We start from the raw sequence: 576716 nt of genomic DNA on the forward strand, positions 1-576716 counted from the left end.
GGGAAACAGCAAGCAACTGACCTGTAGGTCAGCTGGCACTCGCAGGCTCTTCCTGTAGCTCCATATTTCATCTCTGTGAATGAATTTACAAAGGAGTCCTGTATGTCCTTTGCTGGCTGATCCCAATTAGGTGCTGTCTCAATCACAAGGGAGATTATGCACTGTCAATGCCGGGATTATATAGTATAGGGGAGGAAATGTGACTAGTAGAACCTGACCCTCCAGAATAGTCATCTGCCCATTAGCCCTGGGCAGGAGATTTTGGTTGTAATTTATATTCCTCTTAGGTAGAAGAAGAGAGTGGGAATAGCAAATTGGTCAAGGGAGTAGCTGAAGACCCATGCTCCTCACTATGAACAAAGAACTCCTTTTACAAGCTTTCACACATATACCCACACACAGCCACAGAGGGAGAGGGATAAGGAGAAAGAGACAGAGACAGAGACAGAGACAGAGAGACAGAGAGAGACAGAGATCCATCTTTCAAGCCAATAAGATGTTTGTTGTCATACAAACCTCCTCACCCTCTCAAGGGATGTCAAATATTGCTGGAAATCATTTGTCATGGAAGGGACCCGTAAATGTCAGCCCAGCATTCAAGTATGCAAAGCCTCAAGTCTCCCTTCATGCCACCCACCTTACTGCTCTCCTCCCCCCTTCCTGTCTCCCCAGCCCTATTTATTTTTAGTGGCAATAAACCAGCTCCTAATCTAGGGAGTTGATCTTTTGAGTAAATTTAATTAACTACATTTTTAACTACAGTCTCCTAGATGTTGGCAGGAGGGAGCCGTTTGTCTTGCAGATGACTAGCCTCACTCCTGGAGAGGTGAAGGGAAGAGAAGAGGATGGTACCCCTTCTCTCCTTCCTTCATCTAGAGCATCAGTTCATGGTACCATTATGGGCCATGGAAATCACTGTAGGTAGATACCAGATTGGTAACCCACAGGGGTGAGACTGTGGGGAAAAGAAATCCAAGCCAGCTAATGAATGAAGTGCAGAACCAGGAAGAGGCAAGTATATGATTATTAGTGTGAGCCTATGTCTAGTTGTGTACATACATGTGAAGGTGTGTACATATGTGCATTTGTGTATGTATTTGTTTGTACATATGGGAATGCATGTGTGTGGATGTATATAAGCATGTGGATATGTATATACACTGTGTGTGTGCAAATATGAGCATGAGTACTATGTCTACATGTGACTATGTGACTTCATTATGCATGTGGGTGTTTGTGGGCATATGAATATGAACATATATCTATGTGCATGCACATTGTGTGATTATGTTCATATGTGTGGATGTATGCACTATGCAAGTACATGTGAGTATGTGAGTCTATTGTGCATGTATATGAATGTGTGTGTGTATGCATACATGTGTATATGGGCATGTATGTGTTCACATGTATATGTATATCTGGCTAGAGGCTGTCGCTGCTGGTTTGACCTGTGGCCTCCTGCAGGGTGATAAATGGGAAAGGGGCAAAGCAGTCTGTTTTTCTGCCTGTATTTTTCCCTTCTTTGTTATTATTAAACACTGATTATTAATATTAGAAGTGGAACACTGCCACCAGAAGCCATTTGCAGTTAATAAGGCTGTCTCGGCTGCCTGGGGAGTTAATAGAAGGCCAGGGAAGTCATGTGAGAACCACTTAAGTGCCATGTTCACCAAATGGGTCAGAAGGAAGGGAAAAATGGGACACCCTGGCAGCTCAATTCTAGTCCCACACACTGGCCAGGGATCACCATTCCATGCAGGGATTGAGGTCATTCATGGATGTGCACAGCTGCTGGGTCGCAGGCCAACTGTGCGCACTGCAGTTAAGGAGCAGGCCTCCCCGCCTGCAGCTGTAAAAACAGTGGTCAGGCCTCCAGGCAGACCTAGCCTGTCTGTCCCAAGACCTGAAGACTGTGGTCCCCAGACCTGGCCTCAAGCAGATGGTGAGGTCCTCAGTGTTATGGCTCTACCTCACCCAGGATAGCATTCAGCCTCAGACTGGGAAGCTGATGACAAAGTTAATGGGGGCCACATGAAAGAGAAAAGGCTGAAGAAGAGTCTTGCAGGTCCAGGTTGCCCCCTCAGGATAGCACTAGGGAGTGAGGTGAGCTCCTACCTGCTGAGAGTCCTGATCAAAGTGCTCTTTCCTTGTCTAAAGGAAGAAAAACTGACCTTAGGTATGTGTTCATCCTGGGCTGGGGGCATGTGAGACTAAGGAACATTATTTCTCTCTCTAAAACAAGAACAGCAGGGCATACCACAAAATGACAAGCAGCCATCTTCCTAGTGAACAGAAGGGGAATGTTTTTAAGTCACTGCCCTGTAGTTACTGTGAGAGGCAAATCTTACAACTACTAGACAACACAATGACCATAGTGAATGGGTGCAAAGTGCACACTAAAGGATTGTATGCCTGAGACCGAAGGTGGGTGTAGTACACATTCATGTCTGTGGAATCCCAGGGGTTATTTACATATCTGTGTGTTTGTGGATACAGGTGTCCATGGGTGTGTAAGAACTCATCTGAGTGTCTGTGTGTACATCAGTGGTATAAAGCAACAGTGACCTTCATCTCCCTCTCCTGCCCTGTGCATGGCTTCCTGCAATGAAAATCTATTCTGAACACTTCTGCAATGGGCTCTGTCATGACTACTTCAGATGATGCAGAGTTCTTTAGGGCGAGGAGGAGAAAAGTGAATCTGATCCTAGGAATGTGAGTGAAATGACAATCATCTTGACAACAGCAGTACTTCAAAGCTCCAGGGAAACCAGAAAGCCAAGGATTCCATCTCACATGGGCCATGGCTCACTGTTCCTATGGAATGCAGGTTGGCTTACCTTTATCTCCATATGAGATAAAGTTCTATGAACCACCCTGAGTCTATTAAATACCAAATAATCACAAGTTTTTCAGATGCCAAAAGGAAGTGCTTGAATCCCAGAGATCTTTCTCTGTGAAGCACAGCTCTCAGACCTAGAAATGTGCCAATACAATGTAATGTTGACACAACACCTGCTGGATGCCAGGATGAAGAGCTTGTATGAAGAAAGTAGTATCTGCCCTTTCGTTCTCTTCACTGTTCAATGAAGCAATGGATATTTTTCAACCTGCACATCCTAACTCAAGAACCCTCCCTATAATACCCTAACATCTGTGGCCCTGCACATGGCCACCCAGTCAATCTACTATGAATTTGCTCATCTGGGACATAGAGACAATCAGACATAGAGAAATGGGCACTTAAAGAGAATGCAACAAAATCTTACAATTAAAAGAAATCATGAAAGAGAGAAAGATGTTTCAATCACTTTAGGTTCCCTTCCAAAATGCACATTATATTGGTGAATTCTCATGTCCCAGATTTCAGAATGTTTTTTTCATGTATCCTTCAATACCCTCCTTTCTGGGCATAGGCTGGTTCTCTTAACTACATGAGAGGGAGAAAGGAAAACAGTCCAAAAGCAAAATCACTGTGTCCTTGAAAGCAGCTAGAAGGTAAACAGATGTTGCAGTAGTTTATCACACAATTTAAAAATGCATGAGGTTGACACAGAAAGTAGGAAGTATAGCCATGGAGAGATTATGAAGGGAGAAGACAGAAGACCTCCCACTGAAGACTCTCTCAATCTGAAACTACAGCTGATGGCCTCAGCTTTCCCAGCTGGTTTCTGCTGGGCGATTGTGAGCACCTGGTAAGATGTTGGTTTGTTGTCTATTGGCTGTTTCTCTGACTATGAATCACTACTGATTCTTTTATTTTGGTTGCTATATATTTAATAAAATCACTCATTCAGCATCCAGTACTACAGACCATCTTCCCTAGGAAGCCAAACCAAGAATGACTTGGAAGACAGAGCAAGCTTCCAATAATAGTTCCAAGGATTGGCTCAAGAGTCCAAGACTCGAATCATATCTCTGCTGCAGTTAATCTCTGGTCTTGGGTGGGTAGCCATATCCATCACTCCGTAGCCCAGTCTCTTCATTCAGAAAACAGAAATTCTTCATAGACCTGTTATAAGAATTATATGAAATAATACACATCACCAAGCTTGGAACATTCAAAGCTTGATAATAAAGAGCTACTGCTACTGTCTCACAGAGAAGACTGTAGAAGATAATTAATGTTTGCCTTGAATACCTTAGGCAAGTGGGGTGAATAAGTTGTTGTTCTACAAAGAATCTGTCTCTCATGTAAGTAGAAAGACAGGGAACCAGGTTTTTGATGAGGAAAGGTCTGGTCTTCCATGCTGTGAAGTCAGACTTCGGGGAAATTGGGGGAGCCTGTTTTCAGGTTCCTCATGGCTTTACCCAGCAGGTCCACATAAAGGATAATTAGGACCATGGGCCTGAATGCAGGTGTTTGAAATGGTCTTCACTTGGTTGTGCTGGGGGCAGGGGGGAGGTCTATTGCTCCACCCCTCGGTGTCTCTATAAATACCCTGGGGCAGAGACAGTCAGGGCTCCTTGGAATGGGTTCCACCCTCTTGAAGCTATCCTTTATTTTCTATCTGTTTTTCTCCACAATCTAAGTCCTTCTATCTAATATTTTCCTGCTGCTTACACTCAAGAAAACTCTGGGGAGCTGTAGGGTTGGAGAGTAAATGCCCCACAGAAAATAATAACCCTGCTGATGTAAAGATGGGGTGATCTGGATATTTTCTGTGGTTCTCAACTGGGGAGACACTCTAGTACCTCAGGGCCATTCCAGCCAGGCTTGTCTTAGAACCAGGATGAGAAAGCTAAGTCTTCAGCAGGGAAAGGAAACTGGCCATTGACCTTCAGAACCTCAAAGGCCTCTTGAGATGTGCTACAGGTAAAAACTGAGAGGGGAATCCTTGGTCATTTGAGAATCTAAGAGCACATGTCAGTCTAAGGATTCCAGGGAGTTCTCACAGACAACTCATTTAGTACCTGAATGGTCTCAAGCACGTATCAAAACAAGTCACAGTGGCTAAGCACTGCTTGTCTAGATGGCTAATTTGACTGGTGCACTTGTGTTTCCTTTTTAATTGTCTTAATTTTGCCATGTACACAATGTGCATCTTCTTTGGATATTTGTTATTCTTGTGTTCTCTGTCAGTCATGCCAACCTAGAGAAGGGATGCAAAGAGTTAACTCTAGAATGGTTCTGGAGACAAAAAAAAAAAAAAAAAAAAAAATTAGAGAACTGAGCAGTATCGCAGTATCTCCCATGTGGAGAGGGAACACAGAATTCTGAGGTCATGTGAGCAGGCAATGACCCTGTCAGAGCCAGCCAGAGCTTGTGGGCAAGTCAATGAGTTCTGCCATCATGCTTCACCACCAGGATGGACTGCATTCCCTATAACTGTGACCCCAAATAAAGACCCCCTAAGTTGTTTTGTAATACACGGACAACTGATGCATTTCATGTATGTCAGTGTCTCAACATGATTGATCCTAGAAGTGACTCTTCTATAGATGCCTATAGCCTAGTAAGTTCTGGCGATAGTCCTTACTTGCTGGCTGTCATATCCTCTGTAACCACAGAAGTTGTTATGACAAAATGGGATCTAACACTTCAGCTTCTTTGACACAGGAGCACCTTGTCCTCTCAGCCTTCACTCCAATCCAAAATGGCTGCCAGGCTGAGGAGAGCCATGCTCTAGAGGAGAGGAGTGCTGTGAGGAATTGCTATGCTCAGTCTGGTTCAAAGCTCATTCAAGCATGGCCTTTGCTTTCTAAAAGCAAGCAATTCACATAAATGGCTCTGAAACTCATTCAGTCGCAAAATACCCCAATGCACTTTGCAGACCATTTTTAAACACTAATACATTAAACCTGCAATAGACAGTTGGAGGGTAAATTAATTTATTACCTTTTTATACTAGCTCCTAGTTTAAATAGAAAGTAAAGAGAACCAAAGTTTTAAGACAAAATATAAATCCTTAAAACATAAAAAGAGTTCTCCCCAATCTTCTCATTTTTCCCCATTAGTTGGAAGGTACAAGGGGTTATTTGGTATCTGCTGGAGAGTGCCAGAGCCTGCCTCTCAGCATCTCAATAAACACACAACCAGGGTGAAAAAGGCTTAGAACCCTAAGAGAACTCACATTAATGCAGGATCAAAGTCATGACTAGGATCACCAGGGAAAGCAGAGGGCAAGTAAAGAAGCCAGCACAGAGCTCTGGAACTAGACCTCAGGAGCCAGCTCCCCCGAAGACACAGAATGAGTTATCTCACACTAATAAGAGAAGAAAATTAATTAAATAATGCTGTAAAAATGGGCATTTAAATGATAGGATACAGAAAGACTGGAGGAGCCACCTCACTGATTCAGTCTAGAACTGAAGGGCCACTTTCACCTTGCCACATACACTATTGATTGGTAGAGAATGCCTGAAATTCTGTGATGGAAAAAAAGCCTAAGGCCATTTGGAATATGACAAAAGAATTAGGTAGTGGGCCTTGACTTCTACTTAAGTAAACATTGATTTACCCCTCGCCTCAGGTGGAGGGGGTGAAGGGATTGAACTCAAGAAAGAAATCAGACCATTTGAAGGTGGGCTTTGGGATTGTCGCTCACATATAAGAATTCATTTCAAGTCATACCTTGTGCCTTTGACCTGGACTGTTGGCCTGCAAAATTTCCTCATGTCCAGCTCACAAATTTCCTGCTTGGAAATTCCTTGGTGTTACAAAAAAATCCAACTGTTTTTCTACTACTACCATCTTTTAAAATATAAACAATATAAGCAGAGAGTATATCTAAAAGAAATTCCTCCAACTGTCTTGCCTGTATGTGCTGATCTCTACCAGGAATCTGGTGTGATCCATGTAGCTTCCTTAATCAGTGTGTATTTTTTTTTTTTACTCTAGTAGACCATACTGTTTATGACAATATACTCTTCCCATTCAAGTGGTGTGGGGCTCTTTTTTTTTAATAAGTTGAATTTATAATCAAAGCTCCTATAGATGTCAAAAGTCAAATGCTTTTGCATTGGAAAAGTGGATGTTTTTTGTCCTATGGAGATGTTTAAATATTGATGAAGCAGGAGATACACACCCCTCCTAATTCTTCCCTCTATAGAGAGGTCTAGGTCATTATATTTCAATAGCACCAACAGCTCTTCCATGAATGGACAGGCATCCTCAATGCTCATGCAGGACCCAGGGATTCTCAACAGCCCTTGCTGGTTTTCTGTTTCATTTACCCTGGAAATAGTATGCCTTGTTCAGAAAGTATTGAACAATCATCCCATCACTCACCCACCATCTTACTCTTAAAGGCTAGACCGAATGAAGATGGATACTGTACTTCAGAGCTACAAAGCTACTCAGCATGGCATTTTGAAGTGTTTAAGGATGAGGGCATTCTCATGATTCAGTGGTCCAAATCAGCATGTACTCTAGGTTTTAATGCAGGGAAAGTGTACATATTGCTAAAAATATCTTTCAATATTTATATACAAATGTTCTCAAATTTCCTCAGTTCATAAAGTAAACATGAAAGTTTCATATTTGAAAGGAATTCCACATTCTGTCTAGCCTATTCTTGACACAATCGAAGCTCTAAAATATGAAGGTTATTACTTATACATTCTAATATTTAGAGTCTCCAGAGCTCTATGATGCCACAGTCTAGCATGATAGGGAACAACTCCATGGCTCAAAGTCATGTCCAGTTGAATTTGCTCTTACTTATATAATGTACTATTTTGCATATATTTGGGGAAAATATAAGCCTTTTAGGGATTTCTGAATCTCACCTCTGTCTTCTTTCTAAAAAAAAAATGATTCTTTATTTTCATATTAAGATATTTCTTTTGTTTTTCCTAAGTTGTCTGCCTTTGCCTATCCCCTCCCTATTTTCTTTTATAGGGAATCAAGGCTAGAACTGGAGACATGGTTCATAAGAGGTAGTTTATTTATCAGTATATACATGCATGCCTATCCATTCTTGCACAGGTTTCATTTGTGTGCACAGAGAAATCATGGATAATTTTCTCAATAGGAAGTGCTCAGACCTAAATGTTTTCCATCTACTTAGTGTCTACTAATTTCCATTAATAAAATATTCCCTCCCCTACTGTGAATTCTCATTATGCAAAATTCTAGTATATATGATTTTAATTCTGTGTACTTTTAACACATAAGTGAGAATTGTACTCTGAATATATGAAATCACAAGTCATTCTGAGTTATTAAGTAAAAGTTCCCTGAAATATAGAGTGAAATCATATCCAAAGTCACAAAATCCTGCCACAGTGTATTACTGAGTTGGGTTAAACAAAAGACTACCAGTTAGCACATAAAACAAAGTCATGTTTTCATAGATATAAAAACATGGAAAAAGGAATGAAGGAACATAAACCAAAATGAATAATATTAAGTATCTCAAAATGGTGATAATAATTTTTCAATGTTTCCAGTTTATATTCATCTGCATGGAGAGTATGTGAGTTATCTACAAAAATAGAAGAGGAGACCCAGGGAATTGGGGAAGCTCTTGCTGTGTGAGCCTGTGATCCTGGGTTTGGTCCCCAAATGCCCACCTAAAAGCCAGGCGTGGTGACATGTGTCCATAACCTCAATGCTGGATGGGTTGTCTCAGAGACAAGCAAATTCTATGTGGCTCTTTTCCACCAGCCCTGCATACAAATTCCTCCTCGATATCAATACAGAAAAGAGAGAGGCAAATCTGGAGTTTGGGCAAATAACTTAGATACAGAACCACTTCCTGCAGTGACCTCTGCAATGATCCCCTCCCTCAAGTTCTTAGAGAACCCAGCAGATGAGGAGGACCCTGGGAGCAGTGACTGAGTCCATGGTGCCCTTCAAACACAGAATGAAAAAAGAACATACTCACTTTCAAGAAGCATGACAGCACTGTGTCCGGACATCGTACACAGTACATCTGTTTCTTTCCTCACAGTTTGTACTTCCAGGAAATACAACATTTTGTTTCCTTTCTAAAGACATCTACTCAGACAACATTGCATATTTTGAAAAATAATCAAAACTAAAACAATACCCAGAGGTGAAAAGTGTTTGGGATGGCTCCTTCTGAGGCCTTGTTACTTGATGTTGTGATGTGTAGAAAACATTTCTTCTATGTGTTGGTGGTGAATTATCATTGTCAACCAGGTGGCAGTGAGCAACACCAGCAGGTCTAATTGAGGAAAGAAGCCCTCATCCAGTGAGCTAGGAAGTGGGACTAAATACGAAGGCAAATGGGAGAAAGCCAGTTGGGTACCAGCATCTCTCTTCCTCTGCTTCTTGCTCTGCTGCGGTGTGAACTGCAACCTCATACTGCTGCTCCAGCTGCAGAGCCCTCTCCTGCAATGGAGTATGTCCTCAAACACAAGCCAGAATGAGCTTCTCTTCCCTTCAGTTGACTCTGCTAGGCATTTTGTCACCGTAACGAATAAATGACTAATACACAGTTGGCCCCAGGTCTCATTAGATTTTTAGTGCAGTGGTAACCTCGCCAGAAAGGTCTTCCATGACATCACTTATCTAAATAGTCCCCTAGTGACCTAGGTCTTATTTTAGTTCTGGATGAAATTTAACACTGACTCACATAACTGTTTTCTTTCTCCTAAACTTGTTTCTCCATCTTCGAAAAATCAGACTCTTTTATGATCATCTAATCTTTGGGGCATAGAGGAGAGCCTAATATACAGTGTACTTCCTTAAAGTAGTTGGCTGATTTAACACACAGGAAATATTAATTAGTGTTCACTAAATTCAGAAAGAGTAATAACCCATCCTTCTCTTGGTAGCTCAGGTCATGAATTTGGACCTTAGGAACTTCATAGAGTAGAAGTTAAGAAAAGGAGTCAGATAGTATCATAAATTTTCCTCTAAATTATATTGCTTTAAAAAAAAAACAGATTGGCAGAAAAGTTGCAAGAACAGTATAATAAAAACTTATGTACCTTTAACCTAAATTTTCCAATTATTAAAATGATCTCTTTCTATGTCCATGGAAATATATGCACATATATAAGCAAAACTAGATGCACATAAACACATATACAGATCCATATGTATGTGACTATTTACGTATAGATGCATACACGTAACATATATGTGTGTGTATACACACATCTACTCCATATTAAGTCATTGAGAAGTAGTATAAGCACCATGATGCTAAACTACTAGGGATTTGAGCAGGTTTCTCCAAGGAATGAGAATACTCTCACAAAAATGCAGTATAGCTAATGCACTTGGGAAATATAACATTAACAATACTGTTGTCTGATAAATTGTTGGGATTCAAGCCTCCCTGATTGTCCCAATGCTGTCCTCATCATATGAATCCTCTTAAGCTCAGATCAGTGCATAATCAACATGCAGCTGGCTGACTTGCCTCATCTGTCTCTTTGAATCCCAAGAGCTTCCCAGCTCTTGGTCATTTAGAACATCAGTTCTTTCAAGAATTTCATTCTAACCGTCTTGCTGGGCATCCTCCAACATGTCTGATTCAGATGACATGGTTTTGACCAGGATACTCTGGAAATCACCATCATCTTTCTCCTTGAGCCACATAGGGTGACCCAGAAGCAGAATGGACTCCTGGCTTTACCGTCATGTTCAGCGTGACTTTAGGCAATTGTCATCAACACTCCACAGACACTTGATTTCTGCATTTATAAATGAGGATAATAATGTTATCTTCATTGTAAAATATTCAAATTTTAAAGTTGAAGTTCTCAGGGAGAAGAGACAGGAGGATAGCTGTGAGTTCAAATCCAGCTGCCTAGCAATAACCTATCTCCAAAGGAGACAATAGATAGATAGATAGATAGATAGATAGATAGATAGATAGATAGATGAATAGATAGATAGATAGTGATTTTTAGGACAGGTCCAAAGTCCAGCCCTGTTTAACATGTATGTAACGTTCAACACGTTCCTCAATCTCCCCATACCTCAGTTTCTCTACCTGTAGAGTGGACTGAGGATTGCGAAGTTTACATGTGTAAATTACTTGGATGAATCCATGACAGCAAATCAGTGAAGTAAACATTAGCAATTCTCCTTGTTATTGGCAAAGTGCATGTAAAGTCACAGAGTAAAGTCATCATGGCGGTTGAAGTCTACAGCCATTTCTGCTCTTTGTCCCTGGGGTGCTTTGCAGGTACCTGTAACATAAATTGGTAAATGGTCTTATTAATAAAAAAAAAAAAACACTCAGAGCCAGATATTGGGGTGAAAGTTGAAAGATCAGAGGAATAGAACAAGCCAGCCACAAGTTCTTCCTTCTAGGAAATTCTCAACCCAAGAGACCTCCTACTTCTTGTACACTCACGCCTCATATACCTTTCTGTGTCCTGCCATCCTACTTCCTCTCTCTGCCTAGCTACATCACTTCCTCTTTCCACCCAGCTCTATCGCTTCCTGTCTGTCTGTACAGACCTCCAGACCTCTATGGTTAACTAGTGTTGGGATTAAAGGTGTGTGCCACCGTACCTGGCCCAGTTCCCAGTATGGCCTTGAACTCACAGAGAACCAGATGAATCTCTGTCTCCTGAATGCTAGGATTAAAGGTGTGTTCTACCACTGCCTGACCTTTATGTTTAATATAGGCTGGCTTTGTCCTCTGATTCCCAGGCAAGCTTTATTTGTTAGAGCACAAATAAAATATCATCACAGGCACATGTGTCTTCCTCTTACAGCTTCCCTATCTTTTTTCTCAGCTGTCAGGGAAAGAGTGCATGTTTTGTTGTGATTATATGACAACTTATCATCACTCTTCAAATTTATGGTGGATAACTAGGCCTCAGTCACAGAATCAAAATGCCATGCTCTGTAGAACCAAATATAATCGGTAAGACTCTGGTTCCACTTTCTTGTTTCTTTTTATTTTTATCACTTAATTTAATGTTAAGCAGCTGAGTAAACATTCTTCTGAAGTACAGTGAGCTGAAAACCCTGTCACCTGGTCAGATAACGCAGTATCCCATGGAGTAGTCTGAAAGGTTCATGTGATGGAGTATCTTCATCAGGCCTTGTTGTAAGTGAAGAACATCTCCATCAGTATCACCAGGCACCAAGAAATATCCCTCTAATCAGTGCCCAACCTTGACCTCAGATCCCTAAAGTGAACAACAGGTCATGAAGGAACTGGGGTCCAAGACTCAGCACAAGTCCTAGTACCTTTAATTCATCAGTACCATATTCCCTGCCCTACTGTGTCTCTAAATTGCATCTGGCTGGGGTCCAGCATCAGATGGGATTCTCTGACTTAACTGGTCTCCATAGTGTGACTCTGTCTTCAGCCTTGGTCTGGTTCCATCTGTGTTTGTTTGTCCAAGTTATTCTCATTCTGTATAGTCCACGACCATCAACTGATTAGCCAGTAATTGCTCCAGTCTCCCTAATTCTAGGAAGGAAAGTGGATTAATGCTTAGGGTGAGCTTGCTTCCTGAGAAAGAATCCACAGATGCCATGCTGCAGCCAATATACAGCATAAGGGTTCTTTGTCACCACACATGGTCACTATTCAACTTAATTTATCTGTTTCAAAGCAATCTGCATAAGCTTGTTTACACCTAGCAATAATGAAATGAACATCTTTAAGAGAACAAGGGGATAGGGGAGTAGATTGTTAAGCCTTTCAATTTCTCTATTCCTACCAGAGCCTGAGCATGCAAATGTGGTTTTCACAGTGACTATATCAGTATAAGGCTCCCTTATTAAACTTTTTTACTATAGACATCATCAATAAAACACCTCTCCCCTCCACATGAAGCCCCTCCACAAGATTGGTCACACTTACTATGATGGACATTTCACTAGATTTTCCTCTAACTTTCCCTTCCTTGTGTTTAAAAAAAAAAACTGATAAAAACTTCCATACTTCATTTTCTTTGTGAGAATGGAATGAACAGTTCAGAAGCCAACTTCTGAAAATCAATCGGCAAAGCTGAAAAAGACAGGCAGAAATCTGGTAAGAAGGGAGACTAGCATGACAAAAAAAAAAAAAAGAGTATAAAATGATAGGTTTCATCTGGGGTGAGCAGACTGATGGTGAGGAATGGGTCTGAGCATAAAGTATACAATGAGAAAATTTTTCATAAATGTAAAAGCTCCAATTCAATTAAAGTCTGCCTTTTATGTGTCAGATGCTGGCTGGCTGACGCAAGATAGAAAGACAAGACATGATTTTTGTGCCCTGGCAAGGATGGGAGGCAGGCATGTAATATTTATTTTTGAAAATGCTCTGACTGTGTATTCCTTTGTTTGGCAACCAGGGGCCTGGGAAACTGTCTTGTCAGAGACTGGGGGAGACAGTGAAGTTGGCAGCACTGGGCTGAGCAGCAGAGAAGGTGGGATTAGCAAGAAGCGTGGGTGCTGCTCATGTCACGAGATGGTCCAGAGGGAAAACAGCTGCTGGAGTCACACTGTGGGGTTCGGGAGAGACTTCCACAGACTCTGCTTAACAACTTCTCGTGGTCCTCACCCAGGTGCCTCTTTATGTCATTGAATGTGGTCCCCCAACACACACACACGCACACGCACACTGCAATCAACTCAAGCTTCCCAGTGTGACAACATTTTAACCTCTCTTTATCTAGATAAAGATAGAAATATATCTATATTTCTAGCCTCCCCTTGAACAAGGACTTTACGGAAGACCTTCCTTAAGTCTGAGCCCTCCCTTGGAGCATGGCACATAGAAGAGATTCATGTACATGGTCAGAAGCAATTAATAAAATTTAGCAAGCTCAATGAAAGCCAGGTTTAAAATCTAATTATGTCCCAGAAAACACTAGTGAATCCATTTAAAAGCTCTTATAATTTATTAGCGTTCACTGAGTGGCCATATGTAATATAAAAATGTGAAAAAAATCAGATTTCCTCTACTCCAGAAAGAATCATTTAAAAGACATAATGGAAACAAAATTCCATTTACAAAAGTAAGAAGAAGGGGAAAAAGGTAACTATCTACAATAATGACCCTAAAAAGGTATGCGAAGGGTCTTAATAAAAGAAACTACAAATTCGGGAACAGATAAAGTTTCTAAGTAAATAAGGGTTCTGGATAAGAAGACCAATGCTTTCTGACAAGTCAGCACTTCATATAGGTAAGGCATAATAGTAACATAACACAAAATTAAAGTCTACTTAGAGATATTGAATATTTGTCAGAATAATTCTAAATGTCTTCTAGAAATAAGCATACAAGAAATGCCTTTATTTGGGGGAAAATATTAGTTAGTTTGAATGGACCTTTCCATACAAAAATTACCTGACAAAATTGTGATAATTTGATGGCACGAAGGAAACCAAAGGGCCCATAACCTCCCCCAAACTATGGGAACCATCCAAAACTAAACACATGTAGCTAGTTGTTCTGTAGAACGCTGCAAGGGGGTGATGGGAGGGGTATCAGCCAATGAAAGAGGCTACAAAATAGTAAACCACATGTAAAATGAAGGAAAGCCTCAGTATGTGTGTACATCCGAATAAATTCTCATCATACGAAAGACTTACATGTAAAAATTGGTGAGAGGAAAAAGATATCTTAAACTCACCTAAATGGGAAGATATAATTGAAACAAAAAAGCATTGAAAGGACACTATAAAAAAAATAGATATAACTATATTAAAATGTAATCTTTTATATGCCAAAAATAATAAGCAAAATAATATATGCATGTGAAAAACTGGGAACAAATATCTGCAGTGGATTCAGAAAGAAAAGTCTAATGATCTTTGGTAGATGAGTAGCTCTTTGAACCAAATGAAAGTACTAGGGATGAGGAAAGTTTAAAAATAGTAAGCAAACGATAGAACAATTTCACAAAAGAAGAAATGTAAAAGGTGCACTTCTATGTGGGATTTTTTGAAGCAAAGTCAGAAACGACAACCAGGAGCTCCAGAGGGAAAGACTCAACTGAGAGAAAGGTCAAAATGCACAAAGTCTGAGCAAATGCAAAGGACTGGGTTTAGTGGTGCAGTCCTGCAATCACAGTGACTCAGAAGGTGGAGACCAGAGGATTACAATTCCTGGCTAGCCTGGGCTACAGAGTGAATTCCAGACCACCCTGACAATTTACTGAAATCCTATCTCAAAATAAAAGGTCAAAAGGGAGCCAAAGATATAGCTCAGTTGTAGAGCACTTGCCTGGCATCTGAGAAGGGAGACAGAGAAGGGGAAGAGGGGGAAAGGAGAAAGGGGGGAGTGGAGGAGAGGGATAGGGAGGAAGGAGTAAAGGAGATTTTTTTTTTATAAAAATAAACTTTCTTTTTGTAACATTGAGGTCATCTCACCAGTAATACAAGAAACAAAAAAATGTCTATCAAATCAAATGGGTAAACATTTAAAACTAAAATGATACTTAATGGAGACATCAGGGAGGTAAGACAGGTGTAGACATGCAGCTCTTCTGGGTGAGCACAGATTCAGTCTTGATGGAAAGTTGTATCTAGGAAAATTTAAAAATATAACAAATGGCTAACACCTAAGGAAAATACAAGACTTGTTTTGGCTGGAAAATATTCACAAAATGTGAAAGAAAAATAAGCCAGGGTCACAAACTACATTTTCTGTAAAAGTTGGAAATTTCTTGAAATTTCATCATAATACATAAAATCCAATGGGAGAAAAAGGTAGAAATCCAGAGGTAGAAAAAGAATGAATGATTAGCAAGGGGTAGGAAAGGCAGCCGGGCTAAGTGGATGGAGATGTTCCCTGAAAACAAGATGCTAGGCTGCTATTTTCCTGCCCCATCATCTTCAGAGTAGTTTATTTTATGGTCCTAAGATAACAATTCAGACTCCAGCCATTGCGTCAGGAAGGAGGGAAGAGGGAAAGTCAAATCCACTTACATGCCAAATGAGTCATGTCCTTTGAATGAGTCCCATGTGTAAAACATCACTCCACCCCCTCCATCTATGAAAGAGTATAACACATACTTTTTAAACAGTACAATCATCGGACACACAAAAGATGGTTGCTATGCAAGAAAAACTCAGCAGCTTTGCCTCAGAAGTTACTAGATAATACATTAAAATGCAGAACAACGGTGAGAGCTCTGTCAGTAAATGGCTGCCCTGCAAGCATGAGGACCTGTGTTCAAACTTTAGAATCCCTGTTCTTTTTTTAAAAAAGTTGCATGTAACAACAATTAATGGAAGCAAAGAGTACATGAGTTTGAAAGAGAGCAAGGTATATGGAAAGGTTTGGAGGGAGGAATGGGAAGAAAGTAATTATGTTATAATCTCAAAAATTAAAAAAAATAGAAATGAATGAATTAAATATTTTTTTAAGATGTGCATGTAGGAGACGGCAATTGTAATCCTAATGCTCAGGAGCAAAAGATTTCTGAGGCTTACCAACCAGCCATGCTGCCCCACTTTGCAAATTCCCAACCAATGAGGGACCCGTCTCAAAATAACCAAAGTGGACATATGAGGGGAAAATGTCTGAAGTTTTTCTCTGGCATTCACATGCACACATACACACACAGGTGCACCCACACATATTAACATACACATATGCAAAACCTGAACCAAGAGGACAGCAATGTGCAAATAGCATCCAGACACATAGAGGCAAAAACTGTCATAATGTGAAAGGTTTTGTCTTTGGAGAGAAAGACAGAAAAAAAAAAAAAAGATGAAAGCAGAGGTTTCCAACGGTGTAGTTGCTGTCATTGTAAGGCTTTAGGCCCGACCATAGACACATACTCATTTCCTATTAAAATGACAACTTAAAAATTGAAAAGAAGGGATCAGATATGTGAGCAAATACTCAGCCCACTAACCACAGAAGCACAGTCAAAACCACAGCAAGGGGTCTCCACACCCCAGGAAGAACAGCTGTTACCAAAAAGGCTGCAGAGGAGGAAGTGCTGGTGAGGACTTAGAATCCTGCATGCTGTAGGCAGTATTGATAATGAGTTTAGTCATGATGGAAAACAGTATGGAATTTTTAAAATAAATATGAAAATCTCAAAAAATAAAATAAATATTTAAAAAAAAATAAACACACTACCATATAACCCAGCTAGGCCACTACAAGCATCATCCAGAGGAGATGAAATTCATATATGAAAGAGAGGCCTATTCTTCCCTGATCATCAGAATCCATTCAGTGAGGACTAAATGAAGAAAAGGTGGTACATACACACCAGGAAATACTATGCAGCAGAAACGTTGCCATAACACAGAGATAACTAGAGATCACTATGTTAACTGAAATAAGCCAGGCACTGGAGAGCCGAGTACTACATGATCAAAGTTTCCCAGCCTCCACTCTCCTCAACCTTTAGCAACCACCTCTGCACAGCCAACTTCTGTTAGCCCAGCCCTTTAAAGTCCACGACCTTTCCAAGTAGAAGCTTTTATGATAGTAGCTGAATTCCATCACATTTTCCTGCATTTTGCAGCATGTTACTATAGTAGGGAAAAGTTTAAAGCACAAGTGTCCAAACTTTATACACTGTAAGATGACATTGTCAGCTGCAAACTTCACTCTCCACTGCTAGAAAATTCAGTGACAAAACATAACAAAAACAAAACAAAAAAGCAAATCTAAACTTACAATGCTGACTTAAGTTTACAGTGATGTGCTGGGCCACATTCATGGTTGGTTTATCCTGTGTTACCCATCATGACTATTCATGAAAATGATCAGATACTCTACCATGGAACTCAATGCAGCATTTTTCATAAGAGGTAAGACTTAAAAGCATTTTTTATGGAAAGATCCCCTACACCTGTACAATAATAGCTCTACATAAAATGAAAAATAACATTCAAAACACATACAGTTAAACACACATAACAAGGTCAGCAAGACGGCTAAGCAGAAAAAGGCCCTCACTAAGTTTGACAACCTGGGTTTCATTCACAGGGAGAAAGGAAAAAACTGACTCACACCGCTTGTCCTCTGACCACTGTGTGTGCTCTGTGGCACATTTCCCCCTACACACAAAATGAATGAATAAAAATATAAAAACATACATAACACATTAATATGCATATGCCTATTAAAAAGTCTGAGCAGGGCTGGGAGATAGCTCAGTGGATAAAGAGCTTGTTGAGCAAAACTGGAGGCCTAAGTTTAGACTTGCAGCATGAACATAAAAGCCAGGCATGGCAGCGCACATACATGAACCCAGAACTGGGGCAGGATAGCAGGAGAATCTCCAGGGCTCATTAATCAGTCAGTTTAGACCATATAGTAAAGACCAGGTTGTGTGAAAAACCCTGCCTCAAAAAATAAGTTGGAGAGTGATAAAGAAAGGCGCTCCACATCAACCTCATGCTCACTGAAGGGCAAACATGCCTGCATATATGTGTATTACATAAATACATATAACACAATGCTTGTCACACACACACACACACACACACACACACACACACACACACACGTAAGCGTACGCATACAAATATGGATAGTCTTTTGTAGTGAATGGTGCAACTATGGATTGAGCTCAGGGTCTTGCCCATGCTAACCAAGCTTTTTAACACTGAATTAAATCCCCAGTCCTCCTTTAACATTTAAGTTTGAGATAGGATTTCACTGAGTTGCCTAAGCTGGCTTTGAAGTCACTGTAATCCAGAAAGGCCTTAAACTTGTGATCCTCCTGCTTCAGCCTTCCAAGTAGTCAATATTATAGGCATGCACCACTGGGCCCTGCTTGTGTGTTCTTTTAATTGAACATAGTAGTTACCTCGATACACCTTGAGAAGATAGGGAAAGAATGGAAATAAGTTACAAGAGAAGCTTAGTCAATTGAGAACTTTATTCTGAAAGTATCATTTGTTTGTGAATATATTAAAAACTCAAGAGCCAGGTCATGGAGACAGTCTCCTGAGAAACAAAGGCCAGTTTCTGTTGATAAATGTCTGTCCACCAGGCACAGGTGGAGCTCAGCTTGCCTCCCTCTGCTTCTAAGGAATACATTTCTCTTAAGAAGGTCACATTATTCATGAAACAGTCTGCAGTAGTGTAATGAAAACAACCTATTTTTCACTTTATCTATTTTTGAAATGTTTGTTTTAATTTGGTGATTAGCCAGTTTTGTTAAGGATGTGCTGACAGACATAAATTAGCTTTTGAAAGCACTACTTGAAAAAAATACAAATGTAAACAAAACCAAACATAAAAAAACAGTCTGCATCCAACTGATGTGGTTATTTTAAGAATACAATGCAGTCTCTCTGGTGTGAGCACCGCTGAGGGCTGATCTGTTCTTTAACTGATTTCTGCCTCTCTCGTTTTCCAGCTCAGTTGGTAACAGACTTAAGAAATCACAATGGTTACATCTGGACATGTGCTCTGTCAACACCTACACTAGGGTGCTGAGTCCCAGCCTGTGTTCCAGGCACGCAAGACTGCGTTGGCAAAAGCACACTGCTGTTGATTTGCAAGACTCTGATTTGTTCTGTTCAAGAGCACACCTAGCAGCAGATGCAGCAGATGCAGCAGATGGCCTGAATCTGCACGCCTTACAGAGACCTGAACTACTGCGGAAACCAGCTGCCCTAGCAGGACTAAAGAAATAGAATGAAAAGTCCCCTCCAATCCAGCTGGTGGTCCCTCCAGTCAGGAGAGAAAGCATGGCATCCCCCAGGCCATGCCAAGGTCAGGGCAAGTTTCGGGTCAGAATATAATCATATGGTTCATTATGTCCTTCTTCCAAGTCATGAGGGAAGAAAACACCCTGGTCATAGCACTTTCCCATCAAATACTTGAAAGATGCTGGATGGAATCCAGGATGTTGCTTGGTATCCTCTTTCCTGTTCAGAGCTGGTTGGGTATGGGTGGCACTCTAGAGTGAGGTATCAGCAGCATTTGCAGGCTGGCCTGGATTCACGTTCTGCTACCTAGGTAGAGTTTGCAGATGGAGCAAAGGAACAGCTCCTTTTTTATTAATAAAGTGTTCACCATTGTAAATTGTCCCAAAAATATCACAAGAGAAAAGAAGGAAGGAGGAAGGAGGGGGAGGAGGAAGAGCTATCTTAACATTCCTATTGTCCTCAGCAAGTCAATGGCCCAAAGTTAATTTTGCAAAGAATTGCAGTTTATAAAGGGATTCTGCGTAAACTAAGGGGCACACCCTCCACCATGCAGTGATGAGCAATGATGCTCATTCTTGCTGCCTTCCTGATGTAGCAGGGTCCAATGTTGCTCCTGGGGCATTGTGGTCCATGCCTATTCCTCACAGCCTCTTTTCTTCCCAGGGTACCATTAAAGAGTACACACATGTGAAAGCGAATCAGCCATTATGCACAAAATTGTTAAGTATGTGTGCCCTTGTTTTGTTTGCCTGGTTCTTTCTAGCAAATATTATGCTCTCCATGTGACAGGAAGGAAAACTGATTCAAGAATCACAAAATGTTTAAGAGACAGAAACAGAGCACAAGATTTGCTGATCTTGGAGGACTCAGCTGGAATCTCATTTGCAAGTCTTCCACTTGACACCCTGGGTCTCTCCAGTTAGAGAAGGCTGGGGAGAAGTTGCCAGATGTGGAAGGGAGAGATACCAAAAATGATGTTTCTGCTCCAGCCAGCACCTTCAAGGAGAACACCCAGATCAATCAGAATCCTGGTTCCAGATGCACTGTCTCACGCCTGCTCTCTATCACTCTCACCCTTCCTGCTGCCAGGAACTCTTTCCAGCCTCAAGGCCAGCACTGTCCCTGAGCTGCCAAGGCCAAATTCAGGTAAAAATCCTGTCTCACAACATGTGTCATCTCTGCAGAGGGCATGCTATGCTTCCTTTAGTCTCTTGGCACTGTCATTCTATGGACCCCACCTGCTCAATGTTAAGATTAATTTGAAGCTCTGTAGCCCCTCCTCCTTAAATATTAAACCCATTAAAGGAACACCTTTTAACACACAAGTTCCACATAAGGAAGCTCTGGGATTTCTACAATGGATCAGTAGTTAATGTTGAAACTCACCCAACTGTATTGAGTTCAATTGGTAGAAAGAAACTTAAGTAATAACACAGTTTACATTTATAAGTGCCATCTCAAAACATTTTGCTAGCCCTGTATCATTTAACCCTTACAACAGAGAGAGGAATGCTTAATTATCTTTACCCTGAACAAATCAGGGCTCAGTAAAAACCACCAAGGTGCTCAGAGAGGTAGTGCTGGAGCCAGATACAATCCCAGATCTCAAAATTTGTTTCCAAGATTCTTCTGTCTCATCTGCACATAGTGCCTTGAAGGAAACAGATCTATCTTCAGCATTCTCCCAGACCTGCCCCCTGTGTGCCACACTCTCCCAGACCTGCCACTTATGCACCATCTCCTGTGGGTACATCCAGCAAAAGCAGGCTAGAATCTCACTGTCTTCACCATCCCATGCTTCCCTATGCACTTCCTTGGGATGGTCAACAGTTCCTGGCAACCAAGTTATCCTGCTATGGTATTTACTCATTCTAGGAAAGAAAATAGCATGTGTGTGGCTAATAACATTTTCTCTCATATTACAAACTCAAGTTGTAATAACTGCCTTGTTCTTTGTTCCATGTATATTTTGGAAGGGGGGTTGAGTCTGGGCTTTATTATTACTTCCTCCAGCCCATGTACCATCCTTTCTTTGACCTCCCTGTTTTTCTGATTTGTGTGCTCACATTTCCCTTCCCTTCCCTTTCCTTCTCCTTCTTCATTTTTCCTCTTCCCTTCTCCCCCATCACAGCAGGAAACTGACGAAATGTCAGTAGGGTGAACTCTGTGCACAATCTCTTCAGCCAGAGTCCCGCTTGCACTAATACATCAGAACACCAGCAGTAGCAACAGCAGGGATCCTGGCATGTACTACCAACAAGCCTGGTATTTTGGCGGGAGGTGTCTCTTGTGTCCAATTCCCTTTTTAAATAATAATAATAATAAAAAAAAAAAACTTGTTCCAGTGTAATTATGGTGGTAATGTTGCGGAGTGTGATGAGTCATCCTGGGGCTGTTGTTGCACCTGCTGCTGCTTCTGCTGCCCTTCCAGGGCTCCACAAATCACCCAGGGCAGAGTACATATCGGATGGCTCTTCTAAAGCCTCCTAGGGCACACAAAGGCTGAGCTTGTAGTCAGCCTGGTCACCAGACAATTTTCTCCATCAGATTTCTTCTCAAAGTGCTGAGTTCCAAAAATGTTCTGTTTTCTGGAAACACATTCCATGAGAGCTCAGAACAGACACTAGGTCAGAAAGGAGCTTCCCTCCTTGCTCTCTGCTAACCGTGGGCATGAAAGCCCAATAGGCAGTTCCCCCATCTATGACACACTGAAGTGCAGGATGCTCACTCAGACTGACCCTTGTAGTAGTCATGATGAGTTAGGAAAGATGCCTCTGCTTTTCAGGGCCTCAGTTTTCCCATCTCCAAAACAAGAGCTTTGGAGTGACTAACTTCTCCACATTCCAACCAGCCTCAATGTGTAATTTGCAATCAGACCTCTTTCTGTCTCCTGTTCTCTCTACTTGTCACATTGGAATATTCCTGCCTTTCTAACTTTACTCTTAAATCAGCACATGTGAAAGGATCATCTATTGAAGAGATGAAAGTCATTTAGGGAAAAATGTTGTACCACAGACATATATAAGCTTTGACCACTACCACACGCATGTACCTGTAAAAGCCATAGGCTGCATCCAAAGAATGAGCCTCCTTTTCCTAGGTCACTCTTTAACCAAAAGGTGAATTGCTGTGGGGATGTTCTGTATGTTACATGTATTGCTCTGATTGGGTAATAAATAAAACACTGATTGGCCAGTATCCAGCAGGAAGTATAGGCGGGACAAGCAGAGAAGAGAATTCTGGGAAATGGAAGGCTGAGGTGGGGAGACCTGCAGCCGCCTCCATGACAAGCAAGATGTAAGGTACCTGTAAGCCACAAGCCATGTGGCAACTTATAGATTAATAGAAATGGGTTAATTTAAGATAGAAGAAGTAGATAACAAGAAGCTTGCCATGGCCATACTGTTTATAAGAAATATAAGCATCTGAGTGATTATTTTACACATGGGTTGTAGGACTGCAGGGGCTTGGTGGGACCTGGAGAGAAGTTCTCTAGCTACAGTGAATCCTTACTAGGATCATAAAACTATTCATGGTAGGTGTGGTGTTTTAAATAAAAAAGATCCTCATGGGCTCATATATTTGAATGCTTAGTCACCAGAGAGTAGCACTACTTGAGAAGGAATAGGAGGTATGGCCTTGTAGGAGAAAGTGTGTCACTGATGTAGGGCTTTGAGGTTACAAATGCTCAAGCCAGGCCCAGTCTCTTTTTCTGCTGCCTGCAAATCCAGGTGTAGAACTGTTAGCTACTTCCTCAGCACCATGTCCGCCTGCCTGTCACCATGTTACCAATCATACGGGTAATGGACTAAACCTCAGAAACTGTGGGCAAGCTTCAATGAAATGTTTTATTTTATAAGACTTGCTGTGGTCTTGGAGTTTCCTCATAGCAATAAATGACTAAGACAGAAGTTGGTACCAAGGAGCAGGGAAGTGCTAAGACAGGCCTGACCATGCTGCCTGTTGGCAGAAAGTGCTTTTTGGGACTTTGGACTAGAAAAGCAGTTGAACACTTTCAGTGGAGCTTGGTAGGCCATACAAGTAGGGTCATGAATGACAATCATGCTTAGAGAGATGTACATTATGATAGTCTGGCTGAAGAGGTTTCAGAGGAGGAGAGGACTATTAGTAAGTGGCCTAGAGATTTTTCTTATAAGAGTTTGGCAAAGAAATTGGCTACTTTCTGTTCTTATTCAAATATCTGCCTGAGGCTAAATTGAAGTGTTTGGGTTAATGACATTAGTAGAGATTTCAAGGCAAACTAGTACTGCTTTTGGTGTGTGGTTATTATTGGTTACTCTTATGCATATCTGTAATGAAAATGAGAAAGCTGAGCAATGAAAAATACAAAATGTACAGTTTGAGTAGAAAAGTAGCTAAATCCAGTGCTCAAGGAGATACAAATTTTAAAGAAAACCCTGATGTTGAATAGAATAAAGGGAATGATGACCTCAGGGAGGGCCTGGACAGATGTGCTTCAGACTCTAAGAGACTACAAATGTCAGTCCAGATTATTATACTCAGCAAAACGTTCAATTACCATAAACGGGGAAAAGAAGACATTCTATAATAAAACCAAATTTAAAAAATATCTGCCTACAAATCCAATCCTACAGAAGGTACTAGAAGGCAATCTCCAACCTAAGGAGATTAACTACATCCAAGAAAACAGGGAATAAATAATCTGAGACCAGCAAAGTCAAAAAAAGAGAACATACATACACACCACCACCAACAACAACAACAAAATAGCAGGAATCAAAAGTCATTAGTCATTGATATTTCTCAACATCAATGGTTTCAATTCTCCAAGTAAAAGACACAGAGGTAAAGAATGGATAGGAAAACAGAATATATCCTTCTGCTGCATTCAAGAAACACACCTTAACATCAAGGATAGCCCTCACCCCAGAGAAAAATATGGAAAAAGATATTCCAAACAAACAGACCTAAGAAATGAACCACTGCAGCCATTTTAATATTTTCAAACCAAAACTAAACAGAAGAAGTAAGAAAGGACACGACATACTTATCAAAGGAAAAATCAACCAACAGTATATGGCAATTTTTAACATCTATGCATTAAACACAAGGGCACCCAAGTTCATAAAGTAAATAGTTTAACTTCTTAAATCATATATTGGCCTTCACACACTGATAGTGGGAGACTTTAATACCCCACTCTAGTCCATAGATAGGTCATCTAGACAAAAACTAAACAGAGAAATGCTTGAGTTAACTGATATCATAAACTAAATTGACCTAATAGATATTTACAGGACATTTCACCCAAACACAAAAAGAATATACCTTCTTTTCAGCATCTTGTGGAACTTTCTCCAAAACTGACCACATTCTGGGACACAAATGAAAATTTAAAAGATGCAAGAAAACTTAAATAATACCCTGCATCCTATATGACCACCACAGATTAATGTTGGATATTAACAACAATAGTAACATCAGGAAGCTTACATGCTCTTGGAAACTGAACAACTCAATACTGAATGAAAAATGGGTCAAGAAAGAAATGCATAGAAAGAACTTTATAAAATTGAATTAAAGTGAAAACACAACATGCCCAAACTTATAGGACACAATGAAGGCAGTTCTAAGAGGCAGATTCATTGCACTAAATATCAACATAAAGAAATTAGAAAAATTTCATTCTAGTAACTTAACAAGACACCTAAAAGTTCTAAAACAAAAGAAGAAATCACACTCCAGAGGAGTAGATGGCAAGAATAATCAAGCTCAGGATTAAAATCAATAAAATAGAAACAACCCCAAAAAATACAGAATATAAAGGATCAATGAAAACAAGAGGATCACTCTTTGAGAAAATTAGTAATATTGACAAACGCTTATCCAAACTAACAAAAAGACAGAGAAAATATGCAAATTAACAAAATTAGAGATGAAAAGGAGGACTTAATAACAAATACAAGGAAATCCAAAAAATCATAAGCATATACTTTAGAAACTTGTACCCTAACAAATTAGAAAATCTAAAATAAATAATTTTCTTGATACATACTATCTACCAAAGTTAAATCAAGATCAGATAAGCAATTTAAACAGATCTATAACTCCCAGTGAAATAGAAACAAACATTAAAAGTCTCCCAACCAAAAAATCCAAGGACCAGATGATTTTAGTGCAGAATTCTACCAGAATTTCAAAAAAAAGTTAATGCCAATACTTCTCAATTATTCTACAAAGTAGAATATTGTCCAATTCATGTTATGAGGCCACAACTAACCTAATACATAAATCACATATGCCTTGTGAACATAAATGCAAAAATTCTCAGTAAAATACTTGCAAACAGAATCCAAGAAAATATCAAAAACATCATCCATGATCAAGGAGGCTTCATTCCAGAGATGCAAGGATGGTTCAACGTACGTGAATTGGTAAATATAATTTACCATATAAACAATCTGAACAACAACCACCACCAAAAAAAAAAAAAAAAAAAAAAAAACCATGATCATCTCATTAGATACAGAAAAGGCCTTTGACAAAAGTCCAGCACCTCTTTATAATTAAAGTCCTGGACAGATTAGAGATGCAAGAGACATACCTCAATATAATAAAGGCACACAAGCCCACAGCCAACATCAACTTCAACGGAGAGGAACTCAAATAAACACACTAATATCAAGAACAACATAAGGTATCCACTCTCTCCATACCTACTCAATACAATACTTGAAGTCTTAGCTAAAGTAATAAGACTACTGAAAGAGATCACTGGGACACAAATTGGAAAGGAAGAACTCAAAATATCTTAATTGGCAGATGAGATGATAGAGTGCATAAGTGAACCTAAAACTGCCACCTGGAAACTCCTACAGCTGATAAACACTTTCAGCAAAGTAGCAGATACAAAATCAACTCACACAAATCAGGAGCCTTCCTATATACACATGACAGACTGAGAAAGAAATCAAAGAAACAACACCTTTTACAATAGCCTTAAATAATGTAAAATGTCTTGGGGTAACTCTAGCCAAGCAAGTGAAAGACCTGTATGATATAAACTTTAAGGCACTAAAGAAAGAAACTGAAGAAGATATCAGAAGAAAGAAAGCTCTTCAATGCTCATGGAAGTAGTATTAATGGAGTAAAAAAAATTCATCCTACCAAAAGGAATCTACAGATTTATTGCAGTCCCCATTAAAATTGCAACACAATTATTTGTCTATCTTCAGAAGACAATTTAAAGCTACATATGGAAACACACTGATATAGGCACACAAAACAACAACAACAACACACACAGCTAAAACAATACAAAATGGCTAGAGGTATCAACATCGCCAACCCCAAATTGTACTACAAACCTATAGTAATAAAGATCACATGGTATTGACATGAAAACAGACATGTTAATCAATGAAAACAAATTAAAGACTCAGATATAAGTCCACACATTTATGGATGCCTGATTTTTGATAAGGAAGCCAGAAATACTACCTAAGGTGAGCGGGGGGGGGGGGCATCAGCATCTTCAACAAATGGTACTAGTCAAACTAAGGGTATGCAAAATGACTGTATGTAAATATGGCTGTATGTAAAAGAATCCAAATAGATCCATATGTATTTCCCTGCACAAAATTCAACTCTAAATGGATCAAAGACCTCAACATAGGACCAGATATAAATCTGATAGAAGTGAAGGTGAATAGCCTTGAACTGATTGGCACAGGAAAAGACTTTCTTAACAGAACACTATTACTGCATGCACTAAGATCACAATTAATAAATGGACATCATGAAATGGAGAAGCTTCTACATGGCAAGGGACACCATCATTCGGACAAAGCAGCAGCCTACAGAATGGGAAATGATTTATTTTGTCATATTCCAATTTGTTTTTGCTCTCTCTTTTTGTTTCTGTAATCTTCCTTTTGCAGAACAGTAATATTTGGTTTCACCCTAAGTCCTTGGGCTAGCTAGTCTCAAGTTTTTGGTCACCCAAGTGGGTCTTAAATCAGATATTGCTTGGTTACTCCCACAGCTTTGTGCCATCATTGCTCTAGTATATCTTGCTGGTAGTACACCACTGGAGACAGAAGGCTTTGTAGCTGGGTTGGTGTTTATGTCTCTCCTTTGGTACCTTACAGAGTACCTTCTGGTACCAAGAACACTAGCCAAGAGGGGCAAAGGCCCTAGGCAAGCACAAGTCCAGCTTCGCCATGTCTGGTGAATTGTGAGGGATTATGTTCAGAAACAGGGCCTTGAGTCAGTATGTGGGGTGAAACCTGCAGCCTTTGTAAAAAAGCCTGTTGTTTGGGGATTGACATGGGATCCCTTTCGCCAACAATTTGGTGATATGTAACCCCATTCCCAGTACTGAAGCTTCATTTGGTGATGGCAGTGATCCAGTTGGAGCTGTCTCCTTATTATCTAGAGATTTCATTTAGATTACCAAACTACTTTCAAAGGTAGGCCAAGTGCCCAGCAGTAAATGGCCATTAGAAAACAAACTCAAAGGCATGTTTGGAGGTTCCTTGTCTTATAATGCCATATCAGGGCTTTTTAACAAATGTATTTTTAAATTTTCATTTTCACTTTTATTTTATTTATTTATTTATTTTACCATACAAGTTTTGTGCATAGATTATGGCTTGTGGTTTTGCAATTTTGTGGGCTACTTGAATGTACTAACAAGTGGATCTCTGTGCCTGTATCAATTTCCTATGGTTTTCCTTCGGTTCTTTTCCTTCTGTTTGTTTGTTCTGTCCCATTCTAATCTGTTTGTTATTGTTTTCTCCTGTTATATTATATATTATATTATATTTTATTTCATTATAATCCCTTAAATTTATACTTAATTTCATATTCTAAAGAGAGACAGAGAGGGGTGGAAATGAACTGAAGGAAATGTGTGGTAGAGATGAGAAGAGTAGAGGAGGAGGAACCCATAATCAGAATATAGTGTATGAAAAACATCTATTTTCAGTGAAAGAAAAGGACAAATACCCTATTTGTCTATGTTCAATTGCAATTTTAAGAGAATAATCTACAGAACAATATTCGGAGTAAAAATCTGCTTATTAAATGATGACAATTAGAAGTCAAAAGCATTTGCATCTGAGGAGCTTGCTTCCCTCTGAGATCATCTGACCCAAATCTTCCTGTTGAAAAATCCAAACCTGTGAACATGTGAGGACCTTGCTTGGGATCCTTCAGGTAAGAATGCCTTTCCCAGAGCTTGCTTCCCTGAGTGACTTGAGCATCTACATCTCCTTAGCCCGGAAGTGTGTTTTTATTTTGGTTGAAGGGATTGATGAATATTCACATATATATTTCTTGAAAGGGATAACACATCTCTGTGTCTTTGCATTGCAAATAAGAGTGCACCAGGTCTAGTGTAATAGAAACTGGTATAACAGAGCTCTCCTCAATTGCTCAGTTCAAGCCACTGGATCCCTCTGCAAACACTGTGGTAAATACGAAAATTTAGATAGAGAAAGAGACAGAGAGAGAACAGAACAGGTACAGATGTAAAGTTCTCCCCCTAGGTCATTGCTGAGAATTAAAGGAATGAAAACAGCATGCTTTCCCATTCACCATGCATAAATCATCACTGAGGAGGCTGGCAACATCTCTGTAAACTTCTCTTATAGATATGAAAATGTACCAAGTTCCCTTTCTTGATGACCCAAGCAAAAAATGTTCAAGGGCAGAGTGAACTTGCTCAAAGACAAAGCTGGCTAAAGAATCCCTGATTCCCACAGGCTTCTGATCACCATGAAGGGTTGCTTGCCAGGAAGCTCTCATTATATGCGCTGCCAACTGATATTGGCTCTTGTCAAACATATCTCTTCCCAAGGAACAGGGATGGAGGCTGAAGCCATTGTCTAGGCCCAAGAACTGAAGCACAGTAGATAAAGAGGGACCAGAAGGTCCAAGTGTGGCTCTACCAAATGGGAGTCAAGAGAGGAGAAACTCACTTCAGAAACCAAAAAGAATCCCAAAAGCCAGAATAAAATACGAATAGATATACAGAAGAACTGATCAGCCCCTAAGACAGGAAGCCTTTGTAATTAAACACAATCAGATCATATCAGAACCATTGTGTCACTGGTTTTTGTCCAGGTTAAGGCCACAGGTACATTCTATAGTTAGACCCTCATTGTCTAAGCATATAGCCAAACATAACATTAATGCCATCTACTTGTAAGCACAACAAGCTACATTACAAATGGGGACAGCAGGTGAATAAATATCCTTCCCAGTCAAGAGGTAAATCAGGAAGGCTGGGTATAAAACCATAGCAAGTCTGCATCAGTTTTATATTAACAGTGACCAGAGAGTATCATCAGAAGCCCTTGGAAGAGGTCCCAGTGACAAATTGGTCTCCAGGAAGTCATAGAATCTTCTTTTAAAGTTTGAGGACTGTGTTTCTGCCCATGATGTTCAATAAATATTTGCTAGTTTTAATTTGCATGTGTTACAGTGGGCTCACCATAGCCATTCTGAGTTGTGAATGGAGAGTGGTTCAGCACTTGGAGAGTTCTGCTGTCATCAAATTATGGCTTTCCTAAGTCTTATCAGCTTTCCATCTGAGATGAGAGAGCTTTGCAAGAGACATAGGCACTTGAGATCTTCACATAGGTTATATATGTGTATGTATGTATGTATGTATGTATGTATGTATGTATGTATGTATGCATGTATATACAGACAGCAAGGTATCCAGTTAGGCTAAGGAACTCATAGTGGATGCATGCTTGCTCTCATTCTCCACTGACATAACAGATGAGCTTGCATATGTGTTTTCTGAAATGTAGAGAACATACAGAACATATCATGCCCAGTATCCTTTCCAAGTGTACAATCCACTTGTGATATATGATATGAACCCATCAAGTCTATTCACAAAAATGGAGGAAAGAACAGAAAGCAGCATAACACTGTAGATGTGAGAGAGAAAGAAGATCTGGATTCCAGCAGACCTGTGGCAGGGGAGAAAGTACTAGAGACAGCAGCATCAAAACTCACATACGAAAGTAGCCAATGGGCAAAGAAAGTCTAGAACACCCAAGCCCCACCTCAACCGCTGACCTTCCTACAACAAATAGTCTAAGGAAAGTTCACAGAATACAAATGTGAGAGGAGTGAGTGCTATATAAATGACCTTTAGAGGGTCACGGATAGTGTGGCCCAGAATTTTTCAAGCTTTTCTTTATCTCATTTGTCTATTCCCACTACCATGACTGTTTTTCTTTCCTTACTAAACTGTCTCTATATTTTTGACCATATGTCCCTGGTACAGTCCTTTGCTATGGAACACAAGAGTAAAGTACTTTAACAGGTGCCTCTGGGACTCAGGACCACCTCAACCCCCGCCTCTGTGGAACAGTACTTTAACTAGGCACAGATGTGTTACATTTGCTTATGCTGCATCTGTTTAATGATGTAAAGATATGTTGCTTTACCTGCCTAAGGCACCTGATTGGTCTAATAAAAAGCAGAATGGCCAATAGTGAGGCAGCAGAGGGATAGGTGGGGCTGGTGGACAGAGAGAATAAATAGGAGGAGGAATCTAGGCTCAAGAGAAGAGAACAATGGAGAAAAAGAGGAAGACACCTGGGCCTAGCCAGCCAAGCAGCTGCCAGACAGACAGACATGGAGGAAGCAGTAATAGGAGTACATATAGAATAAAAGAAAGGTAAAAATCCCTGAGGCAAAACATAGATTAGGAGAAACAGGTTAAATGAAGTTATAAGAGCTTGTGGGACAAGCATAAGCTAAGGCCAAGTATTCACAACTAATAATAAGTCTCCATGTCATGATTTGGTGGCTAGTGGTCTAAGATAACCCACTACACTCCTGCCCCTTTATCTTTGAGTGGACAGCTGAGATGCTTTTCTGGCATTGTGTCTAAGTTTTCCTATGTTCACTGGCCTCCTTGTTACTGCCATGAAAAGAAGGGGGAAAGTGATTCCCCTGAAGACATAAGCAGTAGTGAGATCTTGATTTCTGTGGGCCATGCTTTCCTTGAGGTTTTCTATCTCCATCATTTCATGTGCTCAGTTACATGGGTCCCTAGAGGAAAATATTGTAGTCCTATTCTGGAGCATGTCTTGTGGAAGCTGTGTCTGCTGGAGGGTGGCTTGGTATGATGTGGGTCTAATTAGGCTAGGCACAAGATGCTACTGTCCAGCCTCAGGGTGCATAAAAAGCTTCCCTAGAACAAGGTACTTTCTAACAGCTTCGTCCTTCACTATAGTCGAAGAGGATGCTCTAACCGACATGTGCAGAAACTGATTTAGATTTTGAAGCAAGGCCTTCAAGAATGGTATGCTTTGTAAGTGACAAAATCAAACATGAACACAGCAGCAATGAGGCCCATACTCATAGGGGCAGAGGAGACATCTCCCACACTAAAAACAAACCTTTCACTGAGAGTGTGTGCTGACAAAGGACCACACATACTGCACCAGAATGCCGAAAGTCAACTCTTCAGTGATGATACAGATTATTTGGACATAGGCTCATTGAGTCATCACAAATGAATGAAAACAATATTTCGTTAAAATTTCATTCAATTAAGGAGGCACAAAGAGGCTGTTATCAGTTTGAATACTCCGCATAATAACCTTGATAAAAACCAAACTTGTTTTGATCTTCCATCAAAATCTTTATGGATGTGGTGAGATATGATCTGCTAATTTGGAGATATGCATATTCACATTTTATAGTCAAGAATGGTGGCTTGTACTTGTAATCTCAGGATTTAGGACGCTAAAGCTAGAAGATTGCCATGAATTCAAAGCCAACCTGGGCTACTGAGTTTGAGGCCAGCCCAGGCTACAAAGTGAAACTTCCCCCCTCCTTTCATCTCTTCCTCCCTCCCTCTCTCTTGCTTGCTCTTGCTCTATCTCTCTCTCTCTCTCTCTCTCTCTCTCTCTCTCTCTCTCTCTCTCTCTCTCTCTCTCTCGTGTGTGTGTGTGTGTGTGTGTGTGTGTGTGTGTGTGTGTATACATATCTTTAAATGTATATTTGTTTTCTCATTCACTATTGCTTGGGTCCATATGTTCAATTTGCTTAACTTGTCTTGAGAAATGACACATACAATGAACACAGTTTGTACAGCCAAAGACACACTGTAAGCTAGAAATATTAGTGGCTTAGGGACTGTAAAAGAACACAGGAAATCTGTTTGCTATCTTCCCCTTCCTGGGCTTCCTTTGAGCACACATTATGATGCAGAGCCTACAAGCTGCCAGTTCCCTTTCGCACAGCCTATAATCCTATTAAAAAGGATTATTCCATTGTCCTGAGCTATCAGATCTTAGTAAGAACTCCTTTAGGTCAATTTCCTTTAAGGAAATTTCACACATATTAAAAAAAAAAAGTTAAATAAGCCATTTGCTATGTTTCTCAAAGAAAGCTAAGCCTGGGGTCTCAACTGACTGTGTCTGGCCCGGTCTCTTTCATTTTCTCTGAAAGCCATATGCAAATTATGACTGTATGGCCACTTTGGTTTCTCAGCTTTTGCAGCAAATTTGGGACACCCGAACATGAGTCAGAGTTTCATCATTTCCACTGCAAAGTCTAAAACGTTAAACCCACTTCAATCACCTCTGCCTACCAGGAACCTCATCCTGAATACCATTAGCACATGAGATATGTAAGGTAGAGAGATGAGAGAAAGAACAGAGCACATAGGTCTGGGCACCCAACTGAGCACAAACAGACCCCCTCCTGGTAGGTTTTAAAAGATCAGAGAGTGCTAATTGATTAGTACCCAGGTTGGTATCCAGTATCTCAAGCCCAAACTCTCTTCCTCTGACTCTTTGTTCTGCCAAAGGCAATTCAGATAATGACATAGCCACCACCCTTTGCTAAGCTAAAGCCCCAAATGGCATTTATTCCTTTATTCCCACAAACCACACCCCATCCGGATTAGCTACTTCTCTAGCTGCTGTGACCAATATATGACAAGAAACTATTTGAGGGAGGACGAGTTTATTCCAGCAGTTTGAGGGGATAATCCTGTCATGCCAGGGAAGTTGTGGAAACAGGCAGGAAAGGCATGGCTTTGGGAACCAGAAGCTGTCTGGTCACATTGTATCAACAGGCAGGAAGACAAGACAGGGCAGACAGTGCAGCCATGGAAGACCTCAGGCCTCATCTCCAGTCAGGCTCCACCACATCATGGTTCCTTTATCTCCTCAAACAGCTCCACCAACTGGAGACCTAATCAAATATGTCAGCTTACTGGGGTGGGTATGCCTTTCCCATTGAAACCACAACACCATGTGCCCCTTAAGTAGAACTTCCAGATGGCCAGTCTTTTTCTGCCCCATCAAGCAGCATCTTCTGATCTGATGAACAATATGTCACCTCTTGGGACCCCACAGCCCTGTGTGATCCCCCTGCAGAAGCCCTTGAACATGGATTCGCCAACATGTTCAAGTTCAAGAGAAACTATACAGTAACTTTAGTTTTGAGACTGTACGTTTTATATCCCACTCACTCCCCTAAGACCACTGACTGGTAGTAATGAAAGAACTAGAGAGCCAAAGGGTAGATAGGCTTTAGGGACCCCAGATTCTAGTCTCCCTTTGGACAGCATCTGGCTGTGTGATTCTCAACAAGTTGTTGTCCCTCTTTTGACTCCTGTGTTATACAAAATAGTGTTGTTCTATTGAATGCTCTTGATTTTCTTATAGTCTTTGATTCCATGCCATGTCAATTAGAGAGGTTTTCAACAATGGAGGAACCCACATGGGCTCATTGAATGCAGTTAGAATCCATCACACAGCCCATAGCCAGCATATGTATTTCCAATGTTTCCTTCCAACTTCACATACATGCTATTATGATTAACAAAAGGCAAAGCAACTTCAAAAGCTGTACAGAGTCCAGAGTATCATTAGGAATCTTCTCAATCAACAAGATAGAAAATGCCATTACTGTTAAGTTAGAAGCAGCTAGAAACAGTCCCTCTAAACTGACATTCATAGTTCAACCCTTTGAGAACCACTGAGATGTGATAAGCAAGCAATAAAAGAGTGAAGAACATTGTAACTTTTGCATCATATTTTCTTTTTCTAGGAAAAGGCATCTGGATAATTGTTAGACACTCAAACTCATCTGTGACCCAGATAAAAATCCAGAACCAGCATTCCAGAAGGTCTGTTGCTCTCAGGGATTTTTTTTTTTGTCTCATCTCCACTTTTGAAATAATGGTGACATTAGTTTCTATTTATTGTGTTCCCACTGTGCTACCAAGAGCATGTTAAATGTTTTTCATAGATATCATATTGCCCAAAGTGACAATGTGAGAAATACAGACAGAAAGAAGTGCCCCCACAGGCTTGCCTATAAGCCAAGAGGCATCTTCTCAACTAACATTTGCTCTTTTCCAAGTGGCTCTAAATTTGTGTGAAGTTGACAAGAGCTAATTAACACAAATAATGAAGACCATCTCTTTAATTCCAATTTAACTGAAGAAATGGAGGAAGAACTTAACATAGTATTTCCAGTATGCTCTGTTTCCACTAACCAAGATATTCCTATTATCAAACAGCTTTAAAGGTACTCAGAAATAGATCCTAGGTAGACTCATGCGAGCTTCCAGTGGGATAACCACAGGTCCCAAGTCTGGGAAGGAAGTGTAGACATGAAATCTTTCACACTAAGTTCACTGTGGAGCAGAACAGGACTCACACGGAGGGACACGTGGCTGGTGTCTGTGTTCCTCCTAGAATGCCAAGTTGCTTACTAAGCCTAGCAATGGCTGAGGGTGGGAACCACAGGACAGAAATACATCATGGAGTGAGGGAACCATGAACCAGGACAAGCCTTAAGAAGGACAACATTTGGGCCTCAGAGGGAAAAACCAAAACCAAAACCAGTGCTCTTCTCCGTTCATAGATCCGCACAGCTGCTGCAGAGTGCAAGTCCATTTCTTCTTAAGAGCTCAAAGGAAGACTAAATCAGTAAGAGAAATTCTTCATTTGCATTTTGAAAATATTCAGCAGTAAAATTAGCTGCTGTGCTAAATCATCCCCCATTTTTCAGTTAAACTGGAATTAAAGAGACGCGCTTTATTATTTGTGCTAGTTAGCTTTTCCTCAGCGTGGCACCAGCTAGAATCATTTGGGAAGGCTAATCCAGAACTGAGACGAAGCTGCCATCAGATTGGCCTGGGAGCAAGTCAATAGGACATTCCCTGGATTCATGATGATGTGGGAAAGCCTCCCCACTGTAGATTGTACCTCCCCTCCTCAAGTGGTCCTGGGTTGAATAAAAATCAAGTTAAGTGAAATCATGGAGAGCAAACAGAGGAAGCTGCAGTCCTCTTGTTTCCCACTTTGGTTCCTGCCTGTGGGTTTCTGAATCCAGGTTCCTGCCTTAGCTTCCCTTGATGATATTCTGTAGCCTGGAAACCGAAACAGGTCCTTTCCTCCCCAGGTTGCTTTCAGGCATAATGTTCAGCACAGCAATAGGAAATCAAAAGCGGACATTATCTTCCAGTCTGATACCCTGCCACAGAAATCCCAAAACAAGATGCTCATAAAACCTCAGAGAAGGCAGTGGGAGTAGCGGCGATCTCTGACTCTTTTGCCAGCTTTTGGGACCTTTATCCTCATATGAGTCACCTCATCCAGCCTTCAACTTGATGTTGATATCATGTTTGGTTTATATCCAAGGGAGGCCTGCCCTCCTCTGGGTAGAAATGGAGGAGCAGTAGATTGAGAGGGGGCAGAGGGATGCTGTGGGGAGGACTGGGGAGAGGGGAAGGAGGAGAAACAGCATCAGGGTTGTAAAAACAAAGAAACTTCAGAGAAGAAAACTGCCCTTGCCTCTGCATCTCTAAGGTACTATACAGGGGAGTCAGAGGCTGATCCTTGATCTCCAGATGACCTGCAAGTCTAAGCCATGTCTGAGATGAGGAGATGCTACAAGAAGTTACCACCATTAAGAATCCAAGTGTGATTCTTTAAGCTTCTATCACAGTGTCTTTCTGTTCTTGGTCTCTAGCTGAGAAATGTTCTCTTAGGATTCCCACTTGTTCTGACGCCTCAGCAAGGTTGTCTCTCTTAGGCTGCAAACGATGGAGCTCCCCTACTGCAAACCAGTGTTTCCTGCAGCCTCTCCCTCCCCAGTGCTCTCTGTCCAGGGTCCTTGCCTGCTACAGAGTTCCCATCTCCTCTCTGAAGTTTTTGATCACTACCTGGTGACTCTAGAAACATCACTTTGGGCCTGTGGAAGCCGATAGAACATTTCACTAGAAAAACAGATCCTACCTCTCACAGCATGCTAATCTCAGTTCTGTTGGTTAGGATCCTATAAGGAATTGAATTTTGTCCTTGGGGCAACCAAAAGGTGAGGTAGGGAGCATCAGTGGCTATCTGAGTTCAAACAAGATAATGCCTTTCATCTCGCATCTTGCTTTGCTCTGAAGACTCAGTTGGTCTTAAAATATTTATGTTGAGGGCACCTCTCCTCGTATGAAAACTCCAGCATCTTATAGCAGTTTCTTGTTTCTTTTTTCCTCACCTTCTAAGGAATAACACATGGCAAAGAGAAGCAGTGTTCACCAAGCAGTCATGCACGTCTCTGCTCCCAGTGCACAAATCACGTGGGACTCTTCTGTGTATTCCGCACATCATCCTTCAAGATCAGCTTTGGCAGCCATGCATTCCAGATGTCATATCTACCTGATGGAAGCCACCAGAATCTTTGAGTCATATTTGAAAAAGTTCAGTTGTACAGTGCTACCCAATCATTATGCACTGGATAAACAAGAAATGAACTTTCACTGCATCAGCCTCTGAGGTGAATGTAACACAATCCATTCTGAAACAGCATCAAAGTGGATAGTGCAGCAGGAATGTTGTTCCCTGTGCCAGCCTAGCCTGGCAGACACCGGAGCCCACAGCTGCAGTGGCTGCTACAGTAACAAGGGTTTATGATGCACACCTCCTCTGTCCAGCACTGTCATCAGGGGCAGCTCAGCTCCACTCACCATTCACCTTTCCAAGTCTTATGGTCCCAAGACAGAGGATAATCTGATTGGCCCCATCAGAACAATCAGCTGTAGCATAAAACAAAGTCACAGAGCATGAGCACAGCCATGAGAAGGCGATCCGTAAATGCCAAGGCTTTCCAAGAGTTGGGCAGACAAGCTTGAGAGGTAGGCACTATTCAAGGCCATCTGGCCTAACCAGCTCCCCTCATGCATCCTGAAAGCCAACTGTGATTAGCAAAACAAAACAAAACAAGACAGTGTTGATGTGCCTGAGGACTGGGGGCCATGATGTTCAGGAAAGCACAGAGAAGAATAAAATAGAGGAAAAATCATTCAAAGAGGTAAAATGAAGCAAGAGAGTGCCTGGTGACAGAAGAGATCAAAATCAAGAATGTGTGAAATGTAAGCAATCCAAGCAAGAGCACAGAGCACTGCAAAGAACTGAATTTCACTCCTGACTTAGGTTCACAGCATTTAAGAATAAATTCTTCTGCATCATATCAGATACAGAAGAACTGGGAAGGTGTCCTTATTAGGCTACTCCTGTTCAAAGCCACTTTTACCTCTGCCCTGGCCAGCATCTTGGTTCTAGTGAAAGCATGTGGCTGGGATATAGAGTCTCTTGCCAGGTAATGGCTCCACACCAAGAGACCCATGTGCGTTAATGTTCCAGCTGTAATAGTAACAAGACATCATTTCCCTGGGGAAGCAGTCCTTAGCTTGAAATAGATGCCAAGGGCATCTTCTGTCCCAAGAAGACTTCCATGTGACCCTGCTATAAGACTGCAGCTATGAACACAATACACAGTCCTTCTTATTGGTCTTCATCTCTACCTTCAATTTGTCAAGTTTTGATGTCTGTAAAGTACATGAGGGTAATGACTCCTCTCTCAATGAAAGGTTCAATAGCCTCTGCAGTCTGCAAGTATACAGTCTTCAGGGAGTTGAGACTACCCTTGCATCTTGGGGTGACTTCTGTCTCTCCTCAGCTAAATAATCCCCTTCTGAGATCTGGAGCCTTTATCCAGTTTTACACACTTCTAATATGGGGTTCAGGCTGACAGGGAACATGGGGTAGGGTTGTATACACGGGAAAACTCAGAGTCTCAGCTCTGTCAAACTAAAAGTTCCCGACTGAGGTGCTCAGCCTAGCAGCACATACAGAAAGGGGACAGGAGGTTAAGGACACTTCAGACGTTGTTATTACCAATCAGAACTGGAAAAGACATTTGATCTGGTAATGATAAGGGGCCTATGGATCTGAGCTTTAGAATAAAGAGGAAGACATTAAACAGTCCATCCCAGGAGAAGCACCATGAAGCAGTCCCATGAATGTCTTCACTTCTCACAGACTCTTGCATCTTTGTCTCTTGTCTTTGAGCCACCATCTCCATGAATAAGGAGAAACTGGCCATAGCACTGATGTGAGGCACCTATCTGCCCTGGTGGATCCCAGTCAGCATGAGGAAATGGACCCAGGAAAGACCATCTTGCTTGCTTGCTAGAAATGCTTGATTGTAATCTCTCAAAATGATTGGCTACCATAGGCTTGGAGTGTCAGTGAGGACAGAGAGGAAAGGAGTCCATTCCATGAGGTGGAACACGGGCTTGTCTAATGTCACCCTTTATTGCTGACCCCCACCCAGGCACACATGCCAAGATGTATGTATGTACATACACACACCACAGGAAAAATACGTGATTAAGAGAAAAAGAGCATCTGAATACTGTAAAACCTAAGAGTCAGCAAAGGCCTCCCTAGTCAGAAAATGGAAGCCCATCCTTCTGCAAGATCCATGGAAGAGAAAGGGAGATAGATGCTGCTGTGGGTCTGTTTCTTGCTGCCTGGTTTTGTTGGAAGGAGGTTGGAAAGGCTGATAGCCCCTGAATGCCATTCTGCCCTTAACCACAAAGTATCTAGGAGCCCAAGACCCAGGGAAGAAAGGGCAGAGAGGATCTGCTAGGAGATGGGAAAGAGATAAGCTGTAAGGAGAAGCCCAGAGCAGAATGCTGCCCCTTGTGTCCATCCTCCTTGATCGTGCATCTAAGTGCTCTGAGATCTGTCACATCTATCAAGCCAGCATCAGGCCTTCCTGTGTTCTTCTCACTTCATGCTCTGACCTCCATCTCTGAGCTTCTGGGGAGGCCTTGCATTTAATTCGTCCAATACTAAACAAAAAGAAAGAAAAGAAAGAAAGCAAAGACCAAGTAATCTAACAGGTTCTGAGTGTGTAAATCGGTGGCTGTTGGGGAAGCAGGCTGGGTCACAGTTGGGATGGTGGCAGGCAGAGGGGAATGAAAGCAGATGTCTCTGTCCTCCTGGAGCACACAGACTTCTAAACAAAAAGCTGCAGCCTTCCAGCTGTGGCTGAGTGCCCCAGCCACCGCTAGGCTCTCTCTCATTTCTCACAGACTGGGTAACCAAAGAATTCTCGTCACAGATGGAAGTTTTATTTCCAAATGACTTTCCACAGATTGAGATCCCTTGCTAAGGAAGAGCATATTTACACTTTAGCTCAACACAGTATGATGACTCAGGACAGCAGGGGAGACCCCTTCCCTTCAGCTAGGGTGAGCCTGGAGCCACCGTGCCCTGCATTTGATAGGAAATGAGGAGATGATTTAGGAGGTCAGGGATGGTGAGCAAGTGCCATTATGAAGATCCCCCATGTAATACTCCTCTGGCCAGGGGGCCTGACCTAGTGGCATTTGCATATGTGGATGAGCCATGCTCACTTCTGGGAGGCCCTTGACAGGTCTCATGGCCGTCTTGACTGAAGGTAAGGTTGACTACAAAACTTATGTATTATTTGTTGGTTTAGAATCAAAGCCCAGTCCTGGGAGATTATGTGGCTATCAATGGTGCTGAAAAAAGAGATGATTCCTTACACAGCATGTGTCAAGGCCCCAAACTGCTTTTTAGATTCCTTCATGTACCCATCAAAAAGCAGTGCCAAAGGCTACTTCCTGTAAGGCTAGGAAAGGGTTCGTTCCAAAAGCAATTTAGAGGGCCAAAGTAATTGACTTTCTGTTAGCTTCCTTAAGGGATCACTTTAGTCTCGTTCCATTGCCTTTCAGTCATACGTAGACATAATGTCTCTCAGCAAAGCAGGAACAATTAGCAAGGTCCCGAGTTGTATTTCTCCTGTGCCACCTATTACTGTAACCTCTGTACAAGGGGAGAACAATCGCATCACAAGAGCTGTTAATGAGGGCCTGCACTCCACGGCCTTAGAATCACCCAAGGGGAGTGGACTCTGCAAACACACTTTGGGTGCTAATGGTTCTAATTAAGAAGAGGCTATCTCCTTCGGTGGAATCTTGAAAAGGGGGTCATCTAAAAATATGAATCGGAGTTATAAGTAGCTCTTGAGCACTCTCCAGACCCTGTGGTGAGTGCAGCCAAGGAATCAGAGATATGTGATCCAGGTGTGACCCTTTAACACACACTCTAGTGGGAAAAGAAGCTGGGGGAGGGGCGGCAAGAGACAGCCCTTAAAATAGATGACACTTAGTATCATTCTTATTGCTAGGATGATTCCGAGAGAAGGTCATTGGCCTATGAGTCAGACAAGAGTAGAAGAGCAGAAGGGAAGGCAAATGGCCATGCAAGTGTGCATGATCCTGCTGTGGGAACAACCAAATGAGAACGCATATGAGGAAGTACTTTGACGACCAGTGGTAGACACCACAAACTGGTCTCAGTGTGGAATTTTTGAACTAGCAAACTAGATCATTGTAATCAAAAGAGTCAGAGCACGGTTAGCTTCAGCACAGCTGGATCCAGGAGCTTAGCACAAGCCCTGAGCACATTGCTGCTTACTGTCTCTATTTCCAAGTCCCTTTGTTGGCTTGGACTCAGTAAGTCAACTGACTATAGTGCTTCTGTCATTTATAACTGACAATAACGTTGTTATCATCAATTTTGAAAAAGCAAAAGTGAAGGGAAAGCTTTGCTGTCTCATGTGTTCCCATACCCCAGAATGGAATTTTTTTTTTTTATGTGTCAACATAGCCTCAAGAGTTTGTTTTATTGGCAACTTGACACTTTGGAATCATCTAGGAGACATACTTCTGAAAGTGATGGTGTTTCTAGAGAGGATTAACAGAAGAAAGAAGTCCTACCCTGAATGTGGGTAGCACCACCTTGGATCTGGGGTCCACAGTGAATAAAAGGGGAGAGGCAGGAGCAATTATGCTGAACACCAACTTTCATTCCCCTTCGCTTTCTGATTGTAGATACTATGTGACCAGCTAGCTACCTTACTCTCCTGTCACCACAAATAAAGTCACCGTCATCACTATGCCTTCCCTGCCACAATGGACTTTATCCGAAATCCATAAGTCAGTCACTGTGAGTCATCCCTGCTGCCTTATGTTGCTTTTGTTGGGTGTTTAGTCACAGCAATGAGAAGAGTTATGGATATATAGTACAAATGTCAATATGTGGCCTGAGAAGAATGAACATTTTTCACTCTGCACATACAGATTATATGCATTCTTCCAGTTGTCTGGAGCAAAACCAGGGTGAGAGAGAGTCATCCCACAATAAAGTGCTACTATTCCTTTTATCTTTAAAAAGACAGAATAAGAGTCTGGCAAGATTGCTCAGTGGGTCAAGGTACTTGCATCCCAAGTCTTGAGATGTGAGTGAGTCCAACCTTTAGAATCCAAGGAAAGTCAGAAAGTCAGAACTGAATCCAGAGTTGTCCTCTGACCTCCACACATCTCTCTCTTTCTCTCTTTCTCTCTCTCTCTCTTCTCTCTCTCTCTCTCTCTCTCTCTCTCTCTCTCTCTCTCTCTCTCTCTCCATCTTACTACACACATACACACATGCAGTAATAACAATACAAATTTTTCCAAGACAGTAGATTTGAAGAAGACACAGAACAACTGAGGTTCAGCAGGTAGAAAGTAACCTGGCCAGAAAAGAGTCAAAGCAGGAAATCCAGCTGTCACTAACCTTATGAGATCCAAAGTGACAGACATAGAATGTAACCTCTGTTGGCTACCATATCCATTCTTCTATTGAATAGTGATGGAGTAGTTAGATAGTGCAGGGCACTATTTAAAGAGGAGATATTTCAAATGATGAAATTAATAAAGATCCTTCTCATTAAGAAACTTAAATCTAATGATGACAAGAATAGAAATCACTGTTACTACCTCCAATTGAGGCCTTGCCAGGCACTTGAATTATTTCATGTACTCTTATGGAATCTGTGTACTTATATTACTTTTTCAGATGAAAACAGTAAAAATAAAAAACAAACAAAAAACTAAGGGTTGGGAAGAGCACATAACTCAATGAGGGAGTACTCACCTAGCTTTGTGTGGGTGTAAGGAACTTGGGTGCAATTTCCTGGCACTCTAGAAAAAGGAGAAGAAGAGACATTATGATTTGAGATAAAACTTGAGGGTGTTGTAGTCTAAAGCCTGGGCACATAAACATGTGCTCTACTCTCTCCACTAAGAAAAGGAATATATTGATGGAGAAAGGAAGGTAATTGGAGAAGACATCACAGTGTATTCAAATTAGAAAATGTGTGATGAGACTGGACCAATCACAAGCTTTCTCACAAAGAAGGCAGAGCAGTTTGAAAACAACAGTACTATTCAGAAAGATGACTAAGAGTGAGACAAACAGTCCACATAGGTTCAGTAACAAAAAGAAAACTGAGCATTGATGCTGCTTATCAGAGTCAAGTAGGGAGAGACAGGAAGGGAAATAGCCTAGGGTTGTGCAGGCATGGCCATGGCCAAAGGCCAAATCCATAGTTTCTTTTCTACACCAATGGTTCTAAACAATTGCCCACCAGAACCACATTAAGAGTTTCCCTAAATACACAACTGTCTGTTCATGTTTGTCTGAGATGGGGCCAAGGTACAGACATGTAAAAATAACTCAAGTCTGCTCTGACAGTAGTAGAGAACAAGATTCATGAAAAGTCTCTGCGAAGGGGTGATATGACAATTCTTGATGCTTCTTCCCAAAATGTGTTCTGAGAACACAACAGGTGCAAGGTTTTGTGATGTTTCTATGACAAAGATGGACTCCATCACTGGAACACATCAGTCATACTGCAGGATGCCTGATGACTACAGTCTTCTTGGGGATTTGGGGAAGATTGCATAATAAAGAGCACAGTGCATCTTTACGCTAGGACATTTACAGTGGCTCCATAACAGCCCCTCCCAGATATACGTTCTTCAGAACGTTCTTTGGAAAATGTAGTTTCATGGTGATTCATCAGATGACAGAAAAGGGCTTGAACAGAAAGTAAGAATTGTGAGGTCTGACTTCCTTCAACTCCTCCTTTCTGCCACCACCCAAGAAGTTCAGCATGTTTCCACACAAGCCTTGTCATTGAAACACACAGGCATACACACACACACACACACACACACACACACACACACGCACGCACGCATGCACGCACGCACGCATGCACGCACACACACGCACACGCCAGTAGGGAGAAAGGATACCCAGTGTCTATCACTCCCTCTCCCTGAAGTGCTAACCTAGACCATAGACTGCCTACCTCAGGTTTATTTCTAGGGAGAAACACCATCCACTTTACCCCAAGGGCTATATCCCATAGTTTATGTTTCCACCCATGAATGAGGAGGTTTATAACCTTGCATACTGCCATAAGAAAGTAGACCAGAATTAAGACGTAAGCCCTTTTGCAGTGAGTCCATGCAGAAGAGGCATCAATGAGCGAGAGGAAGAAACGTGACAGTCTTCGTGTTTATGACCCCGGCCTCTGCCTATCTGTAATAATAATGGTATGTATATACTCTGAAGGGATCATCATTTGACTGACCATCTTCAGAGAAATCCATTTTTTAATAGTTCTTTAAATCCTGCTTTAGATGCCTGAAATAAGAACCACAGAAAGGGTGTATGGGCTTGGGGAAGGATGTGCCGACTGAGTCTTCCAGGAGAACGAGCCCCATTTCTAGCTGACCAAGCACAGGGACCATCTAATTATTTGATTAAAAAGCTTCTTGCCTAGAATCTTTGAGTCTCTGGATCCAGAGATACATGTTTGTAACTACCCTGGTGACCTTTAACATCAGATGGCGCTCAGAAAACACATATGTAAACTATTCCAAGTGATCTTAAACCTGACTCATGCTAAAAGTCCCTCAGAGGGTATAAAATTTTGCCAGAGCCCAGCCACACCAAACCTATCTCAGGAATGAGAAAAGATCCCAGCATGGTTCAAAAGAACGACTTGTCTCTTCCATAAGGTTGGAGAGAGGTTTTTAAATGAAATCATAGAGACAAAAAAATTAACATAGTACCAGAGTCATATTAAACTTCTGCGGTATATGATCATTATGTCATCTAGCAACGATAAAATAAAATGGTCATAAATGGAACTCCAGGAGAGGCGGTGGATTAGAAGTTACATAGGTGATATTGGACAGAAAGTGGAGATTATAAAAACCAATATAGAAATAAGAGGAATAAATAAATAAAATAGAAATAAGCCCTGATGGGATTTTTTTTTCTGTAGAGAAGCCCAGTTGGCATGCAGATGCAGCACACTGCTCACACTGAGCTGGATCCAGCTGTTCCTGCTAAGGAGGTAAATTCACTGGGCACTGGGAGAGCAGGAACGCCTATGAACATCCTATAATGGAACCCATTGCTTGTATACTAAGTTTAAAAGGTACATTAGGGATGGGGAGATAGCTCAGGTAGTAGTGTGATTCACTTGCAAGTGTGAGGTCTGTGTTCAATGTAAAGAAGGCAGGAAGAGCTGATTAGTCTACAATCTAGCACCAGGGAGGCTAAGACAATGATCTCTGGGACTCATTGGCTTGTCATCCTTGCCTACATGGCAATTTTCAAGTCAGTAAGAGACCAATCTCAAAAAACTGTGCTAGGACCTGAGGGACAACATCTAAGGTTGTCATCTGCCCTCAAAACACATGAGAACATGCTTCAATGTGAACCCCTACACACATGTGAGTGCATGCACATATGTATGCATGAACATACATATATACAAATGCAAACACAAAATTCTAAGTTTTTGGATTTTCTTAATTCATATATACAGTAAATTAAGGAGAAGAATGTAGCGAATACGCATATAGTCACTTCTTAGAATGTTATAAAATGTTTTGTTATATTTTTAACAGAAAGAAGGAAGGCCACAATGTAAGTTCCCTGACTCTGTTTTTTTCTCATCTTAGAGACATCCACTTGACTGGAAATTTTCCAGACTTATGCCTTTTAGATTTTACCGTCTTGACACAAACTAGACTCACCTGAGAAGAGGGGATCGCAATGAAGAACCGCTGCCTTCAGATTGGCCTGTAAGCATGGATGTGGTGCACTTTTTTTAAATTAATGATTGATTTGGGAGGGCTCAGCCTACTGTGAGCGTGTCCACCCTATGTCAGATCGTCCTGAGCCGTATGAGAAAGGAGACTGAGAAAGCCATGGAGAACAATTCAGGAAAGAGCATTGCTCCATGATCTCTGCTTCAGTTCCTGCCTCCAGGTTCCTGCCTTGAGTTATTGCCTTGGCTTCAATTGATGATGGACTTTAAGATGGAATAAATTACTTACTCTTCAAGTTGTTTTTGGTTGTGGTGTTTATTACAGCAACATAAAGCAAGCTAGAAACTGTGACCAGAGAGTGGCATATTTCTCTAACAGACCTGGACGCGTTGTTTGGGGAAGATTGTGGAAGAGTTTGGAACTTTGGCCTGGATAATGCATTCAGTGCTCCGGTGTAATGGGCTGTTCTGTGGGAGTCTGAAAGATAAGAGCATTGAGAGAAATACAGACCCATATTGTAATGGCCTGGCTTGTAAAGTTTCAGAAGCAATCAAACTCTATCGGGGAAATTCATGTCATATATTTGAATTAAAAATGTGTGGATTCTGGTTAGCTGGAACTGAAGCATCAACAATGATCACCTCACCACTGAAGGAAACTGCTTTCCTGAGACAATGGATGAGACTGGAACAATTGATGCTGGTTACCTATGGCTGAAGAATCAGCTGTAAGAATAGACCAGCATCACTGAGGTAAACTCTCCTGGGAAGTATTTCATAAGGGTCAGCACATTGAAGCTCTGGTCCAGAGAAGGCCAAATCTGCATTTCAAGCTGACTATCCAACTTGGTAATAGAGTCTCCCATGTGATACTGACCTTGATAGAATAAAAGCTGCAGAACTGAAGGGATCATAGAGCAGCTGAGGCTTGCTACTGTGAGCAACCCGGAGAGGCCACTGTGGAAGGCACATCCTTGGTTCCAGCAGAGACTCCAGTATACTGGAAATGCCAGAGCCGTGGGAATACCACCACAGTGGAGATAGTGATACATATTTGCCCATGCAATGGAATGAGGATTTCTTTCCAGTATGTGCCCAGAGTCTTTGAATATAAAAACTTCCTCTCTACATACATTGGCATGCTTCTTTGAAGTGTCTAATGAGTTCCTTTCCTACCTCTCCAGACAGATGCCATTTTCTTAGTTTCTTGGCAACTTTGGGGATTATTAGACAGCATAGTGAATCAAAGAATACAAGCATTGCTAGGGCCAGGAGCATGGCTCAGTAGGTAAAATGCCTGCCACACAAGCATGAGAAACTGAATTCAGATTTACAGCACCCATACGAAAGAGCCAGGTGTGCTCATGCACATCTGTACTCGCAGCCTGGGTAAGGAGAAGACAGAGCTATCTAGGTCCCCAGAGTTTGTATGATAGCCATTCTAGCCAATTGGTAAGCACCACTTTTAGTGAGAGACACTTCCTCAAAAGACGAGGTGTGAAACAGTCCAAAAAGACAAATAACATGATTTCTGAATTGTGCACACACACAATTGATTTAATATTTCAAAAAGAAAGATTCTAATTGATCCAATTATAAAAACCACATAGCGAAATTTAGATGATTAAAGAACCATCCACCATGAGAACTGAGAAACTGGATTCAGTGTTGGTCAGTTACATATGGCATCCAAACTCCAGTCTTCTAAGGAAATCATTACCAGGTATCATCCACTTCAAGTACTGATGACTGTGTCTATACCAACTAGCACCTCTAACACTGCCTGCCTCACCATGACCTTGCTACTGTGGATGTAGCATTCTTGTGTTCTCACCACCATTGCTACGTCTTGAAAGAGTTACTTTGAGCAGCATCTGATTGGTAGAGCCCAAGTCATATGTTCAAGCTATAGCTGTAAGGGAACCTCAGACAAGAATCATCTGGCATTTGTGAGTTCCTATTGTTCTTAATTTTATATTCATGTGTGTGTGTGTATTTAAGTCTGTGTTTGCATGTATGTGTACACATGCATGTGTGGAGGTCAGAGGACAACCTTAGGTGTTGTGCCCCACCTTCTATCCTTTTTAATATAGGGAGTGTCCTTTATGGTTCACCACTACGCATGCCAGGCTATCTGCACTATAAATTTCTGGGGATTCTCCTATCTGTACCTCCCATCTCACCTTTTAAGCACTGAGATCACAGATGTGTGTGACTGAACCTGGCTGTGTATAGGTTATGGGGATTTGAACTTGGGTCTTCACATTTGTGTGCAAGTGTCATCTGCCCACACATATTTGGTTCTTAGAGGAGTCTAGGTCTATATCTCAGAAGTGGGTAATTCCCGCATCAAAGAAAATAGATATGGATGATAGATGAACAAGACTGATAAACATCCAGCATACTAACACTATACTGAATTTTTTTAAAAAAGAAGGTATTGCTGCTGGGCAGGTTTACATTTCCTTATTACTATGAAAGTCAAAAAACCTTTCTTATATTTATTTATATTGTTCATCTGGGTTTTCTCTTACAGAACACATTGCTCATTCATTTTGTCCATGTTTCACTGAGTTGTTTGCTATTTCCCGTTGATTTATATTTTTATATTCTAGATAATTATCTTTTGTCAGTTATATATATGAAAAATATACCTTGTTGTGTTGCATGCATTTTAGTATCTTTGTTGTACAGAATTTATAAATTTTAATATTACTGAATTTACTAGTAAATTTGCTTAAGATTTATATCTTGATTTTGGGGAGATTCTGCTTAAGAAACTTTTTTTATAAGATAAGATCACCTAAAGTTAGGTGAGATTTTCCTGAAAAGTTGTACTAAACTTGATTTTAAGATTAAGTCTCTAACTTATCTGGACTTTATTTGTGCACATGGGGATCAGCAGGGATTTAAATTAGTATAAATATATATTCTTCCTTTATATAGCCAACTTCTATTTCCTTCTGACTTATTATAGCACTTCACTATGGTACTGTGACACTATATTTATTTTGACACTGTACTAGACAACTATGACACCTCTGTGTTGTCAAATATGGTAACCATGAATCACAGGTGATGATTTGAACTTAAATTGATTGAAGTCAGGCTGGGGAGGTAGTTCAGTGGTAAAACACTGGCCTAAATTTAGTTAAGATCATCAGCAAAGCAGCATGCCAAGTGTTCAGAACCCACACATGGCCAGTTGCTTCCATGTTAAAAAGTGTAAGACTGAATATTCCCATCATCACAGGATATCCTCTTGGGGACAGGCTATGGTGTTTGTCAACTCTAGTCCTATAATTCCCTTAGAAAATTTATCATACTTTATAAGCATTTGGACTGTAAAATCAAAACTCCCTTAAAATTGCTGTTGTGTTTTATGCTTCACACTTGGGTTGGCAAATATTAGATTTAATATAGTTCAAAATGAATTCCAAATCAATTATAATTGTTTGTATGCACATTCCCATGTGAATTCATCTTAGGATTTAGTGGAATTCATGGTTTGTAATCTGAAGAATTTGCATTTCTATGAATTCACATGTCTCCCCATTCATGACCATGGTGTATCTCAGAGCTTACATGGGTTTTTAATGCCCTTCAATAAAGGTTTATAATTTTCTTTGTGTCTCCTTGCATGTGTTTTATTATATTTATTCCTTATTACTTTACAGTTGCTGTAGCTATTCTGAGATGCATTATCTTATTGGGGTAGAACCATTCATTGTCTATTGATTGTACAACTTCAGTTCTATACCCATCATAACTTTCACTACATTCTCGTATTGTAAATGAATAAGCATTCATACATCTGCAAATAGTAAAATATTACTTTGTTCCTAGTCCTGATATCCTATTTCTTCATGCCGCCATTTAACTGAGGCATCAGTATATGTGGTATATTACTAATAAGGAACGGTCTCCTGGACTTGTCTCTGAGGTTCATCAGGTCATTTATAAGCTTCAGTATCAAAAATGTTTCAGGTTTTAGTTAAGATACTCCCTGAAGTATTAAAAATCTCGTTTCTCAGCTTGCTATATTTTAGTCACCAATACATGTAAAGTTCTCTCCTCCCCACCCCCTTCTCTCTCTGTCCATCTCTGTGGGGGGGGTGCATGAGGAGTATGAGCTAGGAGCATGTTTTGGGGTCTACAGGTATGCATGACCACGTATGTACTGTGTGTAGAAAGAAGACATCAACCTTAGCTGTTGTTCTTCCTCAGGAGCTAGGTTTGTTTGATTTTGTTTGTTTTGTTTTGAGAAGTGTCTTTTGCTGTGTCTTGGGGCTCACTGGTAGGCTTCTGGGGCTTGCTGAGAGGCTGATGGATGGTCACCATGCATCGGGATTCCCATCTCCACGGAGATCATAAACCCATGCCCACAGTCTGACCTTTTGCATGGCTTCTGTTGCTAGAATTCCAGTTCTTATCTTGCACAGTAAGCACTTCCCATGGTGAAAAAGAACTTTTCTGTTTACTTTTGAGATAATAATTCAATTTCATTTCTCCCTTCCCTTCCCCCCTCCAACCCCTCCATCCCCTTCCCTGCTCTATTTCAAATCCATGACCTCTATTTTTTGTAATCAATTGCTAAGCACATCAATTGGTTGTCCAGTGCCAAAGGGTCAGCCCTGAAAATATACACTCAAGTAAGATTATACAGAATCAACTGGTTATATTTAGGAATGTCTATACAGATACATATATTCTTAAAAGAACTTCTAAGAAAATTCAGACCTTAGAGGCTGAGGTGATAGTTTCGTTGGCAAATGCTTGCCCTGTTTGCAGGGGCCACATTCTCTTCCCTCCTCTCCAGGGCCACAGTGAGTCACCTCTTTTGGAGCTCTTCAATGTGACCTGAGAATTTTCACAGTGAGGTGTAGAGAGTATCCTTTTTGTTCTAAGGGTTGTTTTGCTGTTTTTACTTTTTAGCTAGCTTGCATTAGAGAACAAAGTAGGGCAAGAAATAAGACCCTAAATCTTCTAAAGCTGGTATGGATATGGACCTATCAAAGATGGTAGGTAACCAGTGGCCCTGTTCATGTACTAAGAGCCACCTTTATTCTTGGGGAAAAGAGGCATGCAACCTCTCTGCTTTTCATTCACAAAGTCATCCTCTTTACTGATAATAGAAAAAGGACGTCAGGGAGTAGACATAGGAAAGCAGGATGAAAAAGGTAGGAATGTGCCTCTTCAGTCCTCCAACTTGAATTACCAGTTGTCTCTGGCCCTCTACACATTTTGTACATTTTTGTATGTGTCTGGCACATTAAAGATTCCTTCTTGCCAGCTTTCTCATGGAAGAGAAGCAAGCCAACCATATGGAATGATGCTCAAAAATCGTCCAGGGTTGAATTAAAGGGAGGTTTACTAAGGGAAGACTGTTGCTGCTCTTGTCTGTAAACTGTATGACTCCACCCTGTCACTCCAGCCACTAGTGTTAGAGGGTGCTAGGGAAAGTCTCTCATGGAAACCCACAGCAGCCACCCAGTTTCTGAAGAGCCTTGCTCAGCCATGTCTGCAAATAATTAAGCATTGCATTTTTGCACCAAATTTTATTCTTGACAAGAAAGTGTTGGAATCTCCAGTGCTGAAGTGTCAGCTCTGGGGCTTTGTCACTGTGAGACTGTGACTGTCTGGCTGGAATGTGGGATCCCACCAAAGTGCCTTTCCAGAGAAGTGCAAATTAGAGCCAGACATGAGTCTTGGGCTCTTTGCATTTCCAAAGATGGTTTGAGTTTGTCCTTGGACTCAAAATGGCTTTTTGGTTTCAAACTAAACTTATTTTAGGTCTTCAACTTCCATTCTCCTGTCTAACACCATTTTCTAGATCATTTTGGTCTGACCTCCCAAAGGTCAGGAATGTCTATCTTTTGACATATCCACTTGGACAGTGCCCTCATGGGCATAGGCTATACACAAACTCAGTCTTTCTCATGGAATAGGACGGGAAACATCATTGCATTTTCTTGGGTGAAAAAAGACAGTTTGTTCCCTGCAGGGTTAATTTTGAAGGATGCATAAATCAGTCAGCTCTGCAGGAAATGTGCTAAGGTTCTAAAAATCCCTAGCTGGTCCTATTATTTTAACTACTAAAAACAATCTCAACTGCCCCTTGGGAGATGTAGATACTTGACTAAAGGGCAATGAACGAAGCAGCCCTTGTGTGTCTGGTGTCTGGTGAACTTATCTGGAAAGATATGGCCCTCCATTTGGAAAACACCCATCCACAATGGAGGGAGAAATAAAAATAAAGGGCCTCTTATAAAATTATTACCTTGTCATTTAAGTCAACAGCAGCGATGCCATGATAGAAACCAGCAGTTGTACCACATTGTTTTATCACTCTAATTACATCAAGAACACAGTAACTGTCTGGCAGAGATAAGATTAAAGAAGGCAGAGCCCTTCTGAAATTTCCAATAGACAGCACCTGGATTTATGGACTGGATTTGTGTTTGGACATTAAGTTCAATTACTTTGCTTCAGCACTGAAGAGTTCTGTCGCCAGAGAAATATCACGTAGTTGGTCCCTCATCATTGCAGTCCTGCCCCACCTTCCACCCTGCAGGCATTGATCCATCCACACGGGCATGTCTCACTGTCCAGAACAGGAGCTGTCTGTCTGCTTTCCTCCTCTACCTGTTTCTCTGTTTTTTGTTTTTTGTTGTTTTTTTTTAATCTCCCCCGAGTCTGAGAGAAGCAAACCTCTTGGCTGACTGAGCAGTGTGGGGCCAACAAGTAGCAAACTCACCAGGATGTCAGTAGTAAAGGTGTCGTCATCTAAAGTCACCGGATCTAGCTCTTTCTCTCTACAGTGGTGGCCACTGGGGCGGAATGAGTGGTTGTTCAAGGGTTTACCACTGGAACACCAAGCAGAGCCCAGAGTTCTGGTCCCCTGGGGAAATACAAGACTAACTTCCATCTTGTGCTAACCCTATGTCTCCCTTTGCATAGTGCAGCCAACCATACACCAGGTGCTTAAAAGTATGAGATTTTAACTTCCTTCTCTTCTCCTCTCACCCCATTCAGAAGAGCTTTCTCTAGTCCCTCTTTTGTTTTTGTTTTGTTTGTTTTGTTTTTTTCCTTTCACTTTCTGAGGTGGAGAATGGATGATAGTAGATAAGGGCTACGATTGTTGCTTTCTCCCTCCCTAATAAAACTGTGAAGAGCAAAATCAGTTTGGGGACTGTGCACATGACCCTCTCTAGGGCTTCCCCAACCTGTCTATAAAACTGGATCATCTGAAGAATCGTTTTTGTTTAGATAATTCAGTTGTATCTTAAGAATTTTTTAAAAACACAGGTTCTTCCCCCACCCCCTTAATGATTATAATTCATAGAACTAGAATTAGTATTTAACTTGATTCTAGTAGAACTACTACTGGCCAGTTCAACACTGAGGAAAAGACCACATTTTGGAAACTGGAATTTGAGATAGATAAGACAGAGAATAAATAGAATAACAGTTTGAAAACTTCCCAAGTCTGGGAAGATAGTTCAGTTGATAACATATTTGATTTGCAAGCTTGAGAACCTGGGTTTGATTCCCCAGAATCCACATATAAAAAACAGGCACAGTAGCATGTGCTTGCAATCCCAGCTCTGATTAGTAAAAGGCAGGTAGTTCCCTGGGGATCAATGGCTACAGCTTAGCTGCTGAGTCTCAAGCCAGTGAGAGAACCAATCTCAAAAAATGTGGTGGATAATGCTTGAGTAACCACACTTGAAGTTGTCTTCTGGGCCTCCAAACATATGGGTACACATATTCACATGGTTCCTGTCCTTGATACAGATGAACATACACAAACATACACGCTCATAAATAGACACATTCACATAACTATACACACAAGTACTTAATACATAAGTACCTTAATACACATGAACATACATACATACATGCTCATAAATACACACATATGCTCATATGTATACACAGGCACCCATAAAATAATGTTCAGATCTGGTTCAAGTACCTCACTGTGTTTCTGGAAAGTTACTTAGCCTCTCATATATTTGGTTTGTCTCTCTGAAACTGGTCTTTTTATGTATTGCAATTATTACATAATGTGTATATACTTCAAATCTGTGCAAAACCCACATGTAACACATGCTCAACATCTGGCAACAGTATGTACCCAGGACACCCTAGATGTTTAGGCTCATACCACACAGCTGTTCCCCTGATTTCTTCCTGTATGCTCACAGCTCACACCCTTGGTCACCTTTGTGTGGGCACTGAACTGTAACAGCCCATCTCTCTAGGAGTGTCTGCTGCTAGTGAAATCATATACCCATAGGATATTCGTGAATCTGACCTCGAAAATGGGATCTTTGTGAATCACCTGGGAGGTACCTCTAATTTCCTGTTCTGTTAGGAAAGCACTTAAATTACTGTAAACAGCCAGGATCCTCTGTGCCATGGCTGGATTCTGCTGTGGCTGGCCTTGGTGCAGGGGTAGCACGGCTGGGATTTTGTTTATTTGGCAGGTTGGGAAAATAGAAAAGGAAACCAGAAGTGAAAAGTGATCTTTGGTCCCAGCAGGAGAAGATCTGCAGAGCCTCTGTGTCCTCTTGGCAATGTCCATCCATCTTCTCCCCACCCAAAGATTCCTTCCCCCACCTACCCTTCATGAATGTGTGAAAGGGGCCTTTAATCACTCATGATTCTATCCTTAATTCATCATGGTTTTCCTCTTGCATTCATTAAGGTCACCAACGGCCTTCAAATCTAAACTGGATGGCTTTGCTATGATTTCCTCAATATACATGTGTTTCCTAACCCTAGCAAGAAATGGTACATTTCTTTTCTAAATCAATTTAGATTTAGAAATTATAAACAAACAATTCTATAAGACTTATAACATGTCAGACCATATTCCAAATGGTCCTCAAATGTTAACTTATTTTTTTCCACATCACAGCCCTATGAGGTAATCCCACTTAACGAGGATACAAAGGATGAGAGAGATTAAATAACTTTCTCATGGTTACATGCGTTGTGAAGTGGCAGAGTTGAAAGCCAATCCTAGAGAGTAAATAATGTTGCATTGACCAAAATGGTAATGCAAACTCTAAATTCACATCTGCCAGGGTTAGGGAGACAAGCTGGCTAGCTGCCTATTGAATTATTGTATCCCTTTTCCTCTTCCACCGGCTCATGAAAGAATTCCTGGACTTGTGTACCTAGAGAACGAGAATGACATCAAGTGCTTACTTCATAACTTTCTCTGTCATTTGTTTGCTTTGTTGCTATACAACGCCATTAGCAATATGTTTATCCAACATAAACAGGATGCAGGAAACTACTGTTTGATGCCAGCATCAAAGGTGCCCTTCACAACTCTCTGCAGGCTTCAAGGTCCAAGCCCTGTCATGGAGTCTTCACAGAGTTACAGAAACACATCTCATCTCTAGTGCTACAGGTCACCAAGCATGGGGTCACTGCCACTTACCAACTCGCCTTCTCTGCCCTTTCAACTGCAAAAGATCCAAGACCTCAGAGTAGGATAGTCACCTTGTTCTGCCTTTCCTGCTTTTCGCCACTGAAGCCCCAACATTAAGAAACCTTTTTGGTCTCCTAAAGCTGGGACAATTAGTCACTCAACATTAAGAGTCAACCTGAGACTTGATCCTCCTTCAAGAAGTACAAGTGTCCTCGCTATTACATGGAAACATTTCCTGTTTGCTAAAGTGTGTCTCTCTGAAAGTGACACCAGACAGACTGAGTCACGTGGAAGCAAGACCTTTATTTTGGTGTCATTCCACACTATCACTGTCACCAAGTTCCTCCACTTCAGTTCTTGTTCACTTACTATTCAAACTCCAGATCCTCTCCTCATCCTCCCCACACACATGTAGATCTTTCCCTGAATACTCAGAACACACACACACACACACACACACACACACACACACACACACACACATATGCATACACACACATATACAAGAATGACATATGTACTCACTATGTAGTCAGACTGGCCTGGAGCACACAATCTCTTTACCTAGGCTTCCTGAGTTCTGGGATTAGAGATATGCACCACAATTCCAAGCTTGATAATATTCTCAAGACTCAATTTCCTCAATGTGTCAAAAGCACAAGCTTAAGAGGAAAATATGAGAACCAATCAATGTAAAGATTGTGACAATTTTAACAACAACAACAAAAAGTCTTGGATCATTGTTTTCAATGAATTGAAAAATAAAACAGAAAGAGGGGTGAAGAGAAGAAAGTGATGACTAAAAGGCTTGCATGGGGCAGCTGTGCATATATATCGCCCTTCTCAATTTGGGCACGAGGTAGATCTTCAGTAAACAGCAGGACCCTTCTGTTTGCTGTGGGTCCTCACTCAAGACTTGCTGACTCGCTGCTGTACTCAGTCAATCAATAACTGAATTGATGAATACTTGACCTGGAATTCTATTTCAGGCTCTATCCTGAGTAAGCAGATCTAGACTCCTTTTGGTCTCCCACAGCCTTTCCTTTTATTGTCTGTTGATCTTTTGACCTTACTCCATGAAACTTGAAGACTCAAGATTTCTAGTGTTCTCCCTTGAGACCTCCTGAAAGCTTTACTTCTTGTCACTCTGGGTTAAAGAGTAAGTGATGCTGGTGTCTGTCACTGCCAAGTGATCAGAGGGTTCTCTAGACAGCATCCTTCACTCCCAAGCTTCAAGGTCACTCCAATGTCATAGGATAGGGTACAAATATTGATGAAGAAGGCCATATGTCTGACCAAGTTCTCAGGGAACTAATACTGAGAGAAATGAGCAACCCATGAAGCAGGACATATCACATGCTTGTGATGCTTAAGAAAGAAATGTGGAGACAGAGGTGGGCACATTCTGTGCATATGTAGATGAAAAGAGTGATCTCTACCCAATACTCAGGCCCCCAATGTTGTTCCTTCTACCGTAGATTCTGTGCATATTTACTGGGTCTTCAAGGTCCAGTAGTGACAAGTGAAGTTCTCTCTAGCTGCTTCTACAATGCCAAACCATAATCACTATTCACTCTCTGGCCTCAATATTGTGCTGCTTGGCTTATCTCTTGTCCTTTAAAATGTTGTTTTTCTTTTGAGAGAACTTTAGAATAACAAAAAGTTCCCCCAAACTAATATAGATAATTTATGTATAGTCTTGGCATAAAATCTCCAAATTTTAATTTTTTATTATATTTATCATAATCTTTTTCTGTGTATACCTACACATAGTCTAAAGCACTTTAATTTGAAAAAATAAGCTCCTCTGTATCTAAATACTTCTTTGTGTGTGTCATAAAAGCAAGAACATTTTCATCTATAATTTCAGTGTGATCCTCAAAACAGCAAAAGAACATTAATGGAGTGTTATTATCTAATTTACAGACTTTAGTCAGAACTTAACCATTGTTCCACTTCTACCTTTTGAAGCAAGAGAAAAATATGAGAATCTAATAGACTCTCTAGATTCTTGCCCCCCACATTATTACTTTCATTGTTATGTGCCCCCTTTTAAATCTGCTTTGATCTGAAATTGTCCCTCAAGGTATTTCCTTTTAACTAACATTTCCTTGTGCTTTGGTTGAAGGCCTACATTTCTGGAAGAATAGCTCAGATGTGATACTGTGTTCTCAGTCTAACCCACCTGAACATGACTGAAAATTATTTATTCTCAACCTGTGATACTAATTTGGATTATTGGGTTAAAACAGTGTCTGTTAGCTTTCTCTACTATGAAGGTATGATTTTTTTGTAATTTATAAGCACTTTATGAGTTCTATAATTCATAAGTGCTTTCTGAAGAGGTACTCTAAGTCTATGTAGATATCCTGTTTCTCATCAAAATTCCCCTCATTAAATTTAGCATCCATTAATGTCAAAAAATAAGACTGCAGTAGTTGCCAAATAATAATTTTCTATTTCATCACTATCTGTTTATTTAAATATAAAACTCTAACATGGGAAAAGGGAACATTTCTTTGTGTGTGTGTGTGTGTGTGTGTGTGTGTGTGTGTGTGTGTGTGTATGGGGTCGTGAGTGCATGTATACATATTTATTCACCTGTATGGGTTTTCCTATCACTGTTTATAACAAATTACTATGAATCTGGTGGCTTAACACAATATTTATTTATTTACTTATTTTTAATTTTAAAAATGTTTTATTTAAAAGGTTTTTTTTTTTCCATTTTACATACCAACCACAGTTTCCTTCCCTCCCCTCTTCTTGCCCACCACTCCTTCCCCCAACAAAGTCTGGCATATCAAGTTGAGGCAAGACCAAACCCTTCCTCCCTGCATCAAGGCTGAGAAAGGTTTCCCACTGTAGGGAATGAGCTCCAAAAAGCCAGTTCCTGTATTAGATATAAATTCTGGTCCCACTGCTAGGGGCCCCACAAACTACCCAAGCCACATGACTGTTACCCACATTCAGAAGGCCTAGTTCTATCAGGTTCCTCAGCTGTTGTCAGTCCAGAGTACACAAACTCTCACTAGCTCGGGTCAGCTGTCTCTGTGGGTTTCCCCATCATGATATTGATGCTTCTTCTCTTATAATCCTTCCTCCCTCTCTTTGACTGGACTCCAGCCCAGTGCTTAGTTGTGAATTTCTGAATCTGCTGCCATCAGTTACTGGATGAAGGTTCTATGATGACAATTAGGGTAGTCCTCAATCTGATTATAGGGGAAGGCCAGTTCAGGCACCCTCTCCAGTATTGCTAAGAGTCTTTGCTGGGGTCATACTTGTGAATACCTGAGAATTTCCCTAGCACCAGGTTTCTCACTAACCCCATAATGGCTCCCTCTATCAAGATATCTCTTTCCTTGCTCACCCTCTCTGTCCCTCCCCCAAGTTGACCATCATTTTCCCTCATGTTCTCATTCCCCATCCCCCCACCTCCAAGAATGCTCTCAGTTTACCCAAGAGAACTTATTATCTCTTTCCTTTTCCTAGGGTGATCCATGCATGTCCCTCTTAGAGTCTTCCTTGTTACCTAGCTTCTCTGGGGTTGTGGATTGTAGCTTGGTTATCATTTGCTTTATATCTAATATCCACTTATGAATGACTACATACTGTGTTTGTCTTTCTGGGACTGGGTTACCTCACTGGGTATGCTATTTTTAGTCCTATCCATTTGCCTGCAAATTTCATGCTGTCATTTTTTTTTAACCACTGAGTAATATTCCATTGTGTAAATGTACCACATTTTCTTTATCCATTCTTTGGTTGAGAGTCATCTAGGTTGTTTCCAGCTTCTGGCTATTATGAACAATGTTGCTATGATCAAAGTTGTCCTTGTGGTATGATTAAGCATCCTTTGAGTATATTCCCAAGAGTGGTATTGCTGAGTCTTGAAGTAGATTGATTTCCAGTTTTCTGAGAAACCGCCATACTGATTTCCAAAGTGGCTGTACAAGTTTGCACTCTCAGCAGCAGTGGAGGAGTGTTCCCTTACTCCACACCTCTTTGACATAAGCTGTTGTCAATTAACACAGTATTTACATGTGATCAAAAAGTTTTGAAGATCAGAAGTATGCAACAAGTCTTGGAGAGCTAAGATCAAGAAGTCATCAGACTGTTCCTTCTGGAGATAATGAGGAGAGAATCCATTCCTTGTACTTTTAACTCCCAGGTCCTGTCAATATGCCTTGGCTGGTGGCCCATTCCCACTGACTCATTGTTCCAGCCTCTGCTTTCTTTCATCTTTGACTCTCTTGCTTCAGCTCTCTTGGTTCCCTCTTTCATTCACAAGAAGACCTATGATAAGACAATACCCACCCAGACAAACCAAGAAAAGCTCTTCACGGAAACTCAACTTAACCACATCTGCAAAGCCCTTTGTTATTGCTAACACAGTCACAGATTTTAAGGATTAGGACACAGATATTTGTAGGGAACCATTATTTTTCTTGCAGCAATTAGCATCAATTTATGAATTCTTCTATTTTATGGATTATAATCTGTTCCATAAAAAGTTTTACCTTTCAAATTGTATAAAATGTTCCTGGTAAGAAAACTCCTAGATTTGGCTTCTACTGCTGTGTCCTTTTGACTTCTCATAGAATAAGACATTTTCTGAGAATCTCTGGTTGAAAGTGTTTGTTTGTTTGTTTGTTTGTTTGTTTGTTTGTTTTCTCTCTCTCTTTCTTTCTCTCTTTCTTTGTGAGACAGAGTCCCAACTTGTAGGCCAAGATGGCCTTGGGCTTGAACTGTGGATCCTCTTGCTTCCAAGTTCTGAGATGAAAAGATTGAGCTGCTCTATCATATTCTGTTTGGTTGTATTTGAAGAATATTGCTTAGAAGCTGAATTTAGGTCTTTTGTTTTTTAACTGATATACTGTTGGCCTATACAAAGCTAAGACATATATAATATTACACACACACACACACACACACACAAACACACACACACACACACACACACACACACACACACACACACATATATATATATATATATATATATATATATATATATATATGTTAATATATGTACCAAACTGCCAGCCTATCATCTATCTACTATCTATCTCACTGTGTACCTATGTAAGACAGAAGCTGTGATATTCTATGTAATCTAACAGGTCGAGTTCATGCCTGCCTTCTTTGTTACCCTATAGGTAACTCACTTCTCTGACACTGGGAGCTCTAGTTCTCATTGTGGTCAATATATTTTATATATTTGTAAGTTCCCAAAGCACATTTAGAGTAGTTTTTGGAATTATGGGCTCTGTGTAAACACATCAACTAGCTTCATTAACTGTTTATACTTCTTTTTGTTTTTAGCCTGGGGGAACATATAGTCAAACTACAGCATCAAAAGTTACCTAGGTTAATTCCCCATCTTTGTGTTCCATGTCATTTTCCCCCCATGCCTTCTAAATCTTATTTATCCCAATAGGAATGACCCTTTAACTTCTCCAGGAAAACGTTGATGAAAAACTGGGATTCAGCTGGGAAGACTTCCATTGGAGTCAGTCTTTGTGACAGCTGCCTTGTAACATTTTCCATGTTGCCTCCAATTGTTGGCCTTTCTCTGGCTTCCCCCAGCAAAATGAGAGTAGGGGAGGGTATGAGGGTCAGTTCTCGCCATTCTAATCTTCCATAGAGCCTTCCAGACAAAGAATATAAATCTTTGTGAAATCAATGAAAACAGCCCTCTGGTTAGAAAAAAAATGTCACAGATGATTAAAGGGACAAGGAAAAGGAAGCTGAAGCAATACAGTCATATTCCTTACAATTCTAGCATTTTGTTTTCAATAACAGTGATATTTGATTTATGTGTCTATAATGTCTAGGGTTCGTATTTGATCTTCACAACATCCATTGAGCAGAGAGAGTTGGGTATTACTGCTCTCATCTTTAAAAAAGAGAAAATTGAGATCCAGAGAGATTAAATAACAGGCTGGAGTACCCTGCTTACAAGGAAAGCAGAATGAAGAATCTCTTATTAGAAAAAAATTCCCTTTAGTTTGAGACATACTTATTATAATAAACTTAATAATCCAGGAATCTACAAATAAAATTTAGTTATCTCCCCCCACCCTTTTACATATGCCAGCAATGTAAACAATTCAATCTACTTGTACATCTTTATCTTTCAAAAACATGCTAAGTCTTACAACCTCAAGATTCTAAGAGTAAAGGGTATTTGGTCCACAACAGAAAGAACAAATGAGACAAAGACATCATAAAGTCATTCTATCATGTGAATGCACTGTGAACTCCCAGGCCTCAGAGAGGTGGACTTTCAGAATACCATCATTGCAGAGAGGAGGGTTTTATACCTACCAAGTCCCCATGGCCCCTAGGGAACTGGGATAGATTATAAGCCAAACTCAGTAGGCCATGGGCTTACCTAGGGTATCTGTTGGACATTTGTAGATGAGACCGGTGTTGAGTCAGTGAACTCAACACAGCAGATTTCTCTCTTCAGTGTGGATGAGTATCATTCAATCCACTGAGGACCTGAACAGAACAAAGGGAACAATGGAAGATGTCTCAGTCACTCTTGTCTCTCCAATTCAGAGGAGATATTCCACTCTATCTTCTCCAGCCCTCAGACTGGATTTTGCATTGTTAGCTGTTCTGGTTCTAAAGTTTTGGAGTTAGGTTGAATTACAGAGGTTTCATAAGACTCCAAAGAGTGTGACTTCTCAGAATTCATAATTATTTGAAACCTCCTCATAATCCCTCTTTCTCCCTCCCCACTCCCTCTATCTAACACAAAACCATTAATAATAGCTTCTCAGTTACTCTAAGTCACATGTTTCCTATTGGTGAAGTGGAAATCATGGCCATATCATACTGTAAATACTTTTAACTGGATAAATTGGTGCCAAATCACCTACTTCCTTTTCTTATCCTTCTCAAGCAATATTGCATGCTCAGTCTATCCTGATGCAGGTGGTGGGCATAAATGATGGATGCAAGAGAAGGCAAAAGGATTTTTCATCCTTTCTCTAGGGGAAACTTACCTTTATTTGGAGAGGTGAACAGCATTGCCAACAGCATGTGATTAATAACTTGTCACAGAGCCCTTGAGGCCCCACCTTCTCAAAGTGAATCTTGGCTGTTAATATTTCCTGGAGGAGAGAGAATCATTTTCTTCAGTGGTGTGGCCACTGATAAGTTGTCTTTGCTCCAGTAAATTATCTCCCACCCATGCAAGCAACTGTAATTAAACTCAGTGGGACACAACACAGAAAGAATTCATGAAAGTAAGCAAGATACTTGCTGAGAGGGGTTCTAGTGAGGGAAAGGCCAGAGTGGGGAATGGAGCAAGAAAATGACTAAAATTCATTATATGAATATATGAAATCATCAAAAAATAAAAAATGAATATATGGAAATGACCCAAATATCCACTGACAGATTAATAAAGATGTAATTTACATAGACACACAATGAAAAGAATTCTTATTTTGTTTTCTGATAACTCTAGCAGACAGAAATTCATGAGAACTGGTCACATCTAGTTCTGGTGCAATATAACTGCTGAATAGCCAGGCTAGACTACTCCATGTCGAAAGAAAGTCCATATCCAGATCTTAAATTCTACCTGCTTAGCCTTTGGCTTCCTGGATTTAACTATCTATAACTTGAAGCAAATTACTATCATCACTTCCCTTCAGTCTGCATACAAACTCCAGGGTCCCAAGCTCAGCCCCATTTCTTCCTCAGCAGCAGAGATAACTAAGCCTCTGACCATTTTACTTAGCTCATAGAATATATGATAACTTGTTCTCCCCTGTGCTTAGAATAGGACAATATTCACAGACACAGCATCCTCGTGGACCTTGGTAGATAAATTCCCATTATCTACGAAAATTTTAAACTTTATAGAAAAAGTCCAATACAGATTTCCCAGCTGGCTCAATTACCTCCCAGAAGCCAAACAGGTTCTAAAATTAATCCTGTCTTTTTATTCTCCCTTATTTCTATTCTTGTTTGACATTGTTACTGACACTGGGAAGATGGTCAAAGGTATAGTTCAACAGTTCCCAAGCTGGGGTCTCTAGTGCTGTTGAGGTCCATGAAGTGAATCATGAAGGACTTTGAGCTATTTTCAATATTTCCAAAAGCTTGACAGAAATTGTATGTTATCTGAGATAAGGCTAACTAAAGTGTCAAGTTGCTTGTCTTTTTAGCTGTGTCCTATCAGCTCATCATGTAGCTTTGTTATCGTGTGTTGATGTAAAAGGAGTCTGAGGGTCACAAGTATCTTTGATGAATAAAGACCAAAACACTATTAGCTTTACATGCTGGTTACTCATTAGAAAACACATGTTGAGGCTTGAGGTCGCTATGGACAAAAAATAATAAAAGGAGCCCTCGGCAGTAAAGCACTTGGAATGCAGGTCTAGCTGCCCATGCGCTTAACCCACAAATCCCCTTCACATTGCCATTTTCACTTCAGGTTAGGGAAATGCATAAATGGAATTGTCAACTGCAATAATTCTTTTTCTGTGGTGTATATGAATCTTTTGAGCAGGAAAGCCAGGCATCTGTTTAGGTAAACACATTCCCACTCAAAGAACTTTTAAAGAATTCAAATGGAGGGTGGAAATGAGAAATAAGAGTTCTGGTGAGGAGAAATGGTGGGTTCCTAAAAACTGCTAACATGCCAGGCTCATATCCATGTGTTTGTAAATGTGAATGTGAATTGTGGGTCAAGTAAGGTAGACAGGATCTCTCTCTCTCTTCTCTCTCTCTCTCTCTCTCTCTCTCTCTCTCTCTCTCTCTCTCTCTCTGTGTGTGTGTGTGTGTGTGTGTGTGTGTGTGTGTGTGTGTGTGTATTGTGTTTTTGTGGGTAGAGAGGTATGGGTATGGATTGGAGGAGGGACTAATTAAGATATTCAGGTAGATAATGAAGCTCTAGAGCCTCCTTTAAGGCTAAACATACAAAGAAACTCTTCCCTATTCATCTTGGGAGCAATGCAATAGAAAGAATTTATGATTTCACAGATTCTAAACAAATGGAGGGTTGAGTTATGTTTGGCTGAGACAGAATAATTTGGTGCAACAGATTCTGGTAAAGGCTCCTGACCTCATCTTCAAGGACCTAGTTGCAAAATCAGTTGCTTTTCCATGCTAAAGACCAGGAAACATGAGTTCCTGGGTAAGTTCTGTCAGAAGGCAGCAAGAAATTCTGACCTGGACAGTAACCCATAGCAAGAGTGAGCAGAGATACATATAGAATACAGGTACCTATCCTATGGGGATGTGAGGACAAGAGACAGGAGATCCTCCATCCAACTGGTCTCCAGCAAAGACAACACGGGGTTCCTTGGTACTTTATAAAATATAATGTGGCTGGAAACTTGAGAATGTCATTCTGTGAAGGCATGCATGCAAAGAGGGGAAACATTATGCCCCTTCTTTCCTGTTGGAAGCCTAAATCTCTCTGAGTCTTTTGCACTATAGATTTCCCTGGTTCCTCAACCCACCCCCACTACTCAAGCAGCCTTGTCTTGGGGGCTGCTTCACAACAGCATCTCAGTTATCAAGCCCAGGAAAGTTTGAAGTCTCCTGAAGGTTGCTTTGTTTTGCTTTCCTCTTTCCCTACTAGATCCATCCCTCATTTGAGGGTTTTTGCTACTGCCTGTCCACCCAATTAGCAATTTCTCAATGCTTATTCATGATCTCAGAATACTGAGATGAGGCAGGAATGCTCAAAGACAGAAAATATGAGTGGTTTGGAATTGTTGATGTGAAACTATTCCCTCCTTGGTGAATCCAGCAGGCCAGGCTCACAACCCCTAGCAATCAGATGCCTCCTTCAGTTCTCTCCATTTTCTGTCCCTCACCTACTCTGAGTCATGTAGTAAACTAACAGGTACTATCTGCTTCCACCCTGGTCCTTCTAATCTCACTGTTCAAAATTAAACAGACAACAGTGGTTTTGAGCCTGAATATGATCATGGTGCTCTTTAAAAATACTTTGTCTGCAGCAAGATCTTGAACATGCCAGCCTTCCCTGACATACTAGCTCTTACTTTTGCCTTTGAACTTCGGTTTTCCTCCTTGCTGATGTTGTTGATTCTAATTGCATTCATAATAGCTCTTTTTGTACTGTCAAAACAAGTTTTTTCCCCTAGGGTTGTTAAAGATTAGCGAAGGAAAGAGAAATCACACAACAGAAAATTTTGTTAGCTACAATTCCTTCTAATGTTTTCACTGTGCTGTTTAATTTTCATCAGTTTGAAATTTACCTTTATTCTTCAAAAATAACAAATCATCTCTATCCTGTTGAAGTGTTTGCCCTTTTCCTACTGATCTAAAAATGCCAAATCTATCACTAAAAAAATGTATGTAGTCTTTTATGGGTCTTACTATGTTAGTCTTCTTGATAAACTTACCTATTTTAATGACAGGTAAATTACAGCTACTGTGAAACACCTGTTTTTGAATAGCCCATGGGGTAACATTTAATTTTTTTTCTTTAAAAATCAAAAGAAATATATTTTCTGATACATAAAAAAACAACTGAAATTAAACTTTTTGTATTTATAAATGAAGTTTCCTGGAACACAGCCACCTTCATTGGCTACATATTATGCAAGACAGCTTTCCTCTGGCAGAATGGAATAAATGAAACAGAAACCAGATGACCCACAAAGCTGAAAATATTTACCACCTTTTCAGAAAAAGTGCTGATCCTTTCTATTTCCAAACCAACATTGTAGTGCTTATGGTAATCTGGCTTTGTAAATTTTCTGATACCTACAAAATGGGGAAGATTATACCTTTGTAAGATCTAACCTTATATACATGGGAAGGTCATTTTTTAAGCATAACTTTTAATTCTTTGAGAATTTCATACATGCCTACAACATGTTTTCATTGTACTCAGCATCAATCCTCTCCTAACTACCCCAGACCCATTCTCCAGTCTTCACCCTCTCTAACATCATAACTTCATATCTTCAGCAATATGACACCGAATCCAATTTATGCCAGAGTGAGAGAGAGAGAGAGAGAAAGAGAGAGAGAGAGAGAGAGAGAGAGAGAGAGAGAGAGAGAGATCTCCACTAGAGCATGAATGACCTGTCAGGGACCTGATCCTCAATGGAAACTGACTTGCCTTCCCCTAGCAGCCATTAACTATTGGTAGCTCCTCAGCTAGCAGTGAAAGCTTGTGAGCCTCCCCCCACCCCCAATGCTGGAATGTTAACTGGCTTAATCTTGTGCAGGTCTTATGTAGTCAGCTACAGTTGCTGTCAGTTCATGAGTGCATCAGTCCTGTGGTCTTGTCATGTCCAGAACACACTGCTATGACCTGGATGACCTGGTCCTCCTTGACTTTGGGCTCTGGTAATTTTTCTTTCCTTTCTTCTATGATGTACCTTGTGACTTGTAGGGGAGTGATCTGATACGGATGTACCATTTATGGTTGAGCACTCTACAGATACTTCTTTGCTGCACTTTGGCCAGTTGTGAGTTTCTTCATTAACCACCATCTGCTGAACAAGAAGCTTCTCTGATAAGGACTGAGAACTATAATAACCAATAGGTATAGAAACACATATTCAGAGGAGAGTTTAAAACTGTGTCAACTTAGCAAATTAACAGTAGTAGGTTCACCTGTGGGGCCTATGAGATTCCCTATCCATAGTTTCTTGGTCAGATTTACAGTATTAAGTATGTGTTTTCCTCTGTGAAGCAGTCCTTAAATCCACTGAGAAAGCAGTTGATGACTCCCATAACATTCATGCCATTATTACATGCATTATTATTAATGTAGTTTACAGGCTTCACAGCTACATAAGACTGTAGATTACCTTGTATCCCAGTGGCCTATATAGCACCTTCCAGTATTATGAGAAAGCTAACCTGTATGGAGGAAGCTTCCAGTTCTATACCAGATTGATCTCTCCATGTCCTATGACAGAAGTATATAGTATTCTCAGCAGCAGGTTGCCCAACTTACATTCATGACAATAGCCTGTATTGTTTGGAAAATTCTGAGATGTCCCTGACTTACAACTAAAGTAATAGTATCCCCTACCTGGCTGTGGGCTTTTTATTTGGCAAACTTAGCTTCTGAGAAGAGCATAATCCTTTTTGTAGAGTAACTCCACTTAAGCTCACTAAACTCCCACCCATCCTCTGTCCTATGCTTTCATCTCCCTCCCCACTTAAACCTTCCTCCCCTATTTCCCTTTCATGCTTCATAGAACCCATATCTACTACCCTACTCCTTAACAATCTTTCTCCACCCCTCCCAAGGTCCCCTTAAAAAAAAAAGTGCCAGAAAATAATAGGGAAGTATATATAAACGTGGAGGTTTACTGTGGATGAGGAAATAACACAACAAATTACACATTTGAAAGAGTTTGCTAATACTATAAGCATCACAGACTCCATAGAAAATAAGACTACATCCATATAAATTAACTGATACACCTCCATGGATGTTCTCCTCCATATTGGTATCACACACTCACTTATCACAGTCTTCACATGACAGCACCTTAGGAATATTTTCTTCAAGGAGAATAAAAATGTTGTTCAGACTTTCCTGCAGCACAGATAATTAAAATTTAGATTTTTCTTATTGATAGCTTCACAAAGCATCTTTCAGCAGCACCGTACCTCATTACTGGAAATGTCAAGCAAAGGTCTGAGATTTGGAAAATCCTCTCACACTAAGTTCACTCATCCTTGAGCAGTGAGGTTGCAGAACATTGCAAGTTTTCTCCTGCCATTGTGACTCTATGACCTTCTGAACAGCTAGTACCTGCCAATCAGTTCATGTCAATATTCTCATTGAATTGATGGGTTTGGAGGTCGTCTTTTTGTTGACACCAGCATAGTGTGTCTAATGTTAATAAATATACATATTTATTTTCTAGCATGTTCTTTTGATTTTCTGACCTTCATCACTTGGATTATCAATCTATGAGCTTAATTCATAACTTCTGTTGAAAATACATCACTTCCTTTTCATAATATGCTTGATCTTAGAAAGTTTAGTAATTTTTATAATTAACTTTAAATTTTGTTTTCATTTTCCTTTCAAAGACTACAGGAACTGAATTATTTTTAGAGTTCTTTGTTGTATTGGTTTCATATATTATTGTTTTCCCCCTCTGAACACTTGCTATGTTTTTCAATAAATACATTTTAATAAATAAAAAAACTAAATAAATCCCAGCATTTGGGAGGCACAGGCAGAAGGATCCTAACAAGTTCAAAAACAACTTTGGCTACTTATAGAGTGCCAGGACAATCTGATTGTCTCAAAAAAATTAGATAGATAGATAGATAGATAGATAGATAGATAGATAGAATCATCTCATACGTGCATGGTTAGCTGGTTTTGATGAATATGCTGTAGCAACTCACTGCTAAAAAAAATCATTTTAATAAGAAGTACTAGAGCATCTGAGTTTACATATGAAAAAGTCAAGTAAATGAACTTTCATATACTTTGCAAAGATAACAGACTAAAGAACTCAGAACTGACATTTTCTCAACTGTCACTTGATCGCTGACAAAGGTATCAATGTAATTTAATGAGAGAGAAATGTTGTTTTAATCAACAATGCCAAAACAATTAGATGTGTTTTTCTGTGAAAAACAATGAACCACAACTCTTGGCCCATACCACATACAAACGTTCATTTAAGATTCATCATAGGCACACATGGAAAGATAAAATAATTATGCTTTTGGAGAGAAAATGACATTTTGGAATTTCCTAGACAAGATATAGCTCTTATGAAAATATTCCTAAATCATATATGAGTCTACATAGACTGTCATTCCGAAAACAAAGGGCTCTGCAGCAAATGATGAGATAAACAACTTATTAGAATCTGGGAAAGGGATTTGAATAGATACTTCACAAGATATGACATATGTATGAGCAAAAAAAGCAGGTTGAAAAAGTCATTGGCCATTGGGAAAAATGCAAATTAAAACTACAATTAGATTTTATAAATATGTGAAAAAATGATCCTAATTAAGATGAGGGACAACCAAACAAGACTGCAAATCTGGCAAGACTGCAGGATAATTGGAAGTGTCGTGCTGTCTTTGTGGGAATATAAAATGATTCAACTTTGGAGAAGTCAGTCAGTTTCTTATGAACCTACATGACTCAGTATTATACTACTAGGTAGTTGCCTAAGACTTATGGAAATAATTGTACATAGCAAACTTATATAGATATAGACATGTGCCTTTGTTCTAATCCCCAAGTAGAAGTAGCCTCAAGATCCATCAACACATAAGTGGATAAAGCACATGGAGATATATTCATAAAACTAATACTCTGCAATGAACAGGAACAGATACCCCCATAACATCATGTGTGAAACTCAGAAGCATTATTCTAAATGATAAAAAATCTTATACAAGTATCCTATGAGGCGTCATTTGTGTTCATTCTAAGAATGAATAAAACTAATCCACAGTGTGAAAATACCTAAAGCTATCTCCATAGGTAAGTGAATAAAATTGCTACCTGTGGAAGGTAGGACAGTGACAGTCTGGCATGAGAGCTTTCTATGTGGAAGCTAAATTCAGTATCTTTATAGAAATTTGTACTTCAGAGAGGTTTGCACTTGTCAAAATCCATGTAGTCTCAGTATTGATGCACTTCATTGTAGGCAAATTTGATTTCAGAGGAGAAAAATACTGTAAACAAATATTGAACTAGAGATCATGACATAAATGCTGAAATATTTATGAGAGTGTATACTAATATTGCACTCGACTTTGAAATGAGCCACAAATGAAACAGATTCATAGATGGATAGAGGTATGGATAAGTGGAAATTTTATAAAGTAAGTATCAAATTGTTAATGGAATAAACTTAACATGGTATATAAGGGTGTTCTTTGAAAACTGAAATTTAATCAACATTGCTCCATGATTGAAACCTTTCATAATAAAATGCTAGGGAAAAAGGAGTCCCCAGATCCTCAAACTCCCTATATTTGAATCTTGTAGAGTCCCAGCTGCATTAGCTAATCCCAGCTAGAACCTTCCCTACAAATGAGGGCATAAATTCCTGCTGGCTTCCAAAACATAATAAATTCAAACAAAAATGGTCTTTTCTCTTCCGTGCCCTTTGCCTTTGTAAAGTGAGTCAGAATCTACTTGTTTGTTCTATGTTTAAGCAATAGCTTATACCTCCAAATTCATAAGAAGAATGGTAGAGGAAAACTAAGAATCAGACATATTTTGAACTTGAAAAATGTCTTTCTGTCAACAATAAAAGGAGAAGGTAGAGCCTGGGATATTTTATACTTTGACAGAACCAGTCAATTATAGTTCTCAGAAGTAATGAACGGTAGTCAGTTTGAAAAAAAAATCAGCTGTACATGAAGAGCCAGTTTACCTCCAATCCATCTGTTAGTGCTTGCTGGCTGCGCGAGTCTCTTCTGGGAGATAAAAGTCTTTGTAAAAGGGATTCTCTACAGTTCAGGGTCTGGAGATGCTGACAGGAGGACTGCAGGTAGAAACCAGAGTTAGAGGAGTGCTGTACTGAGTGAGGTACTGAGAGCCCATGAGATTTAGGTCACCGCAAAGTTGACTTCAAAGGTTCTCCATCACAGTCTTTTGTTGCTATTGCTTTGAGCCCACGTGTCCCAGATTTCCCTGTTCAGTTACCAAGGTCAGGCATATGGGTCATTTGATAGAAAGCAGCCTGCTAAGCATACAATCAAACTAGTGTTCCTCTAAATGAATTTGCCAAAATCTTTCATGTTAAAAATTTACAGGGGGGTAGGGATTTAGCTCAGTGGTGGAGCGCTTGCCTAGCAAGCTCAAGGCCCTGGGTTCGATCCTCAGCTCCACATAAGAAAAAATTACCGGTAAGAATAAAACAGTATTTTGAGCAAACTCTATGTCATTTTTCTTGTTCAAAAGCAGTCACTGAAGTCACAACAATGGCATTGGGAAATTCTATTTATGAAGTCCCTACTAGGTAGAGCACACTGTGTTGCTTGCTATCATGACTAGTCTTGATTGGAATGCGAGACACCTAAGAGATTAGTAAATCTCACTTCTGGGTTGATCTGTAAGGACATTTCGAGAGATAGTTGGCATGTGGCACAGCAGGTGAAGTGTAGGACCTACCCTGGATGTGGCAGGCCCAGATGGGAGAAACGAGAAGGGAGAGGACAAGCAATTTGTATAAACTTGATCCTTCTTGAGTAAGTGATAATATTGCTGCTGCCTTGGACCGAGGCTGCATCATTGGTCCTTCATATTCTCAGGAATCCAGCTTTTTGGACGGAAAAGCTACTGAGGTCCTCTCCTTCTCTAATATGCACAGAATCATCGTTGGCTATCCAGCCTCCAGTTGTATAAGCCAATGTAACAAACCCTTTGGTGATTATACACACACACACACACACACAAACACACACACACACACACACACACACACACACACGCATGCACGCACGCATGCACGCATGCACACACACAGAGACATATATACATGTGTACACATGTTACATATATATGTATGTGCTATTGGTTCAGTTCTTCTAGCAACCCTGAACTAATACAACTACTATGTCTGCTATATATCTAAGGCTCAGAACATGGCACAAGTGGCAACATCACAAACCTGTTCACAGAGAATTAATGTGTCACATTACCCAGCTGGTAAGTAACAGAGTAATACTTTCATTGCATCTGCCTAATCCATGCTCTTTTGCTCCATCCTCTTCATACACTATGCAATATTCTGCTTCCACTTGGCACCTCTGGTCCACCGATGTGAATGTTTAGGACTCCATCTTGCCATTTAAGCTACCTAAATCAATACCACCTGACAAGTACTTCACAGTTATAGTATGAAAGCCCACCTCAATACCAAAATAGGCCAGGCTCATTCCCAGAATCCCAGCCCAAAACAGTGTCACCTGTGTCTACAAAATAAAGCCTTTATCTCTAGACAACGTAAGCTACATTTTTTTCCCTTGAAGATCTGAGGAAGTGCTGGCACAGGAGCTTCTTGGGTTGGATGGACATATTCCAAATGATCTCCCTCCACCCTTGTGATGTAAATTACCCTCATGCTGTCTATAGTGCATTATTTAAAATTGTCCCAAGTCCAAGGCATTGTCACTTACAAGGGCTGAATAGTGCATTTGAGTCAGACCATCCTTTGTTTACCCTGATGAATCCCACACATCACACAACCCGATTTCAAGTAGCCAAGTGAATTTCCCGAGTTTCCTTCCATCATTAAGACTCCATGATTCTACAATTTTCAATTCCATTTTAAAACATGTTTTTATAGGAATAAATTGAATTGACTACTTCAGTTAATTCTTTCAAAACCATGCACTCTTCACAGAAGTGTCCTCTTGCTCAGTCCGGGAGACAAAGAAGACAGTAGGCAATTCACCCAGTCAAATGAATCCAGTTCTAATGGAGCTCTCTCCTGCACCCTCTCTGCATCAGGCATGAGGCTTAATCTTTACTTGTATAATTTTCTTTAAGCTTCACAGCAGACCTGGAAAACCAATATGACTACATTGCACAGTGAGGGTAGTTGAAATGAAGAGAATTTAACTTGCCTAATTAATACATGAAGTTCAAATCTGACCCTGATTTCACTCCAAGTTCAATATTCTTTCCAACATACCATGAGGCTTTGATTTAGAGCTGAAACCTCCAGCTATCTCAGGCTTTTGTTGAAAGGGTTTAGGTCTCATGACTCAAATATAGCACAATATTATGATGGCAGAGGTCCATTCCCTAGAGATGATTTGTTTCTCAGAGAATGCTTGGCACACTTTTGGTTACCGGGAAGATATTATAGGTATATAGTAGGTTTATACCAAGCACGATACAAACATCTCACGGTGCAAGGAAATCTACAACAAAAACATATCAACAATGCCAAGGGCCAGGAATCTTGAAGTACAGTTCAGAAAGGCAGAAGATGAGAGAAGAAGGAGTTGCGGGTGCCTCAGATTGCTGTAACCTGTGAGATGTGAGACATACTCTTTTCTTTTTCTTTTTTTTTTTTTTTCTTTTGGCTTTTCAAGACAGGGTTTTTCTGTGTAGCTTTGGAGGCTGTCCTGGAACTCACTCTGTAGCCCAGGCTGGCCTGGAACTTACAGAGATCCGCCTGGCTCTGCCTCCTGAGTGCTGGGACTAAAGGCGTGTGCCACATGAATGTTTTTCATTCAGATTCAAAAGAAGCGAAGTTTGAGAACAATCATACAGCATTGGTTGTGTGATTATCAGCCACACAGAGAAGCCATTTTGACTTGTAGGTCCTACATCCCAAATTCAACGTGGGGAAGGGAAGAGAGGTAACAATTCCAAGCTCACATCTATGAGAGTATTCTCAACATGAAGGCTCTGCTGTCCCAGTGTGAACAAGGACAGTAGGTGGCCCAATAAAACTCACTGACAAAGAGCTTCAGTGTCCAGGGATGTGTTCCATGGTCTTGACAATGTTTGCTGTTGGTGTTGTGATGTGTAGAACAAACATTCACTTCAAAATACCACAGAAAATGTAGGCTTTTTTAATCTTTTTAATTAAAAAATTAAAGAATTGAACTATTGTGAAAAATGGGGTAGGGTATTACTGACCTAAGAGTGTTTTGTAGATATGCATAACCAGAACAGAACAGATTTACACCCTACATAGAAGACATTATTGGCCTCGGAGAAAAAAAAAACCTGTTAGCTATATCAGTTCCATGGGAGAAAGCACAAAGTTGGTTTTAGTTGTTTGGGCAATTTTCCTGTTTGTTTCCACTATAAACTTAGATGTTGGCATCATCTCTGGGTCTAGGCATTTGCAATGGTGCTCCTTCCATATTTTCAATAGGGATCTCCCAGGCCCAACCCACTAGGCTCAAGCCCTGACTTCCACCAACACACAAAATTTCCTCCACCACCCCTCAGAAAAATAACCCTCCTATCTGTTTCTTGGCAGAAGCTGTCATTTCATAGAAATTAAATACTTTGGCCTCCTAACTATATAAAGCTGAGAATTTAATCAACAGAATGAAGAAAAGAAGGGAACTGGACTTAGAAATAATTCTTTCACCTAAACTTCATAGTAAGATTAATGTGATTTTTCCATAAACACCTACAAGTTAATAACCTCACTTAAAATGCTTCTGAAGTCCTAACAGTCTGCAAACCATGTAAATGGTTTAGGGACTCACCACCATGTGTAAGCCAGTATCCAGATGATTGCTCAAAACGAATGTCTGCCTGGGCCTGCATTTGTGGACCCAGAAATGCTTCCTCAGTGCCTGAAGAACCTTGTGGAGTAGTGGATAACTCCAGCATGCCATCAGCTAGTCCAGAGAAAAATCCCAGCTTCAACTCAGTTTACTCTGTGATCTCCTACCCACTGTAATTCTGTAAATCTCAAGGCTTTTTTTTCCCTTGTAAAATGGGGCTAATATGCCTACTCACAAGATTTTTGTGAAGACATAACAGTGTCCTTAAGTTGTTCAACATTCAAAGGCCACTATTTTTATAACATACACAAAAGCCTATCCACCACACAGGGAAGGGAAAGTATAGTGCAAATTTATGGTCCTGAATGTTGTGGGAGCCAATGAGACCACCTAAGTTTCACAATCCCTCTTATACTACACCTGCATTTTAATCCTTCTATGCTCTTTTTCTGTGTGGACATCCATAGCTCAAGCTGTGGCTTCTTCCCTCACACACCTCAGCCTTGTTGGGAGGTAGCCCTGTCTTCCTCTTTTTTCTTTTATCTTTGAGATTATAATATAATTACATCTGTTCTTCCTCCCCTTTCCTCCATCCAGTGCTTCTCATATACCCTTCCTTGTTCTTTCAAATTCATTGCTTCTTTATTCACTAATTATTGTTATACACCCATATAAAACCTGCTTGCTCTTCATAAAGTTATTTGTATGCATGTTTTCAGAGCTGACCATTTAGGATTAGATATCCAATTGGTGTGTTCTTCACTAGGGAAGATTATTTCTCCCACTTTCAGAATTTCTTAGCTGTCTATAGTTTTTGTGTAGAGTTGAGGTTTTGTGGGTTTTTTTTCTACTCACTTTGGCCTATTCACAATTGTATGTGTTCAGCTTACATTTAAGCAGCCATGTTGGTGTGACATTATGAGTATAGCTTATGACATTACTAACAGATACAATCTCAATTTAAATTTCCTGATGGATCCTAAACCTTTCCTCCCCCTCTTCTACAGTGTCCCCTGATCCTCAGACGTGGGAGTTGTTTTGTGAATGTGTCCACTGGGACTGGGCTCCTCAACTCTGTGTTTTGATTGGTTGTAGTTTTTCTGTAATGAACTCCATATGTTGCAAAGAGAAATTTCCTTGATGAGGGGGGAGGACTACATTTAATCTGTGGGGATAAGAACAAATATTCAGAATCTAGTTAGGGATTATGCTGTTTAGTAAAGTGGTAGGTTCTCCTCCAAGATCCAGGGTTTTACTAGCCTTTAGTAGTTGCCTAGGTTTCCAGTGCCAAGTATGATTTCCCTCTTGTTGATTAAGTCTTAAATCCAATTAGAGAGCTGTTGGTTAGTGTCAAAGTGTGTGTGCCACTATTGTACCCTTAGGGTCATCATTCCATGATGATCATTGTTTTGATTTATGGATAATCAGCTTCCCTTAGGTTCATCATGATATTAGAGAATGACTATTCAAGCTTTGCATTGCTGGCATTGGTGATCTAGTATTTTTTTTGTTGGGGGGGGGGGGTGCGCTGTGCTGTACAATGTAGGGCTTTATCCCACTTAGTCTAAACTCTACCCAGAGATGCAGTAGCACTCCTAAACCTCGTTTTGAAAGCCATAGATGTCTCTAGACATGGTTAGAATATGAATTTTGCAGGACAAGATACATTACTACTTTCCCCTTGAAAGCCATTATAGTAGAAGCAACATTATGGAAGAAAAGAGTGGCCTAAGAATAGCATGACCAGACATCAAAAGGCCTTCCCAACTCTTCTCCATCCTTCCTCTGTGATGCAGCTAATGCTTCATGTCATTCTCCTGTACCTGTTATTTTATCGTGTAGAGTAACAACTTTCTTGACCTTAACTTTTACTTAGTTAAACCTATATTTTATGGCCACCACCCCCAGCAAAGGAAAACCCTAAAAGAACCCAAAACAAAACAACAACAACAAATGGGACCCTTTTCTCCTAATCAAACTCTTGTGGTATTGAGAAGTTTGAATACAGCACTTGACATTCTCCTCACCAAATGTGTTCTACCAAGGAACGTTCCTGCCACAAAGTAGAGAAGAGTAGAAACTTTACAAGTGCAGCATGTTGATAGCCTGTCTGTTGTCACTGTCCCCAACACCGGTAGTGGGAGTCCTTTCACTTTCTCAGTATCCTACCAGCTGCCTCTAGAAGAGGATCTTAGTTCTTCCTGATTGTGGAATGAGTCTGTGATAATTCAAAATAGATCTCCTTCCACCCATGTGCATCACAGGAAAGGACAGTTTCCAGGACTGCCATTAATAAAGTTCATCATTTACATAATACAGAAACTCATAAATTTGAGAACTCCTAGGGAGGTATCTGGTGTGTGCGTGCGTGCGTGCGTGCGTGCGTGCGTGCGTGCGTGTGTGTGTGTGTGTGTGTGTAGATGGAGAATGGAGACAGAGAGCTGTAGATTGAGATGCCAGGAGTTTAGATCAGAGAAGTTCATAAAGTAACTGGACATGAAAGGGTTTAACCCCATCTCACTTTGAGAAAAAGTCTATTTCCTTCTTTGGTTCCAGTTCAGCAAGGCCAGCCAAGGGCAGACTTGCTGATGCCATGACTTCATTTGAAGGCCTCCTTGCCTTTGCCTTAGAGTTTGCAGTTTCGTGAGTCTAAGTGTCTCCCTTTGCCAATAACATTTCCCCTGGCACTTACATCCTTTTCCATCTGATTTCTATCTGTGGCTTCCCAAGTCCTAAAATTGGAAAAAGCCAGGGTGCCTGTGTCTCCATTCTAGCCACCAACCTCAATAGCAGTCAAAGGTAAGCATAGCCCACATGGGCCAAGCTTCAGGCCCAGGTCAGGGATTTCACATGAAGACCACTGACCTCACATGTGTCTGGTCACAGACCAGTAAACCTCATACCTGGGAGAAGACAAAGGAAACATCATATTCAATCTACTCACTTAAAAGGTGGGGGGTAAGTACTTGCCCAAATCCATCCATAGAGCAAGATGAAGACTTGAACTCATGTGTTTCAATCTGATTCACATTTGAATAATTTCCCCATACTCCATCTCATGTTAAGAGTGAGGATCCATCCTTATTCTGGAATAATCCTTTCTGGGAATGCCATGGTACCTGTGTGCTTCTTAAGAGGTAATTAGGTATCCAAAGGGGATCAAATGGTGTTTAGGGTATTCAAGAACTTAACTATTCTGAAAATAGCTCCCATATTTCACAAATTGCAGCCAAAACTACTTTAGCCAGCACACATACCAGAGTCAAGGTTCTCGAGATACCAATGTTGGTATTTGTGATTCCTTTGACACTCTGCCTCCCTTACTCCAAAGGTGAATTTCTGAATAACTGCTTGTGTTATTGTATATGGTGTATGCCTCCTGCTCAAATTTCCATGAGCAGCTTTTCTCTGAGGGATAGCTATGGCAGCATCTTTGGAGAAAGAGAAGTCAATAGCCAACATAGACAGGGTTTTGTTTTTCTCCTTTTTATTAAAATCACACTTTTCTCATTTACTTCTGCTATAATTTCCATGAAACATTAATACCTCTTCATTTCTCACAAGTCCTTAATTGATGTTGGCTTTTAATGCTTTGACTTTATGGTTTTACTCTCTTTCCCTGAAATAAGCAAATTTGATCTATCAAAGCACATTTAAACACCCAAGAAAGAAGATTGTGGTGGTGGAAGCTGTTATGAGAAGACTACCTTTTAAACTAAAGGCTGGGCAACTCTGGTAAAGCCAAAGACTGGTTGTTATGATATAAAATAATAATAATAATAATAATAATAATAACCTTTTAATTGGCCTGTATGGTATTGGGACTCTTCCTTTTCACCATCAGGTTTTCTGGAGGGAATGGTTTTATATTTTGTGTTTCATATATATAACATTTATATTTGTACATATATATATTTCAGTAATCAAAGTTTGATAATCTAGCATTTATTTGTTTGATCATTTACAGAAAACTTTAGAAACTGTTCTTACCTAAATACCCTCAACTATGACAACCAAATGACCATATCCCTTATAGCCTCTCATCTTTTATTTTACAGGGTAATAGACCAGGCTAATCAATTCAAATTAAGGACAGGATGCTTCTAGAACATTTACTTCCCTGTCCACAGTTCAAGCTGTTGGCACCACTATGTGAACCGCCATTTGCATTTAGAGCCAGTCACTCCCCACCTCTGGCATGTAAGCGGGATGTGGACCACAACTCTAGCATCAGTGCCAAAGAACCAACTGAGCCTCTGAGGATAAAAGACAGTTTTAAAAGCCCAGCACTTGTACACTCCCTTATCATGTACCTCCACCCCTTTGCCTAGCATGGGAACCTCTCAAAAGACTTCTTCAGGGCTCATGTAACACAATCATTACCTACCTATCTCATTGCTCTCATAAAATACCTGGCTAAAGCAACTTAAGGGACAGAAATTTTATTTTGGTTCATTCTTTTAGGGGATGCAGGTCATCATGATGGGGAAGGCATGGTGGTGGGAACAGCTCACATCTGTGGCAGTGGGAGCTCTCTCAGATCTGAGTGGATCTGGAAGCAGAGGCTAGACAGGAAGCAAGACTGGATTATAAACCTCAAGGCTTCTGCCCAGATGGTCATTTCCTCCAGCTAGGTCCCACCTTCTAAAGGTTCTACAATCTCCCAAGTCAATGCCCACCTTGGCCCAAAGGTTCAAATACAGATGCCTTAGATAATTGTATATCCAAATTATAACATCTCTTCTGTACAAAATTTGCCCAAACCAGTGTTCACTCATAGTAGAATTAGTCCCTCCTCTATATTCACATTAAGACAATGTGAATAAGACCTAATACAATGTCTATAAACATCTACTGAGATATCTTGTGGACAACTCTGTCTTTTCAATTAGTTAGTAGGGTCCTCATAAAGAAGGACTTTGATTCATTCAATATTTATCCTCACTTAAACAGACAATAAATGTGTTGACCAGGGTTTATTGGTATGTGCCTATGATTCCTGTATTCAGAATTATGTAGAGGAGAATCATGATATTGAGGCCAGCCCATACTACATAGGATGACTTTGCCCTTCAACCAAATATAAAAATTTAGAGAAGGAAAACAATGATTGAGTTTTCTTACACTGGGATAATAATTCCCTGATTATACTGGGTTGGGTTGTATTCATTCAACTTCATCTGTACTTAGAATCCATGACTGTGATCTTTCTTAAAAATAGGTCCTTAAAGGTATAGTTAAGTAAAATGAAATCATATAGATTAAAGTATTCTCTGCTCCAATGACCACTGTCTTACAATTAGAAGGAAATTACCATGGAATGCTGGGGGGCTCAGAAAGCCCACTCCTCCATAAGGATCTATAGGCAATTTATGTTGCTGTGGGAGGGAGTCAGGTTTTCTCCAGTGGAGATGAACACTGGTAAGCTGCCAACTCTGGAAACAACCCCATGGGTTAATTACATTCATCAGATAACCAAACAAAGATGTGGAAGTAGAAGGAAGACTAGTTGGGAAGAGGAATTGAATTAGCAGCAGTGGGAGGGAACAAGAAAGAGTGATGGGGATGGATATGACCAAACTATGTTATCGGCACGTACAAACGCGTAAGAAAATGAAGCTCATCATCATGTGTAATTAATGTATATCAATAAATAAACTGGGCAAAAGAAGAGACAAATTCAAACATAGACCCACATGGAAGGGTTAGGCCAAATGAAACCCCAAGACAGAGGTTTCAGTTAAGCTACCACAAGCCAAGGAATGCCAGAATTGTTGGTGACTACCAGAAGGCAGCAGAGACCACAAAGGATTCTACCCTAGGGATTTCAGAGGGAGGATGGTCTGCTGACACCATGATCTCAGACTTTCATCCTCCACAACTATCATTAGAAAACCCTGCTGTTTTAAACCACCTGATTTCCTGAGAACCCTGCCACCCTGAGAACTCAGACATGGGAAAGTATATGTCTGGGCCACTGCCGTAATGAGTAACAGGTAATTGCCAACAGTTTCCCTGGATTAAATGGGTTGCTAGCCCCATCTTTTTACCCTGTCACTCCCTTCTTAACATTTATTTCCCAATTTTTCCTCTTCTTTAGTGATTCACACCACCTTCCACATTCCCCATGCCACCATACTTCCCCACTCTCTTGACTACTCAAGTCTCTCAACACCTATTTATGGAGCACAAATTCAAAATAGGGTATTTTCCTCTAAGATTTCTTTTTCCTTTATATTTACCAATTTATATGTCTGGGTGAGTGTACATCACTTGTATCAAGATGCCCATTGGGGGCCAGAAGGAGGCATCAGATCCCTGGAGTTGAGGTTACAGGCAGTTTTGAACTGCCCAGTGTGGATGCTGGTAATCGAACTTAGGTTCCTTAGAAGAACAGCAAGCATTCTTACCAACTAAGCCATCTCTCCAGCCCCTTCAACAGGGTCTTAACAAAGGCCAAGGCTGTATAAATAATTTCAGCTCCTCTGAGGGAGTTCCTGATGTAGGGATTGTCTCAGCATCCTCCTTAGGTACATCTGTGTAGCCCCATTTTTTAAATTTATGTTCTTAATTTTCTTTTTCAAAATGGGCAAACCACTTGTGTGGGTTGATTTCATTTCCTCAGGTCGCATAGCCAAAGGCAAGGCTGGTATCTAAACACAAGTCTACCTAGTATGTAAAGGCACCCTTGGCAGCATGGCTCCCTGCCTGGACTTTCCTATTAGCCCAGATGGGGAAGAGACACAGTGAAGGTGCAAGATTCAAGAACAACCCTCCCATTTAGAGTTCCTCCTTTTGCAAAGATACAGGAGACATGACAGCCACCGAGGCAAACTGCCTGAATCAAATTCCAGCTTTCCCACAGATAATTTTGGGCCTGGCTTTAACTCCCCCATACCTTGAGGTTCCCATTTAAACAATGAATACCTCCTGGGGGTGCCATGCAAAGTCCAGCATACAGAAATCACAAGCAAATGTCGTATGATGGGATACAATAGGGATTCAGTATCCTCATCCTGATTAATTTTCCCAAGTCCAGCTCTGCTCCCAGTGTGTGTCCTTACATCCTCGCAATCCTTCTAGCCAGTGCATCACACTCCATCCTGAGAACACCCAGCCTAATGCCCAGCTCCAGACAGATGTATTAGTTTGAACTATGTGACACTGCCCATATAAAATTGTTTCTGGCCTACAAAGCCGAGACTTTCATATAGTTTGATCTAATAGATGCCAACTCTTTCTCTCTTTAAATGAAGAGACATAAACAAAGGTGTCAAGATAGTCTTCTAGGAGAGAAATTTACAGATAATTTTAAAACAATTGCAATCCAGTTGGAAAGGGCTGGGGAGCGTATGTCTTTGCTAGCTTCCCTGGCAAACGAGTGAGATCCCAGAAAGCAGGGTGCTCTGGGGGCAGACTGACCCCAGACCCACCTGTGTGATGTTGGGGGGCTGGGGAAGGGGCAGGACAAGGCATAAGGGCAGGAACCTCTGTATTCAGGCCAAGACTCAGATGATCCAGAACATGTTGGCTTCTAAAGAATAAAGAGGAGTGTTATTTTATAAGTTCTGAGATAGAACAAGACGGTGTCCTCTTGGAACCTACATGCTGCTTCTGTCAGCTCTCTTAAGAGAGATTGACTCAGGGCAGGTGGGCGAGGCTCCCTCCTCAAGGTCCTAACTCAACTCCTTTGAAGCCTGGCTCAGATCAGCTCTCTTTCCCATAGAGCCCCCTCCTGCCTCCCTCCCCTGTGTTCGCACCTCATTAGCACCCTGCCAGCAAGAAAATCTATTTAAACAGCTCTTGCTGACACAGCAAGACTCCCTCTTTGCACTGAGGATTCTCCTTCTGTCCTCTTTCCACCCAAGGCAAAGGTAGGAGAGAGGACCTAGTTCAGCTCATGCCCTGACTGCCCCACTGTTTTCTGTGTCTGCCATTTCCTAAGAAAGTAGGCAGAGGATCTCTCAGGACCAGATTCCATGGGATCTGGCAACCCTCCTTTCCTTCTTGGCTTTGGCCTTGCACTTTGCATGTTCATGATGAAGGGCTACCTCCTCCTCCCTCACTCACATGCTCCTTTCAGGGCTCCTAAAGAATTATCAGCAGACAAGGCTCCGTCAGTAAATGCCAGGGAGCAAGCATAATGACATGAGTTTAGATGTCTGCCTATAACCCCAGCCTTGTAGTTGTGGGAGGTTAAAGAGACAGGTAGATCCCTGAAGCTCAGCTCATTGTCCAGAAAGCCTGGATGAGTGGGTGAGCTTTGGGCTGAGTGATATAGCTTGTCTAAAAAAAAACGTTGATATTGATCAAGAAAAGATACCAACGTCAACTTTGGGCATCCACATTCACCTGCGCATAACACACACACACACACACATACACACACACACACATCTCTCTTTTTAAAAATTGTTAAACACACACATTTCTATTTTTCCCTTTTTTGATATAATATACACACACACACATACACTGCTCTCTCTCTCTCTCATTTGTTTAAGTATATAAGTGTGTGTGCATACATGATTGCCTGCACCCACAGAGATCAGAAGGGTTGGATCTCATGGAACAGGAATTAGAGACAGTTGTGAGCCACCATGTGGTTGCTGGGAACTGAACCAGGGTCCTCTACAAGAGCAGTCGGTGCTCTTAACCACCAAGCCACCTCTCCAGCCCCGTACTCCCATCTCTTTAAATGACTCCATTAGTAGGAACATGGAACCTCAGTAAACACTTTCTCACTGCAGCACTGTTATCCATGGACTCTTTGGTTTTCATATATATTTACACAAAATGGTTTTAATGTCTTCAACAAGTATGTATGAACACCTGTTGTACAGAAGAAACACTTTTACATTTGCTGTGGTCTCACTTTCCTTCATCCTGGGAGCTAGCAGGGCAGTAGGTTGGTGTGGGAACTGACAAGAGTGCAGAGGGAGCATCTGTAGTGATTCTTGGAGCCACTGGTTCCCACCAAGGATCTCAGGGCAGCTGGAACGTCTATAGTTTTAAGCAGGAGTCTGACAAATGAAATACATGCAAACAGATGGACTGCTGCTTTCTGAAGTGCTTCCGATTTCTGGTCCTATTTGGCATCCCTTCACAATGACTCTGTGGTAGACTGTTGGAACCTGTCCAGTCACAGCTCCTTCTAAGTAAAACATCAGAGCTTGCTCAAGGTTCTAACACGGGCAGCCATGATTTTTGTTACGTGATCCCTCATCTGACACAGCTGATTATTCCTGGCAGAGCAGCGAACACGGTGGCTGTTCCTCAGACTCAGCTTGAAAAGACAAGCTGCAACAAGTTGCCTCGATTTGCTCAGTTGGACCACCCAGAAAGATGGAGTACATGGCCATAAAAAAAAAAAAAAAAAAATGTTGAATTCAAGAAAGGATCTATGATTGGATGTACACGAGCCAATTTCATAAGTGGAGAAGCCCACTGGAAGAAAGGAACAGATACACAGAGAGAAGAAAGGATTGGAGAGGGAAAGGGGAAGACAGGGAGGAGAGGAGAGGAAGGAGAAGAGAAGGAATGGAAGGGAAGGAGGGGAAGAGAAGAAAGAAACAAAACAAAGCTTTGTTCATTCACGATTTCTCTTTCTTCATCCAGTGCCCATGAACATCTATGTTGACGTCAGCTCTCCTCTTCTGAAGTTACTTGAGCATTTTCTGTTCCTTATGATTGGAAACCAGTAGGTAAAGCAGACAGCTAGAAGGTCTGATACTGGTGGGGCAGTGGAGAACTGTAGGGTCCCTTCCTGCTACAAAGCCCTCTTCTGAAAATCTCTGGGCCAACACTGTTACAGGAGGCAGAGCTTTGTAGATTCAGGAAGGAAGTGTATACATATACTGAACATCCCACACACCCCTGCCAGGGCTGAACAGCAGCACCTGGAATCAAACAGGTAAGTATTCCTACAGTGAGACATGAATATTCACATTTAGCTAGGTAACCTCACACCAGATAAGGTCAAGCTTTGCAGCCAAATAAGTTCACATCGGGTCAGGTTTTGCATCCAATTAACTTGGGGAAAAAGTTTCCATTGTCTGAGCTTGATGGATTTTGGAAGTGCAGATAAGGCATTGTGAGCATGTTCTGTGTGCCAGGAAACTATCAAAATCACTGTCTGTGGCTTTCTTTCAAACCCAAACAAGGAAGCCCCAGTGGTATTTGTTTGTGCAATGAGGTGATGCCCACACAGGAAGCAGCTCCTGAGGGCTTTGGAGTAGGACCAACTCCCCTGCTGGCCTCACAGTATTGGCCTAGAGACCTGAAGCCCCTTTAATGGCTGCCCATTGGCATGTACTCACCCACCTTGGCCTTGTTAAAGAGCAATGATTCCTTTCACAAGACTTAGCATCTCCAGACCCCAAGGCAGCTGGCCACTGGCATGGAGCCAAAGGACCTCATTAGCCCTGACTCCTGTTGAACCTGGGCCCTCCTGGATCTGCTTCACCTCCCTCACTTACTCACCCCATCCTCCAAGACAATTACTTCATTAGGATTCTTCACTACTATGTACTTCTCAAGGAAAGGACTTCCTAGGGCATATGCCTTTGTCTGACTGGTTCTATAGTTCTGGACCTCAAGGGGAGACACTTGAGACCCTGTTGTTTCCCTCTGAGGGGTACTTCACAGTGAGGTCTTTGAATTTACCTCAATTCACTTACCAGTAGTGGGTGCGTCTACTCAGGAAACTTGTTCTGGACAGTTCAGAGAGCCCAGACAAGTAAAGCAGAACTGCTCTTCTGAAGTGGGGAGAGGAAGCAATGCCATGCCCTGGTGACTTGCCAAGCACCAGGTGACAAAGAGCATCTGTGGCAACTTGACATTCAGAGAAGCTCTGTGGGCTCCAATGATCTCAGGGGGAGACAGGGTCAACGAACTGCCTCCCCTTCAAGCACTGAGAATCCATGGGACTGGATATACAGTCTTGAAACCAGAGGCCCCACCTGGCACAGTAGGATGGCTGTAGTATTGCCTCCCGTTTCTATTGGCCTAAACCAAGATCTGAACCATGACACTCTGAAATGAAAAGCTACGAAAAGGCCCCTGACGCGGCTGTTGATGATGAAACCAAAAGCACAAACAATAACAAATGAAAACAAATAGGGGGAAAAAAAAGGAGCCTATGGATTGAGGGAAATGCTTGCAAGTTGTACATTTAACAAGGAGTTGCTATCAAAGATATACAGGGAATCCATGCAATTCAATGAAGAGAAAAGATTAATAACTCCTTTTCTTTAAATTCGGGGTGTTCATGTGTAAGCTTGATACCTAGAGCTGACCAAAAAAATAGAAGCTCTCCCATACTAAGTATGTATAGGTGTTCCTATAGCTCTCATATGAGAGAGATCGGAAGGAAACATCTCCTTGTGGAGGCTTTACAGGATTGGGGAGTATGGCGAGAAAGCAATCCTTGTACACTGTTGGTGAGAAGGTTGCAAGCTGACATGCCAGCCAAGAAAAGCGGTATAGAGGATCCTAACAGATTTTGAAAAAGCAGAACTGCTGCATGACTTGGCTCTTCTACTTCCGAAAGGTACCCAGAGAAACTGAAAACTCACCCCTTAAACACATCTGCCCTCCCATGCTTACCACAGCAAAGCTCTCAGTAACCAAGATACCGGAGACATCTGGAGGCTGCAGCAACAGGTGGAGCACTGCCCATCCCAGGGTGAACACAATGGCATGGTATTCAGGCTTTAACAAAAACCCTTGCCCTTTGAAAGAACAGAGCTGAACTTGGAGGACATGGTGATTTCCAAAAGCCAGATATAAAAATAAAAATACTGTCTGGCCTCACTTATATGCAGCATCTGAAAGATAAACAAAGAACAGAGGTTATAGAAAGAGGCTCCACGTACCACAGAGGGACTGTAGCCAATGACATCTTATCCCTATTGGGAATTTGGTAAGAAGACAGGTTTTAGGTGTTCTTTCCAAAAGGTGATAAAAAAGGAGGAAAGAAAGATAAGCATGTGACATGGAGGATGTTTCAGCCTATGACTGTAGTAACCATTTCTCTGTGTTTGTATCATTGAGTATCTTAAATGTATATAGAATTTTTAAATAAAATCTAAATATCAATAAATAAAATTTCTCACTTCTGTATTTCTTATAGGTCTCTTCTTGGCCTTATGTAGAAGTTAGGATCAGAATTTTTATTGCAAATGTATTATGTTACAAATGAATCATTTGTAAACATATTATGTTATATGTAACTATATATGTTATAAAGTATTATATACTGTGTTTATGTTTATATAAACATTGAAACAACATATAAATGAGGTACTTACCCAGCATCTATTGGATAATAGTACTTACAACCATAGCATTCTGAATGAATGTGCCGGAGAATGCTGGCTGGAAATTGGATTCAAGTTGATGGTGAGACTGTGATGAAATGAATTTGAACTATAAGCTGCTTAATTTCTGCAAATGCTCATTTACCCTCTTGTGTGTCTTAGAATCTTAGAATCCTCTAGGCCAGTGGTTCTCAACCTTCCTAATGCTTTAACCCTTTAATACAGTTCCTCATGTTATGGTGACCCCTCAACTATGAAATTATTTTTGTTGCTACTTCATAACTGCAATTTTGCTACTGTTATGATTTGCAATGTAAATATCTATTTTTTGCTGATGGTCTTATGCAACCCCCATGAAAGGGTCTTTCAACCTCCAAAGGGGTTGTGCCCCACAGGCTGAGAAGTGCTGCTCTAGACCCAAGCATACCAGACAGTCACCCACCACAGCCTGTGCTTTGTTTGTTTGTAACCTCAGTCAAGCCCAGGTATGATTGGGGCCCGGGGTTCATGGAGAGTTTGGGCTGCTGAGTAAATGAATTATTTGGGATTCTAAGGGGAAATAAAATCAATAAGACAGGCAGACAAACTAAGAATAGATTAATTGGGGGAATTGGATCACAAGATTGTGGATGTTGCAAAGCCTCTGGCCATTTGCAAGCTCAAGTGTGAGGGAAATGGGTAGGGTGTGAGTTGTGAAGCCTCAAAACCATGCAAGCCAATGATATAATTTTTCAGTCCAAGGTCAAAGGGCACTGGTATACATCCTGGAGCCCAAAGGGCCGAGAACACGGCTTCTCTTGTAAAATGTTCAGAAAAGAATGGGGTCTAAGATCCAGAAGGGAAAAAAAGAGAATGAATTTACCTTTTCTCTTCTCACCTGCCTGTACACTACACTGTCTGCACAAAGGGCATGATGGTGTCGTGGGTTTGTTGTTGTGGTGGTGGTGGTGCTTGTTCTTGTTTTTTGGTTTTTGGTTTTTTAAATAAGCCTTGTTGGTTCAAATGGAAATCTTTCCCAGAAGCACCCTATATCCAGGAACAATTCTCGGCACTCCTGGGCCCAGTGGGTTTTTCCACAGTACATTCTTCTACTCGACTGGGTCAGCTGTTTGCTGAATGTGATCTTCATACCATCTCTTTTCCATCAAATAGCTCCCAAAGTAGTTCTGTCTGGTGGGCTGCCTCTCCTCCCTGTATCTGGAATCACAACCACCATTCCTGGTAGTTCATCCTACTTCTGACTCTCCTTATATCTGAGAAAAAATATCTCTTCACAACTATTCATGGTACAAGATAGGACAACCAGCCCTCTATTCACTGGGGAGTAGCTTGGGTCTCAGATGTCTTTGAAGGAGGTACTCCCAGAAAGGTGCAATAGCTTACAGTTGACCAAAGAGTGTTCAATAGGCCACAACAAGAAAACCTAGAATAAGAAAGCTATTGTGAAAGAAAACCTGAGCAGAAGGGCAGGGGTCATCTGTTGACCAGCAGGGTCTAGTCAACCCTGGTCAATTATTCAGTATAGCACAGGTCTGGAAGAATCACTTTTCCTGAGCTTGTAGCCACAGTCAAAAGGTATGCTGTGGACTGCAATCAGGGATGGATGAAAGCCAACAGATGATGAACCATCACATGGGCAGGAGTAAGTGCCTTCTAGCTGGCCCAAAGGATTTTGTTCCTGGAATGGCTTAGTGTATAGCAACAAGAGACAGGTCTCTGTGTCAAAGTGCACACTGTCTACTAGAGTAGAGCCTAAGCTGCCATTGCCAATCCCCAACCCTGACAGCATCCCACATAACATCATCTGATGAAGGGGTTAGAAGGCTATAGTTATCAGTACACAGAAGAGACAAGGTAGATTTATGAAGGATGAAGCAGCTTGTAAGACTGAGAAATGGGCCTGGGACCAGCATGATTTCTTTAACCGAGACCAGGTCTGCCCTATACTACCCATAAACCTTTCATCTCAATGGCATTCATCTTATTAAGAATGTTTATGAGGAAGTAAGAGATGTGGTTCATTGGAAAGGTCCTGTGTTTGATGCCTAGAACCACATAACAAAATAGTGTCTGAAAAACTGAATTAAAACACTCCTTGTGTACTTGGAACATTCAAAGTCAGTACATCTGACTTAGTTGACCAGGTATCCCTGACAATAACCATTATCTTCATTTATATATATATATATATCTCCAAGAATTTAAGGAACTTGATCAGACACTCAAGATTGGTAGGCATCTGAGACACTGTGACTAGGCTGAGATGTCTGATTCAATGTCTACAACATAATGTGATTGCTGTGGGTGCTGAAGAGATACACAAGATACACAAAAGCTCTTCCAACACAAGAGAATATTATGAGACATAAAGAAATAAGGTGGTGGTCCATGTAACAGAACAGATAAACATTGGAAACACTGTATTAAATACATCTCACAAAAGACTTACTACACTTTGCCTAATTTCACTTGTGAGAAGTGTCCAGAATGGCAAATCTACAAAGACAAAGTGATCAGTGGGTAAAAGGGCTGAGTTGAGAAGTAGAAATGAATGAATGATAATGAGCATGGGGTTTCTGTCTGGAGCAATAAAAAAGTTCTAGAAATGGATGGCAGTGGTATTTTCGTAACATTGTGGATGTATTTAATGTCATCAAATTACCAAGTTATACACTTAGAAATAGTTACAATAGTGTATTATATGTGTTTAATCACAAAACTACAGAAATCAATACTGTAATTATTGTTTGTCATTGAGGCTCACTCTATTGTAAGGCGATGGGGTTGGCTGTTCCAGGCATCCATTGCATCTCTTCTATTACGGTTCCCTCTAGCCTTACTTAAAATCCTCCTCCAAGCCTGGAACACTCAATCTCAATGAGAAGACAATGCTCAAAGATGTCTGACTCTGAACCCCCAAGCACCTCTGCATGTACACATAAATAGAGGCTAGGAATGTAGCTCAGTGGTAGAACACTCAGCAAGCACTGGGTTCTGTGTTTGATTCCTAGCACTACAAAATAAATAAATAAAAGCTAATATACACAGAGAAATGTGTAGTTTTCATGTTGTCATTTGAATTAATTAAAGTGTGTGTGTGTGTGTGTGTGTGTGTGTGTGTGTGTGTGTGTGTGTGTCCCTTCCTCTTTCCTCTCAAGTTCTTTGAGAAGTCACAGAACACCAGGGACAGTATAGCCTCTGCTCTTTCTATAATGGACTTCTTTCAACCTGATGTTTCCTCTGTTCCTTTCCAGCCTCTTATTACAGAACACATTATACCTAACCTTACCATAACCTCCCATTTTGACATTCAAAATCTTATGCTAGAAGTTAAATAAACTTTTCTCTGTGACTCTCAATTATATCATCCCAATTCATTAAGCAATGAAGATCCCTCCAACTCAACAGTCCCCAAGTGGAATACAAGAGAACTCATTTGAGTTTTGAAGGCACCAAAATGTCAGTATATCTTTTTCCAGAATAAATATACATATTTCGTTTTTATCAGCATTAAATAGAGATCTCTAGTAGTGGTTGTGTATCTTCTGTAAGTAAAAACACGTGTTTATGTTCAGCTTAGTGTGCACTGAAAGATAATTTAAAAGCTCCTATTCTTGGTCATTGTAAAGAATGTGGTTAAATGTGGAAATGAGATGAAAAGTTGATAATTATTTCAAAGTGCTATTTGCTTCACTTTTTAATGCGTATTTCCAGTAGAGACTGAGCATTCTCTTACAGCAGGTATAAAGTACTGCAACTCTTAACACAATCCAACAAGCTACTGAGCAACATTTAAAATGTCAGGACACACAGTGCGACAGTACAGTGGGTTTTATTGGGGTTTGGGAGAGTATAAGAGTAAAGTAGAAATTATAAAATTTCTCATCTGAAGGTTTTGCTCTCTTTTTCTCTTTCCCTCCCCCTCCCTCCCCCTATTCCCCCCTCTCTAGACACCTCTCTTAAATTTTAAGCATATCTAAATCCCCTTGTTCCTCCCTTCGATAGTAAAGCAATCTCAGATTTGTAGCCATGGATGCATATAACCCATTGTAACCCAAAGTATAGCATAAGGAAGCAATGCCTCATTGGGAGGCATTACTATAATTCATGGAATAATGCTAAGTATTACACCTGGAGTTGCTGGGTCTCTGGGCACTGGTAACTTCTGAGAAGAACTGAGTGATCTACATTACCCCAGGATGAACCTTGACCTCTGATGTAAGTGTGAGAGTAAGAAGTACAGGGGCTGCCTTCCTCCCTCCACCTCGACACCCCCCCCCACCTCACATGGGGACCTGTCATCCAGTTGAAAAGGATACAATTTTCTTATTGGACAAACTATTTCATCCCCAGCTGTGGGATTAAATTTATTCTTTCTGAAGTGACTTCTCTGTGTATAAATCATTCAAGTTTATATGTTTTTGTTGCTGTGGCAACTGTGTGGTTAATTGAATTCCAAAGTGTCTTTCTTGATTTCAAAGCCATGATAAAGAGCTTGAGCACTTAAAGGTGGGAGTCAGAACAGAGGCAGGAGGGGAGGAAATTAATATTCCACATTCTTCAACTGGCTCCTATGATCTCAGAGAAATCCTGTCACTCTGACAGGCCAACCAAAAACTGAGGAGCCAAGCAGCAAGCAAGAAATTTCCTCTAAAATGAGCAGCTAATGAATGGCTGTGTGGGCTGCTATGTAGAAATCTAGGCATCACCTGTCCTGAAACTTTATTGCCTCCCTTCCCCATCCTTTTTGGTGTACTCCCTCTACCATGTGGACTCTGTATCTTTTTACATGAACATGTTACTAACAGGAAATACTTGTCCAGCAAAAGCATCTTGGATGAATGGACAGATGGGTAGGTGTGTAGACAGATGAACTGGATTGGATGGATAGATGGGTGAATGGATGGATGGATGGATGGATGGATGGATGGATGGATGGATGGATGAGTGGATGGGTGGGTAGATGGATGAGTAGGTAGATGGATGGATGGATGGATGGATGGGTGGATGGGTGGATGGGAAGGCAAGGATGATCAGCAGTAATGTAGTAAAGGAATCTGGAATGGGTTGAGGCTGTCTAACATTAGGTACTATTCCAATCATAACATAACAAATTCAAGTCGACCTCGACTGATAGGCTTGTTCTCTTTTCTATATCAGGAAAGCACAGACTAACTTTAGGGGACTTGTCTACTGAATCTCCAGTTAAGGGGAAGGTGAAATGCATTCCCAAGTCTATAAAGCACCAAAGCCTATACATATCTCACACTTGCAATGGTATCCTATTTCCTTTCCAAGTCAGAGTACAAAGATGAGAGGAACGGACTGATGAGTAGATGATGAATAGATGGATACTTTCTTGTTTCTGAATGCTGTGTAATACTTGAGGCAGAAAATGTCATCATGTTTCTTAAAACATAGTTTAACCTTTCACTGTATAAATTAATTTCTTCCTAAATGTAAGAATAATTTTCTTTTATTGCATCTTCAAATATTTCTACTCCATTGTTGCTTTCTTTTCTTAGGAGTCATTAATTTACCCAAGACGAATTGCCCTTGGTCCCTATCTTGTGCTTAGTTACATATATACACAATGGTTCCTTATATATATTATAGTTTCCTTGAGAACCCCTTCAACATCAATAATTTAATTTTCAGCTATGCTCCTTATGTTCCTTTTTGTTATTAACTTATTATTCCTGAAGGGACATGGCTTTGCTCTTTGCATCCTTACCTCCTTGAGATAATAATTTTCTCCTTCAGTCTACCATATTACAGACAAAGTTCTTTCTATTAAATTCTATTTTCACTTTGTTCTGTGAATTTATTCATATCCAAGGAAGTTTCTCCTCTATCTTCTAGACTTGGTTCTCAGAATGTGACATAACTAGTGTATTTCTTCCTTTTATTTATCTATATACCCAGCATCTATCCATTTGTCTTTATTTCATAATCCATACTATATAACTTTATCATATATAGAGAGTACTATCATATTCCACTATATATTATTATTGATGGAGGTCTCAAGGTTGCATTAATAGATTTCTAAGAAGAGCAAGAGACATTAGTAACCTTCCTTCATCCTACTTTGCAAGGTCCTGCATCACCTTGAAACTCTTCAGAGAGTTCCCATCAAGAAAAAAAAAAAAAAAAAAAAAAAAAAAAAGATCTTACCAGATATAGATTCCTAATCCTGAACACTAACCTAAAGAACAATGAGAGGAACAAATCTTTATGCTTTCTAAATTACCCAGTCTATACTATTCAGTTATAGAAACTGAAAATAAACTAAGATATATATTCATCTTTGAATTGTTTCACTAGCTCATTCTTAACATTAACAATTAAATCAAAATCTTTGATGTGTCCCCTACAAAGTGAATGATTGCTCTGATGCTCTTCCCAGCTTCACTGAAATTTTTTTTTTCTCAGCAGAAATTTTGTGGCTGCATTTTGTGCCATCAATTTTTCTGTAGTCTGAGAAATAGAGAAGGCGAAAGAGGACTGCCTGGTGGGGACTGGAATTCAGGAGGGTTTGGCTGGGTACAAATGTCCTCTGATGGACTATTTGGCTGATATCCCAGCCATGAACTAGACCTTCTTGAAGTGTGTTTGGATCTGTCCCCAAACAGAAAGTAGCCTTGAGATCAACAGAAGCCTCATGAGCTTTCTTGCTTTTGAGAACTGCACTAATGAGCAGGGTCTCAGCTTTTTGGTGATCCTTCTGGTCACTCATCTGCAAATCTCAGCATTTTCTTCAGTTGACGGTTTGGTTTCTCTAACATCAGTTTAAGAGACAGAGAGGGAGAATAAAATCCACACCAACTCCCCTGGATTTATAGCCAATAACAAGCACTCTTTGGAGTTCACAGCATAGGGGAATGCCTCAGACCCCTGTTTGCTTCTTGCTAACAAATTGTTGGCATAGTCTTTCCCCTTTTAAGGGCTATTTTGTGCTTGAGTTTAATCTTACAATTCATATACAGAAAGCACCTCTTGATTGACAGGCTTTCCTTAGCAGCATGGTGCCCTTGGCCTTCCAATGCCTGTAGACTGGGTTTGAAATCCAGCTCCATCCCTCACAAGAGCAGTTGTGGCCAATGTTGGCAATGTCCAAAGGCATTTTTGTGAATGGTGCCCGCACCTAGTGTGTTAAAGCCAAAACTTGTTGTACATCTTATACTGGTGCACTCTAGTACCAGATTACATGCTCACAGGACAACTTTCACAGAAAAGAATTATGTATTCCATGTTGTCAACAGTGCAAAAGTTTGGAGTTCCTGCCTTAGTAGCTGGTTCTGGCAATTTAAAACAAATAAAACCCCCAACTTTCCAAGCTTAACAATTTGTTTTCAAAATGAGTATAATACCTGTCAAAGACAGATACCACACAGCGGAATATCAATGACAAAAAATGTTAAGCTATGTTTTGTTAATATTTATATATTAATATTAATAATGCTAATTGTGGAGGGGCCCCAAAACAGCTTGACCACACAGCTGCCATGACAGGCTTAGGGGCCGAGACACAGTTTCTGTGACAGGCTTACTGGCAGGCAACACCCAAATTCAGGCAAAGCCATGAGCTGATACCACCCAGGGATCCACCCAGGGGTGAGGAAATACCTGACATTCCAAACACTCCAACCATTAGATAAGGTGGCCAGATGCCCTTGAGTCTAGCATACACCTGTTTTTGTTTTAGGGATACCCCTAGACAAATGTCAGCCAATCACGGTCCTGAACCCTGGAAATACCCTCATCCCAACCTCTGCTGTGATTAAAAACTCTACCCTGCTTGGGCTCAGGGCTTTCTGCTCACTGCAGTGTCAGACAGACAGAGGGACCAAGCCCTGGAGCTTGAAATAAAGGCTCTTTGCTTTTATATGTGGGATTCAGTCTCTATAGTGGTCTTTTGGGGGTCCCTGAGACATGGGCATAACACTAATATGTATTACAAAATAATGGTTTTCATTATTATCATCAACATTGTTATTACTAGTGAAATTTTAAGTTTCTTTAATGGCTGTGTATATAAGCAATTATTTCATCTACTCTAACCACATTGTTATTGTAGCCAAAATTAAATTCAGTTTGGGGGTAGCACTTTTACTGACTTCTGTGGTTTCCTGCTTTACCTTGTTCACCTTATACTCCTCTTCTTTGTGTTGCTTGTTGTTTTGTTTTACTGGATCTTCTGTCCTTCATGGGAATGTCCCCTTATTTTGCTTTGTTTGTTCTAACCTTCAAGTGTGCATTTTACTTGCCCCTTTTTATATAAATGCCCCATATGAGGAACATCCTTCTAACTCAATACTTGGATAAAAGTAAGAGAGAATATCAGCTTTCATCGTGGTTGCTAGAGGACTGGACCCATGCTTTAGATCAGAGGCCCCCCTAGTGATGATTCTGGTCTGGATGCTATACAATGAAAGGTATTTCCCTTGCCTTACTAGTAGAGAGGAACCACAGTTTTTGTATTCTAATTGTTGCCTATCTGCTGTCCTTTCAGTATAGTAGGACAGACTATCCTGTTGATATGCTCCCAACTTAAGACCAGCAAACTTGACAATATAAGACACTTGTCCATGGGATAAGATGACCTGCCACCAAGTCAGTCCCACTTTCCACACTCCTGTGTTTGTTCTCAGTGTTTCATGGTGGCACCACAACTCACAACTTAAGACCCATAGAGATACCTCATGGGAAGAGAGTTAAAGCTCTGACTAAGGATTTCTGCCAGCATCCAGTAGGTTGAAACCATTGGAAAGAAAGTTAATGAGACATATCCTCCCCAGTGGGAGCCGTGGCGTCCTCTGCTGTGAAAATCCATCTAACCAGCCCATACCTATTTGTCCAGGATATCTCCCAGCAAACGGCACTGTATATTCGATTGTGGTGAAGATGTGTGCCTCGGAAGTCTTTGTCAAGTTGTAAAAGCAGCAAAACAACTTGGGAATAGAGTGGGTTTCAGAGGCAGATGAAACTAGGTTCATTTTTTACCTCTGCCATTTACCAGTTGGGTGCCATTTAGCATGTTAATTAACCTCACTGAGATTCAATGTTCTCATTCGTAAAACAGGAGGAAGACAGTTCACCTAAGCACCAGCAAATGAACCTAAAATGGTAGCTTCTACCTTTCTCTGTCTCTTTCAACTGCTCAGATTCTTGTAGCATGACAATTTTTTACTATTGTAAAACTCATCCTATATTTAAAGCTCTAGCATGGGTCATTATGAGTGGCTGCTGATGACCTTTTCCTTGTGTGATAGTCAGAGATAAATAGCAGTGACCAGGTTGGAGGAAACTGGAAGAGATAAATAGAATCTGGCCAATGCCTGCAAAAGTATGGAAGCTAGGGTTTTCTTTTATATTCTGTTTCATGAGTCTCAAAAGGGCTTGGTCTCATGAGGCACAAATCAATAATATAATATCAGTACTTTCATTGTCCTGAGAGCCTACCTCCACACAGAAAACCTCCCAGCAGTCCAGTAGTCAAGCTCAGACAACATTACATTCTTATCAGTGATCATCAGGACCACTTTGGAGATGATGATGATGTTGCAGCAAATGATGGTGGCAGCAATGATGACGATTTTATGGCAGTGTGGTGATGATGATGCTGAGGAGGATGACAGCCAATGATAATAAATGAGCCTTACCATTTGTTCAGGCCTTTGGTGTAAGACCTTGCACTAAGCATTTTGGACAAATCTTCACATCATCCTATATTCCTAACAACATCTTGTATTTCTAACGGTAGATATGACTAAGCACCTTTTCCATGCAAAAGAAACTGAGATACAGAGGAGTTAAATAACTTCTCTGAGGTCCTCAGTTGGTTAATAAATAAAGAAGACATGGGGAGAATAAGAGCTATTTTTTTCCTCGTCAAGGAACAAGGTACTACAAAGAAATCTATTTTCTTCAAAAAAAAAAAAAAAAATTCTCACAGGAAATACCAAGTAAAAATAAAACTTGCTCTGCAGTTAGGCTGACATAAGGATACAAAGGGTCTGCTAAGGTGCCTGATAGGCAAAGCTGGACAAGGAGAGATAGTTCTATCTTAGGGACAAGGTTGAGGGGCCTAATGGAACGGAATGTTTAGGGTGGATCCTCCTCAGCTTTGCCACACCTGGACTGCAGGGGTCTGATCAGACAATGGCCGCTGAAGCAAGCACCTGGGAGAGTTGGAACAGTGACTAAAGGTGCTAGAAATGACAAACAGTAGGAGGGAAAGTTGCCTCCCTTCTCTGAAGAAGATGAGAAGTTGTGTGAGACACACTGAGCCATGAGAAACACTGCCATTTCTTTCAGAATATTTTTCTGAATAGACATGTCTGAATGGAGGATTACATTTTTAAGATAAGGAAAAATACCACCATGCCTTTCCCAGAGTCTGTTCCCCAACCCTTGACCTCTCTTGATTTAGTATGAAAAATACTCTTGGACATTCCAGAGTAGCTTCTTCACGTTCACTCCTCTGTTTGTGTTTGAACGAGGGAAAGTTAAACATAGCAGTGGTCCCACCTGAAGATGACCCAGTCAACTCTCTTCTCCCTGTGTGAGCTTAAGCCCTGCTTCAGGGAAGAAGACTAGTGATTGAGGAGAGACTGAAAAAGAAGGAGGAGGAAGGCAAGGTGGTCGTGATCCAGTTGGAACTTCCATGTCATCCCATAACATTTCCAGATCAGTTTCCAGGGCTCAAACAGTAATTTATTTTACATTTTTGTTCTTGTTTTTCAATGTTTCTTGTGTGCATGTGTATGTATATATGTGCATGCTTGTGTGAGGGGCCCCAAGTGTTTACATGTGTGTAGAAGTGAGTGCAAATGCCAGAGTAGAATAGAGACCAACCTTGAATGGTATGATTCAGGAGCATTCCACCTTGCTTTTGACTCTTTGAGAGAGGTTGTCTCTGGGGGCTAGGAATACTTTACGCTATGTGTTCTGGCTATGTGTTCTCCACAGCTTTGCCTATATCTGCTTCCTCAGCACTGGAATATGAGCAAGTGCCACCGTAACTGGCTTTTTTATAGGGTTTCTGGGGGTCAAATTCAGTTATTTTTACTAGTTAAATCACAGAAAGTATCAATCACAAGTTACCATATTTATAAAACAGAGAGATGTCCACCAGGAGGCATGAGAGATAATAGCAAAGTTCCCTCACCATGGGGATGTCAGGGCCTGAACCTCACCATTACAGACACAACCCAGGGCTCAGAGCCCAGCACATACTCCAAAGGGGCAGAGTCCCCGATGAACATGCCATCAATAAATACCAGAGCAGGTACCATGAAATTCCAATCAGAAGAATTTATAATGTGAAGTCAGATATTATATAGTGAGAAATAAATAAACAGAAATTGTCAGTCAAACTCTTGGCAACTGGGGCTAGCATCCGAGGCAGTAAATGAACTAACTTCATAAATCATGTTTATGATCAGCCCCATTGCACATAACTGCCAGTGGGGTTTTCCATTATGTTGCAGGTGAACGTGGTTTGTTGTGTTTTACAGAGGTAGGAAGTTAGCAGTTCCAGTGTATCCCTATGGCAGTGACTTAAGGGTGTCAGGCCTAGATTGAGGCATACCTTTCTTTCTAGGTCAATGTGTGCATAATGGCTTAAGAGAAGGGTTCTGGCTTCTCTCCTGGAATAAAATTCAAGAGAAAGCCAAGGCTTCCGGGGAATTCTCATATGGTATATTCCAAAACTCTAGTACTTATTATGCACAGCTCAAGGACATAATGAGTGAGAAAGTGGCTCTGTTCCAGGGGAAGCCTAGGGGAATCTCTCTATCAAACACTGTTCACCTCATGAACAGAAATTCCGTTTTCCTTTGCCCTCTCTGCATATCTTGCTCTTTGTAATTCACATTGTCTTCTGTTTACTGAGGAAAAGCTAGTGTGGATCAGGGAGAAGGAACAATATGTAGATAAAGTCTCTTAGAACCCTTTCCATTTTAATACTTAATACATTCACCTCTAAGTCAATTACATGAATTGGAAGGATGGATGGATGGATGGATATTTTAAATGAGATACATATTCCCCTGCATGTCCTTTTCATAGTCTTTTTTTTTTCATGCTGAACTCTCCATTGTGGTTTTGGATAGGAGTTATGGAGTGCTGATTAAGAACACATGTGTTAACCCAAATGCTGGCTTTAAACTCTGATTCAGCTTTAGCTGAATAGATTTGGACATGTTAGCCAAATCTCTGATTAATACATTTCTATAATGAAAAAATTATCAGCATCTGACCCCATTAGAAGGATTAACTCACATGGAATACTTAAGAGAAAGATTGGCCAATAATGACATTTGACTTAAGGATGAGCAATCCTTATTATGTCTGGGCATCTTGCTCTTTCTGTAGCATCCTTCTATTATGTCTTAGAATCCATCCACAAAGACTGTTTGAACATGAATGTTCAAAGGAAGATGTGAATGCTTTCAAACTTTTTAGGAAAAAGTGGCTATGACTAAGACAATCATACAAAAGAGCTGGGTTGGTCCAAGGACTGCTCTCTCCTGAATCCTGGATATCTGCCTGTGGTATCAAGTCAGAAGATGGCCTCATCCTGCAGATGCCCTTTCCACAGCTACAACATCTGACTTTAACTAATGAGACTGAGATTCCAATGCAACTTGACAAAGATGCTGTCTTTCCCCCACTAAGCTGTTTTAAAATCATTCCATGGTTCTGGAAGATCCCAGCAAGCAGCAAGCAGAGCAGTAATTAGACCCTCTGCTGAGCCCTGTGCTGGTGATTTGAATAATTCAGAACATTGGTGGTGCAAGGGAAAAAGGCTAAAATAGAATATCTACCTGGTTAATAGTCAGATAACCTTGAGTATCCCAATAGGATCAACGAACACAACAAGGCTCAGGGTAAAGGGGTCAATAATGTTTGGTGAAACACTAGAGAATTGTCCTAAGTATTCATCCCTGCTTCATTTCAAGATCTCAGCTACTCCATCCTCTCAACCATTCAGCCACAACTACAGCCAAGCATTAGAGCAGAACTCAGGGAATCCTGCAGAAGAGGGGGAGGAAGTCTTGTTGGAGTCAAAGGAGTTAAGGGCATCACAAGAAAACCCACAGAATCAACTAACCTGGGCTCATAGGGGCTCACAGAGACTGAAACTACAATCTGGGAGCCTGCATGGGACTGACCTAGGCCTTCTGCATAGATGTTACAGTTGTGTAGCTTGGTCTTCTTGTGGGACTCCTAACAGTGAGAGCAGGGGATGTTTCTGATTCTTTTGCCAGCTTTTGGGTCCCTACTCCTCATGCTGGGCTGCCTTGTCCAGCTTTCAACTTGATATGCCATGTTTAATTGCTATCCATGGGAGGACTGTCCTCCTCTGAATAGAAACAGAGGAGGAGTGGAAGCGGGCAGGGGCAGAGGGGACATGGGAGGAGGGACTAGGAGGAGAAAAAAGAGGGAAAACAGTAGGACGGTTGTAAAATTAATTAATTAGTTAATTAAAAAGCCATCATAAACCTCAGTTTTGATATTAGCTTTGGTGTGCCTCATAAGTACCTTCCAGGCCCATCTACTGTTCACATTCCCATAGGCTCCAAGTGAGTCTTGCTATTTCTGAAGTATCTTTACTAGGCTATTACATCTTTGTGTTGTCACTGGGATATTGATGCTTTAGGACTATGTTGTCTTAATGAAATGGCTTTATCAGCCATGTTCTGTGGCATTGGAAAATGTTTTCATTCAGTAGGCTGTCTCTAACTTTTCTCACCTGAGAATCCTGCCAATGGGAAAGTAATTGAATAATATTGATCAAGGACCTTCCAGACACAGAAGATCTAGACTTCTTTGCCTTTATCGGGCCCTTGGATTGTGATTCCAAAGTAGATGACAAATAGAAGTCATGGAGGAATTCACATAGAAGGACTCCTGAAGGTTGAGGTTGAGCATCCCAGTTGTGGGGGTGGAAATAACCATCTCTCACTGCACCTCAGTCACTTTCCAGGATGGTATGTGTTGCCCTTGTAGCTCCCATGCCAGCAGATGGTTCAGGATTTTGTATACTGAATGTTTCCATGAATAATGTTCAAGGGCAACTTAACAGTAACCCTTTAAATGTAATCCAGACAGTGGGAAATGTGGAATCCAATTCAGTTCAGTACATGTAACCTAAATACACACTATGCTCACATCACTGTATGGAAAAATTAGTCTTTCCTAGACAAATTTATTTCAAGTTTGAGTTACTCACTGAAAGGAACTTATTTACTGGCAAGCTATGTTCTAAGCAAACGACGGGGTCTATTTATGACCCTATAATTTATATGATGATGTGTCAAGAGCCAGGTGAAAATGTGACAGAACAGTTAAAAACCAATACATTCTATTCCTTTGATGTGCCAGCACCTTTCCCGGAGACATGTGCTTGAAAAGGGATTTGTCTGACTTCTTGCACTGGCACTAAGATATTAAACCATATGTTAATTACATTTTAAGTGGCATTGACAGATAATCTAGGATTGAGTACATTTAATACATGGAGATAAGGAAGAAAATTTTTTTTTGCTGCCTCAAACAAAAATATGGGATACAACTGCATTCTTGGTGATGGTCTTTGAAAGGGGCTGTGTATATATATATATATATATATATATATATATATATATATATATGAAGAAAGAAAGGAAGAAACAAGTTTACTCAGAGGTATGGCCAATCAGCATCCCAGAAGGACTTAACAGAGCTCACACATTCCCTGGATTTTATTCTTTGATTATTAAATAAGTAATGATTAGTAAATAAGATCTAACAATTAAACCAGTGACTCTCAGTTGGGTCAATCCCTACCCCAGGGAGCATTTGAAAATATTTGGAGGCACTTTCAATCAGCACATACTTAGCAAGGAAGAGGAAGGCTACTAATGCTTCTAATACAAATGCATTTATAACAGTATTATATGATGAACAAAACAGCCTTCCACAAAAAAAAGAATTATCACTACTCCAAAATGTGAGTGATATCATTAAGAAAAAAAACATTTCCTTGCAATTTTCTTCATCTCCATTGAATTCTGATCAGTGGAACTACTTTTTGTGTGTTCGGTGTCTCCTCCTCACACTCTTTCTCCTACAACTAAACAATACCTTCAAAAGAAGTTACTGAAAATAGGTTGTGATAGACCACTAAGGAATTATGTAAAAGAATTGTAAAATCTTTGGGGTAAAGGAGAGCTAAGAGAACATAGTTCATCTCACATTGGTAAACTCCATGACTGCAAGAGGGGTATTGAATATACTTTGCAGGAAAATAAAAACAGGTCCTCATCATGACCCAGAGCTACTGGGATTCAGTCCTTTCCTTGGGCCCTGAATCAACTCATAAACATATATATGTGGCTTTGAAAGACTCATTTCAACCCAATATTCACATTATATCAACAAAAGAGGGTAGTAGTTTTCAATATGATGGTTGTTGCTATGGTGTTTGCTCATATTCAGATCTACCCAAATTTCTGCTCACCTTTAAACTCAATACAATAAATCCAAATAAACCAAAGGCATTGTTGTTTTATACTTTATTTGAGAAGAGACCCTACATAAACTATGTCAGGAGGATACAGGTCTACACATGATCTCATCAATCAATAAATGGAGTCGTTAACATAACATTGAAGATATGATACTATGAGGAAGACAGATGCATGACGAAGGAGTATTTACAACTCTCACATGTGATATATTTATATTGAGATGGGTATATACATATATACATGTACATGTGCATATACATACATATGTCCATACATACACACACACATATATACATATATATGTATAAAATTATTTCAAACAAAAACCAAGAAAAGAGTTTTCCTTATTGTAATAATTGTCACTTGGAAGTGAAGAATGGTCGGTTGTTAGTCTCAGGTGTTAAATCTCTACCCCCACACGTAACTCCAACACCCACAGGTTTTTATGAAGACACACAGTTGCCTTGGGATGGAAAGTGAGGGTAAAGAATGGGATGAGTGTATGGGGTTGAGAGTGAAGGACATGCACAATGAGAGAAATGACCTTTGGTGATACCATTAAATCATCCTTTTGTATTAAACATAAATTATTAATACAGTTTAAAAAAATAAGTTTCTATTTTCTTCTGAGGTTGAGGAGAAAGGAAGGCAGGGTAGGACTAGAAGAAGGGTGAGTACTTGTCTTTCAATACAACTCTTCCTGTCAACTGAGAACACCTCTTTCTACCCTGGGGCCATCTTGCCATCTTACCAAGTTACTCTTGGCTCTGTTCTGTTTTGATTTTGCTTTGTTTCACAAAAGATAAGTTCCTGGAAGAGTTTTATATAAGACTGTGAACCTATTCTCCAGAGGCAAACACAGCCATCATTTTAACTAGATCGATTCTCCAATACTTGCACACATCTAAATAAAGTTAGCATAGACAATGGAATTAATTTGTGAGAAAGGAAAATAATGGAAGGAATGACTTCTCAAGGAAGGGGTACTATGACTTAATCCTAGTGTATCTAATACCACAGTCTGCTATATTAACAGCTTGGGAATCCAATCATGGGAAGCAAGCATGATCGGCATTTCCCAATAGCCTGTGGAATATAGAGTGAGCCTCATGAAAGAATAGTTCTGTTAAAAATAAAGCTGAAGCTTGGTCAGTTGAGATGTATATAAGCAACCTAAGAGTTGGGTGAGCATATCCTAACTCTGCTTCATTGAGGTCTTCAGCAAGTAGCAATAACTTGGCAACACTCTACCCATTTTTGAACATCCTCCAAGCCAAGCCATATTGCTGCTCACCCCACTTTTCAAACTCCGTGAGTACATTTGCTTGGCCCCAAGACTGTTGTGTCCATATGCCACATGTGTCCAATAGGCCACACCCGTTGTTCAGCAGTTGCCACAAAAACAAATAACCCTTCAGATTGCCACTATAGTTTTACAAACATTGGGAAATACACACAAACACATGGGGTCAGACAAGATATAATCACTTTACAGATATTTAGTACAGAAAGCTTAGGGATGAGGTGAGGGGTGGAGTGGAAATCAGTTGCATCAGCACCCAAACTTCATTTGCAAAATTCCTCGGTGGGAACATAATGTCCTGCTAGTGCGCTGAAGTAGGTACGAGCTGATTTTCCAGATATTGAAAGTTTGCTGCACAACATCAGCCTAAAGATAAAGGGACATGTAATGTCCAGTAGGAAAGAAATCAGTGTATATCATTTACACGGCAATAAATCCTTCATTTTCCTCGAAATAAGATATGTAAAGTAGCACTTAGTTTAATACAAGTTTTGTTCTGCTTTAGACCTAGCTGTAAAAAGCCATTCATGCAAAAAATTACCTCCAGTTTTAGCTGGATGTTTAAAGGACACTTCTCCTGAAAACAAGTCCCTTTCACTTAAGGAAGGGAAAAACATTCCACTCAGGATAGCCACTGCTGGCTGAGTGGAAAATGCAAGACTTTGGTGTTTACAGGGCACTTGCCTTAAGAACCCAGAAGTAGCACTGAGCGGGCCTCTGAAGAGGCAGAACTAGATGTGCCCTTGAAAGTTTGAAGAATTTTTTCCAGAAAAAGTACAAGAACCTTGCTGCGGTTTCATTCTGGCCTGTTCCTCCTGAGGCATCAAAGGGGCTTGTTCTCCAGCTCATCTCAGACTACCTTTCTGCCTGCCAGGGAGTCATGTATCCCATGAAAGATGAGTTTGTAGTTCTTTTGTCATTTCATAAAAAATATTCTCTTATGAAGCTCTCCTATAGCTGGTCTTTTCTGTACATATCTTTCCTTTCCTAGGACCCTTCCTTGACTAAAATAGGAAACAAAACTCTCCTGCTTTAACAGATTCAAATAGAGGGTATTTTGACCTGCCCCCTCTGTATTCCTGAAAGTCACCCAGAGTCATGCAGGCTGATGTCCCCTTTGTGTGACAAGTGTGTGCATGAGTGGAACTGTTTAAGAAGGTAAGGAAGGAAGAGGGATGTGCCCCTCCCCTGACCTATCCCAAGCTTAAACATCACATTTCTGTTGAACTCACTCCTTTGCAGCCTGACTATTTCTCTATCCTTAAAAGGAATGCTGCATGGTCTCTTTTCATTGAATGCTATATTGTTATAAGTAAAAATGAGGGGGAAAGAAGTATGTGTAAGAGACGGGGAGAAAGGGGGGCTAGAAAGAATGACAGCTTGACCAGGTCCCAGATAATTCAGAGGCAGCCAAAGTGAAGCTTGTGTAACACCTGTGAAGAAGAAGAAAAAGAAGGAGAAGGAAGAAGGAGGAGGAGGAGAGGGAGAAGAAGTGGAGGAAGAGGAGGAGGAAGAAACAGCTGCTATTCAGTTACCATCTTGGAGAGAGGGCCCCAAGGAGGATGTCAAGTAAACAACAGAAGACTGAGCTACCCCTGTGGTGATGCCTATGCATTGTTGTGCTATAGGAAAACTGGGTGATCACACAGCATAGTGACATGTGCTTCTTTTACTCCCATTTTCCCAGTGTCTCCTTTGGACTGGCATGGGGAAAGCCATGAGGAACTACTTCCAATCCTACCATGATTGTTTAAGGCAAAAAGAGCTGTTGAACAGCACTCAGGGTTAAAAACTGGATGCCAAGATTCAAAGTAGCATCCTTCCACAAGTTTCCAAAATACCTGATGACAGCATTGATAGACACTCCTTCATCCTCAAAGGTCATAACTTCAGCTCCACTGCTGTGCATTACTGTTTCTGGATGCATACCAATGAACCATGGCCTTGTACATTGTGAACACTATGCTTATTTTTTTTTTTTAGAAGTGGTTGTCAATGAGTAGTATTCCTTATAGGAGTTTGCAAGTCTAGGGTGCCTAATAAGGAAGGGACTCCTGCCCCAAATCATTCCTTCCACTGGTACCTCCGTCTTTCCCATCTCTGTGCTAAGAAACCTGACTGTGACAGTCTATACTTTATTAGCAGCCAAGGACATGGCAGAAACAGCTATATCAGGTTTGTGGAAAAATAAAAGCTATTTCTGGACATTGATGTTGGAACATGGTTCCTGAATGAAGCTCTCTGAGGAGGATTTTGAGAGCTTGTGAGATAACCCCAAGGAAACAAGGCAAAGGTCTTGTAACCCATGTTTCTCCATGACATTGTTTGTTCTTGGAATGTATGTGCTTTTGTGACCCTCCCAGGTATAGTAAATCGGAGTAGATTTGCTTCAGATTGATTACACACTACTGCTTATGTTTGTTATTCAAAGATGTTTCCAAGAACCAGTTGTCTTTGTGGCTGAATACAGCCTAAACTCACATGAACTTTGTTCATGACCTTACTTAATCCTCAGAACACCCTCAAAATATAAACTGTCTGGTGCTCTGAATAAAGTTGGCTATTGCCTGAGACTTTAGTCCGACTCATTTTTCAGCTCCACTCTCTCTCAGGTTCACACCTCCAACTAGAGCGGTAATACCTGGATTGTGAAAAATTAAATATATAAGCACCCAAACTTAAGAATAAAATCTTCCAAGTTCAATGGGTAGGGAGTGATGGAAAAATTCCTGTCTGGAAATCCAGTCACCAGACTAGACCTCAGATGAGGGAAATGACTGCTGTCCCTGGTGCTGAAACCCTATAGCCCAATCGCAGCAGAATTTACACTTCTGGGATGGGCAAAGCCAAATACTACTGTGAAAGTAAATTGTCGTTTCACAGACGTTAATATTAGGTGAAAGGTCTCAAACTGTATTTCAAATCATTTGGAATATCATTTGAGGGAAAAAAACAAAATAAAACAAAACAAAACAAGCTCCAAAACAACCCTAATACCCATAAGAAAGAATTAACACCTTGCCAAAAATCTACATGGGTTAGCTTACTCTAAACTGTCTAAACCATTCCATTATTTAGCCCTGTTGGCCAAGTTCTTGCCATGAATTAAGGATTCCATACCTTCAGAAAAGAGGCCCACAGACAGATAGAGCAGTAGGACCTGCAGATATTGTGCAGTGACTGTTTTGCCCTGATTTCAATAACAAATATGAGGTTTACTTGATTTACTATGACTGAAGGTTTCAGATAGGAGTATTAGAGACTATTTCACATTGTCCTAAAACACCAGCCATTATTTCCTCTGTAACCCTAATTTTATTGTCATGTTCCAAGAAACTGAACAGAGCTTTTACTGTGCTCAAGAGAACATCTAAATGTATAAACAAAGCTTCATACTTGTTTCCCACCTCCACCTCTCTCTCTCTCTCTCTCTCTCTCTCTCTCTCTCTCTCTCTCTCTCTCACACACACACACACACACACACACACACACACACACACACACACCACATACCTCAAAAAGTAAAACTCATCTTGAAAAGAGAATGTATTTCTTCACTGAATAGTATAGGAATGTCTGCTGGCAGAACTGATTTTTTTTTTCTTTCACATTTAGTCAGAATTTTCTTGCCCCAACTTGCTTTCTATTCTTGTTAATTTGACAAATCCCTTGTGCAAACCACCAGGATCCAAACACATAATCAAGAAGACTCCTGTTGCTGTGGTACTTGTATCAGAAATACAACATGGGCCATTTGGGGTTACCTCCAACCCCATCAGGCTCAAGAGAGCCTTTGCTTTTAGACATGAACTATAACCAATCTCTGCTAGCCTTGGAAAAGAAATGTCCCAATGGTCCCCCAAAAGGCTAAACTTTCAGAGAAGGGAATGAAAACAATCATTAAAGTAAGTTCTTACTGTTCCTGTTAGCATATTATCTCAAACTTTCCATGTTCATCAATTTACTTCTTAAATGATACCTCTGAGATCTTTAATTTATCAGTCATGTCTATAGGAAATCACACCATGAAACTATTTGTTCCAAGCAGGCTTTAGCAAAGCTTAGAAGATCCTATGTCCTATCTGAGAGAATTAGGAAACACCACCCCAAACCAGTTTGCCTTCTTCAATTTCACACCACAATTTACAAGCATATCCCAATTTGGATTCTTATTTCAAAGAAAGCTGCGGTGCTTTCTGCTTGGCAGACAATGACAGGGGGTGGGGAATCACTCAGATAGAAGTCTAGAACAGAAGTTCTGTTTTCCAGTATCAGAAAAACAAACACTGAGCCCAAGGTCAAAAGAAAAAAGAAAATGTGATCATCTGAACTTCAGTGAAACATTTCCGAGTTTCTCAGGATTCTTGGTACCCAGCTTTATTTTGCTTTTTCTCATGAGTGGTCAAAATCCTTTCACAACACACAGACAACATTTTGTCAGACATATCACACCTGATGGCTACTTGGAAATTGAAGGGAAATAACATTTGAAAGATTTCACTTTCCAAGTAGTCTTCGTAGCAAGGAACTTAAAATAGTGCTTGGCATCACAAACACCTGGGACATTTTTTAGAGACTGTAAATGACTTCACTGCTGTAACCTTGGCAATCTGGCCTCAGGATTTATTGTCGGGGGTTTCATTTTCAGCCAGACACGTTCCTCAGCAGGAGTCCCTCTGAAACCTCTCTGTTGCACTCTGGGCCATTGAAAATGAGGCCTTGAGTTTTGTCTTCACCAAGGTAGCTTCCTCCATCTTCTGATTATTCCTGCCTTTTCCTTGTGGGGACCACAGTCCCTAGAAAGCTTCAAAATCATTATCACCCTCAATCTCCCTGCAAGACCAGTTTTAGTATTTGGTTTAAATAATGCAGTCTTGCTTTACCAGGCATTATTCTGAAATCTACAGCACATCTTCAAAGCAGCAATGAGTTGGTAAGGATTTAAAGCAGAGGAGATGCTATTTGCTTCAAGATGGCCCAGGGTTCCATGCCAGAAAATGAAATCTACAAATCACCCCTGCTAAGTGGGTAAAACATCCCTTTCTGCTGGTAGAATTACAGCATATTTTCCATTACTGTATATGCGCTGGTGATTCAAAGTGGGAAAAGGTTAATGACTGACTCTCTAGAAACCAACCATGGAGGGAATAAGGAAGGTGTACCTCAAACACAGCACAAGTCAAATGTTTCAACCACAAGTAGCGCCAGCTGCCCTAGGAGTAGGCTTTCCCAACCATAGGGCCTTGGGGACACCACTGAGGGATGACTCTATTGCTCATGATAATCCTCAGTGGATGGCAGGCAAGAGGCTGTTAGCAGAGCTTTTACAGAGCAAGAGGCTGATCAGAAAGAAATAAAGGCTCACTCATAAGACCTCTACCTTTTGGCTCCATTGCTCCCTCACTTTGCATCTGTCTTGACATTTCTTCATAGATAGAACTTAAAATAGACCATCAACTCTTTCCTAAGAAAATGCAGATAAAAAATTAACAACCTGGGAATCACAATGAAGATATTAGTAGAAACCAAGAAAATAAACATGCTTAAGCTGTCTAGAGTTATGGGGGGGGGGGAGATTGTTTTTAATGTGTGTGAGTGTTTTGCCTGTATGAATGCCTGTGTACCACTTCCATGCCTGATGCCTGTGGAGGCCAGAAGAGGGTGTGAGATCCCCTGGAACTGGATTTACAGATGGTTGTAAGCTTCCATGTGGGTGCTGGGAATCAAATCCAGCTCATCTAGAACTGCAGCCAGTGCTCTTAGAGTGTGAGCAATTTCTCAAGCTCATGGGGAAAAAAAGGATTTAAAAAAAAAATAAGTGGTTATGTCAGACATCAGACATGATGGATTTATTTTTGACTAGTGGATGTGGCTATTTGTGCCTGTAAGAACCATTGCCGGAACAGTTGAAGCATCTGTTGATATGAAGTGGTGTGTGGACTAGAAAGTCTGGCTTCCTAGATCCTCAGTTGTCTCTTCTCCATCGCCATTCCACAGTGTGTTGATTCAGTTCCTTTCTTAAGGTACAAACCTTTCTGGTGCCAACACAATAAAGATCACTTCCACCAAATCTGTGAGTCATTCTTTTATCTGTTCCAAGACTGGCTACACCGTGGCTGACACACAGAGCTCTAGTCCATGGAGAGACACAGCCCCGCTCACAGTAGACTAGAAAAGAAGAAAAACTGTGCTTTGTTATTTACTAGAATATTCAGCGTCCGGAAACACGACAGAAATGTGAAGGAAAGCATGCTCGTAGGAAGGCTTGCCTTTCTTAACCATACCAGATGGATGAGATGACTTCAAAAAGACAGACTGGGGCCTTAGAATAGGCCTGTTGTACCAGAGTCTAGTGTGCAAAAGCAACTGACGAGGTTCTAATGAGTGCTAATCATTTGGTCCATGGAGCTGGAAAGAGACTGATGGATGCCTGGGAGAATAACTTGCTTCTTTCTGCAGAAACCCTGACTAAATCACAACATGCTCAGGCTAAGGAGATGAGACACCCAGACGTTCCTCCACTTTCTAGAGCTCTTAGAGCCTGGCTTCTAAGAGGTAAGGTAGGGAGCTGGAGACAGAGAAGATTGAGAGTTCAGAGAAAGCTGTAAGTGAGAAACTGAGCATATGGTGCAAACAACTCTGACCCTTTGGAATGGGATGTCTGCGAATGTGCTCTCAGGGAATACTTGCTATGATATCCTTTGTCAGGAACTAGTCTGAGCAACAGATTAGAATGGAGTGACTTTCCTCATCACTGCTGTTTGAGAGAGAGCACAGCCTGCAGCTTGTTTTCCTGCTTTCAGTTAAGAGCTGATATTCACTCAGGTGCCCAGACAAACGCCCTGTAATCCAGCCTCCCAGCGCCTAACTCAGCTCTCTTCTTGTCTCCCAAGGACTTCATTCCATAGTTCCACTAGGACACTTGAGTTTTATAGCCAATGGTTAGGTCAATAGTTAGCTTAAACTCATTCACATTTATCTTTACACATAATATTTATGATGAATATGATACTCTTTCCCCCAGAAAATTAATTACAGATAATCAGAATCAATGTTCAGTCTGTTTTTTTTGGGGGGTGGGGTGTTAAACCTTGGAAAAAACAGGGAGCAGTCCTGTCTTTATGTATGAAAAATTTGAGAACTTGGGTATTTTTTTTTCTCCATCAAAGGAGCTTCAACTTTGTAAATAACTCATAGTGCAGAAAGTTTTAGGCTTTGTGCTGCTAATACAAACAATGATGAGCACAGTGAGGAAACCACATGTGTGGTGCACTCATTTGCACACACACGCTGAGATCAAGGAAAGAAACACAAATGGGGCACTGTGGTCTAGATGCAATAGAATTACCCAGGCATTTGCATGCATGTGCTTACTTCTATGTGGAAGCGAATAAATACTATAAATAACAAAACAGATGAATCTGATTTGTTCTCCATCAGCTTGAGAAGCTAGGAAAAAGTACAACTCTAATAATTGCTTTTAAATAAAGTCATCAAGATTACCTCTGTGTGACTGCTATATTTCTCAGCCCAGAAATCTATTTTCTTAGTCAATAAACACAATGTCCTTGGCTAAAAACTTTCAGTTTTCCTAAAGAAGTATCTGAGAGTATAGAAAGAGATTCCCACTACTTATACTAAAGAAGCATAGAAGGAAAAATAATTTGAAGGAGACTCAGATTCAACAATTCTGCAGAGAAATTTGTTCTTCAGATTTGGGCAGGGTATTCTAAAATTCTGAGGTGTGTTTTCAGAAATGCCTGGGATTATGCTGAGTAGCTTTGAAGAATCTAGAGGTAGCTGGGGCCAAGCTGAAGGTCCCTTTTCAGAATTTTTGATGCATGAGATGTTTGTATGTACTTTTGATGTGGGCCACCTTATCTGCAAGGTTTCATCTAACTATGGGATCTCAGTGTGGCATCATGCCATGAGCAAGAAGGGCTCAGAGCTTCCTACAAGGCACTATCCCAGCCAGCTGAGGAGGAGTCTGGGATGCCTTTATTAAAAGGACCAGAAGAAACACCTGTATAGAAGACAACTCCTTCCAGCCACCAGACCCTACCCACCTTATCTGTGGTCATGACGGTGTTGTATTTGCTGTTTTCTTGAAACCTGAAAGACTGGAAGCATACAGATGGACCAACTCTGGGCCCTTGGCTCCTCTGCAGACCATTTCACTTTTAGACCAGTCATAAAACTGTTCATCTTCAGTGGAATGGCTTTCATGCCTTGATTTGCCATCTCCTCTGGGAGAAAACCAATACAGTGACAAGCACCGTCACTCTGACCAAGCAGCCAACGTGAGGCAGAACTATATCATGCTGGCAGAAAGGTCTAAACTCCCTTTCTGAGGGTCAGACCCCAGCCACAGTGCCTTTGCTCCCAGAGGCTAAAAAAGTTCATGGACTGTGAGATCAGGATGTGGACGACGGGAGAGGGGGTTGCTGTGGGTGGGCCACCAAGGGTTTCAGATGGGATTTACAGGGACACGCCACATGCATCTCAATGAGCTGTGCAGTCAAATTCACTGCACAGAGGTTAATCTAGATGTCAACATTGTCTGACAGCACTAAAATTACTCCAGGGCAGGGCTCCTTCAGAAGTCTTAATAAAACAGTCAATTCCATCCTGCCTGCAGGAAATGAAAGTTTTCTGCCTTGTGTGCCGAATCATTCGGCGCCAATTTTCTCACTGTTTGAAGTCCAAACTGTTTGTGGTCCTGGGATTCACCTCATATTAAGACTTTCTCAGACTGTCAGAATCCAGACCCTCTGTCCCATAGAAGCCAGAGAATGTGAGCTCAGAAAAAGGGGGAAATGAAAAAGCAGAAAGAAGAAACTCTTTACTGAAATGTACTCCTCTCCTGTGGGTAGCAGAAGTCACAGTACTGTACCGGGCTTTCTCTTCCTGTCCTGTGTCAAGGGCACTAGGCAAGCGTCAGGCAGCTTAGAAATAGAGACAGATCACAGACTAATCTCCAAGGGGAGAAATTGAGTAGGTCCTACTACTCCAGAGAATATAAACTTAGTTCCTTTTAAAAGTCACACTCCCAGGAATGCTTCTTAAATGAAATAATAAATACCAGATTTGGATTTGAACGTGTGATTTCTCACTCACTTAAGGGGATACTGCATCCAAAGGAATGCTAGACTACACAGGGTATAGCTGGGCTCTCACACTAGCTTCATTCTTGTAGGAAAGAAGTCTAAATTCCAACTGCCTAAAATGAGAAAAGGCTGAATCTTCTCAGATACTAAAGGAAAGCAATATCAAAATGCCTGGAAGCACCTCAGAAGTAGAAGTTCCATTGGATCCTTGTCTTCTGTGTTATCTCAATCCACCTTCTATTAAAAGCATCTACTTCTGGACTATAAATATCTCTTGAAAACTCTGTGCTTAGATCTTGGAGTTCCATATATTCCTGGGTGAGCAGAGAAAAAAGTTAATAGAATTTACCATCTTACCTCTATATGAAAGAGGGAATTTTGCTTGCTGGTTCAAGACAACATTCTTATGGCAAATATCAAACCAGGCCTTGTTTTAAAGTTGGAACCTAGCCACCAATAGGAAGGGCAATCTGAATTCTATGACTATGATGAGGAATTGCAAGGGCTCACATATTTGAAAAGATCATAAGGAAACCCATGATTTTATATGATTTAATATTGCTAACAAGAAGGAAAAGAAAAGGAATTCCGAGTTCTCTCAGATGGAGCCCAGATCTCACAGAAAGGTGTCTCTGTTGGTATATCAAAAACTTGCTGCACACACACACACACACACACACACACACACACACACACACACCACGCACATGCACATGCACAAATGTGTTTGGAGAGAATACACCAGAAAAACAGAAACCCCATTTAGAACCTAAAATGCAGGACCCTGGGTAGGACAACCCAATATATTGAAACAAATTGTCACCTCCTCTACCACCACTGTCTGTGCCTATCAGAGAGCACAACTGACTGCTATCCTCTCAGGTCCTTTCTGGTCTGGCCCTCCTGGAAGAGGTTTCATTTGCCCTGCTGGTAACTCCAATACCAAATCCCAAACAACATATAAGTAGAAAGGGTTTCTGCATGGTGAGTTATCAGAAAACCAGGAGGGATGATGTTGAGATGCTTGGATGTTATTGTCAATATAATTTAGTATGGGGAGCAGCAGATGATTAAACTTCATGAGACAATCAATTTCCCTTAGGGACATTTCTGAATATCTCTGAGGCCAGTCCACCTCTGCAGTTCTCATCCAGGAGAAACATAAGGTACAAAGAGAATCCCAAACTACACTGATTTGCTGATTCCAGGGAGGCTTTTGTGACTCTGTGACCATCCAGTGGATAGTTAGAACACATGATGTGCATATGACTAGAGCTGAAAAGGAATGCTTTCCTGGGAATATTTGAGCAATCCTCCAACAGGTTCTGAAGTCCAAACTGATGTTTTAATAATGATGCCCAAATTTGGAACTCCCCTTCCAACCCTGTTAAGTACTGGTTGAAACATTTTATTTGGTACCAAATAAATGTGAATCTCGAAGAAATAAAATCATACTGAGTGACTACAGCTCACAGGGTCTGAGCTCAAGGTGACATTTTTTGCTTTGAGGTAAACACCTTGTTCATTTTAGCAAGTTGGTGCCCAACCAAAGCAGACACTAGACACTAGAGTTTGAGGTTGTCTCCTGGGACTACTGGAATCTGGTTTCATTGACTGACTGATCATCCACAAATATTTCTATGCTCTCCTGTAAGCAAAGAATTGCAAAGATTGCAAAAAAACTCTCAGGTAGGTGTAAAGATATTACTGCTGCTGTTTGGTTCAGAAAAGGGAAAAAAGTATGCCACTGGTCGTATTTTTGGATGTAAAAGAGAAAGCATGTACACATAAAAATCTCTTGGCTTCTGACCCAGAGTCCAGATTACTACTTGCTTTTCATGGGAGGTGGGCAGGACTGTCTCCATATTCCAGACTCATTTCTGCCAACGTGGGCATGTGAAATCGGGGAAGATGTCTAGTAGAGAAGGGTAGAAGACTCTCCTGAAGAACACAAATATCAATTTCCCAACTTGTGTGCCTGGACCCTGCACCAGTGACCCTCAACAATACCAGCCATTAAATATTCTTTACTTTCCTTCTATGGTCACGTTTTGTCAACAGTAATTTTTCTTCCTTTCCCTCCCTGCCCTCTTTTCATTTTTCAGCTCTCATTTCTAGCAAACAACCTTAGAATAGAGGAGTAGATGAGACTCAAAATAGCCTTTCAAATTAAGTAGACACTAAGGGTCCACCTAGTCTAACTCCGTGTACCTCAGGCGGGAAGGCTGACAATCAAAGAAACGCTGATTTAGCCTAAATCACATCATGGGTAGCCAAGCACAGAGGCAGGGCTCTCAGGGGTCTTTCGGCTGTATGCACTGCTCTTCTGGCATGGATGACTCACCCTACTTCTGTTTGGAAGCTCCTCAGTGGGCGCTGGTTTCTGTCATGGTTAGCACCAGAGGTACTTGCACTAGTGTGTCCCACCAGGGAAGCATCACCAGAGAGGAACAACACTGTTCAGCTCAAGCCCAGAAAAATGGAGGCTCTTCACCTCCAGTGAAAAACTTTCTCTGGGAATAACTTGTGCATGCTCTGCTGAGTGGAGGAGGCCCAAAGTCCTTTGTCTATTGACTAGCAAATGCTGAGTGACCCTTGAAAACCACTCACACTTAAGAGCCAAAGTCAGAAAGGAGCATCAAGTTCATGCCCAAAGCAAATAACCAAAAGGGCCCTTGGCCATGACACCCTGCTCTACAATGGACGTCCAAATCACCCTTTGTCAGTCCAGGAGGTGCCCAGGTGACAGGGACAGGACACAGAGATGAGCATGGGTTCCCTGGAACATTCACAAGTGCTCACAGTGAAGTTAACGTCAAGCTAAGGGCTAAATCAATGTGGCATGGTCTTCAAAGGTGTAGATGTGTTTATGTAGAAAGCAGGATGGAGCAGGTGGCAGTGGCTACATGGGCTCATGGGATGTCAATTCTAGACTCATTGGACCAACCACATTAGATTCTTTCCAAAATAAATAAATAAATAAATAAATAATAAATCACCAATAACAATTTTCTGGTCTAGGGGAAGGCTGGGGTAGGGAATGAGACAGAGTGTCCCCCACCTCACCTCACCCCCCAGCCCCAGCCTGAAGTAGTCTCAGACACTTTAGACTCTTGCATGTTGTGACATAGGGGAAAAAGAGGATCAGACTGACTTACTGGAACCAACCCCAGCCCAAGCGCAGTATGTCTTCAGAGACAACCGCCTTCTGCTCGTGCAAGGCCAAAGGAGAATTTTCTAGGCATCCCAAAGTGATGCTGAGAAAAAAAAGTGACACAGTGACCCCGTGCTGTTAGAAGCTAAAAATTCAGAGCTAGAATAGGATGGGGACGTAATAAGGGTACCCCTTAGTTTGCACATAAGGAAAGCATGACACAGTGATGTGAGTCGTATATGTCCTGTGCCAGTACAGGAGAAGTAAGACACTCTGCAGACCCCAAAGCCCTAGAATACACTTCACTATCCAAAGGCTGTTCTGCGTGTTCTTACCCTCGGTGGTACTGCAAGCCCTTTCTCCAACCTTCCAAGGTCCACAAGTAAAAATCTACACAGAGAGGATGCCAGGATAGTAAGAAGGTTGGTCCCGTTCTGTATCCCTCCTAACTCCATTGCCCTCTCTCTTACTGTTACACAGGCAGCTGATAATGGAGGGCATTGAGAGGAGGTGCCCCTGATGCCAATGTGGAAGCTCATGGAACTAACACAAGGACACTTGAGAAAGTTTAGTCTTGTCCCTTCTCCCGACTACCCCATTAAAAGGCTCTAAACTCCTTCAGTTCTCCACTTCTTCCAGCACGCCACCCTCCCCCCACCCCAAAGTCTTTAGACCTTGGAGCATCACTTCTAACTGGAAAACACTTTCTCTTCACCCCACCCAGTCATCCAGATTAAAACTGGAATGGAAACTTCCACCCAATGTTCATCCCCAGCAGAGACCAGAGCCTCAGGTGGACTGGCTCAAGGAGTAATAGAAGAAGTCATTGCCACAGGATAGCAAAAGGTTCTTTTGAAGGAAACAATCCAAAGAGCTTTTCCCTGATGTCCTCAGGGACCAGGTACCCAGCAGAGTAAGAAGTTCCACATTGAATTCCTAGTTAGCTCAGCTCTCTCCCCAGTCCAGCTAAGCAGGCTTGCTGATACCTGAATCCCAACCATGGCTACAATCTGACCACAGCTCTTTTCTATTTGAATAAAAACATTTGTTGGTATTTTTTTAAAAAAAAAAAAAGTAAAACCACAAACACATAATCCAGTCCTAAATCCGCCATGAAGTTGCCATACTTCAGCTGCCTTGGGCTGGCCAGGGTATCCAGGCTGTAGACAGTTTCTTCAGCTGGAAAGGAAAGTGATAGTCATCGGCTCCCGGGAGCTTCTGGTAGGAAAACGTCTGTTAGGTAGCTCTGTGCTTGGGATGAGTTGGAGAGACTGGTACCCTAAGAAGGGCACATCCCCTCCTCCTCCTCAGCAGGATGGCTCGGTGTGGCTTAGCCAGGCTCTTGACTCCCTGGGGCATTTCATTCTTGTGTCTGAGAACTGTCCTGAGACCTTCTCTTTTGCAGTCCTCAGCAGCATAGGTAGGGAGGCAGTGATTCCCTGGGAGCTCAGGACTGGGGGACTGGCCCCAGCCCAGATGCTTCATTCTCACTCCCTGGTCAGCAGCTCTTGGTCCTCATTAAGATGCCAAGTTTCCAGAGAAGCTTCAGCCGCGCCACACCGGCCACCTCCCACACACACTCAGCCCACAAAGCGATGTCTCAGTTCCTGCCTTTTTCACTGCAGCTCAAAGGCAGATGCATCAATCCTTCCAAGGGCTTAAAACGTGAGGAGAATGCCACAGGCCCAGCACAGGTGCCAAGTGGATTCTCCTCTGCTGACTTTTGCCAATGCCAGGGTCTGACTTCTTGAAACACACATGCCTCAGGCTCTCACCTGGATTCCTTCCCTGGCAATTGGGTTTACCCAGGACTTGATAGAACCTTAGGATATGGGGTAAGCAAGATAAGAAATAAGACCCAAGGGGGTGCCTAATTATGATCTACAAGCAAGTAAGCAAATACCAGAGCCCTGAAGCCTTCTGGGTCCACATTAGCAGATGGCACTAGAGAATGTAGACTTTAAACCTCCAGATTCCCAAGGGCCTGAAAGGGAAAGGACAGGCCAGAGTCCTCCCAGTGATGGCAAGATGAACACCAGTGCCTTGAGAGGATTCAGACTCCAGTGGTTTTTAGTTCCTCAGTTCGGCCCTTAAAATCCATCGAGTCCAGTTCTTCAGGTTCAGAGGATTGAATCTCTCCAAACTTAAGAAGCAACTTGAGAGTGATTTACATCTAGAAGGTTGGGGTTTGCTCTTCCCGGAGTCCCCCACCCTGACTTGTTCGGTGTTTAAGTGGACTGTGATGGCTTTGCTCTGGAGTGATCTGGTGTTGGTATTTGTTCAGCATTTGCTCGCAGGTGTCATCATTGATTTCCAAAAGCATCAGGATTATATATTTTGTAGAATGGACAAATTAGAAAATTGTCCCAACAAGGAGGAAAAGAGTGGAGGCAAAGGTCAAGGCAAACCAGAGATGTTTCCAAAGCGCCTGGACTTCCAGAATTGTTTCCTTGCCAAGCATCATCAAGGGATCACTCACGTGTATTGATGATTGTACACCACCATGCCTCCTCCCATTCTCTCTCTCTCTCTCTCTCTCTCTCTCTCTCTCTCTCTCTCTCTCTCTCTCTCTCTCTCTCTCTCTCTGTCAGTCAAGACAAAGAGCTCTGAAAAGCCAGAGCTGAAGAAGCATTAAGTCAAGGGAATTTCATTTGTGTTAATAATAATATTTAAAATTTTCTCAGTTTTTAAAGTCTTATGGTTTTCTGTATCAGCAGCGTCTCTATGTATTAGAGAAGGTAATTCTCTGTAGATATAGATAGATAGATAGTTTTTATATATATATATATATAAATATATATGTCAAACTGCCTTACAGGGTTTCTTTCTTTTGTTTTTGTTTTTGTTTTTAATTCAGTGTTGTATGTGTAGCAGGCACTTGAGTTTATATGAAGATGTTTGTTTCAGTCAAAGATGGAAGAAAGGAGTTGAGATGAGGAAAAAGTGGATATGAGGCAGGGAGAGAGGAGGCAACAGAGTATAAATGCTTGGCCACCAGTCACATTAGCCGAGAATGTCCAGGTAGATTGGGGTGGCCTTCCCCAAAGCATGGAGGATTTTGTAGATCTCCTTAATATTCAGCCGCTGTTGGGGTTCCCTCTGCCAGCACCCCAGCATGACATCATATACCTCTTTGGGGCAGACTCGAGGTCTCTCCAAGACACGGCCTTGGGTGATGCACTCAATGACCTGAGAGAGCAAAGAATAAAGAAGTTATATCCAGAAGTTCACTCAAAGCTCATCCTTGGTCCTGGGACTCCTACCTAGTAACAGACATTAACTTTACTCATCAGAGCCACACACACAGGCTGACGGCTGGGTAGGAGGCAGCCCTGCTTTTCTTCTCTGCCTAGGCAGATATTGCAGGGGCGATGAACAGTGCAGGTGGATCTCATTGCTGCTCTCTGTGCTGTACCTGCTGGGCCAGAGCCAATGGACCCTGACTCCACGCCACACTGGTACCTATTCCTTTTATTTCACAGCTCTGTAGTCCTGGTTAACATCTGGATTGCCTGAGTAGCATTCCTCTCCCACCATGCTATAGAGAGTGGATCCAGACCACACTTTCTCCACCCCTTAGCTTCTGTGATTTTGAAAACCCTTTATAGAGCTCTGTCTGTCTGCTCTCTACATACCTGTATGCTCCCTGCATACCTGCCTACTTCCCGTATACCTGTCTCCTCTTAGTTCCTATTTATTTTCATTTAACTGTGAATGTATGTGTTATGCATCTGTGCATGTGTTTGCGTGTTCACACATGTGTGTTTGTGTGGGTTCATATGAGAGGGTAATTGGGCATGAATGTGTATATATATATATGCAGTGTAGAGGCCAAAAGTTGAAGTCGTGTGCCTTCCTTGCTTGAATACCACTGTCTTGATTGAGGCAGAGTCTCTCCCTAAACACGGAACTCACCATTTCCAGTGACTCCTCTAGCCAGCTGTCCCTGCCTACTCCTCAGATTTCAGGCAGCTGCCACACCTGCTTGGCTGTGTTGCCTGGATTCTGTGGATCTGAACTCCAGTTGCCCTGTTGTTATAAGAAGTGCTTCATCTGCTGCTCCGTCTTTTAGCCACTGGTTCCCATTTGTAGCAAGCTCTTCTCCCAGCCACAGCCTCTGTGCCTATCACCCTACTTGCCTCTGAGCATAGGACCTTTTCTCAGCAAAGTCTACCCTCCTCTCTGCAATGAATCACCTGTCTTATCTCTTTTAAGATTTTTGCAAAGTATTTTATTGTTTTGCATTTTAAAAATTCTATTATAACAACATTTCTCCCTTCCCTTTCCTCTCTGCAAAACTCCCATATACCCCTCCCTAATCTCATTCAAATTCACGGCCTCTTCTCTCATCAATTGTTATTATATTCCTAAAAGTTTGTATATATAACATTACTAGAATGTTTGTCTTCAGGGCTGACCATTTGGCAGCCACTTGGTGCTCTTCCCTGGCGAAGAGCACTTCTCCTGCTCCCAGCTTTCCTCGATGCCCATAGCTCTTTGTGAGCTGTTACAGTCACTACTTCCTGGCTGGCCAGCCACTTCAAGTCAGTTAACCTCAGGGGATCTTGCCACCGTTGTCTGTAAGACTGGGATCTGGAGCTCCAGAAGGACCCAAGGCAGCAAGAAAAAAAAAAAAAGTACTCTACTGAAGGGATGGCTGCAAGGTGCGGGAGGCCCAGGCATGTTCTTTCCAGCTCCATTCCAATTACTCAACGGCATTTCCTTTTAAATGCTGGGAACTGAACCCAGGGCCTCAAGAGTAGGCAATTTCTGTACTACTTATCTACACTCACAGGACAGATACATTTTAAAAGAATTATTTTCTTTCCCATTGGTGTGTACCCATTCTACACGGTATTGTGTTACATAAGGACATTTTAATACAAGTATATTGTACTTTGAGTGTATTCTTACTTGTAATACCCCATCCTCCCCCGCCCCCATTTTTCCCTTAATTTTAACACTGGACTTTATTTTCTAATTAGAAAATGCAGTATTAAGCTTCATTCTGGCGTTTTGGTTTTATTTGGTTTTGTTAATTCTCTTCATATCGTTTTTCTGTCCCTCTCCCTGACACCACTCTCTACACTTCTGCCACCTCCACACCATCCTTTCTGCTTTCATGTCTCATGTGTCCTGTTGTTCCTCCTGTGGGTTCCCCCAGTGCCTTCCCCCAGTGCCTCTTTCTCCTTCCCATCACCCCCTTTCTAGTTTTATACCCTAATCCCACACTCAGTCTTCTGTGTACACAAACTTTCAAACATTGTGAGCCAGGCTAGAAATCAACATGGGTGGTTTTTAAGAATTTAAAAGCAATGTTGCACATGGCCCAGCCACACCACTTCCAGGCATATACCTTAAGGACCTACATCCCACCACAGACACTTGCACATCTATGTTTATGAGTGCATTATTCACAACAGCAAGGAAATAAACTCTGTTTTTAAAAATGTTTTATTCAAAGAAAAATTGAGAAAATTATATATGGCTCCCATTATGACCTGCCATCTGCCTGCTATTAGGGTAGTCCACACTGCATTTGGTTAATCCATTACCAGCCAAATGCCATAGTTTATCCACATTTCCTTAGCTTTTAACCTCTTCTCCTTTGCTATTCCAGGATTCCATCTAGGACACTACATTGTATCAACTCATAACGGTCCCCTTGGGCTCTTCTGGGAGGCCAGACATTTCTTTACTGAAACTGAAATTTGTGAATTTTTCAAAACTTCATCTAATTTTCCGGTTTCTTTTAACTTCTATCGAACTTTAGCACTGTGTGACTTCAGGCAAGTTACCTCAAACTTCAGTTTCCACATTTGAAGTTTGATTGTGATGATAAAAAAGCAAACAAAACTTGTCTGTAGGCTGGTATCTGAGCAAATGTTTGCCCTCTCTTCCCCATTAGCATGTATTTTATTGGGTAAGAACACCTCTCTCTTCTTTCTTCCTCTGTTTCCCTCTTCTGCTCTGTCCTTTTCTCCTTCCCCCTCTATCACTGATCCTGCAGAACAGTGCCTTCTCCCCAGTGTCTGGGTATCTCACATTACTCTGACCTGGAATGAGTCACATCCAGGTGCCAGCCCCTCTCTGTTCACACTCACTGTGGAGACTGGGATGGCACATTGAGATTGTTTCCTTGCCAACCTGGTAAGTCTCTGGGTGCTGTAATTACCACGGTATCACACCTCTCCCCATTTTCACCTCTACCCTCTCTACCTTCATGAAGAAGCGTTCAGTTCAAACTCCAAGAGCTGCTGCTTATGCTTAGGTCAAAGGCGCCCCCTGGTATCTTCTCTAAAGCAGAACCATCCAGGCTGTAGACTTCCACAGTTAAGCCCATCACAAGTGACTGTCAGTACCTAGCTGCTGCTGCTGCTGCTGTGGATGGAGCAAGGGGAGTAGTTGATGGAAGAAAGCCTGCCTTCAAGGGTAGGGCCTTACCACCTTTGAAGAGGCCACAAGCACCCCATCAGCTGCTCTAGCCATCTTAGGGATCCATGAAAAAATTCTGCTAACACCAACAGCACATCCATCCAGGAACTCTTCTTTCTTTGGCTACCAGATACCACAGAGGTTGTGCCCAGATGCATGCATGTGTGTATTTACATGAATATAAGTTTACATACATGTATCTATATGTACAAATGTGTGTGTCCCATCCCCTAGGAAAACAGTACCAATTTAAATAAAACCCACCACAACAAATAGTTTCCATATACACTCTTTACTTATTCTATAAGTTCACCAAAGTGCTTGATCTATTTTGTTTTACTCTGGAAATTGAAGTCAGGTCCCATTGAGTATACCTGCATAGTAAGATATCACAGATAAAAGGAAATACCTTGTTTTATTTTGATACAAGGTCTCACTTGAGCTAGGCTGTCCTCAAACCTACATGTAGCAAAGGATGACCTTGGCCTCCTGATCCTACCACCTCTATCTCCTGTGGGCAGGGATTACAGGTGGTGTCACTATGCTTGATTTATGTGACACAGGAAAGTGCACATTAGGCAAGTACTCTACCAACTGAGCCACATCCCCAGCCGCCCCCCCTTTTTTTTGGTGTCTGAAATTCAATTAAATTTCAGGTCAGGACATAGAGAAATGGAAATGAACATAGCTTTTAAGTGAAAAATACTTTCTTGAGTATTCGAATGAGATTTCAATATAAAAAGGTCTTAGTGTTGGTGATTTCAAAACAAGAAGGAGAGTCCAAAAAAGCTGGCATTTCTGCAGGTCAGCTGCTGCAGGAGCCCCAGCAGTGCTGTCTGTGCATTGTGAGGAATGCCTGGCTCAACATGGCTACATTCTGCATTGAGATGTATCTCAGTGTCATTTAGAAATAGAAAACTCTGAAAACCACAAGCCAAGCCATCTCCTTGTCAAGTACTCTAAGACACCCAGTCTCTTCCAATATGCTAAGTAACTCCCTTTCCTTGTCCAAAAGCTCGAGGTGTTTTTGTGAAAATTACTAAGTTGCTGCACCAAAGGTGCTTAGAAAAGTGCCTCTTGATAATTGTTAGTTACTGTTAAAATGCATTATCTACTACTTTAGCTCATTATAAATTACAATTATGAGGATATTTTAAGTATCTGTTACTCTGTTGTCATCAGTTTATTTTACTCTTGGACACCTGCACATAACTCTGTTAATCACATGAACTTGGCCTTTTCAGTCAATTAGGGATCCATGTGTCTCTATGCCTGGGGTAGTTCAAGCCTTGTAGACACAGTAACTAGGGGTATTTGCACAAGATGTCCCAATAAAAAATCTCTCAGCTGCTCTTTGTTTTCACTCTTAGTGAAATGTTCTTATTTTTAAAATTATAATTTAGTATTTATTCACAATATTGAATATATCCAAATAAAAAAATACAACAAATTATGTCTTTTAGGATAAGAGGAGAACTTGTATTAAGTGGATCCTTACACCAGGCCTCTCAGTACTTCTCTGTGAGGCCTTGGTGCCACCAGTTAACAACATTGCATATTTGCATATTTATGAAATGTTTTTATTTTTATGTGTAGCAGAACAAACAGAACCCTGACTCATGTCTCCATTTAGACTTCTGATTTCATGCTCTTTTGACAGCTAAACCAATTTTCTGTAGTTACAATCTTTCCTCCACTAAGACTTTCCTCCTGATTTTCCCTGCATCCACTCTGCTCCCTCCATAGCCCACCTATCTGCATACAATATGCAATTCCTGTTCTGTGGTCTCTATCATCAGCCTTCCCCCAAACCAGATCCCGACCTGTCCCTTTGTTACCTCTGTGTTGGAGAGCTGGAACCATGGTTGCTTCCCATAAGTAAAGATCTCCCAAAGGATAACCCCAAAGCTCCACACATCGCTCTCTGTGGTGAACTTCCGGTACATGATGCTTTCAGGAGGCATCCAGCGGATGGGGAGCATGGTGTGTCCTCCCACCTAAAACGGATAAAGACAGAGGCACATCAAGTTACCAAATAGACAGAATCAACCAGAAGTCTCTACCTTTCTTATATAAATGTACCCCTCCATGCATTGGATCCTAATGTGGCCATGCTTTAGGCAACCTGAATTCATAGGTGAATGCAGATGCCAACATCAGTGAACATTATATTGAAAGCAGCTATAGGTCAGACCTGAGAGAAGAAGGCAGACTTCTTAACACTGAGCATGAAAACTAAAAGGTGATCTGAAGTGAGAGAGAAGTAAAAGTCTGATGCTAGAATGAAATCTTAAAATGTTTCTTTAAGAAAACTCTAGGAGGAAGCCAGGAGAATTACAGTGTGAGCCTCCAGGCATCAGAGTGGCTGGCCATAGGCATTGAGTTAGACACCTGGACAAAGGTGATCAAGGCACAAATATACACTATGGACATCTAATCTGTAGATTATTGATTTCTGCTCTCACATTTCTCATCACAACTTGGGATCCATGCTTTATGTGAACAGGATGGAGACTTCTGGAAGCCCCCAATCCCATTTGTTATTAAGAAATTGGGTGAATAAAAAGAATAATCTTCAAAATGCTTAGTAAGATACATCACAGGATATAGTCTTTAAAATTAGCCTCAAGAGATACTGGTTGTTTGTGTGTTTACCCATGAGAGTCAAGAGTAAGAGAAAGCCACTGAGAAGGGCAAATGTTTGCAATATGACTGAGAGGAAAACTGCATAAATATTCACTACCCAGTGGGTTAGAGATATTAACACACACACACACACACACACACACACACACACAATCACAACACAATTCAAAACTCAGGAAGGAACTGCATCATTACTAAGCAGAACATCAGAAGTTGGACCTTTCAGCTAATACATGAAATTTGTTATGAAAGTGCTTGCTGTTGGTTCGAAAAGAAAGGAGTTCTGTGTATGTGTCCTAATAAACTGTTAACACAAACATCTTTCCCTGATGGACCAGTTGGGTGGACATCAACAGTGAGCTTTAGAAAGCAGATGGCAAAACAGATGAAAACCTCATATCTAAAAGGGTAGTGTGTATCTTCTCCTGGAAACATCCTAGAAGAAATTAGTTTTCAGGATGTGTAGAAAAATCACTCATAACCTGAGACTTCTGAAATCAGCATAGTTTTGTGTCAGCTGTAAAGACAATGCATGATGTTTCCACCTGGGAAGCAAAGGCCAGGACTCTTCACTACACACAGGTTTTCAAGGGAAATAAAGTAAAAGCAAAGTCACCAGAAATTGGCAAAGGATGATACTAGAAGAACAGAAAAAGAGGAACGCAGGTATGTTTATGACTTGAATTTCACAACAATAGAGCAAATGCACCACAACAGTACAATTTAAATCTAAACAATGCTTGCTAATTTGGTGGCTAAAGGTAATACAGTAACGAATAAGGGCTTCCTATAAAATGGAAGCAAAGTAAATAATATTACCAATAATGTTAATAGTACCACTGCTGCTACTGCTAACCTAATTATGGGGAATGAATTTCCACATAATTTTAACCATAAGTGGATAGAAGAGTAGATCTGGAAATAATTAAAAGCTCAATAAAGACTTTATCATTAAGAGAGGAGAGACAAGCACTCATAGATACCAATTGATTATTGATCATAACAATTTAAACTTAAATATGCTTGCAGAAAATTTAAAGCAGCTTCTAGAAGAATAAAAAATACAGCATGCAGCTTCCTAACCAGTTTCAGGAACACAACATCAAAATCTCTCATCTTACAAAAACACCACAAAGGGGGTGATCAGCAGTAATAAACAAAAATTACAAAATGGAAGTAAAGGCTAAAACTCTGTAGACAGTAAGCATAAATGTGTTATTACTACTTCTAACATGGAAGGGAAAATTTAGGTTAAAAAAGTCAGTGGTTCACATTATTTAGAAAAGCTGTATTTAAAACAAAATTACAGAAAATATTGAAAATAAAACGGTGAAAGACATGGGACAAAAGTCAAACATAATCAGCCATACATGTACATACACACATGTACATATGCATACAAGCTAGCACACATATTCACTATTCAGATGTGTATGGCCAATTAAATTTCTTTTACTAATTTCTTTTTAGACATTTTGTATTTTTTCTCATGAGACATTGAAAAATCCTGAATGTCAGCAACTTAATATTAAAAAAGGCTTGTCATGTTTATCTCAAAATGAATGTTTTATATAAAGTTGAAAAAAATCCACCATTATGATAATCATGAACTTGTGTACTCAGGCACAACAATAATACTATGTGAAATATACAGAGATTCTACATATATAAAGAACAAAATATTATAAAATTTAAAAACTGATGAAGCCAGCACAATGCAAAACTAATACATGCTAAAATTATTTTTTTTTAATTTACAAACTCCAATCACATATTAAACCTCAAATAACATCTGAAATTTCAAAGAAAAAATAAGTACAGGGTAAGAACAAGAAACATTTCTCATACCAAATAAAGCAAACTATAAATAACAACAAAAGAGTAATCTATTAAAAGGTTCATTGGGACCAATTAAAATAATAATATTTAAAAGTATTTTTATAGTATGAACTCAAGTCTTATTCATTGAATCCTATGGAATATAACTGAGGTAATCTTTAGAAAATTATGTAGAATGTAAGTAGTTTAAGAATAATTAATATATAGTCAAACTAAGAAAGAAAGTAAAACCCTAAAAAATATATAAAGAGAGCAATAAAGAATAAACAAAAAGACAAAATTTAAAAACAAAACTGATTTGGTATAAATCCAAACAATGCTCAAACAAATAGAGATGAAAAAGACAAAACTCTTGCTTGATCTACATAATGAGTTGCTTGTCTTCCAAAGTTACAAAAATTGTTGGCAAGGTTAATAAGCAATATAGAAGAGAAAACTGTAAAATGCTAAAATTAAAAACCATAAATTTTTAAAATACAAGTTCAATGATTGATTTACTGGAAAATATTAATGGAAATCTGAAAAATGTAGAAAATTTGAGAACAAATAGCAAATAAAATACACATAGGGTGAGAATAAAAAGGCAGTCTTATTTGTGACTTCAACTAAGGCTTTCTAATGTGTATTGTTCCAATGTAAGAAGCATAAATACTTTCTCAAACCATTCTCTGTGACTTAAATTTCTCTAAAACCAGAATTAGCCTAACAACACAGAGCCTCAAATATACAAATACAGATAAAGAGATTTTATCTATATGTACTGATACGGTCATTTCTATTCTAAATATAATAACCAAATCTGAATAACTTATTGTATCATATTCAAAATGTATCAAAATAATAACAACCTCAGGAAATCTACTGTTCCATTTGCCTAATTAAAAAAATAAGGAAAGGAAAAAAAACACTCTTTCAAAAGATACTAAAATTTTCTGATTGAAATTATTAATCTATGAGTAAGGAAGAAAACATTTATCTAATGACTTAAATATCACAAAGTCTGAAAAACCTAAGAAGCACAGAAGGGATAGTATTTACTTGATTCTGTGAAACTGTCCAGGAAATCCTAGGCAATGGAACAAACTAAGTATTTTGTTAAATGGATACAGTACCAAAATGGCCTCTAAATATGTATCTCTCTATGCCTAGATTAATGCTGCTCTTAGACCTCATCAAAGAAGTCTCCTTATGCAACAACTGGTACAGAAACTAGTAACTGGTAAACCAGCAGAGAATAAGTGACCTCAAGAGCTCAGCCAGGAATAGGACATTGGTAATCACACCCCTTCCTCAAGACTGAGAGACCATTAAGAAGAGGGGGAGAAAAGATTGTAAGAGCCAGAAATCAGGGATGGCCAGAGCAAAACAGTGTCTTCTGGCCATTACAGGAATGATGCACTCATGAACTCACAGCTGCTGTGCTCCCCTGCACAAGACCAAGCATCAGTCTTCTAGCATGAAGGGGGAATAAGTTCATGAGCCCTGACCTCTGACTGAGATGTGATGGAGATCTGGTGGATGGACACACTACCAGAACAAAGCCAAGTCTACAAGTTATTAAAATTAAAAAGGGAGGACACAAAGTTTGAGCATTAGAAAGGTGGGATAAGTCTGGGAGGAGTTACAGGGCACCAATATGACCCTAACACACGGTATGAAGAGTTCTCAAAGAATTAATAAAATATCTGTTTTCAAAATAAGTATATAATAAAATGTTGAAACAGAAGAATCAAAATTGTCTGTTGTGTGGGAACAGCATGTTATACAAAACAATTAACTAAAAAGAAATTGAAAGTGTTACAGCTCAGTAAGAGACCCATATAGAAAAATAATAGCCAAACTATATTAACAATACAATAGTCACTCAAAAAAGAATTGAAAATAAAACTGCATAATGCCAACAAAGCACTAAACATCTGAGACATAACTCGGCTTAAGATGTATAGCTCTAGTCAGGTAAAAGAACACAAAAGAGGACCAACATAAATGCAAAGTTTTATCATTTTCTCGAATAAAAAGGTTTGGTGGAATAAGTCTCTCATTCATTCTTAAAATACAATTTGAGTGCAATATAAAATTTAAAACCCCCTATGGAATGGGTTATGGAAACTGACAAAATGAATTCAAACTTTAGAGTAGTGACTGCTTAATTAAAGACTTGTTGAATTAGAACAATGATGGGGATTTGTTTTATCAGATAGTAAGACATTTTATTGCACTACATAATGAACATCCCATGTTTAGCAGAGGAATAGACAATATATTAGTGTAACAAAATAGAAAGCCTGGAAACAAAACCATGTATAAATACTAGAGTTTAATATATGAAATGACGAGTTAGTAATTAAAGTGTTTGGACAATGAACTATTCATTTAAAAAATACACTTAGATACCTACCTCACACCATATACAAAAATCATTTCCAGATGGATTAAAGAGCTAAACATAAAAAACAAAACAATAAGAATATTAGAAGAAAACTTACAAAGGTATTTGTATAACCTCAGGAGTAGAAGACCTTCCTACTTGACATACACTTAAAAAGTCATAAAAGATATAATTTATAGAGACAGTTTTGTAAAATTGAATATCAAAGACAAAATTCATAATTAAAAGACAAATGACAGAAATACCTGCAACATATGTAAAAGGCAAATTATTATAATCATTAATAATAAATAATAATAATAATAATAATTTTTTGTAAAATAGTCTTGCTAAGCAGCCCCAGGCTGGCCTGGAAATTTCTGTGTAAACCAAGCTTGCCTCAAGCTAGCAGAAGTCCTTCTGCCTCTGCCTCCCCAGTGCTGGGACAGACAAGGCATTAAAATCCATATGATTTGTGGTACTCCTTCCCATTAGATAGATAAGCAAACAGACAGACAGATGAGTAAAGACCAAGAGCAGACGAGCCACAAAGTAGCTACAAATGGCCACAAACGCATGAAGAGATGCCAAGTCAAAGAGCAGAGACACGTGTTTTAATGACATTGGATAAAAAGAGGAAAGAAAGGTTGCTATCTGATGCTGGGGTGTGAGTCCTGATGCTCTCATGCCAATGGTGGGACTGGAATCTGCTTCTCAGGGTGGGCACAGTCTTTGCTTTATCTGCCCACACTGATGTTGAAAGAGCCCTGGAATCCATTGATTTCACTGCAGAAGTAGTAGAAGACTATTGTCTTGTGTGTAGGCAAAATTATTTGTTTCAAGGCCCTTTTTGTTGTTTTTAAAGGTATATATGATGATTGTAAACAGAATGTAAAAATGCCAAGTGTGCTGATATGTAAGTATGTGCAGGACAATAAATGTAGTAACGCACTGATAAATAGTTTGTCATTTTCATTCATGTAAAACTGGAAATACATAAACATAAACAAATATCTGGTAATAGTGTGTAATTTGGTGAATGATATGAAAGGGTCTAGAAAGCTACTAAACCAATGCCTTTCTCTAGAGATGGAAGTAAGGAAGTTCCAGATTTTAGTATATGTATTTCTATAGTGTGTGAATTTTTACAATGATCGGGTACCACATTTTAAAATTCCAAGATAAAATCAAACATAAACATTTGACTAGACAGACAGAAACCAGCAGACATAAGTACACATAAAAACATCAGTTTTGTAAAATAAGTATGTTTGTGATAGAATATGCTAGAATGGTTTGTCTCATCTGGTCTCTTGACTGAAAACAAACAAATCAGTGATGTGCCAATACATCACTCTGGGCATATAATTTTAAATAATGGAACCCTCCATTTGATGCTAGTGTGTGTCTCAGTTGGTAGGTCTTTGATATCTATACAATACAGAGAAAGTTTCAAATTGAAATCTCTGTGTTCAGAAAAGGAGAAATTCCAGAGTGCCAGCGCAGACTGTGATGAACCTACGCGTTTGAGCAGACAACTGTCAGAAGAACATTAACTGTTTTAGAAGACTTTCATGGAGCAGCAGCACCAATGTAGGTGAAATTTATACTACATTCCTCCAGGAGTAAGGTCTCTAACTTGACAAAACCAGCAAAATTGGAAGTCAAGAAAGCCCAAATTTTGATATGATTTTTGATGAGTACTTAGCCTTTATGAACTTAAGTTTCTTCAATTTCAACATATGAATTAAGCAACAAGGCTGCCTCAGAATCATGGATGCAAAAACCTACTAGGTATCACTAAGTGTGGAGATGTACACATGATACAATAATTGCTCACTGTATACATCTTCACTTATTCCTGGAAAATATAGTAAATGTAACTTCCTTTATTGCCCATAAGAACCCATATTGATTTCTTTCCCGCATAACTAGAAGACTCAGTGTGGGAAAAGTAGTGGTCAAATAATTCATACTGATAAAACATTCATTGACAAATATCTCCACCCTAAAACTTACCCAGACATAAGCTACCAGGAAACCATAGCCTCAAGGTAAAGAACAACACTAATCAATGAATAATAATGTCATATATTCTCTTATTTCATCCTTTCTCTATTCTTGTGCTATAGCTGCCTCTATTGCGCCCATTTCTCAGGTGAAAACAGGATGACTTGCTCAAGCTTTGCGTGAGTAACATCAGCTTGTGATCAGATCTTTCTATGGGCTATCTTAAGGATCTTGAAGCTAACCCTGAAAACGTGTAACATAAACTAATAAGGTCCAGGAAAGATGCTGAAGAATGATTCTGGGGGAAAAAAAATGTAGGAAAACAAAACCTGGAATGAATTGCTAGGGAAGAAGCCCTTGCCTGCTCTAGGATGCCTTCTCCTGCCCCATCATTCCTTTCCTCTGCCCTCTCTTACACACCCGCGTGATCAGCGAAGTTAGGAATTAGGAAACGTAGAAGGAGGAATTGCTTAGGAGAGGCTTTGCTCATTGGGTTTAGATGTCAGTCTATAGAAATTGGTGGTCATGGGTTCCTGAGACCCATTCTTTTGTTTCTGTCACTGAATCTGTGCAGGATTCATCAGGGTTCTTTGTTTCTTAGACCACCATGTATGTTGGCTTAAGAATATGAAACTTTTTAAATTATTGAGTCTACTGCCCATGAAAACCATCATTCTAGACATTTGAGGATCAACATGAAACAGTGTGAGTCACACTATCTGCATAAAATCCTCTTTAAACCCAGAAACCATTAAGATTTTGAAGGAATATACTCCTAGTATAGATACCAGGTAGGTGAGCAACTCAAGCTTCAGACATCCATTATGAAGGCATTCATCAGCTAAGGATCTATAAGGAAAGTCATCAACTGTTCCCAAACCTACACAAAGCAAGGAAATCTCCTCTCGACCTTCCTGTCCAAGCAGTTCCCTGGTGACTCTGCTCCTTTGCAGCGGAGTGCACTTGACCCATTACCCATTAAAAAGGTGCTAAAGGCTCTCACGATGTCACTCCCATCTCAGTATGGCTGTGAATAAAAATGCAAGATACCGAGATAAATTTAAATTTAAAACAACTAAGTTATAGCCATGAATCCTACGCAGGACACATGCATCACTAAGAACGTGCGTTTTGTCTGAAGCTGCACTGTAACGAGGTATCTTGTCGTTTTTCTTTTCTAAAGCTGACCGCTCAGGATTCCAGATCCACATGAGAATGTCAACTGTACCCCACAGTCCCCTCTCTCTTTCCCTCCTCCTCCTGTCTTGTCTCCCCCTTGCTCTAAAGATAGGAATGAGTTCACTGTCCTGTGTACCACAAAGCTCCTGCTCTGTCCTCCAACGCTTTCCTAATGTGTTCTACCTGTGAGTGCGGCCCAAAGCAAAAAGGTCTGGTGGCTACAGTTTTCCTCGGTGAACAGAGCTCTGTTTTCTTCTACCTACAGATCCTTGGCAAATAATTTATCTTGACTGAGCTTCAGCCTTCTTACTAAAAAAAAAATAGGACTTACATCTACAATCACCTCTCAGGAGTGTCTGCCATGCTTGTTAAAACGCAGAAACCTGGGATTTTCCACAAATCCAGTGGATTACACAAGGCTCATTGAAATGCATCTGTTCTCCTACAATTGTGAGTAAAGACTTATGACACACATGATGCCCACACATTGCCATAACATCATGTAAGTACCACATGCTAATGGGTTGCACCACTGGAGCTCCTCTTTCCATATGATCTAGAGATGTTTTCATTCTGCAGGGACCAAGAGTTGAATAGCTACAAAATAAACCACCGTAACACTGTGATAGACTTGCTACTTATAAAACCTGTGGTATTTTCTATGTTGTCTTTTACAGATAAATTCTGAGAAGCACTGAATTAGACTCAAAGGGAGAAGCAGACTGGAAGCTACATTTGTTTGAGTAACAAAAATGAGACAATGCTCTTTTCTAATATATTGAAGAATTACCAGAATATCATCAATTCCTTAGCATTGAATGCCACTCAGTGTTTTTTAGCATGCCTGTGCATGCGTGTGTGCAAAAGGAAGCACTCTTTTAAAGTCTGATCAACTTAGCAATGTTTCTTGGGGGTCTCAATCTATTATTGCCTTTGCTTTCATATTCTTCTTGGGTAATTTGAGCCACCACACTTCTCACATTCTGGATTAATTCATTATATTCCCATGGGTCACTTCACATGCTCCTAAATTTCCTATATTACTAACACCTGATTGTACCTGATCAAATATTTACAGTCATGATAGGAGCCAAGTTCATAAATGCTGCCATGTGTGTGCTTCCTCTGAAACATGATGGGAGGTGAAGTATGTCTCTCTTTTATATTATCAGTGGATGTGTCTGATCACTCATTATATAGTCAGTCCCCCTTCACCTAATGACTTCAGCAGCCATTGATGATCATTGCCAAAATCCATTATTTCATTAGTGGTTCAAAAGGATGACATTCTAATTATAGTATTCCTTCTGTATACATTAGCAGGAAATGTATAAATAAAAACTTCCCTTCATCTGCTATGTGATTGTACTGATTACAGCTTCTATGAGTCAGGCAAGATGGCTGCTTGACTAGTTCCCTCTATTTACTAGTTTTTAGAAAACTGAATTCATCCCTAGCATTATGGTTGAAATGTGGTTGGAACACATAGGCTTGTGTATTTGAACACTTAGGTGCCCAGCTCATGGTGCTCTTTTGAAAGGTTGAAAAGAAGCTTTACTGAAGGAAGAGGGTCCCTGGAAGTTGGTCTTGAGGTTTAATACCCCATCCTTACTTCCTGTAAACTCTCTGCTTCCTGATTGCCAACACAATGTGATCAGCTGCCTCACGCTCCTGCCTCCACTGTGCCTTCTCCTCCAGGATGGGCTATACCCCCTCAAACCATGTGTCAAATAAGTGCTTCCTCCCTTAAGTCACTGCTTGCTGTTTACTAGTGATATCAATAAGAAAAGCAGATGTAGCCTTCTCCAAGGGTCAGCTGTGAGAGCTTTGTTTTGCTTCTGAAAAACGCTTCCAGGACTTGCTCTTTTTTAAACACATACATGAAGTGCTTTGGTCTGCTGCAGGGGCTATTTTTGATGCCTCAGTTCCTTCCATCTTTGGCCAATGGAAACCTCTTAAATCTCTGCCTCTCTCTTCTCATATAACCCCAGCAGTCTTTGATAGCACCTTCCCTTCTGACACGAAAGAATATTCTAGGCTCCTCTTGTACATTTCATGTCAGAGTCTTTGAAGCTGCTGTTTCTCCAAGGATCTCTGAATCTTTTTAATGCACAATGGAATATGGAGGCCATAATATGACTCATAATATGAGTGCTCAGTGCTACTAGGGTGGTCGTTACTTCTGAGTCTTTATAGTGGGAAATTCAAAGCTAGGGAATCATTTTTTTGAAAGGGAAAATACATCATGGCTTCATGATTTTGTTTCATCCACACTCAAATTTAGGATTGCTTGACTTCCTTTGACTTTGTATTGCAATTTTCCTCTTATGTTAAAAAACTTGATTTCTAGAATTTAAAAAGTTGTTGAACTGTTCTTAACATATTAGTTTCACTTCTTAATCAAGCTAAAACTGTGTACATAGCTTCAACATCAACCCTCCTACACTGCTTTCAATTCTTTCTGCCCTGAAGAATGGAGAAGAACAGAAAGTGTAGCTGTGTCTCAGCCCCTTCAAAGTCACTACACCAATAGACTTCCTATTTTATTTCTTTTTTTAGTTTTAGAAAAAAAAATTTGCTTTTCATTTTCCAACTTATTTAATATCACTACTTGTTAATCTTGCTAAAAAACGGAAACATAGTTTCAGTCTCAAAAGCACAAAGCAAGACCCTTTTACATAACTTAGAGTTCTCATTCTACTACTGCCCTTGCCACTAGGCAGCCTACTCTCACCCTCCTATGCAGTACAGTTCGGGTTTGGTCTAGTTTATGCCAATTAATTTCTATATTAATATGCTAATTAATTCCTCTGCTCTGTGCTTTGTTTTCTTAACAAGAGTTCACGCTTTTTGTATAGCTGTACAGGACTCGCCGTGTATGCCAGCTGCTTAGTTTACCCAGTTCACCCCCACTGACAGAAGAGCCTGGACTTCCTTTCATGGAAAGCATGAGACACAAAGAACCTTGCCTGCTCATGTGATTGCACACTTGAGTCTGCATAGCCTGGAGACGCCTGAAGGCCCAACGCATGTCCTCAGTGAGCATAGTTTTGAGACATTTCTGCAGATCCTCAACTCTTACAGGCACCTTTTCTAAACTTGAATTTAGAACTCCCAGAGGTCTAGCAAGTTCTCTGGTGATCAGAAATGAACTCTTGCACTCTGAGTCTCTGATTCCAAAATATAAATAAATGAAAAATAAAATAAAATAAAAATAAAAACTCAAAGGGTAAACAAACCTAAAAGGTTATCATGTAAGATAAAAAATAAAATAATCCTTGATAAGAGATCAATATACAGCCTAGCCAAATAGTTCAAAGACTTGAGTCACATGTCAATAGAAAAATATATCCCTTTCCTTCAGAGATGTTGCTTTGCTTTGATCCTGGTTCTTGAATAAAAATAATAATAATAATCATAAAATAATTAAAAAATAAAAATTAGGTAGAATTGATCCTGAGTCATCCTCTTTATTAACAATAAATAAGTTCAGTAATAATGCATGTGGAAATTGGTAAACAGAGCAGATAAATTTCCATTCACATTTTACTTTTATCTTCTAGAGTCATCAAAAGTTGGTGTATATGGATATTATTTTGATCTACTGCCTGTTTCTGCACATTGCTAATAATTGCAGAGATACTCATTCCAAAAGAAATTCTTAACATTTAGAAACTTATGGTCACTGGACATTAAATATTAAATTTAAATCTTCACACACATTTTTGTCACAGCAAACTATGATAGAGTGGCCAATAAAGGACTTTCAAGCATAAAAATAAATTATATAAAGATAAAAATTCAGTGTGGTAACTGAAATGAAAATATAAATTCAAGAAGAAAGAGGAGTCATGTAAAAATGGCTGTTTAAGAAATTGTTCATGTGTTAAATAGATGCTGTACCAAATTGCTCTGGTATTTAAACTTCATTAGAGGCATTAAAGGAATGATGTATTTTTTAATGTCAATGTTTACAATATTCTGGAATTGAAGGCAGCACTTGCAACGTTTTAAAAGCCTGCAACCATCTATATAGAAGTTTTCCCAATGACAACTTTAAATGTATGAGGGGCATGCAATGTTTTCCAAAATTATTATGGGATCATAAAAGTTTGGAGCAATTAGGTCTAGAACCTTTTCCATGTAGAAGTGAAAGGTCCAGGAATGGAGGGAGAGCAGCATGCTAACCAGTGTAGGTGTCTCTTTAAGACCCAAGCACCCTTCCTTCATCCTAGCCCTTAGTCCTCAGTCTCAGCTGCATCCTTGAAAGCCCAAAGTACATAGTGCAGACGATGCAGGGTGTGGAAAGGCTGCAGGTGACCCAGCTCCAGTTTTTCTTGGGTGTAGAATTCCACAGGGAATTCTCGGGCCTCCTAAGTTTTCCCCCACAGCTTTCACTTAGCTCCTGAACAGGGAATTGTGTTTGTACATTCCCATTTTGCTGGAGTTAGAAGGAACCCATTATTGTAGGTCAAAGAGAAACTCAACTAGGTTGTAGAAGATCCTCGTGCCTCTCTGTCTATTCCAGGGACAATGGGGCACTAAAGCATACAGATGCCTTCTTCTCACCCAGACATTGAAAATATCTACCCTCACAAAGTCTGGCCAGAGACTAGACACAGTAACCTGTACTCCAAATAGGTAGACCAGACCCAGCAAAGAAGAGTAAACGCATATCTACAGAGCACAGTATTTCTGCAAACAACTCAAACTTCCTGTTTGGAAGGAAAATGGGTCAAGCCAGACTGTGGGAAGGAGATAATAAGGCAACCCATCTTCTTTGAGGAATTGGCTGCAAAGAATTGTTCAAACTTTGAAGTGTATGTTTATGACCAAATTGTCTAATCATCAAGAGACTGCCACTCACGGAAGGTGCCATTTTTTAAATTCAGTTTGAGTGTTTCTTAGTTGTATGTCTTAGCACAGAAAAAATTACCCATGTACATTTAAGAAAGAAATAAAACTCCCACCTGTATCTTCTTTATCCCCTGAGAAGTCTGTTTAACATTTAACACTGCCCCAGTAGATTTTGCCTCTTGCATCCTGCTCTGCCATGTCCCAGAAGTACATTAGCCAGGGACAGCTGTCATGTTGAACATGACACTAGCTATTGTCCTAGCAGTCACCACTACAGTCATTAAAATTAGTTCCTCCTTGCTCTGGAGTTTGGGGTTTTCAAATATAGATTATACACATTAGTTTGGTGCACATCTGTACACACACTAACATATCAGGAGGAGGGATGTGGGATGTCTGAATGTATAGATGGAACACTGTGTGCGCTTTGTGAGGACAGTAGCAGATGCTGACACAGACACGGACCTTCTGGACACGCTCTTGTCATGTGAGGTTGATGAATACTCCCTTGGGCATTTTTTGAAATTAATAACTGTATATGAAAGAAAGATACAAAGTTTTCTTCCATTTTTTTTTCCTCAAGACAATAGAAACAAATGCTTTTACTCTACGCCAACTGATCAATTGATTAGCTTTGTGAATAGCTTCAAAGCTTTTCAGACCACTAGAATCCTTCAGGAATGAGTGCTACTCATTGCTGGGAATGTTACTTATTCCAGTTGCTGGGCTCCTCGGCGGTCCCCTCCTTAGGAACATGGGAGATTGTCAGAGCCCGAGCAATACTAATTTGCCATTCTGAAACTGTCTCAGCTCCTACCTTTCCTCCTTCCTCTGCCACTCTCTCATCTCAGACTTCTACCCAACTGTTGTAGTTCCTTTAACCAGCTGTTTGGCTTTCTTCCCAGCCCATTCATTCATCTATTCACTCACTAATTCATTAATTCATTTGCTATCATTAATTCATTCGCTAGGTATAAGCCTGAAGTGGCATAGGGCAGTGGAATATAGAGTGATCTGAAAAACAGGGACTGTCCCCTTTAAGAAGGGCTAATTCTTTTTTTTTTTCCAGAGCTGAGGATCGAACCCAGGGCCTTGTGCTTGCTAGGCAAGCGCTCTACCCCTGAGCTAAATGCCCCACCCTGAGAAGGACTAATTCTTGCTGCAACAATTGTATCCCTACCAAGAAATTGTAACTGCTACAAAGGAGGGAGTCTGTGCCCTGGAGGAACAGCCAGGACATGGCTGAAGATGGTGGTTATGTTTGTTCTTGTACTCTCAATGGAGCTTCTCTACTCCCGAGTTCATCTGTAACTTACTTTTCCCTCTGTGGGAGCTCTCAGGATGCCGAACTGTTACTTTGTATCCAGGATCTTCCAACTTTCGCTCTTGGTCAGGGCCCTTGCCTTCAAGTTCCCCTCCTCAGATTTCCATCTGTCACAGTCTTAACAGTGGCTCCTCTCTGCCATTTCCCTTTCTTGTCTGAGGGGGGTCTTCTTGCCACGATGTGCAATTCTTTGTCCCACTGAACTGGGCAGGACCCTGGACAAGCACCCTCACCTTAACAAGGCTACATTCTCTCCAGGTGTCATTTGGAGGATCAATCCTGTCCTGCCTCCTAAATCTAAGGTCCTCAGAATTGAAGGTTTGAAAGAAACGACACTGAAGCCATAACTCCTGAGCACACATGGGTGGAAAAATCTTTAGAAATTACCCTACACATCTCCAGACAGGGGTGGAGAAATCCTTGGAAACTACTCTACACATCTCTGCAGACATGGAAATCTTGGCCAGAAGAAAGGCAGTGTGACAAATTCATTCTGGTTTCTATGTAACTATATTGTTTGATGACAACATAGATATACCTCAAAGTATACAACTGAAAAGCTCCCACTTTCAGTCATACAAAGATTAATGTTTGGTCTTATAGTATGTTGGTCAATCTTCATTATCAACTTTACTGGGTTTAGCGTCACCTAAATGTGAGGATGCTTCCAGAAAAGTATAACTAAGAGAAGACCACCCTGAATATGGATATGACAGACCACAGGCTAGGATTCTAGATTGAATATGAGAGAGAGAGAGAGAGAGAGAGAGAGAGAGAGAGAGAGAGAGAGAGAAGAAAACCAGCAGAGAAGCAAAGCTCACCTCTCTCTGCTTCTGGACTATAGACACAAAGTGACAAGCCACCTCATAGTCCCACAGCCCATGACTTCCAGCCACTCAAACAATGAGCAAAAACAAGCCTCTCCTTCTTTTCTTCAGTTGTCTTTGTCAGGTATTTTTGTCGCCTGTCTTAGGGTGTCTATGGCTGTGAAAAGACACCATGACCACAGCAATTCTTATAAAGGAAAGCATTTAATTGAGGCTGGCTTATAGTTCAGAGATTTAGTCTATTATCATCATGATTGGAACCATGGTGGCATGCAGGCAGACATGGTGCTGTAGAGGTAGCTGACAATTCTACATCAGGATCTGCAGGCAGCAAGAAGAGAGAGTGACAGTGGGTCTGGCTTGACCTTCTAAGACCTCAAAGCTCCAACCCAGGGACACACTTCCTCCAACAAGGCCATACCTCCTAATAGTGCCACTCCCCATGGGCCTATGGGGGCCAATTGATTCAAACCACCACATCACAACAGCAAGAAAGGTAGCTAATCCATATACTTATCTTTTTTCTGTTGCTTTACAGTTGAACTTCAAGTCCCTGAGCCAAACCATTTTTTCAGTTTGTGTGGATGAATATAGATTGGTCTAAACATTATTTTGATTTTAAAACCGTAATACCTAAACATACACTTAAACATTCCATGTCTATCTGTGAATTCACTCTGGATACAAAAACTCCCTGGCTCCCATGCCAGGGAGACCTGGCACTAGAGACAGAGACTTCTCTACGGTGACATCTCAGTATTGTGAAGTCAGACTTGCTCTTGCCTCTCCCCAGTGGTGATATTTTAGTTGTTCTTTAATAAATAAATAAATCTCCTTGCCTGGAGATCAGAGGGGAAAAAAAAAACAAAAAAACAAGACATTATAAGTAAACAAAGAAGTCAAGCTGCGGTAGCACACGCCCTTAATCCTATCACTTGAGGGCAGGATCTCTGTGTGTTCAAGGTCACACTAGAAACAGAGCCAGGTATGGTAGCATACACCTTAAATTCTAAAACTAGTTAACCATGGAAGTCTGGAGGTCTGTACAGACAGACAGAAATTAACAGAGCTGGGTAGGAAGAGGAAGTGATGTAGCTTAAGGGGGAGAGCAAATCAGATGGCAGAACAGAAAGGCATGTAGGCATGGGTAGACAGGAAGTCGTAGCATTTTGGAAGCTGCAGAGTTGGTGAGGTGAGGTTAGCTGTGGCTTTCCCTATTTCCCTGATCTCTCCCAGGCTTTCACCCATATGTCTGGCTCCGTGTTTTTTTTTTTTTTTTTATTTAATAAGACCATTTAGAAATTCATCTACACTCTCCCTCTTCCCAAGAGCATGGCTGCAAGCTATCCTCTCACTTTTTTGTTGACAAATTGAAGATCACAGCCCCAAGTATAGTAGGTACTTGGAACTGTTCTGAGGAAAAACAGAGAGAAAATTTACAAAGATATTAGAGTGGAGCTCCCTCAAAGCAGGGCTTTGTGACAGTTTATGCAGTTGACATCCATTTAGCACAGTCTCAGAGGAGAGGCTGTCTTGCATCTGAGCCTCTAGCCCCTGGATTAGGAAAAAATCCTCAGAGTCTTCCAAAACTACAAAGAGTTAAGAGCCAAGCTGTTTAGCAATGTGAGCCTAGAGGATAAATGAGTCCACTGTGATTCTTCCCAAGTCTCTTACCTAGAGCTCAGTATGCCAGGAGCAAAGTTCTTATATGGGTGCTTCAGGAATACATACCTTTTCTAACATCTTCTCCCCTTTCCCTTCCTAAATCGGAACAGATGCTGGCATCCATTCAAAGTCCCCCTGCCCTTCGGTACACCCAAGCAATGTGTATATTTATGTATTAGAGAGAGCAAACATTGCAATGAAAAAAAGACTTGGCTCTTATTTTTCTTTCCAGATGCCTTGACTCTAGCCGCTTGGCTGCAGTGAAATCTTCTCATGGAAACAAACTTTCTAAAATGTTCAAAGAACTCAATTCACAGAACAAAGCTGGAGGTCTCAACTCAGCTCAAACTCATAGATCAAACTGGAATCCAAAGAAGCTACCCATACCTCAAATGTGCACACTAATACTATAAATAAAGGAAGGCAAATCAGTCCACTGACTGATCCTAGATATTTTTAATTACCTTGTAATTCTCATGTACCAGCAGTTAGGTTCCTGTTTACATTCACACTGATTTAGGCCAAATTACAAATCATCTCTTGCAAACAAAGTTTTACTTGGCTAAATATTTTCTTGCCCTTCATGTGTTACAATAAGTGATACCAAAAATTTGTATGATAATTAAGGAAGCAGAGGACCCAAAGCAACCAGAGGAATAATGTATAACTGAGCAGGGGCTGTATACCAGTTGAGTAACCATAGCATGTTTATCCTCTAGAAGACTTACTTCCTTGTGTGTGGAATGCGGATAGTAATGTACCTACTCACAACGTATACCCAAATGAAATGAGGTAGTAAATGAAAGAAGAAATACACATGCATGGGGATTTGAATCCAAATCTTCCTTGCAAGCATCTCCCAAAGAGACTTAGACATTCTGATCAGTGAGTCCTTACAACAGTGAGGCAACCATAGTGGATGAGAAACCAGATCAGAGATCGAAAGTTAGTCCATCAGTCACCAGAAGAGCATCAGCTAGAAGGAACGCATCATCATACTCCAAGCCCTTCCCTTTGTGACTTTTTAAGTTCCAGATGGTGCCACCAGGAAGCACTAGGCACAGTTTAGAGGGGCAGCCAGGAATTGTATGACTGCCAGTCTTGATCTCTGCATCTGGGATATCTGGGGGAAAAAAAGCATAACTATGGTACCCAGGATGGGCAGCTAAAGTGAATCCCAGAGAAAACAAGACTGGAGCTAGCTAGAATACACAACATTGTCCCTTAGGCTGGGCCCCACCACACCATGGTCTGAGTGGGAGGCTCTGTTGTAGGAGATCAAAGGAAAGCAAAATGAGTGGCTTCCAGAAAATGAGGAACTGGAGAGATGGCTCAGTGGTTAAGATTACTTGCTACTTTTGCAGATCAGAGTTCTGTTCCCAGCATTCACATGGTAGCTTACAGTCATATAAATTCAAGTTCTAGTGAGTCCAATGCCCTCTTCTGGCCTCCATGGGCACCAGGCATGCATGCAGTGCAAATGTATATGTATATGTTTGTAGATAGATAGATAGATAGATAGATAGATAGATAGATAGATAGATATAGATATAGATGCAGGCAAAACAATCATATATATAAGGTAACAGTTACTAAAACTTTAAGAAGAAAAAGGAACTCAACTATGAAACAGTCGTTTATTCAAAAGGCAAACTTATCCAGGAATTGGCTCCATTACTGGCTTACTCAACAACATTAATAAAAGTAACAATAGTAGCTCCCATCATTTCTACCATACTTAACTTCAAACAAAGGAACTAGATTCTTGAATCAGATATTATAAGTCTGGTTTCTGTTACCCAAGGGCATGTACCCAGGGTCATGTACATACTACAAATATGCTCTACCCTGAGCTATGACCCCAAGCCTGTGATGATTATTTGTTTGTTTGTTTGTTTGTTTGTTTGTTGCTGGTTGCTCACTTGGTTTTGTTTTGTTTTTTTAAGACAGAGCCTTACTAAGTTGTCCAACCTGAGCTTGAACTCACTCTATAGCATAGGCACAGCCCTCCTGTCTCTGAATCCCATGTGCTGGCATCACAAATGTGTATACTATAGCAACTGAGTACTCCTTTTACTGTATAGGAATATGAAATGACAACAGATGCCATGATGGAAAAGAGTTATTTAACAATTTAACCATGGAATAGTCTTCCTCATGATCCAGAGAGAGCACATTTCCAGGGAAACTCAGGATGAGAGACTGCCTGCCTCCTTAGCTTTAGCTAAGCCACCCAGACCGGGTGACCTTCCTAACTGATATTCTTTCCTAACTCCAGGATCCAATTCTAGCCCTCCTAACTCACCATTTGTGAGGTCTGTCATACTGAAGTCATGTCTGGATGTTAGGAGAAGCCTGTGTAACTACTGTTGGGCCCTGTACTACTGCCTTAGAAGCAGACAACACAAAGCAGCTTCTGCTTAATCCCCAATCCCAGTCACCTCAGGGCCTGGGACTAATTAAGGAACACCTAAGGATGGCCAACAGCAGTCAGCTACCCTGACAAGAGCCAAGGAACAGTGTTTAATTGCATCTCCTTCAGTAGCAAGGCACCTGTATCATTGCTGGCTGCTTCCAAGCTATCTACAAGGAGGTTATGTCCACTGTAGTCTTCCTTCATTCCTTGTGAAGACTTGGACACAGTGCATTTGTATATCACTCATTTCTCAGGACCAGGAGCTCCTGAATGTAGCCTTGGATGAGGAGAGACAAGTAAGCAGCCATATGTTTGGACCTAGAGAAGAGATAAATCGAAGCAAGGCCTGACACTTCTGGAAAACTCAGAACCCTGTGTACTTTATTCAGTGCCCCTGGACAGGAGCAGGATCTCCTGTTAGAAGAATTGATGGATGCAGAAACAGACCCCAAAGATGTATAAAAGGGCTGCCACACTCCTAAGTAGCCCTCCAGATAGGAATGGCATAATATCATGATGCAGACGCAAACTGATAGACAAGTCACCTCAAGAAATCACTTTACCTCTTGAAATCTGAGTTTGTCCACATGTTAAATATTAATAAGATTTGCCATGAGGATTGAATGAGAACAATCCATAGAAATTTGGGCAGGGTGCATGGAGTTTGGGAACTCTCAATATATGTTAACAAAGAACTGTCACAGTGATGGTTATAGAGTAGATGTGGGAGTATCAGTCTATTGCTCAACTGTATGTACATATTCGCATAACGTAATCTCTAAGCCAGGCATCTAGATAGTTTAAGTGAGTGGATGATTTTCTACCGTGTAAGTAGATGGGCATGTTTGGTGGCCAGGGATGGTAGATATTAGGTTGAATTAGGGAATCTGTTCCCAGTGTCCTTGGCTGCAGCCCTTTCGATGTAAAGCTACCCTGAGGAAAGATGAGAAGTCTTTTCCGATTTTGCACTGATGCAAACAGCAAGCCAGGCATTTGCTTCCCTTTTTCCTCTGGACACTGCCTTTCCCTTTCCGGTAAGGTCTTGTACTGCAGGCTCAGCAGATCAACCAGAAAGGTACAGCTGAAGGCAGGGGTAAGAACTACAACTTCCAGATCACTCCAAATTAGTCATTTTAGCTGGAGGGAGACCAGAGCCTTGGGGGAGGGGGTTGTGTTTTATTAACTGCCAGCTGAAAATGCCAGGAGCTAGGGAAATGCAAAGGGGGGGGGGAGCAGCGAGCACTTTGCATATTTTAATTACTTCAGTAAACAATACATATCCCAGCAGAGACCTGTCATCCATGGCTGCATCCCCAGGCTAAGGAAAGTTGGAAGCACATCAAGAGAGGGGGGACGATATAAGGAGCAAGCCAGGCCTTGGCAAACTCCTGGCTGCCCTGTCTAGCCTCACTAATGGCTGCTGGAGCAGCTCAGATGAGGCTCAGGACATCGGAACTGTGCAGACCCCAGAGCTTTCTTGTGAACTAAAATGCACCTGTTTGCCCAGTGGAAATGGGATGCTTCTTTGAGTCATGAAACAAAATCCTTTTATCCTAAAGGATGGATACTCACAGCCTAAGAGGAAAGAGCTCACTTGCAGGACCACACACACAAAGCAGTAGACACAGTTCTTCATCTTCACTGAAAGGAGGGAATTCAGCTTAGGAAAAAAAAAAATAGAAGAGTGACATTCTTGGGGAAGCCTGAAGATGGCTGATAATGGCAGCTAAAGTATTCTGTGAACTGCAGAGTGATTTATCAACAGAAGCTGGTATGTGACTATTTTATTCAGCACATGTCCCTAGTTAGGCATCCCCTGAGAAATTCCAGGAGAGGGGTATTGATTGACCCAGTCAAGCTCCCCTAACAGAGGCCAGAGACATCTCCAGCATTCTAGAAGGGAGGCAGCACAGCATCAGCAGAAACCTGGAATCCGATGGAAAGGCACTCAAGTCACCTGAGATCTTGTCACAGTCCTGACTAGGTGCCGCCCCAAGTCTCTGGAAGCTTAGGGTTCCTTTCAGTCTCAACATTCAACCTTTAATAATGATGCATTAGACTGAGGGGGGAGGTGTTAAAACTCTTCTCTGCTCAGAAACTACATGAATTTGTCCAAAGCATAATTATTGATCTGAATCAGTATGCAAAGAGCATTGAGCAAAGGTCCTTTATAGTACTTGCAGCCTTGGCAGTCTGATTTTATAGAGGGATATATGTGAGTGTGTGTGTGTGTGTGTGTGTGTGTGTGTGTGTGTGTGTGTATACGTATGTGTATACGTGTGTGTACTTACACACACATGTATATGTGGACAAGCCCATGAGAGCAAGAGCCCAACCTCAGAGGCCCTCCTCTCCAACATTACATCATACTACCTGCCTCATCTACAGGCTCCTATGTCCCTATCTATAAACTTCAGGAGGGGATGCACTGATGGACTTCTAGGTATCATCTGGTTCAAAACATAAAGTTCCAGTGAAGCAGAGAGTGAATAACCTCAGAATGCTCCCCCTGCCTTGGGAGAAGCTCAGAGTTCTGGGTCCCACTTACTTCAACTCAGCCTGCTGTTTTGCGTGGGGAGCCCAGGGGGCCTCTCTGCACAGAAGGGAGTTAGAACAGGAGGCAGTCTCAGATGAAAGGGATAGAAGCTCAGTGCCTCCATGCAGCATGTGGCCTTCCAGGCCATCAGGGGAGGTCTGCAGCTGTGGGTTACACCTTCTCCCTTTGGAAACAAGCCCTGTCTCTTCTTGGCTTCTTCTTCAAGGTCAGAAGTCGGGGGGGGGGGGGGCGTGGAGGATGTGGGTGGGAGTGCTCATAGGATCAACACAGGAGAAAGTCTTAAACAGTAAGCCAGCCATCACAGTTGGATGGTTTTAGCTCTCCTCTCTCCCAAACACAATCCTACTCTTTCACACATGTTCCTGTTTTCAAAAGCTTCCTTAGCCTACTGAAGTCTTTTCCTAAGTCATCTAGTGGGTTCCCCCAAAATGAGCCAGGCTAAGTACTAGAGTGGGTGATCTCCAGGAATAGAGCCTTCAAACCTTTTGCCCCCACCCCATAATAGAGGTGAAAAAGATGGTTTCAGCATTTCTCCTTTGAGGCCAGAGGTAGAGCCCTTGTCTCTGTGAACAAGGCCACAGAGTAGCAATGTTGGGAGCCATCATTACACAGCCTCATGAGACATGGTAAGTGAATTAAGATGCACAGCTTTGTTCACCCTCTTGAGATCTAAAATGATTATTATCAACTACTTTGCATGGAGGAAAGGAGAGAGGTAGGAAAGAGGGAAAGAGATTAGATAGTTTATTTTTAAAAAAGAAGGAAGGAAGGGAGGGAGGGAGGGAGGGAGGGAGGGAGGGAGGGAGGGAGGGAGGGAGGAAGGTAGATATAAGACATAAACCTAAAATATTCTGACTCTAATAATCAGTATCTTTGAGTGTACTTCCAACTTGAAGGAAGGCTGACCAGCAAAGATTTTTTTTTGTTATTGTTGTTTGTTTGCTTGTTTTTCAGTAAAGATGGTATAAAGTATGCAAACTGATGAGTTGGAGTAGTGGATTTAGGAAAACATGTTAGATAGCTTACAATTTGATTTCAATAAACACCCCCATAGGAGTTGAAGAGAGACTTTCATGCTGAAATATCTGTATCAGCAGATGCAATGAAGTCAGATGAGAGCTCACAGCCTCCCAGACAGCACTCATAAGGATGACACCAGATTGCAACCTATGCTTCTCATATACAGACTGGAAGCAGCAGTTGGGCATGGACTCTGCCTCCTTGGTCTGCCCATGCTGACTTTTCTCTGCATAATGCCCAGTTTAGCTGCAGGGGCAGTATTGATGACTTCTCAGATGAATTCCTATATCAAGCCATTTCTGGGAAAGGCAAGGCTTCCTTACTGAACATCTTGGTCTCCAGTAATCTATTCAGCCACAACAACATCTATCATCACACATTTCAAATTATGTTACCTTTGAATGTTTGAACATATATTTCCCATCACCATCTCTTTCTATAATATCACTGTGTGTCAGAGGGAAAACAAATGGAGGAATGAGGAGAAAGCCTACATAGGAATGAGAAGGGAGAGGACAGAGAAAACAGCATCTAATGAATCTGATGCCATTACATGAATCCTGGTCTAGCACCAGAAATAATCCTACTCCTGAATTTACTGTTAAGGTGTCACATTGTCTTTTCTGTTTAAAAGATTCTGAGTTAAGTTTTCTCTCATTTATAGCTAAAAGAGTCCCAGCAACACATGGGAAAATTCAACTCAAGTTTGTCTGGAATCAAATGCCTCATTCTTAGAAATGAACCCAAGGAGAGAGACTGAGGTAGAAGGCAGAGGGTCACATAGAAATCGGCTTCCCTAATGAATGCAGAACAGCAATTTGTTTCCTCTCACCCACTTTGTGCCCTGCATGGCAAGACCCATACACCAGGGCTTTATCATCTGTAAGACATCATGTGATAGTTCATGACATATGACAATCTGAAAACTTCACCAGGGTGACACTTCCTCAGCCAGGTTCATGTAAATGCATTTGGCTGGAGGTCTTGGTGGATTTCTATTTTCCATCAGGGTTAACCACAAGTGGCTACAGAGAAAAAGGCAGCAATAATCATCAGCAGAATTAACTATTGATGGCAAGAGACGGGCACCAGCCTAGACAGAGACAGCAGAACTCACCACCCCTAGGGTCTACCCAATGGAGGTGGTGTCACAATTCTTCCAGACATATGGATTTCTTATGAGCCATTTGTTTCTAAAAACAGTTATAGGAGCAAATGCACTTGACCATCTTTGAAAGTCAAGTTCCAATCAAAGAAGGGAAGACAAGGACTGAGGCAACTCTTCTTGTAAACTGTGTTGCATGGTACAGCCAAGAACTCTCCTGCCATCTTCTGAGGGGCTTTTTCACATCCTTTGCCTGAATGCCTGAGCCCCACCCCATCCCAAGGAGCTCTTACCATCCTGTTCTAAGGACCTGCTCAGCTCTGAAATACTCTATGCACATCAACACAGTGCAAAATTCTAAGGGAACCAGAAGCTCCAAGAGTAATTTCCATCTAAAGGGGTGACTACCTATCCAGAAAAGAACCCAGGGAACTAAGCCTTCTGTCTAAAGAGGCAGTAGCCCTTCTAACTGTGACTAACCTCTCCTTAGACTTAAGGCATGCCCTGTACATCTCTGAGAGGCAGGATAGGCCACAGATAACCATCCCAAAGAAGGATTAGAACTAGATATTTCAGCTTTACCTCCAGTCCCACTGACGTCACAGAGTCCCACAGATACAGAAGGGAGAAGTCAACACATGCTGAGAAGGGTAAATGTTTGAGAAGAAAAGGTAAATAGTTTGCTTCTATTCTACCAGGGAAAGAACTCAGAGCCATAAGTCAGAGAGAAGTATCCTAGAAAGGAGAATGAGAAAAGCTTTTCTCTTTAGCTCTTGGGTGAAGAACAAAATCATGCAATATCCCATAAGTTGTGAAGAACCGGGGTGTTATTGGGAAGCCATAGTCTAGTAATTGGATGAAAACAGTAAGTGGTGCTTAAGAACCTGGAATACACTCTTGTAGTGCTGCCATTGGGGTGGTAAGGAAAAGGAATGGAAGGGTAAGGAATAACTTCTCTCTATCTATAAGGAACTTCCCGTGAAACTTAAAAAGACATACTTTGACGTACCCTAAGACCCCTATATAGGATATCACACTGCAAAAACACTAAGGAGTTCAAAGATTAGTTACCATTGGATGGGCAGAGCCCTTATCCTGAGATAAATAGGTTCTAGAAGTCCAGGTAACAATAATATTATAGGTACAGCAACCTTTAAGAAAACCGAGGAAGGATAGTGACATCCTAAAATACATATTTACTTTATTATATCAGGTCTGTCATATGTATATAAATAGTGACTTTTGTGGGGAGGCTGTGGAACCTCAAGGGTCCATCTTATGCATAAAGCAAGATATTTTTTCTGGAAGATATATGAGAGTATATTGCAAACAGATTCAAAGATGCACATTGAATATTGTTGATATTGGTAAATGTAAACATAACATCTGAGGTGTGGTTCAGATACACTTGCGTTTCACAGATTGCATCTCCAAATCAGATGAGGTAAGTCTGTGGATTCCATTCACAAAGGCAGTATGGAACTAGGAACTATCTTCAACTCAACTCTCCACTCAACTCCCATCAACAGCACCTTTGTACAGCTCTAGAACTCAGCATGCATTCTCCCCACCCATTAACTGTACCAAAATACCATGCACTGGCCCTCCTTCAAACGTGCATAAGAACCAGGACCCCTGTTGTACCAAGGTTACTCTTTCATCTCTGCTTAACATGGACACCACACAGGAAGACTTGCTCACATGCTTCCGAAACAAACTTCCCAGGCCCATTCCCATTCCTAAGAAAGACACAACGTGGAGAAGCAAAAGATATTGTTCTGCCTTCGTGCATGACCAGCAACAACATGGACATCACCCCAACACATCTACTAATAGCGCCTGACCCAGCCATGCAAATTACAATATACACAGGACTACACGATAGCCTAGAGAGTCCTTCTGTTCTTTGCCTTCTTTGCTTCATGCTAACTGGAACCCAAGGATAGCTACTGAGACCGACAAATAAAGGTAGAGGTTTCAAACTTGGGTCGACCTGGATTTCGATGATGGCTCCACTCTTCTCTATTTTTGTGTTTAAATATCTGTGTGCTCATCTCTAAAGTGGGACTGTGGAAACATCTTTGTGGGAACAGTGGGAACTAACTAAGTTCATTCAAGTCCCTAGCCAAGTATTGACCCAGAGTCATCAAACGCAAGTTGCCTTTCCCTCTGCCACCAGAAGGAAGAAAGAGAGGCCTTAGGATATCCTAAATGGCCAGTGTAAATCACAAATTAAGGGACTTTCTACAAAGATGCTTCTAAAATGAATGAATCAGCATTATTCCCTTTTTGATGTCCTCCTTAGTGACATCTGGAGCACATGGAAGCTGTGCTAACTACCAAGCAAAGCCTGCCTTGCCAACGCATGGCCACAAAGTATCTGTTTCTTGTTATCTAAAGGTTACTGTGTCTTCATTTGGATTCAGACTTTTCTGCTCCAACTTATTTCAGAAAATTTAGCCAAGCCATGAAAATCCTGCTCAGAGAACTTAAATAAAATACATACTATTATTTTTGAACAGCTCAATTGCTTTGACCACCTACCTAAATCTGCACATACGTGCACACAGGTATACATACATGCATGTGCTTGTGCACACATGCATGCACCACTATCACTATCAGCACCACTATCAGCATCAGATCACACTTCTTTGTCTCCTCTCTTCCTTATTTTTCTCCTAAGGACCTGGCACTCCTTAGTTTTCTCTGTACCTTAAACTTTATCTTTGATTTTCCTAATTAGAGGCAGAGATTTTTGCCTATTCTATTCATAATTGTCCTAATGTACTGAAGGAGACTGAGATGGATGCTGTTTGTTCCTGTTTAATTATTAATAGCTTCTCTTTTCACTCTAGCAGTGACCAAGTTGAGATAATCAAGTACACACGATTGATTTATAATAAATAACTGCTCATTTGATCCATGTGGCACTTTAGTAAAACTCGTCAGCGCCTAAAACCAATAGTTTGACCCTAATGTCACTGAAAACTTGTGACTTTTTAAAAGAGAAGAAACTGAGTTCTTATAACCATTCTGTCTGCAAGTGTCACACAAGGCTGGCAAGAAAAAAAAATTCTGAACCTTAATTCCATTATAAGTAGCAGTGTCAGGGAGAAACCTGTGAAACTGGGGCCCTGGGAGAACCTGGGAGGCTATGCTTAATTTACCTCGCTAACCGAATCAGGAGGGAAATGAATGAAATCATCAAAGTGTTCCCATGCACCTGCCCATGAGACTGTATCATTGGCAGAGAATCACATATTAGAAACGGGAACTCCTCCATTCAACATCATACCCCGTCAGTGTTTAAACACAGCATCTGGCCTGGAGAGAACCTTTCTCGGGGTGACAAGCAAAGCTTCTGCTTGATTTTTTAAGGCTGATAAATTTTGTGACTCTGTGGATTGTTCTAGAAACAGAATGGGAAAGGAGGCAGACAAAATGAGACCCAAGGCAGGACAGATGGACCCTCTACTGGAACTGAAGTATGTCCATCTCCTCCCCAGAAATTACCATAGGCATTAAAGTGGAGATAGAAATCTCCCACAAGTATACACAGATGACTTAGTTACTGTGGTCCTTTAATAACTGTCCTGAACATCAGTATCTTTTTAGATCAGAATTCATTTGAGACCAAGTGCACACCTCTGGCTCAATAAACCATCAGCCTACTTGCTTATGGTATTCTCAGATCCCTCAAGGGAACCCCTTATTGAGCATTAGACAACAAAAAGATGTGCAAGACTCAAGGCCACATCTCCTGGAATGCAAGAAAGCAGCCAAACCACCATCCATGCAGAGCCTCCAGCCTCCACCAACACACAGGCCTGGACAGAATTGCTGGCAGCCACTTCAATCAAGATGTGCACCTACTTTTAGCAGATCATGGCCCCACACCCCCACCATGCTGTGAACCCATGAAACATCACAAGCACACCAATGCCTTTGGCAGGGAACCTCCATGGAAATTGAATGATGCCCCCACGAGGGGAGGCAGTCAAAACAAAGTTGACAGCAGCCGCCCACACATGGAAGTTCCTCTCCAAAGCCTGCAAGCTGTCAGTGTATGGACAGCCCTGTCCAGCCCCTGGCCCCAAAAACAAAATACAGACTCACTGTGGAAGCTGCTGACGCTGCTAGCCTCTGCTGCTGCCACGACACGCTGAATGGGCCCTTCTGGCATGGCCCTTCCTGACAGTGAATGGGGGAGAGAGCAGGGAAGAGGAGAGAGGAGAAAAGGGATGAGGGAAGAGGGAGGAAGGTAGGCAGGGAGGAAGGGAGGCGGGCAGGGAGGGAAGCAGGGAGAGAAGGGAAGCAGGCCTGTCTTTAATGGAATAGATGTGTCTGCTGAGCACAGGCTCGAAAGTTCTTTCCCATGCTCCTAGACAGAAAAGCTGACTGTCTGTCTGTGAGACTTTACTCGGGAGTCCATTCGGGAAGGACTCTTGCACAACCTAAAGGACACAGCACCATAACTGTACTCCTAGTCCATGCCACTCAACTGTCTGCCTCTGAGGACCACCAGAACTCAAGAGGGTTTCCCCCAATGGGTCAGTTCTTCTTTCCCCAGGATTAACACCCCAGCCACTACCACTCTGGAAGGAAGTGCATCTTATCCAGGATCCTCAACCCATTAAGTCAAAGAAAAGGAATTTTTTTCCCCAAAGCTCCTGAAGGAATATTTGTTCTTTTTCTATTAGAGGAAATCCATGAATTTACTACCATACCCAGAGCTTCCTAAATCCCCCTTTCTGCTTTTCTTATTTGGAAAGTGGGGAGATGGCTGGACAGGATTTGCATAGGGCATTGCCACCCTCCTCCTCCAGCTGTTGACAGAATCAGTGATTGCATTCTCCATCCCCACCTGGAAAACCCCACTTCCCTTGATACCCCTCTCTAAATGTAGGGGATGGGGCTAAGCTATCTCTGAGGAAGGATTCACAGTAATGTAGCACTGACATTTCTTAATCACCTCTGGGGTCAAAAGCTGTGTGCAAAGGGCAAGACACACACACAGCCCCACTCTCCACTAAGCCAGAAGTAAAGGAAACCTCTAAGCACAGAGCAATTTGGCAAGGCATGTTTACGAATCAGGAAGGCCATGTGTACAAACCCAGAGGGTGAGGCTGAGAAAAACATCCTAGGGTGACCATAAAATGAGCCTGGTGGGTTTTGATGGCATTCAGGGATGGACAGCAAGAAATAACAGGAGGGTGAAGGAAAAAATGAATGGAAAGATGGGCAATTGGATGCTTAAACAGAGAAGGTATTATTGTGTCCCCCATACAAATCTAATATGCTGAAATTCTAACTCTCAGTGCCCTAGCATGTGTTCATAGTAGATATATGGGCTTTAGAGGCCATTAGTTGGATACTAATCTAATATGATTGGTGTCTTTACAAAAGAAGGAAATCTGGACAGTTATAGAGGGAAGATCTTGTGAGGACAGAGGAGGTGGTAGGCCTGAGAAAGAGTCAAAGTGGTCTGTGCCTAGATTTGGAATTCTAGCCTCCAACCTGTGAGAAAATAAGTTCTGTTGTTGACAGCCTCTGAGTGGTAGCACTTTGTTAATGCAGGTTCCACCAATAACTCCAGAGGACACTGAGCATTTGTGTCATGTGAACCAGGACCCAAACTTGCTGGGCTGGATGGAATCACAGGACTTTCATGGCAGTGTCAGGAAGAAGACCACAGAGCACAGACTAGGACTTTGGAAATGAGGATTTGGAAATGAGAAATGAGGATTCACATGAGGATCTTAAAGGAGCAGAGAGGTGGGGTGAAGAAGGATGGGGAACAAAAGGCTTTGACTTTGAAGGCATATGCATGGATCCAATCGTTGGACTACCTAGGGTGATTTCTGCCTCCTGCAAAGAACAAGGGACACCAAGATACTGTGAAACTAGACGTAGCAGGAAGGTAGCCAGGTAGGTTCAAATAGTATTCTGCTTAGAGTTCCTTCCGAGGGAGCTTTCATGCATGCTAGCATGCTACTCTACAGTACTGTCCGAAGAGGTGGCTGTGGTGAGCTTATTTCCTATAAGCAAAATTTCAGTCACCAATGATCCCTCCAGAGGAGGCTTCTAGATGTAGTAATCATAGAGAAAAGATATGGAGGCATAAAAGCACTATGGGATTCTAACCATGCAAACCTGTGGGCTCTCAGCTAACAACCTCAGAACTTTGAATAAAGAGAAACACATAAATCCATAACCAGAAAGGGGGAAATATTGACCAGTAAGACACCGCCCAGGCATTTTAATTGAGAATATAATGCTGAGTAGATGGTGGAAACAGGGAAAGGGAAAGAAATGAGGTGTTATTAACATTGGCATTCAATAGTTCAGAAAGGATTATCCTTGAGGAAAGACATTCAAACATGGGTATAATAAGATGATTATTAACCCTCAAAAGTCATATTCAATGATGTGGTAAGATCAGAAGTTCTATTTCAGTACTAAGAACACAAATGGATGTTGGGAAGGACAGAAATGTCAAACAAAAAAATTGTATTTAATGTAAAAGAAATTAAACTCAGAGTAGAATGAGAGACAAAGATTTGGTGGGAATAAGCATAGTTACAGAGAGGGTTGAGCTAGAGATAGGTCAAGGGATAGATTATGTGGGAGAAAATGCAGAGCTTTGAATTTGGAGATATGGAGAGGGTGGATTTTCTCTAATATTTCTCAGCATCACAGAAATACACACTTGACAGTTCTTTGCTCATGCATAATGAGTCCTTAAATTATGGTGCCACATCCCAGCAATCTCTATTATAGAGTGGTCCTTGGCATCTCAGACTTAGAAAAAGGCAAAACTCTGCAGTCACCAACTGCAATCTCATATCCAACGCATGTGTCCCCTTGTCACACTTCTAAAATTCAAGTGTGTGGGTTTTCTAGAAACCATGTGAGGAGAAAGAATTCACTTCCCTACAATCCAGAATCTTCCATTTTCACATAAGGTCTTCACCATCCTTAAGTCTCAAATAGCTCTAGAGTGTTCTAGTCCTACTAACACTTTTGGTTAAGAAAAATTAGGCAGAAAGCATTTATCACACAAAAACAAGAGAGGACCACCCCATCAGAGCACCTCTTTACTGAAGTCTAGCATTGTGCTCATTTATTATGTCCAGCACCAAAGTTGCAGAGCATCATGGAGATCATTCACTAAGAAGTATGTCTATCTCCTCCTCTATTTCATTAAATGAACAATTATAAAATGCCTATATATATATATATATATATATGATGTTAGGCATAAGGGATTCAAATTTGATGAAATAAGTCATTGCCATTGAAGACACCTCAACCAAATACATGTTATCAGACACTCTTGAGTATATATTTTCATAATAAACATACACTAAAATAAGCACTTCCTATAAAACATTTATGGATATTAAGACAACATTTCTTACTTCTGGCATCTTTTACTTGCTATTGACCTTCATTCAATCTGTGTTAATATCTTGGGACCCCACTTGGATCAATTCTCTTGCTGTTGCTTATTCAACTAGTACACTGGAGAGCCCAAGCTCTCTAAATTAAGGTCTTCTTGTTTGCCACTGTAGCCAGCTCTGAGTTACCCCAACTGTTCACCTCCTTTATTTGAAATATCTTTGCCACAAAACTCTACTAGAAAACAAAAGGCTTCTACCTTAAAATTCTATCTTATCTCATGGTGATCATACTGTACTGGTATGCTCTTTAAAAACTATATTTATAGCTAACCTCCCACCTCTTCAAAGCAAACCTTCATTATGAAACAGAACAATTATCCTTATCCCACCCTCCATTTATTGTGCAACCTGAGGATTACCAACGAGTCCCTGAGCCTCAATTTATATGTCTATAAAGTGGAATACTCATACCAGCTGGTGAACATAACATACTGCAATGGTAATCAGAGATGAACATCAGATCTTCCAGAAAGAAGGCCAATGCTTTTGTCATGATTCTACTACTAATAACAGATACACACAGTTGACTATTCCTTCCCTATCTTCCCCTCCCTTCCTTTCTCCTTTCTCTCTGCCAGGGTCCTGGTCTGTTAACTCATCTGTCAAGCAGGCTTGACAAGATGACTTCTAGCTTAATTCCAAGTCAGGATTCCACAAGCTTGTCACGGCAGATCATTTGCTCAGATTTCAGCAAGCATCTATCAAAGATTCTTATGACATAATCATAGGGAAAGTGGCTTTGCAGGAAAACAGTTCAACTGAATAGCAACATGGCAAGGCAGTGACAATAGCCACAGATTATTAACACATGTATCTGCTTGGGAGGAGCATGAAACCCAAGTCTTGGACCTCTAAAATAAAAATATGCCTAAAACAGTGTCAGTACCCGAATACAGACTAGCACAGAATTGGTGGCACTAAGCTGGCAGAGAGACACATGACTTGACATTGAAAACCTTAGTACAATGACATGAAACACAGTATCAGATCTACCCAGAAGCAAACTACTTCTGTTGTGCATATGTCCTAAAATATAAACAACTGCTTAACCAAAGATAATTTAGGACACTGGGATATTAGTTTCATCTATAGATTTGGACAAATACACTAAATGAACCCCAGTTTTGCAGGTTGATCTGATAACCTCCATGCTTTGTATATGTTCCTTCAATGAAGGAATATTCAATAAGCTCATGCCCATGCTGTATTGGTGCCCCTCCACTTATGAAAAGCCATGGCCAGAGAATGCCTTACAGAGTCTAGAACAATTCCTGAATTAAAGTACAGATTGGGATAATGAATGCCAAGCCTGAGAACAACAGGACACACATGCTGCTAATCCCTTTTCCAAATCCATGCTGGATATCATGACATGACTTTTTCCTACCCTAGATACAGCCCATTACTCTACTCAGGGCAATCACCACTAGTCACTAGGAGCTGTAATCTGACAGAGGCTCGCCACACCTCGGGCATATACTACTTGGTCTTGAGGGAATTAAATTCATAAGCAACCAAGAGGTTCATATATTTTAAATATGAAGGCTGCTCATTGACACAGAAAACATTGGAGAGTGTATAAATAAAACAACTCCCAAATATTGGAAACTAAATAAGATCCAGTTTGTCGCTTTAAGATTAACATAGAGGAAAACACTCGATTCATCTGCTTCCCTTGCTCAGAGTTCTGTCTCACTATAATCTGGCTTCTCGTGTAGACTACCTTACTAATTGTGAATGCTTTGATCATATAGCCTTTGAAAATTGGTCATATAATAATAACCAATGATTTATCCTTTAGCTAAATCTAGTCTTCTGCCCATTTTATTCAATGTGATACATTTGTTCAGTCTTCTTCACTCATAAGCAAATGTTTGAGCCACTGGTCGGGAATATGAAACAACTTGTTTTTTCATTAAGACACCAGTGCCCCCTTTCACATACACCTTCCCAGAGATCTGACCACTGGCATCTGTCAAGCAGACCCATGAGGACTAATTTAATAACACTTAAGGCAGTAGAAGCATTATTACTTACCCATTAAAACACCTCATATGGTATTATGTATTATTAAAATTAAACATTTTATTAAGCACTCTTGTGAAAAATCTCGCTAAGAATGGTATAAGTTCCTTTGTCTTCAAAGGAACTTAGTTCTCAGAGATATATAGCATAAAATGAGTCAAGACCATGATATATATATATATATATATATATAAAGAGTAGGAAGGAAGCTAAGGATGGAAAATAACCAAGAAAGAATCATAATCTACCCTGGTGAGAGGATGAAGCATGTGAATCAGTGGAGAAGATTCAGTCAAAGGTGTCAAGATGACTGACAGAGTAAAAGAGATGGAGTCCTGCTCATCCCTACCCAACTCATTAATCCTGTGCCACATTTTATCAACGTATCCGCGTTGCCTTCAGGCAGGCTCTTCAGTGGGGGCAAAGCAGAGCAACCAACTGCACCCACCCAACCAACAGGGCACACACTTTCCTATCCATGCCATCATGCTGTGCATGAAAATGAGCAGAAGAGATCCCCCGCTACAAATGGTAAGAGGAATAAAGGTGAGATCTCAGTCGGCCTTGGTTCTTTTCCCAAGGCACCCGAGCACACAACCTTAAAATATTCAAGACAGAGACTGGCAGCACAGGAAGCCTGGAGAATGGGGCTCTGTTAGCAGTTCAATTGGCAAAAGTCAGTACTTGTTCAAAGGCAGCAATCTCACAATAAGGAAGCCGCTCACTGCCTGATATGGTTCCTCTTTCTCTCTGGCCTTCCAACAGACTAACTTGAACATTGAAGCCCTAGAGTGGTGAGTGGTTTTGTTTTCTATCTCTCCTTGTTTTCTCAAGTAGATTCTTCTCCCTTTTAATTTCAGGATCCAGCACCAAAGACTTATCATCGGAAATACTTTGGCATGTCACTTATTTAAAATTTCTTATATATAATTTCTCCCTTACTCACTTACATGGAATGATAATAACCATCTATTGAATGCCTAATAGGTAGCAGGCAATTTGCATACATTATCTTATTTAATCCACACAAAAGAAGAAATTGTTCTCCCTCACTCCCCTTTTTCTTTCTTTTTCAGATGTGGGATCTGAGGCTTAGAGAGTGTAAGTACGTTTCCTGAGGCTGCATAGCCCGAAGCAGGAGCTTGAAGATTCAAAGGCACACAGCCAGACTTAGGATTTAGTGGGTGTTCTGCTCACCTTTCCTCAAGCAACCAGTCTCTACCTTCAGCTTTGTCTCAGGTGATAGGCTTAAGTCTGGGAATGTAGGGTGGGGGAGGGCAGGGCAAAGTTGCTGTATTGACCAAATTGCCTGCTTTCCTCCTCCTCTTTCTCCTCCTCCTCCTCCTCCTCCTCCTCCTCCTCCTCCTCCTCCTCCTTCTCCTCCTCCTCTTCCTCCTCCTCCTCCTTTTCCAGTTTTGTCAGACAACTCACATATTCTTGAGCTATGTGGATTATGAGAGAAACACAATTCCCTACCAGGAAAAAGTCAAGGGAATACAATGTTCCCTTTACATGCAAATATCTTAATTACCGCTGGTAGGGAAGATATTTGTATGGAAATTTATGTGTTTTTGTATGTTATATATTCAGTTTGTCTCAGTAAACAAAAGGTCTTTTTGCACTTGAAAAGGAGAATGGGGGCTGTTATCCTGCATCTATCACCACCCTCAACAGGCATGGGGCGAGAACCCTGAGGTTGAGCACTACACCCCACGGTCTCTTGCAGCCTGCTTTCCCTCATCAGAATAGGCTTCAATAAAACATGCCTCCTGTTCTTGGAAATTTCTGCTGGAGCATCCTCCCTCTCTTGTCCCTATGGAGACAGGCAAGCGATAATAATGTCCATCCCACTCACATCCCACCTTCCTTGATGGCGGAGAGCAGCCAGATTTCAACGTTTCAGAGAGACGAGACTGCGTCAGATCACTGGAAAACTGCCTTAGAACATCATTTTAGCAGGCCAAGCAGGGGCATAGTTCTCACCCCACTGGTTCTCTTGCCAGTCAAGATAAACAGTTACCTACGAAAAGTACAGGGCTTTTGGTCACCCCAATCTTCTCAGTTTTTCTAGGTAGCTATAATGTCATTTTCTTCTATGAATCAGTTTTCTCCACTGAGGACAGAGGATAGACTTACCTTGGAACATACAGAATTCTGGGTAAAGATAACTGAGATAACTGAGCCTATCACACTTCTAAAGAGTGCGAAGAATTAGGAAAACCTCAGCTGCTCCCTGGTCATCACATCAGGCTGCCACAGCTGGAAAGAGTAAGTTCGAGAACCTGAGGAAGGAATCCCAGAAGCCCTGTAAAAAACACCAACAGGCCATCTGCCTGGTTTGATGCTAATGCCAATCTGTTTGGGGCCAACAGAGAGAGAGAGAGAGAGAGAGAGAGAGAGAGAGAGAGAGAGAGAGAACATTTAAGGCTCCCCCTGGCCTTGTGTTTGTTTAAAGTTGAAGGAGTTGGCATTTTCTCATTTGTTTCTAACATTTTGGGGACACAGAAGGGACTGGGTGGCCTAAAAGATGCACTTTTAAAACTGTATCCTACCATAGGTAATGGGATCCAGAAAGTTGGCTCATGTACCAGGGATAGATCCTAATCACACTTCCAGAGGCCCCTCCAACAGACCCAGCTACACAACTGTCTCCTGTATGCAGAGGGTCTAGTCTGGTCCCGTGCAGGTTCCACAGCTGTGGGTCTAAAGTTCGTGAGTTCCTTTGATCTTGATTCAGTTGTCGCTGTAGATTTCCCCATCATGATCTTGGCCCTCCTTGCTCATATAATCCCTCTTTCTCAACCCTGATGAATTGGAGAGGCCTTAATCCTGTCTCAACTGAATGTACCAGGCTTAGCAGTACCCCCATGGAAGAACTTACCCTGTTGGAGGAGGGGATGAGAAGGGGAAGGCAGGTGGGGAGCAGGAGGAGGGATGAGAGGGAATCTGTGGTTGGTATGTAAAGTAAATTAAAAAAAAAAAACAAACTGTATCCTAACCGACAACTACAGTCACTCATTTTCAAGGTTATCATCCAATATGACAATGGCTTTGAGCCCTCAGCTGGAGCCTTTGGGTTACCTTTCTGAGTCTCAGTAACATTCAAGTGGTACACTCTATCCTTTTCTGTTCTTTGTGGTATAGAGTTTCATGGTCCCTTGCCTGGACCAGTATATCCTAATATAAATATGGCTGCCCAGGACTGTCTGTCAACTACTCAAATCAAAGAAGATGGATTCCTAACATTCTATGTGTTTGACTTTCTGTCTGCATATCTGTGTTATTGGGTTCTATTTAGAGTGGAGGTTTTACTGCTATGAAAAAAATACTGCAAAACAAAGCACTGACTTCAACCCTGTGAGCTAACAGTCAAGGATGATGATTTAAAAATTGATGTTACCAAAATGACTTAATGACCAAACTTTACTCCTGCTCCATGAGAAGGAAAAAGCCTCTGATGCATCACTGTAGTGTATAAAGTACCCATAATCAAAGATGGAAGGATTCTCCCTAGGACATTGTTCTTTAGGCCACTGAGAAGGAAATGTCCCAACTTTCTCACACATAGAAGTCCAGTTGTTTATAGTTCAACTTTCTGCTCACTATGTATCTTCATACCACAGTATCCCAAGGCATAAACAACCAAAGCCTTCCCCGTGCTCTAATCTACCTTTTATAGAATGCTTGGGCTGCAGTAGATATCCCTGATATTACCACTGGATTGAAACTAAGTATGGAATTGTCTAGGAAGGAAGAAGGTGTGAGGATGTATAGATGCAAGAAAGAGGTAATCCCAATTCCTGGAAAATAGAAAGGAATCCTTCTCATGTAACCAGTCCTTTTGCCTACTAGTTGACTATCTTAGATATCCTAAAGAACAGAGCACACTCAAAATTAAACCTCAGTCACTAAACCAGATCTAGGTAGTTATAGAAAAAGGCCTGTTTCCAAAATTAAAGTAGGTTCCTAATTTCACCAGGAAGAGGAAAAGGGGGCTGGGAAAATGAATATGTTTGGCCTGGGGATCAAAGCAATAGCAGAGGATGAAGTATCTGGCCTTTTCCTCTCCTTTTGGCTGCGCCTTCCTCCTAATGGACAGAAACTCAGCTTCCTCACTCTTACATTTATATGAAGAATGTATCCCCACAGAAGACAAAAGATGAAAAAGAAGTATAGGACCACAAACCAAACTCCAAACTTCACAGGTAGATGAGATATCTCAATAGACACACCACAGGTGTTGATAACCAAAGTGTCCTCAATAACACCTCCATCCCTCAGTAGATGTCTATATTCCAAAATGTCTGTTATTTTGTAGATAATGAGTGTGCAGACCCACTGGCTTTAATCAAGGAAGTGAGGCTGTAATGCCTACTATAATTAGCTACTGATCCTTTCCTTTGTGTTCCTTTCTCTTGGCAGCTTTGTGCAGATTAATAGGCATTAACATTTAAGTTGCTTCTCTAAATTCACTTGAAATGAGTATATCACAGCACCTGTCTGCGGAGATGTCCACTCTGTGCCATGGCTTCTAATGAGCCCTAAACACCAGATAAAAGAGCTGAAGAAATGAACCAATGCAGGGAAAGGGTAACCTAGGCAATGGGAGTCTATCTAGATCCCTTGCTTTCCCTTAGCCTTCTATTCCAAACCTTGCCAGAGAAAATTGACTCTGGTCTTGTCCACATGTGGCCTCTGGGATGGCCAGGACTGAACAGTCCCAAAGGACATCTTTCTGAACCTGGAGTCACAACATAGTTACTCTCAACATATAGTTTCTCAGTAACTCTGCACCCTGGTGTTGCAAAAGAGCATCTCATAAGCTGTTTCATGGACTCTCAGCCCCCATAAAGGTACAGCAACAGTACAACTAAGAACCAGTGGCATACAATATGGTATTTCGGGCTCCTGGGACTACAAGAACAATAATAAAGAACTGAGAAAATCTAGTCAGACATTTAGTTCGTAATGTATGCCACTGTTAATTCTTATTTTGACAAAGGTGCCATGGTTCTGCAGCACACCACCACTTGGGAAAACCAGATGAAGGGCAAAAGAGAACTCTACCACCTTTGTGACTTTTCTATGGGTCTAGAATTACTCCTAATAAAATTGTACAGAATGGGACACAAATCTTCATTGTTTTTATTCTGTACAAACAGAAACAGAATGGATTCAAAGCAGCCAAGGAACAATCAGGCTCAGCAACAGGGGTTGGTCACTAGAAAGACTCATGAGGGGCTCATCTTCTGACAGTCAGTGGTTTTTTATTTCTTGGTTTCCTGAGTTTACTCAGAGGAACCCAATGCCTAAAACCACAGTGACAAATCCCTTCAAAGGAGCCCAGCATCCCTCACACACCTGCCTGCTTTCAGCATGTTGTAGAATCTCTCAGACCCATGTGTGAGTCTTCAACCAGTGAGTCTCCCTGGGTTTTGCAAAGGACCTACACCCACACGAGGCAGCGCTTGGTGGCTGGGGAGTGGAGATGAGTTAGAATTTGGAACATGTTTTGGCTTCTTCCTCAGCTGCCATAGATTTATTTGTTTGCTTTTTAATTTTTTAAAAAATTATTGTATATACCGTCCACTGTTTCCCCTCCCTCTTCTCCTCCTGTGCCCTCCCCCACCTCCTTTCTATGCCCACCCCCCGCCATCTACACTGCCATGGGTTTTTAAACCAAGCTTCTATCATCAGTTTTTCTTCGCCATTTCTCTCCTACACGTGTTTTTTTTTTTTTTTTAGCATTATTTTTATCTTAATTTTATATAGTGCTTTGCCTGCATGTATGTCTGTGCATCACTTGTGTATATGCTGCTAGTGGAAGCCAGGAGAAGGCATCATATCCCCAAAACTGAAGTTATAAACCATATGAGCAGCCATGTGGATGCTGGGAATTGAACCTGAGTCCTCTGGAAAAAACCAAAAAACAAACAAACAAACAAACAAACAAACAAAACAGTGTTTTTAACTGCTGAGCCATCTCTCCAGCCCTAGGTGGACTTTTTTTAACTGAGGGTCCTACTGATGTCAAACATCCTTCCCTTTCTTGCCTGTTCCATAGGATGTGGTTCATTGTGAGTTTACCCTTCTCTCCAGGGTAGTGACTCAAAGCGCCTCTGTGACAGGAGGGACAGCTTCCACCCTGGCTTTGAAATTCCACAAGGCACCGATAGTTTGTATTCAGAGTAAGAAGAATAACAGAAGTAAGGATGTCTTCTTCTCTCTTTCCTTGTATATCATCAGACATGAGATGTGTTGTTGGAATAAAATGCTAGAAGAGATATAGGCTTTTCTTCCCCCTGGAGATGGTCAGCTACCCACCAGAAACTTCTTTTCCTTGTGAAATGCTGCTATACTCTATTTCTCAACTTCCCTTCCAAATCATGGTGCCATATGACTTGCTTCCATTAAGAGGGGAAGTGATGACCTCATGGCTAGTCCATGTTCATAAACAACATTATTCTTCCATTCCAGCTGCCTACAAAGGACACAAGTGCATAGGGAAACTAAGACAAAGTACAGATTTCCATTGGCCTGCAAGGCAGTGTGGTGGAGTGCTATGCCTCCAGAAAATTCACCTGTAAATGCTACTATATGACCTGGAAACTAGCTTCTGTTTGGGTTGAACTGTTGTGTGTTTCCCATCTATTTTTTACAGTGATCCACCTGTGGTAGATAAGACCTTTGCAAGTTCTTTGTTCAGAGTAAAGAAGACATTTGTATCTTAGCTCTAATAATAAGAAGAGTAATTAATACTTATTAAGCTGTTTTATCATCCTAATATATATACTATATATAATAAATATTTATATATTAATATAATATATATATATATTAACTCATAGTCTTCATAGTAAATGCAGGCATTAGGGCCCATTAGCCCCATTTTACAGTTGGAGACATAAAAAGGATAAATAACTTACCCAAGGTCAAAGAGGAATTTCAGGGGCAGAGATTCAAACAAAGAGCCTACCATTTTTCAGCAATGTCAGGAGTACTGTGACTCCCATAGAATGAACTATTCTGCTACCAGATCATTAGGGAGCCCTAAATTATTGTTCAGTGGACTGCTGTTCTTAACATGCCCAAGAGTTGCTGAGAACTTGGTCCCAGAATTCCTAGTCTGGAACCTCCTGTCATATTACAAACTATCGGATCTACCCTATGGTTAGAATCCCACTTCTAACCTAAAGTACACATCCCAGACTCAGAGAATCTAGATCACAACTTGCCTGCCTCCTCAGGACATTCTTCCCAGATGCTACATCTACATGTTTAGAAAATGCTGGATTGTGATCGCCAAAGGATCGCTTCGCAGTGGTGGATATGTGATTGCCTGTGGGCTCCTGGTCTGGTCTAATCTGTTTCCTGCTTAACCTTGAACACACACTGTTTTCCTTCACTGATAATTTTGTCAACCTATAGAATACTAGGCACGAAGCTCAGCACAGGGAACAGCAGAGTGACCCCACTGTGGGCTCTCTGGATCACAGCATCGATCCCCTCCTCTCTGGTCCCTTCCAGATCTCAGGAAACTGCTCCCCTTCCCCAATAAACACACCTGAAAATATGTCTGCTCTGGAGTCTCAGCCTACTTCTCTTCAGGATGTCTGAGATTGTATTCAACTCGACATCTGATCACCAATCTCTCTGAGTTCTCTGAAGACCTAAGGAAGGAATCGTGGTATCTGCAGGCTAGCCTTTGTCAAAGCCCATTTACAGGCACTCTTGGAAGCATCGGTGAGCCGCAGGAGGAGGAGGCGGCTGCCGTCCAGCCCGCTGTAAGAATAGAAGAGACTGCTCCGCTGCTCTGATGCGGGCATGTTTGCTTTTTCAATCTGAATGTGTAACAGGAAATTTGGCAGTTCACCTTTGTAATTCATTTGCATACCACTTATGTATGAGCCAGATGGCGGCTCTTTGTTTCAAGAAATTAAAAAGGAAAAGGGAAAAATATAGGAAGGACTTTATCTTTGCCTCTCCTCCTGACCTCCTGTGTACGCTCTAGAGTCCTCACAGAGCAAGCAAACCCAGGCTGACAGATGTGTACATACATTCACACAGGCATGTTCGTGAATGCACACACACACACACACACACACACACACACACACATTATCTATGTTTATCTGCATTAGTCACCAAGTTGAGTAGTCAGCAAGTTCTTAGTCCTAGTAATCAAGGATAGTAGAGCGGTACAAATTTGACCCGGGCATCCTTCATGGTGTTCTGTCTATCTGATAAATCACCACATTCCTTGGGGCCTTAGCCAGTGTATACTGAACAAGAAGGTCTCACATAAATCTCTCAAACATAGGCATAGCCCTACGATTTGGAAGCAAGGGCATATAAACGCTGGCCAGAAGAGGGGCAATGCAGATGACCCACTATTTCTGTGGAAGTTGAAACCTCAGGAAGGAATTTTCCTTGAGGTGATTGTCTTAACCCTACTCCTTTGGGGCAGCTCTATGAGTCTAGTTTATTTTCCAGTGGTCAGGAGTTCCTCCTTCTGATCCAAGAATCCCATCTGGGAATGAGACTAGCTCCACAGCGTTCTTGTTTTGGGTGTGAGGAGTGCCGAGGAGGCCGTGAAAGCAATAGTTTGTCTGGTAAGTATTGCATTACAGGCTCTTCGCACAAACTAACTTGCTTAACATAAACATACCTCCGCTGAGTAAATATTTTTGTCCTTAATTTTCAAAATAAGAAAATTGAAGAGAGGCAGTGAGCACATGGTGCTGATGATGGCTAAACATTAGAGTGAACACAGCAGACATTAGCTCCAAACCCAAGAATTCTTTAGTGACATCAGTGTCTTCCAAAGGGGCTGAGACTTTAGGGACGTTTTTTGTGACCTCTGGCATATGTACTTCTGCCTTTCATTGTTCAAAGGATTTGGGGTGGGGGGTGTAAGCATACATCAAGCATGGTGAGTTAACAAGTATAGAGAGTTGCTCCAATCTGATCTTTGAGAGTGGCCGCTATAGAGAGCCCACCAGCAGTGCTGAACTTTCACTCAAGTAGCTATCCTTCCTTGGTTCATACTTCTTTGGAACCAAAGACATACATTTTCAAGTCACCGAGCCTCGGCTAACAGCCTGACTTAGACCTCATGAAGAGAGAACTCAAGATATCTGGACTTCGGACAATTCCCATGGACCTCACTCCCTTAAATCTGTCCTCATGCTCAAAGAAAGGAAATGGGTTTACTCCGTGATCCTTTGCCAGGAGTAGAATAAAGCTAAGGGCTGTGATAACAAGGGTGAAGCATACCATTTGGATAGTGCTTCTTTTTGTGTTTTTTTTGTTGTTGTTGTTGTTTGTTTTTAACCTTTAAACCAAAGAAGAAATATTAAGAGCAACCCAGGAAGCCAGTTTCAAAGCTCAGCTTGTGTATTCTGGTCTGATATGGTTTCCTAAGGCCTGATAGAGTCAAAAGAGACCAACAAATCCTAACCAAGTATCTTCCCTGCACAGAAACAAACAAAAAAACAGTAAGCCGTCCCTTGCTTTCATCAGCACCACTATAGATCTGAGGTTAGCCAGGAGAGACAGAAAGCCCTACTATATCGAGTGGAAAGCAATTAAATGACTTCAGCTAGGCTCTATGACCCATGCACCTGCTTAGTAACCACATCCAGGCTTTGGATATGCACAGTGGGGAGAAGGGTCTAGATGCTAAAGATTGTGCTTTGGCACATCCTGATAGGTCTTCTCTGACCATCAGCCTGTGGGTATGCTACACCATGCTCCCCTTCCTGTGTCTGGGATCCTTGGTAGTGTGGTTGGCTAAAGTTGGCCAGTTTCCTGGGGACATTCTGCTTTCACCAGCTTTGGTTTATTTAGCCTCCTGTGTGCTCATGGTAGTACATCATTTGCCATCCTTTGGTTGAACCATGCAAGACACTCTGCAGTCATAAATGGCATTTCTAAAACATTCCACTTTCTTTTGCACTGTTCCTAAAGTGAAGTTCCTTGAGAAATCAGTATCGATACCTGAGTGATCAATCATGAGCCACAACATCACCAAGAGTATCCAAATAAATCTAACAAGTATGTCCTTGCCAGCCCAGAATTCCAGCCTCCTGGTTTACCAAGCTCAGGCAACAGGATCATCAGACTTCACAATGTGGTTACTTGTTTGCTACCATGACTAAACAATTGGCTTCCATTCTCCTGCTACAAATTGAAAGTTTATGTTTTTTCATCCCCAAAATCAAACAAACATTTGATTCTTAGCAGGAAAATGTCCTTAGGACTGGAAGTAGAAATTTTAGAGGTCATTAGACCATTAGCCTTCATTAGATTTTGTGATCTCACAGAAGGGACCTTAGGGAGTTCCTTTGTCTTATCTACCATGAGATAACACAACAAGAAGACCATTTATGAACCATGGAGCCAGCCTTCACTAGACATGGAAGCTGCCTGAGCCTCTGGAACATGGAGAAATATTCTTGTATTATCATAGGCTCCATGGTTTATGATATATTGTTCAAGTGTCACAGATGAAGACATTCTCTGATCCACAATATTGTCCTTCTGTCTCCTATATCACAAATCTAAACTCCTGCCTTAGTCAAATTGCCAAAGTAAGTATTCTTTATTTTAATTTTTTTCCTTTTTTTTTTCTGAGACAAGGTATCTCTGTGTAGACTGGCCTTAAACTCTAGTCCACCTGCTTCAACCTCCCAACTCTGGAGAACACAGGTGAGTGCCACTATGGGCAATATAAATCTTCCTTATTGCAGAAGGAGGTGTGTACCAATTGGTTTGCAGACATGACCCCATCTGTGGGCATCAAGTTGTACCCATGTTTCTCTTTCTAAGAAAAGTGATATTCATGGTCACTCACCTCTAGCCTTGCCATAATAACATAGAAAAACTCAGTGTTCTATGATGAGGAGATTCCCCACAGAGTAAAATAAGATCTTGTAGCAGGAGACAGGTAATTGAATGCAAATGAAACCTCCTCACAGTCAGCCTTTCTGTAGGGCCATGCTTTGTCCAAAGTGAGAAATTGACAAGGTGTTTTATTTTCTCATTTCCCAAAGCCAGTAAGATTAAGTTTAACAGTATACTAGCCACTTCTAGTTCACTTTGGCTTTTGCTTTCCAGAAAGATCTATCTTTAGAAACAAGATCACCCTCACATAATCATGAGATTATTTCAGAGAATAAAACATGTTGTGAGTAAGGATACATCAGGGGATAGGATGGAATACTGATGTAGCACCAAGTTAGACTGTCTGGGTGTGCATTTGAACATATAGCTATAGGTATTCAACTCTGTTTACACAAAGAATGAACAGTGATTCAGTAAAAACATAATGTGCAGGTTATTACAATGTATAGAAAAGCCCTACCTAATGTCAAAGAGGAAGGAGGAATGGCCTGCCATGATAATAATAAGCTGATATGCCAAGATGCAGGAGTGGCTGAAAGATAACTGTTGAGTGCGTATGTGAGCATGCATGTGCATACATGTGCACCATAGTGACAGGGTTAATGGACAATGACAGACATGTAAGCAAGGCACTAGCTCAGCAAATGAGTCCTGCAGCTGGGAAAGTCACCTTACCCTGTAATAATCAGTACTGTAGACGTCCCTGGACATGCCGAAATCACCAATCTTCACCAGTAGGTTGGCTCCAACTAGGCAATTCCTGGTGGCTAGGTCTCGGTGCACAAAGTGCTGGGAGGCCAAGTACACCATGCCCGAGGCTATTTGACTGGCGATGTGGAGCATCTGAGAGAGCCCTAGCTCCCCTTTGGCCTGGCGTGGCTGCCCATCCACGAGGATCATCGCATCTGGCCCATGAGCCCTACAAGGAGGCAGGGGGGTGGGGGGTGGGGAGGAAGGAAGATGGAGCAGAGAGAACTCAACGGATCAAAGGCAAAGTCTGGGTGGTCTTCACTGCTCTGGAACATCCTGCAGAAATGAAGGAAATCCCCTTTCCTGGCTACCTATGCTGGTTTCTATCTTCCCAAATCGTATCAAGTTAGTGTGGCTATGGGTGAAACTATAAAATCCCCACTAATAAAACACAAATGTACTCAAATGTAACAGAGGACAAACCTTCTCTTTCACTATCTAACTACCACATAGGTTCTTCCCGGGTGCTAGGTACTTACTATAGAACAATTAATGAAGTTACCACTAACCCTTACTATGTGTATATGCCCAGAGCTATTCTGATAGTTTTAAAAACATTCATTTAATCTTTCTACCCTGATTTTCTTAAGTTGAGGCACAAAATGATTAGAAAGCTCAACCAAGGTCCTAGATATTTCAGAATACCTATATAGTAGTCAAGAGACATATTTGGAATTATTATCTATGACTATAAGGGAGAGTCCTGCAGAAGCTCCCAAAAGGGGCATCAAGAAGGATTTTAAAGAGATCTTAAGGCCTCACCCCTTGGAGTTCTGGTTGGCTATGCAGTGTTCCTTCATTTGCCTTTCTGACAAGCTTCCAGTGCTGATGCTGCTGACAGGCAGTCCCCAGCCTTTAGCTGCAAGTGGGCTTGCTCCATACTCCTAACCACTCCACAACACCCAAAGCACGGCAGAGTGAAGCAAACCTCTGACTCATTGGGAGCCCAACACTCCCTCCATGCTAAATTCAAGCCTGTCTCGTGTTATGATAACACCCTGCCCTGTCAGATCGGTCACTTTTAGTGTTCACTCTTTCCTGCAGAAAGCCCAATGAGCCATAACCACACCCTGGGCCCTTATTTATGAAGTGGAGCACCAACTAGCCCTGGTGTACAGTGAGGCCCCAGCCTGCTTTACTGCTTCTCCAATCTCCACTGAAAGGCATCATTAAATAGGAACACACTCTGTTTATTATCTTTGGTGGGCTTTGCCCCCTCCCTCCTTAGGAAAGCAGCTGCATCAGCTAGCTGGGGATTTGTCAAGAGGCTAGTTCCCACTCCAGTATACCAGGACACACTCCTGCCAGTCCCAAACTCCACCAACCAGGAAACATGCGAGCAGGCAGAACTGACCCCAGGGCTCAAGGGGGGCATTTGGGGGAGCAGTCTGTAAGCCAGCTCCTAGTAACAGTTGGTGTGACCCAGGCTTTTAACCTAGAGCTTTGGAAAACCTTGGTCTTGACTAACAGAACCTAGGAAGACAGGTGAGAATCTGGGAATCCCCTGGGATTCTGGGCAGTAGTTGCCACAAAATACCTGGAGAGACTGTTGACCTTAACTTAAACAGACTCCCCATGTTGTCTTCAAGAAGAGACTCTAAAGATGGACACAAAAGTATCACTAAATTTCTTCCTACATTCCTGCCATGGAGAATCAAGGGGTGAATAATTCAGAGTAGAGTGTTTCTTGCCATGGGTATCTGCTACTGCTCAAAAGCAGAATGCTTTTCAGAGACTATGTATCTGAATATTTGGTCTCTACAGATGGAGCTTTTCTAGGAGGTGAGGAACCCTTGAGGAGCAAACTTAGGTAGGTCACTGGTATGGGGGTATCACATAACTTATAACCCAAACTCTTTCTGGTCCAAACTCTCTTACTCCCAATTGCAGATATGATACGACCTCACGTGCCAACACCATGTCTTCCACTGTGATGAACTGCGTCCCTTCAAACTGTGAGTCAAAATCAATCCCCCTGCCCTTAAGTGGCCTCTTGTCAAGTAGTCGACCACAATGATAAGACACTATTTCTTTTGTTTTCTTTTCTTTTCTTATAATTTTGTGTTTTTCCTGCCCTAGTCTTTACTCCTGATTCTCCCCCTTTCTCTTTCCTCTGCTTTATATTCCTCCTCTTTCTTTGGTATAAAGAGATACATGGGAACTGGGAGCTTTGTTGAGCCCTTCTGGTTGCACTTGGTACTGGAGTATCAGCCATATCTCTGGAGAATATGATATGATGTGAAATGGGACAGAAGAGTGGAAGTACAAGGTGAGGGAGAGTCTGCATACTGAGACAAGGTAGCATCCAGAAGCTCTTGATTCATAGCTCTTACAATGTAATGAGAATAGTAGTGACTTTTACAATAGCCACCATTGGCTCAGTACTTAGCTGCCTGTAAAGTGCATCCAGGCATTATATACACCTTGCCACACAATGCTTCTAACACCAACTCCATGAAGCAGCTATAACTTTATTCATTTATAATTAAGATAAGCCCCCATCTCTCTTATGCTGAGGGCTGAGTCCTCCAGGAATCAATTTTATTATGAACTTAAGTTCCAGAGACTTAGAGAATCTAGTGGGTTTTCTCAGTATCTCTAGGGCAGTTACTTGGAAACCTGACTCATAAGGAGATATCTGAAGACTCTTGCCAAGTCTGACTCTTCCCTTTCCTTTCTCAAAGTCTGAATGCTGACAAGTAGAATTTACCTAAATACAAAATGTCCTTTCTTTATCAATCACCTCTGCTTTCTGATGAGTTTATAATTTGATAACTTCACATTCATCATTAAAAAGTATCTGGGTAGGGGAAGGGGGTTGGCTATAACATACTAATCTCACTTAGCAAGTGAGACACTTAAGAAATTTGCCACATTGGGGTAAGAGAGCATGTAGCCCTAAAACCAGGGCTGTGAATCTCAACCTGGGATCCTCACAGGATATATCCCAGGCCTTATTCTTCTCAGTTCATCTGGGAGCCAAGAAGAAAAGTGTAGGTGTCTCACTGTGGATACAAACGCCCAAGTCCAGCTAGAAAAGAGGCAACATATGAATGAAAGGGTTAAGTCTAGAGGTGTAGCTCTGTTATTAAAGTACTTGTCTAGCATACATAAAGCTCTGGGTCCCATCCTCAGAACCACATAAACTAGTCACAGGCATACACACCTGGAATCTCAAAACATAGGATAGATAGATAGATGATAGATAGATAGATAGATAGATAGATAGATAGACAGACAAACAGATAGATGATAGATAGATAGACAGACTGATAGATGATAGATAGATAGATAGATAGATAGATAGATAGATAGATAGATAGACAGATGATAGATAGACAGATAGATGATAGATAGATAGATAGATAGATAAATGATAGATAGATAGATAGACAGATAGACAGACAAATAGATAGACAGATGATTGATTTAGATATAGATAGACAGAGAGACAGACAGACAGAGGGGATGGAAAAGAAGGAAAAAGGAAGAGAAGGGCAGTGCTTTTGATTTGCCATCTTCAGACTTGAGTTCACAGTAGCAAGTATGACTTCTGGCCACATAGAAAACCCCAAAGGCTCAGTGGGACTAAGGAAGGGGGGAAACATGTTCATTCTTGCTTACCTGAGGAACTTGTTAAGATCTCCATGCTTCATGTATTCAAAGACCATGATGAGTGGATCCCCATCACCACACACCCCATAGAACTTGACAATATGTTCATGCTGCAGGTTAGTGAGCAGCTCAGCCTCCCTCTGGAAATCCTTCCTGGCAGCCAAGGTGGGATCCTTCAGGGCCTGAGAACCACACAACATCAGTTTTTAGCAACCAGAGGACAGAGAGCCATCTTCTTCAGCTGGTGAAACCTGTTACCACATCCTACTGGACCACAATGCATATAATCTATTTTAAAACATAAAGGTGAGGCACACTGTTGAAGCCCTTTTCATTCAGTATTTTGATTCATACCAAAGAAGAACCCCATATCCCAGGTTCAGGCCAGGGACTTCAACCCATGCTTATCATCCACCCCCAAGCTTCCCTCAGTATGAATGGCAGGGAACAAAGCTATGAGATGGAAGACCTGGAAGACCCCTGTTCATAAATTTCCCTTTAAGGAAGAAGCCCCTTTGGTGTAGTAAACTGAACAGCACCACCCCAATTGCCTTATCTTTGCAAATCACTACACACTCTAGAAGTCAGGCAATGCCCTGATGCTATCTTTTTGAGTCCTTGTGTCTTAATGATGAAATAGGCTGCATTGACAGAGGAGAGGTAGCACTTGGCTAGTCAGTGTGTTCTCCAACCAAAGGTTTAGTAGAAGCTCTAGGTGGGAGGTAGGGCTGCAGTTGACAGATAGAAGCCTTAGATGCACACAGGACCAGGTCAACAGTGACTAAGTCTCAATGCAGGGTGAGGTGGTGAGCCCATGGGGGCCACTCTACCAAGATGCTGTGACTCTGTCCCACAGGGATTTCAAGCTCAAGTGTGACCCAGAGGGAAGTACAAACCTCACCATTTCTTATTGTATAAAGACAAATAAAGCAAAAAGAGTATACAACACCAAGGTGGGGTTTTCAGCATCAGAAGGGGAGTATGATACCAAAACTAAAGATATCTAGTACATACAAGAGACAGGAAGCAGAGCACTAGTGTGATAGCTCATCCTGGTTGTCAACTTGACACATCCAGAAAGAAGGGGACCTCAATTGAAGAATCATTTCCATCAGATTGGCCTGTTGGTGTGTCTGTGTGGCATTTTTCTTAATTGTTGATTGATGCTGGAAGGTCCAACCCATTGTGGGTGATGCCATCCCTAGGCATCTGGTCTTGTAAGGAAAATAACTGCATGTGAGCTTAGGAGCAAGCCAGTGAGCATCCTCCTCCATGGTCTCTGCTTCAAGCTCTTGCCTTGAAGTTGAGTTCTTGCCCTGGCTCCCATGATTCACTGTCATCAGTAAGAAGAATTAAAGCCTTTCCTCTACACATCTACACATTGCTTCTGTTCATGGTGCTTATCACAACTACAAAAAAAAGTCTAGAACAGCCATCCTAAAGATGGGCAATATTGTCTAAAACAAAGGATGGTGTGTTCAAAGAAAAGACCATCTATGCTAGAGAAGAAGCCTATGCAGGTGTGCCTACATAGGTGAACCTCCTGTAACTGCCTTAAGGTCATAAGGCAAATGCACCAAGCCATAACCACTAGGTTATCAAGAAGTAAGGATAAAACCAGCCAGTTGATCTCAAGTCATTGAGACTCTAAAGTTACGAGACTAGCTTGAAGTCTCTCTGCTCCATGTCTGGCCTTTCCTGGTGTTTCAGACAAAATGGCCAGCCATGGAAGTGCCACAAGGCCTCCCTAGCCAGAGATCTTCCTCTATCTGCTGTAGCCCTGAGGGTTGAAATCTGACAGGTTTTTTTTTTTTTTTTATTCTCAAACTGCAGTGGCATGAACCTGCAAAGGATATACCAAGTATGCCTCTCCAACCTCTCAGTAGCCACCACAAATCAGGGATGATGGATGCTTAGCATGAAAAAGCTGTCTACCACTTTAGTTCCCCCATTGCACATTTCTGTAGCTGGAGAAATTGAAGCTGAGCCTGTTTGAGAACCAGCCCATATTCACACAGTGGAAATAAGGGGAAGCATAGTAGACCTGAGCAATCCTTTGCTGAGATTCACAGTACCCCAGACTTCAGTAGCAGTGCCTTCAGGTCCATCAAAACAAGTGTGGCTTCCTCACCTGAAGCCCCACCCCAATTTCAACCAGCATCACCTTCCTTTCTTGACAAAATGTAAAAGATTTCAACAGAAAAGAATTTTCAATTAAATGGCCAACTGACAAAAATACTAAAAGTTACTTTACCGGACCTAATTCTTTTTTTTTCTTTTCTTTTTTTTTTTTTTTTTTTTTTTTTTGCTTTTGGACAGGGTTTTATGCTACATAGCTGAGAATGATCCTGAATTTCTGCTTCCACGTCAGAAGTTGTAAGATTGCAAGCATGCTCCACCATGCTTGGGCTTATGCACTGTTGAGGGCCGAACCCAAGGCATTGTGTATGCTAGACAAGAATCCTGCCAACTGAGCCACAACTCTTACTCCCAACACCTATAACTCGATGTGATGATTGCTTCAGCTCTGACCCATGAATATCTGGAATGGCCACCTGATAGCAGAACAAAGACTTGCCAGCCAATGTGTCATGGGAAAAATAACCTTTTCTGGTGATCCACCTCCCTGCCACAGCCCTGAGCTACAAGGGATAAAACATGGGCACAAGATGACCAAGTATGACTCATTTATTTTCATGAGGAAGAGGTGGGGGAAAAAAACAGAGAAATCCAGCAAGGGTGGGATGGGAGAGTATGAGGATTTATGTGAACACTGGATTTATGGGAGAGAAAAGTAGATCAGATTTGGGGGCAGCCAAATGGCCTCTCTCCATCTCTTTAAATCATTCTCTCCCACAGCCCCGACATCAGTGGCAGCCATGGGATATTTCTGTTCTCAGCCCTTGAGCAGTAGCAGCCCAGGGTCTGTCCCTCAGGCTGGCACCCCAAACTGCAAGGCAGACAGAGTTCCTCCTGAGAGATGGGGCACAATGCATCTGCTGTTTCCACGGCTTCCACACCCTTTCCCTCTTCCTTCACACTGGGTTTTCCAGCTGGTGGGTCAAACCTGAAGTTCCTATGTAACTGTCAAAGTGAGGAGTGTAGCAACTGGGGGCCAGAGCTGTCAGTGGCCACAGTCCCCAGGGATTAATACAATTGGGACAGAGATGACAGGAGAATAATGGGGAGGGAAACTGGGCCAAGAGCTCTCTGGCCCCGCTCATGGGATTCTATATCCAATACTTCCTTAGTTGCTGGGCAACTGCAAAATGGGTCACCACGAAGTGGCATGGGACAAAGTTGATGCTTATCATAGTCACCAGCTGTTGGCACAGGGAAGAGGGTCTTGCCATGGAGCCTGAAAGTCAGGGACATTCCTGGCTGGGTGCTTTGTATTATAAGCACAGGCAATGAGAACTGGAAACTAATTCCTTGTCTTCTTTTCCCTTCTGGTATAAGGGACACTTCCCTTCAGGTCTTGTTCTCCACATGCACAAGCTCCTATGAGAACTCCAGCCCTGAGCAAGGATTTCAGCTGGGCTATTCACTAGGACAAGATAAGGTAGAAACAGATGTGCTCAACAGCCCAAACCCTTCCCAGACAGCTGACATCTTCATGTTGGTCAACAGCTAACTTGCATTTGCCTTTTCTCTGGTGGGGAGAAGCTACTTCAGGGAATGTTATCTTTGAGATTTCATTAATATCTTGAAACCCATTTTATCATGCATATGAGAATACACACGCTCATAGGTTTTCAAGCATACACTCACATGCATACATGTACAGCCAACCAGTTTTCACTGTGAAAATCATTTTATTTTAGTCTCTCAAACACCCACTGTCCCTCCCCCTTGTAAAGATTCACAGAGTGACAGGGGACAAAGATGGGTGGTCACCACATTAACACAATGCCCCTTTTTCATATATCACTCGTTTCCCACTGTCTTCAGCATGAAATCCCAACTTCTTAACAGTCATGGACTGAAGATGTCAGCTAGGCCCATCTTCTTCCACTTCCTTGCCCCAACTCCATGTCCCCCTCATTAATTGTGCTTCAATCTCCCTGGCCTTTCTGTACCCTTGAGCTTTTATCTGCCTCAGGACCTTTTCACTGGATGTCCTCTTGGTCTTAAAGACTTCCAACAGAGCTGTAGAGATATAATTAGACCATTGACTTGGTACTGCCCATCAACTCTGCAGAGCATACTGACTGGTGTCCTGGGACCCTGAACCTTCACCTCTGGTCACCTACAGAGATGCTTCTGTCTCCAAGAGGAGTTTACCAGGAATTGACTATGATTATCCACAAATTTATTCATGAGAGTTAAACTTGATCATGTGATTGCTTAATACAATGATATATCATGAAAAACAACTAAGTGTGAGTGGGAAGCAGGCAGTTTCCATAGATCCCAGGATGAATACTTTGTCAAGATGTGCTAAAGGTAAAAGACTAAAACCAGTCAGCAGTGGGAGAAAAATCATCTGGAAAACCGAGAAAACAGTAAAAAGCTGAGATTTTTAAAAAGCCCCTTTCCATGTATGGAAGGAAGAGGAGCAGTGAGACCATGAGGAAGCAGGATCTAGCTCTATCAATAATTTACCATTGTCCTGTGGCTGTCTGTCACATGTGTTACCTAAAATGAAATGCAAGTCAATTCTACACAAAAGACATATACCCTTCCCCACTCTCCTTCACATCCTAGCCTCTCTTTTCATCAACTGTTCTTGTGTGTGTGTGTGTGTGTGTGTGTGTGTGTGTGTGTGTGTGTATGTATGTACATACATATGTATGTACATTTATATCCCCAAATACAACCTATTGAGTTCATACAATGTTACTTGCCTGTATGTTTTTAGGGCTGACCGTTTGGCACTGGATGGCCAATGAACATGTTCTTCTCTGGGTAATATCACCTCTTCTACTCCCATCTTTCCTCAGTTGCCTGTAGTTCCTTGAGATCACTCCTTTTTACTGAAGGTGTATTGACTAATGCTAAGCGTGTTCTCCATGCTCTGCTGGCACTGGGCAATGTCAGGGGCATTTTTGTTTGTCACAATGGGAGCTGGCATCTACTGGACAAAGACCAAAATTGGCTGCTAAACACTATACAAGGAAATCAAGAGCTCTTACGAACACTGAATTATCCCACTCTGCCAACAGTATAAAAGTTGAGACATCTTGTGTTAAACTTTGTAAATAATAAATATAAATACTTAACCAGACCACCACCCCAAAACCCTGAGATTCTCTCCTCAGAAAGTTTTACAAATATGCTTTCAGTTCTTGCTCCAATTTAAATCACTATAACTGGGAGTCAGGAACACTCCACACAGATCAAAACAACTCTCCAATTACAGAGAAATCCAAATGCTGAGGCTCAGATGTATTAAAAGAAATATCATGCTAAATCCAAGTTGTGGAAACTGTCAAAACAGGAACTTGAATTCCTGCAGACCAGACCCATACTTATTTTGAAATAAGGACATTTTCCAAGAAAATGAAGAAATAATTGCTTCTTATGAAAACAACAATATATAGGCCAGCAGGATGGCTTAGAGGAAACAAACACTTGTCATCAAGCCTGAAGATATGGCTTGAGTCCCCTAGACTCATGTGGTAGAAGAGAATCAACTCCTGAAAGTTGTCCTCTGACTTCCACACATCCAGATACTGTGTATACATACATGGCAAACAGACATGCAAATAAGTGAAGAATATGATCAGTATACATGTATGTCAGGCATGGTATTGCATGCCTATAATCCTAGCACTTGGGAGGCAGAGGCAGGAGGATTACCACAAGTCTGAGATTGGGTTAGGATACCTAGAAGAATCCAGGTCAGCCAGGGCTACATAGTAGGATCCCATCTCAAAAAGGGAAAAAGAAAAAGAAAAAAACACCAATATAGATAATAAAAACAAAGATAAATGAGACATAAAGCTAAAAGAATAAAAATTAGGAACAATCAGATGTCTTGGAAATAAACCACATGGTCACTGAAGTTAAAAAAATAATACTCCACAGACAGAAAAATTCAAACAGATTAAAGTACAGGAATGCACTGTGTACTGGAAGAGCCTTGAGAACTTCTCAGGACAGAACACAGAGTGACAGAGAAAGGGAAAATAGAAAGGAAAAATTTACATATATGTGTGTGTATACACATGCATATATGTGTACATACATATTTATATGTGTGTATGTGTATATATACACATGTATACATACATATATATGTGTGTGTATATATTGTATATACATGTATATGTATACATACATATTTATATGTATGTGTATATATATTGCACATATAATATGTATAAAATAAGAAAGTGTCTCACCAAGAAGACAGGCATTGCTCTTTAACATAATACATGGCTAGGAGATGATGAACAACTATTTACTTGCTTGCTTTATCTATCTATCTATCTATCTATCTATCTATCTATCTATCTATCTATCTAGTTATTTCCAGGCAGAATCTCACTATATAGCCCAGGCTAGAATCAAATTCCTAATCCTCTTAAATCAGCCTCTTGAGTACTGGGATTATAGGCTTGTGCTACCTACCACAAATAGCTCTGCCTAAATATATTTGTAATTTATGATGGGTATTGAGAAGTTGTCCCCCTGCATGCCTAGGAGCATCGGAGTTTAATGTCTTGCTTATACACAGACTATACTCTGTCTTATCCTGTCTTCCATGTACTTTGCAGGTGTCTGCTTGGCTTCCCAGCAGACTGCAAGCACCCTTGTTTATATATTAACTGCTGGGGAAAAAAATACAAAAAAACTTACCAACAGATTGAAAACCCACACCCAATTTTGAGGAAACCTAATCTTGGTCTATGCTTGCCAGTGTCCCCCACAAGTACAGAATTGCCCTGCAGCAACATGAGAACACAAGAGAAAGGCTTGCCAACAGACGAGAATACAAAAAGGACAGAGAGCAGAAACTCCCACTCCTGGGTGGTCTTGAAGAACCTGAGACTCTTCCAAGGGCCTCGGCTGGGCTAGGCAGCTCCACTGCTTGACAAATGGTGTCAAATTCCAGAGCACTCATGAGCTTCCCCAACCCATGGGGAAAAGGAGTCCCTTTGGAAAGGATGCAACCAGAAACACATTGTTTCTGCATCACACATTCTGGCAAGTGCCTCTATGCCAGACACTCCACAAACCTGACTAAGACCCATTCTCAGTCATTGCTTTATCTCCCGTTGAAAATTCCCAATCTGGTTCCTTTGCCACTTCCCAGACAGACACTGGGAGAGCCAGTAGATGAGTGTCATTCTATCCATTAAACATAACAGAGCATGGCAGACACAGATGTTAAAGACAGAATTAGAAACCCCTCCATCAGCCTTGTCCAAGACACTCAAGTTCATTCCAAGAATGTACAGTAACAATAATCTTCAGCCCTATGTAGAATAATGGTCTAGGTACTTATATTTAAAGCAGATATCAGCTATTGATGCCTGTTTTTGTAAAATATCTATCTGTCTTGGAAACCAGCCACTCATAGTTCATGTGATGTCTGTGCCGCTTTTCCCGCTGCACAGGCAGGGCTGAGAGATGCAGCAGTACACAGCTCCAGCACTTAAATATTTAGATTTAGTCTCTGGTCCTTTAAAGGAAAAAATATGGGTAAGCTTTATAGTAAATAAAAGCTCAGTGTGCCTAAATATATGATGTGCCTAAATACATTGGTGTTGTCAGCATCAGGAATAAATAGTTAATTAAAAAAATCACTGCTCTTTGTTGAGCATTTACTTAGTCATCAGCATTTGTTGGAGATATTATTACACCTATCATTCAGAGTGGAAAATTAAAGTCCACCTTATGTTCTGCCCAAGGCCATGTAGTTGATCAGTGTAGGATATGGGATTTGTATCTAAGCTCTCACTCTGACACCAATGCCAGATGGTACCCTGAACTACACTGTTGGTATCTGTCAGATGGTTCACCCTCTGTGGCCAGAGACAACCTACAGACAGACACCAATGACTATAGGTGCAGAGACCCAAAAGTCAAAGAAACATACATTTCCTTCATGATGGAGTTTCTATCAGGCTTATTTAGTACTAAAGATGGGGTAATTCTGGGGTCCTAATGAGTATCTTTCTTGGTGGCCATGTCTCTCATTTCCATCTCTATGGCCATCTGTCATTCTGAAACATCATACAAACTCCAGGATGGCCTCAGACCATGTTGGAGTATGAAAGGGGGCCACTTCACTGTCCTGACTGTGTAGTTATGGCTCCAGGCCTCAGAGAATCCACCTGACACTTGTTCGGTGAACATATCAAGACCTGTCAAACGCTAATCTGTGGAGAGAAGGCCTTCTGATGAACCAGGTTGGAGGAGGGCAGTGGTGGGAACAAAGCTCCTTCCATACTTCTCCAGCAATCCATCCCCAGCTGCAAACCTGCCTGGAGCCTCAGTGGCACACAGTCCTATGGCTAAAGGTCCTTCTGTAACTGCAGTTGCCCTCTGCATGTATTCTTGGGGTCTATGCTCAGATGTCATAGCAGGAATTTTAGAATGTATCCCCCCACCTCACCCACCAGTTCCAGGTGCTAATTCTGTGACCACCCCAACCCTATCTCCCTCTAATCCCTGTGATGTCTATTACCTTTGAAATGGGATTCCTCTAACGCATCCAACAGCCCCTTCCATCCAGCTCTGCTCTAGAGACCTGGCCAAATGTCTGTCTAGGGCAAATGACATATGACCACTCACTGAAGAGAGTGACCCAAAGATCCTCATTCAGTCAGAGCCTTTCACAGGCAGAAGTTGTCCCCAGGTATAGCCCCCTTACATATTGCAGTTGTAAAACCCAAGTCATGTTTGGTCTAGTGGAAGCTTCACTGACTCTGGACCAAGGGTCCCCAATGGAGTCTGAGACCAGTTCAACACCACCTTCTCCATGGCCCTCCACCTCACAGAGCCACCACAAGCCCTGTCCTGGTTGCCCATATGCCCCAGGATTTACCTTCACTGCCACAAGCATCTTGTCTTTGGTGGGGCTTAGATTGTAACACTCAGCCAGGAAGACCTTTCCAAAAGCTCCCTCACCCAGTTCTCTCTTCAACACGATGTCTCTCCTCTTGATGTGCTGGACATCTGTAGAAGCATCACAAAGGGGACAGACAGTCAGACTCTGTCATCCATCAGGACAGCAGGAATCTACAGTGCTTCTGAGTCAACAATGGGAATGGCCAAATGTTCACATCCCACTTTGGGCATAGAGATTGTAATTTCTTTATGGGTGAAGTCTGACATGGAATTAAACCATGGTTCTCGGCTAGACTGGCTGCTGACTACTCTACACCTCAGCTTTCTGAGATGAGGACCAGAGCTGATGGACATGAATCAGTGATGTTACTGAATGCAGGCTGCTTCCACCTCCTGTGATACTGCAGATGAACTGGGGCACCTTGGCAAGATGCAGGTTCTGATCCAGTGGCCTGAGAATCTGCATCCCTAGCAAGTCCCCAAGCGATGCCAGTGAGCTGTTGGCAGCTCTTTAAACACCAAGGTTGCCAGGATGGTGTTGAGAATCAGATTTGAATCCTGATTCCATGTCATCCTTTCTGTTTTCAGTTTGGGAAAGCTATTTAATCCCAGTGCCTCCAATTCCTCATTTATAAAATGGGATTAACAAGAATACCTCTCTCACTGAAGCCTTGTGATGAAATGAGATAATCCATGATTAAGAGGTTGGCTTAGTGCCTGGGAGAAACTTAGAAACATGTGCTCAACACACACACACACACACACACACACACACACACACACACACACACATATACACACATACAAATACACACAAATACAAGCACACCCACACATATGAACATACACACAGTCACATATACACAGAGGTATATGCACATACACATTCATACTCACACATAAGAATACACACAAACATACATACACATATATGTACATACATGCATATACTCACATGCACAGATACACACATGCATGTACACATATACAAACACACACACATACACACATATGCATACATACACACCTACATACACACAGCCCAACAGCACATTGTTCAGGATAGAAAACACTCATAGGTAGCTAAAATTATTTCAGGAAAATCTCTAGTTGGTCAGTACTGCTCCTCCGAGAGAAAATAAACCAATGAGATCACAAAAGGCAACTTCAAAGGCAGCCTTAGAACTGGGGTCTGTGCAAAGGGAAGAGTTGCCAGTGGTTCTGCTAATTTAGCAACCTAATTAAAGTGTGCCTGCTCGGAGAGAGCAGAGCCGTGACCTCAGCCCTCCCACCTCTTTGGAAAGAATGCTACCAAGGGATTGTCCAGGCAGGGGGTTGGTGATGAAAGGAGGGAGGTGGAGATTGCTCGCTGACCTTTACATGAATTGTTCAATAGGTAAAGCCCATTAAATACCTGCATCAGCATTATGAAGCATGTCACCGAGCCAGCAAAGAAGATCCTCTCCAATGACCTTGTTGAACAGTGAAAGCTGAAGGCAGAAGAACCATGGCAGACTGGGCCCACAGTGAGGAGCCATGTGACAGTGACAGGCGCATGGCTCAAAAGCTGGACCTAGTAAGTAGCTTGGTAGGTCTGGGTGCTGCTCTTTCCTATCAGAGCTCAAGATCCCTCGGGGATCTTGTTTCCGTCCCCCTTACAGACGGTCTTCAACAACAGATGGACCATGATAGCTTCCTGGGCTGGGGAGACGGCTCAGCGACCCAAAGCTCTTCCTTGCTCTGCCTCCCTGTCTGTACCTTGTAGCCTCTGAAGAGTGGTGTATTTTGGGACTTGGGGGGTAAGGCTAAAAAGTATCACTGGGAAAATGGGAAGTCCAGGTTTCTGTTGGGAAGTCCTCTTCTCACCACTGCTTAGGCATCCTCAGGTGACTAGTGAGGACATACGGAGCCCTGCAAGGCCACAGGAGTGAAGATGTGTCCTGGTTAGACAGCTCTCCAGCCTGCAGCCAGGTCTCACATTCCTCATCTATAAAAGGGGTCTATGCCTGCAGCTGGATGTTTGAGTCTATAAACTTTTGTATTGTGGAATTCTGTCCTCTGTGGAGCACATGACTGTTGTGATCTTGAAATCACCGTGATTGTAACTCACAACATCAGCCTACTGGGCTAAGGAGATGTCTCAGTGAATACAGCACTCGCTGGATAAGTACGAGGACCTGAGTTTGGATCCCCAGGCCAGGCCAGTTGTGGTAGCTGTGTACTTCATCTTAAGTTCCTGTGATGAGACTGGGAGCAGACAGAGTATCCCTAGAAGCCTGTGGGCAAATCATCCTGGTATATGCAATAGTGAAACAAGAGGCCTGTTCTCAAACAAAGAGAGTAGGGACCAAGACAAAGACTGTCCACTGACCTATACACATACACTGTTGCACAAGCATGTGCTCCATAAACACACTCATACCATGTGCACGTGTATATGCATGCATGCTCACATACACACATACACACACACACACACACACACACACACACACACACACACACACAGAGAGAGAGAGAGAGAGAGAGAGAGAGAGAGAGAGAGAGAGAGAGAGAGAGAGAGAGAGCAGCCTTATTATTATACCCTTATAGAGTATCATCAGACTCTTACCTGAGATTTCAGCCATTCTCTCCTCTCTGCTCCTACTCTAGCCACACATAATCCTTGAGGCACCACATGGTCATTGAAGGTGCTAACATGTATAGCATGCAGTAGGCTCCCTGAGAGAGAACTCCGTTGATACGGTTTTTGACTCATGCTGAGGTAGAAGTTGTCAGTGACACAGCTGGTTTTGAGTCATTCATGTTCCTGTAACTCTGACAGTCATTTGTTTGCCAAGTTGGCCTCAGTGTGCTATCTTTATCCTACCTGAGGTGAACAGATGTTTGCTGGTCCATCTCTCTCCAGGAAAGTAATACAATAAGTGAATTCTAAACTGTAAATAGGGTAAAATATCACTTTCATTAAGGCTAGTATTATTTCAGAAGAAGATGAAATGATAGCCTAGCCCAGTCTCCCCCAGGTGATGAGTTCAGCACAACATCCAGAATGTAAAGATGTGCCAGAGTAGCTAGCCACTTAAGGAAAAGCTGAGTTTGTGCTCAGATCCCGATCCCAACCTCCTTCTCACTTACCAGTGGGCAGTTCCCTCAAAATCATCCAGAGAGTTTGTTAAGAACAAATTGCTGGGCTCCTACCCCAGAGATGACCACCTAGCGCATCCATCTTGAGGCTTGAGAAAAGGCATCTCTAAGTTCCCAGATGGTGTTGACATTGCTGATCCAGGAGGCACATGTTGAGGACCACTGGAACACGGTGTGTTTTGTGCAGTGAGGAGTTAGCTAACTGAGAAAGCAGCTGCCTGCTCACGTTGGACTTAACAAGCACCATGCCTACCAACAGGTAAATCACACCTCAATCTCCAGAAGACCAGGAGAAGGTCATGGGTCTTGGATTTGCTTCTAAGCCCCTCTTGCCCTTGTAAGCTATGTGGCTTAGGCTGAGTCAACTGTTTGAAGAGACTGAGCTGCCTACCTATGCTCTGGAGACCAAGCCTCTCTGGCTTTCCTGTGTTTTAGAAACCCCTCCACAAAGGCAAAGCAACACTAAATGTTCAGTGGTCACTGAGTTCAGCTCTGAGCTAGTTCTCCTCAGGACTTCCCACTCTCAGCAATACTGGGTACAAAATGAGAACTGGGGAGCTTTAAAAAGTGCTGGACGCCCCCCTTCCAGCTGCTATGCCTGGGTCATGTCTGAAAGCCCTCATTTCCCCCCCTCCCTCCCTAGGCAGCAAGAGTCCAGGGCTCTGAAAGACTCAGAGGCTCCAAATGGGAGTATCATTCGGGAATGGCTTTCCACCCTTGTGTTGAGAGCCTGGCATCTTTTGAAGACTTCCTGCTAGTGGTGATGTGAGCATGGCAGCTGAGGGCTTTGAACCAGGCAGGGGGCAGGTGAGCACATTGTGAAAAATTCACTCTCCTACTCTCCACAGGAACATGGACAAGACAGGCTAGAGCCTACCATGGGCCAAAGTATTTTGGTTAAACATGCAAATGAATCCTTTTAGGGATAAGAAAATGCCCGATGGCTAAGAATAAAGTCTCCTTGTTTCATCCTCTTGTCTTCACAGTAAAAGGAATTTAAGATCAATATGTGTGTTTATCCCTGGTCAAGTGGTAAGAGCTAGGATTGGGAGAAGGAGCCAGAAATAAAAGTAGATTTCATCCCACCCCAAATCCTCCTCCAATAAAGAATGAATTCCTGGCTGTGGGGACAAGAAGCCCCACAAGGTGAATGGGAACGAACCTTGGCAGAGAAACACTGAGTAGAAGCCAAACGCATGGCATAAATCCCTTCCATGTGGATGCTCCCATGTACCAAGGGGGCTGGGTTCCAAAATGCAGTCTCAGCTGTTCTTTCCCCGAATTTACAAATGGAGAAATAAAGCAAAGGGAATGTGCACGTGACCAGTCTTACAAGGTGGGCAGTGTTCGTTCTCCTAAGGACCTGAGAGTCACTGACTCCTTTCACAGATAAAATGCAGATTTGTGATACCCTTCAGGATTCAGAGATAAACCATAGCCAAGAAAAGCCTTTCCTTGTGGGCATTCCTGAGCCTCTGTTCTTTCCTCTCCCCAAGCAGCCCTTCCTTACTTGGTCCTTAGTCTACAGTCACCAAAAGGGTCCTGTCCAAATGTTAACCCTCCTCTATCCACCTTTTCTCCCACACTGCTCATCCTGGGACTCTTTTACAGCATTGTCCCAATGGCAGGAGCAGGAGCCTCCCACTGGACACTATTCAGAACTCACCAAGCTCTGGGAAGTGTATGGATGGGAGAGAGTGTAGAATTGAAGGGCCCTGAGGATTGGCTTGGAGTGAACTGTTTCGTTTCTGACATCTACATGTCTATTTGAGCCCCTTCTCTGCTTATTCTTAGTTCTCATCATGCTGCTCAGAACTATGGCTGGTGAAGCCATCTGACCCACAAGCCAAAAGGTGATGGCTTCTCCTAAGAGAAGAGGGTGTCAATCAGTCTCCTTACTGCCTGGCTGGCTGCACTGGCAGCATCCAGTTCATAAAGATCAGGCTTTGGGGTGCTGAAAGGGAGGAGGAAAAGAAAGTGAAATGTGTAGATGGGGGGGTGGAGGAAATGTCCTATTTTCATTAAGTAAGTCCCTGGTGAGGGACTAGGGGCTGGTATATAATGGAGAAGAGTCTCAGGAAATGTAAACGGTGACTAGGACCTTCTGCCAAGGCTCATCTCAAACTCCTCTTTGCCAGAGAGACTCTGGTGGGATTCCATCAGAAGCCACCTGTAGATCCTCTGGTTCCCACAGGGCAAGTGACCCTTCTGACACCAATGTGGAGTCTGTATTTCATTTGCTGCTTCCAGAATCCTCCCTCTATAGCAGGGACTGAGTCACAGTTCCATGTGTGAGACACCTCAGGGAGAATCTCCCAGATCTACAGCAAGCTTGGCCTCAAGCACTTGGGTCCCTGAGAGGCCAGTGGGTAGGCTGGCTTTCTTGGTTCTCTGTTTAGGCTGTTTCATCCAAGACTGGGGGTTGATAGTATTGAGAGAGACTTTTCTGAAATTCCCTGCTGTGACTTCCCCAGCTACTTACTTGGGATGATCTGATGTGGCTGAACCCAGAGAGACTGATAAGATACAATGTCACATCTCTGTTCACACAGACAGGGGAGCCAGAAACTGCTCAGCTTTGTAGGCCAGGGATGAAGAAAAATCAAAACCCACTACAGTTATCACACTACTCCAAGAATGAAGATTCTTAGGGAAAAAACAAATGGATAAACAGGTCTCTACTGGAATCCTGGCTCTGTCATTTCCTAGCTGTGTTCTCTCTCCAAGTCTCCAGTTCTTCATCTGTAAATTGGTCACATGGATAGTAACTTTGCAAAACAATTAAGAAAACTGGCTTTAGATATTAGACCTGGGGAGATGGCTCACACCCCAGTTCCATCCCTAGGACATACTTGAAGAAAGCTGGCTGTGGCAATACACGTGTGTGCTCCTAATGCTGGGGAGGCTGAGGCAGGAGGATCCCTGGAGCTTACTATCCAGCCAACCTAGCCTGACCAGGGAGTTGAGACCAGGCCAATGAGAAACTCCATCTGAAAAGGTGGGGGTCACCTAAAGAATGATGCCCAAGGATGCCTCCAGCCTCCATATATGTGCCCACACATAGACACATATAAAAATTTCTTCAGATGATAAAGTTAGTAGAAAACACGAACTATAATTGACATTTAGCATGTGTGTGGTTCTGTGTTTTTCTGTGAGACCTACATCTCCTAAAAGCTCAGCCTATGTGCAAACAAAGCAGCAGGTTTGAAAAAAAATTGAAGGAAGGATGATAATGATCGTCCTCTGGAAACAAAACGGATTGTGGTTGTTCAGGGGTGGCAGGCACTAACTCAGGGTCACCGCCAGTCTGCCCCAGCCTGCCACCACAACATTTAGCCTCCTCTTCATTGGAGTCAAGAATAGCTTGTGGGAGGAGGTTGGCCAGACACTGGAATAAAGACATCAAAAGGCAGAGACAGCTGCCTCCCCAAGACGGGCATTTATCACTGGAGATACACCAGATCCTCAGGTTTGGTGACTCTGAATAATGGCAATCCTGACTGCTGCATGTGGAGCTACAAACTCAGACCCATTAAAAGAAGCATGCTCCTTAATTCACACACAGAAGACCTTCAGCTGTTATTGTTCACAGGGACATATGCATGATCCATCCCTGAAACCTGGGGTAGAGATAAGAGGCTCAGAAACAGACCCCAGCCCCAATGTGGCCCCAATGGTTGGCCCCCTTTAACACTCAGTTCCCAACTGGTTCCTGACATTATTGCCAAGGTGTCTTGGATCTTTCTCTCATGGACCCTATTCAACACTGTGCTTGCATCTTTTTACTTTGTGGTATCCCTTATTCCCTTATTAATAGTAAACATAGCTCCCATTGATTGAGCACCTATCCGTGCAAGACTAAGTAAGCACTTGCATGTGCCTCCCCATCTATCTTTATAAGGCTCTAAAGTGAAATACAGCCTGTTGCTCTTCTGGTACTCCAGAAGAGGGAGCTGAGGCCTGCCCAAGACCCCTTAAACTGCAAAGTCTAGTACAGTAATGCCCCCTATCCACAAAGGATAAATTGCAAGAACCCCTGTGGAAATGTGAGACTACCTTTTTCCTGTACATGCACAGCTCTGGTAAAATCTAATCCATAATATATAGATATATGATACTCATGATACAATAAGTATAATAACACACAGTGATAAGAGTTAGCCAGCGTGGTATAATGAGAGAGTCAAGACAAATAGTTATCCTTTCAGACTGCAGTTGCCTGTGTGTAACTGAAACCATAGATAATAAAGCTGGAGAAAAGGAGGAGAATGTGTGAGCAGACAATTGCCATTCTTCAGCCACATCGGGTCCCTTCACCTCGACAAAGAAAGGCTCTCTGCTCTGAGTTGGCATCACTACATAGACAAGGGTGGTGGCATCCATAAAGACACAGAAACTTCGTCTCTGCCAGCTTGGTGGGTGCCTACACCTGAGCTCATGTCTCAAGAGAATTGCACTGGAAGTCCCCACTTTAGGACCCCACTGAGGAGCAGAGAGGGGCCAGGCCCCAAGGTTGTTGTGCACTTGAAGGACAGAGGAGATTCTTGACAGGAGAGAGGAGACAGGGAACAGGGAGAGGAAGGGAGGCTCTCTGAGAAGAGTGTGCTTTCTTAGCACTAACCCAACCCTAGGCTCTCAGGCTGCCAAAAAGGCTTGGAAGAAAACATTAATTCAATATCACACATTTAATTACACATGAAATGGAATGTCTTTAAGCAGGAAAGAATAACATTTGCGGAGCTCCAAGTGTGGGTTTTAGAAGCAGCAGAAGAAAGAGGGCCAGCTCTAAATCACGGAGGGGCAGCACTCTGCCAGGAGGGCAGGAGCCTGGCCTTTACCACGGCAGGCACGTCTGCTGCTGCTGGCACAGGCCTGCCCCCACCATCCTTCCGGCCCTCTGGCTGTGTCTCTCTGAGGACTTGTACATGTTCCTGGTGATCTTACATACGAGCATCTCCCTGGCTAATGGCAGACTCTATGCTGTGGTCTGCAGCTAACCCAGCCACCGCTTCCTGGACAGACACAAGGGCACAGCATGGTAGAACTGTTCAAGTAACAGTGTTTACAAGGCAGTCCCTGGGTGGTTTCCACTCTCAGAGTAAGATCTCTGGAGGGAATGGCAAGGACCTTTGTAGAACACACTTCTAAGGCTGGAAAGCTAAGAGGATAACTCTGTAGAATCTTTTAAAATGACTAAGCAAATGAGCTAACAGTCATATGGGGATGGGGATACGGTGCCACTGAACACCAGTACCATCCATTGCGGCTGCTGCCCTAAGGAAACATTGACTCAGTACTGTTTATCTAAAAACAACGCAGATCCTCCTGCTGTCAGCCTGCAGCCCATCCTAGCATCTCCTCTCCAGAGGCCTGAGCTTCCTTCACAGCTTTGCAGTTGGATGCCTTTTGCAAAGCATCCCTAAAGCATTCAAGTCAAGAGGCCACTGTCATATGTTACTGGAGGCCATCAGTTAAGCCTAGCACAGCGCCCAGTATACACAAGGAACTCACTAAATATTTGATGAGCGAATGAATAAATTAAAGTCCCATCTGAAGCATGGATGTAAGCAGGGAGAGCACTACAAAGAGAAACGAAGAAGGGAAGTTGGGGAAGTAGTTAAAAGGAATGAATGAGGGTGGGAAGGGATCCAGCAAGTCCCAGAGAGCAGACTTATTTATGTCCTGACTCCCAGGCTTGCCTGAGGAATAAAGATTCCGTTGAACCAGGACAGGTGTGAGAATCACCTCTGAACACCTCAGACTTCCAAACAAAGAGCCTCTGTGGTCTGATCTGCTGAGGAGCGGGGAACATTGGTCATGTCCCAGGGTACGTGTACACCCTGAAAGTAGAGGTAGCACTATAGGACACGAAGACCATGTGTTCCCACCAAGATGAATGCATACATAAGACACCCTGCTGCTTCTGGACTCAGTGAAGGGAGAGGATCAGAAGAGGACTGTCTGTTCTGGGGCCATTTCCAGCTCACGTCTCCTGACACAAGTTCAGCAAGGGAAGCAGAAGTTCAGCTGTGTCCCTGTTCCCAGGTGCTAGCCTCCAAACCCCACTTGTGTGAGGACAACCATCCACTGACGCTGTGGCTCCTGCCATCACCTCCCTAACCACACCACACCTGCCCTTGCATACCCATGTCCTTGTTGGCTTGGTGTGTTGACCCTTCTTGGGGCAAGCCTCTGGCTCTCATTAAGCACTGGAGGCTGGAGCCAAGAGTAGAGAGCAAAGGAAGTCCCCAAGGAAAGCCATCTGGAATCAAGAAGCTAGGTGCTGAAAGATGAAGCTCAGGCTCCAGCTAGGAATCTGTCTCTCCAACCACTTACCCAACTCCTTACATCCTCCCTCTTCTAGCCTGAATAGTTCCTTTCCAATGAGATGATGACAAGCCCTCATTCAAGGTGTCCATTGCACCCTGCCATTTCCCAGAGACTCCCCTGCTCCAGCAGCTACCTGGAGATGCTGCCTCAGTCCCACCCCCCTTTTAAGGCAGTAAACTCCACCCTAAAAGTCTTTCCTGTGAATCCCTGTTCTCACAAGCAATCACCGGGCAGAAGTATTTCATAGTCATTTCTTCCTGCTCTAGAGTATTGGACCAAGATCTAGACTTCTGGGCACCTGCAGCCTTGATTTCTAAACAAGAAATCTTGAGGTCAGGACACACTAAAGAAGGGCAGACCAGAGGACCACAGGCATCCATTTCTGGGAAACACCATTGCTTTTTTATAGCTATTAACTTCCTTGGATCTGGGAGCAAATGGAGTTCCTTCACAGGAAGGAGAGGAAGTAGTGTTATGAGACCTATCTCAATAGGCAACCATATATCCCAATATAGAATACCAAACATAAAAGTGAAGAAGGGACAGGAATAAACATCATGTTAGAGTAAGGGAAGTGGCAAAGGACATGTATTTGGGATGAGGTGGCACTGTGTAGAACTACACTAGACAGCCTGAACGTTTTCATGGGTGACAATAAGCAAATCTCCATCTCAAGGAATTGCCATGAGAAGTCAGTGAGATTATGTGTACACAGTGAAGCAACTGAAATGTACTGAGTGAGAAAAGAGACCAGTTTGTTCTTCCCTCTTCCACTTGGCTTAGTCTTTCAATGGTCCTCCCTGGTGATGGTACCTGTCTCAGTCTCAGATTCCTCCCCTAGAAAACAGAAGGAATAATAACAGCAATAATGCTTCCCCTACACGAAGCTGTGGTATCTTTAAATGAGAAAAATGCTCACACTGTGGAAGCACAGAGGTTCCTGGCAGATCATAGTCTATAGCATAAGGTCCTTTGAGCTAATCTTTATTTTTAATTTAAATTTTAAGATTATTTTGGCTTTTGGGGGTATGATCTCCTTTGTAGCTCAAGCTACCATGGAAGCCAAGCTCCTTTTGATTCCACTTCCTGAGCTCTGGGATGAGAGGTGACCACTGCCATGCCCAACACAGCATAGTTTTTAATTGACAGTTTCAAAACTCTGATAACCTGGACCAAAATCCTTAGATTCCAAAATCCTTAGATTGTTTCCTTATAGCCCCCTACACAATGTAGGAATAGGTCCACAGATACCAACTCTAGTCATTCCTGGTTGCTGGCAGCCCACACTTCTCTATCTGGGGAGCCCACCCCCACTTCCAGTAGCAAACATCCACCCATTCCCCTAGGGTGATGTTTTCCTCCTGACACATTCTCTTGATTTTCTTTGTTTTGAAAAGATCCTTCTGCCATCTCTAGAATGCCTATCTTTAACATAAAATGAGGTGGCATAGACCCATTTCTATCTAGTTTGCCTTCTCTTATGTAAGACCAACTCAAGGACAGCTGGAGAAAGAAGCTCCAAACATCCCTGCTGTGTAATGAAGAGAAATGATGACCTCAGCCAAGATGAGCTTCAATTCTGACGTGATTTCACTGAGTTCTTTGGGAGGGATGGGAGTTCCAGCCACTGATGGGCACAGGCTTGGTCTGTATAACGTCCATTTACCCCTTTCCGAAAGAAAATTGCAAGGCTAAAGAAATCTGCTCACTTTTGCTCTTCCACTGAACTTTGAACTTAATGACAGGTAACACTTTATACATAGTACTAGGAGGTGAAACAGGTCACCCAGCAAGGACCAGGTCACCCCATCTTAGAGACTTTGGTGGCTTTTCTTTGGGGAGGTTTTACACTAGTTCTGCTCATACAGGGGAGCTCTGAGGCCACCAGAAAGGGAGAAGCAAGGGAAAGGAAGATTTCCACACAAATTAGTACGTCCACATGGGATCCATAATCCTTAGAGTCTTTCTTGAACAATGGTCCATCTTTACTCTTCTGGAGCAGGGTTTAAAGTCTACAGGCAGCTGTCACCTCTTAGGGCACAGGCATGTTGACTAGAAAGAGTTCTTGCCCTATGGGTGAGCAGAGCTACAGTCTGGTAGTTTGAGTCATCCAGACCTGAGCTTCCTGTCTTCCCCCAAGTGCATGAAGGCGTGATGGTCATATGTCTCACCTGCTAATCCCCACATCCTCTCTCTGCCCCAGAGGCTGACAGCTACCTCTCTTTCCAGCTCGGCTCAACCCCAACAAAGGCTCTTTAGCCCATCAGGACAAAAGGCTTTTTGCCTCTGCAGGCTCACCCTGCATACACCCCTTCATTTCTAGCCAAGATTCCTTCAAAGAACTTCAAGGTTTGGATATTTCTTCTATCAGGCTCTGTTGGAAGCCCCAAGGCCAAGATCCAGACTGTAGAGGCTGTGAGGGAGCTTAGGGAGTCTACACTGGGACCTTTCCAAAGAAGAGGCTGCTTCCATTCCCTACTCCACACCACAATCCTACACTAAGGCTTCAGCTAAGTACCTCTTACCACCTCACTACCCCCCCCCCCCCGCCCCAAGTACCCTCTCTAAGCTCCCTGATCTAGCCCTCATCCTTTTCATCCAGACCTATGACTGGAACAAGGTCAGAGAACAGAGCCTGTGGGTCTCTCTGCACAGGCTCTGGGCGTAGGCAGCCTGAGCTTGGATCAGCCAGCAGATTCGTTCCGCACGGCCTCCAGGTGCTGGGTCCCTGCTTCTCCCTGCTGAAGCCCACTTGCTTCGCCAGGTGTTTTCCCACCACATCCTCTGAGCTGATTTCCAAAAGTTCCCCCACACCAGATGTTAAACATGCTGGTCGATGAGTTTCTGGCCTGTCTCCTGAACCACCCCACCCCACCCCATCCCCACTGCCAATAATTCTAAATTCTACCAAACACTACACACACGCACACACACAAGCACACACACACACACACACACACACACACACACACACACACACCTGACCTATGAAATCTCTCTGTCTACTCTTAAGTTAAATCTATTCAAGTTCACCAAACTCTAAGCTTGCAATCTCCCTAGTACTGGCTGAGGTCATTAATAAATGCTTATGTAAATGATGCCTTGGATCAGAAATCACTACTTTATAGTTTTCTTGGCACTAAAAGAAATGGAGTGGCATATAAAAATTTAGACTCTGGATAACGTCCACATCATATTTTTTTAAAAAGTTCTTTGGAAGGTTCTAGAAATTGAAGGTCAAGGGGCTCCTGGGACTCAAAGTCAGCAGAATGTAGAGAAATATCCATTGAACACCCCCGGGCATGTGTTGCTAACAGATAACAATCTCTAAATGGACACCGTTGACCCATCTCTAAAGAATTAAGGTTGTGTCTCTGAGACATCAACCTCAGAAATTATAGGAAAAGCCCTGCTCTCAAACTCTGCACATGGGCCTCTATACCCCTTCAAACTGCCTTGGGGTTTTCCACTTTGACTCCAGATGCACTGTGGCCACCTTCAACCATGGACCATTTCACTTTCTCTACCCTTCCCCCAAAACAACCTCTTCCTAGCATCCTTGCCCAACTCTGTTCCTCTAGGATCAATCTTTATTGACAGTGGAGGAAAGATTTGAAGAGCTCTTTCAACTTATACCAGGATTCAGACAGGACCCAAGACCTGAACTGGTGATCTGATTCTTCTCCTGCCAACGCTTTGAGGAAACAATCCTCAGCCACAGCAACCTTGCACAGCCCTCTCAGTCTCCTCACTAATTGTAATGAAAGGACATGTCAGAAAAGTTACTTCTTACACCATCTTGTTACTCTATAAGCCAACCATTACCCACTTCCCTGTTTTCAGCACAGATAGTATAGCAGCTGCATGGCCTGACATATCTGGCCACCTCCTGCAAATACGTCACATATTAATGCCACAAGGATCTCCTTCTAACTTTTCCATGTCTGAGATTTTTGGATTGACATACATGAATATCTAGTTACTCCAGGTCCTGACTTAGGCAGAAGGGTTTAGCAAACACAAGTAATAAAATCAGGAAGGATTTAAATATTTGGCTGGAAGACAAATTTTTAAAAAAATAATATTACCTGCAACAGAACAAAACCACTTGACAGGTGTGTCAAAATGGGGGTGATCTTCCCTACCCCCTAAAACAAAGTGCCGAACAGGCTGGAGTTTGGGAAACAGAGTTTGTGCAGTTCCTGTTGTTACTAACTTAAGGTGCATGAAGGGTATGCTATCTACAGTACTTTAGCTTAACCACCATTAAAAACATGTGAGCCAATATAATAACACCATCTATAAGTACATGAGCAAATTCTCTGCAAGACACAGCAAACTTATGGGATCTGATTTTTTTTCTCTCTCTCTTTGAAAGTCCCTTCATTTATCACTCACAATTATTTGGCTAGAGTGTGGCAGGGAAAACCATGAACTGCCAGACCAGTGTGGTTTTCTAGTCCTATGTTATAGGACCAGCAGGAGCTGGAGAAGCCCTACTTATGTCATGAATGGCAAAGGCCCCAGCTCTGGCCTTAATACACACAGATCTGTTTGCTACTAACTAGCTGTGTGACCCTGGGGATTTTACTTCTCTGAGATGACTGGTCTGAAAAGCACTAAGTCCTACTGATATTTGTAGGGAAATGAGTTATGATTAGTCTGGAACTGTCTTACTTAGCACAGTGCAGGCACTAAGTGAATGCCTAGGCTAAGATGCTCACTCATCTTTACACCTGGACACAGACTTGAGGGCAGATTCAAAGATCGTAGCTCCTCCAAGAACACATCTGCACCCCATGCTCACCTGAACCACAAAGCCACTTTCAGCTATAAATAATTCTGATTTCCCCAGGCCTCCACTGCCAAATGAAACCCTTTGTTTGGTTGTATGTTATAAGCTACACACCACAGAGGGCCAGGGTTTCTCAGGATGAGCAAGGCTCAAGGAGGCTGATGGGCAGCAAACAACAGATAATAAACTTCCAGAAGGAGAAGTCACACTGGGTGAATTTGGTGAGTGTCTTTACATAAGCATACTGAGTCATAGGAATGGCTGAATAGCATGATGGCATATGAGAAGATCCATGTCTGAGACTCAGTTAAAATAGTAGATAGAATGCTGGAAGATGTCCGTGCACACAAAGTCTGTAAGGGACTGTTGTTCTAAGCATGCCTGGTAAGTACAGCTGATGACTCTAGCCTAATCCCCACAGTGGCCAAACTAGACAAAAGGGGAGCCAGCTCAAAATAGTTGTCATTTTTGATAGTAAAGGACATGAGGGTATTAATCTGGACTCTGTCATGTGGCCAAGGGACTGCATGCTCATTAAATCCATGATTAAGTGTGTGCCAGAAGCTGGCCATTATGTGGGGGCACAGGGAATTCAACTCTCCTAGTCTGCTCTTCCTAGTGGTCTAGAAAAAGCAAACAAGTCACTGGGAACATTAGATAATTTTCCAGTTGCTTCAATCAAATAGCTGGAGAGGAATAACTTAAAGGAATTTACTTTGATTCTAGGTTTGAAGGAATACAGTCCATCTGGGTAGAGAGGGTGCCACAGTGGACATGACTGTGGAAGCTGCTTGCTCGAATTGCTCCAGAAGATGGAGAAGCTGACAGACTGTGGCCAGAACCAGGGTCAAGCTATAATTCATAGTCCCAGTCAGTGACCTGATTCCTCCGGTGAGACCCTTCCTCCTAAAGCCATCATCGGGGGACCAAGTGGTCAAATACATAAGTCTGTAGGGTCTTTTACATCTAAACCATAACATCCAGAAATTCCAATACCATGTGGTAATTCCCATGATCAAAACCCCAGGGCATCTGTCTGGTATCCTATCTGCCTTCTGTAAGTCCCAAATGCTTTATGTGTAAATGTAAAAAATGTCCTTGTGAAATGATTTGCATGAAACAGTCTGATAAGAAGTTTCTAGTTTTGTCATCCTTCACCAACAGCAAGAAAAACTGGCTGGCTGGGGATGTAGCTCAATTGACAGAATTTTTGCTTAGCATGCATGAGACCCAGAACCACACAAACTAAATATGGGGATAAACACCTGTAATCCAAGCACTGGGAAGGTGTAGGGAAGAGTATCTGAAGTTCAAGGTCATGTTTGGCTGCATAGAAAGTTTGAGGCTAACATGGAATACTTGAGACACTGTCTCAAAAATAAATAAACACTATACTTATCACCATGTTTAGTGTTATTTAGGTTGCCGTATTATTCTTTGGCTTTCTTTTTGTTGGTTTGTTTTTAAGATACAGGGAATATAAACTAGGGCCTCCTATCACTGAGCTATGCCCCTAGCCTTGTCAGCACATTTTCATAGAAGAGAGAATCTTCCCAGTAAGTTCCTACTAGGTCTGAGAGCTCCTGAAGGCTCCACTGAGTAGCAGAGCACATTAATTAGTCTGTGTAAATGCAAAAGCAGGCACAAGGCTGAGTAAGGAAGGCACTGAGCTGCTCTGGGCACTGAAGTGTGGTCACTGGATTTCTCTGGGGATAAATGAGTCAAGAGAACTCAGGAGACGTGTAAGAGAAAAGGGGAACGAGGCAACATGGAGGCTCTGCTGCTGAGGTAGCTGGAGGACTCTGAAGAGGAAGATCTACAATTCACCATTAGGCAATATATTTTGCTGCAAGAGAAATCCTCCATATGACATTATGCTAGAGTAAAAGTCAGCACTCCAGATGAGTGGTGTTGTGAGCACAAAACAGATCACCAAAGGCAAGTTTCAAGTAGTGGGATGAAGACTCACAAACATGCATGGATGTTAAGACAATCTGCACACTGATGTCCCCTAATGAAAGCAATCTCTGAAGGTACGTCATGAGAAGCAGGTCAGCCTCAGCCTCCCCAGCCTTAATCATCCTTAGAAGGCTGTGAATAATGTCTATACAAGGAAGAACTCTCAGACTCTCAGCAGCCATCTGTCTTTTACAGTCATCATTATCCCAACCCCTACCAGATCTGTTTAGTATATAATGGACTTTCATATGTAACGTAGGCCAAAGGACTCAAGGTCTTTACTCATGAACCTGACTTTCCCCAAGCCTTCCCTATGTGGCAGGTGGCAGCCAATTCCCTCAATAGCCTCAAGTCCATGGGTCTTGTGTGATGGCTCTTTCCACAAGACTCCCACACTCACTAATAAACCCACCAGATGTCCACATCCACTATGAATCAGCTGTCCCCATCATCCCACTGTCAACTCGACCCACGCTGTGAGGGTTTCTCTCCTGGCCCACAGTCTCCTAGCTGAACTTCTGCTCTCCCATTCTTTATCTCCCATTTTGGACCATGGTCAGCAAACCAATGTAATTTTTTAAAAAACAGTCAAAAACTTAATTCTTTCTTCTGAGTTTAGAATAAAAACTGAATTCATTAAAAACACTACTCACAGGGTTTGACCAGACCTGGCCCTCTAACCTCATTTCCTATTTCTGCCTTTCTGTGTGTCTCTCTTCTCTGTCTCCCTTTCTCTTTTCCCTCTTCCCTCTCTCCTCCAAATTCTTTCAGTGCTAGGGGCCGATGCTAGAGCCTTGCACATGCTACATGATTACTCTATCACTGAGATACACTCCTCACCTACCACCCCTCCATTCTATATCTTCTCTTCTCAAATACGCTAAGCTTAGTGCTACATACAGAGCCAGACAGCAGCCTCTTGCTGTCCCTATTGCTCACTACCCAACTCTCCATCAAAAGAAGTCACTTAGAACCCAGCGCAGCGCCAATCCTCACGTATAGCACTACTGCTGTCAGACAACTGTCTTGCTGGCTTATTTATCAACTTATTAGTTGTCATTAAGTCCCTTCAGCAGACCATGTCCACGAATGCTTGGTCTGTTTGTGGTCTCCTTGGGTGCTATATCCCCAGCACCTCCACCAGCACTCACAACACAACAGTTATCAACACTGAACCAGATGAACAAATGAATGACTGCTTCATAGCCTTGTTATCTTTACACACAGGTGGGGGCTGAAGATCCAGCACCAGCCCAGATGGTGGCATCTTCAGCAGATCTAAATTCTGAAACGAAAGCAGATGTGCCAGTTATTAAATCAGGGCAGCACCCAGCAGGAGAGTAATCACAACCCTGAGACAACACTGAACTTAACAGCACAGTCTTCGGAGCACAGATTCTATGAGCAAACACATAAATGTTGTTAAAGATACTGGGAGGCAGACCTCGAGGCTCTCCATCTCCCCTGTGCATCTGCCTGCTCCTTCATGCCAAGGCTCTATCCTTGAGCTAGATCTTGATCACATCTTTGCAATTAGAGCATCCACACTAGCACCAGCAAATAAAGGTCCATTACCTCAACCGAAAGGTCTCCAAGCACATCGTAATTATAGGTAATGCTTCCCCCCAGCTAACAGCTAGGAAGGGCCAGGCATGGAGGCATATTCAGCTTCACATAGTGAGTATTCTTATATGGGACCAGCACATTCTTCTAAAACCACCAGGTGGAATCCTCTACAGGTGGTTCTCTGTGGGTCATGACTCCAAATCCATCAGAAAACATAGATATTTGCATTATGACTCATAACAGTAGCAAAACTATTATTATGAAGTAGTAATGAAAATAATTTTATGATTGGGGGGTCACAAAAACATGAGGAACTGTATTAAAGTGTCACAGCATTAGGAAGGTTGAGAGCCATAGCTCACCAGGATAAGAAATTTGGGGTACAGAGTACTGCCTTTTGCATTTCCTCAATTGCCTCTTACGTAAAAAGTAGTTTCAAAATTTGACTGTGAAATCAGCCAAAATTTGATGTAGCCAGAAGGTGAGTCCAGCCAAACTTCATGATGGTAGAAAATAGATATTTTACTTCTATGAAAGAATGTCTGTTTATTGAATTGTTTGGTTTTCTTTTGTAAATGGGAATAACTAAGAATCCCCTCCCCAGAGGGCCACAGCAAAACTCTCCCAGACAGTCTGACTCACGCACAGTGAGCTGAGGAACTGGAAAGAAATTCCCTCCGTTATCTTCCTTTTCCACTCTGTGTCCTCTTTACTATTTATCCTTTCTGAGATCAATTCATAGTGTTTCTCCTCCATTCTTCCAAAACCCAAGGTTAAAATGTTTTCTAAATTTTGGTCTCCAATCTCTTCCAGCTACCTGACTCACCTAATACTCACATATCTTCAAAACCAGTTTCTTCTTTCACACTAGCTTTCTCTCCTGTGGGATAAAAGCATGACAGCTCTTAGGCCCAATTTCCCTAGGGAATCAGTGCATGGTCCTGTTTGTCTCCACTCATGATGTAGAGTTCATAGATCTGCATTACCTCACTGCCTTTGGTCCCCACTCAGTCCTCAGCCCTTACACCACATTTCCATGGGTTCAGTCCATTGGCATTGTTTTCCACCTGTCACTGAACATAGAATCTTTTGTGGAGGGACTAGACAGGTATCACTATATGGTCATGTATAGCCCAGAATTAAATTCTGTAGCTCACAATATAATTCTCTTAGACCTGTGACAGCCTACCTCTGCCTCATGAGCGCTGAGATCATGGGTGTACATCACCACACCTAACTAGTTATTCCTAATGCTTAACCTGGATTAATTTTTCTTAGACTTCATTCAACACAAGTTATTTCAAGTTCTTCACAAAGCTATCCTGGCCAACCCCGCCATTAACAACTTGTGCATGACGGCAGAGGTTTGTCTATCTTGAGAGATGTAGTTATTGCCAAGATTCTGAAATTCCAGGAAACTTAGAACCCACAAGCACCTACCACAACCTACTGTGTGACTTGTTGCAAGTGTTGATTTTAACTTCAGTGTTCTTTCTTTTAAGCCCAGCCTTTCTTACTTTCCTCTGTTACTACCAGATCTTGATCCTTAATGCCACTTCCTTATGTGTGTCACCACCTGTTGAGGATCTTTCTGTATCACCTGCTTTAATGTGGGTAGAGGCTTTTCCTCCTCCCAGGACTGCATCTCCAGTTGACATGAGTCCAGGAGACAGAAGGAAGGCAGGCTACATTTCTCCTGATCACCTTCTGTTTTCTCCATGCCCACCCTGAGAGAGATTTAAGAACCTTGTTAGGAAAAGGAGGTGACACATTAGAAACACAGCTCAGCGCTACTGTCACCACAAAACTGCTAGAGAGAAAACATGGCTATCACTTGGCCTCAAAAGCTTTTAGATAATCTCACGATTGATATCTTGACAGAACAGGGATCTCTCCTGCTATTTCCCTGAATTCTCTCTAGCTGGTTGACTTCTTTCCAGCTTGGACCCTCCCTGCCTCCATCCCAGATCAGTGGGTTGTCTGGAAACGCTGAGCTCGGGATCTGTCCATGCTCTTTTCGTAGCTTGTTTCAATCTCTACTGCCATGCCCCACCCAACATGTTCCCCGGAAGCTGACTGCTTAAAGGCCAGGCCAGGAGGTCAGGATGCAAGAGGACTGCCTCCTAACGTCATTCTGACCCCAAGAAAGTCAAAGCATCATGCTTAGTTAGCCGTCTGCACACCATATGAGCTTGGAGACTCCACTCAAGATCTCATTAACATTTCTGGATGGTACAGCTCAGAACATTCAGCCCTAAAATGTGTTGAGTCTCTCTGGCCCTCAGAGCTACTGGAGGACAGTATCATTCATATTATATGATGGTTGGTAACACATTAAAGCCACCAGAGAGAGGGCAATGGCAGCTGCATTCACCAGCGTTGCTTCCTAGGTCCCAAAGCCCCTGTGTTTCAGGAGGAGATGGTTTTTCCTAAGGGAGCTTTCTGTTAAAACATAGCCAAGCATCCATGAAGAGAGAGAGTCAGTTCTCCTGGCATAGGCTTGTGCAACTCAGTGAGATCCTGTGATGAAAGAAGAAAGTGAAACCAGGTGGGCAATGGAGCTTTGTGGTGAAGACATTCTCTAGCATGTGCCAAGCCCCAAGTCCACTTCTAAGTCCTGCCACCGTTAAGAAAAATAAGCCGATCCCCTGGACACCTGCCTACCTGGGGAATATAAACATGAAGAGCTTCCTGTGACAGAGTTGGCTATAACGCAGCCATGCAGTGACATGCGTCACTTCAGGTGGAACTGCCACCAAGGCCCCTCCCTTATGCCACTTAGCTTCCAAAAGCATCCAAATACCTGTTACTCAGATAATTGAACACTTAAACAAAACAACCCAGCTTTCCAAACATAAGGGAATAATGTAATAAATACAGTTCATACAAGGAGCATTATCCAGGTGTGTACTGAAGCAGGCACCGTGGTACAGACTTGTAATCCCAGTGCTGAGGAGGCTGAGGCAAAAGGATCAGAATTTGAGGTCAGCTTGGTCTACATAGAAAGACACAAGAAAGAGGGAAGAAAGGAAGAGAGTAAGGGGAAGAGAGAAGAGGAATTCCTATTTACTAAGACTGTGGAGAATTTCACTCTCACAGATTTCTCTTAGAGAATTCATTACTATATTCACAGGCGTAGTCATTATATGAGTTAGGTATATAAAATAGATATACTAATGAATTTTGGGGTGCCATTGGGTCTGTTTGACAGCCTATTTAAATATAACCATATTTATTGAGGATTAAACCATTATACTTGTTTATAAGGGCAAAATACTACAGAGAAATGAAATAAATTCTTATACCTCAAGATGACGGATTCAACACATTTTAAACTTGAGAAAGCAAGGACAGTGTCATGGCACATGTCTATAATCTTGGGACTTAGGACTCCACGGAAGAGTCAGAGTATCATGAGTTCAAGAGCAGCCTGGACTACAGAGTAAGAACTTTTCTAAAAACAGAGTAATAATAAATTGAAATAGGAAGTGCAAGAGCTTCGAGAAATTAGGGAAGGATGCACTGGAATGTGCACAGTAGCACGTGTGCTATAACTTCCTTTGTGCTAAGTACAGGGAAAATTAAGAAAAATAAGGGAAAGATGCACTGGAAAGTGCACAGTAGCACGTGTGCTAACTTCCTTTGTGCTAAGTACAGGGAAAAGTAAGAACATGTATTCATATTTGTCCAGATTTAAGTTGCTTGTATTTAATTCACAGGGACACACAAGAACATTAGTTGGGTAATGGGAAAAGGACCTGCAGGTGAGGACCAAGTGTAGGCAGGACAATGCTCATAGTTTTTACGTAAAAATACTGCAGAAAAAAAGAATATGGAGGCAAGCAAAATATCTCAATAAAGTTTATATATACTTTACATAAGCTTTATATGTTATACATCATATATATAAACTTTAATAAGTTCATATATATAAACTTTATTTACATATATTGTATCAACTTTATTGAGGCATTATGGATGTACCATAAGATCAACCCATTTTAATGTACAATTCAATGACTTTTAGTAAATCTCCTGAGGGGAATAGTCATCAATATAGTCTAGTTATAGAGCATTTCATTAACCTAGTTAGATCTTCTGGTCCATTTGCCCTTCATCTCTGTCCCCACCCCAGGTCTTGATGATTGCTAAGCTAATGTCTGTCTCTATAGCTTTGAGTATGCCTGACATTTGATACAGATGAGCTTCCTTTTTCACCTGGCATTTTTTGAGGTTCTTCTATGCTGCAGCATGCATCAATACTTCACTGACTTTTGGTGTCTGTGGTATCCCACAATAGGGATGTGCCATATTTTGATCAACTTATTAGGTCATAGGCATTGGTGTGTTCTACTCTTTGCTGATTAAAAAAAATGAGGCTATGAACACTCATGCACAAGTCTTTGTAAGGTGTATTGTTTTTGAACCATAGGTAAATATATTACCTATACACAAAATTTTAATATCACAAAAGATAAATAGCACAGCACATGCAAGCAATCTTCTAAAAGAAAAAAATCAGAAACTATGTGTGTGCATGCTCACACAGAATGATTTTATTCTGTTAAATAATTAAATAAGTACATAAAAAAGATTAGAAGGCAGAAAGCTAAAATGTTAGCAGTGCTGTCTCTGGGTGATGAGATGGTAGATAATTTATGTGTTTGTATGCTTTTCTGTATTTCACTGAATTTTCCACTGTGAATATAAATTACTTTTGTAATCATAAAAAGGCACACTGTTATTAAGAGTAGGAAAAAAAAAACACCTTTCCCATTCAATTTCTCCAGTGTCTTTACCACTCTATTTTGGACAGATTCCCTCACAATAGTCCACAAATGGAGGCAATAGTGTACAGACACTCCCAACCCCTATGATGTCAGTCACAGCATACTGAAAACCACAGAGTTCCCCCCAAATACCAATCAATTGCAAAGAGCCTGAGATCAGTCTCCATAGCAACCTGACAAGGGCATGACTCTGTGTGAGCATCACCAGAGCCTGGAGATGGCAGAAGGTCTGCCTCAGTCAGTCCAGGGTTACCAAAGGATGGTGGTGTTTAGCTGCATGGCAATGGGGTCGGGCTCCCCATGGTTTGAGGAGACCAGCGGCTCTTTAAATGATGAAACATTTGAATCTTAACTGATTGTTTGATTATGGGAGACTGTGAAGTGTACTTTCTACTTACACAGCTGCAAATAGATGTGGTGATTAAGTATTTTTAAGATTATCATTTAAAGGTCAGGGAGGGGGTTCAGGGGGTAAAGGCACTTGCTACCAAGCCTGATGATGTGAGCTTTATCTCCAGGACCCACACACAAGTTGTCTTCTAACCTCCACATATGTACATAGTAGCACGGTGTGTCCACACATGCAAACGCACATAAATATATACACATAATTAAAAATCATTTAAATTTTTTAAATGTCATTTGAGAGTGAGCTGTTCATCCTCAGGACTTACATCTCATACAGTTTCATCATACTGCTTCACAATTACCCATTTATTCACACAGGATCCACTCCTTATTAATTAGAAGCAAATATCTCAGATGTTCAAAGATTAGGAAGGTATACATCAGGCTAATATGTTGTTAAATAAGATATACCCCTGTTAAACATACCTTCAGTATAATTTAAAGTCATACCCAAAGGACTCCATTTTCTCAGTGCTATGAGACATACAATGCAAAGTTTTGACCTCCTAGCCTTTCCCCTCCTCAAAGACCCTATCTCCAGCCTGCATCAAAACAGGCCTCCTATGCACACGTGTCCACATCCAGTCTGTATCTGTGCTCTCCCTTAACCACACCCCCCTCCCATCCTACTACCCACAGACAGTGGTCCCTCAGCTAACCCTAGCATGCCCATCTGAAGTGCAGCCTCCTCACAGGAGAATACCTCAGCCAAGAGTCTGAGAGGATCCTGGAAGTACACCAAGAAGAGCTTTGGTAAGTCAGCTAAAGTGCTATCAATTAAAGGTGCAGATTACAGGCTCCAGGTGGTCACTTCCTACGGCTCTTGGACTCTGGCAGCTAAACAGGGTCCCAAGGACTACAGAAGTCTCCCTTGCTCAAGACTAATGAACACTGGCCTACATTCTTATGGAACTAAAGCTTCTCAATCTTGGCACTGTTAATGCTTTGGGTTGGCTGGTTCTTTGTGCAGTGGATGGTGGAGCATACCACCCATCCTTAGTTATAACAACCAAGAATGTCTCCGCACACGTTTCCCCGGGAGACAAAATTTTCATCTCAAAATTTTCATCTGAAAATCACTGCAGTAGACTGCAAACTCCTTAACTTAGTAACAGAGTGTACAGCTTAGAGAAGATGCCCCTAAATGGTTAAAGGATGAATTAGTGAACTAGTATCTTGGGATCCCCAAAATATTGTTTTTTAAACTCTGTTCTTAGGGACAGAAGCCAGTACCTTGCACATGCCAGGTACCACTGAGCCCCCAAAGTCATTCTTAGAGACTCTATTCCTCTAATGAGGCTGTGAAATATTAGCAACAAAGACTTCATCACCAACATCTCAAAGTAGTTCTCACCTCCAGAATATACATGACATATCACAAGAGGTATGGGCACTGTCACCCACTACAAACTACGATGAGACAGGTATCTTCAGGGAGGTGTGTTGGGTGCTATACAAAGTTAACCTGTGTTATAGTCCAACCTCTCCACTGAATCTACCCAGGTTAGAAAATCAGGGAGATGTTAGCATCTTTAAACTTAAAATGACTTGTACAGGGGCTGGCTAGCACACTGCTGATGTTCATGTTCCTTAGACAAATCCAAACATGGTTTGTAATGAAAACTACAATACACAATGGCTTCTCTCTCTCAGCTCCATCTCTTCGTTGTCCCTGCTCTTACCAATGGGATTTTACAAGCTGACAGAATTTCTCAGTTTTCTTAGTAATACGTGAAATCCTTCTTGTACATTCCCACACTTCTGGTGGTGATATCCTCATTCTGAGAACTTTGTGTACATTCTTGGCTATGCACATTTTCCCCAGTTCTAATTTCAGATACAGGGAATAAAAGTGGATTCATCACATATAAACAAAAGTTATATTTGGACTTCAATAATTTTTAAGAGTATAAAAGGCACTATGTCAATGGATGCTGGGTTAAACTTCTATGTCACAGAAAGTACAGAGCAGAGGAAAATTATTTGGAAGACCTTTCTGGAGACCACAGTAAGTTACTGAATATAAAAATGAGTGCATTTCAGAGCTTCTAACAGAAGTGCCATTGTGACATTTTAACTGAAAAATGTTCTCAAGGTTCACCAAGGTGGATAAAAACAAGCCTAGGGGAAAAAAAACCAAGCCTCCTAAACACAGTATTGTTTATGTAGAGGTCCACTCATGATCTGATTTGCACTTGGAGTAGCTCCACTTCAGCAACCCCAAAGTGTCCACAGTTGGGTTCTGCTTCTGTCTCTGAATGTCAAGGTCACACAAAAAGGGTTATGAGGAGCATGACAGAGGACACACTGGTGTGAAGTGAAGAGTGGGCTCCTGAAGCTTGCCTTTTTTCCTTAACTGAACTCTTCAATGGATTAAATTACCCATGTTATAGAATCAAGGTATAATAATCACATTATACATTTTTTGCATCACTAACTAAAACAAACAAGAGACCCCATCCCCTCCAATTTTGCAAGCAACCTTTTTATCACCTTTGATTTCTCCTTTAAAAAAATTTACATCATTTTCACCTCACACAATAAAGAGGTTAATCTATGCTCCTGTCCCTGCCCCAATGTACAAAGATATTTTGAACACATGGTATCCTTGACATTCCCAGATGGAGCATGGGATAACTGTCTCTATCATCTTTCAGATGAAACAATTTAAAGGTGAAATTCATCTTCCTTGATCTACACTGACAGCTGGTACCCAGGCCAAGATCAAGATGGTTCCCATTCACATTGGAGCCGGGATCTTCTGAATCCCTGCCTTGAGAAGCACAGACTAGAAGCTGAGAGAAGGGAAGGGGTTTCCCAACCATATGTTTCAACTCTTGGAGGGAAAGACATTCATGCTTTTTGTAATACTTGCTTCCAGAAACTGCCTCCTCCAACCTCTATATTAGATGATGTGGGTGTTCTGCAGAGTAATAATAATTCCAATAGGCAGCTCAAAAGACGGCCAATAGGATGTCAAGGACAAGAGAAGCTTCACCAGGCAAATACTGGCATGTGAGTTCCCACCCTCAGCCCAGTCATTCCTCTATAGCCTGTTTCCATCTTCCATGTTATAAATAATTCAGTTTTCTTTTCTCTTAAATATCACAAAACCAAGTTGGAATCTTTATGTGAATCTGCTGCATCCTTCTCTCCCTCCTCCCTTCCCTCCCTCACCAGCCCAGGCAACTCCCTGGAGAATGACCTCTCAAGCTTTAACATTTATTCTTTGACATTTCAGACTATTTGTTAGGCAGCGCTGCCTTCTTGAAATCAAAGTTGGAAAATCTTACTGAGAAGTCCCTCTTGGCCCTGTCCAAAGGTGACAGGAAGGGTCTGTTAAAACCCAAACACTGGCCTCCTTCTTTACCCCAAGAAACAGGCTGATCCCTACCCAATATGTTCACCAGAGCACCCAAGATGACCCCTGCCAGGAGTCAGTAGTGGCTCAGTGGAACATGGCATTCAGTGCACCTGTTGAATAGGTTATTCTACATGAGTGTCAGTAAATCTTTGGTCAGCTACTGAGACAAATACTGAACAAGGAAAACAAACTTACTTACCCCAAGTCACTTGCTTAGTGGCATGGTTGAGACTGGGATTCCCGTCGTCATTTCTGTGTGCTACCACTAGGTGACATCTATGAGAGTGGCCCACATTAGAGCAGAAGTCTCAAGTTCCTACGTGCAGGGACTTACCACAGGGAGAGCTGAGCCTCCTGTTGGGTTGAGATGTGAGATGTGGTCCTTCGTTGATGCCTTTGACATCAGTGAGTCGCAGATGAAGCATCCTGCTTAGTTCTCTTTTAAAAACGTGTGACCACACAACAACCAGTGTTCCCTAAAGTATGTGTGTGGATTAATAGGTGTTAAGTGAAGAATGTTCCATGTTCAATTGTGCTGGAAAACGTGCAGAATAAAAATGTTGATTTTTAGCAGGGGTTCTCAGAGCCCTTAATATCCTAACATACACCATGAACCCGTAAGAGCCGGAAAAGCTGTGTAACAATCTCTAAAGTTATCGGATGAATCTTTAGTATCTGGTAGACTTAAGGTGAGCATTGCTGGAGCCAGTGATGGGGGTCACATGATTTTCAAAGCATTTATCTAACAGATGAAATGAGAAAATGATTTTTCTACAAGTTGGGAATTCCAAGTCAAGGGAGATCCATATTGCAATTGCTATAAGCCTTGCCCAGAAAACTGACCCATTTGTGTGGAATAACAGTGTGTCAAGTGGCTGACCTGATAAAATGATTATGGTAGCCATTTTGATCTTCTTCATAACCAAGCTGGCTCTCTGACACCAGGGGTGTTAAGCAGGAAATGCCTGATAGGGTCACAAGAAATGCCAAACTAACTGCCATAAAGATTGAGCCATTTTGTGGATCATTTAGACACAGATTCAGAATTTAAAATCTCCTAGCCATGACATTTCAAAATACGATCTATCTTGATGGTGTTTCCATGGTGCCTACTGACTAGGAAAGACCAGACTCCAGATCTCCCTGGTCAACTTTATCAGCTTCTTCTCAAGTAAAGGACTTGAGCAAAGCTGTGGCCCTCTGGTGGGAATGTCCAGAAAGTGTCACAGGTCTTGGCTGTCCCTTCTTAGCCAGACTGACCTTTCAGAGATGAACACTCCCAAGAGTTGTTGTAGATATACTCCTTCCCTGTAACATGGGAAGGTGACAATACAGATGTGCACACAATGCACGGGCTGAATTCAGTTAGCATACAGCCTGTGTAATGAGATTTTCCAGCTTCCCAGGATTATTTGGGAAAGGACCCTGGAACACTTTGGTTGGCCTATGGGACATAGGCTTCAGGTCACACCTTGAGCAGCAGGAGGGCAGATCTTGGAGACTGCTCCTCCAAGAAAGACTGCCAGTGAGAGAGAGAGATGCTGCAGGCTCCGAAAGCCTCCTCTTGCAGAGGCTCAACCCTGTTATCATCACGCTCAAGGGCACGTTAAGTACCTGAGTGTGTGAGACTAAGTCATACATATGGATACATATGGCCCCTCTCTCCAGCCATCCACCTTCTCTTTCTCTGAGGAGTCCATTTGGGAGGGGGACCAGGATTCATGAATTTTCATCAGCTGCTATTGCAAGCCTTGCAGAGTAATAAACCCATGCACATCACATGAACACAAACAGAGCAAAAATAACATGTGCTCAGAGTAAGAAGGTTGGTGGCTCTTCAGAAGTCTGTAAAAGGAAGCTTGCCAGGCCATGTCTGACAGCATTGAAGTCACTTTACCCATTACCACCCTAGGTCCTTGTCCTTCTCACTGGAGAATGAACTGTGCAATCAAGGGAGGGAAGAAAGTGTCCCTTTAAGGGAAATAGGCCACTTGCTCCAATGCAGTTCCCAAAGGCAGAACCAACCTTCATTTTGCTGCCATGGCAACAGCATAAAAGTGGTAGAAACAAAGGGAAAGAGAGCTGTAGAGGCACACTGGCCCTGTGGGTCTCCACCAAGGCCTTCTCTGGTGTTACTTACCAAAGTCTGGCTTGGTGGCGTGTTCTCAGCTGCAATGACACACTTGAAGGCAGTCCTGGCGGCCACAGTTCTGGAATGCATACCTGTTGGCAGCCTCATCTCTTGCTCCTCAAACTCTGTCCATGGCTGAGTGGGGAATCTTGACCACCCCTCCTCTGAACCCACATGTGTCATTTGACATGGTTTGGAATCTCAGAATATCCCGGGTCCATTGTTTTTGACTATGCCACACACCCAACTTCATACACTTAACCTCATCAAAGTTTAGTCCATTTGCAGTGAAAAGCCTTTGAGGGACTATGGTTTGCATAGGGCCATGAGTTAACAGAGTGATTACGCAAAGCCCAGGGGTGTTTCTGATCATGTGTAGTAAATTCCTGTGTTTCCTAGTATGTAGGCCTGGAAGTCCCACCAGAGTTGTCAGTTGTGGCTTTTTCTGAAGTTCTAGATGCTTTCCAGGAATTCATAATCCTGCCTTTTGCCTTTACTCCAAAAAGCCCCAAGTCTGCCATGGGCCTGAGCAGGAGGCTTTCCACACACGTGCCATTAGCATCCTTTATGATCTGGCAGGGTCTGTGCTCCACAGAGCTCACCCTGCACATCTCACTTCTACTTATCAGAGCAGCCAAGCCTATCCCCATCAGTGCCTTAACCCTAAGATGCCCCTCCTTATTCCTACCCTCTGTCTCCTATAGCCTGGAGTATGCAGCAAATTTGAGCAAGGGTTCAAAAATTCATATCCCCCTACAAAGAAAAGAGAGTCGGCAAGGAAGACCGAGCTCTGGCAAGCACACTCAAAGCTATTTTATGTTTAGGGGGAGCCGTTCTCCAGATGGAAAAGGATCACAAGGCAAAGAGAGGTCACAGGTCTTCTAACACCCATGCAGAAATATTTTTTTTCCTGGTCACATTGTCCTCTAAGGAGAAAATGAGGCCAGGTCACTCTGCAGAGGTTTCACTCATTGTATACAAAGTAAGAGGACCCAAATCCTACCCAAGCAGGCTTCTGAGTCCCGATGTCATTTCAGAACCATACCCACTGCTAACGCATCTCCTTCAAGTCACTTGTGAGTTCAAGTAGGGTTGAAGGAGGAATCTGATTTAGCTCTGAAAATATGCTGTCAGAGCTAGGCTGAGGTTCTCTTGGGAAGTGGGAAGTAGAGGGGGTGGTAACCACAGGATTTCTAGAGGCAAAATGCAGAACCAGAGCTTTCCAAGGAAACCTGAGGCTGCAAGTAGCTTCCCCCACTTCAACCAGCATCAAAGAGCAGGAGTGGAGCAGGTGGGCAGAGCAGGCAGAGGAGAGCAGTGGACACTGCAGATGCAATTAAAGGGCCAGCTGTTTCTAGTCTGCCTCTCTCCCTCTCCTGTCAAGCTGAAGAATTTTCCCCTGGTCTCCCAGAGAAGCCTCAGGGGAGCTAGGCCTACTCTTCACTGTCCCATTTTTTTTTTTTTCCTTTCTGCCACCTTTATTTCACATTTGGCATCAAGGTCACATTAAACACCTTGTGTGCAAGTCTGGCTTCAGGGCAGGAGTCAGCAAGCACTGAAGAAGGAAGGCTCCACCCTGCCTAATCCACGACTGGCTTAGTTCGGAAAGCTATGCAACATTTAACTCATCCTGCATTGATCTGCCTACTTCTGCGCTTGCTCCGGGGGATCGAACCCTCACTGACTGCTTTACCCTTACGACTGTATCTGAGACTCTTGATCTTTGGTCTGAAGGAACTGGGTCAAATTAGAATTAGAGGAGGTGTCACAGCCTAGTATTCTGCTGCTGCTGCCACACCTATGTAAAGGTGGAGGTGAGGATGGTGGTGTGGAGAACTCACTGCAGGAAGAAAATCCCATTCAAGAGAGGAGCTTCCAAACTGAAGCTACCTAGCATCTGGTCTCTGCTTGGATGAGAATCACATGGCAGAGTTTCATCATATCAGGAGATCTCTGAATGTAGCTTCAGAATGAAACTAGGGATAGTGTCTGAAGGATCTTGTCTCGAGGTGGAGGGTAGGAAGCTACCATGGGGAAGCCTCCAGGAGCAGAAAAGAGGCTGCTTTAAGGGACAAAAGAGTAACCAAGTGTTCTCTGAGCTCAGGCATACCCTATGGTGTCACAGGTCACAAGCTATGGAAACCCCGAGTGGTTATGGAATTTTTCTGAGCCTCAGTTTCTTGTGGATAGAAAGTTCTAGTTGAGTAGGTGCTTGCTATGATAGACAAAGTGATGATTGTGAATGCTTCATAGTGAGCCTGATTTGGGGCATTTAGCCCTTGTTTCCATGATGTGACCACACAACCTAATGATAAACAACCCTATAGACTGTTCCACTCAGATGGATCCAGTAACTATAACCTTCTCACTCAGAATATAGTTGAGGTCCACAGTCTCCAATACACACAACTGTCACCTCTCAAATATCCCTCCAGAATTTAAAAAAAAAAAGTACCAGAAAATACCTGACAAGCATACTGGGCTCATGGGTTATCCAGGCATGGAGCTCTACCGCAAAATATCACAGGACCATACCACATGCTTAAGGCCAAGAAAGCCTCTATGAACATCTGCCAGTGAACTCTGAACCCAGAAGGTTGGGAAACTGCAGGTCTGGATGGTGACACTCCTAAGCACCCCAATATGGCAGCCTTTCTCAACTGAGCTCTGCTGTGGGCGTACCCTGTGCCAACTCTGCCTGACTCCAAGGCTTAATGGGGAGAATTTCATGGCATTTTAGTACCTGGCAGGAAACCAAGGAAGTAACAGGCCTTGGGACAAGACATCCTTTTCCAAACCCAGACAGGCACTTCCTCTGCCCAGCCACCTTCCTGCACTTCCCTGACATTCACATTCACCATAGTCTCTGCCAATACTATTGTATATCATCTCAACTCTTACTGGATCTTCTCACTCATGGTACAGAACCTTACCCACACTTCATAGGCACAATAGAAGCTACCACACAAAGACTCCCTTATTTTCTTGCCCCTGAGCCACTGAACAAACCCATAGCACTATCATTTCCTCTTGTCTCCTGATATGTAAGAAGGTCTCTCATTCCACCTAGCTAATGCTAACCAAACCCTGTCCCCTCCCACTATCTATGCTGTGCATTGGCAGGCTCTGTGCATGAGATAACACAGAGCTTAAATGTCTTGCATGAAAAACCAAAGTTCTTCCTTGAATTCACATACTTTTCCTTGGTCCCAAGGACAGTCCCAAGTATCAGATATCTCTGCCCCAACCCTGAAATCCTGGAACCACTGAGAATACACAAAAGTGAGGAGTTAGTGTAACCTCTGTCACATAGCAGGCTACTCTTACGGACACAGACTTGCATTGAGGGCAGGAAGGATTCAAGCAGACATGTGCAGGGGATAAAGTGAGGGAGGTCATACAGAAAGGTACCAATCTCATCTTAACACTGTCACATATCCCACCTACCTTGGCTTGTTTCTCTTTTGCTTCCTATGTAATGGAGCTCCAGCAAGCCCCAATGAGGCCCAGAGAAGGGTCCACATCCACCTAGTATCCTTTCTCCAGCCCTTGTTTTTTGTTTCTCTTACATATTGCTTGCTTTCCTTCTAAAAGGAAGTGAATATAAAGGAAAGAAGACATTTTGGCCTTTGTACTGGGTGGGGACCAGGATCCAAGCTTGGTCAGAGAGAAATGCCAGTTCACTTCAGCTTTTGACTTTCAGGAGGATCCAGGGGCTGTTTTTTCTCCACCCTCTGGAAGCCCATGTGAGGCCTGCCAAGACAGCTGAACCAAGGTGAGTTTTGTTGTTCATGTGATATATATATATATATATATATATATGTGTGTGTGTGTGTGTGTGTGTGTGTGTGTGTGTGTGTGTCTGTATATATGCGTATGTCAAGTGTCTCTCAGTGGTAAGAGACTGTCCTATAATCCCAGAGATGAATCTTTTTCTAAGTAAGTTCACAGACAAGATAGAAAAGTACTCTGTCTTGGGGAGAACCCCGCAGACATGCTTTCACATCCAAGAGAAAGGCTCCCCACCCCCACTCCCAGATCCCTTTGCACATCAGCTCAGGAGAAAATACCTCTACAAGTCTTAGTTTCTCACACAGCAGAAAACTCCCCCGCAGTGGTGACTGCAGGAATCGAGTTTGAATCTTGCTTCTACCTATCTTGCTGTGTGATCCATGTTGGACCACTGACCCTCTCTGAGTACCCAATAAGATGAAGAAGCCATTTTATCATAGGACTCTGAGACACCTGGAGGATTCTCCATGAACCCAACCAATGGGACATATTGCAAAACCCCTCTGGCTAGCAGAACTGTGCTGGAAACGTCCATAGAAACATAACATCAAAGTGGAAAATAAATTGTGGGGACCTGGGATTGCTACATCTTTAATATTCTTCATAAAACTTCCAAATAAGAGGTCTGATGCAGTCATTTCATTAGAAAATAAAGTGTTTATTAAGAAACTATACACTGAACACTCCTATAAGTCTCTGTGGAAATACAACGCCCCATTGTCATAGCACAAAGTGAAGAGATGGCAGACTAAAAGATGGATGGAGCCTGGGAGGCAGGAAATGAGGTCATGATTTACAACAATTAAAAACATCATCCTCAAACTTACTCCTTAAAGCCACACTCAGGAGGTGACCTGAACCCAAGGGATCATCTGAGTGTGATGGGGAAGTGTTTGACAGAGAGCCATGGGGAGGGGGTAAGCAGTGCTGGGAGGGACAGCTACAGATCTGGGGGCCCTTGAGAAACCCTGAACCTAAAGTGACACTGTGGAGGCCACTCCAGGTCCTAGGAAAGAACTTGGAAAGCTTTGTGCTTATATACCCCACAGAGGTATCTATAGCATCCGTCTGAGAACCTGACATGATGAACCATCACCCACAGGCCCTAGGGAATATAACCCTTAAGTAAGATCTTTAGCACTCAGGTAAATTTGATAAATTTTCCAAAACATATGCTCTGTGTCTTCCAACTGCTGTGCAACACTACATGAGAACATACTGGGTTTTACTAAATACCATGTTGTCTCAAGAACTGAACTTGGGGTACTCCATATTCTTTCCCTTAACAGGGACACCCATGGAACTGGGAGAACTTGGCCAAGCCAAAATTCACTCAGCCAATACTTCAGCCAACCTGGCAAAGCTTTCAAGCTCTGCAAACTTTTCTTTCCTATTATGTAAAGGACTACCAACCCCTTCCCTCTCCCCAGAGGGTCAAGCTGAAAATGGGGGAACTGCCCCTCTTTGGGAGAGGATGGCTCCAGAGTAAGACAGGAGTGAGAGCAAGCACAGTGAACACACACATCCAGAGACCTGGATGACAGCCCGTCGGTGCCACGACAGGGGCTGGAGGAGGCCAGGTTTTACTTCTCTTCCCCTTCAGTTCATCTTGACCTTGGCATGATGATTCCACTGGGTTCCAAAAGTTCTCAGAGTCAAGAATAAGTGGAAGTAGGGGATAGAGCCAATCCCGAGATCATGAGCTAGGAGGAAGGGTCTTGGTCCCTGATTCCCTTGGTCCCTTGTGGTCCTAGTAGGATGGCCAATTCACAGGCAAGACCTCCTGTAGCCAATGCTTGTCCGAACTGCAGCTCTAGGGACCCAGGTAGAGCCAGCATAAACTCTTCCCCAAGAACTTTCTAACATTGCACTCAGTGTGAGCCATTCCAGAGAGAAGAAGAAGGAGGGGCCAAGTGTGTCCACAAAAAAAAAAAAAAAAAAAAAGTATGATTTTTTTCTACACATACACACATACACACAAAAATAAAAATAAACCAACAAAATGACTGTCTTCCATTCTTCCCTCCGAGACCTAATCTGTAGCCAATACTTGGTTGGGCCTGGATCCCCTTCCTCTTACCGCGCCGTCTCCACCTCTGCTTAAGAGTCCTCTGTGACTCCTCCCCGCTGGAGGTTGCGCAGGGCGACGAGATCACTGAGAGGCCAGCATGGAGACCCCACGCTTCCAAGTCGGAAAATGAGACTGGAATGCGGCTGGACTTCATCAGGCTTTCTTGTGATGGTTGGGTCAAGAGAATGGCTAGCGTGTTTAAAAGGTAGCTCCTGGTGCGTGGGTTTGTATTCTCTTTATTGGCTCTAAAGATGTTGGCAGGAGCTGCCTCGGAGGCTCGGAGAAAAAGGAACACAGTGATGACTGGAGGGGGGGGGGCAACCTGCCAGTGGTCCACGGGATGCACACCCATCTCGGTGGTAAAGGGTACTGGAGCACTGGTGGCTCATGCAGTTTCTACTTAGCATCCCTGGATCCAAAAAGAACAATGCCTAGAGCTTCCAACCTCTCAGAGGGCCCATCCTACCAAGGTGACATCAGAACAAGGAGGTTTAAAAGAAGTTTTTTAAAAGCCATGACGTCCTTTGCTGAAATAAACATTGACATCCTCAACATAGATGCCATGGTTAAGAGGCTTGGAATGTCCGGAAAGGCTTATTGGATTCAACATAATTTCTCTGAAACCTATAAAAAAACAAAAAGAAAAAAAAAACAGAAAAACAGAAAAAAGCAAAATAAAGTAAAAACCAAAACCCCCAAAGAAGATCAAAACTAAGAGGGGAAAACAGAGAGGGGACTTGGAAGGGAAACTCTAGAGCTATCACTACAGATATACACTGGGAACAGCCAAAATGAATCGCCAGCAGAAGGGAAGGACAGGGATTGGGGTAACTTAAAACAAGCGTGCTCAGAGAAACTAGAAACACTCCATTTTGCTGGGGACTTGACTGAACCAAGAGAGGGGAGTGAGCATTGACATTCCTTTGGGAGTTTGGCTTAGGACTGCCATGGAAGAGATAGAACAGACTCATCTAAGGGAGTCTTGGTCTATAACCTTGTTTCTGGGAGGAAGAAACCCTGACAATGAGCTACTGGGGAGGCAGGAAAAGGGGTGTGTGTGCATACTACTATTCCCAGAGGAGGTGGGGAAGAAGGCTGTGCTTTACCAGACCTCAACATCCTTAGGGGACTCTAAGAAATACATTTCTTACCACTCTCAACTATACAAGGAGGTAGGGAACATTATACTCCCAAGCCTACACTCTTCTTGTTGACTTCTCACCTTATATTGCCAGGCCTGTGAAAGGCTTATAAAATGAGAGCTGAGAACTCAACGTTCCCACAATTACACCTTTTATAGGGACTGGAGACATTATGAAGGAGTATGTAACACAGTTGGCCACAAGGTCATAAGCTACCTCAAGAAGAGGAAGCTTATATGACAGCTGGGTTCCTTTCTGGCCGTATATCCAGGGACAGAATGGGATGTTCAAAGACTTGAGTATTCCTAATCAAACTCCAGAAAAGGGTTGCTCAATCAATCCCAGATTGTAAAAATGCCTATTTATGTGGGGGGGAGGGGATGGTGAACAGAGAAACCCCATCTTTCTATGAAAACCATATACAGAAATGGAGAGGGCACATGGCTCCTGAGCATTGGGCATACATGTTGGTGAGAGGCTAAAACAGAGTTCAACTGTATTGAGACTTGCCCCAGTCTCCCTGCATAGGACATGGTATGATGAGTCATTTTGGCTGTTTTGTTACCTCTGTCTGCAGGGAGTGAAATCAGTTTATAAAAATAGAGGGTCTCTTCCTCGTTCATGATATAATGTTAAGAGGAATGTTGGTTTTCCATGGGCTGTGATGGTTGTTCTGTGCTGAACCGCAAGCAGGGGATCTCACATGTGACAGGGTAGGACAAGTGTAAGTAGTGTTGTGAGGAGATTTATGATACCACTGTTTCTTCCTAGGTCATGGTCCCTTTCTGGCTTTCCTACATCCCTTACCTTAGCCTAAAGAAGTAACCTCCTCTGAAGGAAGAGATTTTTCTCACTCAAGGGACTTGAGTACTAATCCCAACCTGGACACCTAGCTATACTCTACTCTTCTGAGATGCATGGGGGTTTATAGGTCTTTGGGTCTTGAGAATCAAAACTGGCAGGGGAGGGGTCTTCATACAAACATGTCAAAGGAAGCAACTCACCATGTGACCTTGGGTAAGACACATCCCCACTCTGGACCTCAGGTTCCTCATATATATAGTGAGTTGATGGGACTAGATGATCTCTATTGTCCTTCAAGTTTAATATCCCATGATTGTCTATGTTTGAAAAGACCCCTGGCAGAAGAGGCAGACATGGGGGATTAATGGTCAGCATTAAACCCCAAGTGCAAAAACTTGGGGAAGTCGTCTTAAATGCACAATGCCAGAAACAGAAATCAAGTGCTCCCAGCGCCTGTATCCACACTGCTTTGCCTGATTCATTTTTATGTATAAAATCTAATCATTTTCCTGTGTATCACACAGTGGCATTATCAAATTCATCAAGTTAGAGTCAGGGAAGAGAGATTTGCCATCACCATGAATTCTGTCCCGTCATTTTCCTAACCTGCTTTCCCGTTAGTCATTCCCTTGATTAGGTCTAACACCCTCCAAATATTCCCATTGTAAATATCCTGGGTGCCATTTCTGAGTTGGAGAGGAGGAGTTTTATGACTTGGGAGATGATTCTACTGGACCCAAGATGCCCTTTCTGGCTTTGTATCCCACAGAAGAAATGTCCAAGAGGGAAGTGATGTGATGGGGGTGGAGATGAGACAGAGGGATGGCTCCTTCCACTTTCTCTAGTCATTGTCAGGGTAAAAACCTTTGGAACAACAAAGTTACAGTTTCTGTGGAGACTCTAAGGCTACAGGCCTCATGAAGGTAATATCATTGCAGCTCCTGAGAGAGAGAGAGAGAGAGAGAGAGAGAGAGAGAGAGAGAGAGAACTAGCTCTTCTCTAGAGACTATGCAACATCTATGGGCTAAGGAAGGCTCCATGTCAGGTCCTTTTCCGACCAGGGCCAAAACTGCCTCAGTCCCTGCCAAGGACCCTAAAGCTGCCTCTGAAAACATGAACATTTTCTCATATGAGCCAGGATTTGAAGTTTGTTTTTTCTGGAACTCTGTCCTGGGTGGAGCCTTTCCAAGATTCTAAAAGCTGAAGCTTGATAGCATGAGAGGCACCACTCCAAACTCCAGCACACACACACACACACACACACACACACACACACACACACACACACAGAGCCCACCACCACCATACTCCTCATAACAACCACAGAAAATGAAGAGAAGACATATGCTCAGAGGAGGGCAAGGTCCTGGACCACAGGAGATGTAAGGAGAAGGCTAGATGGGCAGAAAGAGGGCTAGAAATAGGCAAACACACTCCCTAAGAAGGCCTTGCCCACACACCCAACAAAAACTTCTGTCAGTGGCTCTCCCCAGAGTCATTTAGCATGAAGGAACTTGTGGACCCTCTGTAATTCAGAACAGAGCCTGGACATCAGGGATTGTCAAAGTCTGAGAAGCCAGCCAGAAATTCTAGGATAGCTCCAGCAAAGGAAAGGGAGTTGTAAGGGATGCGGAGAGGAGGAAGGGGATGTGAAGCACCCAAAGGACTGAGTGAGGGGTTTTGGAGCCTACATCCAAATGAACCAAGAACAGACTACATCTGCATGGCCAAGTCTTCTGTATCCTCAGCATCAAGGAAAGGCTAGCTCCCCTGGCTATGAAAAATGCAAAATGAAGCCCAGAACCTCAAACCTCTCTGTTTCCCAACATTGGTATGAATCCCAAGCATCCCTTCCTGGCTGAGGTTTGAACCCTGCAGACTGACTAGCAGCCATCCGCTCTCTAGCATCTGTAGTGGCAAGCATCTTCCTGTGTCTCCTACCTACACTTCCTTCTTCTAATGTGGGAAGTTCAGGGGCCTCTCCTTTCTGTTCCCCTTTGTTACCTAGCCTACTCATAAAGTTCTTACTTTAGGATAATTTTCCTATCCTCTCTCTTCAAATGTATTTGTCACCTTGGAGTTGCTATATCACAAGAGCAAACTGAAATACATAGTGTTCTAGTGTTCAGGTCCTGGGTAGCTTATTATTAAAAGGGACACAGAAGCCAAGGCAATTCTGGAAGGAGGCCTACCCTACCCCAGCCAGAGCATCGTTCCTGTGGCAGTCTCCCCTCCTTTCTATAGTAGTGAGGAGGACTAAAATGTTATTGAACCATAATTCCAGGGGTCTAGGATAAAGAAAGCCTGTAGCAAAGTATCAGCAGACATACCACTGATCGCCGTGGAGTCCAAAGGTTCATCATTATGTCAGTCATGGTGCACAGTTAATTGATTACCCTCCAACATCCTAAAAATTGTTTAGCATTAAGTCAATCATATTTTTAAAAATTTCTAACGTTATTTTGTAGCAATTTGAATTTGAACCCAGATTTTTCTAATTCAAAAATACTTGAAATGACCTACTTGGGAATAAGACCCCTTGATGAAAAACCATTCTTAAGGATAGGTGTTAGAGAGAAGGCAAGCCAGGATATTCTCCAGTGAGAGGAGCTTGTCCCTTCTAGCAATCCCTGAACAGAGGACTGGTTTCTTTCCTCACAAACTCCTTCTATAGAGAGCCACATAGTCCCATGCCATGCCACTTCTGTCATGCAACACAACCCAGACTAGCTTTTCCCTGCATCCCCATCACTCTGTCAGGAACATGTTGCTTGGATTAGGGCCTTCCAGTAAGGAATCCTAAACTCCATCTTGGCATTAACCACACTTGATATTATTTCCTGAAGTTCAGGCAAGGAAAGATAAAAACTAGCCTATGAGGAGGAGGCAGTAAGGAGTCCGGCTAGAGGAGCAATTTTCAGGACAGTCTTATTTGCAGCAAGAGTGGGAAAGCCAAGCATAGTGCTGAGGGAGATCTGTTCGGTGTTCTGGCCTAGCCACCATGTGAACAGAAAATTCACAAGTTTGAAGAAAGTTCCATCCTATGTAAATGTCTCTTTGCTTTATTTTTTGCCTAGGTGCTGTCTCCTCCAAACGCATGAGGAGAGGATCACTACAACATCCTTGGGGACTATGGGTTATGACTGTATCGTGCTGGACCTTTGCGTCGCTGGAGCGGTTGCTCCGCTTGCTCTTTGGTATCTGAGATCTTTCTTTTCCCGTAACCAAATTCAATCCAAGTCCAGAAGTGTTGACTCAAGTTGTCAAGTCTCAAATCTTAGTCTTGCTTGCTGCAGACTAGATTGCTTAAAACTCATCTCCCCTCTGTAATTCTAGCTAGCAAGCCTAGCCCATGGACTACAAATGGCCCTAGAACTGCCTTGTGCCCTCGCTCCCGTTCATACTCCCCCCTCTTCCTCTCAATTTCTCCCTCCTCTCCTACTCCCATCCCAAACAAGTGAACTCACAAAAAATTTTCAAAGTTTGACTTTCCAGCAGTTCAAATTTAGACTTTATACTTAAACTACCCTTATTTGTAGCTTGTCTTAAAAACCTAAGGGTTCTGGCAAAGCTGAACCAATATTTCTACACAGTAATAATCACCCGAGGCAAACAGTAGCTGTGTGGTTCCCAGTTCACCATGTCCCGCCACTCTGTGGGCTCCTCCATACTTTCACTTATGAACAGTCTTCCCACCTGAGTCTGATACTTAGCAGTCATTAAGCCACGCCTTATACATTAAAGAATACCATGGAGGGAATGGCATTCAGCACTCAAGAAGTATCCCTATCAAACAAAACTAATCCTTTCTCTAGTCATGACTGAAAATTACAAAGAAAGTCTTTCTATAGCAGAAGATCAAGCCTATCATCTCAAAGATAAGACACTGCTCAGGAACACAGTTGTATGCATAGGAGGGAACTGTGTTGAGGAATGAGAAATGAGGAATCTAAGCAGACGTGCTGGGAGAATCTTGGAGCTCTCAGCTCATTCCTGGGGAGAACGGGAAGAGCTTCACATAAAAGGAAAAAGGACACTATGCTAGGAATAGTGTCCTTGGCATTACTAAGACTATCCCAACAATAGGCTGATCTTGGCTTACATGAGTGAACTATTAGTGCCCCAGAAGGTAAAATCCCTTATACCCCATGACATGAATGAAGTCATTTTTTAGAGCCAAAAAACTCCATGCTCTACAGAATAATATCAAAAAACATCTCTACTATCCTCAAAAATTGCTATATGGGAGATAACATGAGGTTGCTGTATAATCTCTTTTCCTTGATCAATTAAAAGGAAAGAAAACCCCAGGTATTAATAGACCATCTGCATTTCTTTCCCTCACTTCAAAATATCTTTTAAGTACAATTTTTCCCGTTTTTTTTTTTTTTTTTTTTTTGATTCTTTGGATTCTTTTCAAATGTTTAAAATAAAAGTAAAGTGTAGAGAATATCAAAACTCCATACCCAGTGCCAAGCATCAACAATTTTTAATCCTTTGGTATCTTCTTTTCAGATCTTTTGAAGATAGTCTATTATAATCATGACCAGGAACTCACCTGTGTACATCTAACACCCTGTTTCTCCACACCAGAGCTAACCACTACTCTGAAGTAGATAACTGGTACAGAAACTCCTACCTATGTACCACCTACAGCCAGATTATGGTATTGCTTTAAAATTTGACTGATTTTGTTCTCATGTAGTCAAGCCAGCCTCAAACTTGCTAGTATATAACTGAAGAATGTAGTAGTTTGGATGAGAAACGCCCCCACAGACTCCTGTATTTGAATATTTTGTCCCCAGTTAGTGGCACTCTTCGGGAAGGTTAAGGAACCTTTAGGAAGTGGAGTCTTGCTGGAGGAAGTATATCACTGAGAGTGGGCTTTTACTGTATAGCCTCCCTCCCCCCCCTACTCTCTCATTCACTCCTTCCTGTGTGTGGACAGAAGTATGATCATATGATCAGGCAGCTATGCTTTCTCTAACTGTTTCCATGACTTTGCCATATTGATGGACTCTAGCCCTCTGGAACTGTAAGCCTAAGTAGATTCTTTTCTCCCTTCCACTGCTTTCTGTTGAGTATTCTTCCTCTGCAACACAAAAGTAACAACCTGCAGTCCTGATCCTTCTTCATCCCCTCAAATACTGGCTTACAGGCTTGTGCCACCAAACCCAGCAAGATAGGATGCTTTCTGGTATTGACGCAGTAGTTTTCATCTATTAACTTTATTTAGTTATTTGTTTTTACTGCCATTTTTATTTTTCCTATGATGCCAGAAATGGAACCAAGGACTTGTTGTATGGTAGGCAGGTATTCTCCCACTGAGCTATATCCTCAGTCCTCCATTTATTGATGTTTCATTGATGTCATTCATTGTGTTACAGTTACAAATTACTTTCTAATTCTATCAACTGTTAGTTGTTTTTTATTTTTTTATTATTCAAAAAAGTCACAATAAAATTGTTATGACAAAAGTCTATACACATGTGAGAGCAACATTCTGGAATGAAAGTTAGCAATTCTCCTGTAAAGGACCAAATAAAAGCTATCTTAGGCTATGAATACTGTATAGTTATTTTGCATCTACTTAACTTTGCCAGTGTTGCCTAGAAGCTGCTACAGATAAACAGGAAACAGGAAGCACCCCCTCAAAGAAACTTCATTTACAAAAGTTAGCAGGGGTGAGACTGGCAGAGTTTACTATCTCTGCCCTAGAGCCTCATTTCTCAAATGCAACATGTGAGCCAGCAGCTTTAGCAACAGCTGGGCATTTGGTGGAAAGAAAGGTATTTCCAGATCACTGAATCAACATCTGCATTTTAACAAGCTCTTCATGTGATCCCTGTGCACAGGAACATTTGAGAAACACATCTTTTGAGGATGTTCCTTTGGAGTATATAAATACTTAGCTCTATTCTATTGTTGAATATTTCCCCAAAGTTCATAAAACTCACATTCCTGTAATTACTAAATGGGTGAACAGTTTATCCTGTAATTCTATACCTGATATTATTGGACAGTTGTCCTTCCAAACTGATAAGTGGTATATATTATCTTGTAATTTCAACATGAATTTCTGAGGTAGACACATGAGTGTTACACTTTTCTTATTTGTAGGAAATTTTATTTATTCTGTATGCAAATTCCCTCTTGGCTGCACACACTGGAGTGTATTCTCTTAGTCTACTGTTTGTCTTTTAACTTTATATAAAGGTCAAAGGTTTTAAGGATATAAATTAATGAAGTCATATGTTGGGTATATTGGTACATGCTTGTAATACCAGCACTCTAGTGTCTGGGGCAGAAGAATTGCAACAAATTTGAGACAAGACTAGGCTACAAAAATTAATTATGTGCTCAAATGTATTAATTTTTCATTTCATGTTATTTGTAATCTATTTCAAGGGCTATTTCCTTTCTCAAAATCAAATCATATTCTCTTATTAAATGGCTATATTCCATACAAAAGGTTCCATACTTTATGTGGGGGGTTTTCATTCAAGGACATGGAACCTGCTGTTCTTGGTGATTATCTAAAGTTTGAGGAAAAGGGGGAAATGTGCTATTTTGCAGTGAAAAACTTGGCAAACATCCTAGCCATGTGATCAGGGTTAACATCCCCATGTTGTAAGTGTATATCCTGACATGATGTCAAGGAGTAATACTGTCTCTCTACAATATTACTCCCTCAAAGCCAACACTCCAATTGATAAGACCAAAGTGATAGATAGTCTACATAAAACCTGACCAACGAGGCCAGAAAGACCTGATCACTAAGTGCAGCATGGGTCAGAGAAAAGACACTGGGGGAGGGGATCAGGAAATCAGAAGAGCATTGCCTTTACTTAATGGAACTGTACCACCACTGTTTTCTTAGGGATCACAAATGTCTTCTGATAACAGAGGATCATTTCAATGGGAGAGGCTAAATGGCTAAGGCGGAACAAAAGGGAATTCATCAACTATTGAAACTTTTTTGACTATGGAAAACTACTTTAAAGTAAGAAGCTTGGTGAAAACAAACAAAAACAAACCTTTGTTTGAAACTTCACTCGTGGTATTAGTTATTTTATGGCTGATATAAGTTACTTTATTTTATTGAATAATTTCTCTTTGTACACTAATTTACAATGACATACACAAAAATTCAGATCCCCAATCTTGTCTGTTATGTATTCAACTACCTAGTTACTGTAGCTATGTAGCTAATGGTGACCTTGAATTCCTGATCCTCTTGCATTAACTTCTCAAGTTCTGGGCTTACAAATGTGTATCACTATGTTCAGCAAAATAGGACACTTTCTTATGTTGCCATATGTAGCTTTCATTAATTAATTTTATTCTATTATTGTTGTTTCATTTTATTGTAATGCCGGAAAATGAAATGTACAGCCTACATACATATTATATGTACATGCCTATATTTTCAGAATGCCCCATATATTCATTTTATACTCATTACTGCATTATATTTATCCCATAAAAAATATGGAAGTTGGCATATCTCTTGCTATGTTTTTATACTTTTTAATGTATATGTTTTATTTTATTTCATTTTTGCCAGATGTTATTTGTTGTAAGTTACATTTTATGATTGTGTTTAGGTAATATACTTTTGTTATTGTTGTTAAAACATTTGCTGGTTTGTTTTGTTGGGGGCAAGGCATGTGCCATGGTATTTATGTGAAAGTCAGAGGTAATCTTTGGAAGTAAATTCTCTCCTTCTACCATATGGGTTCCTGGGACTGAATTCAGGTCACCAAGTTTGCCAACAACCCAGTAACCTGCTGTGTTATGTCATAGGCCATTGTTTTGATTTTTAGATAGAGTCCTATTATGTAGCTCAGGATGACTTGGAATTCAGTATGAAACACAGACTGGCTTGTAGTCCTTTGCTTTCACTCTCCTTGGTGCTAGCGTTACAGACGTGTATGGATAGAAATGTATTTATTTTCATTTATCTATTATGTTTTATCAGTTTCACAGAACACCTTAATAACAGTTCATTTACAAATACCCTTTGATATTCTGTATAGACTGAACATACACCATTCACAATGAAGACTGTCAATTCTCTCATTTCAAGTCTTTTTTTTTTCTTGTCATACTGTATTAGCTAAGATTTATAGATTATTTTTGAATGAAAGTCAAGTCAATGGCCATCCTTATCATTGTATATTCTATATATTTCATAATTTTATATTATAGTTTTCCTTGAGAATGGGGAAATTTTTCCAATTTTTATCAACATTTTTGCCCTTGCTGCTCTCCTAATTTTTTCTAATTTGTTGCTGATGATCCTTCCAGGTAGCCTTCTGGAGCTTTTGATCAAAATCTCATATTAGCTAGGAGCCCCACAGGATAATACTCAGGCAATTGCAGCATAACAGCCTTCAACAAGAGTGCCTTATCTAAAAGGATTGTTATCCCTCCTCCCTTTACTCTCTAAGGCCCAGAAATTCCTGTTAGCTGTGCTTCCAGAGAGGAGAACATTATTCTATTTGGGGGGTGCTATTTTTTTCATGTAGTAGTCTATGTCTCCAGTGTGTGGCTTGGAGAAGGGGCTTCTGGTCTCTGGGCAATCTGAAGCATGTACATTTATGAAGATCCCTCCAGAGATAAATACACATTTGCCATTACGTTTGCTTCTAGACTTTGATCACATCATGAGAACAAATGGACCTCTGCTCATCATCTTTTATTTTGACACCATTCCTGGTCATAAGGTTATTTAATTGTTTTGCTGGCCAGCCATGTCTCCTGTTTTCTGTTACTGCTATGTATTTGGTACAGAGGAGGTACACGAAGCATGAACTTGTACTGGATCAAAGGCCCCATTTTGCTTTCTTTCTGCATTCAAGGAAAAAATGCATTTCTTGGTAACAAAATTAACTGTTTTCTTAGATACTTTCCATCCAATCTCCTTTCCCATTAAAAAAGCACTCAGGCCAACAGCTCAAACATGGCACATTCCACCATGCTTATGCTTTCTCACTACCCACTCCTACTTTAGGGTCACTGTTTGGGGACATCTTAACACATTCCCTAGACCCCATCTCTTAGTCTATAATTATCTGTATGCCCAGCAGTTTAAGTCATTCCTATTCTATTTTCATTTTTTTTTCACAGAAATCTATATATGGTCACCTCTACCTTTTGACAAGTCCATGCAACAAGTTTCTAACCTAATAAGTAATAAAGCAATGTCCTACACATCACTATTCCATTCTGTGCCATCCTACTTCCTTAGCTCATGTAAGTTTCAAGATTTCTCATGATTTAGTTCCAACCCTAGTAGTATCAACTATTAATGAATATTCACATGTTCCCTTCCATAATGCAAATTCTAGTTGTTCATAGAAAAGACCACACACACACACACACACACACACACACACACACACACACACACACACAAACTTTGAAGATTACCAATGTTGACTCCATGACTAGATTTCTCCATTCCTCTTCAACTTGATCCTGTTGCACAGTGTGGCTTCCTAACTCCCCAATATCTAATGATGCAAGACTCTGGTCATTTTCTGTCCTTCTTCCCACTGGCTTTTCTACTTCATCCATTCTCTGAGGTGGCTTCTCAAGGATCCTCTGATCCTTGGATACTCAAAGTTTTGTTGTGAAATCCCCAATAATCCCACCGGAGGCAGCAGCATCTATAGCAGCAGCACTAGGAGATTTCGGAAAATGCAGACTCGCAAGCTCCACCCAATCAACATCAATCTCCATGTCTGAAGAGCCCAGTATTTAAAATCACCACCACCCTTACAATGATCCAGACACAAACACTTGGAGCCATCCTCCTTTCTTGTCAATGTCTTCCTTATCTCCTGTATTTAGTAAACTGTTGGGTTTCATATGTTTATCTTGTAATATTTCATGTATACATTTCAATCCCCACTTTGGAAAAGAACACAAAGATCTGGAGACAGACTGATCTGGCTTTCAAATCCTGTTCTCTACCGCTTACCAATTGTATGTGACCTCAAAGCCCTGAGTAAATTATTTAACTTCTCTGAGCCTTAATTTCCCTTCTGTTACACAAGGATATTGTTATCTATGTCACAGACGCTCTTATAATAAATAAATAAATAAATAAATAAATAAATAAATAAATAAATAAAAGCACCAAGGTCAACAGCTGAAACATGGCACATTTCACCAAGTGTCCTCTCATGCTTTCTCACCACCTACTCCTACTTTAAAGTCACTATTAAGGGGCTTCTTAACATGCTTCCCAGATTCCATGCATTATATCAATTCATCTCATATGATTATCTAATTGTATCAGGGGGACAACACATTCAACAATCCACTGCCTTCTTCAGGAGCTATCTGTGAGAAAGTGCCCCTGTATCACCCCATACACATAAAAACGGGCTGCCACCTCAGCCTTACCATACCCTATTTTCAGCAACCATCCCAGCATTATCCTCTCTTCCCCCCATTCACACCCTCTGCTCCAGTTAAACTTTAAACTGGCCACTCCTTGCATGTTGTAGCTTCTGTCCTCACTCCCATGGAATGCCACTTATTTTCAAGCTTTTTTTCTTATAATAATTCCTGTTAAAACTTTAAATCATCTAGGATCATTTTCTTTAGATCACCTGACAGTGACTTGTGAGTGTCTATTTTATTTGCTCTATTGACTGAAACCATTTTGAACACATACACTATAGTAAAATTTTTCATATGTTTCCTTCTCAATTCTCAATCAGCTTTTCAAATGAATAAAACTCTATAATCAACATCTATAGTCACTGACACCTGCCCAGGCAATGAGTTAAATGTCATCCATAGAATGTCTCATATACTTTCTCTAGCAACCCCATGATATGAGAATGGTTATGGCACCCAGTTTGTAGATGGGAAAACTAAAGTTGGAAGGGCTCAATAATTAATGCCAAGGCTCCCTTTAATAAAAGCAGAACCAGGATTTGAGGCCAGCCTTTCTCAGCTCAGCTCCTCTGCTCTTAAACACTCTGCATAGCATGCAGAAGAAATATTAAACCTTTCTATTTCCTATAAGATAAGCCATATTTTTAAAAAATAGACTTGTTTTGTAGAACCATGTGATTTGATTTCTGTCTCTTTGTGAATCTATGTAACAATATATCATATTATTCTCTAATCCTACTTTACTATCTTGACATTTGAAAACAATTTTAGGGAATATAAATGATTACTATGTTAGCCTCAAAATAACTCTGTGAGGTATGTAAAAAATGTTCCTTCCTATCAGCACTTCCTTTTCCCAACTTGGTTGTGTGACCCTAGAATCAAAATCCTCAAGTCCCATCTGGGACCCCAGAAGGCCTGGCTTTTCTTTAGTCATGGCCATATTGTGCAGGATATGATCAGTAAGAGGCCAAGGCCAGAGTCCAGCAGAAAATGTAATCAATAAAGTCCAAATCCTAGCTGGTATCAATTTTAAGCAGATTATCTTAGAACAGGGCCTGGAATAATAGAATCACATTGTTGGCACATTCTAAATTGATAGCCCTAAAAATTAAATAGCATAAACCTATACATTGTTTTACTGGCTCCAGAGTCCCTTGATTAGAGATAACAATGAGATTAATGAAAATGACTAAGAAGGGGAAGAAGAGGGAGATCTACCAAATACATGTCAGGAACAACATCTATAAGAAGTCTTTCTCTTGACCTTTATTTTAAAAACCAATGAGGACATACACAGACAGAAACAATACCCATCTTGGAGGTACAATTGTTACTGTCTCTCCAAAGACCCAGTTTAAACTTGGAATACTAGGGCTAGGATTGCAGGTAAGTGGGGGGTCACTTTCCCAGCATGTACAAGGTCCTGGGTTTTATCCTCAGCACCACAAAATAAAAATAATAATAAATGGTAGCTTCAATATGTCTATCTGTTTGCAGAGGGCCTATATGACCCATGCTGTGAGGGTCACAAAGCCTCGGCACTTTGTGGTAGCTACAGAACTTGAAACAGATACCTACCCAGGCACTCAAAGCCTTGCTTTCACTGTACTTCAAACCTCCACATAACTGACACACACTGGAGGCCTCCTATGCCCATAAGCATGTAGTTGGGGGAAAGGGTGATAGAATAATAAAACAAGGAAGAAAAACTTGTTAGCTAAAGAACCTTAAAATCTAGTGCCAGGAGTGTGAGTGCAGCACCTTTGTAAGCTTCCTGGAGGAACATTTGCAAACAACTGAGTAGCAACCCTTCAAGAAGCCAAGGGAAATAAAAAGAAAAAAAAATGAGAATCTCATAGCTCACTCGGGCTCAATGACAAATAATTGTGATAGTAGAAATATATAAGTGGCATCCAGAGAGCTACCCACCCACAGTTAAGGGAATTTAATAAGAGAAAAGAACAATCCTATGATCACAAGTGGGAGGAAGATTAGGTGAGAAATACAGGAAGGTATGGTGATACAATTCCAAAGCAAGGTAGGGGTATAGCATGGGAAAGTATAGGAAGTAGAGGGTGGTTACTGGTACAATTGCAATGACCCCAGGGCCTCAGAATGCTACCTTGTTTTGAAACATGGTGAAGTAATTAGTATGGAATTGACTGTTTCCTTGTAAAAACGTTAAGTCAGGGGAGACTTGGACATGCATACACACACACACACACAGAAAGAGAGAGACAGACAGACAGACAGACAGACACAGGGAGGCACAGACATAAGCAAAAGACTATATAAGCATGAAGACAGAGATCTAAGTAAGACAATTGCAAGTTGAGAGATGCCCAAGACTGCTGGTGAAGCATCACAAACTGGGAGAGAGCTGGAATGGATCTGGTCCTCCAACCTTTAATGGGAACATGGCTCTGCTAACACACTGGATTTCTCCTCCCCGAAACTATGAGATATTAAATTACTTCTGCTCTAAAACGTGGTGCTTTGTTATGGCATTTCTAGAAAACCAAAAGAGGGATTGCATTCCCAGGAAAGAAAGGTATATAATTTTCCTGTAACACTGAAGAGGAGTGTGTGAGAAATAGGAAGTGACTCAGTAGGTGAGATCAGGACCACTGTGTACAGATACATGATAGGTCAATAGATACAGGCATGAACATGGAAGATTTGGATGAAATAATGCATCTTCAGCTGATGGCAATGGCCTGTCTGCTGCATGTTATAAAAATAATTTCCAGATGGTGAAATATGTTACCTGCTTTTAAAAAACAAACAATGTTGTATTCGTTTGTGAGGATGAAAGTCGTGGAAATTCTCACACCATACCCAAGAAGATCCCACGTAGGCAAATTCACCAGACTACCCTCACACACTGTGCACCTCCATCCACAGGGCACTACAGTGGAGGTGGAAATAGCCAGAAGACAGCAGGAAAGGCCTTGTGTTCTAAATATAGCTCAGGATGAGTGGTGGAGCATTCCTGGGAGCTAAGTGCAGTAACGAAGCAGCCTCCTTCAGGGGAATGCTATGGGACAGAGACCACCAAGCTGATGAACTTGGAGTAGACAATGGAGACGGTCAAGAAGCTGGGCAATGGATGAGTCCTGGATGATGGAAAAGAGAGTGTGACTTGAGAGCATGGACTGAATGAAAAGGGAAAAGGAAAGAAGACTAGCAGGGGCTAGGCTGAGCTGGGCTGCTTAGAGAAGGGGCAAGCAACCAGATCATAAATATCTTAGGCTTTTGTGAGCCATACGGTCTCCATTACAACTGCTCATCTCTGCCATGGCAGTGCGAAAGCATCTTCAGGCAATGGGGAGTGAATGAGGGTGGCTGTGTTCCAGCTGACTTTATTTATGGACACTGAAATTTGAATTTCATGTAATTTTCACATGTTAAAAAAGATGATTCTTCTTTTGAATCTGTCCAACCATTTAAAAATGTAAATACCCTTCTTAGCTGAGCTCGAGAGCTACATGAACACAGGCAGCAGGCACTATTGGACCTGTGGGCGCTAGCTGCTGACACTTGGTTTTAAAGGTGGCTGTACCAGAACGGACAAGCAATACAGTAGTGATGAGATTCCTGGAGAACCCAGAGGGAGGGCACTGGAGAAAGCTGAAGGCAGAATTTATGCAAATCTAAAACTTGACAATTGATTAAATGTAGAAGGGGGAAGAGGAAATAGGGTCTGGGATTCTTTCCCAAAATTCTCCAGTGTGAATAGCAATAGGACCATTAATAACACCGCAGGACTCGAACAGGAGCCAGTGATAAGTCAGCACAGACCACAGGGTGCATGCTTGCAAGCCTAAGTCTATCAGCACTTAGAATAGGTATTAGGAACCTCAAACCAGGGCTTTAAGACCCTGGCAACTCCCAGCTTTGAGCACTATAGCCCAGAGCCTACTCTCTCGACTTGGTAAGACCCAGTGGAAGAACCAAGGCTCGTCCTGGTTTATGTTAGGAACTCTGGTGCTTTGTATGTATTCTTTGAATTTTCTATCATCCTAAACACATCTGCTCTGCAGGTAGCAGCAGATAAAGACAGTGCGACACATCCAATGCTCAGTGGCCCATTTCCCTTTCTGTAAATAGGGGTGCCAGCAGCTGTCTTGACTGAGGAGCTCAGAGTAAAATGTCACTCCTGTGACTGATGTGGCAGCAGTTAAAGGGGCAAACTCTCCATCACACTTTGAGGTGGTGGTCATATACAACTAATGTCGTCACAAGCTCAGCCTTCCCATCTGCATTGTAGGGGTGGTTATAGTTCCCCTGAAGGCCGGAGAGGCTGCAGACAGGTGTGACATGTGTGCTGCAGTTTTATACCAGCAGGGGTTCAGGAAGCGCTTGGCCACACTCAGCATAAACTTCACTCAGCAGATTGCAAAAGTGACCGGCTGGCAGTGCGTAACCACACAGCCGTGCGTGAGCCGAGGGGAAAACAAAGGAGTGAAAAGAAAGCAATGGCTTGAGGCTGCGGAATCTCTTCCACCTAGTCTACAGCTCCTTCCGAGTTCCCAGGCAATGGTGATGTGAACACGGGAACAATGAATTCTTGGCTCTGTGCAGCCTTCTCTGACTTGGTTTTCCACTGTGCTGAGAGGTCACGGAAAGCGCATGCCTTGAGTACATGCACAAACAGGACACATAGATAGTGAAGGGCAGGATGATTGCTTGAAATCTGAATGTTGAATGGCTGATCATGTGTTTTCACTCCAAACCCCATACCCCTTCCCTATTTCACATATAAAAACACATGCCACATGTTGTGCAAATACCAAGACCCCAAAGTTTTTGAAGGGTTGAGCTGGTTTCAGACTGTGAAGGCAATCGTGTTCTTGCTCCCTGTAAAGACCTTACTCTTTTCCAAATATTAAACATGAACAAGCCTTACCATAGCAATTTTGGGGTGTTTCTTGGTTCCTAGGAGGAAGACACATAATTACTTGTACTGCCTTTCCTATTTACAAAGCCTGGAAAAGCTGTAGCATGGGCATATTGGTAAGACTTGCACCCTTTCAGGACACTTGTAGAGGCCCCAAAGTACACATCATACTGTAATGCAATGTATACAAATAATGGTAAATTGATAAACAGTCAGATGATATGGCCCCACTACTACATCTCAAAGCCTTAGTATTTTAATTGGCAAAATGCAAATAGAACTTCCATACCTTCTCTCTCACAGAGATATTATGCATTTCTGTCACAATAAATAGAAGTCATCTTTGACAGAGAAGCTTCTCAGTGTCAGCACAATTGACATCATGGACTGGGTTATTAATGGCCACTAGAGGTTGATCTGTGCCTTGTAGAATGTTTGGCAATAGACCTAGCTTCTGTTCACTGGACAGTAATAGCTTTCCACATCCTACTGTAACCATTAATAATGTCCCCAGACATTGTCACATGTCTCCTGATGGCAGAATCACCCCAGTTAGGAACTGTTGCTACAATATGTGTGGGGGGGGGGGGGGGCATTACATAGCAACCTGTGCTTCATCGCCACTTGTACTCTGGGACCTGATGTAGGACCATGGGTGCCAACCAGTCCTGTGTTTTCAACCCTTGCATGTTCTAATTCTGCTCACAGCCCATAAACCATAAAGAACAGCAGAGAATTTCACATCTGCCTGCTATGACAGAGAGAACCAAACTTTGAGCGATGTGGCCACGGATACCTTGGCTACTTGTGTTGTGGGCCAGTGGCTATGCCAGCTGTGGGTGTCCACACAGAGGCTCTGTGTACCACGGTTTTGTAGGAGCCATGGCAGCAAACAACCTGTATCATACTCTTAGGAGTGAGAATTTTAGAATCATATGAAAGCATATTCTAATGCATTTTTTTAGTTCATGTAAACTCACTACTAACAGCCCCTTATTATACCCCATTAAAGAGTTTAATTACTTTTAATCAGAGGCTTTCCTAGATGACCAGAAATAGTAACTAGAGAAACTTCAATAGCCATTATGCCAACCATGAGCAACATGGAGTCTGCTGGAGCAATCGCCGGCACAGCAATCATGCTAATTAAAGGCCCCCAGAAGAGTCAAGATAAAAATGTCAAACGAAATTTGTTCTGGACTTCAATGATTTACTGCCTCACATAATCAGGTTCCAATAAGTCTGGGAAGAAAGGCCTTGCTAGGAAGGAGGGGGAGCATTACTGGCCTCAGACGTCAAGTCACAGAGCCTCAGATGTGGCGCACTGCAGCAGAGGAAGGTGATTTCTGCTAGCCTCAACGCTAGATTTCCCCAAGGTTCTCTACTTCTGGACAGTGCATGTCAAGCCCCTGTGGATGCTCTGACAGTTTTTCTCCTCCACCCACAACCCACCACTCCACAAAATGAGTTTGGTCATAAAGCTGTTGGCTTTGCATCAAAGAATGTTTTAATGAACACTCCTAATGATGTTCTGATAAATTATTATTATGGTGCCAGCAGGCTGCAGCATCCTCACCCTGTCCTTTGTAAAGTGCTGGGGCAGGGGGGAGAAGCTACTTTTCGGACACCTAGGAAAGATAGTCTTGCTTTACTATCAACCTGTAACTTACAATGCTTATCACTGTGCTTGGCCGTCACCATGGCCACAGTCAGATCTGTGGTCCTCACTTGCTACTGGTACTCCCCAATCTAATCTTGCCACCAGTTTTATTTTCTGGTATTATTTTGTCATTTTCCCCATATTTTCAAACATTTCCATTCACCTTGCTGCACTACTATGCTTGTTCTTACAAAACTCCTCAAATGCTTTTTGCAGAGATGTTGCATCATGCAATACATGATGCAGATAGTTTTTCCTTGCCTCTTGTAGAGTCTACTTCCTCTGTGTTGAGCCATGTAGGTGTTTGCCAAGGAGGACTATGCAAGCCACATCACACAATGCTGATGTGGAGGAGCATGACTGGAGAGTACACTTCATTCAGAACCCATGATCTACTCAGACCTGCATTCATGGAATTCCAAACTTAGACTGAAAGATAATGAGACTTGGTGGATAAAACAAATGTCCCTTGTCATAAAAGGAGAGATGGAAATTTTGAACAATGCATTTTATGATTTCATAGAGCTTGACACATTTACACTATCTTCTTTGAGACTCCACCCAAGAATATTGATTGGAATGTTTATTTAACAATCAGCTCCTGACCCACAGATTTAGGTCATTTTTTTTCCCATGGATTTATCTGTCTTTGAACAGAGTTGTAAAGACTCTTTTTATGATCAGCCTTTTTGGTGGTAAAGTGGTAAAGTGTGGGGTGTCTGTGTCTACTTGTTCCCAGTGGGGTGGTACAGGAATAGAATTAGAACCACTGGATTCAGGAGAAGATGGCAGCTAATAATCAGTGGACAAAGACCAATATATTCATACTTATTATTTAAGTGTTGACACTTAAGAGATGGTGAAATGTCTTCATCAGTAAAGTGCTTCCCACATAAGATAGTGAACTAAGTTCAGATCCCCAACACTCATATAAAAAGCCAGGCATCACTGTGCGCACTTGTAATTAATCCTAGGCAGAGACAGGAGGACTCCTGGGGCTTGCTGGAACATGAGTCTAGTCAAATAGGCAAGTTCCAGGACAAATGAGAGATCCTGCCTCAAAAAAATAAGGTAGAAAAGTTATCACACACACACACACACACACACACACACACACACACACACGTGAATATGTACATACACACAACTGTCAATATGTGTCCACAGCTTAGAAAATATCCAGTGTCTTGTGTACTCAGTCCTGCATGGTTAGGAAGCTGGCCCCTCACCTGTCCTTTGAGAACGCTCACAAGTGGACAAGAGGGACTCACGCAAGTTCAAGTGCAGGCATCTCTCCAAACTGACCAGTGACTAGAAGAGGTTTTGTACTAGAGGTGAAATTTACACTTCATAAATTTCACTCTTCTAAACTGAACTATTCAGTATATTTTAGTATATTCACAGCCATTCAACCAAAACCTCCATGTAAATCTCTAACATTTGTATCTAGTCTCTCTCCCTCTGTCTCTTTCTATCTATCTGTCTCTGCCTCACTGTCTCTCTTTTACACACACACACACACACACACACACACACACACACGCACACGTAAACCACACCCACTAACAGTCACTCTCCACCCTCCTCTCCTTCAGTCCCTGATAATAAGTTCTCTTCTACTTTCTTACATTATGAATTCACTTATTCTAGACAAATCATGAGAATGGAATCCTAAGATATATGGCTTTTACATCTAGCTTATATCTCTTATCACATTTTCAAGACAATCATAATTCATTCCTCTTTATGGTTCAATAATATTCTACTGTATAGATATACCATAGAATATCTGTAAAATGTGTTTCAGTTGATACATACTTGCATTGATTCCACTTCTAAGCTCTTCTTAACAACTTCTATGTACATTCACATACAGGATTTTTAATAAATCCATGTTTTCAATTCTTTCAAAACAGTCTTGGTAGATTATAAGTGAATGTTCAAGGTTTTGAAGAAATGCCAGACTATTTACTATCAGCAATATTGAAGGTTTCAATTTTCTTACCTTCTTGTCAACACTTTTATTATCCCCCTCCCTTTTAGCCATTCTAGAGTGAAGTAATAGATGAATGTGAATTTGTACTCTCAGTAACCAGTAATGTTGTACTTTGGATCATTTGCTCATTTGCTCATTTGCTATTTGCAGCTCTTTTTCAGAGAAATGCCTATTGAAATTATTTGCCTATGTTTTCCCATTAGTTGTCATTTTACCTAGTTTTGAGTGTTTCTTAGGTACCCTGGATTCTGCTTCTTTATCAGATATGTGATACTCAGATATTTTCTCCCATTTATAGGTTTTTTTTTCTTTTTTGTATGTAATATCCTTTGAAATACAAAAGCTTTCCCTTCTAAAATTTATTTTTACTTCTAATTTGCTTTTTTGGGTTAATGTGTGTATGTATACAAAAATTATGGGGAGACACACAAATGCATGTGTGTGTATGTATCTGTGTGTGCATGTGTGTGTGTGCGTGTGTGTGTGTGTGTGTGTGTGTGTGTGCATGTATCTGTGTGAGTGCATGTGTGTGGTCTGTATGTGTGTGAATATCTCTCTCTCTCTCTCTCTCTCTCTCTCTCTCTCTCTCTCTCTCTCTCTGTCTGTGTGTGTGTGTGTGTGTGTGTGTGTGTGTGTGTGTGTGTGATATGAAGTGTCTTTGGCAATTGCTCTCCATCTTACTTTTTTTGAGACAGGGTCTCTCACCGAACCTAGAGTTCACCAACTGACTAGACTGGCTGGCCAGTGAGAGCTCAGAAACTCATTAGCCTCTGCTTCCTCAGCACTGGATTACAGGGTCTCACTGCCACACCTAGCTTTTGGCATGGGCTCTAAGGATTGAATTTCATATCTTCATACTAGTACAGAAAACAAAACTCCACATGGGCACATTTTTTTCTTGCTCATGTTTCCAGTGTGACTTCTTAGAAACCATTGCCTATTCAAAGTCTACAGAGATGTGCTACACAATTTCCTCCCAATCATTTGAATTCTTATATTTAAATCTTGAATCAACAGTGAGTTAATTTTTGTACATGATGTGTGATAGGGAATGTAACTTCCTTTACAGACTATCTGGTTGTCCCAGCAACATTTGTTGAATGAAACGAAAAAAAAAAAAAAAAAAAAAAAACATTTGATTCCTATTAAGTTATCTTAAAGCCTTTAATGTAAATCAGTAGACCACAAATGTACACATTTTCTATTTCTAGATGTTCAATTCTATTCCATTGATTCCCATGTCTATCCTTATGGCAATACTATATTGGCTCAGTTATCACAGCTTTGTGATAAGTTTTGAAGTTGGGGAGTTAAACCCTCCAATATTTTCCTCATTTATGAAGATTATAAGACTATTCTGAGTCCCTTTGATTTCCATACAAATTCTAGAGCTGGTGTGTAGATTTATCTTTTTAAAAAGGCAGGCTACAATTTCATAGACACTGTGTTAAATCTTAGATCAATTTTTGGCGTATTGCCATCTTAACAATACTAAATTCTTGCCCATATACATGCATACCACTTGTTAAATGAAAATACTTTTTGATAAAAATAAAAAGCATAAATATTCATAAACTGATGTAATAATGAGCCAGGGAGGTTGTGAATTCATTATTGGCAGTGTCCAGGGAGAAGGTAGTATAGAGGGAATTCTTCTTTATGGAAGACTATATTCCCATCAAAATCAAAATCTTGCAGTGAGGCATCTTGGAGTTTTTTCTGTTCCTCAGGCTATAAAAAAACTCAGGATCACATAGAAAGTTTGTACTGCTTTAAAATGTCAAAGGACAGCCGTAAGTTCCATTGAAGATGAATAATGGAAGATATTGTTCAAGACAGGTCCATGCAGACTGACCGTTATGGTAACGGTGGCTCCGCAATCACATTTCTGTGTCCCACTCTCACCCAATGACTGCAGTGGTCGGGAAGTACACAGAAAACAGCACAGCTTCACTCTAATTGACATATCAACATCCCATCTGCCCCAGACCAGGACCTGCCGTTTGGGAAGCCTTTGAGGTCTCTGCATTCATGCTTCATGTAGACTTTTGATCCTGGAGGAGGAAAGCCCAAAGGAAATGGGCAAACGAGTGCCAAGTTTCACTGGTCATCTCAAAATACAAAGAAACAACTATAAAGATGGATTCAATCCCCAAGCCTGTGTAAGTTGTTTTTTAAAAACCCAGATAAATAAGATTCCTTTAAATCTTGCTTACTTCTTACAAATCATGCTATCTAGGTCCTTAAAATCTAATAGCAAATAAGCAAGTGCAGTGAACTATGTGAAACTCAGGCTGTGCCAGAACCAGGGAATACTAAAAACGAAGAGCAAAAGGCAGGCTCTCTGTGCCAGGGGAAGAAGAAGCAGGGCCTGGCAAACAAGCTCAAAAAGACCTTCAGTGAACCCCACACTCTCATGTAGCATTCAGAAAAGTCTTCAAAGACTAGAGAGACTTTAAATCTATGAAAGGCAGTACCTGGGCACATGACTCCTGGAGTCTACCTAACATTAATGAGAGCTGCAAAGGGAGAGGAAGAAAAAAAGAACCATTGTATTATTTAACTAATTCTCCACTCAGTCAGTTCAACACTAACTACTGAACAGCTTTTGAAGCAGAAATAGGTGAGCACACACAGAATGTTCCAGATCTAACTTAGAACCAGGCACAGACAAATTGAGCCTCTAAGCTCTAAAGCAACACTCTGAACTTGTTAACTAAACTGTCCACAGGCAGAGCCTAAGCCCCAAAGGTAAACTACATCCATTTGCCTTGGAAAGCCAAAAAGAAAATCACCCAAACTGGCATGTGCTATGGGCTAGTGATACACAGGGCAATATTATGAGTTTTGGTCATATCTATTTTCCTAAAATAAAACAAAGAGGTTGTGTAACTTTTGTGATGCTATGCAGTGGTTAGTAAGCAGAATGGAGATATGAACCCACATGGAATGCTGCTAGCATGCACACACCTGACTACCACCAAACTCTGCTCCTCTAAGAAGCTAGAGGACTATGTAACGACTTCCAACCGGGAATTCGTTCTTTGATGAGCCAGTGTGACATACGGAGGAATAAACACTTTCTGATGAAAATCCTCAAGGAGTAAATAGGCTCAAAGGTGTGGGCAGCCAACTGCTGCCATGATATATTTAGATTTTTCACTAGTGTTCTGCCCAGTGGCTATTTTTAATATGGAAGTCTCTATGGTAATTGAGAAGACATAGCATCACTGCCAGATGCACAGTCAAAATTCTCTCACAATCAAGAGTAGCATCTCTTGCTTCAGGGCACTACATCTCTAAAGAAAAGAGACGGGGTTCTAAGTTCTCTCTTGTCACTTTTCCTCTCAACATTGGTGCCAGACACCCTTGGCCTGGTCACACAGCCTTACACCTCACCTTTACAGGTTTCCTGGTACATCCCTCTTCCACACACTTTCTGGCATCCATGGCCTCCCCAAACGTATCTCCAGTTTTCATTTGATCTTAAGCACACATGGACAATAGCATATAAACACAAAAGGAAAAAGGTGCAGGAACAAAGTTTCCTTTTTTATTCATGTGATTTAAACAGGAGAAGGATAGCTGGAAAAATGGACAGACCCTCTCTCTCTCTCTCTCTCATTTTTTTTTTTGACAGATCAATTCTTAATCAAGGAAAGAAAATCACATTTCCTCAATGGAAAATCCAAGCCGTGCATCTAGAAAAGGGTCTTGGGACATACTGGAAAGGATTCACTAAAGATATGGTCTTAGTATGTGATACCCTGGCTCAAAATACAAGCACACTGCCAGCATTATCCAAACATACTGCCAAACTACTGAGAAAAGAATATATGGCCTTTTTTCTTGTGAAAATTCAAGGCTCATTTGCAATTGGGAATATGTGTACACACTACTACCTTCCAGAGCACAAAAAGGAGGGAAAAAATCTAGAGAAGACTGAGGAAAGAGAAAAAATAAAAAAATTTAACAGGTGTGAGGAGTATTTGAAAGAGCAGACATTAAACCTGGGTAAGAATTAACTTTAAAAAACAGTGAATATAACAGGGACAGAGTGGTAGAACCAGGGCTGACCCATGTACACGATAGTCTCACAACGATTCAGTTCCTCCAGAGCTGAGCCAGCAGCAGAGGTCATGGACAGAATTCATCACCACATTACATATTCCACAAGTAAAACCTTCAATCCTCCCAATTGTAGCAAAGTAACATTTATTATCCTCTTACAACTGGGAAAAACACACCCCAAAGACCCTGAATAATCTGTGTAAGAATATATGTATGTTGGGAGTGTGGAGTTCTATTAGGGTAACTCCAGAAGTTTCCACCTGACTCATTTTCCTTCTACTGGCCTGAGGTTCCTAGAACACTAAGACACAACCCCTTCGGTGGTCACGCTGGTTTTCTTCAGTTGGTGTTCTGAGCATTCTGGTGCCACTGGAGAAGTCTTTATAGAACTTTATATGGTTCCCCATCAAAGAACCAGGCACTGTACCAGCTTTCCCCTTAGGTTATTAAATGTTTCTGATCCTCCAGAGAGACCACCACTTCAGATGCCTGTCCTAAGACACAAGCTTTGTAAGGACAGGATTTCCTGATGATTGCTCCAAACAGCCATCAGTGAATCCATTAGTAGTAGGTATGACAACGAGATTGTCCCTAAAAATCTAAAGTCTACTGTCTTATTTTTGTATATCATATCTCAACTATGTGAAACTCCTCTTTACCTGTAAGAAAGTTTAGCATCCACAAATCAAACAGGTTCCCTGGCTCTAGACAAATGGTTCAACTCTAAGATGAACTCTTTGGTATTTTCCAAATCCTAGAATGCCTGATGTCTCTATATCTCATAACCTAATGTCCTGACAGAGTCCCAGAGAAGGACAATAAGAGGACAAATTCCCCCTCTTGCTGACTTGAGACTGAGGCCACCCACATTTTCTACCACAGTCACAGTCAGAACCTGTACCTCCATGATGCCCCATTTCCCTTCAACTCAGATTTCCCACCCTGAAACATTATTAGTAACCCTCTAGACAGAGGGCAATACATTTCAAAAGATCTATCTTCAATTACATAGGGAAGTTCAAGGTTAAGAACAGCATCATGGATTTCTACAGGAAAGACCTCCCCCCATCTTATAATGTGTTAATAAGCAAGAGGGCTCACTAGGAGGCAGATACTATGAACATTTTTTCCCCTAACTTTTGAACAGGAGACCCTTTTTATATGAGTTTCTTACAGGACCAGTGATCTTCAGAATGTACCTAATTTACAGCATCCATAGCTCTCACAATAGCCTCTGACTTTAAGGAAGAAAATAAAAATCCTCATTTCCAAATCCAGTAGGCACTAGGGTGGGTGGTAAAACAAGAATATTTCAGTCAGCCAAAAAATATTTTTCCACAGCCTCTCATAATTATCCTAGGCTTTTCTCTCCTCCTCTCTCACCCGCTCCATAAAATGTAACTCAGGGAAGGGATTTAAATTGCACAGGGACGAACTTCAGCAGCTATTAATATCTTACATGTCTCAGGTGTCTTTCCAGGCAAAGTGCTTTTCAGATTAGTGATGGAGGCAGCTTTTCTGCTGAAGCACCCGGTGCAATGCTATGCCCTGCCAGGAGCCCATGGAGAGGGGAATGATAGACATCTTCACGTGTAACCACAGGTCAGATGGAAGGGGTACTGCTGGTGTCTGGGTGGTGGCTTCAGCAAAGAGGCTGCTCTATCTGGGGACAGCAGCCCTCCATAGACACACAACACATACTACTTCAGGTGGGAATGAGGGGTGAATGAAGGAGCTTTGCCCAATAGGAGAGCCTCATTCGGTGACTTGAAAAAAAATCAAACATCCCCTTAGTGTGATAGTTGGCTTAGCATCTGTAATCTTAACACTGAGGCTGATAGGCCTCACACACGTGAGCACAGATACACACACACACACACACACACACACACACACACACACACACACGAAGAACAAAGAACAGCTGAACACAAGCATACACATGGTTTCAAACAAGGACAACCCATGACAGTCTCCCACCTGTGGATTTCAGAATTCAGTATGACTTCAAGTGACTGTTAAGTGCCTCCTATGTTAAATTCTAGGACTGTAAGCATGGTTTGTTTTCTCGTTGTTTATTCCGATCTTGGAAGTCAAAATTCTAGGAGGCTGTGGAGTCACAGTGACAAGTAGCCAGGGCTCACCCCCAGTACGTCTTCGTATTAAACAGATGCTATGATCCCTTTGATCCTTGCTCCATTATTCATGAAGTCATATCAATTACTGAAACAGTATCTTGACCACTACCAGGAAATGGGACGAGAAGACCCACCTCCATGGGCATCTCCCGCTTCCCTTTCCCTCTTGGAAGTTTCTTTTTCCATTAGTAGCAGCTCAGATGTCCCAGACTCCACAGATTAGCCTCCTCTTGGGTCCAAAGGTTGTCAGCTCTCAGCTAAAGAACAGACTTTCAGTTTTGTTTTCTGTCTGCTTCTCTTGAGACAGAAGACGTTTTTTGAGTGAGAATAAAGGGCCCGTTGCCCACTTATTATTAAAAGCCACTAGCTAAAGAGGACTGGGAGAAACCACAGCATCAGCAACATACTTGAGCACTTTAATTATACATTTGGTTAAAAATTTGAGACTACATTAGATGATGCTCATGACAATGATACTAATGCTAACATTAGCTGGCATTCGGTCGATGGAGGTATACCCATATTTGAAAACTTCATCCTCCTCCTGTATTCAACTTAAAAGAGTTAAGCAACATAGCGGCCAAGTCAGGCTAGGTAAGTGGTGTAAATGAATAAGAGAAATCACGTGTAACACAGTGAGAAAAGAAAGTAGCTTCAGCAAAGAGCAGAAATTAACTCTGTCTAGGGAAGGTTCTAAGCGATGTGAAAGAATACAACCCAGTGTTGCCAGGTCCTTCTGTTTCAAGAGAAATGAAATGCAAAGGTTTAATGTGAACATGCCCAAATTTTACTTTTTATAAGAATGGTGTGTTCTGCATTAGTCAAATAACACACTACTAGTATGATCTACATGGCCTTGGGGTTGCTAGATTATAACTGTCTTCTTCCACTAACAGTAAGATGCAATTTGAAGATGAGAAGCTAAATGAATCCCTTAAGCTTAAGTGTTAGAACTGGAGTTAGCACTCAAGTCTAGATCTCCTTACATGGAGATCCATGGCCCTGGGGTTATATGAGGCACTTCTATATCATGGGCCTACAGTTTAGAAAGAAGTCTTCCAAATGATCAGGCATAGAGCTTGCTCCCCAATTTCCTTCAGATATAGGAGCTGAAGATGGTGTGGCCCTCTTGTCTGCCTTTTGTTGTCTATGGTCTGGTCGCCTGGACCAGGTCCCTCGCAATCCTGTCAATTTTAGGTCACCTTTATCCACTCAGTCTGGCCTTTGAGGGCAGAACTCCTTATTAGACCTGCTGCCCAATCTCTGTCTAATCCTCCAACATCTATATGTTTCTCCTTTTGCAAAGTATCTACCTTTGGATGTGTGTAGCCTTTCCCAACAGCTCCCTTGTCCCTTTCCTCTTAATACTAGACCCCAACCCAGGGTTCTAGTTGACAACTTTTACTACCTTTACACCTTCTTACTCCATGATTTCAGAACTCATTCACCACCTCAGTAATGCTTCTAAGCAAGGTATGGTGGTACATGCCCATGATGACAGCACATGAGACAAGAAGGTTGTGAGTTCAAGGCCACCCTAGGCTTCATAATGAGAGCCTATCTTAAAATAACAACAGTAACAAAGATTTAAGATATAAATATTCTGGAGAAAAGAGAAAGAAATATGCAATTAAGTTGGCAGTTCTTTTTCTAAGGTGCTGTGGTATTATTTTTTCCTGGCAGGAAAAAAAAATGATGAGAAGAGTAAAAACATACCTGTTTTTGCACACAATGAATAATATATTGAAGATATTCTCATGTTACTCACAGGTTTTGTTCCTATATGCCATATAATAAACAATGTGAAAAAATGTTTTATTTCTAAAAACACACATTATTTTGTCCACATAAGGTTCAATAGCAGAACTAAAAAAAAAAAAAAAATGTAAGAACAAAATAAATTTTACTGCCTATGTTATAGAATTTACATCTGCCCTACACACACACACACACACACACACACACACACACACACACACACACATCAAAGAACTTTCATACTAGAAATAATCTGGGAAGCATGTGGGTCTAATTGCCCATGGTGGTGTTTCTGGATAACTTGCCTGAACAGACATGGTGGGTTAATAGCAGCTACTGGAGTCTGACTCAGCTTTTTAGCTTGGAGTTCTTACCATCATACACACGGTGGCCCCCACACTGCTCATGAAGGGAAAAGAACTCCCTCTTGTTTGCCAAATGTTCTGCTTTCTGCTCTTTCCAAATCTGTAGCTTATCTGAAGAGCTACATTCTTATTCTTTGATTTGGCCTGAAAATGGCTGAAAATCTCTAAATACAACAGGTAACCCATTATACTACCTCACCCTCTGCTCACCCAGAACTACAGAGTCTCCCCCAAAATGTGCCTCCACACCTTTGCTTACACTGCCCCCTCCTCTTCACCTGGGCTGCTCTTCTGTTATCACCTGCAATTCCTATTCATTAGGAAGTATTCACCAAAAGATAGCTCAGCCTCCAGCTTGCTTTACAAAACTCAAAACAGAAGAATTGAACCAGTTTAGCAGGGAAACTATTAAAATGTGCCTCTATTCATAAACCTATGAAGGAATTACAAAATATGCATATTTCATTTTGAACAAAAAGAGGTTAGATGTATCTAAATTCAATATATTAAGGAATATTTGCTGTGTGCCTGTACTTTCAGAACATTTGGGAATCATGACAAAAATCACCCCCTTGACCTTGACAGTGGAGTGAAATTTCAGGACTGGATCATGGTGGTCACCTTTGAGAAGTCATAATTAAAGGTACATCTGCCCAGAAGCTGCCACCCAGCCAGCCTGCTGTAGAGTCAAACCAGTTGACACAGGGAGACATTTCCTACTATGCACTGTCCCATGGAGGGGAGTATGTAATTTACAGGTGATGTCATCACAAATGTCAAGCACCCACTGTGACAGTCTATAAGGCAGAGGACCATCATACCACCCTCAAAGCTAGATGTTAGGGGCAGCTTCCTTGGGGCAGACAGCTGTTCTAAGCACCTCTCACTTCATTGAATGCACTTGAAGACTCAAAGATCCAGGACCTCCATTAATCAAAGGGATGACTTAGTAGCTGTTCAAAGCTCTGATGTTCAACCCTACACTGTTTCAAACCCCTTTCCCCCTTTACAACACTCTGATCCCAAGCCTGACAAACCTCTTTATTTAGAGGTACCCAGCAACCACCTAGAAGTCACAGGTTGAACCAAGACAAGAGGGGGAAAAAGAGTTAGGGTTCTGGCTTATCTGACTATAACAACAAGAAATCTCTATTCATATCAAAACAGCTACATCAAGATGACCATTGCTTGCCTGTGTCCCCAGCACATGCAATAGAATGTAGAACTTAAATACTCAGTAAATGTCTACAAGATAAATCCTTTTTAAGATATACTATCAACAATTGAACTCAAACACCTCAACTTCATCAACTATCTTAGATCAAGGGAATTTCCTAAAGTAGCACAAATAGTTTACAAAAAGCCTCTCATCCTTTGACACACACACAAATCCCCAGCCAGAGGTGGCTTGTTAAAACACCTTGTGCAGCCCACTATCCAGAGGCTTAGATTCAGAAGTCTGGGGCAAATTCTGAGAATCTGCATTCCTAACAAGATCCAAAGTGGTAGTGATGCTTCTGGTTTGAGGACCTGGCTTCAAGAAGCACTGTCTCAAGGTAATCTCAGTTCCATACTGGATAGCTTAAGATTACTGACAGTGTCCTTCTTTAGATCAAGGGATGATTAGACAGCAAAGGTGTGGAATGAAAACCCGGTGCTTTTCCGGCACAAGGCCCTACATGGAATGGACCACCCACCTGGGATAGTTGATTAAGAAGTCTTGAGTAAGAAGCCATGTTCTTTGTTGAACACTATCAATCAATTTCCCACAAAACAATGCAATGCAGGAAAAGTCCCCAAGTGCTGTCCATCAACTATAAATCCTGTGAAGTCATTTAGAAGTAGAGGAGTAGAAGCGAATCCCTTTGTGATCTGCCATCAGCAAGTAGCCTGAAAGCTACATGAGCATCAAGCAGATGCTTAGTTACAAGCTTGCTTCCTTTTGAATGCTGTTAAGAAACAAGACACTACTCAAAGATCCAGCAAGTGTAACTGACTTGAGATCATGTTCAAAGACTCCAATAGCAGCAGAGTCTGGTGTCACAAAGCCAGAAGAAACATTGATAGTAATGCCATGTCTTCCAGGAGCTGGTGGAGCTGAGAGGCAGTGTCCCTTGAAACTTACTAAAATAACCAAGAAGGGCTCCAAAAAAAAAAAAAAAAGAGTTATTTGAGGGCCTTAAAATTTGTAGAAGTGTTGGAACAAACTGTACTTGATAAGGTTCAACTGCAGAATTCCCCAACGACTCTAAAACCAATTTCTGTAGCAATTACTGCACCTGAGCCAGACAGTTCACTTTTGTCAGACGTTGCTTATTAAATGGCCCAGACAAAATCAACTTCTTTGGGGGGAAATGAAAAGATTGCATTTCCACTTACAGGTTCAGGAGACGAGAGAAATGTCGAGAGACAAGAGCCTCCAGTCCTACATTTGTCTCTTCCTCCAAACATGTATGTGGGTTAATATCATTAAACTAGGTGTCTGGCCCTATTTCCTCATCTATAGATATCTTAGGGTTTTAGTGGCTTTTTTTTTTTTCAGGCTTAAGAAAAACTTCTGTGTTATATAAGGAACTTCAGTGAAAGAGCATGGAAGAGCAGGAATAAAAATGTCTCTTAGCCAAGTCCTATTGCTAGAAGAATTTTTGGTCCAAGATTTGAAGGCAAAAAAGGATCATATTTCCAATATAAGTGACTGCTTATAATACTGACTTTGCCTGGTCACTTCTCAACACCAGGACAATACAGACTCCTCAAGTGCTGGAAGAGTAGCAGCTTCTGGGACTCCACCTTGCTTATTGCTCCTGCGACATGAGAGCAGGCTTTGTGCTGTGGCATGATCCCTAAGTCTTTGCCTTCCTAGCTCAGAAACTTCCTATTTTCTGTTTTTTAAAGGCCAAAAGCATTGATCTATCTGTGTTTAGAACTGTCCACAACAAATGGGGGAATAAATTTCTGTGTGAACAGACAGAAATGCTAGTTTCAAAATCTAGGCAAACTTCCATTTTCATAAACCTCTGAAGCAATATAAATAAATCAGGAGTCAGACCTGCTAGCAGAGATTTCTAAGTCTCATTTTCTGAGCACTGTCTCTGCGATGAAAGGTGTATCCAGAGGGGATTTCATCTCCTTCCTCCCTGGAGCACGGGTCTTCCTTGTCTGCTTCAAAGTCTCTGAATAACCTACTTAGTTTGATCTTTGTATTTTTAAAAAAATGTCTTTTCTGAGATAGGTTCTTGATAAGTATCCCAGGATGGCCTTGAACTCACAACTCTTCTACCTTAGCCTCCTGAGTGCTGGAAGTGTAGCTGCTCCATCATCCATCTTAAGGAGTGCTCCTTTGTCCCCCCAACCCCCTCAGGTCATAACTTACTTTTTTTTTTTTTTTTTTTTTTTTTTTTTTTTGCTGGAGCTGAGGACCAAACCCAGGGCCTTGCGCTTGCTAGGCAAGCACTCTATAACTGAGCTAAATCCCCAACCCCAATAACTTACTTTTAAGAGACTAGTAATAGGCACTGTGGTAAATACAGGTTTGAGCTATTTAAGTACAAATCTTATAAATTCATAATTATTTAATAAAATGATTCCATACATCCATAGGATCCATCTATACCAGAGGTTCCTCTGGAGTCACCCTGACCTCTAGGCCTCCATCTCCAAAGCCCTGTTATCATCCACTGCTCTGCCTCCAGCTCCTGATGTCATGACTTGACAGGTGCCTCCTGTGCAAATTAGCCTATTCAAATCTTCCATAACTTTCTAGTTCCAATACTCCCTCCCCCTTGAATCCTTCACCCACACCTCTGTTCCTCTAATTTAAACAAGCCGTTGCTCTGTAAGCACACTCAGCCCTTCAGTTGTGGGTCTCTGTGACACACATTACATTTATTTGTGTAGCTCCAGGAACTATTTATGGTCTCTCCAGCTGGAGTGTGGACTCCATCACTTGGGGTAGAGCCTACTCTGTTTATCTCTCAGCCTCCTGCACTGACTCTACAGCATAGTAGTTGCTCCATAATTAGATGCTCTGCACAAAAATTATCCTTTGCCCTCATTTTTCACATATGCTATATTTTAGTTGGCATTGTCACAAAGAACAAAAGGGTACATCTTCACTGGCTGGCTGCCAGCCCCACACTCTAATGTGGATCCTGCCCAACCACACACACATACAGATGCTAAAAATGGTTTCATCATTTGTATGCTTGTATATATGTGTATGTACATGTGCGTGTGGATGTGGATACACATGTGTGCTCACATGCACCTGCATGTGTGTACATGTGGAAGCCAGGGGATAAGCCTTCAAGTTGCTCCTTACTCCTTAGGCACTGTCCAACACTATTTGTTTGTGGGGTTTTTCGTCTTTCTCTTTTTTGGGTGTGGGGAGGAGACACAATTTCTCACTGGCCTAGAACTCACCAAGTAGGGTGGACTGGCTGGCTAGGGAACCACAGGGATCTGCCTGCTTCTAACTCCCCAGTACTAGGATTATAAACACAAGGCATCAGATATGCTCATTTGCAAGGCAAGCACTTGACCAACTACCTCCTCAGCCCAGCTGCATTGCTTTTAATGACTGGAAATAAAGGTCTATGAAATGTTGTTAAATGACAAATTTAGACTTTAAAACCATATTCAGAGTAGGGTCTCATCTCTGCATATGAGACAGGTGCACATTGATTCATGCCTGATTTGTGTTATTTACTTACATGTATGTATGTGTGAAGAAAAAAAGACTGGAACACATTACACCACACATCACTGGCTGCAATGTCTGGGATAATTCACATTTTCTTCCTTTTACCTTTTTGATGCCACTCCAATATTTACAATGAGTATATATCCTTTCAAAACCAAAACACAAACACTGAGTGTCGTTTGATTATTTTTTTTTTTCCAGAGAACCCCCAGAAAGGAAAACTACAGTTGGGAGTCACAGATTATTGTCAGCAAAGGACAAATTGCTGAAGAAGTCATCCCAGCCACATTTAAAGAACCTGATGGGGAACCCCCGAAGGCCTCTTGGTCAGAACATGTGAGAACAAGCCGTAGACAGTTATGTTTAACATTTGGTTAACATTACACTTGCACAGTGAATCTTCGCTAAATGGTTCATCGCCCCATTTTGCAAACTTTCTCCTGGACCACATGAGTAGGGAGATACATCTGGGTCACTCTGCTGCAACCAAGAGGAAAGAATGCATTCAGTTCAGCTGCAGAGGTGAAGCTGCATGGCAGAGCCTTTTCCAGCTGGGTGCAGCAGGGCACGCCACTCCCTGGGGCCTCTCCTTCACTGTCTCTCACCATTTGCATTCCAACAATGTAAAATGACGGATACTTTTAATACAAGAGACCTGTCATTTATTTATTAGCTGAGGACAGGCTCTGTAGCTGGGAAGGATGCATTATAAATCAATTCCTTTCTCAGCCATTAAAAATTAATACAGTTCATAATGCAGAATGTCAGTAATTTCTTTATTAAAGCAGAGTGCTGGTTTTTGAATTTTTTGTGTGTGTGGGGGTTGTTATGGTTTGGGTTGTTTGTTTTTTTTTCTGTTTGTTTTTCTTTTCTTCCAGGTATTGTTTTTACTTCCTCCCTTCCTTAACAATGCTGCTTTTTCTAATGGTTGGCTGAGTATAAATTACCCTAGGGGAGGGTGCTGTAGTCTCTCAGACAGAGGTTAAAATGGAAGAGTGTAATCTCCCCTTAGAAAAGCAATATCACACTAACTTCCCCTTTTCCTCAGAAGGCTCACATGCGACAGGCCCCATTTGTTTCTGATACACCCTGTACCCAAAGAGGAAGGCATGTTAGCTCCATTTAGACACAGAGAGAAGAAGCAGAGGGTGAGTGATTTTAGGCATGTTAGGAGGTCTCAGTGCGTGGTGCACTGATGGTTGCCCCCTCACAGAAGGGTTCCTATTCACTTTTCAATCGCATCCAAATTACTCTGGCATCAACCAAAAGAAACATGTGGCCAAAGTCCAGCTCCTGAGGAGGAGCTCTTGAGGTATATGTCCCCCACTGGCAGCCTGGATCCAGGGACTCTGCCAGGTGTGGTGCTGTTTGACTATCCCAGAGGCTGATAGGCTAAGCCCCCAGGAAGCTTTCCCTATATTTCTCCCAGTGATTGGCAGCTTCAGATAGGTGAGAGCTTGGAACCAGGAAAAGGGCAACTCTGCTGTCCTTGACTTCAGTAAGAATAAAAGGGAAATTCCAGTATATACAATGTCTTCATTCCACCTTAAAGGTACTAAGGGAGAGGGGCCAGGGAGATAGCTCAGCAGGTAAAATGCTTGCTACTCAACCTGGATGACCTCATTTCAGATTCCCAGAAGCCACATAAACATTAGACACAGTAGCACAACTTTCTACAATCCCACTGCACCCCTACCTAAAAATCAGAGGCAGACAGAATTGCCTGAAGCTCACTAGCTGGGTATATAAAAGAGTGAATAAGAAAGACCCTGTCTCAAACAAGGCATAGACCAATACTTGCAGGCCCTCTAACTTTCACACTCACACACTAGCACACCCATGCTCATCCTAACACACACACACACACACACACACACACACACACACACACACACACAGGGGGTTGAGTGGTTAGTGCAACCATGTGGAACTTTTTAAGGCCACTGTCAAGCGGTATACATGAGGGGAGGAAACCATTCTATTTCAGGCCCCACACTCCCACTCTGACTCCTGTAGTGGCTTTGGGGCAGGGACTCACTGAGATAAACATTGTGGTCCAGGAACAAGCTCTCACTTAGTGTTGATGTCTTTGTCAAATCAGTCATGACTGAGTTAAAACTCCTTGGTAACAAATCCCCACAAATCCCCAAGCACATATTTAAAATCTATTTTCAGAATTACACTGAGCATAATTCAACCAATCAATGAGCCATTAGGAGTTTAGTCCCAACACTTCTTCATTACTAGTAGCATGAGGACCTCCCGACTCAGCAGAATCCCATGGGAAGAGATGCTGTATCACCAGCATTTCTAGGTCTGGGGACAGAAGCAGTGCCTAGGGAGAGGCCTGGTCACACTGTGGGGAACTAATTAACTACACAGCCACTGGGGACAGGATCCAAGGAGACCCAGGCAAGAAAGAAGAAAATGTGTCTGAGAACTCTTGATCTCTTCTTTCTACTGTAGTTCTCTCATCTCCTCAACTGTCCATCTGTAGCTGGGCTCACCTTCCAGGAAGCCTGCCTCCTTCACAGGTACCTGCCATCCCAGACTGTATTGGCAGTGAAGGCGGTGTTGGGCCCTGTAGGAGCCCAGGAACACTAAAAGGGAACTAACTTCTGCTGCTTCCAAGTGGGCACCACATTATCCCAAATAGCACTGGTCTGCAATTCTCCAAGAACATACTGTCTCCAAAAGATGAGTACAAGTGAGCCGGAAGTCAGCCATCAGGCCTAGCTAGAAGAGGCAAACTTGAACAACCCTGGGGCTAGCTTTGGATCTGACCACCAAGTAGCCTTGAACAATCGCCTCCACTTTCTTGAGTTCCTAGAGCATCCCTCCTTGTCAAGGTAGGAATCACTATGTTTCATTACTGGTTAATTTAATGCAGAAGGAAAGACTGAGACAAAGACAGTGTATGCCACAGTTCTGTCATGTTCTAGCTGTGAGACTACAGTATTTCACTCCCTGTGCCTCAGTTACCTCATCTAGGACATGGGGACAGCCAGAGTACTTACCTCATAAAGTTTTCTGAGAGTTAAACTATGGCTAAGTTATTACATTTAGATTATCATTTGCCAAACACCAGGAAACAGTGTATGTGTTAGGTCATACTAAGGAGGTAATGAACTTCTAAGTTCAGAGCCAGTCCCTCAGTTGGATTTCAATCTACTGAATTTATGTCTCTGCTCTTCATTGCTTCCTTTCTGACCCACTCTTCACTGTCCACTCACTCCCACCTACTGTCCAGAAACTGCACTTAAGATGGCTCACAGAAAATCACAAACTGTTCCAATTAAACTCAAGGGTAGGCATTCTTCCTTGCCTGGGTATATAAGTACACCCTGAAATTAATTCAGCCCGCCAGGCCCATACAGTGACAACAGCCAACAGAAACAATCACTCCCTAAGAGGACAGTTACACAGAATAAGATTGACATGGGCTCAGTGTTTGCATCATGTCCCTCAAGGGGTTCCTGCCTACGTACTCCAAGAAGTAACGGGGCAGCATCAGCAAGGTTTAAATGTGGATGAGCACACATTCTAGTCACTGAGGGCACTGGGGAACTACTATTGTCTCTAATGGTTACTATCATCTTCTCCTGGCAGAATCTTGATTGTGTGGAGGTATTTAGTTCCCTCCACAAGGGCATACACCTCGGAGGAAATGACTTCCATTCTCAGACTCAGAGAGACTCTTGAGGAGCCTAAATTGCTTGTGGTAACTCCATTCTGCTTAGGAATGATTGGTTTTAGAATAAATATGTGACACAATTCTTCCCAAAGACAGAGGAAGGGAAAAAGCATCTCAATCTCAAACAATGAGGGGCGTTAACATCAAAACAAACAACGGTATAGGAAAGAGAATCCCAATAAAGCAGAGCTAGAGGCCAACTTGGAACTTTTCTTAATTATTTAATTGATCTAAATAATTATCAAGTTCATTATTATCTGTGCACAGTGGGGAAGTATTGCCTATTACTTAGACTGAAAAAAAAACTTAACCAAAATAATCCAATGTTCAAAACATGAGACATGTGCACAATATGAACAGGACTTGGGCTATATGCATTAGCATCTGAAGATACAATCACAGGCATTCAAGCCTGATCCTAGAAGCCTTTGTGCTGTCAAGGCTAAGGAGACCTCAGTTCGATGCACAGAGACAGTACCATACATGTGTACGGGAGAGATGAGCTTCCGGGAAGTAAAACAAAGACTCAGGAAAACAGAAAAATTCTTCCTGAATCTCTCTGTGCTTTCCAGTTGAGCCCACAGCCTTCTAGTCCCAATTAACCCAAAAAGAAACTGGCCAGAGCTGTATGCTCATCTACATCAATCATGCCCTAATGACACACATCTTTAAGCCTTGACTCCTAAGAATATCTCTGTGGCTGTAAATCTGGGAGGCAAAACACTGTTTCTTAGATTTGCTGAAAGTGGCAGGAGGGTAAGCAGGGATTCTTAGCTTTTTTGAAAAAAAAAAAAAACTATTAACTTTGAAATCATAGCATTTCGGGGAATATCAACCTGGCAAAGAGAAAATATCCCTAGTAAAAATTCCAATGATCACTGTAAGCAAGGATAATCACATATGTGATGACTATATGAAGTTGACAAAGGGTTTTCAAACTCCCATAGCAGTTTATCTCATAAGATACTGACCACAGTGACGATATTTTCTTTCCTAAAACATACAATGGGTCTATGCCTTGGTCACAGTCAAATAATGGTTGACTAGGTAGGCTAGGACAACCCACATCCATCTCACTTTCTATTCTGATAAAAAAAGATCCACTGTGACTAACAGTATAGTTTATTCTCTCAAGTGCAAGAGCTTGATCTGTCCACTCAATGCCAAGACTATCATCATATTTCCTTCCAGAAAGGAACATGTGTTTCTGCCTTCCACACAGTGGTCTGGAAACAGTGGTCCTGATGGCACCTGTACTTTGAGTTGCCCTTCTCCTTAGGAGATTCCCACATGTAATGTCAGATCTGCCAAGAAATGAGGAACACAATGAAAATATGGCTATGACCAATGCCTCCTGATCTGGGGGTCAGGCTGTGTTGCGAGAATCTTCAGAAGCTCCTAATCACAGAACAGAAAATGACTCCTGATTCCTATGAACTCTGCCTGGAATCCTAAAGAGTGCCACATCCTAACTCTGGTTATTCCCACTGAATGCAGTCTCTTTCTGTCCCTCCCAGAAGCTTAAGAAGAAATGTGAGACTATTTTTGTACCAAAAGAGGTCAGGCCCATCTGGGCACTTTCAGAGTGTGTTATATCATCTGCCTGAAGGTAACAATGAGACACCAAATTCCAGGTTGATCAGAATCCTATCCACTGCATGCTCTTATTCACAGGGTCAGTGACAGGCAAAGCTCTTACTCAACTTCTATGGTGTCATGGGTTTGGGAAGACTGAAGGTCCAAAGTTATTTTTATTTGTTTTTTGAGTCAAGGTGTCATCAATCTCCATCCTTTGGCCTCAACTTCCCAAGTGCTGAATTACAGGTGTGTCATTTCACCCAGCCCAACATCCCTCTTGTGATGTTGAAATTATTTGAGTGCTCAGGACTTAAGAATCCCATAGGAAGAAATGTATGTAGTAAGTATTCCCAAACTAATTGTGCCATGGATTTAGAGGGAGCTGAAGAGGAAATATCTGTTAGCATCCCTCTCTGCATGATTTTGGAAATATTGAACTAAAGGAAGTTGGAGAAAGACATAAAGACAGCTGGACTCCCGGCTTTCTGGCCAAGGAGAGAGCAGGTCTTCAGCTCTTAGTTACTGAGCACCAGGAACAGAGGATAAGGTGAATAAGAGCATCTGGTCTTATTCTGGCCTGCTTGGCACATTTCCCATCCTCTCACTTAGGTGATGTGTGTTCCTTCACAGGTAGTAGAAATAGTGGAAATGATAATCATTTTCTATTGGACAGGTCTTATGGAAAGAGAACCCTCATAATGACCACAATTAATGATGGAGGTCCTGCTGCCCTCAAGGATGGGTGTAACCTCTTTTGCTTTTCTAGCTTTTTTAAAATAAAAATACTTTGAATAAACAGAACTGATGAACACATTTGAGCATGTGTTTCCTCTTCTACAGAATTTAGCCATGTAAGATGGACATTTTGATGATAACCATAATCAAGCTGAACACCATTACTGTTCATCATAACTAGGAGTTCAGACTTCCCAAGTCATCTGAGATGAAACCATAAAATTTTCAGGTAATTAGATAGAGCTAGAAAAGATCATATTGGACATGGCATCCAGACCCATAAAGACAAACATCACCTCTCTCTCATCTGAGGCTTGTAGCTCCAAACCTTCAGATACGAGTATTTCTACTGTAATAACAATAGAAACCAGGAGAGTTAAAAGAGATGCTTCCTGTTCTTTTAAAAAGTAGATTAACTTTGCTTTTCATTATTTTCATTGCTTTTCAAAATAAGCAAAATTTTCAAAAAAACTTTATCCTTTTTTCCCTCCTTTTTTGTGTTTGGGAGGGCATGTGCATGCACCTGTGTCCACTCCTGCAGAGGCCAGAGGAGGATCCCAGGGTCTTAGTTTACTGCTCTCCACCTTATTCATTTAAGACACTGTCTCTCACTGATCCAGAATCTCGGCAAGTACCTAGGATCCTCCTGTCTCCATCGACAAGGCTGGGGTTGCAGGTGGACAAAGCCAGGCCTGGCCACAGATTTGAACCCAGGTCTTCATGCTGGCACAGCAAGCATTCTTAACTAGAGAGGTCTCTTCCCCAGTCCCATAGACACTTCTTGATTTTCAAACTCTGCTCCTAACAGGAGTATTTCTGCCTTCTTAGAGGCAAAGGAGGTAACTCCCACATCCTTCCCTTTATATCCATGGCACTTACTGAGAAAGGCAAAGGATTTTCCTGAGGGACAAGGCCGAGATCATCATCAGCCATCACACTTCTTGTCTAGGCAAGATTATTAAGAACTCCCTGTGTGTGAGGTCTTCCTGAGCAGTTCCTAGACCCTGAATTGGAAAAAAAATGAGGCAGTTTGTGACCCTTACTACAACTGGATGGACAGTATAAGCTCAGCAGCTTCAACACCTATCATCTGTGTATCACAAGTTCAAGGCTTGGGAAAGGCATCAAAAAGCCCATGTTTGCTTGAAGTCCAAACAACCATCTTCAGCTCAGTAATAAAGTCCATCTTTGGATTGCTGTTTGTTGTCTGTTTGTCTCAACTATTTCCAAATTATCACCCTTTAAAATTCCAAATCAGGGGCTGAAGAGATGGCTCAGTCAGTGAAATGCCAGATGCATAAACACAAGGATCCAAATTTGGATCATCGGCACCACATAAAAATGCTAGGCACTGTCATACCCATCTGGAACTCTAGAGTAGAGCTGGGGTGCATAGGGGTAGAGACTGGTGGATCTTCAGTCACTTGTGCTCATCCAGCCTAGCTAATGTTGAGTTCAGTGAGAGACCCTGTCTCAAAGGACAAGGTAAAGTGTGATAGAGGAAAGTGGTCAATATCCACCTCTGATATCTACACCCATACTTACATACAAAATAATTAATAATTAATAATAGTAATAGTAATAATAAACATCCCAATACAGACTCTAAGATTGGTTAAGAAGAAAAGTAAACTTATCACTGAGAGACTCTGAGCTGGAAAAATCGCAGAAGGGAAGTTAATCTCCCTGAAGACATGTCTTAGGCCAGAACACACCAGGAAGACAGGTAGTTCTTATGCATCTGATGTCTAAAAAGGAAGCAAAAGACCTACTTCATAGCCCACTCACTTGCCCCTGCTGGGGACAGCTCCCTGTGGGCTCACATTGCACCAGGAGATGACATCCCTCCAGGATGACCAAACCTTATCATTCTTCACCTTCAACCCTGAAGTACATCCTTATCCCCCAAGTACATTTTTTATCCAATTACTGTGTATTTACAGTGAGCATAAGTATACCTAATTACTTAATTAGCATGACTGCATGCCATTTCTAACTTTAAGTATGTGATTATAGCTGTGAAGTACAGAACAGAGGAGGTCTTGGTTATCAACAGGAAGGCAGGTTGCCTTGGCCCAAGGAGATGAACGTGAGTCAGTCTCCTTGTGCCAGATGGTTAAAACTTTGAAGTGCATGCTCAGGTATGTTTAGGGTTTTCAAATCATTTTGTGAAGTTATTTAATTTTATGTCCTGGGACTGGGGGTGGGGTGGTTAATGATAAAATGGTATGATTGATCTATACCATACTTGGGAGATGTAGGAGTTTGTGCCCAGCTACAATTGTTCTCTAGGGGTTGAGAGCCTCAGGGGTGTATTTGAACATGAGCTTGTGGAAACAGTACTTAACTTCCCTGACTCCCAAGATGTCCCATCCTGGCATTCTCCAGATCTTCCAAAAAAAGACAGGAAGCCAGATGTACCAAACCTAGCATCACAGGATTCTCAGAGCTCTGCTAAATATCCTAATTAGACCTGAAAATAGGATGAAAAAAAATCAGAGATGAACAATCCTAGCTTACGTTCATTTAAAATGTTCCATGAACCACTGCCCGGAAATCTGGGCCTGGGATTGTCCAACCAGTGATAAAGTCTAACAGTGAAATGTCACTCTTGACTTCATCAGGATTCAACCCATGGCTCCCCTAAGGGTGGTTGTCAAGATCAACCAGCATAAGAATGGAGAAAAACATCAGAACCCCACACCTCCACATTTGTCTCATCCTCTGCCATGTCCCATCTTGCCAACATCACCTCCCCCATCAACCACAGGCAGCACCTCCCATATGGTAACCTTCCTTTCTCAGCTGCATACTTCAGGGAGCTCCCAGATCAGCCCTGTAACCAGATCCTCTTCTTGCCACTAGTGAGGCCAGCTTGAGATTCTGCCGAAGAAAAAGCTAGAAAGGTACACAAAAAGCTAGAAAGGAGCAACAGCTGCTGTTGTGGCCTCTGCTACTGGCTCTAGGAGGGGCCTGCTCCTCCCAGAAAAAAAAAGAAGCCCATTTTCCATATTTCATGTGCAAGTCCATGATGCTGAGCTAAGTGGCTGGGGAATAAATACCCATCATTACTCTGGGATAAGCAATGTTTGTTAGTACAAAGGTTGACAGAAATGTATATCATGCAGATGCACTATTAATACTGCATTGCACACACAGGCTCTGTGCTCCTCTCTGCAGCTGGGAAACCAGCCCTGGCAGTTCCTCTTCCAGAAAAGGCAAGCTCTGTGACTAATCATCCCAGAAGCAAAGGAGGAGGCAAGCCACTTACTCACCCCTAAAAAGCTGCAGACTGAGCCTCTTTGGCCCTATTTGCTTGTGTGGAGAGTTCATAGGCAAGAGTGTGAAAGTACATAGTCAAGCTGTCTTGGGAAAATGAGGAGGAGTTGGGCCTCCAAACAGGTATATTGTAGCTGAAGAGGAATGAAGAGGTGTTGGATTTGTACTCTAGACCCAGATTCTGCATTTGATATGAGACCAGTAGATGTCTGTAGACTGAGTAGGGAAACAAAGGAGAAAAGGATGTTGTGGGAAACCAATAGATAAAGGGATTTTGGTGATCTCATGAGAGGGAGGGGCTATGAAGATCTAAAGTAGAGAGCTTCCAGGTCATCTGTGATGGATAGAGGGAATGGACACCAGAGTGGTCTTCCGGGAGGGGGGTGTCAAGTTTAAATGCATGCCTGTCCTACAACATGGAGGGACTAACAAGGAAAACTGGAATTGGTGTGGGGGCCATCTTGAAAGTGGCACACAGAGAAAATGAAGACATTGGCAAGACTGCATAAAAAGCAAAGAAGGAAATAAAGTGGATGCCTGAAAGAAACGGGCTAATCAGGAGCTTGAAACTGGCTCACAAGGGAGGACTCACCAAACTCTGTTGACGTTCAATGAAAGTATGAACACAATGGGAAGCAGAGGGACCAGTTCTGACATGAGCACACCAACTGGCCTTTGACCAATGACCAGATGGGAGTGGCATGCATTAGTCTGTGTAAATATCCACAAGAACTATGCAAGCATCTATTTCTTAGATATTTCAGAGTAGAACATACTCTAGGAAGGAGGCAAAGAAGGCATATGCATACCCACAGAGGATCCAACACAGGAGATGATCAGCAGAAGCCAGATTAATGGGAACCAAAAACTACCTACCTTAGTGCCTCTACTTTGTAAGACAGTTTGACAGTATCTTACAAGGCTACATATTCTTAGCATATGATCCAGCAACTATTCCTAGTTATTTACACAAGTAAGTTCAAAACTTACGTCCACATAAAAACCTGCACCTGAATGTTTACGTGGCTTTATTGTCCAAAATAAGAAGCCACAAATATGAAATTATCCCACTTCAAAAAAAGTTATCCTGGGCTGGAGAGATAGCTCAGCCATTAAAGGCTAGGCTCACAGCCAAAAAAGTTATCCTGAAGCCTTAATTCCTGGTACCTCAGAATGTGAACTTATTTGGAAATAAGGATATTGCAGATATAATTATTTTTATGTGATCACACTAGGGTAGAGTGGACCCCTAATTTAATATGCCTGCTGTCCTTGTTAGAAACCATATGAAAATAAATGTAGTGATTCATCTGCAATCTGAGGAACAGTCAAGGTGCTGGCTGTCCCACCAGATGCCAAGAGGCTCAGAAGGATCACTACTTCTTTCAGGGAAAGCAAGACCCTACAGTATCTTGATTTCAGACTAAGACAACACATTCATGTTGTGTGAAGCACACTTGTCTGGGGTGCTTTGCTATGGAGCTCTAGCAAACCAATACAGTGTCCTTCAATAGATGAGTGAATGATAAAGTGTGGCACATCCAGAACATGGAGAGTTCCTCAATAATGAAAAGAAATAAACTATCAAGCCATCGAAAGCCATGGCAGAACTTTAGGGGCATACTGTTAAGTGGATGAAGCCAAGCTGGAAGGCTAGCTTCGTTGTGACTCCAACTATATGACCAGTAGAAGAGGCATTGCCACAAACAATGAGAACAATAAAGGAATCAGGACTTGCTAGGAGTGGGAGTGTGGAAGATGGAGGATTTTAGAGCAGAACACAGAACTGCCAAACACCAACAGATGACCCTCCTGAAAACTTTAGCTAACAATAATCTCCCAATATTATCACAGTGCTATCACTTATTGCAAATGAACCACACTCATGTCACCTTTAATAATACGGCACACTGTTGTGAGGACAGGGAGTAAATGGAAACATGGGGACTCTATTTTTAACTCAAGTTTCATGTAAACATAAACTTATTCTATGAAGGAAAAAATTATTTAATGCCAGGAGTCCCTACTACCTTTCCTGAAGGCCACCATGGTCCCTTAGGATCTTGAGTCTATGATCAGAGAGGTTATAAGTGCCAGATAGATGTTGACACAGTCTTATGACTATAAGAATCTTGGTCAACCTTGACCATCCTACACAAAAACTGTTCTTACTCCTCAACAAGCTATCTCCCTAAGTTCAAGAGGTATGGAAGCCATAGGGCCCCTAGAATTCCAGGCAACTGACTTGATGAATAAAGCTAAATGATGGGTTCCATGGTTCTTATTTGTTTGTTGTTGTTATCTGTATTATCCCAGGCTCAATTTTTGGGAGCTGTGCATGATCTAGAGCAAACCATCAAAGCCTATGGTTTCACTTGCTTTAGCTATAAAATAGGGTAGCAGGCTCTCCCTTGGAAAGCTAGTTACCAATCGCCTAAGCTATAACACATCAAACACCAGCTCAGTCTTTGGTCCACAAATGCAGGGGCTACAGATCAGCAACCTTGCTAAAGAGCCTAGGTTATGAGCCATCCATGTTAATAAATTTTCCACAATTATAACAAACACCTAAGATCATCAACTTATAAAGAGAAAAGGTCCTGGTTTGGGATGAGTTGGACCTATTGATTTTAGGGCTCTGGCAAGGTCTTGGGTGACAACAGTAGAAAGCATATGTTGGAGCCAAAATCACTCACCTCATGCCCAGGGAAGAAGAGAAAAAGAGGGAAGACTGTCACACAATACCCTTTGAGAGCATATCCCCAATATCCTAAGACTTCCACTAGACCCCGCTTCCCAGTGTTTCTACCACCTCCCAAGAGTGCCTCCCTGAGCACCAAGTATTCAGGATCTAAACTGTAGCACCATCTGATAAACGTCATTTAGTGTCTTCTTTGACCTTAGTATTATGCTGTTTAGTAGAAACTAAAGAATATGCCTGTGCTGAGGAGGTGGAGATACATAGGTCTCCAGGGCCTCCTGGACAGTCAGCTAGTACACTTGGCCCATTTCAGGTTAAGGGGAGACCTTGTCTAAATAAACATGAGTAGAGTCTTAGGGGTGATACCTAAAGTTGTCCTTTACATACATGCACACACATGAGCATGTGTACCCACACACAGTGTGAGCATATGCACAGGCTGGAAAAATTAGAAGAGCTACAGCTGGGAAGAATGTGAATCTGTGATTGGAAAACAGTAAACATTTATTTGAGATGTAACAGGGTAACCTAGAATCTAATTAAAAGTCATTCAAGACTGGTACATGGTGTTGCCTGCAAGCCATGGGTTAGAAATAAGCAAGGAAAGAAAAGTCATATTGGTATAGTGGGAGTCTGGGAGGGATTCACAAGAGGCTGGAATTGAAGTGCCATTCTAACATAGTATATTAAGGAAGAAAATGGCATGGAACGATGTTATACAGAGAGGGGGTATGTTATTTCAAAACAGGAATTACACTATGGTAGCAGTTAGGTGACAATGATGGCCAATCTGGAAAGAAAGGATAAAGGCTGGAAAACCAAAAGCAACAACAAAACAAAGTATACAAGGTGCAGTGGAGATAAGGGTTTTAGGAAGCAGGGAGTCTTAGAAATTAGATCTGGATGGCAGTCAATTTGAGAGCACAACAGCAATATATATCTCCTCCCTTCATTTTTTTCAAGAGTCTAGAAAGATACCTGGAACAAACCCATCCTACATGTGTGTTTGATAGAGAAGCTAACATCTTCCCAGCATGGTGCACAGATGCTAAGAAGAAGAGAGACTTGGGAGCCTGGTCCAGCTATGACAAGAGATCAAAGAAAGAGGGTGGTGAATATCCTGGGGATATGGCTTAAGAAGTGGACATGCAGCTCTGTCATGACAGAAGATGTCATGGTGAGAAGAAGAAACAGACAAACACAATCTTGGAGGAGGGCAGTGGAAGGAGGTGCCAGGCATGGAAATACATTCCTGTTTACAGGATGTGAGATGTTGGCCCTGGGAAAGTGGGAACACTATTTGGGAACAGAGGCAGACATAGACACCTGAAGACTATAGGGATGAAGAAGATGGAAGCAGATTTTCACCCCAAAGAGTCTGTTTCCTCAACAGAGATTAAGTTCTAAGGAAATTGATGAACAGAGAGCCCATGGCTTCAAAGACAACCAGGATGATAGCAAGCCCAGGCCTTCCAAGGAATGGGTTTACTGCAGCTCACAAGGTTCACAAAGATAATCCAGGGCCCAGTGTTACTATGCACACATTTCACCGTCTCCCTAGTGATCCATTTGGACAGGTCGATTCTGTCTCATTCTATAAGATAAAAGCCCAAGACCCTCAGCTCTGTGACAAAGAGGGCTATACCATTTTCTAGTGCTTTTGAGAATCAGAGAATGTTTATACAAATATCAGGGAGCTTATTAGTCTCAGGCTGGGTACACAGGGCTAAGTAGGTGCACCTTTATTCAGGTCTTTCAGAATCCCTGGAAAGGCTGAATCAATTAAAAATGAAGACAATGTCAAATGCAGAGCATTTGTTGGGAACATAAGTGAGGGGATGCAAGCATCTGATAAGGGGTTGGTACTAGGTGATCTTTAAATATCCTTGCAGCCTGACATGTGGTGAAAAATGCTGTGGACTAGATTGAAGACAGATAGTAAGTGAGAAGGAAGGAGCCAACCAGCATCCTAATAATTCTGGTGGAAAAGGTCTTGTGACTCATGGTAACACAAGAATAAAGTGGGGGGGAGGAAAGCACTCTACACTTAACTCACTGATACAAAGGCTGAGGAGTGATGCCTGCAGCTTTAGGAAGCTCTGATGTCCCCACAACTTCTTCCCAAGTGACACATGCCAAAAAGGGGCAAGTAAGGAAATCCAGTGGAGGAAATCCCAGGATCCTCCACATGAATAATCTGCTCTCTTAATTCTCTGCTTCTCTCTATCTTTCCAAAAGAGTGACCCCACTTTTATAGAGCACTGTAAAGGCTCCTGTCTATTAATGTGTCAAAGCACATGTGGTTCAACTATTTTGATGGCATCTCACTGTATGCAGGGTTGTGTCACAGAGTTAGTTCCCTTGACTGGTTAAACCTTGGGAATGAGAGACCCCACCACCTCTCAGCCTTCCTGTCCCTTTTTGTATGAGCCACAAGAGAATCAGCCAAATACAGTTATAATGCTCCTGCAAAGTACTTATTGTACAACATGTGTTTTCTGAAACTAACTAGCTACACACTGTTTATTGATAGGGAAAAGTGGACTGCTGCATGAAAAAAGATACTTTTCCTACTGTCACAGGGCATCAACAATTGGAGACAACTTGTGATCTTCCTGTGATGAGGCTTTGTTTGTTCCTCTCCAACTTCAAGTCTTTGCCAATAAACCTAGAATCCCCACTAACCTCTACTTGCTTACACAGAAGTGGTCTAGCTCCCTAGATGGCTGTGTTGGCTCATGTACCAGAACAAGCTCCAGAAAGAAGTCTCTGCATGCTCTTAATCTTCCTGGTGTGATAGTCCCTTGGCTATGAGATTTTTACTGACATTTGAGGACATGCATCTAGTCCCAGAGCTTTCTTCACAGCTCTTGAGTTCCCAGGGGACAAAGATCCTGATATCTCAAATGAAACTTCCCTTCCTCCTACATGACATGTTCACCCTGGTCTTGCAGCTGTGCAGATGGCATAGTACCCAAAGCTCCAGGGAACACATAGGATCAAAGACTTTATACCAAGAGCCCAGAGTACCCCCTAGGTGCATGCAGTGATGCTCATCAGTCAAGATTCTGTGCTTGGGGATTTGCCTGGTTATTAAAGCTCATTTGCATTCCAGAAACCAGTGTTTTCTCTACACGAACATTTCCAATAGAAGCTAAACTTGTGTGTCTATACATAGATGTGTATGTACACTTACATTTGGCAGATGAAGTTATTTATATTTATCACATCCAACATATTTTAAAATTATTGTTCCAATTTTCATACCATAGACAAGTGTACTCTTTGAGTGGTCTATTCCAGACCATCATTTATTTTAACATTTGGTGCTTTTTGTTGATACTTTCACTCTAAAATGGCTTCCAAGCATAGCTCTGAAATACCATCCCATGATCGCAAACACAAGATAGTGGCTGTATGTCTTATAGAGAAGTATATGTACAAGATGGTGTTGATCAGTCTTTAGCTAGTCGCATGTGAATGAGTCAGTCATGCCTGTTAACTAAGGTTTTTTGAACAAAATCCACATAGACAGCATGAAAGGTTATGTACAGGTTAGCTGATAAAATATTGTAAGCTGAGGCTCATGGAAACCTAACACCATTTTCTCTAGGAGCAAGGGTTCAGAGTTTTCTAATTCACCATCCACAAGTACTTTATGGAAAAGAACTACCTCAAACAACCAGAATAACACAGATATTCAAAACAGCAACAGCCAAAGAATACTGAAGAAGAGTGTCCTTCCTGACTATGTCCAGCCAGGGGACAAGTCTGACCTCAGACCAGCACTTAGCAGGCTGTTCTTTGCACAGTTGCACACTGTACATCTGAAACCATCTCTTTTCCCTATGGCCAACCTTGATCTAGAACCCAAGTATCCTTTGTATGACACTCACAGGAAGCCTTTGAAAACCACTGGTGCAGATTCTAGAAACAGAGGCAAATGACATTCTGATCTGATATACGAGACAAATCCTTCTCACTGTAGTCATGTTCACTAAATATCTCAGAGCCAGAGAAATGGAAGGAAGGGGTGATGGAATGACCCAAGACCTACTCTGCTGCTGGAAGTCCCAGCAGGAGCAGCAAGAGTTAGGAGCTTTGAAGAGTATGACCTAAGTACAGAGAGCTCAGACCAGGGCATAAGCAAGACCAGAAGACACCTTTTCCTAGGCCTACCCCAGACTGATGGAGACATGAAAAAAACCCACTGGTGGGAATCCTGGGGGCTGGAATGGGGCACTCACAGCCTTTGGTACTCTGTCTGTATGGTGAGGCCTTTCCCTAACAGGTAACTCTTCCTGGCATCCCTGCTCCCTGGTGGTATCTCTGTACTCTCCTGAGCAGTGGACCATTCCCTAGGAGGCAGGAGCAGTGTGAAGGGGAGACGCTGTGCATTCATATTACTGGGGCCATGGAGCCTGGGGATGCAGGAAGGAGAACACTATTGGCTGGAGGGACAAGCTTTCAGGAGCTGAGAGGGAACCTAGGTGGACTCAGAAGAAATATAAAGAGAGTGTCTGCAACCAACAGGAGATGAGAGACATAGAGAAAATAGGTGTACTATGTGATAGGAATGGGGGTGAGGAAGGGGGGCATTCCTAGAGCTTGAGCTGGAATGTTTCCAGGGAGTACATATTTAGGGGCTGGGCTAGGCAACTAGAGAGACATTTCTATTCAAATGTACTCACTGTCCTTCACTCTCTTCCCCTCCCAAGGAGGCCTGGGTGGAGTTTCTGATGACATCAAAGGCTGCTGTGCAGACAGAGCCAGGCCCTGGGTTCTAGTAGCTAGGCTGGGTCTGCAGAGGAGACCAGCTTCTTTTGTGTACCCTGCCTTACAGGAACACCTCTCCCTACTCAGGTCTATGATGAGCCAGGTGAATAAAAAGGGGAACTAAACTTAGACCTCTTGCCCTCCCTTTCTTGGGGAATCTGTCCACTGGGATCTCCTTGCCAGGCTATTCTCTGTGCTTAAAGACAAAGAGGGGGGGTCTCCTAGAAAGTGGGAGGCTACCCTAAAAGGTTCCAGAACCCCAGCGACATGGTTTGCTTCCATACCACCCCCTACAGAAAAAGGGACAGCATCCAATCCTATTACTTACATGTGTCTGGCTTGTGGCAATTGTGTCCCTGACGGAAGTACTGGGGGTTCTCAATGACTGGAATGCGGGTCATGCCGATGACCACTGTGTCCGGCCCAGCATCCAGCGAGGAAGGTGTGGTGATGCCATGGTTGATGTGGTGCAGTGGGCTGGCTGAGTCCTCCTCACCACTGATGACAGCCACAGGACCTGTACAAACCATGAGAGACACAGGACCTAGTGAGGTCACATCCACTCAGTGCCATCCCTGCCCACAGACCCTTCACTGTATTACCACCATATTTTTCAGAAGAGTCTGGTCCATTAATAAGTATTGCCCAAATTTCCTGAATTCTGACTTTAGACAACTCAAGCCAAATTCTCATTCTTGAAAATAACTGACTCTCAACCATAAAAATAGTTCCAAATTAAAAAAAAGAAGAATTGAAATAACCACTACATAAATCATTTTTAATTTCTCCCCAATCCCAAATTAGCTCAAAGTAATAAAATTCAAGCTTCTTTGTTTATACAGCAGTAACAAGACTTAAAAACTGAACCTAGAAGTGGATGCTCCTCTTCTATTCAAAGCACTAAAAATCACTGTTATTGAAGAGCTAGGGAGAGCCTCAGCTGACCAAGTCCTTGCCTCATAAGCATGGGAATCTGAGTTATGTACACAATACCCACATAAAACACCAGGTACGGTGGCACACACTTGTGGTTCCAGGACTGGGGAGGCAGAGCAAAGGGGATGCCTAGCACTTATGGGTTATCTATAGAGTTTCAGCTATAGTAAGAACCCACGTCTAAAGAAAATAAGGTAGAAAGTAACTTCGGAAGAGCCCATTGTCAACCTCTCATCTACATAAGTGGATGTATACACACACACACACACACACACACACACACACACACACACACTCCACAGAGAGATACAGAGAGAGAGGCACATATATGCATATATGTATACAGAGTTTTACCCCAGAAATAGATAGTCTAGGATGCACCTGGGCATTAAGACTTCTCCATGTGTTTTAGTGTACAGCCATGACCCAGAACCTGTGAATAGGAAATGACCTTCAGCATTGCCACCAAATTTCCAGAGTGGTATGATATGGCTTCCACTGGACTCTGCTATAGCTTTCCCTCACTCAGTGTTGCCCTGAGCCTCACCTAAACCATGTTTCACAAGTGACAGTAATTAGACTCTATCACTGGTGGTAGCTGGCCTATCTGGCCTACTCTTGAAATGCCCACATTGTCCCAGTGTCTACAAAGCATACCAACTACATCTTCACCAATTCCATTCTCCCCATTTTCCAACCCTAAGACAAAACCCAGTGAGGAAGGTGACTCAAAGGCACAAGTTGACAGAGATAATTAATGCTGCCATCTTAGCAGAACAATGATTGTGTTTGGTGGTGTTGTTCTCCTGTGCACACAAATAAAACTCCTGTAAAGGGAATTAGCTGTGACTGTGTGTGACTTCCTACAACGGGTGTTTTAAATGGCTGCTTTGCTAGACACAGGGTCCCCAGACAAAGTGCCTGCTGTGATTTGGTTTTGCAGTTTGAACAATATTTCCACTGCAGAAATCCATTACATCTTACTGAAGTTTATGGAGAGAATATTTCCTATCGAACAGTGAGGTGAAGCGCCAATGAGGCAGAACTAAATGGAAGACTGGTAAATGCAAACAGCGGACCCTGGATGATTCCACTCCGTCAGCACGGGCAGGCTTATTCCAGGCCGTGACAAATGGCTGACGGCGTCTAGAGACTGTGTGCAAAAGTGGCAATAAGTGGTTGCCCAAATGCCCAGAGTAATCACCTGCCTTGCAAAAAGGAGTGCAGTCCGGAAAACACTTTCCTCAGAAGCTCACTGGGAAAACTTTGATAGTGACTTGCAGTGAAATGAGGAACACTAAGCCATGCTATTAGCCCAAACCTTCACTAAAATACAAAAGAACTGAAGAAATATTAGTGCGCTAAGAGAAAGAGAAGAGAATAAACAAGACATTTCAACAACATTTGGGAAGTAGAAAAACATGTCAAAGGAGGATAGTGAGTGACTCAGGACAAAATAAGAGAGTCCCCATGGCAGATGACCTGCTGGAACCATGCATACCAGGAGTAGGGTGTCCAGAAGAGCTCACAGTATGAGGGATATGGTGCACAGGAAGAGGGCAGGGAGACCTGTGCCTCAACAAGACACCTGGGTCCACAACCTTGTCCTCACCCCACAAGAGGAGCCATTTATTCCTACAAAAGTTGAATCAAAAGACACAGGTGAAGGTTTGGATGAAGCAGGAAGCTGAGCCCTTTCTTCCTGTTTCTAGAACAATCACATTTGTGCACAACCTGCCTACCACTTCCCAGTAGCCACTCACCCCAATTCTAGAGGATGTGAGAAGTTGCTTCCAAAGAGAAAGTCAGAAAGAAGCTTTCCAGATGCTGACATTTTTGCTTTTCCTGATGAAAAGCCACCCTGGAATCATTTCACAGGGAAACTGACAATGTGCATATCTAACTCGTGCACACAATGTGGAATCCTTTCAGTGTTCCTGAGCTCACTTCCTAAATCTAAAGAGACAGTGCTATGCACAAGACCACCAAAGAGCTCAGAAGAGTTTCTGCACAAAAGAAAGCAAGATGAGCTCTCGGGGCCTGAAGGAAATGGAGGCAACGTATAAAGAAGACTCCAAGAGCCAATGCACAAACCAATTGTCTCAGAGACGTAAATATGACATCACAACTCTAAAACAAGGCAATACTTAAGGGGCAAACAATTCAATGGTAAGAAAGAATCTGTGAGAATGTCAGTCATCAACATTTTAAAGTCAATGAAGAGCTCAAGAAGTCAAGAAAATCTTCCAAAAATCAAACTGAAAAGGAGGAGTTAAAACTAAGCAAGAAAAAGTAAATTTCCATACCAAGATGAAACAACAGATTAAAAGAAGCCCCAGGAGTGAGAGGAAGAGAACAAAAGGAAAATGTATGGAAATTTTGTCTACAATTTCCCCCAATTACCTACTGAGATCCTAGTATGATTAGTACATACACAAGTGTACCTTCCTGCTCTGCCCCCCCACACACACATACAGAGAGAGAGAGAGAGAGAGAGAGAGAGAGAGAGAGAGAGAGAGAGAGAGAGAGAAGGAGAGAGAGGGGAGGTGTTTTGCCAATATGTAAAAATTGACTTCACATTTCCCTTTTCCAGGAAGGTCAGAAAGAAGGACTCCATGATATAAGGGGGTAGGCAAGCAAAAGAAAAGAAAAGCAGGCCACAGGAAGATGGAATGAAGGCCCAGGGTGGAAACAGTGGTAGGTGCAGGATTGACACCAGCAGCTCCACCCACTCCAAAGCTCATGGCTTAACTGCAGCCAGAAGTCACTCCCTTTGTCATAAGCATCAACCACAGACCCCAAGAAGGAGTTCAGCACTCAGAGGCCCCTCCTCATCTCTTTCTTTTTGAAGCATTATAGGATGTGGGTTACCAAGGTGACATGGAAGGATAGGTGGTGTTGGGGAAAGATGTAACATTGGGACTTCAACCTTTGTGAAACGCTCTTTCTTCAATCTGTATCTTAAAAGTTCCTGGGGAATGACCAGCCAATAAATTTTTTTTCTTTCCAAGAGCCTATGTTCTAAAACAGTTAAAATTTATATTTCCTTTGCACTGTTTTTTGAAAGGGTTGAAGTAATGGTTGGGGGGGGGGAAAGACTCCCTAGGCATGGGAAGGAAGAGTTCACCTAAGAAAGCTCCATAGAGATAAGGCAGTCAGCGAGACTACAGAGCACTGAAAAACCCCTACATTCAAATATGGGCCTTGGAAAGGAAGCAAGGGGAGGGAGCAGAAGAAATGGCCAGATAGAAAATAACCAGAAAAACACACCCTCTTAGAAGCCAAAAAGGACCATCTAGGAGTTCAAGAGAATCTACCCTGAGGGTTAAAAAAAAAAAAAAAAGGAGAGATGGAGAGGTAGCTTAGTGGATAAGAGCACCAGCTATTCTTTCAGAAGACCCAGGTTCAATTCCCAGCACCCACATGTTGGCTTACAACCTATGACTCCAGTTCCAGAGAATCCAGTACCCTCTTCTGGCCTCTGAGTGCACCAGTCACATACACAGTACACAGATATATATGAGGGCAAAACACTCATGCATATAAAATAAAATACAATAATTAAAAAGAAATAAAAATGAAGACTGAAAACTGACATTTGAAAATGAGGAGGTCGGCCTTACAGAGATGAGTTTCACAGAATGCCAGAGGAAAAGGGTGCTTCTAGTGAGTTGGAAAAATTTCAATGGCTTTTACCCAGTTCTTCCTAAGTATCAAGTTCTATTGTTGTAGCTCCTTTAATTTTGGAACATGTCTGTGAGGTTGCTGGCACTATTGCCCCCATTTTAAAGATGGAAATATGAAGGCAATAGCCTACTCCAAGATATAACCCATACACAGAAGCAGTGAGAGAATTCACACTCATAGCTTGGCCCCAAGGCCAGTACTCAGAACCATTACCTGGCACTGCCCCCTGCAAGAGAAGACTGTGGGGAATATACTTGTTCAAAAGGACACCTGCTGAATTCTGGCTCACTATCCTCCCCATGAGCCACTGGCTCACTATCCTCCCCAACAGCAAAAGAGACTGAAACACTTTTGAAAGGTGTTCTTCTTAACCCTGAGAATTGAGAGAGGAATGAACCACCTAATTAGACTCACCCAGGGAGATTACAGATAACTCATCTTCACATCTTACCAGCATTGCCAAATAGTCTTATTAAACTATGTCCACACCCAGAAGAGAGTATGGCAGCATCAAACCATTGTCCACCATCCAAGGTCCTCTTAGTCATCCTTACTCTAAAATAAAAGCCAATAAACTGGATATATATAGATAGATATAGATATAGATATAGATATAGATATAGATATAGATATGGATATAGATATATCCTGCCTGTGTCTGAAACCAGCAGTCTCTCAATAGGTCTTCAGCATCGAAGCAACATAGGGTCTACTTGGAAATGATAGTTATGAGTCCACAGCAGCCCTGGTCCCAGGTAAATGAGGTGAGCCTCAGGTTCATCAGGGTGTAACTGTGGGTTGTGTTCACAATGGAGAAGGTATGCATATATGAGGGTCGGGACAATAGGGAAAGCCTGTGTGCCTTCCATTCAATGCTGTGAACCTAAAGTTACTCTGAAGGGCTGGGAGTACATTTTAAAAAGAAAACTAAATGATTTTTTAAGTCAGTCTCTATTCTGAGAGTATGTAGCTCAGCAGAGCACACCTGCCTAGCATGTGCAAAGCCTTTTCTTTGATCCTCAATGCTGCAGACAAAACAAAAGGTCTCTCAACCAGGCACCATGGTGCATTCCCAGCACTGGGGAGGCAAACTCAGGAGGGTTGAGAATTTCCAGACGACCTAGGCTACATAATGAGACCATGTCTCAAAATAAAGTTTAAACTGGAGAAGAGGCCAGGGCCGCATCTTAGTGGTAGAGCCCTTGCCTAGCACACAAGACTCTTCAACCCCCAGAACTACATAAAGTAAGGTCTCCCCACCCCACGAAAACATATTTATAATCACTCTTCGGGTCATAGGTTAGGACTCATGGGTGGAGGTATCAGCATTTCATTCTAGAAGTCAATTGATATTCCAACTCTGGGGACTCTCATGCCATTCAGGGGAAATCCACAGACTTGCAGTCCATCAGGGTAGCAAGTGTTTCTTCTCATCTTAATAACTGAAGTAAAGGATTTGTTAAGGTAACCTAAAGGAAACCAATAAGAAGAAAAGAAAAAAGTCTTTGCTTTGTGGAACTTACACTGTTTGTTTTCTTAAAGCTGCCCACGTCTAAAGTAGGTAGGAAATGATAACTAAATTGGCTTCTTCTAAGCATGCTGCAGACACACATACATACACGCATGCAAAGACTGTATACCTAGGAATGGTTAACAGAGACACCATTGTCATTAATCCATTCTTGATTACACAGAACAGCCTGATGTAAAAAGTGAAGTATCCTCAGAATCATTCTGGTGAGTTCAAGCTTCTGGGTATCCCTTCTGGGAATGCCTGTCGGCTCAGACACTCACTCCCCATTTTGTCCTCCCATACTGCTGCCGCACCCTGCTTTCAGAGCTTTATGGGTCTTATTCCTTAGATTGTAGAACTATTAGATTGCTTAGGAGACCTAGAAGGCCACAGACATCCTGCCCAACAGGCTATTCCACACTGTCTTTCCAGGGATAGTCTCTTCCTCTCCCACTTCATTTCCATAACAGAAATAACTACGATGCAGGCAGAGCCGGGTGAGGGGTGAAATACACACACATACACACACACACACACATATATATATACCAGAAGGACCCACAGGTGCAGGGCTCTTCCACAGAAGTCTCTGGTGACTCCAGGGAAGCTCTGTCTTCAGGGTCAATGATGCAAAGGAAGAAAGGGAGCTAGGATGGCTCACACACAGTGGAGGAGGAAAATCAAATCAAATTGGTACCTTCACAGTTTCTCTGGAGTGTTTTGACACACAGATAGATCATGGTGTGGTGAGAACACATGAGCCTGTATAGAGTATAAGACACCTGACCCAATGCAGCTAAGCTAAATGTCTACAAGCTTGGGAACACCTGAGAAAGACAGCTCTGATCAGTCAAGTTTAGAGCTGAACTACAAAGTAGATCCATAATCCATTTATTTATGTGTTCTTTCCTTTAGCCTTAAACTTCTTTCCACAGAGGGAAGGGAGGCTAACCTCAACTCCCTACTCTGAAAGCCCTTTTCAGAGTTGAGGCCATGGTGAGGGCCATTTGCCCAGTCTTTCCAGACACTGGAGGTACTGCAGATTTTTGCACATCTGGAAGGTGTGAAACACTCTCCTCTGATTCTTCAGAAGATAATGAGCAACAGTGAGGATACAGCTCTTCCACGAGGAAGCATTTCCTTCTCCCAGTGTTGACACTTGGGAAAGCAGAGGCAGAGTTCCAATTGCCTGGAGTCCCTAAGTGGGGCTAATACAGAGCAGTGTACCTGGGAGCTATAGATTTGTTGGTTTAAGTTGTTCAGCTCTGTGGGGGCACTGTCCATTCCCCACAATTAATGTATTCTTTGAGTCTTTTCGTTTAGACTATCTGCATGCTGCACTCCATCTTAAAGATACTCCTACAAGGCTGGGGAAATGGTTCACTGGGTAAAGTGCTAGCTGGGCAAGCAGGCATTCAAAGGATGACCCTTTCTCAAAATGAAGAGGTTAAAAAATGATAGCAGAGACAACTAAGGTCAAATTCTAGCCTACACACACACACACACACACACACACACACACACACACACACCACTACAAAAGTAATCCTTCAAATGATAAGTATGCCATTCCCAATGATGCAGTTCATCATTCAATGTCTCCTCTCTGCTCTTTGCCCCAAAGGTGAGCTTTTATTTCAGCCATACATAGAGGCAATGACGACCACCTAGACAGGATGTGAGAAGTAAAAGAAGCTGGGATGGGTCTCAGGCTTTCTTAGTGTGTCAGAATGAAGGAAAACAAGCCAACCTTTGGATTAAGAAAATTAGTTTTTAAAAAACCTCACACTTCTCCTACTGATAAAAATCAAACACTGACATGTCCCTGGTGTGTGAGAGTTCCGCATCAACAAATCTGGGAGCAGGAACTCATAAAAGGGAGTAAGTGGAAGCATGGCAAACACAATTAAAAATCCAGCCATGCTCAGAGAGGGATTCCATTTACCATCTCATAAAAAAAAAAAAAAGAGCCTGGTCCTCAGAGGCAAACAAAAGAAAATCAATTTCTTAATTTTTATTGGCAGATGTGGGACAGAGGCCAAGTGAACAGAGGCTGTGCCCAAGAGCGTTCCTGGGGACAAGTCACCGCCTTCAATTCCTAGCCAGATCCACTGGGCCCTCCCCTCTGCTTCCTCCAGCATCTGGACAGACATTGCCCAGAGTGACCTCTAGGACACATGGGGTTCTGCAGGCTGCCCAATGGAGGCATGCCCCCCTCACGGCTCGGCTGCTCTCCCAGAAGCATTTCCCAAAAGATAAGCTTTACTCCCCGGCTCCAGTTCCCTCCTAGCTCTTCCAGGAACCAAAGGCATTGTTCATGCTTCACAGCCCTCAGAGCCTGGAGATATCTTGGTGTTTGAAAATGATGCCTCTGATCAAGCAGCCTGCGAACAAGCTTAAGGAAAGGGAAAGCAGACCCAGTATTCTAAAAGCTTGGTTTCCCTATCTCACTCCATCATTGCAACTAGCCCTGGGGGTTGATCCTCTTATCCGTGGTGATACAGCTGAGGAAATTGAAGCTCAAGGTTTTATAATTTGCCCAAGGTCACCCAGTTAATAAACAGTAGATACAGCCAGGTCTATCTGCTTTCCAAGTCTGAGTTTATCCCACTAGGCTGGCCCAGCCCCCGGCATCTGCTTATGACAATGGGGCAGTTATGGTGGGTCAGCTACCATGTCTTTTCCAGATACAGTGTGTATGTATGTATGTACATGTGTGTGTGTGTGTGTGTGTGTATACGTTTGTGTGTGTGTGTGTGTGTGTGTGTATACGTTTGTGTGCGTGTGCATGTGTGCATGTGTGCGTGTGTGCGTGTGTGCGTGTGCGTGCGTGTGTGTGTGTGTGTGTGTGTGTGTGTGTGTGTTATGCTGGAGATGAGATGAGGCCTTGTACATGCTAGATGAGTAACCTACCACTGAACCATGCCTGCAGCTTCCAGCTCCAGTCTTAATTAACCCAGCTCAGATACATGACAGGGTCTCCCAATTGGACCCAGAGCTTGCCTTGTACCGGAAAAAAACTCACATTTCCTCCAGGCAACTTCAGACCCAGAAATTGTGACACCAAGTTGTTGGAAACAATGGGAAATTCAAAGGCAGGAGAATGGACAGCAGCACAGGGTCCAGAGAGGAGAGAGATGCTTTCAGGCTAGAGGAAAGGCAAAGTCAGCCTCCTCCAAAGACTCAGTGTGCAGATGTTGCAGTAACAGGAAGAAAATAATTACCATACAATGGCATATCTAAGATGATGAGAATCCAAAATGTTGGTGTTCTTTGCCCAAAGTCCCCATAAAGAGTTCCTATCTCAAGTCTGAACATTTCTTAATTCAGCTCTACTCACTGTTCTATAGTTACTATACATGATTCTGAAAGGAGGCTTTGGAGATGGCTCAGCCATTAAGACACTTGTTCTGCAAGGGACAGAGTTTGGATCCTTATGGCCCTCATAAATGCTGATTGGATGTGGCAGTCGCTTTTAATTCTAGCACTCAGAAGCCAGATATAGGGATTCTCAGGACAAGTTGGTTTGCTGGACTAGCCGTATAGGCAAGCTCTGGGTCCAATTGGGAGACCCTGTAATTAAGTAGAGAGCAATTAAGGAAGGCTCTTAACACCAGCTTTAGGCCTCCATGTAAACCTGGATACTATGCAAACACACATAGACACCATACACATATACATGCAAACAAAATTCAGCAAGCTAATAGTATGCCAAAATGGAGCACTTATTTCCCATAAAGATTTATTCCTATCTCCCCTGCCCCTGCAAGCTGGGGACTTTGGGAGTGTAAGGAAACATCACCTGAGTTTCCAACACAGTGGGCACAGCCAGGTTGAATTGCTATCATCTCCACTCCCCTCACTCACTCTCTCATCCTGCTTTTTGCACTAACTAAACTGTACACCCATCATCAAAGAGAGCAAGAGCCTCCATGCCTGCAAGCTGAGCCCAGATGTCTCTGTTTTTCCTCATTCACAAGTGGAAGTGCTAATATTTCAGAACCCCACTGGTTGACCCTGGTGTTTCAGCTGGAACTTCTTTTAAATTACAGTGAGATCTGATGAGTTAGAAAGAAGAGACTGACAATGGACGCTGAGGAGAAGAAAACCCTTTTCAGGAGAAACCTGGAGCCTAACAGGCATTGCTATGTGGGGCTTCCCAATGAGAAGGTCATCACACAAAGTCAAAGCCTATCCAGGTAGCTCTCCCATAGTATTCTCAAACACATGTGGAGCAATGCCCTGATATATGGCCACCTGTAGAAAATCCAGTTTCTTTCCCCAGAGTGATAGCCTTCAAAACTCTTGTAGCGAATCCAAGTAACAATAGTAAGTGTTTGCTGAACACTTAGTGACTCCAGGCACTACACTGGGCTTCCTATGTACACCATCTCACACAGTGTTTACAGTGACGCAGTAACGTCGGTCTTGGAAATAGAATCAGAGAAATTAAGTCAACTTCCCCAGGTCATACAACTAGTAACAGTTTCATGCTTCACATCAGAACTCTAAGACTGTACAGTCTACTTTCCTCATCTCTCCTCTCCCTGCCTCAAGGTACACTCTCATACACCCTCAGTGTGAGGTCCAGAATGAAAACATTCCCAAATGACATGGGCCCTAAATCTAACAAGCCTGAATTTATTGTTGGAGGGAAATCATGAAAGCCCAGTGGCTTTCTGCAGTCGTTTCAGAGACAGTAAACTCACTTCCAAGCCCTTAGCATCCTAAGCATTCCCACTCAGCTTTCCCAGTACACAGACCATATCACCTCATGTCAAACAAAATGACATTTCCCCCTAGCAGAAAATACATTCTTGTTGGGCAGATAGATATCAGAATCCTTAAGAATCTCAAGTGAGGGTTGGACAGTTCAAAATCACAGGCCATTTAGACTAGAGGATCCTTTGATTTGGTGCATTTAAATCTGAAGTGGGTAAGCATAAAGAATGACCTAGCAACATGGGACTCCACTTGGTTGGGGCTATGCACACACCTATTCTAACCATGCATTTTGGCAACTTAAGACCCTAACCTGCATATACTATACAGATACACTGACTATGAACCTAGAAGCTATTGACAATCTTGGATCCCCATATGCATCTGGCTGCATACATACCTGCTTTGAATAATGGAAATAAGTTACTACTCCCTTTGGCAACCCCTTGGTATTACCCCATGCTAAACATGTCCCAGAACATGTCTTAAAGCCAAGGGAAATGTGCTGATCTGGTCTGAATGGGTCTGGTGTGTATTTGCAAAAGGAAAACTATAAACAACTATAACGTCTGGGTAAACTTTCAGGGTGAATCCACTATTTACCTATGCATAGTTGAGTGTACAAATGATTAAAATGAGATGCATCATGGCAAGAGACATGCATCATGAGCAAATGCTTACACAACCCAAGCCTGCCAATCAAAACAGGACCACCTGCTCCATGTCCTTAGCAACAAAACCCCTCCTCCTCTTGAACACCCCAAGAGGAAGTCCCAAAAAATCAAGTACTCTCTCACTCAGTGGCCCACTTCACTCTTGACAACATATTTCTGATCTGTCCTCTCATTTTGCTTTTGAATAAAGTTTGCTTCTACTTTGCAATCTGTATTATTCACTTACCTCAATACCTGGAATAAGATACAAAGAACCTGAAAACAGCCAGCTCAGACTCTCACCACCAATAACAAACATTCTCTCCATCAAGAGAAACATTCATCTATAGAAACACTATTTGCTCATGACCCTTTTCTTGCCTATGGACTTAATGGCTCCCACATCCCTAAGACATGCTTAAGATAGGCATGACAGTCCCAATCCACAGGCGAGGAATGTGAGGGCTGTAGCAGGAATCTTAAATGGTCTTATTAATAAAATCAAACCTGAGCCAAGTATTGGGGTGACTGCTGGAAGATCAGAGACACAGAACAAGCCACAGCTTCCTCACCTCACCAGTTCCTCAGCTGGTCTTGTTTCCTCACACTAGATGCTTCTGAGTCCTCATCCAAATGAATCTCAGCTGAACTGCTGCTCAAAAGCCTGAATGCTTAACCAGCCAAATGCTGCTAGTTTCTGGTCTTCACGCATTATATATCTTTCTCTTTCTGCCATCACTCCCTGGGATTAAAGGCTCACTTTCTGGGATTAAAGGCGTGAATCACCATGCTTGGCTGTATCCTTGAACAGACAGAGATCTGCCTAGCTCTGCCTCCCAAGTGCTGGGATTAAAGGCGTGCACCACCACCGCCAAGTTTCTGCTATGGCTTGCTCTGACCCATTTTCTAGCCACCATTTTTGGTTCTGTATCTAGTGGCTGTCTGCTCTCTGACCCCAGATAAATTTATTAGGGTGCACAATATTTTGGGGAACACAATACCACCACAGAGGGCTAATTGTTAAGGTGAACTACCGTACAGTCAAGGCAAAATCAGTCTTCTGGCTCCCTGTCAATTGCTCAGAGATCATATCAAATTTCCTCTAGAAGAAAATATGAGGGTGGCCATGCACCTCAAAGCCCCAAAGTACCATCTCTGGGGGTTACAGAGACTCCCCACCTAGGGAGTCTTCATAGAAGCTGTTGTCAGGAGGAAGTTACAATTTTTTTGCATCTCCTTGCATCTTAGGGATGATTTTCAACAGCAGAGTTCCCATACACATGACAAGAAAAATAAAATGGATTTAGACTCAGGAAGCTGTGCCTCAAATAAGTGCAAGGCCAAAGTTAACCCTGTGAATTTCCAACAAAACTATCCCACAAAGCCTGGACACCTAGGGTTGAGTTTCTCATTGGAAACTAACAAGTCCTCTCTAGATTCCCACGGATCAGGCACTGGAATCTGTTCATGTCAGTCAGCATATGCCCAAGACTCAGCTACCTATCCAGGCCCAGTGTTGTCCCAACCACTCTGTTTACATGCCAGCATCAAGACTCAGGTTGCAATTCTCTACCCTGTAATCATGGCCAGGAGGCTCCTGTGGACATGTCTCAGAACAATTCCATGACATTTCACTTGAAGAAGTTATGCCATTCGCTAATGCTGTGATTTTCATGAGAAACACTCCACTTAGAGAAAACACTGAAGAAAATCTGCATTTGAGCTCATCCTACAATGATATGACCCCAGAGTCAGCAGTGCCCTTCTCTTTACCCATCTCCTCTCAAGCCCCTCACTAAGTCTTGGAAGTCTCTAGATCATAACCATCTACAGTCACAGACTCTATCCTGTACATTCTTGAACTGTTGTAAAAGTTCCTAGTCAGTCCCTTTTAACAGAGTACGGAATTTGAAAACACTTCTTGCCTAAGCCCTATGCCTGACACTGGTAAGTTCTGCTTCTGTAAATGTGTTCTTTCCCAAGGGCTGCTGTTAGCAAATACCACAAAATGGATGTCTTCTCACATTTTTGGAGGCTGGGCATCTGAAATAGAGGTGCTGACAGAGTCATGCTCCCTGGGACCCAGGATAGAGCCCTCGTTTGCCTTCTTCTAGCTGGCTAGCAATCCTTGGCATGCACATAGCTTGAAGGTGCTGTACTCCAATCTGTGGAATCACATGGCTTTCTGCTCTCATTACATGGAATTTTCCAGTGTGGCTGTCTCTGTCCTGTTTTTTAGAAGGCCAGCAGTCAACTGATATTAAGGACCCAGTCTTCTCCACTACCACTTTATCTTAATTTATGTCTTAATTCCATCTGCAGGAATTATTTCCAAATAAGGAACCAGAGGTTAAGACCTCAACTTATCTTTTTACAGGACACAGTTGAACCATGCCTCCTATCTGTCTGTCTCTCAGCACCTGGAGCTGAGCAGCAGTAACAGACACAAGGTGTAAGAAGATTACAGAGATGGCTATAAAGGTGGGGTTGGGCATTCAACCTATGGCTATGCAGCTCCCAGTGACAACTTCCCTATAGACGAATTTCTAAACTATCACCACACTTCCCAGAGATTGTAGCAAAATGTCCATATCATACATGTGACCCTCAACACTATGGTCCAACCTTGTACATATCAAGCTTGTACATCAGTGTTTGCTGTTCTTATGTTCAACAATTGCTATGTCATATGCTAGACCCTGAACTAGAGACTAAAGGAATAAAGTAAGAAGAGCCAGGCCCAGCTCTGAAAAAGATTGAGGCAGAAATGCAAGCCATTATGGGAAGAGGAAAAGTATATGTGGTGGCATTCATGTTCCAGCTGTTCCAGATACAAGGTACATAGATGGGAAGGAAACACAGGGAGGTAGCTCAGGGATTGATCCAAAGCCCAACTATTCTCTAGCCTTTAGGTTCATCTGCCCACACCTCCCTCCTACAACAAAGCACCATCCCAGTTCCCTTCCCTCACCTTTACACACAGATCATATCTCCCCCTTCAGTGGCCATCACTTTCAAAGCACCTTGAACCTTGGTTGCCATCTCCTCACCCACACATCTGGACAGCACTTGGAAAAGAGCCTCGGCAGCATCTATTAATCCCTTGGCTTGCTCATCCCTTTCATAGACACGTCATAAAAATGATATACTCATTTCATTCAAACAGCACCGCAGCAGGAGTGGTGGGGGGACAGAGGTCAATCGATTGCCAGTGTGTGGAGGTACAAATACAACACCAAAATCAATTGAAAGAGCATCCTTCCAGTTCTGTAATCTCTCCCCTCATAAGGCATACTTTATATACTGAAGTACCTGTTCCTGTTTATACAGCTGCCCCAGCTCCTCCTCCAGAGGCTCCACTGCCAAGTCAACATGGCCACTGTCATGAGCCCCAGAAAGCCTCTTTAGTCACACAGGGCAAGGCAATGATGCCACAGGCATGCCCACCATCAAATTCTCATAGCCAAGCTAGAAACCCAGATATGTATACTTACAAATGTGCATGACTGAACAAGAAACTTTATAAGTTCATTCATGAACAAATACTAGCTCCTTAATCGGGTATACATATATGGCTTTTGTTTTTGTGTTTCTTTATAATCTCATCATTGCTTCTTCTACCAAAAACAAAACAAAACAACAAAAACCCACCTTTCGTAGGGACTGTGTATTTTTCAGTGTGGTATCTCTAAGGATATTGGAAACCTGGCTGAATACAGCTATCCCTCCTTATCCTTGGAAAGTACATTTCAAGACCTCAGTGGGCATCTGAAACTGCAAATAGTACCAAACCTTGCGTAAACACTGCAGCAATAGTCAATCTGATAACAGAGATGGCTATTAGTAACTAACGTGTGGGTAAGGTATAAAGCACAGACACACTGAATAAAGAGATGATTCATGTCCCAGGCCAAAGAAAATGAGGGTATGTGAAATTTCATCACAGTTCTGAGAACAATATGCAATGTAAAATATGACAATATCCTAGAATAGTGGCACATGTCTGTAATCCCCACATTCAACAGGTTGAAGTTAGAGGTGAGTGTGGGCTGCATAATAAGACCCTGTCTTTAAAACAAACAAACAAAAAAACTAAATAAATAAGTAAAATCTACAAATTGCTATTCCTAGAAATTTTCCAAGTGAAACCTGAAACCACAAAAAGTAAAGTCATCGATATGGGTGTACCTCAATGCGGAAGGGTTAAGGTGTCTGAGGGAGAGTCGCAGAGTCTATAATAGTCAGGGAAAACTTCAAAGATCTAACCATCTAATATCAAAACTCATATTCTTCAATTTTCTGGCTTCCTGCAATCATTTTTATAGTATTATTCTTGCACTGACTTCCAGATCAGGTAATAGTATTAAATCAGCCAATCCATAAAAATCTCTCACCCTGATGGTATCACCTCATCAAAAGCCTGTTTCCTCACACATCTACTAAGCTAAAGGGCATTCAGGTGAGAAAGAAACCCTGCTGAAAAGGGATTGCTCATCCAGTCAGATACGCCTTGTTCTACTCATAAGAGGTGGCCCTGCACCCTGACTTGCTCAGTACTTGTTATTTTGGCCTAATTGCTCATAGGTTTCTTTTGGCATGATGATATGATCACTCTAATAACTTAGATAACCTGTGAGTGAAAGAAAGCAAAATGTGAGAGAAGAGATTAACTCAGGTGTCATTTTAGACTCCAGACTCAAGAGGGCAGCATCTGAAGTAAGCCAGTGTGCCTCTCTAGGTAACATGTGTCTATCCCAATCTTCTAATCCTCTTTTGAAGCTGACTATGGTAAAGCCAAGCATGTATCTTCAGAATATCCATATAGGACATTGTCCTTCTCAAGCAGGCAATAAATATCACTTGATGATGACGAAGCAGCCATTGATTTTCCATTCCTTGTTCCTCCTATGTGCTCTTTTCTCCCACCTCCTTCCTCAGGGTACAGGTCAATCAATCTTAGGCCATCTTGATCTACTTGGAAAGCTTAACTGCCATGAAGCTAAACCACTTGTCCTCTGGCTCCAATCTCTTAGAGAAATTAGTGCCAATGGAAGTGTCACTATCAATTTCATAATGTTATTGGATGAAGGCAAGACTGGGCCAAGTCCCATATTCCTAACGGGCTATCAAAGTGATGAGGATTATGGGTAAGGAGACAGACAGCTCTGACAGCAGAGGCAATGACTCAAGATCAATTAGACTGACAAGACTATCTCTAAGCCACATCACTTAATGCTGACACAGGTATGATCTCCACAGAGATTTGGGATATGGGATGCAAGTTTTCCTAGTGTCTCTAGGGGTAACCAGAGAGCCTGGAGGCTTGCAAATTCAGCCCTTGGTCCTGCACATGTCCCAAGAGGATCTGAATAAAAACTTCCACAGAATAGGAGTTTGCCCTCATGATGAAAAAACTGAGTATCTACCCTCCCTTTTTTCTCTTTCTTGTTCTTGCCTTCTAAAGAAAATGTCAAGATAAAATGTAGACTACATATTTAAATTTAATTCCTTTGCAGAGTCAAGGGAAGGCTTGAGATTATTAAAATGGAAATCAAGATCTTATAAAAGTCAAACCATCCTAGCAGGAACAGAGATTTATTATGGAAAGCAGAGGCAACAGATGGATGCCACAAGGGTCCTGAGTTCTAATCCAGGACCTTACTCTAGCATTGCTCTAAGTACAACAACATGTACTTGGGACCCAGTCACTTTTATCTTCCTGGGGCTTCAAAGGCCTCCTATAAGGTCAACTGTGACTTCTCACTAACCTACAACACTGAGGAAATGAAATGTCACTGGTGTCAAGAGCAACAGAGGGATTGGCAGAGAATGTTTTATGAGACCCGCTAAGGGAGAAATTGCTTTTATTTCTGTGTTTGGTAGAAGAAGCACACAAACAGATTTGGAGCCAGCTATGCAGGGCATTGGGAGGCTGACGAGAGAACAAAGAAAGTCATGTTTTTACAGGGACTACATGCAGAGGGCATGTTAGCTATGATTAAGCTACTCCTGTTGCATACCTGGTATCTTTAAAACCCTGAGATTCACCACTTATCTTCTCTACTTCTTGGGCACTTATGTTCCCAGGGCAGCAGACCCAATTTCGAGCCCATAAGGTTATAGCCATTTAAGCAGGTTTGCATTATTATTTTTTAATTGCTTAACAATATTGCTTGTTGGTGTTCTATTTAAAACCCCCACCATGTTTCATAATGGAGGAGAAAATTCCTGCTATTTTAAAGTGTCTCCTGCAGAATACATGAGTGCAGTTATGGGGTTAGATAACTCCAATATTAACTGGTTAATCTTGACTTTGACCTAAGCAGTCCAGCTAAGCAAAAATGATATATGGAAAATATCAGGATGTAGCAAGCCTTAGCTGTATAATGTCAACTCTGGTAAAGAGGCTGTTTTCAGTATTATCTGGAACTGCTGACTTCCCAAACACACTCAGAACACTGCCCCAATATGCAAATGTGTGAATCAGGGGATTCCTCCCAAGATGCCTTTAAATAGCAGCCCTGTAAAAACAATATAGTTCAGCACAGAGTATGCTAAGGTCGCTAAACATTTGAAAGACTGGCTGGGGGCAAAGAAACCAGAAACAGTGAAAGTTTCCACTAATCACTGAAGGGCTAAATTCAATGATTAAACATGTTTAGAACTCCTGGAGAAAGCCGCAGAAAGCAATGAACAGTAGACAAAGTTTGATGGATACACACATGGTGTGGTAGAGATTTTTGTCAACCTGACACAATGTAGAATCGCCTGGAAAGGGAGCCTCAATGAGGAATTGTGTGTATTCGGTTAGTCTGTGAGCATACATGTTGGGAATTCTCTTGCCATACTTGAGGTACATAGCCATGCCCCCTGTAGTTAGTACCATGAGTGAGCTACAATGGGGATTCTTACTTGTTTAAAGGTGGAGAGAGCTCAGAGCACCTCACCAGAACAACACAGAGTTGACCCTGTCAGTGGAGGCCCAGGTGAGCAGGCCCTGAAGGCATGAGAGCAGGAGAGCTGATCTTGCCCCCAGACTAGTTGGCCATGTGATGTCATGGATGAGGGAAAGACTCCACCACCACCACCATACACACGCATACACCTTGACCTGGGCAAAACAGCAGAGCTGGCCCTGGTGGTGTGGGTGTGGGTGAGCAGAAGAATTGGCTCCATTCCTTGCTGCCTGCTACAGTGGGTGAACTAGCCGGGCCCATGCTGGAGAGCTCACCCTGTTGGTATCAGTGAAGGAAAGCTGGCAGGCTGACCAACTCAGCTACCACCCAGGCCCAGAACCAGGGCTGTGAATTGGCTCGCCCTAACATCCACCTCATCTATGAAGTGCTAGAGCATGTGAAGGGGCCAGATCTGAAGACCCAAAGCTGCAGGATCTCTACCACACAAGGCAAAAACTGAATATCCAAGAGGGGTCCGAGAGGATATCCAAGTGAGAGCCCAGTATTAAGGGTGTAACAGAAAACAGAGGCCTCAAGCCAAACCAATGACTGGTTGCAATGAATATAAGTAAAGATGTATGGACTGAGGATATACTGTGTGACTCACTGTGTCACGCTACCACATCAAGACTTTTTTTTTTTTTTTTTTTTTTTTTTTGTATGTGAGTTTGTTTGGTTGCTTTGGTTTTTGGTTTTTCTTTTGAAATTTGTTTTATTTGGGGGAGTTGCAAGGGCAGAGAGCAGATATGAAGGGATGGGGAGATGAATGGGATAGGGATGCATGATGTAAAACCCACAAAGAATCAGTATAAAAAAGTGGAGAGAGCTGTCTAAGCAATGAAAAGCAAAAATTCTCTCTCTCTCTCTCTCTCTCTCTCTCTCTCTCTCTCTCTCTCTCCCCCTCTCTCTCCCCCCCCCTCTCTCTCTCAACTGTGGAAGTGATGTGACTAGCTGCTTCAAGTTCCTGGTACCTTAACAAGTGTAAGAACCACTGGGTCACCAAGATAACGTTACTGAAAGTCACCACACTGAAATACTTGAGCTCATAACTGGCATGTTGTAAAACATGGCTGACTGTTGGTACGCCATTCCCATATTATTCTCAGTTCATAAGCTATACATGGAAGACTTGCCAGTTTAGATATGAAACATGCATCTTTTCAATGTCTAGTCAAATAGATTGAATGAACAATGATACAACATGTATTTGCACACAAATAAACAGGATTTTCTTTATGGAAACCCCTCTATCCTCCAGACATTGGGTATGCCTTCTCATATTTTCTCAGCATATAAAACTGCCATTAGTTGAATATGAATGGAGGCTGAACGTTGCCTCCAAGTAAATTAAAAATCCACCAGCATCAAACTGTCTAACCAACCACATCTCCCACTATTGATTGAATGACAGGACCTGTTTGTTACTTCCCCAATACATGGTCCACGGGGCTGCCTCTGACTCAGCTGGCACACACACCAATTGTTACAGCTCATCCCTCAAGTGGACATTCCCCAGGAGTATGTGCATTTCCCCTACTCACTGCAGCCTCCTCAAGCCTCCTCTCCACTGCCCCAATCACAGTCTTCTAGCACTTTTGAAGACCAAGTGTCTCTTGTCATCTCTATTTTCTTTCTCCCATATCTCACCCACTGTGAGTGAAGAAGATTTACAAGGAAAAGAGCCTGTCTTATTCTCCGTCTTAACCAAGAAATATCAGCTGTGCTTTCCATGAGGGAAAGTGGAGTCACAGCACATTTCCACCATTCTATTAATGACAATGATCTTAGCCAAGTCACTTAACCCCCTTAAATACCCCCTTTTCCTTGACTATAAATAGGCTGAATAATAGTAACTGCTTCATCAGGCTATGGTTGGGGTTAAATAAAATATTTATGGAAAGCACTTGGCATGGTATAAGTGCTCAGTAAATGTGAACTAATAATAATTCTAATAAAAAGAAAATAGCAGTTGGGTAACTCAAGGCTTTTGCCACTGACACTCTAACCCACACACAAATCACTGATCTAAGGGCTAGCCCCTTTCTTACTGTACTAACAGTCACTAATGATGGCACTTGTGTGTCCTATGCTAGGGCATGAGAACTGGGCAGTGTGTGCCCGCTCTGATGAAAGACACAGAACTCGGTGATGCCAATGAGAAATGAACTCCATTCCAGCTCTAAGCATGAGGCTTTACTGGAACATTGGTCTGTTCTTCTTAGCTGCCGTGGACTTCTACAAAGTCCCCCACCTATCCATGTATTTGAAAGGACACTGTCTGACTCTCCAGATGGACAGAGTTCCCTAATTTCCTTCCTCAAAGAGTAAACGCATAATAAATTACAAAAAATATTTCCAACTCCAAAAAATGGGACAGGAAGTACAGAGTTGTACAGGAAGTAGAGAGCAGGGACAGGAAGTACCAAGCTTGTTACAAGTACAGAGCATTTGAACAAGGGTCCCTTCACTTCCTATCATAACCTGGAGAGAGGCAAGAGAATGACAGTGTCTGGAGTTCCATCACTCAGTCTTTTAATAAAGGGGTAAAAACAGGACCCTATGGCTCAGGGGAGAACAGGGGACTTGCATGACCATACAAAGCTACAGAGTAGAAAGATCCATGGAAACCCTTGTCTTAAGAGTCAATTTTTAAGGGTTGGGGATTTAGCTCAGTGGTAGAGCGCTTGCCTAGCAAGCGCAAGGCCCTGGGTTCGATCCCCAGCCCAGAAAAAAGAGTCAATTTCCTAGCCTTTGGGCAAGCATACCATATCTGTAACCCCAACAGAGGCAAGTCTAAGTGCATCCTTTAAGGAGGCATCCAGATTTCCTCCGTCAGAGCTGTTGCAGGCTGCCACAGCCAAAGTGAATCTCCTCCGAAAGGAAAGCCTTGCATTGTGTGATAACTGTAAGGTTAAATGTGATTAATGCTGATTGTAATCACTAGGAATTAATAGATTTATTATAATAGTGAGCTAAAAATGGCTTATGCTAATAAATCAATGAGAAATAAGACAAAAAAGTTAAAAAAAAAAAAAAAACCTTTGGGTAATGAGGCCAAGGTTTGGGTAGGAAAACCATGTGTGCAGAGATTTGCCAGAAGATATGACAGGCCATGGAGTCAAAGCAAGGAAAGCATTCACCCATCGAACTGCTTGTCAGACGCCCAAGTATTTTAAGAACAAGGAGCTGAAAATGAAAAGAATTCTGGGGCCCACGAGGGTATCTATTGTAAGTACAGGAGCCTTGCTAGTTGTATAACTTGAAGTCTTCAACTTCTCTGAGTCTTGGTTTCCTTATCTGTAAAGCTGAGACAATAAGCCTGCCTCTTAAAGTGTCCAATTGCCCAAATGTCCCCTTGCCTGAGCCTGCCTGCATTCATTCAGAGCCCACTGTGTATTAAGAATGGCTTGAGGAACTGGGGAGACTCCAGAAGCCAACAGAGCCCCCTGTCTTGTGAGACAAGAGAGGCAACAGATGATGGATAACTGAACTGATAAATCTACGTCCGGGAGTAATAGCATAAATAATGGCAGGGCAGCATGGGGGACAGAGGATGATGGGGGCTGATTTCATATGTGATGGCTCATAAGAGCTAGAGGGACTAGCAGACACAAAATGTGTGGCCTACAATCAGTATATGGCACCACACTAAGAGACAGACAGGAGCACTGGTACCTGCTAAAGAGAAGTGTGGAGCTGTGTGAGGTGTCAGCACATTACTGGGACTGATAGCTGGACCTCATGAAAAATTCTTTGGAACAGACTTTGACATCTGTAACCTATGATGCCTACAATACACCCTGACTTTGACAAGCAAAGCCATGGATCCAACTTATAACATGTAGTAAGTCCAGAAGGTACATTGGTTAGGGATAAGAATATGGCACAGATTCACCAAGTTCAAATCCAAGGTTCTTTGTGCCCTCAGATAGACATGCTGTTTTTCTCTATGTGTCTTGTTTCTCTATTTGATTAATGTGGGCTGGGCATGTCACAAAACCTACTTGGTGAGATTCTAAGGTTTTTGTGAGGTTTAACATACTCAGTACAGTGCCTGCCACACAGTAGGACCTAAATAAAGCCAGCCATGCATGGTGATATTAAGTATGTATATGGATAGTTAATCAGGATGAGATGTTGTGATTACCCAAACTGATAAGAATCCCATTTCATATCCTTTGGAGATTGGTCATGAGTTCTCTTCCCTGCAACCGTACTTTCCCTACAAGAAGCTGATGGGGGGAGAGCTTGCTCTCTTCTGTGCTGTGCTGCATGTCAGGGAGGAAATATTAGGCTGATAATTCACATGTAGTGGTATTGCCCTGTCTCTGTGACAGATAGAGCACTGAGCCCTGTTCAGCACCAGCCTGAGGCCCTACACAGTAAAATGAAATGGAAATAATAAAACACTCCTCATTTGTTTATACTGCAGTTAGGCAATCAGTCAAACCAAAAATATATATATTGAATCCCTGTTGTCAGCAAAGCATTAAATAATAACGTTAATAGCTACCATTTGTGGAAAACTTAATACAAGCTAGATGGAGCATTCTGCTCATCTACTGACCCTGCTCATAGCCACTTCCTCTATGAAGTGATGCTTTTGCCCCAACCTAGGGCCCATTCAGATGTGCCTCCTCTTCCTTAGCTCCAAACCACACTGCAGCAGGTACATAGACTACTATGTCTTGCAGCTGGTAATGGACTTAGCTGACCCATAAGCTGAAGGCTCCATGACAGAAAAGACATGTCATGCAAAGTTAGCAGTTCATCAGAGGCATCCAATATGCTGGGAACAAATGGATGACTGGAAACACTGAAATGAACAGCATCTCACATGCTGGGCCTGGAGATTCTGTACAGTATTTGGTAACTAACGTCATGGTGGCAAATCCCACCCAACTCCCAAGCACACCCATGGATACAGGTCCCAGTGTTTCTGAAAATCAGTTTTCTCCTGTGGCATTGGATATACAGAACTACTGTCACCTTTGGAATATGTGAATGAAGATAATTACAGCAGCGAACATTTAGGAAGTGCCTGCTACATCTTGGGCATTGTTCTTTTTGCATGTTTCATTTGATTTTACAATTTTATGAAGTAGGTGCTTCGACCTCACAATTTTATAGAAAGAGAAACTGAGGGTTGGAGAGTTAGAACCCTTTTGCCCAAAATATACAACTTAATACAGCTGAAATTTCAATCCCTCTTTGTCTAACCTCAAAGCCCAATGCTTTACAAAGCATTGAATTGGAAGAGGAGCCTGGGAAGGTGTATTGTTCAAGAGTGTGGAGCATCAGTGAGCTTAGAGTGCAAATCCTAGGCCCCATGGTAGAGACCCAGGACTTGGCCTTCTGTAGAGGAGCTCAAAGCCATTTGCCAACAATCCCTTTACAGCCCTCCCCATCTCTCCATAGGGAAGAGATTAGAGGAGATTTTTGCCACTTAAAATATTTAAAGGGGGTGGAGTAGACAGATGGGGACATGTGGCGTCTTCAGTGACCACATCCAACCAGCACCACTGGCGAATTAGTGGCAAGTCTATCTAGAAAGAAAAGCAATTCCTAATTTTTAAAACTGGGCTTAAGCTCAAATTCTAATAACAATTTTTTAAGGACAACTTAATTACAGGCTTCCTGGAAATAGGAAACATAATCAATCTAATGACCTTAAAACCAACACCATCATCACCTTCGCTATCATGGGGTCTCCTTATATTTGCCCAGCATTTAGTGTTCTAAGTATATTGACATTTGTTCTCTGATTCCTCTCTCTATAGTTGAGGCACTACTGTGCTTCTGCACAGTGGTGAAACCAAGAGCCAGTGGTATTTCTCAAGACTATCCAATCAACTAAGATCAGAATTCAGAATTTCTGAGCAGCCATCCAGTGCTGAGGAACACTGGATTCTAATTCTCTAGTGCTGCAAAAACTCAGGTTAGGGAAACATTTAAACAGGGCAGCCATGAGAACTGCTAAATCCAAAGCCAATGCTTTCCCCTCCCTTACAAGGCTTAGAATTCAGGTGGCCTTGTAAAAGAGAGGAGCATTGGATGGAAAGGAACTAGGCTTATCCAACCCATCACAACTAAAATGAGCCAATCAAGGTTCAGGAAACCCGCAGTTGGCAAATGTGCCCTGGCAGCAGAATGATGGTTGGATATAGGTTAAGTAAGACATAATTTGTAGTCAGGCTGGAGAAAAGGCTGGCAGCAGCGAAATAATGTCAACAAAACAAGAGTGGCAGCCCCTGGGTTGCAGTGCCACCAAACAAATGAGTTATGACAAGGGTTGGGAGAAGCTGCAAGCACAACTTCTGACGTATATATAAATGTATGCATTGTTAATGCAGAACCTGATTACATGACACAGAGTGGAAGAAATGTGTGTCTGCAATGGAAAGAGCAAGAAATGTATGTCTTTTTATAGCCAATGATTCATACAGAGTAATGGGTTTTAAATATTAATAATAAGTAAATTTTTAGGGCATATGTTTGGAGATGAAGGGAGATGATAAAAATTCTGTACTCTTTTTTTTTTTTTTTTTGCTCAGGGACCAAATTTAGGAAATTAAATACAGTAAATATTCTACCTATAGTTGGAAATTTGTATATAGGTTTTTATCTGCCCTGGAGCCTTCATTCTACTTCCAAACCAACACACTGCTTCAGCTTGACACTGATCATAATTTGGAGCTGGGAAGAACTCAATTATTGCATGAACTGAAATGGTCTCCCACAGATTTCGAAAAGAACAGAGACTATATGTTTAAAGCCACAGGTCATTCATGCATTCTCTCCTTCCACCAGACCTCATCATGTCTGTGCATGATTTGAAAAATCTCCATATTGAAAGAGACTGTGAAAAAGCCTCCATCCCAGAGCTGGTATTTTCCTATTGTAGTGACTCCACAGAGGGTAGGGAAATCCTTTCCTCACTAGCATAGGATAGCTGAAGAGTCCCTTATGGTGTCACCCTCAATGAAGCAATGACTTGTGTCACATGGTTTCCAAGGCAGAAAGAAGCATGACTGAAATGGAAAGCCTCTAGGGGAGGAGGGTTTCTCAGTACCTCAGGCAGTGGAGGAGACTGGACATTCATGCTGGCTGTCAGGGAAAAGTGAGTGTAATTTTGGTTCACTGTCACGTTCAGCTTCAAGGAGCAGCTTACGTATCAGGCTTGTCCATCCCAGCACTTCACTCCGCCCTTAGAAACTATAACCAACTTCCAGCTCCAGGTGGTCAAAGCTGTACCCAGGCCTGCTCACACAGCAGCTGCTGGATGACCTCCTGTACATCCTCAAGGCACCTCAGAATCGCTCCACGTCTCTCTGGGGGAGAGAGACTAACCCCTTCTGTCTTACTCTTCCCTTGCCTCTGAAACAGTGCTGCATAGGTACCTCTGCCATTCTGGGGGACTGTCCCACTGCTGATACTGCCAGTCATTGCCCAGGAAAAGGAAAGGACAGAGACAGGCAGCCAATCATGCTCAGACCCCAGAAACCTTAGTGTGCCAAAGCTCACTCACCCTGGATACAATATCACTGCCTCTCCAAGCCCAGTCCATGGCCTGGCAATTGCAAGGTGACAGCAGATGGCAGGAAGCACAGCCCAGGGCTATGGACTTTGACAAGGTCTGGAGCGAGTTCCAGGGACTGAGGTTGCTAGGGGCAGAGAGAGTTTTCTGCACGGCACAGTGGGAGAATACAAGAGCTGACAGAATATGACTAGAGTGTTCCAATCAGTTTCTCCTCTGCTGGACTAGCGGACTTTGCTGTGTGTGGAAGGAGGAGGGGGTGTTTAACCTTTCCTGCTTCCCTTACCCATCAAATGGTAAGCATTTGGCAGCCAAACTGGGAATGTTACTTAGAGGGTTAAGTGAATTAGTATTTGACAAGTTTTGGGAATGTATTAGGTTATCATCAGTGGGCCTGGACAGCTTCCCTCCAAAAATAAAAGGACAGTGAAAATCTTAGGTGAAACAGTGCTAACTATGCCTTTGAGCCTCTCTCCTGCCTCAGAGGACTCCTAGCACTGTCTCTGCTCTTTCCAAAGTGCTGGCCCAAAGAAGCCCCACCTACATCCTGCCCCAGTGTTCACAGCTGAGAACAGTGCTCTGCAGCTGACCCAGCAGTTTCCCTGCATTTGCAGACATGGCTGTCTCCAGCTCCTTCATCCTCCTTCCAAACTGACCAAAAGTCACAGGACTAGAAAAGATCAAGGCAGGGTCCTGTTTCAGAGGGCAAGCTAAGAGATATGTCTGTTTCCAGAAATCCCAAGGCCGCTGTACATGGCATGATGAGGATGGTGGCATGGGGAGAGTCTAATTGTCGGGGAAGATTCCCCCCCCATCCCTTTCCTCTGCACCTACAGAGAGAAACGTAGGGCCCTGGCTGCCTCCCAGTGATATGGATGTTAATCATGCTAAGCTACAAGACAGACACTGAAGGCCACAGAGTGGGTATGGCCTCTATTACACACACACACACACACACACACACACACAGCCCTCCAATTCAGACCTTTTATTGATATGCTTAAAAAAAAGAGCACACTCTAGCTGCAGTGGGGTCAGAGAACAGAAAGGGGGCTCACACCACTTCAAGAGTTTGAGGGACACCAGATATAGACAGAATAAACAGGACCTCTAATAAATTAGAAAGCTTTTCATTTAAATGGATTCTTCTTTCCTCCAGTGCCAGTTACTCTGTAATTCAGATAGATCAGGGGTGGCTCTGCTGGGAGACAAAAGTCCAGCATGTGAAATGATTTCATCCCCTGAGCTGGGACTGTCCCTTGGCAAGCTTCACACACATTCTACATGTTCATTCATGGTTGTTCTTTTCTGTCATCTTGTCATACACAAGCCTGGGTCAGTACGTACTGTCCTGGAGAAATATAGGCTTTCTTTCTGCACACACAACTCTGCACCTGGCTCACACATTCCATTCTGTGTACAGCTTCCACACATGCACATGTTTCTGGGCAAAGACCCCAAGGCACCTCAACCAACACTGACAGAAGGACATGCCAGCAGGAACTTGTCTCATTTCCCAAAGTATCGCTGTATTTGCAAGAAATGTGCCCTGCTCTGAGCTGTAAGGGATGCAGAAGGGGCGCACTAAGTCTAATGGGCTAAACTGTGCCTGCCTAATTTCATAGCCAAAGTTGTGTTCCAGTAACTCTGAATAAGACCAGCCATTAAAGCAATCATTAAGCTAAAGTGGGGTCATCTGGATAAATCCTAACCAATGTGACCAGAATCCTTGTAGAAAGACATTAGGACACAGAGTCACATAAAAGGAAAAGGTGGCCAGCTATGTCAAGGAGAGAGGCATCAGTAGAGACCAACCCTGCCAACCTTGACCTCAGAGCTGCAGCCCTTAGGACTGTGGGGAAAGTACCTCTCTGTTGTTTGGCCATCCAGTCTGCAGTATCTGTCTTGGCAGCCTTAGCAGCACATGAATGCACTAAGCCAGGAGGGAGTTGTTGCATGGCATGTTGTATAGCCCCATAAAGGAGGCTCAGCACATGTCAGTAAATGCAAGCCAGCTTCTACACAAGGACACCACACCCACCTGCAGGGGCCCTCCTGGCTCAGCTGGAACGATGCCATGATGGATATTTAAGAGGTTTATAGATTGGGGAGTGGCAGTATATGCCTATAACCCAGCAGTTGGAAGGCAGGAAACCTGTGTGTTTGAACTAGCCTGGGCTATAAAGCAAGTTCAAAGCTAACCTGGGCTATATGATAAGAGCATTCTATATCTACCGTAGTGTATGTTAGCTCAACTCAGCTAACATACTGAGAATGTATTCTCATAGTGTCTAAACTTTGTGCACAAATGATCATAATCATAGCAGCATAAAATACCACCTGAAACATCAATTGTTTCATTCCTGTGCTAAGATCTTCCAGTCCATTGTTCCACTCATACTCCCAGGAATCCTATTGACGTGATGCTGTCCACAACAAGTATCTTAACCTTGGAATTAAGGAACCTGAAGCACAGAGACAGCTGAGGGGCTTGTGTCAATAGCTGCAACACATGCCCCTGATATCATCCTCACATGAACTGAAGTTCTTTACAGTTGCACAAGTGTTAACATGGTTGTTTTCTTCTATGTACACCATGGTAGGAAATGCTGGGAAGTACCAGGTCCTTTCTAGGAGGAATATACCAAGGTACCTGGTCAAGGGCAGAACCTCCATATTCTTGCCAAGCTCTCCTTGACCACTGCTACAAACATATCAGAAATTTCAGGTGTCAGGTGTAACTGTGAAGCAGGGAGTAAAGACCAAGAACCTTCCTGAGAGTCAGAGAGACTAGGGCTAGCCTCAGACCTGCACTCTCAGCCTCATTTTCTTCATCAGAGGAGTGAGGGCACAAACATAAGCCCTGACCATCATCTTCCAGTGTTACACTGGAGTCTAAACGAGGTGACAAAATGAGGATGAGCCACTTAGCAAAACGCAGCACCAGGCACTCTTCTGGGGACTGAAGACCCAGCGAGAGGGCTGGTGCTAACATCCCCTCTTCTCCCTAGAAGAGTGTTCTGGGGTGTGGAGGTGTGGAGCAGGGCAGTCCTCTGTGCAAAATGGAAGGTAGGATGAGGAGAATCAGAAGCAAAAAACCCCATTTAAAGCTAGTTTGAGCAACAAGCAAAAAGGACAAAGACATACCCACGAATAAGAACTCCCTTTTGCTCAAGAATATTTGCTTCTACCCATTGGTATCCTCTTCAAATTTGTGATCCACATTCCCAAACCACCAAAGTAAATGATTTTGCACAGGGATATTAGACAAAGGGTCACAATGTTCCTCTTCCACATCCTTTGTAATATTGTTGTCTTTTTAACTTTGAAGTGATGATTATTAAATGATAGAAAAACAAGTTGTTTTTAATGTGCTTGTCCATTTCCATTATTCATGTACCTTTATTTATTTTTGCATTAAAATATTTATTTTAATGTTTCAAAAACAGACCCCCTTCTTGAGCAGCTTTCCAAGCTGGCACCAGGTAATCCCCTTGCTTGCCAAGAAAGTGAGCCTTTTTCCTCCTCTAATAAAAAAAATCAATAAGTCATTAGCCATGCTTTTAATAAAGATTAACTAAATGAATAAATTTAACTTTTACTTGACGATGTGATTTGTACTTGAAATAAGGGGAGTATGGTCAAGTCTGAACACTCCACAATCATATTGAGTTCCTGCCAGGCCTGTTGCCTTCCCACTGCTGAAGGACTTGACCCCTGTAAATGAAAAGAGGCCCAGATCACCACTTCACCAACCAAGAATTGAGGAATCAGCCTATAGGGCTCAGAGCACAGTATGTACCACCATCTGGTGATAAAGAGAAGCCCCAGCACCAGAACCAAAGTCCACATTCAGCCTGACAAGGGCCTGGTTGGAGAAGACAGGCACTAAACTCTCTCTTTCCCACAGGGACAGGGCTCACTAAGCCAGTCCTTCACATTTCCTGTTTCTTCATCTGGTGCCTGGCAGGGAGGTGAAACTCAGCCGGAGCGGACATCGGGAAAGGTTGGGCTGGATCCAGCGGTTCAAGGCCAAGTTCTGGAATCCTCTCCTGAAATGGCTGTGAAGGCTAGGGATAACAGAGAAGTCTACAGTCTTTGGAGACACTCAGAGCTGGGATTGAGGCTCAGCTCTGCCTCTTTCCTATGGTAAGAGCTCTATTTTCTTAACAACAGGGCCATCATTGTTGTCAAATGGGGTGAGATAGTAACAGCCATCTCTCGATGTTTGTAGACTGAGCCCAAGATGTCCTAGAGATACCAAAACCCACAGATGCTGGAATCTCTATTATAAAATGCCATCATACTTCCTTATAGCCTATGAATATCCTCCTATAGACATTACCTCGTTTCTAGATGACTCTTAGTACAGTATAATGTAAATGCTATATAAAAAGTTGTTATACAATATTGTTCAGAGAATAATAAGAAACACTGTACATGTTCCATAGAGATGGATTTTTTAAATAATAAAGTTGATTTGGAATTGATAGAGTCCACAGATGGAGAGGTAATAGATACAGAAGGAAGACAGTAGTAATATCTCCCACAGAGGTGTGTTGTAAGGATAAAAAGTAGTTTGTACAGCAAATATTTCATAAATAGCCGTCCCTGGTTAGATTAACAGTTATTGATCCTTATCTGCACGTGTCTCCTAGAGATAAGGATTTCATTTCCCAATATGTTTTGTAGCTACTTATTATTGAGCTCCATTTTAGCCAATTGGACATCAAAGAAGTGCTGGATACAGAGCCTGTGGATACAGAACCTTTTCAGAAGATGGAGGAGGCCTTCCCTTCTTCTTGCTTCTGAAGCATTGGCTTAATGACTAAATCTCTGGCTATCAACTTACCCCATGAGATAACAGAACAGAGATAGTGGAGTCCTAAGCCAGAAAGGCTCTGATAATCACAAGGCCAAACTGAAAACTCTAGATTGCCTTTGTCTAAACTATTTCCTCACAAAAGAGAAGTACATGTTCATTTACAGACAATTTTATTTAGGTGTTTCCTGCTACTTACACCCAAACTAACTCTCCAGTCATTGTCTTTACTATTGCTGATCTCATTATTATTTATCAGAGGAGAGAAGAATCCCCCTTTCTTGCCCCACTGAAAGTGGGCATTATCACTTTTCCCTATTCCGAAAGCCACATTCTCCTCCAGGTCTAGAATCCTGGGTTTTTAAAAGTTCTTATTTCCCTTGATTTTACTACGTGTAAAATATCTAGGAAACCAAGTACCTCCTTATTCTACCCAGGCAGAAAATGTTTGGACTGGGGTTCAGCACTAGGCTCCAACTCTACTTACAAAAATTAATGTACTTAGCTCTTCTACCAACCTGAAAGTTAGCATTCTCTTTCTTTGACATAAAGAACAATTCAAGCGCAGTATCAAAACAATGCCAGGAATTCCAGCGTGCTGGGTGGGTACTCTAGACTCTAGACAGTGGTGGCGAGGATGAAGAGCAGACAGACCTGCTGGCACAGTCTCACCCTGCTTTCCCTACCTCCCACTCACACATACACCATGGCCAGGCAGAACTGTTGGCGCTCTCAAGAAGTCTGTTCCCACAAGTCTCCTGCTTTCAGAGCTTCCCAAGGTCTGGAAAGAGTTTCTCTAACTAACTGACTCTGTACATCCCTGAAGACTCAGCCTGGGTACCACTTCTCTCAGGAGGTCTGATGGACAGCTCCAATTCACAGAGTCTCTCCACTAGGTTCCTAGATGCCTGGCTGGAAGCTATGGAAGCTATTTAGAGTCCTGACCTCATGGCCCACCCACCTTCCTCTGAAAGGGGGATCTCCTCAGCATAGCAAACATGGCTACCAACAGCCCCTAACTTTCGCAGGATATTTCTATTTTCTCTCACAGGCCTGTGCCCAGCGCAGCCTTAGCCTCACATGTAGCACTGTTCAACAAGTTCACACTGGCAGGGTGGGTGGATGGATGAGCTGCTTGTTGTCATGAAAGTCCAGACTACTTGCACGCAAGAAGAAACAAATGTTAAAAATGTTAAAAAGAAAAACAACCCCCTTGATTCTGTCTTGGTAGAATAATGTCTCTGGCCCCAAAAGAAATATATCCATCTGAAACTTTGGAATATGGCCTTAGTTGGAAATAGTATCTTTGTAGTTATAATAAGGATCAGGATGAGATCCTGTTGGATTAGGTTGAGATTTAAATCCAACAAGAGGCATCCTTATAAGAGAGTAAAAGGATGTAGACACAGAGAAGTCACATGAAGACAGAGGCCGGGCTTCAGTAGTCACGGCCCACGAATGCACAGAGCAGTGAGCAATCTGGAAGCTGGAAGAGATCAGGGAATACTTTACCCAAGAGCTGCTTGGAGAAAGTGGAGCCCTGGTGTGATTTACTTTGGAATTCTGGACCCCATATCTCTGAGAACACATTTCCCGTGTTGTGAGCCACCCAGGTTGTGGTGATGTACTAAGAAAATCCCAAGGTGTGGTGATTTCCTTGGAAACCCAAGGCAGTGAGTCCAGCCATTTTGCGACACTTGAGATGGACCAAGTGATGTTCTGGACAGATCTTTGAGGCTGTGTATCCCCTTCCTCCAGCTCTCTACTTTACATCCATCATCTCTAAACCCTCTGCTCTTGATCCTTTTCTGTATTTTTTTTCTTTCAAATGCTAGGAAGAGCACATTCATTGTTCCATTTCAACACCTCTACAGTCCCACATGTAGCATCAGCTCCATTTTACAGAGAGAAAACCAAGGCTTATGGAGGGCTGAGGAACTTTCTCCATGACACACAGTTGGAACTCCATCCAGCTTCTGTGCCCGTAGCTCTCTAGGTTGTCAGAGACCCCAGCAGAGTTATACATCTAAATCAAGAAAGGTTGGCAATGACAGAACTCACAAGAAGGAAGGGAGACCTTAAACACAAGTCTAAAAGGAGTTTTGACTTCTCTAGTTGTAGCTAGAATTTTCCTGGTCCTACCTGGCCCATGGTCGGGACAAATCTCTCTAACCTGCCAGTCCCACACCTGCTCAGACCCAACCAAGTAAACACACAGAGATTTATATTGCTTACAAACGGTATGGCTGTGGCAGGCTTCTTGCTAACTGTTCTTATATCTTAAATTAACCCATTTCTATTAGTCTGTAAGTTGCCACATGGCTTGTGGCTTACCAGTACCTTACATCTCACTTGTCATAGCAGCAGCTGGCAGGCAGCTTCTCTCTGCCTCAGCCTTCCACTTCCCAGAAATCTCCTCTCTCCCTGTCCTGCCTATACTTCCTGCCTGGCTACTGGCCAATCAGTGTTTTATTTATTAACCAATCAGAGCAACACATTTAACATACAGAACATCCCACAGCACTTCTCATTTTCTTTTTTTCAAAAAGGAAGGTTTTAGCTTTCACATAGTAAAATTATAGATAACAAAACAAAATTATCAAGCAAGAATTATAGTTACACTGTTTAGTCTATTTATAATATCTAGTCTATTTGGCAAAATTAAAGAAGATACACTATCTGTCCTATATTTGTGAGTCTAAGGTTTCATATCTAACTTAACTTTTATCATAACTAAAGAAAATTGTATCTAGCTTCAACTACATCAAAGAACTACATCCCCTCTATTGTGACCAGTGTCTCGTTCCTGAACTGTCTCTGCTTCATCTGGAACTCAGTGTCCCTTCACTGTGTGCCCATGCATGGGCTACACTGAATGCCACTCCCTCATTTCCCAAGAGTTTGGAGGTAAGGACAATAAATGGCAGTGATCATTTATATTTCTCCTTAAATGTAGAGACTTCGTCTTGCCTCTCTTCATGTCAACAATGCTGGACACACTCAGTTTCATGACATATGCTTTCTGTCAAGCTTTTATACTAAATCAGGGAGCTAGGAAAACAAAGGGACCTCCCTAAGGGTCCACAGTGTCCTTTCCACAGGCACCAACTCAAGCTGCACAACCATATTTCTCTATAGTGGCAAAAGGAAGAAATCCTCCTAGCTTCTTGCTACTCATAAACAGAAAAATTTGCCCTGCATCCAGTGCTTCCCAGTTTAGAAGTCATCCTGTGTCCAGTGGATCAGTGCCCTGGGCATCAGTGTGACTATCCATCACTAGGGAGAGAAATAAATCCACACTAATCATAGCTGCTGGCTCTCCAGCTGAAAACTTTCTTTTCAGTCTTGTTTCCAGTTCAGGGAACTTTAAAATTAAAGGCCAGAGTAAGCAAGGTGGAAGCTTGAGAAGACCATATGGCCTCTGTCCCCAAATCAGGTGGTTTGAGGCTCTGACTGGTAACCAGATGGTGGCTTGCGGCTGTCTGTTCACTGGGCCACCCTCCCTCGTGCCTGGAGTTCCAGACGGCCAGGACTGGGCAGACACCCCAGAATATCACTGCTGCAGAGCCTATACCCCTACCAGATGCCATCTGGACTCCTGTCCCCTTGACTTTTATTCCCATGAATCCTCTGGGGACAAGTCCAGCTAGAGATTTGATTAGCCAAATTCCTATTGGAAGTGTTCTTGGAACTGTTCCCCATCTTATTTATGGAAAGCTCTCTTGCCTACAAACAGGTCAGACAAAAATTTTAACTTACTAGAGGACATGTGCCGCTAACTCTCTGTTGAATTCCACCTGAAACTCTCTAATGGGTAGCTGTAGATTGGTGAGCTTCTCCAGTGTACTCCTTGTCTGGTCCTTCTCATGCCTCATGAATCACATCGCCATCATATTTGTCAAAGAGAGGGAGAGAGAGATCCTGATTTACAGAGGGAAGTCAACCCTGCCAAAATAACCTACCGTCAAGGCTAAGCCCTGGAAAGCACATCTGGGCCTTGTGACATTTGGATAAGACCACAGCAACTAAATCATGTGTAGAAGGCAAAAACTAGTGACATAAAAAGCAACAACTACCTGGGCTTTTGCTCCCTGGGGAGAAAGAACTGCAGCTTGGCCTTTTAGCAGAAACAATTCTAAGATCAAAGTCATGGAGGTGAACACTAGACTGTTTTTACACTCCCAGTCTCCAGCCCAACCCAGAGCAAGACAAGACATTTGGTGGGAGTCTCAGATACATCAGAGAATGATAAGCAAGCATCACCATAGACCAGAGCCCTCCCACCTGTGGTGGCAGACACCCCATCTACCAACCTTGATAAATTACTATTTGGGATAAAAGATTATACCCAATGACATCAAATCCCACCCTCATCTGTTACTTCAAATACAGACTGAAGGCAAAAGAACAGATGGACACAGTTCTGCCATACTCACTCCCAGCCCTCTTCTGCCCATTTTGAGTGTCCTTGAATGAAAATTCTGTAGCAGTGCTTCTCAACCTTCCTCATGTCACAACCCTTTAATACAGTTCCTCATGTTGTAGTGACCCCCCCCCACCAACCATAAGATTATTTTTGTTGCTACTTCATAACTGTAATTTCGCCGCTGTTATGAATTGTAATGTAAATATCTCATATGAAGGATATGTGATGTGAAAACTCCTATGAAAGGGTTGTTCGCCCCTCAATGGGGTCACGACCCATGGGTTAAGAACCACTGTTCTATAGCCATACAGCACCATCAGGAAGATGTGACCGGCAGAGCTACAAAGTCCTTCAAGTGATTCCCTAGCTATACAGGGAAAACAAAGACAACCCACAGAGAGAAGAAGCACAAACGAGCAGCTGCCTATCCTAAGTTCACCCTCCCTGGCTGTAGAGTTGACTGATCCTCTATCACAACAGATCACCATGATAAATCAATGATGAGAGCAGTAGCACCTTGGGATGAATCTTCTCCAAGTTATATGCCATCTCTCAACATATGTCCCCAATGGAGTGCAGCCAGCCTGCTCAGCTTCTTCAACCACTAGGTTAGTGATCAGGGTGCACACCTCTCTGAAAGCTCACAGGACTAGAGCCTTGAATGTCTTCAGTAAAACAGATCCAGATCCTTGCTCCACTTCTCAATGAACTCTTTCCTTCTGGGCTCCACTTATCCTTCCATACCCATGTCCACTTACAGGACTCAGCCCTGCCACATCTCCCAGGTCAGCCTGCGTTGCCTCTGCTTCATTCTCAAGTCTCATGTCTCTTCCACACACATTCCTCCTAATAAGCTGCCTGGTGCCTTCTGGGAGTTTGCAGTCTGCCTACGTATTTCAGACCCTCACTTGGATCAACTCCATTGAGAGAACATCACTGAAGGGCTCAGTCCCATTCAGCACGGCCCCTCAGCGTCATATAGCCTCCCACACATCATCTTCATTTCACACCCTCCATATTATTCTACTCTCCACAGAGCCGATATATTTATCCTGAGAACCTCCCATGGAGCATACCTCCCTACAATAATTATCTATGGTTTCCATGTACTTATCTCTGGTATCTATTTAGATAGGGTACCTACCATCCCCCCAGGATCTATTTCCATGTCTTCTCTGTGTCTATAGTATTTATCTCTATTTTAACATGACTGCCTCTTTTTTTCATACCCTTAAACTGGGACAGTTCCCAGGGGGATGGGTTTTGCCTGCAGTTAAAAGCACGACGTGATTCTACACGTGCTCGGCAGCTCAATTCGTGAAGGGTCAGACCAGCCATGCTTGTTCAGCAGAAAAGCAGAGGCTCAAAAAGTGCTAGGGCAAAGAGGATGTGGGAGGGGGCTGTAGGCTCAAGTTTGCTCTCATTTGGTAAGCCCAGCAGTGAGGCGTGTCATGTGGAAGAAGGCAAAGTGGGAAGACTCTAAGGACACATTCAGGATTTAAGGCCCTTATCTTGCTCATTGAAGTTATATTAGTCACTTTGCTTCCCTGTGAGATAAAAAATGCTGTGAGACCCTAATTCATCATATGAATTACATGAGGAGAACCTGGTGCAGGACTTGACATGAGGTACATGCTTACCAATGAAAACTCCTGCTGTCCTCCTCACTGTTTGACACTGAACACAGGTTGGTTTTATAGTCAATATCTTGCAAGTTGTGGCCATCTTAGCATAAACACTTCCTAATAGGCACATTTTTAACTCCAAAGTAGAGCAAATAGTGTATTTGTTTAACTCATGGATAAACCTGTCTATACTCTTCTTTTAAGTGATGTGAGAAATGAGAGACACAGAATGATATAATGATGTTTATAGAGTCAGAAGGAAGAACACTGAGAGGGCCAGGATTGAGTAGATCAGCCTCAATCATGTATGCAAAATATTTAACTAAGTAGGCGGTGGCGGGGGAGGGGGGTCAATTTTAACAGCATGTATAAAGTCCTGAGTTTGATGCCCAAGTATTTAAGTAAGAGTTAAAATGCTGAGGTTTAAGGCTTAAGGGGAATTGGAATAGCTACTGAGCAGTTAACAGGAGCTAAATCAAAGACCTCCTACAAAACAGCAGGAATTCTGGGGGTCTGAGTGTTGAATCCACAAAGGAGACACTGAACCTGAATATAGGGGTTTGGGGCTGTTCCTACTTAGTAGCTTAGCACTGAAAAAGAAAAAGATCTCATTATGGTGGATTAGCAGGTCAGAGGCTATCAAAGCAGGCAGAGCAAGAACAGCAGGTTGGAGACTGGAGTCTATGGCTCTAGTGAGAGACCACTAACTGGATGGTCATGGGTGGTATGAATGGAAAAGCAGAAGGAGCCAAGAGAATGGAGTCAAGAAAGGGTACCAAAAGGTAACAGAAGGAAAAAAGAAAAGAAACCAAGCCACAGAACCAGCCAATTGTGTGGTTAAAATGAGAAAGAAAGGGTCGGTAGCCAATGGAGATGAGAACTATCAAGGGTCCACAGCACTGCCTCACATGTCAGAGCATGAGGCCAGCTTTCATGATTTAGGGCAGAATCATGACACACTCTAGGATGACCATGTGGAAAGATATCTACCACAGTAACCTCAGGGCAAGTTCCACTGGCCATCTCAAACCCAGACCACATCTATATAGGAGGGAAGCACTAGGAAAGAGGCTGTCTGAGCTCATGGTAGAGAACTCTGAAGACTTGGGACTCTTTCTCCAACTCTCCATGTTACCTCAGTTTTTATGAGTTATATCCAACCAGCTATAGGCTTCCCCAGCGGGAAAGCCTTAAAAGATGCTAACCAAGCTTACCAGACTCAGTAGAGAACAGTAGTGCATGCAAATCCTTTGGATTTCACAGATAATGCAATGGTGTCAGGGGGACTGAGGGATGTGTGGAACACTTTGAAGAAGTGTGATGGTGCAGATGAGAGCAACAAGAAGCAGGACGGCGCCACTCAAGATCGAGAGGTGGCCAGGCCTATGCTAACAGGACTAGAGACAGATGGGGCCACAACATGAAGGAAGTTGGCATAGGACAGGCAGGGTTTTGCTTCCAAGCTGCCAGATGCCTGCTATAGCTTTCCATCTGCCTCTCCTCATCCTCCCCTTTGGTGTTTCACCATTTACATGGGATGCATCCAAATGCTGTTGCTGACCTCACAGAGGGAGGCTGGCTTGGTACAAAGGCCAGAGATCTTGCCATTCAAGCAGCATATAAATCCATGGTGCCACTTATTGGCACACTCTGTAACCAGGATTCACAGGTCAAGGTTTGGAAGCTTAAAATACCGAAGAAAAACCCAGAATGCCATAGAAGAACTGTATTCACTACCAGACCAGAGAATATGTCATAGCCTTGGCTGCCATCACCCCAGTTTGCAGCCTTTTCTGCCTACCTTATTCTTCCTTTGCTGCTCTTCTATAACATAGGCCATCAACAGACACATGAGACTCTCTTGATGGACTCAACAGAAAACTGACCTTAGTGGGCAATGCTGTTCCACAGACAAGTGCAAGTGTTAGAAGGAGATCTGTGGAGTATTGCATACTCTGGGGTCTGACAACCTTGTCCTCTTCCTTGGGAATCAGCTGAGGAACAAACACAGAAAGATCTCTCTCCTTTCCCTTTTAGCCCCCAACTTGAGCCACAGGGTGTACAACCTGAGATATGAAACCCAGAAAAGGGCACGGCAATAGTGGATACTGTCTGGCCATAGGATCACATATAGGACCATTTCAGAGTCAGCAGTGATGAGATGGGCAGAGACATGTGACAAGGAACATGGAAGTGGTACATTACTTCATAACCCTTGAACTGGAGAATCTCCTGTCTAGAGGCTTTTTGACTGCAGATGGCCCCAAATCAGCCCTAATCCATGATGTGCTTTTCTGCTCTGTCTATCCTAATTCCACTATCTATCCTTCCCTTTCTTGACCATTGATAGCCTCTTTCCAATCCCACCTCTTCCCCTAGCCCAGTGGAACACAAGCTGATTGACTTGTATAATGTCCACTTGAGGTCAGAAGGGCTACTCAGAGCAAATGCCCAGACTAAGATCATAGCAATATGTCTCTGGCTGAACTGGACTTCAGTAAATCATGCATCTTGTAACCTAGATACCATTTTTTTTTATTAAGAAGTCTTTTATTCATTTTTTGTACCAACCACAGAACCCCCTCTCTTCCCTCCTCCCACTCCCCTACAGTCTTCCCCCCAACTCACCCTTCATTACCTCCTCCAAAAAGGTAAGGCCTCCCATAAGGAGTCAACAAAGCCTGGTACATCAGTTGAGGTAGGTCCAAGACCCACCCCATGCATCAAGGCTGTGCAAGGCATCCCATCATAGGTAATGGGCTCCAAAAAAACAGCTCATGCGTCAGGGACAGGTCCTTATCGTACTGCCAGGGAGGCCCTTAAGCAGACCAAGCTGCACAGCTGTCTTGCTTATGCAGAGGGCCTAGTCCAGTCCCATGGAGGATCCACAGCTGTTGGTCTAAAGTTCATGATCTCCCACTAGCTTGGTTTAGTTGTCTCTGTAGGTTTTCCCATCATGAGCTTGATGCCTCTTACAAAAAAAAAAAAAAAAAAAGAGCTAAACAGAGAAATCTCAACAGAAGAATCTCAAATGGCCAAAAGACATTTAAGGAATTCCTCAACATCCTTAGTCAGAAGGGCTAACACCAAAAACACTAATGACAGCTTATGTTGGAGAGGATTTGGAGCAAGGGGAACACTCCCCCACTGTTGGTGTGAATACAAACTTGTACAACCACTTTGGAAATCTGTATGGCAGTTTCTCAGAAAATTGGGAATCAATCTACCTGGAGACCCAGCAATGTCACTCTTGGGCATATATCCAAGGAATGCTCAATCATACCAAAAGGACACTTGCTCAACTATGCTCATAGCTGCATTATTTGTAATAGCCAGAACCTGGAAACAACGTAGATGCCCCTCAAACTAGGTACCATTTTTAATTAGCACCCAAGAGGAAAATGCATAACCAGATAATAAGGAAGCCAGGAAAAATTCCTAAACCTCTAGGAAAAAAATATATATTTATATTTATATATATATTTATATGTATGTATGTATGTATATGTATATATATATATATAATACAATCAAGAAATAGATAAAAAGAGACATCAGCTTGAGGGCAGTATAATTTTCTTTTTTGCCACAAGAACAATCTGACTAGGGTGTGATCCCACTGTAATCTTCAAGTCCTAACTCATCCTCCCTTGTTCCCAGCTGCCTCCAGGAGATGGATAACAGTCTTGCAAGAAGCAAGTCCAATGAAGTCACAGACTAGATGAGCTAGAAATTGCATACACCTCCCTGCACCCAAGGTTCTGGGGCCTCACATGAGGCCCACCTGGAGCCAGGGATAGACACCTCTTTCCTTCCCACTCAGCAGCACAGTCTTCTCTGCATAGCTTACTTCCTGCCTGAGCACATGATACAGGCAGAAACCAAGGAGCCATGGGTACTACCGCTTAAAAAAGATTTGAACCTGTCCCTTCTGTTTTGTAATACTCTCCCATTGAGTCTGCCCAGGACAGCCAAGGTCAGAAGGTCAAAGAGGTAAGTGTTCGGGTTGGTGCAAAGCAATTTCCCTAAGAGCATCACCTCTATCTCAGAACATCTGCGTCAGTGCCTCTGATCAGCGGAGATGAAGAGGCAGCGAAATGACGGTGCACCTGTGAAGGGCTCTGGGCTGACTAATCTTAGGAATGCAATCTTACTTAATTTGAACAGCACACCTATGAAGCTAGGCATTCCTAGCCTCGTTTTACAATTACATGGATAGGAAATATGAAGTTGGGAGGGCCTAAAGAAAGGGCTGATGCTTCTGAGACTGACAACATAGAGCGCAAGCTCTGTGCTCGAAGGCGGAATAGGCGTGCCACTCTATGTGTTCATCCTGACCTCTCCATCTAGCTTCGGAGTCCTGCTTCCAGTGTTCTGGCTCTTCACAACCCTTGCCCTGACTGAGCTGCTCCATCCCTGGAGAGTCCTAGAAAGCTTCCTCACAGGCCTTGGACAACCTAGCCCCTCTCACTCACCCACCCCTAACTTCAGGAGACCCAGAATAAAGGTATCTAGAAGAGCTAAGCCCTGGTGTGGGTTTGGATTTCTCTGTGTTAATTAAAGTATAGGACATTAGGTAAGTGAGATGGCTCAGGTGATAAATCTGCCACCAAGCTGATGACCTTAGTACCTGGGAGTCACAGAGAGAACCGGGTCCCATGCATTGTCTTTTGACTTCCCCAGGCAGGTGCTTACATATATACACACCCATACACCCACACCCACACCCACACCCACACCACACCACACACACACACACACACACACACACACACACACACACACACAAGTGCACACACCCATACATCAAATAAATCCTTTTAAAAACATAATAAAATACAGTACATTGGGTCGCAGGAGTAATTTTCTGTTGAGAATGGTAAGAGATCAATGTTCCCAAGTCTTTCACCAGTTTCAGCTGCCATTTCATTTATATTCTCTTGTTGCTGTTGCTGTTGTTGTTGTTGTTGTTGTTGTTGTTGTTGTTGTTTCTCTTTTCTTTTTAACTGGCTTTAGTCATAGTTAGGCAAAGTGGCCAAAAGCTCTAGGTTATCTGCAGTATGGTCAACATACAATTTGTTGGGGAAATTGGGGGCAGTGAGAAGTGAGAAGGCAAAAGGCCTTGGAATCCAGGAGATTTGTTGGCTAGCTTCATGGGAAGGGCTGGTGAGGGCTTTCAGGCTGAAAGTATGGAGAACAGGAAGTAGGCAGCCTATCTAGATTAGGAAGCAGGAAGCCATAGATTGGTAAATGCATGCTGTTTCCTGGCTACCTCCCTGTGGTCCAGTCAGGGCAGCTCATGTTTAGAGGACAAGAAAATAATTTGAGGCATTCCCTCCCACTCCCCAAAAAATTCCTCACATGCTAGAGGCTTAGCCTATTGATAGCAACACCATTTCGGAGCTTCTTAGAGCTTTTAGTGGTTCATGACCTAGAGGGAGGATGGATGTCACTGTGTGAGAATCCTTAGAGTTTCCTTACCCCTGAGTACATCCTGTCTCTCTCTTGACTTCCCCAGGTGGTGCTTACATACATACACACCCATACACCCACACACCCACATACACACACACAAATAAACACACACACACGTACACACACACACACACACACACACACACACACACACACACACAAGTGTCCACAGTGAGATGAAGATGATCCTCTACCATATGCCCCCATTGTCATGAAGTTCTGCCCAACCACAAATGGCCAAGCAACCATAGAATGAGCCCTCTGAAACCATGAGCAAAATAAACCCTCCCTCCCTTAAGTTGCTTATACTGGGTACCTAATCATAGCTATGCAATGGTAACTGACTCAAGTACTTGCTATTAAATGTTTTATTCCTTCCAAGAACCTTGGAAGCCTTGATTTCAACTGACACATGGGAACACAGAGGCTCAAGATGCTTCACAGTAAGGGGAGACAAGCTTTGGTTGCATAAATGATAGATCCCACTGCAAGGAGGATACCAGTGTTTCTCGGACTGTGGTCTTGGGCCAGTAATATCAGCATCAATTGGGATGAATGAGGAATGTTGTCAAAAAACCACTCTAGGCTTTCTGAATCTGCTACTGGAGGAGGCCCAAGACGTATGTCACAGGAATTCCAAATGGCTCACACCCACACTATATTTGGACAACTGTCCCCTGGGAGGGAAAGGTTCTGGGCAAAGTAAATTCTGAGCACTTTCCAACAGGTCATAAACAGATATCATGGTCTGACTAGGTTCAAAATGGTGGAGTCTGTTGGTAATTAACAAAGCACAGGACTTAAATATCTCAATTTGTTATCTTTTCAGGAAGGACAAATGGGAACAAGGTGAAAGGGAGAAAATATCTGAAGATGTCAGCACAGGGCAGGATGGAACAGAATGCTGTGATGGGAAAAGAGAGGCTTTAAATGGTGACACCTGAATTGCATTCCTATGAAATAGGGGCAAGGCAGTGCCTTAATATGTTTCTTTTTGTTTTCTGTCTGAGTATAAGCTATTCTAAAAGAAGCCTGGATTCACTAGCACAAAGACACGTGGGCTCAGGAAAGTTTACTAACTGAAAGTCTAGTAAAGGAAAAAGGACACAACACAGGGTTTGTCTTTGTCACTGAATGATATGAGAATGGGACCAGCCTCTGATGAACACTGACCAAGCACCACCACAGAGTAAGGACTCCAAACAGACCCATCATCCCATTCTACAGAAGAGAAGACAGAGGCTCAAAGAGACTGATACCGTCTCCCTGAGTCAGAGGATATGGATTTCAGGATATGAGGATACCAAAATCCATAGATGCTCAGATCTCATCTGTGAATTATGGAGTACCTTACATAACCTGTATAGTCCTCCCATTTATAGTAAATCATCTCTAGATTACTTATACTACCTAACACAATGTAAATACTATGTACATTTATACAGTTTCTCTATTATATTATTTGGGAAACAATGGTCAAGAAAAACTCCAGATAGGTAGGTAGGTAGGTAGGTAGGTAGGTAGGTAGATAGATAGATAGATAGATAGATAGTTTTTAAATACATTTATTTTTCTGTCCAAAAGTGTTTGAATCCAGAGACACAGAAACTATGACACAGAGGGCTAACTGGCTCTCACACAGAGTAACACAGCTTGGAAGCACACACTGTTTCCACTCTTGTCATACTGCTGGCAAGAGCCAAATGACCTCTGATTCAGTTCCCATTACCACTTCTGAGATGAAGGAAGTGTTTGGTGCTGTCTGATATGGCATCTACTAGATTTACATGATGATTAAGCCCTTGAAATACGGGTAGTGCTACTGAGAAGCTGGATTTTAAGTTTTACTTGATGTTAATTAAGTTAAGTAACCACACAGGGCCGGTAGTCCTTGTATTGGAAAACACATTGTATTGGAAAACACATTGAAAGCAGGGATGTGTCTCTGTCTCTACTTTCAAGATGATCCCTGTCCTCTAGATGACTCAAGCTATGAGACATGTGGAGACAGACTCTTGGCCAAGCCCTTGTCATAGAACAGCACAGTGAACACTCATTTCCTGGTCAAGCTTACCAGCATCCCTTGCTTGTACAGGATGACATCAATGGCTCTCCTGGGGTTTGACCAAAGAAAATCTCTGATTTACTTGGTCATCCCATTCAGTCATCAAATTAAAGAAATTCAACTTGATATGATGATTCCCCAGAATTAGAACTTGTACATGGAGACTGGAAGTAAATGTTCCTTTAAAAAAAAAATATTTGGGGACAGACTCTCATCAAATCCACCACAGCCTGGAACTCACTGGGTAGTCAAGGCTGGTCTTGAATTCATAGCCCTCCTACCTTGGCTACCCAACTGTGAGGAATGTGTGTGAACTACATCTGTCCAGAAAACAAATATTTTTAAAAGAGTTGTATGATCATAGGGAAGATCCTTAGTTCTGTTCTGTTGTATTTAAAACACAAAAAAATACCTTGAGTGGTTACTGGGATTAAATGAGTTGATGAGGGCTCACCATCTCCTGATACCTTTCTTCCTCATTTGGGCTCCCCTGCACAATTCCTTTAAGATCTAAAACTTCCTCACCTTGCAGGGTCATCTTCTAACTCCCCATTGCTTGGGAAATACCTCAGTCTTCTTTGAACAGCATCCCCCAAAACTTTATCTAGAGCTCATGTCTGAAATCCATAGGCAAATAGCACAGTCAGCCACAGCAGTAACCTCACAGCACAACACTCCTGATGTCCACACCCCTCACCTAAGTGATGAAGTGTCCTAGCAATGGGTCTGGCCACACCGGCTTCTTCATGCTTGGCCTAAATGAGGCCACCTGAGAGCTTTCACTGCCGTCCATGGACTCAACAACTCTATTCACATAATTCTGGCCCCTGTCCAAGTGACTCCATGGCTAGGATGTCTAAAATCAAATTAATTTTGCCTTCACCAGTATGATTGTCAATAAAAAGTTATTATTCAGTCAGTGGATATTTTAATTACCCAAATGTCAAGCCCTGTCACTTCCATTAGCTGCATAATGGTCCTAATAGAAAGTGCCCTGGAGGAGCCCCAGGAGACTCTGGAGCCCTGCTCTGTCCCCAGAGAGAAATCCACCAGAGCCACTTCACACTAACCATTCCACATGTCCTCCTTATTAGCCCCACCTCAAAGGGGAGTCTCCTACCTTAAAGAACATTCTGTGTAACCCCTCCATTTCCTCCATCCAGCTGGAAATTCTCATTGATTTTCAAGAACTGAAGGTGATTATTGCCAACAATAAAGTGGAAATGCTAAGCACAGTCTTGAGGGGCCATCAGAGCTCCGATCCTGCTAGCTCCTGACCAAAACATTATGCTTCCTTGGGCCCCAATTTCCTCTTCTAAAGTAAGACTGTCTACTGTACTTTTGTACAAAGTAATGGGTAAAGCCTTTAGCTTAGACAGGCTCATCTTCCAGGGTATGACCAGTTCAGTTTGTTGTCCGTTGCTCTTCTTCAGGAGCCTCATAAAGCAGTTCTGTGGGTTCTCCTGACTCTACACTATGCCTCTCACTACTCTAAAGCATTCTATGTGGCTTCTTTATTGGTGGCCTGATTGATTTAACTGACATTTGTGTCTTGAATACCTATCACATGCCAGCAACTACCCTCAGGCTGGGGGATGCATGAAGAAAAGCAGATAGGGTTCCACCTTCAGACAAAAGTGGACAGGTACCAAATTCTTATCAGCTTATCATACAAGCATTCACAGTGGTGAGGAGGGCCTGTGCACCTGGCTCAGTGGGTAAGGGAGCTTCCTGCAAAAGAATGAGAACCTGAGTTTGGATCTCTAGCATCCACATAAAAATGCCAGGCATGACCATGAGTGTCTGTTAGCCTAGTGCTGGGGAGGGGAAGGGAAACAGAAGGATTAGCAGCCTAGCTGAAAGGCGCCATGACAGACCCTTGACTCCAGACATACATGCATAGGCATGTACACCTGATCACACAATTGTACACACACACACACACACACACACACACACACACACACACACTGCATCTCTTTACATGGACTTTGAGTCTCCAAAGTGCACACATGAAACCATTTTCTAAAATCTAACAAAGAATCCATCTAAGATTGGGTATTTACTAATGGTTATTTAAATTCGTGAAGTTGAGTGCATACAAATATTTCTGCAATCCCCACGGTTGCTAAACTTGGCCTTGGCTTTGGCCCATTTATCCTGTACTTGCCTCTATTCACTGGGCCGTTGCCTCCTAGTTTCTGCTTCTCAGCATTGTCTTGGCTCCACAACCACATCAGATCCGGAGTCACGAACCACATGCTTGGAGCTGTCTCCTGCAATGCCATCTCTCCTCCAAAGCCCTTTCTCAGCCAACATCCTGCTCTACATCACCCAGCCCTCTGCTTCCCACACCCTCACCCTCAGCACCAAGTTGTCTCCACTCCTACCAAGACAAGTTTAAAAATGGAAAGCCACGTGCAAATCAAAACCTTGAGAAAGCTGCCGCCTTAGAGAGGTAAGCGTCCCCTCTTAGGAAGGTGGCTCATGCCTAAGTCATTTGTCTGGCTCTATCAGCCTGCAAAGTTTCTGGCTTGTGTCTCTCAGCGTGCTGAACACAGTAAGGGCACTCAACAACTCATAAGTAATGATGGGGAGGAGGCAACAATTAGGAAGACAAAACCTTTCTGTGCAAAGAGCAAGGCTGGAAGCCAGCCCTGTTTCCAGCATGTGCTCCCCACATTCCTGGAACTAACTCCCTTACTGGACTGTCACTAACAACTTCATTCTTGGTAGATCTGCATCCCAAGCACACAGCACTGAGTACCACTGGTTTCAATGAGCACACAGGACAGCTGACATCAGTGTAAGTGGTACAGACACAGCCTCTTGAAGAATCTGAATAGTAACTTAATGGGGTACCCAGGGCCTCCAGAGCTACATGGACCCAATCATAGTCCCATCAGTTTGAGAAAGGCAGTAGCAATAGGTGCCCAGCCTGGAGCTATGCTCCTAGGCATAAATAGATTCAGTTAAGCAGAAGCTCAACCTTCAACATCAGGGCTTGGTCCTCAGCATAGAAGTACATTTTTGGATATTCTAAGGAAGATGGCATAGTAACACAGAAAGACCCTGTAGTCAGAGAAATTTAATTGGAAAAAAAACCACATATCTTCTCTGGTGGGTCACAACAGGGGCTCAGATGATAAAGCAAGTTTGGGATATCAAGGCCAAAGAAGGCCCTTGCCATTATGGTCAGCACAGCAAGAAGGTCCTTGGTGTGCAACTGACCCTTTCCCACTACCTCACCTCCAACCCCACCTCCATCAGCCACCAGCCACCAGTGCTGAAGCAAAAGAAGGAGCCCAGGATGCCTCCTGACATCAGGAAATACAAAGAGAAAAACAGTAACATACCTTATGTCACTCACAACCCCTGTCTCAAAGCCAAATGGTAGTCTTGTTCTCTCACCTATCAGACCAAGAACACATGACCAAGTGATAGGATTGATTGTGGGGGGGAACCCCACAGTGAAGTCCTCAGATGACTTCATGTTGTTTTTAATTTTAAAAGTAACATATTTATTTATCAAATAAGCCTGAAGTTATACACAGATCAATGAAAAAAAAAGTCTTTTGGAAAATTGGCGGCAAAAGATACTCACCAGTGAATTGTTAATCATGAATACCTGGGAATAGTTGGCCATGGTGGCTAATGCCTATGGTTCCCAGCACTCACTAGACTGAGGCAGGAGAGCCACCACAAGTTTGAGCTCAGTCTAGGACACAAAGGAAGTTCTAGGCCAGCATGGGTCACACAGTGAGACTTTATCTCAAAAGGTAACGGTGAGGTGTACTAAGGAGATATCTCAGTTGGTAAAATGTCTGCAGTGTAAGCATGTGGACATAATGAAATCTCTAGAATGCACATAAAAAGTTGGGCACAGGTGGCATTCATCTGTAATTGTATCACTGAAGAGGAGACAAGAGGCTCCCTAGAGATTGCTGGCCACCCTATCAAACCAAACCAGTCAGCTCCAGGCTCAGTGAGAGACCGTCCCTCAAGCTAAAGAAGAGAGGCAATAGTTTAAAGACACCCAACATTGACTTCTAGCGCAGAGAGAGAGACAGAGACAGAGAGAGAGAGACAGAGACAGAGAGAGACAGAGAGAGAGAGACAGAGAGAGAGAGACAGAGAGAGAGAGACAGAGAGAGCACAAGCCTGGGAACAACCTAAATTTCAAGCAATAAAGTTTGCAAATGGCAAGATGAAGAAAATAAAAGCCACTCCATCACTTCCATACCTAGAAATAACCATATTAAATGGCTAGCATGTTCTTTCCAGTGGTTTTTCTCAAGTACCCACATGAATGTCTTTATGTCATTGTAAAATGGGATTGTATTCAATATACTGACTTCCAATCTGACTTTTTCTATGTATCAAATATTGTAAATATTTTACATGCCATTAAATATTGTTCTTTGGCATGTTTTAATGATTTCATGGTGTTTCATTACTTGAATGAATCATGATTTATGTAACAGATTCCTTACTGCTGGGCATTTCAATCACTTCCAATTTTCCATCATTACACTACACGACCCTGTAGATGAACTTTGTAAGAGTCTCTGATGATTTCCTTAAGGTAGAAGAAATGCCACAGTGTGGAACTATTGAGTCAAAGAGAGTATCTGCCTTAAAGGTTTTGGGAAATACTGTCAAGCAGCTCTCCAGAGAAATTGTATCAATTTTTGTTTTCCTATGTTACAGGGACTAAGAGCCTCTATTTCCCTACATCAAAACTATTGTTCCTTATTATTTTTTCCAATTCAGTATAGGGCACAAAATCTTGTAACTGATTTGATTATTGTTTCTTTGATCCCTACTTCAGCTGAACAAATTTCCATATGCTTATTAACCATTTTGCCCTTTTCATTTTAGTACTGGGAATTGTGTGTTCCTGCCTTCTGTTTATCTTTGTCATGCTAACTTTTTGAAAATTCATTCGATCCCAAAGGCAATTTGCCAGAAAAAGTTATTCCAAAAGTCACCACAGTAGGCCTGGGGAATAAACATGGAGAAAAAGTCCCAGTAGGGTTGGCTAAACCCCTCAGTGACTTGGTTCTTCCATCCCCAGGGCCTGGGGAGAGCAAACTTTGGAGGGGAGCAGTTGAGGCCAAACCCCAGAAAGATGGAAGGAAGCAAGGTCCCAGACTAGCTCTCCTCAGCAATGAATGCTACAGACAGAATGATACTGGTGGTCTCAGTGTGGTGAAAATTGGCTTCTCCTTTGGATAAGGAAAGTGGGCATAAACAGGTGCAAATGGAAGTGTTTGTCCAGACAATTAAGTCCAAAAATAAAAAATACTTCTTTCTGGAACAGAAAAGAAGTATGTGGCACCTGATGGCTCTGGCTGTCACCATGACCTGTTCCGTTGCCAGAATACTACTTCAAAGGAAGCTGGGATGAATTAGCCAGAAAGGGAATTGAAAGGCAGGGCTGTGCAGAATTCACTGCTGGCCCTGATTGGCAATGGGCAGCTGCTCAGGTTGTTCAGAAAGCTACTTTCCAAAAGGTTGTTGATCTGTGCCCCCCTGACCTGGGTGTGCACAAGTGTCCCTGACCGGGCTGAGAATCTGTGAGAACCTGTCCACATGTGGACCATAGAAATGAGATGGAGGTTGGAGATTTAGCTCAGTGGTAGAGCGCTTGCCTAGCAAGCGCAAGGCCCTGGTTTCAATCCTCAGCTCAAAAAATTAAAAAAAAAAAAAAAAAAAAAAGAAATGAGATGGCATCTTAGGTCCAATGCTAGTGCCCAGGCTCAGCAGTAGGGGGGAGAAAGGAAGAACAGGGTAGGGAGGATGAAGGGGTAGCACAACTGCCAAACATGCAGCCCAGCATGCATTCTTCTACCGATCAGTGTCTTGGGACAATGGGAATTGCAGCTATGCGTTGTCTAGGGCCACATACCTTAATCCTGTGTTTCCCAACCACAAGAGGGCCAATCCTATCTCTTTGAACAATCTTCCACTGCTTCTTACACACTCAACATTTTTCTGGAAGCCTAAAGGCTGGTCATAGACACTTGACCTCATATGTGTCTCCAGAATGCCAAGTTCCTCTGAATCAAAAAGGATGGGGAAGTGAGGAAGGTCCAAAGTTAATTCCTCTCTCCTGTCCTGTTATAAAAATTGTGGAGATAGCAGCTGTGGTGGTAGACCTGCTGTAATAAGATGGCAAGAAGTCCCTGAGGCAAGGCAGGCTCACATCACCCCTTCATTCTATCTGTATTACATGTTCTCAGTGAGAGGGAGGCTTTTCAAACCCCATTCACCCAGGTTTGCCATGTTCATCTACATCACCAAAGCCCTGCTTTTGATGAAGCCCACTATTTTCTTTCTAAGAGTGGCCTTTCCCAGACCTTGCTGCATTTGCAATTAGCCTCACCCTTACAGCAAAACTCTTGACCCCTAGCTTCTCTGTCACTGCACAGGCACCTGCCTAACAGTGGTACCCTAGACAGTGGGAGAGTGGGGTTAGGAGGGCTGAAAATTTTTGGGCTTTTTAATGAAAAAATTACAGTAAGACCACCAAGAGTTTTGATCATAAGTGCACATCAAAAAAAAAAAATCACATGTGCAAAGTACATGTCTGTCACTTCTACCTGTCTAAAATGTGACATCCCTGTGCTCAGAAAAGTTCTCTCATGCTCCTTTCCCAGTCACTGTCTCAGTACCCACTATTCAACATCCATCAGCATTTATTGGTTTTATTCCACTTTGAACTTCACTTAGATGGAATCCCATCTCATGTATCTGGCTTCTCTCTATCAACATAACGTTCATGAGACACCGATTAAGTTTTCTGTTGGCAGTAAACACCAAAGAATTTAGTGAGCCCCATTCTAGAGTACTGTTTGTGCTTTAAAACATATTCCAAATAGAACTATGGTGCCCTTAGGCGGGGTGTGAACTGGGAAAGGATTTTGTGGGGGAAGAGTCGTCCATCTCCTGCTTCATCTGATGAAGCTTCTTGGTCTGTTTTATGCAGAGGGTTACCTGAAAATGTCTCCAGCCCAAAGTGTTCTAAGACAAAGCCACAACAGCACAACTCTAGAAGATAATACAGGGTCTCTGCAGCCATGGTTCTTCTCTGTTTGTTGGCCAAAAATTGGGAAAAAATGGATAAAACTGCCAAGGCAAATGCACTTTGGGCTGCCTGGAGAATTCACAGCGGGAAAAGCCAAACCTCTTCCTGCCCATGATAAGCCCAGGAGCCATTCTAGCTCTGCCCCTCTCCTAACAGTAACGATGCTATCCAGGAGATCTGAAAAGGAAGTGGCTGGCTTTCCATGGCACCCCCACAGCCCTGCCCTCCTGGATACCAGCAGGTGGTATTTCTAAGAGCCACATTAGAACAGCCACACATATGTTGCCTAGAAGGGTTAAGACATGTTGACTCTAGATGAGCTAGAGTTCACAGTCAAGGAGTGGACAGTAATAGCCCCATGTTAATGGAGTTCATATCAATTTCTCTTCCACATCCAGCAGTTTCAAGGTTTTTGCAGGAGTCAGACATTAGGCTATGTCACCTTTTGAAGCCATAGGAGACATCTGAGGGAAGCAATTCAACTAAGAACCGAAGGTCTGGAGGTTAGAGAGGTGAAAATCAATCCTAGGACTTGCCATTCCATCCTTGGCTCTATGCCTTATCGCTGTGGGGGTGGGGCGCGGGGGAAGTGGGCAAGGCCTCCTTGGCCTCTCCACAGCCTCTGATTCCATTCTGGACCCTGGCAGAGACAGACACATTTTGACAAACTCTCTTCCCCTTCATTCTGAAACCCCTGCGGACTGCGAGGGAAATTCAATCCATATGTCTCTGATTCATTTATACTTAACTCATCAACATGTTGTTTCGTAAGAGCTGTTTTGTGTCCAAGTGCCTTTTTTAAAGCTCTTAAAACCACGAGTTTTTTCTTCGAAACAGGAAATGATACTGTGCCAAGAGAAAAGGAACTTGAGCCCTCAGAGGTTCAAACTAGGTTCAAGCCTCCTGCTTCCCAAAAGACCCCAACCAATGTGAAAGGAGACCCGTGCCCCTAACCCCTTGACACCAGGCTTGGGGATCAAGGTCCTACAGGTAGCCAAAGCTGACCAGACAAGGCCTGGAGGAAGTAGAGAATTGAGCTGTTTCAAGGTAAAGCTCAGCTCTTCACAGCCGGGGACCATAGAGGGCTACAGGTTACAAGAGAGAAGGGAAGCAGGCCAGGAGTTCTATTCTGCTCCAGTAGAAGCCACATCTCTCCTCACACAGAATGGCTCCAAGCAGGTTCCTCTGGAAATGACCCGGGGCCCCTAGTCTGTGCTCTGGCAAAGTCTCCAGAACAGCAATGAACTAGGAAGGCCCGAATGAGTGGGAGGGGTAGCCCTGCTGCAAACTCCATTTCATCCCCACTGCCTGCACCTTGTTGAGCCTGCTCTGCAGCTGCAAAGTGCCAAGATGTCCTTCTGCCCTCTGACCTCTGGCCCAGGGGACCTGAGACCATGAATGAGTGAGTGTCTATGCTTAACCAGCTTTCCACGTAGACAACTCAACAACAGATGCACACCTAAAGAGGGCATCCTAGGCCTATGACGGAGCCCCCAAGCCAAATCCTCTCCTTGGAAGCACAGAGCCACAACCTAGGTACACTTATATCTGAGTCTAGACACTGCCCCTCTGTCACAGAATCTTACAATGCCTGACTGTCTTCCTTGAGAGCTAGAGTAGCTGAACCAGAATTGATTTAAGCCAAACAAGTCACCAAGGCAAACAGGGGTCAAACAAAACAGCCAAGGTCAAATACTGTGGTAATAATGTCAGTGTAGCAAAGCAGCTCTTCCCAGCAAAACCCATATCCACTTCTCTTTTACACAAAGACAGGTTTGAGATCCAGCATCACTGCCATGGGCTTAGAAAAGTGAGTGATGGGTTTTCAGAGACGGGAATATCATCATTCATGGCTGGAGAAGCACATTGCACCACAGTGGGTAAGTAATCACTCAGTGAGTGTCCACTCCCCTCCCATTTGCTCCCAGCCTCACTTCCAGCTGAGCTATATGACTGGCATTAGGCAATGAAACACAAAAGAAATGACAGAGAAAGCAGTCAGGGGAGGTACAGCATGCTCCCACACATCTTGTGCCAGGATCATCTGACACACACACACACACACACACACACACACACACACACACACACACAAAGTATGCCCCTTTAGCTGGGACCACAGACTTAAAAACAGAGAACAATCTGAGTCAAACTCCCCAGATCCTGGTGGCAGTGAGCCATACCTGGCAGATCCACAGCCCTCAGAACTCGGAAGCACAGCCCTCAGAAGCAACCAAATCATAGAAGATGGTTGTTACCAAGCATTTTGTAGCAGTAGCTGACTGAGACATATTAATAGGTAGACCATCAAAATGCAGTTGGGTCAGCTCTTCCTCTTACTCAAACTCTGCCCTGGCTGTTTGGAGCCACAAAACCAATTTCTAAGCAGTTGAGTCTTTGACTTACCTTACCATGCCACTTTTTATTATTTCAATACACTACCGTCCTAGTAGGTAAGTACTGTCTGTGCTGGTCTGAAGGGATACGGAAATTAATGGGGATATAATTATAGCTTAAAGACACACACAGGTTACAGGGGAGACAGATGGGTGAACAGAATGATAGTGGGTTATCACATTGATGATGACAATGTCAGGATGAGCCTAGGGCATAAAGAAGATTGCTAACAAGAACACGGAGCAAATACAGGAGTGGGACAGCTGGCCTGTGAAGGCTTCAGGGATGGAATTGGTTTAAGATACCTGAGTCTTAAGCAAGACTGTTATGGGCAGAGAATTGTTGGCCAAGCACACTGTTCTAAATGCCCATAGCCCTTGCTCAACATCATAGTTACAGGTACAACTGCTTCCCTTTTTATTCATCTGACCAAAACCCTTTTATTGAGCACCTGCTATATGCCAGGCTTTTGCTGTCCAGCTTTGCAGCCATAAACTATGTTGTGTGATTGTTGAATACTTCAGAGGTCATCGGTCCAAATTGCAATGAGCTGTCATTATAAAAGCACACTGGATTCCACAGATAAGTGTGGGGGAAAGAGGATTCTAAATAATCTTATTGATTTTTAAACTTGATAACATGAAGTGGTAATAATTTTGATACACTGAGTTAAACAAAGCACACAATTACAATTAATTTCTACTGGTTTTGTTTATTTTTTTAATATATGGCTACTATAAAGCTTGACCATGCATGTGTGACTGTCGTTACAATCCTATCAGACAGCGCTGCATTGTGATCTCTGCCAAAAGGGGGCTTCATGTAAGAACGCCCTGAAGTTTTGTAAAAACTCTAAGTCCTGGGATACACTCTGAAGAGCAGTGAAACCAGAATCTCCAGGAGTAGGGTCCACATATCAGCATTGCTCTAGAGTTCCCTATGTGGTTCCCATGTGCAATAGTGATGCTCAAACCATTGTCGTAGCAAGGCCAGCAGAAGCACAGGCTCTTCACAGTCAGGGGAGCCAGGTCCCCTTGGGCCACCAGAAAAAACACAAAGGTACTAGGTACATTCAAGCTAGCCTCTCATCATGCTACCCACTCCTGTGGGGGACAGAGAGAACTCAGAAAACAGACCGACCATCTTCTCCTTGCCAAACTCGGTCCTTATCTAAAATCCCCATGCGGCTTACTGCCTATTGCACCCGGAGAGCAGCTTTCCAGAGGCCATGGCCTCCTTCCAGGTTCTGCTCTCCCGATCAGTTCCAACGTTCTATGTTAGTTATTGAGCATATTCATATTTCAATGCACCCGAATAGAAACAGACATCCCTGTGTTAGACCACAGGGAGTCTCATGCAGTTAACACACACACACACACACACACACACACACACACACACACACGAGTTTATGTGATATGAGAATACCTTTAATAATTAGTAGCACATGGCAAGGATCCCAGAGGCCAAGTGGCCACTCAAAGGAGTCAGGAAATGCATGTGTGACATGAGAGTTGATTCCCTTCCACAAAGTCAACAGGGCTCTGAAGCTGAGAGCAGGGAGACGCCAGAGCTCAACCACACACCAAGATCTTCCTCATCACTAGGCTTGAGAAAGTGCCCCGGGGACACAGCAGCAATCCAAGAAAGGCTCCATCTAGGCTTCAGTCTCCTTCCATGTCATCTACACTGAGTCCCTCTTGCTACAGGCACCATCAAGAAATAAGTTGAGGTTGCCATTTGGCCTTGGGAATTACAATGCTGGCCACAGAACACACCCCCTTCCAAGTGGGGTCAAAAGGACCCCAGTGGGAACAGAAACATGGCAGGTAAAATGCCAAGCCATACTGAGGTTACCTGGAACATAACAGAAGCAGGAGTGAGAGCTGGAGGCATCATGCACCATGCATCAGAGTCTCTCAGGAGGGGAGAGTCACCTCAGCCAGAAGTGTAACCATTTTTAGCCCAACAATGTAGATGTTTTCACCATGATTGTAGAGCTGGCTTCATAAGCATCTGTAAAGTCAAAGCCTCAGATCCTGAATTTTCAGTGTTCCCAGGTGACTGTGGATGAATTGCTAACACCTATAAATTGGGCTGTCCCTATTGTAGTGTGACAGAAAGAAGATGGGTCTGGAGCCCATCGTTCTTGCTCCATATCTCAACAGCCACTTCCGGCTACACTCCTGGGGGGTGGGGGTGGGGGGGCGTGAGGACAGTCATGCTCCCTTCCTGGGCCTCAGTTCTGTGATCTGCAGAATAATTTAATAGCAAGAGTCATAAAAATGCATGCTCTTCAACCCAACCATGCCATTTCTAGAAACCAAGCCCAAGGACATTGTGTGAGATGTGTGTGGAGATTTATACGCAGTGGCGTCCGCCGGCACATTTTCTAAACGGGGAATCACTGAGATGTCTAACAGGAAATTAATCACATTACAGCACATCCAAATGATGTAATACTGTCCAAACATTTAAAAGCCCATTGTCAGAAACTCTTTAAAGACTTGAGGGGATGGTCACGACATATTACTAAGAAGAAAAGAATGGTTTACAAGACCAGCTGGGTCACCACGAGCCTTAGGGCACTGGGATGGATTTCATTTGAGCAAGATGCACTCCTCTGATGGGAACTGCTTCTTGATTCCACTGAACTGAACAGGCAACAACCTGCATCCTGGACCATGTGGACCTCTCTATGCCATCCTGGCCCTTTGTGCTTGACACCTCTTGCAGAGGCCAGCATTGCCCTTTCTAGAACAAAGTCAGCCCCTCCTTTGCCTGTGTTATGCTCTTCATAGGCCCCAGTTTCTCCAAAATCAACAGCTGCCAGATGTTACTATGGCCTTGGAGGTCCTGTGTGACCTGACCCCATATAAACTTTCTGTTTCATCTTCTAGAACTCTCTCATGTCCTTCTTTCCACCTACATTGCCCTCACTGTTCTCTGAAAATCCGACCACATGGCCTTTGCACCAGCAGTTTCCATTCCTAGGAATGCTCTTCCCCAGATATTTACATGATTCCCCATCTCACCTCTCTCAAGACTTACTCAGATAACACTTTTTCCATTGGGGTTTTCATTTAAAAATGGCAGCCCCCACCCCAATTCTATTTCTTCCTTCCCATAATCACCCTGCCACATCTGGTGTGTTTTGTCTATTTGTTGGGTTTATCATTTCTTCCTGCCCTGATGTGCGCTCTCCCTAAGGGCAAACTTCTTTGTTTTGTTCACTGCTATGTCCTCCATGTGGAAAATAGTTGCTGGTACAACATCGACGCTCAATAAAATTCTGTTGAATCAACACGGTTGACATAGTAGAAACCTGGTTACACTTACATAAAGCAATACATGGCAGAGAGTGGGTGACTTGTTACTTCTTCTTGTGATTTTCAGTATTTCCTGAAATGTCAACATGATTGTATATCCCTTTGGTCTTTATCACCAAAAGCACCATGAGTGGGAGCTCTTGGTACCTTGTAACAAAACAATCAACCTGATTACATGGTAATGAACATTGGTCACCTTCCTGCAAGCTTATCCAGTCATCAGAGTTACCTAACACCAGCCTCCAGGTCCTTCATCTCTTGTGTCGCTAGCTGGATCCACCTTGGACTTCTGTCCCCATGTTCTTCCTGCATACGTTTGCAAAGACAAGCTTAAACAGTGTAAAGTATATGGTTTCCGGAACAGAAGTAACCTGAGTCCTCATCCTGAGCCTTGGGTGGGGAAGCCTGGTGCATAGTGATGCACATCCGAGGCCTTTCAGCAAAAGTCACACCTTTAAAAACAAGCAGCCAGCATCCATCTCAGAAGAGCTCCTGATTTCACAACTTAATCCCTGCCTCTCCTCTGAAAGCCCTGTGACCCAGAGAAAAATCAGAGGCCAGAGGTGTGAAAAATCAGACTTCTCCGTGGATGTTGGTCACAGCTTTACAGTCTGGAGTGGAAGCCATGGTGAATTAGGAGCTAGTTTTACTGTCTGTAGCTTATCTTTCTCAGGAAAGCCTAGAACAGGTACAGTGAAGAGCACTTGTTAACTGAAAGCCTAATTTGAGACTTTGGAAAGACCAACAAACAAGCTGCAAATTAAGACAGATTTGGGCCATCTAAAGGATGAGAAAAGAGTTAGCAGAAAGGGCACAAGTGTAAGCCTTGATATATATTGGTGTTGGATAACTAAAGCAGTGAGAGGATATTGCCTAAGTCCAAGGCTAACTGTGATCAATTAGTAATGTCTGCATGGATACATGAGTAGGGAAGGTTGTGAGCATTTCATCTATATCTTTCCCTGGATGGTGGGGTAAGTGATCCTTTTTTCTTTCTTCCTTGCTGAACTAGTGGTCGAATACAGGACCTTGTATATACTGGACAAGTGTTTAACACTGAGTTACATTTCCAGTTCTTTTCTCACTTTTCTTATTTTGAGATGAAGTCTCCATAAATTATCCATACTGCCTTGAAATCACTGTATAACCCAGGCAGGCTTTGAACTTGTAATCCTGCTGCCTTCACCCCCTAAGAAGCTGGGTTGACAAACCTGTGTCACCACATCCATCTTGGATTCTTTATTTTCACAACACACACCAAACAAATGTTCCCAAATTAGGATCAGTACTCAGTGTGCTAAGTAAAACAGCACATCCCTGTCCTACTCACCAACACACATCAGAATGTGAGTTAATGAAAACATTTTGCATCTGCACTAATTAATAGAGGGAAACCTGCAAAAGTTGGCATTTAATATTGATAACAAATTACTTTCATCCTGTCTCATAATGGATCTTACATCAAGCTAAAGGAAATAAGAATCAGGGCTCAAAAGCTCCCTCCTCCCTTCTGTAGGTACTTCAATCCCCAAGCACAGCAGCCTAGGCCACCAGGCTCTGCTCTACCCAGAGCCTAGAACCAGCTTCAGTGCCCATTTGTACAAACCAACTAACCACCACCTTTCCAAGCCATTAAAGTGGGCATGTCAGCTGAAATGCAACCACTAAAGCTTTGCCATAGCATCTTCCTTTGAGGGCTGGACCAGGACTCCACCAAGGCACTGGCTTCATAGACGCAAAGCTCCGGAGCTGACTCAGAACAGCTTTCTTTGTCGTCAACTATAAAATGTCCCAGCAATGCTTGCACTTACGTCAAGTCTTTGAGACCTTGACTACACCTCCAGTATGCAGAGAGAGCCATTTTCCTCTGCTCCCAGGGTTCACACATGCCCACGTATAACCAGCTGAAGGGAAGCGGGTGCCAAGCATGGCTGACCAGAACTTTATGGGAACAAGAGAAAGGCATGTCCCCTCCCTCTGGTTGCCATAGCATCCCACTACCTCTGTGGCTTCAAACAACAGGACTTTCCTTTCCCACGGTGCTGGAGGTTCAGAAATCAGAACTGCTGGGCTGAAATGCAAGCCCCGGCAGGCCTGCACTCGCACTGGAGATGCCATACGGAACCTGTAACTTGTCTCTCCAGCTTTCCAGTGACTTGGCATCCTTGGCTGGTCACGCTAGCTATCACTCCATTCCTCAAAGCCAGCCCCGTCTAATCTCCACCCTCGCCTGCCTCCCTCCTCCTCTGTGCACAGTCACCCCACCGCCCACGGCCTCTCTGACAAGGGAACGTATGATTGCACTAGGACGCCACACAGATAATCTGAGATAATCTCCCGTTGCAAGAACCTAAATTCAATCACAACTGTGAAGACTCTCTTTTCCTTGGGAGGGGGTGATGACAGCTTCCCGGAATTGGGATTTGATTGCTTTTTTTTTTTATTTTATTTTTTATTTTTTTAATGCATTGTTCTGGCTACCCCAGAAAATGTGCTTTTACCTCTGTGGGAACATTCTCTCCCCTATAAGGAATTTCCAACAGAAGGAGAAGCATTCTGTGGCATGGAGGAAATTCGGTTTGGATCACAAAGTCAAATATAATTTTTCTTATAGAAAAGAAAAATCAGTTCTTCAGCCAGGGTGTGGAGGGGACTGGAAGAAAAGGAAAGGGAATAGGGGTGGGTTCTCACATCACCACCAGTTCCAACTCTAAGATCCTGTCAGTGTGTGCAGCATGCCAGAAGAGCCGGGAAAGAAAGCAATTGGGGGCCTGCTCCAAGAAGGCCTACTGTGTGCCAGGCGGCCTGCTAAACTCTCCACTCAAACAGGTGCACTTCCTGTCATCTTCATGGGTAAGCATGTTTCTGCCCACCAAAGAGCTGAGGATACCCGACTTGCTGCAAAGGCAGAAGGCTTCCCCAGCTCACACAACTCATGAGTAAAAGTCGCCATTGAAATGACCCCAGAGTCTAAAAGCTATGCTAAGCTGCCCTGGAACACCTCTCAGGTGACAGCCCCATTGCAAAGGTGGAGTCAAATGCCAGAGTTACAGAAGTGTGGGAATAATCCCTCTGGGCATCCTTGACCAGAACTAGAAGTCAGGGGACTCAGTCCTAACCCACTGAGGATCCCTTCAGTGCTCTCCATGGACCTTGGTGGGGTTTGCTATGAAATTAAGGTTTCTCCATTCATCTTGTAGACATCACTGTTGCTTATGGAATGACCATGGTACATGGTGGGATTGAGGCTCTAGAGGGCAAATAGTGTCAGTGGATCGCTCTGTAAACAAGTCAGACTTTCATCTGAATGTTCCCTGCCTCCATATCCCGTGCTCCTCCTCCTTGGGGACACTGTAGTTCTTTGGAAAGCCCTCAGAAATGCTAATGAAATGAAATCTCTCTCTCTCTCTCTCTCTCTCTCTCTCTCTCTCTCTCTCTCTCTCTCTCTCTCTCTCTGTGTGTGTGTGTGTGTGTGTGTGTGTGTGTGTGTGTTCATGTTCCTTTGAAAGAAAAAAGGCACTGTCAGATGTCACAAGACAAAGACAAATCACTGAACAGCATCTGCAGACACCTACCTCCCAACTTTCAGTGAGTGCCCAGAAGAATGAGATCATATTAAAAAAGTATTCTGCCTTCTTTGGAATAGTCACATGTACATTGTGAGCCTTGGTTCTCCCTGCCTGGGCTGGGCACAGATTTACAGGCAGGGCCCTGGGGAACTGAGGTACAAAATGACTGAGGTTCCAGTGCTCTGTGGATATGAGTATACTCCCAGAGAATAACTTAGATGTGGGGAGAACAGGGCTTCATGTTTTCTAACACTGCAAACGGTTATTGCTGAGAGGATGGATGGAGAATGGTTATTGCCATCTGATTGGACAAGTGTTCATTACAGAGCGATGAGTGGAAACGTGGCTGAATGGGGGTGGGAGTTTTATACATCTTATTTATACAAGTGGTGGCTCCCCAGCACCCATTATCTGGAAGCAGTGGTTGTATACAAGGTGATGGCCCTCAGTGGTTAGTACTCAGCTATGGTAGAAATAACGAGAGCATCTCATATTCCCTGGGGCTTTCACTGTCTTCCTATCAGCAGCCACAATGAAGAACTTGGGCTCTGTTTGGGAACCCACACAGAGAAACAGTGGCTCTTTTCAGGGAAAGTCTCAAGAAACATGGTCTGGTTTGCCTCCTCCCTACCAGCAGCTTCAGCTGGCTGAGTACCTTTCAAGGATCTGAAGGCTAGGCCGCAGCTTGCTGTCAATGACGCTGCGAGCCTCCCTTGAGCCTTGGGAATGGATCACCTCTAGTTGGGAGTTCATTCCACCAAACCACTGCCAACCCTCAGTTGTCCACATTAGTGAAATCTGGAGTCAGTAGAAGAAGAGCAGGGTTTGAACTGTTCAGACTTGTTTTCTGTCCAACCCACTTGGAACAGACCAATACCATACCTTTTAATATAAACTTCAAACAATAAAACTCATCAGCCAGAGCAAGAGCATAAATTAAACAGATGTTTTACTGTCTTAGTTTTGGGGTTGGTAGAGGTACATCTGAAGATTAAGCCCTGATGACTGGTACTTTTGAGGCTCATCCCAATAGTAATTATAAAGGTGAATTTTAAATATTCCATTTTCTCCAAATTTAATTCCAAATGAATATGCATTGCCAAGCCCCATTTCCTTTCCTTTTTTTCCCTTTCTTAGCCTTTTACTGAAATGGTATCAAAATTATTATAGACCCATGAGAAATTGCAAAAATAACACAGAGAGGTCCCACCCACATGCCCATCACCCTGCTTCCTCCCAGGGTGGATAATGATTGCATTATTAAAACCAGGCCACCAGCCAGCACAGCGTTACATAGTCTCCTTCTAGAGTGGTCGTCTGTCCTTATTCAGCTGTCCAGTATTCATTCCCTAATAGAAATTTGTTTTCTTACCACAAAATCCTCTTTCCTCCCTTGTGTAGTAGAAACAGGACTATAATTTAGGTGGTGACCTTCCAAAGGGATGCCATGATGGCTGCTTCCCACTCTCTGTCCCTGAAGAGAAAACCCTAGACCATTCTTAAATGGGTGCTCTACACCAGGATGTTAACTACACATACAGCTTATCAAGTCATGGAACAAAACCGCTTGCCCCTGCTCCCAAGCCTGGCCAGCAGGTTTCTATCTTAAAAGTCTTCAACAAAATTTTCACTAGCCAGAACCAGTGTCTGCTGCTTAAACTACAGCCACAGACATAATCTCCTGTGATGGATTGGGAGTGACCTGGCCTGGGACAGCGCCCATTCAAGAAGACCCCCTCCTATTATACCACAAGAAAACCCCACTCTGGCCCTCTTGAGCTTACAGGGGATTACGTAGGCAGCCTCCACACACTCACTCCTCTCTGGGATACCTGAAAGACCTGCATCTTTCTCCTTTGATCACTGGGTATCTCCACAACCATAAGAGTGCTTAGCTCCTAGCAGTACAACCCAGAAGTGTGACAGAGTTGATACTGCTGGAACAGCCCATAGTTAATAGAGGAGAAGGGCCAGGACATAGACTTCCAGTCCCTGCACCTTCATGGGGGAGCAATTTGACATCTGTTTCACTCGGTGTCTCAGTTGTCCCCAACAAAGTTGAATTCCCATTTCCCTCAGGAAAAGCTCTTCTTTGTTATACCCTTTCTTGGTTCCCTCAGCTCCTGTCTTTTCCACTGACTCCTCTGTTTTCTGAGGTCACCTCCCAACCAGTCACCTGCACAATCAAGGCCTCATCTCAGAGACTGCTATTTAATAAACCGACATGGAGACAGAAAAACTAGTGAAGTATATTAACAACTTAATTAATAGAGAGATGAAAGAATTCAGTAGAGCTTTAGTCTACTGCTCATAGTCTGTGTTATCCAACCCTACAGCTACCAATAACCCAGGGCTACTGAACACCTGTTACGTGGCAAGTGCCACAGTCTGAGAGAATGATAACTTGAATATGTTTGTTTAAACACCATTAATTGTACTTCTTCTTATCTTTATTAATACATGTGCTAGAAAATTTAACATTACACATGCAACGTAAATCTATTTCTACTATACAGTGCTAGTCACAGGAATGTGTCTGATAGCAATATGTTATTGCCACTACTGTTGATACAATGAACATAGCAGAAGAGAATGTAGAGTGCCTGTGAATACTTATAGGTCTGTCTGAGCAATTGGCAGGGTAATAGGAACTGAATGGGGAGAATTATTTTACCCCAACACAAGAGGGTAAGAAGAGGCTGAGGGTAGCGCTGTTGATTGGTCAAACTCTATAAAGCATTGTTAGTCATATCTCCCTTAAAGTACTAACCCCACTCCTGGGAATCTAAGCTAACTGTGTTGCATGCTGAATATGTGACTCAGTGGTAAGCCAAGTGCTGGGTTTAATCTTGAGCACTGCAAAAATTAGATAGACACACAAATAAAAAGCTATAAGAAAATGGTATGTGCAAAGACATTCACACCAATGTTATTTATAACAGAAGTTATCGTTAAAATGACTAATAAAATCATAATGATTACATTACTTGGACTGGATACCATACAATCATTTAAAATTGTGATTATGTAATAATATAGAGACATGATAAAATTGTATGGAAAAGCAAAGATGTAAATATGTACAAAGGGCTGTCAGGAAGTACTTTAAATGTGAACAGTGGTGATGTGGGGTCTAGGTCAAGGATAATTTCCTGGCTGTCTCTACTTCCCAAGTTCTCTTTCTGAGCAGTGTGTCACTCTGATAAGAGAGGACACAGTAAATGACCATCCTCTTTAAGATGTGAGCAGCTACAAGGGAGCACTTGTTTGGGGAAATGCATCAGTCTACCCTGTCTTTCCATTTCACCACATTATCTTTCCCTCTGACAACATGGACCAAAGGTAAATCTAGTTCAAGCTGCTTCTGAAATGTGGCAAGTCAAGGAGCACAGCTTAAACACGGACAGTGGATGCCAGACATGGAATAGCAACTGGGGTTTATAAAGAGCAAATCACACCCAACCACAGACGGGACTTCTCTTCCTGATTGACTAAAACAAGCAAGTAGCCAAGGAGACTGGAGGCATGATGAGAGAGAGAGACTTCAGAGAGATGAATGACGTGGCCTCTTCCAAAATCTCCCTGGAAACATTAATCCAAATTGGCTAGACTCTGCTTGCTGCCAGCTCTCAGCATTCACAGGATCAGAGGCTTTATTTACAGGGCCTTATCTTCTGAGCCATTCATGCACCTGCCACAAGCCTCACACGAGAACCACGAAGGATGATAAAAGCCTGGGTGGGAAGATCTGCTGAATGAGAGAAATTAGAATAAAATGCAGTTTATTTTCTTGAGCAGAGGCCTTCACAAGTGGCCATACTATGGCAAAGTTGGAGTGAAGCCTAGAGAGTATGTTAATGTCTTTATTGAGAGTATAGAAGAAGATGTAAAGAGGACATTGATTCCTGAAGGATAAATGCCCACTCCCACAGTGACACACTTCAACCAATAAGACCACACTTGCTCCAACAAGGCCACACCTCCTAATAGTGTCACTCCTTTTGGGGGCCATTTTCTTTCAAACCACCTTGGCTGCTGACTCAGCTAATCTACCCACCTGACAGAAGGCTTAAGGAAGTAGGACAGAGAAAAACACCATCCAGACTATGTCTGAAAAGAGGGGCATAGGGAAAAGCACACTATGTGGATACTGACCTTGACACCCATGAGCCCAAGAAAACATGCCTGAAGCTCTGTCCAAACAGATTAGAAATTCATCACACAGGAAGATGAGGATGAAAGGGGAAAGGAGATGGAGTCTTCATCCATCACACAGGAACCTACCCAGAACCATATCGACCTCTATTTCTGCTCAGGCCAGTATCTCCCTTGGTTCTACACAATAGCATTAGTAATGCAATAGAAAGAAGATGCTGACAGGAGAATCAGGATATAGCACAATCATAAGAAGCATTCAGGAGGGTGCTTCTGATTCCTTATGAGCCACTAGACCTGAATAAGCTTCCTGATTCAGACTTTCACCCATCCCCACCTTTATATATATAGAACACCAGGAAAGAACAAAAGAAAAAGAAATTTAAAGCTTCCATTAAGAACATGTCACCAAGGGCTAGAGAGATGGCTCAGTGATTAACAACTCTCTATAATTCCAGTTCCATGGGATCTGAGGTACTCAGCAGGCACTGCACATGTAGTATGCACATAAAAATAAAGAAATGTATCAATTGCCATTTTTCCCAAGTACATAACATAAACAGAGATTAGTTAGATTAGATGATGATAGATACACAATAGATATAGATAGATTAGATAGATAGATAATACATATACATATAGACCTACATACACACACACATACATACACATCCTTCTTGAAGATGTGGGGGGAGGCAGAAGGCAGAGCAGGGCATTCGCTGTTCCCAGACAACTCCCCAAGATTATTCTACAGCAGCTAAATCTCAATTGATATAATCAGTTAACTGGTAGATGGCACAACTCTACACAGAGAATTACCTTCTGGAATCCCATAGTCTTTCAAAACACAAAAGGCTTGTTGCCAAAAAATATAACCACCCTCTAGTTGTGGTTGATAGAGTGTTTCATTGCTTTTGCCAGTTAGACTAAAGCCAACACTAACTATTAGTAAGTACATAGGCACAGACTAAAAACTAAATGGGTGATGAAACAGTTAATCCTCACAACGACTCCATTACAGATACTATAGTTTTATTTTGCAGATACAGGACACAGAATCTTAAAAAGATGAGAAAATAGGGTGGTTAGTGCCATGGTTAGTACGATGTATCAACTTTGCTTGTATCCAAGTTACATCTACTTATTTATCCAGCCCATATACTGGATATAGTAAAAACATTTTATGTGTAATCAATATCTACATTCATTTGACTTTCAGATTACTTTGGCATGAGCTTGAGACAAATCTAACCAAGTGAAGGTACTCAGAGCCTCATGATCACAGCACTAACTCCTACCTGTGTTCCCAACCATGGACCTGCCTAATAGATTGCATCCTTGCCAGTCATCACTAGTCCATGACCCAATTCATTAAATCCTATAGACATGGCCATGGGTAAGTGATGGAAGAAAGGAAGGATAGACATGTAGCTATCTATTTTCCTGGTATCAGAAGAATAAGTAAAACATGAGCTTTCTGATTCTAAAGATTAGAAAAATATCAATTTCATTTCTGTCTGTAGGTTAAAGAGGCAGAAAGGTCAAAGGTTATTCAAACTGAAATGTATATGAAGAAGCTACATGGGAATGCATGATCTTGTGTTCTAAGTAAAAATTATAATAAAAGGAACTAGTAGAACACATGGTGTATGGAAGTATGAGGGTGGGGAGCCTAAAGTTTTAGCAAAATGGAAACAAGAGGGTGGAGAAAAGGAAGGGTTAGGTTGATTTAACCAAAACTAAGGGTGTATGAGAAGCCTTATAAAACTCCACTAGTTTGAAAACTATATGTATACATGAATTTGAAGAGAGGATAAGTATCCTATCTTGTTGAACAATGTTTCTCTCAGAAGGTGAGGGTTAGTGAGTTATTAGATGAAAATCTCAGTGGCAGGAACAGGTTACCTCCCTACCAGTTACTGGTCAGAGAGTTCCCAGAAGTACTCAGGCTATTACATTGCTCTTGGTTGCCTACCATAACTAGATCCTGTCACTGAAGATACAATAGACATCCACTGTAGGACATAGACAAGTCAATCTTGAACTGACTATGCTCTCTTTTATGGCTAGCTTTCATAGTGCTGAAAAATGCTGTGTATGCTGCTGAAGAAGAAAATACATCAATGGTCTTACTCAGTGCTGGACCCTGTGTGCTAAACACTGACTTGCCAGACAAGATGTGCAGCAGTGGCAAGACTGTTATGTGGGTAACCAGCCAATCTCTTGACTGTATTTGAAGCCTGCTCCCCTGAAGGAAATTCATTCCTGATACTGTAAACATGGTCAAAGCTTATAGCTAGGGAAGTCATAGGTCAAAGGAGAGAACCTATTTGTTCAATGTGGCTGTTGTCAAGCTCCCTTCAATTTGTGTTTGTAGCCACAGATTTGTGCAGCTGTCAACCTTGATTAGTGGATCTTTTGACTCCAGAAGGTAGTAGTTAATGCAAAGATATATAAACTTTCAAGTACCTGAGAATAAGCTACTATGAGTGTTGAGCCAAAGATGGACTGTCTAGACAAACCACCCCATTTAAGGCTTAGGCAACATTGTGGAAGAGTGGGTGGAAAGAAGATAAGAGCTAGAGGATGGAGACAAGTCCTGTGAAATGTTCACTTCTGGAAATGACACAGCTAATTCACATATGAACTCAAAGCCACTCAAATACCTACACAAGATCAAGCCAGTTCAAAATTCTAGCATGGTGTGGGAGTGGCATCTGAAAGCCAAAATATAAAAGGAGACTCTAGATATAACTCAGGGGTACTATCTAGGGGAGCCTGGACTCCACAAGACATCAGTTGACAATTTAACACAGAGATATTCTTCCACGTACACTTGATCACTGACTCAGGTTTGCCATGTTCCTGACTTGGCTTGAGTCTAACACTCTTTCTGTAATGGGACCCATCCTCACCCAGTTAGCCACACATATGGAGGAGCATATATGTTCTTCCTCTCATAGTTGAGTTGATCCTGAGGCAGGGTGACTATCAATTTACAGAATGTCTTAACTACAAACATTATTTAAGATTGCTGGTTTCAATGTAATAAAATCTGGAGAGCCATGGCAAGCATACACCAACCTCTAACATGGAAAGATGGCAACATGTTGTTATATGTTGATATGTCCTGAAAAGCTGAAGCATGATGTTCTGTCATTTCTGACCTGGTTAAGATTTTAACATAAAAGGTATTTCTCAACCATTCTACTATTTCTAATGAAGATGTACATTGTATTAAGGTAAACATGGTCTTCCCGAACACAATCCAAGATTATGTCTTCATGTTTGGCCACTGGTTCCTTGTCATGTGGGTTTCTTTCACAGTCTCTCATAAGAATGAAGATCACAGCTGCTGGCTTCTCACTTTGTCATCAGCTCAGTGTTTTGACTTGCAGTGAGTTGCCCTTGACAGCCTCATACTGGTACCACTTTCCAACTATCATCACTAAAGTTCAGTGGCTTCAAATTGTGTGTGTGTGTGTGTGTGTGTGTGTGTGTGTGTGTGTGTGTGTCCACGTCCATTACTTGAATGTCTTCACTCTCCCAGTGCTTTCTGAAGTGTGAGCACCAATATTGCCATGCTGTCTCATCTTTCCCTGGTCAGCTCTACACAGTAGAACTCGAGGAACTTGACCACAGGAACAGGGAGGATAAAGTGGTCCCTATCTCACCAGCACAGGCAGAGAGACAGCAAAGAGAGCAACAGAGCCCAACAATCTCCCTGGAAGGGCTAAGCGGTCACATCAGGAGGTCAGTTCTCACTTGTCCTTTTGCATTTAGAAAACAGAGCACCCCCACTCTGCTCCTCTAAGTCAACTAACTGCCTCTTAGCCTGATGGGACTCTGCTATCTCTCACTTGGCTTGGTGGCTAGCCCTGAAATCTCAAGTCCTGGTGTTCTCAGCAGATTGATATCTCAATAGACTTTAACTGGGATAAGGATGCACAAGCTGCTGTTACTAAGATTCCATTTACTTCCCAAATAACTGCAAAGGATCTTCATGAATAATTGAAACTGTACCACTCTTAGACACACTTGTAGAGAGAAAGCTTATTCTAGGGAGGCCATGGTTGTGGCTATTACCCTGGATCCTCCAGTCAATACTCAACAATGTCAATTCCAGGCACTGCTGCCTCTCCTGGAGACTATGAACATTGGCCCAACTGTGAGCATTTGATATCTCAGAAAAGGGAACATTCAAGAAGGGACCATTGAACCAACACTGCTGTCCTAGAGTCATGGAAGAGATTTTGACAGTGAGATAGCCCAACAGCTGTTTATTCTGTCATGGGACTCATAGAAAACAGATGGCTGGCCCAGGTCACAGTGTCTTAGTCTCAGATGCAGAAGAACTACATCTTCCTGCTACCAGATGGACAGCTTTACCCCAGTCTCTGGCACATGTTTCTCTTGGGAATCTGTTGTTTGTTTTTACTCTTTTTGGGGGGTCTTTTTGGGGGGCCACCACCAAGCTCCCAAATAAATCACACATGGGGGCTTATTCTTAATTATGAATGCTCGGCCTTAGGTTGGCTTATTTCTAGCCAGATTTATTTAACTTATCTTATCTATCTTTTGTCTCTGGGATTTTCCCATTCTCTTACTTCTGTAAATCTTACTCTTACTCCATGGCTTGCTGTGTAACTTGGTGGCTGACCCCTGGACTCCTCTTCCTTCTCTCTCTCCTTCCTTCCTTTTCTTCCTTTTATCCTCTCTGCCTGCCAGCTCCACCAATCCTTTCTCCTGCCTTGCCATTGGCTGTTCAACTCTTTATTAGACTATCAGGTTTTTTAGACAGGCAAAGTAACACAGCTTCACAGAGTTAAACAAGTACAACATAAACAAAAGTAACATATTTTAAAATAATATTCTACAACAGGATTCTGCATTTTTTAGCAGGGCTGTGTCTTTTTCCATATACTTCACACAGACATTGGGACAAACAATTCCATAAGGCATTTTATTTTATTTTTATAGCTGTTCTTTTCAATTCCATCAAATTTTTTAATTCATTGAAAGAAAGGTACCTTGTGACAATAAAACACTGGTGTGAGAATGGCCACACACACACACACACACACAGACTTATATTTTTTTCTTACTTACAAGGTCTTTAAAAATACAGCAGTGATAGACATATTTAAGTGTGGAAATGTGAGAGTCACTGTGCTATATGCTTCATGGTCCCACTTACTTCTCTCTATGTCCTATCAAATGGGTTATATTCACACTTATGTTTGAGGCAACAACAGGTTCTGAGAGGTGTATCCACCATTATAGTTTACATCCTCAGAGTCCCCCAAAGGTCCACACAGAAAAGAGCTGTTCCCCAGTGTGGTGCTATTAGGACATGATGGGGAAACCCTGAAGAAGTGGAGCCCAATGGGAGATCTTTTGGTCATTATAGGCATGCCCCCCAAAAAAAACCTGGGATATCCCAGTCTCCTCCTCTTTCTCTTCCTCACTTCCTGGCCAAGTGAACGGTTTGCTCTGGCCAACCCCCCCAACATGATATACTACAACAGGCTCAAATCAAGAGGCCAATCAATCATGGATTTTTTAGAACTTCTAAGACCATGAATATAAATAAACCCTTTATTAAAAACTGACTACCTCCAGCATTTGTGATAGTAACAGAAAGCTGATGAACACTTCAAGCAAATCACAAAGAAAACCTCAACTCCCAAAATCCAGTCCCAGGTTTGATGTCTACAATGCTGCTTTTCAATGCATCCACCTTTCTCTGCTGGATCTTACTGGTATGCAGACACATGTGCTAAAGAACTCTATTGTCAAGACCACACATTTTCATTAGGACCATCCAACTTCTCCAGTGGTACCTGATCATAGCGGTGTATGGCCCTCAAGACTTCTCCCAAATAAATACTCCCAAGTAAGCGATCCACAGTAGTTGATTGCCATAGCAGCTACCACTGCTAACAACAGGACAAGGTTAGCTCCATTTCTGCCAAGACTCACAACCCACGTTATGCTCCCTGGACAAAGCCGAGCTGAAACACTCCCAGAGGGAGCTGAGCAGGCATGGCCTATGTCTTTCTTATGCTCATTCTCGTTTCGTAAATGTGTACTTTGCCCCTTTGCCATACAGCCTCAGGGAGAGCAGATTCAGCTCTGAATTAGCTAGATGAAATGGTACAATATACAAGCAGCATGAAAAGAAGAAAGCAAGAAAGAAAAATGGGCCTTTACAAAGCAATGAGAAAGCTAAAGAGATGAGCCTATGAATAGCAGAAAAAACTGTTTAAGAAATATTAAATGAAAAAAATGGGTCAGGAAACTGTGCATGTCTCAAGACCATTTTCATTTAAATGTTTGTATAAAATATGGATGTGAATAGAGATACTTAGCTACAGATCCATAGTTGTATGGCATGAGTATGTATAGAAATATTTGCCAGTATATATTCATGCACATTAAGCTACCCAGTGGTAATCTCTGAAAATTAGATTACTATTGACGCTGTCTTTGCTATTTTCTAGATATTTCTATAATGAAGTTTATGGAATTTGATCTATAAAACACAAAATAAAAACTAAAGCCATGGGCCCTCCTGGGACTACCATCTGACCTGGAATATTAAAAAATGCTGTTGGTTTAGAAGTGCTATAGAAGCATAATACACACACACACACACACACACACACACACACACACATGCACACCAGGACTCTTAGGCTCTTAAGAGAAAGCCAGGCAGAGCAACATCTGGCACTAGAAGCCACTCCTTTCCTCTCAGTTCCAATCTTGGCCCTTTTATATTCTACCAAGGACAATCACAGACAGGAAGACAATGCCTAGCCACTTGTACATAGAGATTTCTGACTGGAGAGGGTAGAGAAAACCTGCCCACATATAGTAACATCCACAGGAATAGTGAAATCAAAATATTTCACAATCGCAGACACAAACTCTCCAAATACAGTTTGCTGGTGGCATCACTAACTCCCAGGTATTTATAGGAAAAGAAAGGCTACACAGGAAATGGTTAGACCCTGGAAATCCAAAAGAGCAATAATGTAGAGAGTGGTAAGCAACTTGGGAACCCCACAGAAAACAAATGTGAGACCCCAAGGCAGAAAGCAATATCAGGTAGATAAGTAGCTACACGAACAAGGGACTGACCATCACAGCATCAGGGGATGATAATTAGCAACCCACAGGGTATCAGGTAAAAAGAATCCATCCTGAGAGGAGAAAGCAGGACCCTCTGGAAAAGACACCATCTTTTAAAATCCGTGCTGTAAGGACAAAGGTGCAATTTACAGATCTGAGTTTCCCAGTGCTCTGTGCCGTGTGAGGAAGACCTTCAGTGGAGAAGGAAGAAATCTCAAGTTCCCAAAGGCATTGCTCCTTCAGAAAGGCCAGTGTTTGAGTGAGAGCCACCTCCCTTACCTGTCAGGAGTTTACAGTCTACCCAAAGCTCTTGAGCACAGAACACAGAAGAAATTCACTCCTTATTTCCCTCAAGACCAAGGCCTAGTGATCCTGGGGGGGAGGGGGACAGCTAATTTATGCAGAAGATGCTCTAACATAGTGGTTCTCAACCTTCCTAATGCTGCCGCCCTTTAATACAGATACAGTTCCTCGGGTTGTGGTGACCCCTGAGGGTCACCATAAAATTATTTTCATTGCTTCTTATAACTATAATTTTGCTACTGTTATGAATCATAATGTAAACATTTTTGGAGACAGAGGTTTGCCAGAGCGGTTACGACCCACAGGTTGAGAACTACTGCTCTGACATCTTCCACACCCCACCTGTTTCCATCCTGCTCACTGTGCAGTCTCTAATCTGGGCTCTCCAACTGAAGGAATCCTAGAGTTGACCTTGGCAACCACTAAATTAAAACCCTTCCATTTATGGAAAAGTAAGGTGATGTTCAAAACATATCTGAGTATGAATTGAGAGAACAGCCAAGGTTAAAAGCCAGATGTCTACACCATATACACCATACCTGTAACACTATCCCAGGGTCTTAACCACTGGATGCTACAGCCTTGGTAAGTCAAGTATGCCTGGTAGACCAATAGCATCAGTCTTATCTGGGGGCTTATAAGAGACGTTGAATCCCAGGTTGGTCCTATCCCTAGACCTATGAACTTAGAATTGTTCTGTTAACAAGGTCTCCTGCATATATATATATATATATATATATATATATATATATATATATATATATATATACACGTACGTGTGTGTGTGTGTGTGTGTGTGTGTGTACAGTGAAGTACAGTGAAGTCGGCAAAGCTCTCAGCTGTAGATTGTTCACACTGACCCCTGCCTCCTCCCACTGTCAGGCAAAGAAACAATCTTCCCTTCAGTGTGCCCCCTATGCCTTACTTTTTCCCACACCAACAAAAATCCTAGAAATTGACAACAATCACAACCACAACGTCCTTCTCTCTACTCAGGAACTGCTGGTCCCTCAGCCACGGGGAGCCTTTCAGAGCACTAAAGTGTCTCTGTTAAGAAAACAGCACAATCCAGAGTACAGGAACAGGTGGCAGATGGCTGGCAAGGGCCCTGTGAGCAGCAAATGTGCTGGGTCATTAGACATTGCAGGTGGACAGGCGTGGCAGCCAGCCCTCACTCAGAAGGTGTGATAACAGGGTGCTCAGTCACCTCACAAAGGGATGTGCTGCCGGAGATAGAGAAGCTGTCAAGATGAGGGAGAGAGGTCTCTGATCCAACTTTACCTCTTGGCCCATCATGGTTAACCACCTGCTACCTGATATTAGAAACAAAGAAGTGACTCTGTGTCACAAGTTCATGGCGACAATCAAACAAGAACACAGACTGTGCAGCAAATGCCAGACACGGGGAGAGGTTCCCCACCATGTTTCCATTCCTCCTTCCTTTCCATCTTTTTTAAGTCCCAAGAGGCACTCTGCCAAAACAAGGCAGCAGAGCCGGCAGTGAAGGGTGGCAACCTTGCGTGTCTGTCAAACCGCTTGGGCAGCCCCAGAACTACTGATGCTTTGCATCCTGCCCACTGATGTCCTGATTTAACTGGCTGGAAGCATGACCCATCCATTGTAATTTTTAAATTATCTCCTAGTTGTGTATGGCCAATGATGTGAACAGTGGCCAGAATGGAACCTGTGAATTACACATAGTTTTTCTGAATATAACAAAAAGCCATATCTCCCCCCCCCCACACACACACACCACAACCACATTAACTGAGTAATTACTACATGACTAGAGACAGGATTTATTGTTTTCTATGGACAGTTTCACTTAATTCTCAAGACTCAGTATGTTAAAGACAATCTCTCTCATTTGTCTGCTGAGGGGATGGAGATTCAGGTGGTTAATTAGTCACCACAAGTCCCACAGCTCTCAAGAAACACAACTGTGATTTGAACCCCAGGAACACTTGATGACAGGCTGAAATGAACACCAGGAGCATGCTGAGAAAATAATCTGAATCTTAATGGTGTAGCATGGAAGAAGAAGCCACAGGACTGGCCAGCTCCTACAGAGTGGTGGGTGAAGAAAGGAGCATTAGGCGAAGGCAGGATAGACATGGCAGGGACTCAGAGAAAGGCAGGTCAGTCTTGGCATCTTTCTGTCCGTGAGGGAAATCAATGAATACTGCTGGATGAGAGCCATGCTCCCGTCAGTCAGACCATTCACAAATACCAACAAGGAAATATACCAGATCGCACAGCCTTGCAGCAGTGAGGAAACAGTCCAACGAAGAAATCCAGAGCTTGGTGTTTTAGGATAGAAAGACACCAGTATTCACAGATGTGTGCACTTGTGTCTTGGGTGTTCAGGAGACAGTCTGACCATACAGTGAGGCCTGTGGATAACTAGTCAGAGCACTCTGGAAAAAATGTGTGTGTGTGTGTGTGTGTGTGTGTGTGTGTGTGTGTGTGTGTGAGAGAGAGAGAGAGAGAGAGAGAGAGAGAGAGAGAGAGACAGAGAGAGAGAGACAGAGAGAGACAGAGAGAGACAGAGAGAGAGACAGAGAGAGACAGAGAGACAGAGACAGAGACAGAGCCTCGGGAAGAGAATCTGAAGCACTGAAGGACACAAAATCCAGGGCACAGTTATGGTAGGAATGCGTCAGAGTCAGATCACTCCAGGCCTGGAGCGTTAAGTCTGTGGTGTCATCTTTTCTCCTAAGAGCAGGGGGAGGGCTGGGCTGGAAGGGCTGAAACAGGTGGTAAGACACGACCAATTTATCTTTCTTCTTCCTTCCTTTATCTTTCTTTCCTTCCTTCTTTTAGCTGTTTTGAGGAAGGGTCTCATTTTGTAGCCCGCTATGGAGAGCAAGCAGGACGCAAACTTGCAATCCTCCTGCTACTGTCTCCCAAGGGCTGGGATTTGCACTGGAGTGTTGTTGCACCACAGCCATGCCTGATTCCACTTACAAAATCAGCCTGCAGACTGAGAACACACATAGGCAGCCAGGACCAGAGGAATGGGCAGGTCTGGCTGGAAAATTGTGGGGAGGGGCGGGGTTCTTGGGAGACCGCAGGGGTGGAGATGTGCAGAGAAGGACAACTTCAGGGGGTGACACGTAGGAGAGCCATCAAACTCCAGGTGGTGTAGAAGAGCAGGGGGGGATGGGAGGACATTTGAAGAGAAAGAGGCATCAGAATGACCCCTAAACCTCAAGTTTACTGGACACACGCTGAGATGCACAAGGAGGGATGGGGGTCTCACAAGCATCCTTCGGAACACTTTAGCCAGGGCATCTCTCCAAGTGACTGTTTCATGCCTGCCTCGAGGTTGCCTCTTTCAGTGGCCAAGGCTCCCCAAGGCTTCCCAAGGCAGATGGTTAGAGTCACAGGCTCTGCTGGAATCTGGAAATAGGGCCCCTGCCAGGATGGTCGCTATCATTTCTGAAGCATTAGAACTGCTTGTGTACTGCAATGAAAAGGAGAGGAGAATGGAGTGGGGGCATGGATGAAAGGGCAAGGAACAAGACCACAGAAGTCTCCATTAACTTGCCATCAAGTGTCGGCCTGAGGCTGGCTAAGCAGCTTATTAGCTGATAAGAGGAAAGCATGCAGCTGTCAGCTTGGGGAGTCTGCCACTGGCTTGCAAGTGGGCAGGAGGCACTCGGCTGACAGAGAAGAATGAAGAACAATATGCCAGGGACTTTCCAAGGGTCCCTGGATGGGGACTCACCAAGGATCCCAGTAGCCCTTAGTCTTCTTACAGTCTGTCTTTAAAATACATAATACATGGGAAGTAGCTAAAAGCATGTGGCTTGGGAGCCAGAGAGATCAGCTGACCCTTCTTTCAGTGTGTCTCATTTGTGAAAACCAGGATGAAGATACTGACCTCAGAGGCTCAGTATAGGGATGCCTGCTTGTTCCAATAAAGGTAATAATTATATAATTAGCCATGACACAGTTGAGCAATCATACTGTCCCAGGCATTGGATTTCAGATTCTGTTTTATAACCATTGTCCAGGTTCATCCACGTCTTCAAGATCTTATGAAATAAATCAGTATCTTAAGGCATACCAGGATTTCTGTTTTTATGGGACAACCTTAGCAGGGAGGAGCAGCATTACCCATATTACTGCCTGGCAAACCTATCAGCCAGAACCAGCTGTCTCAAAGGGTAATCCAGCTGAAGGGATATCACCATGCTTCTCCTTGGCTCATGACATGACTAGGCTTAGGCAGGTTAAGACAGGAAGTGATGGGGAACAGGAAAGTGATGATCCAGGCAACTAAAGGCTACCTGCTGCCTGTCATTGTAAGCCACTCTGCTCCAGCACCATCTGAATACAGGGTAGACATTATCTCCATGGGCTCTGAGCAGGTGAATGTTTAGCACAGATCACATGGAAATTGGACTGGTCATCATGCAAAGTCTTCTGTTGGACACAGAATCCAGAGACTAGCCTGGCAGTGCTTGACTCAAGACTCCAAGCAGAAGGACTCAGGACTGTCCAGCAGATCATCAGAGCCTTTTCTGTGGTAACAGTAACTCCCTTGAAGAAGGAAAGTGCCCTTCAAGAGAAGAAATTAGGCCACCTCAGCAAGATCACTGCCTACAGTGTCTGGCAGACCCCAGGACTTCCCAGAACCCAGCTTGTCTGTCTGAGCTATCTCAGGACATGTGCAATCACCACACCCACAAACATGTGTTCTTCTTTAGCTGGAGAAACTGTAGGGACTTGTGGGTGCCTAATAGCCTGGGAACAGATTTTAAAATCTTTTCCTAAATACCAGTGGCAAACAGGACTATAATAGTACAACTTCCCTCTCCAAGTCTTCATGCAGACTAACTGCCTTGCCATTGCTGAGGATGCAAGCCCATCACTGTTACTGACCATAAAAAACACAACCACTAATGGCCATAAAAGCTAGTCAACATTACTGACCATGCAAGCCAGCCACTATTCTGGCCATGCGAGGCAAACATCACTAAATACCATGTAACTGGCCACCATTACTGACCATGCAAGCTAACCATCATTATTGATCATACAAGTCAACCACCATTACCGGCCATGTAAACTGATCACTGTTACTAACCACGCAAGCCAACAACTATCACCGGCCACAGGAACTGATCACCATTATTGGCCATACAAGCATTAATGATTTACAAACTCCAGCTTATCACATTATTTGCCTCATTTACTTCACTAGAATAGACCAATAGTAGCTGTACAGAGCTTCTTTATAGTTTAAACTATATCTAAAAAGTGCCAGACGTGTGGAACACTTAATTAATGGCAGTCACTTATAGCAGGGTCCTCTTTGTCAAATATAAGGTGCTTTTGGTGGTTCCTCTTCCTGTTGGATAATTTAAAAGAGTTAGTAACTCAATCTATACCATGGCCTGTAAGAATGGTACACAGGCAAACACTGACCTGGCATCTGTTTTGTAAATAAAGTGTTATTAGGATAGTCATTCATTTACATGTTGTCTACAACTCTTTTTCTACAATAGCCAGGGCACTGAGTGGATACAGCTAAAACCAGAGGGCCATCAAAATCTAAAACATTCACCATCTGGCTCTTCATGGCAAAGCTTGCCAGTTCCTGATCTATGTCAAAGCCTCTCGAACATAAATGAGCATCAAGCTACCCTGGGTGTTTTTGAAGATAGTACATTCATTCATTGGGCCTACATGGGAGTCTCAGATTCAGGAGACATGGCCCAGGAACCAGTATTTTAATCATTCCTCCACTACCACTGGTGACTGAGGACACATGAGATGCCTGTGTCTGTTCCATGATCCTCAATGACACCCCATGAAGGAGCAGGGTGCTCTGGATGAGAGGTGGCCAATCAGGAAGCTCAGCTGTCATCCTAGGACGGTGCTGTCTTTGTGAGATGCAGATCTGTTTTTCTCATTGCTGTTGTTTTTGTTTGTTTGTTTATTGGTGTTCGAATTTTTTAAGGCTCAATATAGAAAACTTGAAAGAAAATAAGTAAATGACATTTAAAAAAGATATATTCACAATGCCATTACCTAAAGATAAGTATTGTTTACGTTCTGATCTATAATTCCAGACACTTCCTGCATTTTTCCCAAGATATACATATAAAAATACTTCCTCTTTATTTTACTATTCCAACAACAAAATAGGATTAGAAAAACGGCGTGCAGTCTTTTCTAACAGGGAAATGTATTGTAAACATTTTCATATGTCAATAAATATTACTCAACAGCATCATTCCTGGCAAGCAACTGTAAAAATAGAAGGGAGAGGATGTCTACACACTGAAATGAAATCGTCTCAAAGACAGATTGTTAGCGAAGATAATGTGACATAGAACAATGTGAACATGAGCTTGAATTTGTGTAAAAGCAATGGGGAAAATCACTTACACTGGTCTCTGCATTGATCATCCCCCAAAGAATCTCAGACTAGGGAAGACCTCCCTGGCAAGAAATTAGGAAGAAACTTAAACTACTTTTTACTACATTTTCTTTTAGATTAAGGAGGAATTTCATGCTACGTACATGTGGACTATTTCAGGGAAAAAAATCTATCTTTAAAAATTGATGTCTCGAGCATGGAAGACTTCCCTAGGAATTATTGGTCAGGGAGGCCCAGAGGTCCTAGATGCAGGCTGTTGACACAGCTGTTGGCTTTCCACCATAACTAGATGACACAACCCTATGGCTGAAGACATCACACATTTTGGTGGCAGGATAAAACGTTTCCCCTACTGGCTGTTTCCATAGTGCCAGAAGGCATTGGGGAGGCTTCTAGGAAGGAAATTATATCACTGGTCTCATCCAGCACTTGACTGCTGGCTGTAACACGTGACTTCAGGCCGTGAAGTCACTTTTGTAATGGTGGTATGACTGTTACAGGAGTAGCCACTTTCTGAGTAGATCTGAGGACGGCTCTACAGAATTCATGCTTGGTACTGTGAAATTTCCTCAGAGCCAATGGCCTTTTTTTTTTTAAGAAACATAGGAGAACCTACTATTGTTTTCTACTGGCCATGCCATCATCAAACTTTCTTCTTAATATTTATGCTTATGCCCATATATTTATGTTGCTCTCAACCTTGGACAGAGAAGCTTCTTTTTCTGTGGGCAGTGGTTGATACAGGGATTCATAAATGATCCAACTGCTCAGAATAAGTGACTGCAATGCTCATCCCGAAATGATACATCTATTCTCATACCCAAGGCTCAGGGGATATCACAGGAGAGGAAGTGGAAAGACCTTAGGAGCCAGAAGACAGATAGGAACATGGTAAGATGTTGTCTTCTGGAGAGAACATGGCTAGTGCAGTCATGAACTCATAGCAGCTGTGTGTAGCTGTGCAAGACCTGTACAAGACTATCAACATTCCATCATGGATAAGGGCGAGACTCATGAGGTTCCAACTTTAGCTGAAGCATTATTGGCAGCCGATGGCCACTAGAGGTAAGAGAGTTGGTTCTCCACAGTATGGCCACTGGTAGTCTGCCCACGCTCCAGATGACGACCTCACATCCATGTGTGTATATAGGCAGCGCTAATTAGACTCGGTGAATTATTATTAAAGAAGACATCATGAATTTGGGAATATATATGTTGGGAGAGTTTTATGGTGGAGTCTGAAGCAGTGACGAGGATAGTGAATATGACAAAAAAAAATGTATACCCACATAAAGTTCCCAAAGAATAAATTTAAAGTAGTATATGAAAACATCTGACATCTGGAGGCTGGGGAGAGGTTTCAGTGTGTAAAGTACTCACTATTTAAGCATGAGTACTGAGTTCAGATCTCCCACACTCCCACACACAAAGAAAACAGGCACAGCTGCATGTGCCTGTAACCCCAACTTTGGGAAGCAGAGACAGGAGGATCCCTGAGGCTCACTGGCAAGCCGGCCTAGCCAAATTGGCAAACTATGGGCTCAGTGATAAGCCTGTCTTAAAACATTAATTAATTAATAGTGAAAGGCAAGTCATAGAGGAAGATCTCACCAACATTGATTTCTGGTACACACACATACATGGCTGCATTGTATTATATGTGTACACAGTAGTATACTAAGCCATTCATCTCTTGTTAGCCATCTAAGGAACTGTTAGCAAGGTTGCTCCATTACTCACAGTGTGGTAAACCTCTGTGCACATGACTATTTGTGAACATTAGGTGAAATTCTCAGAAGTCCAGCCCTGGAACTCGGGCTTGCATGATGTTTTTCAATAAAAATTGCCAAGTCCCATTCAAGAAGCATTCCCCACTTCACATTCAGCAACAGCAAGCTGAGTGTCCGGTGAATGGCCCCTGCCTTCTGTCAGCCAGGTACACAGCCCCGAGAGGCATGCATTTCCCTCTACATAGCAAGCATGGATGGAAGACTGGTACTGTTGGAACCATTTCCACACATACTTGCTAATAACAGTGCTCAAACCCTGCCCACATCGCCTAGAGCCCAGGTCAAGGCCAGGGCACCCCTCCCTAAAACCCTCAAGTAATCCAAAGCCAACACACTGAACTAGATTTATTTGGAAAGATTCACTTTAAAAGGCAGTTTTGGAACCTCCCAGGCATCCTCCTCAGGGCTGCATGTCAAGACCCGCTGGCAGGTAGACAGACTTTGACATTCTCTCCCTGCCTGGGAACAGGTTTGCACAGCCAGCCACAATGCACAGAGGTCCCTTTGAACTCAAGATGCCTGTCAGGTAGAAAGGCCTGGCATGCCCAGGATTGATAAAGGAACAATTCTATTCTTTGGCCAGCTATACAACTCTTATTGCACAGTACATTAGACGGCAGGCAGGCTTCCAGTGCAAATACCTTCTGCTGGGGCAGCAAAACCAAGAAGAATGAGATCCCTGCCATTACCAAGGACAGCATCTCTGAAGCTGGCAGGATGCCTGGGAAGTCCACCATGGGGCCTCCTTGGCCTGTAAAGCCCTGCCTTGATCCTCTCCAGACCATGCTGCAGTTCCCAGTAGCCTCCTGTTGTGGTTTGAGGGTTAAATGTCTCCCTACAGGTTCTTGTGTTTGGACACCTGGTCCCCAGATGGTAATGTTACTTTGAAAGGCTGAGTCACTGGGGGAGGAACAGGTCTTAGAGCTTGGCACTCCAACCCCCCTGCCGTGTGTGTGTGTGTGTGTGTGTGTGTGTGTGTGTGTGTGTGTGTACATAGATATACATGTATGTATGTGTATGTGTGTGTATACTCTGAATCTCTTCTCTCTCTCTCTCTCTCTCTCTCTCTCTCTCTCTCTCTCTCTCTCTCTCTCTCTCTCTCCGCTCCTTCCCCAGTCTATCCACACAGGTCACTTCCACCACGCTGCCTTCCCTGCCGTCACTGGCTGTACCTTCCACCTGGGAACTAAAAGAAATCCTCCCTCGCTCCCTTGAGCTATTTTCCTGGGAGATTCTGTCATAGTAACAAGGACAATAACTACTACATCCCAACATCACGACGAGTTGCAGAAGAGAGAACAGACAGAAGAGCAAACGTCCCAGAAAAAGCAGTGATTTACCAGCGGCACCAGCGGGAATGCCAAACTGTCACCTGCCTGCTGGCCTCCTTGGGGTTCTGCTCCCAGTTCCCTATTTAGTGGAAAATGTCAGTGTTGACTGACTGACCTCGCAGTGGTCACTAACATCAACAACAGATGCAGTGTCATGTGTATCCTTACAGGAAAGAAGGTTTTGAACCTAGAAAGCCACAGTAGACACTGCTTTAGACAATGACTGAAGCTTATTTACGTAAAGGAAGGGGATACTGTAGATGCAGTGACTTTTTTTAAATAACCCTACTGTCAGTAAACCTTTGAGGCAGATTCACTTAAAAAAAAAAAAAAAAAAAAAAAAAAAAAAAAGACACACAGGAAGAAAAACGTAAAGCAGATAAAGGGACCTAACTGCCTAAGTACCAGGCTGGATGCGTTCATTCACCACTGGTTTGGCCCCTGCGGCTAGGATATGGTCCACAAGACAGAGTCTTCTGGAAGCTTACAGAAAGCCTGATTTTCATCCCATCCCCAAACCTGTAAAGTCAGAACCCACTTTATAACAAGGTGTGCAGAGTTCCCTAAGATTCATGCCCACATTAAAGTTTGATAGGCACTGGCCATGTTATTATCTGACATTTCCATAGAGATGGAGGATGCTGACTCTCAAACCCTGGCAAACACCAGGAACCCATAAAAAAAAAAGGCTGCTCCCTTCCGTTCCTCAGCTTTGATGAGGTGGTTGTGGGGTAGATCCCAAGCGTCTGCACATTTAAAAGCTCCAAGATGGTCAGATGAGTAGGTGTATGGACCGCGTAGCTGACCTGGGGAACTAGTGAAATATGCAGATGTGTCTTGAATTCAAACTGTTGTTCCTCATCCTGCTCTGCAATGGATATTAAAATCACCAATTGTATCAAAAAGGAATGCTGGTGCCTGATTTTAATAACCTGGAGTTTGGCCTAGGTTCTGGTATTTACACAATTTTCACCAAGGTTGAAAATGTGTTGCTCAGCCAGAGAACTACTGAGCGAGGGTGAGTTCATTAAAAACTTACTCTGAAACTTACCAGGCATATAGTTGAACATATTGGCCACTCTAAGCAACTGCCCATCTTTGACAAGGAAGTCAAAACCAACTATGTTATTATAAGATATATTTGTCCGTGGAGACAGCTCATTGGGTAGAGTGATAGCTATGCAAAAATGAGGGCCTGATTTGGATCACAAGATCCCATGTGAAAAGGCTAAGGAAGGTGGTGTGTGCTTATAATCTCAGCACTGGAAAGCTGAGACAAGCAAATCTCTGGGGCTTGCTGGCCAGCCAGCCTAGCCTGCTTGAGAGAGCCTGTCTCACAAAGTTAGGTGAACAGGTCCTCAAGAACAATTTCTGAGGTTGGCCTCTGGCCCCAACATACACACAAGTGCACATGCACACACATAAACGCAAACGTATACACACAAAAATAAAAAGAGATACATTTGACATCTGACACATAGCAGGTAGTTAATAAATGCTCAATGCCCCCCATACCCTATTATAATTAGAAGTGAAAATTCAGCTGATATTCCTACTTCTGTTTTTAAAAGGGAGCATGGAAACATAATTTCCTTCATAACTATTGAGGAAAGGATAAAGAAGCCAGGACCGGAGCCATACTGGAATTTGTATTTAGAGGAGCATCGTTGGCCTCACTCACACCCACTGACCTGAATCCACACTCAAAAAGCCCTGCACTTGGGCTTGCTATTCTGCTACAGCTGCTTAGAATTTTAATACTTTTTGAACATTTCCCATTGTGTCCCACAAATTAGGTAATTGGTGCTTTAGGGGAAGAAGCCAGTGAATGAATCCCTCTCTGGTTTATGGGTGTACCATTTATCTGAGGAAGGGAATAAAGTGGTAGGCACAATGGAAACTCAATTGGACGCTCTCTAAGCATACAGGGTAGTGAGGGATGGAGAGGATGTCATTAAGCCTTCTGAGAGTACGAGGTGGGAACAGATCAACTTGGGTTCTTGCTCATTTCCCCTGGAAGAGCTGGACCTGGAGCAGGTGGCAGACACACCTGGAGCTGGAAGTACAGTGGATGAAAGAGGTCCTTCCTCCTTGCACTTCTCCACTACCCCATCTTGTTCATCACCACCATGGGGTGCAGCATGCTGGCAGGAGACCAGAGGAGCTTGGGGGAGCATTTGCAGCACTTGGCTCTGTGGTGGTTTTTATTAGCATGAGATTGTTTTTGTTTTGTTTCATTTTTGATTTGGTGGGTTTTTTGTTTTTTCCCCTAATCCCAAGCTGTGCTTTCCGACTGGCCCTTGTTTTGCTCTGTCTGCTTTGCTGCTGCCTGTGGCTTGTTTGAAAGTCCTGAAGCTGAGTTCACAGGAGACTGGGCTGCATAACCACAGACTGGACACTGCAGCCACATGACAGGTTTTCTTTAGCCAAAGCCAAGCACCTCCTCTGGGCAAACTAAACTCCCAAGATCCATAAAAGAAGATGCACACAGAGAAAGAAAGGGTCATGAGAATATAGGTGAGGGTCTCCTGGAGCAGTTTCTGTCACTTGACTTTGCAGAGCAAAGGCCATCTTGGGCAAAGAACACCATGAGAAAGTCAAGATCCATAACCCCCAGCTGTCTTGATTGTCCCTCTTGGTACCACGGCACGATACATTCAGTAGGATGGACTAGTGTGGTAAGATTATCACCATGAATTTGACAGATAATAAAATGCAAAAGTTTGTGGATATTTTAAGAGCAAAAATTAGCATGAGGTTGCTTTCATTCCTAGTTCTAAAAAATCCCATTTGTTAACACGTCTTCTGATATATTTTTCTTGGGTGTAAAATTATTGTGAGCCCAAGACTTCTGGGAGAGCCAGGTTACACCCACAGACTTAAGACATGTAACCATCATCTGCTACCAGAGTATCTAAAGACAAAAGGTTGAGAACTTTGAAACTAAACTATCAAAAGCCTGTTAACCCTATGGGAGCCAGTCATAATACCCTGGATTAGTAAGCGCTGCATGATACTGCCAACATTAAATGAATCTGAGAGGCAATAGCTTTTGAGTGTAGGGCCAAGCATACTGGCTATCCTTGGCACAGCTGAACAGGATAGAGCAGCCTGCCAAGAACAGAGCAGCCAGCAGGTATCCCTGGAGGAAAACATTTTGTATCACACTCCACATCCAGGGATTTCTCTTCATGTACAAAAGCCAGTGCTGGAGAACACTTGGCTCCCAAAAAATCCCAGACAGTTAGGCAAAGGAGGAATGGATCAGCTAGGCCTCAGCACAACCAGGGATGACCATGAAGATCACCATGAACCTGGGACGATTCACTGCACACCTGAAGAGGCCCCACAAAGGGCAGCGCAGCAAAGGCATGCCAGAAAACAACACATGCTACCCTCCCAACGATCTTGAAGCTCTAGAGCACCACATTCTAGATCTTAGTCCTCAAGCAGAGTACGGCTTTGTCTGGAATCTTCCCAGTAATGTCCAGGCAGGGGAAGGGAAGGGACTAGCCACAGACCCAACCTATTGAACTAAGGCATGTCCAAATGCCAAGAGTCAATTAGGGGGTCTCCAAAAGTATCAGAAAACAAGGAAGGAGAATGCAGATACTCCTCAGGGCCATAAGAAGACAACTTAAGCAGGAAGCAAAGCAGAAAGGTGTCCTCAAACTCATGTCCAAAGGGTCACCTTATATAAGGAGGCCCAGGCCCAGACACCTAAGTGCAAGATTTCTGCAAGGGCCAAGGTCACCTTCCTCCATTGCACATGTCAATTTGGATGTGGATACAGGCCAAGAAGTAAAAGAAGAAAAGCATTATAAAGGGCTGGGCATATCACATCACAGCAAGTCAGGAAAACCAACTCCTTCTCCACTTTCATTTCTGCCATGCCCAGCTCTTAGTTTCCAATCCCCTGTTAAACAGAAGTCACAACTGTATGATGTCCTGTGGCAAAGGAAGCAACTGTGAATCCATACCATCAGTGACATGTCCACTCTGTGTGCACAGCAGTAGACACATGGCCATGGTATCCCATGAGAAATAATGCCAAGGGTACATCAAGCTTCAGAGTCTAAGAATCCCTTCCCCCATCTCCACTTCCATCCACCTGGAGAAAACCTTTCTCAGTGCCATACCTCAAGACCAGGGAAAACATCAGAAATGACTCCCCCTCCCCCAGTCTAATTCCGCTTTCACTGAGTGGTTAGATCAGAGGAATGGCAACAACACTCCCTGAAACAGCAGCTCCCAAGATCTTCTGGCAGGAGTGAGTCCTTCCAAATCAAGACTCTGGCATGATCCTACCATCCGCTCAGAGGATAGTTACCATCTGCTTATGGGGGAAATGTTAATACTTCCCAATCATAATCCAATAGGCGCCCACTTTACTATAAGTACCTATTAAGCAACTCTAATTTACAATGGAGCAGTCCTGTATAGCTCTCATTCACCCACGGGCCCATCAGGGGCACAAGCACACATCTCACTGCTAGGATGAAAAGCAAGCCGGCTGATGCAGCACTTAAGGTATTATTGGAAGTCTAAGCCGCATTTCTTGACTCTGCTCTGCCTTCCCTTCTAGCTTCCCTCAGTCCATAGGATCTAATGTGTACAGAAGGAGCAAACATGGTTTCTTCCCAGTCCTACCTGTCCCCCAAATCAGGTGTGTCCCAGGTTGACCAGATACAGTTCCTAACAGACGGTTTTGAAAGCCATGCTCAAGGAGAATGGCATTCAAAGATAACTAGATGAGGCACTGAAAGAATCAAGTTGATCTGTTCACCATTTGCTTGTGTTCCCCAGACCTTCCTAGCTCCTTCGCACTCACCTAGTCCAAGGGAGGCAGAACTAGGTACTCTAGGCAGCTCTGAGCTCTGACTTCTTACTGCCCTCCTAGGCTCTCAGATTCCTCATCGGCATAATGGGGGCATTATCCTAATAAGCCCAAAATCTGTTTTCGGTTCTATGAAACCTTTCAACTGTTTGCTCTGAGGGCATATGAGGAAGCCAAGAAGTATGGAGTTGACTACCCTAGTCATCTCTGATCTTCAAATGGTCTTGAAGAAAAGGAGCCAAAGGCCACACAGTTCCTCCTCTCAAAATGATGTCACCCTATGTGAAAATGAGAGGGTGTGGGTTTTTATTGCTCAGACACATTAGCACTTAATATGGCTTTTGTTCTAAAAAGGATGTGACATGAAGATACCAGGTACACTGAGAATGTTCACAACAGGGCAACTGACACAAAGAACTTAGGCCATTTGTCTTGCCCTGAAAGGTGGGGGAGGCTGTAGGTAAGGGGTTCTCAACCCAACTTGTTCTAACCAAACAACCAAAACAAGGCAGTCCCTTTTCTGAGCCATGGTTTCTTCTGATGTGGGAACCCAACCAGATCCTAGTCCCAGTCTTCTAGCATCTATTTTTAAATTATTTCGTGAGGATGAACTTGTTATAAATTCTGAACTCTCTCTCCCAGGCCAGCAAGCACCTAGCCCAACATAATTACAGTTAAAACTCTGAAATAATCTTGTATATTTCTGTGCTTCCAATAAATAGCTCCTGCTCTGAGCCTCACAGTACTCACCCCTCACCCAGCTAGGCTACCCAAGGATTTAGCAATCAAAGAGTGAAGGCCTAGCTCAGTGGGGAGAGGGTTCCTGCAGGGCTGTGCTCCAGAAGGAGGTCTGTCTGATTGGTACCATCCCAGGCCATACAGATACTTCACAGATCAGCCTTGCCAGGCTGAGGCACTATGCTTCATCAGTAGCAGAGAGAAACCCCGGCCGTATGCTCAGCATCATTTAAAAACCTTTGTGATTCCAAAAGAAGATGCACTCACATTCCCAGGCCAAGACTTTGATGGATGAGTTGGACGGTATTAAAGAGGGGCCAGAGGCATTACACTTTCAGTTCATGTCTATAAGATCTGACTAAGATGCTCATCTTCCATATGGTGAGTGTCCACCCAAGTCCATGGGCAGTTCTGAGGCACCAGGTGAGTCAGTAGGCAGAAGGCAGGTGAGCTAGAGAAATACTATGCATTTAAACTAAAATACACAGAGTAATGCATTTTTGTGAATGTACTCAAGTATACAGCACATCTAAGTCTGCATGTGGGTATTTATAGATATGTCTATATGTGTAAGTACACATGTACCTAGAAATACAAAAAATGAACTGGTTACCATCCTCTAACACAGTGTTAACATTTAGTGGAAGTGGCTGCCAATTTGGCCATGTATGGGATATGGATTGTTTGGGAATGGCCCTTGGCAGAAAGGTTGGTATTTAGAAACCGCAGAGACATGAAAAGGAAAAGGTACAGAGGGAAACTAAGACAAGAGAATTGGCAGATGCATGCTGGGCCCAGGCCATTGTCTACCTCCTATGAGAACAGGAAAGGAACAGGGTAGAGGTGGTAGTTAACATAGTTTTCATCGTATCTGCCATGTTTAATCCATCCTAAGAATACAACATTCAATGAAAATATCAGATGCTGAATAGTTGGAATCATAGGAATGTGAGTGTTGGTTTATTCAGTCATCTTTGTATTTTTCTGTAAATCTTACTTCTCAGAAGGTAATGGAGATCATTTTAATCGTTTCTCCACATCCATGTGCTATTGCCTGTTGCCTCAGGTGTAATTGGCAGGAATTGTTTGTGAGCATCTTCTAATCCTCCCCCACTCCACAAGTCACCAGATTTCTAAATTAGCCCAGACTAGCCCTTAGCAGATTAATAAACTGATTTTTAATGATTAAAACTAATATAAATAAGGCCTTGAGAGGTTAAGGCAAGAAGATTATTAATTCAAAGACTGCCTGGACTACACAGAAAATTAGAGTACAGCCTGGGCTACACAGCAAGACCTTAAAAAAAAAAAAGCAAATGAAATGCATAAAACGGATGCTGTTCATTTCTAAGTTCAAGCATCCGTCAAATGCAGCATGAAGTTTCTGGCATGCTGGGCTGAGTGATCGATGGGTTCTGCCATAAGTTGCTCCCGGCCTAGGAGGACAGACAGATGATATGTGATGGGGAAAAATGAGAATGCACTGTGGGCAGTGTGTAATAAGGACGTTTTTACTACCGCATACTGTCTGAAACAAAGAGGTTCATGATGGAGTCTTAGGGGGCTATATTTTCACAAAAGGACATTAAAAAGGGTCTGAAAAGACTAATACATCAAGAAAAGAAATAAGAGGGAAATCAAAGACATGGAAACCCTCTGTATGCCAGTGTTTGGGTGTAGAGCCCAATGTCCTTAAAGATAGTGTGCTATAGGCTTGGACACCAGCCTGTGACACTAATGGGAAGTAGCAGAGCCTTGACTGGGTTGAGCCTAGGAGGAGGAAGTTCAGTATTAGCAATATGACTTGAAGTAGATATTGAGATCAATCAGTCTCCTCTGTCTTTCTCTTGGCTTCCATGCCACTATGAGGTGAGTAGGCACCCCCTCCATGCACTTACACATGGACTGAGTGTCAGGGCACTAAAAGTCCCCAAAACCATAATCCCAAAGTAACACTTCCTCCACTATGTTGATTTCCTAAAGTATTTTATCTCAGCAATGGGAAGCTAACTAACACGGCCAATTGCCTACATATTACAGCATGCAGCAACCCATAGCTAAGTAGTAGTAATCTTAACTTACACTTAAGGAAATAGGTACTCTGAGAAAGTAAGCAACTGTATGGAAGCCAAAGGGCAAATATAGATTCTCACCCAGATGTGAAATGTTCAAGCCTGAAAAGAGTGTTATGTAAAGATACGAGGTTCACCTAAGGCAGAATTGGGAGCCCTCCAGTACACATACTGTCACTTCTCCCCTAGATCTGGATATTCAGTGTGATAATCTCTACTATCAACTTGATGGGCTTTAGAATCACCTGGGAGATTGAGGTACACCTCTGATGTGTCAGTAAATATGTCTCAGAGAGCATTGAGGAAGAATAACTCATTTAGAATATGACATCATCCCATGGTCTGAAGGTTTAAAAGAGGTGATTAATCTCTCCATCAAGGTGAGCTGAGAGGTAAGTAGCCACAGCTATATGGTCCTGCTGCTGTGAATTCTTTCATACCCTCCAACCATGATGAACTTCAAAACATGAATAAAAAAAAAAAAAAATCTTGTTAGTGATCTGGTCACAGCAAATAAAATTGAAAGTAATTGATATGTTCATTGACAACCAAAGACCAAAATTATTTGTGGCATATGGTAACTGTTTATTGATTTTTTTGTTTTGTTTTGTTTTGTTTTGTTTTTGTTTTTTGAGACAAGGTTTCTCTGTATAGTTTTGGTGCCTGTCCTGGATCTTGCTTTGTAGACCAGGCTGGCCTGGAACTCACAGAGATCTGCCTGGCTCTGCCTCCCAAGTGCTGGGGTTAAAGGCATGCACTACTGCCGCCCTGCTGTTTATTGATTCTAAAATGAGGTGAAATCTAAATAAAATGGAATATGATCAAGATCAGAGAGATGCAAGATTCTAAATAGTCAGTCTTGAACACACCATCTCTCTCCATTTGCCACTAGCTTCAAGTTCTCTGACTTTAGAGAAGGAAATGTTTTACTTCTGCCTATGGGGACATATCTTCCTTGACATACCAGAACTAAATAAGGCAGCTCAGCCTGGAAAAGGAGATCAGGGATGGGAGATGCAGAGGACAGCTGAGGGGAGGCACCGCCCTGGATGCTGCCTAATCCATCCGACATGGGACACACTGTTCCAGAAACAGTATGACAATTAATAGGAAAAATCTGCTCTCACATCACTGCCAAGCATATTTCAGGGTCTCAGCTGCTGGTGTACCTCCTTGGGGGAAGAACAATAATGCCCCATTCTTCCTTTTGTTCCACATCCTGATGTTTTCTTGTGGATAATAAGGAAAAGGTTGCAGAAAAATATATAGTATCAGTGCCCATGGCCAAAAGCCTAAGAATTACCCAAGACAGAAGGCTTTGAGTCACTCAGCAGCCCTTCCATCTAAACTGTGGAGTTCTGTTTGACAAATGGTAAGTGCTGGCAGAAAAAGTGTCTTCAATCAAAGTGCCTAAGAGTAGTCTGGACTTGTTTGAGCCATTAAAAACCTATTTCCTCTTCGGAAATTACCAGTGTATGTATTTCTCTTGGTCAAAATATTTCAAATTATTCACAAACACTGGAGATATAACTCAAAGGTAGAACAATTACCTACCATGTGTGAGCCCCCTAGGTTCAATCCTGACTCCCCCAAAATAGGAAGAGAGGAAGAAAGAAAAAGACTGAAGGAGAGGAGAGGTACAAGAAGAGAGGAGGGAGGAGACAGGGTAAGAAGTAGGAAAGAGAAAAGGATGAAGAGAGGAAGGCCAAGAAGGAAAAAAAAAAAGTTGGCTTGACTTCATCCATGACTTGTTCAAATTCATCAAAAGCAAACAGTTCAGAGGCAGAAGACTCCAGGAAGACTAGTCTATCTGGCCCCACATTTCAACCCTCTAGTCATCTCTGGGTAACTTCCTAGATGCCAGTGCTCTTAATTTTTAAGGGATGCCCAGAATCTTGATAATATAATTAAAGCTAGCTCCTTTTATGTACAAATACTCAACCCTCACCGTGTACAGTCACTCAAACATTTATTTTTGCATATGAATCTGTGGAATTCTGTTCTTGTGAATGTCATTCACGTTTTAATCCCTGAGCCCCAAAGTCGGCACTCCCACCACAGAAACTAGCTTCTAGTATTAAAGTCTTAGAAGTTCATCTTTCTGGATTTCATAATGTCACCAGCAAACATCAGCATGAATGTGGCTTAAGTAATCTTTAACTCTCCCTCCCTACCCACCTCTGCCAACATCAGCCATGCATGACAGCCCCAGCTGGGAAGACATCTTGAAAATAAGGTTTCAGTTCTGGAACCCATAGTAACTAGTTTCTTTTAAATCATTTGTCCACATCCATCTCTGAGCCCAGTTAGGGGGATGCAAAGTCACCATGTTAACCCTTTCCATGCCAGACGCCTCACAGGAGTTTTGGCTGAGCACCACATCCCAGCCCTCCACTTCTACCATAGTGGGGTCAAATACTCTACATGGAAGCCTGCCAGCAGATTTAGAAACTGTGTTGCTCTTGGCATCCATTCCAGGACTCTGTGTAGAGAGCTACGTGCTGAGATACAACAGCACAGGCAGCTTTTCAATACCAGAGTTCACCACCCTCCATCTCACTGTGCCAAATCACAACAAGATTCCAAAGATAGGTACAGGACAAGAGAAAAAACTCACTCAAATGAGGAATCCCTTAGATGGCCACTAATGAAGAGAATTGACATTTGTCTCAAACCATCCTCATCACACAAGTCCATCTGAGCAACCAGTAGTTTTCAGCATCCCTATTTGGTTCCCAAGATCCCAACACAGTCTTTGGTCCATAATTACCCAGAACAGGGTACAGACAGGGATCTCTACCAGGGTTACTGAGCTCCAATGACCAGAGGCTTCTTCAGAGGGTACACAGAAGTGAAAACAGTATCTTGTGATGAAAAGGAGCTATGCTCCCACTATGGAACTCTTGAAACTAAAAAGTGCCACCTTACCCTTCATTCCAAATTTGGACCGGCGACCATACTTGTTGATCATGATAAAGAGAACCACCAGAAGAACACAAGCAAAGGCAGCAAGTCCAACTGCTATGGAGACCTATTAGGAGCCAAACACAGAGAATCAGGAGCAGGGACAGGAAGCCTCGAAGCCTCAAAAGTAATGTGTGCACTCAGTGAGAACAAACCAGTTTTGGCAGAAGAGAATCCTCTAAAACCTCTGCTACTGAAGGGTGGGCAACCTGAAGCCTACACGCCACGTGCACCCCAGGACACCTATGTATATGACAATGCCATGTCACAATGTCAAACTATTGGGCAACTCTGGAGTAAAGGCTTCAGAAGTAGTTTCTGAGACTCTAAGAGAACCTTAAAATTTTTATTTAAAAAATATAAATGAATAAGCTTGACTAGGGCACGTTCCCTGATTCACTACTCTGAGCCCCTCTTACATGGAGGCCATTCTAGAATTGCAATAGCAAGCTGAGAGAAACCTCCGTCTGGTGTTTTAATTAGTAAGTAAATTCTCTATCTTTCCACTGAAACCTTTTCATAATATTTCTACTCAGAGTGGTCTAACAGTTCTGGACTTAACAGACTCCTTTCTACTTCTCCCCAGGAAAACCTCAGACTCTGAGACAGGCATGGGAAACCCTGTCCAAGGAGATTCTCTGAGTAATTTGGATTTTTGCAGGTTTCCCCAGTCAGTAGACCTTGCAAGCCTGCTGAGCCTGGCTTGGAACAGACTGGGAATTTCAAACTGCTCTCTTCCTGGCCGTGGGGCTTGGAGCTGATCCTCAAAGGCTTCTTCAAACAATGAGATACTCCCATCAAACATGGACAGTTTAAAAAAACCTCAAAGGAAATCATTCCTCACTTTTTTTTTTTTTCTACCAGTGGTACTGAGGCTCCAAGTGTGAGACTATGTGGAGAAGTTAGCACCTCAAATGAAGTCTGAAAATGACTCTACCCTTCAGTATTTTCCTCTTAATCAGGAAGTAACTCACCCCAAAAGTGTCTTCCTCTGGTTTGTGGGTCACAGTGATGGGGGGTGTAGGGCTCGCGTCAGACTCTAAAAATCGATACAAAAGAAAGGAGAGCTGTTAGCTTACTAGACAAAAGCCCCAGCTAAGTGCCTGCCCTGTCCTTGGGAAGCAGGTCCCTTGAGCCACCCTCCTAGCTGAGCAGAGACCATCCAGGGACAGAGTGAGTTCCAGTACAGCTAGCTACCTGCCTCCGTGCTACCAAAAAAAAAAAAAAGAATCTCAAAGAAATGCAGACCTCCACCCCACTTCCTAGCCCCATGCTGGGGAACACCCCACAACCTGAGCAGCATGCACCCTGAAGTACAGGAGAGGAATGAGAACAATGGCTTGGAATCCTGGCTAGCATGAGGTTAGGTAGATTTTAACAGTGGCAGCAGCTGTCCCTGGCACTGTTAATCCTTTGCTTAGGGAACTTCATTCATTCCTCCTTCCTGTCTCACTTCTTCCCTCTCTCACTCCAACTCCTCAGTAAAATCCAGGCTCACATGTCAAGAACAGCTCTCCAGCCATTCCCCTAACACTGATGTCAGAACACAGTGGTGGTTGGAATTGGACAACATTCAATGGACCAGGAAATGCCACTGAGGGTCATCCTCTATCTACAATCACTTCCTTGCAAGAAGTAGCCCCAGCTTTGAAGGTTCTCAAGGGACACTTGTGGGATTGTGAGATTTTTTTTATGACCAAGAACAAGTGAAGGGGTCATGGTTAGCATTTACACTTGTGCCAAATAGGCAGAGTATCCCTAAGGAGGGTTGTTCTATTGTTTCTGGCCTGAAATTGGGCAGAAATGGCAAAGGTTGCTGCTGTTCCCATCATAGGGAAGTAATCAAAAAGAAAGCAAACCCCCAACTCCTGCAAGGATGGTCCAGCCCTACCCTCAACTCCATTATAAATTGAGCTTAGAGATGCAGTTCAAGGACATGGGAGCCCCTGAGAAATCACACTCCTAACCAAGGTAGGTTCTGGCCAAATGCTTCATCTCTTAAGGCAGATGAGAAACACTGGTAAGTTCACAGGCTCTACATTTTCTCCATAAGAATAACTGAGATGATCAATGGGGCATGATCATCTCATATGAAACCTATTCTTCACCTGCTGCAGTCCCTTTCAGCCAGGTAGAGAGATTGGAAATATGGTCAGACCTTAGAAAATGCCCTGAGTGGAGCAAAGTAGGGATATAGCTCAGCTGCAGAATACTGCCTAACCCTATATTTAATCACAGTATGAAACGAGGGGGTTGGTAGTTCTCTGGGAGAAACTGTGGTCCAGGGCAATTACTAGGCAAGAGGGCAGTCTGGATTTAACAGTCACCAAAAGTCAGGACAAAAGAATTTCAAACCCAAAGTAAGGAGACTTACCAAAGTCAAAGAAATCTGTGCTCTCTGGGGGGAAAGAACAAAGAAATAATTAACAAATAAATACTAACAAAAAGGTCACGGGTTGTATAGGACAGCAACCTACTAGCTGTGATCTCTCCTGATGATCACAATTCCCCATTCCAATAGCAAGGGACACAAAGAAATCCTTCCTTGGTCACCTTCTCCAACCACTGCATAACCTCTTCAGGGGATACTCCTCCAAATGGAGGCTCAACAGATACAGCTCCTGGTCTCAAAGAAGGAAGCTAACAACCAAGCTAGTGTCATGGTGAGGCAGACAATTGAGGCCCTAGCCACATCCCTGTCCACAGATGTCCCTCCTTCAAGGACACTAGAACACTGGAGATAGCCCTCCAGAGCAGTTCCAGCTATGAGCCAAAAATGAACTTCCTTTCCTCAATATGTGTAGGCAATGCTGATAGGTCTCTGAGAAGTTTGGGGGACCCTCTTCCCCCTAGAATCTTCTTATCCTTCATATGGACGTGTGCTATCTGAACTTTGACCTCCTGCAATAATGAAAGCTAATCCTTAACTGGGCCTTAATTATGAGCCAGGGGCAGTTCTCCATGCTGCAGGTGCTATGTCGTTCAAGCCTTATAATCTCCTAGAGGTTGAAAAGCAGAGTTACAGACATTAACTAATTGAATACCATTCATCTAGAAAGAGATTGGAGTTGATTTAAATCTAAGACTGGACTCTTAACCACTCTCCTAGCACTGCTCAAACTTCAGCACATAATGGAAGGAATCATCAGAAGGTGACTGATTCCTTCCACCCTCCACTGAAAGGAATAAAATTTTCTTAAAGAATGGCTGACCTCATATCTGGGACAGGAAAATTTAAAATGTGCTTGGAATAGCCTGTGGCACCAAAAACCAAGAAAATGCTTAAGGCTATGTGGTCCTGGAAAGAGAAAGCAGGCAGGGGATACACGGGTGAAATGTTTGATAAGCTGAGCAACAAAATAACTTGAATCATGGTGCGTTATGGGCTGCACTGTGCTGTCCCACAATCCGTATGACCAAGTTGCAACCCCAGTGTCCAGAATGCAACCATATTTGGAGATAAGGTGTGTAAGTGAAAACAAAGCTGCTGGGATCCAGAGAAGAAGAGATTAGAACATGGATGTGCTCAGAGGGGAGGCCAAGGAAAGAGGCAGGAAAGACAGCATCTACAAGCCAATGAGAGAGGCCTTGGAAGAAAGCAAGCCTGGCAACAGCTGGTCTCAAATTCTCAAGCTCCAGAACCGTGATAAAAATGGATTTCTAGTATTTAAGATACCCTGTCTATACCACTTTACTATGACAAATCCAGACAACAAATACATGAACTGCAAAAACACCCACAAGTCTTTTATATATACAAATGTATAATTGAACAAATGAGTGGGAGAAACTCTTCTTCACAGTAGAATTCCAACTAATAAAGGGAAGGTGGAAACAGAAACCACCATCATCTGGTAAATAATATAGTGATGATTGCTTGGGCAAGAAACATCAATGAATGTTAAAATTACTGTATGAAAAGATGGTAAGAGACGAGCTACTTGTGACTTCTCAAATCCTTATTCTGACTAAGTGGGAAACAGGTCACTGTGCAGTGGAGGACCCTGGCAAACAGCATCTTGACCAAGTGATAAAGTTGACCTCAGCACTGATAAGCCATATCAACATCCTGCATTCTTCAACAGGATGGACCAAAAAGGGTGGAGAAATACATCCATGGTGCTCTCACAAAAAAAGAAAAGAAAGACATGGGAAAAAAAGGAAAGAAAAATGCAAAACTGGAATTTAATCATAAGAAATAAATATGGTGAAGTCTCTAACAACTAGAGACTTTTCTTCAGAAGATCACTGAGGACCTATCCCAAAATCAAAGGAACTGAGGTTATGATATGGCAACTAAATTAGATGTTGAATCCTGGGTGGGATCCTACAAAACACAGGACACTGATAGGACTGCTGATCACATGTCAACAATCTGTAACTCAGATAACACTGTTAAGCCAATGTCTGTGTCATGGTTTTGAACACGGTATTGGGGCTGAATGAGACACTGACATCTGTGTAGGCTGAGTGAAGGGTAGAAGAAAGATCTTTGCAGTGTTTGATAACTTTGGCCTCTTTAAGAGCCCAAGTTATTTAAAAGTGAAGTGAAATCAAAACAGGACTGGTTGTCCTCAGCCCAGAGTTTCTGACTCAAAGGTCTGCCTGTATCTTAAAAGAGTGTATGTGTTGCTGAAGATGGAATCCAGGGCCTCATACATGATAGGCAAGCCTTCTACTACCAAACCACCAGGCCCTGGTACATTCTAAGCAAATCCTTTACCACTGAGCCACACCTTCAGCTCCACATTGACATACTCTGAACAAATCCTGTACCGCTGAACCATGTCCCCGGCACTGAGAATTTACCTAAATTCTCAGGTGAGAATGCTGTTGTCAATCGCCCACCAGGCCCTGAAATACAAGAACAAATCTGGCTGGCTCGTTAGCCACTCCACTCATTCATTCCCTCATTCATTCACTGTGGTCCTCCACTTACCAGACCCTTGGTCAAGCTCTTTTAGGAACTGTAGCCACCAGGCCACTAAATATGAACTAGTAGGCATTTGTCTATGACTATTTACAGAGAATACTTGTAGGGTGGCTGCTGTGGAGTCCATCAGGAAAGGCCCATTTTTAGTAACTGTTGTCTGGCTGGGTTTTTAGTTGCCTGTCTGTATAACTGTGGCAAAGATCTGGCTTGGGGAAAAGTGGAGGACATGGGGGCTTTAGCATGGGCTTTGGAGCATGAAAAGAGAGGAGAGCCAGATTAATCAACAGTATCCGCTTATTTTATATTTCTCAGCGGGCTCCCATTTATTAGAGAATATTTTTCCAGAAGCCAAATATTTCAGCCAAATGTTTGAACCCTGTAATCTCAAAATCAGTCTATGATTTTGAACAGAAGTCACCAAGTCCTTTTCTGGAGCCAGGCAGCATGCATACATACAGGAAGCTTGTGAGCTTCAGGACATGGCGACATGCTGGCTGTTCTCTAAACTTAGCAGGAATACACACATGTGCAAGAGAAAGCAATACTAGGAATTGTCTTTCCTCTGACTCTTACCACAGGCTGGGACAGGATAGGACCAGCAGATCAGGACTGGGCAATAGGTGGAGGTATATGCTTCCTACAGCCCCAGACAATAAGCACCCTTCCTGTGGAATAATATCCACCACAATTGTGTGTGTGTGTGTGTGTGTGTGTGTGTGTGTGTGTGTGTGTGTGTGAGAGAGAGAGAGAGAGAGAGAGAGAATGCTTGTGCATGTGTATATGACTTGTCTATTGCACAGTCATGTGTGTGTATGTAGAAGCTAGATAATTCAATGAACAGAAAGCTTCACATCAAGCAGTTACCACCTTTCACAGAGCACAGAGCTCTGTCCATGTGCTAAGCCCCTCTCTAGCACCCTAGGCTACCTATCTGGAAGAATCACAGATGGGACTTGTACCAAAATCTGCCCAGCTTCAGAGATCTGGCTCTTAACCATAGCACTTGGCTGCTTGGGAATGAGGGAGATATACACATGATAAATAAGATTCCTTAACATTCTCAGGCCAACAAAGAAGAGAAGATTCACAAACTGCCTTTACAGCCAGCACCCAGCTGGCACAAGGTTGAGCTGAGAGGGTTGTAGGTTATCCCTGCCTGCTCTTCCAGATAATTCACTCTTCTGAACATTGAGATAGCTTGTCACTTGACAAGGCTGGCCCATCTTTTCCACCACTGCCTTTTCATTATCCATCAATTCCTTTAATACAAAGGTACATAAAACAAGCAAACTTCCCCACAGAGTGGTCCATCCTGAACCACTGGACAGGACTGAGGAAGGGTCTCAGGTGTGCTGTTTCTTTTTGCAGCTTCTCTGCTCCTTCCCTCCTCCTGGGGCTGAGTTACCAACAATTGCTGATAGTAGCTGATTGCAAAGGCGGCATTATCAAAGTCACCCAAGGAGTTGAAAATCCGTCTCTACAGAACTCAGCCCAGAGCTTCTAATTCAAGAGAGCTCAGGCAACTTGAGAATTTGAATTCTAACCCATTCCCAGGTGATACTGACTCTGCTTGTCTAAGAACCCTGAAAACCACACTGCAACTCTTAACTGTAGTCGGGGTGACATTTCCATCTGGTAGCATCATCTGCTTCCCCACTAAATTACCACGGACCAAGAGAAGAAAGGGGTCCATCTCTGGAGGCCAGTTCCCATGCAAGCCTTCCTGCTGACTAGATGGCTGAGGTTTGAGACAACAATGTGTTAAATGTGAGGTTGACTTGGACCAACTCTCAAGTCCACTGCAGTGGAGAGTCGCTGAGCTATTTATTATTCACATACCAAGCCTACATTTTAACTCACTCAAAAGGTGTGAAACTCTTTGTGGAGCAATGCACTCACACCTGTGTCTGCTTCACAGCTGAGGAGATTGAGACTCCATAAAAGCACACTGCCAAGCCAAGTATAGCATTCTTAGGGAGGTAAAACACTGGGTCAAGGTTCTGTACCATATGATCCATCGCTAAAGTCCCTGATTTATCTACTATATTCAGGACATCTTTATGTGCACATCAGGTCTTTTGGGGGAATTCTGGAGGTTGCTGCAGTAGCCATGAAAAATGGAGGCTATCCTAGTTAACACAAGGTACGATGGTGCCTCTTTTCCCAGTTCAAGCCCAGTTATTTAGGTAGCTGTGGTCATTGGTGCTGCTTACTTTTTTAAACTACACCCCCAGCTCTCAGAAGAAATGTGTTCATGCCTCACCTGGAAAGGGCTCCTTAAGGAAATGGCCATTGATGGTCTGGTTGGCTGTGCCCAGGGCGTTCTTGGCAATGAGGGTATAGTTGCCATTGTTGTAGTGGGTGGGCTTGTTGAAAAGCAGGCAGCCCTCAGAGACCTCACCCTCCTGGTAGTAGTCCATGTGAATGATCTTGGACTCCCTCAGTGGCTGCCCATTGTACAGCCAGTGCAGCGTGGGTGTTGGGTTGCCACGCACCACAAACTCAATGCAATGCTCCAGGCGTACCTCAGGCTCCACCAGGCTCACCACACGTGGAGGGTCTGTGGGGAAAAGCAAGCTGATATCGAGGACACAGAGTCTCCTATGTGCTGAAGAAACCTTCTAGGAAGCAGGATGGGGATCCCACTTCTCACCCTGCTTTGAAAAGGCTGAGTAGAGTTCCCACCACCAGCCAATAGAGGGGAAGAGACCTGTGTCTCTCTATCTAAGCTCCCTGGATCCATCTTAGCTGGAGCTTTCCTCCTGAGTCCTTCCAGGGATGCCAAAGGTAGAAGGGGCCAGCTTAAGAGATCCTTGAAAATGAAACTGAATTGCATAGGTATACCATCTACTGAGACACAAGGATATTCTTTCTTGGGTTTATTGGCCAAGAACTTATTTTTTCAGTTTTGCCTTTTGATAGCCTTTTTGCCCTTGTTAAAAGACCAGGGTCAGGGCTCTAGATCAGCCCTAGCCATGGACCTGCCCCATCCCCAGCCTCCTCCTGGTCCCTCTCCATCATCCATGTTAACATGCACTTACAGTAGACAGTGAGAGCAACACTGGCATTGCTCATGCCCACCACGTTCTCTGCAATGCACGTCAGGGTGAAACCATTGTCCTCGCTTGTCACATTCACCAGGGTCAAGTTGATGGCGTGTACATTGGTCCAGTTCAGATTGGTCTGAAAACCCCAATCAGAAGATAATAACGAAATCATTTATCCAAGAATGGTTTCCTTTTCTAACCCCTAATACCTCCAGAAATCAAATAAAAGGTGAATGAAGTCTAGCTAGTGGAAACACACAGACCATGTTACAGATTCTTAGTAATTCACTTGATCCTCATATTAATACTTTGTGGAAGAAACCAAAGCACAGAACGTTGAGCAGCACAGCAAAGATCAAAATGACCGGAAACCATTACATCTAGATAGAATCTGAGTCTGTATGTTTCTCCCCAGAGAGACAGAATCACAATTTCCCCCTCTTCTTCATAACTAATGGATACTCGGTCCCTACCTCTTGATGTGCCTGTTCATAGGATGCCTACCTGGTGGGTGTTGATAGACTGCAGCCCAGTGACTATCCAGTCTACATCAGGCAAGGGGGAGCCAGAGCCATTGCAAGTGATGACAGCATTGTCCCCTTCTCGGACGGTCAGGTTGACGTGGCTCACACTGATCTCGGGGAGATCTGGGAGGACAGAGAGGAAAGGGAGGTAGAAAGTCAGAAAACAGCACACAGAGGAGCTCTGCCACTGGGCACTTCTTGCCTTGCCCAATGACAACTCCAGTTCAACTTGCTTGAGTTCGAGCAATAGCAACCTTGTGATAGTTACGACCAATTTGACAAGCTCTAAAATCACCTAGAGACACCTCTGAGCATGCCTGAGGGAATATCTAGGTTAGGTTAACCAAGGTGGGAAGACACCATGTTATGAGCTGGGGCCTGAATCGAATAATAAGGAAAAAGTGAGCTGAGCACCAACATTCATCTCTCCCTGTTTCCTGACTACAGAAACACGGTGGCCAAATGCCTCAAATTCCCCCCATGCAGCCGTGTCTTCCTCACTATGGTGGGCTGTACCCTCTGACTGTGGGCCAAAATAAACTCTTCCTTCTTTAAATCGCTTTTGTTGGATCAATGTGAAAAGTGATTCCCAGCCCCTCTTCTGTAGACTTCAGAACTGGGGCATATACAGTGAGATGCTCCCACACAGCAGGCTGTGAGTGGTACACCTGTTCATGGAATGCCATTCTAGCAACCAAGCATCTAGCTTCAACACACTGGGGGCACTAAGTCTTAGCAGTTGGTGTATGTCAGGTTCCCGTGGGAACTAGAGAGTGCATTCCCTAGTGTCTGGTTGGTCATTGAAGCTGGTGCTCTAGAAAACAGCTTGGAAGCTCCTGATAACAGAGGCTGCATGCACATGAAGACATGTTCCTTCATGTTTGATTGACAGGTAACTCAGAAACCAAGGGAATCTGATCTGCTGGGAATGGCACATGACTCCTTTCGGCATTCTTTCCTAAGATCAGCGTTCCCACAGCTGGCTCAAGACAGGAATGACCAAGAAGGGGAAAGGTCAGTCTGATCCACACCCACTGCAGAGGTCAATGCTGGAGATGGCTGGGAAGGAGACCGTGGCGGGCCAGCCTGAGGCTCAGCCCCTTCTCTGGGGTGTGGGATGCTGGCCAGATGAGGCAGTGCAGCTGCTGACTCACCACATTGACTGATGTTCATGCGGAAGAGAGGGAGTTGGGAGCCATCCGCACTGATGCAGTAAAGGCTCTGACTGTCCAGCCGGGCCTCACCCTGCTCCTGCCACAGCTGCATCCAGCGGATGTCACAGCTGCAGTTGAAGAAGTTCTGCTCCAGTCTCCTGTGGGCAAGAAGAGAGGGGAAGGAATCCCTGAACGGTGGATGACCCAGCTCCCTCCCAGGGCTGAGGCCAACGGGCGCCTACGGTTCCGCCATGAAATGAGCCAGATTCAGATAGACAGTCACCATGTTTCCTCTCGTTCATGGATCCTAGACTTCGTATAGATGCATAAAACCACAAGAGACAGAGACAGAGAGAGACAAGACAGAGACTGACATGAAAGTAGAAGGAAAGCTAGAAGGAGGAAAGAGGAAGGGAGGGAGGGACAGATGGACGGACGAATGGACAGACAGACTGGATGGACAGAGGGATGGAGGAAGGAAGGAGAGTAAGACACTAGCTGGGGTAACAAGGAGAAAGAGAAGGGTATCTAAGAATGAATATAGTCAAACACATGTTGCACTTGAAATTAATTATCTTAATGGAACCCACCCCTATGTACAATGAATATATACCAATAAAAATTTAAAAAATAGCCGGACGGTGGTGGCGCACGCCTTTAATCCCAGCACTCAGGAGGCAGAGCCAGGTGGATCTCTGTGAGTTCAAGGCCAGCTCCAAAGCTACACAAAGAAACCCTGTCTCAAAAAAAAAAAAAATTTAAAAATAATAAAGGAAAGGGGCTGGGGAGGTAGTGTAGCTGATAAAGTGCTTGACATTCACGCATGAGGATGGGAGTTTGGATCCCCAGCACCTATAAAAATGCTGTAAATGCCAAGTGGGCATGGTGGCCAACCTGTAATCCCAGCCCTCAGGAGGCAGAGACACTGGATTCCTAGAACAAACTCACTAGTCAGAATAGCTGGAATCAGTGAACTCCAGATTCAACCAAAAAAAAAAAAAAAAAGAAGAAAAAAAAAAAAAAACAAACATTCAACAGCCTCTCATCCTCACACGTGCTTATGCTCACATACATACACACACTCATGCACATCACACACACACACTTGCATGCACAAATGTGATAAAAATAATAATAAAGAAAAGAAGAGGTTAAGTGAGGTCACAAAAGAATAATAAAAGTAACAAATAATAAATAAATAGCATTAAGTCCATGCACTTAGTTTCAAAAGTAACAATTTCACTAAAAACACAAATTTTGCCCCCACTTAAATCACTGGGCAAAGAGACCCTTTTACATGTGTCAAGTTGACATGCTCATCTTCTTAAAACCTCCCCATTGCTTCCCATTTCCTTGGAACTAAAAGCCCTATCTGTTCCCCTTCATCAGCAAAGCCATCTCAACCTATGCTTCTCCATCATCCTTGGATGTCACCTCCACCTCACCCCTGCCCCTATCCAGCCACATTACCTCCTGCCTTACTGCTGCCCCTGTCCGACCACACTTCCTCCTGCCTCACCCCTGCCCCTTTCCAGCCACACTGATCTTCATATGTCTAAGCTCACTAGTGTGACTGGTTTGGACCTGATTCAGGGCTCCTGCCCTTGCTGTCTTACTCATTAGCCAAGCTCTCTCCCAACATATCTGCAAGACTGGTTCCCCTCACTTCATTAAGAAACTGTAGGGCATTCTCTGACTACCATCTATATATCAAAGCCACCACAACCCTGTCCTAATAATGCCCAGCCGCTCACCAGCTGCATTTACCTGTCTAGAATTTATTACTATTTCATAACTCTTTAAATATTCATATAAGTTTGTTTCTTTGTCCTCTCAGATGAAAAAATTGAGTTCCGTTGAGGCCAGAGATGTAACCTGTTTAGCGCATGGCTGCAAACACAGTACCTAAGATGGATCCCCAGACACGTTTTCATGGGGGGAGTAGGTAGTTAGCTCTTTCCAAGACATATTCCAAGCCCATCTTGGGACCAGCTTTCTTCCTTCATGAATTCAATGATTCCTTAATGAGCACCTGTTCTGTATCGGGCCGTGGTTGAATGCTGTTAATAGAGAACTGTGTAAGGCAGTCCTTGTCCTCTGGGAGCATTCACCCCAGTGAAGAAGAATGGCTGATGGGTAAAAGTCAAGTCCAAAGTCCTTGTTCTCCACAGATTCTCCTTGTGACTTAGAACAAGTCACGTCCCTCCTCCATCAGGTTATTAGGAGAGTGATGAACAGTGCTAATCAATCCCCCAAACTCTCAAAGAGCACAGGCTGAATCTGAATGCCGGGGCCATTAGGGGAATATGATTCTCTCTCTGGTCTATTGAGGGATCGATCCGTTAGCACCTGGAGGAAAGGCACTTGGGTCACTGAATATTTTTTAAGCACTGGGTATTTTTGACAACTGGAAAATTCTAAAATAGTTAGGCATGCTTCAGCATTTGTCAGCTTGCAGGAAAGAGGGAGTGGGGACTAGAGAGAGAAACTCTGTTCCTGATGAGTAGGACAGCACAGGTAACACATACAAACAGCCACACAGCTTATCATCCTCTTAGCCTGTGAGCATCCATGACTTCTTCAGGCTGTTTTGGGAAAAGGAAAGGGAAGGGACCGAACCTACTGGGCATCTGCTTCTCACAGCAGTCTTAAGAGGTATCCGGTATTGTCACTGGATGAACAAGGAAGTCCATCTAATAAAGTCTGAAGGTTGTAACAGTTAATCTTCTCTGTCAACTTGATGACTGGATTTACAAATACTACAGAGACAAAACTCTGGATGTACAGGGTATAAACAAAAAGGGGAGACCTGCTCTGAATAGGGTAGACTGAGAAAGCCTAAGTTAAAAGGAGAATGCAAGCTGAGCATCACCTCTTGTCTTGGTTTTCTAACTGTGGACGCAATGTGACCAGCTATCTTGTGCTCCAATCATCATAACTCCCCACCATGATGGAATATACCCTCAAACCACCATGAGCCCATATAAACTCCTCTTTCAGTTGCGTTTGTCAGTTTTTTGCTCGCAGCAATGAGAAAAATAACTAACATGAGGAGTTAGGATACGTGCTCCACACTCCAGCCATCACACAAACCTGTCTTTATACTTCCCATTGCCTCTTCTCTGAGCAAATGCTGTAGAGCCCAGGGGGCCACCCACAGTACTCCCCTGACTTCCAGGGCTCTCACCAAGAAGACTAAGAGAAGAGGTAGCGGGAAGTGATTAAGGAAAGCAAAGGTCACAAGGCACAGAGGTCATGTCCAGAAGTCCCTAAGGTAGAAATAGAAGTCAGTGGCAGAGGAGCCTTACCAGCACTTTGGGAGTTTGGAGTTTGTCCACAGAGAGTTAAGGAAACCACTGAAGCTAAAAGCTGGAGCTTGGGCCACCAGTTACAATGTTTTATAAACACAGGGTCAGCATGTACAGTTGTGTGATTTGTGCATTGCTCAAAGAACCCAACCAATACAATGCTGAAATTCAGACTCAGTGCCTGGAATGGAGCCACATCACTCTTGATGGGATATCTTCTCTAACTTATGACTACAAGCATCAGCTAGGCTGGCTGGTAGGACCTGAACCTACGTTCCTGGACTTCTGTTCTTCTAACTCCAGTTCACATTTCAGCTTTTCCTGGGTGTCTCTAATAGTGTTTGTGCCTGTGGGCATTATCTCCCATTATTTACTGTATTAGAAATTGAAATAGCCATTTTGACAGGTGAGATGAAATCTCAAAGTTGTTTTAATTTTCATTTCCCTGATTGCAAAAGATGAAAAACACATTTGAGATATTTCCTAGCTATTTTTTCTTCTATTGAAAACTCTCTGTTCAGATCCACAGCCCATTTTAATTGGGTCATTTATTTTCTTGACTGTTGTTGTTTTTATAGCATGTTCTTTGTTCATTGTAGATACTAATCCTCTGCCAGATATATAGCTGACAAAAATTATCTCTCTCCCACTCTATGGGTTTCTTCTTGATTGATTCTTTCCTTGTCTACACATGAGTTTTTTGTTGGTTTGTTTTATGAGATCCTATTGTTAATTGCTGGCCTTAATTCCCAGACTAATGGAGTTCTACTTTTAAAAAAAATCCCTTTCTATACCTGTATCTTGTAAGGTGCTGCCTAATTTTTTTCTAGCAGCTTTAGCATTTCAGGTTTCAAATCTCAGGTCTCTGATCCTCTTGGAGATGATATTCCTGCAGAGCAGTAGATACAGGAATAAATTCATTCCTCTGCATGTGAACTGGATGTTTTCCCAGTACCATTTGTTGAAGATGCTCTCTTTTCTCCAATATATGCATTTCAGGCTCTTTTTCAAATATCAGATGGATATTGTTATGAGTATTCATATGAGTCATCTATTCTGTTCTATTAGTCTGCGTGTCTGTTTTAATTCTGCTACCATATTATTCTTATTACTATAGCTTTATAATATACCTTGTAATTTGCAATAGTCACCCCTTCAGTATTGTCCTTTTTGCCCAGAAATGCTTTGGCTTTTCAGGATCTTTTCTGAGTCCATGTAAATTTTAGAATTGTTTTTCTATTCCTGTGAAGACTGCTATGGGGATTTGACTTGGGATTGCACAGAAACCATACCCTGCTTTTGGTAAGACGGTCATTTTCACAGTAATTATTTTATTGAGCCCTGATCACAGGGTGTTTTACCATTTCCTAGCACCCTTCTCCTCTCTTTGGAAATTAGAAGCTTTTATTGAAGAATTCTTTCACTGAACTCCTTGGTTGGGAAGGTTCAAGGAGTTGAACTTAGGTTCAAGACATTTTTATTGTCTGAGAATATTGTAAATCAGTATGTGTTATGATCTCTTTCTCAGGGTGTTTGTTGTTGGTACACAGAAAGGCTGCTAATTTTTATAAGTTGATTTTTTGTATTGTCACTTTGCTAAATTTATTTTTGCTGTTAACTGCTTCTAAAAGTTTTCTGATGGAATTGTGGGTATGTTTCATATATCATATCATATTACATATAATATAGTAGGTATATAATAGCAAATTGGGATTTTTTCCTATTTGTGTCCCTTTAATTTCTTCCTCTTGCCTTATTATTGCAGCTAGTGCTCTGAGTACTATATTGGAAGGGAGTGGGGAGAGTGGGCAGCCCTCTTACTCTTGACTTAGATGGGATTGTCTCAAGTTAGTCTTCATTTAGGATAATGCTAACTGTGCGTTTGACATATATACCCTCTACTGTGTTGAGGTATGTTCTCTCCAGTTCTACTCTCTGTAGGCTTTTGTATTGAAAGCACGTTGGTTTTTTTCAAAGGCTTTCTCTGCATCTATTGAAGTGACCATGTGGGGTTCCTTTGTTGTTGTTGTTGTTTATTTGTTTTTTTTTTGTCCCACAATAAAGGCTGGTAACACTACTCTTAAAATCACTATAGAGAATCATCAAAAAGATAAAAAATAAATTACCGTATGACCTAGCTATACTATCCTTGGCATATGCACAAAAGACTTGACATCCTACTCCACAGATACTTGCTGAGCCATGTTCAAAGGTGTTCTATTAACAACAGGTAGGAAATGGAAATAGCCTAAATGTCTTTCAACAGATGGATGGATAATGAAAATGTGATATATAAATACAACTGGAATACTATTCAGCTATAAAGAAAACTGAAATCTGCAAGAAAACTGATGACTCTATAAAAGATTATATTGAATAAAGCAACCCAGACCCAGAAAGATAAAAGCCACATGTTCTTTCTCATCTGTGGTTCCTAGCTCCAAATCTTCAGATGGGAGTACATAACATGGAGTAACTGAAGAAATCAAGAAAGTCTAAAAGGATGTGTGGGGGGAAGGGAAGAGTTTAAGGGGGAATAACAGGATAGAGAAGATATGAAAGGGACAGGAGAAATGGAGAAAAGGTCGTATTTGCAAAACTGTAGCAGAGTCAAAACAACAGGAGAAGGCGGAGGGGGGGGGGGCAAATAACACCCAAGCAAGGAATCATATCATTTTACATCTACCTAAAATAATATATACGTATGAGACGAAGTTGCCACCTGTGCTGACAATGCTCCCCACAAGAGCTACAGACTATCTGACCAAAACCCCAATAATAGGCCTGAGAAACCCCATTAGAGTTGTTGGTCAGGGACACCCCAAACTCCTGCTGTTGGCCTTGGTTGCCTCTCATAGGTTGAAGGTAAACCCCTACTGTGGAAGACATCACACACTTAAGACTCACAACTTGGATTATTGAGCTAGATCTAGCCCAGTGGTTCTCAACCTGCAGGTCATGAGCTTTTTGGGATCACATATCAGATATCTTGCAATCAGATATTTACATTACAATTCATAACTAACAAAAAATCCAGTACAATGAGGTACAGTAAAATAATGTCATGGTTGAAGGTCACCACAACATGAGGAACTGTATTAAAGGGTCACAGGAAGGCTGTGAATCACTGATCTAGCCTGAAAGTCTCCTTCTTGCAATCTGTCTTACATAATACCAAAAAGTTCTATGCCAGTTAGCAGAGGAGGGAATCAACCAATAATCCCAGGCAGATGTGATGTCTATGAATCTCAACAATGATCAGCATGGCAAGACATCCCCAAAGGTACAACAGTGGCATTCAAATGTTGGTGTAAACCAGCAGCTGTCTAATTGGACTTAAGGTCCACCAAATGGAGGAAATCCTGCCAAGTACAAGAAACAGCCAGCTCCCTGGGACTAGTGAGGGCATAGATCTTAAAGGGCACCTATTACCCTTAAAGGGAACCTATTACCCTTACTTACTTTACTAGACCAGCCAAATTTCTAACTACATTTTAAAACTCTCCTTATGCCTACAAATAAGTATAGTTCTCACTCCTCATCAAAAAAGTTTCTCTTTACAGCAAATAGAGACCATTACAGAAAACCATAACTAGACACAATGTAGAAATCATTGGATCAAGAAGAGCCCAAGGGGCTGGAGAGATGGCTCAGAGGTTAAGAGTACTGACTGCTTTTCCAGAGGTACTGAGTTCAATTCCCAGCCCCTTGGGATGGGTGCCCTCTTCTGGCCTGCAGTCATACACGCTGTGTACATAATAAATAAATAAATCTTATTACAGTGCTTGCTGCTCAATCATGAGGACTTGAGTTTAGATCCCAGCATCCACATAAGAAGCTAGGCATCCCAAGGCCTCTTTACACACACACACACACACACACACACACACACACACACACACACACCATAAATAAATAAAATATTTTAAAAAAAAAAGAAGAAGAGCCCAAGCCAACAGACACATATATGATGTGACTCTTACACATAGGGCCAACTGAAGAAGAGGGGATAGAACAGTAATAACCAGAGGACCAGGAAGTCTGCTGTGAGGTTCCATCTCCTATAAACAGCTGCCAAAATAAGACATGAACAATGACAATATTGATATACATGCAAAAGGGGGGAATCCCACCAGGTCCAATCCCAAGACAACGAATGGTAGGCAATTAATGACTGTTGAGAGAGAGGGAGAATTAGCCTCTCCTAGGGATGAGTCTCTTCCCCAGTTGTTTATCTAATATAGAGTGGTCAGAACTGAAATCATATACACATAATAAAAATGGACTCAGCAGGTTATATCTAAATATTGATACATATACTTGTATATGTAGCAACAATAATAAAAGAATGAGAGGCCGTCAGTTTAAGAGGGAGTAAGGAGGGATCATGGGAGAGAAAGGGGAGTAGAGAAGTGATGTGATTACATTTTTATTTTAAAATGAATAAAAGGAAACTGAAGCTAAGGAATATGGAAAGCACCACAATACATTATCACAGACTCTACTGGTCATCAAGGCTGTGTTGGCTTTCATGCCATGCAGTCTCTGGAAGGCTCTACTGTGGCCTCAGCAGAGGATAAGAGTGGAAAAGACACACGATGCCTTGGGGCTATTATGAAGGTAAACATCACCTCACCTTCTACCTTCAGCTGTGAGGATCTTGGGGACCCTATTCCAGGTCGTCCCCCGCCCCCAGCCCACCATTTAAGGCCCTGGAGTACAGTGACAAAAACTGGGGGACAGCAAGCATTCGGTAGACAACACAGTCATAGCAAGGCATGCCTTGACATGTTGCTGGAGTAGAAGAAAGGAAAGAGCAGAAGACAGAGGGAAGGAAAACTGAAGCAGAAGGAAATGTAGTGAGAAAGATGGACTGCTGGTCTGCAGAGGGTGGGAGATAACAAGGGCAAGAAACATCGGATTAAGAGTAGAGGAGAAAGATGGAAGACAGCAGGAATGACTGTCAGGGCAGGGAAGGGAGAGGTCAAGGTCCCGGAGAAAGAAAGGGAAAGGTCAACCAGGAAGCCTTTGAAGAGCTGGACTCAATTATGTAAGATGCCTGTGTAGCCGAGAAATGAGACAGAGGAAAATGCAAAGAGAAATGGAGGAGATGGAGGGTGGGGCTGTGCACACGGGTCAGCTGGGGAAGGGTGTCTTATGCAACCATGAGGACCTGATTTTGGGCCCCAGGTCCATGTACAAAGGTCAGGTGCACTTGTGAGCACTCAGAATCCTAGCACTGGGGTGGCCGAACTGGAATCTCTGGAGCTTATTAGTGATTAGTGAGTCCTGGACAAATGAGAGACCCTGGCCCATAAAACAGGTTGAATGACACCTGGGAAACGGCAGGCTGACCTCCACACGCACATTCAATAATGTGCACTTGCATCCACATGGAAGCACCCACAAAGAGAGTAAACTACAATAGCATTTGCACTATTCTTGCAGTAGTATCCTACACATATGACCTTAACCTTCACAAGGGAGCAGTATGGAGAAGGCAGGGACATCTGATGAAAGCCTTAGAAAAGCAGAAAATCAAGATCAGTGCTGAGTCTATGTAAAAGAGGATAAAGAGCCTTGGAATGGAATGATTTGGGTTCTCCTTCCAGAGGTCTGAGGAGAGGCCCAGTAACCCCACAGAACGGCATTGAGAGTCCAGATGTCTCAAGATGTGCAAACTGAACCAGGTCAGCATGGATTTCCCCAGCTGCTCACTTGACAAGATGCAGCCATTCATTGTTAAATAGATGTGAAACTACAAATTATTTACCTGCGTTGAAAAGGCTAGCCAGGTGACAAGTTTTCACAGTGTTACCTCAAGCCACATAGAGCATAATACAGTCCATCCTCTTGTTGGATTCCATGTGCGGGCACAAACCAGCATCTTGGTGGCCCAAAAGGCAGACTATGCCAAAGTGTCCTGAGGCTGGCAAGAGAGTCAGCTGAGCTGTCTGGGATGTGCCACAGATGCTGCTGGGCACTGACTCAGTAACAGCTCCTATCCTCCCATCCTTTCCGTCCCAGGCTTTGCTTATACAGCCTGGTCCAGCAGAACGGATGTACCTGAAGATCTGGTGCCTTGCTGTTCACCAGAGTCTGCTGGAAACTGCACAGGAACCCAGCAGGCTCCTCCTTTTAGGAAGACACACCTAGCAAATGCATGTTAAGTTCCAAATTCCAAACAGAAGCATCCTGCATGTCCCATGGATCCAATCCACAATCACCTTTATGTTCAGACACCCTACCCCCAAAAAAACGTTGGCAAGACACAGAGACACAAAAGTCCAAGTTCTAAGCTGGACATTGCAGTTCCCTTCTCCCATATAATCAGTGCTCAGCAGAAGAGTCTCAACATAACTGCAGGGGCAGACCAGTCAAGCTTAGAGTCCTGCTCTGTTCTCCATCAATAATGCAAGAGGCCTCATGAATAATACAACAGCAACTGCTTCAGGGCACAGTTTACTGGTGCCCAGCCCTGGCCTCAAGATGGCCCAAGGCCTAATCACAGGGCCCTGGGGAGTTCACAGATTAATTCAGCCCCATTCAGGCACAGGCACACACACACCAAAAAAAAAAAAAAACCTACTTTGCAGGATGGCCAAAGCCATGACTCTGTGTTCAGAAAACATTGATTGCCCTACAGTCATTATTAGGGTGGCCACCTTCTGCCCTCTGTGCCATCAGCCCTGTCAGGTATAATCCTGGGTCCAGGCTGGGCAAAAGAGGAAGGATACTCATGTGAGCAAGAGCAAGGCCACTGCCACCAGCCAAAGTACATAGCCTAGGCCTCCTCAAGGCATATATAAAAGATGCAAGTTAAGCTAACTCAGTTGTCCTGAGCAATGGGTTGAACTGTGCCTTCCAAAGAGCTACGTCCAAGTCCTAACCCGTGAGTATGACCTTCTTTGTTGACAGGATCAAGGTAAGATAAAGGGTTGAGATCATCCTGATTTGGGGTGGGCCCTGAACCCACTCACAAGAACTGGGATCTGTAGCGAGGGTGCAGAGGAGGCTAAAGAAAAAGAAGGTAAGGATGTCAGCCAAGGGGAAGACGGTAGAGACCACAGGGAAGATGGTAGAGGCCACAGGGAAGATGGTAGAGGCCACAGGGAAGATGGTAGAGGTCACAGGGAAGATGGTAGAGGCCACAGGGAAGATGGTAGAGGCCACAGGGAAGATGGTAGAGGCCACAGGGAAGATGGTAGAGGCCACAGGGAAGATGGTAGAGACCACAGGGAAGATGGTAGAGGTCACAGGGAAGATGGTAGAGGCCACAGGGAAGATGGTAGAGGCCACAGGGAAGATGGTAGAGGCCACAGGGAAGATGGTAGAGGCCACAGGGAAGATGGTAGAAGCCACAGGGAAGATGGTAGAGGCTACGAGGAATGTCACCGCAAGCCCAAAAGCACTAGGAGCAGCTGGCATCTGGCAACGTCAAGAAGGCTTAGTCCCTAGAGCCTCAGAAAGTAGAGGGGCATTGATGACACCCTGACTCAGACTGCTGGCCTCAGAGAAGTGGGCAAAAACATTTCTGTTGCTTTGAAGTCTTCAGGTCTGCAGTGACTTGAGAAGGCAGCTATCAGAAATGGGACTGCCAGCAACTTAAAAATCTGCAAGATGGGGATGAGTGTGTTCCTCATCGTTTCTCTGCATTAGTGCTAACATGTGTCTCCATGCTTTGTGTTGCCATGCTTTGTGGATTAAAAGGGAGTCCCAAAGAAACCAGGAATCACCACAGCAGCAATAGCATTGGTGATGGAACCGTTTGGTGTCTTGTCTGAGAGCTTTCAAGGTGATCATAGTCAAGACTGGGAGGAAGGGCAGTGCCAGGGTCAGCCCAACCTCCTTCAACACTGAGTTAGTACTAACCAAGTTGATTTAATCTGCAAATTATAATAGAGGTAATTATCACTTTGCTTTAAGAAAATGAAATATTCCAATCTATTTTAATCTCATCTGCTCCATGCCTGTGGGGTATTAAGAGAAGCCTGCTCAAGATATATTAATGAGTCTCAGAGTGTTTCTGGAGCATTTCTATGTTGTGGGCTGATATACCTCTGGTGCCCCTTGCCATTGCCTAAGGGGTACCATGGGACTCAGAACACAAGCATCTTTTCTTCCTAATTCATCCTTTATCTCTAAGACAATCTCTCAGAATTGTGCTCTGAATTTAGGACAGACAGTTCCAATTTCAGGGAAAAAATAAATAGTAGCACCTTGCTTTAACCAGAAACTCCTGAGTACAGCACAATGCTAAGCCAGACTCCACCAAATCTAACATTGAATTTCTGCTGGCTACTCCACCACAAAATTCAGAAGATCCTCCTGGCCTGCTCAGTAAGAAGGACACTTCCTGAGCTGGAGGAAGACTGAGTCAGGTGCTTGCCAAAAGCCCTCCCTCCAGTCTCACAAAAATGAAAGTAGAAGAAGGGTCTTAGCACACAGCAAGAGCTCTGAGATGATTTGGGTTTTCCTATGGCTCCAATCAGGGGAGGCAGCCATCTTGGCTCCTGAAAGGACATGCTGAGCATTCAGCTTATGGCACTAATGTAGGGGCTGAAAGAGATTGAATTTCAGAAACATTGCTTTCAGGTGGTGGTAATCCTAAAAATGATAACATTGGTCTCTAGATTACTGATTCACCAGCTCTGTGATCCGCTCTAGTTATTTGACTTGGCTTAGGCTTGAATCCCTCACTTGCAAAACATGCTATAATAGCAACTCCCTTGTAGAGTAGCTTCAGGGATGAGCCAGAACCCAGTAAATACTCATTACTCAATGAGTACCTTTCTTTTCCTTTCCTGATGGAATGCAGTACATACTCAGCCCTTCTAATGAGGATTCTCAACTATGTCAACTGTAGTATTAACTATTTCATCAAAGATTGTGATGAAGGAGAGAGGTTAGTTGGGGCATGGCAAAGACCCTCAAAGGAGCCATCATGGAAGAAGTAAACATTCCAAGAAATGGCTAAATATCCCATTTTACCTGTCTGTTTCTGCAGACACCCCCTGGAAGCCTTGCTCCCCTGGCTTGTTCTTCTCCTGGCTACCACAGCACATTGAGTCCCTCTCCTACAAGGCCAAAACTCCTCCTGACAACATTGGACACATCCCCAAGCCCCATCCCACAGGCTCCATTAAGCAGACCCTGGCAGCCTAGATGGCTCATGGCAGATGGTGCCATGAGGACTAATCAAGAAGGCAGACAAGAAAATCCTATCCCCTCTTCCATTTGCCAGGGAAAAGGGATTGTTTGGATTTTAATCATAGCCTCAGCTAAGAGCCCATGTGCAGCCTCCTCCAGCCCAAAGATAAATTTTCCACTCTCAACATTCAATTCTTCCTCAACAAACAGACCCCTACCAGAGAGATTGCTCCTTAGAGAGGGGCTTCTTCATCCACCAATATAATTTTTTTCTGATTTAGCACTATGGCAGAAATAAAATACTGTTTGGATATGGTGGCACTCACACACTGACTCACTCTGCAAGAAATGTCTTCATTCCTCCATAAGTTACATCTAGCTCACCGGTATATTGATCCCAGGCAAAGATGAATGCAGAATCCCATAATCCTCTGGGACAAATGTGACATTTTCTTTAAATATATATCCACAGAACAACTGTTTCTAAATCTCCATGAAGCAGGTCACCAGGGCAGCACACCATTGATTTCACATCCACCGATTTCTTAGAAAGAACACTGAACATTTTCTCAATAATTCAGCCTCTAGCAGACCTGACATCTTCTTGGGGCACACTGTCTCTGGCCTCCCCTATGTTAAGGGTCAGGGATCATAGAAGAACTAGATGCAAAATGACAGACCTTCTGCCCCCAATCAATCTGAGGTCACTACGCTTTGTGGTGGTTTTAATAAGATGACCCCTCTAAAAAGTCTCAGGCATTTAAAAATTTGGTCCCCAATTGGTGACTGTTAGGGAAGTGTTAGAAGGTATAGCCTTGTTGGAAGAGGTGTCATTGGTGTAGGGTTAGGTTTCAAAAGCCCACTATCATCCCCAGTGTGTTCTCTTGGCTTCCTGCTGTTGCTGTAGTATCATGGCTGCCTACCTGCTGCCATGCTCCCTGCCATTTTGGTGATGGACTCCTATCCCTCTGGAACTATAAGCCCCAGATAAATCCTTCCTTCTGTAAGTTGCATTGCTCACGGCGTTTTTTTCTCAGAAATAGACATCTAACTAGTACCTGCTTCATCTTCATTTTTAGTTTGATTAGATTCAGGATCACCTAAGAGACATACCTCTAGGTTTATCTGTGAAGGAGTTTGTAGACTGGGTTAACTGAGGAGATAAGATATGCCCTAAATGTGTGCGGCAGGCACCATGGCATGGATGGGAGTCCCGGGCTGAGTAAAAGGGAAAGAGTAAGTGGGGCATTGGCATTCATCTCTCTCTGCTTCCTTACTGCAGAAGCTGTCTCACATTCCGGCAACCATGACTTCCTCACATGCTGGACAATATCCACTCAAGTTGTAAGCTAACACAGACCCTTCCTCTCTTAATGGTGTCTTATCAGTCTCACTTCTACCCACTGGTCTGAAAAAGCAAGGGTATAACTTATCCATGCAACAGCAAAGAGAAATGTAACTGATGCAGAGAGAAGCCTAGCAAAGACTCATAGCCACACCCTTTTTGCAGAATTAAATGGGTTGTAAAACAGTGGAGGAGAGTTAAGCACAGTGGTCTAGGCTTTGAGTCTGCACACTACTGCTTATCTAATGGGTGACCTGAAATGAGAGTCTTCCATTGCTGTGTCCTTCAAGGTGGCACAGTCATGAGAATTCCTACCTTACAAAATTGTCTTCAGGATTAAATTAAATAGCATGCATAATTTAATAGATTACTGTCATGGTGCCTGGCACAAACGAATAGTTTGGAAATCAGTGATAGTAATAACTGTAGTGGCCATGCCAATGTACCGCGAAGGTCCTCCATTAAGTTACATCTAGTGGAAGGTGAGAATGAACAGAATACAGTAAGTACAACAGCCCTGACTTTAGCAATCTGTGGCATAGTCTGTTTGGGAGACTGTTTTATAAACATAAATTTGTTTACCTTCCTTTAGCTATTATCGGAGGTTATTGGTGTCCATCTAGAGCTCTACGAAACAGGACTAAGAACTCTGATCACTAGGCCTACTGGTACCCATACCAGAATATCAGAGCAGTAGTCTGGCAGGGAGAGACACAATTCTAAGAAGGGAAAGCAATATACAATAATATTGTCCATTTTTTTAGACTAGGTCTCACTGTGCAGCCCAGACTGACCAGCCTGTAACTCATGTAGCACAGACTAAACTAAAACTGTTGATCCTTCTGCTTTTTTTCCAAGTTCTGAGACTACCACGAATCCCAGTTAGCAACACCTTCAAAGTGACAATCTCTCTGTTCGTCCCTGGGATGGGTTTGGGAAGGATCATGTGCACAGTCATGTAATGGCACACAGGTAAAGCCATGAAAACACGTGACAACATACAGATTAACAAAAATGGGCTAAGTTTAAGTGTAAGAACTAGTCAATAGTTAGCCTGAACTAATGGCCAAGCAGTTTTAATTAATATAAGCCTCTGAGTGTTTACTTGTGTCTGAGTGGCTACAGACTGGGCAGGACACAAAATAAACTTCAACTACACAGTCGGGCCACAAAGACAGGATAATAAGCAAAGTTGTAAAGGGTAATGAGTTACTGGGATGTAAATAGTCTCATTTCTATCAGCTGGTTTGAAAAACCAAAGTTATAATTTATTCATGAACAAGGTCTGGGCAGGTGGAAAGAGAAAGTGAAAGGCCCATAGCCCAGGCAGAGAGGTCCATGGTCTTTGCTTCCTGGTAAACTCTGTGATCACAGACAGGGAATTTGGATCTGAGTCACAGAGTAAAAAGGAACACATGAGCATTCTCTCTAAAACTCAGACTCCCTAACTCCATCCATGCCTCAATTCCTTTTCAATTTGTTCTTTGATTTATTCCCTCAACATAATAGACTGTCCTTCATGCACAGAGATGACCCTGATGACTCACACAGCAACATGAGTTATTTTCTCCAGTCTCCAGGAGTGGTCACGAATTCGCACTTATCCAGCCTACATCTGTTTTCACAAAATGGCTGGCTAGGGTAAGAGTGCATTGATCAACCTTGGAATGCAGCAAAGCTAAGCAGTCCACACACAGATAAAATAAATATATGCCCTCTCCCATGCTCAGAATGCCTAGACATCAAGCCAAATGAGTTGATAGGACATCATAAGCACTGTGAAGGCCATACAGTCTAAAGCTGGAAGGCCATGCCCAAGTATCAACTATGCAAGTCCTTAGCAATGCAACTGTAGTTGATTCTTGAGGGGTTTCTAGGGCTTAAGAGTCTACAAAATGCAGAAAATTATACCTACCTCCTATGAGTCTTATTATGGTAAATCTAAGATCATGTAAGAAAAGCATACCCAATAAAGCTACAAACTATTTATAGCAAAAACTGTTTATTATAAATCAATTGATATATTTATTATTATAAATATTAAAATAATTACTGCTAATTATCAGCAGATCACAAAACCAAAAGCTGATGAAAGATAAGATTCTGTCTTTTGAAACATTGTGCTTGGTAAAAGCCTCTAAAGTCAAGTCCATGGATGGGGGTGCATCAATGTCACTGAGCATGGTATGCTCAATGCCATCCAACCAAAACAGCCCAGCCACCAGGTAACTCCAATGCTTGACACTCTTCCCCCACCCAACCATTACCAGCACTCCGCCACCTGGACAAAGTCTTCAATTCCGAACTTACAATTCCCGAAGACTCAGTGTCTGGAAGAGCTGCCAGGAGAGTGTGGTGAGCCGGTTACTTGACAAGTTTCTGCAAAAATCAACAAATAAAGAAATAGTTAAAGGACAGATCCAGCATCAGGAAGGTCTTCAATGGAGGACTTGGTCATCTGGAGGCAGGCTTTGGTGTGCTTCTGTTTCTTCACCCTATTTTGCTAATGATATGTCTGCTAATAGTTGAGACCATGGGGCAGGGGTGAAGGGGATGCTGATGCCTTTTTCAAGGGTAAGGTTTTACACATCTAAGAAACACTACAGTTCTCTTGGTTACTCTTCATGCTGCCCTTTAATAAAAGCTCAGGGAGCCTGTTTGAAGCAAGCTTCTCTAGACAAAAGTTCTAGGGATAACCAAGCCCATGGCATCCTTTACATACACACAGGCAGGAAATCTTCAGGTTCCTTATAAATTCTTCTCACTCACCCCTCCCCAAGAACACATGCCCATTCCAGAGATCAAGACATCAGCCTTTGTTCACACATTTCTTCTCCTAATGGCTATTTAATTGTTCTCATTAGGATGTACAGGGGAAGAGAGCAGCCATTAGTCTTCTGAATAAAAGAAGAAACACGCCCACGGTTATTACTTTGCCAGGCTCAACAAACAACTTTTGATGTGATAACAGCCCTTAAAGGCAGTAGTTAGGCACTGTGAGAAACCAAGTGGCAACCCAGGAATAATGTACTCATTTGCTGATGGGAATGGATGGCGGTGCTGGTTCCATTTAGACAAATATCCATTCATACATGAACGAACATGTATGTGTATGTTTGTATCTATTAAACATATAGGTAACAATGCAAACACAAACTTTTGTTTACACACACACACACACACACACACACACACATGTTTCCATGTGCACTTATATTTAGGTGACTTCTGTAGCAAGTAGAAGAGTCAAATACAGGCTATGCTGAGGTCTGACAAGAATGATGGAAACTTGTCTTCACATTACAAATGAATAAGCAAAAAGAATAGTCTAAACAAAATGACAAGGTAATTGGGAGTGGGGCTACTTTACTTGGGTGCTTGGAGAAGAACCTTCTGAATAGTTAACATGAGACCTGGAAAAAGAAAGAATGATAATGAGCTGAGAACCAGGAAGAAGCCCCGCCAGAAACAGAATTACAGAGACTGAGGATAAGTAGGAGAGGGATTCATGCCACATTTTCAGACCTTGGGAGGAAACTGGTATTACTCCAAAGAGCAACAGGGAGCATTGGGTGACTCTTAGTGGTAATGTATCATAAACAAAACACCACTTTTCTCAATGGAAGACCAAGACTGAAAGTTGACAGGATAGTGAGGGCACCTTACCTAGCTTCCAAGCGAGAAAAAACAACAGCAACAACAACAAGGGGAGATGGGTTCAAGATAAGTACTGGGGAGAATGCCATCAGAACCTGCAGCTAGCTCTGAGAAAAGAGGAGAGTGAATTGAGTGGTGGGGTTATGGTCAGAATATGAAATGGCCTCCAAAAATACATATTTTGAATGTTTCTTCTCCATCTGGTGACATTATTTTGAGAAGTCATGAAAACATTAGGCGGTGGGACCCACCTAGAGGAGGTAGATCACTAGAGATGAGTCCTTGGAAATAAATTACCTACAGCCCCTTCTTGCAAGACTGTCTGCCTCCTGTCTATCAAGAAGTGAACAGCCTTCCACACACCACCATGAGGTGATGCTTGAGGACACAAGACCAAGAAACCATCCGCTGAAATATTCTTCCCTAAATTTTTATGTCAAGTCTTTTGTCACACAACAAAGAAAGTCACTAATATACTGGTGACTAATGAGGCATCTAGGAAGATGAAGAAGCCTACTAACAGATCACATTTGAGCAGTGGGGCCAAAATGGTCCTCTCAGATCAGCTAGCAGAGGAGAGAAAGTCAAGAAAAGGTAATGGCAGATAGTTATGTTATATGTTATTCATATGTTATATGCATATATGAAAATGTCACAATAAGCCTATCATTTATACAAGTAATAGCCACCAATTAATAAAAGTTAATGTATTAAAAGAAGAGCTCCCCACTTCTTGAAAACATTAAGCTTGAGATGCCTGTTAGACACCTAGAGAGTGAAATCAAATAGTCTATTGGAGAGATGTATTTATACTGAGACCTATGGAATTGAGAATGTGCTCAGCAGGAAACAAGAACAGATATTCCAACATAAGAATAGTTTAGAAATAAGGCATCCTATTTTTCATTATATGTCGCTTATTTGTGATAAGATGGCTGGATCTTACACTGCTCTAAACCAGCTAACTTTCTAAGACAGTTTACGATGATCCTGGTAAAGCAACCCATCTCTAAGGGTACGGGAGACTGCTGTAGAAAGAAAAGAAACACATGGAGGTAGCTCCAAAGTCCACTGCTCTGATCTCTTCCCTGTGTTTACTGTTGTCTCTGTCTAAGGACCTTTCACCCACAAAGAGCTCTCCAGGATGACCCCAAGCAGTCCCACACCTCTCTACAGGGTTGAGAGTTCCAGTGTGATATCACATGTTCATTAAGAGACATCTTGAGCCATTCATTGTGATCTGCTTCACAAAGCCCCCGTGACTTATTCCTACAAACTTCTACCATAACCCACCTACGAGAAGAACTGGGGTTCTTAAAGAGATCTTTGAAGGTTACCCCCAGGGCAAGCTCCCCAAAGCAAACACTCATGCTCAGAGGAGTGTAATAACAGGTCTAGCAAATTCCCACAGAATCACTGCCCAAACATAACCAGGAGCCTTGGAGCTCACAAGTTGGGAGCAAAGACCACAGGTCTCTGAGTCTTCATTGCCTTTAGCCAGGGTGATGTTGTAACAAATCTGAGTGCTTGGACCACCCAGGTAGAAGTCCTTTCACTGTCTCTGTTGTTCCTGTTTGCTATCTACACACAACAGCATCCTTGGGAGGAAAACTTCAACAATAGGGGCTGAGGAGATAGTTCTGACAGTAAAATGTTTGCCGTGTAAGCATGAGGACCTAAGAGGGAGTCCCAGAATACACATAAAAAGCCAGGCATGGCAGAACAAGCTTGTAAACCAAGCACTGGGGAGGAAGAAATAGGTGGATCCCCGGCGACCGCCAGCCAGCTAGCCTCTCCTAATCATAGAAGTACAGATTCCAATAAGAGATTGTACCCAAAAATAAAAACAAAAAACAGTATATATGGCTCCTAGGAAATGGCACCCAAGGCTGACCTCTGACATTACCTATATGTCTATACATGTACACACATACACACACACACACACACACACACACACACACACACACACACACACACACAGGAGTACAGCACATAAACACACTGCACACATTCAAATACCACATACATGTATCACAAACACAAACAAACCTACATTCACAAGCAGGTTTGCAGTTGTGTGGATTTGAACACTCACCCTCACTCACTTTCCATCTGGCCCCACCAAATATAAATGAATCACTCTTCGGAGAAGGATGAAGGAGCACTTCCTCTTTATGTAGTGGGTAGCCATTCCAGCCTTGGCCTGGAAGTTCCAACCCCTATTGAGGCATCGGTTATGGTCACGCCTACAAGGTGGGGCTGAGAGAGGATGCTGAAGACCCAGGATCAAGAGGAGAGGCTTCTCTTGGTTCCAGGACCCTGGATGCTGGAGGTAGACCAAGCAGAGTTCTCCAGAGAACACCGCCGGACTGCACCATACCTTTCCCAGACCCTGCAACCTATCTCTTCATTTGTAAGTTACCCACAAAATAAACCTCCTTTTTAACTACGTGGAGTGGCCTTAATAATTTCACCAATATCTTTACCCTTCTCTGCCTCTGGCATCCACAAGAGGGTCTTTCTTTCTGATCAGGGGACTCAAGGACAACCTTGACCCTGCTGGCAATCCACACCTATCAGCCTTCCATTCCAAGTTGCCTATATGACTTCAGCCTGGGCCGGAATATCAAGGGGACAGCCCAGCAGGATCTGGGCTAAGCCCACTGGCCAGGGTGTTCCCTTGGGGTAAGAATGCTTTTCTGTGTTGACACAGTCTAAGAGTGGAAGGGTACACTCAGAAGACCAAGACCCAGCCTGTGCAGACCTCTTTTCCCTATGACTGGACACGTTGGTGTTGAAGCCCGGACACAAGAGAGGAAAATGAAGACCCTAGTGATTAGGAAGACGTCCCAAGATAATCCAGCAAAAGGGAACTAAAGTGAGGATCAGGAAGTGTCCCACCTCCTGATACCCACATCAAGGCAGTTGAAAGAGTCCTCCCCTGTAGTGGGTAGCCATCCCAGCTTTGGCCTGGAAGTTCCAACCCCCACTGAGGCATAGGTTATGGTCACGCCCACAAGGCGGGGCTGAGAGAGTACAGTGAAGACCCAGAGGAGGGCTCTCTCTTGGTTCTGGGACCCTGGACGCTGGAGGTAGACCGAGCAGAGTTCTCCAGAGAACACCGCCAGACTGCGCCATACCTTTGCCAGACCCTACAACCTACCCCTTCATTTGTAAGTTACCCCACAAAATAAACCTCCCTTTTAACTACGTGGAGTGGCCTTAATAATTTCACCAATACTCCCCTCTCAACTGAGTTCCTTTCTGGTCCAGTGTGTGATGAAGGGGCAGGTAGATCAGGCACCAAAAGGAGTCCTGTATGCTAATCCTTGCTCCGCTGTTCCCATTCCCTGGATCCACATAATGTATGCAATCTCTGGATCTTTTGGTACCTCAATTTGCTTTCCTGTAAATGAGGGTGGGGATAACAGGCCTGTCCCCACCGGAGTCTGGGAAACGGGGCGTGAAAAGCAGTTGTCACAGGCCTATCCTAAGATCCTTTCTTCATGGCACATCCTCCCCCTTAGTTAAAAGATCCATCTCTAGTTATCAGGCCCAAGTCCAATAAACAAATACCGCGGCCCAGGCCATGACCCTCCACATACACACATCATCTAAGGTAGTAAAAACACATAAGTTCATAAAATAATATGAAAAGCACTTTAATGAGGCAGCAGGTAGCTTGCCTGCTTCCCCAAGAGGTACCTGGCAGCATTTCAATACCATAGCCCCCTCTGCCTGTGGGTGGAGCCCGGATCCCCCTAGCCTATATCCCTGCCCTGTGCAAAGCGGAGAAAGGGCATTCCATACAGCTTTGTCTCCTCATACTGTCTATCTCATACCAGACCAGAGTGTTCCTGGAGCTATTCTGGGGGATTCTGCTCCTTCCGAGTTTCTTTTCAAATTAACCAAAAGCTAATTGACGCGAAACACGTGGACTCTCTGGAACCTCAGGGAGGCGCGGCAGGGGGCAAGCACTAGACTCAAGCTCTCAGCCAGGGCCGCCCACGAGGTGCATATCCTGGGCAGTCAAGGCCCTAGCCCTAAAGGAGCCCTGCATGATCCATGACGTGCGTTCCTCTTTTTTTTTTTTTTTTTTTTTAACTCAAAAGCTGTCGTGACCAGAACAAAACAAAGATATTGTCAGCAGTGCCTCTGAAGGAAAGATCAAGAAATCCTACACAGCCAAAGGAAGGAACTCTCTCTGGAGGGAGGAAGGGAGGCAAGGTCCTGCGGGCCACGCCCCAGGCTGGGGAGGAGCTGTGCAAGAGGAAACTGTTGCCCTTGGAAACCTGGGCCCTGAGCACTGTGTGGGGCCGACCTGGCAGGAGCACACTGCACTTCAGGTGGAGAAGCTATTCCTTTGAGCAGGGCCAGCCACCTGCCCTCTTTCTCCCGTCCACCTTTGAGTTTAAAGGAAAATCTACCACTGCCTTACAAACGTTAAAATTGTGAGCGCAAAGCTGCTTGGGGCTTCAGTCTTAGGATCTGATTCTCCAGCACTGCATGTAAGTTCTCCTTCAAGATTAAAAACCTGGAGAGAACACAGGATGGGGGGTGGGGGTGTTAAAGAAGGCTCTAGAAGGTTTTTCACAGAAGCTAACAGAAGGACCCAGAAGCTAATAAGAACGCATCACCCTCAGGGAGTCTCTGAATAAGTAGGATGGGAGGAAATTTGCATTTCTAAGAGGTTCCTGGAATGTTGTTGATGTCCCTGTTTTAGAACCACACTTAGAGTATCACTGATCTGGTGGTCCCCACCCCCCCCCCCCCCCCAGAGTTGACTGGAACTCCAATCAAATCCACACCCTCAAAAGCTGGGAGATCATACACTGGGCTGCTGGAGAATACACCTCCTGGGACATGTGTCCAGATATAAAGAGATACCTGTTGGGAGCCAAGGACTACCTGCACAGGCTCCTAGGAGCAAATGCCATCATTAATAACTGGAAAGGGGATTTGGCATACCCCATCTGAAAGTTGGAGGAGGATGCCCAATTGGATGGTGCCACTAGGCAGTTGGAGAAAGGTCTGTCATTGCATTGAAAGCTAACAAAAAGCAAGTTAAGGCCTTGTCATCCAGAGGATCTGCAGACAGTATCTGTCTGCTCCCTTCTTACATGTACATAAGTGCAAATAGACAGACAGACAGATACACACGCGTGCGTGCGCGCGCGCACACACACACACACACACACACACACACACAGTGGGGGGCATTTTCACACGGGTTTTCTTGTTTGTTTGCTTGCTTGTTCGTTTGTTTTTTTCCAAATTCAGCCCCTGAGTTTTCCAGAATCTGGAGACCTTTTTGAAAGCCTGTGGGGACTCCACCAGGAAAGATGCCTTTGTGAGCTGCATGCATTGGGGACCTAGATGATAAAAGTAGGGGTTATACACTAGAGAGCATGAGAGGGGCCACCAGGAAGGTAAAGGATGCCCTAGGACAGACATCAGGGAGTGTATAAAGGAGGAAAGGAAGGATGCACACAACTGATACCAGGTAAGCAGCTGCAAAAGGGGCACAACACCCCGCTGTCTGGCTTCAGAGTTGGGGGACTTGCTTCCTGGTAGCCGCAGGAGGAGGAGGCACTATGCTGCTGGACTTCTTGTTTCTGGTCTTCACATGACCCTCAGCTGTTACCACCTCCAGGATAGGATCACACTGTTCCTATCCACAAGCACGGATATCTGCTACAGCTCTGGGACACACATTTAGGTTTTGGAGACAGCAGGAAAAAAAAAAAAAAAAGCCCGATAAAGAAGGCCTGAGCTGCCATGTCTTGTCAAATGCAGAGCCCAGGGATGGAATTGCCTCCTCCCCTGGTGTCCAAGAGGAAACACCAGCATTGTAGCAAACATGGATATAAAGCTCTCAGCCGACTCCACCCCTGCTTATAGATCTATGATGCTCGGACAGCTCCATTGGCCATGCTAAGTCTTACCCCTCTCTTCTGAGCTGGATGGAGCATCTCTATCACATTAGGGAGTGAGCATAAAATAAAGCAGTAGCTGGGCACCCCATGTAGTCCTGGTCATCTGAGAGTCACTTGGGGGTAAGGGACTATTACCAGTCAGGATGCACAAAAGGAAAATCTGATGAGCGAACACCTCAAAAGACAACTGTGAATGAATGAAAATCAACCAGCAGAGAGGGTGGGGAGAAGGGGGGACCCACGTTCTAGTTTCCAAATCCTTGGAAGAAACAGGCACAAGAAGGGAGCCATTGTCACAGGAGCAACCAAACAAGAAAACTTGCACTAGACAAGCTCACTCAGCAGACTCGGCTAAATGGTTTCCAATTAATTAACTGATTACATGATAGAACAGAAGGGGATTCGAAAGAGCGCTGTTGACCTTTAAGAATAATTAATATCATCAGGATAGCAAACTCATCCAAGGAAAATAATGAGGAACATTTTCATATTGCATTGGAAAGCCCTGGATAGTGAGGCATATGGGCTTTATCTAAGCAAAACCCAACTTCCTCCTAGGGCTTCCAGTCTCCTTTCTCCCATCATCCATCTCTCACTTTCAGGAACTCTGGAGACCTGTGTCCTTGCGACCACGGGACATGGCTCTTGCTTCCTTGGCCAGCTCAGTGGCCCTTCTGTTAGCCTAGGCAGAAAACTTGTCCAGGGATGCTAGGTACTGTATCACTGAATGGTGGAAGGTATACTGAAAGCGTCACAGCCAACTTCTTCTTGGTTCTTGGTGTCTGGAAACTTTTCTATCTCCTTTACTGCCTCTGTCAGGATTGACACTTAAAATGCAAAACCCTAGGCTTGCAGCAGGGCCTCCCCCTCCAGACATTAACCTCACACTGTCATCTTCCATAATAACAGCTCTAATGGATACCAAGATATTACATCTGATAACAATCAGTCCCTGTGGTGGTGTGGGGGGAGGGTCAAGCATGCATCCATCTTGATCATCATCCTAGCCTTTGTATCCTGGAAATGTCGTGCTGAGGGAATCACGGCTTGACACTCTAGCTCCTCCCAGAATGCCTGCAAAGTTCTTGATCCTCTTCTGTGGCTCCCGGATGCAACCTTCCTCTAGGAAGCCTTTCCTGGCCGCCACCTCTAAGATTACTAGTTTCTCCACCAACAGCTCCCACAGCACTTTATCCATCCCAATATGTTAGCCCTTGTAACACTGGCATCTCAAGACAGTATCTAGCTTCCACTAGAGAAAGGGGACCTTGACAGTCTAAACCCGGGTCTTCTCTCTGCATACACGGATCCCTAATGCCTATCAATACATCTGGAACACAGAAGGTCTTCAGTAAATGTCTGTTGAGTTCACTCAAGCATGCATGAAAGTGACATAAAATAAAAACCATAACAGAGATAACTCCAGGCACAGTAATCCATGCCTGTAAGCCCTGCACTCAGGAGCTGGAGGCAGAGTATTCATAACCTCCAGGTCGGTTTGTGCCACACAATGAGTTCCAGGCTAGCCTGAGCTGCACTGCAAAGCCCAGGCTCAGAACAGAAAAATAAAGAAAGATTAAGACATTGAATGTTCTCTTCATAGCCCCAAGGACACAAGAGTAATACATCCAGTTAGTCACCAATGACAGAAGACCACATATGCTGATTTGCCCAAACAGTACAGTTCGCATCCATTGTCCTGGAATCCCACTGTATTAGCTTCCTTTTCACTACCCATGTCCTACTTGGACTTCTCATTGTAAGAGCGCTCCACTCATTGAGTGCCTGCTCTGTACCACACACCCTTTTAAGTGCTGGCTCACCTCTATGAACAAGGAAGGAATGTGAACTCTCTAAAACAGTAAGCTTTAGTGTCATCCTGCTTTCTGTATACACAAAGGCTTTCTCTGCTTACTCCACAATTCAACACATTCTCATTTGGTAGCTGTTCCAGGCTAGGAAATGCCAGTCACTGGGTGTACAGGGTAAATGAGCCATGGTTCTCTGCAGCAATCTGTTCATTCATTGTGTTTCTAGAACAACTCACAGAAGAGGTCTTGTACAAAACAGACAAGAATTTACACTCTCTCTGTGGTCTCTATTCCTTGTTGGTCCCATAGTGTGACAACCAGGCTGCAGCACCCCTATACACATGTATCTTTGCCCTGGAATGCTTGCTTGTATTTGAATCATTAGAACAGAAAAGTCACAGAGCATTCTCAAGAAGGGCCCACAGCAAATACAAGAGATCCCCCCTCCCTGAAAACTATTCCCCGAACTCCATAAAATAACCCAGCTCCAGTGATAACTCCATAAAAATCCCAGCTCCACCCCTGACCTCATCCACACACCCCAGAGTCCCATCTGTCTTCACTGGAGCTCTTATATCCAAACTAATTCCCAGCTACTACAGAGTATGAGACCTGATAGTGGTCCTTCCATGTGGTTTAATGTCCACTAGCATTCTCCTTCCCTTCCTGAGTGTAAGAAGCACTGGCCTCCTTCTTCAGCCTCCCTGACTGTCAGAAGCAGCCAAGGCCTGTCTCCTAAGCTGCAGCTGCCCTCCCCCACCAGCCCTGCCTAACCCCTGTCTCACTCCCCCCAACACCCGTGTCAGCTGATAGCCTCTTTTTCTCCTTTAATTATACTTCTCTGCTCTCTCTGTGAGTGGCCCCATGACTCAGGGCTTTAATTTATTCCCCAAACAATGTCATTACACCACTGTTTTCTGTAATTTATACCAAGCACAGGCTTTTGGCCTCTGTTGCCCAATTCTGCAAAATGTTTGGAGAAAGCAATGTCCATTTTTCCCCCCATGGCAGTTCCAGGGAGACTTGCAAGTGAGAAACGAGATAACACTTTCATCTCCTGTTGAATATTTGGAACATAGGATCCGCCCCTACCTCACTTGATTACATTACGAAAGAGCTGTTTCTTCACTTCAGGCTGAGAAATGAACAGCAACTGAGTTTGGGAGGGCTTTTTGTCTTTTAGACAGGGTCTCACAGTATCCCAGACCAGCTTTAAACTTACTACATAGCCAACAATACTATGGTACTTCCGGTCCTCCTACCCCCACCTCTGGAGTACTGAGATACAGCCATGCACCACCATGCCAGCCTTCTCTACTGCTGGGAATTGAACCCAAGCCTAAGCAAGCACTGTATCCACTGAGCTGGCATCCCCAGCTCCACCCTGCTTTTTGGTTCTTTGGGTTGGGTTGGGTATTGGGAGGTGTTGTTGTTGTTGTTGTTGTTGTTGTTGTTGTTTCATTGTTGTTATTGTTATGAGAGTCTCCAAAGGGGATCTCTAATCTGATCTTGAACTTGCAATTCTCCTGCCTCTGCCTTAAGTTCTGGGATTAGAGATCTGTGACACCACACTCATCTCTGGACATAAGGCTCTTTGAATTGAATTTAAAGGAATGAGAAAGAACAGAACACAGGATCTCATGGGCTGGCCATTACACTGTGACCATAAACATCGAGATTTATATGGACTACAGTTCTGACATAAAGTTCTTGACACAGAGAGGGACGTCTGTATGCTGGTCACAATCACTGCTAAAGAAAGTATGTACTCAGGCATGGTCAGATCTTCACTGAACAAGACAGGAAATTGGGATAATTCTTCCTCCTGCTCTACTATGGCTGACCTCAACTTCATTTAAGACCTTGAACTTTGTACCAAAGTGAAAACAACTAATTAACTTGCTAATCATTTCCCTGCTATGGGGACTTTCCCATACTTAGTAACAATAATCATGTGAGCAAACTAAAGAAAATTGGGATACAGAAATCATTTTCAGGGAAATCGAAATAATGAGCAATGTTTATTGAGTGCTTGTTAGGCACTAACTACTGTGTGCTTTAAAGATATTTCTTCATTGACTCTTCCTGACAACATTTTATGGTCCGTGTTATTATAATGATTAGTTGTCATCTGACAGATAAAGAATCCACAGCTTAAAGGTGAGGTAGCTAGTTCAAGGTCACAAAGCTGGTAATGTTAAAGTAGGGCCTGAGTCCACTGTGTTTAATTCCAAAATTCCCACACTATGCACATACCAATATACTGCGCAGGTGTGCCTGCACGTGTGTGTGTGTGTGTGTGTGTGTGTGTGTGTGTGTGTGCGTGCATATGCCCACATGTTGGGAGATGTCTAAATCTCCGGACTGGGACTCTGTTTTGTAGCATGTAGATGAAAGCCTTCCAAGAAGGAAGAAAGTTTATTGCTATGGACAATGTAACTCAGCCAGTTCTGCTGAGCCACTCCCATAGTTTGGCCTTCTCTGCCCATGCCTGGGGGGAAATCTATGCCAAGTTCACTTGCTCCAGGCCCCACTTAACAGGAGGAATATAGAAGGCTCACCCTGAGAGCTGGCCCTGAAAGAAAGATCGTGGTGGGCCCACAAACTTTCAGAATCCAATAGCCCTACTCTACTCCTCAGTGCAAGTCAATCTGGATCCCACAGCACAGCCTTGACCCACTCTGGGCTATCCCTGGGTAGGTGATGGGAAAACTCCTCCCCTGCTTCCTGCAGGTCTGCATCCTACCCGAGAGGCTGGCAAACAGAGACCAATGCTCCTGTCTACTACATGTGAACAGCTCTTGAATATACACAGTGGGAATATTTTCTTAAGGACTCAAGTCAGCTACCAGCAGCTGTGATGATGCCAAAGGGATGGTAAAGACCAGGCTGGAGCCTGGGAGCCTGTATCCTGAAGGTGTGCACTGGGACCTTGGAGGGAAAGGAGGCCTTGGGCTTGAGCCCTGGCCATGGTGCTGAATCTGTGGGGGTGGGCACAAGAATAGAGACTTTTGCCAAAAGGAAAAAACATCATAATACCCCTGTGCAGAATAAGCATGCTGGTCATGCTTAGGGAGGTTAACTGATCTTTTCATCAGCTACAACAGAAAGAACATGAGATCTGGAACATGTGTGACCACGGACAAATTAACCTTTCTGAGATTTAAAGTTCCCACCACCCCCACCCCCGGCAACAGGTACTCCTTTGTAAAACAGGGATAGTGCCAGTTTTGCAGTTATTGTTGGAAAAGTGTCTAGCCTGGAAGTTGACACAGTCTCTTCCCCAACGCCTTGGCTTCCCACCATGATTGCTTGTGAATATGTGTGCACATACTCTCCATTCATTCTCTCCTTCTTGCTGTACATTACTACAAACGTTATTCTATGAACAAGTCTAGCCTTTCCTGAATTCCTTCCCAGAATCTCCAGAGTACAAGAATCTCTCTGCCTGCAACGGTCAGCACCATCCAACAGATGGTAATATGTTTACGTCACTAGCGTAAGAAAGCTAATTTTATCTTCCCAACTACATTGAATACCCCAAATCCGCCAGGGCCAAATCTTACCTCAGTGTCCTCAATTCCCTCCCCCACCCCGAGGAGCTACCACAGGGAGTCATTTCCTAAGCACCTGTCACCTGCCTGTCATAGCTGTCATTGCTGTGCTATTCATATAACTGCCTGATGGAAACTTTGAATTGGTCTTCAGTGTTTTCAAACTACTTTGCAGCAATTGCTCAACTGTCATAATATCACCATTGAAAACTGTTATGTGTTTTCTATGTCGCGGAATAGGAACAGAAAGAAAGAGCAAGGTGGCAACCACCCCATGGTGAATCTTGAATCAACACCAAGATGCTCAAGTCTAGAAAGCAGGTGACTGTCCTCCTAGGTGTTGGTGGTGGCTGAAGAAATGTCCCAGTGCACCAGAAAAGATACAAGACTCAGAGTCAGAGGCCCAGGTCCCTACACACACTGCACTAATTCTAGCCATGTGGCATTCAGCCATTCACTCACTCAGATTCCTCCCTGATGAAACAGGGATGGTAGTAATTGCTACTTCATCTTAGTACTGCATATATAATGAGATGGTCCTTGGGACATGTGTTTATAAAGCACCGCAGCGTGTTACTCAAGTAATTAACCATTGGACACTAAAGAAAGCATGCCAAGGAGACCCTCAGAATAGCACATGAAATAGAACCACACAGCATCACTGATGGTGCTTGTCCTATGCCCTTTGGAGCCCCCCGCCCCCAAAAGATGCACCTATTCTTCACAGTTTCTTCACCACATCTAACAGGGGTCTGGAATAGGTGAGGTCCATCAATGAAAAGGGAGAATCCTGAGCAAAGGAAACAAGACACTTCCCTAGAATTCTGGTATAAGGCTTCACCCAGAGGTATGGAAAAGAAATGAGCACACCATACACCAGGAATTCAAATGTATTCCCTCCCCCAGGACACTACAGAAGCCTAGAAGGGACATAATGTTAGCAAGAACCTAAAGAGATTAGATGACTTGACCAAGGTCTCCCAGCTGGTCAGCAGTCAGCTGGAAACAGAACCCAGCTCTGCTCCATTCCAATATCTAGGACATCAAACCAAAAGGAAAGAGGTGGTAGCGGGACAAGACAATTCTAGCACATGAAACTCTTCAGATGCACCATCCATAATCTTTGCAAAGTCCAGAATGGACATTGCATGCTGCTGGATCAGCTAACCTGGTTTTCTGCAGCTGGTTGGGGGTTATGAAAAGGTCTGCACCAAAGAGGAAGACAACGGAGAGAAGGAAGAGACATGGCTGGGATGAGCCAGGAAAAGAGAGAGAGAAGCTGGGGCTCAGGGTACAGGAACGCAGCTTATTAATATCCTAAATGGAGTTCTGACTGCTTAAGCTTTATTTAAGAACACGCCTGACTGTATAATTACAAGGGCTTAATTTGTTTTCTTTTCCACACAATAAATAAGGAGTACACAGTTGCTCTTAGCAAACACCACCCTTCCTGGAGTCAGGAGGAGTTTCTGAGCTGTGGGTGAATGTTTGGTACCTGAGATGAGAGGCACAGGGACAGTCCCACTACCACCCTGAGCTGCCCGCTCTGAGTACAAACAGACTCACCAGAGACTGGAGAGATTAAAAAAACAAAAAACAACAGCCCTAGATGCCCCTTCACTCTGGGAAGATACTGGTGTGAGTGGGGACACTGAAGTCATTTTAACCCCCCTGTGGGATGGGTAATTCTGGTGACCTGCTCTGATTGGAACCAACACCATACACTGAACAACTTACATTCTGTTGCTCTGGAGCTTTGCTCAGATCCTTTGCCTTCTGGACCTACTCAATTGCCTGGAGATGAAACCTGAAGATGTAGGTACTAACTGAGGCAAGCTGGGGCTGACTGAAAAATCCCAAAGTGGAAGTAGAACCCAGGTAAAGGCTATTCCTTGAGAAAGAAGTAGTGTAAGTATGTTGAGGAACCTAGGAAAAGCCTGGGGTAGCCAGCCCAGAGAGCAGCAGAAAAAGCAGGGGTAAATGTCAGGGTGGTCCCAAGACTTTCTTGCATTTCTAAGGTGCTGTCCTACTCAGGTCTCTTCATAGACCGGGCAATCACCTCGTAGACTGGGACAGAGGGTTTGGATCATATCTTAAGAACATAAGAGTTCTATTTAGGAAGTGTTTAGGCTATGCAGGCTGAGGCAGAGAGAGGCAGCTCTAGGGACAGCCTTTAGGATGCTGTGACACTTAAAGTAACTGAATGTGAGAGAGGCTAGGTCCCTGGTGAGGAAGCACCAAGATGTCCTTGCAGAAGGAGGCATAGAGATGCTACATGCATATGACTGGCACCAGATGTGGCCGTAACAGAGGAGGCTCTGTTCTTCTGCAGCCCTGAGTGCTCTTTGTGCTCAAAAGTGAAGAGTTTGCCTGTTTCAGCGAGCAGGTGTCATATCACAGGGTCTACCTGAGTGTGGTGTCCTTAGAAGCCAAGTGTTATGGTTTGAATATGAAATGTCCCCTATAGGCCCCTGTGTTTGAGCTCTTGGTCCCCAGCTCAGGGTGCTATTCTGGGAGGTTGTAGAACCTTGGAGAGACAAGGCCTAGATGAAGGAAGTGAGCTGTTGGGACTGTAGGATGGGCCTTGAGGTGTTAGCTGACACTAGCTTTCTCTCTCTCTCTCTCTCTCTCTCTCTCTCTCTCTCTCTCTCTCTCTCTCTCAGCTTCCCGGTATTTCCAGATGGAAGAAGTCAAGACACAGGCTCCTAACAGTATAGCTGGAGCCACTTCCTGCTGCATTTTTATCCTCATGATAAATGACAGACTGCAGCCCCTCAACCATGAGCCAGTATAAATCTCCCTGCCTTAAGTTGCTACTTTCAGGTATTTAATCAAACTAATGAGAAAAGTAACTGGTTCCCAAAGATTCTAACTGTTTGGAAAAATTGTCCTTGGGGTCTGTGCTGGCATTCTCATTCCCCCATAGGCCCATAGATTTGAATGCTTGGTCACCAGAGAGCGGCACTATTTGAAAGGATCAGTGGGTGTGGCCCTGTTGGAGCAAGTGTGTCAATAGGGGTAGGCTTTGAGGTTTCAGAAAACCCATTCCAAGCCCAGCGTCTCTCCTCTCTTCTTGTTGCCTGAGGATTCAGATATTGAGCTCTTAGCTACTTCTCCAGCACTACATCTACCTGCATACCTCCATGCTTCCTGCCATGATGACCATGGACTAAACCTCTGAAACTATAAGCCAGCCCCCCAATTAAATGTTTTCCTTTGTAAGAGTTGCCATAGTCATGGTGTCTCTTCACAGCTATGGAACACTGACTAAGACAGGATGACATTGCAGAATGGCAGTGAGTTGTGCTGTCAGCCCCCATAGGCATGTGGCCCTACAAACGCATTGTGTCTCTGGACATGTAGCATCCAGTGTCCTCTACCTAGAGCTAGTCTCCTCATTACCTGCATCAACTCTCTCGCAGATGCCAAGTCCCAGACGTTGATGGGTTTAAGGATACCTGTCATCACTCCAGGAAGTGATCTCTGGTATAACCCTCCTCTTCCCAAAATACATATCAGCTGCCTTTGCTAAATGATATGGGGGACCTCAGTCCTCATTTCATTGTACTTTAACTGTCTCTACACTGTCCCCTCCCACTCCAAACTCACTCCATGAAATCTGTGACCTAAACATAAGTTCCTGGCATCTTTGTCTAAGCAGAGTAGAACATCAATAGATGTCCTTGGAGGGAATTAAAGCATTCCTATTTCAAAAAAGTACCCCATGACTCCAAGGACTATTGTGAGCAGCCTTTGTAGTATTCTAAAGCACAAAGGCACCAACCGCTAAATGCCAGGTTCTAGGGAAGGGAGATGCTTGTCCCCAGGAATGAGGTTGATGTCATTTTCATCAGCAATATTCTTTTCAAACTCTGTAAAACTTGATCTTCAAACAGAGACAGTAACACACACTCGTCAACATTTTTAGCCAAGTACAAGAGGACAAAGTGTTTTAGTCAAGTTTCCCTAGAGTTGTATGCTATGATAAGGAAGGGACATCACATGCGGCAATAACCTCTATCTTTAAGCACTGAGCTCACAGGAAGATGGGAAGGCCTAGGAAGAAGGGCAACTCCCTGGCTCAACATGCCTATTCCCCCAAAGTGAACATAGGCTACAGCATGCTCCAAGATATCCTCTGGGGTGCTTACCAAAGTCCCTTTCCATCACTGTTCACTCCATCTTCACAGTGATCCTGGGTGTGTGGAGAGTGACAGCTAGAAGATTAGACCCATTTTATAGATGTGTATGAAGAGTAGGAGCCACTTGTTCACTCTTGACAGAGCAGGTCTATACTACTTCATCCCCCATGACAACATGGCAACCCTCAACCAGGGCATGAGAGGCAACAGAAGGACCAATGTCCACACCTCAGGATGTGGATTCAAGATTCCAACTCCCAAAAGGTCCACTGTAAAATTCCCAAGGATTCCTGGGCCCCTATCAGTCTGGAATTCTTAACACATAAGAAGTGACTCCTCCAGCTAACCTCAACTCTCAGTAAAGTCCCCAGCCCAAGCAAGGCAGATGCCCTCTACCAACACAGAGAAAGGTAGGTGACCTTAAATGGTCCCCTGAATCACAGATCCTCTGAGGAATTCAGCCTCCTCAGCCTGCATAGGCTGGCAAATCTGATGAGTGTTATTTATCTTGGGAAGAGAAAGAAACCACAGAAAGGGCCGCACAAAAGAACAGGGGTTGTAAACTTGGAGGTGGAGTGATGACCAGAGTAAGGAGAAACATCTGTACAAGAAAAAGGAACTAAAGCGGGCGGGCATGGATACTCAACTACCAACCAGACATTCTACATCCTACGTCCAGCTCTGTGTCCTTACCTCCCACTCTTCTGTCTCAGGTCCCTCCTTTAGGATGACAAGAACACACTGGTGCAGTTCTCTCCATGACAATAACTGCACCAACACCTCTTAAGAACTGTCAAGGATGCACGTGTTAGGAAATACTCCAGAAGACCTGTACAGCACCCACCTGGCCCCAGCAAACTCCTACTGTAACTGTCTAACTGCAGTTTCCTCACCCACTAACTGCGCGCGTGCTCGCGCGCGCACACACACACACACACACACACACACACACACACACACACACACCATGGTCAGAATCCCAGAGGAGCCTCAAAGCCCTTGTAGAAGTTAATAAGGACTGAACTTCTGAAACAGCTTTGGATAGAGGAAATACCACTGAGTAAGCACCTATTCTGTGCAGCCACAGGAGAGGGTATCCTGTAACTAGTATTAATCCCTAGTGTTTCAAGAAAAATCCTAGGACAGGGTTATTTAGCCAAGATGCTAAGAGGACAGAGGTGACATGGCGAAGTCAAGGCTCACAACCTCATTCATTTTCACATCTTCCATCCCTCTTGTTTACTTTTCAGATACTCTCTTAATGTCGAGGAAGCATGACTTAAAGAGACCCAGTCTTTATCACTGGGGATGCTTGTCATCGCTGCAGAGACAGGCCTTTCTGCAGGTGGACTTTGGGGTCTGGGCTGGGCTTCTCATGTTGGTTTCAGAGTGCGTTAAGGGAGACTGCATCTGCATCCAGAGATGAAGTCAGTCGAGGCTAGTTCATGGCTCATGCCTCTGAGAGACTTGGGGCCCTTCAAGCTCAGGACAGTGTCAGCAGCTGAATTACCTAAGAGACCACCCAGGAAAGGCAGAAGCTCTGCAGAACCGAGGCAGTCGCTCCAAGACAGAGGGGTTAACCACGGAGGAAAGGAGGCTTCTGCAAATTCATCAGAAAGAAACAAGGGAGGAGACGTGAGACGCCAGCTTGCTAAAGGATGAAGTAGAACTGAAATTAATGACGATGCCAAAACAGCCAAGGGACTCAACTCATTTTCTAAATCTGCCCTTAACAAGAGAAATGGACAAAAGAGATGTGGACAAATGGGAAGTAATGAAGCCTTAGGGGAGGGGAAAAAAGAAAGGAAAACCTATTGAGAATAATCAAGACTAGAAAATGTGAACACACTGTGTAAACCCCAAGGCTTGGAACCACGCAGGCCAGAGGCCAGAGTGTTTACTCAGCAGCGGACTGAATATTTCAACATTAGAAGCTTATAAGAAAAACCTTCATGGTTTGGGTCAGGAGATCCTGAGCCCCGAGGTTCCTGGAATCGGGAAGGACAGCTTCTAAGGTGACTTTGGGACTTTTCTGCTAAGAAGACTGTGTGAAAAGATATGGTAAGCATGCAGTGGGCCAGCGAGAGCAGCCCACGGTCACATTATCTGGGTCCTGCCCTGACTGGATCAGAATGCTGAGCATGGAAACAGTAAACAGAGAGATTACAGGGAGGACATGAGTCTCCAAGACCACTGGAGACTGCAGGAGAGACACACATGGATGTGAAGAGAGAAAAATCAATTGAAGAAGCTTGCCACCTGCCTCGCTGGGGGACAAGGAATGATTTCTACACAAGGCCCCAGGAGAGGCAATTGCCCAGTCGACTAATGGTGTCAGTGGACTGGGAACTGACGGTCTTTGCAGGCAGCAGTTAAATGTGTAGCCGCTGAGAAAGTCAAGTTAGGAATCTGCAGTTTTGTGAGTTCTGCAGCACAAACTCATCTGGGATTCTGTAAGATGATCTGTGTAAGAGAAACAAGAAAAGATGTGCTCCATGTCATCAAATGTCACAGGAGCTGAACTGTGGGGGGAATTAAGGGACCCCCGCCCATCTCCAGGGGTCACACAGCTTCACTGCACTGGGAAGAGTCAGCTGCCCAAGATGCACATGTAGGTTTGAAGTCACAGGACACTGGAACGGAGCCATAGCGTTGCTTTTTCCCATGTCCCATCACAGATGTTATAGTAGGGTGAGCACACACAGACATGGGTCTGCCTGTGGCAGGGTCCAAGTAAGAGGGAGAGAAATCAGTCCTGGAAATGAGTGGTTAAAAGTCCGGGGCTCCTGCAACCACATGGCACAGAACAGCTCCTCATTGATCACTGAGCATCTTTTTGTTTGCAGAGCATTCACCCAGTGTAAATAACTGCTAACAGACCCCACAATGCCAGCTAGGAAGCTAAGAGGCACTGCCCACTCACAGACACCCTGTCCGTGACCAGGTAGGAAGCAGGAATTGACCACAGGTGCTCCTTTGGTGGTCTCTGGTGGACCTTCCCTCCTCAGAGCCCATTCTAGAGAAGGCAGTATATCACCTTCCTCCTCTCCAGAGGGGTCCTGAAAACTGACAATGTCAGGGCTGAACAGAGGGTGAAACAGGTCTACCATGAGAACAATGGGCCCTAGAGTCCCAGACGCTGGCTACCTGGGGTTGACTTCTGGCTTTGCCATTCAGTAGCTGTGGAATTCGGCAAGTTGCCTGCACCTCTCTCTGCTTCAGATAGCCGTGAGTAAAATGGGAAGAATGATTTGCACTTACAATTATGAGCACAGGATGACATACAAAGAGCATAAGTAAAAGTTCAGCACACAGCAGAGGCTCCCAGAAGCCACATCCTTGGAAGTCATTGGATTGGAATGCTTGACCCCTCTGGAGAGACAAGATAGGTGGGTAGAAGGCAGCCAGCCGGTAGGGCCAAGACAAACTGACAAGAGCTTTCCTCTGGCGTTGGCCCCCTGTGGTTCCAGCCGTGACCCAGCTCAGACCTTTCTTCCAGGAAGAATTTCCCGAAATGCTGTTCGGTCAAGACTGGGTCATCTAAATAGTGCCTTGTTTTAGAGGTGTGGAAACAGACTTAACAGGTTACGCAGCTTATCCAAGATCACTGCACAGTAAAGAAAAGCAAGGGAATGTGAGGCAGAGTTGCCCGGAACCACTACATTTAAACAGTACCTCTCACACACTGACAGCCATCTTCATGAGCCTCCTTCCCACACTTGGCTCCTCTCCAGGCCACCACTCAGATACACCACTGCATATGGTCCTGGCTCAGTCTTCCCAAATCAGTGAATCTGTGGAAATCCTATCCCATGGGCAAATGGCTCCATTTTCAAGTCCTGTTCCACTGGCAGCTCTTTCTGTTTACCTGATGGCCAGACACAACAGCCTAGAAGCAGAAACACATGTCTAAACAGCTCTAGGAGGAAGTCCAAGTGGATATGGTTGTCCATAGCCCTGGCAGCAGCAACTGTGCCCTGAGCAGGCTACTCACTAACCCAGACCCATACCCCTTCCAAGGCCTGACTCCACATTACCTTCTCTACTTCTGACCATGTCTGACCAAAACCCCTGAGGTTTCCAGGGTCCTCCAGCACCTTCTGTGGGAAAACACAGAGGTTGGCAGCTGTCTGGGCAGCATGTCAAAAGTTGCAGAATGGTAAGCCTGCTCATTATCTGCCAGTTTGTGTACTTAACTGATAGAAGGCTCAAAGCTGGCCCTGTAAGAGTGCCCCACCTCTCTGCTCTTCTTTCCTGCATAGTGGAGGTAGGCATGTAGTAACAATCAAGGTACCAAGAGTGTGGTAGGTTCTTGGTGGCCCATCTACTTCGGGTACAGAGTACAGACACTGCCATGTATACATCTTCTTTTTCATCTTCGAGCGACCACAATAAAAGTTTATTTCTCTCTCATACCACATGACCAGGGAAGGTCAGCTGTGGTGTGATCCCATCATCTTCCCCACAAGATTCTGGCTAATGGAGGAGCCTCCATGTGGAGCATCACTGTACTCTGCCCCATAGCGGAGTGAAAAGAGACACAGTGGCCCTCATGCAAATACTTGAGGTTTCTGCCAAGAAGAAGCACAAGACGTGTGTGTGTGTGTGTGTGTGTGTGTGTGTGTGTGTGTGTGTGTATACATGCATTATGTACATGCACACATACAGATACACACAGTGTACAACTCAAAGGGTTTTAGTATATTCACACAGCTATGTAATCCGTTACTGTGGTCAATTTTAGAAAAATTTCATTATTCCCAAGAAAGCCACCATACCTAGTCTATCCCTAACTTACCTGATGATGGTGGGAATGGTCAATAAAGAAACATTTTTATGCCCCAAGATAAAATGTCATTTTCTAAGTCTGGAATAGTTTTGAGTTTATTGTATTCTTTTTCTTGTTTTTGTTTGGTTGGTTAGATCTTTAAGACAGTCTTTCTTATATATCATCCCTGACTGGGCTGGAGCTTGAGGCATAGCTCATTGTAGCTCTAGATTCCTTATTTTGCATTTTTCTTTTTTTTCAAATATGTGTCTGTGTCTGTGTGTGTGTGAGTTCATATGTGTGTAGGCATATGTGTGTGTGTCAGGATAGATGTATGTGTGAGTGCATACATGTGGAGGCCTGAGACTGATATTGTGGAGCATACTTCAATCACTCTTCTGCCTTATTCTCTGAGACAGGGTCTCTTAGTCACACCCAAGGGCTCACCAAAATCCAAGTCTCCCACACTTGCTCTGGGTTTTCCCTGTCTCTCCCTTCCGATGCTGGAGTTACAACCCAGCCATTGTGCCAACCAGGCATTCATATGGATTCTGAAGATCTGAACTCTACTCCTCTTGCCTGACAAGTGCTTTCTTTCTTGATCCTCCTGCCTCCACTTCCCAAGTACTAAGATTACAGAGGTGTGCCACCATATCTGACAGGAAGACTATTCCTTAAAAAGCTCAACTGTGCCCCCCTCGGGGATACCCTCCAAAGGAGCACTTAGCTCCTATGTAAAGGAAGTCTGAACAGCTCTGAAATTTGCAGGAAAACTTTATGTATATGTGTGGGAAAATGGTTTCTCTGAGATAAATATTTATATTATTTTGGTGATGCAAGGGATCGATGGAACGCTGGGTCATTCGCACACTGGGAAAACAGTCACTAAGTTATGCCTTCATCCCCCTGTGTTGGGGTAAAATCTATTGCTTTAATCACTCTCCCAAAGGTTAAAATAAAAACAGGTAAATCTTAAGGACAGGAAGCATGTCTTGTTTGTTGATTAATTGTCTGCAGCATGCAGCACTTTGAGGGGACATGGAGAAGACCTCTTAAATCATGCTTCACTGCATATTTATAAGTCACATAACAAGAGACCGACCACCATACTGTCAATCAAAAAATAACAATTTTTTTCAATTTATACTGATTCTCATTATGGGCCAGACATTCTCCTTAATACTTGATAAGGCTTAACATGTTTCATCTTACTAATAAACATAATAGCCCCATTTTCCAAATGAGAAAATGAGGCACAGATAAGCAGGATGGTAAGGTCACTTTCCCAGGACACTCTGATAAATACATAGGACAGAACCAGAATCTAAACTCAATCAATCCATCTCAAAAACACATACTCTCATCTGTTCATCAACACTGTCTCCTTAGTGAGAGGCAATAACTCATGCAGGAGATTTGGTGGAAGTACTGAGCAGGCAGAGGTAAGGATGCTCAGAGATGCACTGCACTGTTGCATTTGAGCACAGCATTGCAGTAGGCTGCTGTTGGCTACAACTCTGTAGTGTTACTTTTTGCTCATGTTGGTTCTTGTTGGTTTGGTGAGTATGCTGTGTTGCTTTTGTCATGCTAGGTATCATACCCAAGGCTTCGCACACCTTTACCAATTCTCTGCTGTTAAATTACTCTCCTACTCCCCCCACATTCTTAGCATGTCAGTAATTCACATATAGCCTTATTTTTAAATTGGACTGCAATGGTTTCTGCCACACACAGAAGTCTGGGGGACTCCAGCAAGACAGGATCCAAGTCAGCAAGGTAATGTGAAGGAAAGAAGGTCACACCTAGTATGGTCTTTGCCTGCCCCTGCTCTTACTCATGGAGATCTTGGCGAGACTCATCAGTCAGGAAGACATCTTCTCACACAGAGTGGTCAAGGCAGAGGAGAGCCACTCACCTTGTCCTAAGTACCAGGTACAGAACAGCAAATAATACCAAGTCTTCATCCCACATTCTGGTAGAGGACATATAATATAAACCATCACACACATGACTGAGTGGTTATTTTTTCAAACAGCCAATAGTTTAAAAATAAATAAATAAAGTCCAAGGAAACAATCAAGCCACATGATGCAGTAAAAAGTGATATGTTTGTAAAGAAAAAAAGGGACACTAGGTTTGAGTGGTCAGAGAAAGTTTGAAAAGGCAAGTGATGTTAGAGAAAATTATAGCAAGCAGGGTTAGACATGGAGATCAAGGCTGGGAATGTCTCTGGGTCAGATGGATCAACAGACACAAAAACTCACAGGGTGGGGGATGAGCCTGACATGTCCAGGAAGTGAGAGAAGGCTCAAGGCTACGTCAGAGAAAAGCAAGGGAGAAAGCACAGGGGAAATAGACAGAAGCAGGAGCCATGATTTGAACCCTGAGGCCATAGTGAGGGCTTGGGCTTTTACCGTAAATAATGCGGGAAGTAATTGAAAGGTTTTTTTTGGGGGGGGGGGGGCACTTTTGAATCTGTATGCTTAAAATATTACTCTGAGCCCAGCACGAGGGCGTACACTTAAAGTCCTACTCTTGGGAGTTAGAGAGATCAGAAGTTAAAACCAGCCTCAGCTATATAGTGAATGCAAGGCCATCTTGGGCTACAAGATACCTTGTCTCAAAATATAAATAAACAAAGAAAGAAATCAGCTTTACAATTTTACTGAGCGTGAAATGTTGCTGTGAGAAGTGGAACCAGGATGGTTGTGATAGGCTTGTTCTTCCAACTTGTAGAAAGCTGAGGCTGGAGAACTGAGGCTGGAGTTTGAGACCAGGCTAAGCAGTACAGCGAGATCCTGTATCAAAACCAAACCAAACAAAGAGACCCACTTTGGCTGAGCTAAGTTTGCTATATGATTTAGCCACCCACACAGGGGTACAGAACAGAGAGCCAAGAGGGGAGGGTGGGAGCAGGGATAAGAATCTGAATTGGAGATTTGGTTCTAGCAGCTCTTCCAGGTTAACTATCTGTAATCTCTGAAACTAGAAACCAGCCCACAAGGAGGGGAGGAGGAGAGGGAGCATTGAGCCTTTCAACATGTGCTGAGTTCAGCTCTTTGCGTGCTTTCTTACTGAAGGTTCAGAAGGGTCATCTAAGTAGGAGGGGATCTTATACTTCCTTCCAAGCATTGGTAAGTAAAAATCTCAGGTTTGACTCTCCAAAGCCCTTGGTCCAGTATCATCAGTAATACAGAGTATTCAATGGCTGTGTCCTCCACACAGAACAGAGAAGAAAGGCCACTTGCATGGAGGCAGTAAGGAGACAAGTGTGCCAGTCGCCAACCCCACTGAGACTCAGAAAAAAAAAGTCTCAGTGCAGAGGTAAGGGGCAAGCAGGGAGGTAAACGCTTATTATTAAAATGTCAGCCTATCAGCCTGGAATCCAAAATCGGGCTATTTCAACCTCTAGTGATTTGTAATACATAATAAATCAGCCTCACCATGTTTTCATCCCTGCTCCCTGAGGAGAAATGAATTGCATTCTGTCCAGCCAGTGACCAGGAGGGTGGGGCCTCCAGCCATGTCCTTTATCCCTGTCCACCTAAACACTGCTGATCTTCTCTCCTTGGAAACCTAACATCGTTGCCACAATCATGTCCAAATCCAGGCATTCCCACCTTATCCTGCCCTAATATCTGGCAGCTGAGAGCCAGGATTCCCAGCTGAACAGATCAGCGAGTTTCTGCTTACAGCAACTAAACATGAGAGATCCCACCACAACCAATTCCGAGGGATAAAGAAATTCTTTTGGCTTGCTGGAATCTTACATTAAATATTCTTAGAAATAAGTAGGCCATAGGCTAATGCTAAGAAATCTTTCACAATAAAGATATTCAGTTAGTAATGCAACCATTGGTACTGGATCCGACCTGAAAAGGGAAGGAAACTAAACAGCTTTCTCAACCGAGCTCTTTGAGGCTGGATGGTGCTAAATCTCCAGGGAGAAATTGCAGCTCTCTAATAAAACTTTAAAGACCCCACATCCCTCCCATCAGAAGTACTTGCCAAGAAAACGGGGGAGAAACACTAGGGGGTGTGAGAAAGGACACAGACTTCAGAGTCAGAGGAACTGCATCCTCAGCCTGACTACTCCACTAGTTTACGGTAGGATCTTAGGAGAAATCAACAGTGACTTGTGGAACTCAGTGTGCTCATCTATGGAATGGGGACAAAGGACAAAGTCTCTCAGGTAGACACTAGGCAGAGTAAAGCGAGCCCAACTCTACAGAAGCTCTAGTCCATTCCTTGGCTCATAGTAAATTCTTAATGAGTATTAATCAGCCTTTCCCTCTTCTCTTTTGAGGTGTGTGCTGGTTTGTGTGTGCACTCGTGTGTGTGCATGAGCATGTGTTTGCATGTACATACACACCTGGGTGCATGTGAAGGCCAGAGGCCAACTCCAGATGTCTTTCCTCGGGAGCCGCTTCTATTGTGTTCATGAGATGGGCTTTCTCACTGGCCTGGGGTGGCTGATGCAGCTGGACTGGCTGGCCAGGAAACACAAGCCTATCTCTGCCTCCCCAGTGCCAGGATTACAAAACCTGCTTTTTCAGATGGGTTCTGAAGACCAAATGCAGCAAGCACTTTACCAGCCAAGCAATCTCTCCCCTAGAGACTTGTCATTTGCTAAGCATCTCAGGTTTTTGCAAGGGAGGGGGCAGGGTTGGTTTGGTTGACTAGTTTGTTGTTGCTGTTGGCCCTCTTAGACATAGGTATCATAGAAAGATTCTTAGGAAGAGAACCTAAGAACCCAGGCAAGCCTCTATTTCTGCTCCTGTGAAATAAAGCTTCCTACCACACCAGCCACCAGGAGGAGGATGAGAACTTGGTGAGACAGAATACATGAAAGTTCCCTAGAAACCAGGAAGCGCTCTAAGATGAAAGGAACACCATCACTGGAGTACAGTTCATAGACAGCATCTGAGTTACTCTGCTAAGGAGAACCACCCCCCCCCCCTCAGAGATCCAGCCTGTATGTGAGCTATGCTGCAAAAAACAACTTTCTTAAAGGAAAAAAAGAAAGAAAGAAAGAACCAGCTCCAGAAGCGGGTCTCAGAAGACTGGGGGGTCATCCGTGTTCAATGTTAGTAGATGTGGCCTCTAAACATTTCGAACTAAGAAAGTTTTAGACTCATCCATTGCTGAGGTCTTACCTGGGATGAGCACCACTTAGAGTGGTCTACATAGAGTTGAGAGCAGTAGGGACTAAGCAGAGAGAAGAAAGAAATGTATCCAGGTTGACTCATCCACATTCAAGGAAAGCACACGGCAGATATTGAAAACAGATATAATGCAGGCATAGGGAAGATGGAACTTGTGTAACAGAAATCTAGCTATTCCAGGATAAAGATAGGTCAGGGAAGCCACTGAGACCATCTTGTCCTTCCCATTGGGTCCTGTGATCAGCAACAGCAAAACACATTATCATCAGTAAGCATCATTTCTGACCTCTACTTGCTGGGCTAAAAGCTGTACAGGACATTAGTCATGTGGTCTGTGCCTAGAACAGACACTGCCCTTATGTTCAATTTACAGCTTAGCAAGCCAATGTTCCCATTACCAAGCTGAAAAGTCCTTACCCTTGAGGCTCCTTGATCTAAGCAAGGTTAAAAATAAAATTGAATCCTTCAGAAAGGTCTTTCTGAATGTGTATCCACCAATATCTCATTTGTTCATACCCAGCAAAAGAGAGGAGAGAACTGAAGCAGTCAGTAGGAGATAGTCACTCATAGACTTTAGGACAACCTAAGGTTCTGATGTCCCATCATACTTGCTGCCAAAATTTGACCTTGACGTCATAGGCTCATTTTCTGACATGGGGAAGAATTATACCGGTGACGGGGACAGCTTCAGAGATGAGGGACAGTTGTGTTGCTCCCATTGGATGACTGAGATGACTTGGGCAAGAATATCACTTCCTGATTCTTATTCTGGACAGAGGGGAGAAGAAACATCTTCTCAGCCATTTCCCTTTAAAAGTGGGGGGAGGAGGGAGAGAGTAAGAAATAGCCGCCAAGCCAGGGCTTGGCAATTAGTGTTGGAGTAAGTGATCGCCTTGTGATTGCTCAGCTGGGGCCTGAAGACTTGTAAATGCATTTAGAAGACAGAAATAGAAGATGTTGTGAGAGAGCAGTGAAACCTGGACCATTTGCCAGGAGAAAATGTCCCAAAGCTGCCGGGAAATTCACTCAGTAGGGATTTGGGGTGTGTCTTCTAAATGGCCAAAGTTCACTCATAAAACCCCTGGATGAGCCAGACTGTGTACCTTACCCTATGGTCTCAGCTGCCTGTAACCTTCAGGCTCCTCAGGGGTCCCACTGTGTTTAGCAGAGCCCTTTGAGTGGGTGCTGATGTTTCAGTTCATGTTTCTTGAATAAACAGAAAGTCTGGTGACAGTGGGCCACACCTCGCACAGTAGTCAGTTGGAACTCTCATGTGGTTTCACAGCCCCAACTGTCCCTACCTAATCTGCCATGGACATGTGGTTTCATGAGCTCTGGATGTTGTGAAAAAGGAGACCTTTCAGAGGTCAAAGGCTCTTTCCCTTGGGAAGTTTTACAATGAAACTCAAATTCCCAATAAAATAAACACCTGGAACATCTGGTCCAAGGCCCTTCTCTGGTTGCAGCTATGCCGACGACTGTGAAGAACACACACATGGGGAGAATCATGCCACAGGGCATAAACCAGGGCAAGGGAGCAAGAGCTGAGTTATACAGTTAAAAGGGAGGTCTCAGTCCCCATTGTTAGTACATAGGGCCCCAGGCAATGGCCAGGGAGCTTGCTATTTCCAGAGGGAAGAAAGAAAGCTCAACACAAAGCAGTCGCTGAAAGAGATAAATAACTATTCACCTTGCACTTGGCAAAATGCACAGACCTGAGAGTACAGCCGAGACCTCTACAAAAAGAAACCACTCCCCAAACACAATTGTTCAGGATCTCTTCTGACCCCTACATCTCCTGTGCGCCACTTCTTCATAGCATCCCTTACAATCTCTTCTTCTTGATAAGAGATCTATACCCAGCAAGTTGCCTTCTATTATCAAGAGCCAACTACCGCGGCCCAAAGAAAGACTAGTCAACCTGTTTCCATCCCACTTGCATCAGAACCCATGTGGTCCAGGTCGTGCATACCCTCTGCTCTTTGGAGTATACCCACTGAAGATCCACAAGGCTATTCTTGAGAAAGAGCTGACCCAGACAACAAGTATACCCCTGCAGAGGTGTCAATTGTCTTGTCCTTGTTCACTTACTATAGGATTTCTCTCATGCTCCCTGGCTTCACAAGAATCGACTGTCCTCCCTCCAAATCTCATAGTCTACCCACCCAGATCTAGACCTGGAGAAGAAGCATCCATGTGGATGATTCCACTCCTGCAAGGTCTATCCAGAGCCACTGCCTAAAGGATCCATTCCATGGCAAGAAGGAGATATAGAGTGAGGGAGACATATACCCAAAGACCATGTGTCCACTGTTTTATCCCACATCAAGACCCGTGATCTATGCAAATGTTTCCATTCCTCAAACTCCTTTTGTATTGAATCTAGACTCTTCTTATACTTGGTCTGGTCTTGCTTTCCTTTTTCCAGCAATCCCCAACATTGACACATATACACACCTGCACTCCTACACTCAGAAGAGTCATGTCCATAGTAAGTCCCTGTCATTTACATTCCCATGAAATTGAAATTTTTCATTATAAAAAAGGTACAAACTTGCAAGCCTGGAGACTCTCCCACTCAGCCCTTGATTCCTTCTACTGAAAACCATTGAGATTACCAAATCCCAAATGCCAAGGAGGTAAAACTGGAGGACTAAGAAAGTAAACGGATTTGTCCATGGACAACAACTATCAAAGCCAGCTTCATTGTCCAAGACTATCTCCATGCATGCACCCCCCCACCTTCTCCCAAAATCCAGTTCTACTCACATATAACGCAAGTGGGGGTTCTTGGCGAAGGCCCTGGGCTGAATGTTCCGGAGTCCAGAGTTCTTGATGGTTCTACACAGAGAGAAAAAGAAAATCAGCACAATTCCAGGGGTTACAGCCAAAGGAAGATAAGCCCTGTGAGTGGGCTGTATCTCTCCTCAACACTGGTCACCCTAGATGGACAACTGTGGGTTCAGTGAGAGGCATGAGCCCAAATGCTTTGGTGAAGACTGGAATATGAGCAATCATGGATGGCAGCTAATCACTCCCCATTCTGACCAGCAGTTGTGAATCAGGGCTCCCAGTGCTCCAGAGACAAGGAGATTTCAGTCTCTTGTGTCTTTTCCTCCTCACAGCTGCTCCCCCATGTCTAAAGCACTGAAGTGCACTGCAGTGGTAAATGAGAATCGAAGACTGGGGATGGGGTGTAGGGTTGTGCCAAGCACAGGACTGAAGAAAGAACACAATCCCAACAGGCATGGGGGCAAGGCTGCCTTGAAACCCTAACCTCAGGGAACTCCCAGGCCTGCACCAACTAAGGTGGCCCCTGACAATCCCCAAATGGGTGATGCCAACCATCCATCCCCAAAGAAGATCCCTGAGGGAAAACACTGAGACAGAAGACTTCCTATTCCTGCTTCTTCACCACAAAAGATAACAGGCAGCATATCACAGTTGTTCCTTAGCAAGCCACCCCAGCATACTCACAGCTTCTGCAGTCCCGTGTAGAGCTCCATGTCCACGGCGTTGAGTGTGTGCAGGCCTCGCCAGTTCTCTATGTGTCTGCAGGAAGAGAGGAAAGGTCAGACCACTGCAGCCAGGGGCGGGGTGCCAGCGTTACAGTCAGACCTGAGCTTGAAGCCTGGAGCATGAGCCGTGACTTCTGACAAATCACCAATTAACTCTGAGTTCACTTTCTCCCTCTGGATGGACAGAAATGAAGGATTCATGGTTTCTAAGTGTGTAGCCTGAGGATGGTTGCTCAGCAGCCATCCCTAGCTCCAGAGCACTTCAAACCCATTCCCCAAATTTTTTATTCAATTTACTTCCTTCTTGTTCCTATTTAGGATTTTCTAAGGTCAGGCTCTTTTTAGACTCTGTTTTTATTTTCTTCATGCCTGCACAGCAATACAATGTAAATGACATGTTTTGGGAGTAAGGGAGGTGTGACTAGTCTGAAAACATAACTCGTGGGCAGACAAGATGAGAAGAAAGACATACACATGGCACATGCACCCACCAGGGCACAGAAGACCACTCCATATGCATGACTGCAGTTCATTCCATCTGGAGCTCAAGAAAACCAATGGATTGGAATAGGCAGAAAAGTTACTTCAGAGGTGGAGCCCCCTAACAACTCAGGGACACCATGGACTAGTAGGAAGAGTATAACATGGAAACGCTAGGAAGCAAGCTCAGTCGAATCTCTGAGACTTGAGTACAGATTAAACAAGCACTTTAACCAATGTCTTTCTCTTGTTTCTTTGTAAGAGAGGTAGCATACCACAGCAGTTCCTCCTGCTTCCATCACAGAGATCTTTTTCTAGAGCTTTCCCTCAAGAGATCTCGATTTTAAAGAGGGCTGTGTCCAGCAAGATTACACTTATTAAGTAATAATTAATTCATATTCTAAGATTAATCAGAGACAAAAAACACTGCTAATTGAAGTTCTTTATCAATAGACACAAACCACTGTTAACGGGTCCAGTGCTTAAACTCTCCAGCTCAAAACAAAGAAACTCAAGACTATTGCTATCATGAGAAGGCTTGTCATGAGTATGGGTCCAGTTTTTGTTAGTTCCTTGACAGTGACAAGGCACAAACATTTCCTCACTGCTGATTCTGGGGTGCCCAAATCGAAAACCATTGCACTGTTCATTACCAAGACCTTTCTGTTACTCTAATATTGCAAGAAAGATGACATTCCATGGAGTACCAGAAGATCCTAGGAAATGATCTACCCCAGCATTCCTGAAACCTGACTCTCTCCTTAGTATCCAGAGGTTGCAATGTACAAAAGGTCTCAGTACCATTTCGGTAAAGAATGAAGTTACCTAAGGCACACTCTAGCCAGAAAATCGACTTTTCCCCAGACAGCTCCTCCCTAGTCCGACCACACTAGTGGTTCCGCCATCTGCCACCCAGTCCAGCTGGAGCCAAGAAGGCAACAGGGCTGCAGTTGCCAGGACTTCTGGCAGCATTTCAGAGCTGCACAGTGGCAAGGTATGCCAAGAGCCCATTTGGAAACACATTCTCCCAGAGCCCCTATGGAGCAGCCAGAGACACTGGCATTTGTTGGGGACATTGACCAGGTGGCCAGGTTGGCATTGGCTTCTAATTCTGATGCCTTCTCTCTGGAAGCCTCATGGTTTCAAGGCAGTTTTCATGCCCTGGTCTCACCAAGGTAGGAACACTGACAACATTTCAGATGCAAAGGAAAGCCAAAAGGAATAGGAACACCTGTGCCACTGAGCCTCTCCAGCAGATATTCCTGGGCTATGGGCCATGTCAAATACCAAGTAGATCACAGTGTTTATACAGCATGCTCTCCATTCATGGGAGCCCACCTTCCTGCACGGATCTATTCCCAACAAGGAGCTATCAATCAAATTGTTTAAATAAATGAAATCACTTTCTTGGCCCCTGTTAGCATTTCATAAATGTGTTTTGATGATTGTAGAGATGCCAGTCATTGTGACCTGAAACTTCATTCATTTCAGCCTTGGTGACTTATGCTTACAAATGGACCCTTCCTAGACTTGCCCCACACTGAGAAGTGGCAAGTGTGTGAAGCATTCATGTGGTGTTCCACACACACACACACACACACACACACACACCGTAAATTAAATAACATCCTCCAGCATCCTCTTTTGCTTCTGAGGGCTCATCAGCCAGGGAACAGCGGTGCTGCAGCCACATCTCAGAGTGGTGAGAGGTCAGAGCTCTGGAACAGTCATTAGCAAACTACGGGTTGGGGCCAAATTTGGCCCATGGTTTGTATGTACAGATTCAAAACTAAAGTTGAGTTTCATATTTTGTCTAAAAAAAAAAAAATCAAAGGGAAAAACATACTTTGTGACTGCTAAGTATTAGATGAAATGTACATCTCTGTGTTCATATCTGTTCACTGTCATCTATAACTACTTTCAAGTTATAAAGTTGAATCATCACTGCAGAGACTGTGTGGTCTGCAAGGACTGGATTGACTCTCTGGCCCTTTATAGAAAATAGGGTTGGCAACCCCTGCCTGGAGAAAAGCTGCCAGAATGCTGATCCTAGCCCCAGAACACTCTGCCAATGACACCCTGTCCACACCCCTTCACCTGTTTGTGCCTCTCTTTTCTCAGCTGTCAAATGGGGGTAAGAAAATGTCTGCCTCGTAACAATGATGCAAAAATTGAAGGAGTGTGTTAAAGAGCTCTTGGGGGACTTGGGGTATAGCTGCACTACTCATTGAGATTGCCTGAGACCCAGACTTCAACCTCAGTACCGCAAATTAGAAAAAAAAAAAAAAAAAATCCCATGTAGGACTAGATACATAGCAGTCCTTGCAAGACACTAGCCATGAGGTTCCGTGAGAAGTCTTTCCTTGGTTTTCAAGTACAGATGGCATCATGCTTCTGCTAGAAGTTGTCATTTGCTGGCCATAATTAATTTTTTTTAAAAAAAGCAGAAGAGTGAGGTCATCATTGATTATAATGACCCATTATGGCAGAAAGGTAGAGGGACAGGAAACCTATCATTCATGACTTCTAGGAAAACAACTTCAAGAGAGCACTCGTGAGTCACCAAGTAAAGGACATTTGCCACTGGGTCTGACAACCTGAATTTAGTCTTTAGAAATACACAAGATGAAAAGGGGGAACTCACTCTGATAGATAAGTTGTCTTCACAGGCACACACACACACACACACACACACACACACACACACACACACACACACACACACCACTATCAACAACAACAGCAGCAGCTGCAAAAATAAATACATATGTATATTTAAATAAACAGATTTTTAAAAGAAAGAAAACACCCATGGTGGGTGATAGCAGGACAGAAGAGAAGCATGCCAGAGAAGGTGCAGCCTTGACATTTGCAAATGACATTGGCCAGGGCCTGCCAAGTCTTCCATGACTCACTGCTTGGTACCAAACAAGGGAGGTCACTTATGGTAACTCTGCTGGCTGCTATTAGAAGGCCACAAGTTTTAGTGGAAAAGGCTGGACCTACAAAGTATAATAAATGAAGAAGATGAGGCAAGAGCCCAATTGGCATGGGTTCATTAATGCCAAGTGGGGAAGGCAGAACCTAGTGTCGGTACATAGGGTTCTTCATGTCTGGCGCTTTTTCTGGGTACTCCAGTTCAATAAGTATGCATTTTTAAAGGGAGGTCAGGGCCTAAATAAAGCCTGTGGGGGATTCATGATAGGAGCTAGACTGGTTCTACCCACAGATGTCTCGCAAAGCCTGCTGTCGGGTTAGGAGGAAAGAGGGCTCTCAGAGTGGTGGTGTGAAGGTGGTAGCATGCATGACAAGTAGGGGACCCACAGTCCTCATCCCCCTGGTGTCACCTGTTCCAATCAAGGACAAGGAGGAGAGGGTAGAGAGATACCAAAATGCTGTACTTGGGTTTTCTCCCTTACCTTAGGTTAATTGCCTCCACATTAGGATGTTAAGAGCAAAAGCCTCAAGAGGAGGTAACTTTGTCTCCCAAGGGACAGTTGTCCCTATCTGCAGACAGTTTTGATTGTCACAACTTAGGAAAGAATTGCACTAACATCCAGTGGATAGGGGACAGAGACACACAGGACAGACTGTAGCAAAGTGTCTGCCCCAGAAGTCCCCAGCTCTGAGAAGAACACCTTTGCCTTATCATATAGAGCACCTGCCAAAGTTGTCATTGAAGTTGGAGCCCTATGGCTTAAAACATCACTTTTGAAAATGACTGCTGTGCATCAAATACTAGGAGTCTGTGGCCCCAAACTAAAAGCCTGTTCCTGCACCAGTGAGTCTAGGAGAGACATTGAAAAGCCATGGCTCTCAGGACCCTCTCAAGCCAGGGGTGTGAATGAGTTATAGATGGTATCCACCTACCAAGAGCCTTTTCCCACATTCATCTCAATGTGCTGCCCCTGAACTTTCACATTGCCTCTTCATGAAACTGCAAACCATCACTCTGCCAGGACCTTGTACACATCCCTTTTCCAGAGAGTATGACAAAATGGGATGGTCCATGACAACACAGACTTCCAAAGCCAGACCAGGCTTATATGTGCAGCTCGAAAATTCCAATGGAGTCAAGATGTATCTCACGGCACAGGGCTTAGAGGACTGTAGTCAAGGAGTGACTATGCAGTCTCCCCCATAGCATGAGAAACACAGCCCCTCTTCAAAATGCATCACTAAATCCTGGAGACTCAGGACCAGGGTTCCTGATTCAGACCCCATTTTGGAATGTGACAAAGCACAAATTAAGTATTAATTGAGGATACAAAGCCCTTTTGTGCTGGACTAAATCAGATGATACTTTGTCCCTTAGCTTTCTCTTCCTCTGTCTGTGTCACTTGAACCAATATGAAAATGACCTGGCAACATGTCACGTGTCATTTATAATCCCAGTATTTAATGTCTGTATCCCTCTTTCCAGAAAATTCTAGAACATGGGGACATCCGCTGCCATATAATTAGAGAAAACTAAGAAGTAAGGAAGCCCACAAGAAAGCCAGGGTACCCTCCCCCAGCCAAAATTTCCTGGTCACTTGGATACTAGACAAGGCAGGAAGTTGGTGGGCGGGGCTTGGTATCACCCTTCCTGCAGACACAATAGGCCCAGCACTGCCCCTTTTCCAGCCTTTCCCTCCCCTCACTCCTGTCACTTTGCTGTTCTTTTTGGTGTGACCTCACACAGCTATTAATGAGCTGTTCTTCATTACCAAAGTTTCCAGACAACTAAATTTAAAATAAAACCTTTGCACTGTCAAGTTCCTTGCTACATCTTTTTTCCTCTCCTGACTTCTCAAACCCAGCACCCACCCTGACTTCTCAAACCCAGCACCCAGAGCATGAGCCACACTCTCTTGATAACCCCACAGCACAGTAACAACATCTGCTGGACTCTGACACCCTGATACCTTCAGAGCCTTCTCCAGATGGACAGAACTCATTCCCCTGCCTCAGGTAGCCATTCCCCATGTGATTTCTGATTTGAAGGGCACATCCATGTCAGCACTTGTCTAGTTCTTTCTCTGCTAGCATGATGGGAGTCGGGCAGAGCTGGAGCAGCCTCTTCCCTTCCATTGTGTTGTGGCCAGTCTCCTCTGCAGCCTCTTGGAGCACAGTAGCTAAGGGCTGAGGGAGGTGGGGAGTCCAGCCTACATGGGCGACAAGTGTAGAGCTGGGAGCTGGATGCCCTCAGGCCAGACACTCAAGCCTCTGCAGTCCTTATGGAAAGCTGGTAGTATGAGGGTTAGAGGGGCAGTGTGATTGTCCTCAAGAGTAAATGCACACTGCTAGGGCATGATCAGGTAGTCCAGTTACTAATGGTGGAAGCATGTGCTCAGTAAGAGTAAATAAGATCTGGAAAGGATCTCAAAGAATTAAAAAAAAATTCACATATACACACACATCACACCCTACACACACATACATACCTGTAACCGCACAAGCACACATACACATATTCGCGAGCGCACACGTGTGCGTGTGCGCGCACACACACACACACACACACACACACACACACACACATATACATGGTAGATACTTATTTTTTGCTTCACTCCTCTTCTAGATGGTTGAAGTTACCTCATAAATGGTGTTTTCCAGGTGAAGTCATAATCCATATTTACCTGGTAACACCTAAGTGCTCACCATTATTGTGTTCATTGTATCTACTCTTGGCTTGGCCTCCTGGCAAAAGGTAGTTGAAATCACTGTTTCTCTGTGATATATGTCATATATATCACACTCCTCTAACACAGAAGGTGTAAGGAAAGCATAAGGTGTAAAGAAGGTGGTGTGTGTGTGTGTGTGTGTGTGTGTGTGTGTGTGTGTGTACCCCCACTCCTCTAACACAGAACTAAATAACTTCAAAAACAAAGGTTATATACAGATATCTCTACTATCCAATGTGTCCCCAGATAATCCTGGGGCTCCCATCAACTTGCCTGAGTCTGGTTCCAAGAGGAAGACCTGCCTGACCTGAAATGTAAGTTGGCTGCTGGGGAAATGAGCCTGGAAGTCCACTTCCTAATGAGTCAGCATTAGAACCCACATGCATCTGTGTGTGTGTGCGTGTGTGTGTGTGTGTGTGTGTGTGTGTGTGTGTGAGAGAGAGAGAGAGAGAGAGAGAGAGAGAGAGAGAGAGGGGGGGGAGGGAGGGAGGGAGGGAGGGAGATTCTACACATACACAATTTGTCATGCATTTATTTGACTTCAGAAACTTATGGGCAATGAGGAAATTGATTTGATACCTAGGCATATTATGTGTAGTGATCCAGACAGCAGCATTAGCTTTCAATTATCTAATATGTTTAGTATTATAAACAAATCTTCCAGAACAACAGCTCCATGGAGTTCAGGCCCCAGGGGGGCTGGGAAGGAGCTGCCTGGAATCATACTAGTGGAGTCACCAGCTCCCCTTCCCTTAACAGCTGCTATTGGGGAATTAGGTGCCTGGAGAACCAGACCTGAGAGCCAGGGCCATGGGGGGGGGGGGGGGGGGGGGTGGTAGTTTGAGATGGTAACTCCAGCATGCCAAGACATTAGGATTCCAGCCTACAAGCATATGTATGCCAGGCTCCATGGCAAGCCAGCCCCACATCTGGGACCCGCCTTCAGATACAGAAAAGAGCATTCAGCTCCTAAGGAGAGCAGATGGGAGAGGCAGCATCTGTGCAAGCTTCCTGATCCATTCCAAAGCCCGTGCCAGGAATAAGCAATGTATGTGTGCACACCTGTGCTCTTCAGGTGCTGAGACGTTGTGTCCTAACAAGAAACGATCAAGGGCACAACCTCCTCGCCACCCCACCCACTAGGAAAGATCTAACTCCACAGAGTGAGATGTTACCTGCAAGTCAACCTGTTCCCTTTGGAGTCCAGACTCTTCTGTCCTAACCCCTGACCAGTCTGCCCTCCCCACCCCAGCCTATCTACCTCTGTTCCCACTGCTATCTTTCGGGCTGTTACAGGATATTGAACCCAGCTTGCCCATTATCAGCATGCCAAATAACCACCATCTCCTCCAGCCTCTTCCTGTTTTCATTCTTTTCTTTCATTGGTCTATATGCCAGAGGGATCAAAGCCTCCATGGCTTCCTCTTAAATTGTAACAATCCCAAGCATTCTTTCATGGCACGCAAGGCCTTGCATGGGCACGCCAGCAGGGCCCTTCCTCTGGACACACTCCCCTTGTTAGGTTGGCTCCAGCTACACTGGCCTGGCTTCTGTCCCTTCTCTGAACCAGGAGTATCCCCAACTGGAACTTCTACAGGGAACACATCCCTGCCTCCTTCACCCCTCCAGGTCTCTACTGAAGTCTCCCATGCTCAGAGAAGCCAGCCCTCTATGTCTCTGTGCTCACAACCCCCTCTCTCTCCTCCAGTTCTCTAGCACAAGCTCTGTTTGTGTCCTTTGTGGCCTTAATAGCCCCATGAAATAGTCTTATTTGATTATTTTATTACATTTTTGTCATAAAGGCATCTACAGTGGACCATAATGCATGAAAACAACAATTGGATCTGTCTTGTTTACCACTTACTTCCAGGATCTCAAATAGGGGCAGCTGCCTCAGGGTAAGTACATACCTGAGCAGCCTCCAGGAGGGCACCCTACCTCCATACAAGATGGCCTCTATGCTGGCTACCTGAATGGCCCTAATGCCTGACTCCTTGAATAGCCCAGAGCTGAGGTCTAGCCCCACAGTACCCTGATGATCTCCAAGATGGATGTGGCTGAGAGCATAGGCTGAGTGTCTTAGATATGGCAGGCCTCCAGGTAGCCAATATGGAACTAGAAGCCAGAAGACAGCCATGAAGCCTCAAAAGCCCCGTATACACAGCTGAACCACACTGAAAAGGCTGTCACTATTTCCCATGTTGATGACTCCAACAGACTCTTCACCATTGTCTGGCTACCCAGTCTCTTCACAGCATTTCACAACTACTCTCTTTACCTTAAACCAAATTGTTTCAGCCCTTAGTACATGAGCTGGCTGTTTGGAACCTGGGGCTTACACAGGGACACATGCTCAGCCTGGAAGGAGGGGACTGGACCTGCCTGGACTGAATCCACCAGGTTGAGCTGAATCCCCAGGGGAGTCTTGGCCCTGGAGGAGATGGGAATGGAGGGGAGGGGCTGGGAAGAGGGTGGGGGCAGGGGTGGGAGCAGGGAGGACAGGGGAACCCATGGCTGAGGTGTGAAATTGAAACACAAATATAATAAATTTTTTTAAAAAAGGAAAAAATATTGTTTCTGGTATCCTTTGCTGTACAATCTCCTGGGTTATTATCTAGTCTTGGACGTTTCTTCTTAGCCTCCTTTGTTGATTCCTAAATGTTAGTGTCTGCTAGGTCTAAGCCGGAGTTTCTCATTTTCACCTGTTCCCTTCATGGCCAAGATGATCTCAACCAGGTGGTTGGCAGTAAGCCCCCTCTATATGATGCCGCCCCCTCTATATGATGCCGCCCCCTCAATGGCCGCCTCTAGCCACACTTCTTTGCTACTTCAGGTTGCATGTTGTAACTTATCCTATCCAGTAGCAGCCCTTGCTTTCCACTCTGGAACTTTCTCTTTCCCAGTGAGTTGCATCAGCACCCCTCAGTTGTACAAACAGAAATCCACCACCCCTCCCCTCTCTGCGTCGAAGCCACCAGCAAGTCCACCTCAAGAGCACACACCATCGTCTCTCTCAAAGACCATTCTCTCTAAAACGCGGCCACAGCTTCCACTCAGCCTGAGCAAATCTGTCTTCTGCACAGAAGCCTGCATGACTTTTTGAAACTCGTGATAAATTTGGACATAAGCGAAGGAGAACACAAACCTCCAGTGGTTTTATTTTCTGCTCTTGGCAGTTGTGATAAAATTCAGACTTCACGAAAGCCAACAATGTGCTAGGTGGTGTGACTCATACCCCTTCCTCCCCAGCTCAAACAGATCCCTCTTAGTTCACTTGCCCTTTTCCTCAGTGATGTCTGCCTTTCTTTCCAGGACCCCAAGCTCCTTCCCTCCAGCAAGGCCTTTGTATTTGCTATCTCCTTTAGCCAAGCTGCCACTAAAGAGTCTCCCAAAATGGCATTGCCACTGTGGCCTTTCCTAACCAACCTAGCCATAACCACTTTTTTTATTAAGAGATTTTCTAGCCATTTTACATACCAACCACAGATTCCCCTGTCCTCCCTCCTCCTGCCTCCCAGTCTTCTCCCCAACCCACCCCCCATTCCCACCTCCTCCAAGGCAAGGTCTCCCATGGGGAGTCAGCAGAGCCTGGTACATTCACTTGAGACAGGTCCAAGCCCTTCCTCCCTGCACCAAGGCTGTGCAAAGTGTCCCACCATAGGCACTAGGCTCCAAAAAGCCAGCTCATGCACCAGGGATGGGTCCCCATTCCACTGCCTGCGGGCCCCCATACAGTTCAAGCTGAACAACTGTCTTGCTTATCCAGAGGGCCTAGTCCAGTACCATGGGGGCTCCACAGCTATTGGTCCACAGCTCATGCATTTCCACTAGTTTGGCTAGTTGTCTCTGTACTTTTTCCAGTCATGGTCTCGATATAATCACTTTCAATATGCTTCTACTAGATGAATAACCATTACACCAGGGTGGCTGTGTCTTTCTGAGGACATATGGCAATGCCTAGTGATATTTTTTGCCTTTACTGGGAAAGTGGCACTAGAATCTAGTGGGTAGTGGCCTACAATGCACAGGACCCCCACAACAAGGAGTTTTCTAACCCCAAATGTTGATAGCACCAAGGCTGGACAATATTGCTCTACATATTTCCTTTGTCCCAATAGTCATAATCCCTCACTTGGGTGATTTCCTGTGGTGGAGTGCAAGCTCCAGGAGAGCAGGCAAATTGTTAGTCTTGTTCCTTATCAAACCTACAACAGCCCAGGTCCTGGCATGTACCCGACAATATAAAGTAAAAAATGATTGCTACTCCTCAGAACATGACCTTGCATCAAATCGTGAAAAGGCTATGGCTACCAAGGTCTTCATGGGGACCAGCATCTTTTCCAGCTACCTGAAGAGAGTAAGACATAGAGAAAACCATGCCTATGCATTGGGATCAGAGCCTGGAATTCATACGGCGCTGGGAAATGGACCCTTGCATGCAGATGGGAGTCAACCATGTCATTAAACTCCAGACCCTGATAAACATCTTAGCTTTGAATCAGGACAGAAAAGAAATGGAAAGAGCCTGTGGCCGGGCATGGACATTGACTTTGACCCTTCTTCTTCAGTGGACCCTGAAGGAGAATGCCTGAACAAGAAGAGTCCCATTCTGGCCCAAGCTGCTGGCTGGGAAGAAATGAGACAACATGAGCTCTGAGCCTAAGATCAGCTGGCCTCAGGGGTTGAGAGCTCTGGCTTTCAGGTGCTCAATTTCCTTAGAAAAATATGAAATGGCCAGGCCACCCTTTACTGAATTATAAAGCACTTATCACTTCTTTAATAACTACCCACATGGAGGACTTAATTCACTCAATATGGAAGTTATAAAGGCGAATTGGTAAGTGAGCATTAAGCTCAAGTGCATTGCATAAAGACTTACGAGGGCAATATTTCCCCCCATTAAAAGGGTAGATTTTCTCACTGCAACTGTGTCTCGGAGTTAATGTGGAGAAGTTGCTCTAGAGCTCAGGGCATTTTCATTGTTAGAGGGTAATTCCAGGTCACTGAGAGGAAGGGGGGACCTTGACTTTGCAAGAATAATTATCTCAGAACCTGAAAGTGTCAGAGTGATTAGTCAAGGTAACCATCAGAAAGACACGATGCCATTCACGGTTCTTGGCTCTCTGCTCTGTGCACATGAGGCTGAAATGCGAATAGGCCAAAGAAAAGGAAAGTTATAAGGCAGAACAAGTGGGATCGAGTGGGGTAGAAGAGCGATACACAGGACCTGCAAGAGGAAGGTGGTCCCAGAAGCCACTTCCTTTAAGAGACACTGACTTTCATCCAGAATCTAAAGGGAAGAAAGTAACATTAGCTTCTATAGTCTATTAGAGAATAGGTTCTGGAACTTCTGGAGGTTCCAAAGGGCTCCATGTAGGGAGCTGGTGAGATGGACTTCATGACTCACAAGGAAAGGAAATGCTATTTGACCTTTGTCCTCCCCAGCTCCAGCATCATAACCATTTTCCTCTCCTCCAGCAATAAGCCATCTGCTCTCTCCCCCATATGTTCACTCTTTTGGAAATGGACTGTTATTCACATGACTTCAGTTACCACCTGATTAGAGATTAATTCCACTTCTCAATCGACACCCTTCACGCCAAACCTGCATCTTGTCCTGTAGTTCTCGCTACCACAGTATGCAGTCTCTTCAACTCCAAAAAGCAAATATGAACAAAACAGTTTGTTTTGAACCTTCTGAATCCAAAAGGATCCTCCCAAATCCTTGTACTGAGTCCTCTGACTTACACAGTACAGCAGGAAATAGACTTAACATCTGTACGATACCCGTGGGTTAGCAAGACTGCTGTGTTCAGGAATCTAAGAATCTATGGTAGAATATGGAACATAAGTTATGATTGGTTAGTGATGTCTGCCATGGTTACAATATGTTGAGGGACAAGGAGAGTACCGTCTATGAATCATCTCCATCCAAGAGGCAAGGGAGGACGGCTGTCCTTGTTCTTTGTGGTCACCAAACCAACACCAACAGAAGCAACTGAAAAGGGGAAGGGCTTCTCATGGGACTCAGTTTCAGGGGGTTCAGTCCATCAAGCTTGGGCCTGTACACGTTAGCGAAGAGTCACTGCCGCAGTAGCTTGTGACAGAAAGGATTCTTCATGGTAAATGAGAAGAAGGGAAAGGGATGCCAGTACTCAGCTGGCCTCGCTCTTTTCCCCCTTTCATTCCATCTAGGCACATGGCCTATGCATGATACCATCTACCTTCAGAGCAGGACTTCCTTCTCAGCTAACCTTCTCTGGAAAGGGGTGTGCCTCCCCACTCTCCTAGGTGATCTTAAATTCATTTGACAGTGACGACTAACCATCATGGAGACTATTGTGTAACCGTGAAGCTGTGATGTGAATGCAATGGCACCTCCTTGTCCACTTCCACCAACCTTCACTCCTCCCCGATTATAGCCCAGCTTCCACTTTACACGTTAGCCAAACATGCACCTGCTGCCCAGACTTGGCTTGTGGATGGTCCCTCCAGGCTATGCTCCTGCTCCAGCCAGCCCTTAGGTTCTCAGGGAATCTCTGCATAGCCAAACATCTTCTGGGCTTCTGATAATGCACATCTTCCCCTCTCCACTAAGCTTTTATCAAACCACCCATCACCACCCAGATGTAGTCACTCAGTGATCCCAGCCTCACCCTCAAATTACTGGGGAATTATTTCTGTGTGGCTGCTGATGTACGTATGCGATCCTGTCACCTGTGAGTCTCCACATTATTTGCCTGGCTTCCCTTGTGAGAGCAAAAATTCCCTGACAACAAAGACGGATGCATTCTATTTATTTTGTTTGCCCTCTTGTCTCTGACACTTCTGTGCACAGCTCAGCTCAGCAAGTGTTCAGACCACACAGGGAGTCCCTGCCTGGACCCAGAGGAAGTGAGCTCTATCCTGAGGCAGAGGAGAGCTGTCCAAGGTCTGGGAATGGGCTGAAGTTCAATGTGAAGGGACAGAAAAATAGAAAACAAGACAGAGAAAAACATGCTGATTGACATACACACTCCTTGGGTCCTTGTCCTTCAAAATTCATTCCAGATGTCCCTACCTTATAGTTTTTCTTGAGACCCCCTTTCCAGGTCACAAAATCCTCTGTCATAGAAAACAGTGCTGATATTTAAAATAGGCATTATCTGGAGAAGGCAGTAGTGGAGAGAGATGAATAAATGCGAAGTATAATGACACATGGATATAAAAATAACATAATGAAACCTATTACTTTGTATATATGCTACTTTAAAAGGATTAAAAAAACTATTTTAGGACTGTCTCAGCAGGCAAAGGTGCTTGCCTTCTGATCCTGATGACCTGAGTTCAAGTCTCAGAACCCACATGACAGAAGGAAAAAACAGTCTCGTGCACAGTTGTCCTCTGACTTCCACACATGTGCCACGGCATACATTTGAACATAAATAAGCACATACGATAGATAGATAGATAGATAGATAGATAGATAGATAGATAGATGCTTAAAAGTTATTTTAGGAGCTGGAGGTTTGGCTCTGTTTATAAGATATTTGCCGCACAAGCATGAGAACATGAGTTCAGATCACAGAACCCACATCAAAACCACATCGAAAACTCTGGAACCCCAGTACTTCAGGAAGGGGTGGGGCAGAGATAGTTTCATTCATTCAGTTGGCCAACTGGTCTAGATGAGTTGATGAGACCTGGGTTCAATAAGAGATTTTGCTTCAAAGAATGATGTGGAGCATGCTAAAGACAAATCTCAAGGTTGATCTCCAGCCTCCACATATTCATGCACACACATATAAACATACCCACATACACACATATATACCTCCAACATGAACACATATACCACACACAAAGACAGACACGGACAGACAGTTAGACACACAGATACACATGCACACACAGACACAGACACACACACACACACACACACACACACACACACACACACACACTTTAAGAAATAGTTGATCGCTTGTAGAGCACCAACACAGAGTAAAACAGACTGCCTAACGTACTGGATCAGAGTCCCCAGGGTTTCCTCCTAAGCTTTGTTCCTAAATCAAGGCACAGAGTGAGGGTGGAGTGGGGAGGCAGCAAGGAGGAGCCCATGATTGAAGTCTGGAGTACAGTCAGCGGCCGGGGTTTATCCACTGCTGTGAAGGTAGCTTACTGCTTAAACAACATCACAGCCTTAAGTGGTGTGCCAGCAATGCCACCTCCACACAGATCGCCAAGAGTCTCACGGGACACTCAGATGTCCTCCTGTACTTGTTAGCAGGCCCATCTTCCCTGTACAACTTCAGAGCCTTCGAGCAGGGGCTATTTCTTCTATCTCAGTATCTCCGATGTCAAGCAGGGCTCCTAACTCAACGTCCTTGCTAAATGTGGCATGACCGCTGCCCTGTCTCTCCTCCCCTGAGCTGCCAGCTTCACCCTGGGATTCTTAGAGGAAAAGACTGGGGGAGGTGGGGGCGGGGTTTGTAGAGGCACTCCTTGGGAGTCCGCAATGGGACAGAAAATAAACAAAGGCAGTGAGGATGATGAACAACTGTGGTCAGGAGCTTGCTGGAGCCGCACAAGGCCTGGAGGCTGAACTGGCCCTCCTCTGCTTCTACAGAATAGGGACTTCACCGTCAAGGTGGTGCCACTTCCTGTAACTCCAACATCTGGGAAACTGGGGACACTCAGCCTTGGCCTCTGCCCTTGAAGGTGCTCCTCACCTTGAGACCTGCCATGGGGAGGTTCACGGGAGTCTAGGCAAGAGAGGCAAAGAAAACACGGCTTCTAAAGTGAAGTGCAGTGCCCTCCGAAGTGGCGACATCCCCCTCTGAATACATGAAAAGGAAGACCTATAATGGAGTGCAGGGGAGGAGGCAGGTTCAGACCAGACTACCCCTAGCAAGTTCAGGTCTCACTGCAAACAACTCTCCTGCCCTACTATGTGTCTAAAGGAAGCAGCACAGAAGATGGCCTGCTAAGAGAGAGTGGAAGCGCTTCCCATGAGCCTCTGCGCTTACTCACAGTCAGCCGCTCCGGCCATGAAGTTCTGTCTGGGCCAGATTCCTTCTCTCGGTTCCCTCCTGCCTGACCCGTCAAGCATCTTAGGGCATCTTTACTCTACGGTTTCACCTCCAAAGCCTGGGAAGGGCTGGTGGAACCACGCTGACTTCAGCAGCAGTATGGAGAGCTCTGCTCATCCCTTAGAAAGCATCTGTCTGTCAACTGTACTTCATTTGTTCGTTTGGAAGCACAACTGCGTGTCAGCTGTTTCATCCTGGTGTCTGTTTGGTACCCCTGGAGGGGTTTCTCTTACTTTACCCACCAGCCGGATCACTCCTTCCATGCCCACTTTTAACACCTCACTGGTATGGAGGGGTGCCTAACTGCTGTGAGAAGCTGAGGTATCTAGCCCAAATCCTAACTTCTCAGCCGGGGTCTTCACAACCCAGTTAGCACATAGTATCCTTTTCTTATTTAATGGACTAAGTCCGGTATATATGTCCTCACCACCAGCTCGCTAATGGCTAACAGGCCTGCTGTTGGAATCACACATTATTAATTTTGAGTCTAACAGCATCAGAGCCTGGATTCATCGTATGCTGGCTCCTGTAGTCAGCCAGACTAGCTCTGATCAGACCCACACCTCGACATCCTGACTGACTGTGGTATATCACATTGGCATGTGAACGTGGCTACCCTAGGGATGTGCCCAGCAGCTGAGGCCAGCTGTGCCTATCTCTCTCCTCATCCTTATCAGCAGGTCCTGGGGATGCAAAATGCCCAGTATACTTGTATGTTTGGAGATACCTGATTTCCATGATTCCCAGCACCCAGTTTCTGGGCTTTGAGGTATGTGAGGGCACACTAGGGCTGGGTAAGTCACCCTACTACATGCAACTCAATATTCAGAAGTCCATACTAGCATAGAACTTGTTGGATGCCCTGAAGATGAAAAATACCAAAACAAAACACAGTAAATAATAACCTTCCCCCTTGTGAAGACTGTGGCAGCAACCTGTTGGCTCATAGGTACCTTTAGATGCCATGACAGTAAACAAATGGACCTAAAGAGCACAGTCATTCATCCCATGTAGACTCAAGGGTGGCTTTCAGTTTCCTGCTCAGCACATAAAATGTTGGATCTGATAGTCACTAGGCTTGAACTTGTGAGAAATTAGCCATGACCACTAGGGATATTTTAGAGGTCCCAACATTTTAAGACACCAGACCAGTATCATCACCATGTCAAGTTTTGCCTTATTGGAAACAGCCAATGTGCTACCCATGCCCAGTCCTTTGTCCCCAGAGGATTTGATTTTTAAGCTCCTGGAATAAACACTGGCATACAGCATACAAAGCTCTTAAAAGCAGCTTCCTGGCACAAATAGGAATATTGCATTAAATCACTCTCTACTCCACCCCCTTTCTTTGCAAAAAGTAGCACACTTCCATGAGGATTCCTGAAGTGGGCAAAGCCATGCTTGCATTTACATGAGGAAAGACTCAGATCACATTTCCAGGCATTCCTTAATGGTTTCCCCCAGCTGCCACCAAGCAGCTAGTACCTTCCTCCTGGCCTCTGGTTCTTGCCACTCAGGTGCTCTACAATGACTGTCACCCCAACAAGGAGGTCGGACAGACTTTCTTTTCTACTAGTCTAGACCTGGGAAGCCCTGCTCAGTGTCTCCCAACCTCACCCACCATTGACATCTCTCTTCGTTGAGTCTCTCTGCGTTTCCCTGCAGCCATTTCTCCCCAACTTTGGGAGAAATGGCTCCTCTCCCAGCCTGGAGACTCGAAGAGTCTGAAATCATAGTTGGCAGCATAGACAGAGTGCCCTGTTATCTAAAGAGGGATCCTCAAAGGACCCAAAGAGTGAGTCAGCATTTCCTCATACCCAACCTGTGCTCAGCCATCCCCTCCGGACAGTTGTTTATGGCAGTGACGAGGCATTCCTGTTCATCTTCAGAGTTCAACCACTGAGGTGTTGTGGGATATTTAATCACACTGTGCCACTCCTAGACTGTGTTAATAAAGTTAACATTGAATCAGGGGTCAGAGCCCGCAACTAGCTGACCAGAATCAGCCATAGAGAAGCCAGTAATACAGACAGAGAAGACATAGAGGAAGGAGAAGGGAAGGACTTGGAATTCACATGCTGTCTTCCATCTGGGACATTTGGAGAGATAAGGTGCTGGCTAGGTTTCTGGTAAGAAGGGGAAGGTCAGCTGGTTGTTCCTCCTCTGCTTCGTTGATTTATAAGGTTTTCACCCCAATATTTGATTCTCAAGTTTTTAATTGGTAATAGAACAATTTAGCAAACACAATAGTGAGGCTTGTTGCTGCCTAGGAATTCTTCACCATTAATACCATGAGAACTTCCTAGCATAGATACTATGTGGACCTCACTGCTGATCCTTGGGACCTCCTATTTTATGATGCTAGGTGACTTACAGTATCCAAGATCTGCATCTCATGACCTGAAGGGCCCCTATGGGAGATCACAGGACAAACATCCCAGATCCCTCCCCATAGTTTCATTTGATGGGACACTCCTGAAGTCCTGGTCGCGCATCTCTCCACAGAGCTTCTTCCTGGATAAATCCTATCTGGTTCACCATAGCTGCCATTGCAGTACACACCCCTATCACTTCCTATATGTGCTGCCTAGTTTTAAGTCAACTTTATACAAGCTAGAATCATTTGGGACAAATGAAACTTCAACTGAGAAGATGTCCTCCATCAGATTGGCCCGTGGGCAAGCCTGGGGTCACTCTGGATCCCAACACTTTGCTGCTGTCAACAACCTGATCTTCCAGGTTTCTCACTTTTCCTTGCACTTTCTCTCCCTCCGGTAAGCTCCTCTACCCCATTATGAAGGTCTGGCCAGCGCAGCAGATAAAGGTGCTTGCCGCCAAAACTGATGACCAGGACCCACATGGTAGAAGAAGCAAATCCACTCCCAGAAGTTGTCATCTGTCCTCTCTGCATGCATGCTATGGCACATACACATGTTCACACTCACACAAACCACACATGCATGCACACATGCACGCACACATGCACACACACACACACACACACACACACACACACACACACACATGCAGAGAGCAAGAAAGACACAGTAAATGAAATGTAAATTCTTTAAAGCTAGTATTGAGAAGCACTGTTTTACAGAGTTCTTTAGATACTCGAACCAGCCCCCAAGAAAAAGCACAGTAAACTGTAACACATTGTGGAAATGCAGGAGAGTCCAATTTGATCATTTCTACTTGTCCTGCGATCAGCCTGTTTCTGATGCTGTGCATTCTATGAAGTCATCTCTAGCCGGCCTGGTTCTTGGTGACCCTTCGTAAAGCTTCTCTTTCATGCTTTACCAGATTTTTCACTGGTGTCATAAGTGATCGTCTCTTCTCCGAGAAAGACCCTTTTCTTTGCACGCCCTGTGCACCTCAGAAGGTGCTAACGGTTCCTGCAGAATGTCAGTTCTGTCCAGATGTGAAGACAGAAGCCCAAGCACACACATGTCATCATGCTACACAGTCAGAGCTGCTGGGGAAGAAGCAGCAGGGTTGCTACCTGCTGGGTACACTGTCAGGGCTTTGGCACATTCAGCAGACCAGGCACAAGCCCAGGATCTTGGATGCACTGTACATTTGACAGTTCTTCCATAACCATCTAGGTTATGGGATTGGCTGTCACAGTAGCACATCATAATGCTGATGCTCAATGTGTCTGTGCTCACCTAACCATGCCTAAGTCATCCATCTCACTGCATCTCATCACCCAAGAAAGGTGACTATAGTACAGTATATGGTTACAATTGTTCTAGTTTATTATTAGTTATTGTTAATCTCTCATCATATCACCTTCATAAATAGAACTGTCATGAGTGTGTACGACTAGGAAAAATAACAGAGTATCTGGTAGATTTGGTACTGTCTATGATTCCAGATAGGTCACGGATTAAATCTTCTGGATAAGCAGAGACTCCCAATCTGGTCACAGTGACATGATGCTGAGCTATCAATTCTAGATTCTAAGAAGCTGCCTGGCACTCCCAGTGCTTAACGGGGAAGGTGGACATGCAAAAAACTGGTGACTCTGATATGTTTCAGGGGGTACTGGATGAATGCGCGTGCATGTGAATGTGCATTCCATGTGTACGGAGGCCAGAGGTCAACCTTAGTTGGTTCCCTCAATCATGCTCCATCTTGTTTGTTGAGGTAGGAGATCTCATGCTTATCCAGAACACTCCAATTTAGCAAAGCTGGCTGGCCAGCGCACTATAAAGACCCCCGCTGTCTCCTCCTATCTAGCACTGGGATTACAAGTGCATGCTACTACACTTTTCTTTAACATGGGTTTGGAGGATCGGATTCAGGTCCTAATGCTTGCATGCCAAGCACTATACCTACTAAGCCATGTTCTCAGACCCCAGTTCACATTTTCTGTTCCTGACAGACATCACAGCAGAACCATGAGCCTTATCAGAGTTCTCTCAGGGAAACGGAGAGTGTGATACCAGGAGACAGTCTGATGGTAAATGAGTGGCATGTTCCAGTTGCCGAAAAGCCAGGTATAACCACAGCACAGCCCAGAGACAGCATCTCCAAGGAGCCCACCTGCAAAAGTGACCAAAGGAAGGCCGCATGCCAGCAACCAAAACAGGCTGCACCTCAGACAAACAGGGATTACTCAGATACATGATGACACCCAGAGTGAGGCCACTGGGCTTCTCCCTTCCTCCTTCCCATAATTCCATGATTCTCCATCAGCACTTTCCACTGGACAGACCCTCCCATTGGCAAAGGAGCCTGGGAGATGTAGTTTCTAGGGCTCAGACGTTTTAAGTGGCAGTACTGAACCTCTGAGTGCTCACAGACAAATGACAGGTTCACTGGGGGCTTCCGGTAGAAGCTGCTGAGCACGTCTTTCAACTCTTTCCCTGTGTCTAAAACTGTCTTAGCCCAGAGCAAAGCTCACCGCTTCTGATGTTATCCACTCAGAACCTGAGAAGGCTTCCAAATGGGTACTTCGCCCGCAAATAGCCTTCCATCCTTCCTGTGGTGCCCCTGTGTACAGCGAGGTACCAATATTCAGGGTGTATTACTTCAAGGAAAAAGGGGGAGAATTGGAGGGATCCCATGGTGAGGTAGAGGCTCCTCCTGGCCTAGAAAGGCCCAGGGTAAAGCAGACCACCTAGCTGCACCATGAGCCTAGGAGCTCCCAGAGGGAAGAGCGTCACAGATAAAGGTGGTTCCAAAGCAGCACCCCAAGGATGAGAGCAACTGGGATAAAATGAAACCACAAACCATCCTAGCCTCAAGTTTGGGGAAAGGAAAAAAAAAAAAAAAAAACATGAAAGGTCTGCAACTGTGTGCTCTGATCTCAAGCAGTTCCTACAGTCCTTTCTTGATTTTCACTGTGTGACTAGGAACTGACCAGACTAGCCAGGGAGAGTTCATCTGGGCAGTGCCACTGGAGACCCCCTGCCAGCTCCTCCTGGGGGAAACTAAGTCACTTACAAATTCTTCAAAGTTCGCTTGTGTGGAAGCCACAGGCAAATTGGAAGCTTGTTCTCACACAGCCGGCATCACTAAGCTCCTCCAACACACCTATTTACACAAGGTCCATGACAGGAGGACCTGAGAGACCAGCCCAACACAGCCACTACCACACCTGACCTGAGAGACCAGCCCAACACAGCCACTACCACACCTGACCTGAGAGACCAGCCTGACACCGCCACTACCACACCTGACCTGAGAGACCAGCCTGACACCGCCACTACCACACCTGACCTGAGAGACCAGCCCGACACAGCCACTACCACACTTGACCTGAGAGACCAGCCTGACACAGCCACTACCACACTTGACCTGAGAGACCAGCCTGACACCGCCACTACCACACCTGTGGCCTTTGACGACACTCGAGTTGTGGCCATCTTCAAGGCAGGGCAGCTTTGAGACAGACTTGGAACAATGAGAGAAGGGGGCTGTCCCTTCTGCCTAAGCTAGGAGAGGCCCTAACACGGATTTTGAGAGGTTTATTATTGTTGTTCTAGTTTTTTACATTACATTCACTTATAAAAAATATTTTTATAATTAAAAAAATATTTTACATGTGTGAGCATTTTTGCCTGCATGTATGTCTGTGCCCCACATGCATGTCCAATGCCTGTGCATACCTGGTGCCTGCTAGGGCCAGAAGAGGGTGTTGGAGTGCCTGGAACTGGAGTTACAGACAGTTGTGAACTGCTGTGAGGACACTGGAAATCGAACACAGGTCCTCTAGAGGAGCAGTCGGTGCTCATACCCAATGAGCCACGTCTCATCTCCAGCCCCACTGTTGGGTTGTTTGTTTGTTTGTTTTTAATATTTTGGCACAATTTCCTTTTTGATTGCAGCAACATTCATGCAATGGGAAAATTAGTCTTTATGGTGTTTAAGATTTAGCAGCATTTAAGTATAGTTACAATGTCATTCCAATAGTTCTCTTTAGTTTCAAATCAGTCTTAAGTCCATATCCACTAAGTGTTCAGTCCCCCCTCTCCTCTACCATAGAAACAATAAGACTACCTATCCTGGGTATTTCGAGTGAGTGGAATCTGTGTATCTGGTACATGTCACTGAATAAAATACTTCTGTGGTTCATCCACCTTGCAGCATGAATCAGAATGTTATTCCCTTTCACAGTTGAATTATATTCCATTATAAAAAATGTAACGTATTTATCCACTCATTCGATAACAAGCATTTGGGTTTTCCTGCCTTTTGATTAATATTTAAAAGAATGTTGTTATAAACATTTCGTTTGAGCTGTGGTTTGAATATATATTTTTAATTATTTGGTGTCCATACCTAGGAGTTCGGCTTATACTTAAAGGACTTGAGAGAACATGTAACATACACATAAAACAGCAAAAGTAGAGGGGGGTTGGGAGCAAAGTAGACCGCTTCAAATGGAACAAGAGAACATTACGTACCACTGCAGTATATAATGAACTAGTTCCTACCATCGAGCACCGAGAATACACTCACACTCTAGAATACACTCACGCTCTAGAATACACTCACGCTCTAGAATACACTCACGCTCTAGAATACACTCACGCTCTAGAATACACTCACGCTCTAGAATACACTCACGCTCTAGAATACACTCACGCTCTAGAATACACTCACGCTCTAGAATACACTCACGCTCTAGAATACACTCACGCTCTAGAATACACTCACATCCGCAGGTTCCCTGGCAGCTAAAGTGAAAAGAACAAATGGAGTCACATGAAGTCATCGGTAGGAATAAACATTTTTCTGTCCTTAAATCCAGAAGGGCATCTAAATAACGTGGATCCTCATGTGAAGATTGTGTGTGACATTGTGGAAAAATGTTGTTGTTTTTTTTTTAATATTCCTGAGAGAGAAAGAAATGTGCTCCAAATGAGTGGTTTGGATCTTTTTTTCTTAATCAACTCTATATGGATCATGAACACACTTAAACTGTAATTCAATAAAGTCAATTTTGTAGAATAAAGCTAAGAAAATGCAGCCAGGATGCATTGCTTTCTAAATACCCAAAATAACACGTGAATCAAAGGTGAAGAATCCAAAGAAACAGCCATGGAGCACCCTTTAAAGGTCTCAAACAGCTCCTATCTTCCGGGGTCCCCAATGCTCGGGCCCCTGCCCCTTTGATGGGTGCAAACACTTCCCACACTGATTGAGAGCCTTTACTATAGTCAAGAGACAGGTAAAAGGTCACCCTCTTGTCATTGTGGGGGGTGGTGTACAGCCACCTCTCTGTTGATATGCCTCATCACCACCTGTGCTGTCTCACTGGAACCTACGCCCGTTTGCCCCCCAGCCTGCCTTCTCTCAGCATTTCCCACCTCCCCTGCTGGTGCCTCCTTCATAGAAGTTATTTCAGCTACTGCACCAGACCCTGGCTGCCTGCCCTACACTGTGCCCCACCCCCACAGCTGTCTTGGGCTGAGCAGGACAACACCAACAAACCTCCAGAGGCTTCTGTTGCAAGCAAAAGCCAATGCCCTGCATGGGGTGAGAGGTGACCCTAACCTCACCCCATGCTAAATCAGAGATGCCTTGGACATCCCATCACAACACAAGCACCCACGAGAAAGCAAAATAGGGCAATGATGGACCCTGCCCGGGGCGCCTGACATCACATCAGTGCTACTTGTCTCTGTCCATCTAAGTTTGGGTCATAGTAAAATCATTTCTATTTCCAACACAGATCCACACAGCTGTCTTTCCAATCTGGACCCTTGCCGTTCCCAGGATATGGTAAAGAACCAGGAGACATTTCCTCCCAGTCAGTCACCTGAGGTCTTACTGTCCTTCACAGCATGTTCACACAGGCCTCTGACTTTGGCATCATCATTCCTATTTTACATGTGAGGAAACTGGGAACCCCTCAGGTCTGAGTCACCCAAAGCCCTACGGTTCTTTCCTGGCCAGAAGAAAACTGCCTCAGCTAGTGGTGTCGCTTAGCTGGTAGAGTGCTTGCCTAACATGCATGAAGTCCTGGGTTCGAGACCCAGAACGATGGGAAGCCAGAGGCAGCAAGTAGCTCACTTTGTAATGCCAGCACTCAGAGGGTGAAGGCAGGGGCCAAGAAATTCAAAGGCTTGAGGGTAGCCTGGGCTATGTTGAGAGAGGGGAGAAAAAGAGAAAGCGGGCCTGTTTTTAAATATGTCCAACTTCTCTCACCTCTTACCCTTGGAATCTGAGTTAAATGAAAAGAGATACAAGGACAGATGCAAGAATATGAGGAGCAGTAGCCTACACACCCAGCAGTCCATTGCCTCCTCTAGGGACAGCAGACTGCAAAGCCCAGATACAAAACTTAGCAACTTAGCATCACTTGGTGTGCAGGGAGCTCTGGGTTCAGAGGCAGGTGTGTAAATAGACCTGCAATAGTAATTCCAAGTGCAAAGTGCCTACTGTGTGCCGGGCACTATAAATGCTCTATGTTCACTGAGTAACCAGCCGTCTAATGTCTCTGACTGACAGAAGTAAAAAAAAAAGACGTGGGGGAGTCAACGTGCATCCTCTAAGGTCACTCAGCTTCATGGAGATTGAAGTGAGGCTATGTGGCTGAGCATCCGTGCCCCTAGAACCCCACATGGGCTCCTGAGGTGCCTGGTGATGTGTCACATGTTGGACACCAGAATGGATCTCACAGTTCTAAAGAAGTCTGGAATTGGAGTGTGAGTAGGGTCTTGTTCTCTCACAGAGTTCCAGAGCTGTATCCCTTGCTCCTCCCATCTCCTCATGGCTTCTGTCCATCCTTCCTGTACACTTGAAACTGCTTCCCTCCACTCTCTGCTTGAGATGCCTGTGCACATGTCTGAGTCTTGAATGGCCTTATGAGGACTCAGGTCACAGGGTTGGGACTTGTCCCAGGACTGTACAACTTCATCATTAACTACTGACAGCTGCAAAGACACTATTAGCAAGGAAATCTGCATGAATGTGAACTGTGGGAGGACACTACTTGACTGCTGCAGTCACTGGGCCATGCTGCCTTTCCAGGGACATGGCTACCGTGAGGAAAAGATAGAGGATCCAGCCAAGTCAGAGAGATGCAGGAGAAAAACTGTGCCCACACGTGGGCACTTTCTCTCTTTCCCAGGTGAGAGTCACTCCCCCACTGTGCCAGCTCTTATGAGGAAGAATGTGAGTCTACCACCATGTCATCATGAGCAGTGGGGTACAGGTCTGCCTTCCACTGGCAAGTCAGCGCCTGAAGGGTGGCACCCATGCCCAGTGCCAAGCAAACATAGTGATAACAGAGAGGCACCCAACAACAAGGTGGGACAAAGGTAGCATTTATAAGGATTCCCTATTCCCCTGCCTCCTGTGCCTGGCTTCTCCGTACCTGAGGACTGAGAACATCACTCACAGACCCACAGCAGATTAGTTTAGAGCTCTTCCTGGGCAGAGGAAGCTGTCACTCTGTCAAGGTATCTGGGTTACCTCTCCTTCTGTCCCATGGGCCTGACACCCAAGAAGCAGTGTGTTTGCTGTCAAGCATCACAGCTCGAGAAGTCATTCTGAAATTTGGCAATGGAAGCTCATCAGAGGGAAAACATCCCAATTTGTTCACAGCTTCCCTGACAAATCCAAATTCAAACAGAGTATCACCCTTGGGTGTTGAGAAAAGAGAGCAGCTGGCACCAGGGATGAACCAAAGCAAGATGTCCTGCCCCAGCGCAAGCAGAGCCCCAGCAACCTGTTCCCTTTCTGCATCCTCTGTTCCCGATTCAGTCACTCGCTGAGTGCAGAAGGTACACATTCACTCCCATACTACACTAGCGCTGATGCTCTGCCCCCACCACCAACCACTCGTGCCCATCTGCCATCGTCTACAAATCATGTTATATAAGAACTATGGATCTGGTGAGAGCTCCAAAGACTCAGGAGAATGAGACAACCTCAGCAGCTTAGAATTTGAAGTCAGTGTGTGTTCAAAATATAACTCTGATGGCCTGTGGGCACAGGGAACCACCGGGCTTCAGCTTAAAGGACAGTACCACACTGAGGTCTCTTATGGAGAAACCATCTACATGGTTTCCCTAGAAACCTCCCAAGTGTAAAATACCCAAAAATGGTCCCACAAGGAAGATCGAAGCTGTGGAGCCAGACCCACCTGGACTTCAACCATATCTGCCACATACTAGCTTGGGGAGCTGGCACCACTTACTGGTCTTTCTACTCCACAGTTCCTCCTCTGCAAAACAGGGATTGTTCCAAGACTCAAAGAGAGTACTTGCTCAGGACCAGGCCAGAGGGGGGACTCAGCAAGTGGGGCAGGAAAGAGGAGGAGGCTTCTGAGTTTTGACTACCATGTGTCAGGAGGAACTCATGCCTCTGACCCAGAATCACAGTCTGGAGCAGGGACCAGGGTCCCCTAAGAGATACTATCCCCAGGTAAAGGTAGGTGACCATGCTGACTGTACCTCACAGGCCATCTCCCAAAGAGTCCAAAAGCTCAATGACATGACCACCAGCCCCAGAATCTGCATCAGCTGCCCCCCACCTCCTAATATCTGCCCCCACACTAGCTCTTGTGTGCTCTTGAATGCCAGGTCTCCCTAGCCTGCTAATTCTTCATTTTCATCTAAACCCACCTGTTTATAACCCAGCCTATGTGCCCAGTGAGGCCTTCCCCTTCCCAGTGGGGGAGACCATCTGTACCAAAAAGGACATGAGATCACCCACCTGGTCTCTCTCATATTGCAGCCTGCGTGACAGATGCCATAGCAACAGCCCTAGCAACGACAGCAGACAACCTCTTTACCACAGACTGATGGGAGATTTGTAAACAGCAGACAGCCTGAATGGGAGAAGGGCTGTAGAGGGTCTGGGTACACTCACCTATGTGAGACAGCTCCTGCTCAGGCACAGAGGGAACAACACTAACTCAGCTGGACCCTCTCTTTCCACATCACAGAGAAACAGCCAGTGGAAGACAGGAGAGGCCTGAAATCCCTCTGACCTATAGCCAATTAAGCTATTTCTTCTCCAGCCAGCTGTGTGGCAGCCGCCCATGTGCTGATGCTCGGTAACTGGCAGTCCCTAATACCCAGAGACAGAGGCCAGGCAGAGAAACTTCAGGCAGCAGCTAGAATGCTGTCACTTATGGTGGGAGCCCTGGCCTCCTGGCTTCCCTGGTCATCAGTAATGGAGCCAGCCATAAGTCTAGAACATAGGACCAACGGCCTGCTTCCCTCCCACTCTGCCAGACTCTGGATGCTGACATTCTCCCTGAACAAAACCAACCAAACCCAGACCATATCGGCCCAACTCTGGAGGGCATTTGCAAAGCGGTATGTGCCAGGGGAAAACTGGAGCTCTTAGAGTAGGTGACTTCCCCAGGCTTCCGGGCAAGTTAAGGGGACGAGAGTAGAACCGAACTGGATTGTGGCACTTGCTGACATGCAAAAGACACTGGGTTTCATAACCCGCATTGGAAAGGAAGGAATAAGAATGGGTAGTATATCACACATGCTGAGGCCATCTGAGACCCAGCCAGGCGGCAGGTATATCCACCACATCAGTCTGGGACATGATCTCTACACCTGTGCTACAGTGAAGCCAAACCCAAGGTCGTGCACCTCCAACTAGCAAACCTGCATGCCAAGCCTGGAAGACCTTCCTCTACCCGCGCCTTGCTCCCACCAGGTAGGCTGAAAAGGTATTTGCTATCCAGAGGAGAGCGCTTCAAATGCCTGCATAGATCCCTGAGTAAGTCAGACTACAGTTAAATCTGCTTCACTTTAAAGGAAGATATAATCAGAAGACCAAAATGCAATAAGAAAAGAAGACATACAGCAATTGCCAGGCCAGGGTGGCAGGGAGGGCCATGAGTCCAGGCCACATGCGGGGCTACAGGAGCTACTCCAGGAAAGAGACAGTGTTTGGGTGGGCACTCAGGAGAATCCTGTGTCTTCATTTCCATTATTGCTGGATAAGATGTGGGTGGGTGGACACCTGGAAGCCTAGCTTGTCTTCACTTACTATTTGATCTTAAATATCTTCTGATGTCACTAGAATTTTATTTTTTAAAGTGAAAAAAAAGAAAAAGAAAACGTAAGAGATTGAACACATGTTAGAAAGGCAGAAAGTAAGAATGAACACCAAAGGCCTGACCCTGGTGTGGTGCTCGCTTTTTCAATGAGGATCTCACTGCACTAAAGCTCACAATCTTAATGGGGAGCAGGGTAAGATGGGGAACACTGAGTCTCAACCCAGTGATAGGGGGATGGAGAAGTCAGGGAACATCTTATCCGATGGCTCCCCAGACTCTGACTAGATTACAACAAACTCAAGCTAATGACACAGCTGTTGAGACCAATTAAGCTGAACAATAGAAAAATTGCAGGGCTGTTTGGTCCCAATAATATGAGATTAATTTATCAATACGGCTTATGTGGGACTAGAGAGATAAGGTCCCTCTGTGAAGGAGGGTTTCTTGCACACCTTATTTACATATGAATCTCTTTTCTCTAGGAATCCCAGAAAGTCAACTTTTCACCCCATGGAGGAGGGTGGGGAGCTGCCAGGGCTGACTTAACCAACTGGATACACAGAGCTGAACTCAAGAGACTCTGTAATCCAGGAGTCAGTAGAGACCCTGCCTCCCAACTCTGACATGTGACTACATTCCATGTTCCTTCTAGGCCTGCCTGCCATGAAACTCATCCTCAAACCTCACAGAAAGCCTTCAAGATAGGTGCCATGACTGTCCTCATTTTACAGATCAGGAAACAGCAGTAGAAAGCTGCCACCAGCAAGCCACAGCCAGAGAAATCCAACTAAAGCAGACTCTACAAGCTGTACACACAAACCTGAAACCGATTTTCAACACTACAATTATGAGGCTTTTTTTAAACAGTACCCCCTTTTTACCTATCACTTTCAGCCTACAAGGCATATTCTTGTCCTGTTTGGTATAGACTCCAGGTAGCCATTCTGTGAACTATCCTTCAGATAGGTAAGAAAACCAATACACACAGAGCTCAAAGACTTGCCTGAGATGTTTAGGTTGTTTCAGATGAACAGCTGTCAGGTTTAACTGTGTAAGGCTGCCATTACCGCTAGCCAAAGGTAGCTGTGTAAGGGCTCTTGGGCATAGTTTATAGCTCCTGGAAAGAGTAATTCTAAGCAGTAAGCAGAGCTCCCCCATCCAAGGGATGGAGTGCCAGATGCTGTGCACAACTGCCCTGTGAGCTAACTGCCGTTATTGACAGCTGTCTTCATCATCCAGCATTGTTGTGACTCAAGACCACAACTGGGCAATTTAGGAAAGCATTGATGTCTCATTACTCCAGAATCTGGAAAGTCCAATATCAAGGTACCAGCATCTGGGAAGTGTCACTTGATAGGGTCATCCCATGACAGAAGACAGAAGGCCAAAAAGAGAAAGTGATGGGGGGTAGAAAGGGCTAAACCTACCCTTTTATAAGGAACCCACTCCAAAGATAACTAACTCACTTCCTTGATAACAGTATTAATCCATTCATGAGAGCAGATTCTTCATGGCATTATCACTTCTTAAAGGTCCCACCTCTAACACTGCTGCGTATGGCATTAACTTTGCAACCCATGAACCCCCATGAATGGGGTTCACATTCAAGCCTCAGCAATAACAGATCATCATAGTGAGGACAGACGAGAGAGGCTTAATGGCTCAGCAGACATCCCACCATCAGGTAGCACTGAGTGAGACACACAGGATCCTTTGAGGATGCAGGGATACCTCACTGAGCGTCTGCTGAGCTCACATTCAGCATGACACCAGGAGGAAGAGGAGTGGGGAGAAAGGCTGGGAAGAACAGGGGGAGAGGAGATGGAGGCTGGTAGGCGGGCAGGCAGCTGCAGAGAGAAATCACTTGCCTCCCCTAATCCCCCGCCCTCCAGGCCAGAGCTGCAGGTGGGGAGGGGTTGGGACTCAGCACAAAGCAGATGTTAGCAGCTCCCAGGAGAACACCCCCAGCACATGAGCCCAGGGCCTACAGTGACCTTCCCCATGTTCAACCCAGTAGAACGTCCTTGACCAGCTTGTCAGGGCAAAGCGTCATATCAAAGCCACCAGGGAGGGCTCAGGGGCCTGAGTGGCCAAGCATGAGCACTGGTCACAGCTGTGCCCCCTGCTGCCTCGTTGCTCCGTTCTTCCCCAAAGCTCCTCTCTACCCACGTGATATGAGGTTGAAGGAGCAGCTGGCAGGCAAAAGACCACACCAGGGACGGGATGGTAAAAGCCATGGAAACGAAGGCAGATGCACAGCGTGTTTCCCAAAGCAGGACTTGGGTACACCCTGGTGCCTTGAAGCAGGACCGAAGCAGATTGTGTAAGAGCAACTATGACAAGGGCCGTACCACCACCTTATAGTCATGGTCTCGGACAGGGGAGCCAATCTCCCTAGCAGGCTCATGCGTGGTTTGGGGAAATGGACTCTAGCCAAAGGAAGTGGGCTGCTGGGCAGAAAGGGACAGATGTGTCTTGAAGTCTTATAGTCTAGTCTTGCTGCCTGTCCCATTTCTGCTCCTGGTCCTCCAAGGTGGGAAGATGTAAGGAATCCCACCCATCTACACGCTTCCGCTGCCATGGAGAGCTCTGCGGCTACACCTTCTTGGCCATGACTGTCAGCTAAAATCAGCCCTTCCTCCCTTCAGATGCATCTTGTTAGGAATTTGGTCACAGGGACAGGAAAAGTCAATAGTACAACTTTGTCAGATCGTAGGATAGGAAGACTAGATGGACCACTGAAAGTGCATTATCAGAGTAGGAGTTAAGACTCAGAGTGGGGACCAGAGACAAAAAGAAGTACCTGCAAAGACAGAGAACACCAAGGGAGCACAGGCAAGGGGTCATGGGGTGAAACTGCAAACCAGGTAGACCCAACCAGGTGGCACTCATCCCCTTACTCCTTGGAGATGCAAACTTAACAGGACACAAAGCTGGCCCCCAGGCCATGCTCTCGTGAGCCAGGAGGCTCACACGGCACCTTGAGGCTGGAGAGTGCTGTGGTCTGACCTGGGGTGATCGAAGGTGCTCCTGCAGAGTTGGTGCTGGAACTGTAAAGCATAGTCTTGGAGTCTGAGCTTAAAGTGGGACAGGGTGGGAAGGGCCCTGTATGAGCACTGGGCCTGGGGATAAGAGCCCAAATGCGGAGTGTGATTCCCACTGCAAAGTGAGGATGATTCCTGCAGTCCCAGAGCCCAGACCTTAACCAAGAGGGAAAGTTGAGGCCAGAAGGGAAGCTGGCCAGCAGACACTGAGGCTGGATACCAAATGGTGAGGAATTTAAAAGGTTCTGCTTCCCAGCAGAGGATAGGACACCCAGTGCACACAGACAAGCCCACTATAGTCCATTCTTTGGGGCCGGAACAAGCTGGGCCCAAATACTCTATTATCACCCAGCTAAAGGACTAACAAACCTCTGAGCCTCGATTTCCTTATCAGCCCACTGGAGTTAACAGTGAGGTTAAATTCTGACGTGTAATTATTCCTGAAGATCCTCTCCATACAGTCCCCAGCCTGGCCTGGAGCATACTAAGTAAGACTCTAATCATCAGCAACCACCACAAATGTCACCATGACTTCCAGCCTGCTATCTACCCTGCGGCCCAGGAACACACAGCACAGGTAACCCCCAGAAATGACTCTGATCTGAAAAGGTGAGTCTGATAAGCCCAGCCTGGCGCTGACCTTGAGGTGCCCCCAGCACCATGGAGGCAGGCCGGGCAGCAGAGGTGTGCACAGCCCTGTCTCAGGAGCAAAGAGGGAATGGGGCTCTGTGGGGTGAGCTGGAGAATTAAACTGACCCTCTGGGGAACAGGGTGTCAACAGCCCAGGGGCTCTGAAAAGCTGATGACTTTGATCATGTTTGCTTTTTTATTTTCCTGTAATTATCTCCATTTTATTCCTCCTTGGTAGGTAGGGGATTCTTTTCATTTAAATGCAAAAAGACACAAGAAAGATAGTATTTGGCACAAGGCAGTGGTTAGCTGACCATGCCCTTTGGGGCAGGGGGCAATGCCAGCAGGGATCAAGAGAAATGACTCATGATAAACTGAAGGGGCTCCGTCAAGACACCCTACTAGATCTCTATCTCTGAGCCCACTGCCATGCCTTTCAATATGAGTCAGGGTTTTGCCTGAGAGACACCATCTTTGTATATACACACAAAAAAAAAACACAAACAAAAACAAAACCTTGGCTGGAAAGATGGCTCCTTTGGTAAACTGCTCTCCTCACCAGCATGAAAAGCCGAGTTTGATCCTCCAGTGCCAAAATTAAAAGCAGAGGGGGTGTCTGTAATCCCAGCAGTGGGGAAGTGGAGACAGCTGGATCCCTGGGGCTTGCTGGGAAGCCATAATGGTAAGCTCCTGGTTCAGCAGACAAACCTGTCTCAAACAGGAAGATGAAGAGCAGTCCAGGAAGATATACATAGACCTCTAGACACCATATGCACACATACAGCCCCTAGTAAACACTGGGCTCAAGCAGAGGGGCCACAACCAAGGGAGTATCACCAAGGTAGGACCTCAGAGGTACCTACTAGATAGTGTGGCCTTATAAGAAAGAGCAGGCCACCAGCAGGCTGCAAGGCAGCCCCCTGATGCTCAGCAATGGGGGCTGGGTGGAGATGCAGGAGAACAGGCCACAAGTTGGGCTGACCCTCACTCTCAACCTCCACTTCTCGGAAAGCCATCTGACTCTCGTGGTGTAGGACACAGACTGGTCTAGGGCCAAAGGCTACATCCATCTTCAGAAGTCCCTCCTCTGTTGTCTGCCTACCTTACCCTGATTGATACACTCTGGGGCACTGAGCTGACCCTGGGCTGTGCTGCACCTGCAGCTGATGCAAACCTCCACTGAATCCCATGCCTGCCCTGGCCCACACTCATGAGAGCAGATGGCCATCTTTTCTGTTCCACTATTACCCTCCCTCACCTGGGGAGATCTCCCATCCAGGTCACTGAAAAGACCTGGGACATGGAGCATGAGATGCCTCTTCTGTCTAAAGTACAAACATGTACCTTTCCCACTTGCCTCCCTCCTACAGAGACAACAGCTGCCCCTTTCATTCATTCAAAACCTACCATCAAGCTAGACCCATAGCCTCACAGCTGTGCAGCCTGTCCTGACCTTCCAGGAAATGACAGCTTCAGTGTGTGGCCCTCACCCTCTCTCTTCTAGCTGTATTATAACATGTTGCCCCGCCCCATCCAGTTGATCCTGTTCTTTCTAGCTCTCACCTAATGTGCCTTCTTCCCTCAATCACAAACACATCTATGTCTCCCACATACTTAAAAAAAAAAAAAAAATTCCAAATGGTATGTGACACTCACCTAAGAAGCAGAAGCAGGAAAGTTGAAAGATTGAGGCCAGGTTGGACTACTGAGTGAGACTCTGTCTCAACAACCAAAACAAAAACCAAACAAACAACAAACAACTACTTCCCTATCAACCTCTCACTGACCTTCTTGTCTGGAACTTCAAGCCCCAGAAGCTCAGCATGTAACTTTGGAAATGGGACCTTTGCAGTGGTCATTAACTAAAATGAAGTCATTAGAATGGACCTTTACTCTGTGTGACTTCCACAAAATCATCAAAAGGAGAGCCTGTGTACCAGCCAATAAGCCCTCCATCCCATAGGGCAGCACCTGCACAGACCCCTCCCTCCCACTTCCATTTTCTCACCTCACATCCCCCTGCCTCACTACTGACATCAAAAGCAATGTGGCCATCCACTCAGCCTTTCAGGCAGCTAGTGGTAACCAAGCGTGGACCACGAGGCTCCTGTGCAGACAAGACATCCAGGGAGAAGATGCTCTTAGGTCACCCTCCAGGAGCTTCTTACCTTTGGAGTGGACTCACTCCTTACCTCTACCACTTCTTTTTGTTTGTTTGTTTGGGTTTTTTGTTTGTTTTGTTTTTTTTTTTTTTTTGGAGCCTTTCCTGGAACTCACTCTGTAGACCAGGCTGGCCCAGAACTCACAGAGATCCACCTCCCGAGTGCTGGGATCCATCCACTAATTTTACTGTAACATTTTCCATGTGACTTTGCAGCAATGTTTGGAAGGGCTATATCCTTCTCCACCGAGATGTCCTGGGCACTCTCCAGCCAAAAAAGAACACCCTGGTCCATGGCTAACACAAACTGTAACCAGAACTGTCAAAGGGAACCCCAGGGGGTTCAGCCAGTGGCTAGTCAGGGTCAGACCTGTAAATAACAGACAATGCCCTGGTGGCACTGGCAGCCCTGCGTTTCTTCCCTAGCTGGTCTCTACACACCTGCCTAGGGCACTTATTCACTCCCACCTCCCATCTGTACGAAATAAAGCAATCAATGGTACAAATATTTTATCTAGTTCACCACATGGCTATTCTATTCGAGGTGGATAAATCAATGTAGCCCAGGGAGCATGGAGCAGAATTTCTCATTGAACTGACATCGGGAACATTTGTTCCAGCTTAGAAAATCTAACCACATTATAACGCAGCTGGGGTGCAGAATTGGGTAGCATGCACTGGTTCCTCCACCTCCAAGAGTACACTGGCTGAGGAGGACAGAGAGAGCCCAGACTGCCAGTGTGCAGGTATAATCACAGATTCTGGATATAGACTGCCTAAGCTCCCTTTCTCCTATCAATGTTGGTTGTGTGTGGTTTGGGGCATGCAAAACTATGAAATGGGAAATCGGTTGTGATTTTACTAAATTCACAAAGCCACGGAATGGAAAATGCCCAGCATAGCTCTAGGTACATAGCATCCGGGGTAAAGTGATGCTGCCTTTAGCTAACTTCGTCCCTTTCAATATCCTAGGCATCACCACACTGTAAGTCATTCTTCATGAGGAGCATCCCCGTAGATGCTTTCCAAAATAACTCAGAGACTGTTGATGGAGCCCTGATCCTTCTAAAGTATATCACCTCTCCAAAGTATGTGTCATTTTGAATTCAGAGAACATGACCCTGGAAGATTGACTAACATGGAAATAACCCTGTTAACCCACTAATAGGTACCATGAACCAATCCAATTTTGCCAGCCTTCCTCCTAAGGTGGTAAACAGCTACCTCGAAAATCAAGTGAGTATAGGCGAATAACTATCCTCTTAATTTTCCTGTGCATTATTAATAACTAGGTGACACCTAGTTTTCTTTGTTGAAGATCAAGTTTTTTTGTTATTTTTAATTATAGGTATTGTGTACGTCTGTGCATGGGCATGTACACTACACAAGCATGCAGATGCTTTCAGAGTCCAGATGAGGGCATTGGATCCCCTGGAGCTGGAGTTATGGCTGGGATGTGTCACTCAATCTTCTTTCCCCTCTCCTTGGCACCAATACCTTGGTTCTTCATACATACTACCTGGCAATGCAATTGTGCCAAGGTAAGCCTGCAGCAAAAGAGAGGCCAGATTTGCCTGTAGGACGGGCCAGAGGAGAGTGGACACAGAAACAGAAGGTACTTACAAATACAGATAAAGGTGAGAAGTGTTTGTAGCTGATGTTAATGCAGCTCCCACAAGAGAAGCCCATGGCCTGGGAAAGACTAGCTGACTGGACAGCTGTGAAGAAGGCTTTCACCTGTTCTCAAACAAGCTGACCCTGCTGATTCCCTGTGGTGACCCTTCGCTTCACTAAGAAGGTCTCCAATCAGAAACATTACATCGGCTGGAGCCATGTCTAGGCTTCATGCTAATCCTCTCCCCCAAAGACCAGCAACTCAGGGTCCCAAAAACAGAAGGCACAGTTCTCTCCACTTGCTCTAGATCTGATGGCTCCTCTTTTCTTTCATGGATTATAGCCCTCCATGATCCTGCGATTTGTTACATCAACACACAATCAGCATTGTTTGAATTGATTGATTGATTACTCTGTTCACCTTGACCCCACCCACATCACTTTGCAATGGCCTCCAGCTTTCCTCCACTTTTGCCTACACCTCCCCTCCTCAGTCCACGGTGTGCTGCAGATTATCCTTAGAATGCAAACTAGAAATATCTGCTTGGATGCATGTAAACACACACACACACACACACACACACACACACACACACACACACACACCACGTACACATATACAACATACATACAATAGTCTTGTCTGATTCACATATTGAACTTGGGCAAATTGAGTTCTTTGCACCCAGGAAGACTGGGAAGAGGAGGAGTAACTACTTTTGAAATCCTCTGCTGCAGCCCTCTCATTCACTGTGGTATAACTGTGCCCCAGCTCACCTGAGCTGCTGTGTGTCTCTCAGAGTGGGCACAGCTTACAGTGCTCAATCAGGAATTAAAATCTTTCCCAAGGCCATTTTTTGCCTTCTGTACTAATTGTAGAATCAACTTTACTATGAAATTTAATGGAAATCTATTAGAGTGTGTGTGTGTGTGTGTGTGTGTGTGTGTGTGTGTGTGTGTCTGTCTGTCTGTCTGTCTGTCTGTCTGAACATATGAGTGATTTCTTTTCCTATTTTCTACTTTTCACCACTGGTTTTTTTTTTTTTCATTCACAAACTATCAAAACAAAACTGCTTGAATGTTAAGATTTTTCTGCCAACCCTCTGACGGCTCCTATCATTGAGCCAACAAGGTGCAGAGGCTGAGCCTGGTGTTCTCCGCCATCCTCAAGTGAATCTTGGGGCTGATTGTCGGTTCCTCTGGGTTCCCAACTCTCAGGTAAACAGGGACCTTGCATCTCCTCAATCCCACCCATCACTTCTGCTGTACACTACCCCTAAAACAGCCTTCCCTCCTTCCCTATCCAGATCCCACCTACTCACCAAGGTTCACGGCTACATTGCCTCTTCCTCAGTTTCCCAAGCTGCCACCTCATCCCACTGCATATTGCTATATGGCAATCTCTTTCCTTGCAGGTGCATCTGTCTCATCAGCCTGGACCATCCCCCACCCCCCGCATTGTGTCCTCAGCAGGGTGCTCTGTACCCTACAGATGCACAAATATGGAGGAAGTTAAGTGCAGTGAACTGGATTGAACTGGATTGACCATCTGTGAGTTGGGCTAATTTGACTTGACCTTCATTCAATAATAATATGCCTTGAACCAAAGTTTGGGGAAATTTGGCAAACCATGCAGTACTCAGGATTTTAGTCTATTGTGTTTTTGCTTTTTTTTTTTTTTGTTCTGATTGGTTGGTTGGTTAATCGGTTGACTGGCTGGCCATTTTCTCAGTGGTAAGTAAGTTGGGAATCTGGTCTTTTGTCACTTTATTTGAAAGGAACTATCTGCTGACTAGCTAAGTCCCTCCATGAGTGACTTCTGAGGAGTTGATTTTCTATACATTGACCCTTGGCAAATGGTGACCCGAAGCTTTGAGAAGAGTTACGGAACATCCCAAGAAATGGACCAGAATCCTGCTAAGGACCAGAAGACACTCAACTCCAAGCCCTGTAGAGCCATTTCAGAGTAATCCATAGCAACCCTACCCTTTGAGAGTTCGGGAAAGTTAAGGCCATTAACCCTTACTAAGCCCGGAGTCATGGACCTCCCACAGCATCAGGACAGAGGGTGCCAGGCTGCCTGAACCCCTTGCCCTCCCCCGGCCAAGAATCAAAGTTTGACTAAAGCTCAGTCTTTGCTTTATAAATCTCTGCCTCTTAATGATGGCTTCAAGGCTGAGGGGAAAAAGGACCATTAAACTCACTGAATAAGTTAATGGGGCAGAGAGAATCTATTTCGGAGCCACCCCGGGCTATTTTCCTCTGGAGCTAAAGCCTGAATAAGCAAAAAGAAAAAATTAAAACCATAGAGCACATTACCAATAAATAACCCCGGGTGTAATCTCTCCGCAGCTAGGACCTCATCTGCGGTGATACTGTAATGCAGGTCTGTCATAAAGCACCTCCAGCTCAGAGTTCTACCTGCAGTTCTGACTGGGGCCCTTCCATCCCTGTGTCTGTAAGGGATGATGCAATGTTACTTACTCTCCAGCCGCTGTCCAGCCCGCCACTGTCCAGCCAGCCCACTGTCCAGCCCACCACTGTCCAGCCATCCCATTGTCCAGCCAGCCCACTGTGCATCCAGCCACTGTCCAACTTGCCACTGTCCAGTCAGCCACTGTCCAGACTGTCACTGTCCAGCCTGCCACTGTCCAGCCTGCCACTGTCCAGCCTGCAGGTTCCTTAGGGATCATGGGGAGAAGGTGCCTCCACAAAATCCACACAAACTCAACTTGGCATCTCATCAGACTATCTCAAGACCTTCCAATTCCCCTGCTATAGAGATTTGGCCCCAACAGAGGATGCCCAGCTGTCTCCAGCTCTCTAGAATTTGCACCTTGGACCTGCTCTGGGGACCTCAAAGCTTATTCTCTCTTCATTCTACAGTTAATACAGGATGTTGGTTTCTTTGTCTGGACATCTCCACTTCTTGAGAACATCTCTTGCTTTCCTTCCTCCTCTCCCTCCCCAAACCCCTGACAGTTTCCCACTCCCTGGGCTCACTGGGAGAGACCTGCACTCGCCACTGCCTCCCTAGAACAAAGCCTGAAACCTGAGTCTTAGGGCAGGGAAAACACAAATAATTAAATAAGCCAGAACTCCTGTTGGTAAATGTTGAGTCCCACTAGACACACGGTGTTTACTCTTTAATATTTAAACATGTTAATTAAATCTCTGAATAAACAAATATATTTTAGCAAGTAGTGTTCCTGAGCTGGAATTCTGTCACCATGCCCCTAGGTACCTTTCAGATGGAGCTAAGTTTTTCTAAACTACTTCCATGTGTTGACAAACCAGGTAGGGACTGCTGACTATCCCACGTGGCCTGGTCTTCCAGCCAAGAGAAAATAGACATGGCCCCTTAGCACATCACCCCTAGGGACTCCAGGATGTCCCTCAGCCTCCCTGACCTTTCAAAGGCTCCCAGGCCTCCTATGCCCAGTAGGTGCTCTGGTCAGTCATGGTTTATCCTCTCACTTACTCAGCCAGGCACATCTAAGTGCTAGAGGGCGAGAGATAGACAGAACAAGAGCTCAGCTCTACTCACCAAATGTCTCACGATCATTTCTTTTGCTTTTTGTTTAGAAATTTCATGTAGCTCAGACTGGTGCCAAAACCTCTATGTAGCTGAGGCTAGCCTTAAACTCCTGATCATCCCCCCACACACACACACTTTCCAACTGTTGGGTTACATCATGTGCCATCAAACCTGGCATTGCCACCATCTCTATGAGAAGCCCATATTTAGCAGGCTTTGCATGATCTGCCTGCTCCCTTGTTCTCCAGACAGGATGGACTGCCTTCAGCTCCTCAGAGTTCTCTTTATTCCTATTGGTCCTTCTACCTAAAATAACACCCATCTCACCTGATCTCTCTGTGTGGCTAACATCTGCTCATTTTCCAGGTTTCAGCTTAGCTGTCTCTTCATCTGGAAGATGTGCCCTACCCCAGAATGAGGACCTTCGTAAGGAATCCCTTCCACCTTGCCCTGCTCTCCTCAGCCTGTGTGTGATACCCATCTCCTAAGATAAAAAGGAAACCACCTCCTGTTTAACAGGAAAAGCCCTTTGAGGCTTCCCCACCCTTCCCACAGGACTCCCAACTAAATTACTGACGAAGGAGACATTAGCCCAGAGGAGCTGTCTGGCTTCCCTCTGGGATGCATACGGGATCCAGCTTTGGTCTCCAACTGGAGATGTGCATTTCCAGGCTAGAACACTCCTCCCCATGGGAACAGCCCTCAAGCAGCACCCACTGCCAGCCTGGCCCTGGCTTCCCAGTGTCAGAGCGTACCAATGGGCTCCCAGAACACCAGTGTATGTTGGGCTTGGGGTCTGGCAGGTGTTCTCAATGCTTTCAGAATTTTGTCAGAATGGATCCCAGCTCAGCCACCTTACAGATGGGCGAATTTGAGCAGAGTTGCCTTCCTCAGCTTATCTGCAAGTCAGAGTCAGGGAGAGTCACATAAAGGAGCCTCTCCTAACCCAGCTCAACCACAAGCTGTCCTGTCTGTCACGTGGGAGGACTCCTGAGGAAAGGGGCCAAGCCAGGCTGTGTCTGAGAACGTGAAACACATTCATCATACATCCTGGAGATTCCCATGCCTGGGGAATGACCTGGGAGAAACAAAAAACAGATGTTCACCAAAAGGCTCACGCAAGAATATTCACAGTGGATCTAGCCACAAGTCCAAATCTAGGAGCAGCCCACGGGTTCCAAAATCAGAACAGATAAACTCAGGTTGGTCACACAGTATAATACTACATAGCCATAAAAAGCAATCCAATACTGTTATCTACAGCACGTGGGTGAATCTCAACACCATATTCTTGCTAAATGTGAAGTACGTGATTCTACCTATATGAAGCTGTGGGTCAGACATAAGTAATCTATTGCTGACAAGTTAAAAATAGTGGTCACCTCTGAGAAGCTGGTGACAGAGACAGACTTGGGAGGGACATGAAGGAACTTTCTGGGGGGTTAGTAATGTCCTTGATCTGGATGGATGTGGGTTCCACCAACACTATTGGGCTCTAGTTAAATGACATATACATGCTCAGATATTTAGGCAGCATTCACTGGATTAGAGGTATGTCCCGCCAGAGCTGGCACTCATATCATTAAGTCTAGGAGAAGCCCAAGTTCACTGGGCTTTACACGATATGCCCGTTCCCTCCTTCTCGGGCCACAGACACACAAGAGGAGACCATGCACTGGGCAGGTATGGTGGTGCACGCCTTTAATCCCAGCACTCAGGAGGCAGAGGCAGGAGGATCTATGAGTTTGAGACCAGCCTGGTCTAGAGCAAGTTCCAGGACAGCCAGAGCTATGCAGAGAAACCTGCCTGGAAAAACAAGAGAGAGAGAGAGAGGAGAAGACAATATTATGGTGACTATCTACAAGTAAAGGACAGAAACCTGGAAAGGAAATGGCCCTGCTGATACCTTGATCTTGGACGTCTGGCCTCCAGAACCATGGGAAAACACATTTCTGTCATTTAACTTACTTAGGCAGTAGAACTCTGTGCTGTCAGCAATAACTGATTTCAATATTACTTTTGTTTTAAATTTCAAATGCAATGGGTGTAATATTTTCATTGCTTAGAGGTTCTACGGTTTTATTTTAATAGATATGCAAAAGAAAAGATTATACATTGAAAGCATTACCTGCCTATCACCTAGAACATTGCCATTTGTTGGGTGCTAGGAAAAAAATAAGATAAAATAAGCATAATGAAAAGCCAGGCTTTTCAGCATAAAAGCAATCTCAGTTACTCAAGAGGCTAAGCAAGAAGATTCCAGGTTCAAGGCCAGCCTCACAGTGTGAATTACAGGCTAGCGTAGACAACTTAGTGAGACCTGGTTCCAAAATAAAAAGTGAAAAGTGGGCTTGAGGTAGCGTGCTTGCCTAGCATGCTGAAAACCCTAGCTTCCCAGCACCACAAAATTAGAAGAAAACATTGCAAAATAACTTTCAGACCCTGAATATACCCTGCTTTCCTCTCTTTCTCTGGAAGCTGTGAAACTATTTTATCCTGAGTTAGTGAGTGCATCCTTTTGCCATGTGACTGTGATCCTAAGCAGTAGCACATTGTAGATGTTAGTTATCATCTTTCATAGCGTGTCTTAGGTAGGGTAACTATTGCTATGATGAAACACCATAACCAAAAGCAAGTTGAGGAGAAGGGTATTTCTTTGGCTTACATCCACATCACTGCTCATCACTAGAGGAAGTCAGGACAGGAATTCAAACAGGGCAGGATCCTGGAGGCAGGAGCTGATGCAGGGGCTATGGAGGGGAACTGCTTACTGGTTTGTTTCCCATGGCTTGCTCAGCCTGCTTTTTTTATAGAACCCAGGACCACTTGCCCAGGGGTGGCCCCACCCACAATGGGCTGGACCCTCCCCCATTAATCACTACACTAATTAAGAAAATGCCCTACAGGCTTATCAACAGCCTGATCTTATTGAGGCATTTTCTCAGTCAAGGTTCCCTCCTTTCCAATGCCTCCAGCTTGTGTCAAGTTGGCATAAAACCAGCCAGCACACATAGACAGTAGGTAGTGGTTTTTAACCAGCATTGTTTGTGAAAGAGTGCTGTGTTACTCTATGGACAATGACGTTTTCTCTTTACTATGGAAGTCCATCATTTCACTGTGACATCCTTCACATCTGGATTCAAATGTCACTCGGTGATGTCTTGGCTTGTTTGCCACCACTTTGCTTCACATTTGCTGCTACAATCAATGTGGGAGCACAGGTTCTACAATGAGCCTGGCTCTGAACCTCCACAGCCATTCACACCTGTAGCCTTCTGGCAATGTGGGTCTCTCTTGGTCCCTACTTTCTCATCTGTAATGTGAGAACAATCCTCACGTGAGTGGTTACGACGTTGATTAAGTGAGCTACTACATGAACCGTGCCAGGTGCACAGAAAGCAGTCAACAAACAGCAGCTGTTCTTACTCTGTGCTCCGGGGACCGGAGGGAAAAACTAACCCACAAGCAGGGTCTGGAGAACAAAGAGATTCTTGAAGGTGAGACTAGAGTGATGGGAAGAGCCCGGAGAGCAGAAGGAAGGCCAGAGACCCGATTAGTCAAGAGAAGCATCCAGACCCAAAGACTTTGGGTAGAAAATGTTTGAGAATAGAGGAGGAATGGTCAGGTTGGTCAAGCACTCTAAGGATTCCCATGAAAGGATCATGGTAGGCAAACACCAGAAAGATGTGCTCAAACCCAAAAGACTCCAAATGCAGACTGAACTCCAGTCTTTATCTTAGGGACAATTTGGAGTCAACAAAGTCCCTTGAACTGCAGTTACACAGTGACTTGCCCTGCTTCTCAAATGCAGAGGGGCATTCTGTAAAATGCAGTGATTCTTTTATCCCTTAGGTCTAAGGTAGTTCAGGTCAAGTGCTGCCCTGTGGAGAAAGGTGAGTGAATGTGGGCTGAGGTCAAGATGGAGCCAGGTACAATGTTCAGGGTGCAAGAGAAAGGAAAAGAAGTAGAAGGAACCTGGCATCATATCAAGTCCTGTCAGGATGTGTTGGGAAGTAGGCTGATGTTCTTTGAAGAGGGAGGCATTAAGACTTCTAACAGTTTGAAAAACTATTCACAAAAGTCTTAGGTAAAATGCAATCCCACCATTGAGCCACTCTGGAATGTACAGCTTGAGAGCCATGTGAGTGAACAGTCACAGTCCAAGTGGGGCCATGGCCCAGCAGCCTGTGCTCCCCCACAATGCAAACTCTCAGGCCAGCAGCTAATGTTTGGAATTAGAAGCTACACGCATATGTACAAGGATGTGCATGTGTACACACACACACACACACACACACACACACACACACACACACACACACTCAAACCTAATCTAAAAATGTAAAGTATAAAATGCTCCAAAATCTTAAACTTTTTGAGCACCAGCCTGACACCAGCTGTGGAAAATTCTGCAAGATGAAACTTTGGGCCGTGAACAAAATTATTAAAAATGTAGTATAAATAACCCTCAAGCTATGTGTCATAGGCATATATGAAACATAAATGTATTTCATGTTCAGACTTGAGTCTCAGCCCCGGGATATCTTGTTATAGAAATGCAAATATTCCAAAATCTGAAAGCAGCCTGAGATCCAAAGCACTTGTGATCCCAAGCTATTCAGAGGAGGGGTGCATGGCAGTAATAACACCTGTCTCAGGAGGCTCTGGTGGTCATGGAAAGGGCTTGAACTAAGAGGACCCTTGACCTTAGAACTGCTCATGGTACATGGTCACTGTCACTATGCACAAATTCAAGTTTTCCTAGAAGATCTTTCCAGTAAGTGGAGAGTAGAGCTGAAGACCCACGGAAGTATGGAAAGCAATGAAAATGGTACACTTAACATCCAGGAACAGGCTCATGAACCATCATCACCAGCCTGAGAAGTCTTCTGGAGAGCTTGGAGACATGCAGTGAGCCTGCTCTAGTCTGTAGGTCTTTACTCCTCAGAGCCCACGACAGGGACAGAGCAGGAGCCATGTCAACATCATCAGTCCCATGATCCCCTGGGTAGACAAGGATGTGTGACAGAGGGTGCTAGAGTGGAGCCTGACACAGTGGCCTAGCCTGTACCAAGGACAGAAGTTGGACTGGTGGGCCTGCAGTCACAGCCCTGGCATGGGGCTCTGGGATCAAGAAAGACTAGACAGTTATTTACATGAGGATGGGAAATTAGTCCACAGATAATCTTACATAGAGGTCGCCCATTCCCCTGGAACTAAGATGCAGAGGACAGTGGGCACTGGTCAGGTTCATTCAGGCTACAGAATGTACCTGGATGCTGGAAGAGGAAGCTGAAGTCCTATTCTTCAACAGCACATGAGACCCATCTCTTACTCCCTCCTTATTCCCCTCCCACCCAGGCTCACCTCCACCCATCTGGTTTTCAGATTCCATACACCCTCTGATGGAATTTCCTTCAGGAACTTGGCCCTGGGGGTCAGAGAGGATGTGCTGTGCCACCTCTGGCCATCTCCTATCCTCTAAGATAGATCCTGAGTGGTAGGGTACAGGCATCAAGGCAAGGGACCTAGAGAGTTGATACTCAATCCCGCACATCCTAAAATTACAGGGACAATTCAGACTATGTCTGTTCATCCCTTGCATTGCTTCCCCATGGCTTCCACAGAAACAGCTGGCCATCACAGGGCCTCAAATAGCCCCATGATGAGTAAATACCCAGAAGACAAGCGAATAAACAGGCACCAGGGACATCCGTACACTGGAGAGCACACAGGTCTTTGCGTCATTTCCCCTGTCTCCTTCTAGATTCCTGGGATTTGCCTTCTAAGCAAACCTCTTGTCTCTAGACCTTTGTTTCACATATACAGAGTGACACAGTAGAAATGGAACTCATCTTCCTTGTCTTCCTAAAATGCCATGGGGCTTCTGTAACAGTGGGACCAGTGGACCAACTTAACAGCCAAGAGGTCCCAACCTGGTATCTCACGACACTCAAAGACCAGAGGCAAATAAGTGGAGAATGTCAAAATCTCCATTTAGGAACATTATACCCTCATGCCCTCTCTACCTCATGGAATGCATACTTACACACACACACACACACACACACACACACACACACACACACTTTCCTTTGAACTTTTCATTGGATGAGATCCTCTTTCTGAAGAGCCACAGATCATCTATCTAATTTTAAGATCCAAGAGGGAAAAATAATGCTTATTTTTCTCAAAGTTGCACTTCAGGGCTTTGCATCCTGTCAGGCCTATGACTGGTGCCAGGGGCCGGGGTGACAAATAGTGGACTCCCTCCTTTCTGTTTCCTGCAACTGGGAGAGCAGAGATGGCTCTCTTGGCACAACTGTCCACTCTTCCTCCATAGCCCAGTTGCTAGGAGGCTGTGGACAAGGAGGTCAGGGCCAGGTACCTGGGTACCACACAGTCCATGCCCAGCCCCACCTCAGTGTTCACAGTGGGCCCAAGTGTCAACATCAGGCTCCATTAGCTGTGTCTGCTGTGTACTTTGAAAACTGTCCTTGGGGAAATGATCTCTATCCCGTCAACATCTACCCAAAGGACAAAAGCCAGAAGCCTCCATAGAGCACAGGGACCTTCCATGAGAGAAAGAGAGCTACAGCCTGGGACCCTTGATCCTAAAACCCAGACACTTCCAGATAATCCTCCTTTTACTCCTAGGGACTATGGGGGTCTCTCACTTCTCTACCATGCTACTCTCTCCTGAATGCATTTGAGACAACCAACGTGTCTGCCAAGGGAATATAACTCCTTCTCCCCCATAGCCTTGCCCCTCCCCCCTTCCCTCATGTTATTTCCCACTCAGTGTCTTCTTGCCACATTTGTTAAAGTGACTGCCACTTAAGAGGTGGCAGGGAGTCAGAAACACAATCTGGAGCAAAGCTGATATTAAATAACTTCCTGAGCCTGCATGCCTGCCAACATTCCCTCCTGGGTCTCAGGTGCATACATAAAGAGGTGAAGAGGGGGGAGAATCCAGAGACACCCCAGTTTCAGCCTCAGGGCCATTCCTTTACTAAGTGCAGGCCCTACCTTCTCCAGGCTGTATGCATCACCTGCAGAGCCTGAGGTTTGGCTGTTATCAATACACAGTTTTTATTGACCCCATTTCACCCCATACACACACCAAGCAAAGGATATACAGACAGCCTGGAAGCACCTTCTAGCCAACCAGACCAGCCCCCATTTTCCAGATAGATTCACTGACCACAGGATCTCCAATCTCTTAGCCAAAGTCAACCAGACATATTAAAGCTCCTGAAAAATATGAACACTCACTATCGAGAGGTCGGGGGGGGGGGGGAAGAGGGAGGGAGGGAAAGAGAGAGGGGGAGAGGAGAGAGAGAGAGAGAGAGAGAGAGAGAGAGAGAGAGAGAGCCCTAGGAAATACCAAGAAAGGTCTGATCATTAGGTGTCAGGATTGATCGGTGACAAGAAAATTAGCCCAGTTGTGACTTCTTCCTAAAGGTCCAGGCAAGAAACACCACTAACAGCTGTTGGCATGCTACTAATATCCTCAGCAAATCACCCACAGAACCCGGTAATTAAAGCAGTACAAATCCCAATGATGGATCCTCTGGATCCCATATCACCACACAATCCAATACCTACCCAATACTTGCTGTTCTCCATTCCAGCCACTGGGTAGCGCTGTTTCCCCCAGTGAATTAGAATCACAGAATATTTATGAAAGAGGGGGTAAAATGACCCCATCAGGCCCACAGGATTTCTGGGTTATGACCTAACTTCATCCTTCTTCCAGAAAAAGGCAGGCCAGTCACTGAGAATTCACCGAGTTCCAGACTTTCCACACATCGTGCAATTTAATTCCTGCGGCAGCTGCTCCCAAGCACACCTTCCGATAACACCTTACCTTTCACGTGGAAAAAAAAAAAAAGGTACACAAAGAAGCTAACTAACTTTACTCATCATTTAAACAAGCAAAGAGAGCACAAATTGGAACCTTTAGCTTGACACCAAATTTAGTGATCTTTTTGCACTGCACAAATAGACCTCCCTTGAGACCTCTGTTAGTGCAGTGACCTGTGGTTAAATTAAGCTGATTGGTCATGACCTCAGAGCTGCTGGTATCTGGGAAGAGCCCAGGTGCAGCGCAGACGTTTCTCAAAGGAGCAATCACAATAGACTACATAGCACCTACACAGCAGAAATCGTGGTCTAGTGCCCTCTTGTGGCTCAACATGGAACTGGAGCGAATATACTTGATGGATATGGTTGGGATTTAGAGTTGCTCCTACCACATTGAAGATCTAAACTCTTCCTAGTAGAGCATGTCCTAAAGCCCCCTGTGGCTGGCAAGGTGATTTCATTACAGTAATCAAAAGGGAATCCATAAGTGAATGCCAAATGATATAGGGCAAGAATTTCAATAAAGCCATGTGGGACATATGTGCCAGAGGCTTGGTACTCCTAACTTAATCTGGTGGACAATTTCTATCATCCAAACTCTTGGTCTAGAGATGGAGAAGGCAGGCAGGGAAAAGTCTGTGCCTGGAGAACTCTGACACTCGATAGGTCAGATAGGTGTCATATCAGTAGGAACCATATTCTCCTCGTCCTGGTGACAGACACAAGCTTCAGCTACTTTGACCCCTTCCTAAAATGTACACCATGGTGGCTCTCCTACTGCCCCCTGCAGCCATTTACACATGCTGGCTACCCTCAACATCCTTTAACCCATGTTTCTCAGAGTCCCCAAAATGTCACTGCTCCTACAAGCTTCCACTGTTCCACATGCCAGTCAGCCTCTGGGACTCCAGCCTGTGAAAGGTACCTCATAATCCAACTGGCCTAACTTTTAGCTAAGGACACAGTCTCAGGACACCTGAGTGACTTACCTGGGTCCAAAGGCAACACAGGGGAAAGTCCACTGAGCAAAGTCCCTAATCTCCTGGAGCTGCCCATCAGGGGAAAAGAACAGCTGAAAAGCTGGGGGCATGGGAACCCTTCAAACTGAACCCCAAAGAGAAGATGAATCTGTTCTGGAATGTAAAAATGAACAGGATGTGGGAAATACCAGAAGTAGGAAGAACAGATGAAGGGCATGAAAATATCCTTGCTTGTGAAGATGCCGCTCTGGAAATGCTATGCTGGAAGAGGAAGAAAATGAGAGAGAAGAAAAGGCATGTGGAGCCGTACCCACCCCGTGTACGTTCTCACGGCAATCTTACAGCCACTCTGGGCTCTTTTGATTAGCACCACTTTCATATGAGGAAACCGAGGGTCAAAAAAAATTTTTAAATAGCTAGTCCAGGTCACCACTGATAAGTGGCAAGGTCACAATCAGGAGCTTCATTTTGTAACTGCCATCCATACACAGCTGTTCGGCAAAGGACGCCAGCTAGGTTAGCATGTTATAAATGCTCACCCCTTTCCTGCTTTTCAGTGGCTCTGCCTTGGGGGTTAAAAAAACAGCCAAAAAAAAGTTGCTGGGCAAAGATGGGTCACAAGAAAGAGGGCCTTTTCTGTATCCCTGAGTCAGGCAGCTATGGGCTGGCCTTTGGGACAGAGACAGGCCCTGGACCCGCAAGCTCAGCACAGAGCAGACAATCTAGCTTCTAGAGCCAGGGAAAAGGTCCACTGACAGACTTGTGAGCACAGGAAACCAAGCATCCTGCTCAAATACAGGACTGCCTGGAACAGAGAAGGACCAGTGGGTCTCACTCACAGTAGGCAAACACTAACAGGGGGTGTTTTCATACCCACTCCTGTATCCAGAAAAAGGTCCAGAGGGGTTCACAGACAACTCCGAGCTCCCATCTCTGGAAAATGCCAGAGAGAGTATCATGTTTACTGAGCACCAACTTGGCATTTGGGAATTGCCAAATTCAAGCTGGAGGGCAGGGAAGGGTGAATGCTATGCTCACACTCAGGCCAGTAGATCAAGAGCGCCTGAGGGAAGGGGTGTGGGAAGCTCACTTCTTCCAAGACACTGACTCTTGTGTCTCTGCCAACTTTCTGTGTCCCCATCAAGCCCGGGATTTTCCTGGGCAGGAACATATGTCCCTTTAGTTCATTTCCATCGCCCAAGCAAAAACTATGCTCCCTGCTGCTGCTGCTTCTGACACTAGATAATGTGGGAAGAGGATGTTCCTTCTAGCCTAGGCTCCCTACAGCCTCCTCCCAGGGAACTTGTAACTCCTGGGCCAAAATACCCAGATTGGGAGCCTCACATCTTTGGACCACACAGATAGAGCAAGAATAGGGTGGGCTAAACAGAGAAGCCCTCCCAGCCAGAAGCTCACCCCTGACTCCTGGCAGGCTCCAAAAGCCCAGGCTGGCAATGCACTGGCCACCACCATCCCAGCTCCAGCTCTCTCTGGGTGAAATCACCAGCCAAGGATCGACGCGTGCATCATGCTGCCCTCTGGTGGCCATGAGGAGTCTACACACAGAGACAATCTCGGCAAAGCAGGAAGCCGGCGGCTTTAACGTTTGTTTACAGAAACCTCAGACGTGATGTGCAGGGAGCACCCAGAAGAGGCACTTGTGCGTGTACAAAGACGCCCCCAGATACGCAAGCACAGCACAATGTACTGCTACACGCAGCCGGCATTAGGACTTCGAGTCTAAAACTGCTCCCTGCCTTTCTCCCGCTCCAGGGAAACTCAGGCTCTTTCCTGCCTCTGCAATCCCTGAGCCTCTCTCTGGTGCAGACATCAACCCGCAAGAGGAGGAGACCAATGGGCTGCAAGGCCCAGCATCCCTGTCTGCTTTGTGCTCCTAGCTCACTGGGCTGCAGCATATATCTGTCTGCCAAGTTCTTCTTCTGAAAAATTGGATTTAGTCCAAATTATTCCCCACCTCCTTTTCCCTGATTTATGGTTCAAAGTCTTGATCTTCTCCCTAATTCAAATCCCCCCAAGTCATCTAGAAATGGAAACAACCAGCAGGGCACTAGTCTGATCATAGAGCCTGTGAAGGAGGTCAGTCATGGTATCCATTTAATGATGCCCAGTGACCTTGTGGGAAAGAGAGTTAGATGACCCCCCTGCAAGGGTAGCAACTGAGGCCAGAGACAGATTCATACAAGCAAGAGGCAACCGCAAGAGTTTGCCTAGCAATGCTTTTGCAGGACCCTCCAGCTTGTCTCCATGGGGACAGTGGTAGTCATCTCTCTCGGTCATGGCTTTTTCCTATGGGGGACAGATGCCACATCTATGAACAAGAACGGTGGAGAGTCCAGTAAGAGGAAGGGGCTGGAGGGAGTAAAGACTCATGGAAGCAGCAAGATGAAGGCCCAGGAACACCTGGAATTCTCCCTTCAGGAATGACACTCCCAACATCAGTTTTCCAACCTAGCTGACCAGTCCTTCAGATTCCCCACCAAACACCTTCTGCTTGCCTCCAAAGACAGCTCTGGTAACCCAAAACTCTGACTAGGAGAAGTTACTCAGCCCTCTCTTCCCCTAGCCAGGCTCTCTCTGTCCATGAGCATCTTTTGTTTGAGCTGAGGACTGAACCCAGGGCCTTGTGCTTGCTAAGCAACCACTCTACCACTGAGCTAAATCCCCAACCCTCATGAGCATCTTGAATATTGTCCTGATGATAGGCTTCAACTCAGACAGGGGATGACTACTGTCCAGCAAGCAGCTTCCTGAATCCCTTCCAGCCTCAGTTTGTCCCCTGGGCTACTGTGGCATTTGGTAGACCTCAGAGGCCAAAACAATGTGGGTAAGCCAAGGATGCCTGGAAGAAGGGTGGGTCAGGACACAACCTCCAGGGAGGGCAGTACTTTGGGAACAGACCAGGAGAAACTAAAGCCTCTGTTTCCATTATTAGAGTTCTGTCTGGGGCTCTGTTGTTCTCTCCGGGGCTTTGCTGCTCAAGCACCATCCTCACCATATTCCACTGGTCTTCCCTGCAGTACCAGCCAGGACAGTTCTCACCCAGGGAACTAGAAGGCTGTGAAATAAAGCCTTGAGGATCTCCTTGACCTCCACGTCAATCCTCTTATTGTATTATTAATTTGTCACAACAGTAATGTATGGACATATGTGTGTTTGTATATCTATGATGTAATCACATACATATATGTATATGTGTCATACAGAAGAATATAGACAATAAACTTAATATTTAAATGCCAGCCTGCTTAAACACGTACTGGCTATGTGAAAATGAGGTCCTTCTTTAGACTCGGTTTTCCCATCTATAAACAGACCTGATGTAGATTTAATTCACAGGGTTGGGACACAGTAAGTGTTGAATAAATGGTAACTATAATCAGTGATCAAGTATGTAACACTGTGGTCAGTTACTGAACACTCAGTAAGAGCTGGCTCTTGTTAGTGGTGGTACACTGACAACTTTCTCGTCATCAGGCTGTGACACAGGACACTGAGTTTTAACAGTTCTGTCCTAGGTTAATTTTTATTATCTTAATCTTGGGAAATTGAGGCCCAGGGGAGCAAAGGGATTTGTCCAGAACTAGAGAGAAGCCAAGCAGAACAGTGGGAAAGAGAAGTTGTTCAGACCTCCATGTCTGACGATGCCTGCTTGGAGTTAGAATCCTGAATCTTCAACCACCCTACACCAGGCCCTTGGTGGTGGAGGAAGCCAGGCAAGGGCACCAGAGACAGGAGTCAAGGCCAGGGAAAAAGACTCCCAAACCTGCTGAGAGCCCTGTACCCCAGCCATCCATGTAAATAGCTCAGCGGAGCCCTCCTTGAGTTTGTTTCTAATTGGCGTGGGCTGCAGGCAGCAAGGAGCCCAAGGGCTGCCAGCTTCACATAGTTGCTGTCTCTGGGGACCCTGAATTTGGAAACACTGCCCCAGAGGGAGACATAGGCATGGAGGAGGGTCTGGCTTTGACAAAGTCCCCCAAACAAGAGACAAGGTAGTACAAGGAGGCACTTGGGAGCATCACTGGGAAAAGACATGTCCCTCACATTCTGGGAAACTCAGCTGAGTCCCTGGTTCTCAAGCCCATGAACCCCTGGGAACATGAAGAAGGCCTGCTTACAACCTTCTAGGCCCCTCAGCTTCGAGTTCTGCAGAGCCTTGCCTCACACTCAAGAGGAGCAGAAACGAAACTCTGGGGCTCCCCCGGGGAGGACTCTAAAAATCTCTCACTAGAGGGGACCACTTGAGTTCTCCCTCTTGACAGCCATCAGTAAGAAGCCTGTCCCATGCCCAGCCATCAGAAAGTGTTTATACTTTCCAAAGCAGAGGCCAGAATATGGCTCAGAAGATGACCATGGACTCTGGCTGAGCCATCCCAGCAGATCACCGACAGATCTGGGTGACATAATCTCCATCAGCCAGATGCATGCCACTCAGCTACCCTCTTCAAGTCCCTCAGGGCAGAGTGGTTCTGTAATGCTGCTCTTGGGTCAAAAGAGCTTTCTGGAGGAAAATCCTCTGCATTTCCCTTTAGAGAAATGGGCATAGGATGCCCAGCTAAAGGTTCAGCCCGAGGGCAATGGAGCCATTTGAACCAGGCTGGCAGTGGAGGTGCACTGAGCAACAGCTGTGGCATCTTCCAACATCTCTGGTTGTTTCCATTGGGAACTCCATGGTAACTCAATCACCTAAGACTCTGGTTCTGCCCTTGTTTTTGTTGGATGGATCTGTACAATGGGAATGATCAGCCCTGCTTCTATAACTCAGATAGCTCTCGCCAAACAAGCCGACAACAGCAAACTGGGGCCTCTGATAAAAACGGCTAGTGGGGACTCTTCATGAAGAGGAGGGCATCATTTCACTGCACAGGGCATCATTTAAGTGATGGGAAGGGTGTTCAGCATTGGGAATGGAGATAGGGAGCTGAGGACCCCTGCGCACACTGAGCCGGGTCCTATCTTACATCCCATCTATCCACACCAGTTAACAAACCCCTTCATCAAAGCACCAAGTGGAAGAGCCAAATCACCTCTCCTATCCAAGTCCTCTCCAACTCTGAGCCCTCCACTCACATCAAGGGCACCATGTTATTCTGATTATGCATGATTTAGCAATAAAAAATTTATCTTGCAACCCCCCAAACACTCATATTTATTAAATTATTATATGCTTAGATATCTCCAATCCATGCATTAAATATTAAATACCTCCTGTTGTAGGCAAAAATAATTTGAGATAGACGTCCTAATATTTTCCCACACACAATGGCAGCCTCTCTCCAACAAAAGGATGACATCTTTGCAAGGACGTCTCTTCTAGGCCCGAGCCCAGGGGTGGGAATGGGAGTCATAGAGTCAGTTGCCCAACCTCTGAGGAAAGACCAGGGACCCCTAAAGCAGTCTGAAGTATGTGGCATTTGGTCTAGGGAGCTGATGACAAAGTGTGTCCTGTGTCACAAATTCTGGCACATTCTGGGTAACCTGACTTTTCTAGAAGTGGGAAAGGAAGGTGGGGAATAACAGTGGCTCACAGCCAGTGCGAACTTGCCTATGCCCTCCTCTTGGTGGTATCACAGAGTCACTACAGTCCTACATGAGGGATCCTTAAAACAGGCCTGGTTAAGCCTCCTGGGAGATGTTTCCTGGCGCTGAGATGGCAGATGTCCAAGTTGGAAGGGACACTCTGACCCATGGCCTGGATTCATAGTTAGATTTACAGGCTCTGAGTGACTGCAGCCCTCCAGGACATCTCAAGGCAGATGGGGAAAAGCCAGGTCATAACTCACCACGTCCTGGTCTTTTCTTACTCCTAGCCTGTCACTGTCCCCAAAGGCACATGATTCCTGCAAGAGCCACTTCATGGATGGCTGAGATGGGAACCCCAGGTCACAGTGGAAATGTCACGACCCTAATGGTAGGGGCTGTACACAGAAAGGGACATAGATACTCACATCCCACATGCCCAAGACTCATCTGGAGTGGGGCCATCGTCCTTTCCAGACATGAAGGGTCAGCTGGCAGAGTCTGGCAGGGCCAGGATCAGGGTTTTAAGGCAAAGAGAGCAGCTGGAACCCTGCAGGACCCTAAGGAATCTCCAAGACATCAGCTCAGCCCTCCTGGGACCACCACACAAGTACTCTTAAAGCCACAGCCAGGGTTCCACTGGATTTGCCCAAACTACCGTGTCCTCAGCTTCCAGGTAGCCTCAGAACTGATGTCCTTGGCCCCAGGGGGTACTATGAAAGCTTAGCCTGCTTGGCATACTGGAGCTGAGGATTCTAGGTCATGGGAAATGCTGACACCCACCAACAGCCTGACCTCAGTATGAAATCCTACCACCAACGAAGCCCAGAGCTCCAGCTTCCGTCCTGGAAATCACTCTATAACTCTTCCCTTTCAAATCACACCTCCAAGGCCTGCTTCAACTCTGCCTATCTCTCTCAGGCTTACCCCTAGTCCTGGGGCTCTGAACATTTTGCCCATCTACTGGGGCCTTGGAGCCTTTAGGGCCTGCTTCAGACTTTAGGATTCCAGTTCTCACTGGCCTTTGTTAAGGCTGGGTCACCAACCTCAGTCCTTAATACTAAGGAGCTTAAAAAGAAGAGCCCCCAGATGACCCTTTGGTCAGCAGAGAGTCTCCAAGAGAAAGGGAAATCCAGGACCTAAAACCCTTCCAAACACCTGGAACCCTGTGGCAGTTTAGACAAACATACAAATGGCGGTTCAGTGTGCCAGCCAAGAGTCCGCGGTCTTCGCAAGCCCAGGCAACCAATCCCAAGGACGTCTGACCCAACAATGCCACTCTCTCTACCTCCATCTTCTTTCAACCATTCAAAGGCTGCGCTATCCCCAACCAAGGCAATCCTGTAGGCCTGGCCTAAGGAGGCAGCCTCGGCAACCCACCATCTTGGCCACCACCCTCCCTCCTGCCTTTGTGTCGTCAGAGCCTGATTGGGTGTGGCTGCCCCTGGACCCCTCTGGATAAGTCTGTGGTGTATTAAGAGCTACAGCAGCAAAAAGACTGCCCTTCTGAAGAGAAAGGGAACAGAAGGGAGGAAGGGGTCTGGGGGGAGGGGGTTCTTTGGAGCAGCTGGACTATGACAGGATGGAGGCATCTTCTTCCCTGGCACCTTGCAGCTGATTTCCTCCTCCTATTAACAAGATGGTCAAGGGGGTAGGGTCTCTTCTACCCAAAGCTCTGGATGGGTACTGCCACCACTCTGATGGGCACCGCAAGAGAATTAGGACTACAAGAAAACAAACCCTGTCTGTCTGAAAACTCAGTACAAAGAGTTCACTATCTGAGGAAGGCTACCTTAGAACAGCCTGAGAAGTTGTCTGTCTATGCCCAGAATCTGTCCAGCTTCATGCCATCACCCAGAGCTCCAAGCTAACAGGGGGTGCCCTTCCTGACCCTGTATCTCTAGAAACATATATCTGAAGGACACCTTCCCAGGCCACACTAAGGTTGGGCCCTCCCCTGCCATGTGCTTCTCTCTGTCTTCAAGCACACACACGCCCCTTCCAGTAGGCCTTGGATTGGGGGCCTGGGATATATGTTGGGCACACCAGTATTCGGTGCTAGAATCAGTTCATAGGCCTGGGAATGAGTACCTTTTCCCTTAATCTTCCATTTCTTAAGGAGTAAGATGGGAACAAGGGCATGTTTGTTCCTGGATGAACATGACTCTTCTCCCACCTCGAGGCTCTCTGCCTCTGGACTGGGAGTCTGGGTCCTTGAGTTTAGTCAATACCTGACACACACATAATAGGACACTAGGGGAAAGATGGGGTGAGAAGGGGTCATCCAACCCCTGACCTCTGACCTCCCTTACCACTCACTCTGTGGTGTCCGGTGGATTTAGCAGAGTCCTGATGGCCAGCTAGAGTCCAGCACCACACAGAGGGGCTCCTCATCCTGCTCCTCTCACCACAGACACTTTCCTGGGAGCCCAACGGGAGCAAGAGGCCACCTGTGTCCCCTCCTGCCACCCATGTCTCCAGGAAAAGCCAATCCCACCCTCCCCTACGGAACTGCCTCCCCAAGCCTCCTTCTTAGAGGTGTGACACCTCTGTGTGACCATAAAGAGCCTATGTGATTGTGATCAACCCTGCCTCCCTGAGGGTTCCCAGAGATATACACATCCTCAGAGCTGAGAACAAACCAGCCACTGCTCACCGGCTCCCAAACTCTCCAACCCTTAGCACATCCAATTACCTGAAAATCCCAATGCCCAGCTTCCGAGCACAAGCCACTAAGCTCCCTCCATCCATCCCTCCACCCAGGGGCCCCCAGAGGGTGCACTTCCAGGTCCCAGCTTCCCTGACAATCCCCCTCCAGACCTTGCCCCAGGCATCCTCTGAGATGTTGGACATCCCTGGTCCTCCTCTCCCTTCCCCTTGCCCCTTGTCTGTCTACCTGGTCATCCTTGGCCAGGCTGGAGGTGGTAAGGAGTGAAAAGCAGAGCTAAGATGTGGGTCAGGCTTGTCTCCTGGACCAGGAGTCAGGGACATCTCCTGGGGCTGTCCACCTCCCTCAAAGTGTAAGCTGGAAGAACCCAAGCTGTCTCCCTTAAGAAGGCTGGTGGGCTCTGGAGGGAGCAAGACTGCATATCCTTCAGGCTTTGTAGCGCTGAGGCAATGGCTGGAGCAAAGAGAAGGTGGACACTGAGAGGGCAGTGTCCATAGCACACGGGGTCCCTTCTTACTCTCGTCTGTCCCCAAGGCAAAGAGCTCAGCTAAATGCCTCCCCCGGAGCCTGGCCACCATCCTACCTATCCCTTAGGAGCCCTGGGGCGAAAAGCAATGAGGTGTCCTCTGAACATCCCAGGACCATCCACACCCTTGGGGGAGGGGTGGGGGTAAGGGCAGCAGGGTAGGAGGGGTGGTGGTCACCTGGCTGAGGGATGCAAGAAAGGCTGTGCAGGCTCCCTGTGCCTGAGCTCTTCCGTTCTCTCCCTCTCAGGCCTCTGGCCCCTCTCCCTACCAAAGAAATACAAGAAAAGAGCAGGCCGCCACCGCCACCGCAGGTCCCACTCACACGGGGCAAACCAGGCAAACACCAGGCAGAGTTCAATTCTTGAAATAAACAGAACCGCAGAATTGAGGAAGAAATCCCCTTCCCAAAACACGGGTCCTCCTCTCTTCTTCCTCCAGCAGCCTGTCTCAGAATTATCCTGGGCAGTTACAGAAGCCCAAGCCAGGAAAGGGTCTGTAGGCGCCCAGATGCAGATGAGGGTGGGAAAGGGGGGGATGTCTCGGAAATGCCCAAAATGGGGTTGAAGAGGGCGGCGGGAGGCGGGGGGGGGGGGGGGGGGGGAGGCGAGAAAAGCAAAGAGGTAGACGTCCATGACGGCCTGAACACGTCCAAAGTCTCCTCGGGAGCAACCAGCTCCCAACTTGTTTACTTATTGGCATGTTTTGCTGTCTCCAAAAAGAAAGAGTTTAAAAAAAAAAAAAAAAATCTCGATTGATTCTCAAGCAGTCCCTATCTGTCACCTTCCCTCCTCAGCTCAGCACTGCCTCTGCCACCGCCTGTCAGGAAACCGAGCCGCCTCTACTTTATTCCACTTGAGCGTGGCCAAACTGTTGCTATTTAGTGGGGGGCAAAGAACCCAATTCGCACCCTCGAAACGAGCCGGGCCGGCAAGAGGGTGGAGGCAGGGACAGGAGCTGGGCCCTGGGTGCCCTCCACGGGAAGGGTCCTCTCCAGGGAGAGGTACCCACCAGCATCATCCGATCACGCCTGGCTAGGGCAGGAGTCACCTGGAACACGCAGCCCTACAGCATCTCCCGAGCCAGGGCGAGCCTGACGCGCGCCGGGCAGGCTGCGAGCAGAGGCGAGCTGGGGAGCGCAGGGCCGGTTCCCCGGCCGCGGGCGGGCAAGAGGGAGACGCGGAGCTGGGGCGTGGAGTGGAGGGGGGGTGCGGGCTGGGCAGCGGCCGCCTGACTTACATGGAAGTGATATTCCTTGAGATGTCCGTGATGTTGATGCTGGCGTTCCCATTGCTGTTCCCTGAATCCTGCCCTTCCAGGAGGGGGAAGAGGTTCCCATCGTCCGGCCGCCGGCAATTGATCTCAGTCTTGCTGCAGACACAATTTGCAGGGCAAGCCAGCACCGAGCCCACATAGTCCAGCCAGACGCTTCCCAGCAAGAAAATCCGCCAGAAACTACACTTGGCTGGGCAAAGAGAGACATCCATCTCCGATCGCTGCTTCTAAAAAAGAGGAGGAGGAGGAGGAGAGGAGAGGGGGGTGGGGTGGGGGGAGTGGGGAGAGCAGGGGGGGGAAGGAAACAAAGACGACGAGGGAGGGGGGAAGGGGGAGGGGGGCCTCTGCCTTTGAAACGCCGAGCGATCAGATGCAAAATCCTTCAGCGTCGGAAACCATCGCGGCCGCCGCCGCCGCCGCCGGGTGGGAGCCGCGGGGAGCGCCTAGTGGCGCGGTCTGCCGGGCATGGTGGCCGGCTCGGCGCTCGGCTTCTTGCGGGGTCCAGGAGCTCTGGGAATGAGGCGCGCTCTCCGACTCCGAGACTTTGCAGGGTTGCAACAACGGACGGTGGGAAGGCAAAAATAATAATAATAATAATAAAAGGGGAAAAAATGGTGCTAAAGTCACCAAGTCCCACCTCCTGGGCAGAATTAAAACGGACACACCTGCAAAACACACTCGCACACACTCACATACACACGCGCGGAGCTGGAGGGAGGGAGAAGGAGGAAGATGCAGTCAGAGCTGCAGCAGCCGCCGCGAATGGCTCGCTACGCGCCTGCAGAAATGTACAAGTGCTCCGAGCCTTACGAAACGCACGGGTTATCGGAGCGTCTTCCTCGGCTCCCTCCCTCCCTCCCTCCTCCCCTCCCTCCTCCCCTCCCTCCTCTCGGCCTCCTCCCCCGCCCCCCGCCCGGGCTGGGAGAGGCAGGAGAGCGGAATCTCCCCCTCCCTCCCCTCCCCACACCCCTCTCTCTCCCCGCCCGTCCTCTCCCTCCTGCTTCCCCACCCACCCACCCACTCGCCGGCTTTCGGCTCTCGCCGGTACCGCCACCCGCTGCCGCGCCGCTGCCCGCCCGCTCCACGCCTAGCGGCCCCGCGACCGCTCGCCGCAGCCGAGGGGAAACCAAGACGGAAGGGAAAAAGTTGCAGATGGGATTCCGAGGGTCGGCGCTGGGGAGGGAGAGTTGGCAAGCTGGATGCGCGACACGAAAGGCGTTCTCCCTTCCACTTTTTGGCCCTCGTGCTGCCCGGTTTTGCTGCAATCTCCTCCGCGGGAGGAAGCGAAATGAGCACGGCCGAGGTGACCCGGGGTGCTCCCCAGCTTGGGTGAGGGGCGCAGGCTTGCGGAACAGTGACGGGGGACAGGAGCGCACAGGAACCCGAGCGAGGCAGCCAGGGACGCCGGCCACAGACGTGCCTAGGTCTGAATGACACTCATTTGAGTAATCGAGAGTCCCGGGAGCTGGGCTCGGCTTGGGAGGGGACTGCGGGACATGGCACGCTGAGTGCCCCCATGCCCACTGCTCCTTCTTGGCAGTGCGTTTTGGGTTCCGCCTTGGGCAAGCGGGGAGCGGAGAAGGAGGGAAACGGGGAAGGAGTGCCTGCAGGACTGCGCTGGAGAACCGAGGTGGCCCTGGGCGAGCCGTACAAGCGAAAGAAACGGCCGGGAAATTGAGATGCAAAGGGCATTTTTTGGCAAGCGCCGCGCCAGCACCGTCAGAGGCCGGCTTCTTGGGCTCAGCCCTCGGGTGCGCTGAGCTGGCAGCCGGGTGAGGGGGCGGGAGGGCTGCTTTCTCCGGATTTGGGGGCGCAGGACCTCCCTCTTTCCCTCCCCACAAACACCCCTTCCTGGTAGGGGCGCCAAACAGGTGCAGCCTTCGAGGCAAGTTTAGACCCGGTCGGGAGAGAAGTATATTCCTCGCTTTTAGCTTATAGGATTTTTTTTAATAAAAATAAAATGTAAATATGCCAAATGGGAGCTATTTCCTGAGAAAGCCTGAAATTTTCCTGTGGGAAAGGAGAAGAAAGGGTTAGGGGAGTCCGAGCAAGCAGACACACTACAGCATTCACACGCAGAAGAAAGCGGCGCTCTCCTCCCCAAGCTTGGGTGAGGGCAGGCGAGGAAGCAAAATACATTGAATTCAACTGCATCCAGGATCTGAAAGGATTCTCCCCCGCCCCCCTGTGGATTCCGATGCAGGTCATGCAACTTGCAGGCAAGATGGGGGAAGGGGTATTGCGGTGCCACCAGCCTGCCCCTGGTGCCACCAACAGACAGACCCGATGTCTTGCCTTGGCCCATTTTGCAGGGAGTACACTTGGATGAAAAGGGGAAACGAAAAGAACATGCCTATAAAAGGCAGTTCCCCGACTTCCCATTACATTCTGCCTTCTTCTGGCCTCAAAGAGACTTTTACACCCTGTCGCCATGATGGCCTTGTCCCCAGCATGGCATTTTGCCCTCCCGCCAGCAGGAGGGGACAGAGTGGAGACAGCCTCAGACTCTCAAACCAGTTCCTACTGGTCCCAAGCCAGTCCCTGGTGTCCTTGTCCACAGGGAATCTCCCTGACACCCCAAGTGCCATTCTGAGTGACTTTGGGATTCTCTGGGAAGCAGAGAGACTAAGGGGTAGCCAACACACTGGAGCTTGACCTCTGTCGGGACATAGCAGAGGAGGACCAGGAAGCATTTTCCAGAACACCCCAGGCAGGCAAGACAGAGAAGCGACTTCCCAAGTGGATTTAACAGAGTTCCAGCATGGAACGAAACGCGGTTGTATTATAAAGAGTGCCCTATCCATTTTTTTTGTTTGTTTGTTTAGACAAAGATGGTTTTTAATGCTTCCTGCAAAGAAGGGTAGATATCCGTAAGTCAGGATTAAAAACAAAACTTTAGAAACCTCTTCAGAAGGGGAAAATTCAGGCTGTGAAGTAAAGGACTCTGACGGGACAAGAGGTCTTTCCTTCTTGATAGTGGGTGAGATTCAGGTAGGGTGCTAGGGTCTCTCCAGAGCTTTGAGCCTGCTCCGGAAGTAATGCATAAAATGAAAAAGGCTCTTTTTTATGTAGATGGACTGCAAGTGGGGTTGTACCTATGACCCTGGACAAATGGACTTACACTCTGGGCCTCAGCTTTCACATCCTTGAAATGGCCACATCGAACCAGATCTTTGCTCTCCTCTAACTGGTGCACCCATACTCCCTAAAAAACTGAGATAATACCGCTGCTTAGGCCCCACCAGAGACTTTGTGAAGGAAACATTTTAAGAAGTTCCCTAAGTGATTGACAGCATGAGGGGAGGGGCCTCAGAGCCCATCACCTTGAGTCATCTCTTGTTTTCTACATGAGCCTTGGGTGAAGGGACATTGGAAAGGAAGAGGGATTCCATGTGGGTTCACAGTAGCATCCAGTTAGAATAAGATGAGCTGAGTATCTCGGGTGCTTGCAGAAACAGACCTTTGGGGCTAGCAAGATGGCTGTCGTCAGTAAAGTGCTAACCACACGAGCATGAAACTCAGCACCCATATTTTTTTTAAAAAATGCATTTATCAATATGTAAGGGACAAGAGGATCTCTGACAAATGCTAGCCAGAGGGATTCAGTGGGAGACCCTGCCTCAAAACTAAGAGAGAGAGCAATCAAGGAAAGCATGAGACGTCAACTTCTGGAATCCATGCACGCACACCCATAAGCGTGCACACACACAGACTTCTGAACTTTCACCGCTAGTGCAGCTCATACAGCCCACAGAAAACCAGCCCAAGAAAGCCAGAGATGGGCAAGGGACTAGGACAAGGTCGCAACTCCCAGTCAACAGGTACCCAGAGCATTTGGAGTATCTTACCATCTTGCTAAGAATGTCCTGGTTGACAAGGAAGGATGACTTGTCATATTCTCCTGAATTCCCAATGTGTGGCCTCTGTGTCTTGGAAATATGACTCATCTCAGCATCCAGACAATCAGGCTAATCTGTCCCCATCTTCTCTGCTGCCAGATGGAGTTTCCTAAATGAGGAAGCTCACCAATGCACCCCCCCGCTGACCAAGAAGAGACAAGAACAAAGTTTGCTTGTTTGTTTTCCTGTGCAGAATATAAAGCTCTAGAAAGCTTTTACATCGAGGCAGATTCAAGGGCTTAAAGGATATCCCAAGGGCTTCCAAAGGCTCCAAGGAAGTCTTCAAACACATAGGCCACTAAGGGCTGCCTAACAGGGCACAGAGTTCTGCTTTCCATATGCCTACAGAAATCAAGAGCATGGCTCTTTCTTAAAGGAACCTGCTCCAGATGTGTGAATGCCTGACACTTCTGCTTGACTGTCAAGGAGGGATTCACAGGGTCTCAAAGTCCCTGCACCTAGGGAGGGAGCAGAAATCCAGGAAGCCAAGGACATGGCATGCTGACCCCAGCAACTGCTGCTTTCCAGGACTTTGACTCACTGCAGACACCTATGGCCTACTGGTCACCTTTTTCACCTTGCCACATCCTTTTTTCCAAGCGACCCACACTGCTGGGTCAGTGGCCATATTTCTGGGATGCAGGCCAGACCCTAAGTATTGTGGATCCACCCACTATGTCTTACTCCTACGATATCATCCGAATCGAGGAGCTATGCTGCATAACTTTCTAGCTTGAGCAGATTTAGGACCCAGTTTCTAAGTGGGAGCTGGGAAAGGAACTGTGGTCCTGAGTGGCAACTGTAGCTAGCTAGAGATGCTTCATGAGGAGCATCTGAGAAGACAGTGGGAGACTGAACTCTGAAGAACTTGCTATTCCAAAGAGCTGTGTGGAAGTAACTGAACTCATCTTGTGCCAGAAGAAGAGGGCTGCTCAAGATGCCAGTGCAGGAGCCTGAGAACATGCAATGCTATCCCTAAGATCAGAGGTCAAGGACAGAACTTCAGCTATAAAGTCTGGGGTGAGCCTGGACCACTGGTCTACCTACCCTGAAGGTAAGACCAACAGCCTATCTTGGCTAAAAATGACCTCCACATCATCCTGAGCCACCCCACTTGGTACAAGAATTGCCCCAGCAGCATACTCCCATTCCTAGATCACCCCTGCTTTGGACATCCTCAGGGACAGGAAGTTCAGTATCACCCAAACTCTCACTTCCCACTTGGTTTCAAGCAGCCATATTCCTTAGATGGTCTTCATTTTGAAATGATGAAGCCAGCCCCTCTAAAGCTGATCTGGTACTGATGCTGAACCCACCATCTTTTCTACAAGACAGAGGACTGACTGCCTTCCTCCTGCCTCTTATCTGAGCAGAGTACCTCAGTTATTTCCCTATACTTCAAAATCACAGCTTTCTAGATCTTTCCCACTCTGGATGTGGCAATGCACTCAAGTTCTCAGTGGCTTTAAATCCCACAGGCTTCAAGTGATCTAATGCTGGGGACCCAATTAGTAGAAATCTATAAAGAGACTAAATATAGCATCATGTCATTGAATGAGAGTTGAACTTACCTCCCATAAGTGTCTGAAGCATAGGCCCTATGCCTCAATTTCCACTTCTGTAATCATCTTTAACTCACAAGGTGATCATGTGATGATGTAGTAAGGTGCTTTGAACAATGTCTGCCCTATAGCATACTGTGCTGGCTTTTGCATGCCCCTTTTGAGAGTTCCTAAGGGCTTTACTACTACAGTCCAGAAGCTTTAGTAACTATTGCCCGTTGATGACGGAACCCATTGCCTCCCCAAAGCTCATCTCACTGACAATGGCCCAGAAGTTTCCAGCAAGCCTGTAAACCTCACTGCCAGTGCTGTGGCAATGCCCATGATGGCCTGCAACTCTACTCCTACACCTCAGAAGTGTATGCCACCAGAGGACATCTGACAAGTCGTGGATCCCTAGGGGAACAGGAACAGTTCACAGGGTCACATCTCCCCTGAACAACAGCTCCTTAATTCTTTCCCACACCTGTTTCCACCTGTTTGTTGATCTCAGTGACATTGGTCTCTGTTGTAGAAGATATCCCTTGCTGAGTCACTATAAGCTGTGGACAGTTCGGTGAGACTGAGAATTCCATTCAGCCAAGTGGTGAGGAGCTGCACATGAGGATAGCTGTCACCAGCCAGTATGTCACGGTAGAGCTAGGTCCCGCCCGAGCAGATAAAGAAATGCTCATGTAGACAGCAACAGGTGGACGATGCTGGTGTGCGGGACAGGGAAGAAACCACTCCCACTCAGTGCTCTGTTTCTCAAGGAGTAAAATCAAAAGCCAAAGGAGTGAGCCTCCCAGAACGGCTATTGCAACTCACTGAAAGGAACTGGTGGGAATAAAGAGGTTTAGGGGACTATACCCAGCCTCTGGGAGAGGACTCACACCCCCTCTTTACTATGGACATGCTGCTTGTCTAGGAGTATCCAGCAAGGTGCCTCTTTGTTGATTCAATTCAAGGGCATCCAGGGGTATAATGTCTTTACTCTTCAGAGGAGGAAAACAAGAGAAAAATAGAAGTCTGGGTGCCCTCCTGATCCCCAAAGGAATATGCCTTCTACTCCAGACTTTAAAATATAAGTTTCCTGGGGTTCACAATCTTGCCAAAGTCTCTGCACTGACTGGCCAACCCCCTCAAAGCAGTGCTGAGTACAGGCTAGGGGAGTCTGCAGGCATAGATAAGTGGACAATTGCTCCACACCCCTGCATGTCTCCATCTCTCCACACACCTGTGAGGAGGGTTCTCTAACTTCTGGATATTAAGTATCAGGAGAGACAGGACCCGTGGCTTCCTGGTCTTCTCAGGCCCTACCTTGCTGTTATCCCCAGAACGGACATTTGGGAAGGGAATGGACATTGAAGGAATGAAAGATTTAATTGCCTGAAACCTCGTGTAGGCCTTTATGAGCAATTAGAAGCTGAAAAGTGTAGAATGCCTTGAACTCATCACTTTCCTCACCCTAGAATGACAGACTTCACCATGACTAGGTGAAGGGGCTTCTGGAATCAGAAAGCTCAGTGGCTCTGTTCTCAGAGCCAGGAGAAGGATGGCAAGAGTAGCTTCCAGAACAGTACCCTTGGTCACTTCCTGCCTGATCCTGGGTCACAGCCCTGGTGCAGTATCCTTAGCACAGTGGCCCCAACCCCTGAAAACAGCCCAAGCTTTCTTCTGAACCATGCATTCCAATTCAGCCCTCCCCAACTCCTGGGGTCCTCAGGGCACCCTGTTATGCTTCCCTGCCAACTCTACCCACTCCTGCCTAGCTCCCAGGCTCCTGTTCTGCCATCACTACCTCCTACAACTGACCTTCTCTGCACCTGCTCCCCACTGAGAAGTCTGTATCACACCTTCCCCCTGACCTGGCCCTGAGCCTTTGGCTCAGATGATAGAACACTGGCTTTCAGGCCCAGCTCTACACTAATCCACTCACTTAGCACTGAGCACATATTGGGTCTTGTCACCTTGAGCATGCAGCTTTGTTTCTCTGATCTGACACTTCCCTCTCTGAAACATGGGGGAACCAATGATGACAAGGATCAATATGTTAACACATGAAAACAAACCCTACCCACAGGACAGCTGCTAATCCCAGTTTACAGGCCATGGATGCTAAGACCTCTGCACATTCCGTTAGCATGTTGCTCCTTAGCCACTTCCCACCTCTTCATGCATCAGATGATTGCTCAGGCAGGGAGAGTCAAAGAAAAGGCTTCCATTCACACCAGGCTTCACCCTCTTACTTCTGAGGAGAAGTCAAGTGTGTGCAGCCCTAGGCAATCCAGTTCAAACTTCAGTCTTGACCCTGCTAGCTGATGGCCTGGACCTTTTCCCACCTGATGAGCACGCCCATAGCTGTCATTCACAGATACTTCCTTGCAATGTAGTCTAGAAGCTGCGTAACAAAGGGCGCATAATCAGCCCGACTCAGAATCCGACACATCAAAGCCCTCTCTTCTCTTCTTTTGGGGCCTCCATACCAGGGTATTCCCAAAACGCCCTTCCTCCTCACTGTAACCCATTCTGGCTTCTGCCTCTACAAGCAGAAAAAGGAATGCAAGCTCTCTGAAGACTGAAGAGATGGCGCCCAAGGTCTTCAGGCTCAGAGAAAAAGAGACCAGATATTTGCCAACAGATCTGGGTCTCAAAAATATGAACACACCAAATCTGCTCTAATTTTCTTTCAGCTCTGACAATTACTAGGAGCAGCATACACACATTTAAGTAGCTATCATGAGCAAGTCAGGAGGAGGAATTAACCTTATTTGCAGAGACATCAGTGTGGGAATTGGGGGAAGCATCATATTGGGAGGAGGGGGCAGCTACAGCCATGCTTGAAACTAAGAGACAGCTCCCTCCCACAGACTTTCTGCTGCGTCCTCCACCCCCTCCCCAGCCTACAGCACCAGCTGCACAGCCTGAGAATCAGGGAACAAAAAGCCCAGCCCAGGGAGTTCTGGGATGGGGGTGGGGAAGGGAGAGAAGGTGTCCTTTGGAGAAGGTGTGAACCTGGCCTGCTGAGCTCTGGCTGGAGCCTGGTCAGTTCCCAGGGTTGCTGGTGGATGCATAGTTTGAGAAGGAGGTCATAGATACCCAGCCTGGAAACATACCCTGCAGCCACTATGGGTCCATCCAACAAGCAGAAGCCAGGTGATACTCAGAGCTGAGGACGCTGCGTGTTCCTCTCGGATACCCTCTTCCAGGTCTCAAGAACAAAAATCAGTCTTAGGACTCAAGAAAGACAGGCCAGGAGTATTTCCCCACTGTCCTGGTACCCTCTGACAGATACTCTCTCTGTTGCCCTTGACCAAAAGCTACCTTTCAGCTGTCCAGCCCTTGCTGGAGGAACAGGGAGGCCCATGTCCAAACAGCCCTGCCCGATGCTGACAGCTAGTGATTTGCATGGGGAGTTCATAGTTTCCCTGGGGCTCACTGCTCTGCTGTGTTTTATGTAGTGGGGTCATCCGGAGGTGACCTAGGCCATCAGTCTAGCAAGTCATCCCTATGATCATGAGGCCTCAGAGATGGAGATGGGCAGGATTGCGACAGTGACAATGAATGTGGTGACAACTGTAACCACAAAGCAGTGACAGACTTCTGTGTGCAACATTTCCTATACTCCTTATGTGCACGATGTCACTGAATCCACATAGGTGCTTTGCTTTATGGGTAATAAAGTGAATTCAGAGAGGCTTGGTCAATTGTCCAGAGTCACACAGCTGATGTGCTATCAGAGGAGTCTGTAGCCTAGGTCTTTGTAGACAGTAGAATCACTTCCTATATTAAACTGCCCCCTAGTGAGGTAGGAAGGAAAGGGGGCACTGTCTTGCTTTTCAGGGGCGCTGTCTCTTTGTATCCCCACAGCAAGTATTTTGCTAGAGGGGGAAAAAAGGCAGACAGGGAGATGGGGAGACTGTGGCTGTGATCTCTAGATGGAACCAGGACTAGTGTAGGCTTAAGTCAGGAACACAAGCTAGATTTTTCCATGGGTGGGTCTTCCCTAGCGCCCCAGCAAGTCCTTCCCAAGATTCCAGCGGTCCAGTTTGCTCTCAGCAAAGGACAAGGATTGTTGAAGTAGCCCTGGCATAGCAGCCACATCGAATATCCTACCCAAGCCTCTGTAATAAACAAATCAATAATGAAGAGAGGAGGCACATTAGCCTTTGAACAGGTTCCAGAGAGAGCTTATTTTTGCTCTTACTCGAGGTGAACAAGTGTGTGCTTGAAGGCCGGGGGAGGCTCTGGGCAGTGACAGGGAGATGGCGGACATTGGGGTGGGAGGGAGTGAATTCAACACCTGAGGCCCATGGGGCCGTGTACTGAGAGTGTTGTGAGTCTCCAGCCATAGGACACTCCGAAAGTGTGGGGCTGGACAGGTGAGCACGAGAGAACAGGTGTGGAGGAGGCTGTATACAAGAGCAGAGGCACCCCCAGGGGGCTGGGTACACATTTGTAGGTGCAGGTCATGGAGGAAGACGCAGGCCGAGAGGTGTACAAGAAGTGTGCCGGGTCAAGACAACGACAATTGGAGGTGTGATCATCTTCATTGGCAACTTGTTTGGATTTGGAATCTTCTAGACGACACGTCTCGGGCCCTGTCTGCAGAAGCTTTTCTAAAGAGTTATTAACTGAGGGGGAAAGACCCACCCTGAATTTGGGCAGAACCATCCCATAGGCTGGCAGCCCATAATTGATATGAATAAAAACAGGAGGAAGTCAGCAGAAACTAGAGTTCATCATTCCCCTTCTGGGCTGTGGACACAATGTGACCAGCCACCTCACGTGCCCACTACCATGTCTTCCCCACCACTGTGGACAATATCGTCTCGATCCATGAACCAAAATAAAAATAAAGCATTAGTTCCTTCCCAAGTTGCTTTTGTCAAGCATGTTATGACCACAGAAAGAAAATTAACCAGTACAGGGGGCCAAAAAAAATGCTTAGGAAAGGCTGTCAGGGTCAGGGAAAATTCATTTCCCTGTGCCAGACTGAATTAGAAGCTATGATTTTTAACCCATTAACTGATACAAGGATTACAGAACAGAACATTTAAACACCAATTTCCTTGACACCCACTTTTCTTATCCCCATCCCCCATCCTCCAATTCCCTTTCAGTTTCAAAGCACTGGCGATTCCCAGGCCCGAGACTCCAAGAAGAGCCAAGAAAGTATTACACCTTTCTAAGAGGTCAGTTTATTACAAGCCCTGCCTGCCCACACACATATCAAAAATAACAGGAATAATAATATTACAGATCTCATAATTATACAACATTAACATTTCAAAGGACTTAGAGATTAATCAAACCCTATGGTTCTCAGACTCTTCCAACCAGAAGCCTCCAGTGGTCAAAAAGGACATAGGGTTTAGGGAGAGACTGCAGCAGCCATTGACTGTCTCTAAAGCTTCATTTTTCTTTTTTAGATGTATAAAAGTGTTTCCTTCCACTGTAAAATATGATTATCTATGTTTTGACCTAACTTAATGTTTTGAAACCTCTTCATGGGACAAAACAGGATCCCCTGAAAACTGTAAGCCATGTTTAGGATCCCAATGCCTTTGAAGAACTCTGGGAAACTGCCACACATTCCTCTGTGGAAATTGACCAATTTCAGAGTATGTTTAGTTCAAACTTCTCCTCCATCCCTGCCATTTTATAGGTAAACAATTAGGCCCAAGATGACTAAGTGATGTCCTGAAGGTCAGCTAGGGAGGACCAGAGCCAAAAGACTTCTTTCTATTCCAGCATCCCTCCCACCTATTAAAAAAGAGAAGTAACAGAGTCTGGCTAGAGGTTTCAGAACCTCATGTCCCAAGACTTCCCAGCTCCTCCTAGACCACACACCTCCCTCCTCAAATGGAAAGCCACCTTTTTTAAAACAGCCTTATTACACAACAGGTTTTTATGACATCATCTCTCTAAGTATCTCTTTTCAAGGGAACACAAAATTCTCTAACACAACCTCGCCCAGGCCTTACAAGAATTTCCCCAGAATTCAGCAGAGTACAGCACTTTTGACTGCTGGTTGAATTTCTGTTTATCCTGCTTCTGTTCTAAATGGCTCTGCAGGTATGACTTATCCACAGCACAGCTGGGAATAATATGGGGGGCAGGGCTTTCTTGGGGGCAGGTGATAAACTGGGATAAAACTGAAATAGACGGGATCTCAGGTCATACTGTACTGTCTAAAGGATACCAGGTTTTGCCCACCTGGCCTCTCCGGATTGAGCTTCTCTTCTCACATAATTGGCTCTGCAAACTTAACTGAACTGTGAGAAAGTGTGTCTGGGCTGAACTGGGCAGGAGCTGGCCTGGCCTGGGCCAGGCTGTTCTGGGGTTGAGCTAGGGCTGGGGTTGGATAGGCAAAGGTTCGAAATGTGTCCTGCTGAGCTCAGGAGCTTGAAAGGCTTCTAAAAATACCAAGCACGTTTCTTGGGGGGGGGGGCGCGCTGATTCAGCTGACCTTTCCTAAGGATGGCCAATTTGCTGACTGCGTGCTGAGGACCAATGAGCAGAAAAGCTTCCCATTTTCCATTTCTCTGCAGCTGACTCTGGAGCTGAACTGAGGCAGGATTGGAATATCCTTTCAGTTTCAGCAACTCTCCTCTCAGAGGAACCCAGTGAGGACAAGAAGGGAATGTGTAACATCCCAGGCAACTACAAAGGCCAGGCAGAACTCAGATTGGGTGGCTAGGAATATGGCCCAGTTGGTACAGTGCTTGCCTGGCATGCTTGAGACCCTAGGTTCAAAGCTGCACTGTACAAATCAGGCATGGTGGCACTTCATTGTAATAATTCCTGCCCATGGTCGATAGAGGATCAAACCTCAAGATGATCCTCAACCACATAGTGAGTTCCAGGCCAACCTGAGACCCTGTCTCAAAAATTAAGGAGGGTCTACTGATTCAGCATAGGAGACCAGAAGGTCATCATCACCTTTGACATGGAGAGATTTATTGTCACTGGGAACAGCCAAGAGGGTTGTAACCTTCTTTGTTCATTCATTCATTTCTTCCATTAATTCCTTCATCTTCTAGGCTCCTTATCCTGTGCCAGCCAACTTACATTGAGACCCTGGTGGCTAAGTCTACTTTCATAGGGGTGGCATTCTTAACTGTAACATAATCAGCTTTAGCTGGAAGTGTTAGCTCATTCCAGTAAACCGTTTTGGAGCAGTAGGGGAGCTGAGGTTAACCTGGGCTATAGAGTGAGTTCCAGGCTGGCCTAAGCTGAAGCGTGAGAACTTTTCTGTAATTAATTAAACATCCGGGATTAAGCTGGGAGATTTTGAAGATTCCTCCCTTCTGAGACACACAAGTTTTCCAGGCAATGGCTGCAATGGAGGACTACCTCACCTTCATCCCATGACAGCACTTGGTTTCTTGGCTGACTCTCTTACTGCTAGCTTTGTTTCTGTAAGTCTACAGAAACAAGAGGACAAGGAACAGCCTCCATTGTATGTAGTCTCACCCTGGAAGCCTACCATCATAGGAAGAAAACCCTGGGACCCACCTGTCTGCTTGTGTCTAGTTTCAAACCCATGACCAGGAAGGACAGAGATGGCCACACATAGGCTCCATAGCAAATGTTGGCCCTTTCTCACACAGCTCTATAGCGCCCATCAGTCCCAGTCCATCACCCACCCTGGCTTTACAGAGCCTGTCTGCCAGACAGCTATCCACTTAAGGGTGAAAATGAGGACTGACAGTTACTGATTTATGCCCTTGTTATTCTGGAAGGGAGACACAGAAGCAATATGAAAATCTAGTAGCATCCAAGAAGGTCCAGCAAGAAGCATCACACTACTAAGCCACCCACCACTTCCTAGCTGAAGCTCTTGGCCTCCTCTAAAGTCCCAGAGACCCTCCTCTCACCCACAACTGAGAGAGGGAAAAAAGTAAGGAAAGCCCAGAACAAGGACAGCTCAGTCCTATATGCTGATGGGAACGTGGTGCTCAGAGACTCCATTTCCTGTGTGGTGAGGTCTCTATTGTCACCCTTCTTTCCTAAGTGAATCACAAGATACCTGGAGAGGGTTAGCTGCTTGCTTGATGTTACACAGCAAGAAGGGTCTGTTGGAACTCAAAGTCCCACCTCTACCATGGCCCGGGAGCAGTGAGACCCAGCAGAAGCAGGGAGAGGAGAGAAGGACCTCTGCTGTCAACTTTAAAAAGCAAGTTGGGGGATGGAGAGATGGTCCAGAAGGGATGTGAAATGGGGCCGTAGGTTGATTCTCAGAACCCATGTTAAAAAAAAGCTAGACATAGTGATGCATGCTTGTAATGGGGAGGCAGGGACAGATAGATCCCTAGAGCTCATCGTCTAGGCAACCAACCTAGCTCTAGGCTAATGGACAATTCTGCCTTAAAAAAAAATAAATAAATAAATAAAAATGAATGGCTCCTGAGAAATAACACCCAAAGTTGACCTCTGGCATCCACAATCATGTGCACACAAATGTACACTTACCCCCCTCCATACACACAGATGTGTGCATACACACACACACACACACACACACACACGGAGGGGGAACAAGAAGGATGATAGGTGATGCCAAGGAGAGAGCAGAGACAGGCAGGGAGAAGCACAAAAGGAGAGAGGCGCCATCAAGGGAGAGAAAGACGCAGGAGGACGTGCGAGATGCTGCTCCTGGACCAAGATGCCAGGTTGAACTTTCTGCTCTAGGGCTATAGACAAGCTGACTCTTTCCCAAACAGAGAACAAAAACAGCCAACTCCAGCCTTGGCCCTGACCTGGGGCTCAGCTGCTCCCAGCCTGGGATTGGAGGGGAGCCAATGGCTAGAGCCTCCTGTGGGCCAAGCCAGGACTTCCTCCTTCAGGTGTGGAAAGAACAAGGCTGTTCTGATGGGGGAAGACTGGTCCAACCCCTCGTGAAAGAAGGAAAATGAAAAGACAGCAAGAGGTAGAAGTCCGGAGACTGACATTTTGTCAAAACATGGCTGCAATCCTTGACTCTTTCCTGCTTCAAAACCACTAGGACTTCCATCCTGAGCCCCAGTACCCATGCCAGCACTTTCCAGGACTCAGCTTTACTCCCTTGAACAGCTGTCTCTGCCAACAGACTAAGCCTTGTGCGAAACACTCGGGACCTAGCCACTCATGTCCCCTCTGTCCTCTCCTTTATACATCATTGCGCTTGGGCCCCACAGCCGCCACTTCTCAGAATCCCACTTCTAAAAGAGCCCAGGCTATCTCATCTCCTGGGCAAGCATGCCCTCATCCTGGATTCTCCTGCCCACCTCTCTGCCTTCTATAGTTTAGACCTTCCTGGGCTCAGGAGATATAGTGTATATTTTTGCTTCTCACCCTTCAAAAAAATGTTAGTTTCTTGGAGCTTCATTTCCACAAAGCCCAGAAATCAGCACTGTTCCCTGGTTGTGTCTATCTCACACACATTGCATAAAACCAAAAAATTAAACCAGAAAAGACTATTTTCTATTCTTTCTTTTCCCACCCCCACTTCCTTCCCAGAGAAGTCTTTCTTGGGTCCCAGGGAGAGAGGTTGCAAAATAAGCAGGATGATCTTTGGATCCAGTCTTCAAGTGAAGGCCTGTGTGGCAGAATGGTCCTTGCTTGTCTCTGGATGTCATCTGACATTGTCAATGGGAATGTACTAAGCTCAATGTCAACTTTATCCTAGTGTCCTAGTGGAAAGGGTATTTGTGAGAACATGACCTAGGTACCTAGAGACCACAGGTACAAGAGTATTTACAGGGACTGCAGGCTCAGCCTGAGCATATAGCAGCTCCTCCTCCTCCTCCTCCTCCTCCTCCTCCTCCTCCTCCTCCTCTTCCTCCTCTTCCTCTACTACCACCACCACCATCCTGCAGTGGACAGCCCAGGGTTCTGGACTCCACTATAGTATAAACAGATAGGAAATGCCAGGTTAATTTAAAGATTGATAAGAAGTTCCAGAGGAAATGAGCAGTTTGCCAGATGAGAAAGGGAACAGCAAACTCATCCCAATGAGATGAAGAAGCCCCTTAGTGTTGGGCTCTGAGAGGGTAAGATTATACCCAGTGCTGAGGTAAGGCACAGAGCATCAGTCTTCAACATCTGTCTTCAGATGTCTTTAGCTTAAGGTCAACTGCGAGACTGGCCAGGAGACAAGGGGAGAGAACGATAGGACCCTAGCTAAAGTAACCAACTTGTCCTGGTTTGCCCATTACTTTCTATGTTCTAGTATTGAAGGTCCCACATCCAGGGACCTTCTCTACCCAGAGGAAGGTTGTAGGCCTTTGGTAGGTTAAACCTCTGTACCCTCTGATTGTTGGAGCCTCGTACTGCAATAGGAGAGGATGGTTACCACCAATGACATGTGAAGTGACTTGTTACTCGTTTGTAGGAATCTATGCTGAGTCTTGGAGAAGCTGGCTAACTCACTCAAGGTAGCACAGCTCACCCAGGATGCCTGTCTTCTTCTTGGGAAGGGGTTAGGAGGGAACATAGCTGGAGCCTTCTGTGGGAGCTCTGCTGCTGGCCTTGCTCTTATTCAGAGGCCTAAGGGAATCCAGCTTAATTAGCCATCAGAGCTCAGTGAAGAGCTTAGGTACAGCCCCATAGGGCCAGTGGGAGAGGCAGGCCTATAAGGCCACTGACCCTTACAGCTGTTTGAATTTACAGCTAAGTGGCCCTGAGGAAGCTCCAGCCTACAAAAGATAGAAAGACCCTTGCTCTGGGTCTGTGAGGCTGAGAAGGAAATGTGGGAACTTCAAATCCACCCCCTACCCCCATCCTGGACTTGCAGATCTCTGGGGAACTTACCCTCTCCAACCACATGGCGTCTGCTCAGTGCTCATCTCGACATGAACGGAATTGCTCCAGGTCTTGTTTTCTCGGGGATAATGAGCTTGGGCTCTCGGATGGCTTCTCCTGTGAGCCTGTTGTGACTCTCCTTGTCCTGTTTGCTCCCCTTGGCGGTCATCTCAGCACACCGTGCCATTTAAGAGACAGCTCTGAAGCTGGGGGATAGCCATAAAGATTGGAAATAAACAGAGGGAGAAGGGACAAGGTGAAGGTTTCAGGAGGAGCAGTTACTAAATAAATCCCAGGGAAGTTCTCCAAAACATTCCAAGAGTAGGTGGCCAGAGTAGCCCAGAGCACAGCTCTCTCTGAGCTCCCCCATGACTCAGTTACATTTGTGGTGCTGGGTTCTCGGGTTTCTCATGGTTGAAACACTGGAGTCTTTGCATGCACAGCTCAGAAGCCTCATGTCCCTTCCACCGATGGCTTTTTGACAGAACTTTGCTTTTATCCCAGCTACGCCATGCTTCACTGGCTCATCTCTTCAGTCTACTGGCCTCCAGGTGCTTAAGGATCACACAGATTACCTGGCCCGTTCCCACTTGTCAGCCACAGCGCTGATCCCCTTGCTTTCTTCAAGTCCTCAGTAAAACCACGCACTCCACAGAGTTTGAGTCTTGGCCCAAGAGAAAATACCAGCAAAGCCATTTTAACGCTTGTTCATGTGCCTGCTTAGATAATATTCCCTTCTGTCTCCATTGGCTATGTGCACTGAGACCCACCAGCCCAGGGACTGCCAGACAAAGCTGTCTTTCCATTTTCTCACTGGCCAAGCCCAAAAGTCCACCCATTTTCCCCAAGCTCTGCATGCCTACAGAGCTAAGCCAACACCCCAGAACTCCACAGCCAGACACCACACCTCTCTTTTTGTGGCCTGAGGAGACATATTTGTAGACAGGAGATTTGGAGGGCTTAGAAAGATGTACTGAGTACATGGTGGGCATTCAGTAGATGTTCAGGAAGTGGATGGAAAGAGACACCTTCAACAGAGAGCTGTGAAGGTCAGAGCTACAGCTACGCGTGGCCTCCCAGGTTTATAATTCCCGTCAGGCCACTCCTAAAATCCCTAGGCAGAGGGACTGGTTGCATTCCTAACTATCGAGAGGATAAATTCAGGAGGAAAATCTGAATTCATCCACCCACGGACTCATTTACTCCATCATTCATTCATTTAGTGAGCACACACTGTGTGCCAGACCTTCAGTAGGCGTGCAGGATTCAGAAGTAGGCTGTACAATGACCTGTAAGAACCCACTCACGGTGTTGATAAGGGCAGCCCTGGAAACAATTGTCTGTTTGTCTTTCTATCCTTCCTAACTGCTCAAATGGGTTGAATAAAGCATGTCCCGAGCTCCCAAGGGAAGGGATCTTTATTCCTCCTTGGAAGCGGTCATGTTTTAGCAAGGATAAAGGCAGAAGTCTATTACCCAGTTCCACCCTCCACCTGGTTTCCAGCTCCTAAAGGAACACCAACTGCTAAGGGTGGCCAGGCTTGGTGACAAGAAATAACTCTGTACTGGTAGCATCTCCAGAGTCCTGAATCAGTTCCTGAGTCCATACACTCAGAGCTTCTTCACGTCTGGCAGAGTCTTCTTCCTGTAAGCCAGAATAGCAGTTAGCTCCTCCGAGGCCCCAGCTGGGCCTGGGCTGGCATCTAGCACCACCTACTGGCCACAACAAGAAGAGCAGAGGCCGAGTGGCCGCCTTTTCCCTAGGACTCCTTAGGGCTTTTTGTCCGGCCTGGTACTCCTCAGCTACAGGACCTTCATTTCTCCACCTAAAGACAGAAGGACAACTTCAAACGTGACAAGAATGCTCCACCCAGCAGGAACAAAAAACATAGAACTAACAAGAACAGTAAGATCCAGGCCGGAACCTGTATGCAGGAGACAGGGAGGGGGCAGAGGAGAAGGAGGGAGCAGACAGTAAGCACAGGCCATAATGAGGGTCATAACCAGTGGGTATATGAGGGTGTGTGCTGAAGGCTTGCATTGAGCCTTACTAGAGACATATTCAAGGTCCCAGGAAGCAGTCACATGCAGGCCAAGGACTGAGACCACCTTCATTCTAGACCAGGTCCCAACTCTGTACCCAGGTGCTTCTGGGCAGTGGCTGGCATTCCTCTGGTCTCAGGGAGCCTGCATTTGCTCAGCGATCACAGCTGGAATAAGGAAATGCCTTTCTTGGTGCTTAGCTTGCTTCTGGCTCCTCCTAGTTGAAGATGGCAGTGAAGACAGATTGGAAAGAGACCAAGAGAGAAGAACGGGGGTGAGGGCTTCAACATGAGGTGATATTAAAGGAGTCTCCCCCCCGTTCCACATATGTCAAACTAAACTTTGATTAAGCATCCTTCGGTTTTGAACCATTGGCTCACGAATGTCTACTCAATGACAGTTTCCTGAGCACTGGCAGAAGCTGACAGGCCTGCTGGCCCATACTCCTTTCACTTCCTCCAAAAGCATCCCAAAGGCACCCATCCCTTCCGAGAACCCAGGAGAGGACAGTGCTTCTGGGAAAAGTTCCTGCTTTGAGATCCAACAGATCGGCTGCTGCCTTGGAACAAGTCACTCGCTTTTCTGAGCAACCCGGGGTTGCTATCACCTCCTGGGACCAACGGAAACTAAGTACATATGCCCCTTAGCACAGTACCTGGAAGATGAGTTAAATAAATATTGGCTAGAAAACAAGAAAAGAAAGACCTTAGCCGCTGTCACTGTGGCTTCTTGCTTGGAATTCCAAGGCATGGCTCTGCAGCCTCCCCCAGCCAGTTCTCAGCCTCCTGTAGGCGAGGGAAGAAAGGCAGGGGGTAGGGGGCCTGTTCTCACCCAGGGAAGATTGCTCTTGGAGTGGGTGATGACTGTGTGCCTCACCCACTGGGGAAGGCGCTCAGTGAGTGAATGGAAAAAGCCAGCACCCCTCTTGGCTGAATTCATTATTCAAAACTTCCCACAGCCTGATGCCTGCACTGGAGGGTGTGAGAAGCTCCAGACAAGCACCAAGCAGGTTCCCTGCCTGAGCTGCAAGTCCGGGCACAGACCTGAAGGGGAGGTTGGGCCATGAAGAACTCTGGTTCTCATTAAGTCCAGGCGATAGAGATGGCCAGGTGTATAAGAGGGGCTGGGTCTTTCCCAAGACCTGGCTCAGTATCAGTACTTCTCAGCTATTGTTCTGTCTCAAAACCACCCAAGGGCTCATTCTGGTGTGGATCCTCAGACCTTACCCTCCTAGCTTGTTCCTGCTTGTCTCAGGGGCAGTGACCGTGGCTTGGAGGTTAAGTTTAAGTCTCCTGCAACTGAGTTCAACTTAAATTGAAAATACAAGCCCTATCACACAAACCAGGTCTGGAGAACTCAGTAGGCATGGTGGCTGGTGACTACCACATTGGACCATGCAGATGGAAGTGTCTTCTTCATCTGCTGCACTGCTCTAGGTCTGCTCAGAGTGCTAGCCATATTGAGAGAGACATGGGTGGGGAGGGGGAGGGAGGAGAGGGGAGGGTGGGGGAGCTTTAGAAATTATAAGAACTTGAAAATGCATGAGGGGAAAGTCTTCTGTACCACCACACCGCACGCCAGGCTCCAGAAGGCCCAGGGTGTACTATGAGGTAGCAAGTGGTTATCTCAGGTCCTCGCTGATAACGAGAGAGAGAGCAGGAGGCACCATGGCTCTCACAAGAGGGTGTTTTCGAAAGCCAGTCTTAGGGGAGGCCTTGGAGTTGAAGCATAAGCTAGAATCCACAGTGAGGAGGAGCACCAAACCGAACCTCCCGTGTTTTTTGTTCAACCACGATCTGCTCGCCCACGAACACCCCACACACACACACAAGTATCCGTGTCACTCAGGATGTGGGCAAGTGGTTTGGCTTTGGTTGTGTGGGGTAGGGGCAGCTGGGAGGAGAGCAATATCTGCGCCAGGGAAGGAGCCTGAATAATTTGATGGTTCCTCCGAGGAGAAGCGTTCCTCAGAGTACTGAACAGATGGCCCAGCAAAAGGGGTTAAGTAAAGAGCTCCCTGTGAAAAGTCTTGTCACTTCCATCAGGGCGGAGATCCGTGAGGAACAGACTTTCAGGAGGTCCGAAATAGCAAGTGCCATGCAGGAACAAGAGCCACCATCCCTTTTTCCCCAGCCCCCTCCCTACCCATGTGCAGGCTCCCAGTCCTGACAGGGGACCAACAGGGGTGTCTGCAGCCTCTTTCCTAGGGAGGTAAGGGTAGTGTTGGTGCCTCAGTCATGTGTGTCAGACACACAGGGAAATAAAGCAATAACCTCAAACTCAGAAGAGTTATCTGGTGGAGTGCTCCTGCAGTCTGCCCAATGGTTGCTGGGGCCTAGGAGCTTTGTCCTCATGACTTTGCTTTACCCTGAACTTCCTCCCATGTCCTGTCTTGAAGGGGACCCAACAGGCACAACAACCTCCCTATGCCAGCCAGTCTAGGGTACGAAGCTACTTGACTGGACATGTGCAGAGGACTGTAACAAAACAAAACAGAATCTTCTGTGCAAACAAGTTCTGCTAAGCCATCAGTCATTCCTTCTTCCTCCTGTCCATCTGCAGTGGCTCTCTCTTATCTGCCTTGTCTCTCCCTTTCCCCTCACATCCTTCCCCAGACTTCTTTGTCTTTCTTCATAGGCCCCAGGATCCACAGGAAAACCAAGTCCATTCTAAAGTTTTAGGTCGAAACTGAACTCCACAAAGCTATCCATCATTCACATCTCACCTCCTGGCTTCCATCTGCAATGGAGACCAGTCCTTTCTACTAGCTCCCACTTTGGGCATAGAACAGCCCTGACTGCCCACCTTACCCCCAACACACACCGTTGTCTTGTTTCCTTGCCTGCAGCTTCTGCCCACTCTTCTTCATCTTTGATCTCTTTTGAAATGCCATTCTGAGTCAATATCAATGGCTCATTCTAGAACTTTCTTTTTCAGGTTCTCCAAAGTCATTATCATAGCTCCAAGGTGAGTAACCTGGATATAATCCCACCATCCTTCCACCTGTCAAGAAACCATACCTTTCCAATACACAAAGCTCACTTTTATACTGGGTAATGTTTTTTAGTATATAAAGCACAGATTTTTGTGGTGATATATATTGCAAAAAGAAAAAACTATCACTTCTTTGGCCAGGATTTCCTCCAGAACACAGAAAAAAAAAAAAAACTGTCACTGCCCTAATGTGAGGAAAGAGATACCATTCTGACAGAGAAAGTAAAAGTGGACACTTGTTTCCAAAATTAACTTTGTATGTCTGTTTTTGTTAGGAACATCTAGCCTGAGGCATGGCAACCTTGGCACTATTGACATTTGGAACAGGATGAATCTCTGTGGTCAGCTGCCCTGCCCATCACAGGATCTTTAACAACATCCATGGACCTTATCGTCCACATGTTAGTAGCAGCTCTTCCACCTGAAGTGACCATGAAAAATGTCACCAGATTCGGCCAAATGTCTCCTCCAAATGACACTTCATTGAGAACACTGAAGTGAACACAGATTGCCTTCATGCACCAAGGAACAGACTGGCAACTCCAGACAACCTTGAAAGCTTTGGGCTTGGAGGACCACTCTCTTGGACTTGACTGGGCCATTTTCCAGCTCCGGACCCAGGATTTTGTCACTTGGCCTCAAGAACAGGAATGATGGCTCATGTGCATTGGGCTTCAGCAATTTCCAGGCACAGAGCCACAGACAGTGTGGACCCCCATGTAGTCACATTACCATGCCAGAGGAAGAAACTGACTGCCCTTCATCCTAGCCACGTATTAGGTATTCGTCTCTCAGCTCTTTCTTTGTAGAGATGAGTGAATGCAGAATGAGCACAGAGACCCTGGAGTCCAAGTGTGCAAGACACTTGCAAACATAAAGTTCTACATCATTTCCAATCTTGAGTTCCCTTCTGTGTAGTTGGCAGAAATATAACCTTAGTCCTTCTGGGGACTTTCCTGACCACCATTCTCCATAAGATCCTGTGCCTGAAGTTAAGTCAAGACATGATGCAAGGGACAGACAGTGTGGGATGCTGTCAGCCATCTGTCCATTTGGATTGCTACCAAAGCATTCAGTGTTACTCTGTCTGGACCATTTAGGTCTGATGGCTTACTACTTCTGCACAGTGCATAAGACAAAGCTACCTATCATCCCAATAGTATCCTATATTTTCCAAGGAGGGCCACAGCAATATCTTTTACCCCATATACTCTTCATAATAAGCCTTTGAAACTCCTCCCTTCAAAAGATGAAATCTTGTGCATATGGCAGAAGTGACATGATGTGGCTCTAAAATGACATAGAAACCAGCTCGTGTGCTGGTCTGCTTGTTCCCTGATCCTAAGACCCGTACTCTATAAGGAAGCCCAATAAACAACACAGGAGGACACATACAGGTGTCCCAGCCAAGATCTGAGTAGACGGAGCATGGAAACAACAAGCTTTTGGGTAATCCCAGTCTGTCACTGGTCAGCTCCTCACCCTCAGCCTCTGTCTGCTCTCAGGTATTGTCAGGTAGACATGAAGCAGCCCTAAAATGCTCTTTCCTCATTCCTGACCCTCCAGGTCCATGAGCACAGTAAAATTACTACTTTATACTTGAAGTGGGCTGTGATGCATCAACAGCAGGTGGAATTCCTGTCTGCCCACATGTCCTGACTTTCAGACACTCCTACAAGAGGTCTCTAGAGAAGAGACCCAGGTATGAGTCCACATTGATCAAGAACCTGCATGTATCTCTCCTCTCTTCCTGCCCAGGCATCACTTTTCAGTACCACATGAAGAGCCTGGCTTTCAAATTCTAACCTTTCTATGGCACTGGGTTTGTACCCATGCATCTTTTCTTTCATTTCTTCCATAAGTTGCCTGGTAGTTTGTGGGCATTCGAAGCACAAAAGCGAATGTGTTATGCGGGCTTTTCCCATTTCCTAGAGGAACACCAGGAGTCATTGAAAAGGTACCTACTTCAGTGGGAGAGGGTAAAAAGAAAAAAATACCAATTGGGAGGGGACAAAAATGTGTAGATGGTTTTTGACAGCTTTATTGAGATATAATTCACACACCACACAAGGAAGTGATTTAAAGTGTATAATAAAGTGAGTTTTAGTCTAATCACAGAGTTGGGCAACCATCAGTGGTCAATTTAGAACATGTTCATCACTCAAAAAGAAACTTTAAATTCCTTAGTCATCACCTTTAAGAACATCCCCAAGTCCTCTCCCCGCTGTCTGACAGCCACATCTGTCTCTGAATCTGTGTCATCTGGATATTTCATACAGATAGAATTGTGTAACACATGGTCCTTTGTGACAGGGTTCTTTCAACTGAACAAAATACCCAAGGTTCCTTGTGATGATTAATCTCCATTGTCAACATGGCTGGCTTTGAAATCACCTAGGAGACACACCTCTGGGTCTGCCTGTGAGGGTGTTTCCAGTGAGGTTCTAACTGAGAAAGGGAAGACCTGCCCTGAATGAATATCTATACACTGGGGGCCTGGCCCAAATATAAAAAAGAAGAAGACAGCTGAGCATCAGCATGCCTCTCTCTCTCTCTGCTTGCTGATATGACACTATATGATCAGCTGACTCACACTCTCACCCGCCGCCAGCCACAGTTAGTGGCTCTTGCTGTGATGCCCTCCCCACTATGGACTGTGCTTTCAAACTCCCAAGTCAGCCCTCCTTTCCTGATGTTGCCTTTATCGGGTACCCTGTCACAGCAATAACAAAAGTGACCATCCGTGACATTTATCCATGCTGTGTCAGATATGCAGATGAGTATCTTAAGCCAAGAAATCCTTTCGGCTTCTGCCACCTTTATTCCAAACTGCAGAAAGTATGCTCTTTATTTGTAAAAGGACATAGTTGTTCCATGTTTGACCTTTGTTTGCAATGAGAACGGAAACCAGATATCACATGTCAGTCACAAATCCAAAGTTAAATGACAGTGGAGCTTCTAATGTCCCAATGACACCCTCCCCGTGTTTGGATGTGTGTCTGCTTTTCATGTGTGTGTGTGTGTGTGTGTGTGTGTGTGTGTGTAATACACCTTTTCTTTGAACCCTATAAGTTTTCCATGTGGACATGTTCTATCCAGTTACCATGAACTTGGACAGAAGGAAGGCCAGGAAGCACCCTACCTTGAAGAGGATCTCCAACACTAGGACAAGGACTCTAATTCTCAACATTGCAGGATTGGAGAGCTGTGAGCAGATAGGGTTTAGGACCCAGCATCCAGTGAGGGCAGCAGTGGGAGCTGCCAGCAGAGAGTTTGTGGCTGGACTAAGAAGTGGATGAAGGATGGTCTGGAAAGGAGCATGACCATCAGTGAACCACAAAGCCTTTTAGCATCCATTTGCAATTGCTGCTGAGTAAACAATTGCAAACATACCAGTCACTAACTGGGGGCTTGTGTCTCTGGGGACAGCCTTGAACTCCAGCCAGGAGCCCCATCCCCAAACAAAGGAAAGATGAGGTGCCTTCAGCCCCACCTTGGTCTCTGCAGCTAATTCCAGACCTAGAACATGGCAGTTCTCCATCCCCCCGCCACCAGCTTTCTCCTTTTGTGTCAGCAAGGAGCAGACCCCAACATTTTTAGCTTAGTGAGCTGTGGTCCAGCCAGGGCGGCTCTGTGATGAGTGGATATGAGTTTCTGAGCTCGCCTATCTTGATAACAACTGTGTAGATAGCAGCTTGCAGTATTACGTCTTGATTATCAAGCCCAACCGTCCTTGTTGAAGGAAGACATGGTTCCTCTGCACCAGGTTCTGCTCCCCCCAAAACATGTAGCAGGTTTTGCTCCCCTAAAGCAGAGGACAGCAAAGGACAGACTGCTTAGAGAGACCTTCACTTACAGAGGCACGAGTAGAACCATCCTTTCTCTAATGCTCTCTCGCGCTCTCTCTCTCTCTCTCTCTCTCTCTCTCTCTCTCTCTCTCTCTCTCTCTCTGTCTCATTCACTCACTTACTCACCAGGGTACCAGACCTGAAGGTAGCTTAGTTAGCCTCCTTTAGGTCTGAGAATAGCAACTGGAACAGGCAAAGTCCCCTGTCATGGAAAGAGACGTCAACTCATTGGAAGGAACAGGAACAACAACTAAAAATTAGAGCCCCCTATCACTCCATGCCTGCTTTAAGCCATGGTTCACTTGACCCTTCTGGCTCATCTTCCAGATGCAGGGGCTGCAGCTGCATGGGAGAGTCACTCAGTTTGGGAGGTAGTTAGGAAAGCTCCAGCTTTGTGGGTACCAAGCATCAATCCTTCTCATTCCTTTAGCTGTGTCTAGTTCTCATCTGGAGAGGAAAGCAGTCTCATTAAGCATTTTTTAGTTGGAAGCTAAAACATAGTAGATGTTCATCAAGATTTTGACTCTGGATGTGCCAACTTTCTAGTTCAAGAGGACAAAATGGACAGGGAATTGGGTAACAGACAGGAGACAAAAGATACCTCTGCCTACACAGTCCAGGTACCCTTCGGATGCCTTGAGCCTAACAGGAAGAACTGCCCACCTTGCGGCAGAGTCTTGCTGGCTCCCCTCCCCACCGTCCTGGTGTCCTCCCCTCCCCCACAGCAGTGGCGTCTGCCTGTTTATTTGCTGAGCCCTGGTTTAACAATGCACTGTGTTTATGAGTTGTGCTGTAGTTCTTGGTAAAGCACTTTAATCCACTTTAATGCCTCTACTCTGCTCCTCCGTGACAGCCTGGTGGTTACTCTAATGCACCCCTCTCACCTCAGGGTTACTAATGAGGTCAGAGGGAACGCAATATCCCAACTGAATAATTCACTAATCAGATGCTGCAGACTCCAGTGGTAAAATTTATTTCTGACACCTAAACGGCAAATGGCTTTGTGGACACACTCCCTATGTCTCTTCGCTCCGGAGCTATTTCTGCTAAATGGAGGGCTACTGTGTTTGCTTAACAAAAGAGCTCTGGTCTACCCACAAACATATCTCCTCATCTGGGGCCTTGTATGTCTTCAAGGGAGTGTGGGGGGGCAGAGGTTGGAGAGCTGTATAGACGGGGCTCACATCAGCTGCAGGGCTTCCTTTCCCACTCTGGCAGATGGTGATCTTGAATTCACCTCCCCATCCTCATGCTGGGGATAGCTGGACCTCAGACCTGTGTGCCATTGTGAGATGAATCCCTCCACTAGCGCCTTATTGGTGTGTACACAGTCACAACACCATTTCCCAAGAAAATGCACAATTGTTGAAATCCACATGCTGTTTTCATGGGTTCCAATGCCCCCTTAAAGCCTCATATTCAAGAAAAGATGTCTGCATTCAGTTTGGCTAGCTTGTCATCCACACTAGGCATCCATGTTCCTCACTTAGAGGCTAGAGGGGGAAAACCAAACTCTCTGCCCACACTGGGAGTCCCTACAGCTCAAGCTGAGCCCCCCAAAGCCCATTTCTGTATGTGTCAACACAGCCCAGACAGTGGGGACCATTAGGTGGATAGACAGCTACCTCCAATGAGGGACCAGCCGCTCAGCCTCTCACACCCTTGCTTTAATAGCTGAAAGGCCACATGTCCATCTTTAGGATCTGTCCACATGGAGTGTCCCCAGTCCTCTCCTCAGCTGCAGGTTTATAGTGTCGCCATATATCAGACCAACCATCCCAGATCTGGAACATTCCATACTCTATAGGATTAGGCAAGTCTTGCTTTATGCCCTTCAAGTGACCAATGCCTTGCACAAATAGTCAACGACAGTTCCTATGATTAGTGATCAGGGTCGCAAGAGCTCTCTGTGTTTTGCCTGCCTCTCACGGCCCAACCCTCCACAGCATCAGTGCACAAACCAGGGGCCGCTATTGTTTGAATTCAATTGCTTACAAAATAGCATGTGGATAGCTGCAAGAGAAACGGACCTAGAACACCTTCAAGATTAGAAGCCATAAGTCAAAATTATCTTCATGCTCTCAAATGGGCCCCACCAATCTGACATTCTTAGCAATTGAATTAAAACTGCCAGTGTCGAGCCCCCCTCACACTGTCACACTCTGGCCATACAGATGCCTAAAGAAACCTCTTTGGCAGGTGATAAAAGCCCTAGGCCAAGACAGTATGCCCAGGAGAAGGCCCTGGAGGAGTCCTGGCTATCTGAAATGGCCGTGAGTGGGAGCAGACACGGCTCTCCTCCATGTGTATTATTAAGCTGCTCCCATGCTACCTGAAGCCGCCTGTGCATTCCACTTCTCCAGGCCACTTGAAGGTGCTGGAATTGCTACAGCTCAGCAGCAAATGAAGGAAGAGACAGGATGCAGCAAGGACAGGATGCGCATCACTGAGCCTGGCAGTTCAGGAGGCTTTAATTGCCTGTCCCCAGCCTGGTCATCCCCTCCCCAGACTCATTCATGCACGCTGCCCCTCTCCAAGAAGATAAATGGGCCTTTGCTCCAAGCCCCAAAGCCCTTGGAACGTGAGGTCCCTGGCTAAATCATGGGTCCCTTCCAGGTCACAGGTCTCCTGTCTGCTTTCTGTAAATGGAGGCAGAGGTGACAGCCCCCTGGCAACCCTGAAAGCCACCCTGGCAACCCTGAAAGCCACCCTGTATGCCAACTGAAGGGGCTCCCTCGCTTGACTCCACCCTCTGAGGTGTGACCCCAGCTTTGCATTCCGGATCTAATTTAAGAACATCTCCTTGCCTAGCTCTGCACAGCATAAGGACGTGAGTCTTACCTTGCTGATTCCAATAGAGTAACACCACCCGCTCTAGTCCAGAGCCTGGTTATTCAGATATACTGTCTCCAGCAGCAATAGCACCCAGGAACTGGCAGTGGCACTCTGGATACAGCTCTGAGCAGTGTTCTGAGCTGCTGGCTTTTCCAGAATCCACCTAGTCACTGTCTTTCCTCTTTGTGATCAGCCCTCAGCACTGGATTTTTTGTCCCCTCTCAATAAAAGATGTCCTTGGCCTAACACCCCTGGCTCCATGGCCCTGCCTCTCAAAACAGCAAAGGAAGCCAACACTTGCTGAACCTCTTCCATGACGGAACCAAGAACTGTGCCCAGGACTTCAGTTCTCAACTCAAGCTATTGGCATCATTCTACAGACTGGGCAGTTGTCACTGTGGTAGGTTCAACAGATCACCAGGGTTCCTGTAGACTTTGCTACCTCATTTGGTTCAGAAATAATGAGCAACTGAGTGCTGATAACTTGGAAGGCTGAAAGCATGATCTAGAAATAAACAAGGTAAGACCTCACCTAGCACTTCCATAGAGGCCCACAAGGGTTACATCAGGATCTTCAGCTCCAGAATAAACACTCACCCTAGGGGGGAAGTAGTTCCCAGGCAGAGTACTCCAACAAAGACTCTCAGGAGAGGAGGGATAGAACCATAGATAGGGACATATGGGCCCTCAAGACATGAGATCCTCACTCCTTACCTGAAAGGTCTTGAGGAATCATTTTATCTTCTAACCCCTGTCTGCATTGTGAGGAGGACAGAACCAAGTGTTCCTTCTAAATTCTGCTATTCTGCATGCAGGCACAGGTCCTCTATATAAGAAGGGGATGAGATGAACCATGAATGACCAAGATGCTAATGACAGTAATAATAATAAGGAAGACACGAAGTGAATGGTAGATACAGACATTACGCTGTTCATGTATTATATGCTATCTTACTGCACTGTTGCATCAGTCATGTAAGGACTAGTCTTATTCCCATTTCACAGATGAGGAAAATGAAGTTCAGATGTTTGTGTATTTTTCCCAGAACCACCAGCTAGATATTGTAGAATCAGAAATCCCAACAAAACTTTCAGACCCTGAGAACTACACATAAGACTTGGCCAAACCCTAGCCAGGCTGTCTTGAACTCTATTTTCAAAAGACAGGTACATGTTTTGTCCAGGAGAAAGCATCTCATATCCATTGATTTTGGTATGTTCTGCGGCTCAATTTCCATCCCTAAAATGAAACCAAAAAAATGAAAAAAAAAATAAAAACAACAACAAAATCTACAAAAGTCTGTCTTAACCCAGTGTAAGAAAAGTTGTATTAGTTAAATTTTGTGGCTATCACCAATACCCGATAGAAGCAACTTCAGGAAGGAGGGGTTGATTTGAACTCATGATGCAAGATTTACAGTTCATCATGGTGGGAAAGGCATGGCAGGGGGCTTTGTCTATGGAGGAGGAAGCATGTGGCAGTTGCTTGTTCTGTGAAATCAACCAGAAAACTGGTAGCAGGGCTGGACTATAGCCCTCAAGGACTCCATATCAGCCAACTTCCTCCAACATCACGGCAAACCAGCAACCAAGTACTCAAACATGGGACCTGTGAGGGACATTTTAGTCAAACCATAGCAGAGGTATCAAGGAACAAATGATCCTCATGGAAGGGTCATTTATAAATGTGAAGTTGGAATTTTGGACTTCTCATAATCCCAGATCCTCAGAATGCCCACACACACTGACTCAGTTTCTCCCTCCAGGTTGTCCAAGTGAGGACACAAACTCAGGAAGATACACACTCCTCCACTGGCTGTTTAACATCCTTCCATTCATCTGTACTCTGTCTGCTCATTTATCTGTACACAAACTCTTTTCACCCTTTGAGAGGGTTAATTCATTAAAACAAATCTACCAGCCTATACCTCCATTCACCTACACACCCATTCATCCACCCATCATTTATTAATATAACAGATTCATCCATCTATCCATTCACTATCTATCCTCCTATCCATTCATCAGACCACATGTTCATCCATTTAGTCATTTATTGACTCAGTCATAAATTTAACCCCTCCACCTGCCATTCTATACGTCCATATATTCAAAAAGTCATATATACATCTTCTACCAATTCATCCATCCACCTACTCATCAGATTATTTTTCCATTTACCCATCTGTCCCTTTTATTTATCCATCCAGTGGCTTCTATATTCACTTGTTTACCTACGTACCCTCCCATCCATCCATCAAAACATGCATCTATTCATTCCTCTATGTATTTGTTCATAATCTATTCACCTGCCTTTGCAACTACTCTCCCATCTACCTACATACAAATGTATCTGTCAGCTTGCCTGCCTGCTCATCTGTCCACGCAGTTTGCCAATCATTCTCCGCCATGTTTTGACCACCTACTACAGAAGATGAAGAGGTGAATAACTATCTAGAACTATCTGCCTCTGTCTTTGAGGTCATATTACAGTGGATCAGAGTGACATTGAAACAGGCGACTGTAATGGTGTGTGACGAGGACCAGGAGAACGAGACGCACAGAGAGAGATGGGATTTATCAAGAGAGTCCCACGGAGACCAGGGAACTGGAGAAAGCTTCTCCGAGAAGCTAATGGCTGATCTGGGTTCTAACAGGTGGTGAGGATGTAGTAAGGTGAAAAGGAGGAAATAGTTCTAACCTGGTGTGATTTCACTCTTCAGGATACACCTGGCAATGTCTAGAGACGGTTTAGTGTCTCAACGGGGGAGTGGGGGGGAGGGAGACAAGTACCACTTGTACACTCCCGGAGCCCAGAGATGCCGTTCAATGCCTTACAGCGTGCAACACTGCCCACATCCCAAAGCAAAGGACTGCCCAGCCCAAGATTCCAGCAGTGGCAAGTATGAGAAACTGAGACCCTGCTCTAGAAGGACACCAGATGTTTGGGGCAGATGTTACCAATAGAAGAGGAAGCCATGAGAGAAAAGCCCCTGTGGAGTTGGCAGGGCTAGATCAAAGGTTACAAACTACACTTCTGAACACTAACCTGAAGGAAGCTCTAGGCTGGGAGCTAGGGACCAAACGATAACCAAATCTAGTCACTGCTCTCCAGAGTTTTGCAGTCACACTGGGGAAATGGTACACTTCAATGAAGGAAGAGAAACATCTAGGAACAAAGATGTTACTATATGCCTGTCACTGTACCTGTCACTTTAGACACATTGCTTCATGTTCCATTTTCCAGAAAAAAAAAAAAAAAAGAGTACTGAGGCTAAAAATAAGGTTGTTGACTTTTAGTGGTTTACATGAACCTTGACCAAATGCAGTTGGCCATCTGATTTTTTTTTTTTTTAAATTGGAACCAGGCTAACAAGCAAAGCAACAACAAAATACAACCTGGTTCTAGAGCACACCCTGAGTGAGTGATAACCCACCAGGTCCTCACCATCCAGCCCAATGACTTGAGATGGTAGACTCAAATCAGTAGTAGGGACTTTGGAGAGGGTAAGGCACAAAGTTCTGGAGAAAAGACCACTTGGCGTTGAATGAAAAGTAACCAGACAAGCAGCAGGCTGTGTCAGGTTCTGGGAAGGGGCCAGGTGGATGGGAGAGAAGGAGGAAGGGGTTCCCACTGGGAGCCCAGTGCAGAGAACTGCAGGGAAGGTGTACACAGGCACACAACAGAAAGGAAGCTAAGACATGGACGCTGCAACACTCAACTGAAGCCACAGAAGAATGCAAAGGAAGAGAGAAGAAGAATTCTGTTATAAATCCAAGTTTTACCTCTATTCCTGGTCCTTCTGACTAGAGAAACAGCCCCTCTGTAACCATTCAGGGGAGAGGGATAGTCACACAGAAGCCCCAGGGGAGCAAGCCTGCCACTGTCACCTGCACTTGCTGCTCCTGGAGGAACTCAGCAGGTGTCTTTAAAGGCAAGCACAGTTCTTCTCTGTTAGGGGAGCGGTCCTCCTGCACCCCCCCCCCAATACCTTCACTGGCCATGTACATCACACTCACATGTGCACACATAGATCTCCGGGCATAACGTACACAGGTCATCAGATGAGGGAGACAGTTTGCTGGTCCCATTCCTCTGAGCTGTACCACAGTGAGAGACTCACAGAGAATCAATTGTATCCAAGGAATCTGAAAGGAGACTGGAAGGGGAGGGCCCATTTTGGCAGCAGCTGGAAATACAAGGCGAGAGAGCCTTAGCTCAGGCCAGGGGAAATCATTGCAAATTAAATTTCTGGCTCTGGTGGAGAAAAACCAAGGCTGTCGGTGGGAGAGGCCTGACCATGGAAGAGGCTACTGATCCAGGGTCAAACAGGTCCCCTCCAGGGACAGACAGGAAAAAAATTATCTCAAGAGAGCAATGCCCCTGCCCCCTTGTCATTGCCTGGAGACTTCTCCTTCTCCTTCATCCCTTAGTATCTCAACTATTCTCCTTAAAGAAGGGAATTTAGAGATTTAACCACCAGAGTGAGGTCCTGGATGTGGGACAGTCGGACAACACAGGTGAAGAGAAAATACGAGGCTAAAAATGGGCATGACCTTCTGCCAATAGTGGCCCCAAGGAAGAGGTGGACACAGGCCCTGCTTCACTGTGTGGGGTCCAGAAGGACTCGTCAGTGACCTACTGTGACCTCAAGCTCACCTGGGTGGAACCTGATGCTACAACTCAGGCCAGGACCTCTGAGGTCTAGACACCTCTACTTGACTTGCTCCCTCAGACCTTTTCCACCTTCATTAGCCCCTGGGAGGGAAAAAAATATCTCCAGCCCCTCCCCCAGCCCAAAGCTGCTCACACCACCGCAGAGGGGCATGCTCCTTGGGCTGTGGGGAGATCATTATTTTAGAATGTGCCCACACCTCTGGGAAGTGTCAGGGCACAGAACAGGGTGAAAATAACAAACCAACACCATCCAACAACAAGCACCACACATCACCACAGGGACCTGACAAACGAAGAAAACAATTTGGAAGGGAATTAAAAAGGTTAAGGCTTGGAATCTTGGCAAGGGGAAGGAAGTGAGATAGAAATCTCCAAAGGGTGAGCTTTCCAAAATAGGGCTCCATCCCTGTAGTCCTGTGGTTGGCCTTCCTCTCTGTGCGAGGGACTGGTGGGCTGGGGCACATGAGTGGATTCAAAGGGAAAGATGTTGGAGGTCTCATCTTCAGAGAGCCTCAGTCACAAGCCACAAACTAAATGATCTGAAATGGGGTCACCAATTCCAGGGGTACTGACCATGGGGAAGGGTGGTTCAGCAGGGTCCTAAACCCAGGGTAGTGTCTCATGCCTTTCTCACATCTCACAGACATATCTTTGAGCATGTCTGTGAGGGTATTTCAAAAATTTTTGACTGAGGAGGGATGATCCAGCTCAAATATTGGCATCAGTCTCCCAAGGTCTGGGTCCCACATTGAATGAAAAGAAAGAAGCAAGCTGAGTGTCAGTGGTCACTTCTGCTTCCTGACTCCAGATTCACTGCAACCAGACACCTCATTCTTTTCCTGTCATGATGAACTATACTCTCCAATGATAAGTAAGAATAAACCCTCTATCTATAAGCTGCTCATACAAAAGGTGTGTTGGGCAACTTATCTGCACTTCCTATCTGGTAACAGCACCTGCTTTCTCTCCCAGGACCAACTCCTCTATCCTGCTCAGCCCATGGCTCTGGGTGATAGATCCCTCATGCTCAGAAATAGACAACTCTTCCAGGGTATCCCAGCCCTTGGCATGTTGGTAACTTAGGAATGGGCTTGAGGACAAAGCCTATTGAGACAAAGAAACTTGGGATTGATCTCTAGGCAGAAGGATGCTGTGGCTGGAAGATGCCAAGGACCACCATAAGAAAAGGACCTCTCACAAAGAGCAAGGGAATGGGACTATGTTGTGGAGGAAGAGAATGGAGGAGAAAGGGGGGCAGGTGACATGGTTGGAGCCACTGGAGCAAGATGACTCTGTAGTCTATATAAACTAATATGTTTTATTTGGGTGTGAAGCATTTCAAGTTTGATTTTAGGCACATGAAACCAGTAGGATCTTGATCCGTCTAGATGCTCCACATCTACCCAATGAACAGGTGCTCCTCCCTGGCATATTCCAGCCTCGTTCTTTATATGGGAAGCAGAGAAGACACTGGCCAGACAGAAAGTTCCAAGATGACTTGGGTCAGGTCTGATGCCAAGAACATCTTTCAGAAAGCCAAAGGGGCCTGCAACTTAGGCATCATAGTCTTGCCTCCTGGTGGCCAAAGAAACAGACTTAATGAAACCCATTCTACAAGAGGAACAGAGACACATATCTCATGGGTGTCTCTTCCCAGCATGCTCTTGTGAATATTCAGGTGTTCAGTCTTACCTGGTGCCATTGGCTTCCCCTTTGATACACACATCCGTAGCTGTAGAGGAGACACAGAAGGCCATGCTTTGCACACCTGTGACTTCGCCTGGTTTATTTCCCTTTTAAGTTGTGATCTCTCTGTTTTCTATTTTATCATGGAACTGGGAGAAAATTTGGGGGTTTCTTTTTTTGTTTTAGGAAAAGAAAATATTTCACCAGTGCTTTTCAAATTTAACAATCAGCCCCTTGAAAATCAACATTAGCCTATGGTCAAGCTTATCTAGAACAGATTCCTCTGTGTGCCCAACAGTAGGATTTCTTGACCTTATGGCTCTACTCTAGGCAACATTTTTTTGTTTTGTTTTGTTTTTTTAAGTTCCAATTTTAACGGCATTTAAGTGTGCAGATCTGTGGTGTTAAATATACTCACATTGCTGTGCCATTTGTCTCTACTATCCATGCTAAGAATGTTCTTACCTAGCAAAGGAACTCCACACCTGTACACTGATTTCATTTCCTTCCTCCCGCCAGCCCCAGCAGTCACTGTCCCGATGTTTGTGAGTTTGAGCAAAGTCACAGCAGCTGCACCTTTGTGATGGTGGATTTTACACACTGTAATGTCTTCAAGCTTCATCTCCCTATCCCAGCCTTCGGGACAATTCTGTGGGCACACCTACTCACTGGAGTGCTTCATTTCTTCCTGAGATGGCCAGCTTGTCTGATCCATTTCACAAGTGGGTAAAGATGAGAGAAGAGATCTGTGTTCTTAAGGATAAGCCACCTACTAGCCACCCTGAATCAATGAATAGCCCTGGGCTGGGGCTGAGCTTGTAGCTCAGTAGATTAGGTGCTTGCTGAGAAATCAGAAAGCCCCTGAATTCGATCCCCAGAACTTCATAAATCAGTTATCATTGATTAGTGCACACCTGTAACCTTAGCACTCTGGAAGTAGAGTCAGGAGAATCAGAAGTTCAAGGTCATCATTTGCTACGTAGTAAGATATAAGCCATCCTGAATTACATGGGATATTGTCTCCAAAAAACAAACTCAAACCCAACAACAACAAACCTCTCTGGGTTACTCATTCCTCATGCACCTGGTAAGGGTCCCTCTTAAAAGTCTTCAGATAGGCAACCAGGAATCAGATGTTAATCCTATCCAGCAAAAAGAACCACAAGTAGACATAAATGGTCTGTATTAGTTACTTTTCTGCTGTTGTGACAAACATCATGACCAAGACAACTTATGGAAGGAAGAGTTTATTTGCACTAACTGCTCCAGGGGGTAAAAGTCCATTGTGGCTAAGAAAGGTAAGCATGACAGCAAGAGAGAAAGCTAAGAGACCAGATCCTCAGATCCTCAACTGTAAATGAGAGAGAGAGAGAGAGAGAGAGAGAGAGAGAGAGAGAGAGAGAGAGAAGCAAGAAGTAGAGTGAGGCTATGAACTCAAAGCCCACCCCCCAGTACATGCTTCCTCCAACAAGTCTGCACCTTTGAAACCTCCCCAAACAGCTTCACCAACTGAGAAGGAGGAAGCCATTCAAACCACCATATATTCAAAAGGACCCCAAAATTATTATGGTTGCAATTCACTTCCCTTACTTCATATTTGCAACTAATGAAATCTTAAGTTTGGAGTATGGTCATTTGGAACACTTCATCATTTGTGTTTGTGCTGCCCAGAAAATCTTTGGCTCAGAAAATAAAATCTTATTGGCATAAAATTGGTCTTAAAAATTGAGCTTATTTTCCTGACTCTCCTACAAAACAAAAACAAACAAACAAAAATGTGAAGCGGGTGTAGCAAGGGGAACAGTCACAGTCTCTTCCTGAGGGACCAATTCCCACTTCAGACACTGCCAGATCACTTAGTCTGACAAGATACTTCTTGCTCTAGCCATCCCTGGGTTCTGAGTCGCTTACCTAGCCTTACCTGTGTGACTGTGTGACTGTGTGGCTTACCTGCATGACTGTGTGACTGCCTAGCCTTTGTCTCCGGGGTGAGAATTTTGCAGATGCTTCCCCAGCATCCGAGGCTCACCCTCTAGCTCCAAGCTTACCCTCACCTAGCTTTAATCCAAGCTTCTAGTCCTGACCTTGAAAACAAATGAACCACAGGAAGGAAACAGATCTTTATGCCTGCTTCTCAACATAACAATCCAAGCTTATCAAAAGACAAAGGGAAAACCTGGTACAAACATCCAATGTAAGTGGATCAAGAACACACGCCTCCATTCCTAGCACAGGCTGGAGATCACACCCTGTTACCTGTCCCCACAGGGACACCTCTTAGCTAAAGCCAGCCATGGACAGAGTGTGCTAATGCTTAGTACTTGATAAACAAGGACATCTGACATTCCTCTTTAACATGGGTCATGTTAACTAGGTCTCACATAAAGAACTCAGCTTGGATAGCAAGATTCCATGATCTTGGAGGCGCTCCTGCATGAATGGACAAGTCAATTTCCCCCAAATGATGTGAAGAACAAGAATATGAGTTAGAACTGCATTAAGAACCAGTCCCCTCATTATTCAACAAGCAGGCATGGCCTACCTAAGTGGACACCTGAAAAAATGGCAGGTAGAAAGAGTCAGATGAACCTGGGTCCACATGCTGAACTGTGTTTTGTTCTGTTTTGATTTGACATGGACCTCTCATTTGATTTCTTGTTATGTGCCCAACCTGCTTGAAACTTTCTATATAGCCCAGGCTGGTCATCATCCTCCTGCCTCAGCATCCTGAGTACTACTATTTCAGGCATGTCCCACCACGCTGAGCTCATACACTGATTTTTCAAAGATTTTTTTGTCCTAATTCCATTTCCATAAAATAAATACATGTTCTATGATAAAGAACTGAAGAGTTGGGTGAAACAGTGTGTGTAAGGTGTCTGGCCTGTTGCCTGACACGTATTCAATCTCTTCTGTCCTTTCTCTCTTTCCGCTGCCTCCTCTTCCCCTGCTGCCTCCTCTTCCCCTGCTGCCTCCTCTTCCCCTGCCGTCCTCCTCTTCCCCTGCCGTCCTCCTCTCCTTTTCTCTCTTCCCAGCTTTCCCTGATTCTGGCCTGCCTCCTCTTTCTTCCCCGCATTTCCTCCAATCAGCAGCTGTTTCCTGGAAGACTCTACTCCTCCAGCATTTTCCTCCCTGCTTGCCTCACAACCGTCACAAATCTAACTGGTCCAGACATGGGTTAGAGTATCAGTTGAGCCAGGCACACTGGGTTCCTGTATGTTTACACTCAGCTCTCTCTTCCTTCCAGTCTAGGCAAAAGATCCCGTTGGGACTTGGCTGCCCTTTGTCATTCCCTCTTCTGTTCTGCGGGCCACAGTTAGTAAACACCTAAAATTTTCACTTAGACTGTAAGTCAGTCTTTGCCATGGACTCTGGCATAATCCAATCTGTCACGAATAAAGCAGCTCTTCATTCCATTTGGCTCCTTATCCCCATTCAGTATGTTGAAGCCTGAAGATGCACAATTGTCAGGTCAAGACATGTGCATCCCTGAGTCTCCGATCACCACGCTGTAATCTTATCTGTGCCATCTACCATCAATGAGACCCCTTCTGTCAGTACTGGCAGAGTCTCCTACACACTTGGAAGAACCCTCAACTCTGACCTTGACCAAGCCCCAGAAGAGCTGTCCACTTTCTACAAACAATCTCCCCTGGACAAGACATCCCTCAACTTCACTACCTCCTTTTCCTCTTGTAGGGAGAAATTGAGAGAATTCTAGAAGGAGCCACCAACTCAGTCAGACTGCAACATACAATGCACAAAGCAACCTTTCACCCAGGAATATTTCCCAGGAGGAAACACTGCCTAACAGGCTGAGAAGTTAAAAAACAAAGAAAGAAAGGAAGGAAGGAAGGGAGGGAGGGAAAGAGGGAGGGAGGGAGGGAGGGAAAGAGAGAAAGAAAGAAAGAAAGAGAGAGAGAGAGAGAGAGAGAGAGAGAGAGAGAGAGAGAGAAAGAAAGAAAGAAAGAAAGAAAGAAAGAAAGAAAGAAAGAAAGAAAGAAAGAAAGGAAAGAATAGCTGAAGGGGAAAAAAAAAGACTTGCGGTAGAGATGAGGGGCCTCCACCTCCATTCCCCTGCCCAGCAGTCCAGTTCTCTCGCCATCTGTTTTAGGTAGGTCAGATTTTGTGGCTAAAAAAATTGACGCTGTCCCCATAAATATAGTTCATATTGCATTGCACATATTTATAAATATAAGTGCTGTGGCACCCGCACATTGCCTGTGAAGAATGCAGGCAGGTTGTGATTAGAGGTGAGTCGGTGCCTGATTGTGGGTTAATTAGCCCTGCTAATAAACTGCCTGTAGCTTTATTTAAGAAAATAACATATTTCATCTTAGGTAGAACAATTATAGTGCATGCAAAATAGATACGCTCGCCTCATGAGCATCTGAAATGCTTTCTTTAGGGGAACACACACACACACACACACACACACACACACACACACACACACACATTCTTTTCTTTGAAACAAAAACTCCAACCTCCAGGCTCCTCCTCTCTTCAAGGGGGTTTAAACAGCTTTCTAGCTCACAGTCTGATGTGGGCTGCTGACCACTGGCCACAGAGTAAGCCAATGTGGAGAGCTAGATCCCAGGCGGGGGTCACCGGATGCAGGGATATATGGGTTACTAAATAATATAGCTCAGAAGAAACAGGGCAGTAAGAGGGAAGTTTGGAATGTGCACGCAGGCCTTGGTGAAGATGTAAGGAGGAAGAGCCAATGGAAAACTCGGGAGTGGGAGTGTGGGAGGTCCAAGACAGCAGCAGAAAAACAGGAGCCAGATCCAGCACCAGGGCACTTTTGGAACCAAGGTGTAGGGGAACTTCTGATCAGCAAAGCATCTGGGCAACTCAAAGGCAAAGGAGACATTACAAGCCATCTTATTCTAAGAGGACAAATACTCCAGTTTGGGATTTAGCTCAGTGGTAGAGCACTTGCCTAGCAAGAGCAAGGCCCTGGGTTCAGTCCTCAGCTGGGGGGGGGAGGGGGAGGAAAAACTAAGAGGACAAATACTCAACCCACGTCCTCTCTCCCTTCTCCAGGACCCTTCAAAGCAGCATTTTCTCCTATGGATATCAGGCAACCACAATAAATTAATTACAACTGGCAAACCTCCTTGATATCCCTGGGTCTAGTCCTGCCTTTTTGGTTCAAGATAAGAAAAGTGAGACCCAAGATAAAGTCATGTAATTTTAGTACTTTCAGTGACCCTCAAAGAGGTCTCATGACTCTCCACCGCAAACCATGTGCGGGGACTTCCAGATATCTGTAGGGCTTGGCTTCATCGGCTCATCTTCAAATGAGTCACAGTAAACTCATCCCAGTGTATGGAAAAGACTCTCCAGGAATGCAAGCAAAAAAAGTGGCATTTGAGTGTAAACATCACACTTGAAAGGAGGAAAAGCTAAGCATTTAGCTCAGAGCTCAGAGGAAAGGGAAGATCAATCCATTACATCTCACATTACTAAGGAACTTTCTCCACCTGGGCCAGGTGAGATGGCGATGGCCACTAACATCAATGCTATTCCAATGTCTTGGTCACTGTGTTTTCATAGCCAGGGCTCCCATAACAAGATACCAGTCACTGGGTAGCTTAAACAATGGAAATTTATTTCCTCACAGTTTTAATGGCCACAGTCCAAGGTCAAGGTGTCAGCAGGGTTGGTTTTTCCTATGGCCTGTCACCAATATGGAAACATGTCCCCACCCCTTGTGTGTGTTATTTTTATCCTAATCCCTTCTTATATGGTCCATAATGGATTATAGCCCACCTTAAGGATTCCTATTAATGTCAATTATCTCTTTGAACACCTTATCTCCTAATATAGTCACACTAGAGGTTAAGCCTTGAACATAAGCAGAATGTGAGTAGGGATGTCGAGTTGTGGATGACAATTTGGTCTGGAACACAACACCATCAGTTGAGAGCCTTAGAACCTAGAGGGAGCTCAGAGGGCACCAGCTCCCATCTCTGCCCCAACAGAACCTCTGCATCCAAACAAATGCAAGTGTGTGAAAAAAGAACTAACAACACATCCAAATGGTGGTTTTTCAGCCCGCTGTGGTGAAGAGGTATGTTGTGGAAGAAAGCTACGCAGAGATGCAATACTGCTGCTTTGAGGGTAGAAGTGGAGGATACCAGCACAAGCATTGAAAATGAGGGACATCAGGGTCTATGTCGCTTGGGAGAGCTGTCCCAGCTGCTTCTGTTAATAGAGCAGTTTGTAGAGGTTCTCACTGTGTGGACCGTGGTTCATTCATGGGTGCCAACACAGAGCAAAGCTGGGTACCAGCCCTCATGGCTCCCTGGACTTCACTGACCTTGTGGGACCTATCGCCCCCTAGGACAACTTTGGCTAACATGGGTTCCTTATCAGCACTCAGTCAGATCTTCTTGCCAGAGATGTCAGCCTATTGTAAGAATTACAAAATCGATCTTACAGGCAAGCTCGAAATCAGGCTTGGTGGTGTACGCCTGCAATCCCAGCACTTGGGAGGTAGAAGCAAGAGGATTAGAGTTCAAGGTCATCCTCCATGACATCAAAAATTTGAGGACAGACTAAGCTACTAGAGACCCTACCTCCAAACAAACAACCCACCAAAAACCAGCAACAAGAAAATAATCCAGGTTGAAAACAACTTTCTGAAGGGAAAGTTGACCCAGAACCCTGCCAGGACCCATGAGGCCCTTTAGAAAGCAGCCTATACAGAAGGCCTGCGGTAAACATCTTCTTTTGGACACAATGTTTTCCTTGATAGCATTTTAACCTTTCAGATAATGACCTGCCCCTTGACACCATCCATATTCTTCTGGAATGCCCTCTACCCCCCACTACCACCACACACACACACACACACACACACACACACACACACACACACCTCTAAGGTTCTTGGCAGACAAGTTAACCAGCCATGGAGATCTCAGCTCTGCAAAGCTCTAATAGAGCAGAAAGCCAAGGAGACCAAGGGGCCCCAGAAGCCATGGTTTTCCCCAGTCCTGGAAGCCCCCAGAGAGCCTGACAGATGCTAACTGCACCCCAGTTTTCTCTTTTTTGTCCGGAACCTGGGGACATGTGCAAAGCACGTCTGGGCTTCAGTGCAAAAATAAACCCAAGGCTGTCAAGCCCCGGCATATTAATGACAATTAATGATTCGCTCTAATCCTCCCCGGCTCTCTGTGGGCATCTGTGACATGCATTGAGCTGGACACCCCTGCCCACTCGCCCCCTCACACACACTTCCTGCAGACTATCCATATGCCAGGCTGCTCTGGAATGCAGATCTGGGGAGGGGGAGGGGGAGTTAAGGGAAGGAGATACCCACAACAAAAGGTCTGTCTGAGGGTAGCTGGAGAGGCCCAGCCCATCAGCCCTGGCAGAAGAACTCTTCCACCTGCTCCGCCCTGGGACCTGCAAGCCACGGGCAGCCAGCAGCTCCTTAGCAGAGCCTCTGTGCTGGAAGCTGTAGCCAAGGAAACAGTTCTCAAATGTATGCTCCTGCCCCTCAGTTCAGACTCCACTCAAAAGACAGCCTTATCTCACCCCTGCGGTCCGGCCTCCCTGCTCAGGGCCTTGAGTCCCACAGGTGATTGACAGCCGCTTCCAGCCCTGCGAAGAAGCTAACCCCTCCTTATTCCTTCTGGACTCGGGAGCTTCTCAGAGACAGCAAGCCCTCCCACAGTGTGTGCCCCACTTCCAAAGCGTACAGCCCACTTCACAGGGTGTCTGGTCATCCCACCTCCTCCTGCACGCCATAACTTGGGCAGGCTGAGACCAAGTCCGCCCCCTTCCCCATTTGGTTCCAACTGTCTGGCCACAAGTGCACCATAAATGTTGGCTGTCAGCCTAGCCAACGGGCCCACGTGGAAAGTGGTAAGAACCCCGCCTCCCACGTACAAAGTGCCCTGAGAGTGTTAGTTCTTGTTCTTGCACACTGACTATCTCGTTCCGCCCTCCCACCACCCCGCGCCTTAGGTGCTGTGCTATTCTTACCCCCATTACTGAAAGGCAGAAAAAAACGAAGTGCCTATAGCTGAAATAAGTTGCTCCATGGCCCATAACTCCTAGGTGTTAAACCCAGCTGGTGTCGGCCCTGCTCTATCCATCGGGTTCTTTCAGACCAGAGAAGTGTCCTTGCCTCGCTGGACCACAGTTTCCAACGTCATTTGCCCCAAGGAGCCCCATTGGCCTTTGAAGCAACTCTTGGAACTGAATGTCCATTACTCTCTCATTTTACAGACGAGTTACTGACGCTGAGAGGGGCTGGGCAAGGTTCTTGGCAAGGCAGGGCAGCGCTGGGCTTGGGGAAACTGTCAAAGCACAATTTTCGTGTTTTTTATTAGGCCACATGGTGAGAAACAGGTGCAGAAAACTAAAGGGAGCCTTGGGAGAGGCGCTCAGGTCCTTGGTGAGAACTGGCCTGGAGGTGTAGGTTTATTGTGGTGACTCCGAGGCTGAGGGGTTGCTGCTGAGGCAGGAGGCAAAGTGTTCCCTGCTGATCAGTGGGTAGTCCATACTATTGATAGTCTAGGGATAGGTACCTGGGTAGCTCTAGCCCAGTGGGTCTCAACCTTTCTAATGCTGCGACCCTTTAATACAGTTCCTCATGGTATGCTGACCCCCAACCATAAAATTATTTCATTGCTACTTCATAACTGTAATTTTGCTATTGCTATGAATTGTAATATGAATATCTGATATGCAGAATAACTGATATGGGACCCCTGTGAAAGGGTCAATAGGCCCTGAAAGGAGTCATGACCCATGAGCTAGGCTGAGAACAGCTGCTCCAGCCCAATCCCCCTCACATTTGTAACCCTCTCACATGGAAGTAGGCAGGGAATGCAGGAGGCTCTGTTACTGTCTTCCTGTGTGTAATGATATAATGAGCAAGGAGACAAACTCTTTGGAGATAACACTGCCTTTTTCTGCCATCCTACACACACACACACACACACACACACACACACACACACACACACACACACACACACACACACACATCAAGATTCTGAAAACCAAATACTTTGAAGACCCCCCTCTTTGAAATCTCTCTAATTGGGCTCGCTCTCTCTCTCTCTCTCTCTCTCTCTCTCTCTCTCTCTCTCTCTCTCTCTAATTGGGCTTTTAGCTAGGGTGGGAATGAGAGATTTTTGTAACCATTACAGAAACACACTCAATGAGGAAATGTCAGCTCCTCAGACCTATGTAGGAATCTATTACTTGGTGCTGAAATTATGCTGTTTCCAGACGGAAAGTCTTGGCTGAGAAAAGAAATCTCCCTCCCCAAGCCCCCAGCTGGTAATAGTAAATAAATGGGGTGCTGTCATAGACTCAGGTTGGACCTCACACATCCCTTTGAAAGCACAACTACCCCAGGTGGGGCTGTAATAGACCCTAGCACCAGCTCCAGAGGGCTTATGCTACAGATGGGGCATCCAGGCAGGAGCCTGCACCGCTCCCCGCTGTGTGTTCAGCAGGCTGGCACTGAGGCTGCCTCTGGGTTCTCCCCAGCCTCTCCTCAACTCTGCAGGCCTAAGGGTGGCTTCCAGGGAGATCAACCTGAGATGAACCTTTTGTCCTGGCCCAAGATTCATACAACTTCCATCCCAACTGCATGCAGTCAGTCTCTCAGAGGGAGGTTGCTGTTTTAGAAGAAATCAATAATATCTACCTCTGCCCCCAAGGCAGCAGCAGACACCTTGAGTTTTCTGATAGAGAAAGATGGTGACAAGATTGCCCCTTCCTGACCCATCTGCACAGTTGAGAGGCAGGCATGTCTGAGCAGGCCCAGAGCAGACATAAAGACATGTCTGCTCAGTTATTAAATCAAATCCTACACTACAGTCTTTTATGCCTAGCGCCTTTCCCAACTTCCCCTGTGTGTTCACACACATGCACACATGGGCACATGCAAAAACTTTTCCATACAAACAAGTGCCCACGTGCCCAGACTGACATTGCTCACGCATGTACACACAGAGAAACATTCACATATACATGCATACACATAAATGCACACAGATACATGCATACGCTAAACCGTATAAATGCACATACAGATATACTACACAATGTGTGCACACACATATACACAAATTGCCCTCTCCATTCCCTTGACCAGCATATTGGTCCAGATTGGCCAGCCTGTCAGCAGGTTATTCCACATCCCAGCCCTTCACTCTTCAGAGCTGAAGGAGCCAGTGCCTTGCTTGAAACACCTCCATGGGCATCTTGCCTCAGGATAATTTCTCTCAGCAATCAAGACATCCCCTGACCTGGCCCCAGCAAGCCCATCAAGCTGCAGCTTCTGGAGCACCCACAAGTCTCCTAACCAGTCGGTCTCCTATGCCCACCCTATGCACACACCCACATGGCTCCTCCCTTCAAGTTTACTCATCCTGCATCCTTTGCCCTTGGCTGCCCTCCCCTCTCTTTCTACCTGTCAAATCTCACCTTGCCTTCAAAGCCCAGCTCAGGTACCACCTCCTCCACAGAACTGCCCACACAATGACAGGCACAAGCGGACATTTCAGGCAGCCACCTTGATGCGGTCTTGGTGGTGAAGCTGATTAAACTCATCCTCCTCAACCTAGAAAAATCTCACATCCTACCTCACTCCAACTCCCATCCCATCCCTGATTCTCACTGAGGGGTGAGACTTGTCCCTGGGATGGCTGGGCAGATGGGATGACGTGATCTGGTTTATACACCTGTTAGCTTAAAAATAGCTGAGGGTGAAGTGGTGTGGCTTTTCAGGGTGTCAGATTGTCTCGCCATGGAAGTGACTGCATTCGAATCTCCTGTTGTCTACGGTGGCAGGTCCTGCGGATGCCTGCTGAGTCAGTGGTCAGACAAATGAGTGGCCAACTGTCCCAGAGCACATGGCAGTTTCCTTGCTGCTGGGCTCACTGTGGGTAATCGTTGGATTCCCTACTGTGCCTCCCTCCAGGCTGCCCTCTGCCCTCTGCCCTCTAAGCACCTTTTCATCTTGGATCACTGCAAAGGGAAGGGAGGTATATGCAACCTGTAGTGACCCACCCACACCCATACACAGCAGCTCCCTGAGGGATCTTTCTGCTTGGCTGGATCCTGACACCCTGACCTTTCTCCAAGCTCCTGGGGAAGCTCTATTCCCTGTTCAGTTCCTCCACACTTCTACTTCCTTTACCCAGAGCAAAAAGTCCTCTCTGAGAACCCCAGCAACAGGACTAGGACTCAGGGGCCAGTTGCCCAGAACTGTCTTATGTCACCTGCCTGTGTTGCTCTAGGTGGCTCATTACTAGTCACTGCTGTCCGTCTCTTCTGCCAGACAATCATCAAACCCCTGACCTCTATCCCCCTAGCACTCATCTGCACTTATTCTGGGGGAACACGGTATAGCCATTGGCTGGATTCTGAGCCAGCAAAACAAAACAAAAACAAAAACAAAAACAAAAACAAAAACCCAAAAGTGTGTGGGAACAAGTGGAGAATGTCTGTACTTCACATCTAGGCCAAGTCCTCCTGGGCAGATCTCTCCTCCACTCCCCTTCCCTCCCCTTCCCTTCCCTCCCCTCCCCTCCCCCCCTCCCCTCCTCTCCCCTCCTTTCTCCTCTCCTCTCTTCTCCCACCCTTCCTCCTCTCCTCCCCTCCCCTCTTTGCTCCCCCCACCCAGTCTTCTCCCTATGCACATCCCTCTGTCTCCCTCCCTCCCCTACTCAACCTTAATGAGAATGGGGCTCTAGGCAGCTCTGTTTAATCTGGTAGCTACTGGCCACAGCAGTTACTTAAATCTAAATTACTTAGGATAAAAGAGAACTTAAAATCCAGGGCTAGTTGTACTAAACACATTTTCAGAGCCTGATGACCACAGCCCAGATGTGGAGCAGAGTGGGCCCCTCCCAGACCATGAGGAACAAAATGTGAGTGAACAAGCAATGACCTTTAATTGGATTAAACTGCTGAGATTTTGAGGTCATTGAGGACAATGATTAGGACATCCTGACAACAGCCACTTAACTGTCCCAACACTTGAGACACAGTGCTGGCCACTAGGCCTTGTCCACTGTGCCCCACTTCTAGGCCTGGCAGAACTAAGGGTCACAGTTCTGTTTCTGTCTTTTTTCCCCTGGATACCAAAGCTGGGGCCCTGTGCCTGTTAGGCAAGCACTCTACTGCTGCACTGAACCCCTAACTCCTTGCCTCTCTTCTTGACTTCCTCACTGTGTATAGGTCAGTAGCTCTGAACACACTTCCTGGAACCTGTTTATTTCCCAAGCCCATCTTCCCCAAATCATACACTGCCTCTATGATCATTTACTGACTGTCTTTCCTTAAGGAGGCTCTTCTTTTTGTGACTAAATACAGTGAATAGATGGAATGCTACATTATTTTGTACAATCGAGGAACCAATAACATACATGCTTAAACTTTTTCTTCTAAGGAATTGGCTTCCATAATTATGGAGAGGGACAAGTGCCCAGGTCATCAGCCAGCAAGCTGCAGGAAATCTGAAAGAATAGTTCTCATCCAAGTTCAAATGCCTGAGCCCCATAAGAGCCAATGGTGATATTCCAATTTGAAGGCCAGAAGGCTGGAGACTCAGTTCAAAGCTGGAGGTGGTGCAAGTGGGGGGTGGGGACAGGCAAGAAAAACTAGCACCCCAGCTGGGGGCAGCTGCATGGGGATACCCACTCCTCCTGAAAGGGTAAGTAAGCCTGATGTTCTCCTCATGCCTCCAGACAACTGAGTAAGGCCCACCTACGTGTGAGAGGGTCATCTGCTCTGCTGGGTCCATTCACTGATTTCAATGTCCATATTAGAGCTGGACAAAATGGTGCATGCCTGTAATTCCAGCATTTGGAAGACCAAGGAAGGAGATTATGAGTTTGGAGCTAACCTAGGCCACAAAGAGTTCAAAGGTAGCCCAGGCAACTTAGCAAGATCCTGTCTGAAATGAACAAGTAAATAATAACAAATAAATAAAATCAGTCTTCTACAGAAATAACACCAAAAAAAAAAAAAAAAAAAAAAAACCACTGAGATTATTATTTGATTGCAAGTCCAGGCACCTCATGGCCAGCCAGGTTGAAATATAAAATGTCACACTTGACATAAATAGAAAATAAATACAATTAAAAGCTTGATATATTAGTAAGTCCAGCAAAATTCACAAGCTCGTGCCAGGCTCTGAGCTTGGGGTCTGCTATTATTCCTGTGCTTAAGAGGGAGATGAGCCATGGCAGATGGGGGGGGGGGGGGGGGGTAAAAGTGAGTTGATTCCACACGGACACTTCCATTTTAAGATAATCAGAAGAGAACCAGACATGGTGGTGCAAGCCTGTAGCTCTAGCACAGGGCAGGCTGAGGCAGGGAGTTTAAGGCCAGCTTAGGCTAGGTAGGGAGACCCTGCCTAAAAGAAAATGGGTAGAAATAAAAGAAAATCAGAAGAGAATCCAAAGGAAGTCCTTCTGACTGTGTTCCAGATTTGTCTCTTCTGTGCATAGCCAGATCCCCCCTCTAGCTATCCTGATGGCCACAGGTGAAATCCATGGCCACTTGAGGGGTGGGAGGCCATTATTCTACACTATAGGGTCTCTGAAGGCTGATCCAACTGCTAGTGTGAGTCATATCTCCCTTGGTTTTACAGGAGCCACTTAATAAATGGTGAATGAGGGAGAAAGCTTGGCTGGAGCCCTGCTCTGACCCAGTTGGCTGGTTTGGTCAGAAGCAAAGCATCATGACAAAGGATGTGGGACCTAAACACTAAACCACACTACGAGTTCCATCTGCCCAAATGCTGCTGTGGCACTGAAGGGCAGGACCACGTCTAAAGGAATTAAAACATCCAATAGCTCCAGGGCCAGAGCAGGACATTCTGAGGCTCTGAAGTATTTTCCACATCATCCACAACACCAGAATGTATTTTCAAAGAGAGAACATTGGGCATTTGTATCTAAACAGAAATTAAAGCTGTGTGTAAACAAAACACGGTGCATTAAAAGGGAAGGAAAAAGGGAGAGAGAAGGGGAAGAAGAAGGCAAGGGAGGAGTGGGAAATGGTGAAGAGAGAAGAGAGGAGAAAGCAAAAGAAAATGGCCTGTCTGGAACTGGATCATGGCCCTCCCTTGTGGGACACTCACCAGTGAATTGATCCTCATAATAAGAACAGGCTCAACCTCTTTTTCAGACACACTAAATTTTGGGTTATTTATATCTAAAATCTAGTCTCCCTAAGAATGCTCACTGTCTATGGGTCCTGAAAGAAAAGCTAATGAAAGCCATTTCCCTACACAGGGATTATCCAGGGCTATCCTTAGCTGGGAGTCCCAAATGACTCCTAGGACTCTGTGGGCTAGGGAAGGAAGTTCTTCAAAGTGTGTGCAATCCTTCAGAGTCAGAGAGATAGCTCAGCCAGTAAAGTGCTTGTCTTAACCCACCCAAAAAAAAGCAGGACATGGAGGTACACACTTGTAACCCCAGCAGTGAAGTTGCTGAGGAGGATGCCGAGGATGCCTACTTGAAGATTCCTAGGGACAGTGAAAGACCCTATTTTTAAAAAAATGGATGGAGCCTAAGAAAAGACATTATCTGAGATGGGCCTCTGGTCCCCACAGGAACATGCATACACACACACCTTGCAGAGAGAGAGAGAGAGAGAGAGAGAGAGAGAGAGAGAGAGAGAGAGAGAGAAATCTAGGACTCCAGATACTATATTCAATTTTTTAAAAAAGCTAATGGGTATCATATATTTCTTGCAGATGTACTAACTGGCCGGCTGTAGGATCCTGTACCTACCTCTAACACCACACTGTTTTTCTGCCTCTCTTCTCCCACGAGTATAAGCTCCTTAAAATTGGGATCCAGGGGTTTGCCTGGTGTCACTCACTTTTTTTTAATATCCTCACATTCTGGCACATCTTAAAAAGATATCTGATAAATGAGTGAGCAACTGAATGCATGGAGCAAACAAACACTGTCTTAATTGCATGCTGTGCTATACAAGTCTGTGACTAATCAAAATGTGGAGACAAAATCATTAGTTGTGAATGCAGATCATTTAGGAGTCAAAAGTTCTGCAAAACGAACTGTGGGCACTAAGAACTGGATTCTTTGACAGGGCACAGGCACATTTGTCCCTGGACAAAGCCTAAAACATTCCAGGATCTTCATAAAGTGTCTTAAGACTACAGCTCCTGCTGCAATGTTCCTGAAAGCAAAGTCTGGAGGCTACTCATGTAAGAACTTCTGGGGCACGTGTTCAAACACAGACTTCTGAGTCCTTTCCCAGACCCAAGGAGTCAGTATCTGAGACTTGGGTACATTTTTCAGAAGTTCTTTGGGCCATTTGTAAGCACATTCAACTCTGGTAGCCCTAAGGATTTCTGGGTAAATCCTGTTCTGGCCACCTGCCACCAAGCTGGGATGGGCTCAAAGCTGCTATCTGCTTCCCACACTCCAGCTGTGAGCGAACGTTCATCCCTCACCTGGGACCCATAAACACTATGTTAGAGAGAAGATGGAGTGAGACCCCAGCGTAAATCACGCCCTTCCACCCTGCTTCCCACCCCTGCCTCTCCTTAAGGAAGGCCCCAGCCCTAGGGACTGCTCACTGGCCATTTCAATAAACTCCAACTGGCCTTTTATCAGATGGTCCAGTCAATTAGAACTTCATCAGGAATCAATTTGTGAGGCCCAGCTGAGATGTAACTATAGATCAGGACAACGGCAACTGATTACCCCACTAATGGAATATTCCATTGATTAATTGAGTATTTAAATCTTTCAGAACGTGGCAGTGCTGGCTGCCAGCGTCACTGCATGAAAGGGTTAGAAGAGTATCCCAGTCAAATATGAAGCTCCTGGTTCTTCCTTCAACCAACAGCTTTCATCAAGATAGCACGTCTACCTGGAGTTCTAAGAAGCAGGGGCCTTGTAAAATCCTCAGTGCTGCAGACCCTCCTGCTGCTGCCGTGGGCTGAGCCAATCGGGGAACACCCCACGCCACAAGGCTGCATGCTCAGCATCTCACAGAAACTCCCACACCAATGTTTCCCTCCCTCTCCAGTCTCCAGGAGCCCTGCTGAAACAGAGTCCCCTCCAGCCTACCCACCAGCCTGATCCTTTACATTCCTAACAGGCTCCTGGGTGAATTTGTGCTGTATTATAAAATTTGAAAACGTACCTTATCGATGCCAAGTCAGTATTAACAGTAACTGCAACCTATGTCTATGTGCTTGGTCAGTGGAGAAGGGAACCTAGACCTTCTGACTTACCAAGACCCTTGATTAAGAGCCAGCTCTGTTTCCAGGTTCCATTCTGTCTCCTGCTCTCCTACTGTGCAACTGTGGATGACTAAACTAGCTTCCTCAGGCCTGACACCTAGCCTTCAGAGGATTTTCTCTCCTACTTCCTAGAAAGGCTTGTGGTAAGAATGATCATAAAATGCTTAACTTGAGTTGGCACATAGTAAAATTGGAAGCTGTTACTATCCTTACCCAATACCTAGAAAGGTCTCAGAAGGCAGGTTCCCTTTGGGGAAAAAAAGCAATGTGATTGCAGGGTGGTGAGGAAGCTCCTGGCTCCCTGGGTCTTTTTTTAATTATATTTTACTCGTGTGTGTGTGTGTGTGTGTGTGTGTGTGTGTGTGTGTGTGTGTGTGTGTGGCGTGGAGGTCAGACAATAACTTTCAGGAGACAGTTCTCTCATACTAGATGTGGGTCCCAGGGATCCAGGGATTGAACTTGCATTGTCAGGCTTGGCAGCAAGCTTCTACCCCTGAGTTAGCTCAGCAGCTCTTCCCTATTTTCTGGGCTGAGTCTTCCCCAAAAGGAGGACAATGGAAATTAAGACTGACTGCTAGAAGCTGGAACCAAATCTCCCCTAGTGGTTAGATGATAAAGAAAAGGAAACAAAGAACAGAATTCGGAGTCTGTGAAGGTGCTGTGACATTCTATGTACTTTCCCCCATGATCTCACTTAATATTTAATAAAACTTAGATGGACTGAGATGTCTGTCTATTTTCATTTTTCAGATGTGAAAACTGAGCCCCAGAAAGGGAAAGTGATTAGTTCTAGACAATCAGCTGATACAACTAGAGCCCAGGTTGACCTAAGCGCACAATCCTTGCACTTCCCACCACCGCCTGACTCCAAGTGAATTTGTGGCTAACACTGTGCCATCATAGAACACACTTGTGCAGAGGTGTAAACATGCACACTGCCCAGGGAGATGGGGGTCATCTGTATTCAAAGCACACTGGAGTAAGTTATTCTAGTAGCTCAGCATTCAGCCTGTCTGCTGAGGACTCTTTAAGGAGAGGGTCCACAGTATGGAGTCCATTCTTTCCCTAACAAACAGATTGCTTTACTGGCCTTTAAATTTTCATGTGAATGACCTACAAAACACAGAGAATGACAGTGGATTTTGAATTATTTGAGCCTGTAAACCATTCAAACAGGAAAGAAGATTCGATAAGCCCCCCTGTGGCCTGGCTCTTGAAAAAGAAAATCACCCCAGAATTAATCACGAGGTTAGCACAGCTTTAGATGTACACTATCCACCAGGTCTGATTTTCCAAACCCACAAGATGTTAATTACTCTTCCATACACCAAACTGGATCCACCATCATCTTATAAAAATGGTTCCTAAGACAGATAAACTCATGAAAATGTGAAGACCTCTTCTAGCTCTGCCTGAGAACCTCCAAGCTCTTAAAGCCTTATCCCAATTTCTTCAGTCAAGATTTTGGAAGGTTAAAAAAAAAGAGTTGGTTGAGTGTGCCCGCCTTCAGCACACCTCTACTTTTATGGGTACACTCACACATATTTGAGGGTCTCTGTGACATCAGTCCATGGATCGGGGCCATATAGGGTATACTAGATCAGACATTGATTCTAAGCAGACTCTTTGGGTAAACAGTGACCTTGGGAAGTCATCTACCCCAATCTAGCCTCAGTGTCTTCAGTTCTGATGCTGCAGTTCCAATAGATGTGCTCACCACTTGACACGGGGGCAGTATGGGTACCTGTCCTGTCCAAGGGTATTTCCACAAAGGGTAATTTGAACCCGGGTAGATGAAGCACACACGCAGGCAACTTTTCTTAGCCAGGTGGAATGAAGTCAGGGACAGCATCAAATATTTAAAAAGCAGAGATCAAAATTTAGCCAATGGTGTCAGGCCACACCTCAGCTAAGCCTTTGCAGACTTCCGCTGGGTCCTGTGTGGGTTCTTAACTCTGCCAACTGCAACTTCATCCTGGCTGGAACCTGAGCCAAAAACAGCCAGCCACCCAGCTGATCCAGACTAAAGGAATTTCACAGGTGTTTTAAAACTCTGAGGGTACCTTCTAGATGTGCATGGGGTACTCTCTGGACACTTTTTAAGAAAATAATCCTGTAACACCCCACCAGGACCACCCCACCCCACCCCCATGGTGCCCAGCACACAGGAATAACTTCAGGTCCAACAACCTGATTGTTTGAACCCATTCCACTTCTCTTCAAGAACTGAGCTAACCCTTCCAGGCTTTTCCTTTGCAGTCCCCAATTCTCTGCAAGAAAGTGGCACCAGAGCCCAAAGGAATGCTCAGTTTGCCTTTCCCATCAGCACTCGGGACTGCACTTTTGATGGGAGATGGAAGGATAAATGCAGCAGCGAAGATGTTTTTCATCTGCATAGAGTAGAGCAGCTGATAAAAATTAACCAAGCCACAGCATTAACCAGTGCTGTGGTTTGAACTTCTTCACCAAAACTCCACCACGGTGAAATGTAATCATCACAGTAGGAATTAATAGGGAAGAAGCTTAATCCAACCCTGATATTGGAGAGTGGACCCATTGGCCGGTGATTAGGGTTAAAGGAGGCCGTAATGGTAGAGGCCTAATCCAATGGAATGGTGGCTTCACATAAAGAGGAGAGAGCTGGCCAAGGACATCTGCCTCAGCACATGATGCCCAGCACCACCTTGCAATTCTTAAAAGTCCTCATCATCCTGAAGGCCCTCTAAGATGCAGATCCTCTACTGCTGAGCCTCCATAACTGTAGCAAATAATTCCTTTTCTTTATAATTAACTAGTTTGTAACATTCAGTCAGGGCAAGAGCAAATAAATAGTCTAAGGTGATGGCCTTAGGTTCAGGTGTCCCCACACAATGGTTCAACAGTGTTACCAAGCAACCAGGCTCCTGAGTCCTTCTGCTCCCCTCTCACCATCAGTTTTCGTAAGACGTGTCTCTTCATGGTCCCAGGATGACTGAGGTATCATATCCTCACACAACCGTATTCATTCTAAGACTAAGGCCTTTTCTCCTTAAGTGTGACTTAACTGAAGAGGCAACTCTTGCTCAACACCACCACCCCCTGCAAATTTTCCTGTTGGCAAAAGCTAGATACTATTGTCTGCGAGAGACCCTGGGAAGGTGGGTAAATGTCATCTTTAATACTTAGAGTAAAAGGCCAACAAGGAAGTATTTGAGGTACAAAGATGTCTGTTATGTGGGCAACCATCAGTGTCTGTCATATCTGGTAAAATGGACATTGACCCATGTAAAATTGGGCACGAATGCCTTTTTTTTTTTTTTTTCAGATACATGAAAATACTTCTGGAATGAGTTTAAAGTTTTACGATTGTATAAAGATTGAAAGTAAATTCTGATATGGAACATGAAAGGCTACCTAGGCATAAAATTGAGTCCCACAGCAGGCAGGCATGGCAGATACACAGTGATGCAGACCACAGCTGGAGCCTGAACAGTAATGAGCGTCATGGCCCAGGCCAGAGGACACCATCCATGTAAGACACAATGATGGCACCATAGAGGATGCACTCCCGTGCCCACCAGAAAAGCATGTAAGGAGAAGAGCTTGCTTCCCAGGGCAAATAGAGGCCTCTGTGGAGCATTCAAAGCTGTCCTAGGTCTCTGAGGGCTCCTTGCAGATCCTTGTCCTCACCCCACCCCCAGTACCTAACCCTACCCTATCCTCACCTCCTTATAGCAGCTAGGAAATGAAAATAATCCTCAGTCCAGTGCACAAGCCTCATGAATAATCTCTGATCAGCAAGAAGTGACCACCATTTTTCACAGCATTCCTCCTGCACGCCTCTCTTCTGTTTTTGGTTCTCTTGAGACACGGGTTACAAATAAGACATAAAAAGTGGCAGGAGACACAGGTCAGCAGGAAAAAACCGAAGCTCTCTAGTGAGAGCCCCTGACCATCACCAAGGACCAGGTAGATAAGTTACTCTCCCTGCTCGTGTTGAAGTCTGTAGGAGCCAAAAGAGAAACCTCTGCACCAGGAGTTTAGCCGGGGAGGGCAAGGTCTACAAGCCTGCTCTGTCCCTCACACCCGGGGGTGTTGGTAGACTGGTATGACTAGTGGACAGGAACAAACTCCAGTAGTGCAGTATGGACGCTGACCCCTGATCTACATGTTTTCCCCTGGAGATGGTTTAAGTTCCCTGCTCTGGAAGTGAGTTTTGAAAAGCAGTGTGAGGTAGGGCTGAATACAAGTGTTTGGGGGTATGTGCTGGGGGGCGGGGCACACACATGCATACTTGTTATGGTTTAGTAAAATTGATCATGGACACCTCAAAGCCAAGACTGGGCATCTCATTCGTCCAAGTGCTGTCACAGAAGGCTACAGTTGCCCAAGGCAGTTGAAGAAGCACTTGGGCAGAAGAAGCACTGTGATCACGGCACCTAGTACACCTGCTACATTTGATTTGGTTCCTCCGGGTTACCAGCCCTGCAACCTCAGCACCCCACATTTCCACCATACGTGCTGCATGGAGCCCTACATGGAACTTTCACAGCCACAAGCCCCCACACAACCATGAGCTACATCAACTTGATGTGTGCAGTCCTCATGGGTCTCTGACCTCTGAGCACTTTATAGGTGCTGTACTCTTCTTTTCTACATGAGACACCAGGTAACTGACTGAACTGGGATTTAATGTCTAACTTCTCTGACTTAAAACTCTGGTGTGGGAGGAGGTTCCCCATTTTCCCTGGACTGGCAGTGGAGGTTCTCAGGGCATACAAGGGGAATCGAAGACAGCTGCTTTGCCCACATGTAGCTGGTACATATTTGTAGCATGAGAAGCAGTCTTCTTCCGCAGCAACCACTTGGGGTTTTCAAATGCTAACCCCATCCTCCAGGACAATCGCAGTCTAGGCAAGGCAGGGCTGTTCCTACACCCCACCCCAAGCTCTTTGTGTTAGTAAATGCCGGATCCCGCGTCTTTCTCTCCAGCTTCCTGTTGTTGTTTTGTTTTGTTTTGTTTTGTTTTTCACAAAGAGCACAACAAGAACAGTTGATTATAAAATGAAAATCTCTAGATTGTGTGCAGAAGCATTATGCAGAAAGGTTAAAAATGTCGAGGAAGCATTAGTCCTCAGAATGCTCATTTTGTAAACTTGCATCTGAAACATTATAAGGCCATGGTAGCATCCCTGATGGCATCATGTATGGGCAGCTATTTCATGTGGGTGATGGATATGGCAGTTCCTGGGTGTCCCTTGGCTCAGGCTGTATACAAACCACAAAGGACAGACCCTTAAGTCCACAGAGCTGGAAGATGCCTTTGTCTCTGTGAAGTACAGCAGCTTTCTTTGTTCTCTGAGGAACGTGATGGTAATTCCATCCTAAAAATGAATAAAACCTCGAGAATTTGTGAGTCAATGTAAGCAGAAAGCTACAAAGAAGTCCAGAGAAAATTCAGTTAAAAAGTGCCTGTGGCTCCCTTTGGGACAAAGGACATTTTTTTTTCTGTATCAAAACACCCTACTAGGAATTAAGCTCACATGTTTCCATTTCTAGGGAGTGAAGTAGTGGAAAAACTTTCTGTGAGGACCTAGAAAGTGAATCCTGGAATAGAAAATGTGTCAATCAGCTTCCTGTTACTGTTTCAAAGTACTTGAGACAGTCACCCTTAGAAGCGGGGAGTTTATTTTGGCTCACAGTATTGTAGGTACCAGTCCATAGTCAATTGGCCCCTAATTGACCAGATGGTGAGGCAGTGCATCAAGGCTGGGAGCACATAGTGGAACAAATGCTCACCCCATAGCTGAGACGTAGACAAAAAAAGAAAGACATCAGCATCTCACAATCTCCTTGGAGAACACAGTTCCAAGGGCCTAAAACTTCCCACTAAGCCCTGCCTCTTAAATATTCCACTGCTTTTCAAGAGTGCCACACTAAGGACCAAGCCTTTAACACACAGATCTTTGAGGAACATTCCAGATACAACTGCAGTAATTAACAAGCCCATAGTCAATAATGTAGAACTTCATAATGCAAAGGAATATTTCCTCAGAGGCTAGGCAGCTGGGCCTTTTCTGTTTTGAGAGACCAAAGCCCTGCTTTTTAAGTGAGGGTCATGACCCCATTCACATTACTGAATTTAGGGGTTGTGAAGAATTTGGCAACAGTACAAAATTTCTTAAACATCAACAACCCCAAAAAATTAATAACTCAAGATAGAACACATAATGAATCTGAGATGTTTCTGGCAGCTCTTATCCATATTGCATCTGTGACCTCACTACAGTCTTGGTTTTGAACTCACACAAGCGTTCTTTGCTCTACACAAGCCACCATGCCACTCAGCACCAATGAATGCTGCCTGAAGCACGTAAGTTCAGCTTTGAGATATTGTATGCTATGATCACAGTGTCTTCACTGTACAGAGAAATTTTCTGATCTTAGAGAAACATAATAATTTACTTGTGGAAAGCAATGTCTTTTAATATTTTCCTACCACCATCTCACAGTATGTAAGTATCAAATTCATATATCTTTGGGTTATATTGTATTAGAATGTTTAATTGTTAGGACTGCTGCTGACTTGAGTTCCATTTAATAAAAATCATCCAATGGATTTTGGCTTGGAATTCAGATAGAATTTTCAATCATCTCTAAAATAGATCTAAATATGCCATTTGTACTATGTATTCACACAAAGTAGTGTTCTCAGCATTGGTGACTATAACATCGAACTACTGATGATTTCAAAACAAAACAAAACAAAAACCACTGAAGGTACTCCACAACCAGCACCATGAAAAATTCAACCAGGATTTAATTCTCCATGCACAAATAAATGAACACATCATCTTGTTAATGTACAAATGTGTTCCTGTTTTCTTAAAATGGTAAAAATGTATGCTTATCAAAGAATTTCTTAAATTTATTTATGACTGACAATCAGTAAATGTCTTATTTTTATGCCTATTTTTCATGCCTACATCCCCAAGGTCAGACATACAAAGACTTCACAGGCATAAAGGGGTATCCTGGTAAAAGTTTAAGAAATCCTGATCTAAAGGAAAGAGGATACAGTTGGGTTCTAAAGTTCTAGGAGCAGTACTTTCTTGACCCAATCCCAGCCCAGTGCAGCTGGACAGGTGAAAAGACATGTCCAAAGGCGCTTTTCCTGGATGCAGCTTCCTTGGATGTGAACTGTGAGTGAAGGTGTGAAAGGACCAAACAGATGCCATAACAGGCTGCTCAGTATCCTCTCAGAGATCAGGCCTCAATTTCAGTTTCCTGATACTTGAGCAAGCAGTCTCTGGGAGGACCATAAACAAAAGACATAGTCCTGCGGTAGCTCCCCTTCTGCACAGACTCTGACTGCTCAAAGTTCAGCCAGCTGTTTACTGTCTGGACCCCCTCACCAACTTAGAGTTATGTGCATGAGTCAAGGAGCCTGGGCCACTGAGTAAGGCCCCACAGTCAGTACGTGCAAGGCCAGCCAGCCTCCATGGCAGCTCAAGGACAAAGTCTGGGACTTGTCCCAGACTGCCCCCAAAATGATAATTGTAACCCCCAACCAGTAAACTAAAAGGTTACATACCCCCACCCAATTAAAAGAGAACAGAGACCTTCAAAAATAAAAATAAACCAATCCAAGTTGCACCTATGCCAAACCCCCAAACCACCCCCCCACCCTGCAATTGCCCTGAAGGGCTTGTGGTTTTTGCCTTTAAAAAGCTAGCCTCACAAAGAAAGAGCAACTCCTCCCTGCCTCACTGTATTGGGTGTAGGAACGAGTTCCCTGCCTAGGCTTGTATCTATAGAATAAACCCTGCTGTTACATTCTGGACATCCACAGTCTTTGGTGGTCTCTTTGGGGTTGTGATCTGGGCATATCAGGTGCATGGGGTGATGGGGAGGTGGATGTCAGATTACATTGCGGATAGTGACTGTCACCCCTGAAAAATCAGTCTCCTCTGCTCTGTGCTCCCATTGTACTGTTCATACTTAAGATGGTGTGTGTTCCAATCTGCTTTTGTATTTGCTCATGTTGGTTGAGCACTGTCATGTCTATATCTTACAGGATGAGTCCTTGAGGGTAGAGTCTGTGTCCTATTGATGCTTACTGACCTACAAGGCCATCTCCAGGGTCAGCAGGGAGAAATTGTGGTTTGCTCTGTATGTCCCTTCCTTGCTTATAACTTCTCATCACTGTGAGAATGCCTGACAAGGGCAACATGAAGAAAGAAAGTTGTATTTTAGTTCACAGTTTGAGAATACAGTCCATCATGTGTGGTAGGGAAGGCATGGCTTCGAGGCATGAACTGGCTGGTCACATGGCATCTGATACCAGAAAGTGGAGAGAGATGAGTGCTTGTACTCAGTTCACTCCCTCATTTTCATTCAGTCCAGGACTCCAGCCCAAGAGATGGTGTCTTCTGCATTTAAGATGAGTCTTCTTCCCACCTTGGTGACTCTAGAAATGACTTCATAGACATGCCTGGAAGAGAGCTCGTCAAATTAACACACTAGCTATTATAGTGTGGAAGTTGTGCAGCAATCTAAATTGGGATGCTTAGATGATGCAGCAGATGGAAAGTCGGAATATAGCCTGGGAGGGTTAACTGAAGGGCAGTGGGTATCCCAAGGGAGCAAATAGATCAATGATTTCTAGAATCTGGTCCTCAAACTGAGAGACTTAGAAACTCAATGTTAAGACACTTAGAGTCAATCTTTCACTTGGAGACAACGTGCGTTAACTGAGTTCTTCAGATGGATGTGCAAATTAGACTCACTGATTTGACTGAAGACCTTATAAACACAATGCTTACAGAAACTAGATGCCTGGGTTTGTCTGTCTAGTGCAAGCTTGCTTGATGGAGATTCTTCCACTCACATTGAAATGGACTCAAGTATCTCCCTCCTCCCTCGGCTACAAAAGGAACAAACAGGAGCTAAGCCCCCCAGACGTGGCATCCAGCTTTTGCCCTAGCTCTCTCTTCTTCCTTTTGGAAGTCAGGCTCCATAAGGAATTGTTGTTTATCATTGTCTTACCAAACCTTTCTTAGCTCACTCCAAGATGGTTTCCTCTCTAGCAATGATGCTCAGTTGTCAATATGTTCTGCAAACTGAGCAACCAACTGTTGAGTTCTAAGAGTATGCTAGAGTCCTTTACCGACCAAAGGGTTGTCTTTGGCTAATGGACCATAGAGAGGTCCTTGAGTGAGCTAATGAGGGAGGGCAATGGACAGAGAATGAGAGTTCTTCCATGGATCTTGTTGTGGTAGTTACTTACTACCCAGTGCTTCCGAATTTCAGTCCTTAACGCCCATGTGGCTGTATTAGTCCTTGTGATGTGAATTCCAGGCTCGATCTCACTCTGTGTCGGTAGCTCTTGCTAAGGTTGGTGATGACTTCCAGGCTGCTAAGTCTGAGGAAGATATTCTTCGGTCTTCATCTTCCTGGGCTCCCAAGTGCATCTGAAGTTCTTAGTCATTCCCATCCTGAAATGTCCCATCCCCCGCACCACCACCACCACCACGACCATTTTTTCTTTTTCTTTTCTGTCCTACCACCTTCCTGGAATTTCTTCTACAATTTTGTCAGTTACTATCACTTAGGACCCCCTGGTCTGCCTGGCTTGTGCTTCCTATATGCCCAATCCTAAACCAGCTCCTCCTTTTATGCGAGTAGTTCTCAGCCTTCCTGATGTCGCAACTCTTTAATACAGTTCCTTGTGTTGTGGTGACCCTCAACCACAAAATTACTTTTGGTGCCACTTCATAACTATAATTTTGCTACTATTATGATCATAATGTAAATATCATAGATGCAAACCCTGTGAAAGGGTCATTCAGCCCCCATAGAGGTCACAATCCATGGGTTGAGAGCCATGGTTTTATGCTATTCATTCTTCTTTCATAACTGTACACATTTCCATGCCTTCCATTTCAATTCATGTGCCAGTGAAGCCACATTTGATATCAGCTGCCTAGAACTTTCTCCTGTTATCTTTAGCCACTTGGATGTCCCAAAAGTACTTGGGAGGAGGTATAGCTGTCCCCCAGTGTCCATGAAGGATGGGTTCCAAAATCCCTTACAGATACCGAAATCCAAAGAGGCTCTGTATCAAGCGCGTGGTGCAAAATCTGTGCAGAACCCACACATATCTTCCCATGTACTTACTGTAAGCCATCTCTAGATTACTTACAACATCTCACAGAACATAAATGCTACAGGAATATCTTCTACACTCTATTGTTTAGGGGAAGTGACAAGGAAACACATCTGTACATGTTTAATACAGATATAATTTTTCTGACATTTCGATATATGCAAATACATGGAAGGCCTGCCTGCCGTTACAAAACACACACCTGATACAGACTAGAATAGATCTAGAATATATGTTTTCAGACTGCCAACACTCAATAGTAAGAAACCAAACACAATTTGTGACTGGCAAAATATTTATGCACACACTTTACCTAAGCAGATATACAGATGGCAAAGAGAGAAGGGAAAATATCCTCAACATCATTAGTCATTAGGAAAACACAAAATACAATCACAACGAGATGCCGCCTCACACCTGTTGAAATGGCTAAAATTAAAATGGCTGAGCTGGGCATGAAAGAGTACTGCCTAGAATGTACAAGATTCTAGGTTCAATATAGAAATCTAACAACCCCAGTACCAGCAGAGTCTGGGGTCAGCTGATGCTGATACTCCTCTCTGTTACCAGTGGAAGCACAGATTGATGTGGACACTTTGGAAAGCAGTTTAGAAGTCTCTCATAAGATTCTAACTAAATATAACAAAATATCTTCTCTTCTCTTCTCTTCTCTTCTCTTCTCTTCTCTCTCTCTCTCTCTCTGTCTCTCTCTCTCTCTCTGTGTGTGTGTGTGTGTGTGTGTGTGTGTGTGAGAGAGAGAGAGAGAGAGAGAGAGAGAGAGAGAGAGAGAGATCTGAATGAACAAATTCAAACAAACTCTATTTCTGTCTCACACCCAGAGCACCCTTTGGGGCTGAGTGTACCCATACTGCTGGGTACAGTCTGGGGAAGGAGGATGAAGGGCATATGAATGAATTTGATCCTTAGAAGTGGGCTCTGAACATCCATCCGGTGAGACAAGAGATTATTTCCCCGTAGGTGTGTCTACCTTGACCCCGAGGAGAGGGCCATGGCAGAGAAGGCCAGAATGGGATGAGGGTTAGGACAGACACCATACCTTTAATATGTGTTTAAAGGTTGCAATATACCTTTAATACGTGTTTTCCTGCAGTGGTAGTTCATGTAGTGTTCTGCTTATTTAGGGAGACACAGAGCTCCCATGCAAGTGAGTGAGAAGCACAGTACAGCAGTACCCATGCCTACCTGACACTGAAAGCCCAGGCTGTCTGACGTAGGGATGAGGGCTGAGAACAAGCATGTACAAAGATATAACGAAGTCTCAAAACCACAGAGGCTCAATCCAACCTCCTTATGTTAATGTATTTTATAATGTGTGTGTGTGTGTGTGTGTGTGTGTGTGTGTGTGTTCAGGAGGATGTGCACGTGTATGGGTGTGGAAACCAAAGGTCGACCTTGGGTGTCATTCTTCAGGAGACATCCTATGATAAAGTTTAATATCTAAACCAAGTAAAAGACTAGATCAATTCACTGCAATAAAAATCATATGAGTGTAGTTTCCCTGTTACTCTCAAAATTTCATATTGTACTGTATTCACCTTAACTGTGGTGAGATGAAATGAGGTGAGTGGCATAGAGATTGGGGTGTCATATTAGAAGACTGTGATAATAGTTACTTGTGTATGAACTGAGAAACCATAGTAGCCCATGTAACAACCACGAGAGCTACGTGGGGGCTCACGGATGGGTAGCATATACAGTGTGAATACACTGGTCAGAAGGATCACTTACATTCTGAATGTGATATTAGCAAGCTAGAACAAGATTTCTTTATGCTACTTAAAATAGTACAAGTTAAAATTGATTAATTTATTTCTGGAAGTTTTCATTCAATAGTTTTTGGCCACAGCAAGCAACTGAAAGACAAATGCCAGATGAAGGGCATAACTGTAATTCCCCAAGTTGGCATTTAAAGGGCAAGGTCATTACTAGAACGCTGTGGCAGTACTAGGGCCAAAGGGGAAGCCCTGGTCCTGTGTTTGCACCTTTAAGAGTTTTGCACACACTCAGGAACAGGATGTCATTGTGCAGGGGGAGGTGTAAGTAAAACCATGCAGAGATGTACCAGCCCAAGAAGTAATCTCCACACATACAAAAGCTACCCCTCCCTTGGAAAATATGGGAGTCTGGTCCAAATTAATTCATCATAGTAAATTTGACTTTTCTCGCCTGTTTGACTCGGGGAAGGATTAAAATAAAATCTATACAAAATAGTTAACAGTGTCTGGCATGTAGAGGAAACACTTATTAAATATGAGTCGATAATAATGATAAAAATAAAAATTAACTTTTAGTCTGGGAAGAAGAACAAGAATAATGAAAGATTGCTGGTGCCCTCCAGCTTGAGGGAATGGAGGATTAAGTGTAGATTGGAGTCTCCAGATTCATTACCAGTGTAGGAAGGAGACTGGAGGCTCTTGAGTCTCAAGTACTGTGTTTGTAATTTATTCCCAATGATCTTGCTGAGGAAATTAATTTACACCATCACTGATTTCTCTCTTATTAATATCTCCCCTTTCCCTTAATCAGACACTCAAAGCAGATTCATATACTTTACAAGTCTTTCCAACAAACAGCCTTTAGGGTTTTTTTATACTCCCTAGTATATGTTGGTGTTTCATTTTATTCATTACTTCTTTTATCTTTATTAATACTATTCTGCTTTTCTTTAGGTTGGTTTATTCAGTTGTTCCTATTCCAATTTCTTCAGATGAGCTCTTAAAATCAGCCTTTTGAGAAAAGTAGGGAGTTCTGACTTAAGCAGTAATGAAGGCACATCAGTCAACAAAATGTCCTCGGAAGTAGTTTTCACTGTATCTCATGGATTGGAGGACTTCCACACTGTGTGAAGAAAGACTTAAGAACAAGTGAACTTGAACCCCAGCCTTTAAATATAACCCCAATTGAAAACCAAGGGGACATGTTGATACAGGGCTACTTTTCCTAAGAGTGTAGCTTTTCCCACTAGCTCCTCTGTAGGGTGCATGCTTACACCCTTTCTCCTTGTCTAGTGCATAACTCTTTTCCCAGATCCTCCACCACAAGTGACTTCTGCATTTTTTCTGATTTACAAATAGAGTCTCCCAGTTCCTCTTCCTAAACCCCTTTGGTAACTTTCTCAAAACAGGATAGCTTTTACCATGACAGATACAATCCTGAGTCTGAACTCCTGTCTACTCCTAACCTCAGTCACCCCCACTTCCCACTCAACCCTCCCTCATCCTTTGTATCCCAGCAGAACCTAACAATGAATGGTTCCCTGCATGTCCAATTCATCCTGTAACTTCACCCCTTCTTGAAAAGTCACTCCTGCCCACTATGCACACCAGAATCTTGCCTCCTAACCTTTGCCAAGTAACCCTTTCATCTGACTTAGCCTTCCTGGTACCCTCCCAACCCTAGGCAGGTGCCCCTTGGTTCCCACCATTAGACACCATTTTTCTCACCACAGTGCATTAAACTAAGCTGTCTTCACACTAAACTGTTTATGTACACCTTTATCACGGACCTTATACAAGGTTTCAATGCAGATTCCCAGCTCCTTGCTTATATGTGGAACTTAAACCAGCTGATGAGCATCTCTGAGCTGTTGGCTTTAAGGATTTTCCAGCTCATGCTTTGAGCAAAAGCATAAGATGTACACGTGCCCAGAGCAGAGGCAGGTCCCCTTCTAGACCTCATGTGTTGTCTCCACAGTACTAACAAACAGCAAGTTCCACCCTTGGGTACCCAGAAAACACTGGGCCCACAACCAAAGCAGACTTCTGTCTTTCCATCTGTCTACAGAGACATTGACGAAGGAGTCATTTTTATCAGGCACTCTTGACTTGTTCTGTCAATCACTTTTCATGGGATACCTCATGCATTTTTCATGGGGCACTTCATTTAATTATCAAGCATTATTTCAAGTTTCTCTAAACTAAAGGTCTAAAGCAGTACTTTCCAAACCGTAGCATGCACACAGATCACTCAGGGGTCTTGTCCAATTGCAAACTCAGGTGCAGTTGGTCTAGGTTAGGGCTTTAGAGTCTTCATGCCTAGGAGGCTTCTTTGTGATACCCATGGTCACTCATTTAATGGCAAGAACTGAGTGGAAGTGGGTTTCCTTCCCTCTTTTCATACAACCCCTGGGATAGAACTAACAAGACTTTCTGCAGACCTGGAAATGTTCTATAGTCGTATGGTGGCTGCATGCAGCTAAGTGACCAAGGAGAGAAATTTTCAATTCTCTTTCATTTTATTTCACAAGAATTTAAATACCACATGTGGCTATTTGCTTCTGGTGGAGATTGGTTGCTAGGATGGAGGGCTGCTATACTATCAGTCAGGTAAGGAGCCTAGTTAGGAAGCCAGAGAAAGTCTCTTTCTCTTTCTCTTCCACTACATTAGGTCAGCTCTTACTCTGTGGGAAACCAGTCCACTCCAGCTTTTCATCTAACAAGCTCCATGTTGCAGAGAAGATCCCCAGGGAGAAAGGTAGCATGCCAGGTAAGGTGGCATTCATGGGCAGAACGCTCCAGTTCACTGCCACAGGACAGACAAAGTGCAGAGAAAATGGTCCTTGCATGGCCAGTCTCAGGGCATACTTCAAGAAGACTCAAGCAGCTGCTGGCCCTTTAAGTGGAGGCAGCTCCCTCTGGGCACTCTTAAAGCTCACTTCATTCATGAATTAAGTCCCTGACATCCCATATCTGTATGATCAATATGTTTGTTTATTAGCAGCATCTGCTGTGTTTTAGTGAAGGCAATGGGTCCCAGTGAAAGGCCTGTTCTGTAACCACAGAATAGGGCCTGAGACCTGAAAAGAAAGGCCTCCTGCTGGCAGATGGGAGCCGGGCTGGATTGAGTTTCAGGGTAATGGTCCTTTAATTGAAATCACCTACTCGCTTGGTAGAGAACTATGCTGGGTCCCCCCTTGAAAAGCTCCATTAGCTGTTGGGTGTACTCCCAGCTGTTGGCCTCAGAGAAGGGGAGCTGCAAAGGTAGTCTGTCCTCATCTGTGCAGAGGAGAGCAGGATGTGAGGTTGGTCACACTCTGGATGAAGAGATCCAAGCAACTTGGCCTCCAGGATCCAGCTCAAATACAAGTCCATCCCCCTTGACCCAAGCCTGAATGTCTTTTGCCTCCATGACTTCAGGGACTTTACTCCCAAGCTGTCTTGTTTTTTCCAGAAGAAAGACTGTCATTTTCCAGTTCCTCCTTCCATATTGAGGATTCATGGTCCACACTTCTCATCCACCTGTGAAACTAGAGGTCCAATGGCTGGTCCTGAAATCACAGCTTCATCCCAAGCAAGTTCTGCATACCTAGGAGTATTCTGGGTCTTGAGCACAAAGACCAGAGAATATCTTCTGGGCTTGGGGCATTCAAAGCCACAGGCCTCTTCCGCTTGTTACAGGTTCCCCCATTACTTACTGGATCCATAACATGCTCTGTGAACCACAGTTCAAGAAACTATATTGTGGTTTCCAATTTGGGGTGATTTGCTCCCCAGAGATATTTATAATGCCTGGTGTTCTTGGTCATCAGGATAGAAGCCAGGAATGCTCATAAACAGGGCAGGCCCACACAGAGAGTGATCTGGTCCAGCACATCAGCAAGCCAAGTTGAGAAACCCCAGGTTACAGTCGTGTCTTCTTCACATTCGAACTGACTGAGATGCAGACATAGACCTTCCCTTTCCTTGTCTTCCTCCTGGACTGCACTCCTTAATCAGCACACCGTTCCTGAAACCCACCATACGAACAACACCTACCAATGGCTGGTCTACCTGCCTGCTCTGCCATTGATATTGTTACCTTGGCCTCTGGGGGTTGATATTATGTACCGTTTTCCCGTGACAGGACCTTGACTGTTCCCGTGCTATTGCACGAATCTTCCTATCTGGGGCCTGCTCTCCGGAAGGATGTTCCAGATGGACTCAGCCAAGCTCAACAAACACTACACCGCCTGTCCTTGTTCTGCCTCCATCCCATGTTCAGTTTGTCCTGTGGTCATGTGGTGAATACTGCCATTCCCCTGCTGTCACTGGAATTCCAACCCCACCCCCAAGCTTTCAGCCTTCCTGCTCCACTTGATTGTAAACACAGGTGGGCAGGGCCAGGTATTCAGGAGAATGTCCAGTGAATCACTGTCACCAACTTATCACACCATATTTTCTTCTTTTTTTAAAAATAGGATATCTTATTTTTTATTTTATTTAAATATCACTTTTTAAATTTATTTTACATACCGACGGCAGTTTCCTCTCCCTCCTCTCCTCCTAGGCTCCTCACCCCCTGCTTCTCATCTACCCCCCTCCCCCTGCACCCCTTCATTGAAAAAGGGGCAGTCACACCACATTTTCTAGCACCTGGATTAGGGTGTGCTTATACCCAGGTGATCTGAGTCACTTCTGGTATATATCTATCTTTTAATGACGTCATAGTAGATTTGGGGGTCCTTAGGATGAAAGCCAAGGCCTCCCGTATAGTAGGCAAGTGCTCCACCACTGAACTACATCATCAATTATGATATCAAAGATGGTGAGAAATTTCATTCTATTGAGTCTTTCTGATCAGGGTACAAAGTAGAGATTCCCTGGCTACCAACTGTTGGTTTTTAACGGCGCTCTTACCCTGAGAGGAAAAGTCATAAAACATAAGAATCCACTAACAAGAGTTTTATAAAGATGAGGAGAGATAGACAGATGTGCACAGGCCTATGGAAAGACATGTTGTGAAGGGGGCCGGGGAATCATGGCGCCAGCCTATAAAGGCTAAGCTGCACCTGCACACATAGGCCCATGTGGCTATTCCATGTTATGTGCATAGATCACATGGTTGCACTGTAGGCTTTACACAACCACATAATGCCATGGTGTCCTGGTCACGCTTGACCTGGAAATGACTGGGTGGAAATGACTAGGTGTTCCGCCAGGCATGCAGGACCATGCCCAACCATGGCGGCATGTTGGGAATTTCTCTCACCAACAGTCTGCTTGTGGTCCTCCAGGAAACTTCTAGAAGGTTATAAAAATGTACACTGTTGCCCTTGAACATTCTAAATCAACTAGTAAACTCCAGCAAACTGATTGTTACCTGGAGCAATATGTTGTGAAGAAAGCTAGGATTCTGAGATGCTAGGAAATAGGATAGGGTTCAGATCATAGCATCCCTAATGACTTCCCTCCATACTCTGATATCACATTCAATGTTATTCTAACTAAGCAGCCCACCTAGTACCTACTACTATAAATATCCCAAAGCCTTACCTGTGTGAGGCCAAGGTTCAGAAAGAACGACAGTCAAGATCAATTAGCAATGTTCTCAGATACACAAAGGTGAGCGGAGTAGAGGCTGCTGTGCCAGATGTTTGCCATTATTGTCTAAATGGAAAATGAATAATACATTCTTCATGCTATTTGATTAGTAGGATGGTGGCTGCAGCTGACAGTGAGTGTCTGGTCTATATGAGAGACCCAGATGAGTACAGAGATGGATTACATCCTAAGTGAAGTTGACAACGCATCCTCGTTGGCTTTTACCTGTGCCTGTATAGACACTATAGGCTTAGTGATAAAATTAGGAAGTAAAATTGTCCTCAGGTGTGCAAATTTTAATGACCCAGTATTGGAAATGTGCCAGATCTGTAACTTTATTTTCCTGAATGTCAATAGGCTCATACCTTAGAATATCCCAATAAATGGGGATTTTAAAGGTCCCTGCAAACTGAATCAACCACTTATCCAACATGTGAACACACCCTTTCATGTTTCTGCCAAGTTGCCCTAGAATTGTTTAAACAAATCTGTGGGTAAAGACTCATAGTTTTATACTCAACGCAGTTGTTTCCATTAGGCTCATCCAGAAGCCCCGGCTAGTTAAACATCTTCTTTAAAGAGAACAACATCTAGATAGATAGAGATTTGCATCCTTCACCCCCACTTCCATTTCTCTTTCACATATTTCACCTATTCCTTTAGCAACTTCTAGAAAGGATTCCATGAACCAGAGGTCAGCAACCCACAGCTCTGCAGACAAATCTGGCCCTCCAAGCTGTTTTATAAATAAATTTTTACCAAAACACAAATACACCTATTTGCTCTTGGAAGCATTCAAGCTACAATAGTTAAGTAGCGACAGCAGAGACTGCAAAGCCCAAAATATTTACATAGCTGACTATGTGCCGATAAGTTTGCTGGTCCACACTATGCCAAACTTCTTCAGAGCTATGCCAAACAAACCAGCTCTCACCAACAATGATCACCATGAGGAATAACACTGAAGAATAGCACTTAGCAGTTCTCATCAACTAATGCTCACTTCTTTTTTCTGGTGTGTGTGGTGGGGGAAGGTGGAAGAGAGATTAATTTTGATTCGTAGTTTGAGGTAATAGAGTCCACCATGACAGGAGTGTGGGGTGGTTGGTCACATTGTTTCTGTAGTTTGGAAGCAAAGCGAGATGAATGCTGGGGTTCTCTTATGCTCATTTATTAAGAGTGATTCCAAAATGGCACTACTGCAAGGCCTGGACAGAATCTCTTCCTTGCTTCTGGTTAATACTAAGCCCACTTTCCACAGAGAAGGATTACACTCATCTCCTCACGTCAACAGGCTCTGCTGATCTACTGGCTATTTCTTGCTGACAACAAAATCACCCCTCTACTTCTAGCTAACATTTCCTGCTCACTCTCTATAAATTGGGCTTTTGTTAAGTACTGCGTGCCATTGCTCCGATTGCCTCCAGCTTGCTGTCCTCCAGGGAGACACTACCATTATCCCCACTTTCTAAATGAAGCAAGTGGAAGCTTAGATGGGTTGTGAACACCCAGGGTCATATGGTTCATAAATGACAAAGCTAGATTTCAGTGGGACTCCAGTCCCACCGATCACACCCCTGGCTTTTAAGGGGAACTGTTTCCTTCCTGGGTGCCAAGACTCATCTGCTGGGCTTCCCAGGAAAGGAGCGTTGATTTGAGCTTCCTTCTGTTCTTTTATTCAACAAGTGGCTCTGTGGTATCAACATGTACCCAAGGCCTTGTTCTTGGTGCTGAATAAAGTAGATGTAAAAAAAAACAAAAAAAACAAAAAAACAAAAAAACCTCTGCCCTCATGCCACATACCTTCTAGTGGTTTTAGAGAGAGGCATAGACAAGAAAAGAAAAAAATCAGAAAGCGTCAAGTGCTTTGAAAAATAAAGCAGGGGAAGGATTGCTTGTGGGAATAGAACAGAGTTGTAATGCTAAGTGGAGTGATCAGTGCGACTTTGACTGGAAGGTCACCTGTAGGAGATACACATTGGAGGAAGAGTCTGCCAAGCAGAGGCAGAGAAAGTACCAGAACCCTGAGGCAGGAGCGTGTCTGGTCCAAGGGAAGGAATGGCAGGTAGACCAGCTGTCTGCAAACAGGCTAGAGGATGAGTAGGAGAAAACTGAGTCACCATCAGGCCTCAGGGTTGCTGAATCGTCAGACGTCACTTTAGTGAAGAGGGATGTTGCTGGGGGTGGGGGTCTGAGCAGAAGAGGAACACCACCTGATCATGCTTTACATGGTCCCCTCCCACTGCTGGGTTAATAATTGGACTTTAAAGAAAGAATGTGAAAGCAAACAGTACAGCTAGGAATCTATGAAATGCAGGGTTCGCCATGTATCATTCTGATCAAGAACAAGCATATATTCTGTGGGTGTCCTAGAGCATTATAATGGATCTGAATTATTCCTACCACCTAATGATCTTGCTAACTGAATATCACAGCACAAGGTGATATATGTATATGGTGATGCTGGTAGAAACATACCCACCACACTGTCATTCAAGAATAGGCAGTAATGTACAGTACATAAGTCACAACAGTAATAGTCATATACCACTGTTACTGGTTTTGTTTTTACTACATCATACTCTTTATATTCATTTAGCATGCTCCTTGTATACACATGGATGCATGTGTATAAAGAGTTTACTGTAGGAGAGTCCTGGCATGCATCGCAGCCTCATCCATCTTGTGTTTAGCACATCTCTTGACTGCATCAAGATGCCGCATTGAGTGATTGATCTATACTGTCTAGGATTGTGTAACTGAAAACTCATGACAAAATCTCCCAGTGATGCATCTCTCATATTGTGTCCTTGTCACTCAACAATGCCCAGCTGGACCAGAGCAGAAAGATGATGGCCGTGCCATGCTGATTAGGGTCTCAACAACACAGGAAGGAAGACTCCTGCTGGATTCTGGGTGTACCTTGAATGTAGAGCTAACCTAATGTCTTGTGGCTAAGGGAGGCAGCATGCAAGATGAAGATCAGAGAAGCATGCTAAGACTTCTGAACCAAGATGGAAGAGGCTGTAGGGGGTACAGTTCATAAGTTGTATTTGGGTGCATTAGATGTGAGATCATGCTATCCACCCCCTACTAGGTGGAGGTGCTGAGGAGGCAGGAGGGTGCAAGTGACTGAAAGCTCACCAAGGATCTTTCTGTTCATTCAGCCTTTATTTATTCACAGTGGTTTGTTCAAAGTGTTTCCTTCAGTTCCGCAAGTAACCAAGGCATTATAATATTTTTTGAGGGGAAAAAAAGTGTGTTTAGATCAATACTATGTGGAATGTCCCACTGTCTTAGACTATTAACAGCCATCGCTCCTCCATCAGCAACACAGCCAGTTCTACACACACACATACACACACACACACACACACCACCACCACCACCACCACCACCACCACCACCACCACATACATGAGTCTCTGAAGAGGAGATTCTAGGAAAAGAGAAAAAGAGAACATGACATTGATACATCCTGGAATAATACAGAACAAGTTGCCTCTTCCATAGTTCTGCTCCTGCCCCCATGGACCCCCTAAACGTGAAGCTTCAACCACATTGAAATTCTCCCTACTTCCCTGAACATCTGCCCTGTGGCTCATCCTTGCCAGATCTGCTCCAGCAAAAATATCAGCAGACACCACGGCCCAGGAAAGGGATGTGGCTCCTTTTGGAGGACTATAGCAACAGACTAGGGTCTTTAGGGATATATCCTGCCCCCCGCCCAGATTAATTATGGCTTTTGACAATGAGGGCTCAGCTGGTCCAGAAAACTGCACTGTGAACTCACTGACACAAAGGTCCCAGTCAGACAGACCTGAGGAGACTTTTCTCTTGGACTTGGGCTGGGAGATGGAGACTTTTTAATTAGAAGTTGTTATTAATGGGAAATGTGGCAAATTAAAACGAAGCCTCCTCCCCCTCTCGCCTGCCTTCCCCACTATATTTATCCCTGATCTCAATTAGAAAGTTCAGGGACTTGCGGCTGAATAGAATTTGTGGAGATGAGAGCTGAGACACCAGGAGGAGGGTGAGGATGGGGAGGAAGGGAGAGCGGGGGTGGGGTGGGGTGTAGTGGATGTGTAGCCAAGGCTCAGCTGGACCTCTTAGGATGCACCCAGGGCTGAGAAGTGCAGCCTGGGACTATCCCAGCAAAGCCCTCATCAGCCTTTTATGCCTCTAACACTGCTGACAAATGTCCTTACTCCTTTGGCCACTGACACATACTTGAGACTTTAGAGAAGGGTACATTCTGAAGGGTCTATCTTTGGGGAACATTAGGGAGACCTCCAGCATGGTTTGGTTTATAAATCATCCAATGGAAATCAACCTTATTTTCCCTAATGGTAAAGATAATACAAACTTGTTATTTTAAAAACTCACACATTGTTGTTAAGATTAAAGCAAAATTCACACTATCTAAAGAGTCGATGTTAATAGTGTTGGTGATAACTTGCTACCTATCCACCTCCGTCTCTCTCTCACAATTTTATATCTCTGGGATAATTACATATATATGGTCCTGAGGCATGCTTTCCCTTCAACAAAATATATGGAAAGATATCTTTCTCTATTAGTCGACATAAATCTATGCCATAACGTTTAATGGCTATATGGCATTCTATTATATGGATGTATCATAATTTATTTAACCAGACCCATCTTAGTGGTCATTTAGGATGTTTCCAGGGTCCTTTTGTATGAACACTGCTGGGCCTTCTCATTCATATATGTGAACTGGGATCTATCTCCCCTGCTATCTCCATCATTAGCAACTGGGCCCTGAGACTTCCTGGGGCCCAACAGCTCTACCTATGGGCTGGAAGACCACAGAGCAATAGCATTTGCTCAGCAGTCTCTTTTTCCACTCCTAACAGTGGGAACAGGGCCTGTCTCTGACTCTTTTATGGGCTTTTCGGACCCTATTCCTCATACTGGATCACCTTGCCCAGCCTTAATACTTGGGGAGATGCTCAGTCTTACTGCAACTTGATATGCTATGTTTTATTGATACTCATGGGAGACCTGCCCAGAAAGGGAAGGAATTGGGGGCTGAGAACAGGGGAGGATGGGTGGGGCTGTGGTTGGGATTTAAAATAAACAGATGAATATATTTTTACATGCCTAGAGTATTTATGAAACCTTCCCAAACCAGGCAGTGGTGGTACATGCCTTTAATCCCAGCACTTGGGAGGCAGAGGCAGGCAGATCTTTGTGAGTTTGAAGCCAGCTGGTCTACAGAGTGAGTTCCAGGACAGCCAGGGCTACACAGAGAAACCCTGTCTCAAAACAAACAAACAAACAAAACCCCTCCCTCATGGCTTACATGCTCAGGGGCCTTCAGATGGAAGAGTCCCCGAACTTAACACACTCGATGTGGTTCACTGTCAATTCCTCTTCCAACCACAAGATGACCATTTGAAAAGACAATCACGACAGCTCTACAGCTCTATTCCACCAGAAAGGGAAGAGAGAAAGCAACTAGACATGACATATTGAGCTACTCAGCACACAGTGAGTGGTAGCTTTAAAACAATCACTACTGGCAAGCCAACGACAGCACCCTGAGCATGTGCTCGATGTAAATAATTAATAACAAATTGCTCTCCAACATGCCTTCTTCTGGTCATCTATGGAGCATATTCAAAGCAGGGACAGGTCTCTGTACAGACTGTGCTCCTATGAAGTCAGTCCTTGGAGAAGTACCAGGTGGCTGAGACGGTGTGAGAAAACTTGCTGGAGAAAGTGGCGCCAAGGGAAGAATGAAAGGGATGTGCAGGACAGTGGAGGAAAGTAAATACAGGGTAGAAATCGACAGGTCACTCTGGAGACGCCACTGCTGTCCCCCTCTGAAGTCACAATTGGAACCTCACTTCAGAGGTCCGGTCTGTCTGCCTCACTCCTGGGGGAGCATAGTCATGTCTGGAAGTCAGCTGCTCTTCTGCCAGCAGCCAGAGGGAGGAAGCTGGAGTGTGCTGGACCACTTTTGTACTAGAAAGATAACTAAGCACAGAGCCAGAGTTCACAGTTCCGGTGAGTCTGGCTGGCTAACAAGTCCCTGGGACCCTCTCCCTCCCCAGCACTGATATTGCAAGTGCACGCTGCTGCACCTATCTTTTTACATGGGTCCTGAGGATCAAAGTGAGGTTTCATACTTGGGTGGCATGCCCGTCATCAACCGAGCCATTTTCCAACACCAGGCTGGTTATGTTTATATGCGTGTTGTATATAGTCTTCTATCTCCAACCCCCAGCCCAGGTCAACCCCAGCACAAGACCTGCAGCTTACTGGTGAGAGCCAGGTAGTGAGTGCCCAGGACAGAGCAATGGACAGAGAAGGGGACTCCCTTCTCTCCACCTCATGACCTGTACCCTACAGCAGACTCTTCTGGCCTCTTCTACAAAATGATGACAATTTCTCTCTGGCTTACAGTCATTCCCTTTCTACTGCAAGCCCTCCTCAATCCCCACTGCCACATTAATTACCTACAGTGTGACTCCCTAGCTCAGAATCTGTGCACAGCTCCCCATTGCTTACACAAAGTTAGACTCCACCCACCCCGCATGTGGAACCCTCCATTTCTCTAATCCTAACCCTTCCCCAGCTCTGCCTCTTCTCCAGACACAGAAACAGCCAATGCCCCCAGTACATGGCCCTTGCTCGCCCACCTCCCTCTCTTTGCTCAAATAACAGCCCTCTGTGTCACAACCTCTCTCTCCCACATGCTCCAGTTTGACCCATCCTCAAAGTGACATCCCAGCTATCACCCACTCAAAGGGGACCCCTCTCCTCTGGATTTCTTTTGAATCTTCTGAATGGCAGCTAGCATTTTAAGTCTCTTACAGTTATGATTGTTGAAATCTTCCTAGAGACAGAGGTGTTATCACCCACCGTTGTCTGAACGGTGACTCTAAGGGAGCTGATTCTTAGTTCTTCCACTGCCCATCTACTATGTGCCCTCAGCTAAGTCCCAATTGAAAGCTTCAGTTTTCTCATCCATACAATGGGCTTACTATCTTCCCAGGGTTGTATGGGCATCAAAAAGATCACCTTCACAGCACCATTATGACTGAGCAAGAAGAGACCCACACGCCTTCCCAGAGTGACCTGCCTGAGTCTGTGGCCCAGCTGCAGCCAGCGATCTGTGTTTAAGTCTGTGGCTCCTGTTACCACTGAAGGCAGAGAGAATAGGACTTCACAGATCTGGCCTGATCCCTCACTGGCTACAATACTAGGGAGAACTGGCCCTGCACCTCACCGGGTGCAACACACAGGAAACTGAGTCCTACACCTAGCCTGGGTAGCACAATAGAGTTGACCCTGTTTAATGAAGGTGGGGATGAGATGGCCCTGTGGATGCAAGAGTGGGAGAGCTTTCCTGTCCCCCCTCATTGGCCATGTGGTGTCATGGTTGATGGAAAGATTCCCTCTCCTCCTTGGCCCTTACCACTTGCAGCAGGTGGGGGGCCTGACCCAGCCCCTCTCCAGCTGTGCACTCCAGAGAACGGGCCCCTGCACCTCACATGGGCAACACAGTAGAGCTGGCCCTGGTGGTCCAGGTTTGGGAGAGCCGACTCTGATGGTGTGAAAGCAAGAGAACTGGCCCCTCCTCTTGCTCCTTGCTTCATAGGGTGAACTAGCCAGGGCAATGCTGGAGAGCTCAGCATGGTGGTGAGGACAGGGGATAGCTGGTGGGCTGAACAATCCTGCAACTACCCAGGCCCAGAACCAGTTGGCCCATCCCAAAATGAGTTGAGTTGGCCCACCCCGAAATCTACTCCATCTGTGATCAGCTAGAGCAAGTGAAGGGCCAGGCCCTGCGGATCCAAAGCTGCAGGATCTCCACAACACAGGGCAACAACAGGATTTCCAAGAGGAGTCCCAGTATCGAGAGTGTAGCAGAAACCAGAGGCCTCCATCAGACCAATGACTCTTTGCAATGAACACTTTCAAGTAAAGATGTATGGACAAAGGGTTTACTGTGTGACTCACTGTGTCAGACTACAGCTCCCATGATGAGCTCGCTCATTCTCTCTCTCCCTCTCCCTCTCCCTTCTCTTATGTCTTATTTTATTTGTGGGGGACGTTACAAGGGAAGAGGGCAAACGCAATAGGATGGGGAGATAATGGGACAGAGACACATGATGTATGGGCCACAGAGATTTCAAAAAAAAAAAAAAAAGAATACACATACAAACTGCTTGTGAAATAAAGAGGTCAATACAGAATATAAAAGCAATACAAATAGCTGGGCGGTGGTGGCGCACGCCTTAATCCCATCACTTGGGAGGGACAGCCAGGCAGATCTCTGTGAACTCGAGGCCAGCCTGGTCTACAGAGCAAGATCCAAGACAGGCACCAAAGCTACACAGAGAAACCCTGCCTTGAAAAAAGAAAAATAGGAAAAACAAACAAGCAAAAAACTTCTTATACCGTTTGTAGAAAGTCAGCACTTATTTTTGGCTCAAAGTTTCTCTAGTGTTTATAATGGAAGGAATAAAAATTAAATTTGGCTGTTTTTAAAAAAAAAAAAAAAAATTCACCTTCAGGCTTGAAGTAGTGATGGAACCAAGAGCAGGGGAGACAGTTCAGGAAAGCTCTTGCTTTGCAAGCTTAAGAACCTGAATGTGATCATCAGAACTCATGTGAAAAAGCTAGATATGGACATGTGCATCTTGTAATGCCAACACTCAGGAAGTGGAAACAGGCAGATCCCTGGGGCTGGCTGGCCAGCCAGCGTAGCCTAAGTGGTGAGCACCAGGCTGGGTGAGAGACCCTGCCTCAACAAAAATGTCGAACAAGGCCAGTGAGACAGCTCAGCCAAACTTGAATTCAGTCCCTGAAACCCACAGAGGAAGAAGGGAACCAATTCCTGTGAGTTGTTCTCTGATCTTACTATACATACCCCCAACACTCATGCACCCACACATGCACTAAATAAATGAATAAAAATAAAATGATTCTCTTGAGTAGACAGCAACTGAGGAATGGTACTCAGGGATGTCCTCTGACCTCCACATGCATGCACATACATGTGTGAACAGACACACATGAACACACACACACACACACACACACACACACACACACTGGAAACAGAGAGGAAAACACAGGGAGGTGTGTGATGTGAAACTGAGTAAGTGGAAATGGGGGCTGTCTCCACCCTTTGAAGGGGGGAGCTTCATTCACTCGCCTCCCACGACTGCCCCTGGGTAGAGTCTCTGCCTACAATGGGCCTGCCGGCTGCCTCACTCATGCCCCAGCCTGGGCTGCAGGGGGCCAACAGGAGCTCTAGCGCCTGCCCTTTGGAGACTCGCTGCCTGACTCCACCTCTACCTCTGGGAGCCCAGCGGTGCTGTTGGGACCCTGCACCTGCCCCTCTCTGCAGTTCTGGGCCTGAATTGCGCCCCCACCCTCCCCGGGGGGGGGGTGAACTTGGGATTCCCCAGAGCATCACCAAGGCTCTGATTGTCCTGGCCAAGCAGTGCATACTCGGCTAATTGCTACCTCTTCCTCTCCACAGAAACATCATTGCCAGCAATTAGCGTGGAGATCCTCCCCACTCGAGTTAAGATCCCAGGCTGCAGTTAAATGCTCCCAGATCCCATTTAAATTATTTCAAACGCAATTCATTCTGGCTCATTAAATAATTCCGGGGACGGTTTTCTTTGCCGTCATCACCTTAGAAACCTTTTTTTTTTTTTTTTTTTTTAGAACGTAATTTTTTTTTTAAATGAGAGGGTTAAAAGTGAAGAGAGAAGCCTGGTCCAGGGGCAGGAAGCAGGAAGGTGTCTGCCCTGGCCTCATCTTGCCTTAGTTAGCATTCCTTTTCCTCCCTCTGGCCCCCACCTGGCCCCCTACTCTCGGCTCTCTCCCTCCTTTCTTTTCTCTTGGAAATGACTTCACCTGACAGCTATGGATTTAGAACTTTTTTTTTTGCCAATTACTTATGCCCAGTGAGAAAATAGGTTTTTAATGTCTGTCCTTGCTCCATGCAGCCTGGCTACCTCCCAGCGAAGCGCGGCAACAGCGTCCACTCCATGAATAGCCCCAGCCCTTTGCTTGATCAGCATGCAGGTCAAGCTGAGAGACACTGTGGGTGAGGAAAGCAAGAAGGAAGAGGAGAGCCTCCATCTTCAAGGTCAGCACCTGGCCACAGAGAGGACCCCAGCCTGTGAGACCTGCGGCCCCCTTGCTGCCCAGTTCAACATTCACTCAGCCTCTGTTAGATAGAAGATGCAGGGACCACTGCCCTGTGCCAGGAACCGGTGAGCGTTTTGCATATATTAACATGCAAAACCTTTGGTGTGATCTAGTAAGAAAGATGCTGTCACAGTGTCCTTTTACAATAAGGAAAATTAAGTCTCCTGAAAAGCTTAACATAGCACCCAAAGTCACCCATCTGGCCCATGCTTGGGGTATCACTGCTCTAGAATTTCTAGAGTATTCTAATACTCTGCCTGGACTTAGTCAGGGTTCTCTAGAGTAACAGGACTCATAGAATGAATCTTTCTATATATAAATATACAAAGGGGATTTATTAGAATGACCTACAGGCTGTGGTCCAGCTAATCCAACAATGGCTGCCTGTGATTGGCAGGGCCAAGAATCCAGTAGTTGTTCAGCCTATGAGGCCGGACTAGTTTTCATTATATGCTAGCATCTTGAAGAAGTAGGCTTTAATATCAGTGAAGAATTGGACTTGGTAGCAAACCTAGGGCAAGCAGGCAAAGAGCAAAAGCTTCCTTCTTTCTTGTAGGCTGCCAGCTGGTGTGGTCCACATTCAAGGTGTGTCTTTCCAGATCAAGATCTAGATTAAAGGTGTTGCTATTCCCAGCTGAAAAGTACTGAATTAAAGGTCTGTTTTCTTACCTCAAAGATCCAGATTATCAATGGATCTTCCTACTTCAAATTAAACAAACAAACAAACAAAAAGTCCCTCACAAGTGTGCCATTTTTGGATTTTAGTCAATTCCAAATGAAGTCAGGTTGACAAGCAAGAATAACCATCACAGTCCCCTGATCCTGGAACAGGGCCCTGGCACCTCTTGGGAGGCCTCAGCAAGGTCCCTACCGGGCTTCTCCCTCAGAAGACAAAGGTTGCAGGACTCTTTCCAACAGGGCACACAGAATGCAGAGAGCTTTAGTCAAGGGCGGTGCAGAGTGCCACAGGAAATTAAGGAGCAGAGTGGTCTCTTTGCCCCAGGGAAAGGGGAGGTAGGTTGGAACAGGCTACAGCAAGAGGCTGAACTACCCAGATCCTGGAGACCAAGATGAGAAGAAAGCTGAAGGTAGAAGGGAAGGGGCATAGAGTGGAAGGGGTGAGGCATAAAGGAAGGTCTGGATGATGGAAGGCCCTTGGGTGCTAGGCTGTGACCTCTAAAGTAAGACACAAGCTTCAAGTGTGTCAGAGGACTTGTTGCATAAATGTCACTTTTGGCCAGTGTCCTTTAACCAGGGGCAAGTTTACCTCCCAGCTGACTTTGGGCAATGTTTGTAGACCTTTATTGCTGTCACTGTGAAATGAAAAGGCAGTATGGGTATCTGGTGTATAGAAAGAAGCCAGGGATGCTGTTACACAAGTCAAGGAATTACCCACCCGCCCCCAAATCTCAACAAGGCTGAGAGGGAGCCATCATTGTGCACAGGGGCAATGGTACCGTCGCCTTTGGAGAAAAACAAAATTGGCTCTAGATGAAGAAATTGGGAAAGGGTTCACGGAGAAGGGGACTCTGAGAGGCTCACAGAAATGGGTCAGGGTGAGGATTTGTGGGGTAGAGGAAAGGAAATGCACAAGGAAGGCCAGAGAATGAGCACTGGGCCTGGAGGGGAGCCAGGCAAGGGGTGCTGGGCCTTGTACAGTTTGGCTGTGTGCAGGGAACATAGGAAGAAGAAAATGAAAGCATTGGGAAAGCTCTTCCATGGTACAGTTTGTTACCCTAACAGGGATGTAAAATGATTCAGTAAGGCAATAGGGAGCCACTGAAGGACTTAGAGCACCAAGAAATGGGATGTTTTAATTAATCAGGCCTCAAGTAATTAATCAAGCAGTGGTGCATAGACTGGGGGGGAGGGAGCCCCACTAGGAGGCCATTTCAGTGTTCCCAGCAGGAGCCTTAGCCACCCGGAACTGGAGAGTGCCAGCCACACTCCACCTGCTGCAACAGTTGTCCCCCGAGCGTGCTCAGGGCTCAGCACAGAACCACTGCTCCATAGGAGACAGGCAAACCGAGTGCTTGTCAATTAATTTAAATTTTAAATGCAATTTGATATTTTAATTTGTTAAAACAAGCATGCATTGCTTTTGTAATCAAAAATATAAGAAGTTCTTTAAAAATGGAAACCAGGATTTATTCACAAAGATCTCATAGCAGCAGTACCTAAAATAACAACCTATTTACCATCAGGAGATCACCAACTACAGGCCCTACAATGGGTGTTTTTTACGTGAAAAGAATGGTTTTCTTTCAAAGAGAGACGTTTGTTCTTGAAGAACTGGAATGCATTGACTGTATTAGTCTTTTTCTATTACTATAATGGAATACCCAAGGCGAAAAACTTTATAAAGGAAAAAAAAGTGTGTGGTACAGGCCTCTAACCCCAGTACTCAAGAGCAGAGGCTGGCACATTTCGACAAGTTCAAGGCCAGCCCTGTCTGGTCTACAGGATGAGTTTCAAGCCAGCCAAGGCTACATGATGAGACTGTCTCAAAAAAAAAGAAAAGTTAAATTACAAAGCAAGATAAGATTCCAGAGATATACATGGGCCACACACAGGAGCCATTCTAGTTCCTCTGAAGACGTGCCTCCAGTGACCTAATGACATCCCTGAACTAGGCCCCATCTCCATCAGGTCCCGCTACCTCTTCATGCCACCACACTGGAGAACAATTTTAACATGAGACCCTCGTGGGAAGGGAGTGGTGACAGCTCCACATATCTAAACACAGTCTAATATACAAGATGTGCAGATGAGCGCTGGGGACACAGCTCAGCTGGGAGAGAGTGCTTGCCCAGCATGCAGGAAGCCCTGGGTCCAGTCTCTGAGTAGCAGAGAAACTGGACAAGATGGTGCATACCTGTACTCACAGTGCTTGGGAGGCAGGGAAAGGAGGATCTGGTGTTCAAAGTGTCATTGGCTACGTAGTGACTTTGAAGTCAGCCTTGGATACATCAGATCCTATTCTGGAAGAGAGAGTGGGTGGGGAGGGAGGGTGTACAGTGAATGATCTAATTGGTGCAGTTAGGATGGACACGGATCAGGACTGGGTACAGATGTGAGCCACCAGATGTACACCTGGGTGCCAGGCTGCACAGAGTGGGACTCCATAGGGGCTTGGACTTTGGACTACGAGGTACAGCTGGAGCTGCTTCCCCTTCTCTGCAGGACCACATTAGGTCCTCAAAGTTGAGTCTCTGGCAGGAAACAATGGCTGAGCTGTCAGTCAGTAAGTGGAACACAGAGCTATGTCCAGGAGCAACAGAGCAGAGGAGAGCGGTTGTGAAGCCACTGCATCTGTACTGAGAGAACAGTTTTACAACCCAGTCGTTCTGAAACAAAAGCCTGACAAGTCTCAGTGGCAAACAAGAACAAGCATTGCTTTCTTTTGCTGTGAGTCTGAAGGTCAGGGTGAGCTGCCTTTGTGGCACACGTCCCTCATGGGACCAGTGAGCCAGCCAGGAGGATTTTCTCAAGGCGGTGACATAATCTCCAAAGGGCAAGACCGAGTGCATGAGGCATGGCCAACCCGGCTTGCATCACCCAGCCAAAGCAGCCACATGGCTTTGTACAGAGTCAGGCAGGAGGGGCAGGCTCTGCTCGCCCTTCTGTGGAAGGGGTAACAAAGCTGTCTTGCAGAATGCATGCGCAGATGCGGCGTCACTGCTGAGAACAGTGACTGACCTGCACCTTTGGCCTGCCGACTGCTGGCAAGTTCTTCATTGGTAGCCAATGTGCTGAAAATGGGCCTTGTAGGACATAAAGAGTGGCTCTTTGAGATGGAAGCATGCTCTCCCCCAATACTCTGAGATTCTGAGGGAGTCGGAAAGAAACACGTGTTCATTAACTGAAACCGTAACTGCCATGTTCTTGGTCTCAGTCTATGGGGCTCCACTTTCACTGAAAGCCTTTGTCTTGAACTTAAGTTTAATGCAGACACCACTTACCACAGATGTTCCTTCCCCGGGCCTTTTTGGTCTCCCTGTTGTCTTTTCATCTTGTAGAGACATGGGGGAGGGGAGTCGTGTAGCCCAGGCTAGCCTTGAACTCTTGAACAGGATTTCCTTGCTATCTCCATCTTCCTTCCCCCTCAAGCACTTCTTTTCCTTTTCCCAAATATGGTGTCCTTCAGAACTGTGTTTCCAACTTCATTTTCTACTCCACATCCTGAGGGGTGACCTTCATGGTACCTATAACTTCAAGAAAATTATTTAACTTCAAAGTTTAAATTATTTAAACTTAATAAACTTCTCTCTGTTTGTTCATGTCCAGATTGCAGTTTACGGTGTCTCAGGACTCATGAAACATAGTTGACAGCACCACTCTGCACCTTTCCTGGTTAGGACCCATTTTCCTGCAGGCTTCGAGCATCATGTCTAGTCTCCCAACCCCGCCCTCATGGCTCCTAATCTGCCTCTACTTAGACTCCTCACCTCTTTCTGCACAGTACCCTCTTGGTCTCATAGGCCCCCCCAAAACAAATCCATGAAGGAACTCCAAGACAGAACACACACCGTGTCTTCATGGCAGCCCAACCTCAGAGGTCATTCCCAGGGCCCTGACCTCGGCACAGACTCCACAGACTCATGCCCGCTTTCTGTCTCTAACAACTTAAATCAGTGCCTTCCCTTCCACCCCACCTGCTCTGCGTCAGTCAGTGCAGGGCCCCAGCATTACTTATCAGAATCCTGACCCCACTCGTTTCTATAGGCCCAGTCCCCTAGTCCACCCCACATGGCCATCAGGGTTCCTTCCAAAATCCTAATGAGTTTTGTAAATCTCTTGTCCACCCACTGCTTTTAGGGTAAGGTCAAAATAGAAGCTAATCAGGAGATAGTCTCCACCCGCAAACCAGGACTGTCTCCACTTCTGATCCCTAAAACACTTCCTGTCTCTCTCTACCTCTCTGGACCTTTCCCTGGGCTTCCCGCTCTACCCACCTCTCACCATTTACTTCCCTGCCCAAGTCCACTCTTCCAGAAAGTCTGAGCTTCATTATTACCTCCTCCATGTTGTGGACCTCAGACTGGCTAGGTGCCTCCTCTTTGGACTCCAATGGTACCAAAGCACTGTAAACACTTCTACACGACTACACTATCCATTGAGTTATAAACATTACATGAGCAGAAGCACGTGCTTGCCTCCCAAAGGCCTTATGTCCGATAAATGTTTGATGGCTGAATAATGGGTGGAATGGATGAAGTGCTAGTGCATTTGTTACCTATCTTGTGATGTTGGGCAAGTCTGGTAACGCCTATGGGCATCAGTTTCCTCATCTGCAAAATGGAAACCATAATGAAAATAGCAAGGGATATTAGACAGTAAGTGTTGGGTCATCCACACAACTAAAAACTAAATCATCAAAAAATAATGATTGAAACTCTGCAGTTGCAAGGAAAATGTAGAGGGGGTATAGAATAATTTAGACAGCTACAAGGGACAGCTATAAATAAATGCTCCTTCACACATGCCTGGAAAATAAGGCCAACATTTGTCCTTGAGGGGTGGGACCATGGTGATTTCACACTCTGTACTTGCCACGCTTTTGTTAGTGAGCATGCAATAATGTATGATAAAATACGAAACTTTATTACCAAAAAAGAAGAAAGAGATTTCTAAGAAAAGAAGCCCCACATCCTCCTCATTTGGTAAAGCACTGGATGCCACCCAGCAATCCCAGGGAGGGAGCTGGTTGCTTGCCTCCTGCTCCTTTTGTTCTTCTACAAAGGTAAGTCCATCCGGCTCCATCCTTCTCTCCCACTGAGCTCACAGCATTGCTGGGCAGCCAGGTGTGCACAGAGAATGAACACAGCCTGGAACATCTTTGTCTCTGGTCTGGTGATGAGAAGAAGCCATATACTCTGGGGTTGACTTCAGCCCCTGGGGAGACAAAAAAAAAAACATTAGAACTCTTCATGTGTGGTTGCAAGCTTACTGATTCAGCTTTTGGGGAGTTCCCATTTTCAAGATTTGATCTGCCCAAGGCCTCAAATCTCAGATCTCCCTAAGTTGGCTACATGTCAGCGATTTCAGACCCATAATGCTAGGGCTTCCAGGAACTCTCATTCTCATCCATTGCTGGTGTAAGCTGGAAGTGGTACAGTCTTTGTTTCAAAATATATTTGACCTTAAGGCCACTTCTAAGACTTTAATTAGGAAGTTGTATGCTAGTGAATTCTGTGTCAACTCAACCAAGTCAAGGGATATCCAAAAGGCTGGTAAAGCAAGGTTTCGGAGTATGGTTGTTTCCAGAAGAGCTCTGTGTTTGACCCAGAAGGAATAAAGCAGAGCCACACTTAGCAGTGTGAACAGGCTCCATCCCCTTCTGCAGGCCTGACGGAACAAAGGGCAGGGGAAGTGTGGATGTGCTGTCCCTTCTTGAACTCAAGCATACACCTGCTTTGGCCCTTGAGAACTAGAGCTCCTGACTCCTGGGTCTTAGCCCTTCAAGTTCCAGACTATAGATGCAGCACTCTCAGCTCCTTCTTCAGCACCATGTCCGCTTGCCTACCACCATGCTTCCCACCGTGATGATGATGGACCTAAGCTCTGAAAAATAGAAGCCAGCCACAGTTAAATGGTTTCCCGTGTAAGAGTTGCCATGATCATGGTGTCTCTTCACGGCAGTAGATAATACACTGAGACAAAGGGAGTTCTGGGTAAATGCTTGCCACCCAAGCGTGAAAATCAGAGTTTGGGTCCCCAGCACCCACAGAACTGTTCGGTAGGAATGGTGGTCCACTTGCAATCCCAGCACTTGAGAAGCTGAGACAGGAGATACCACCCCAACAAGCTGGCTACTCAGAGTAACAGAACTGGCAAACTCCAGGTGCAGCTGAGAGACCCTGGCTCAAAGTATAAAGTAGAAAGTTATTGAAAAAGACACCTGACATTAACCTCTGACTTGCACGTGCATGTGCACACATGGGCTCCCACCTGCATACATACACAAAAATAAATAAATAAGGCTACTAAGTTCAATGATGGAGGACTTGCCTAGCATGTATGAGACCCTAGGTTCAATTCCCCGTAACACACACACACACACATACACATACACACACACACACACACACACACACACACACACAATTCTTCAAACCCCATGCATAACATTTTAACAGGAATAATGTAAATTCCAAAATAAAGATTGATTAAATTATAATGGTATTATTAGATAAATTAACAAATTACCATGCAACTGTCAAAATACCAAGGTAGAGGAGTAGTTAATTACACAGAAAATATTAACAGACTACCGTTACATTAAAACGTAGTTTACCAAACAGTCCCAGGTATAAATGTGTTCTAAGTGGCTCCATAAACATAGCAAGCTCAGGACAGGAAAAACAGGGAATGGCTAGCAGTTATTTCTGAGTAGTCAATTTTCAAGTGACTTCTTTCTTCTTTGGACTCATTTCTATTTTCGACACTTTCTTGTAATTAGTTCAGATTGCTTTCATAACAAGAAAAAAAACTTTTTTTTAAGGCAAAACCATTTTAAGAGTTGCATTTGACAGACTTCCAGTTCTCTCGCATCATTTATTTCTAAGTCCCATGCTGTAGAGGGATGTCTTTTCCTTCTTTCTGAAGTCCGACTTCTTAAGTATGAGGAAATACACTTCATAGTGGTCAGCTTTTCCCTGCAACAAGAGAGTTTTCCACAGGTTCTACAGACCATTTTCTCCTTATGAGGACATGGGGTGGGGTGCTGGGGCCATATTTGCATTACCCACACACACCAGAGATGTATTGAGTAGCAAGGTGAGGCAGGACAGCCAAATGCCAGACACTCAGCTTCTAATCAAATGAAATGTCTAGGTGTTCAGGCTTCCTTACCTAAGACTGCTATAATTCATATGTGGATTATTCACTGCATAAGAAACCATCCCAGGTGGAAAATGGAGACACAAATTCTTTGTTCTGTTCACTAGACTGTGCTCCTGGTGTAGGGCTCTATCCTTTCAAAGCAGAAGAGATTAGTTTTTAAATTCACGACTAAGTGACCATCTTGTTGCCATTCCAGGCACTTACAGCCTTGAGTCATCTTACAGAAGACATTTTTCTGATTTGCCAAAAAGCTTGATGAGGGAAGAGCGGCCCTGTACCCACCACAGTTTGCATTAAGAAAATCAGTGTTGATTTCCCCACCCAGGTGGCTGCTGGGAAGATACTGAATGCAGTCTGTCCTCCTATTGTGGTGATTAACCTGCACTGTCAACTTGCCTGGATTTAGGGCCACCTAGGAGACACACCTCCCCGGTATCTGTGAGGTAACTTGAGGAGTTAAGCCTGAATGTAGATGTTACCAGCCATTGGTGAGAACCCAGCGCTGAGCAAAGAGGTAAAAAGGAAGAAGCCAGCTGCAGGACTTTCTAAGTAAGAAAGTTCCCTCCTGGAGGGAAGAAAGGAGCTCAGAGAACCCAGAAAGTGCATGAAACTTCCAAGGCCCAGGAAGACAGAAGACTCACATGCCTACTCTTCAAAATTATAAAAGCAGTGATGCTCAAGAGAGGAGACTCTGGCTGGCTGGGGCATCTTCACACCAGAGAGGGACTCCAGGGATGCAGCCTTCATGAACCTTTTTTTTTTTTTTTTTTTTTTTTTTTTTTTTGCTGCAGTGGGCTTTTTGGGGAAGTTGCTGCTGTGTTACCCACATTCTTCTAAGTGATGCCAATAAAATCATTGGCTTACAAAGTTAGACTTGGGCTAAACTGTTTTCTCAGTTTGTGCCCTGTCTGGGGTAAATCCTGATGGAGAATGCAGCATGACCAGCCACCTCATATTCCTGCAACCATGATGGACTGTCTTCCTTAAGACTGTAAGCCAAAGCCAGGCGGTGGCGGCACACACCTTTAATCCCAGCACTTGGGAGGCAGAGGCAGGCGGATCTCTGTGAGTTCGAGGCCAGCCTGGTCTACACAGTGAGTTCCAGGAAAGGCACAAAGCTACACAGAGAAACCCTGTCTTGAAAAACAAAAAAAAAAAAAAAAAAAGACTGTAAGCCAAATAAATAAACCCTTCCTTACACAGCTTCCTTTCAAGCATTTGGTCATAACAACGAGGAAAGCAGTGAGTACACCTATAATCCTTTGACCTTTCCTATAACCTAATTTGCTTTAACCCCACCCTTGAAACAAATAACAGTTTTGCATATCACCCCACAGCTTAATAGTGTTATATAGCCCAGTGGTTTGTCAACCATGGATGCATACATTCAGTTACCTCAGCTACACCTCAAACCAATTCCATCGAACCTCAAGGGTGGGATTCAGTCAAGGCTAAGACCAATTTACTAGAAATAACTCAAAGTTAAAAACAGTCCTAAATGTCTGGGTTTAATACTCCATCTCTTGAGAGCTGGAGAGACGGCTCAGTGGTTAAGACCACTGGCTGTTCTTTCAGAGGACCCAATACCACCACGGTAGCTCATAGTCATCTAGAATGCCAGTCTCAGGGCATCTGACATGCTTTTCTGCTCTCCAAGAGCACAGCATGCACATGGTACACAGACTTGCATGCAGGCAAAACACCCAATACACATCAGAAATAAAAATACACATTAAAGGTTAATAATAATTTTTTTAAAGAAAGACTCCACCTTGCTGTTTATCAGCATGAATTCTTGAACTTGAACTTTACCCTTTGCCAACCTAGTTCTTTTTTTTGTTTGTTTGTTTTTTGTTTTTTGTTTTTCAAGACAGGGTTTCTCTGTGTAGCTTTGCACCTTTCCTGGATCTCACTCGGTAGCCCAGGCTGGCCTCAAACTCACAGAGATCTGCCTGGCTCTGCCTCTCGAGTGCTGGGATTAAAGGTGTGTGCCACCGCTGCCTGGCGCCAACCTAGTTCTTCAAGTGTGAAATACCAGAGTGATAAGTCTAAGTCAGACTCAATCTGTAAGAAGGAGATCCAGTTCCTGGGAGTGAGGAGAACTAAAGAGGGAGAGGAAAGCGCCATGATATGCTAAGAGTTTGGCTCCCTGAGCTATGAACAGTGGTGGGATTCATGGGAACAGACGCTCCTGAGGACCCTCTCACCCCCAAAGCATTGGTGCTATAGAAGTGTCTACATCACAGGAGGCTGGAGTTCGTGCTTAGGTGTGGCTCCCCAGAAAGGATTATGAATTGTCTAAATACATGTCACATTCTTTCTAGATTCAGGTCATCAGGCTCGGGGTCTGCCCTGTTATTGCCACTCACTCTCCAAACCACTCTGAGTCCTCATTCTCCATGTATTCATCAACACCATTTATGTCCAACACCAGTACACAGTTATCAAGTTATCAGCCAGAGAAGTAAAACTGTAAGCATGTGCATGCCTCTCTATCTATCTGTATATATATATATAATGTGTGTGTGTACCTATCTATTTATTAATCTCTCTGTGTGTGTGCGTGTGTGTGAGAGAAAGAGAGAGACAGAGAGACAGAGAGAGAGAGGCAGAGAGAGAGAAATCTACCACTTTCTTACCCCCTGCTGTAAAGACATGCAGCTGTCATTTTCTTCCTTGTTAATCCATCCCGGCAGATAATCTGATTTGTAGAATTGGGTACTATCTATCTAAGAACACTTGAGATCCAGTGGGAACCTCACTGCTTCCAAACTGTTTAAAGAAGTCCACTCTCCCTCAGTTTTCTCATTTGTACAACGGAATGCCAATATCTCTCCTACTTTCCTCTGAAGTTTTGTGAGGTGCAGTTGATAATATGCAGCTGAAAGAAATTAATAAGGTAATGTTGGAGTTGAGGTGTCTTATTACACCTGCCCAGGCTGCATCCTCTTCAGAATCGTTGGTTTGCTAATGCCAAGTCCATCTTCTTGGCCATGCTTTGGATGACCTGTGCTTGCCAGTGAGCAAAGGCTGATTCTACTGAATGAAAGTTCTCTTTCTGGTGGAAGACATCTTGCCTCCACAACAGAAGAGGTAATCCAGAGTATGAAAATAAACAGAGAAAGGCGGAGTGAAAAAATAAAGATAAATGGTGATGTCATTTGAGCTCCCATATACTCCATTTAATTTTTAAGTGCCTCTTATACCCCATGATTATCTCCAGATTTTTTTTCCCATCCAGATTCTTGGTATTTGATGATAAACAAAAGGAAGACTCCTACCCCCTGAGAGCTAGTGGTTTATAATAAACAAGCATGACATGTCTTCACATATCATGGAGATTGTATTAAGTCCTGTGAAGAAAAATTAAGCAGGGTAATGGAAAAAAACAAAAAAGAGGTGTTCCAATGGGTACCTGGGTTCAGCTTTATCTTGATTCACTAAGAAAGCCTGGTTGGACTCAGTCACTATCAGGTGCCTCCCTAAGTCCCGAGAAAGGCTGCTTTATAAATGGGCGAGTTGACATTACCACTGATGACTCTGATAACAGCACAGAAGCCTCTTAAGAAAGAACTGGACCACATCCTTAGAAACCCATATCTAAAGTATTTTATGCCAAAGACCAAGCCAAGGACAGGAAGTTGTCAATAATTTCCAAAAATAGTCTCCATGGAATTGAACACACCCAAAGGTCAGCCCTCCTGACTCTCCCACTGTTATCAGTTCACTCACAAACTAGAAGTGGAACTTTTTAAAGTGTGTGTTGAGAAGAGATACTGAGCATCGAACCAAGCAAGTCATTCTGTGGTCACCTGGCAGTAGCAGTACCTCCAGAACTCACACTGACCACTTCTGTGAATAGAGAGGATGCTCTGAAAGCCTTCGGAAGAGTAACAATAAAGAGCTTCCACCGCATTACCCACACAGTCACCTGACTTCCTGCCACGCCCCTGGGGTAGCTAGAGACTGACTCCAATCAGGCTCAAGGTTATTCACAGCTAATGATCAAGGGTGAGTCTCAGAGGTTCTCTGAGTTTGGGTCCTTTGGTTCTACATTCATTTTTTTGTTTTGTTTTTTTGTTTTGTTTTGTTTCGAGACAGGGTTTCTCTGTGTAGCTTTGCGCCTTTCCTGGATCTTGCTCTGTAGACCAGGCTGGCCTCAAACTCACAAAGATCCGCCTGGCTCTGCCTCCCGAGTGCTGGGATTAAAGGTGTGCACCACCACTGCCTGGCCCTGGTTCTACATTCTAAACAGTAAGGATTTTTTTTTTTTTCTAACATCTCACAACTCAACAATTCCAGCCATCTCCACCCCCAGTCCCAAACATACCCTGGAATGCTGATACCAAGACTAAAGTTTAAGAAAGACCCAACCATAGACGTCTTCCCAGACTGGTCTCCCCAAAGAGACACTGGAACATCTTTCTCATTTGGATGCATAAGATAGACATCAAGTAAAGAAACAAATGAAACTTGTGCCTCCGTCCTGTCCTCCCAAGCTGCCACACCCACACTGTGAATAATCTCTTACTCATGTTAAGAGAAGCAGAAGCCAAGATGAGCCTACTCAAAAACCAAAACAAGTGTTTCAAGCCTCCCTGAAACTGCTAGAACCTTCTCATGTCTCTCTTCCACAAACTGTGATAATTAGAAAGGCAACGCACTACCTGCTGGGAAGAGGTGTTGAGCACCCCTGAACTAGACAGTTTTGCAAGGGCACTCTCTGGAAGTGAGGCAGATGCTGTCTTCTGGGGCTGCGCCAATTTAGAGTGCTATGCTCCAGGGCTGAAATGAGCAGTGCACAGCAGTCTGTCGGGTGAGCTACGAGGATGCTTTCACCCCCTTTTGGGACCAAGTCTTGGTTCCAAGAAACATCTGTGGTCTACGAGATAAATATGTATCTCAGCATTTCTATAAAAAATATTGTAAACTTGCGTATGCTGTAAGGTGGGAGGGGCACTGTCGAGCAAAGTTAAGAAACACTGGGCTAAACAAGTTATGTGGTAATGCACAGTGGTTTAAAAAAGCCTTTCAAATGAAGATGGTGTTCTGAACATGACAGAGCAGGGTATGCAGGGTTCCTGTATTTATGTTAACACAGATGTTCATCTAGGTTGGACACCTATTAGCACTCTGCAGAGCACACAGGGAGACATAAAGTGAACTTTAACAGTGGCCAGGTGAGCTTTTTCCTCAATCGCTGGACATGGAGATTGCAACACAAGGAGCAAATACGAATTTTGAATTCCTACTATAAGAAGAGATTGAGAGATAATAGTATGGAGATACATATATATATATATCTGTATATATATATATATATATATATATATATATATATATCTGTATATATATATATATATACACACACACATATATAGTTATATATATAGTTATATATAGCAAACTATAGATTTAAAAAATAAGACTCTTCTTTTTAGGAATTTCTAAGTAATAACTTTTAGAGATACAACAAACTAATTCAAAGCCACACTATAAAATTCACACAAATTTGGCCTCCCACCAGCAGATGGGGACAGATGAAGAGTGGGGGGGAGGGTGCTGGGGGATTCCTGCTCGTCTGAACCATAGAGTCCTTGATAAGTTACTAAGTGGCAGCAGTCTTGCTGGAGTTCTTCCTTCTTTTGCATTGTTTTGCAAATACTGTTCATCCCATTGTATCCACCAAGTAGGGAAGCATGGCACAAAAGGGTGCAATTGTGTTGGAATTCAAAGTAGAGATAATGAAAGCTTAAGCATGCTGGGGAAATGTGACTGCTGAGCTGTGTGATTCATTCCCAAAAGAGGCGGGCTTCAAAAGGTCAAAGTGCTCAGCAGCAGGTGGCTGTTCGCACACTGCTCATGACCATCCGCCAGAACAGAGAGAGAAGGGCACGCACAGAAACATTAGAGCAAGGGGCGACAAGATCAGCCCCCACACAGGCTGGCTATGAGCCACACAACTCATCAGGAGAAAACAGGGGCTGTGCTCAAAGACCTAAAGCAGAGTGTGCTGAAAGTGCTGTTACCCAAACATTAATTCGTCTGGCGCACATTTTACGGAGGTTTGACTCTGAGCCAAGAATCATGCTGGCTCCTAGGAACTTTAACTAAACGGAAATAGACAGAGGTAGGCCCCGCCCACCCATGAGGAACTGTCCCTCTATGAAGGAATGGGGATGCCGAGCCACGATAAAGCAAAACAAAATGTAAAAGTCTAAGATGTTGGTGAGATGCCATGAAAGGAAGCCACCAAGGCTATGACTGAAGTAAAAGAAGCAGAGGTGGGGTAGAGATGGCTCTGGGTTAATATCTAGGGCAGGGTTGTAGACTCTGAACCTTCTTGGTCCATGTGTTGGAAGGGGTTGGCTGAATGGCTCTCCTGTTGACGGGAGCACGCCTCAGGATTGGTGTGGAGAAAGGAGGGACTTATCTTAAGCTGAGCTGGTCTCTGGAGAAAGATGAGCTGTAAATGGGCATTAAGGAAAAGAAACACACTTGCTGGTCTTAAGGTTCAAAGGACTGGCTGAGAGCAAATACTCCGCGCTTGCAAACAGACCAGCAAGGAATTCAACCTGTTCTATTTCTCTACTTGAATCAAAATTTAAAGTTAGCATAAAAAGCAGTGGGTTTCATCGTGGCCTCTTCATGCATTGGTGTCATTATATTTCTGTTCTCATTCATTCGTCTACCCCACTGCCCACCTCCACTTCCGCTCCTGGCTCCAACTGGCTCCCTCCCCTCAGTTAGCATCTCCTTCTACTTTCTCATCACATGCATGCCTTCATCTGATTTTAAGCAGAGCCGCTGTGGGACCCAGCAAGGCTCTGGTGTGAATTTTTAGTTTCACATCACTAAAGAGCTGGGGAAGTTTGGTTTGACTCGGGTACAAGGACGGTGAGCACAGCCTCGGTCTGGATCTGATTTTCTCATTGTGTGTACTTGAGAGTCTCCTGGACTGTTTCTACTCTTCCCTTCTCCATCTTGCCTCACTTTACCCTACACTTTCCTACATCGCCCTCATTCTCCGAAGACAGCCCTGTCTATATTTAATAGGTTAAATCTTACTTCTGTGTGTACCCACTGCATGCTCTGGTTTCTAAGGTTAGTTTTAGATATGAGCAATAGAAAAGTCTAAAATTAACAATTTCTTAAGATAGAAATGTATTTCTAAAATAAATTAAAAAAACAATCAGAGATTAGCAGTCCAAGGAAATATAGCAACTCTGAACCCCAAGTAATCTGTAAACCAAGTACCTTCTCCCAGAACCTCTGCTGTCAGTAATCTCTGTGTGCCTCATGAGGCAATGAGGTTGCCTAAACTCTAGCCATCACCTCTGTATTCAGAGACAGCAGTAAAGAGAAAAGGAAAAAAAAAAAATAGTGCTTGCAAGGGAGCTTCTGGAAGCTGCCCTAATCAACACATCTGTTTTTATGCTTTTACTAGTCAAACTCAGCGTTAAGTTTTCAAGCACACGCAGAAACTATCAGCTCTGAGAGATAGAATGGTTATGCCTTAGCAGATTAGAGCCTGGGTTTGGTCTCTCCTGGAGGTGCCAGTGATGGAAATCCTCCATGAAGCATGTCTCCTCAGGTAGAGTTAATATCTTCATGACTGCCCCTGGATCGACTGTGGCTGACTATGGTTCACAATGGTGATGAAGGAACAGGGGCTAAAAGTGTGTGCCTGCCCTCCCTCCCAAAATTCATGTTTTGGACTCCTAGCCACCACACACACACACACACACACACCCTCAGAGGATGGCAGCTAGAGATGGAGTCTTTGGAAGTAATTTGATCATGATGGTGAAGTCTGAAATGGAGTGCCCAGCTCCCTATCTGCTTCCTGCCATCTAAGGATGCAAGGCAAAGATGGAGATCAGGACAAGAACACTTGCCAGACAACAGAATGGCAAGCACAATTGAACTTGGACTCCCCAGGCCCTAGAACAGTAAGAAACAACTTTCCTCTTGAGCCACCCTGGCTGCGGGTTCTGGTTACAGCAAATATTGACAACAATGTCCTGAGAGAGCCTTGTGTGAAGACTTGGCAAGGTAGTGGCCTCATCTGTTTGTACTAACACCTTTTATTGGTCAGTCGCTAATATGGCTATTCTGGCTCACTCTTTCACTTGAAATCTTTTAAATGCAGCCATAACTATTCCATGAAATGGGGGGGGGGGGGGGGGGGCAAAGATGTAGTTCAGTTGGTAGAGTGCTTGCCTAACATGCCCAAAGGCCTGGGTTCAGTCATCAGTACTACATAAAATGGAGTCTGATGGCTCACACCTGTAGTCCCAGCCCTTGGGAGGTAGAGATAGGAGGATCAGGAGTTCAAGAATGTCCTCAGTTACAAAGGGAGCTCTGGGCCAACCTAGGCTCCAGGAGACCCTATCCCAAAGGAGGCAGGGGATAGAGGAGAAAAGGAAGACAACCAAGGAAGAATGGATGAATGAAGGGAAGAGATGCTCCCCCTGTGTGCAGAGCTTTAACAGCCTGATTTCTGCCTCACAATCCAGCTTCACCCCCACCAGCTCCACCATAAAAAAAAAATAAAAAAAAAAAAGTCTCTATTCTTGCCCAAACACCTGTCCACCAGGTCAGCTGTTATCCTCTGGGAAGTTCTCCCCCACTCTCCCTAGAATTACACATTCTCATTTGAAATCCACCTGTCCCACAGAAGCATCTCCGACTCCCCAGAGTGGAGTCTAGTCCCCTCAACAATGGCTCCTTGCACATTGACCTGCACATTGTTTCCATCTCATTTCCTCCGCCACGTGACTACTTAAGACAGAGGCCGGTTTTTATTTATCTTTGTCCTTCAGTAGTACATGACTGTTCTCTCCATAAAGACCTGGCATGTGTCCTACTCAGGCTATGCGGGTTTTATTGCCCTTGTAGATGGGATTTCTTTTTCCTCTGTTATAGTTTCTAGTTAATTATTGCTGATATATTGGAAATTTTAGCTTTTATTTTTATCAATCTGTACATAAGGTATAAATAGTTATCTGGTTCAAAGGCTTTTCCAAAAATAAGCATTAGCCTCCAACAAGCCTCTTTCTCCTTACCCCATTATCCTCAGACCCAAAGCCAACAGCCTTTAGCTCTTTTGCATGACACGTGGCCATTGTCTTGGAGCCTATAAACACTATCCTGTGCCTCCTGATTCCTAATTTATAGGAATGACCAGCAAACTCCCCACTAAAGAAAACGAAGTGTAGACCCTTTCTTCTCCCAAGTCAACACACATACACTTGGTCACCTGTAAAGACTCCACCCCAAAGAGTTACACTCACAGATGCCAGAGAATAGGACTTCAACACCTTCAGGGAGAGGGACACAATTTTATCCATAACACCATCTTTTCAATGTTCTGTCTTTCCTTTGCCACTCTGGGCAGATTACTGTTCAGTATTTGCATCATAATGAACCTACAGTTACTTAAAACTAAGCCCTGTAGTAAACCATGGTTGCATTTCCTTTCCTGGATATTTTTGTGACCTCTGAGGGTAATAATCATCCATCACATTGTTTGATTAATTTTTGTGTTGTTTGTTGAATTTTTGTGTCCAACCAAAAGCTTAGACCAGTTGTCTAAGTCTGTGCCTATCACATTCACTCACTTCAGATGTCCATCAGTTTCATCTTGATGGATTCTCCCCTGTACCCCCATGAGCAGATTCCCTTTGCTTTCTGTTTCCTGGATGAACCATCTTCATTTTGATTAGCTACGCCTGTGGCTTACGCAACATCATCTCCAGTGGCTGTCTGCAAAAGAGTGTGGGGGTGGTAAATATTTGAGACTTTTTATTTCCAGAGATGTGGGTATTCTATTTTCATACCTGGTAGCTTATTTGTATGGGTATAAAACTGGAGGTAGGAAATCATTTCCTTTCAGAATTGTGATGATGTCACTTCATTATCGGCTCGCTCTTGACATTGCCATTGAGAAGTCTGAGCCACTCCACTCCTTACCATTCATATAAAACTAGTTATTTCACGCCGGAAGCTTTTCAGGGTTTTTCTCCATAGTCGTAGTGAGCAGAATTCCAAGGTAACACCCCTTGCCCCAGTTAGTTACAGCCCTGTGTAATTAGAATACACATAGAAACTGGGATATGCTTCTAGCTATTAATCAAGGAAATAATTAGATTAAATTCCATGAGAAGGGTAAGAGACAGGCACTCATGAAGCTACTTACAATATTAAGACTCTGTCTCAGAGGGCATAAGGGGTTTTGAAGACGATGCCGTGCTGGAACAAGATCTGTAAACAAAACTTTGTGGCAAATTCCCAGGGAATTCTGGGAGCTAAAAGCTGTCCCAAGAAAGGAAGCCACTGCAGGGACCGCAGCCCTCACCCACAAGAATCTGAATTCTGTTCCTATGGGCTTGGGAGAGGACCCGAAGCGTTAGTGAGGCTGTTTCTGCAACCCTAAGCTGAGGATGCAGCCCAGCCATGTCTACAACAGTGACCCACATAAATTGTGCTGTACTAAACTCATGTTGATTTAACCAACTTAAGTCTGTGGCAACCTATTAAAAAGCAATAGAAAACTAATACAACGGTGTTCTAAAATTTCACGGTGAAATGTTCTGTTATGTTTTATTTCCATGTTCTTAAGTTATGGGGGGTTTTCCTAAATTTTCCTAAATTATTTTATTGATGAGTTTGCCTTGTCCACTCTCTTTATTATTTTTTTTTTGAAATTCTAATTACTCAGTTTTTTGGAAGTCTTATGTCAAAAACTTTTATAATTTTATTTTCTTCTACTTTCCATTTTCTTATCTTTTTGGTATAGTATCTGGGAACTTTGATCACCTTATTTCCTAGCTCCTCTGTTGAGTTCTTTATTTCTACCACCACTATTTTAATTTCTAGAAGTATATTTTTTTTCTCTGTTCTTTAGTTGATAGCAGCATGTTCTTACTCCACAAATGAAATACCACCCTGCATGCCTATTACAATATTCATAAGCCTTCTTGTTGACATTATTTGTTTCTCTCAAATCTTTATTTTTGTCCTTGTTGTGAGAAAAATCTGTCTGCCTATAGCTGGTTGAGTAGCACAGCCTGGATTTCAGCCTTTCACAATGGAGACTTACCTCAGGTCCATAGGGAAGATATTGAAGACCAGTTTGGAAACTCTCAGCCTTGTGAGATTGTGGGACTCCTTGGCTGTGAATTGAATGATCCAATGCTATGGTTGACACCCTGGCTCCTAGGAAACCTCAGCGTAAATCTCTTTAAGCCTTTCTTTTTGAACTACTCAGATTCCTCAGAGCATTCTTCAACCTCTCCTTACAAAGTCACTGGTCTGCCTAACCAGAAACTGGAAACAAGCTACATGTCCCTCATTAGAAGAATGCATAAAGAAAAGTGGTGCAATTCCACGGTGGAGTACTACTCAACCATTTTTAAAAAATGAAATCATAAAATTCTCAGGTAAATTAATAGAATTAGAAAAAAAATCATCCTGAGTAAGGTAACCCACACTCAGAAAGATAAACATGGCATGTATTCATTCTTTTATATATATATATATATTAGTTGTTCAGTCAATGATAACCAAGCTACAATTCTTAGAACCACGGAGGTTAGGTATAGACTCACAGGAGAACAAATAAATCCCCCTGGAAAGTGGAAATAGAGCAGATGGTTCTAGATGGATGGTGGTGGGGAGACTGGAACAGGAAGATCAAGTGGAGAAGGAGGGAAGAGGGGGACATGGGGGGATGGAGAGAGCTAAAATTAAGAGCCATGTGAAAAGTAGTATGGAAACCCAATACAGTAAGTAGAAGCTTCTTAAAATATACGCATATATGAAGGGGATCTAAATGAAATTGCCAAATGATGGGGAAACAGAGCCCAAGCTGACCACCTCTTGCCACCAAATGAAGCTTCCAGTACCAGGATCTGGTTTTATCTAATTGAGTTATTTGTTGGCCAAAGGAACCCCATGCAAACCCCTAAATAACTCAGGCTGCTGCCAAGACTATAGATTGCTTTCCACAAACTGATGGAAAGCCCTCATTTCTGGCAACAACACCTCTGCAACTCATTGAACATGCAGATATCCAGCTGGTGCCTGCAGAGTGCCTTCACCCCTACACACTCAGTACCTTTGGTACTGGAAGGTATGCTGAACACTACCAAAGAAGAACCAACCCAGCCACAAATCCTTCGATCTACAATGATATCTTGCCTGCACACTAGTACAATAGAGACACAAAGCTTGTGGGAGTAACCAACCAACATTTGATTTGACTGAAGACCCACTCCACCAGATGGGACCCATACCCAACACTCCTTGGATGACCAAGAACCTGAGACTAGATAACCCAAGAACCTAGGGTAAATCCAAATACTACTGCCATAAAATAAATAAACAAAAACCATGAATGAAATGATTCCTAAAGACATTCTGCTATACTATAGATCTGTGCCTTGCTCAGCCATTATCAGAGAAGCAGCAGATGGGAACAAGCATAGAGACCCACAGCCAGACATTATGCAGAGGGTTAGAGATCTTGGAAAACTCAGCCCTAAACAGAACAACTCCATCAAAGCCCTCCCCTCAGGGCACATAGAACCCAGTGGAAGAGGAGGAGGAGAGAGTGTAAGAGCCAGAGGGGATGGAGGACATCAAGAAAACAAGACCCTCTAAGTCAACATGATTGACACATATAGGAACTCACAGAGACTGAGGCAGCATGCACAGATCCAGCTCAGGTCTTCACCAGATTGGGTCCTAGAATTGAAAGGAGAAGTAAACACACGTCCCATTCCTTTTTTTTTTTTTTTTTTAAACTGGAGCTGAGGACCAAACCCAGGACCTTGCGCTTGCTAGGCAAGCGCTCTACCACTGAGCTAAATCCCCAACCCCACATGCCCCATTCCTAACCCAGAAACAATCTCTAATTGATAACCACTTGCAAATGAAAATTTAGTTTCCTCCAAGGGAGTCTCACTGAGGAAACAAATTATTCTTAAGGGTAGGTGGTAGGCTGCATGCCCAACAGTAGATGGCCAACAGAAAATGAACGCAATGGTATCTTTGGAGGTTCCATGTCTCATAATGCCATGCCAGGGCTTATCCTTTTTTAAAGAATTTTGGTTTTATTTTATTAAAATTTTATTTTAATTTAAAAAATTATATTATTATTTTTATTTTTTATTTTTATGATTTTTGGGGGGTTTTGAGACAGGATTTCTATTATTTTTATTTTTACTTTATTTTATTTATACACTTTTTCTCTCTCTCTTTTTACCCTACAAGTCTTTTGCATCCATATATTATGGCTTCCAGCTTAGTGTTTTTATGAGATTCCTGAGTATGCAAATGAATGAGTCTGTGTTCTCTGTGACTTTTCATGGGCTCTTTTCCATGTTTGTTTTGTCAAGTTCCAATGGTTTGTTGTTGTTGAAGAAGTCATTAGTCTGTATTCTGGGATTCAAGGAGAGGGAGGGATGGTGGGAATATGGGGTGATGCTGGAAGTCAAGTGTCCAGTTTGCAGTCACCCTGCCCTCTTTCTTCTGTGACACCTGACATAAGGACTGACTTAATATGCCTGACATCCCCTGTTCCCAGACTTTATCTTTTACTTCTCCAGGCAATAAAACACTCATGTTATGGCCAGAGTGGAAGGGCCTTCCTATTCTACAAGAAAGAATGGAGGATGGTATAAAGACAAATGCCTAGATGTTTCATGATATTTGTTGTGTCATAAACATGCAATGTAGATGTTGTTTTAAGCATTATCAGTTAGGATTCAGTTGCATGGATCATATTTTCTGTGTTGTGCAACCACTACAACATGTTTGAATGTAGCTGGCCCTCATGAGCTCATAGAGAGTGACAGTATTAGGAAGTATGGCTTTGTTGTAATCGGTGTGGCCTTGTTGGAGGAAAATGTCACTGTGGAAATGGGCTTTGAGGTCTCATATATGCTGAAACAATGGCTGGTGTCTCAGACCACTTTCTGTTGCCTGCAGGCCAAGATGTAGGACTCTCAACTCCTTCTCCAGCACCATGTCTGCCTGCATGCCACCATGACCCACCATGATGACCATGGACTGAACCTCTGAAAATGTAAGCCACCCCAATGAACTGTTTTTCCTTTGTAAGAGTTGCCAAGGTCGTGGTGTCTCTTCACAACAATAGAAAGAGTGACCAAGACAAAACTGTGTATTTCCACTTTTGTCCTCCTAGACAGAAACCCTAAACCCATTAAGCAGTAGCTCCCCATTCCTAACTGCTTCATAAGCCTCCCTCTACCCGTCCTCCTTATTTCCCCCTCCACCTCCAGTTCCAAAAGTTTCTGCCATCAATCCCTGAATCTGTGTAGATTTGACTGGTTCTTAGATTTTTTTTTTCCACTATGGTCTTAAAATTCTTCCTCCTCAGATCAGCTAAGCAAGCCATTGTTTGTCTATCATCTCCCTGGGACATACTGTTGTCCCTACTCTTTCTCCCGATCCCAGCAGACTTGTGGCAGTAGTTATAGTGGAGTTTAGGGACAGTATGAGACGTTCTTTGTCCACTGTTGGAGCTGCAAGGAATTTGGTGCATAACAAAACACAAATACACAAGCAAATTTATAAAAGTAGCTTGGTTATGCTGAAATGTTTTATTTGATCATCTCCCATGCTCTTGTCTGTTGGAATGTGGGATCACATCCATCTCCACAAAATTCAATGTATGAGCAAAAAATTCCATTCTATTTCTGTAAACCCAGGAACCTAGTAACTATTGTCCATAATTGTGAATCATATTGAGCCAAAGAAAAAAATAATGACTTGTTGACATGGGAACACCAGGAAAAAATAGTCTGCACTTAGTCCCTTTGTCAAGCTCAGAGCTGTGGTTTTTGAGTTTTATTTTGTTTTGTTTTGTTTTCCTTACAGCATCAACTCAGATATAGAGATTTCCTTAAAAGGGAATCAGTAGACACAGGTCATTGTTACAGGAGCTGCATATGAAGTGAACTTGGCATTATCTCACTGCTTTGTGTCTGTGACATCATCATTTTCCTTGTTCCCTAGATACATGCAGCCCTTCCTCCAGACACTCTGGTTGAGTTTTTCATGCAAAGGACTTTTCCTCTCCGCATTTCCCGTTCATCCCAATGCAGAGTCTCAGGCTGGTAGCGTTGAATGGCGTGTTCCTTTTTCTAAAGCTGTCCAGTAAGTCACCACCAGCTTGTGTGGACTCACTTTCAACATGCACCAGGTGACTAAGAGCTGCTCACTGTGAAAAGAAGGGGTGAGTTCCATTCATGTTCTGAGCAGAAGTTAGCTTCACTTATTAAACCGTTGCCTATTACCCAGCTTAGGTGTCTAACAGCAGAGGAGTAGATGAAGAAAATGTGACTTTTGCACACAAACAAGTTTGGTTTGTTTGTTTGCTTGTTTTTTGGCTGTGAAGTCACGTTGTTTGCAGGAGAAGGGAGACAGCTGGAGAGATTTCCTAGTAAGCGAGTGGTTAGGCTAGTTTTGGAAAGACAGATACGTGTGCGTGTGTGCACTTTTTGATCTGTTTTCTCTCACATGTGGTTCCTTAGACTTCACAGAGTCACATAAAACCATGCATGTGTATATTTAAATAAGAGAAGAGCTGAAAGTGTCTAGAGTGGTGGTTCTTAAACTTCCTAATGCTGTAACCCTTTAATACAGTTCCTCATGTTGTGGAACCATAAAATTATTTTGTTGCTACTTCATAACCATAATTCTATTACTGTTATGATCATTATGTAAATATCTGATATTCCACCCTGTGGGGTTTACAACCTACAGGTTGAAAACCGCTGGTCTAGAGGAACAGAGAATTCATGGGAGGAGGGGCAAGAAAAGGGAAAGGAGGGAAAATAGGGTATCAGGGGATGGGCTCAGTGTACAATAGGTACCTGTAAGAAAATGATTAACAATTGAATAAATAAAAACATTTCTTATTACGTCACAATGTCCTTGTTGGGAAACCCTGAAGACAAAAAGCCTGGACCACAGAGTGCTTTGCAGTATTTGACTGTAAAACTCCTACCCATCAGAAGCACAGAGCTTTCCACCGTGAGACAGACACTTTTGTCAAAGGTCACATTTAAGGAAGACATTAGATAGGAACAAGAAAGGTCAAGCAGACCTAATCTGGCAGAATTTTGGATCTCGTCTGTATTCAGGACACAGTAGATTTAGAAGATGCTCAATGCATTATTTTTCTCAAAAAGCCCATTGAGTTTTTAAATCTAATATCTGACCAACCTGCCAACTGGTCTCATTTCCAAGAGCCTTTTAGCCGATTCTCTTGAGTTAAGTACACGATCATATTACCTATAAATAGTATTCTTCTTGCAACATAGCCTATTAAGTTGATGCAATTCTCCCCTCCAGCAACAAACACACAGAAATGTTTCATAGTGTTTTAAAAAACTATGGCTGCATTTCAAAGGAAGAAGGGAGCTACCATAAAGCCAGAAGCCAAACAAGAAGTTATTGCTGAAAAGATCCAGGATACTAAAGACTGCCTGTGAAGGCCATGGGATCAGTGGACTGGGTTCCTGATACCCACATAGACACAGGACATGCTGCCTGACCCCTGAAGTGGGAAAGTAAAGCTAAGTGGGAACAGGGGTTTCTTGTGTCTCATTAGCATCTGATCTCCAGTAGAAAATGGCAATGCCCCCACTAAGAACAGAGACTAGACCACATGGGCTGAGGCTGTAATATGCCTAGAAGGGTTTTACATGTCAGTGATGCTATCCTACTAAGTGGGTTTTTTTTGTTTGTTTTTTGTTTTTGTTTTTGTTTTTTTGTTTTGTTTTGTTTTGTTTTTTTGAGATCCCAGTGGCTACTGTGTGAGGATGGATATTAATGAAATCACAGGACAAACTGAGAGGCTGTTGCAGTTGTCAGGGAGAGCATTCTATCATCCACCATTGCATGACACCCCATCTCCTATTCAGGAGCATTCAAACAATAGCAATTTTATTATGGTCACTAATTTTGTGGGTCCAAAATTCAGCAAGGGCACAGTGCATATGTCTCACTTTATCTTATGATGTCTGGAACCCTAACTAAGAAGTCTCCAAAGTCTGGGGATGGCAAAAGCTAGGTTTAGCAGGAGCTGTCCTCTGGGACATATATACATGGCATTTGGGGGCTTCCTTTCAATATGATGGCTCAGTTACAAGAGGGATCATTGAGAGAATGTTCTAGAGAAGGCTTTTATGGGGTGAGATATTACATAACATTATTTCCATGATGAGGAACTGGTCAGAGAAATCCCATAATTCTCCAGTTCTAGGGAAAAGGTCAACTTTACTTCTTAGTGTCAGGAATGTCAGAGCACGCTGGGCCATGTTCAAAGACTGAAGGGAGAGAGGATTGTGGTCACAATAGATGGCTGTGAAGATGAAGAGAGAATACAAATTCAAGACACATTCAGGAAGCAAGCCATGGAACTTGCTACTGAATCATGTGCTTGAGGAAAGACATGAAATAAAAAAAAAATCAATCCATCATAAATGACTGCTAGGATTCCA

The 576716-nt window shown here is 43.9% G+C and overlaps 1 protein-coding gene across 5 annotated transcripts; it reads right to left on the reverse strand.

The window, feature by feature from the left end:
- Positions 1-118703: 118703 nt before the first annotated feature.
- Positions 118704-473348, reverse strand: Ntrk3 (neurotrophic receptor tyrosine kinase 3). Of its 5 annotated transcripts, XM_036185347.1 has the most exons (19): positions 473043-473348; positions 415496-415570; positions 414788-414859; positions 385293-385361; positions 369180-369337; positions 368006-368148; positions 367496-367637; positions 366718-367014; positions 361896-361919; positions 360496-360560; positions 359486-359588; positions 267327-267515; positions 181905-182035; positions 172916-173088; positions 169217-169460; positions 152265-152339; positions 129216-129257; positions 124171-124329; positions 118704-119086 (listed from the first exon to the last, which is right to left on the reverse strand). In XM_036185347.1, exons 1-19 carry the CDS (start codon positions 473288-473290, stop codon positions 118901-118903), a joined length of 2595 nt encoding a protein of 864 aa, XP_036041240.1. In that variant the 5' UTR covers positions 473291-473348; the 3' UTR covers positions 118704-118900. The 5 variants fall into 5 exon arrangements, with proteins under 5 accessions (XP_036041240.1, XP_036041258.1, XP_036041248.1 ...); XM_036185365.1 differs by lacking the exon at positions 152265-152339; XM_036185355.1 differs by lacking the exon at positions 129216-129257.
- Positions 473349-576716: the final 103368 nt, after the last annotated feature.

The sequence above is a fragment of the Onychomys torridus genome, chromosome 1, assembly GCF_903995425.1.
Source record: "Onychomys torridus chromosome 1, mOncTor1.1, whole genome shotgun sequence".
Classification (NCBI taxonomy): Eukaryota; Metazoa; Chordata; class Mammalia; order Rodentia; family Cricetidae; genus Onychomys; species Onychomys torridus.

Bases quoted from the DNA above. Each gene is read 5' to 3' on its own strand.
- Ntrk3 (XM_036185347.1), bottom strand. From the start codon at position 473,290: ATGGATGTCTCTCTTTGCCCAGCCAAGTGTAGTTTCTGGCGGATTTTC. The intron at 415,571-473,042 runs GTAAGTCAGGCG...CTCTTCCTGCAG, and splicing joins TCAAGGAATATCACTTCCAT to ACACATAGAGAACTGGCGAG. The intron at 414,860-415,495 runs GTGAGTATGCTG...CTCTCTGTGTAG, and splicing joins TACACGGGACTGCAGAAGCT to AACCATCAAGAACTCTGGAC.